Source organism: Paroedura picta, chromosome 12, assembly GCF_049243985.1.
Source record: "Paroedura picta isolate Pp20150507F chromosome 12, Ppicta_v3.0, whole genome shotgun sequence".
NCBI classification, from domain to species: domain Eukaryota; kingdom Metazoa; phylum Chordata; class Lepidosauria; order Squamata; family Gekkonidae; genus Paroedura; species Paroedura picta.
Genome location: NC_135380.1, coordinates 28,600,080 through 29,172,451, shown reverse-complemented (window position 1 = coordinate 29,172,451; position 572,372 = coordinate 28,600,080). Strand labels below are relative to the sequence as shown.

Here is a 572,372-nt window from a genome sequence, read left to right as displayed (position 1 = left end):
GAGGTGCTCCATTCAAAGGACTCATCGCTCTCTGTTTGGCCATCCCAGACCCAGCTTTGTCATACAATCCATCCCAGCAGGATGGGGCCAGGGCACAATGGACTCACTCCCCACCTCGATGAAATGTCCACAAGCCTCAGCTCAGCAAGGCCAGGTCTGCCTGTGTGTGTGTGTGCGTGCAAGGAGCTCCTATTCACCAGCCTCCTTGATCTAATTAACTAATCATTTACTCTAATGGCCCTGTCAGAGGGGTGGGGGGAAGCCCACAGGTATGGCAACCCAGAATTACCATATTCATCTTCATTAGCCAAGGCAAACTGCTCACTGTGTGCTCCTCTTCTTCCTCCCTCCCTTCCTTCCCCCTGCTCTCCCTCCCCCCCCCCCCCACACTGAGCTGGGCTAGCCCTCCGGGTGCTCCAGGCATCATCCCTGGATATTGAGCTTTCATCCAGCAGAAAATTTAAATCCTTTTCCTTTCACTGGAACACAACGAAAGTTGTCCAGTGCCTCCACAAGAGACCGGACACCTCCTGCCTCCCATTTCTGCAAAGGTCAGAGGACAGAAGACAAGCGGAGACTTTTGGAGTGGTTAATAGAATGGTCTGATGAATTAAACGACTGGAACTGAAACCTAGAACTGCAGCATATGTCCTTTGGTTGCCTTACACCAGTGACGGTGACCTTCCACCTTCTGCCTGGGTTCAGGGACAGCAACGGAAGTGCAAGCCCGTGGTCAGTAAAGCAGAACAAGACTGAGGTAATGCAACAACTGCTCTGCTGGAGTAGACCAGAAATGTTCTGCTCTTGCCTCACCAGCACTGGGATTCAGAACATTTTGCCCTCTGAACATGGGAGGCTCTGCTCAGCCATTGTGGCCAGCAGCCATTGCTGCTCTGTGAATTCATCCAATAGCCCTTTAAAACCAACTCAGTTATATCCTGCAGCAGGGGCTTCCCCGAGTTAATTCTTCTATGAGTGAACACATCCTTTCTTTTGTCTCTCTTGGATCTGTTGTCCATGGACTTCATTGGGTGCCTACATAGTCTATTATTAGCAGAAAGAGAGAAGAAATGTTCTCCGTCCCATCGTTTCATAAACCTCCATCCCAACCCTTACAAAAAGCCCTCGTCTCCTTCGACTTCCTTCACACAGAAGATGCTCCAACCTCTGGATCATTTTCATTGCCCTCTTTTGCACTGCAGCACCTATTTTAAGGAGGGGTGACCAGAGCTGTGCAGAGGACTTGAAACACACCGACCACGTAGATCTCTAAAAGGACATCATGATATTGGCTGCTCTGCTTTCAGACTCATGCCTATTGCTTCCTGCCATGGAAGCTGCCTGCCTAGTGGCTGCTGGACTGAGCATGATGCACATTAACACCAGCAACACTGGAAGCCAAATATAGATTGCTAGCGAGGCCGTTAAGTCTTGGTGCTAAAAAGCAGCTCCCCCCTCTCCGAAATGCTGCCTTGCTTCACGTGCATGGTCAGAAAGCTAGACAGGCTGCAGGGTCTAAATGTGGGAGTGAGACAAATCAACCTTGTACCAAAGAGGCCAACACTGCTTGAACCAAATTGGTTGAGAGAGAAAAGATAGTAGTAAAGTTACAGGGGAAATTGTATCTATTGCATTGACTTTATACCCTAATTGTCTCCTCCGCTGAGGCCCCAAAGCACCTTCCATTGTCCCATTGTTCTCTTCCATTTTAACCTCATGACAACCCTGTGATGCAGGTTAGGCTCAGTGAGTGTGCCTGGCCCAGGGTTGCCCAACAACCTTCCATGGCAGAGTGAGGGTTCAAAGCTGAATCTCCTAGTCCAGTGCTTTAGCCACTACATCAGGCGAGTCCTCGCTGCACCCAGAGCGGAACTTTGGAGAAGGATGCAACAGATAAAGGGGAACCTGAACTAAAATGCCTCAGTGGCTGCAAGAGGGAGAACTTGGAGCTTTAAGCTCCCCTCTGACCCCTCCTGATTGGATCTGAGGTCAGAGCTTTCTGCTCCAAACCTCCCGTACCATCACTGGCCAATGCCACCTTCCCCCACATGGCTACCTTGGCCTGCTCCTCTTCCTCCCAGCTTCCTTTCTGTTTCCCCAATGCTCTTGCTACCACCCTTTCTTCCTCTCCCACTATAGTTTCCTCCTCCTCCTCTTCCCCTCTTTTAACCCTGCCCTCATTCAACTGATTCTGCTTGCAGCGCTCTCTGCTCCAAGTCTCTTGCTACGACCCCTGCTAGTCAGCTGATGGAGGTTATTAGAGTATCAAAGGCAGAGCAAAGCCACCCCCATCTCCTGGTTGGGATTAGAGGATTTGTCCCCCATATATCCAGGGAAATCTCCTATCTGTACCTGACCCTATTGTGCAGGTTTTTTTATCCATACATTGAGGTTACAAATTAGATGTATATGAATGCCAGAAGTTTTGGTAAACCTGGTAACCCTGAGTAAGAGGCATTATACCTTTTCATAACTTCCCAGCAATTCTAAGCTCAAGCAAAGCATGACTCCCAGTGTCCTTCACATATGCTTGGTTTCAAATTAGAACCGAGCTCACAGAGCTAATTGCACCTTGGACATATATGCGCTAGCATGTTTGCAGCTCCTTTGGGTCATGCAGTTGGGTTAGCACAGAGGACGTCCATCCTCCTAACCCATGGTGTACGTGAGGGTGTGTCTCAAGGCTGCTGGGGACTGGTAAGACACAAATATCCAGCAGGCAGGCTGCCAGCCCTGAAATCCAAGAGCTAATTAGGAAGATTACAAGAACAGGAGATGTCAATGCCGGGCCTAGCCAGGCTCAGACCTACTCAGCCTGCTGGCAGCATCCAACTTCATCAGGATCAAGGCAGCACACAGGAAAAGCTGTCTTTCCATCTATCCTCACAAGCTGCCATGATCCATCATCGCAGCTAGGGCGCCTTGGCTCTTGTAGAAGACAAGTGGGACATACTGAATGGGAAGGTAGAGGGGAATTGCCAGACCGAAAGGTTGACTTTTCCTTACACCTAGAAGAGAACCAAAGGTGTCTCTGCTCCCTCCCACCCACCCACCTGCCCCCATCTCCCAAGGGCTGCTGGGAGATTTAATTGGATAGCCCCAGTCTGTGCCACAGCAGAAAGGAATGAGAACCAGAGTACAAACAGTGGCGTGCCGATTGACTTTGATTTATCACAGTGACATTTCCCATACTGACTCAGTAGCCTTCCCAACATTGTTATTATGAGCTAGAAGAATCTGCCGAGATGAAATGGGCAAGGGGGGGGAGCACAGGGTGTGGGGGGGCAGAAGAAGCCTCCATGGAGGGTAAGCCACCTTGTAGAAGAGGAGTGGGGAAATGCCCTGGCAAACAGCCACAGCTCCAGCCACATCGAGGGTATTGAGATGACAAACACTTCTGGGACACCTTTGCCTGCCCTCCTCCATTTCCACCCCACCCCCCCCCAAGATTCAGAGGTCATAGGAAGGGGCTGGCTTGATTACACCAAGGAGGTTCTGTCGAATACAATACTTTCCCCACAAAGAGTTGTCTAGATACTCCTCAAAGACTTGCACAGAACAAACATTAGGTCCATCTTTGGCTATTAACCACGATAAGGAAACAAAGCTTCCATACTCAGGGGCAGTGCACCCCTGAAAATTTACTGGTGGGAGAGCCACAATAGGTGGAGGCTTGGGCCTTTGTGCTCTGCTCGGGGGCTTCCAAGAGGCATATGATTGACTGCAGTGGGAAAGAGGGTGCACAGATGGTGGGCCTGATCCAGCAGGGCTCGTCTTGCAGCAGCCTGAGGCTCAGACAGTAGTCCGCCGAGCTCTGCAGTCTTTGCTCTGACTGGCAGTTGTCCTTTGATCAGGGATTCCTCGGAATGCCAGGCAGAGAGGAGTCTTCCGTACCAGCAATCTGTTTTAAACTACCGGTGCTGAGAATTGAACCCCTTGCATATAAACTAGGGCCTTGGCTCTTGAACAAATGGTCCTGCTCAGATGCAATGCTGGCTTGAGGATGCCATCCCCAGGACAATGGGATTAACAACACGTGGGGGTATTTTCTCCTGAGAACGGAGGCATCTCCCCCACCCCAACTTTGCACTAGCTTATCTCAACGGGCAAGGGAAGACTTTCCCCTGAACCTTCCTCGGGCATTTGTCTTGGGAAGAAACATTTCCCTTCTGCTTCCAAGCTCTCTCTTGTGCTTTTCTTCAAAGCCCATCCCCCTCCACATACACTTCTGGTGCTTCTGCACTATATATATATATATATATATATATATCTCAACCAAAAATACAAGTATCAGTTCCAATCAAATTGCAAAAGGAGGACCCACAGAAAGCAGGCAAGGGGACGCCCCCCAAACCAGTAGTAGTCCAGCCGTGATGGAAGGATTCTGCCCTCAAACATGGCAGTTGGCAGCCACTGACTGGTTCCTGCTCCAAAACTGATCCGCTGGGCCAGACCGAGAACGAGCTGCTGCATTCTGAAAAGACCAGAAGTCAGAGAGAAAGAAGAAGAGGGAGAATCAGACCCCCATTTGGCACGTGCCCAGAATGGCAGACGGGCTCAGCCCTGACCGCAGCAACATCTGAAGCAGCCCAGAGCAGACGGGCAAAGCGATGCCACTCTTTTGGCTCCTTTGACAGGCGCTCTCCTGGACAGCTCGCTCCTGCCTCTCAGGGACCTATTAGGAGAATCCAGGCAACTGCTGTTCAAAGAGAGGTTGACAAGGTTCCGGCAAAAGGCTTGCTTTGAGCTGCCACCTTGCCTCTGGGAGGGAGGCCATGGACAGCACAGAAGACAAAGCCTTCCCCAGTTGTGCCAGCGGCAGACTCTGGGTGTGAGAACCAGAGGTCTGAAGTCAAGGCACGAGGACGCAACGTGGGTCTGTTTTGATACTGCAACAGGCAGTGCATGAATGCAAGGGGACCTCCTAAGCGTGCGCAGAGTGAATTTCGCTCACCGGCAAGCAACCGTCACTGCTTCCCACACCTCTCACCTTCCAGGCTGAATATGATCTCTCCCCCCCCCCCCGCCCGCCCCCCGGCCTCAAAAATTAAATGACCACCAAGCCCAACATTTTAAATCCTCCACCCACAATGAGCATTTAATAATCTCCTTGGCGAAGTAGACTGTGACCGAGCTTCCCTGCAAGGCTCCAGCACCCTGGGTGAATCCAGTGCGAGTTAAATCACGGCTTTCGAGCTAATAAAAGCCAAGTTAATAAAGCTGCCTGTAAACCTCAATTCGGTCTTGTGTGTTCCCAAGGTGGCCACAGCCAAAACAGAGCGGCAGAGATGGGGAGAGAGCTCCCCCTGGCTAGAAAGCGGCTATAGCACCTCTACCCAGGCCTGCGTGTTTGGGCGTTAGGACTCCAGGAAACGCCATCACAACCTGCAAGAGGAAAGTGTCTCGGACGTGACAGACTCTCCCAATTTCAGCTCTGCTGTTCAACACCCTAACCCTCCTCTGTGCCCTCCATTCAAGTTCATGCCCTCCCCTCTGAAGTTTCTCCATCCTGGCTGGAGCAGGCTCAGGTGAGAATATCCTCCCCAAGGAATTTTGAGGTTGGATTCACACTAAACTGCTCATCAGTGGAATGGAACTTTCCGGTCTCCCTCCATCTACAGATCTCCACAAAGTGCTTCAACTGGGGAGTTGGGAACCCAGAGGAACAGCAGGAGAAGAAGTCTGCTTTGGGAAGGAGGAAGCTGTGGAAATTGCCCATTTTGTCTCGATCAATCCCTTTGTGTTGGTCAGTGTCGTTTTTTTTTTTAAGTTCCTAATAGCCACTTTGGTGGCTACTTTTGGCTTGAAAAAGCTAGAAGAAAATAAAAACCCAAAGGGAACAATGATAAAGCCATTGAATGTTTTGAGAAGGAAGAAGCCAAGTCATCACGGAGACAACCCACAAGTGAGTGAAAGGCAACTTTAATGCAGTCTGTGGGGGATTGAAAGATACATACTTCCATGCTGGTGCTCAAAAGGCCTCACAATGGTGCTTCATTCCATGCTTGGTCAATTGGCCGGAAAGCAGGACTTCAAGCAGAAGCAAACATTTGCAGATGTTCCGATTTCCCAAAAAGAAAAACTCAGTTTGGACACACATCAAGGTTCAAATACAGAAAACACGAACCCTCATCACAAATGCTATAACTTTTACATTGAAATCTGTGTGCTTCTGTGTCATTGGCTTCTCTAGAACACTCACACAAATCAAAGCACCCAAGGTGGACTCTCGTCACTTGTCAAATGCAACAGCCCCTGTGGCAAGTTATTTATCACGTGCTGACAGATGCTAAATCTCATCACCTCCCAACCATCAAATGCAACCCAATAGCATCAAACCCAGAAATGAAATATCATCAGATGTCAAATAGGGATCGGCAAATATTGAGCACATATTTAAGCGTTCCGAGAATATTAGGCATCAGCCTTTGCCGGGTCCCTTCCAGTACTGACTTTTCTCCCAGGTTTTCTCAAGCTGTTCATGCCACATGTGGATGCAGAGAGAGGCTGTGCAAGAACAGCGTGGCAATTCCAATCCGTGTCTTTCACTTTTAATTGTCAGGGCTTTCTTCAGCCCAGAGGAAAGGGGGATTACAAATATTTTAATAAATAAAGTCACATGGACTCTCAGGCTGAGATTTCATAGGTGTTTCCCACACATTCTCCAGGGCAGGCTTCCTCAACCAGGGTTTCATGAAACCCTGGGGTTTCTCGACAGCCCTGGAAGGGTTTCCCAAATGGGCGGGAGCTAATTAATTTTTAATATATTTTTTAAATTGCTAAACATTTATTGGGTGATATGACTCTATATAGTCATAGATTCAAATGTGTAGTTGTGTTGGTCTGAAGTAGAACAATAAAATCAGAGTCCAGTAACACCTTTAAGACCAAGAAAGATTTATTCACGGTGTGAGCTTTTGAGTGCAAGCACTCGTGCTTGCACTCGAAAGCTCACACCCTGAATAAATCTTTGTTGGTCTTAAAGGTGCTACTGGACTCTGATTAGTCACGTTCACCCACCCACCTCTCCCAAAATGGCCAATGATGGATGGGAAGGGAAGGGGCCCCAGGTGGGCATGCTCACAGCTATGCTTCCCAACCATATTCTGCACAAGCGCTTCTGGAGTTTCTCAAAGCCTGAAGAATGTTCCAGGGGTTTCTCAACAGTAAAAAAGCCGAGAAGGGCTGCTCTAGGATAACTCCCGAGCCATGAGGGCTAGCAGCTTGCTTCTAAGAACAAAAACTATACGATGGGACTCTCAAGAATTTGGAGCTCATGCTCACGTTCTGTGCCCTTGGGGTGCTTCACACCAGCCTCTTGTACATTTCTTTTTCTCCTGCAAGATCAAAGGCTCTCAGAGCTGTGCTATACTGGAAGAGCATCTAGTCGATCTTCTATGGTACATGCCAGGCCAGCTTTGCACCCAAATTTTCCTACATGTGATTCAGGCGGAAGAGCCAATGGGGGAGGGGGCTGAGGGCACAAACATCAGTCAGCTGATCAGAAACTGTTGATGGACCACCTATTGTGGGCACAGGAAGAAAGCTGCTGTCTCTGTGGCAGTTTCATTTTGGTGCCAAGAGGGTGTTGTGGTTAGAACACTGGACTGGGGCCCACCGGGCGATGAAGCCTGGCCTAGTCACCCACGCTCAACCTCACAGGACTCTTGTTGTGTGGTATAACACAGAAGGGGAGAACACCACGAGCCATTTTGGATTCCCATTGGAAAGCAGGTGTACATCTTTACACGGCTGTTGCTATATAAACATAAAAGGCTAAGAGATAAGTGGGAGGAGAGTGGGCGGGGCCGGGCTGGGTGAGGGGCCTCTCACCAGGATAGACAGCAGTTCTAGCCAGTCGGGTGAGGGCCCAATTGGAAGGCACTTTGCGCCTTCCAATTCGGCCCTCACCAGCACAAGCCAGAGCTCTGGCCAGAAGCTGAACCAACCGCCATAAGGACTCAGTCAGTCCGACCACTCGCCTCACCGCTGGGGAGGGGGTCCAGAATGGCTTCCCTGGGGCCCGCCAAGCACACCTGCTGACTCGCTGGCCCGCCGGATGTGCTCACCGGCCGGGGGGGGGGAGCAGCCTTCAAAGCCCGTTCTTAGGAACAGGCTTTTAATTCTAGTATTGGAATAGAATGGTATTGCACTCTGGGGTTGGGTTGCCAGCCTCCAGGTCATGGCTGGAGATGAGCCAGTATTTCGGCTGATCTCTGGGCTACTGCTCTCAGTTCCCCCTGGAGAAAAAGGTTGTTCTGGACTCCATGGCCTTGTAAACGGCTGAGGTCTCTCCCCGGCCCAAAGTCTGTCCTTCCCAGGCTCTACCCCTAAACCCTTCAGCCATTTCCCAACCCAGAGCTGGCAACCCTACTCTGGTGTCAAGATCAGAAGCAACAGGCTGCTTGTCCATCTAGCTCTGCAGAACTCTGGGGAAGACCAAGCAGCACAGCAGAGCTTCTCCTCCCTGGCCACTGCAAGGAATTTGCAAGCCTTTCCAAAATTTGGTCCACTGTTTGGTACCACTGCCTTAAAAAAAGGCTTCAAACTGTTCCTTCATTTTTCTTTTAATTCCCTCCCCCCATAAACACACACACTTTCCAAATCTTGAAACTGCAGCCGAACCCGGTGCTCCAAGATGAAAGTCAACAAGAACAGTTTGGTGACTCACTCCCCCTTATAGAAACCTCACTTAATATTGTGGAAAGTATTCATTACAGGTTTTTAGTTAAATAAAGTTAATGCCATTGTTCTGCATCAATTGCCTAATGTAGTTTCATAATTAATCTCAGGATTACTCCTGATGACAAGGTTTTTTGGTTTTTTTGGGGGGGGGAGGGGGAACCTAATAAAGTTAATGCTTTACAAAAAGACGTCACCGATAATTGACTACCTTGACCTAATCTTTCTGAAGCCCCCCCCTTTCCCTCCCCAGCCAAGTCTATGAAAAATCATGGTTTGCTGCAAATCCTGCAATGGAAAAAGCTCTACGGAAAGGACAGCATCCAGGCTTCGCTTCCCTCTCCCTCTGTGTGAATGAACAAAGAGCTCCTTCAAGGTCCACCTAGGCAGCAGCAAACCAGGGTTCACTTTTCTGTCGGAACCACGCCAGGCACACACACTGGACAGAGCATGAGCAAAGAAAATGTATCCACAGAGTAAAGAGTTCCAGATGTTTTGTGCAAAGAAAGCTACTCTACATGGCATAGGGTCAGGCACAAGCCTCCCCACCCCCATGCATCCCTGACAGTCCACCTGTGGACGGACAAAGCCCCCTCCTGGATCTCAGACTGAACAGTCGCTCCATCTTCTCCCCGCCCCATCAAAACACTGGGCCATTCAAAGCTCTCAGAGGCAGGAAACTCTTCTGTCACCCCTCTCCCCCTCCCATATCAAGCAGGATCACTCACAGAAGATTAGGAGTTGGTTTTCATACCCCACTTTTCACTGCCCAAAGGAGTCTCTAAGTGGCTTACATTCACCTTCCCTTCCTCTCCCCACAACAGACACCCTGTGAGTGAGGCTGAGAGAGCCCTGATATCACTGCTTGGTCAGAACAGCTTTATCAGTGCCATGGCGAGCCCAAGGTCACACAGCTGGCTGCATGTGGGGGACGTGGAATCAAACCCAGCTTGCCAGATTAGAAGTATGCACCCCTAACCACTACACCAAACTGGCTCTTTGAGGGAAGTGAGGCTGAGAACTGCTCTCAGAGAACAGCTCTAAGAGAACAGTTGATTAGCCCAAGGCCACCCAGCTGGCTGCATGTGGAGAAATGGGGAATCAAACCCAGCTCTCCAGATTAGAGGCTGTCGCTCTTAGGGGCAGTGGCTCTTAGCACAACAGACATTAGATGTCGGGGTCAGTAAATCAGCCTTTGCTTCCCTAACCATTGGTCCAGCTTCCTCTATCCTCTGCCATGTTCCAGACTCCCACTCAGAACCTCTAAAACAGGGCCAGGGCTGCCAGAAAGACACACACAACAGGACCTGTCCAAGTGTCAGTGTGGGCAAGTCTCAGGTGTCATCCATCCCTGGACCAGGGGCATGTTTACTTGCATAGAAATTATTGTATATAGTAATTGTTGCCTTTCAGTGGCCCATGCCAGGTCCAACCAGGGAGCACTTTGATGATGGAACAGGTGTCTCCAGTAGTGGATGGGGCAAGAAGGTGATTGGTCATGACGCCTTCACAGGATCTTGTACTCAGAGGGGTTAAGGGAGACTGAGCTGGTGGACAAGAGCAAACAAATGCTCCCACATTAGCTGAGCAGGTGGTAGCACTGCAGCCTGAAGAATCGGGGGGGGGGGAGGGGGTCAAGTCATAGCTTCAAACATCTCCAGCACAAGCCATTAGTAAGCTCTTGGCCTTCTAGGTCCAGCACTGTGCACCAGCACACAGCCCCTCCCCCAGTGCCCTTAGACACTAAAGGACATGTATGCACCAAAAGGACCCTCTGGCAGAGTCTCTGAGGGGGACGGTATGGGCTTCTTTCCTAAAACTAAACTCAGTTGCCAGACCCAGCTGCCCTCAAGGCACTTATGCCTCTGCAAGTTTGCCCTGCAGGGAAAGCAGCAAGGGCAGTAGCATCTCAACTGGCCCTTCCACAACCCCACAGACCACTTGCAATTCTCCTTCCTCTACAGCAGGGGTAGTCAACCTGTGGTCCTTCAGATGTTCATGGACTGCAATTGGAGGACAGAAGATCCTTGGCTCACAAGGTGAGCTTGAGCCTTTAAGCAAACGCTGGCAGGGGCTCATGGGAATTGTAGTCCATGGACATCTGGATGACCACAGGTTGACTATCCCTGCTCTACAGTGTTCAACAGCAGGGGCTTAGTCATGGATCTTCATTGCCCTCTCCCTCCATCTTGCCACCAAAGGCACGATAAAAGGAGGCTCCTTTTCCTGCCTTTCCTTCTCCCAGGTTCCAATTAGCAACCTGATCTAATTACAGTAATTGCCAGTACATATTATCCATCCAACTTTGCATGAACAGTCGCTAATTTGTTGGAACGCTCGGCTCTGTTGCACTCCCACGATTCCCAACCCAAACCGTGGGGCATCCTGACAAGTCAGATTTGCCTCCTCGTCTCCCTGGGCTTTCGATGGCAGCCTGAAGTGGAGAAATTCAACTGATAACACTCCGAAGGAAAAACTGGATTAATGTCCGTGTTCAATGAATGTTAAAGAGGCAAGGGGGGGGGTGACAATTTCCTATTGCGCCAGACATCACCATAATATGGGAGACAAAGGTCTCCTTAGACTCATTGCACATCTTTAGACATGACATGCTCACTTTCTCCACCAAAACCATGTTCCAAAAATGCACAGTATGCAAAGAGAAGGAAGCTTCTCTAGGCACAATTAGGTAGGTATTTTTGCAGCCTGAATTCTGTTTCAAAGGATGCAGGTGCTCAAAACAGTTAAGAAGCGGGTAAGAACCACATGTGGTCCTGGTTGGAGAGCGACAGAAGGGGGAGCTGAAGAGATCTTGCACAATTGAAGCAAAACAGCCCAGTCGCTGGCCGGTCCCAACCCAGCTTTCCTGCTCTTTAGCAGATGGTGCCATTTTCGTGGTCAGCATTTTAGAGTTTGTTACAAGGCCTGATTTAGATGGGATGATGGCAGAAGCAGAATGGAAGAAAATAAAAAAGAGTCTCCTCTGGGACTTGCAAGATGCCGTCTCTGCCAACCTGGGCTCTACCCATGGCAAAGAGACTCCTTGTGCCGCGTCACTGCTTTGTGTTTACACAAGACGCTGTGCGGGTGCAAAAACTCACAACAAAGTGCTTTGCTTTAGCCAGTGCCACACTTAGAACAGGCTTAAGGTTTGGTGGGGGGGGGTGGAGTGCTGAGAGAAAGTATGGGCCAGTGCTGCCGTTCCCAACTCCCCCCAGGCCAGTGCAGACTTGTATTTCCTGGCAGTCTGACAAAGAGAGCAATTTCAGGAAATAAACTGACTTTGGATTCTGTGTGCTGGAGAACCGCTGATTCCACTTAGTTCAACCGCAGGGAAATTGGGCCTGCTTCCGAAAGCGAGAAACAGGCTAAAAATAAAGTCCAAAAATCGGAAAAGTTTGCAGGACTCTCCCTTTATGTGCAAATCCAGCCTGGCAAAACAATTGATGTGTCATGGAGTTATTGTCGGTCACCCCAAGCACCCTGAGAGGGAGGAAGAGAGAGAGAGCGATGAGGGGCCTGTTTCAGGATCCATGATGGCAGACTTGGAGAATCCGGTGACTAGTTCTCAACCGATGTTTGCCAAGATCCACACAACAAATGTGATGGGAAGACTCATGGGGTCCTTTCCTTCTCCCTGTTGTGCGTCTACCATTGCCAAATACTTTGGGTTGCATAACAGACCCACACGACTGTGTCTTTCTTTGACTCTCTTGCCATGTGTCCACTGCTCACTTGAAAACACACTCATCTCTCATCCGGGAGACATGAAGTCTGACACCTGAGCTTGTTCATCCCTGCAAAGGAGGATTAGCACTGCCAACCACCAGGTGAGGCATGGAGTTCTAGAAATATCACTGATCCCCACACTATAGAGATCAGTTTGCTGGGCAGAAATAGCTGCTTTGGTTAGCAGACTCTATGATGTGCCATACATTCTAGATGAAACCTCTCCTCAAGTGCTGCCCTTGCATCTCTAAGGGTTTCCTCAACTGGAGCCGGCAATCCTAGGTAGACCAGGATTATTACGCCCCCTCCCCCCACCCACCCCACACACACTCCTCCATATTTTTGATAGAGGAAATGGACCTGAGTGGTCTGCCAAAAGTCACAAGTGAATGGGGAAGAGAGGGAAGCTTGGGCTTGTGGGCTTCCCATGATGGTTAGCCAGCTGTTTAACAGGAAGGCAGAGGCAGCGTGACAAAGGCTGAATGGGACTCCTCCTTCAGCATAGCCAAGGCAAGAGCAGGGTGGGGGGAGAGAAAGAAAATAGAGCTAGAGGGAGAATCCAGCTGCCCTGGCTGTTGAGAAATGGCTTAGAAGGCTCCCACCCAGACTCACCCCTGTGAGGTCTGCATCTGCCCACCTCTGGCTGGTTTGACTGAAAGGGTGAGCCCCAACCAGCAGCGGAGCCAGGGAAGGGCCCAACCAGTGTGCCCCAGTCCCTGTTGCAGATGCAGCCCATTTCCAAGACGATCTGCAAAAGACAGGAGTCGGACAGTGCAAAGAGCTGTTTTCTGGGAACACACAGTCAACCGTGAGACAAATTCTAGAGGTCATTACTGTGAAGGAAGCATTTCCCAGCTTGCAAACATCTTCAGCTGTTCAGCAGAGCAGTGAGGGAGGAGGGAGTGACCCTTTTCAGAGTCTGCCCTGTGACAGATGCCAAAACCCAGAGCCAACTGTTTCATCTCTATAGTGCGGGGGGAATCACTTTTTACAAAATTTAACCCATGCTCCAAAACAATGGCAGCGAAAAGCCCCAGTGTTTCTTTAAATTGTATTCAAATTACTCTAAATCTGCCTTGCCAACTGAAGAGGGGAAGATCGGGCGCCACTCAATGTTACCAAATATTACATGCATGATAAACTAACAGGCTTCAAAGTATGTGACAAAGAATGTGGGGGTCGATTCCCCGCTCCTCCTCCACATGCAGCCAGCTGGGTGACCTTGGGCCAGTCACAGTTCTCTTGGAACTCTCTCAGCCCCACCTACCTCACAGGGAAAAGGGCAGGCAATTGTAAGTCACTTTGAGACTCCTTCAGGCACAAGAAACCCAGCTGTTCTTCTCTCGCTCGAGCATTTCCAACAACCAAGGATTAAGGCATTTCCAGAACAATCCTATGCAGAGTTATTCCAGCCTAGGGCCACAGAAATCAACAGACTTTGACTGGAGTAACTCTGCATAAGATGGCACTGTTACAGATGTGCCTATTCAGAATACTAAATTTACTCCTCTGTCAGACCCACAACCTCATTGCAAAGGAAGAGCCCTCCTCCCCGCCCTGCTTGTGCACAGTTCTCTGGGGCCCCAGCAGGTGAAGCTCTGTCCCAACCAGCCTGCACCTGCCGCCTGAGATGGCAGGAATTGAACCCGGGACCTGCTACATGCAAATCTACGGCATGCCATAAGTAGAAGGTCCTGCTTCTACCTCCTGCTCAGTAAGAACGAAATGAACCCTCACACGGTAGCTGAAATACATACATATATATAGGATTTTAGTTCACCAAAATCAACGTTTCCTACTCTCATCACTGGCTATTCTATGCCCCTGTTCCCCATCTCACCCCCACCCGTCTCCTCCGTCATTTCCTCTCAGACCGCTCCGCAAGGCAGGATTTGGGCTTGCTTCTCTTTGGCGGGATGTTTCTCCAGCGGCCACCTGGCAGACCTAGCATTCACGGATGACTTTTCGGATAAACTCAAAAGAGGAGTCCGCTTGCCGTGACTGTCTGAGGGGAGGTTGCGAATCGCCAGCTCTCGCGGCCGACGGTGGCTGTTCGGAAGTGTGATGCTGTGCAGCAGCGGGGGTCGTGGTGGAGGGGCCTCCGTGAGGCGAGCCACACTAAGGAAGCCGTGGCTCTGAGGCAGGGGTCTCGCGTGCCTCCCTCGGTGCGCACGCTGCCAGCTTCGGGTCTTTCGGACCCCGGCTCTTCCATGACGCAAGACGAATGGCCTCAGGGCCGAGAACTTCTATAATCGACCAGCTTATGGGCAACGTGGTGGTGGTGGTGGTGGTGGTGGTGGTGGTGGTTCAGCGGTGGCGTGCGAGAGGCGGGCCGGAGGTGCAGTCGGTCGTGCTGACAGGTGACCAGGGCTGGGCGCCGTTCAGGGGGCCCGCGGCTACATGCCAGGCGCTTCTCGTCCAGCGCAGCCAGGTTGTATTCACAGAAGTCGATGAGCAGCTCCACTTGCTCATGGAGGGAGAGGGATTTGTACCGTCTCTGCGCCAGGAAAAAGAAGGCTTCCACAAAAGCTTGCAGGCCCATTCCTTGAAGAGGAAGAGGAAGAGAAAGACCGTTAGAAGCCCAAGGAGGCCTTGCGACCTAAAGCTATTGTAGCCGGCACCTTCATAAGAACATTCTCCCTCCCTCCCCTCCCCTGCTCAGCTGGCTTGTTAAACTTGAAGACAGTGAGATGCATCTTCTGAGGGAGCAGCTATGATGTCAAGGAACGCTCCCCAACCTTCTGACGGCTTAGGAGCAAAAGTGGCAACAAGACAACATTGACACACCACACAGCTTCAGAAGCTCTAACATCAAGCTGGAGGGTCATTGGGGGGGGTCTTTCTGGTGTACAGGCAGACAGTGAGACTGAGGAGATGAGGGGGAGGAAGGCCTCAGCCAATCAGACAAATCTGATTTTGGAGCCTAGCTCAATAAACCATTAAGGAGTCACTGATTTGTAAGGCCTTAAAAGCTGCTGAGTTCAAAACCAGAAGTGACACAAAAGCGTCAAAAGACAGCAAGGGAAACAAGAGCTCTCAGGAGGAACCCAGCAGAATGACATGGAAACCCAAGAGCTGGAGGCCGCCCCGCCTCCTGTCTAGTTGCCTCAGGGGCCAGCGGGAAGAAACGGTGAGGGAAAAGGAGGGCACAACAGAATCAGCCTGGCATGTCTATGCCATGCCCAGTAAGCCTGGAAGTGACATGGTGCACACTCTAGCATTCTTCAAAAATCCTGGAGCATCTGAAGACATTGTTTCCATTTTTTACCAGAAGTATTTTTCAGTGCCAGACCCTACCCCGTTCCTCCTGGAGGCTGCCGACAGCAAGTGGACAGCCACAGTGCCGACTCCAGGGGGCAATCTGCATGATGGAAAAGTCGCAAAACTCTCGCTAAAAGCAGCATGTTATATTTTAGCTCTGCACATGAGAGTGCGTCCACGAAACCCAACAAGTTAAAATTCCTTCTGCACGTTTAACCCCACCATGGGTGCTTTTTGTATGTCATTGCTGTGGTTTCTGAAAATCACTTTTCATGTGTTATTCGACTCCTCCCCTAGATCGATACGCACCAATGGGCGATGGGACAATCCCTAGTCTATCCTTTGGCCCACAGCCAAATGCAGACTTTTATTCACTCCCAGGCACCCCCTCAACAGCCGAAGAAGCTGGTGTGAACTCAGACCCATTTGGTCATATTTTAAGCTGTAGGCGTTATGCCACGATCTGTTAGCCACCTTGAGTAAGTCAGGGGGAAAGGCAGGATATGAATATTTTAAAACCAAAATGAAACAAAAAAGCAGAAGACCGCCTTCAAGCCAAGTACACTTGACCATCAACTCTTGCCCTTGGCAAAGTGGCTTGCCACCCGTTTGGGAAGTAACCCCAGCTGAAGACTCAGGTGAGGGAAAATATGAGGCAGAGAGTATTTTGACATCTGTCTGCCAATACAAAACACAGGGGAAGGGATGTTCATTAAGTACTTCTCCCAACTCAAGACATCACTGGTGGGCTGCATTTAACTGGTGAGTAACAAGCCAAGAATGTCTGCATTGGCCAAGGCCATTGTCCATCTTCAATTGGCCTGCCAAGCCTCTACTCTCTTGGCTACTGCGGGGCCAGCACAATTCTCCTCAATGCTGCACAGACACAGTCTAGAGCCAGGCTGTCCTCTCACTGAGAACAGGCTTCTGAAAAGCTCATACCTGGTAATTTTCTCAGGTGAAAGAGAGGGGAAGCTGCCTCATTAACAATAATCCCTGCTTTTTCCCGAACCTGGCGGTGAATTAAAATTTGAGACTTGGTACCTCATTAAAACGCCGTGCCCAATGTACTTTTGTAACCTGCCGAAAATAAGAAACTTTTGACGGGCTCAGTCGGTTAAGGGCAAACCCTTGAGGGGATTTGTTTCCAGATAAGACTTCAAAGTGCATGGATTGTATTATTTTTGTAAACTCAATTTGGGCTTCTTGAGGCAGCAGGGGAAAGACCTCTTTTGAAACAGAACAATTACGCTCTGAAGTATAATTTCCCTCCATCGAGGGCGGCAATTGGGGTCACTCCTGAGGTGGGCGATGAACCAACGGGCAAATAACGCACCAGGTTTATCAGAACTCAGCAGCTGCCAGTCCCGCGTGATATTTTATCAGTTGTGGCGAAATGGAAAGGGAGGGGAATGACAGCCTCCCCCACTGCCCCATAAGTGATATTCCCCTGGAGCTTTTAAGAAAGAAAGGGGAAACATTCGAAGCTCTATTTTACAGGGGGGAGGGGACAGCAATCACGGCACAGCGGAACAGCTGGAAGCAGGACCGCAATCCAAGGGGCCTCAGGGTAGGCGGTGCAGAGAGGCCACCATCTCCCAAGCAAAAGGCACATTAATTGGCTTAGCTATTTGGCCATTTCGGTGCCTGTTTTTCCGCAGTCTCATCACAGGCTCCCTAAAACTAGGCAGGCTGGCTGGTCTCTAATTGGGCGAGGGTTTTTTTTTAAAGGAAGTGATGTCGACAGACCAGAACTCACAGGCAGCCCCTCAAAAATACACCTTTGGTGACTTCTGCTGAACAGATGCCACAGGCTCCTTAGACTGGCAACAGAACAAGGGGCAGGTGGCATTTTCGGGAGACCCAGAGGCCTTCCAGACCTGGCCTCTTCACTCGTAAGACTGAAGCCCGTACAGAGCTCTGTCATGATCACTGTTATGTGGGAGAATAAGCAGTGGTTCAAAATGTATTTAGGTCTTTATAATCCACATTTCTCCCCAACGGGGGCCCAAAGTAGCTCCCAAAAACGTTCTCCCTTCCTCTATGTTATCCTCACAAGAGCAACCCTGTGAGGGAGGCTAGTGTAAGAGGGAAAATAACTGGCCTCAGGCTCCCCACCAAGCCTCCATGGCCAATCAGGTGTTTGAACTTGGAGCTCCCAAATCCTAACTTGACACTCTAACCACTGTACCTGACTGGCTCATGTGGAATCCGGTCTCATTTAGAAAATATTCAGTGACTCTGGGTGTTCAAAGAAGGCTTGAAGCAGTTTAACCCAACAATTATTATTTTTATTACTACAAATGTGGGGTGACTGGTGGCAGGGGATGCAAGGTCAACAGAAGCAAACACAGCAGTTGTGAATTAGAAATGTTGGGAGACATTCCATGACATCACAGCTGCATTCCATGACGTCACCAATCGTGGGGTCCCACAATCAAGCAGGGCACCCTGTCCTCTCCTTCTGCTTCTTGCATGGCTAGAAGGTAGACATGGCACTTTTCTTAATTGTGGGTAGACCAGAAAGAAAATTCCCATCCAAAGGGTGTCTCCATATTAGCAGAATAAAATATAGCCACTAGATTTGTCTCTCATGAGCGAGACATGGATTCGTCCCCACAACCTCCCATCCCACCCCCGCAGACAACCTCCTAGTTTGCACTCCTTGGCATAAAACGTCTGCGTGGATATTAAAATAAAACTCATCCATTACCATTTTTAATAAAACCTGACAATTAAAATCAATGCAAGAGATACAAAACGAACGTTTAAGGCTTCCCGTTGTTAAAGGTTCATCAGGACCCAGAGCACATATTAAAAACCTGGCAGGGAACAGAGAGGAGTCATCCCTTGCAAAATAAATGTCATCATTTTCCAAGTGTGGGTTTTTAATTTTTGCCTTCCCCTGCACATCTTCCTTTTACGGGCCCTCCGCTTGAGGCCATTTAAGCTCCATCTCCCCCTTAGAACAAATTTATCCGTGTTCAGTCTGGAAAGCACAGGGCATCTGTGGGTTATACTTCCCTCGGCACACGGCTGTGAATTGCATTTGATTTGCTGAAAAATCTACACGAGTACAAAAGAGACGAAATAGAAGAAGAGTTGGTTTTTATTTCCCGCTTTTCACTGCCTGAAGGAGTCTCAAAGCGGTTCACAATCACCTTCCCTTCCTCTCCCCACAACACACTCTGCGAGAAAAGGGCTTTAACAAGTTCAGTATATCAGAGCAGGGCTTCTTTTACTTTGGGGTCCTCTAAACCTGAAGGTCTCGTATCTCTCAAATCATGCAAGGTGTCAGATGATACATCCTTGGGTCAGTGTTCCAGGTACTATTTGGACATAGGCGCCTGTCAGCAGGACTGGCAGTTTAAGGAGCTGGCCATCCCAGCCCACCACCTGATTGGGTAACACTCCTCAAATGCCAGCTTGGTGTAGTGGTTAAGAGCGGCAGCTTCTAATCTGTCAAACTGGGTTTCATTCCCTGCTCCTCCTCCAAATGCAGCCAGCTGGGTAACCTTGGGCTTGTCACAGCACTGATAAAGCTGCTCTGACCGAGCACTCTCTCAGCCTCACCTCCCTCACAGGGTGTCTGTTGTGGGGAGAGGAAGAGAAGACGATTGTAAGCCACTTAGAGACTCATTTGTGTAGTAAGAAGTGGGGTATAAAGTCTTCTTCTTCTTCATATTGAACATATGTTTTTATACAACATAGAACTAACATTAGAGTTGGACTTCACTCTTTGAGCAATTTCCAGAGACCATGTCTGAGGGGAGACTCCGTCTTTATTTCTCTCCCCCTCCCCCCGATTCCCTTAGAAATAGAAAATTGCTGATTGCTACTTCTTTCCTGTTAAGTCATCTGCCAAGACCCACAGTCTGTTTCCTGAGCATCCTCAAGGCCAACAGGTAGGGCATGGGCACCTGCTAGAGGCTCTTGGTACCCAACTTCTGACTGTTATGTTTCCATAGGAATTGGTGCATAGCATAGAGGTGCCTAAGAAGAGCAGTCAGGAGGACCATGATGTGATGGCCACCACAGTCAGAGGAAAAGGTGCAGAGACAATGACAATGGGAAAGGGCTGGGGGAAAGCAGTCTGTTGGGCCACTGTGAATGAATACAAGATCAGCCTTCCTGGGTCCCTCTAGGCCACCATCCTTCTTTCAACAGCGGCCAACCTCTGCACCGCTAACAAGTACATCCAGGACAAACAAAAGCAAATAAAAGGATCCAGGAAAATCTGCACAACAGCTGCATTTGGAGGGAAAGGGAGAGGAGGGGGAGAATTTTGTTACCCTGATGCCGTATAAATATTTTTCACATCGCCCATCCCGGTCAGTAAAACAAAGCAAGAAAAAAGAATGATGCTAATAAATAAAACCATACATGCCCTCACTCACAAATCTGCTCTAGCAACATCCCACGAGCAGATTCTGCTTATCTGCAGCAATTTAAGATGCAAACCAAACACCAAACACTAATCCAGAATTAACAATGGGCCAGATGGTAATGCTCATTTGAAGCAATAAACATGAAAAATAGCTTCCTGTGGCTCTGATTGCCGATCAATTTCAGTTCTTGCTAATGAAATTCAGAAAACTTGGACATTTCTGCTAACTTATTTCAGCGACAGCGGAAAAGCTTTTTTTGAGTGGTAGTTTTTTGAGGGGAAAGGCTGGGAAATCTGCATATGCCTCAGCAAAATTTTAGCGATGTGACACATTTTAGTCTGCAATGTGAACATTCATGTGGCTACTTCCTTTCCTCGGGTTCCGATTTCAGCCCCCCTTCTCTGATTCTCACCCCCAAACCCACCCTGTTTTGCTGCCACAGACATCCCCTTGGCAGCTGGAATGTCAGGCCTACATCCCTGAGTGTTGTTTATTGCAGTCTTGCTTGATAAATCGAAGCTTTTGAATGGTCCCCTTTATCTTTAGAACCAAGAGGGTTTATTTTTAATGTTTCAGCTACCACCAAAACAAAACAAAACACCCAGAGACAGAAAACCCCTGAGGAAAGGGATTAACAAGCCCACAGAATCTGCAAGAGAGTCTCCTTAAGGTTGGAAAAGGGAATTACCTGATTCTCTTTGGTCTACTCCAAGGCTCTGCCACTTCCTGCTGATGTCGATATATAGTATGTCGGCGGCCGCCATGCTGAAGCTGCTGTTGCTAACCTTGCAGTTTCTGAGGAGCGTGAAAAGGTGGGAGGGAAAAGACAGCAGAAAGTAAGAACGGATCATCTGGGAAGGTAAAAAGAGAGACATTCTTCCTGCTGACAGTGTCAGCCGAACCAGCCCCAGTGGCTAAGAAAGTGGATGGAAGTCCTTGGTTCTAATCACCCCTCAGCCAAGAACTCATGATGAGGCATCCTTAGGAAACCTGCTGTCTTATGGTCCACATGCCTCCCTCTTTTCTTACAGCCTCTAGAAATGCGGATTTTGTGAACTTATGCAGATTGTGAGTGGCTGGGCAGGAAGGGATGTGCCAGGGTTTGCCTCTTGTGGCCCTTCCTTGCATAATGAGGACCTTGTGATCTGCCATGAGCCATTGTATGGGAGTGGCAGTAAATAAATAAATGAATGAATGAATGAATGAATGAATGAATGAATGAATGAATGAATGAATGAATGACAAACAAACAAATTCCCAGAGAATTGCTAATCACCACTGTGGGATGGTAGGTGAATTTTCCCCAGACCAAGTTGGGTTCTGGAGATTTTAGGTGGAGGGATCACTTGGGCATGAAATTGGAGCCACTGTGGGTGGGCAGGTAATTTTGAATTCCTGCATTGTGCAGGAGGTTGGACTAGATGACCCTGGCCACACCCACATGAGACTACCGCCATGTGCTCTCTATTCGGGGATTTCCTTGGAGGTTGTTTGGACACTTCAATTGATCCAGAATACAGCAGCTAACTGAAACAGGTCAGAGGAAAGACCATTTGCCAGAATGGGAAGAACAGCATTCCTGGGTATGATTCAAAATGCAGCTTCTTATCACTAAAGTTCTAAACTGCTTAAGAGCCAGATAATTTTGAAGGCTGCCTGCAAACCTCTGTCCTACTGTTAAGTTGTCAGAGACCGTTTTCTTCTGGAGCTGAATGAGAGACAGGCCCCCTGCTGTGGGGTTGTCTCATCTAGGGAAATCCTTCCTGCCTCCTTTCGCCTGGCATCTATTCTTTTGAGGTTTAGGGAACAAGTGAAGACACTGGATAATAGCTGATGTTTTAATTCCTCTTTTAATCCCCCTCCCCAGATCCTTTAAACTGCTACTACTTTCCATTTTTAGATGATGGCTATATTTATTATTTATATGTGTGTTTTTTAATTACATTCTATATGCTGTCACAAAAGTTATAAGGAAGCATAGAAATATTTCTAATCGAGGGATGAACAGATGAACAAACCACCAGCTAACAGGAGAACTTCTCCCACTTATCACTCCTTATTTCTCCTCTGCCCCCTCCTTTTCCCCACCAATGATGTCTGTACTGTTTAAGCTCCTTATGGGCAAAGGCTCGATTTTGTTATTGCTGCTGCTGGTTATACTACTCTCAAATCAAAAGCACAACAGTATGTTAGAGTTACTGTAGTATATGGCCATTGAAACCAAAGGGTTCAGACTGGAATCCCAACACTGATCATAATTGCCTTGCATCCTTCCCCAGCTTCTTGATTTTGGTCGGGATGGATTCCAGTATCTAGGCTCATCCTGCACAGGTTGGATAATGTGCTTTCAATGTGCTTTTGCAGCTGGATTTTCCTGTGCAAAACAGGAAAATCTGGTTCTCAAGTGGGCTGAGGGTGCATTATCCAAGTAGTGTACTAGTTGAATAATGCATTTTCAGCGCACTTTAGAAGTAGGTTTCCCTGAGAATTCCTGGCTTTCATTAAAGGAATAGGTCAAGTTTCTGCTCCAATGGGTAGCAACAACATGTTCAATAGTTTCCAGCCAAAGGCCCACAAATCAATACACTAGTGGGGGGAAGGGTATGATAGCCTTTGTCAGTCTGTCCGGCGTCTCCCCAAAAGTTCTGCCTCGGGCATCTTGCAAGAGGCCATTTTGATCCCCCCCCAAACCTAACCTTACAAATGTCCGGAAACCCGTTGGTCCCAGCTTGGTCGTGCCTCTGACGCCCAGGAAGCGGATGAACAAAACAGCAATCCGTTCCACCAGTCGCAGATAGTTAAACTGCTTTGAGTACTTTGGAAACACCTGCTTCAGGCACACGGTGGGCAAGTTGCTTTCGGGGGGCTTGCTGGGCTCCAGCTCCAATTTGTCCATTGATTCTTCTTCAGGAAAGTCTTTGTTTTCCTGCGACGCAGGCTCCGCAGGCTGAGATCTGCAGGTCAAAACATTGATACAAAAAGAGTGTCAAACGTGTGCCGGGATTTTTCTCCTCACCCACAGAAACAATCGTGACGGTACATTAACATTCCTGTCTGTGCTTGTACCATCCAAAAAATATATTTTTTCAAAGGTTAGGAAAGAAGCTGGGTGTAAATGTTTAATCAGACTTGGAAGAAACAAGTTTGCAGAATGTGTAATGGAAAAGGGCAGTCCTTACCAGTTCCTCCAAAGTAAAGAGGAGATTTATTTCTTTATTTTTGCCTTGTGCTGTTTCTTGCATGATGTCAAGGCACCCCATCCTGTATTTTGGGGCCTGCCCAGCTGGTGAAACCCCACTAGCCAGATGCTTGGCCATTCTAGGCAGAGAAACCAGGAGACATGTCCAGGCCAGACTGGGCTGCCACACAGCGCGACATCCTCTCCAGGGGTTACATGTAGCATCGGATTAGCAGGGGGCAAGTTTTATACAGCCACCTGCTCCCAACTTTCCCAAGGCTTGAGATGTTTGAGAAGCTGAGCACAGGAATGTCTTCAAGGTAGCAGAACCACCATGCTGTACTGCCTCCCAGACATAGGCTGCGCCCCAAGATGTGCAATCTTTTTCAGCCCTGGTCCCGGTCTGGTGGAATGTTATGCCTGCAGGGCCTTCTGGGATCTCAAGCAATTCCAGAGGGCCTGCAAAACTAAAGTGTTCTGCTAGGCCTATGGTTGAGGTGTTAATAACAGCATCCATGAAATCTTGTTCTCTCCATTGGAAACGTCTACTGGAAACATCTACCAATAAGAACCCCTCCAGACCCTAATTAATTCCCATAGGGAGATGAACAACAAGAGATGCTTATGAATGGACATTATTTTAGCGTTACTATGATTTTATTACTGCTTGTATTGTTTTTAAGATGTTGTTAACCACCCCAAGCCAGCAAGGATAGGGCAGTATATAAATAACATATTTATGTGTTTCTTTATTTTTCATCCGACTCACTGTTCTCCATTGGCCCTTCTCTTTGTTTTCTCCCTTACTTCTAGCATCTGTTTCTTCATACACATCTGCTTCCTCTCATCAGCTGAAGGGGGGACCCTTTCCCCAAATTCTGGTGGGCCCTTGACCAAGCCAACCACTGAGCAACTTTCTGCAGTTTTTAAAGAACAGTAACGTTTTGTACAAAGTCCCCATCAGGTACCACTTTAGGCACGTTCAGAGACAACACACCCACAGTATTCTTTAAACATACTCTTCCTTCCTCACTGAAGATTTAGGAGTAAAGGGACATCCAGCCTTGACATGTAGGGACCTCGGCCGCAATGTAGTTTAATTCAAAAAGCAGATTGATACATGCAATGACTTGACTGCTGTCACAACCAAGATTCGGCAATTTGCATGACCTGAACTGCATGACCTGAACTGATGCTGCCCCAGAGCCTTGCAATACAGAAAGGTCAGTCAGGATGGCAGGTGCATGATGGTCCATCCACACAGGCAACTTGCTTTTTGATGTCAGATTCACCAAGTGCCAATCATATGGAAGTGAGCCCTCTGTGATTTCCATCCCGTGCCTTTCGGTTTTGCTGGGCCTCTGTCCTTCTGCTTCTATCCAAAGATGCCAGGGCTAATAAGAGCAGAAGTCCATATGGAAGTAGCCCAGACGGCAAGATTGCAGCCTGCTGCAGGCTATAAGTGAGGAGTGGCAGGGGAGCGTAGAATTTTGAGCCAAACCACTGGCAAGAGGCATTTTGCACTTCCCATTGGCAGGAGATGCCTAAGCCATCACTCCAATCTAGAAATTTAGCATTGGTTGTTGCAGGGTTACTTGCACCCAATTAGCACCCAAGTCTTTGTGCCACCAGCTGCCCCAAGAAGACATCATTCAAACAACCCTAAAACAGCAAGCAGTGCTGACAAGAGTTAAACAAGTTTAACAAGTTAGTTAAACAAGTTATTTTGTCCTGCCAACAACTATTTCATGTGCCTGCTGCTTATTGGAGACTGATGGCACCCCAATTCCAGTGCAAATGTTCTCTATTGCATATTGTGGATAAGTACTACTGTCAAACTCTATATCTCATGTCTAGCAACCCATCTGTAATCCTTTGCTTGGTCCTATACAGAAACATGCATGGGCCTCTCTCGCTATTAAAGGGGTTCAAGGTGCTTTCACTGCAGAAGCTGAAATTTGAGGTGATGTTAAATCTCCCCCATTTTGCATCTTTCTACATTCATGTATATTATTGTCAGGGGTTGTGGTTCTCTGCTATCTGCTGTGGGTGCTGTAGATTGGTTTGCACTGTGTATGCTCGCTATACACTGTGTATAGCACAATTCAATGCTATAACATGCCCATGAGTATGATTTACTTATGCCTTTACAATATTTTAAAATGTAAACATTTTTATGGTTAATGTAGGGTGTGAGGAAAGCAGGAAAGGCCACCAAAATAGAGATACAAAGGGGTAATTCACTCAAAGGAGAAGTGAAATTGCAACTGGGAATTTGAGGATGAAACAGCAGGAATGGGAAATGCAGACTCATCCTTAGCTCTAAACTGGCACACCAAGACACAACGCCAAGGGAGCAATTCCCATTTCAGAATGCTCCGTAGTGTTAATTTTGCCCACCAATCCCTTGAGAATGTAATACACTCTAAAACAACAACAACAACAAAACTAGGTGCTGCTGAACACCAGAAAGGGTGAAAAGGCTACAAGAGTGACTACAGGCAAACTACAAGCTGTGTGAAAATGACCAACTGGCAGGAAGGAGAGCGAGGAAATACAAAACAGAACACAAATGGGAATACAAAACAGACTACAAAGCTTCCAAAATGGAAGCGTTTAAGCCCCAACTGGATGTGTCTATGCCAGAAAAGCAATGCCTGTATAGAGCCAGTCTGAAGGATTAGCCAGGTTTCCGCCCCATTGGTTCTCAACAAAATTCATAGAAATGTATTAATGCACAAGATATGAGTGATCTATTTTAGAACAATATTTGTGTGTTTTTACAATAGGGCTAGGTGATTTCCCCATTCTAAGAGCCAGTTTGGTGTAGTGGTTAGGAGTGCGGACTTCTAATCTGGCATGCCGGGTTCAATTCTGCGCTCCACCACATGCAGCCAGCTGGGTGACCTTGGGCTCACCACGACACTGATAAAACTGTTCTGACCAGGCAGTGATATCAGTGCTCTCTCAGCCTCACCCACCTCACAGGGTGTCTGTTGTGGGGAGAGGAAAGGGAAGGCGACTGTAAGCCGCTTTGAGCCTCCTTTGGGTAGGGAAAAGCGGCATATAAGAACCAACTCATCTTCTTCTTCTAAATATAGCCTTCAAATCAGATAAGCAGCTCTGGGTTCCAGTGGTCCCAGGTTTCTATCTAAGATAGAATAGTGCAATCGCTACACTAAGTATCTATAGTCCATTTTCATCCTGCCCTTCAGCCCAGGAGGTGTACGTGATTCTCCTTCCCCCACTTTATCCTCACAACAACCCAGTGAAGTAGATTAGGACAAGGCGAAAATTCTGGTCCAAAGGGACCTTCATGGGTAAGCAGGGATTTGGACCACCCAGGTCTCTCAGAACCCATTCTGATATTCTGACTACTAGACTGCATTGGGAGTAGCAAATAGGGTTGCCAACCTCTGAGTAGTGGCTGAAGATCTCCTGGGATTACAACTGACCTCCAGGTGGTACAGATTTGTTCACCTGGAGAAAAGGTCTACCTTGGAAGATGGATTATGGCATTATAGCCTGTTAAGTCCTTCCCCTCCCCAAATATCATTCTCCTCATGCTCCACCCAAAAAATATCCATGTATTTTCCAACCTCGATCTGGCAACTCTAGGAGTAAATGACATTGTTTTTCTGTTCAATTTAAATTTCTGGTCAAACTGGTTTTGCTGGGTTTTTTGGGGGGGCGGGACGACGGCACAATTCCTCTTACAGAAAGGAGATGAAAACTTATTCCACAGATCTGTGTACAACTATTGCAAGCACCTATTGGCTAGTACCCAGAACATTACCCATTACCCTCCAAAAGCAAGGTCTTGTCACTCCTCGGAATGTTTATTAGCAACAATTGCCTAACCGAACAAAGCACGTTCCTGCTTCAGCACCGCAATGCACATTTTTTAGATTTTAAGTTAACTTATTTTTTTTAAAGGACCAACAATATTTTCCTTTCCATGAAACAGGGACTTCCTCCTTTATTAGGTTTGCATTAGGGATGTGCAAGACTCTCCCTGATCATCACCCCCTACTCCCTTACAAGTGTCTTAACTTGCATGTTCCCATCAGGAACCTCCAAGCTGGCTCATTCCACATGTGTAGGATAATGCACTTTCAGTGTACTTTTGTAGCTGAATTTTCCTGTGCAGAACAGGAAAATCTACTTCTAAAGTGCATTGAAAGTGCATTAACTAATGTGTGCGGACAAGTTATGGCAAAAACGTCATGGTACCTCACTTAGGTGTGATTGTCAAGGTACAGAATGACAGTGGTTGAACTGTCCTTTTTATCAATCCCACTCCCCTTCTATTTCCCCTTGTTTCTGCATACATTTAACACAAAAAGTGGCACAAGGAAATGGAGCAAAAATAAAGCCTTGTGAGCTTGATGTACATATGGGAAAAGCGAAAACAAAACTGGGATTATTAGAGTCCAAAACAGCAGGGATGCAAAATTCAGAAACATCCTTAACACCAAAGCTTGAAAATAAGGCTCAGAGCTGCAGTGCTAGGATGCCGGGGATTGCTCTGAAAATATGATGGTTCTACATAGACTGAGTTGGTTCAAGTTATGGACACTATTCATCATTTAACTTCAAAAGGATACTGCTAATTAGGGTGGAAAATACATGCTGCAGTAGGTCAGGGCCAGACACATCCAAGTCTAGAAAGCGAGATTTTAATTAGGACCTTTCCAGTTTGCAGCATATATTTCCATTTTATGTGGGAAACCTGCATGAAGGTGGGTGGAATCCCCACCTTCTTCAACTGTGGCTAAATTGATCTGGCTTGCCATGATCCATTACACCAGGGGTAGTCAAACTGCGGCCCACCAGATGTCCATGGACTACAATTCCCATGAGCCCCTGACAGCATTTGCTACACTCAGTATCTATAGTCCATTTTCTTTCGCTGGCAGGGGCTCATGGGAATTGTAGTCCATGGACATCTGGAGGGCCGCAGTTTGACTACCCCTGGGCCTTGTCGGTCCTAGACCCAACCTGGTGGAATGAGCTCCTGGAAGAGCTGAGGGCCCTGCTGGAGATACCAACTTTCCGCAGGGCCTGCAAGACGGACCTCTTCCACCAGGCGTACGGTTGAGGCCAGGGCAGAGTCCCGGGTTTCCAACTTGGATCCCAGGGTCCATCGGACCAGCTCCCTTTCTCACTGGAGGGATGGTCAGGCCTCAGGCTGAACAAGATGGGATTGAAGAGATGTCCACTGCTGCCTGTTATATTATTTTTTAATGTTAATTGGGTAAATTATGGGGGTTTTATTGTATTTTAAATATTTTATTATGTAAACCACCACGAGACATTCTGGGGAGCAGCGGTAAATAAATAAATAAATAAATAAATAAATAAATAAATAAATAAATAAATAAATAAATAAATAAATAAATAAATAAATAAATAAATAAATAAATAAATAAATAAATAAAGAAAGAAAGAAAGAAAGAAAGAAAGAAAGAAAGAAAGAAAGAAAGAAAGAAAGAAAGAAAGAAAGAAAGAAAGAAAGAAACCCCTGTTTCGGGAAATGATGTTCAAGCTACTCAGATCTTTTCTTCCAGTGCTGCAGTCCTGATCTGAATCGGGCCTGGAGGCATCTGGGGAAATGATTTCCGTGAATCTAACTCAGCTCATTAAAAACCACTTGTGTGCCCATGTTTACCCAGGAACCTTAGTTGATAAGTAGTTTGTAGTGATTGAACACAAAGTGTTAGGGTTCATAAAGCACAATAAGACACACACTTTGATATGATATTTAAGCCCCTTTCTATAGACATGGAGCAGAGCTGGCACATCAAAGTGGGGGGGTTTCCTTCTCACAGAAAAGACCTCAAAGGCATTATGAAGGAAATGGCAGAAGCTTGGAGGAAACCAGCAACCTTCTCACATTCCAAAAAGGCATTCCTCATCTGGAGGGCGATGGGAGGGATGGAAGAACCAAGAAAAGGTCATGGACAAAGACAGTTAGTGACCTGCAGGGTCCTCGCTGGGCCTCCTAACAACTCCCTGTGGTCTCCAAAGGCAATGGAAAGGGGGAGGAGAACCCACTCAGCACCCTCCCATGACTGCACAAGGCAATGGATGGTCAGTTCTAGGGCAATTTGCTACCATCAATATACTAAATTCACACATTAGTACCCCAGTGGGCTTGGTGTCAGAAACCTTGCATCATAAATCACAGCCAGATGTTCATGCAGGTTCTCCTCCATTCCCACGTGTGTGATGCCTGATTTGGATTAGAACCATGGTCAACATGGAGAAGGGGTTTCAGACTCTTGCCCCAGAGCTGTGTCCATTTTCTATCCAATTTCAGTTTGTACTATAATTAAAGACCTGCGGTAGTGCCAAAGCTGGTCCATTTGGAGAAACCCACATGTATCTAAGAAGAGTTGGTTCTTATATGCCACTTTTCTCTACCCAAAGGAGTCTCAAAGTGGCTTACAATCCCCTTCCCTTTCCTCTCCCCTCAACAGACACCCTGTGAGGCAGGTAAGGCTGAGAGAGCCCTGATATTACTGCTCAGTCAGAACAGCTCTATCAGTGCTGTGGCGAGCCCAAGGTCACCCAGTTGGCAGCACATGGGGGAGCTCAGAATCAAACCTGGCTCACCAGATTAGAAGAACTCACTCCTAACCACTACACCAAACTGGCTCTCTTACCAGAAGGGCAATCAAGGACAGTCCTAACAGAAGATACCTGCCTGTGAGCAGGACTAAAGACAGAAACCAAGCCCTCTGGTCTTCAGAACCTGTGCTGAATTAAATCCCCTGGCTGAGAAAGCAGAGTCAGATTTTAAAGAAAGAAGCAGTCAAACATGAGGCGGGGCTTGCGGTGCCCCCCAGCCAGAGAAGCGACGCTTCATTTACATACTAATGTCTGACCCCAATCCATCCACTTCTCTAATTCCGCGGCAGGCGACAGATCTCCCTTCAGAAGGGATCACCAGCGAAGAAAATATTAATGACCTTCTGAAGAAGGAGGAGGAGGAAAGGGGGAAGAAAGAAGAAATTTCAATTTGAACAACGCTTCAGAAAATCCAAGGCTGCTTATCTTTTATACATGATTACTAATTTATTAATGTCTCCCCCCCCTCCGCCCCCGGTCGGTGCTATATCCTCTTCATTCTCACTGGCCTTAATCTTTATGCTAATACACATTTTCTTTCTCTCATTTTTGGGTCCCTCAGCCACATTTCCAACCGCTAATTAAAGGCCCTGAGATTTACAACTGTGTGAGTACCAGCAGCCCAAACAGCAGCTAACAGGTTCAAAGCTATTGAGCGCCCGAGTGGTAAGCAGAGGTGTAGACAGAAATGCTCGCTTTGTGGATTGTGCATTGGAATGGGGGAGAGGGGGAGACCATCAAAAGAGGGAGACTTGTTTTGCAATTTTTAATCGGCTGCTTGTCACTTTGCTCTATTAAAAGGGAAAGTATTGGTCAGGGTTCATAAACTAGAATTATATTCCCCTGTCCACTCCAGACACAGCACTAGTCAGAGCTCTCTAACAAGAACTCAAGGGAAATAAAGGAATACAACCCTGAAAAGGTGCCAAGCGACCAATGGGATTTCCCTTACCTTGCCCATCAAGCATTTAAATCCCAGTTTCCGATATTCTGCCACAGTGATGCATGTCCAAGAATCAGGATGGAGCTACGTAGATGAAAAGGAGGGACCATGTAGCCAATATTAGGAAGAATGTTTAGTCCCCATTCTGTTAGTGCCTTGAACTGTATGGCCCAGGCTAGCCTGATCTCTTCAAATCTCAGAAGCTAAGAAGGCCAGCCCTGGATAGTATTTGGATGGAAGACCACTAAGGAATTCCAGGGTTGTGACATGGAGGCAGGCAAGGGTATACCACCTCTGGATGTCTCTTGCTTTGAAAACTCTGCAGGGTCATCATATCTCAGCTGTGACTTGACTCCCCTCCCCCCCACACCTGTTCTCACCAAAGTAAATAATGGAGGTTGGATGGGGGTCTTTGAGTGCCCGTACAATTGGACCCCCTGGTCCAATCTTTTTGCAACTTGGGGGTTCTTTTGAGGAGAGGCTCCCACAGCCACAATTTGGTGCTTCTACCTCAACCCCACCCCACCCCCAAGCTCAGGAAAGATTTTAAAAACTTTTCCCCTATCTCTTTTCCTTTTAAGTTTAGATGGCCACTTGCTCGAATTGTCGAATTGCACCGAATCACAATTCGACAATTCGAGCAAGGTTGATTCGGCCATTTAAACTTATTGGGAAATGGCGACCCGCACCAGATTCGGCCAATTTGTGCCTGAATCAAGACTGATTCCGGGACTTTTCGGCTGGATCGAATCAAATTGCACATGCCTAGTGGCCACATTTGGAAATGGCACCAAAAGGATGAGCATCCAAATGGGATGAGCAAGTGACAACAAAGCTAATGAAGTTCAATCTAAGTGGAAAGTGATGCATACTGGAACAAACAAACAAACAAGCAAACAAACCCCACCCCTAACTTTGATCATAGGACTTGAGTTGGTGCTCAGTGACCTCATCTTAAAGGTATATGTGTACAGCCTGATGTAAATGCCATCTCAGATGTGAACAAAAGCAAAATCCATGCCAGGTACTACTAAGAAAGAGAACACAAATAAAAACAGCCAGCATTAACATTGCCCTTTCATAGCTCTAGGGGGCAGCCACACTTGGAATGCTGGGTGTAGTTCCGGTCATTATATCTCAAAAGGAATATGGTTGCACTAGTAAACGTGCAGAATTGGACATCTAAAGTGGATTACACAATTGGAGAACGTTCTCTACAAGTTTTTGGAATTAAAATTCAAATCGCCACTGGGCCACGGGGGTTTCCAGGCACACTTGAGCCAATCACTGTCCTTCTTGGTCTACCCTACCTCATAAGATTGTTTTTAGATTAAAAGGGGTTACGCTGCCCTAAATTGCTTGCAGGAAGGAGTGGGACAAAAATGGGGAAAGCGAGATGCCATTTACCAGTAAGCCTGCAAAAAGCTTTTGTTTGTGCAGTGAGGGGGAGACCTCACTGGCCCTAAGGACATACGCCTTCTGCCAGGTCCTGGGTCGAGGCCAGAGTTAAGATCAATGTGACCCTTCTTCCGGTTACGGCACTTACAGCATTGCATCCCACCCCTAGGTTAGTCTGCTCAGGAGGCAGAGGATATCTTTTTAGCTGCCATTCTTGGACGGTTAGTTTTTTTTGGGGGGGGTTATTAAATTATGAATATTTTATTGTAAGTCACCACGAGTCTCCGGAGATCTAAATCCAAAATAAATGAAATAAAAATAAATAATTGTGTAATTTCCCCTTTTCCTTTAAGAGTCAATTGAACTTTTTATCTTTTGTAGTTCCCTGTTTTTTCCCTTGGACTGCAAGGCGAACAAACCGGTCAGTCCTAGAGGAGATCAGCCCTGACTGCTCCTTAGAAGGCCAGATCCTGAAGATGAAACTGAAATACTTTGGCCACCTCATGAGAAGAAAGGAGAAGAGCCTAATGCTGGGAGCGATTGAGGGCAAAAGAAGAAGGGGACGACAGAGAATGAGGTGGCTGGATGGAGTCACTGAAGCAGTAGTTGCAAACCTAAATAGACTCCGGGGAATGGTAGAGGACAGGAAGGCCTGGAGGATCATTGTCCATGGGGTTGCGATGGGTCGGACGCGACTTCACACCTAACAACAACAACAAGTTCCCTGTTTTATGTATGGTGTGAAAAATAAGGCTCTAAATCAGGCTTTTTCAACTAGAGTTTTGTGAAACCTTGGGGTTTCTGGACAGCCTTGGAAGGGTTTCCCAAATGGGAGGGAGACAATTGTTTTTTACATATTTTCTAAATACGTTAAAGGGAGGAGCCCCAAATAGGCATGTATACAGCTATGTTTCCCAACCATATTCTGCACAATTGTACCACTTCTGGGGTTTCCCTGAGCCTGAAGAATATTTCATTGGCTTCTCAACAGTAAACAAGTTGAGAAAGGCTATTCTAAATGCAACAATGAGTTGGGACTCTGTCATTTCCATCAGGATGGCACACATAAAGCTATACAGAAATACTGCTATTTTAAAAACAAAAATAATAACCTGGAGTGAGTGGATATTGTGCCTGCCACTGAATGCAACTGCAAATGTAGGAACTCACTCAGAAAGCAAGGTTTGTAATAGACTTCCACTGAGTGCCCCGGGCTATATAAAATTCATTCAATTAACTCCTCCAGAGAAATCCATCTCTGCCTTCCACTCATTTAAACTCCCAAGTTCTCAACCTGCTCCCAGCTTCCTCTGAAAGCAAACATGTGCTCCTTTCCCCGGCTTCTCTCTCTGATGCCCTTTCTTCCCACAATGCCCCACACCCAACCTTCTTTCCCTCTGCCTTCTGCCTCCCCCTTTCGTCCTTCCTTTGTCCCCTGCTTCTTCACTCCAGCCGCCCTTTCATATGTTTTGCTCGTTCCTTAGCTGTCCTTCCCAACAACAGCGTATGTTCTTTCTCGTTTATTTATTTTACCCGGTCATATCTCTCAAGGCAGCTAACAAAGAAACCAGATTGCAGAAACCTAAAAACAATGTAAAGATCCATTGACAAGATGAAAAACAACGCAGAAGATATAACTACATGCGATCAAAACAACCAGGTCTGCCAACAGAGTTTCCCTGTTCATTCAGCACCCTCTGAAATCAAAATGGCTGCCATGCCTGAGTGAGTGAGGCCCGCTCTGCTCCCACCCCCCCTAAGCCAGGCTTTCTTAACTGGGGCAATATGACCATACTAGTAATTAAGCCCGCTGTAACTCCAATACAGCGGGCGCTAGCTGGTTGTGGGCACCCCCCCACGCCGCAGCCTACCCGGGTGTTCTTGGTCCGTGGTGGGGGCCGCGCTGGTGGTGGCGGTGGCGGTCCATCCTCCGTCTTCTGCGGGGTATGCTGTGTCTTCAGCCTCCACTGATGGCCTCCTCCTTGGCTGACACAGCGAGAGGCGCTTCGCGCCTCTTGCCACGTTACGGCGCGGGGCAGGGAGCCCCCGGCAGCCGCGCTCCACGCGGCTGCCGGGGGCTCCCTCGGGCGGCGGCCGGATGCGTCACGTCAGGCCGCCGGGCAGGGAGCTTCTGGCAGCCGCGCTCCGGCTCGCAGTTGGTCCCTTTGCCAGGGCGGGAATCGGCTGGGCTAGAGGAAGGAGCCAATTGACACCCTTCCTCATCCCGGACAGAGCCTGCCCTAACTCCTCCCCCAAAGCCTTTATGGAAGAGGAATGGGAAGGCGACTGTAAGCCGCTTTGAGCCTCCTTCGGGTAGGGAAAAGCGGCATATAAGAACCAACTCTTCTTCTTCTTCTTCTTCTTTATTTAGTCCGCGGCGCCGCGGGCTGTGTTAAGATATGGTTATGTTCATCCGCTCTCCCCTCAGAATGGCCAATGATGACTTTATTGCTACCTGCCCTGAGCTGACCAGGGAATAGCAGGACACAAATAAAAAAATATTATATTATTAGCAAAAAAACTCATTGCATCCAGGAATGCAATGGGTGCTAGCGGGCCATGAGAATAAGAGCGGGCTGGGGTGGCTGCTGGTGGCCGAGTGCAGGCTCGGGGAAGGGCCTGAGCTGTGGGAGTGCCCTCCTCGCTGTCCAGGAAGCGTCTGGCGGCAAGGCTGGCCATGCGGCTCACAGAGGCAGTGGCTGCAGGGGCCGGACCAATCCGGATGTGCCCAGCTTTGTCGGGTGCATCCGGATTGGCCTGCTGGAGCCAAAGCGCTGGCCAGACCCGGCTAGACCCAGACAGCGGCTTCTGCTGTCCTGGACAGTGCCGCCCAGATGGCCATTTCGGAAATATTAAGAGGAACTATGGTAAGGATGAGAATTCTGACATCACCATGGTGCTTGGATAACTTTTATGGGAGCACCAACCCCTCTCCAGAGTTCAGTGTGAAGAATTTCTCCCGACACTGCTGGGAACTACATGCCATTGTAAGCCATGTCACTTGATGCTCTCCGTTGGGAACGGGAATGAAAAACAGTTTTATTGTCTACGCTGAGGAGAGGTTTCATGTGTCTCCTCCAAAATGCCCAGTTTTGTTTTGCTTCTCCCTTCTGCGAATCATTCTCATTTCTTGTACCGCTTCCCCCATAAAAATGTACATTTCTCAATTTTATCTGAGCATCAATAAACCAGAATTATTCATGTACTCTAAATATATCATTGGCATACACTGTATGCTGAGATGCTGTATAAACTGCACATTACAAGTCATACCACTTGTGTACACCACACCTATTAAATCTCCGAAAGCAAAAACTGAACAAAAAATACAAAGGGGAGGGGAGATATTCCACATTGGATCATTCCTGCCTTAAACTCTTTGGCTAAGAAACCGAAGACTGATTCTTGCCTGAAAATCTCTCAAATGGTTCCTGTGAGCAGCAGACGATCCGTTGCATAAGCACCTTATTGCTTCCAGTTCTGTCACTCTGATTCCAGGAAAACAACTTTTCTTTTATGGCGCTTGTAATCTCTCTGAAGTGTATGAGGGGGGGGGGGAGTTGAAAATACCATCCAGGTTTTTAAATAGAATTTTAATTTTAAGGAAGGCTTTGGGGACCATGTTGATGCTGCTTATCTCCCATACCTGGTGATTAAGTTAATTTATACTTAATGGGAGAGGATCTTTTTCTAATCTCCAGGCAGGCTCAACAGCTGTCTTTGACGAGGGTTCCTGGGGCCTTTAAGTCGCTTGTGAAATGGAGGCAATAAACTTGGGAGGCTGCAGAACTGACACCTGAAGGATGTCTGAGACAGAAGGAAGAGCGAGATTTCGTGCTGTGAAGACAGGGCGAAAGCTATGATTTCCCTCTCATACACACTCAGCTGTCCCTCGCGACCTCCTCTGTAATCCCTTTGTATTAAAACAAATTCATGGAGGAATAGGTCTGCTGGCAGGAATTAGTCACAAGAATCAATGGAACCTCCAGGTTGAGAGACAGTCTACCTCTGAATCTTAGATGCAAGAGACCAATTATATGGGGAGGAGTAGCTTCCTCATCCATAGAAAAAGGAACAATGGTCTCAAGTGTGGGAAACATCTGCCATTTTTTCTTCCTTTGGCTCTTGCTATAAAGGGGGTGAAAGCAGCATTTACAGGGGAAGAGTGACCCAGCATTGGCTCAAAACCCCATAAATACAGCCAGCTGAAGACTGTCTTTTCCTACAAGGGAGAGCCCTGCTGAATTGGGCCCAACTGAGCACCCTGTTGCATTGCCAGGGACAACTGACCAGATTCCTGCAGAAAACTCACAAGAAGAACATGAAGGCACCCTTCCACACTCACACACACACACACACACACACACACACACACACACACAATTTATTCCATCCTAGCATTTTGGTATTTAGAAGTAGACTGCCTCTGAACATGGAGGCTCCATCAAGCTATCATGACACCTAGCCATTGCTAAATTGATCTTGCATTGCTATTTGAAGGGCTGCTGGTGCATTTAGCCTGAAAGTTTTTGTGTGCTCTTGCAAAGACCGCCCAGGGTTGCAATCCAAGTTACGATGCCCTGACAGGGAAGCAAAAACTTTCTGAAGCTTCGCCACATCATTTATTTATAGAAGGCCTTCAGCGTGGATGGTGGATAGCAGTAGGAGTTTGAGAACGCCGAGAGAGAGAAACAGCAAGAAAGCAGCGGAGGTGAATGAGCTGAAAGGTCATGGCGCAGACGTTGAGTTTGCTGAGACTGGGGATGAAAGCTGGGGTATACGATGGTTTCAGGGCAGAAAAGTTGTGATTTGCAGGAGGGGTGTGTGTGAGGGAGAGGGAGAGAGCAGCATACAAGAGCTGGGTGAAAGAGCTTCAAGAACATGGGGCAACGAAACAAAATGAGGCTCCTTTCTATGACAAATACGTCCGTATCCCACCTGGAACGTCCACAGGGCATGCGTCAAAAGTGGGGAACCTGGGTGGGAATGTTAGGCTAGGCTCAGTTCCAACTTGGATCCCTTGTAAATGCCCATGGCTGGTCTAAGACCACAGCAATATCAAACCAGATCAAATCCCGTATAGCACAGATAGATTTATACCCTCTCAAATGCCGGGAACAAGGCGATGGATCAAAAACTTCCTTGATCCACCAAGATTAGAAACACTTCATTGAGAAGAAGTCTTTCTTTTAAAAAAAAAAAAAAGAAGAAGAAGGGTAGGAACCATTTCTAAAAGCATTAGAGAGCCATTAAAAAAGAAAAAGCACAGCCAATGCAAGCAGCAGAGGGGTCAAACCAGCTCTAATTGGAAAAGCTGGTTCCCGTCTACAGCCTGACAGGGTTAGAAAGAGGCCCAGGCTGAAACAGAACAGGAGACAACCTCAAGCACCCTAATTGCAGCATGAGCATGCTACCGCCAAGGCCAATTCCACACTGCTGGGGGAGGAATGAAAAAACTAAAACCTTTTAAAACGGCCATCCATTCTTGTCTATTAATGTTTACAGACTAGCGAGTCCAAATCAGCGACTCACTCTAACCCTCTTTAAGTGCATCGGATGGCCCTGAGGATTTAAAATGCTATACACTGTTAAAGAGCATGGAGAGGCAGGAAGGAATTCTGCAAAATGCAGCAATGCACATGGCCAAGGGGGCATTGGCAGCATCGTGGGTTTATCCCCACTGTCTCTTCTGGTTCTACTCTATGTCCACTGAGAACTCTTGCTCCTCTGCTTTACCAGCTCCACCTGCTATGTGCTTCCCCTTCAATTGCACATTGTCTCTGTTGCTTTCCTTTATGCCTTGAACATCTTTCCAGGAGACATCTGAGTCATGCTGGAGTCTCACGGCTGGGCCTTCTGGCTTTGGTTTGAATCAGCTCATTCACCAGCTGAGGTCGATGGCTGTCCTTGAGAGGCAAAGAGCAACTCCCAGGGCCACAGGGCAGCTCACTCTGCAAAGCCCCAAGCTGGAGTCCCAGCCCTTTCCATCCATTTTATGATTTGCAAGATTCGTCGCTTTTCACACGTCCAAATGTGCGTGACAAGAGGGGGAGGGGGAAAACCCACTACTAAACACATTGCACAAAAGAAAAACCCAATGAACAGCAGGGGACACAACAGGAAAGCTTGGGAAATAACTTTAAAAGAGATTTTTTCACTTCTCTCTGGAATGCCTTCAATGGGGGATTTTTCAGAAGAGGGCTCCTCAAGGCTCAGGGACAACACCCCCGCCCCCTCCCTAAAAGGCACACAGGGATGACTCCCCATTAAGGAGCAGGGCTGCAACGTTTCTTGAGGCGTTGAGCTCTGGCAGCCTCATCCTGCGCAGGGGATGCCCAATCTCAGCACAGCTTTGGCTGGATTGTCTGGATGACTCTCCAGCTTTCCTTGGGAGCTCTCCCGGGTCCTGAAGAACATGACTCTAGCCTTCCTGCTTGGAATCTAGCAGGATTTGAGTCCAGGGGCACCAACCAGGGTTTTAAGAGTCAAAGTGCCCTTCATCCAAGAGAAGTAGGTATAGAAATCTATGAGTCTCTATATCTCATTCCGAAAGTGGGAGGGGTATTGTAAAGAATGCTTCTAAAGGATGAAAAAGTACAATATATAATAAGGATTCAGATCTCCACTTCTATTGTGACGGACAAGGGGAGCTTTGACTATTGAAAGCTTACAGCCTGGAATGCTTGTGGGTCCCTAAGGTGTTCCTGGGCCTAAATCTAACTGTTCCACTGCAGAACAACATGGCAACCATCTGAAAAGTTTGCCTTGGAATCTCTTCCTGCCATTTAGAACCTGCCACCTTCTCCTTTCTACTAAGACCAGGTGGCCCCTGCTAGGGCCAGTCCTCTCGAGGCCTAACTCACAGCCCTGTGGGCTCCCTACCTGATCAACACAAAACAATCCCCTGCTGTGCTCTGGCTTTGGGGCAAGGGAAAGGGATGTTGCTTGAGGGCCTTCAAGCTCCCTCTGGCTCAACGATTCGAACAGAGAATCTAGCAAGGTGTGCTTTTCTGGGTTTTGTTGTCATCCCAGACAACAACAGCTGCTTGACAGCCGCATGCTTGTTTACTCACAGATGCCAGTGCCGCATTCCCCACTAATGACTTCTCCCCATAAATTAATTTCCTGGACCCGCGTCTCAGGACGTCTCTATAGACGGTCCTGACAGCTCCAGGTCGCAGAGACGTGACAACCGTTCCGTCTCCGAAAGGTGGCTGCTGTGATCACAGCACCGGTTCCCGAATTAATTCAGTTCCCGCCTCCCTTCCTGATTTACAATGCCCTCCTTTAACAAAGTCAGAAGCACACGGCAGTGTTAAAAAGAAATGCCTGGATGTGGAGACACACAATAGCTTGTCAGGACTGGGCCAGGGACAGCTATGCCCAATTGTGGAGTTGGGAAGGGGCACTCTCCAATCCAAGGCCCCTCGGGTCAGCCTCTTGAGAAGGAGACTGAAGTGGCAGAAGGCCAAGATCCCTGGAGTTGGACTAGAGCTGGCCAATCAGAAGACTCGGTGTGGCCAGCCAATCACAGGGGCTTATGTTTCTTACCTTCCAGGGGCTGCCCAGGCCTGAAGAGAGCACTGAGCCCTGACCATATGCAGTCAACAGTCACTCACATATGGAGCCTCCAGCTTTGGACCCTAATAAACTTGACTATAAGTTGGGCCGACCTGCAGGCTCTGTATGTGAGTGACTATTGACTTCATGTGCTCAGGGCTCAGCATTGTCTTCAGGCCTGGGCAGCCCCTGGGAGGTGAGAAACACCCACCCCTGAGATTGGCTGGCAGTCTCCAAGCATGGCTAGCCTTGTGACTAAAGCAGCAAACAAGGGAGACGGGAAGATCCAAGTTATTTGTAGTGATAGGCCTGAGAGAAGATGCCTCAGGAAAGCTAGCCTTGTAGAATTTGTGGGATTGTTTCCTACATAGTTTACAAGAATGCTGTCACTGTTTTGTATAGTTGTTCAGCTGAATCATAACCAGCATGTATGACCAACATGTATGACCAGGATGACCAAAGTTCACCCAAAAGGTCAGGAGGTGCCCTGGTGGGCAAGCAGAGACAGCACGTAAACTGCATGCCTCGTGGAATCCCATAGCAGTAATACAAAGAAGCCAATTAGGTTCTAAGGAGACTAATTGCTCCTCCTTCGTATCGTCATTGTAAAAGATGTGCCCATCCAAGGGCAATTTCCATGCAAATGATTATGGAAGTGATGTTCTGACGCCCACTCCTAACACCAGATTGAGAGTTCTTGTGACCTATCGGAGCAAAATCCAAACAATGGATCTGGTATCTGACCAACCCAAGGCCATCCTAAATACTTAGCATCTGTGTATGTACCAATCAATTATGGGTATTGTAAAAGTATAGGAATGTGAAGTATTGAAACCTTTTCTCCAGCCCTGGGAGGTCAGAGATCATGGTTTCAGCCATCTTTGCTGTGCAGTTCTAATCTCCATATTTTGCATAAAATAAACTTTTCTCTTTGCTTCATCCAGGAGTTTTCTTGCCTGATTTATTTTGGGTTATTGGAACTTTTGATATTGTGGCTTTTGTGCATTTGCACAAAGATTTTAAGCTTAACAGAAGGATGAGGCCAGATGTTCCCAGTGGTTTGCAGAGCCCCACTCCCAGCCATCAAGACCCCTGGATGAAGAAGACCAGTTTTCTTCATACCCTGCTTTTCACTACCCGAAGGAGTCTCAAAGTGGCTTAGAAGTAGAGTTGGTTCTTATATGCCACTTTTCTCTCAAAGCATCTTACAATCCCCTTCCCTTTCCTCTCGCCACAGGCACCCTGTGAGGCAGGTTAGACTGAGAGAGCCCTGATATTACTGCTCGGTCAGAACAGCTTCATCAGTGCTGTGGCAAGCCCGAAGTCACCCAGCTGGTTGCATGTTGGGGAGCGCGGAATCAAACCCAGTCTGCACTCCTAACCACTACACCAAGCTGTACAATTGCCTTCCCTTCCTCTCCCCACAACAGACACCCTGTGAGGTAGGTGGGTCTTGGAGAGCTCAGAGTGAACTATGGCTGGCCCAAGGTTGCCCAGCTGGCTGCATGCGGAAGAGAAGCGGAGAATCAAACCTGTTTCTTCAGATTAGAGGCTGTCACTCTAAACCACTGCACCATGCTGGCTCTAGAGAGATATGCAGTAGAGAAAGATCCGTTGTGAATGGAAGGGATCTTTGTGGTATGCAAAGTTCATGAGTTGCCACCCTTCCTCTGAAAGCAAGACTCACCCCTAGTGCCCCATGCCTTGATGACATCCAGGCTTGAGGGCTGTAGAAGCCCTGCATAGGGCTGCTATTAAAGGCAGTTCAGAAGTTTCCGCTGGTTCAAGATGAGACAGCCAGGCTGCTTCCGAGGGCTGATGATAAGCATGGCTTTGATCCCGATGCATGCAGGACTTCCTGGCACACAGCATGATTTCCCTGCCTCCCCCCTCCCACAGCTACCCGAAATGCCCCCTGAAAGCCTATTAGTGAGATTTCAGGGGGCATTTCAGGCTGCTGCCGGAGGGGGGAAGGTGAGAAAATGGCACGCTATAGGAGGAAATCCTTGTGTCCTTGGAAGCATTAGCCAGGATCCAACTCAACTAAGGATCTCCTTGGTCCCAGAAAAGCTTCCTGAGCTACTTGTCAGTTCCAAGTGCTGGTTCTGTCCCTTAGAGCTCTTAATGGCCTTGGACCAAAAGCCTTGAAGGGTCAGTCATTCTTCACCACTAAAAGGAGAAAATATCCTGACTCTTGAAGGGTCACTCATAAGCCTGTCTAGGGTTCATGGGCCCAGCTCTGCCTGTCCCAGCAAATATAGACAAGTGGGACAATTTGTAGTGAATACAAAGAGAGAAAGAGAAAACCTATCCCAAGGCTACTATAAATGTTATTTAAATTATTACAAAATAAATGAAGTAAAGGGTTCTTTGTTCTTGTTTATTCTCGTATAGGATCCAACCAGAACGATTTCTAGATATGTCCCATTTTCAAATGGACATTTTCCTCAATGGCTGTCCTTTGCATGTAAATATCATGAATATCCAAATTGTGAAATTCAACCTCTATTGAATAATATAGCATATGTATTGGCCTTTGGCTCTTCAATATGGGGATGCTAGTAATACCAACTGCTCCATATTAGGTTTTTTCTTTCTCTGCCTGTCCCAGCTGCAGGGGTGGGGGTGGTGGCTGCAAAGCTCAGGGCTTTCTCTACTATGGCACTGTGCCTGCAGAACAACCTCCCTCCCACCCCCCAGCTTGTTCCCCTAGTGTCAAACCTGATAACGTTTGAGCTAAAGATGGTTATAGATCCGCAAGGCATTATAAATTATAGAATTAGCTCCTACTAAGGATTATGACTTTATTAGAACTCCCTATGCACCATGCAGAGCTCTTCGCTCAGTGAATTCTAACAGGTTGGTGATACCCGGCCCACATGAGCGACCCCTGGCCTCAACCAGGGTTAGGGTCTTTTCGGTCCTGGCCACTACCTGGTGGAATGAGCTCATGGAAGAGCTGAGGGTCCTGATGTAGCTTCCACAGTTCCACAGGGCCTGCAAAACAGAGCTCTTCCACCAAGCGTTTGGTTGAGGCCAGGGCAAGGAAGATCTATAGGGCCCCTTCCTCCAAATGTTTTAATCCAGGGGTAATCAAACTGCAGCCCTCCAGATGTCCATGGACTACAATTCCCATGAGCCCCTGTCAGCATTCGCTAGCAGGGGCTCATGGTAATCGTAGTCCATGGACATCTGGAGGGCCGCAGTTTGACTACCCCTGTTTTAATCTTTCCACATCTAGAAAACTCTTAACATCCACACCTACCTTGAGGCAGGAGCCAGGTCAATTTGCTGGAGCCCAGTGGGGTTACTGGGCGGGAGGGTCAGGTTTGATTGACTCTCTTGTTGTGGACTGCCGCGAGCCAGCTGGCCGAAAAAGTGGCAACCAATAAGTTTAATAATAAATGAAAAATAATAAAACAAACAAGTGGGAGAAGACCATCACTGTCACATGGGGACAGCCCTTTCGATTCGGCTTGTGGTCCCTCAGTCTCCAGGTCCCCTCTCCCACCTGCCTCTGAGTGTAGGCAGGCGAGTTCTGCACCGTCGTTACGGAGCTCGTGAAAAGAAAGTGCAGCCTTTTAAAATGATGAAAATGAGTTACTCAAACAACAACTGTCTCTCTTCCCCCCCCCAAAAAACTCCCGTTTTTCTCCAGGCTAATTAGCACTAATAAAGCAGGGCTCAAGCATTTCTTTTTGGCACAACAGGGAAGCAAAATTATTAGAGCTGCAAGGGGAAGGAAAGCTCGACTTGACATGGAATGATCTTCAGAAGCCGTTTGGTGCCCAGACAGGCCCAAGCGATGTACATGGCATCCAATTAAACACCCGTCAGACAGCCTAATGCCTGATAACTGGAGGCACAGCCCCCATTTAAGCCTGACAGTCCTACAGAAAATGCACATGTTCCAAAAAAAATTAAAAACGCTCTAAGAAATCATCAGCAATTAAGGCTTCCTCCATGGTTTATACTTAAGGCCTTTGCCTGTTGTGGCCACTATAGAGGTAGAAACCTCCCAGAAGGGCTAAAGGCTGTGAAACCTCTTGAAATCAATTACCAGCTGGGGGAGCAAATCCCAATGCCCAAAGGGTCACTTTAATTAAACTGCTACTTTCATGTAAAAGGACAGTTCAAAGCTTTGTTGCGCTACCCACTTAGTTCGGCTGTTCAAAAGGCTTGTTCCGCCTCCACAAAACAGTTGGAAGGAGAAAGCGTGGGTGCCCACTATCCACGAAAATATTATGACTTCTGTTGGTTTAGCAGTGCCCACACCAATTGACAAGAACCTCGGGGACGGTTCCGTAAACCTCATTAGAAAATTCTTGGCTGTCTCACTGAACTACAATCGCCAGGATGCTTTGAGAAGTCCAACATTTAAAGTGCTATAAAAATGACAGAACTGTATTGCGCAGATAAATCCAGTGGGGGTAGCCATGTTAGTCTCTTGTAGCGATATAAGAAAGTCCAGTGACCCCTTAAAAACTAAGCTCATCTACCATGAACCTTTACGGATGTTGACCGCTTCTCCCGTGCCTCAAACTGCCTCTTCCTTAATTGGTTTGTTATTTACCTTACTTTATGCATTTTTTTTATTCACTGCATGTGAGAGTGGCTGGAACCTCCAAGCTCTCCCATCTTCTTGCTAAAACTACCCAGGCAATTTGAGTTCCTGACACAGAGAATCACCCCTGATTCATGACGTCAGGGATCTCTTTGCTAAATTCCTTCCTCTTGTCCCTCTCCTTCTGTAATCATCTGGGCAATAATGAGGAAAATCATCTTACTACTGTCGTATATGAGGGAGCTTTGACTTACAAAAGTTCATTCTGGAACACAGGCTGTTAGTGTTCCAGGTGCCACAGGACTGTGTAGTTTTATGGTGCAGATACAACCTATGGATGCAAACGCTCAGGCAGAGAAGCCTGCCAGTCACATCAGACCTGAGAAGTCTCCACCAAGAGCCTTTGAGATTCCCCACTGCCTTCTCCTTCCCCTTCCACAATGCCCATTATCCACTATGCTCCTTATTATCCATCCCCTACCGTTCCCCACATTCTAAGAGCAGCCTATGTGGGTTCCCCCCCTCTCCCATTTGATCTAAACAACAACCCTATAAGATACTTTCAGGTGAGAGGGAGCAACTGGCCCCAAATCAGCCTGTGACCCTCATGGGGATAGGTGAGGGGTCTTTGAACCTGGATCTCCCCAATCCAAGCATGACTCTCTGAATTATCCATTTCCCCAAACTCGAGTCTCACAGCTATCTTTGCACCTGGGTTTGCAAGACTCCTAGGCAGAAAGTAAAGACATGATGAGATGAAGCAGCAGGACTTGGGGAAAGTTCTGGCTCAGTGATGTGGGTTGCTTGGAGGAGATATTGCAAAAGAAGAGGCATGGGACTAGACTCCAGGCTGCCAGTTCCACCCACAGTTGTCGGTGATCCAAACGTAATTCTGCTCACAACTCTCGCCACATCTAACGGCTGGGGAAGGTTGTTACAGAGAGAAAGCTGGTCGAGATGTATATTGTAATTTGTAATCAAAGCAGGACGTTATTAACTCAAAGTAATAGATAATTTCATAAGGGAAAAGATATCAGACATCTATAAAAGGGGAAAGGGGGGGGGGAGGGAATTACACTACCGAATATTTCTTTGAGCTATTATGTTTTTCTCCAGATCATAAAGCACTTTAGAGCAGTATCTGCAACTCACTTTTGTCTCTGACGCTTCACTTGCTTTAATTGAGATGATTAGAGGCAAGTGAAGTCCCCCCCCCCCCCCAATAGCCGGATTGTGGCAAATCTGCTGCTTGCAACGCTAGCAAAGTTGAAAGAGCTTGACTGACCCATAGGAAATGCCCTTTGGGGACAAAAACAGACAAAGGTCCAGGATCACACCCTTTTGGCCTGTCTCAAACACTAACAGACACCATATACCATTTGGATCAGGGAAGATTGCCGCTTCCACTTTCGTACGATTTGGCGACCAACAGCAACAACCAAAGATGCCCTCCACATCTTTATTAGCCATCAAAGAAACCATGTGAACATCTGACCCATGAAAAGAAGGCAAAAGAGTTTTTGAAAAGAAAACTGGGGGGGAGCAGTGAAGTTATGAACAGAGTGATCTCGGGGTCACTCCATCACACTGTTTGGCAATGGCCTCAAGACAAGGAAAAGGCTGCTCCACAAAACTTACAATTAACATGTGGAACTCCCTGGCACAAGATGTAGGCATAGCTTCTGTAGCTCTGATGGCTTTTTAAACAGAAGTTAGAAGAAAAAGGAGTGCATCATTACAGACATCTAAACAGAACTTCAATGTGCAGATGCAGTCTACAAGGGAGCAAACAAAAGAAACAGGTCTAGTCCTGAATGAATGAATGAATGAATGAATGAATGAATGAATGAATGAATGAATGAATGAATGAATGAATGAATGAATGAATGAATGAATGAATGAATGAATGAATGAATGGTGTTTGGCTGGCCTCTGTTCAAACTGGGGAGTTGAAATTAACGGAGGCTTTTCTTACCAGGTCTCCATTCTCCGCTTCAACCTTCAACAAAGAGCAAAGCCAGTCCTGTGGTCAACACAGATTCTGAGTCAAAGGGGATTGCTTATTTTTGCCTAACAAGAGCAAAACAGACACGGACCCTCAAGCACACCGATGTCTTAGAAACATGGTGGGAAAGCCGTCATTTGCTCCTTCTGTGCCTCTGAAGAACTGCTTTGTAATAAGGTATTTAATTAAAATTGAACATTCTCGCACGGCTTCTCTGTGCAGGCAGCCTCATCCGTGGTCTTGTATGCACAGAAGGACACCAGAGCCAAAGCAGAAAGCACAGGTGCAAAATGCAAACCAACAAGGAGAACTTAAAGGGAGTTATCCTGAGTTATCGTAAAGATACAGATGGGCCTCCATCCAGCACTGGGAACTAAGGAGCCCGAAGAGCAGACAGCAGACAGCACAATCCGCTTATGGGACTCCTTGCCACTGGAGTTTGCAGTGGCTGCCAATATTAAAGGGTTTTAGAAAGATTAGATGGATGCATGGAGAAGCGTTTTATCGGTCACTGTAGCGCAAAGCAATAAAACCTCCATGATCAGAGGGAGTGTACCTCTGAGTATGAAATATTGGGGGAAAGCAACAAGGGGTATTATAGCCATCCTGCAGAACAATCTCCTATCAAAACCCAGAAAAAATTGGCACCAAATTGCTTCAAATTCTGTGCATGTTAATCATTTAAATTTCGGAATTCTTGTATTTAACATATTCTACTCTTCATTTTTTTAGTTGAATTAAATGTAAACTTAAGCATGGTATTTTCATTTCCATACAGATATTTGGGCTTTTTTATATGAATCATGCTTAAGAAGCAGGGAGGAGACACGGCTAACCATTAGAACATTAGAAGACCTCTTTTGCAGGCAGAAAGTTCCTTGTTCATTCCCAAGCACCCCCTTATAAAGGATCTCAGGTGGAGGTGCTGGGAGACCCTGGAGAGCTGCCACCAGTCAGAAGAGACAAGACTGTTCCGAGCAAGATGGACTCACTTGGACTGACGTGGCACAAAGACAGCGCCCTGCGCTCCGACCAAGCAGTCGTGTCCTAAACCAGGGGTAGACAACCTGTGGTCCTCCAGAGGTCCATGGACTACAATTCCCATGAGCCCCTGCCAGCAAACGCTGGCAGGGGCTCATGGGAATAGTAGTCCATGTACATCTGGAGGACACCAAGTTGACTACCTCTGATGTAGAGTACAAAGGATTAACAGTGGTAGTTCTGGCCGGCAACTTATATCATGGAAATTCTGGAAAAGAAGAATTGTACCTCTGAGTTTGTTTCTGGCCGGTGACCATTTTGGTTTGGGCTGGTTTGGGTCCCACTCAAGGGCAGTGTTTGTGCCCACACTTGCTGCTGGCAGACCCCATTTGGAGGAGCGGAAGGAGAAGAGGAGGTAGTTTGAAAGGCCGAGTTGATTCTCGCCAAACAAGAGAGTGATTTTTTTTTGTACATGCAATTTCCACACATTTCAGCCAGGATGGGATAAGCAATTCATCACCACCACTTCGGGTGGCTTTCAAAGTGAATGGATATGCAAATCCTCTATTGCAGGATTTCAAGAGTCGGAGATGATGCCCAGGAATCGAAAATGTGTAGAACAGCAAGTGCAAATTACTAAAGCTCTTGGATCTAATATTAGAGCAGGCTATTAAAATGAAAACACAACTGCGGGGAGGGGGGCAGAGAAATGGTAGAGAAGGAAAGAGGCAGGCTGGTAATTAAATCTCTATAGCGAAGCTGGCACTGGAGCAAGAAAAAAGGAGCTCCAATGCAAGACCTCACCGGCTTGTTCTCTGTCACTCATTTCGGGAGACATCTTTCACCCTCAACACAGCTGCCGTTCGCTCAAAAAGCCCTTGTGTGGGAGATGCTCCTAGTGGATCGTGAGGTTCTGTGTATGCGCAAATTTATGCAAGCACAGTGAAAAGCAATGGATACGGGCAGGGGATAGGACAAAATTCACCTTTCCATTTTAATCAAGTTTCTAGTCCTTAAGGCTGCTTGTAAAACCTCCAAAGGCTTTTGCCACAGCGGCTGAAATCTCTGGAGGTAGAGGAGATGCTGAAGAAGAGTTGTACTAGTCACAGACCTTGCCCCTCCCATGATCAGAAAAGGCAGAATAAAAATGCAAAAGAGCTTTAAAAAAATGCAGATCATGCAAATAAAAAGAATGATGCAGATTATTCAAGTTTCAGGCTCTATCCCCCCCCCATTCTTACCGCAGAATTTAGAAAAAAAAGAATACACAGGCCTTATTGCAGCTCGCTACTAAGGAGCCCAACACTGAACAGAAAGACAAAATGGGTGGTGGTGGGGAGATGCTTACAGTTTATCTTCCTTTCTCTTCTTATGGGGGTCCACTAGCCGCAGTGTGTCCCGGATCACGGCCACCTTGACTTCTTCATCAACAGGGCTGGGGACACACTCAAAAACTCCTGGAGAAAGCTTTAAGAATCCAAAGGACAGGCTGGTCAGGGCAAAGGCATCCGGCCCCCCACCGTCCCACTATATTCCTTGCCAAACAGCTCACCGCAACTAGTTCAAGATGGCAAGGCTTGCTTCCTAGCAGAAGGCTGGTCTTAGAGAGGTTTGTCAGCAACTCTTACCTACGATGCTGGGTGGAGCCTCCATGTGCAGAAGTGGGATATGTCAGAGGGCCTGACTTAACAATATATGCCTCCCAGTGACATTCCCAGGTCGGGCCGACAGGTGTCCCTGGAGTTTCATTCTTTCCAAGGGCTCAAGGGCTCAGTTCAGAAGAGAACCATGGGGCCTTTTACTATTAGAATCAGAGAATCATAGAGTTGGAAGGGACCTCATGGGTCATCTAGTCCAACCCCCTGCACTATGCAGGACACTCACAATCCTATTGCTCATCCACTGTAACTGGCCACGCCCTTAAGCCTTCACAGAATCAACCTCTCTGTCAGATGGCTATCCAGCCTGTTTTAAAATTTTCAAATTTTCTCAGGTGGCCTAGAACAAGGTCTCCCTGGTTGATTCAGGTTAGGAATACGATGTGTGTGGGTGGATGCTTAAGCCCTTTTTCCTCATGGACTGCAGTGCCTGACCAGCACAGGGCTACCAAAACTACAGCTGTTGACTACACCCAGGTAACCACTCAAGAAAAGTTAAATAGGGTGGCTTGACCCTGAGTGCTAGATCGCTGTTGACTCTTTGCTCTTTGGGGGGGGCTTCCCAGAAGCATCTTTGGGGGGGGGCTTCCCAGAAGCATCTTGGCAACTGGATCCAGAAGGGTTCTTTTTTAAAGCATGGAAATCCACAGAGAGTTGGCCAGACTCAGAAGGCGGCCACCCTGCTCGTTTGCTTACAGGAGAAACCTGGCTGCTCTGGCCAGAGATCAAATGCTGGGTGTCTTTGGCCTGATCTGATTGGTAGCCTTGTTGTTATTGCTGCTTCAGGCTCCTGTCGCCTCTTGTCTATGGATCGGCTTGCTTTCCTCCTGCTCAGCTTTTGCAAACAGCAAAACTACCTGGAATAACAGGAGTGACAGGAAGACCTGCCAGCCTCAGGTGGGCCAAGGACCACAAGGACGGTGGGCAGGTTATGTCTTCAAGGTCAGCACAGAGCAGCACAGCTCAGGGCCGCAAGCATGTGAAATCCCTGTGCAGACAGTCTGGCTGGCCTGACAGGCATTCCGTTGGATAAGGCTGGATCCAGGCCCTGGGTGGAGAAGGGGTGCCCCGAGGCATGGGAGGACCCAACTGACCTGGAGGGCATGAAATCGAGGTTCCAGGGGAGGAGCCAGCTAGTAGGGTGAGCCTTAAAAGCTGTAATATCGCACTCATGGGGGTGACCAGAAGGGGGGATTGTAACCTTATAGCAAAGGCTGGGCTCATAGCAAACAGAAAGATATATGGAGCACAGAAGGTTTCAGAAATTCAATTACAGACTTCTCTACATTCTTATTATCTTCACTTGTGAGTTCCTGTTTTTTTGGGGGGAGGGGGGGCGCTTCTTTTCTGCATGTGTTTGGCTCCCTCTAGTGATTGATTCGACATTACACTATATCCAGCATACCTCCCTACAGGTTTTAAACTGCAAGTTTTTACACGATGTGAATTGGTGTAATATTGAATTGACCACTAGAGAGAGCAAAACACATGTGGGTGGGGGGGAGCCTGAAGACGTGGGAACTTACAAGCAAGGAAAATGAGAATGCAGAAAAAAACCCAAAATATTGACAATAAAACTGGCAACGATTCCAAAAAATATATAAAGAAATCCTCAGAGATTCTGTTAATCAATATGAACGTATATAGACATGGACAGGAGGACAGAGAAAGCTATTAGGTGGCAAGTTAAAATTGGAATGAGGAACAGATAGCAGGAGTGGATGAGAATGACGAATGGGACTGGATCTGGGTGACCACACACCCCTCAAAAATGACCCCCAAGAGTAGCATGCTGAAGCGGGGGGGAGTTACCTCTTTTTCATGCTCAATTCTCATGCTGGGGTTGGCATTGACTTCCAGCAAAACCGGCTTCAGGTTCTTCATCAGGAGAATGTCAAACCCCAAAATCTTAAGATAACAAACAGCAACAAATTTTTAATTTCCCTCTCCCCTTCAAAGTGACATTTAAGCCTCCTTTATATTATGATGACCCCTGGCTGGAGGACCCAGCTAGTTCAGCGGAAGACCCATCCAATATCTCCTCCATTAGATAAGGAGTCACCATTCCAAAACCTCCCCCGTTCCCAGCAGACAGCAGCTAGAACAGTCAAGCCCCCTGCTAGGCTGGGCCTGCTAATGAACTCTGTCCTGGGCCTGCTAATGAGCTGGCCAGCCCCTGCCTGTCTCACTTGATCCGGCTGCGAGCTGCAGCCCAAAGCCACCTTAAGCTGCCTGGCGGGGGCCAGGGGAGGGGGCCCTTTCAAGGCCCGTTCTCAGGAACAGGCTTTGAAGCTAGTCAAATAAATAAGACTGAACTGTCGATTCCTCCAATGATCCTCACCGAACCCCAGGAAATCACAAGGCCATATATAAATGAAATTCCAATTGGATACGTTCCAGAAAATTAACAATGATTGTTTATTTCTTACATTCATAAACTACTTTAGTAAAATATAGCAATCAGACCGGGGTCCCGCTTTCTTGAACTTTCTTCAGTGATTGATCCTGAATATGTTCTCAGTGTGGAAATTATATGATTTCTCAATTGAAAGTAAAGGATATCAATAAGGCATCAGCTCTGGTATTGTGGGGTTGTTCGCTGAGAATGTAAGAAATAAACAATCATTGTTAATTTTGAGGAACTTCTCAAATTGGGATTTCATTTATATATGGCCATCAAACAAAAGCATGTCGTGATCAAGTCCAGGTGCAAAACAGAGGGAATAGTTACCCATCATTTTGGTGAGATAGGAAATAGGTAGGGCCTCAGGAGATGTTAACTTTGGCCCCAACCAAAGGCCTGGCGGAAGAACTCCATCCCTCAGGCCCTGTGGAGCTGTGCAGGTTCCGTCAGGGCCCAGATGAAGAAGAAGAAGAGCTGGTTCTTATATGCCGCTTTTCTCTACCAGAAGGAGACCCAAAGTGGCTTATAATTGCCTTTCCTTCCTCTCCCTTCAACAGACAACCTGTGAGGTAGCTGAGGCTGAGAGTGTCTTGATATCACTGCTCCGTCAGAACAGCTCTAACAGGGCTTTGACTGGCCCAAGGTCACCCAGATGGCTGCAAGGGGAGGAGCGAGGAATCAAACCCGGCTCTCCAGATTAGAAGCTGATGTTCTTAACCACTATATCGTGCTGGCTCTCAGGGAGCTGATGGAGAATATCCTGGCCCCAGGTGAAGCCATATGTGCCTCCTTGGGGCCAGGGACCACCAACTGGTTGGTGCTAGCAGAGCGAAGCACTCTTCGGGGGGTGTACTCTGCCCTGTGCCTTTGAGATGTCATTAAAATAATGCAGATCAATAAATGCAGTTCCCAAAGACTCCTTTCTGCACCGTTGGACAATCCAGGGCTCAGGAGAGGAATGAGAACCTGCTCCAACATCCTGTGGACTCCAGATCCCTGGTTTTGCCAGATGATAAACTGTGCTGCAGCTGCTTAGTAAACACTTCTCAAAAGCAGGCTGGGAGGAAGGTGGCAGGGAGGGGAAGGGGAGGGGAGGGAAGAATCAGAACTTTGCCTGAGATGGATTTTTTTTCCCCCAGCAGAGCATTACGCTGTAGATTTTTAAACGCTAATTGGTAAATTGTTTCTCCGGCAGCTCTCTTGGTTTTAATGACACAGTCGGCTAACATAATCACAGCCTGGGACCATTTGCCGGGAAGTCCTGCTGGAGCTGTGCTTCTGCAAAGGTCAGTTTTCATCTGATCGCCTCTTCCTCCCCCCCCCCCACCTCTCCCAGCTGCAAAACCTGCAAGCAACAAAGGAGTAATCTCCTGATTTAAGTGAACCCATGAAGGCAGGCTCCAAGAGGTACAACTGGGCACCCAGACAGGCCTCTAGCCCTGAACCAGGCGAGGTTGAGAGACAGACTGAGGCCCCTCATGCCACCTTCCTTGCCTCCAGTTAACAGGCTGAGCAAGGTTAGCGTGGCTTCAAAAACCTGCCGAACCTATGTGACCCAAGGAGACAGTGGGGTGGAAAGAGATATCTGGCTGCATGCCGCGGGAAACAAAAGTTTCTCAAACTATTTTTCGGTTTCTTAAAAATTATTTCCTGAAATGGAAAAGAACGAGGAGAAAGGAAGGGGGCTAGAGGAGATGAGGGACAAACTAAATAATATACAAGAAGTACTTAAACCACAGCTGCTGGTTTTTTGGGGCAAAGCGGTTTGGTGATACAGGGATTTGGGGAAGAGATGTGACATTTCTATTTCGGACCCACCAAGCTGCTTTTCCCTATACAGGGGACCATCGAGGTTCAAATCCACACATCTGTACGCAACTTCTAATCTGGCCCTTGGGCGGTTGAAGAAGCAAGCGCAAATATGAGACTCATCCTGGTTGATCCAAGACTTTGTCTGTACCACTGAGCAGCTAGATGCCCACAGGGCACATACTAGAAGAAAGTGGAAGAGGGAGACATGCACCATTTTTTGCCCTTTGGAAAAGAGGTGGGAACAAATAACCAGAGGATTCAGTTTCCATTGGGAAACTTTATAGAGAGATGGTCTATCACAGGGGTAGTCAACCTGTGGTAATCCAGATGTTCATGAACTACAATTCCCATGAGCCCCTGCCAGCATCTGCTGGCAGGGGCTCATGGGAATTGTAGTTCATAAACATCTGGAGGACCACAGGTTGACTACCCCTGGTCTATCACAAAGGCTTACAGTATATGAGTGGGGGGAAATCATTGTTTTACAGAGCCTGGTTTGAAGGCCTCAAGAGCAGAACAGTCACCTTGAATTCCGAACTCACCTGGAAACACGATGGTCCTGGCTTTCCTGCCGGTATGTCAGACTGATAGTGGACCTTCAGTTCAGGGATCATGGCAATAACTGTCTTAATCACGAGGGCGATTATATCAGACCAGACCTTCTTGATGTCGACGCCCTTGGAAGAGAGCCTGTAAAGGATGCTGGAAAATGTCCGCTTGCTGCCCGTGTTGCTGCTGTCCGAGTGCACAAACTTCCCGCTGTGGATGTTGAGCGAATAGTTGGTCAAGTGCATGAACACATGGTGCAGGTTCTTCAGAGTCGGCTCCTGATAAGGCTCCGTACAAAACCGGGAGAGTCCATCTTTGGCAACATAGACCTCGAGGGGTTCTAAGGACTTCAGGAGGACGTACAGCCGGATATCGAACTTCAGCTTGTCGATCAGAAGGGGTTTGGAGATGTACTCCTGGACCACGGCGGGCCTGCTCTGGAGGTTCCCCATCAGCCGGACCTCACTGGGTTCTTTAATGAGGTAGATCCCATCCCCCTGACACCCCCCATCCGGCTTCACAATGAAAGTGGGCTTCCAGGAAGGGTTGTTGTCCTTCATCAAACGGATCTGGGAAAGAAAGGGAGAGGGCAGGTAATCATGGATGACGTTTCTAGTAGGTTGTTTCAGAGGGTAGCCAGGTTGGTTTGAGTCCTGGAGATCCACAAGATTTGGGGAGAGGATATCCTTTCCTTGCCTTTATTAACAATAACAATACACTCCATTGACCTGAGGAGCCGGACAACACATTTAAAACGCAGATCAAATAGGAAACGTTTACTAATAGTAAATTAAAAAAACATTCTACCACTAATAAGATAGCATTAAAAGGTATAAAACCCTTCAAGTTGTCACATTGATAAGTAGAAGAGGAGTGTCTAATGGATATCAAGACAAAAATTTAGCCACAGGTTTAACGTCATCCCGTCATCAGGGTTAACGTCATCCCTTGAATAGAACTTTGTTGTCCTTAAAGGGGCCGCCAGACTCAATATGTGTCCTGCTGCCTCAGGCCAACAGACTCTAAAAGCTTCCTTGGTTTGTTTGTTCTTTGGGGGGCATTTCTCCCAGCCCTTCTTAGGGCTCCAGGCTACCCCAGTCCCTAATGGGCCAACGTATGAAGCACACTGCCCCCTGGTGGATATATGAGGGTAAACACACATAAGACACTCCCAAAAGGAGAATGAATTGGACAGACTATCACAGAAGGGCATTATCTCAGGTGGCCAATTTGGGATCTCTGTTTCAGCTCCCAACAGAGGTCCCTGTGGCGGTGTTACATGTTACCTGGGTCTGAAGTAGGGTCTGACATCTGAGTATGAGCCAGCAGCATCTGTGATTTCATGATCCCTCTGCTTGAGGACGAGAAGCCAAGGTGATAGAAAGAACTATATGGGATGCAGCCGCACTGCACACCTATGCCAGTTCAATTGTTCTGATACCCCCCCACCTTCCCAATAATTATGGGAACTGTACTTTTCTGAGAATGTTGAGAAGCCTTTGACAAAGAATTCCAGCCCTGGCTCCAAGAACTACACTTCCCAGGTTTCCCTGCCCTTGGTAACAAGTCAGTTCAGACCCAAAGACCTGATACACAACAGAAAGCATAATAAGGGCAATTTTCCTCTCCCTTGGAGGCCCAGCAGCACAGACTTCCCATCCGGAGGCGGCTTCAATAAACCACCAGCAAAGAGCTGCTGCCAGCATCTCCCCCTCCCTTTAAGAAACTTCATCAGGCAGAGTTTCCCAGCCTCCCAACATAAGCAAAAGTGGTGTCAATTGTGATGTTTGGTAACAAGCCTGTTACTTTCCCCACCCACACAGACACAGGACCATATGCAGAGACGTTTCATTGGCCATCTGCTCTCCCAGGAATGGCAATTCAAATAGTCTTTCTGGGGCGGTGAGAATCCTGCTGCAGAAGCGCTGTGTGTTTGGGCTCGGTCAAGAAATGGGCCAGCAGGCATCATTGGCAAATGGGGGTGCAGAATTGCCTTGAGGGACATTGCCAGAAGGGTCAGTGTTACATAAATCTGCAGGAGCAAACTAACCCCACATGAGGGATGCATATAGGGTTTGCACTGACTTAGACTAGGCTAGCACCATCTCACAGGTTGTGGAAACTAAACAAAATTGGCTTTTGTTGTTATTGACATGGGAGACTACCAAAGAATGCCAGGGATGCCATGAAGAGGCAGGCAATGGCAAACCTTATCAATGTTTCATGCCTTGAAAACCCTATGGAGTCACCATAACTCAGATTTTTATAGCTCGCTTTTTACTACCCGAGGGAGTCCCAAATTGGCTTACAGACACCTTTCCCTTCCTCTCCCCACAACAGACACCCTGGGAGGTAGGTGGGGCTGAGAGAACTCTGACAGGACTGCTCTGTGAGAACAGCTCCAACAGGACTGTCACTGGCCCAAGGTCACCCAGCTGGCTGCATGTGGAGGAGGAACAGAGGATCAAACCGCTGCTCTTAATCACTGCACCAAGCTGGCTCTACACTGAGCCGACTTGCCAGATACGGGGCTGGTGAGGAAACCAACCTCCTCCACCCAATGGGACAAGTCTGTGAAAGCCTTTGTGGGTTGCATAAAAGATAAAGGTATCCCCTGTGCAAGCACCGGTTCATGTCTGACCCTTGGGGTGATGACGCCCTCTAGCGTTTTCTTGGCAGACTCAATACAGAGTGGTTTTGCCATTTCCTTCCCCAGTCATTACCGTTTACCCCCCAGCAAGCTGGGTACTCATTTTACCAACCTCGGAAGCATGGAAGGCTGAGTCAACCTTGAGCTGGCTGTGGGGAACTCCCAGCCTCATGGTCAGAGCTTCAGATAGTATGCCGGCTGCCTTACCACCCTGCGCCACAAGAGGCTCTATGTGGGTTGCATAGATCCTCTAATAACAAATAGACTGTGTAAAAGGGGCTGGGGGTGGATACCTATTGCCATGCCTTCCTGCCTATCAGTTTCATTCACTCTCAGGATGGCCCAGGCAAGCCCAATCCCATCATATCTCAGAAGACTAGTAGGGCTGACCCTGGATAATATTTGAATGGGAGACCTCCAAGGATTAGGTGGTAATGCCTCCAAGAAACACCAGGGGTCATGGCGCAGAGGCAGGAAATGGCAAACCTTGGATCTCCTGGCTAGCACTACACACACAGCCATACGAGAAATAAATAATGGGAATACTCAGAGACTGGCCAGAGGCCTGCACCAGCGACCAAGGTGGACTTACGGGGAACTCTATCCAACTCCCTTGTCTGGCAGCTTTGAGGAGAGAACAAAGGAATAACTCACCTCTGTGAGAAAGTTGGTAAACTCCTCAGGCAGGATCCAGGAACGGGGGTAGAAGTTGTACTCCTCAGGGAACAGATCTTGCATGATTCGCACCGCACGGCTCAGGGTGATTTTCCGCACCATTTCAGTCATGCCTGAGAGGAAGGAGAGCCGTGACTCGGAAGCCGGCAACCAACAGGCCTGAGCCCCGTGAACATCTCTGAAGCCGCTCTCTGAACATCTCCGGAACCTACGGAGGCAGTTCTGGCCTCCAGGAAGGGGCCTCGAGCTGAATGAAACACAGCGGGAGCCACAAAATCTCCCCTCTGAGATGGGGGAGGGGGGACAATGGCCCCTTGTTTTATTTATGACTGCCAAAAAGCTGGCTCCTAAAGCTGTCCACGGGAACAAAAATTGAATATGGATGAGAATTAAAGCTCGATAGGAAATGAGTCTCGGGAAGGGGATTGTCAATGGAGCCGGAGCCGGAGCCGGAGCCGGAGCCGGAGCCGGAGCCGGAGCCGGAGCCGGAGCCGGAGCCGGAGCCGGAGCCGGAGCCGGGCCTGGTGATGCCCGGCCCCTTGCTGCCCTCCCTCTGGTGGCCTTATTGATATTGATGAAACTTGAAACTTTGCCCCTCTCATCCCTCATGTAAGAAGAGAGCGGAGGGACTTCCCTTCACACTCTGGCCTTGTCTCGAGCAAGAAGACAGATGGAAAGAAGACCTGGTGGGTCTGCTTCGCATCCAGTGGAAAAACAAACCTCCAGAATTTCATTTTCTTTCCACGGGAAGGCCCTTCTGCCTACTCCATTCCAGGAGAAAAGGGCTTTATAGCTCTTCTTAGAGTGCAATAACTGGGGAGCGGAGAATGGAGATAAATCAACACCGCAGCCTTAGCTTGTTCTTAGTGGGATCCAGACGAGGATTAAAGGGGAATTAAGGGAGCTTTAAAAAGTTTAATATCCTGGATATCAGAGGAGAGTTGGCACAAACTCCTCAATATGAAAGGGGGGGAACCCTCACTCCCAGAAATAAATTAATAAATAAATAGAGAACAGCACCTTTGTTCTTTGCTGGAAGAGAGGATATAATGTGGAAATGCACTCCATTTGACTGGCCAGAAGCATGAGACAAATTATTGGAGCTTTGTTAAAAGAATCTGGAGTTCTGGTTCATGGAAATTTACTGAGGACTATCATCTTTGACATCTATAGCCATGGCAACATGAACAGACCTTTCTAAGTAAATGGAGGGGGAAGGAAAAATGGTTAAAGAGGGGGCTCTGATTAAAAGGATACAAACTTAAGAACAGAGTTAACAAGGGAGCAGTTTCTCTCTTTCTCTTGCAAAACCAGATCTCAAGAGTCATCCCATGGAAACGATGGGTACTGCCTCAGGGCATACCAAAGAATCTCCTTTGCCACGCAATACAGAGTTAACTCACTACCGCAAGAGGTTGCGATAGTTCTTGGCAGAGGGACAAGCTGACAGAGGCCTATCAAATGGCATCGCCATGCTCAGAGGTTCGATACCTCTGAAAACCAGATTCTTGAGATGCAGGGGAACAGAAGGGGGTTTGCACTCTGGCTGGCCACTGTTAGAAAGGGGATGCAAGCCTTTGGTTTGATCCAGAAAGACAGTCTGTGTTATCTGATGGTCCTTCCAGTCTACGGCTGATTCCGCACTTACTTTGTTTTTTCCATTGTCGATCCTGCTGAATTCAGATCGATTTGAACCAGGGTCTTCCTCAAACAGAAAGGGTTCTGCACTTGATTGGGGAAGCTCAGAGCAGGGAGGGGAGCAGTGGTTGTGGAAGCTGCTTATTTCAAGTGGGGGGGGGGGGAAGTAAGGTGAAGTCCAGCCAGCATTAAAGGAGGGTGTTTTGTCTTTTGACTCCTGGCCAATCAGGGAAGACTGCTTTGCTATATCAGCACTGGAGGAAGTTAATCCGGCAAAGTGCAGAGCATCTACACTTATACTGGGGTCTTTCAAAAGTGGGTTTCTCAAATATAGCGATTTGTATCCACTCCTGGATATCGCGGCGGAAAGGTAGGGTCACTGTGGATCAATCATGGATGTTGCAGAGGTGCTGGGAGAGCCTTTCCTCTGCCCAAGACCTAGATGGACCAAGGGTCATGCTGAATGTACCGCAATGTTATATATTCGCACGCAAGTAGATTTTTTGGGTATCATATTTTAAATGTTCCCCATTGAGATGTGGCCTCTTGCACAAGATCCGCCCTCACCCAAAGAACATCGCCTTTTCCTTTCTATTAGAAGATGCAAAAACGCACCAGTTCCCCATCATGTAAAATCACCGGTTTAATTAGTAACGTGAAATCAATTACCTGGAAATTTGTTGACTTGGCCCGAGAAGATGTCATTATCATGAAATGACACGCCGTGCCAGTAGATGTCACAGGGCAAACGGCGACCAAACGGAAACTGGGGGGAGAGAGGACAGGGAGAGGGAAGTGAAACAAAGCCAAGCGTGACCCAACTGGCAAATGACATGCAGGAACAATCTAATTTAAAGCTATCATGCCAGAAACCGAAATGCCTCAGTGGCTTCCAATCACTTCTTTGGAAATAAGCCTCATTGGCCACAGTAGGATGTGCTTGTGCAAAATCGGTTATGGTCTCAATCAGCATTTCTGTCTGCAATTCTGGATATCCAGGGTGTCCGCATGAAACCTTGGAATAAGTACAGCTTCTGAATTGGGGTCATGTAAAGTAATAGCAGTTTTTTTGCGCATGGTAAAGCAACTCTGAAAGTTTTTTTGCAGCAAAAAGTGTTAGTCATCCAGGAGCTTGTAGATAACTGAACAACACTACAAAACAAGATCACCAAAATGGTTGCGACTGTAGATTCAAGCATGCTTATTACTGTAAGGATAAAATTCAAGCTATTTGACCTTTTCCCTACATGTCATTTCCCCCTGCTTTGAACCGTAAGGGGAACTAATTGGCCTCACATATGCAGATTTCAGGATTTGACTTAACCTTGGTGTTCTTAATTGTTCTTAGCATGAAGTACAGGCAGGCCAGAGCAGAAAATACCAGCTGAAGGACGATCAATGCAATAAATTTACTGAACAAAAGCTACCTGCCCCTTATAGAGAGATGGCCCTGCTTCTACTCCCATATGCCCTCATCCTGCCCCCTCCATACAAAACAGCCTTGCTGATCAATCATCTTCAGAACATCAGAAGAACCCAATTGGATCACAGCAAGGATTCTTCTAGTCCAACCCCCTACTTCCAACAGTGCCAACCAGTTGTCCCAAGAAGGCCTGCACAGGTCAAGACCTCCCTGCTCCTGCCCCCAAGGAACTGGTATCTGAAGGTATACCACTTCTGAACATGGATCTTTTTCTGTATCAGGAATCCGGCCCAGCACAGCACTTATCTGGCCGCAGGGATAAGTTCCACTTCTGGATGATGTTGGTGATGGTCCAAGGTTGTCCCAGTCTACGTTGCAGACCCCAGACTGGCACCAATGTCATTTGGAAGTGGAAATTCACTCTGCGGTCAGACGAGCACTGCACAAGGTCAGATTCCTGTTGCAGAAAAGGTCACAGAGACTCAGTTTAGCCATCAGGACTAATAGCCATTGGTGGACCTCTCTTCCTCCATGAACATGATGTATTTCAAAGCTATCTAAGCTATCTAAGCTAATGCATGACCTCATACTGGGGCAGTGAGTTTCACCAGTCCAGAGACCAACTCATGCATTCGCCACCCATGTGAAAAGCTTTCTGCCTTCCCTTTTGGCAATTTGCTCTTTTCCACCTGATCCAAATCCACATTCCAGATTAACAAGCAAAAACCCATGAAGGCAAATCCATCCTCACCCCACGTGTTACTTCTGAGGCCTTGCTTGGAGGCGGAGGAATAGACCCTGGACCTCTCGCTCTGCTGAGAAGCACTTTAACCACTGGACCAAGCCAAAAGCCCAGCTAACAGCAGCTGGTAGGAGACATCCCATCTGGCTGTCTGCAGTTTACTTCCTTTGCTGTGTCTCCAGCTGAGGGATAGTCCTCCTGCAAATGTCCTACTGTACCAGATTCCTTTGTTCGCAACTTGTCCCCAAACTACAGTTTTCCTTGGCAACCAGCTTTGGAAAAGTTTTTTTCCCCTAATTAATTAGTACGCTAATTGGGCAAATGCTTTCTTTCTCCACTCCTTAATTGGAAAGGGTGGCATTCACAACAGAAGACAACAGAGGGAAAGGATCTGCGATTCATCAGGGTTGTTTTCATTTTATTCACACAGAGAGAGAGAGAGAGAGAGAGAGAGAGAGAGAGAGAGAGAGAGAGAGAGAAACAAAACAAAACACAGAGTGTGTGGTATGGAATGTGTGAAAAAGTTTCACTCCCAAGAAGCAACTGGTGGCTACAACACATCAAGACACCCAGAATAATCCAGAGGTGGGTGTCAACGGGCTCCCCTTGATGTATTAATCTCCAGTTTAAAATCAACAATGCATTTTTTATTAAATCTTTTCATAGAGTCCTTAAAAGCGGTGGTGCGGAGGGGGGAGCATTTGAGTCTTTTCAGCTTTGGGTGGGGGGACAACTAAGAAGGAACATGATAGAAAATCTATTTATACATGTGTGTAGTTCTAAGGAGGCTTGAGACAGACCAAACTTAATTTTTCTTCATCGAGGACAGGGGTAGTCAACCTGTGGTCCTCCAGATGTTCATGGACTACAATTCCCATGAGCCCCTGCCAGCAAATGCTGGCAGGGGCTCATGGGAATTGTAGTCCACGAACACCTGGAGGACCACAGGTTCACTACCCCTGATCTAGAGCATGCCTACATCACCTCCATAAGAGGCTGGGTTGCTTAGATCACATTGAAAAATGGGAATGACAACTGATACAATAACCATACAGAACCTCCATTTACAATAGCGGTCTACCGCAGAATACCAGGTACTGGGGACCAGCCAAATGTCCTGCTTGTGATCATCCCGGAAGCATCTAGCTTGGCCACTGTCCAGCCTTCTGTTTCGACAAGGCTGATTTGGTCTTATGCTCTTCGATAAACGTTTAAAATGGAGCTTTTGCCTCTCAATCCAGAGCACAGTGGAAAGATGGAAGCCTGCCTTTTTGCCGCTTTGGCAATCAGCGGGAAAAGAAGAAGAGAGCAATGTCAGCCAGATTGGCATTCAGGGCTCCTCTCTCACGCCATCGCAACAAATCAGATAATCCCGGCCATAAGTTAATTAACATGGAAAGAAGTACGAGGAAGATATCTGTGCAGCTATTCCCATAGCGGCCAAGAGGAACGCCACTAAAGAACAAGGAGGAATGTCAGCAAGCACATCCGCAGAGCGCATCAGAGACCTCCCCCCAGTTCCAGACAGACAGCTGACTCGACCCCTTTCTTGTCTGAGTGGGGAGGGGGCTGTAGCTTGTTCACCCTCCTCTAGCCTTCCACTTACAGATTTCAGGTGCACATTAATGGAAGATCCCTGACGAGTCTGGATCTGGTGGGAAAGAAAAATGGAGCTGAAGTGCTTCTGTATGCCCATGAAACCATGCTGCATATCTCCAGAGAATTTTGCCCAGGGGCTTCAGGGAGTCCCTTTGACTTTTGAGAACCTCATGGGGTAATTCCAAGGGGAAGAAGCTATAGTCTCCACCAGCTGGAACCTCCCTGCCTGATCACTGGGTCACTGGGTAAAATTGCTCCCCTCCCACTGCTCCCCTCCCTGCTCTGAGCTTCCCCAATCAAGTGCAGAACCCTTTCTGTTTGAGGAAGACCCTGGTTCAAACCGATCTGAATTCAGCAGTATCGACAATGGAAAAAACAAAGTAAGTGCAGAATTAGCCTGGTCACTGGGTCTCTCTGGGTCACTGGGGCCCAAAGATGGCATCTTAATGGGGGGGGGCAGCCAGCAGGGACAGATTCCTTGAAAAACCTAGAATCTTTTGGAGAAATGCTTTCCTCTCCTTATCTGGGCAGCTGGTTGGCTTGGCAAACCAAGGTCACCTCCTGAGACACAATCCATCTTCTAGCAGACCATCACTACCACCATATTTGGGATGCATATACCCTGCCCCCGCAGGATGCCAGGGAACGCAGAAGGCCCCAGAGTGGTCCCAGTGACATACTGACTACTCTGGTGACCACAATGGCCAGTCCCAAAGGCCAAGCAGTTGCCAGCTAAGATAGGTAAAGGTTAAGCCAAGGTAACAGAGCACCCTCAACTGGAAATCAGCTAGATGCAGGTGGGTAGCTGTGTTGGTCTGAAGCAACCTGTGGCGCCGGTTTCCATGCGTCTGAAGAAGTATGCATGCTTGCAAAAGCTTAGAACCCAGCGTTCAACTTTGTTGGAAATCAGCTGACATTTATCTGAGCAGAGGTATTAAGGGGATCATTAATGGGATCTCCAGGTGTTCTCTAAGGACTTTGCAGATTGCAGGCAAATGCTGCCCAACAACAGTCCCACACAGGGCAAACAAAATACATGAAGGCAATTCCTTTGTGAAGGTCTATTCATGGGCAGCCTAACGGAACTTGCTTCTTTCTGCTAGGGCCAAGCTTTGCCCTGTGGAGCCTGCTGCCTGCACCTCATGCTGGGCTTTCCTCCCCCAAAATGGCAACCCGCCGGTTTCCCCGGAATTGCCCCAAACTTCTGACTGCAACCGAGGAAAAGTAGAATTCTTCTCACCGATGGAAGGAAGAAGGGAAGATAACTTAGAGAACGTCAGGAATGCCGGGGAGGAAGGTAATCCTATGGGGAAATGCCACCAGGAAGCCGGTGCTTGAAAATATGGGCGGGAGTTGCAGAGTAGTGCCAGAACGTGGGTGACAACACCTCCATCGCTGTGGCAACAGGGACGGAGAAACGAAGGAAGCGCCCACAGCAAGTGGCTCCCCTGACCCCATGCGTTCTTGTGCAGACAGGTCCTGTGCACGAGACTTGAGTGGGACTGACTCCCTCAACCAATGCTGCTCTTATAGCCAGAACCACCTCCCCAGAAACCGTATTATGCCCCCCCCCCCACCACTCCTTTCCTTCAGATTCCTTCTGCCAGGCCACATTTCCCAAGAAAACCGTGGCACAGCCTGCCCCTCATTCATTGGCAACTCGCTGAAACTCAACTCAGAGATATAGCTACGCTTAAGCTCCAGCTGTCTCTTATCCAGTATCATCTGCAGGGCTGCCGACTTCCAGGTGGCATCTGGGGATCTTCCACTATTACAATCGAATTCCAGGTGACCAAGATCAGCTCCCCTGGAGAAATGGCTGCTTTGGAGGGCAGACTCCGCAGCATTCTCACCTGCTGAGGTCCCTCCCCCCCCCCAGACCCCTCCCGCCCCAGGCTCTGTCCTCAAAATCTCCAGGCAGCTCCCAACCCAGGGCTGGCAACCCTGCTCCTCTGTGACATTGGACTGAGCAAGTGTATTGTGGCAGCCGAGAGCCAGCGTGGCACAATGATTAAAGCTTCAAACGAGCCCCAGTGAAACCCAGCCTCGAATCCCTGCTTTGCCGTGTCAGGTGGCTGGGTGACTCTCTGCCAGTCACTTTCACTCAGCCTAACCTCCCTCTCAGGGTCGTTGTGAAGATAAAATGGAGGGAGGAGGGAGACTGCTTTTGTCAGCTGATCTGGGTCCCCAGGGGGGAAGAAAACCATAGCACAAAAGCCAAAATAAAATAGCAACAATAGAAGGGAGGCTACGTAGCAGCCTGACTAGCTCTGCCTGCTAGCCCAATCCCAGCAGATCTCGGCAGCTAAGCAGGCTCAGCCGTGGCTAGCACTTGGATGGGAGACCTCCAAGGGAGTCCAGGCTCACTACACAGAGGCAGGCAACAGCAAGCCACCTCTGCTTATCCCTCACCTGGAAAACCCCACAGTCCTGGGGGCCCCATGAGTTGGCGGTTGTGACTTGGCCACAAGCAATTATTTAATCAAGCTCTATGCCCGAGGACATCCTTTGGTTCAAGTCCCACTTCTGCCCTGACTCTCAATTCCCTGCTTCCTTATGGGGATGATCATATTGCCTTTGCGGCTTCTGAATCCCCCTTCGGCAAATCAGTGCTTTGGCTGCTCTCCCTCCGAGTCCCAATAGCAAACACGAGAGCTCCCCCTACAGGCCCAACTGTCCCCACCGAGAACTACTTTAACTGGCAGCTTCCCGATTTTGGGGAGCTAATTTTGCTAATTCCGTGATATTATGCGAACCACGTGACGGTGTCATCTCATTCCAAAGGGATTTGTTTGGCGGACTGCTCGGAAGCGCTATCCGTTCTGATTAACACCTTCATGCATAATCAACAAGGTTCCCGCTCGCACCTTGGCGGGCTCCTTCGGCGTCAGCCTAAAACACTCGGATCGTGTTAGAACAAAATCCAATTTTAGCCAGCCTTGTTTCTGCTAGCCTCCTGCCTCGACGTTGCAAGAAGAAATCCTAGCACCACCCAGCGAGCAAAATCAAAGCCTCCTGACAACCCATCAAGGACTCAAAGAGAGGAATGGCAGCCAGCTGGCCAGGAGGAGCAGCAAGTGTGCCCTCCACATGCAGCCAGCTGGGTGACTTTGGGCCAGTCACAGTTCTCTCAGAGCTCTCTCGGCCTTACCTACTTCCCAAGGTGTCTGTTGTGGGGAGAGGAAGAGAAAGGTGTTTGTAAGTTATTTTAGGACTCCTTCGGGGAGTAAAATGCAGATATTTAAAAAACAGCTCTTCTCTTTGGCAGCAGTGCCGAGCCAAGGGAAATTTGTCCTGCATCCTCCTGACTGGCTCTTTGGCAGCTGCTGAAACCGGTCCTCCTTCATGGGGCTTTTAAGTTTTCAAGATGTTGCAGCTGAATTGTGGAGTTGCTATTTTAGGATGCTGACTTAAAAAAAAAATATGGCTGGCACCTGTTAGTTTGAAATTGGTGTGTGTACTCTTAATGTGCTGCTTGTTTTTAAATATCCATTATATATCACTGCTTGATGTTATTGTACATTGCTGCAGTATACCACTTCAGAAAAACGTTCTTATAATAAATAAACAACAGTATGGCTGCACCTGGCTTCCAAGAGCATGCGAACACAACTGCACTGGGTGTCCAGCCCATGTTCTTGGAATATAGCACCGAGCACACTGGTTGACTGGGCATCCCTGACAGTTCGCACCACCCAGTTTGCATCCATCCTACTGGTGTCACCAGTCCAAAATTTTACACGTCAAATTGAAAGCTGCTTCTCCATTTGCCTGGACAGAAGGATAGAAAGCCAGAGGGGTTGGGGTGGGAAGTACAGCCACCCTGTTGGTTATTCACCTAGCGACTGTATTTCACAAGAGAAAAGTTAGCATCCTTCCGAGACAGCACGGACATTCTGTATCCTCCCTAACTCCAAGAAGCCAACATGCCCGGATGTTGCTCCAGCAGGGCCCCCTCTTCCTCACTCCCCACCTTTCTGCCATCAGAGACGGGGACAAAGGGTGAATGGTATCAGCCAGTCAAAGCCAAAACCAGGGCCAGACCAAACCAGAAGCATTCCGAAGAAGACTGTTATCTAATTACACCTAGTTTATGCATTTAATCAATCAGCAAATTAAACCGGTATAGACTTGTGTGTGAATAAAAAGGATACAACTAGGGGAAAAGGGGGGTATTTTATTTTTTTTAGATGCTGTTCACCGCACAGCTTCTTCTGCCCCTGCCTCCTCCACCTTGCACCTTGAGTGGCTCACAGCCCAGGCTTCCAGTTCAGCTCTGAGCCAATCCAGAGACTGGGTGAACTGACAGTGGGCAAACGGTGGGCATTTATGGTTTGGCTGAGGAGACAAGGGACATCCTGGGCTCTTTATGGGAAACAGAGCATTGACCCATTAGCGAAGATGGGAATGGTTGGCGGAGAAAGAGCCCTCACCAGAGAGGGCAGGGGTGGGATACAAAGTGCTTCTGGCCTTGGGAATCCAAATGTTTCCTCTCTCTTAATTAGCTACCCACCAGAGATGCTGGACTCTCTCTCTCTCTCACTCCCCCTGCCCGTCTCTTGTTAAGAAGTGCTGCCACTCTGAAACACAAACACAGCAGGAGAAAACTTCACGCCTGGTTATGCTGCCAATCAGAAAGGCAAACTCTCAGCCGAGACTGACAGCTTACACTTAACTCAGTAGCCAGGCTAACAGCTAACTGCAGATTCATCGGTGGCAGGAGGCTGTTGTCACCGTAACACTATGAGTGCCGTTGGCCCGATTCATTAATTGCCATTTACCTTATGCATTCTGTACTACATTTATCCAAAAGTCCTCAAAGTGGTTTAAGAAATACACCAACAATGTCTTCCATCTCCACCTCGCCCCGTTTGCAATGTTCTTTCCTATTGCCAAGAAAATGTCTTAGCTCTTTATCCAGGATGCAGTGGCCGGGGAGAGGGGCCACTGTCCGAAAGACGAAGCAAAGAGGAAGGAGAGCTTTTAATTCACATAAAGCCTCCCACTCAGTGGCCTCCACCTGGCCAAGCCCCAAGTAGCATAAAGACAACACGGAACAGAAGAGGATGAGAAAGAGGAAGAGGAGGAGGAGGAGGAGTTGGTTCTTATATGCCGCTTTTCTCTACCCAAAGGAGCCTCAAAGTGGCTTACAGTCACCTTCCCTTTCCTCTCCCCACAACAGACACCCTGTGAGGTGGGTGAGGCTGAGAGAGCCCTGATATCACTGCTCAGTCAGAACAGCTTTATCAGTGGAGTGGCTAGCCTAAGGTCACCCAACTGGCTGCATGTGGGGGAGCGCAGAATCAAACCCGGCTCGCCAGATTAGAAGACCTAAATACTACACCAAACTGGCTCTCAGGATTTAGGTTTTAACTGTAAAAGCCTTAGTATTGCTGCTATTAGTATTAGTTATAGTATCAAATATTTGTGCAACAATTACATGTATAATGTGTTCAAGGTGTGTTATCTTGTTTCAGCCTTTACCAACAACCCTGTAAGGTCGGCCAGTATTATTACTGCCCACATTGCAGTTTGGTGAGAGAGGCTGCAAGAGAGGGGCTTTACTCAGGCCAATCCTGCCTGGTATCTCAGCTGCTGAAAATCTAATAAAAATTTAAAATATCACTATGAAACTGAAGAGGGTCTTCAGATCAGGTAAGCACACGTCCAACATCCAATGTTACGGGAAATTAAATGAAGTGGGACCAAAACACACATACACACAAACAAACCACGTGCCAAACGATAGCCTAAAAGCATTTTAAAAAATCGACTAACAAGGATTCTCACCCTTTAATGTGGAACATATCCACGTAAGGAGCGAGAATTCTTGTCCCCATCCTCTCCCCCCTTACCTATTGCTTTCCCCCTCTCAGACACACACCCGCAGCCAGACTCCTTGCCCCCCATTTCCCCTAACCTTTTTCCTCCTTACATTTAGTGTGTTTGGCAGTCCTCTGCCACCTCAGCTGGGTGGCTCCTTTGGGGCTCCCGTGGCACCACGGCTAGGCCAGTCTCCATGGCCAGCAGTGGCAGGCCTGCCCCGGCCTCCACAGGGGCCACCTCTGCATCTGGGCCAGCCTGCACCACCGTGGCTGCCCCGCCCTCTGCGGCTGGGCCGACCTGTACCATCATGGCTGCCATGGCCTCCGCAGGCAATGCTGGCCGCTTCTGTCTTCTGGCACGCTTGGGGGGCAGGACTTATGGACGCCATGTCCGCGTGTCCTTCCGTTTCACTGAGCGCGTCAGAAGATATGTTCCATATCAACAAAGAAGTGTCAGGTGAGCCTCAATTGGGTGGGAGTTCCAGCCACGGAAATGCCCTCCCTGCAATTCCTACTTGCCTAAGTTTTGATGGCAGAGGTCTTCCAAAGAAGAACTTAGTGGCTGATCAGGTGCAGGCAGCAGAAGGCAAGCCCTTCAGGAAGCCTAGTCCCAAACCATTTAGCAGCGATGATTACAAATTTGTCACCTCTGCTGTTCTCGCTTGAAAATCCCTGTTTTGAATTCTCTTCTGTGTTGTGCACACCACCCACATGATTCCTTTTTTTCCTCGCTCAATGTTTCTGACTCCTTGGACTGAAGTTTTCAGATAAAATGTATCCCTTCCTCAATGTCATGTGAGAGCTGATAAATATAGGTATGAATGGGGCACAAGGTATGTGTAAGTACTGTGTGTAATGCCTACAAACAGAACATGCATCCACAATACAAACAAAGCTACAAAGCCAATGACAGGAAGTTGGACAAAAACAGAGGCAGGCTATAAAAAGAAATGAACAGGGAGAGTTCACTCAACGCTTCATTTAAAGACCTCAACGGTCACGTCCAGCAGGAGAGAATCCTCTCCCAGGACTTCTGCTCAGCATATTCTTAGCTATGCTTTAAGCGAAAGCTAGAAACGGTTCCCTGGCCTATAAGCCGAGATCTCAACTTCTGTTTCTCTCATCTCACTCACCATGTGCTATTTCTACCATCTGTTATTTAATAATCAGCTGTTTATTATTTGCATTCGCTGCTTTTGTTTGCTTCTTGTTTTATAAGGATTTGACTAGAGTTTTTTTTTAAACTCCATTTTTAAAAAACAAAGACCTCCAAAGTTATTGTTTTCTTGGAATCTTCCTTAAGCAACAAACTTTTTCAGGGGAAAGACAGGATAGAAATGAGGAGCTGTTTGAATAAATGTGGCCATTGCTGTCAAATTCTCTCACCAAATGATCCCAACATACGAGAGTGAAAATATTTTTCCTCATAACATCTGGAAGGAAATGTCTAAGCAAAATCCTTATGGGCCTAGATGCCACCCCGTAAGCTCAGTTATGGGCTCCTGAGAGCAGCGCATGTTTTCCTTCCCTCCCGCTCTGGGGCAAACTCCAATGTGAACGCCTGATTGGTTGTTAAGAGAGATGCAGATGGAGCTATCACCAGTCCCCACCTTTTCCCCTTCTTTCCAGCTCAATGTCCAGCTGAACAGGGCGTCTGCCCTGCTGTCATTGTGGAGTACATTCTACCACGCCCTTCACTCTCCACTGCAAGAGGCAGGGCAGTTCTCCCCATAATGACATCATCAGGCTCCACTGCTGTTCTTTGAGTTACAAAGAACTCTATCACAGGGATCATTGTTGTACCTTTTAAATGCTGGACAAAGGCACCCCTCCTCTAGAAAGCAGAATGAAGTGCATTCTAAGAAATTTCATGAAGCCTTGGAAAGTTCATTGGGTCAGCGAGCAGAGAAGCAAATAAAATGATGCCTGGCCAGGATCAAGTGCCGCCTAAAACAGCAGGGCAGAGAGCAAGGCTGCATGTTCGTATTCTGGATTCTCTGAGAAAATGAATAGAAAGTAAAAAAATGTTGTGCTGTTTTCAGAATAATCTGTTTTTTAAAAAAAAATTCTTGGAAGGAGAAGGAAGAGGAGGTGTGGTCAAGTCACAAGTGGCTCCCAGCAACCCCACCCATGGAGCATTCCAAGGAAGAGATGAAGGTAGTTTGCCATCACCTTACTCCAGGTAGGAACCTTTGACATCCTGGGCCGTCTCCCATCCAGGTACTAACCAGAGTCAACCCTGCTTAGTTTTTGAAGCAATTGCAGAATGCAGGGGGTGATTGGCACTGAATTAGAGTAACTAGGGGAAATGTTTTAAAAACCTTTCATGTGGCATATGCACAGCTGTCAACAGATCCACGCTTGCTACAAGATGAAAGAAATACATCTGCCTAATCTCAGCAAAGCCCTCTGTCAGTCTTTCAAGGTGTCTATCAAAAGGATTGTGAAGCTGTAGAAACTTGCCATAAAGACTCGACAGAGCAGAACAAGTTCTTTTGGCAACTGACCACAAGGACTTCAGAGCACAAAGCTGGCTCCTAGAAACAGTCACCAAGGGACAGGAAGAGGTGAAAACAGAATGGGAAAGTGACAAGAGCAGCACCTGGAGGAGGGCAGGCAGGAAAAGGCAAGGTAGGCCACAAGGCAGGAAAAGATGGCAAAGGAAAAAGGAAGGGAAAGACTGACAGCTTGTGTGTACAGCTGCAACTCTACTAGAGCATAGGCGGGTCACAAAATTCAACTGATGAAGATCCCCATCTGCTCTGTTTTGCAAAATAAGGCCAAGTATTTAGCCCTTGGATTTCAAAGATGTTCGGAAGCAGGGGCCAATGTCGACTTAAATGTCAGAAGCTAGGTGGGTAACTGGATGATCCCTTGACTTTCCCACATGTTGACCAGCAAAAAGCCACATAAGAACAACACTGGGGGATGACCAACCCTTCTCCTTGCTCATGTTGATCCTGTAAGGATCTGGCTCACTCAACCAACGGGCCCTTGGGGCAGCTGCTCCATGTTGGAGGGGCCGCAAATGCCCCAATGCCTTGACCAAGGAAAGACAACTCTCACTGCTGCCTGCACCAGCCCCATTTGGCTCTTGGCTCATTGACAGCTGCTGACATTCCCACTTACCCAGTCCAGAGCTTGGGCAGCTAGCGCAGACTCATAGAATCATAAAATAATACAGTTGGAAGGGGCCTCATGGATAATTTAGTCCAACCCCCTGAACTATGCAGGACACTCAAAACCCTATTGCTCATCCACTGTAACCTTCCACCCAATTAAGCCTTCACAGAATCAGCCTCTCTCTGTCAGATGCCTCTCCAGCCTCTGTTTAAAAATTTCCAAAGAAGGAGAACCCACCACCTCCCGAGGAACCCAGTTCCACCGAGAAACCGCTCTGACTGTCAGGAACTTCTTCCTGATGTTTAGACGGAATTTCTTTTGAATTAATTTCATCCCATTGTTTCTGGTCCATCCCTCCGGGGCATAGCATGGTGGTGGGAAGGTGATCCCCCCTATGAGGAGGGTAGCAGCCCAACACAGAGGCCAAAGGTTGGGAAAGGCCAGGTTGGCCTTAGAACAAGGGGCACCCCAATTAAAGATACCCTTCCCTCTGTGGCTCACAAACCCTCACCCTTCATTTGCTCCATTTTCAAGGACCTGAAGGAAGCAAAGCCCCTCTCCCTCTCCCTTCCTGGCAGAAGATGCAGCTGGCATCTGGGGAGCAGAGCTTCAGCTATCCCCAGGCTGAACTTCACCAAGGACTTGCCTGTCTTTTTATAAGTAAGTGGAGGGTGCCAGGCCTACTATGTTCCCTGCTGGGAGGAGAAAGAAGAGCTCAGCTTTTATACCCTGCTTTTTATTTCCCAATGGAAACCACAAGTGTCTTACAAACACCTTCCTCTCCTCACATCAGGCAATTTCTGAGGTAGGTGAGGCTCAGAGAGTTATGAGAGGAAGAAGAGCTGGCATTTATACCCAGCTTTTCACTACCTGAGGGAGTTTCGAAATGGCTTACTAACACCTTCCCTTCCTCTCCTTCAACAGACACCCTGTGAGGTAGGTGAGGCTGAGAGTGTCTTGATATTACTGCTTGGTCAGAACAACTCTAACAGGACTGTGACTGGCCCAAGGAAACCCAGCTGGCAGCATGTGGAGGAGCAGGGAATCAACCCCGGCTTTCCAGATTATAGGCTGCTGCTCTTAACAACTAACTCTTGAACCGTGACTGGTCCTGGGTGACCCAGCACCCTTCATGTGGAGGAGTGGGAGGCCAGCCCTCTTAACTACCCAGGGTTGGTCAACCTGTGGTCCTCCAGATGTTCATGGACTACAATTCCCATGAGCGTTTGCTGGCAGGGCCTAATGGGAATTGTAGTCCATTCACATCTGGAGGACCACAGGTTGACTACCCCTGCTGGCAGGGCAGGAGAAGCCTGAGCGACTTTTCAAACACAGAGTCTCCAACACAATCAAGACCGCTGGGTTTCTTAAGCAAACTACCCAGAGCAGCGCATATATTTGCTAGTGATGATCTCACAATCACTCTGGGACATCCATGTGCAGCCCAGGCACTGGTGTGTGGCGACTTCCCCAGGCATGTCTATATCTCTATCAAGGCAACGTGGCCATGGAAAGGGGGGAGGCACCAGCTGTACTAGTGGAACGTGGATAAGTTGTTGGCTCCAGCTGCTGAGCAGGGCCTCTGTGGCAGGCAGCCCCCCAAGAGCAGCTCGCTCGTCTCGCCCGAAGGCTGACCGCGGCCGAAGTCCAGCACCCTGGAGAGCTGCCGCCAGTCGAGGCGGATCACACCGACCGGGATGCGCGGGGCTCCGGGGTGGCGCTCCTGCTTCTCGCCCCCGAAGAGCCTGGCTCGCACTCTCCCCCCCTCCCCCCTAGCCCTGGGGACAAGCCTCTCCCGGGCGGGGGGATGGCAAGTGGCGCCGGGGCTCAAGGGCTGGCTTCGCACGCAAAGGTCGCCGGTTCAATCCCTGGGCTCTCCAGCGCCAGATGGCCGCGGCCGGGAAAGCCCTGCGAGGCCAGGCCGAGTCAATCTCTCCCCCCCCCCCCCCGGCGCGCCCCCGCCGGCCTCACCTCCCTCCAGCGCAACTGGCGCAGGCTGATCTTGAGCGCGTCCAGCGAGGTGCGCGCCTTGGAGCTGTCCACGGTGACGGGCCGGCGGTGGCGCGCCTGCGCCTTGGCCCCGCCTCGCCGCCCGCCCGCGCCTCGCGTCTTCCCGTGGGGCGCCGCTCCGAGTCCCGCCGGGGGCGCCGAGGCCGGCTGGGCCGCCCGCTCCGCTGCTTCCGGAGGCGCCTCGGCGGCGGCGGTTCCAGGCGGCGGTTCCATCCCGGCGGGCCGGGACTCCTCCTCCTCCTGCTGCTGCTGCTGCTGCTGCTGCTGCTCCGGCTGCCGCCGCCGGGAAAACTGAGCATGCTCCCCGGAGCCGCCTCCGCCTCCTCCGCGCGGCCGAGCCGTTGCCCCGGCGCCGCCGCCGCCGCCGCTTGCAGGCCGGCCTCCCGCGGGAGGGAGGGGGGAGGAGAGGGGAGGGGGCCTCCCTGGCGGCCGAGCCGCGCCGCCCCTGGGAAATCAAGGCGGAAGGGCAGCGCCACGGCCCGGCAGCGCCTGGACTCGCCTCGCCTCGCCTCGCCAGGAAGAAGCGCCACGAGCGGCGCCTGGAAGCCGCAGAGGAGCCCGGAGGCGCCCAGCCAGAAGACCGGCCCTCCCGGCCGCCGCGCGCTCCGAGGCCTTCCCCGCTCTGCTGCGAAGGCCCCTTCGCCAGCCCTCCTCTCCCCGCCCGCCCCTCTGAAACAGAGGCTAAGCTACCCCTGGCCTACCTCACGGGGCTGTTGCGACGGTTTGGGAAGTGCGATCATAATGAAGGCCATTGTGGTGACCCGGAGGCTCAAAGAGGGAGCCCGGACCCAAAGGTGGGCTGTTCAAATCCTGCCTCGCTCCCCCGTTCACTGAGTGGCCTGAGGAAGTGGCCTGAGGAAGGCAAAGTGGGCGCCCAACCCCTGCCAGCTCTCGGCTGTTGACCAAATAAGGCTTAACTGTGACTTAACTGTGACTTATTTTGTTTGCTCTTGTACCTAACCATTTTGGTTATGTTTTTAAAATGCCTTTTAGTCTCAAAAGTTTTGCGCAGTTCTAAAGATTCTCGTGTACTGCCGCATTCATCTTGGTAGAGTATTGTATGTGATTTCTTAAGATGTTGTGGATTTCTTAAACTGCAAGAGTGGGATAATTTTCCCCCCCAAATAAATCAGTGTTTAACTTGGCCCGTTCCAATAGGTTCCCACAACTGGCCCTAATCTCCTTCAGCTGCTATTCATCTCTATTTCCTTTGCAAAAGCCATCAAAATTCCCTTGTCAACCAGCATATCACTGGATGGATATCACATGCAGGTCTGCCTCACCAAGAATGAACTGTGTAAGCACACTGCCTATCATTATTCTGTGCATGTGCAGAATATGGTACTGAGCTTCCTGAGAAATAAAGTTCTTAATTTTTTAATTTTATTTATTTTATATTTATATACCACCCTTCCTTGCAGTTTAGGGCAGTTCACAGTGGAATTCTCACAGAAAACAGTACATTGTAAATAAACATATTGGTTTGAATATGTACCATTTTAAACCTCAGTCCTAGAGGAGATCAGCCCTGCCTGCTCCTTAGAAGGCCAGATCCTGAAGATGAAACGCAAATACTTTGGCCACCTCATGAGAAGGAAGGACTCCCTGGTGAAGAGCCTAATGCTGGGAGTGATCGAGGGCAAAAGAAGAAGGGGATGACAGAGAATGAGGTGGCTGGATGGAGTCACTGACGTAGTAGGTGTAAACCTAAATAGACTCCAGGGAATGGTAGAGGACAGGAAGGCCTGGAGGATCATTGTCCATGGGGTCGCGATGGGTCAGACATGATTTTGCACCTAACAACAACCACCATTTTAAACAGTTTATTTTAAAACATCAAGTTTCTAGTCCTTATGAGTGACTGCAAAATTATCCTCGAAAGAGCATGAAGTAATGCCTGTTCAAAGCAAAACTACAAATGTGATGGAAGAAGATTTCCTGCAGTTGAATGTTGGGCTTTAAAGAAGAACCAGAATACATTAAATAGCACTTTGCAGGCTAAACAGTACATAACTGGGAAATGATGCCTGCCTCGTCAATATACAGGCCATAGAAGTCGAATTGTTCTGGCAGAGAACTTTAAACCTTCAAACGTGAAGTACACCCAGCTCCAATCCATTTTTTTTAAGGACTTGGAATATTCACACAAACCATTTCCGCAGCACATACTTGCTTCTTTTTTCCTGTGTGTTGAGTTCTCAACATTTTATTAGATTTTGCACTGGTGTTCTACAGCAGGGGTAGTCAACCTGTGGTCCTCCAGATGTCTATGGACTACAATTTCCATGGGAACTATAGTCCATGAACATCTGGAGGACCACAGGTTGACTACCCCTGTTCTACAGTAAGGCCGTTCCTTTGCAATAAATTACACATTTCCAGGATACAACCTGGGTATTGCTCTCTCCGTTTGCTTTGGAATCTGGCACAGAGTCCTGTCATGCGCTTCTCAATCACATAGATTGCTACAGGTGACCCCGGGGTCTGTTTCCATGCCACATTCCATGGAAGCACCTCTACCGGAGTACATTCTTATGGGAAAGCATGGAATATACTTCCTTAATTTCTGGCCTGTTCAGCTGGTTCAACCAAAGTTTCAACCAAAATGCTGCACTCTTAAGTCCCATTGATCACCAAGGAAAAATGAATCCCATGCTCAAAATCTTAGGACTTCAAAACTTTGGCTGCATGAGAAGTACAATGAATTGGGCATCCATATTAGGTTCACAGGCCACAAGTGCAATCCCTTGACTACAAAACCAGAGCTGAGCAAGTTGCTGTAAGTCCCAGGAGATGCTTGAAAGGCATGCAGAATACCTTACTCTTCCTCCTAAGCAAGTCTGGCTACGTGCCTGAAACGTCCTCTGGACGCATGTACCTCATATGCTACCTTGAACCCCTTCATGGAAAAAACGCAGGGGCATGATAGTGTGTTTATTTTGAGTGTACATGTGCTGCCCATCTGTACTGAATGATCATAGAATCATAGAATCATAGAGTTGGAAGGGGCCATACAGGCCATCTAGTCCAACCCCCTGCTCAACGCAGGATCAGCCCTAAGCATCCTAAAGCATCCAAGAAAAGTGTGTATCCAACCTTTGCTTGAAGACTGCCAGTGAGGGGGAGCTCACCACCTCCTTAGGCAGCCTATTCCCCTGCTGAACTACTCTGACTGTGAAAAAAGTTTTCCTGATATCTAGCCTATATCGTTACTGCGCGTCCTTTCCTCTGCAGCCAATGGGAACAGCATCCTGCCCTCCTCCAAATGACAACCTTTCAAATAAAGAGAGCTATCATGTCCCCTCTCAACCTCCTTTTCTCCAGGCTGAACATTCCCAAGTCCCTCAACCTATCTTCATAGGGCTTGGTCCCTTGGCCCCAGATCACCTTCGTCGCTCTCCTCTGTACCCTTTCAATTTTATCTACGTCCTTCTTGAAGTGATCGAACAGTGGTGTTGATGAATATACAAAAAGATCCTGGTGGGAGCTTGGAAACAAGGTGGGATTAAAGCAGGTTCAGCAGCAGAACCTGGGTGGGAGGAAGGAAGGGAGGGTGGAGTAGAAACTGGGATGGATGAAGCAAGAAAGGAAAAAACCAAGGGGGGGCCATGGGATGAGAGGAAGCTGCAGACCAAAGGGCTTTGGTGGCAGCAGGGATATGGGCCAGGGAGAAGGGCTGGATTTTCCACTTTGCAGCCTGGCCAGGCCTCATCCTGTGATCTTTCTGAGCAGATGCCAATCTTAAAGTCAATATTCTACAGGGAGGGAACTGCAAAAAGGCAGGACCAAAGTGCTGAGGAGGAAGTCATCAGGAAATGTAACTGCCTCTGTCGTCCTGGCTTAAACTGATATCAGGAATTCCTAACTTGTTATGACTTCTAATAGCATTGGTAGACTGTGCTTATCACGTTACATCACACCATAACCATAACTGAATCGGGATGGATTTTACCAAGCTTCAACCTGGCCCTCCCTTGTATGGGTTGGTGTTGATCCTGCTTGGTTGCTCTTTCGTTCCTCTTCATCGTCTGTGAGAGTAGAACCCCTGGGCGATGAGACAAGAGTTCGCGCAAAAGACGCCCAAGGACAATGAGCAAGGGAAGCCTGCAGGTGGCGCTGCAGCTCCTGGCGAGAGCCGCGGCCACCGCTAAAGCGAGGAATTAACAAAGGAGCCAGCTGTCTCTAGGCTAGGGGTGGCCAAGTGTGGTTCTCCAGATGTCCATGGACTACAATTCCCATGAGCCCCTGCCTCTGGCAGGGGCTCATGGGAATTGTAGTCCATGGACATCTGGAGAGCCACAGTTTGCCCACCCGTGCCTCTGCCTACTCTTGCCAAGCAGCCTCGTCTTGACTGCCTCTTAAAGCTGAAAGACTCGGTGTACTTTCCCATGTGCTAATTCACAATTCCTTTTCAGTCCGCTTAAGAGACCCTTTGCAAGTGGATGTTGCCATTTCAAACAGAAAGATCCAATTGCAAGTGGATTGGAAGTGTGTTATTTTGTGCGCGTGAAAGCATCCCCCAGTTTCAGAAATTGCAATTTGGGACCTCTTATTTTCTTCAAACAAGAAGGTCTCCCGTCTGATGCTGGAATCTGAGCCTGTAACTTTGCTGCTATTGGAAGGTTACTTTTCGAACTCTGTACATTTTATTTATTTGTTTGTTTGTTTTCAGAGACATCAATGAGAACATGCCAGGGACCCCACACGAATGAACATGGGGGACTAGGATGAGACATGTGAGATTCACAAAAGGGTTTTCTCTTGAAATTCGTAGGCAATTATTGCTTTCTCAGTGGGGAAACTGTGATAGTCATTTCCCAGCAACTGAATTATATTTCCAATGATCTGGACTCTTTAAAATGGAGGGGGGATTTGCATTGTCTAAAAACAAAATCCCCTTTAACCCCCTCTATTTCTGAACATGCACATTACATCAAACCAAAGGGAGCTACGTCTGGTACACCAAGAAAGCATCAACTCTAAGATCAAGTGCTCAGAGTGACAAACGCAGGAAATAAAAAGCAAATGGGCCCATCTATCTGTTTCTGAGTAACCAGATTGTTATTTATATCACACATAACTATTTGAATAGGGGGCGGTGGTCCAATAAAAATAAAATACTTCTTTTGCTAAGCCAGTTTCTCAGAACTGAAATTTGCTTTATTGACCTTGCAAGTGTTGAGTACTTTCTATCTGTTAAAAATGGAAAGAGAATTTTGCTTAACTTTTGACAATCCATTAATACCTCTGATGCTTTACAAGTGACAAACCCTTTTGAACTTTTTGTAGACAGGGTCTTGTGAGGAAACTCTTTGACCACGACCGCCTAAATTCAGTAGCAGAACAGCTCCTTTACCCAACTCTGAACTTATGATAGCTCCAAATAATTTAAAGTGTCTGCACTTCCTCTTGTTGAGAATAGCTCCCACAGTCTACTTTGGGCACCTAATTTAGCAGCTGCAACTTGCTTGCATTCAATTGACTCTTGAGGAGCCCCATATAAGGAAGAGCAGAGGCGGTCTTTGAGAAGCAGCTGGACAGATACTCATCATGAATGCTTGAGGCTGATCTTGTATTGAACAGTGGTTTGGGCTAGATGGCTCAGATGGCCCCTTTGAACTCTGATTGTACTTGGGAAATTCACTTCATAAACCACAATCTATTGCTGACCCTCTGGAATTCTTCCTTCGAAAGAGGCATAATACCAAACATGAGGAAAGCACAGGAAACCACAGGTGCTACTTGCATGGCTGCTACAGAGAACAGTTTAACTCATCAGCACAAACCATCTAGCCTGACTTTCTAAAGTCAGTCCATCTGACCAACTGATCCATCTTAGCTCACAAAGTTTGGCTGTCTGATCACATGACCCTTTGAGAATGCTGGAAGTAGAAATTGGCCTTATATGGGCCAAAGAGTGCCCAATGGATGCTAATTTGGGTCAAAGAACCAAAAAGATCAAATAAATATAAACATATGGCCAAATATTAAATGTATTTTACATGGAAGAATTTGAAATATTACAATATATGAAAGTATATGTTTTTTTATTAAAGTTAAAAACACTAAAAGGCCTCAATATTAGCCTCACATATAAAGTTGGTACAACCATCGACAAGCTAGGACCCAACAGCCTAAACCTGACACATTTCAGCACAACAGCCTTCTTCAGTGGTTAAACCAAAGAACAGTGGAAGGGTGTCGAAAAACACTGAGCACTGTGCACTTTAAAATATTTTGGGACTCTGGACCTGAGGATACAATTAGAGAGCCTGCAAGTGCGTAATGTGAGGCATTTTGTGCATTGACAGGTTTGTATTGCTGTGATTGTGTGCCAAATAGAGCTGCTTTGATATTTAACTGTGCTTGTTTGTATTTTGTGCTCAGCATTCTTCAGCGGTTAGGCATAGAACTGCACACATAAATTGTAAAATACATAGGCTGAAGGCCTATAATACAGTCTATCAGATGATGGAAAGGACATTATGGAACTTGTATTCATATACACTATAGCAGAGGGCTAATATTTCCTGAGAATCTGCCTGTGTTTGCTAGGGAATGGTTCTACATGACAATAGCAGCCAGACTTCTAATTGCCTCAAGAAGGAAGCAGTGAGAATTATCTGATGTGGATTCATGGACTGAAAAATTAGGAAAATACGTTGCAATGGCAGCATTTATTAACTTGATGAACTGAAGACCACCTGAAGAATTTCGTGAACACTGGGATTTCTTCCTAAAACATGCTGAGTTATAATGTAGTGGACTAAGATATTTGTGCTAACTTTCTGTCTTTTTCTTCTGTATTTCTAAATAAATAACTAGATTGCAGCATATGTCTAAACAGGAATTGCAGAGGCCTCTTTATTTCTCACAGCAGACCCTGGCTGAATACAGTCGTGGTGAAGTGGCGACTCAATGTGTACCTTCCTTACAGTGTCCAGAGCCCAAATAATCAATTGTAATGGGGAGCCAAGCCCATGTATGGTATGCAGAAAACGACCACTTTACCACTCCTGTATTCAAACTTGCCTGAGTAGAACTAACAGTACTTATCATGCAGCCTCCTTAGTGCAAACTCACCCTGCGGATAAAAATAATGACAATAGCAATGCCTTTCTTGACCCTGTCGGGCTGCTAGACAAGATAACTGGATTGGACTGACATAAAGGGACCACAATGCTGCTGCTTTAAAAATCTTGTCCTGCAACATTGCTGGATGGAAGAGAAAAGTGGACGACTTTGATTTTATGACCTTTTTGAGTAACTTTGACACTGTTCTGCTTCAAGAAACCTGGCTGGGAAGTTATGTGCAGCTTGGTGCAGTGGTTAGGAGCACTGACTTCTAATCTGGCAAGCCGAGTTTGCAGCCAGCTGGGTGACCTTGGGCTTGCCACAGCACCACTAAAGCTGTTCTGACCGAGCAGCAGGATTGTAAGCTGCTTTGAGACTCCTTCTGGTAGAGAAAAGCAGCAAATAAGAACCAATTCTTCTTCATCATCTGGAAGGAGATCCTTCTTTCTCTCTCCTGGTCACAGCGCGCTTTCTCTCTCCTGGCTTTATACTGTTTAATATTAAACACTGAACCCATACAGTAGCCATTTTGCTTCTCCTGCCCCCACCTTCTTTTTTGTTCATCCCATTTTATTTAAACTAATTGATCTTTCACCAGTAATTGTTAATGTGTATCTACCTCCTTGCCATTGCCATGTGGACTGACTGACCCAAAGGGCCATTCTGAACAAGAATTTGATGGATCTTGAGAGCCAATTCCCCTTGGCAGAATTTTGTATTGAAGGTGATTTTTAACACAAGAATTTGGAAAGATGATTTTATCTTTAAGTATTGCCCTAGATTTGTATTTGAATGTTTCTTTCCTTGTTTCCCTTTTCCCTTGAGACATAAAAATATGGCTAATCCACGAGCCACAAGGGAATGGCGGGCTATAAATCTAATAATAATAATAATAATAATAATAATAATAATAATAATAATAATAATAATAATAATAATAATAATCCCGGGAATTCTAGGTCCTTCCTCAGCAAAGATGCCAGCCTCCAGGTGTGGCCCGGGGGTCTCCAGTATACAGTGATCAGTCCCCCTGGAGAAAAAATTGGTGCTGTAGACTTGAGCCAACAAGGATTCTGGACTTCTTGTGTCCTCTGTGTCGGGACAGGACTAGAGTTGCTGTTTTTCAATGCTAGAAATAACAAGGCTGCTCAGAGAAGAGTGACTATGGCCAAAGAAAGCGCAGGAGAACCAGTCCACCCCAGATGGTACATTGCGCATTGATGAATACACAGTGTTTTGCAGGCAGGGCAGAAGACAACATGTACATTTCAGGAGCTATCTGTGAGGTCATCTTGCCATGTTGCAGTCATTGAGAAACTCAGATACCCTGAGGCCCATTTCAGATGGTGCTTGCACCTGATGAAGGTGGCTAGCATTGGTCCAAAAGAGCCCTGCAAGATAAAAACTTGTTTGTCTTCGGGGTGAACAACCTCTTTGCCTGTGCTGCAGTGGTGCAGCTGTCCTCTGGCTCCCCAGTCTTGAACCCCTCCCTGACCACGGTTCATGGCTAAGAAATAACTATTATCAAAACACTTGCACCTGCATATTCCACCTTGCCCCAGGAAGCTCAGGATGGCCTACACAGCTCTCTCTCCCCTCTCCGGACTATCCTGTAAGGAAACTAGCCAACAATCACCCATCCAGCTTCCATTGGATGAGCCAAAATCTCTCCCGTCCAACTCCTTCCAGTGGCTCTTCATACTGGCTGATTACTTGCCTTTGCTGCCAAAATTAAGCCCAGAACCCGACCTCTCCAGAACTTTGGCATTATTTTGAAAGAGAGCATGTATCCTCATCTTGGCAGCTGAGAAACTAGTACATGGGTGCTTTGCAGCACCCAGACACCCGCCACAGTACAACTTGAGGTGCCATGCAGAGAAGTCTCCCCCCATTTATGTCTCAGAAGCTGGACAGCTTGTGCCTATATGCAGATGTTCTTCAGTTCTTTGACCGTGTGCAGAATAAAGTTTAAGCCTAGTGGCACCTTGAAAACCAACAAAGTTTTATTAAAGATATATATAAGCTTTCATGTACAAGCCCACTTCTTCGGATATAATGAATCAGAGTTTCCTCAACTATACATAGAGGTAGAGGAAGGGTGTGGGGGGTGTTAATTGCCAGGAAGTTTCACAGATTGCAGAATTGGGCTTCCCTTGCAGCAGAACCACCTCACCTGAAGAGGCCAGTCCACTCATGCCTGCTGGTCTGGGAGCCCCCTTGGCCTCCACCTGGTCAGCATCCCTGGAACAGGTGTTGCTCAAGCTGTTGGTAATCTCAGGCTTTAGAGGGGATGAGCCAATAAGGACCTAATCATTGTCCCCACAGAAGCAGCCCTGACCTTTTGGACACCTGTCGAGAAGGGGCTGTTACCGGCAGCAGAGGGAATTGCCAGCAGGCCTTACTTGCTCCGGTTAAGCAACAAGAGACCAGGTTGCCAGTAGCTCGTGTTGACATGCATGAATAAAAATCTTCACTTCCTGGTGGGATAAACAAGGATCATTATGTGCTGCGCTGCACGAGGCCTCGCTGAACCTGGTGTTCATGTGCTGAGAGAGGAGGAAGGAAATTGCAGCATGAACGGTACAAGAGACAACAACTGAGAGGTGATGTTGCCAGCTACAGAGAAGGCAGAAAAACTAGGAACTGCCCAACCGCCTTGCTGGAGAAGTCAGAAGCCGGCTGCCTCTTCCCTTCTCCTATCCAAGCATGTTAGAAGAAAAGCGTAAGCTGCTGTAGGAATGGCATGTTGTGGGTGGAGCAAGGCTAACTTTAAATTGGTTTCCACAAAGCCCCTGTTTATGGTAGTTATGGGCATGAGGGGGGAGTGACCTACATGTGCCTTACAAACACCCTCGGCCAGCCTTGGAAAGGCCATGAGAACAACAGAGGGTGACAGAACGATGGCTAATTGCGGGTGACGTTTAGTCAATTCCAAGAGCTCTTGCAAAGGATCTCTGGAGCTGACCAGCCGTGAAGGAGGCTGGCTGCCCACTATTGCCAGTAATAAGGCTGCGCAAACGACAAATGCTTGCACTAGCAAAACAGCTATCATGCAGCGTTGCAATGCGTCCCAGGCCTGGGATCCTGGTCAGCCAGGGCCAGGCTAGGGAGAAAGGTAGTTTTCTGTCCTGTGCAGCAGATCTGCACTTTGCAATTCCTGAGGCGAATCTACAGCTACAAAGCTGCACTGGGGGAATCGCTGCAGTGGAGGACACATCTGTTCTCCACTCCTGGTGAACCTCACCCATACAGCTACATCGGCACAATACTAAATTCTGTTTCTGCTCGCAAAGATTTCACTTGTTGGGAGCCCAAGGTTGCTAATCCTGGGTTGGGAAATAACTGGAGACTTTGGGGGTGGAGCCAGGAGTGGGTGGGATTTGGGGCTGGGAAGGATTTCAGTGGAGTATAATGCTATGGAGTCCTCCTGTCCTCCGGAGTAGCCAACTGATCCCTGTCACCTGGAGATGAGCTATAATTTCAGGGGATCCCCAGGTCCCACCTGGGGACTGGCATCTCTACAGTGGGGTCTCTTCTCTTGGTCACAATAACCTGTGACTGAATTTTGGGGGTTTGCTTTTCATAGATGGCTGTTTTTTTCATCCATTTGGTCTCCTGTAGCTCTACACCACCTTTTCGCCAAGGCATTTCCTGGCCCCTGGCAATTGCAAAGACAAACCCAAAACAAACAATATGAAAGGCAAGATACTAAACGAGCAATTTTCTCAGGGGCTGGGGGCCATCATCGAAGTAGGAGAGGATAGCAGGAGCTTCCTGGAGAACTTTTCCCCCCAGGTTTTCCCATTTCTTTCCATTTTCTATCCCTTATGCTGCGTCAATAATCCTGGGAACTGGGCTGTGGTCAAGAGCTAAGAAGAGAACATATGGTGCGGCCTTGTGCCATTTTGTTCCCCCCAGTCCCCAGTGCATGCCACTCCCTGTCACCTTCAAAAGTTAAAGGTAATAGACATCTCCCCATAGTGTTACAATGCACAGTGGTATCTCAAATTACCAGAACAAAGTTTGAGTCCAGCGTAAGGTGACCAGATTGTCCCACTTTTGGAGGAACATCTGGGGGTAGCTGGCAAATTGTACTTATGTTGAAATTAAAAATATATATTACAATACAATTTTTGCGTTCTATCCATTCTATGAAACGTTTTGTTGCTCTATATAGACTAAAGTTTTAATCAAGACCCCCCCCCCCCGGTCAATGGTGTCCCGCTTTACCAATGTTAAAATCTGGTCCCCTTAGTCCAGTGGCACTTTTAAGACCAACAAAGCTTCCATGGTCATGCACACTTCTTCGGATACAACGAAAACCTTGAAGAAGTGTGCAGCCACACAAAAGCTTCTACCTTTGTCGGTCTTGAAGCTGCCACCAACATGGCAACTCACCTGAATCGATCAATGACCAATTCCTTTAGAGCCCGGAAATGTTCCCTGGTGGGTTGGAAGTGAATGGCGGGGGGGGGGGGGCGCTCAGGCAAGGCAATCACAAAGGGAAATGACCAGGAGCCACAATTAATGTCTTTGCATTCAGAGCCACATGGAGAACTGGCCTCTCTAGAGTCTTGGCAGAGAAAGGTCATCCCCAGCACTTCCTGCCTGGGCTCTTCAGCTGAAGATGCCAGGGATTGAACTGGGTATCTTCAGCGATCAAAGCGGGTACTTGCCTACTGCCCCTCCCTGGTCCCTGGCCCTTCTCACTTGGAAGATTGTGACTGTTAAGCCATCTTGTGTCAGTGGCTGAGAAGTAATTTTCTTCATGCAAAGAGGGAAGAGTGTTGCGTCCAAACAAGGCTTATCTGAGAGGTTCACTTGGTCTTTGGTAAGCATCTCCAGCGTCTGCTTGGGACCAGAAATTCAAGAGATAGGCAACTGACCAGGGTGGGAGTGTTAGGATGCTCTCGTGCCTTTAACAGCAGTCTGAGTTGCAGAAATTGGCCAACAAAGATTTCTCACAATTAGTGGCTAATGTCTAAAAGCCAAAGTTGTATTAATGGCCTAAGAGCAAGAAACTGATAACTGGAGAGCAGATAAGTTGGTGTTTCATTAGTTCAAGTTTTCTCTAGAAGACCTTTCAGCTTGTGGGGCAGTCTGAAGATTATCTACTCACATCTGTTCCTCCCCGGAAATTTAGATCATACAGAGAGGCCTTCCTGACTGTCCCGTCTATTAAAGACGTTTGCTTGGCGGGTCCTTGAGAGAGGGTCTTTTCAGTGGCAGCCCCACAATTATAAAATAACCTTCCCAGGGAGGCAGAAGGAAAGCTTTTTTAAAATACCCTGCTCTTCACTACCTGAAGGAGCCCCAAAGCTGCTTACAAACACTTTTCTCTTCCACTTCCCACAACAGACACCTTGTGAGGTAGGTGGGGCTGAGAGAGCTCTAAGAGAATTGCTCTGCGAGAACAGCTATAAGAGAACTGTCACTAGCCCAAGGTCACCCAGCTGGTTGCAGGAGGACGAAAAGGACCCAATTCTCCACATTAGAGTCTGCCCCCCTCACTTTTGATCTTTAGGAGGCAGCTGAAGGCTGTTTTAGTGAGGGCTACATTTAATTAAAGCAGTCTTAAACTGTGAGTTTAAAATTCTGGTTGGATTGTAAATCTTGGTGTTATATTTTCTAATTTTTAATGTACTTTATTAACAGTGTAAGGTGCCCTGAGTTCTACAGGAGGAAAGGCAATGTAAATGTTTTAAATAAAATAATAAATAGGAGCACCCATCTGAGATGGTTGACAAATAATAAAAATTGTTGTTGTTGTTAGGTGCGAAGTCATGCCTGACCCATCACGACCCCATGGACAATGATCCTCCAGGCCTTCCTGTCCTCCACCATTCCCCGGAGTCCATTTAAGTTTGCACTGCTTTAGTGACTCCATCCTCATTCTCTGTCATCCCCTTCTTCTTTTGTCCTTAGTTGCTCCCACCAGTAGGCTCTTCTCCAGGGAGTCCTTCCTTCTCATGAGGTGGCCAAAATTGTACAATTTTTTAAATTGCAATTGTACAAAAAATTGCACAATTGCAATAAAAAAATCCAGACAATTCAAATAAATTGCAGGCTATAGAAGAGCCACTCTTCCTTGATGCAGCTGTAGTTTGTACCATAGCATCAGTGCACCAAATGCAGTACAAAAGTGGAAATACAAGCACTGTGTTTATAAACTCTGTGGGCCAGGCATCCTAGAAGAGGCATCCCTCCTTCCTCTTCCACAGGAATGCCTCTTCTGTGAAGATGCTTGCTGCAACATGACCGCATTGTCTGGAAAGGAAGGATGTCCTGTCCCCCTAGAACTGTGGTCTGTTTTTAATTCAGATACACATGGCTATGGATTGTCAATCCACCGATTGATTGACATTTATATGCTTGGCTAAGATTTCTTCAATGAGGTGACAGTCCTAATAATGTCCCCGCTAAAATGCCCATTTGAATTTTTTCATTGAAACTTGAGAGTGAAAAAAACCTGGAAACATTTAGAAAACGTCAAAGCTCTGAACTTGACTCTGAAATGGACAGGGAGACCCCCCCCATTAATCTCTTTGGCTCTCCCATGTTTTTGTTGTTGTTTTTAACAAGTGGTAGAATGAAGTGTTTAATTCATAGCAGGGTAACATCAAGGAAACTGAGGGGGGGGGGGAGGAGAAATGGAAAAATATGACTGTAAAGGATGGTTTTTGACCACTGGGGCACCTCTAGCTACAGAAGATCCAAGGCAGGAGAAAGAATCACCCGAAATCCCCTTGTTTGATGAAATGACGCTTACAAGCAAGTCGAGCTAGGGTAGTTCTTCTTAGGGATAAGTAAATCCCCCCTCCCCCTGCTCATGTTTGAATAAGGCTCAGGTACACGGAGAAAAGACGCAAGAGCCCCATCAGACACCCGCCAGCATTAGGCAAATGAGGGAGCAGATAAAGAAGGAAAGCGCTCAAAGAAAATTAGATGCCAGAACTTGCAGCTGAGCAGTACAGAGCGGAATTAATTTATTAGCGTATGCAAAAGCCAAAGCCACATCGGGATCTGATGAATAAATTATGGGCTGGCATAAATCTGGGCAGATTTGCTGGGGAGACATGATAGATAATTATAGCGAGAATGGAAAGGAGGAGTCAGACACACGACCTCCAAACGCAGGCAGCACTCCCCAAGCCCCAAGAGAGAGCGCTAACCAAATTCCTGCCGCATGCAGGTCAGATCAGGACACCAGCCACAACCCTGACAAGTTAGATGACAAGCACGGCCCAGGCTGCTGATAGCCAGCTGGGAAAGCAGGCTGTTGGGCCCAGGGACACACAGAAGCCTGTCCCATCTCACAGGGGGGGGGGGGGTTGGTAGTCCTTCAGCTCCCTCCCTGGCCAGAGCTGGACAGGGGCAGAGGCACTCACTAGGGGGTGATGCCTCAACCGTCTTCATTTTGCCAGCCTCCCCCCCCCCCTCCATCTGAGATGGACAGAGATCATCACACACAAGTCGACCCAATCGTTTCAGATGGTTAGCCATGCTGGCCTGCAGTGGGAGAGCTAGACTGGAGACCAGCAGCATCTTTGAGACCGACAGGATCCCCAGGGTGAAAATCTTTGACAGTCAAAGCAGACAAAGGGGAGTTCGTCTCTGCTAAGCTTATCTCCTGGGCAGGGCCGGATTTACATGAAACGAGGACCTAGGCTATTCCACTTATGTGGCCCTTTCACCTCCCATTTTCAAGTTTGTAAATTACATGAGAGATAATAAAATACATCATTACTGTGACATATATCAATATGTTAAATGGAACATGTTGCGATTGGCGTAATAGTGCAATTTTAATTTTGCTAACAATTTGAATATAGGCCCCTCTTGATCTTGAGGCCCTAGGCTGAAGCCTAGTTAGCCTATAGGAAAATCCGGCCCTGATCCTGGGGCATTAAAGTGCAAGCAGGCAAATGTGGCTGGCTGAGTGTTGGGGCACAAGAGCAGAGGGATCCCCTTTGAAACTTTTGCTTAGCCCTGGGGTTCCCTGGTGACCCCCAGGGCGAATAATTCTTAACCCCCCAGCCTTCCTCACCGGGCTGCTGAGAATAGAAAAGCCAGGACAGGAAGCACCTTGGCTCCTTCGAGGACGGGTGGCAAAGAGCATGCAGGGCCCATTACAACGGGGATGTGCTTTCTCCAGCGGCACAAAGAACAACTTGGAAAGGGGATCCGGAGGAATAGCGCAGGGGGAGCATCAGCAGCTTCGGACGGCGCCCGAGACAGAACTCTGCAGCTGGTCCGCTTGGGGGGGGGGGGGTCTCCACAATCCAGGCAGCCTAATCCTCGCGCCTCTACGCCGGAGGAAACCCCGTTGCCCTCGGTGGGGGTTCTTCCTGGGCGCGGGCGATGGGATCCTCGCGGTCCAGCAGGCTCCCGGCGAAGCATGCCCGGGCCCCGCCTCCCTATCCTCCAACCCCGGCCAGGCCCGAGAGGCCTTCTCCGAGGAGACCAGAGGAGCCGTCGGGGGCTGAGCAGCCTCTCCCCCCCCCCCCCCAGCGGCTCCGCCAGGCCGCCTCCCCGACGTCGCGCATCATACGGGGCGGGGCGGGCCGAGGCGGGGCTGGAGGAGGAGTCTGGGCCGCCGCCGCCGCCGCCGCCGCCGTCCTTCGCCGCGCCTGGCCCGCCAGCCTGCCTGCCTGCCTGCCGCGAGCGCCCGGGGTTGCAGCGGCGGAGCCCGTGGGCGGCGCTGGGCGCGGGGGGCCGTCGAGGCGGCGGGGCGGCCGGCGGGCGATGCGGTGGTTGCCCGCGCCCCACGGGGAGGCTCGGCCGCCGCCTCCGCCATGCCGGTCAAGCTCAAGAACCGCTACAACCTGGTGGACGACGCGGGCGACTCGCGGGTGCCGCTGCACAACGAGGAAGCCTTCCAGCACGGCATCCACTTCCAGGCCAAGGTGGGTGCGGGCGGGCGGCCTTTTGCGCGCCGCAGCCCGAGGGGGCGAGACGGAGCCCGAGCCCCTGCCGCCCGTTGCAAAAGTTAGCCGCACCGCGCAAAGAGGTGCCGCGAGCATATGCAGAGAGCCCCTCCCGAGGTCGCTCGCCGCCCGCCTGGGCAACTAACTAGCGCTTGGGCACGCTTATCCGAAAGTCCGTCCCGTTTAGCCGAGCTCGACGGCGCTGCTTCGACGTGAAGCGCACATCAGAGGCCGGCGCTCGCGCGTAGCCGGCTGAAAAGGCAGGAAAGACATCCCCCCCCCCACAGGTTGCCAACTCCGGGATGGGAAATTCCAGATTTGTGCGGTGCCTGCGGGAGGTGGGATTTGGGAAAGGGAGGGCAAAATGCCAGAGAGTCTGCCTCCGAAACAGTCATTTTCCCTAGACGAAGTGACCTCTGTAGCAGATGCCTTGTGATTTCTGGAGATCTCCAGGTACCACCTGGCTATTGGCAACCCTACACCCCCATCACTCCCATATCCTGCTGGAATATCCTCTATGAAGCCTTAGCTTGTTTATGCAGGGAAGGGGGGGAAGCAACTCCTCTCCCCTCCCTCAACACACACACACACACAGTAAGGTTGCTGCTAGTCAGAGGACACATCTTTCAGGCTGGCTGGTTCATTGGTCTTGGATGCTTCCAACTAGGTGCCTGTAGGCTCCTGGGCACAGCGGCCGCCTGAGCCACTCATTCCCTACCCCCCCCCCCCCATTCATCGCTACATGATGCATTAAGGGGAGAAGGGCTAAGGAACACTCAGGGGCAGCCAACCCTAGGCCAGTGGTTCTCAACCTGGGAGTAGGGATCCCTTTGGGGGATGAACGACCCTTTCACAGTGGTTGCGGCAGGGCAAGCACCTTGGCCCGGGGGTGCCATGTACACAACATCCTTGCAGAGTGAGTCGAGATAGAGCGTTCGTCTGTCTGGAGCAGCGGAAAAAAGCGAGATCGGCATGGTGGGACAAGAGGCAGAACTGAACTGAGAAACTCTGGGGGGGGGGACAATTTATATACAATCATGAGCAATGCATCTTCACGCCATTGATCAGTTTCGGTTTAATTTCTGTGAAAGAACACTTGCATACTTTTATGGCTGGGGGTCACCACAACATGAGGAACTGTTTTAAAGGGTCACAGGATTAGGAAGGCTGAGAAGATCCTTGGCTCACAAGGTCTTTGGCTTGAGCCTTAAGGTTTAGGGAAGTTCTTTCCATGGGACTTGTGGCTTGTGCCTCTCTGCTTCCGTGTTGGGTGCAGCTCTTTCTGGAGGCGTGCGCACCGCTGTGAAGCCACCTGTGACCTGAGCCTTCTGGGGCAGAGTTTCTAACTGGAGAGGGGGGTTGGGGGGGGTTCACCTCTGTATGGCCTTGAGAACTTGCTGTTCCCAGGCCAGTCGCTTGGGCCTATATGTCAAAATGCATTTATCTCAAAATCTGCAGTCAGGTTTACAAAGGAGAACCTCAGCCAAGGAAGCGAAATCAGTGCCAACAAATTTTTATTGTGTTCTAGTGATCTGAAGCCAAGCTCGGTTCGCGAGGCAGATGAAGTGGGGAGTCGAAGGACTTTTAAAAGGTCATCATAATGGTTGCGTGGTTTGGTTCGGTACAAACTGGCTTGGCCCTGGGTTTTATTTTTAATCTCTGGGGTTTTGGAAACGTAAATGTAAATTAATTGGAAACCTTCCTGCAGGATTAATGAAGGGCTCCAACCAGAACAAAACTGCAGTTTACTCCGGGGATTGCTTAGTCTTAGGATCTGATTAGAAATATATGCACTTGCTTAATTGCAAGAGACTGGGAGATCTCCCCTGGGGTGACTGGTTGGCTGTGTGGCTGCAATCACTCCCTGGACCTGAGAACCAACCTCCTACGGTGAAGTAATAGGCGAGTTTTCAAGTTAATGCAGACCTCTTCATCAAAACAGAGAGAATGGAGAGCCAATTCTCAGCTGCCTCCAGGGGAAAGCATCCATTGAAACCAGAAAAAAATAGGTGGAACTGTTTGCACCAAAGGAAGCAAGGCTGGAAAAGCTCCTAAATGCTGGATTGAAGTTTTTAAGGAAAACCCCTCTTAGGTGCCAGCCCTGCAAAGGGCTGTAAACGCATTTTAAGATTCCTACAAGCAGTGCTCTGTTCTGTTCAAGCAACCAAGGTCAAGCACCACTGTGGGTTTCTAACTGGCTTTGATGCTCTGGTCGATGGAAATGCTAATATCTTTCCTATGGAAACCCTGGTGTCACCGCAGCTGCCAAGAGGGTTTTTTTAGCAGCTGTTACTGGCTGTAGCAATACCATTATATTGATATGCTAGTTGCCAACTTAAAACAACAACAACAACCAATCTTCCAAAAGCTCCCTGGTGGCTTTGGGTAGCTGCTGCAGGGCTGAACAGAGCAAAAGGCTGCTATGAGAGAGAGTCTGGGAAGCTGCAGACTTTCCTGTCCACATAGCAGCCAGTTCTGATCTTTCCCAAGACAATGCAGCAAAGCAAGTGGGGGGAAAGGACAGCAGAATTGAGCAAAACCTGGGTTGTGCATAGAAGCAACAGGATGCCAGGGGGAAGCGGGAGGAGGGGGGATTCTCCTCAGTAGCATTGGACCTGGGCATGCCATCCACATGGAAAGGGCTGAAGACTTCTGTGCTGCTCCAAAGCTTGCGTGCTTTGCCTGCTCACAAGCAGAACTTCGTCTTTTCAGGGAGTGATCTGTTTTGTCTGAGTTCAAGGCCTGCTGCCCCCACTGCTTTTACTCCGCCAACCCTCACCCCTAATCTAAGCACTTAACTCAGGAGGGACTGGGGGAGGGCACTGACCAGAACTAGTTTGTGCAAAGATAGCTTAAAATCTTTGCAGGTTTCCCAGGTGGATACAGAATCGCTCTCTGGCAGAGCGAGGAAGGGAGCTGCGTTCCAAGAAGGACTTCTGCCTGCCAGTCCATTTGTTGCAGGATGTGGGGGAGGGCTGCCAGAAGACGGGCTGCAGGAGAGGACGTGGCTCCCTCTTAGAAGAGCAGGGGGAGAGGGAGGCTTTGCATACTTGTTCCGCTGGGTCTCTCCTTGCCCAGGTGCCAGAGACGGCAGAGGCCGGCCTCTCTCTGCTTGAACTGAGCCCTGCGCTTGAACGGCTGTCCAGCTGTCCTTCCCGGCCACAACTTCTGTGCTTGCTCAATGTGCGGTTGTCCCAGTGCTTGCGCGCACGCCCCGCTGAAGTTGGTGGTGGGGAGAGGGATGCCAAGGGATGTCTCCTTGGGCTTGTTTGTAAGGTTTAAAAATAGTGTGTATTTAATAGCCCCGGGCTGTGTGTACGTGTGCGCGCTCACTCGGGTTGTTCCGGACGATGCAACGCTGCCTCGTGCAATGGAAAATGAACCTTAAAAGGTTCCTTGTTGGCTCTTCCCTCCCTCCTGACTGTAGGACTTTTTTTTTTGACTCAGAAATTGCCTTTGTGGGACTCGTTTTCTGATGCTGTGAAGAAGCAAGCCAAAGGAATTGATGGTCCTGCCTCAGCAAATTATTAATAAATGGTCCGGGGGGCATAAATTGACAGGGAAGGAGCACTGTCCGTTTTGAGCAGCCTGTGAGCTTTCTGCAGGCTCTGGGCTGGGTGCTGTCCACAAGGGGCTTGGAGCTTCGCCCTGACCTAGGGAGGGCGTTGTGATCCTGAAGCAGACAAGCCCTCTACTGCAGGTAGTCAAACTGCGGCCCTCCAGATGTCCATGGACTCCAATTCCCAGGAGCCCCTGCCAGCGAATGCTGGCAGGGGCTCCTGGGAATTGTAGTCCATGGACATCTGGAGGGCCGCAGTTTGACTATCCCTGCTCTACTGCCTTCTGCAGCAGGGAGGAGGCTCTCCCACGGCTCCAGTGGGTCCCTTCGACAACTCTGCTGCCTTTGTTCAATGGGGGTGATGGGCAAGAACCAAAAACAGGCCCTTCACCCTGCAAAGCTAGGGCTTGGGTATAAAATAGTCTTCTTAGGACCAAGTGAAGGCCTAGTGGGGGAAGCAGTGCAAGGAGGGTGAATGGGACAGGGGGAGAGGCATCCCTCTGTTCCCTGCATGGGGGAAGCACCTGCTACTCTCCCAATCAGCACCATGGTGCCCCTCAAGCCTTTCTAAAGAGGGTGCAGAGGACCTTTTCAGAATATTGCAGATCTCTGCCTCCCCCCCCCTCTCCCTCCCAGCAGAGGTTTCTATTTTAACTACATCATTAAGGTGCTAGACCTCTGGAGGAAGGTGCAGGGTGCTGATGACCAGGGAGGGGGATCCCACTTGGAAGGGAATCCCACCCCAGCTAGTGCAGCTCACTGAAATGAGCTTCTGCCTGGGGTTGTTTGTGGGGACCCAGAGGTAGCCAGCCCCCCTCCCCCCGAATCCTGCTTACCTCCCCAGCTCAGCTTTGTTTCTTTAAATATTGATTTAGGCAGCTGACAAAAGTGTGCTCTTCTCTTGCAGCGTTGTCCTCATGAGGGCCAACATCATATAGTAGTTAAAGAGCAGCAGGCTTGATTTCCCTGTCTTCCACATGCAGCCAGACTTTGAGATAGTCACAGTTCTCCCAGATCTGTTATTTCAGAGCAGTTCTTTTAGAGCTCTCTCAGACATACCTGGCTCACAGGGTGTCTGTTGTGGGGAGAGGAAGGGAAAGGTGTTCGTAAGCCACTTTGAGATTCATTTGGGTTGTGAAGAGCCGGGTATAAAAAGCCAGTACTTTTTTCAGAACTACAACTTCTCTCAAGTATGTGAGGCTGGAGGGAGTGACTGGGCCACAGTGACCCAGAGAGCTTCCAGGGCGCCTGTTGAGACACATCTGGGGCGGGGGGAGCAGCACCAGCCTGATCTTAGCCTTTTTATTCTAGCACTTCCGTTCCATTTACTAGCCTTGGCAACCTGCAATAACTCATTGGTAGAAAATCATCAATAAAAATAGGGGTGCTTCCTCAGCTAGGCTGTTTCATCCTTAGAAATCCTGCATTTCCCCTCGTCAAGGCTTAAGGTGGCTGCCATTCAAACATATATATATTTAACATGACCCTAGTGGTTGGGCTCAGTTGAAACTAACACCCTTGTAAACAGAGAGAGTCAGGCTAGCTGAGGGACTGCGCTACGAATGAGGAAGGGGCACAGTGTTACTGTTGAGCTTAAAAACAAAATATCCTGTTTAGAGGTTCAAAGACAAGCCTAGAAACACACACACAGAGCAATATTCAATGGCGGGGAGGGGGGACTTCACACCTCTCTAAAAGCCCCAAGAACCATTGGGTGGTATTGACTACCAATACTTTGAGGTTATGGGAAGCAAAGGCCCTATTATGCACACAGTGGATAATGCACTTTCAATGTGCTTCTGCAGCTGGATTTTCCTGTGCAGAACAAGATAATCTGCTTCTAAAGTGCATTATCCAACATGTGCACAATGGGTCCTTGCTCCAAGACTTGGGATACACACACCCCTCCACTGCACAAGCACACAGAACAAGGTCTGGACTACAGAAGGGGCTCAAAAATGGGGTCCTGGGGCTTTAAGGAGCATTTGCCACATGTACCACTCCCTGCATTTGCCAGGTGATGGGCAGCATCAGATCTGCCAACATCAGCAGCAATGAACGTTTTTTTGTTTTTTTAAGCAGAAAAATTCTGGCCATCTTAAATCAGGAAAACACTCCAACAGTTACTAATTGGGCCAGCTGCTTGTCATTCACCTCCCTTGGCTCAGAGGGTCCGGTGCATATACAGAACTTCATCCCGTTACAGCTTTGCCATTCAGTGTCTTTTCTGGGGAGCTTTTCCATGCATGCCATTAGGCACATATCATCATCGTACTTCATTCAGTCAATGGATCAGCATCAAAACAAGAACCAGCAGATAAAAAAAAAAGAAATCAGGCATATGAAAAAAGCATAATATTGACAGACAGTTCCACCAGACAACACTAGAGAACGCCATATTCTGCCAGCAATGTAACAAAACTTTGTCCCTGGTTTGAGAGGGTAGAAGCTTTATCTTCAAGTAAGAAGGGAACTAATAAGCCATTAGGGCAATTGGAATAACTGAAATGTTCAAAATGCAAAGTCAACAGGAGCAGAATTAGAGTATCACTGATATCGCCATAGAATTCACAATAAAGTAAAATGTGAGAAACCATCTTACCTGATCGAAAAGCTGGTTTTCCATGGTGAGGCTCATCTGTTGCACTTCCATTGTGCACCATTCATTCATTCATTCATTCATTCATTCATTCATTCATTCATTCATTCATTCATTCATTCGTTTTTGTGCCTCTATTCCACCCTTCCCAGAAGGCTCCACCACATAATTTACAAATGGAGGAATATGGAAAGCAACAGAATAAACCCCCGGATTTAAATTGGGTTGGGTAGAGTTAAATAGAGTTTTGTTAGGGAGGCCAGGAAATTGTACAGATGTTACTCCAAGGGCTTGACCATAGGCCCTGAGGAAGAACTCTGTTTTACATGCCCTACAGAACTGGTTGAGGTCCCCCAGGGCCCTCATCTCGCTAGGCAGAGTGTTCTGCCAGGGCTGAGACCAATTTAATTTCTTTGGGGCCAGGGATCTTGAGCGAGTTGTGCTCACTTGATCTCCAGTCCCTGGATTAAAGCAAATAGGGTGATGATTACTTGTACTTAGCACTGCGTGTGCATCACAGCAGAGCTCTGCCACCTTAGAAAATTGTCTTTTAACCACTACTTGAAATTCATGTTCTTCTCTCTCTCTAGTACATCGGAAGCTTGGACGTGCCAAGACCCAGCAGCCGTGTGGAGATTGTCGCAGCAATGAGAAAGATCCGGGTGAGTCAGTGTGTGCGTGCCACTCTCCCTTTCTGCTGGCGATGCCTTCTTCTTGCAGGGAGAGATTTGATGTACCGGAAGTTGGGAAGGGAGGCAATGTTCCGTTGTTCCCGTTTCCATTCTCCCCTTTGCACACACATGCACAAATACGCCCCCGACTTCTTTTTCACTGGCGGCCATTCTACCAGAAGGCTGGGCGGCAAAGCTCCATGTTCTGCCTCTGCTCTCAAGCCATTGATGGGCTTTATTCCCGAACAGAAGTGAGAATTATCCAAGCAGATTGCTAGCTCGGAATGAATGAAGCCAGCTAAGGAGGCGGGTGCATGTTCATCAAAGGCCTCTGGCCAGGCGGCCGTGTCATCAGCTTCCGGCTCTGCACTCCTTTGGTGGTGTTGTCTTTTTTGGTACCCCTTCTCTGTGTGGAGGCAGTGGGGAGACAAAATTGCTTCCCCTCCCCCGCCCACCGTTCTGAGATATCATCCTTTGCAAGACAGACATAGCCTGGTGGGCAAGTTGGCAAGTTTTGTGCCTTTAACAGACCATAATGAGCTGGCATAGGGTCATACAGAATCATAGAGCTAGAAGGGATCTCCAGGGTCATCTAGTCCAACCCCCTGCACAATGCAGGAACTCACAACTGCCTGCCTACCCACAATGACCCCAATTTCATGCCCAAGGGATCCCTCCACCAAAAATCTCCAGAATCCAGCCTGGCCTGGAGGAAATTCACCTTCCATCCCACAGTATTAATCAGCAAATCCCTGGGTGTGCAAGGAAGGGCCACATGAATGTAGGAAGGCTCTGGGGCCTGGATATTAGTTTGCAGAAGATCTCAGTATTGATTGCTGGCCTTCCAGATAAGGAGCCCCCTTTAGAGCCCAGAAACCCTCTGCCAGTCAGTGGAGACAAAGCAATCCTGAATGTGAGTATGGGTCTCCCGCTGACTGGTAGAGCATGTGTGGAAGATCCTATGCAGTCAATTTCCTGCAAAAGGACTTTGGTTGGGAATGAGCTGGGAGGCCGCCCTGGACCAGAAGGATGCCTCAGGAGGCAGCAGCATCTTGCCTGTCATGTTCCCAAGAGACACCTTGCTATTTCTGCAGCCTGAAGCAGGTGACAAAAAACAGGCTCTCTTGAGTCCTTCTCAGGCTGTATTCAGCTGGGTGAGTCACCCAAGCTGGTTACCCCTGGGCCATGCCAACCTGCTTTGGTGTGACCGAAAACATAATTCACACCTCTTTGTCCCCCCTGTTGTTTGTGCCTGAGCAAGCCCCCCAGTTACCCGTTTCTCTGAGCGGAGATAGGGGGGATATCGACAGGGTTGAGGTGTACTGCTCTGCTCTCTAGTCACATTCAGTACTCACGGGCTTAGCCTGGCACCTGGAAAAGCAAACGGCACCAGTGAGGACCCGTGTCTAATTTTGCTTCCCCCACCACCACTCCCCTGATGCTGCATCCGTTGACATCCGATAATCCCATAATCAGCTGTGCTGAGTGGCTCTGTGAAGCTGCCGCCTTGGGTTCCGGGGCCAGCTGTTTTCTGCCTCTTCTTTTCTTCTTTACAAACATGCTTCCGAGACTTAAGGAAACCAGAGCCTGCCCCCTTTTGCTGATCTCAGCCAACGGAAACCAAATGTGGTTGTCCTCCCCTTGCAACAGTCCTAAATTGTCATTAACAAGAATCTGGTCAGAACACCTGGTAGCGTTGTTAGGGGGAGAAGATACCTCAGGGAAGTGAGGAATTCACATGCATTGCAAATCAAAGCCAGTTTCAAACGTGGTTAACGGCTCTGTCTCCCAGTCAAGGCATGCTGGGAAGTGTAGTTTTTCAAAAACAATGAAGAGCTCTCTACAGAACATTCCTCTGGCATTTGTGGAGGGAAGCAGTGTCAATTAAACTGGTTTCGGCTTGCTATGCATGTTCATTCACGACATCAAATTTGCCCGCTATTCAGATATGGGGCAAAGTGAAGGGAGTAGACCTAATTGTTTTTCAGGAGCAGACATCTAAATAAAACATCAGTGAGAAGATTCATTAAGGTGTTGCGTAAGGGCTCTGCCACCTGCACCAGGTCAGCCTTCAAAGGCAGAGACACTAAAATCATGTCACTAATTCATCTGAATTTACAAAGCTGCCTTACTGAGTCAGATGCTTGGCCCATCAAGGGTCATCTCTTCTACTCTGACTGGCAGCAGCTCTCCAGGGTCCCAGACAGGAGGCTTTCACATTACTCACTGCCTGCTCCTTTGAACTGGGCATGCTGGGGACTGAACCTGGGGCATTCATTGTACTGCTGAGCAAAGCCATTCAGGCTCTTTTGAACCTTGCCTCTTTTTTCCCTGCCCCCCAGTTTTTGGGGAAATTGGCAAATTCATGGAGGAAAAGAAGCCTGTTAAAAGCTGTTAGGTCATTGGAACCTCCATTCATAGAAGTAGTATACCTTTGAATACACTAGAGACAAAGCAAGAGAAGACCCCTGCCTTCCTGTCCTTCCGCAAGCTGATCATCATTGGAAAGGGGATGTTTGCCTACCCATTTCTTGGCTTAAACCGTAAAAAGTCTTGGAGCAGGTTCCAGAATTGCAGATTTTTTTAAAGGCCTAAGCTTCAGTATATTTGTACCCGCATTTTTCAGCTGCCCCCCAGCTCCACATCAGACGTATGAGAGCGCTGTAAGGTGATGGACATGTGTGATCATATTTGCATAAGAAGGTCATTGTAGCGGACAGGAGGGCAATTTTGCAAGGGGAGATCACAAAACAAGTGGGCATTACTCAAAATGGAGCAGAGCTACCTGACTTGAGCCAGTCTAGAGCAGTAAACTATATTCATTCATAAGGAGGTGGGGGGCGTGTCAAGCCACACCCATCAGTCCTTGTTTTCATTAAAGTCGGAATGCTCGGATTTAGACCGCATCTCTAACAGGATACGACTGCCTGGGTGGATGGGGCAGGGAGTTAATCCATCTCAGGAGGAGTCGCTCAAACCCGTCGTTTCTGAAGCTGGCTGAAAGCAGAATGCCGCTGGGGGCTCAGCTGCTGGTTGGCTTCTGCAGCTTTAAAAGCATCAACATGCAAGACAGCCACCAGGCAAGCATCACAGCTCTCTTGTTCTCAGCCGCCCGGGACAGCTCCTTGCCAGAAGCCACAATCCACCCCCCCAGTTCAGCAGTGGAATCATTTCCAAACTGAAGCCGACTCTCTGTTCAGGAGATACCTTCTTCCATAAACTAGAATACAGTGTGTGTGTGGGGGGGGACTTCATGTTTACACCGTTGTCCTTCTTGCGACATCCCAGAATGAAGGGCGGCAAAGTCACGCACTCGTCGGGAGGCTGGAAGGATGTTGCAAATCTACCTTGTGCCAGGACCATCCCTGTATTCAGAAGCTGGCACCAGTGCCTCTAAGCCTGCCTCTGTCTCAACACCAGGAGAAGGGCTGCAGACCCCCTCAGGGGGCACGTGAATTTGGCCAGAGACACAAGAAAAGCGCGCCTTTCTTTAGAAAGGGAAAAGCAACAGCAGGATCCATCTCCCTCTCTGAGTGTGCTGTGACCCTTGCAAGAAAGAGATTTTGGGCAGGAAAAACAGTTGCGAGCACTGGATTCTCGGGGAAACGCTCTCTCACAAATGAAGCCAAGGGGAGGAGAGAGGGAAGGAGGGAGGGAGTGCACGCACAAGGAGAGTGGAGTGGAATATAAATGTCACGGTTGGGAGCAGGGGAGGAGTCATTTCTGCTGTTCGGGGCTTGTCATTAACGCAAAACTCAGATTGGATTTTAATTTTTTTTCCAATTCCTCCTTCTGGATTATTATTAGCTGCTTGGAGTTGCAGACTTTTCATGCAATCTCATCTGAGCTCCAGATAATCCCTCGCCCCTTTCCCAGACTTTGATGGTGCTATTCCTGGCTCTTCAGTGTTCAGTGGAGCTTAATATTAACTCAGCCCTCTGTGAGTTCTTGACTGTGCCAGTTCCTAGTGAGCGTCTGGGTTCTTAAGCGTAAGGCAGCTTTAAATGTTGCCATTCACCACCACCAGGCTTGTGGTGCGAGGGCATTAGGTACAGGGCTCTTCTAAGGGCCTACAGTCGATATTGACACTGCTGGACTTAAATTCCAAAAGAGGCTGAGAACATAAAAGTCCTGCTGGATTAGACCCTTGATTCATCTTGTTCAACATCCTGCTTCTCACAGGGGCTAACCAGTTCCCCGGGCGTGGGGGAAAATGCAAGACCCTGGCTCCTGCCTAGTGGAATGAGCTGCTGGTGGAGATCTGGGCTCTTGCAGAGTTGTCAAGGGTCCACAGGGCCTGTAAAGTGGTGCTCTTCCACCAGGCCTATGGTTGAGGCTGGGGTGATTTAGAACATAATTGCACTGGGCCTCCCTCCCTTTATTGTTTCCCCTAGTTCGATCTCCCCTAGTTCGATCTGGCCCACTACCGTCAATATGGCTGGGTGGAAAAACCACCAACAAGACGAAGGCAACTTGAACAAAATGGCAGCATGGCGGAAGATGGAAGATATTTTAGAAATGAAAAATATTTAATGACTTTTACTGTATTTTGTATTTTACCAAGTGCTGGTTTTAAAGGTTGCACGCTTCCTCGATCCTGCTAGTGGTCAAGAAATTGAACAGTATAAATTAAATGATAGAGTCTAGGGCTGTACTCTGATGGTGCCTCCTAGTTCTGGTATTGAGGGGCTTGATGCCTCTGGAGATGGAGAGTGCCTTCAGTCGTCATGGGTAGTAGCCATCTGCCAGTTGTAAGAACATCTGTAAAAGGGTGCCATATGGAGGATGGAGCAGAGGGACAGACCAGAATGAATGGGATGAAATTAATTCAAAAGAAATTCTGTCTAAACATCCGGAAGAAGTTCCTGACAGTCAGAGCGGTTTCTCAGTGGAACAGGCTTCCTCAGGAGGTGGTGGATTCTCCATCTTTGGGAATTTTTAAACAGAGGCTGGATAGCCATCTGACGGAGAGGCTGATTCTGTGAAGGTTCAAAGGGGGCAGGTTACAGTGGATGAGCGACTGGGAGGTGAGTGTCCTGCATAGTGCAGGGGGTTGAACTAGATGACCCATGGGATCCCTTCCAATATTATTCTATGATCTGTACTAGCCATAAGAATATTGTACTAGCCATAAGCAAAGCGCAAAAAATGTGCTTAGTGGCACCTTTAAAACAGATTAAAATGGGCATCATCTGGGCATGGGATTGGGACGGCTGTGGGCGGGCAGGGAGTTGCGAATTTCTGCATTCTGCAGGGGGTTGGACTAGAATGCAAAGAGGCTGTTGGTTTAATGAGGCAGAGATAAAGCAAAGAGCCCCTTTTCTTGTCCATAGAGGATAGATTGCAGCTGCTGTGAAGTTCGGGCTGTGAAACCTTTGCCACCTCTGCAGTTACCTTCACAACAATCCTGTGATGTAGGTTAGGCTCAGTGGTAGTGATTGGCCCAACGACATTGTCTGGAGAGGGATTTGAACCCAGGTCTCCCCACTTCAAGCCCAGCACTCCAGCCATTGTGCTGCACCAGTTCTCTTTCAATGCCAAATAAAGATGCAGGAAAGGGAAACTTGAATATGGCCGCCCGTTAATTAAGTTCTGGCTTTGTACCGAGCCTTTCATGAGTCGATGAAGCTAAAATTAAATGTAAACGCTCTGAAACCTCGATGCAATTTCCTTTTCAAGGGCTGCGCTGAAAACAAAGGGCAAGTGCCAGGAACTCTTTGGAAATTACAGATATTCCTATGGCCATGAAGCCTCACTCCACTCCTTGCAAAAAGGCAGGCTGTCGTATTTCCTTCCCTCTATCCCCAAACTTGGTGAGGTGTTTTCCTGGTGCACATAAGCACGCTGAAGTCGACACAGGCTTTGCAAAGCAAGCTCAAAATGTGAGCCGATAATAAGGAACCATATTGCTTGAATGGGATTTATCTGTGGTGGAATCTTCCGAGTGCAAATGCACTGGGTGTAGGAGGGGCGTCCACTGCTCCAGGCTTTTCTCATTTTAGACTGGGCATTACTTTCTCTGTCTGCCAATGCCGCAACTGGTCTCGTGGGGCATCGATTTTGATAGCCTCCATCGATCTTGCCTCCAGGAGCAGCTGGCAGGCAGCAGGGCTGAGACACACGTGTGGCTGTGGAACACTGAAAAAAGCTGCTCCATAGTTGTTAGCGAGACTCCGGTAGCCTTTCAGCACAGACATTAGTTCTGCAGCTAGATTAAGGGGAGAAGAAGAAAACAAAGACTTGATTCTTATATGCCGCTTTTCTCTACCTGACGGAGCCTCAAAGTGGCTTCCAATCGCCTTCCCTTTCCTCTCCCCACAACAGACACCCTGTGAGGTGGGTGAGGCTGAGAGAGCCCTGATATCACTGCCCAGTCAGAACAGCTTTATCAGTGCTGTGTTGAGCCCAAGGTCACCCAGCTGGCTGCATGTGGGGGAGTGGGGAATCAAACCCGGCTCTCCAGATTAGAAATCCACACTCCTAACCACTACACCAAACTGGGAGTGATGGACTGTGGTCTTCCTCACTTTCCTACCAGCAGCCTTCTAGTACCACAGTACCACAGACAGTACCAGCTTCACAGTCTTCTTTGGCCCCAGGGCTGGCCATTGGGGTGGAAGGGGCCATCTGTAGCCATCCAAGATCACGCCTCTGGGCAGATAGCCCCAAAGTTTTGCTTAACCCAGAGGCCAGGTTGAAAAGGCTGCCAAATCCACAAAAAGCAAAACTACTCTGGGAATCGTCAGCACCAGAAGGTGGGCTATGCATACCTTAAGTTAAAATAAGATTTCCATGAGGTCGGCCACAGGGGCAGAGAGAACAGGCCGAGCTGCGCTGCCTGGTGGCTGCTGAACTCCAGGATTCAGGCAGTCCCATTCTAGAGCCCTGGCCATAGGCAGGACGCATCCGCGCCGCTAAAGTGTACAAGTGTAGAGGTTCTGAAGAATGTGCACGAGTCACAGGATTCATCTTTCAAGACACTCTGTTTTTACTTTGCAGATAAAAGGAGTTGTTGACCTTCATGGTTGCCAAGATAAGATGAAAAAATATATGGGCCATCGCTGGCAGTGGTAGGAGAAGCCAGCCGGTGGCTGGAAGGCGTTTCCATCGCATCAGAGGGTGGGGCGTCCCAGTGATTAGTGAGAGCGGAGTAAATCATGCCTGTTGGTGGTTTCAGAAAGCACCATTTCAGCTGTTGCTTATTTTTAGCTCTGTGTCCTGCATGCACAGTCCACATCCAGGTGACGCCTGAGGAAGGACAAAGAAGCAGCCTTTCCCCTTGATATTCTTTCCCTTCTCTGCCAGGTAGCCTTCCAATGAGTTTGCCACGCACTCAGGGGCCCTAATTGCTAAGAGCAAGGCGGTGGGGTTGCTCCTGTGATGGAGGAGGGCTGCACACGCTCGTTCTTCTGCAGGGGCCTGTGCTGCGGAGCCCACCCTGACTGAAGAGGTGTGCCCACCTTTGTGCAGAGGGCCAGGGCCCAGCAGCCACACGCGCAAATTCATGGGGGCCTGGATTTGCCGCCAGCCACCAGGAACCCGATGCTGATCCTGGTGCCTTGCGAGCCTCCGTATCAGCCATTGTGCTAAATAGGAATGGAAATTGCATTTTCGTCCCCCAAACGGAGAGGGCTTCTGTCCTTTGGGGAATAATTGACAACAGCAGCAGTCAGGTCACGGAGCTGCGAGGGCACGTCTCAGCCAGAGTCTGCCTTCTGCTGATCAGGATGAGCTTTTTGTGGCTCAGCGACGGTCGCTTTATCTCCGGAATAAAGGTGGTGGTGGGGTGACAGGACAGTCCTTTTGGGAAGCTGCCTCCGAAGCAAAAACACTCCTGCTGCGGGATGTAAATGTGTTTTGTTTTTGTTTTTAAAACCCTGGTGTGGCAGGCAAATTGATAATGGTAATTTTCCAAAAAGTTATTTTAAACGTTTATACCCCAGTTTTTTCTCCGATGGGGGCCCACAGCTATTTGCAACGTTGCTTCCCATTTCTTTTTTAATCCTTGCCGGGTGGGTTAGGCTGAGAGCACGACTAGTCCACGGTGACCCAGTGCATTCCCATGGCAGAGTGGGAATTTGGACCAGGGTCTTGCAGATCCAAGTTCAGGATTTTAACACCCTCCCCCCTGCCCCCGCTCGCTGTCCAAAATTGGTGATTCATGCACAGACTTCTGAAATTGAGACTGCTGGGAGGGGTTTTGTTTTGTTTTGCAATAATCTGATCCTTTTCGTAATAGCAAGGCAACAGCAACTGCTATTTAAGCGACAGAATGCAAAGTAATGCAAGATAGCAATTTGGGATTTTTTTTTTTTTAATGGTGGTGGCTGCCACTCTCAGATTTGCAACAACTGTGGGCAAGGCAAGAATACCTGAGAAAAGGATTTTGCACCAAACCCAGGCATGAGCAAGGAAACGGGGGGTTCACATGTTTTCCTCTCCACATGGATATATTAGTGTGTCACACTGTACGGTCAATATCTGTGCCCTACACAGTTATGCACTTCACTTCTTCCCTGCCATGTTCTACAGAGTCTGTTCTTTCTTCTCAGCTCTAATACCAACATACTGAGCTGCTGCTGAATTCTGAGGCTGCCTGTTGTGGTTCGTGGCTGTGGGAGAGGGGGGGGGGGTAATCCAGAATGAGCACACGGCTCTTTCTGCCTGAATTATGTCTGCCAATAAATCAAAGGTGCTTCCTGGCAGGGGACAAGCAAGGTTCTTTTCACATCAAAATGACTGGAGCTGAATTGTTTTGAAGGAGTTTCTGATCCTTGAGATTAACATAAACTGGTGGACTTTTTGAGGAAACCAAATATGTATTTTTTAAGGGGTTGCTTTTAATACCCTGCTTTTTTCACTACCCAACAGAATCTCAAACAGGCTTACAATTGTCTTGCCTTCCTCTCCCCACTGCAGACACCCTGTGAGGTAGGTGGGGCTGAAAGAGCTCTGACAGAACTGCTCTGTGAGAACAGCTCTAACAAGACTGACTGGCCCAAGCTCATCCAGCTGGCTGCATGTGGGGGAAGGGTGGGGAATCATACCCGGCTCTTAAGCGCTACACCAAGCTGGCATCAGAAGCTAGTAATTTAACCATCTACAGGATTATATGTTTTCTGAATTGTTGCACAGGGGATTCCTGAAAGGTTGTGTGTAGGAATCTGGGGGCTTCTTCTGAACAAAATGAAGAGAAATGCCTACTAGAGAGCCAGAGTCTCCCATCACATACGGAGACCAGAATTCAAATACACCCCCTGTCTATGGGCAGCCACACAGGGTTTCCATAAGTCAGCTGTGCCTTGATGGCCAGAAAATCTAGTGAGAGTCTGACTATCACAGGATATGTGAATCTCATTTGTCCTCGCCCCCTTCCTCTCTGTCACACATGCAGATGCAAACTCTTTCCCCCACCACACTCCCCCTTCCCTCTCTCCCCTCCCTCTCCTTCCTGGTCCCTCCCCCACTCACTTTCTGACACTTGCCAACACACACACACCTTCCCTCTCCTTACCTGTTGTAGCAGGAGTTGGGCAGCCTTCTGCCAGGGGTGTAACAGAGCTCCAAGGCCCATCTCTGAGTCTGAGAGCTCTGCTGGTGCTGGCCACAGTGTCTCCCTTCTTCCCAGCTCAGCCCCATGTCTGTTATCATTTCCGTTTTAGAGAGCACACCAGTAGATGTGTTCCACATCAAAAAAAGGGTCATTCTCTATGTTAAGCATTTTTGAAACAGGAATAGCAAAGGACTGTCAGGAAAACAGGCAGAAAAGACTGTACATTGCAGTACATGCTTTTTGAAATGTCTTTGACAATGTCACTAGGGTTGCCAGCTCTGGGTTGGGAAATACCTGGACATTTGGGGGGAGGTGGGGTGGATTTGAGGAGGAGAGGAACTTCAGCAGAGTATAAAGCCATAGACCAGGCTTTCTCAACCAGGGTTTCATAAAACCCTGGGGTTTCTTGATGACCCTGGAAGGGTTTCCCGAATGGGTGGAACTTGATTAATTTTTTGTACATTTTTAGAATGTATTAAACATTTATCGTGACATGTCCACATATGGTCATGATAGGGGGGGAGAAGCTCTTCAGAAAGCTGCAAAGATTAATTGCCATATATGGTCATGTCAGCCTTCCCCCACCCCATGGCCAGTGATGGGCCTGAATGAGGTGGGGAGGGGCCCCAGGTGGGCGTGTCCACAGCTATGCCTCCCAACCATATTCTGCATGATTGCACCACTTCTGCGGTTCCTCAAAGCCCGGGGGACCTTTCAGGGGTTTCTCAATGGTAAAAAAAAAAAGTTGAGAAAGGCTGCCATAGAATCTATGGCATTCATTTCCCCCAAACAAACCTTGTTGTCTGGAGACCAGTTGTAATCACAGGAGATCTCCAGGTCCGTACTCCTGTTGCTGCTAAGTCCCACTGAATCCCCTCCGGAGTTTCCAGCAGGCCTTGTTTGCATGTTGTCAGGCTTATCTTTTCAACCATAAGAGCTAGAAACTTGATTTTTTAAAAATAAGTTTTTCACTTAAAAAAAAAACAGACTTGAATCATGATACTTCTCTAATGGGCAAGGCCAAAGGTTATACTCAGTTCCCAGTGGGATCAGTATTTGTGGCTGGAGAGTAAGGAACTGGGAATCAAATCCAGCCTGATGTGGAATAGACAGTCCTCTCCACTGCCTGTTACAATGATTGGCATTTCACTAAGTCAAGGCGGGGGGGGGGGGGGGAGCTGCAGGGTTATGAGATCAAGTTCTATGGATGATTGACAGTAGATGGGCTCATGGAACAGCCCACAAAGCATGTTATTTCCAAGCAACGGTGAGCTTTTAATGCCTGGCTCAGAATTGCCAATGCTTGAGATCTTAAAAGCAGGAATGGCTTCCAGACCCACCATGGTGCATGAATGATGATCTAGGTTAGATGTAGGTTTAAGAAATAGAAGAGCTGACCTGGGCTTGCCCACTGCACACAAGAAGGGTATGGCCAGCTTCTTTAGGACAGTGGTAGTCAACCTGTGGTCCTCCAGATGTCCATGGACTACAATTCCCATGAGCCCCTGCTGGCAGGGGCTCATGGGGATTGTAGTCCATGGACATCTGGAGGACCACAGGTTGACTACCCCTGCCTTAGGACACCGAACAGCATCGTGATTTTTTCCTGTGAGCATTTTGAGCATAATCCCTGGGGAGGAGAGGCTCCAAGATAGAGCACCACGTCTCCTTGCATCTGCAAATCACCCACCAGCCTTTCCTCGGAAATGTCACTAGCTCCAGACTGCTTTATAGTTCAGTTGCCCTTTATCTGCTTGACGGAAGAACAAGAGGGATGGGTTGGAATCGGCAGAAGCAAAAACATCAGCGGATAACCCAATCGACTTGTTCCGGCCTGAACTAATGGGAAAGAGCATCACTAATGAGGCTCGGTGTAAGTTACTGTAAATTAACACACAACAGAGCAAAAGAAAAAAAATATATTACTGGCTTCATCTGTACATTGATAGGGACTAAACTGGCAGAGGTTGAGCAGAGGGGAGGTCATTGGGTTGTGTTGGGCAGCTCAATGAAAAGGGTGAGCCTATTTGAAGGAAGAAGAAGAAGAAGAGTTGGTTCTTATATGCCGCTTTTCCCTACCCGAAGGAGTCTCAAAGCGGCTTACAGTTGCCTTCCCTTTCCTCTCTCCACAACAGACACCCTGTGGGGTGGGTGAGGCTGAGAGAGCCCTGATATCACTGCCCGGTCAGAACAGTTTTATCAGTGCCGTGGTGAGCCCAAGGTCACCCAGCTGGCTGCATTTGGGGAAGCGCAGAATCGAACCTGGCGTGCCAGATTAGAAGTCTGCACTCCTAACCACTACACCAAACTGGCACTACACCAATTAAATAGATTGCCTTCCCACGTATTATCCTGTCTTCCCACTGAGATCCTCCTCTCGACCTCCGCTCTCTGTGTCCCCAACCTGCACAGGTGAAGTGGGTGGCTAGCCCAGAGGCAGGGCATTTTTGGAGGTGGCCCCACAGCCTTTGGAACAGTCTCCTCCTTAAGGCTTGCCTGGCACCTACTTTCCTTGCAAAAACCTGCTGGCGGAAACCATCTCTTTATCCAGGCTTTTATCTAAGGGCTGCCATCTTTTCAAAGTCTTTTTATAATCTGCTCCTAACCCGAAGAGTGTTTATCCATATAAACTGTGTGCTATGTGATTTTATGCTCTGGCTGTTTTTATTGGTATTTCTAATTGACTTAGATTTGTTTTTATTGCCTGCTTGCTTTTGTCTATCGCTCTGAGCTGCCTCGGGCAGGTCTGGAGAGGCTCCCTACATATTTCCTCCATAGATGAATGGCTCCCACAGTTGTGCTTCTGCAGCACAGCAGTTCAAGGCCCTCCAACGCCTGCAGCAATAGAGGGCGCAAAGCATAACAGCAATACAGCATGGAAGCCCTGGGGATGTGCACAATCGCACAGCGCAGGAGCTATGCATTCCAGCCCCATAGAGACAACCTGTGGGCAGAAGAAGAACACTGCAAGATCAGGGCTGTCCCCAGGGGGTTGGCTGTGGGCCAAGCTCTTCCCACTTCCGTCAGGAGCCCACCCCTCCCAGATCAGGATGCAAAATGCAGCAGCTGTCATTGATTTCTGGAAAATCACAAAAAGTGGGACCAGCTGCCCCCTCAGCCAGGCTGAGAGACAAAGATGTCGCTCAGCTGTTATCTGTCAGAAGAGTTAAATAGATAACTTCCACCTTCAGGGGCAGTGCACCTGCAAACATGGAGGGCTAAACTGCAGAGCCAGGCCCCCATCATTGCACTCTGCTTGTGACTGCTGCTTGCACAAGCCCTGGAACGCAGCCCTCGGGCACCTGTGCCATGACAACACGATGGCCACTGAACCTCACCTCAGAAGCTAAAATCAGCACTGTTTCTGCAGTACAGTTGAACGCATGAGTGCTTCACAGCCTAATCAAATAAGAGAGCTCCCTGCCTCATTGAGCTCACAGTCCATAGCTTGACAGTGAACCGAGAAGAGGATGAACAACTCACAGTTTCTGCCACTGGGGCTGCGTGGCCATTTGGGGGTGGTCCTAGAAGGGGTGCCAAGGAACCTTCTTCCCCAAAAGGACACTGAAGACCAGCTGGCTTTCCCCAGCCATTGTGGTGACTGTTGGTCAGGGTTCAACTGGAAGGGTGTGTGGCAAGGATTCTGTTACAGAGATTCCCAGGGACTTGGGGTTCTGATGAATCAAACGCAATGGGCTAAGGATCACCCAACAGAATCCTGTTTGGAAACCAAGCAGCTTTCACCACAGTTGAGACTAGCAGACTCGCACCCTCTTGGTGGTCAGCCATAGTGGGGTTCAGACTGCATTGCTGACTCCAAGGCTGCTGGCACACATGCTACAAAATGCACTTTCACTTGGCTTGCCGTTCACTTTAGCAATCACTTGTAAGTTCTCCGTGCCCAAAAAGTCCTGATGCAGATGGGAGAACAGACCCACTCTGCCTCCCTCTTTCAGCGATTACTTGTCAGTGGATTTTGCTTTTTCACAGTGGACTGAACGTGCATTATTCAGTGTGTGTGGAAGAGCCCAAAGACAGGCAGACCCTTGCAGGCCTTTTGCCTGCAGAGGTAACCAAGATGGAAACAGCTCTTAGTGCAAATATCTTCCAGTGAGCTTGGGAAAATGGAAAGCGCCCTTTTATTTCACCAGCTAGGATCCTGGCGGGCAGCGCTAATTTTAACACCCCTTTGAACTGGGGTGTGATGGTATGAATCAGAGAACTGTAGTGTTGGAAGGTGCCATGCAGGCCATCTAGTCCAGCCCCCCTGCTCAATGCAGGATCAGCCTAAAGCATCTAGGATAAGTATTTGTCCATCCACTGCTTGAAGACCACCAGTGTGGGGGAGCTCACCACTTCCTTAGGCAGTCGATTCCACTGCTGAACTACTCTATAGGAAAAAAAAAACCCTGATATCTAACCAGTACCATTACTGCTGGTTCTATCCTCTGCTACCAACAGGAACCACTCTCTGCCCTCCTCCAAGTGACAACCATTCAGATACTTAAAGAGAGCATTCCTGTCCCCACTTAACCTCCTCTTCTCCAGGCTGAACATTCCATGTCCCTCGGCCTTTCCTCAGGCCCTGGATCCTCCTTGTCACTCTCCTCTGAGCCTTCTCCATTTTGTCCACGCCCTTTTTGAATGCCTTGCTGTGTCTCGTGGCCTAAAGTGTCCAGCCTCTGACTGCCCCATCCCATAGATCAGGTCTAGGGTTGCCAGGTTCCCCCTTGGCTTGGCAGGGGATGGAGCCTGGAGAGAGAAGGGAACTTTGTGGGGCACAGTGTCCTAAAGTCTACCCACCAGCACTTCCATTTTCTCCAGGGGACCTGATCTCTGTGGTCTGTAGAGGAGCTGTAATTCCGGGAGATCCCCAGGTCCCACCTGGAGGCTGGCATCCCTAGCCGGGTCTTGGGGGTCAGATTCTGCTGAATGGCGGCAGAAGGTTCCTTGTACCAGAAGGAAGTGCTGCCATTACAGAAATGCATTTGGCAGACATTAACCCAACAAATGTCCTTACGATGACATGAGAAATTATTCTAAGAAAACATGGCAGACATCCATACCGGTTTGACAGGTCCAGTTTTCTGGCTCCATCTTACTTGGCTCATCCTTCTTTCTGGGTGTCTCTGTAATGGAGTGGGCTTAAGACAGTGGTTCTTAACATGGGGGTCGCAACCCCTCAAGGGGTCGTTCAGACATTTCCCGAGAGTCGCCGTGGTGGCAGCATGGTGCTGCCCTCCACGCTGCCTCGGAGCTCACCAAGGCTGCGCGGAGGAGGCCAGCACCACGGCGAGCAGGAGCAGCAGCAGTGGCACATGCACGCATGTGCGCATGCACCGCCACCACTGCCCCTGCTGTAAGGGTTGCGGCACTAGGGCGGTTGAGAACCACTGGTTTAAGAGTTTGAATGAGGAGCAAGGAGATGAGGAGCAGGTGATCCTGGCATGGAGTGATGGGTATATCTTTGTAGCTTTCCAGCACATATTGTTGTGACTATAAAAATGAAGGACGTGACCATTCCTCTGCTTTCTGTAGCTTCATATACTTGTTTGATAGGCACTGATGGCTGAAAGAGGCTCATTTCAAGGAGCGGGGATGGCTACTGGCTAGTGAAGTACACATTGCCTTGTTCCTGTAGTCAGAGACAGAACTGAGCTTCTAAAGCTACGTGGCAAGAAGCAGCATATGGGCCTTCAAGTGGGGAGAACGGCTTCTCCGTTTGAAGACTAGAAGTATCTCTCAGAACGTGCGAAGAGCCCCCCACTCCGGATCTCACAGAAGGCCCATCATGCTGTTCTAGCAGTGCCTAGCCATGTGCTTCTGAGGTGGGCAGAAGTATAACACGAAAAGCAGCACTCCTCTTTTCCTCCAGCAAATGGCCTTCTGTGGCAGTACAGCCCCTGGACGTGGAAGATCCATTTAGCTTTCCTGGCTAATAGCTGCCAACACACCCACTGGGGCTTTGAACCTGCCTGCTCTCGGAATGTATATTTCGAAACAAACAGATATTACAAAAATCACTATCATTCTCAAAGACTGCAGGGAAGTAGCTCTGGGGAAAGCGGGGGGCAGGGGGTGAAACAAGGGAGATGTTTATCTCCTTTCCTCTCCAAGAGCCTGGAGCCATGGTCAGCGAAGCCCAGTTTTCGTGCCCAAATTAGCCTCCTGGCGTCAAATTCTCGTCTTCCTACCAGTACCGCTTGCTGGCAATATGTGGGAACTCTGTGAGGTAGGTGAGGCTGAGAGAGCCCTGATATTCCTGCTCAGTCAGAACAGTTTGATCAGTGCTGTGGCGAGCCCAAGGTCACCCAGCTGGCTGCATGTGGGGGAGTGCGGAATCTAACCCGGCTTGCCAGATTAGAAGTTGGCGCTGCTAACCACGGCACCAAGATAGCATTCTAGGAAATTGTATAAATGTTGATTTATTTTTTCTGGAGGTGTTTTTTTAAGCTAGAGGACATCAACAATATCTGAATTAGGTATGTGTTTAGATATTTTTCTCCCCAATGGATATCCAAAGCAGCATGCAATATCATTCTCCTCACTTCTGTTTCATCCCCTTTAAGGCAGCTTAGGTTGCGGGAGGTGACCAACAAGCTTCCATTTCAGAGTGGGGATTTGCACCTGGATTTCCTTGTTCCTAGTCCAGTGCAGTAACTACTACAACAGGCTTTATGTGGTCTGACAGTAAGATTTCCTCTTGCCTGTCTTGATCTCTAAGCAATGGCTTGTGGCAAGGCACAAAAGCACCACCTGCCAAATTATAGGGCAGGTCACCATAATCCCAGGTCAGAGGGGCTACCACCAGTCCCCTAGCCTAGCCCGCTCCCTGCCTCTGTTCCTGGATGTGTGTCCCTAGCAAGGGCTGTGTGGTTGAGAGAGGTCTATTAAAACTGAACTTAGAGAGAGCAAAAATTTTCACTCCCTCCCTCCCTTCCTACTCTCCTTCCTTCCTTCCTTCCTTCCTTCCTTCCTTCCTTCCTTCCTTCCTTCCTTCCTTCCTTCCTTCCTTCCTTCCTTCCTTCCTGTCTGTTTTCCCAGGTCCCCCTCTTGTTTTTGGCTGCTGCCCAGTTTATCATCTGAGGAATTATACATAAAAGTGTGTGAGTTCACTTTAAACTTGTTGGAAATCCATACAGACCAAATTGTTTCTTTGCAATAAACAGCAGAGAGAGGGAGATGCATTATTTAGCATCCTGGAAGCCTGGTGCCCATTTTCCTGCTTTAAGCCCTGGAGGACACCAGCATTATGGATTCTCCCCATATCCTCAGCATCTCAGCAAAAAGTCCTCAGGTTGAATCTTGCTAATTAAACAGTTTTTCCCTGGCTCCTACCACAACTGCGTTCTGCCCTTCCATTTCCCAGGCCTTCTCCCCCCAAAATTATACAGAACTGGGGAAAGTGCAGAAAGGGGCAGCTACAATTTTCAAAGGGCACTTCTCTTGCATGGAAAGCCTAAAATGTGTTTTGGTCTTTGGAAAAAAGAGGAAGCTCTTGCATCTAGCATTGGAACTTGGAATCATCCAGAAAAATTGATTAGCAGCAGCTTCAGGAGTGGCAGAAGGAAGCAGTTCTTTGCAAAATGCATACACTGACTGGAATTCGCTGACAAAGGAAGAGGCCACTTAGCTCAGATGACTTTGTAGAAGGGTTTAGATAAATGCATGGACTACTCTGAGCTTCTTGCAGGAAGGGTATGTTAAAATGGTAATTAGCTCTAAGCGCTTAGTAAAGCCTCCATGCACAGAGACAGTATACCTCAAAATGCAAGGTGCTAAGGACACAGAATCATCACACTCAGTATGGAGGCGTTTTAAGGGTCCTTGAAGCCCTTTACTAGTGCCAGTCTGCTCTGACCCTTTTAAAGACGGGATCCAGTAAGTCAAAGCCATTGTACAGGGGGAAGGTTGCTTTAAAAAATACTGATGAAATATTGTGACCCAGGACCAGAACCAGGATTGGTGGTATTTCCCCTTTGTTTTCATGTCATTATTATATAATAATTTTGTGTTACTTTTGTATGCCAACTTTCTCTTCTTCCGCCCCCAAAAGGACATACAGTGTGTGCTGTTGGCACTTGGCAGTGGTGGTGGTACAGCCACCCAACCAGACCTGGAAGAGATCCTCTTTCTCCTCTGGTGCCCGATGCCCCCAGCATGGGAAACATAGTACTCAGGATGCACTAAGGTGGAGGGTGGGAGAGGCTGTCCTCGCTTTTCCTGCCATTTGGGTAGCCTAGCAGCAGCAGCAGCAGCAGCAACATTATCCTCAGCTCAGAGCCAAAGGGGTATGGCTTGGAGATAAGAAAAGGACAGAATGAAGAAACAACCAACACGAAAAGCTAGAGAACAGTTAGCAGGAAAGCCAGTAGAAAAGAGGTGACTTCACGGAGCGATTTTAGCACTTCAAAATTTTTGCACCTTGAAACGCTAGATTTTAAAACATGCAGGTTTTTGACTAATTGCACATATTTTAATTTTTGCTTTAGTTAAGGATTAGGGCACTGAACTCGCCGTCATTGGAGGCATTACCAAACTTCCCCCAATATCAGAGATTATGCCAGGCGCTGCCCACACACATGCAAGCCTATCAGAGCAGCCATATGGCCTAGCAAATTGTCTCTCCTAAAACAACATTAAAAAGCAGCCTCAATCCTACACGCAACCCCAGAGCATGAGCCGATGAATCGTGGCTGATATCCACTGCCCCCCCCACACACACACACACGCGCGTACGTGTGACTTTTCCAGCTTCCCCGCCTGAGAGCGGAAGGTGGCAGCTGCCAACTGGCAGCCCTTGCCAGTGCTCGAAGGTGGCTTCCTCTGTCGTGCCTTGGCAGAACTCGCCATCCCCAGCGGCCTGCTCTGCCAGCATTCCATGGGAAGGGAAGCCCCGCCCCCAGCCCCAAAGGAAATCAGAGCGGCTGGGCTGCTTAGTGCCGAGCTGAGAGCTGAACCCGTCAGCTCCTAGGAAAATTCCTCTGGAAGGAGCAGAGCATCCCCTGTGGGTCCCCAACCTGAGGCCTGTGGGCCACATGCGGCCCTCGACCTCTTTCTGCACGGCTCTTGACTTGGACATCAATGCCTTGGCTAACAGAAAACAGCCACAAAAACAGCCACACTGACTAGGGAAGCATATGTAGCTAAATAAAAGGATCCCACAGTAAGATATTGTTCCAAAATGGATTGCATTAATGTTAATATTTCTTCATTTATCTTTGAATGTTTACCTTTGATCTAAACTTTGTTACATTTTGGTTTAAGATGTGGCCCTCTTTAGGCACTGGGCATGCTAATGCGACCCCCATGTGCCCAAAGGTCGGGGGCTCCTGGTCTACACATTTGTAAAGCAAGCCCCCAAAGCAGAACACACTGAATGAGGGGTGTGTGGAATAGATGTGCGTGCGCATGCGAATGCAGCATGCTTTGATCTGGAAATGACCTTTCCCCAGGAGAGCTTCCCCTTTCTCTTGGTGCTGGCTTTCAGCCCTAAGTAGTTCCAAGGCTCCAGAAGAGCTTCACTGGGCCTGCCAGATGTTGTCTGTGGGCCGCTGGATTGCCCACCCACCAGCACCACCTCTTGTGAGGCCAATGCACAGTAGTAGCTACGGAACACAACAACTGTCCATTAATCAAACTATCAAGATTAAAGAACACCTAAGCTTTCAGCCCAGTAGTCTGTGTTACTCCGCTTTTATATTGTCTCCCAGCTTTCTTCCAGATGTTAGGGGTTACTTTTTGCAGATTGACACACACACACAGAGACAGGTTAGGCAAATGCTGCTGCAGGACCGCCTCCATTGGGAAGCCCACTTAGGATAGTGGTTAAGAGCAGTGGCCTCCAATCTGGAGTGACCTGACGGCCAGTCACGGTTCTGTTAGAGCTGTTCTCACAAAGCAGTTATCTCAGAGCTCTCTCGGCTCCACCGACTTCCTAGGGTGTCATTTGAGGGGAGAGGAAGGGTAGGTGATTGTGAGCCGCTTTGAGACTCCTTTGGGTAGTAAAAAGTGGGATACCAAAGAGCAGCTCTTCTTCTCCTCACTAAGCAGCATGGTGGTGTTTTGTTCGCCCTTCCTGCCTCTGCCCTTGTTCGTAATGATGTGCTGAAACTGTGAAAGGAGGCGAAAAACCTTCTGTGCTGCTGCCAGGAAAGGTGGTGTGGAGATGAGGGCCGGGGCTGCAGTGGGAGGGAGCAGATGCTGCTCCATCAGAGGGAATGATGCCCTCTCTGACACTCCACAAACCCCAGGAGTCCTTTCATTTAAACACCCAGCAGCACCGCTCTGGTTTCCCACACTTTGCCGCTATATTTAGCTTTCCAAACAGCTTGCCCCTGAGTAATAACTCATTGAAGGGGGTCACGGCTTACCCGGGGGAGGAAGGGGGAGGGTGCCAGGTTTTCTTCTTCAGCCATGGAGCTTTAGGGCCAGCGCAGATTCACCTTAAGGCAGCCTTCCTCAACTTTTGTGCCACCGAGAAACCCCTGAAACGTTCTTCAGGCCTCAAGAAACCCCAGAAATGATGCAATTGTGCAGAATGTGGTTGGGAAGCATAGCTAGGTGCACACCCTCCCCTTCCCACCCCCTCCAGGCCCATCATTGGCCATTTGGGGAGGAGGGCCATATGTGGTCCTGATCAATGTTAACAAATTAAAAAAAATATATGATAAAGTTAATTCACTCCCACCTATTCCAGAAACCCTTCCAAGGCTGTCAAGAAACCCCAGGGTTCCATGAAACCCTGGTGGAGGCAGCCTGCTCTAAGGCATCCTTCTGGTGGGGGTCCAGAGAGCCCTGCTTTGGGGGAATGAGGCCTCTTTGGGTTCAAATCGGAGCCATGTCTCAGCCCTGGAGCCTCTTCCTGGGAGCAGCACTTCAGCAAAGAACACATAAAGCAATAAGATAGGCATTTCGGAACCTGTGTAAAGTACGTTTCCTAATGCAGATTAATTCCCTTAATAAAATGTCCTTCAGATTCCAAGGCACAGATATTTTTGCCCCAAACTGCCATTCTTTAAAAACAGGTCTCTGGGTAGCTGGCATATCCCTTTTTTGAATAAGTAAAACTGCTTGGTTTAGGAAGCGAGAGGGGAGGGTTGGAAGGAGGAAGATAAATTATTTCCTTGTGTGCTTGCATGTGCTTTCTCTCTCTCTCTCTCTCTCTCTCTCTCTCTCTCTCTCTCTCTCTCTCTCTCTCTCTCTCTCTCTCACACACACACACACACACACACACACACACACACACACACACACACACACCCTTGTTTTGAATTGCAAAGGGAGCCCAGCTGTCCTGTCCCCGGACCCCAAATGCATTTTAATGGCGCATCATTCCCACTGTCTCACTCCTGCCACTCTGATCCCACAGCCTTTGAACATTCTGTCAGCATCTGCCTGTTCCCACTGCAGGGACTTGAGGCTGTGCCTTCGAAACAGAGTCAAAGAAGAGCTGGGGCCTCATTCCACTCAGACAGAAAGTGAGCCGGGGAAGGGGGGAAATGATAGCTTGCACCTTGCAAATAATAGATCAGAGGGAGAATCATGCAGTAGAAGGAGAGCCATGAGAGGCTGGAGATCGCTTGATGTTCAAGACCTTGTAGCCTCGCCTCCATCAAATGGCAGACGGGAAACCGGAAATACGATTTTTAATTATTGATGGTATAAGGGGCTGCCCAGAACTTTGTCCCCACAAAGTACAGCCTTACCTCCCTGCCTATTGCTAACACAACACACTCAAATCTGCCACACAAACATACCCATGTTGCTATTTTAATTAGTTACAGGTTAGAAGAAGAAGAGTTGGTTCTTATATGCCGCTTTTCTCTTCCCAAAGAGTCTCAAAGTGGCTTACAATCACATTCCCTTCCTCTCCCCACCACAGACACCCGGTGAGGTAGGTGGGGCTGAGAGAGCCCTGATATTACTGCTCAGTAAGAACAGCTTTATGAGTGCTGTGGCAAGCCCAAGGTCACCCAGCTGGTTGCATTTGGGGGAGCGAGGAATCAAACTTGGCTCACCAGATTAGAAGTCCGTGTTCCAAGAGATTACCTTGAAAATTGTGTTTTGGATTCATCTTCCTAGCAGGAGAGAAATAGGCCTCAAGACTAGAACTCCTTGAACATATGAAAGATTCTGGGCTGTTGTTTTGCCTGTAACCCATGGGAAATAATAATAGTTTTCACCTTTCCTCCAACCTTCAGGTCTCCTTCACATAATTCCTTCCCTTACACTGTGAAGGGAGTTTTTCCAAGGGCAAAAGGCCTGCCAGCAATTGTGCTTTTTAGCCTGGCTTACCCAGTGGTCTCAGCATGACTTACAGTCAAAATTAAACTAAACAGTCTGCCTTTTTTATACCGAATAAAAGCTAGGCAGAAACAGAAGTTAAAAAATCCCATTAACAAACCAACCAACATGTGTACCCCTCAGAGGTCTAGTTGCCACAACCTTCAGGTGAATTAGGAAAACTGTTGTTTGGGCTGTGCCCCTTTATGCTGCAGCTGGGGAACCTTGTTATTAATTAGATTTTTATCTGTCTTTGGTGGGTGGCGCTGGGGCAAGCTTGGGGAGGGGAGCAAGACAGGTTGGGGAGAGCACCCTTTTCCAGGGCTGTTTCTCCCTCCTGACCCACCCCTTCCTGGGACTTTCACTGCTGAGTAAGGCCTTGATCCCAGTCCCCCCCCCCCCCAATTCTCGGCCTGATTCCTAACTGCTTCTCAAAACTTGCAGCCTTTTCGCACAGGGATCTTTGTTGCAAATTGTTTGCGGAATGAAAAATCGCCATTTAAAATAGTGGAATTCGTCGTTTTGCACACCTGGCTTTGTAGTGGAATCAGTTGCGTTTTTTAGCGTTTCCCACAGGCTTCCGGTCTCGGCAGAAATCGCTAGAAAGGAAGCGCTATTGCCAAGCTCGTCCCGCCCCTGGCCGTCAAGCAGCCAATGGGCAGCCGTTAGCATGCTCCCAAACAGCCGCTTTCCCTTTAAGAAAGGTTTTTTAAAAAAAAAAACAGACCCATAGCAACGAATCTGTGTAGATTCGTTGCTACGGAGAGACCCATCCAGCTGCCTAATGTGAGCTGTCGTTTGATTGTATGATCGTTTGCACGCTGCCTCGAGTGATAAAAAAAAATTCCCCCCCCCCTTCTCACGGGCTCGATTTTCGGCTGAATTTATGTGTAAAAAATAAAGGGACTTTATTTCAGCAAACGGGCTTTTAAGTGGTTTGTGCTTAGTGACTAAAGGTGAAGGAATGAAGCCAGGGAAGCCTCTAAACAGAAAGAGGCTCGCCGGTGCGTTTATCCCCGCTCGCTCCGAGAAAAAAAAATGGCGATCGCTTCGCCGGAAGCTCAGAGAAGAGAGCCAGGGGGAGGGACTTTGAAGAACCAGCAACAATGGTAACGCACAGGTCTTTAGCGCTAGTGTTGCAGATTGGTTGCAGGAGTGTATCGCTATCCGGAGGGTGAATCCACTTTTCTGGATTCCCCTGAAAGCGCTAAAACGAAACGCTTATTGCTGATCGGTTTCAGGAGTGTTGCAGATTGTCTACGACGTCGTGGGTAATGCCAAATTAGTAGCGTTTTCAATTAGCAACCATTGTGCTATTTTTAAGCCGTGGGAAATGGCCCTTGCTTTCCATGGTGGAAAAATGTTCAATTCAAAGAAAACCTCCTTGCGTGTGGAACACTAGCATCTCAGGCTTTCACCCTGATGTTATACTTTTCTAGACACGGGGAAATTATTCTTTTTAGTGTTGAGGAGGTTTCCACTGTGCAGCTCATACAGAGGTTTAACGCCTCTCCCACAGTTTATAAAAATGAGCACCTGCTATAGAGATCAGTTTTTATGGAGGGAAAGAGTTGTTTTGCAGTATGGACTTTGTGTGGCATCCTAGATTCTCTCGCCAAACGTCGCCCTTCCTAGGCATCACCCCTTACATTTTCAGGGATTTTCCAAGCTGGAGTTGGGCAGCATTACCTTAACCTGGGTAAGGGTTCATGGGTCAAGTACACAGATTTTAGGAAGAAGTACATTCTTGAACCTTGGCTTCTGTTGGGGGAGGGGGGATTCATGAATAAGCAACACAGATTGTTTTGTTTTATTAAGCGGGTATATTGCCCTTTCTCCCTTGCAAAATTTATTCATAGGATAAGTTCAAAATTACGTGCACTATAAAAGCAAAAGCGATTCAAGGGCATGCAAGACAAGAGGCTTTCTCACAGCGGAGGAGTTTGGAAAACTCATTTAGCAGCAAACATAATGTGGTCAAATGCTTGTCAGCAGGGTGGTGAAATAGAGGGAGAAATGCTAGGCAGGAATGCTCAGAATTATGGGTCAGTCTATCCAATAGGTTTACTCATAGGACAGTGTCCTTAGGATTGCAGAGGGAGTCACCCACGGACGAGTGGCTTCTGCATATTCTGCCCCTGAAGCAACAAAATACTAGATTGTCAGTTTTTATGGGTCCTGGGCATGCCCTCCAGGAGCTATGGAATGTCGAAGGCAATCAGAAAAGAGTGGTAGGGGAACTGGCTTTTTTGAGCCACTGAGAGCATCCGGTATTCTGAAGAGGGCTATTTCGGTCTCCATTCCATGTACTTTTTTGTACCTAAATTTACTTTATTTTGCATGTTTGTTATGGATATTCATAAAATAGAATTGCATTACAACTTAAAGAAGTGGCTAGATTTGGAGCGTAGCTTAGAACTCCTGACTTTGAGCTAGCATCCTCAACATATCCTTCTGCTCTTCTCCCTACAGTATGAATTCAAAGCCAAGAATATCAAGAAGAAGAAAGTGAGCATTATCGTCTCTGTGGATGGGGTGAAGGTGATCTTGCGCAAGAAGCAGAAGGTGGGCCTCTGCTCAGCTGCCTCAGTGTGCAAAAGAAGAGAAGCTCCTCATTCAAGAGTTAGTTTAAACAACAGTCTGTACCTTTTCCCCTCATAACCATGCAATGAAAAGGCTGAGAGGCTTTTAAAAAAGCTGTTGTGATAGATCATTATAACTTTATTATTTATTCTGCCAGGTCTTTGGTTGAAGCTGGGTTAGCAAGGTCAATGGGCCCCCTTCAAGTCCCGTTATAATATCTAGCATACCCTTGTTAGTTGACTGCAGGAGGTAGGAGGGATCTTGGCATCTCAGTATATTTTAGATGTGAGTCGTTTTTGAGGATGGAGTTTTATGGGGATTTGATATGTAACCCGCCTTGAGCCTGAGAAGGAACGTGGGCTAGAAATTTAATAAATGAATAAGTAAGTAAATAAATGAAGTGATTTTTAAAAATCCCTCAAAAAACACTTTAGTGAAGAGGAGAATGGTGGTGAGGGGAACTGAGGACGATAACAGTGATGTTCATTGAACCTCCAAAACTTCATTCCTGTTCACAGATTGCCCAAAAGAGCTTTGACTGTGAAGTTTCCAAAAAGATCTTAACATTCAGATCTAGGAAATATCACTACAAAATGGGGGGGGGGGGCACACAGAAGCAGCCCAAACAGAGGACTGCATCCCCCCCCAACAGTGATGCTGTGAGGAAGTCAAGGCAGAATAAAATGCTTATGTGGATGCAGCCTTATAGCACTCCCTCCCATGGGATATTTTCCTGGTGTTGCTGCTGCTGCTGCTTCTTCTTCTTCTTGTTGTTGTTGTTATATTTTATTTTATTTTTTTCCTATTGGCACTGAGTGGAATCTTCCCGGTTTTCCTGGCACTTCAGTGGGTTCATTTTTTGCTAGTTTAGTTCATATAGTTGCTGTTTCAAGACTACTCCTTTTCTGTTTGCAAGTGGTTTTTACTCTGGTGCTTCCTCAGCAGATGGAATAACAACCTATCTGGGCTTAGGAGTCATTTCCTTGTTCCAGGAAATTGTAGTTGTGTGAGGAGACCCCTGAGGGTCACTGCAAGAGAATCCTGCACACCCTCACCAAACAACAAGCCCCCCGTTCGTTGCGGGAAACCAGAACAGCTACAGCAGCTTGGTATCCCCTGTGCAAGCACCGAGATGTCTGACCCTTGGGGTGATGCCCTCTAGCGTTTTCATGGCAGACTCAATACGGGGTGGTTTGCCAGTGCCTTCCCCAGTCATTACCGTTAAAAGCCATCTAATTTGTCCCTCATTTCCTAGCCCAGAAAAGCATCTGCGCAGAGTGTAGAGAGGCCCTCTGTTGTGACTCGAGGCCCCTTCCGGGGTCACCTTGGCCTGTCTGGCTTTCCACTAACTAGGAGCCATATCCATCCGCCCATTCTCGCGGGATTCATCATGCAGAATAGCTATCGCAACTCACGAAATTTCACTAGTAACCGTTTGCTTTTCATCCTCTTCTCCAGAGGAAGGAATGGTCTTGGGACGAGGGCAAGATGGTGGTGATGCATGACCCGGTTTACAGGTAAGCCACTGTTAATAATCAGCTCCTGCCCACTTTGGGCCCAGCCTGGAAAAAGGGAGTCAGCTCTCTTTGTTTATTTGTACCCCACTTTCACTCTGACCTGCATAGCTCAGGCTTGCCAGATCTTGTCATATCTTGGAAGCTCAGCAGGTTTAGCCCTGGCTAGAATTTGGATGGGAGACCACCCAGGTCGTGATACAGAGCCAGGCAACGACAACCCACCCCTAAACCACCTCTCTTGCCTTGGAAACTCTGTGAGGTTGCCACCAGTCAGCTGTGACTTGGCAGCAACAAGAATAAAATCCCACTGGCTATCATCATCAAGTGGTCCCAAGTGGCAGGCAGGAGAGGAAGTGAGGAAGAGCCTGCTAGCTGGTTAGCAGCCCCTGAGTCAGATCTGGGTGTGTCCAGAGGTGTTCGCCAAAGCACTTTTGCCCTCTGCTTGTAGTCTAGATCAGGGGTAGTCAACCTGTGGTCCCCCAGATGTTCATGGACTACAATTCCCATGAGCCCCTGCCAGCATTTTCTGGCAGGGGCTCATGAGAATTGTATTCCATGAACATCTGGAGGACCACAGGTTGAGGATCCCTGGTCTATATAAATCAGGAGCTTGAAGGAAGAACTGCTGGTACTGAGAGGGAGGACTTGTGTTCTGGATTTGGAAGCCAGGATTTCATAGTGACTGCCAGGTTACCCTTATAAAGACACCATTTTCTTTCCTTCACACAAATGCAACTAAAAAAACCAACACAACTGCCACAACCTTCTTTATACCTTTCTCACTTAAAGGGGTCTTCCTCTGCTCCCCATCCCTATCTTCCAGAATCTTCTATGTATCGCACGATTCCCAGGACCTCAAGATCTTCAGCTACATTGCCAGGGATGGCACCAACAATTCCTTCCGCTGCAACGTCTTCAAATCTAAGAAGAAGGTGCGGAGGGGTGGGTGGGGTTGGGCTGAAGTGAGCATCTCCTTTGCTGCCCTATCCCACCCTTGTGGGTGGCCACCGTTCTCATCTGCTCTTCACGTGAACCTCACTGGGGATGCTGGCAGGCTGGGATTCATGTAAGGGGTAAGACAGTCATGCTTGGGATTGGTGGGCTGTCAGGGCAGTGTCCCAGACTTGCCTGGCCTGTTTTTCACTTGCTCATGCTCTTGCTGACAAGACGTGGCCTCTTTCCTCAGACTCAGGCCATGCGTGTGGTGCGGACAGTGGGCCAAGCCTTTGAGGTGTGCCATAAACTGAGCCTCCAGCATGCACTCCAGAATGCGGATGGGCAAGCTGATGGTGCCAGCAACAACTCAGTAGAAGACCCACCGTTGGAAGGTGAGGAACTTAGGTTCAGGTCCACTGGGATTTCTTAACAGCCCTTTTGTCCATGAGTAGTCACCCATGCATCTAACTCTGGGAAGCCTTTCCAGTTTTATCAGCTGCAAAAGCTGGCTGATTTTTGTCTTTCTGAAAGTCAGTGGTATAGAATAGATCAGCCTTTCTCATTGTTTTGTTTTTTTTACTGTTTAGTAACCCCCTGAAACATTCCTCAGGCTTCAAGAAACCGCAGAAGCGGCACAATCATGCCAAATGTTTTTGGGGAGCATCACTGTTTACACGCCCACCCGGGCCCCTCCCCTTCCCGCCCCTCCAGGCCCATCATTGGCCATGGGGGAGGCGGGTTAACTTGACCATATATGGTCATATCACCTGATAAATATTTAACAACTTTTTAAAAATATTAAAAAATAATTAACTCCCACCCATTCAGGAAACCTTCCAGGGCTGTCAAGAAACCCCAGGGTTTCAGGAAACCCTGGTTGAGAAAGCCAGGTATAGACAGAGTGTGCAAAGTCTGCATTGCTTACCACCTGGTTAACATGTGGCAAGATAAATTCATTCATTAATTTCCCAGTTGTAAAATTATCATTTGGTGACTTCCTCCACCTTAATTTTTACTCTTTCTTCTGAATGCACCTTTATTCATTTATTCCTTCATTTAATTTCTATACCACCCCTCAGTATCTCCTCATGTTTCCAATATTGCCAGCATCCCCCCCCCCCGGACCTACCAAGTTAGATCTCCTCCCCACCCTCCCTGCCTCTCTGATAGCAGGGGTGGGAATAATAAGAACTTCCGCCATGTTGGGATTGTTTTAAAGTCTTTTAATGGGTATTTTAATGGGGATAAGACTATTGTGACCCGCCACGAGCCTACGGGGAGTGGCAGGAAATAAATCTAATTAATAATAATAATAATAATAATAATAACAATAACAATAACAATAACAATAATAATAGAATTCATAATTTGAGATGGAGAAAGTCCTAAGTAAAAGTCACAACGAAGGAAAGTGTCTGTTATCTGCAGGGCCTGTAAAACGGAGCTCTTCCACCAAGTTTTCATTTGAGGTCAAGTTAAGATCAGTGGGCCTCCCTCAGGCTCCCGCTATACCATCAGGCGAACCCCTTGATGGATGGCTGTGGGAGGTGGGAGATTGGGGGGTTTATGGAGATCGTTTTATGTGAACCGCCTTGAGTCCCTGGAGGAAGACAGTCTATGATTCATTTACACGTTCAAAGAGTGAACCTGAGGTTGATGCAAACACCCAAAAGTCCATACTTGTTGACAAGACATGGTAGCTATCCCCCCCCTCCTTTCTCAGCCTAGCACAGAAGATTGCATGATCAGCAGAAAGGCTTCCTCCTTCATGGGTGTAATTCACAGGTTCATAAAGAAATGCATTGTTCACTAGAAAGCCATAAGACAACAAAATTGCTGTGGGGAGTTGATATTTTGTTTTGTTGAGGGGAGAGGAATGTTTGGAAGAGCTGAAGTATATGTAATACTTAACTTGTATATATTTATTTTACTGCTTGGACGGCATAATATTCATGATTTATAATTTAGTTAGCCTATGCAGTTGTACTGTTTTGCGTATCGATAGAGTGTAGAAGTCTAAATGCCGTCATTAGGACCAGCACCTTTTGGATAAAGCGAATATTTAATGGAAGGTTTTTGGTGTGTGTTTTCTTGGAGCTGCCCAGATGTCTAGTTCTCTTGTTGGGGAAAAATGAAAAAGAATCCTCAGGAAATAGAGGAAGGTGGTTCCCAGATGTCTCCCCCCCCCTCAGGCTTTCAGACCTTTGAAAGACTCGAAGACAAGACACCCTGGAGTTCCTTCCTTCCACAGCAGTCTCAGAATCCACATTTCACACATGTAAACAAATGTCTTAATTAGATTAAAATTGAAGATATCCTTCACAGTAATCCTCCTTCAAGACACAGCTCCGCCTTCACACACCCACACAATTACAGGGATGGGGACAAGGAGGCCAGCTAGGCCCCAGTGCCCTTTCCTTGGTAAGGTTTTGCTTCTCTCCCCTTTGGTGTTGCTTGAAGGTCTCCAGCTGGAAGGGCCTCCCATGGCTGACAGAGAGAACACCCCTGCTGACTCCGAGGCCCTGCGTGTTCCTGACTGCGGGGCTTGTGAGCTGCCCTCGGCCATGCCAGACCTGGGAGTGCTGAAACCTGGACAGAGCCTGAAGGAAAGGAATAGCCAGGTAAGACCCAGTGGGATCGGAAGGCCAGAAGATGATTGTTCAAGCCAATTGCTGATTGCCTCCATTCCCCCAGCCTCCTTCAGAACACCGCATGGGGCTCCCCTGGTTTTCTCCCCTCACAATCACATTGTTCGATAGGAAAGAGTGCAAGAGCTCGAGGTCAACTTGGGAGCTGCCTGTGTGACAGAAATACTGACATTGCCGCATTTCTTTGGATTGCAGGATAGCGAGAGCCACCCTCTCCACCCCTCCGCTTTGCAGCCCCTGGTGAGCCCTGCCAGCCCCTGTGCCTCTGCCTCAGTCACTCCACTTGCTTCCCAGCACTGCCTGCAGCTCCTGCAGCACCGGCTCCTCCAGCAACAGCAGCAGACCCAGGTGGCCGTTGCTCAGGTAACATCGGTCTGCAAGGGTTGCACATCCACAGGGCCGAGGCCTGAGCCTGGGCCATTCCTCCACCTTCACCATAGATCTGCGAACCTCTCACAGTTCCCTCCCGAGGAGTCTGGAAGTGACATGATCCCTTTCTTCGGCATACGCAGGGGCGGGGGGGGGGGGGGGCTGAGAAGCCAAAACATTCCTAAAGTGACTCACATTTATTGGTTTGTTTGGTTGTTCATTCCTTCGTTTACTCCTTTGGTTGTTTGTTTGTTTATTATCAAATTTCTAGATTGCCCCTATGGGCACTGCCGTGTCAGGGAGGTTTGCAAATATGTGGAACACATCTTCTGGCGTGTCCCCTGGGACGGAAATGGGTACGGACGTGATATCTGCAGCTCCGCCTCAGGGAGCATGCCGGAAGATGTGGGGAGGCCGCCAGCAGAGGAGAATGAGGCGCCCCCTGTGAAGAAGGCTGGGGCGTCTGCAAAGAAGGGCATGGGGTTGTCTGACTGGCCCTTTATTTACTTTATTGTATTTATTTTTGTACTTGAAGGCCTCTCAGCAGCCTCAATTGTAAAGCTGAACTTCATGGACTGGCCAAACTGTGACTCTCCAGATGTTCATGGACTACAATTAGTAGTCATGCTGGCAGAGGCTCGTGGTAATTGTAGGTCATGGACATCTGGAGAGCCACAGTTTGACCAACCCTACCACTGAATACCAGCTGCCAAGAATCAGACTCTAGCCGGTATTCAAAGAAAGGTCCTGGGCTTTGAAGGCCTCACATTCGGCCCTCTCCACTTAAGCATGTCGGTTGTCATACTGGCCCAACAGGTGCAGCTTCTGAAGGACCAGCTGTCGGCTGAGACCACAGCCCGCATCGAGGCTCAGGCCCGCGTCCGCCAGCTGCTCCTGACCAACCGGGACCTGCTGCAGCATGTTTCCTTGCTGGTGAAGCAACTCAAGGAGCTGGAAATTAAGGTGCAGCTGCGGCATCCAGGTGAGTGAGGAAAGGGACCTCTGTGCTGAACACCTGCTGGGGACTGTTCAAAGACCCACGGTGCACACTGTACCCTGCAGCCGTCTGCCACCATGCTTAATGTTTCCCTCCTTATTACAATGTCTTCTTGCTTACCCTCTTCCGTTCCCAGTTAGAAACTGGCCTCGTATCACCACTAGGCTTCACTGCCCCCTTGGGTCTGCTGTCTTGCTAATGCTTCTCTTTGCCCCCCTCATCTCCAGTTGACCGCTCGCTGCAGAACTTGACTTTGGCCCAGTCGCTCTCCCTCAACTTGAAGAACCACTACAGCCTAGAAATCAATCTGCCCTCCACCTCTACTCCTGCCAGTGTCCTGGGCAGCCCCGTGACGCGGCCGAGCATCTGTGAATCCTACCTGAACCTTGCCAGCCTGGAGAAGGGCAGCGGGCTGCCCAGCCGCACTGAGAGCGAGGAGCACCTCGTGGTGCTGGAGGGCCCGGATGGGCTCCGCAGCGTCGAGGGCTCGGAGGCCGCCGACTGCAGCATGCTCAATGGGGCTGGACCACAGAAGTGCAACGGCTCAAGCTTTCCACTGCGAGAGGAGAGGTAGGTGGTCTTCACGTGGTGATAGGCAGGACCGTCCCTGCCTGAGCCAGAAGAGAGCTGTGTAAAGGTCTGATCTGTGCGGCTCTGGGGTGTTGCAAACAGTTCTGGGCAGGTTTTAGCCCGCGATAAAGCAATCATGTGATGATTTCTGCAGGGCCCCAGCTTGGCTGCAGTTGCTCCACTAGTGCTTCTAGCTCTGCTTTGCTGGGCCAGCCTGGCCAGGCAGCCTCAACGGGCAAATTGGTAGGGGCCAAATCAATGAAGGCCAACATATTAGCAGCCATTTTACGATGCCTCTGCAGGCCTGTTACATTGTAGGATGGGTCTGTTGGCTGTGCCTTGCATGGGACAACCTGAGGCGATGAAGTCCTCACTTCAGCCCTCTTTCGACCTTGCACAAGGTCATTGGCAGCCTTGTCTCCACCTGTACAGCTGCGAGGGACTGCAGTCTGGGTGTTCCAGGCGTTAACCCTGTTCCCCTCTTTGCCTGACAGGTTGCAGCCTTTCATCCCCAAGCTGAACCCACCTCCGCCCACTCTGAGGAGGAGATCTAGTAAAACCACCTCTCCCAGCCTGGAAGCAGAGGCCGCGCCCGCCAACTCCGCAGCCAATCCCGGGGCCTCCACATTCACCAGCATTGCCATCTTCTCCCTCTCTGACTTAGAGCCGGAGTCCAGGACACAGGGAGGACGCGTTGGCGGCAGCATCGAAAGCCGAGGGCATCTAAGCCAGGACCGGGTCAGGGAGGACAGATGCACCCTGCTGGCGAAGGGCATTTTGGGCCGGATGGACAAGGGCCCCATTAGGGATTTGGACAGCACTCTGGACAGCACGCGGCCCTTCTCCTTGGCGGGCAATGAGACCTGCTTGCACATCAGCCTCTCCGAGGAAGAGCTGGACAATGCCGGGGCTTGTATCGCTCGTGCTTAAGGAAACTTTGGGGCACCCTTGGTGGCCAGGCCTGAATGGTGGGAGGCAGGAAGGCCCTAGAGGGCCCTGCAGCATGAGGGGAGGTCCAGGGAGGAAGGCACAGCTGGATGCTGGTGGCTCTGCTAAGCCAGCACAGGGGGAGTTTCCACCGACGGAAGGCGATTGGGAGGCTTTAAAGTCTCCCCCAAGGCAGTCTTCCGCCGTAACCACTGGAGAATTTCCAGCACCATGCAAGTGAGGGCCTGGCTGTTACCTCGATGGAGTACCCACCTGAGAATCCATGTACCGTAAATACCACTGAGAAAGTGCAGGGATTCCCAGCGCCCCATCAGGGACCTCTGCACTATTTGCCGAATACTAGACTGTGCTTGGGGTGGTCCCCACACCCAGGAAAGGCCCTAGCAAGCAGCATCTCAGAGAAGGGAGAGAGACCTGCCCTGAACAGCCCACAAAGATCAGCGCCCAGGGTTCCGTGCACAACTATTTCCAGAGGCCTCCCCTGAAATGAGAGGAGACGAGCGGGCCATGCAACCTGTTCTGTACACCGAACATGCATGTTATGGAATCCCACCTTCCTGAACTGAGAGTTACGACTGGAGCCATCTCACTGCCACCCCTACCTATGGCGAAGAGTGTAAAGGATGAGGATGACCCAGCAGCCCCCTGCCCTCTTTGGAGCAGAAGCAGCTGTTGCCATAGTGCAGCATTCTTAATAACTCCTCTCTTCCAGTCTTCATTAATGTGTTTGCAGGGAAGGCAATAACATGGGGAGAGCTGTGCAGAGCACAAGGGGCTCTCAAGGGAGGAAGCCGGCCCTGATGCCTTGGAACAACCCAAGACAGGAGTGCTCCACACCAACTCAGGAGACCCAGTCCAGATGCCCCTTCACTCCTCCCCAGCTCTTCACATACACACAGAGTGACCTGCTCATTGCTTCATTTAACATGCTAGTAGTCGGGCCACTGCAGGGCTCTACAGGAAAGGATGCATTTGGGGTTTATGTTAATTGATGATTGACAAGGCTGGTTAGGAAACATTGTCCCCACCCCACCCAGCAGCATATTCTTTTTTCTTCTGCTGCTTTTATTTTCCTCCTCCTTTAAGGCAGAAGAAATATGCATCCCAGCAAAGGGGCTTCCAGATCCCTGGCTACCAGCTTGTGAGATGCACCCCTCATGCAATCTTTGAGTGGGTTGTGGATTAGTGTGATTCATGCACCTCTGAAAGCAGACAGGACAAGCAATGAACAAGTTTAAGGGAATGACTGTGCAGCCACTCCAGTTAGAGCTCAGTGGCTAAGCCCCAGACTGCATCCCTCCTGGACAGTTGCCAATATAAGCTGGGGGAAGTTTAAACTCAGTGTTTTCCTTCCTTCCTTTTCATGGTGTGCTTTTTTTTTTTTTTAAAGGACAACTGACTTTTCTCAAGAAGTAAACCCTTGGTACATACTCTTTAAAATATGCTTCTGGTCAGGAGGAAAAGTCACTCTCTGGGATCTAAGAAGTATTTTGCTTTTCAGTCTTTTTAAAAACTTTCCACTGTTGAGGAAAATGCTCTGCACATGCTCAGAGGGCCTTTCAACTTGCTGTGCTGGGATTTTTTAAAGCACAAAAGGTAGCACTCCTAACCTTAAGTCCTGTATGACTAAAAGAGCAGGATTAGAGGCCGATATTTCACTGCAGCACTGGTGAAAGAGTGGGACATGGGTATGGAGCAAACATCTTGTAATCTCATTGAAAATCAGCCCTAATTTAGTTGTGTGAATCAACGCTCAGTGACTGAGTACTGGAAGGATTGGAAGTAACTGCTGCTAGGAAGCTGCAGGACAGATTACAAGGGATATGTGTGCAAGGACAGAAAAGGGTTAATGGCTGCGCAGAGCTTTTCAAAAGGCTGTTTGTGATCACCAAGAAAGAGAGAAGAGAGTTAGGAGCAAGTTGTTGAAAAGGAGGGGGAGAGAGGAAGTATTATAAAGCAGGGAAATTTGGGCTGTAGCAGGTGGCTAGTGTATTTGTTCCCAGGGGGATGTAGGATGAATCCGTGGCTCTGGATGCTACTCGGAGTTAAAACCTCTGTGCATTACCCAGGACGTCCAAGAGCATGTGTAACACGTAGGCCAAAAAAATCATAGAACAAGAGCAACGTTCACAGTCTCAGCGGCGGATTCCTAAGCAGCCTCTGGGGCTGCAAAACTGCCCACTGGCCCACTAACACAAGCTCATAATTAGGCATTGCATTTGCTTGCCCAGAGGAATGTACAATGGGCTGAATTGCATTAAGGAGAAAAATAAGGTGCAAACGGCCCCAAAGTGGAAAAATAATTACTATGAATTAAGCCCAGAAGTCAGGACGGGTTACTCGTGGCACCCTTTGCTGAAAGTGGAATAGCCAGGGAGGGGAGCCCTTCATTTGAAAGAAGGAAAAAGGAAGACATAGAAAGTGTGGACTGTGAGTTGAAGGTGGAGTTTGGGCTCGTACTGGAGGAAGACGGGGTAGAAACTGTGAACAGGGTTGCAAGCCCCCAGTTCCTGTTAGTGGCAGCAGAAGAAAAAATTAAAAAATAATGAACTGTTGGGCCAATAGTGTAGTGTCCAGATTTCTCTGGAAACAATACCATACGGCTTTAGAAGCTTGCAGAAACTCTGTGGTAAAACCATAGAGTTTTTAGCTATTCCTAGAGAGGTATGGCATCCTTTCCGGGTTTTCCCCGGAAGGGATGCCACACTATCACCATTGGCTTACCTCCCCACGTCCCCATCCCCTAGTCCCTTGCTGGTTGCCTTAACAGTGACTGGGGTTCTTTGAGTTGCAGAGGGAGCATCACAGAGACTGGACGGCCTGCAGTGGGATGTGGAATACCTCAAGCGTTGCCTAGCAACCACCATCACAAGAGGCCTAGCTGTGCAGGCCAGCTCTGTAATGAAGCATCCAGGTTGCCAACTAACCGGGAAAAGGCGGGCTTGCTCTTGTGCCTTTAAGAAGCAGTTTGACATAATAGGAAGTCGAATTTTTGTGTGACATAGAGATGAATGCAGGCTCACATTAATACCTGCACATCAGGTTATTTTTTAACAGACCAGCCTAGGGTTGCAGGCAGGCAAGAAGGCTTACAAAGCATCAAGTGAGAATCTGGCCCAAGGTGGACCAAAATTCCTATAGGTGTGTGTTCTCCCATCATAAAGTTGCAGTTTCCAGGGGACCTCTGGAGCATTTGTCAAATTGTGCTCTCAGGTTCAGTGCCTCCTCCCCCACCAGCAGCCAAGTGAAGGGAGACTAATGTCATATATACCAGCCTTTCTCAACCTTTTTACCATTGAGAAAGCCCTGAAATGTTCTTCAGTCTTTGAGAAACCCCAGAAATGACACGCTCTTGCAGAATATGGTTGGGAAGCATTGCTGCGCTTGCACCCACCTGAGGCCCAAAACCCAACACCAGTTGCAGATCCCGCCTATTTAGCACATTTTCTCTTGACACCCCTGTCTGAGATCCCTCCTAAAGCTGTTTTAAGTAGAGGAGAAAGGGTTGGATCATATCCCTGGCCATCGTGACACACACCAAGCCAGCTTCATCAGAAAATTACAATCTATACAGTGTCTGCCTTTGATGCCTTTATGAGTTTTTACGCCTGAGTTTTCATTACAGCTCTTGCTTTGGTTACACAGCCAAACTTTTTCCTTGCATCTTTCTGTTTGCAGGAACTAGCCTGATATTATTCTGCCACCGACCAGCCACCCCCATCAAATGTTTCCTGAACATTTGCCAGGTTTTCCTTCCCAAGGACTAAATCTTTACCACAATGTACAGTCAAAGTCTGTGTCTCTCCCAGGCTTGTGGCAGAAAATCCATTCATAGACTGGTGAGAGATTGGGGGGGGGGGTGAGGGTTTGCTACCCAACATGTAATTAAGACTGTTCCGGAATCAATGGGGGGGAGTATTTTCCAAGTGTATTCTGTAATTTATCAAAGATGTTAAGAGAGACAAAAAGAAGGATGGATTTTTACTATATAAAGCTGATCAGTGTTGTTGGGACCATGAGTTATAATTACAGATTCCTAACTCCTCATTTTGTCTGGTTGGTTTTGTTTTTTAAGCAGTGGGTGAGAGCAGGCAGTCTTCCTGGCTGGGCGGGGGGCTTTCCACCCATTTTCACACCAACCGTGGTTTCGATTTAACTAACCCATTGACATACTTTGTAATTCTTGCTGTTTTACTGATGTTGTAGTGGGGGTGGGGGCCATTTCTTACATGTCCATTCTTTTTCCTTCCCCTGCCTGAACATTTTTGGGGAAAGGTAAACGTGTATTTCTGTGTAGTAAACTCTTTGCCCAGTGACACACAGAAAGCTGCATCTCCAAATACAGACCACATGGACATGTTCTACGGCTGGACCTATTATTCAGTATACACTTTAAAACCAAACCATGGGTCATATTAATAATTGGGCAAAAATGTATTGAAGCACATTATGTCTCAATATGGTTTAGGCTGCAAACTCCTGCTTTGGAGGGGGGATACTTATATCAAGGGATTTTAAAAGATACCCATCTTGTCTAAAGTGTCTTTAAAGGGCTTGTTAGGCCAGAATGCATTGCATCACCCAGGACTTACTTCCTTCGGTGCATTTTTTGGTTCACAGTTTTCTTTAATGGAACCTTCCCTCTCTCCCATGGCTTCAAATTGACTCCTGTTTATAATCTTTATTCAAATCCCGGAACAATTGGTTTATGAAACCCAATCTCTCCATGCCTGAGTTTAGCATGGTCCTACCCTGCCCCCTGCTGGCAAGACCTAAGCATATTCTCACCTTCCAGTTCCTCATGCTACAAGACGGCTGAAGTGAGCCACTGTCATTTGGCAATCTGCAACCAAAATAAAACCATTTGACCAAAGCAGCCGGACAGTAGCTGTTTTGTACAAATGAAGATATCCCAAGTGTTAGAAAGGACCTCTCTATATGTACTGGATCAAACCAGCAGTTCATCTAATCCAGCATCCCGTTTTACAGCGGCCAACCAGATGCTGTCATCAAAATTAAGCTATAAAACAACATTCAACAGATGCTTTGAGGCAAGATGCAAGATAATAAAAATACAAAATATAGTACAGCAGCAGAACAAGATCTCTCAAACAACAGTAAATAAACACTAAATATGGGCTAAATACACTGTAAAAAGAAGCTGTTCCAAGAACCGCTTGTCTAACCTTCACTGGGGGATCTTAATGAACTGGTAAAATGATTCTAATGAACTGGTAACTCTTGTCAGATCTTGGAAGCTAAGAGGGAACAGTCCTGACAAGTACTTGAATAAGTAACTGCCAAGGAAGGCCAGGGTTACAAGGCAGAGGCAGACAACAGCAATTCAATTCAGCCCTTCCTTTGAAAGCCCATAAGCTTGGCTTTGACTTGACAGCACATTCCACTTCCAAATTCATACAGGAAAAGGTGGTCCTGCAGCTCCATACTGTCCCATAGTTGGGGCAAGAGTTCAGTGTGCATCAGTTTTGCAAATTATGTAACTGAAAATCCAGCTGTTCTACATTAAATTTACTAGCAGATTTTTTGGGGGGGAGGGGAACAGATAGAAAATCTGACATTATTTTCCAGGTTTAGAATTTAGAACAGTGGTCCCCAACCCCCGGTCCGGGGACCGGGACCGGTCCGTGGATCATCCAGTACCAGGCCGCGGATCCTCCTCGTCCTCCTCCCTGGCTGCTGCCTCGGGGGCTGCCCTGCCACTGTGCCACCAGCTCACCTTTGGTGCTCTCCAGGGGCCGCCATGGCTGGGGCTCCCCCTCGGCGTGGCACTGTGCAGCTGCTGCTGGCAGCGCCCCCCAGTGGGTGGCGGGAAGTCAGGGGCACCGGTGGGAAAGCAAGCGGAGCAGGGGCTCAGGCGGTAGCGACATCGCTCGGCAAAAGACTACCCCCCCCCCCGGGCCTCAGTAAAATTCTCAAGCGCTGACCGGTCCCCGGTGATAAAAAGGTTGGGGACCACTGATTTAGAAGATATCTATATTTGAAGAGAGGGTGTTAACAAGGCAAGGGGTTAGATAACGAGAAGGCTTTGGTAGAGGGGGCCCAGGAGGAAAAGGAACCAGGAACTGAGCTACGTTGGGCTACGTTGCTTCACACATATTTGCTTACTTAATGTCCCATCCAGATCCCTCATCCAAAATGTTCTGAAGGCAATGACAAAACTTGTGTCAAGTTCGTTTGAGACACGCAGGCCTCAAGGCATTTGGCCCAGTCTGGTCCGGGGCAGTCCCCGGCCTGGTGCAACTCGCAGCAAGGCCAACTAAGGGCCTGTGTTGCACCAGGCCTGGGACAGCCCCGTACAGGCGCCAATGTCATCAGGAAGTGGGAATTACCCCCACGACCGGACAAGCACTGGACTGAGCCGAATTCCTCATGTGGAAAAGGTCACAGGCAGAAACCTGCATTTACCATCCACAAAGTCGAATTATATAGCATAAGTCAGTACAATCAAGAGGACGTGACATCTAGTGAACAGTGCAATTGGTTGTGTATTGTAGAAATCGAAAGCCAACCAGAAATCTGGAAACATAACCGAAGCAAACATGACATGTTAAATAATGTAGAAATTGCATAGTGGGATTGTTTTTTCAGCAACAGGCAATATGAGCTATTCACAGTAGTAGCAGACCTGTACATATATTAAACGAATGAATAAATAAACCTTTACTCAAATAGTTTTCTATACCATTATGCCCAGTACAGAACTTTCATAGAAAAGGCTTCCTGAGCAACTCAGTTTTGAATAGTTTGCAGGACGCCAAGGGAGAGCAGAAGCCTCTCTGATATCATCATCAGCCAAGTCACTCCATAAAGAGGGGACCCAACAGAGAAAGCGGCTAATAAATATAAATAATAATAATAAAATCCCAATTTTGCCCATTTCAGGTCAGACTCTCTACCCTTCTCTGATGTGTGAAACTGTCATGGCAGCATGTAAGGGAGAGACAATCCTGCAGCTATGAGTGACCACAGCCATGAAGGGCTTTGCACGTGAAAGCCAGTACCATCATCTGAGCCCTGTAACTGATAGGCAGCTGAAGGAGTGCCTGCAAGATAAGAGCAATAAGCATGCTCCATCTAGCTTAGAGGGATTTCCCTTATCAGTTTATCCATTTAGCAGTCAGCACATTCTTCTCCTCCCACAAGTACTCTCGCGTTCAAGGCAGCCCTGAACAAGACCCCAAACAACTGCCCAGCCCCCTAAAAACTCACGTCTTCACTCTGGCCCTTTTCTAGCTCCTCGTGAATTTCCTTTGCTCTACGACAGCAGAGGGCAGTGTCGTTTCAATTTCTCTGGCTTGCAGCGCCTTCTTTGGGGTGCCTGCCTGCTTTCAAGCTCTCCCATCTTCCATGCACCAGGAGAATATCCACAGTCCGTCCAGCAGGAGGCTTTAGGTCACCCCCAGCTAGTTGCTGCAGAGGGTTGCAGTTGCTTGATGTGACTTTTGGGGCATTCATTAGAGGAGGCGTGAAAACCCCTGGCTGGCCTGCCAGTCAGTCAGGTTCCCAGCCTTTTGTCTGCACAAAACAGGCAAACTAGTTTCACTGCCACGTTTCCCACCAAAGGAACCCTGGGAGATGTAGTTCTACAAAAGAAAGAGAGAGAGAATCAAATCATGGTCTGTTTCTTAATTCTAAAATTGCCAGAGTCCTTTGGAAGGAAGCCAGGGCCCTGTGAGGGTCTATGGCTCCCATGGTCAGGATGAGCTGCACTTCCAAGGACCTCGGACAGCCAGTGCTGGGGAAGGCCTTTCTCTGTGTGGCACCCTGGACAGCAGATACCAATGGGCTGCCAGGGCCAAGGCATCTGCATGCAAACTCATCACCTGCTGGGGAGATGCTGAAGCAGGGACATTCCTTTGGGGCCTCTCCTTGGCTCTCTCAGTACTCCTGGCTCTTGCTCTTACCAGCCTTGTCTGGACTCCCTTTCTCCCTGGCTGTGTCCATAATGTCTTCCTCTTCCGCTTTCATGGTTAACCCCTCTCAAGCTTAAACAGACAAAGGCTGCGGTTAACTCTGCTGGTCCACCCAGACATTTCTAAAACAAAAGTTGTCTAATACTTTTTATTAGGACTGGGAAAAGACGGGTCTTTGGGGCATGGTGGAAAAGTAGCATAAAACAGGATGCTTTGCACATTCCATGGTGCTGGGTTCGGAAGGAGCTTTCAGGCTGCCCCAGTGTGTTCCGGGTCAAAGGATCAAAATACAGCAATCCCTTTGTGTAAAGACCGAAAGTCCCAGCTAATTCGAATGAGTTAAACTTGGCTAGAACAAGTTGCAGGACTCCCTTTTAGGGGGAGGGGGGAAAGGTGGGAAATCTTTATTAAAAGAGGCTTTAAAAACCCCTTTTAGCCGTAAATCCAAACTCTGAGCCTTAGGTAGTCGTCACTCAAACCTGAAGTGGCAGCCCAGCTTCACTGAGCCAAGGGCTTGGACTACCTCGCATGGTTCTAAGCAGGGATAGTCAACCTGTGGTCCTCCAGATATTCATGGACTAATACTGGCAAGGGCTCATGGGAATTGTAGTCCGTGAACATCTGGAGGACCACAGGTTGACTACCCCTGGTTCTAAGGACAGTGGGAATTCCAGCTGTGGAGCACACTTCCTTCCCCCCTCTGCAGCCCCAAATGCTCCTGGAATAGCTGCTTTTGGGGAGCATTTGGGGCTGCAGAGGGGGGAGGGAAGTGTGCTCCACAGATGGAATTCCTGCTGTCCTTAGAACAAGGGGTAGTCAACCTGTGGTCCTCCAGATGTTCACAGACTACAATTGGGGAGCCATTTTGGCTGCAGTGGGAATGAAGGTGACCAAGTCACATTTTACTGGTAGGACATTTTCCATCTGCAGAAACCCTCGGGCAGATCCCAGCCATTAACTGCCTCACTTTATAGATCACAAACTGAGGCTGAATGGTAGCACCTTGTCCAGAGATGCTTCCCCATGGTAGAATCAGGTTAATGGGAGGCTAGAATTTTGCTAAACAAGTTCTAGTTTCACCCCTCTGGTCAGGTGATCAGATAAAGCAAGGAAAAGAGGACTGTGTCTCCATGTGTGCGTGCTGTTTTCCTGGATGCTTTGGAGGAGGAAAAACACAAACTCTGCACATGCTCAGGGGCACTGTCCTCAGAAGCCACTTTTACAGCAGGAGCAAATTCCCTTCGCCAAGGAAAGGCATTTTGCCTAAGAGTCTGTCTTGCCCAAAAGCTTTCCTCTCTTCTGTAGAAGAAGAAGAAGAAGAGTTGGTTCTTATATGCCGCTTTCCCCTACCCGAAGGAGGCTCAAAGTGGCTTACAGTCGCCTTCCCATTCCTCTCCCCACAACAGACACCCTGTGGGGTGGGTGAGGCTGAGAGAGCCCTGATATCACTGCCCGGTCAGAACAGTTTTATCAGTGCCGTGGCGAGCCCAAGGTCACCCAGCTGGTTGCATGTGGGGGAGCGCAGAATCGAACCCAGCATGCCAGATTAGAAGTCCGCACTCCTAACCACTACACCAAACTGGCTCTCCGTGTAGGAAGGGACCCTACTGGTCCCCAAAGGGCAAATCAAACAGAACCACCCTATTTGACCTGGGCACTCACCCTTCCCCCACTCTGAGTACTCCTTGGCCCAGTGGAATTCAGGAGGCAGCTGAAGCTGAACACAGGCCTGGACGGCACACGCCTCAGAATCAGGAGGCAGCCAGAACCAACTTTCTCCAGACTGTTAATATTATTGTTTTAAGTGAGGAGGCGAGATCGTGGCTCAGGGGCAAGGTCCCCGGGTCAGTGCCCACCCACACAAGTTAAAACGTTTCACCCTTCTGGTCAGGAAATCAGTCGAAGCAAGGAAAAGAAAACACTGCCTGTGTGTGTGTGTGTGTGTGCTGTTTTCCTGGACGCTTCAATTGAGGAAAAATATGCACACTTGATCTTCACAAACTGGGCTCTCTGCACATGCTGCTCTCCATCTTTTTCTACCCTCTGGTGGCAAGTATTGTGTGAGGAAAGCTGGCTCTACCCCTGGGGTAAGAGAGGTGGCACAAATATCCTCACATACTGAGAAATTGCTTACTTGGCCAGAGATGTTAAGATGCAGCTGCCATCCAGAGGTGGCATAAGACACCTTCATGTGTTCAGTGCTCCCCCATATTTAAAAAAAAAAAAACTTCCTGCAACCTATTTAAAAAAAGCATATCAAGGACAAAGTTTCTACATCAGATTTCTTGTGCTACTCTTCTACCTGCAGGGAGTTTTCTTCCAGAAAGCAGAATTTGAAATTGCGATCTTCTGGCTTCGACTTGCCCCCGTGCTTCCACTCCATGCATATGCCAAGCACCAAGTCCCATGTGACCCACGGGTACGGTTGCTGGATGGGTGTCTAACTTCCATACGACAGTGTCTGTCTCTATATATCTCTTTTGTGACATCCTTATATGTGGCATCCATATATATACATATATATATATATATCTTTCCTGCTTGGGAAGAGGAAACATGTTTTCCTCCTTTTTGCTGTCTGGAGAGAGCCGCTCAGCAATCATCTGGCAAGCAGGTGGTAAAGATTCCTACCCATCCAACAATGCCATTTAGTTTGTAACCTGTGACTAAAATCGGCGTTGGCTTTAATTTCAGAGTCTGCATCAGGGGGCACGCTTGTTAATCTCTATGCAAAGCAGATGAAATGAATATGCAGCATTTGAGGGATGTAATTGTACGGCTTCCATTCAGGCACTATAATTTCCCAAACAGGATCTTGCAATCAAGATCCTATTCATTAGGGTATAAACAATTTGGTTTTTCTCAGCTCTCCAGTCTGCCAATCATTTCAATGGAGTGAGCATCTCTGCTATTTAAAAAAAAAAAAGAAAAGAAAGGAAGAAAGAAAGAAAGGGGGGAGAGGAAAGTTTCCTTTGTGTTAACAGAGGTAAAAGTTGCAGGCAACTTCCAATAAGAGAAAGAAGGGGCTGGCGGGGGGGGGGGAGAGAATCCAGTTGTTTTAAATGCTTAGCTCTTTCTTTGTCCTATTCAGAAGTACTATAAAATTTCCTACAAGGAAAAGTCTTCTTCTGCACAGGACTATCAATTTCCATTTATTTTTTTGCACACACAAAAATTATACTCTGCTTTTCAGCAACGATTCTCAAAGCAGCTTACAAATCAAAAATACAGAATTAAAAATTCAATAATGGTGCAGTCCTAAGACCCAGTAGCGAGTATAGCTGCCCACCTGAGGACAGAACTGGACATTAAACCTGATGGTTCTCCTAGCAAAAGTGGAATCTTGGAAGGGAGGATTTTTCAGCAGGTAAAAAGTGTGAGGGGCAAGAACTGAATACCCCTCCGCACACATTCCTGCAGGATTCCCCTTTTAAACCACAGCCCAGCAACCGTAAACTGTAAGGGGAGGGGTGAATGAAATCTTGGAGAAAAGAAAACATGACGTTCTGGAGTGAGAAATTAAAATCAGTTATCTAAAATCCAAGTGTTTAAGAGACAACTAATAAGACCATGCCCTCCTAAGCCACACCATAGTTCACTAGGAGGGGAGGGAGCATCTACCAAAAGAGACCTTAGCGGCATCCCTCGCTGACAAGGCTCCACCCCAACCCTCCTCCAGATAGCTTAAAGAGCCAGTGTAGCTGAAAAGCAGAATACAAAACAACAAAACAAATAAGCAAATGTTTGTGGTCAGACTTGAGAAAAAGGAAGGGTCATTTGAGTAGATCTTCACATTCCCAGGTCCCTCTTAGTCCCTGGCAGAAGGGGGGGGGTCATAGGGTGGCCAGCTCCAGGCTGTGAAATCCTGGAGTGGGCCTGGAGAGGACAGGGACCTTCATGGGGAACACGGCTGTAGAGTCCGTTCCCCCGAAGCATCTTTTTTCTCCTCGGGAACTGATTGGGGTTGCCAGGTCCCTCATGGCCACTAGTGGAGATGGAGGGGTAGACTGGCCAGATCCAGGTTGGAGAACTCCTAGGGATTTGGGGATGGAGCCTTGGGGGGGACAGGGACCTCTTTGTATGTGCGGATTCTGCACCACTAGGCAGTATGCAAACAAGGGCTTGAGACCCTCATAAATGCAACTAATCAACAGGCTCTGAGAATGGACCAATGAACTGCTCTCGTTTAAGGGCCAATCAGGTTCTTTGGCGGGCTAACCAATATGTGTATAAGTTCAAGTTTGGTTGGTGTCCCTGTTCAGTGTTTGGTGTCGGTGTTGAAGTAAGAAATAACTGATTGTTTTGGAAGAACTTTGTGGTCTGTGTCCACTGTGTCCGCAGATCTAACAAGGCCACCCTACAAAGAGGTTGTTTTCTCCAGGGGAACTGCAATCTGGAGAGGAGCTGTAATTCTGAGAGGGGGGGGCAGGCTCCAGGAGGCTTGCATCCTTAGTAGGTCCATACAGGAGAAGAGGATCCTAGACATATGGTTGCCATGCCTCCAAACACAAAACCTCAGTCACATCGCTGGACTGATAATCCTGGTCTACTCATCCTCTCTTTTCATAAGAAGGGACCTGGCAAGATTAGACTAAAGCTTCATCTAGTGAAACTGTGGCCCTCCATATGTCCACGGACTACAATTCCCATTAGCCCCTGCCGGAGTTTGCTGGCAGGGGCTCATGGGAATTGTAGTCCATGGACATATGGAGGGCCGCAGTTTGATTACCCCTGATCTAGCTAGTGATCCTGTTTCTCCCAGAGACCAACCACTGTGAAGCTAGCATGGCTAACCTCCAGGTGAGCCAAATAAGAACAACCTGTCCATGGAGCTTACAGCTAAGAATGGAAGAAACTGACAGACAGGCTTGTATAGTGCAAATGTTGTATATTCACTTCTGAGTAAAGTACGCTCAGATGTAAAGATACAAGATTTGCACTATACAAGCCTGTCAGTCAGTTTCTTCCCTTCTTCACCTCCAAGGGGGGGGGGTATGGGGATCTCCCACTATTACAAGTGATCTCCAGAAAATAGGGATACTTCCCCTGGAGAAAATGGCTATCTTAAAGGGTGGACTCTGGCATTGTACCCACTGAGGGTCCTCCCCAATCCCCACTGTCCTCAGGCTCCACCCCCTCCCCATATCTCCAGGTATTTCCCAATCCAGAGTTGGTAATCCTATGTCAAGCCAAAGGCAACATCGCCCCCATCCCTCTAGCAACTACTCTTTACCAAGAGGTATTTTGACTGCCCCTATTCAAGTCTACATGGACAGCAGAGTAAGATGTAAGTCTGGAGTAAGAACGGACTCCATTGCTTCAGACTGCAGGCGTGGGATCTTTTTCTGCTCCTTCCTCTCCCTGCAAGTAGGCAAAAGAGGAGAGTTGCAGCCCAGCTTGGTCCCTGCTAAACTTCCTGCTGGCCGGGAATTCGCAAGTCTGTTACATGAGGGAGCCTAAAAGGAAGGGAAACTTCCCCATGAGTCCAGAAATGAGGCCACCTGTGCAGTGACTTCTCAGCACTGGAATGCCCTTCATCCATTTAAACTGAGCTGTAGTCTTGGAATCTATTTCCCGTGTCCAGTTGTGGCTAAGGCAAAGATCATTGTGAAAAAAAGGATTAAAATCAATTACAGTCTATACAACTGCTAACAGTGATCATACTTGCTACAGCATACGTATGTAAAGATTTCAGGCTGGCTGTCAGGAGCTCAGGGGATGGAACAATTGCATGTGAATACATGTGGAAAGGGGGCACAGGCAGGTGGCAGAAATGGGGGGGGTCAGTGGAAGTGAGCCATGCTAGAAGATGACTCTGGCTGATTGATTGATTGATTGATTGATATACTGCCCTCTGCTGAGGCTCAGGGCAGTTCACATGAAATGTAAACGAAAACAGTACATCAAACTCAGTGATTGTAAGAAATGAAAGGCAACCTTAATAGTAAGAACAATAAACAGAGAGGATAACATTCTAATAGAGTAGACAATCTGACAGGCCCATGGATGGTCAGATCTGCCACATGGGTTCAAGGGAGGGAAGTTCTGGGGTCCAGTAGATGCTATTTAGCTTCCATCAACCACAACTAAATGTTTGGTGGAGGAGCTCCTCTTTGCAGTTCCCTGCAGAACTACCCGTCCTCACAATTCAGGGACCAATAGAAACTGTAATCTTTCTTTGCCACTATAGGCGTGGTAGAAAAATCTGCGGACGTGCTGAAATCTCTGTTGGGCATTTGATCTAGCATTCTAAGACTCTCGGATTTCTTTTCATAGGCACTTTGTAATGAGGGTGACATGGTGACCTGAATTTTGTACCGATGTGTTGTCGTTTAAAACAACGAGAAATAAGAGGAAAGGAGGAGAGCTGTTCTGCCAGGTCTATGGTTGAGGCCTAGAAAATACTTTGTAGTTTGTTGGCCTCCCTGTTTACGCCTCATCCAAATAAATGCCATCTGGATGCATTTTATTACTCCTCCCCCTCACTTGGGGAAGGAGGCAGCTTGAAACCGGCATAATTATTTTATTTTTTATTTAAAAAAAAATTAAAACCTAATATTCGATGTTAATTTCTTTATGTATTTAAATCCCTTTTTATGCTGCCCTGAGCCTCTGGAGAAGGGTGGGGTACAAATCCAAAAATAAATAAATAAAATGGATAAAAGTCCATTTCCAAGTTAAAAATATTGGCTTGAAATTATGAGAACAATTAAAGAGCTCTTATCAGGCCTTAAAAGGATATGTGCATTGCCTGATGATGCCCCATCTTCAATTCCACACAAAGTTTCTAGCCCTCATGAGCACAAGAATGTGCTTGAACTCTAATGGCAGAGCACTACTGGGCAGGATTTTCACTGCCTTGCTCTTTGTCCCATACACAGCAGTGGACAACCTTCTGTCAAACAGGCAAGCACGAGCATTCCTTGTGCACACTTCACAGCAATGAAGATGCTGGAATAGAGATCTTCCACCAATGCTTAAGTTCATGGCAGGATAACCAGTACCAACTTTCCACGAACTTTCAAGAGGTTCGTGGTGGTTCATGAATGGGTTCATTTCCAGCCAGACTTTCTCCACTCAAGATAAATGTTTATCAAACTTCAAAGCAACAGGGAGGCAGAACTTGGAGGGTATGTAGAGAAGTACCCAGGGAAAGACCACTGTGACTTTGGTGTCTGTAGATTGATAACACTTTCCTGGGAGCACCTTTTTCGGGGGCGGGGGGATAACTCAAACCCAGTAGATCCAATCCTCACCAAACATGGAGGGCAGATAGAGAATGGTCAGCAAGAGATCCCTTGAGGGCTTGGTGTCTCTAGCACCCACGGTGGGATTCTACTAATTCAGAAACCTCAAAACAAAACAAGTTCCTTTGGAACTTAAAAATTTGTTACAGTTTCTGGTTTGCAAACTGGGCATGCCACAAACCACAACTAGAATCCGATTTTCCTGGTTCATGCCCATCCTTATTCAGCTCCTCTCGGGGCTGAACGACCCTCAGCTTAAGCTGAAATGGGAGATTTAACACACCAACCCATCAGTAGAATCACACTGGGTTTCACTGATCACTTTATAATGTGCATACTATTGGCTTTCACAGCAGCCCTTGAAAGCAGGTGGAGAGCCATGGCTGATGTGCCTAAGGCCACAAAGCAAGAAAGGTGGCATTTGAATTCAAGACTAGACAAAGTATTTACGCTCCCTCCCCTGATATTACGATAGATCTTATCGCCACACCAAGAAAGCTGATTCATGGTGGTTCAATACAGAAAACATTGTTTTCAAACAATACATAATTAAATGAATGAAGCACAAGATATCTTGAGAGCAAATGCATGTAGAACAGTTTATGAACAGACATGGCTCTGATGGCAAAAGAGAATGACCATGGCCAGAGACAGCCTACCTCTGGAGTACCAGATGCTGGGGCCAAAGAGGGATTGCAGCACCACCCTTGCTCATTTTCTTCCAGAAATATCTGGCTGGCCATAGCTGAAGGCCGTGTGCTGGGCCAGAAGGACTGGATCCAAAGCAACAATTTCCATGGCCTTACAAAACCCAGTGCTGCTGACTCAGCCCTATCAAATCACAATTTCCTTTTACAAAATGGTCTACAGAGAGCATCCGCTAAACTGTCTTCTTGTGTTCTTCCTCCAAACTCCAGAAATTCCACAAAGGCAAGCAGAACATCAAAGCCATCGGTGTGATCTTCATTCCCAAATGAATATTGACAGCTCTAATTGCAGGCTGCTGCACAAAGCCAGCTTGTTACTTTGTTGCACGCTTGCAAAAAAAAAAAAAAAGCTACAAGAAACCCACCCTGGTCTCAGGCTCCTCCAGAGCTCCTGCATTCATGGAACTCAGCAAGGGCTCCCCGGTGGGCGCAATGATGCAGCCCCCAGCCAAACTAATCACTTCCTGATTGTCTTTCGGCCACCCACTGGGTATAATAGTAGAGACCAAGTTTGGCTGGTACATAACTAAGCACTCAGCACCAATTTGGAATACAATAATCATCCTCTGCATTGGCTAATTAAAATCTGATCACTTAGGATAATTATTTCATATCCTAAGTATTGGGTAAGGTTGCATAATGTGGAGGAACAAGCCGAAGAGACGCCCAAAGAACAGACTTGCGCTCAAGTGCGGAGCCCAAGAACTACGCAGAAGCTTTCAGCCGCTTTGAACAATAGACAAGCGCCTTCAAGATGGCAGGCTGGAAGGGGGCCGGGAGTCTCTTGCACAGCCCGTCCTTTCCAGTCTGCTGTGCAAGGGGAAAGAAACAGAAAGGAATCTTTGCGTGCAAGTTTCTGAAGAACACGATAAAATATTCAAATTGGAGCAATGCACATTTAAGACAGAACATTGTAGGGGAGTTTTTTCCCCCTAATAATTCATCAGGAAGTTCCTCAAATTCCAGCCTGCATGGCTAGTGCAGTCTAGGGCGATGGCAGGAGCTCCTAATGTAGGGCGAGAGCACCAGATCCTTCTAAGAAACAATTTTCCATTGAACCAATACCCAATCATCCAAGTTCTGGGAGGGGTGGAAGAACCTGGAAGATATTGCAGGATGCCGACCAGAGTATAGAGCCTGGGGCATCACTAGATCTCACTTTATTTATTTATTTATTTATTTATTTATTTATTTATTTATTTATTTACTTACTTACTTACTTACTTACTTACTTACTTACTTACTTACTTACTTACTTATTCGATTTGTATCCCGCCACTCCCCAATGGGCTCGTGGCGGGTAACATGGTCTTAAAACCCCATTAAAATACCCCCATTAAAAGACTTGAAAACCCATAACATGGCGGATGATCTCCCAACCTACTTCCCCATCCCAACGAGAGGCGTTGAGAGCATGGGGCGGCATGATCTCCACAGGCCCACAACCTCCCTTCGCCGGGGGGCATGTCCCCAGGCTTCCAGTGTAACATCAGTGATGCTGCAGGCTTTGAGTTGGAGGCCTTTGAGCTTGCATGATGAATCCTGTAGAATTCTCCAGGCTCATGGCTCACTTTGGGGCAGAACCTCTCTTGACATGGAGCCCTAATTGCCAATGCAGGATTTGTGGTCTTGCAGATCGAGGAGCAGCCAAACAAGTCTTTTTTACTGCTGTATCTTCTGCATTTTTTTAAATCCTAAAAAAATGGACCTATTTGTTGGACTTGCATCACCCTTTAAATACATCAGCCAATGGCTTTTGTGCCTCTGGCATGGGTGGGCAACCATGGGTGCCACTTCTGGGGTCATCCAGTCCTAGCTGACTTGTGGCAGCCACACGGGATTTTCATGGCAAGAGACATTCAGAGGTGGTTGGCCGTTTCCTCGCTCTGCATAGCGACCCTGGACTTCCTTGGTGTTGTCCCATTCAAACACTAACCAAGGACGACCCTGTTTAGCTTCCAAGATCTGATGAGATCAGGCTAGCCTTGACTAGGCAGGCAAAAATCTATACACCCAGAGGAGCAAAAAAGCCAAACAAACCATGCAGTTTTGTTTCTATGTGATGTTTATGGCTGAGTCTAGCTGTCATGGGGCGGGGGTCCCGAATGGAATCTTTATCCTGGGGCCATGAGGACTCATGGAAAACCTTGGCAGTGGGAGTCAGGCGGCCCACCAAGTGCTTCCAACTCTGCATTTCCATCATCTGATGGTGCCAGGGCTGAGGCATCTGTTGTCTTTATACTCTCCAAAGACACAGCACATCGTTGGGTGACCTTATACAACAGGGTAGCCAAAAGTAACACTCCAGCGTCATCATGGCCATGCCAAAGGGATCTGGGAATGAAAGCAAAGGCAGCAGGATGGTGTGTTTGTGTGTACACGCACATGCAATATAGAGCCATCAATTGGCTTCCTTAGGAAAGCTCCCGGAGGGCTCACCAAGTCACTCAAAGAATACATGGATATTGCTTGACATGTTGGCGCTCTGCCACTGGGCCACCCGAGTCACTGACAGGGCTTGTGCTGTCCGGACCCATCCATCACTAGACGTGACACCCTCTTCACCATTTTTTCCCTGCCCGGATATTCCGATTCCTGCTGATTACACACTCAGGGGCCCAAAGAGGGGGCGGGGGACTTGGTGTCTCCCGTTTCCAGGAAGGGAGGGACCGCAAGGAAAAGGCATTGATAAAACCCCAGGACCCAATCAGCTTGGCTCATGCGGCAAATCAGCTATTGTTCCTCCTGGAACCGTACACAGCACTGGGGAAAGTATTTCCTCAGCTATAAATCTCCCAGGCTCTTTTTGTTGGCCGGGAATCTTCCTTGACTTGTTTTCAAAGAAATCACTGGGGGGGGGGGGGAGGGAGCTCTCTGAGCGAAACACACACACAAACTTGTTCGCGGAGAGATGACAAAGTGCCCACTACCCATCAACACCCCCTTATCCATTAGCTGAGCTGCCGTGATGTCACAGAATAGTAGGCAAACGGAATTCAGTGGGAAACAAAGCAACAGAGCTTTGACCATCGGTGCTATTTTAACAAAGGAAGCAAAAAACTAGAGGAGAGGGGGTAACCTCAGAGAAGGAAAGCAGTTACAGAAGTGTCTTGGAAGCAAGAGCAGGGCTGCCAACTAGCTTGGTGTAGTGGTTAAGAGGGGCAGCTTCTAATCTGTAGAGCTAGGTTTGATTCCTCGTTCCTCCACATGCAGCCAGCTGAGTGACCTAGTCACAGTCTTGATAGTGCTGTTCTCACAGAGCAGTTCAGAGCTCTCTCAACTCCACCTATTTCACAGGGCGTCTGTTGAGGGGAGGGGCAGGGAAGGCAATTGCGAGCCACTTTGAGACTCCCTCGGGTAGTGAAAAGCGGGGTATAAAAACCAATTCTTCTTCATCAAGTGGTGGATGTGGCTATCCTGGGATTACAACTGATCTCCCAGCAACAGAGATCAGGTCACCCAGAAAATCAGGTTCCCAGAGATCAGGTTCCTGCATTGTGCAGGGAGTTGGACTAGATGACCCTGGAGGTCTCTTCTGACTTGAGGATTCTATGAAAAAAGGGCTGCTTTAGAATGTGGACTCTATAGCATTACACACCACTGAAGTCCCTCTCCTCCCTTATCCCCAGCCTCCTCAGGCTCCACCCCACAAAAGCTGAGAATACTTCACAGCAAATAAAATGTGTATCAAAATAAATATATTTATTATATAGGGTATACCATAATGTAATTAAAAACATAAGATCAGGATATCAGCCTGCATTAAAAGTCATTGGGAATCAGCTTCGCATAAACTATTATTAATCCCTCAAACAAAATTGATAACGAATACCAAATGTTCAACGCAAGACCATGTGCAGTTCAACCTCGAAGGCCCTTCTCCAGTGGTCCATAGTACATCGTTGTTTTTAGGCTCATACCCGAAAAATATACCACATATATATCAACCCTGACCAGGGGATGTTCTCTGGAAATGCAGAAGGAGATTCTGGGTATTTCCCCACCCGGAGCTGGCAACCCTAAGTGAGATGTATAGAAGTGGAGGACAAAGGAAACAATTGGGGGAAGGGCTCAGGAGCAAATAAGAGGTACTTATTTGCTGGCACTAAAATTATTTAATCTACGATCTGGAGCACTGATAAACAGGTGCCACTGAAAGAACCCGAGAGGTGAAACGGACTCCATAAAAGTCCACAACCAGGCAATTTGTTGCCTCCTACGTCATTTCAATGGAACTTAACAAATCCTCCTGCCACCCAAGTCTCTTCTTGGATACAGCAGTTGGGTGCCCTCACCCACTCCAAGATTGTGTTATGCACCAAAGAGACAACCCACCCCATCAGATCACTGGGCCATGAAATGGCTACACAGTCATGTTTGGATCTGGGGGAACGAAGGTTCACATGCCCCCTCTGGCACCCAACGTTTTGGAGGTCCTTGGACCAGTCATTGGGTTGTTGTGACAAAAAATGGAGGGAGGTAAATGATTTAAAATGCTTTGGGTCCCCATTGGGGAGAAAAGTGGGATATAAATATCTAACTAACAAACAAACATGATCTTGCTATGTATCTGCACTGGACTGTAGTAGTGTTGGGTAAAATCCAATTGGCTAAGCTCCCATGACAGCATGGAATGTTAATTGTTCTAGAATCAAAGTACAATTCAGTCTACCTTCTGAGAGAGAAGGAGGGATGGCAACTTCCAACCCTAATGTGAATCTCCCAGTATTACAACTGATCTCCAGATAATAGTTCTCCTGGAGAAAATGGCTGCTTGGGGGAGTGGACTTTATGGCACTGTACCCTACTGAGGTCCCTCCCTGAATCCCACCCTCCCCAGGCTCCACCCCCAAAATATCCAGGTGTTTCTCCAGCCAGAGATGGCAACCCTAGAGTGAAGGGGATCAAGCTTGCTTGGGATTATAATGTCAAGCAGGACCAGACCAAGGAATGAGAAGAGGTTCTGGGTCAATGCAGAAGCTAAAGGGAAGAGGATCCACAGGCAAGGAAGAAAAAAGAGGTGGAGAAGGGGACAAATTGAGACCGTGTCAGAAAGGGGAGATGAAGGATTATTGAGCAGAGATGAAATAAGGAGGTAGATCTGGAGGGATTCCACAATCCTTAACTCTGAGGAGGTGCTGGCTTTAGTGGAGAGGGTTAGAGGAAACCCAGCAATTTCTGTTAGGGTACAAGATGGCCCAAAGTAGCAGGAGATAGTAGCCAGAAAACTAGAAAACTGAAGAAATTCTGACTGCTGGAGGAGTCAAGGACTGGGGCAAGATGACCCATGGGGCCTGGGGAATGAAGAAACAAGTGGGCAGGTGAAGAAAGTGAGGAAGGTGGGAGGGACTGTGGGCCCCAGAGTCCAAGTGGGCTTTGGTTTACTAAGGTGGGCTTTGGTTTCCCTGACAGTGAAACTCAGCCAAGAAGCAATGAGTCGGAGGGCTGAGTTCCACCCATTGGCTGGCTGCTAGCTTCTAGTCCTCCCAACACCCTTTTCTTAGCACTAACCCAGGAGCTTCAGCCAAAGAAAAGAAGGCTGGACAGAGCAGGCAAGCTGATCCAAGGGCCACAATGGACGGCCAGCTCCAAAGCCAACAATTTCATCTGCTGAAGTCAAATGGATATTCACGCATGAAAAATTGATCCAATTTCGCAAGAATTACAAGCAATGTGATTTTCATCACCATCATCATTAGCAGCCTTTGAGTCGACCAACCATCTCTCCATCTCCCCCCACCTTTCTTTTTGAGCTTCTCCCTTAAAAATGACTTTGCTCCTCGTTGCTTTGGAAACCACCACAAGAGCTTCCCCCCACCCACCCCACCGCAGCCTACCCTCCAAGTAACCAGCAACAGATGCGGCTTTGACCTCTGCAGCTTCCTGGAAACATACATTTGTCAAAATAAAAATAAAAAAGATTAATGTGAGGAAAAGACTCTTTAAAGTACGAGGAAATCGCACTCTCGGGTCCAGACATGCAAGCCGGCAATTTGCAAATTGCAGCAAAATCCTTGCCCAGCAAAGAGCAACAGGCGTCTCATTCAGCTTGGACTGTCTTCCCCTTAGGGATGCCAGCCTCCAGCGGGAACATGGGGATCCCCCGGAATGAGAGCCCATCTCCAGGCAACAGAGATCAGATCCCCTGGAGGAAAAGGTCCCTTAGAAGGGGGACTCTGGATTTATACCTCATTGAAGTCCCTCCCCTCCTCAAACCCCGCCCTCTTCAGGATCCATCCCCAAAGTCTCCAAACTTTCCCCAGTCCGGAGCTGGTGACCCTACTTCCCCTCCAGGGGTGTGGGCCAAATTATGATAGGTGATGAGTGCTTCTTGGGAGGTGCTGGAGGTCTTCAGTACCATGAGATCCTCAAGATGAAGCGCACAGCTACATACACAGGCCAAGGGAGATCCTGATCATATGCATTTCTCAATAAGCTACAGGCATGTTACCCAGGGCTGGATTAACTGTTTATCCTTCTCATTTGGCCTCGGAGGCATGGCCAGGTTTTTTGGAGATGGTTTGCAAGCCTCATTCAGCAACAAAGAGGACCAGAAAAGTGTCTACTCATGCCATAAAGTATTATGTATATGTCAACAGCTTCACACACATCTACACTATAGATTTAAATGGGTTGAATGGGAGAACTCTGGGAATTGTAGTTCTGAGAAACTAACATTTTCAGATAACTACAGTTCTTCAGATTCTTCAGGAAAGCTATGCCTGTTGAAGCCGTATAAGAGAAGACTTGCTAGATCCGACCAATAGTCCATCTAATCCAGCAATCCAGATGTTTCAAGGAAGCCTAGAAACAAAAGGTAAGGGCTGCCCCCCAGATGACCCCCCCATAACTGGATTAAAAAACACGTTTTCCCCTAGACTTTCAGCTGCTCACACATAACCTCTGCAGATGTGGGGTTCTTAATAGGGCCCATTCCACACACCTTGGATGCACTTTCAATATCCTTTTGCAGCTGGATTTTCCTATGCAGAACAGGATAATCTGAAGTACTTCTGAAGATTCATTGTTGTTGTTGTTGTTGTTGAATTCAGAGGGATCTGCAGGTTCCCTAATGCAGGGGTAGTCAACCTGTGGTCCTCCAGATGTCCATGGACTACAATTCCCATGAGCTGGCAGGGGCTCATAGGAATTGTAGTCCATGAACATCTGAAGGACCACAGGTTGACTACCCCTGCCCTAATGGACTTGAGAGACTTCTTCAGCTAGCACAGTTGGTGGTTCCATCAAAGTAGGGATGCCAGCCCTTAGGTGGGATCTGGGGATCCCCCATCTTTACAGCTCATCTCCAGATATCAGAGATCAACTCCCCTGTAGAAAATGGCAAGTTGGACTCAATACCATTAAAGGGTGGACTCGATACCATTATATTCCTGTGAGGTCCATCCCCAAATCCCGCCCACTCCTGGCTCCACCCACTAAGTCACCAGGCATTTCCCAGTCCAGAGCTGGCAATGGCATGCCTACATCAACACCTGGTTGGCCTCTGAAATGTAGAACTGACCCAAGAGCAAAAATTCACCAAGACTTTTCAGTGGTGGTGATAGTGGTGAAGAAATGCTGCTCACCCTCCTTCAGCAGAACTGTTCTGAGTAGCAAAGGGCTTTACTAGATTCTAGCTGTTGAGAGAGGGGAGCTTGGTGACTGAGGGTTCTTTGTGGGGGGGGGGGGGGAGTTGCCAGTGCTGCTGACCTGACAAGACCGAGCTAACTTGGACTATCAGATAAAAATCGCTCATATCCACTCTGACCTGAACCTCCTTACAGTGGGGGTAACCGAAGCTGTAGTGTGGTCTAAACATAACCATCCTACAGAATTATGCACAAGCACAGCATTAGCAGTTTCATTTTCAATCCCGCGGCAAAGACATATTTGTAGCACTGATCTACCTACCCCACGAGAAAACAGTGAGTAATCATCCTTTGCCTCCTGTCTCCAAGGAACAGCCTGCCTTACCTGCATTTATATATTTATACCATTTTTTCTGCCATCTTTTTTTCTCCCACCAGCCTACGTGTTGGTTGTACAACTGATCCCTTAAATCTAGAGCCAGCCATTGCCTTGGGTGCCAACTCAGGTGCCCTTGATCGCCTGTAGCAGGTGCATGTGGGGCCACCTATCCTAAATAGCCCCCTGGGGAAGAGCATTCTTAGGACCTTTTTGTCCAGCTAAGGGATTTGGTTTTTTGTATTGCGCAAGTTGCCCATTTAACTGGTCTGTGTGCATGATTTATCCTTGTCCTATGAGAAATGTGCACACGAGGATCAGGGAATCTATGCTTAGTCATGCTGTTTTAAATGTTCAATCTCAGTCTTTAATAATCTCACAATACTTAGTTCTCTGTTTGGTATCGATGTTATCACAAACCGTTTTGTTGAATGGCATAGATGTTAAAATGTAGTCATGAACTGGCATTCACAAGACAAGATGAACTGTTTGTTTGATTTTGTTTCAGCTCGTTAAGAGAAGGGCCTGAGGCAGACACACGCCCCCACCCGATGCCCCAGATTTGCACCTATACGTAGTTGAGTACCCAAGGTAGATTACCACTCTGCATATTCTCCATTTACTGATGCTCCTTTATTATTGGACAGTTCCCATGGTTTGTTTCATTCATTCATTCATTCATTCATTCATTCATTCATTCCACTTACAATCCGGGTTTTAATGTCTCTGATTAACTCCTCTCAAGCACCCTTTCCTGGACTTTTATTGAGGCTTTAACACTTTTTGTGCGGTGAATTAGGTTTCTTAAATCTTCTGTCAACATGTTCTTATCACTGCACTTTTTAAATGGTTTTAATTACTTTCCTGCTCCTGTTCCTCCTTTCTCTTTGATACTGTTCTTTCACTTGGTAGTTTTATTGATAACTGTGTGTGTGGCTTTAAATGTAGGGACATATGCTGTAAACCACGTAGGGATTTGTGGGTGGAGAGACAATGACTATATATAAAAGTTAAAAACATGAAATCTGAGATGCTTCTATTCTGCAACTTGCATAAATTATGCATACTGGCAAACATACTCATGTGCATAATTTATTTGGTTTATGAAAGTGACCAGAGTGGGAAGAGAACCTTGTGACATCCTAAAGCCCCTCCACTTGGATCCATCTGGGACTTAAACAAGCCTCAGTTTGCACACCTATCATCTTTTCAGCCATAAGGTCAAAAACCTCCCTCGGGGCGAAAAAGCGTCAGAGATTTGCAAGGTGCTGAATACTTCTGCAGGATATACAGGGAGCAGTAACAAGGAAAAACAAGAACCTGACCAACGTTCACATTGCAAAGACATTTCTGCTGCTACTTAGTCAAATAAGTTTTTAAAAGCCATCTTGTGACAAGCCACAAGAGAACAGCTGATTCTGAAAGCATTTCAGGGAACAACAGATTGCCTCTGAGTATTTTCAGAGAATATTCCTGTCCCTGCAGCGTTTGCCAAGTGTCTGAGATGACGCTTTAGTTTAGAAGGCAGATATCCCGAATGATGGGCTTCCCAAACCTACTCTTTGGTCCAAATTAAGATCACTCCTACACTAGGGCTGTAAACAGCCTCTGAGGATGTTTGCCTTATTCAAACGCCCAATTCCCAGGGTCTGCTTCCTGTGAACTAATGACTATCAAATGCCCGAGTCTGACAACTTGGCAATTGCACTGCACTAACCTTAAGCTGATAGCAATTTGAAGGTCCCCCCCCCAACCTTTTTTTTTCTTTGCATATTCCCATAAGCCGCAGCTAGAGCAAAAGGCATGTGTTGGCTGGTCTTGGAGAAAGTGCACGCCTGCTTATGTTTGAAGCTGTTTACACTGTGCTAATCCACACCAGAACCAGGCCCCTCCATCCCTCCCCGGGTCTCGCACTGACTTCATCATAACAGAATGCACTAGAAATTATATTTCCAAGTCAGACTGGTTAGAATTCCTCAGAATTCCAGGGTTCCCCAGCCCCTACCCCTTTCACTGCTTTCCTAGTTTTCAGCAAAGCTATGGGCTATACAGGATTCCTCAAGATTAGTAGCATCTTTCATTGAGAATGAGACAGGTAGGAAAAGGCCTGGCCCATCTTCCACATAAGGTTGTCAGTTCTAGGGTGGGAAATACTGGGAGACTTAAGGGGTGGGGCCAGAATAGGGTATAATTTGGGGTAGGGAGGGATCTCAATGGAATATAATGCCATGGAGTCCCCCTCCAAAGCAGCCATTTTCTTCAGGGGAACTGATCTCTCTCACCTGGAGATGATCTGTCAAACTGTGGGATCCCAGGTCTCACCTGGAGACTGGCACACCCACTTCCACAATATAACTGAAGTGTGTTCAGCAGCGGCAGCAGGTTTTTATACTCCACTTTCACTACCTGAAGAAGTCTCAAAGCAGCTTACAAGTACCATCCCTTCTTCTCCCCACAACAGACACCCTGTGAGGTAGGTGAGGCTGAGAGACCTCACACAGAACTTCTCTGTGAGAACAGCTCTAACAGGACTGTGACTAGCCCAAGGTCACCCAGCTGGCTGCATGTGAAGGAGAAGGGAATCAAACCCGGCTTTCCAGATTAGAAGCTGCTGTTCTTAACCACTGCACCAAGCTGGCTGGCTGCGGCCGCCTTCCTATCTTAGATAATAACTGAAGGCATGTCTATTGTACAATTTAAACCAAATTCAGACTAGGTCTCCAAAATAAGGAATACCGGGCTGAAAACTGTTTTTGTAAACTAAGAGCAAGAGATCTCCCAACAAGAATGATCTCGGCATCCTCAGAGATCCCCAGCATTGTTGCCTTAAGCATCACGACTAAACCACTGTGAGACTGACAAATTTGTAGACTAACACATAACCTCCAAAAGCACCTGCCCTGCACCATCTGTAAGAAGAGATATCATAAAGGACCGAGGTGTGTGTGTGTGTCATTGTCCCCTAAAACATGTTCAAACCTCATTCTCACCTAAACAGATGTGCAGCATCTGTTCATTTTGACTCAGGGAATGACTCACAAAGTTCTGCTCATCCCATAATGCTGCACATCACAATCAAGGATGTGAGCACTCCCCCAAAATGCTGGGTAATATTGCAAAGAATGTACCTCCCTTCTCACATTGCTTCACTAATACCTGTAAGAGCACCAAGAAGATGACTGCTTTGACAGCTTCTGGCCATAGCCCAGCCCTGGAACAGAGAGTGTCACTGAGCAAATGCAGAGTACCTTTGTTTCTTCCTTTCAGTTTAGCACAGCCAGGTTACCTGTACCTACCTGTACTTTGAATTAGGGCTTCTTGGTACCTGGATGTGATGTTCAGCAAGACTGAGGCCAGCATCTTATATTCAAACATCAGCACCGGTTTTCTCTGCACCAAGTTGTTTGCACAGATTCTTGAGTAACAGGCAAGGAAAGCCAATATATTTTGATAGCAAGAATCTGAAAGGGGGGGGATCAGCCCATAATTCTTAGATGAGTAAAAATGCAATTGGGTTTTGTGTGTGTATGTTTTTTTAAAGCCCCTCCAGATTACGGCTCTTGGTTTAGCAAACGAAAACAGCAAATTATGTCAAAAGAACTGGCAAAGAGCTGTCTTGGATGGCCCTGTGATTAAGTGGAAGAATATGCAAATGTACGTGGCAGTTGCCATAGTTACTACATGAATTACTGTTCGTGTTCTGCAGTTTAAGGGGGGGGGGACAGCCCTCTAGAAGGGTCAAGATTTGCATTCTCAATGATGCCTTTGCTCTCATCAAATAAGGCTACCTAGGAGAGATGCAGTCTGCAAAAATCCCAGACAGCAGCCTGAACCGTCCTGCTAAAAAAGCACCAAGTAACTAGGGAAGTGCATTGCTTTCTAGCTTCCCATATTGACATGTGGCTGATAAGAATTATCATTGGAACAGTAAACACTATTCTGCCAAAATGGTTGTGTGTGTGTTTTTTTAATAATTCTGCCGAGTTCAGATCTTTTGAACCATATGGGCATGTTGCCATGGGCAGACTGGGACTACCCAAAGAGAAGCCACCATTCTTTGGGGCAGCTGCCCCTGGATTGAGAAATTCAAGGTACTTGACCAGCTGTCCCACAGAAGCCAATGACCCCTTGATCAGTTTTGGCTATCCAATAGCACAGAGGACACAGGGGTCCCCCAAGGCAGGGGTAGTCAACCTGTGGTCCTCCAGATGTCCATGGACTACAATTCCCATGAGCCCCTGCCAGCGTTTGCTGGCAGGGGCTCATGGGAATTGTAGTCCATGGACATCTGGAGGACCACAGGTTGACTACCCCTGCCCCAAGGACCAGTAAGCAGGCATTTTCAAAAGTGGGACTTTGGGAGGCAGAGCAGAAGCCCTGGGACAGGCAGGCTTTTTCAGCAGGGGTTTTGTGAAACCCTGAGGTTTCTCGATGGGTTTGTACCGACTGGGCGAGAGTTCATTTTTTTTACATATTTTTTAAATTAAAAAAATGTTATTGGGCGATATGATCAGATGTGGTCTTGTCAACCTGCCCTCCCCATGGTCAATCATGGGCTTTGAGGGGGTCGAAAGGGGAGAGACACTGGTTATACAAAACCTTGCTGGGCAAGATTCGTCACATGTGGGAGTGACTAGAACCCAGAAAGGTAGATACTCTCATTTTAATTTAACTGTGGCAGGGGGCGATAGAGCGGTGGATGCCTACCCAGCCCTGTACCCAACACAGTAGAGTAGACCACTGGGTTGCTACTGGCTTCTGGAGGGTGGGGGGCAATTGAGTGTGATGTCACATCCAGAGGAAATTTCTGGGTGATGTCACTTCTGGTGACATGTGACTTCCGGGAGGGAGGTGTAGCCTGCTGACACCACTTCTGGGGTGTCTCAAAGCCTGAAGAATGTTTCAGGGGCTTCTCAACAATAAACATGTTGGAAAAGGCTGCCCTAGAGAGATGGCCTGGTGCGTTAGACTTTGGAGCCCACTCTGATGTCGACTGATTCCTTTTTTTTTTGCTTGCTGTTGCAATCTTACCATTCTTTCATGCTAGTGAAATCAGTAAATGAACGTGTTTTAACAAAGGCAGCACCAGTTTCCAGTGTGTAAAGGTGAAGGCCAGTGGCAGGGATCAACATGATGCTACCTGCAAACAGGTAGTGCAGGCAGTGACTCAAGAGCCTTAGGGACTCAGGCACTGGCTCCTGGGTCTTGCCATCAGAGCGACTGAACAGAGGAGGGAACTACATTCAGCTACAGACAGGAAATTCATATCCCTGGAGCTGGCAACCCTGCATGCCAAGTGGGCACACCGGAGAGGGGACACACCTCACAAGCAGCAGGTCATGAAGCAAAAACATCTTAGAATTTGCATGAACATCTTTGGTTCATCTTTGAGAGCCAGTTTGGTGTAGTGGTTAGGAGTGCGGACTTCTAATCTGCCAAGCCGGGTTCAATTCTGCACGCCCCCACATGCAGCCAGCTGGGTGACCTTGGGCTCGCCACAGCACTGATAAAACTGTTCTGACCAAGCAGGAATATCAGGGCTCTCTCAGCCTCACCCACCCCACAGGGTGTCTGTTGTGGGGAGAGGAAAAGGGAAGCCGCTTTGAGCGTCCTTCAGGTAGACAAAAGAAGAACCAACTCTTCTTCTTCTTCTTTTCTTCTTCTTCTTCTTCTTCTTCTTCTTCTTCTTCTTCTTCTTCTTCTTCTTCTTGTTCCATCCTGATCTAGCCAAGTCTGAAATATAGTCTAAAATCCATAGTCAGTTCTTTGCCAGCCACTTTGGAACTGATATAAAAGACTGTCAGGCAGGCCAGCAGGGATGTTCGTGTGGGAGAGCGAGAGGATGAAAGAGAGAGAAGGACAGAGAGAATGGCCATGTTGTTCTTAGCCTTCCAAAGGCAGAAACCTCCGCACACCACTCCTCAATTTCTAGCAAGTAAAGAGTACGGATTCTGCTGAAATCTTCACTTACAGAGTTGCTCTAGGAGCTTTCATTGCAAAATCAACAAGCGGGAAGCAGTTGAAAACTTGACACAATCCAGGGGTTACCAAAATTGGCCACTAAAGACTAGCCTGGATGAAAGGCTTTGGAGTCAAATCATTTCCTTTCTCCCCAGCCTGGCCCACTCCCTCTTTGCTTTGGTAAAAGTAATTAGGCTATTAATTACTAGAGAGTGGCAGCCCCCACTTCCAGAGATGGAATTTGCCAAAGGCAATCTGGAAGAGTTCAAGACCAAGGCAGACAAGCTGGGTTTCCAAACATTTCAACGGTGGAGGGGAAAGGAGATAAATGGTGTCTCTACTTTTACATCAAGAGGAGAGAAAACACCACCACTGAGCTAAGCTTCAGCCCCACAGAAATCCTGCAGAGGATCAAGAGTGAGTGTGCAGGGAGTTTAGCTGTTTGGTGAGCTGCCTACCCAAGCACGGATTCGAACTCAGCTTCCACACATCCAAATTACAGATTAACACAGCCATCCTGGGTATACAAGGGACTCTGTGAGGCATCCCCAGGATGCTATTCCAAGTTGCGGGGGGGGGGGCAGGAAAAGATCAAAGTCTGCTCATTGATGTTTGACAGGGGAAAGTGCTACCAAGTCACAACTGAATTATGGCAACCCCATAGGATTTTCAGCACTGAGTTACTACTGCCTGCCTCCTTATCATTGTCTTGCTATTCCTTGGATGGAGGTGTCTCATCCAGGGTTGACCCTGCTTAGCTTCTGAGATCTAAGGACATGGGGATGGCCTGAGCTATCTGCATCTGGGCCCAGATTGTATTATGCACTTAAATTACAAAACCAGCAGCATAAAATAAGAGCCATTATTGGGTTTATATTTTTATCCTCCTCCTAACCTGAATTAAACCTCGACTGGGGAAAGGGTATTGACCTTTTCCTTCCTAAGTGGTATCTCTGGTCTGAGTGCAATCACACACCTGGCTTCAACAGACCTGTGCTAAGCAAGCTTGCCTTGCCTTAACATGTGGCCTAAACCTGACCCATGGCCCAAGATAGGGTTATCAGCTGAGCTTTGGGAAACACCTGGAGGCTGGGGGTTGAGCCTGAGGAGGGGTTGTGGGGAGGAACTACCATGGAGTATAGAAGTGGCCATTTCCTTTCGGAGAACCAATCTGCATCACCCGGACATCAATTTGTAATAGCAGGAGATCTCCAGCTGCCACCTGGAGTTTGGCACTCATAGCCCAACAAGATACACAGGCCAGCCTCAACTAGAAGGCTGTACTTTCTGCCCTTCCTCTCACTTAGCTGGAGAGCCCCGGGGTCTGGCCAGCCATTCACAGCCTAGCGCTCAGCGGCTAAGTCAGGGGTAGTCAAACTGCGGCCCTCCAGATGTCCATGGACTACAATTCCCAGGAGCCCCCTGCCAGCATTCGCTGGCAGGGGGCTCCTGGGAATTGTAGTCCATGGACATCTGGAGGGCCGCAGTTTGACTACCCCTGGGCTAAGTTGATGCTGAGGGGCAGCTATGTGCACTCTTGCCAAGGCGCTGCATCTGGGCCTGGGTGTGGTTTCAGGGGCTCGTGGCCGGCCCACCCTCTTGGCTAAACACAGGAAAGCCAGGGTCAGCGGAGGTGAGTTCTGACCAAGCCTCAGGAAGCACATTTTGGCAAAGGAAAGGAATACAATGCGTTGCAGAAAGCAGACGACCCAGCGGGGAGAGAAGCACAGCAGGACAAGGGCACTGGCAAGAAGTCCTCTGCTTCCTCTGACTACCCTCCGCATCCTCTCCCCACACAGGTTTTATTGCAGGACATTCCAAGTCCGGGGGGGGGGGGAAGCTTTTGAGAAGAGGGAGGGGAAAGCAACATCCAGAGCTACCGAGGGAGAGCCAAGGACAGTGGGAAGTGCTCAGGCAGGGCAGAGAACAATATCCTGCCTTCAAGACGGCAAGAAATGTTTTTAAAAAATCAGACTAAGTCAAAGAGAATCGCCCCTTTTGTTATTAGTAGGCCTTTAATAAGGTCTGGGTTTTAATAAAACAGTTCAAAGGTTTGATTTGTGGCTAAGGTTTAATCGCGGAACCTGCTCTCAGGATAGTCCCGGACTTACTAAAGAGGGGGAAGAAAGGGCACTGCTTGGCAGATGCAGAATTGTTTTTGCTCCTCCCAGGATAACCACAAACAGCTATTGATACTGGGGGAGGGGGGAGATGGTGGCAGGAGTTTCAAGACAGAAGGACAACACTTACAGAAGAGCAGGAGATCCCGCCCACACACACACACAAACACACACACTCTCCAATAACAACAGAGGACAATTTTCATTTAACTGCTGGGGTGGAAATTCAAAACTAAAACTGCATTTTAGCCACCGTCACAAAAGTCCTGTGGCTTGCTGAACAGGAGATAAAAAATGAACCTTAACAATTACACTGGGGTATATTGAGATCCTAATCCATAATGTCATCATGCATGGAGACACCATCACTATCTATCAGGTTCCTGCCTTGCCCTTCTTCCAGTGGGATTCAGCCAATGTTTGTAGCTCTCCTCCTTTTTACCTGAATCTGGGAGAATATGGCTGGCCAAGACCACACAGTGTGCTTTGCTGCTGTGAATACCTGCAGGTGGGTCTCTCTAGTCCCAAACTCTAGCCCCTACATCAGGGGTAGTCAACTTGTGGTCCTCCAGATGTTCATGGACTACAATTCTCATGAGCCCCTGCTAGCATTTGCTGGCAGGGGCTCATGGGAATTGTCGTTCATGAACATCTGGAGGATCACAGGTTGACTATCCCTGCCCTACATCACACTGGTACAATGAGACCTGATTTGTGGCATGCAAGTGTCAGAGTCCATTTCGAGGCAAGCCTTTCACAATGGCTTTACCAGCAGGACAGTGCATAAAGTTTGCATAAAAGGTAAAGGTATCCTCTGTGCAAGCACTGAGTCATGCCTGACCCTTGGGGTGATGCCCTCTAGCGTTTTCATCACTCAATATGGGGTGGTTTGCCAGTGCCTTCCCCAGTCATTACCGTTTACCCCCCAGCAGCAAGCTGGGTCCTCATTTTACCGACCTCGAAAGGATGGAAGGCTGAGTCAACCTTGAGCCGGCTGCTGGGATTGAACTCCCAGCCTCATGTGCAGAGCATGTGCTAAATAACGTGTGAGACTCTGAGTTTCCTTGGAGGAAAAAGCAGTTAGATGCTGGACAAGAAAGGCTTGGAAAAGCAGTACTATGTGCTCCACACCCATTCTATGGATCACATCTCTCCTTGTAAATGCAGATTAAAAACAATAGACACTGTGCTTCCTGTTCTGCAAAGGCCACTGTCCCTACAAAAACACACCGGAGTCTTGTGATACCTTAAAGCAGCCTTTCTCAACTTTTTAACCATTGAGAAACCCCTGAAGTGCCGTGACCATGTAGAATATGGTTGAAAAGCATAGCTGTGTACATGCCCACCTGGGCTCCTCCCCTTCCTACCCCTTCCAGGCCCATGATTGGCCATTTTAGGATATGGGGGTGGGTTGACATGACCATCTTATTATTTGTTTGTTTGTTTATTTGATTTCTATACCACCCTTCCATATGGCTCAGGGCGCTTTACATACAACATGGGGGATACATGGAATGAATTAATATATAACATAAACAAATACAACAACAATAACAACAATAATATAAATAACACAATTTCAGTGATCTTAAACAATATAACAGGAACGGAACTTAGCTAAGGCCCTTAAAGAGGACAGACAGGTTCAGGTCATGGAGGGATGTCTGAGGGGGGACCTGTTGACAGTCTCAGGCAAATGCCTGGTGGAGGAGCTCCCTTTTGCAGGCCCTGCGGAATTTTGGGAGTTCGTACATGGCCCTGATCTCTTCAAGGAGCTCATTCCACCAGGTGGGGGACGGGACAGAAAAAGCTCTTGTCCTCGTTGAGGACGACATGCTTTATTTATAGCCATAAAAAAATAAATATCACCTGATAAATGTTTAAACAACTAATTAACTCCCACCCATTCGGGAAACCCTTCCAGGGAAGAAACCCCAGGGTTTCACAAAACCCTGGATGAGAAAGCCTGCCTTAAAGGGTAACATTTCGTCCAGCATAAGCTTTTGTGATCTAGAGCCCATGGGGAGGGGGGGCAGGGGATACATTAAATGGGTTCTTCTTGACCTGGATCATCCTAGCCTGATAGCATCAGACCTTGGAAGCTTAAGTAGGGCTGTCCCTGGTTAGTATTTGAATGGAGAACTATCAGGGAATGCCATTGTCACGATGCAGAGACAGGCAATGTCTCCTCTGAACATCTCTTACCTTGAAAGATCCACAATCCGCAAGGTTGCCCTAAGTCAGCTATGATTTGATGATTAAAAAATAGTGGATTCGTACTCTGCAAGCTTTTTATATTTGGTTTGGTTTGGTTTGGATTTTTAAGACAACCAGCAGGGTTTAAGGACCATGAAATACAGGGTGAAGTCCTATATAATGACAGCAGAGTGAGTGATTCAGAGTAACTCAGTGTTATCTAAAAAGTGGAATCTCATCCACAACAGTTTAGGCTAGAATACACTTGCTGATCTTTAAAGTGTCACAAGAAATGTGTTTATTTTTGCTGCAACAGACTAACCCAGCTACTTCTCTGAAATTATGACTCTGCAAAGGCAGCCTTGAATTTTCTGCCCACCAGGTGCTGTTTTCCAGACCTACCTCCTGGATTTGTGAGAAACGTGGGTGGCTAAGACAGTGATGCGGAGGCAAAATAAGAGGACATGGAAGCAACCTCTCTTTCTTGTCACTTCCCCGTCACCACCTTCCCCATCACCACCTTCCCAACCTCTCAGACACTTTGTCCTCCCCATTGTTTTAAAACATGCTTCCTAATAGCACTGAAGTCAGTCTACGCATTTTAAACCAACAATATAATGTCTGAGCTGGGAAGGACATCAAAGAACGCAGCTTGTCACTCAGGTACAAGCCCAGCTCAGAACATATGTCTGCAATTTGGTTTCCTTGTGCAGCACTTTTTAAAAAAAAGACAGAGGAGAAAAAAACAGCTGGATCTCTGGAGGAAACTGCACTTGGCCAATAGGCTGCTGTCTGTTAGCGTGCTTGATGAGTACATAATGGAAATCCAGCCAAGGAAAGGCTCACACCTTTTACAGGGTAAAATGTGTTAACCACTAAAGGGGAGGAAGGTTCCTTAGTATCCCAGGCTAAGGCAGAGACTGCAAGACAAGAGGTTAATGATATTCAGGCTAGGAAACTCCCAGAAAGATATAGCAGTGCAAAGGAAGGCACACAGGGGATATACAGCTCCTACCCTCCAGTTAAAAGGATCTGGAAAGCGAGGCTGGGAAAGTCCTTTTGCTGCCACCAATCATTGCTGAGCTGAGCAGATCAGTGCTCTGACTTGTGACCTGAAGCAGCTCAGCTCAAAGCACCCACAAGAGGGAGCCCGTCAGCGTCCAGTGGGGCTCAGCCACCCCAGCACTAAGCCACTCCCAGAGCAGCTTATTATAACATAACACAGACGCACTGGGAAACCAATATGGCAATAAAATATCCAAATTGGACTTATATAGAGTCGTCTCTCTTCAGTAATTCTTTTATTCTTATTTCACACAAGTCCCAACACGTTTCACTTTTTCAAGGGAGGGTTTTTATATTTAAGGACCAACTTCTGAAGTGCCACAAGCTAAGTTTAGCTACCTTATACTCTATCAAGAGATTCCTTAATAAGTTGAAGTTGGTCCTTAAATATAAAAACTGTCCCTTGAAAAAGCTGTAAGGCAAAACGCGTCAGGACTTGTGTGAAATAAGAATAAAAGAATTACTGAAGAGAGACAACTCTATATAAGTCCAATCTGGATATTTTATTGCCATATTGGTTTCTCAGTGCGTCTATATTTTTCTATATTTGTTTCTTCACTGGGACCCACCCCTCCCAGTTCATTATTTTTGCTATTATAACATAAGGGCACAGAAGGCAAATCACAGGTGATTCCTAAATCACATGGCTTCTTTGCCTGTCTATTCAGAAAGCAATGTATGAAGTTTCCTTAATTCACAGCCTATCATCAAAGGCTTTTATTTTCATTTGTTTGTTTTAGTATGCTCCATTTGGTGGAGGTTCATGGTAGGTTTCAGCCCTCCCCCCCACTCCCCCAAGCATGGACAAGGGATATGTGGCTCTGAAATATTGGAGTCTATCTCTCTTTCCTTTTTTCTTGTACATTTTGTGCAAAAGCCTGAGATGCCCTGCTAGTCCCTCTTCTGGCAATTTCTTCTTACCAGATTTCCATCCTTTAAATATCCTTTCAGGTAACAGAAGAATTATAGAAACTGCCACTGAATTCATGTTGGCGGCTCTGAACATTTGTGCCAATGTATTTGTCTTCTTTAAGATAGATTTCAACTTTAATCTCAGTTATATATATATACTAGTTTTATTGCTCTTTTCCCACTATTTATATTCATGTATTTGAAACGTTAACATAGCTTTATAGCCTACTTGTGCAATAAAGATTTAATGGCTACTTTCTAACAGGACAACGGACTTTTTGGACACTTGTCTCGAATGAACTCTATTTTGACCACTCTGCTGCCAGCTCACCATTGGTGCTCTCCAGCGGCCACCATGGCTGGGGCTCCCCCTCGGCATGACACTGAGCAGCTGCTGCTAGCAGTGCCCCCCAGTGGGTGGTAGGAAGTCAGGAGTGCTGGCGGGAAAGCACGTGGAGCAGGGGCTCAGGCGGCAGCAGTGACGTCCCTCGGCAAAAGACCACCCCCCCCCCAGCCTCAGTAAAATTGTCAAGCTTTGACCGGTCCCCGGTGATAAAAAGGTTGGGGACCACTGCCCTGGATGCCTGCATGTTGCTACGAGTCCGTTTCCTGTCCCCATCTCACACGCACTCATCCACACTTCTCAAGACTTTAGTGTGACCCAAAAACACAGAGAGAAATAGGCTATCGTTCTGCAAATAAATCCATGCTGCTAGCTTACCAAAAAAAATAGCTCATCTGTCCTGACATATCTGCATTATTCAGTTGGTGCACACTGGAGGGCTAAGGAATGTAACTTTCTACTTTTAAAGCATGCTTTCAGAGAGCTGCCTGGAAGAAATACCTGCTTGCCATGTGTATGGGGGGGGGGCAGCGGGGAGTCCTTTCTGACTCATGCAATTTGGCAAAATCGTCGAGTATTCCTCTTCTTGCTCCTGAAGCACGCCTCCAGAAACATGCAAGGCTTCAGCATGGAAACGTATTCAGCGTAACAAGGAAGCATGGGCCCAACTTGCTGCTTTCTGACACACTCTGTTAGTTTCAAGCATGCGGTGATGAGCTCTGGCAAAGGTTACGGCCTGCAGCCCAGCATGAACTGCAGCTTCCCACCTTGCCGGCGAGACCCCCATGTCGAATTTGCCTGGGTCTGTTCTCTTTCTGCCAAGGAAACGTCCTGATAAATTCCTCCAAGATGGCTTTATGTTCTTAACTCACTCTTGACATTTGATTGCTCTAAAGTTTCCATGAAACCATTAGGGTTCCATGGGGGGAGGGGGGGCACTGGTGATTGACGAAAACATTAAAGTAATGCTGAACAGACATTGCTCCAAACCAACCGCCGACCCCTAGAGGCTAGCCAGCCCCTTGCCTCTCTAGTTCCTTGTTTCAAACCAAGCCCAGCAACACAGACTTTTACCTTTAAGAGCATAAGAGAAGTCCAACACTATGTGTCACACAGTGGCCAAAACCCAGGTGCCATCTTGATGTCCACCAGCAGGGCCAGAACTCCAGAAGCCTCCAAGCACCAAGAAAACAGAGCATCACCATCCCAGACATACTGTTCCATCTATACCTTGGGGCTATTAGCCACTGATGGACTTCTGCTCCATAGGTTTATCCAACTCCTACTCAAAGCTGTCTATGCTTATAGCCACCACCACTTCCTGCAGCAGTGAATTCTATATGGTAATTCATCTTAAGTGGGAAAAGTACTTACTTTTATGTATCCTATAAGCCTACTGCTCAATTTTATTGAATGCCCATGTGTTCCTGTACTGTAACGTTTTTAAACTATCCAGCCTCATGGCTTACTATGGCAGAGTAAGCTGCTACTGGGCTTACACCTACCTGGATGCTACAAAATCTGCCTTTTCTGTCAGAACCAACCATATCTTGATGGCAATGTAACACTGAACCTACTTTGAGGCAGTCTTCCATGAGCAGGCTGGAAAGGCTGTTTAGGAAAGAGACTTCCACATGAATTTGTACAGACACGTTTGACTGAGTGCTGCTGAAACAGAAGTAATGGTGTTCTTAAAAACCAACTCTGGGCCCCAGAACTGTAGGCCTTGACCCTTAACATTGAATATAGCCTACAATTTTGTTTTCAGCTAAGTGTAACATCTTGCCATATAGAACTGACTTCAGAAGAGTGGGTGTGCCACTCTTCATTCAGACCAACCAGAAGGGGTACAAACAGGTTTCCAGCCCTTTTGGCTACAAAAATAAGCTCAAAAACATGATATATAATGAAGGATTAATCAAAGAAGTGGTGATTGGTGGACAAGATCTTGAAAAGGTCAGGAATGAGCTTCAATCCCTCTGAGATTGGAACACAATGGGATGTCTTACCAGGGTACACAAACTACTTTTTGGCTACAGGACTAAAGAAGTCAAGGCTGAGAGTTTCCAAAGTCATAACTGCAGGGTGATATATAAAGGAACTTTGGGAGGAGCTGAGGCTCCAACTGGATCAGGCTTAGGGAAAGATGATGCATAACATGAATAGGAGTGTAAGAGTTGGGGTGGGGAGACGGGAGAAGTGATTTGTATGTCTGCTTAGTCACCTTCTTTAGAAATATTGCTTTGCAATGGTGCATGGTTTTAAACCTATACATTTAACTGAAATGGAAGGCAGAAGCAAATTGACATATAGAAGCTGGGTGAGAAGAAGGAGGAGCCAGTGAGGTAAAGAACTGGTGCCAACTGTGCAAGACCAGCTATGTCCAATGACATTTTTGGGTGAGCACTGAGACTTCATAAAGCTTGAGAAATACTCCAGGGCATAGCTTTTAGCCCCATCCTCATAGCTGCAGAAATTTACATTACAATTACATTACAATATAAATGGCAAAAATTGGCTCTCAGGTTCTCACATCAAACTTCAGAGAAGCCTTGTGGACAGAAAACCATCTGCTCCTTTGAACTACCCACAGGTGACCAGGTAGGAAAGCATTTGAAAAAGCTGATTAACACGGGGGATTTATTGACTCAAAGCCCTTATAGAGGAATGTGTAGACAAACAAGGATTTACCTGCACAGCTGCTAAATTTTGCAGGGAATGAGGGGGGCGTCTGACAGTGTACTGAAGAGTAGGGGTCCCACCAGGAGCTGAATGTCAAGTCAGCTTTCCCATATTCAGAACCACCATATTGCCATCTCAAGTCACTTTTTATATTGCACACTTCTCATAGGGGCAGCTTTTTATAGGCTGAACATTTTAGAAGTCTCCCAGGCAACAAGGCACAGAGTCCCAAAGGAGAGGCACTGTGACCTTTCCTCAACGCATTAGATAGGACAAAACTCAGTGGGCACATTTTTTAAAAGTGATTTAGCTGAAAAGTTAACAAATGAAATGAGTGTTGTGACCAGGCACCCCCCCCCCCATTATAATTAAGGCTCGCTGCAAGTGCCCACATTAGCTTAATCAATAGCAGATGTTCACATCTGCTTCAACTTGCCTGCCTTTGGCTAACGTCACATTACCAGCCAAACGTACATGACGTCTAGTTGGTCCCAGTATCAGATTGCCCTTCTCCCGGGAATCAGCAGCTAATGATGTTCTGGAAGAACAGGACACACACACACACACACACATGCACCATGCCCTATTTTCACTGTTGAATTCCTGAATTTAGACTCCAGAAACTCATCTGCATGCAATATGAGCTATGGACACCCCACCCCCAAAGAATCTCATAGTAAGGCAGGGAACCTTTCACAAGCAGGAGATGCTCATCTTCTTGAAAGAGCCATCCTGGCAGGAAGCTCAAACCTGCCAAAACACTGCAAAGATGCACTTTTAGCTATGACATAGAGTACTGGGGTTGGGGAGACGATAAGCATAGGAGTGACTGTACTAGAAGTACTTAAAGCTCTCCCACCCACTTCTGAAATTAGGGAAGTTCTCAAAAATTCACCATGATAAGAATCAGATGGAACCATTTGCAGTCGGGATTTAATAACACAAAAAACAACTCAGGAAAAAGTAGCCCCGTTTCTACTAAAGAGCAGAAAATCCAGACAAATCAATTGGAAGGCCATGTGTTTTTGTTTTACAGTGTTTTATATAGTGGCTCGATTGAGGGGGCTGGATGGGTTGCAAGCTTCCATAGATTGCCTAGGAAACACAGGATAAAAATATTTTAAATAAAAAAGGTAGTTTCAATAAATTGCTCTTTGAATGTTTTGCTCAAGTTGTGAGCAGGCCCCATAATTACCCATATCCATTTTGCATGTGTTCCGTGGTTATGCTGATTTTGTATACTTGGTATTGACAATGTGTTGAGACAGAAATGCAGACCTGATGGCAAGGATATTTCTGTACTGGATCTGCACAATCTAGGCAAGTGAAACTACTGAAATTGTGTCAGTGTGTTCTGTCCAGATTGGATTTTTGCCCAAATGTACTCTAGTTTCCCAGAAGCGGCATCAGAAATATTAATATTCAAAACAAACAAACAGTATATAATACTTCTCATTTGTCAGGGAGGGAGGAAAAAAGACAGTTAACTTCATCACAGACTTCAAATCTGTTAGAAGTAACTGGTATGAAGTATCTGTGCAACAGAGAAGAGATATTTCCAATTCTCCAGTGATTTAACCAACCCAGCCCATGTAAGATTGGCAAAGGGACCTTGTATTTCTGATGCAGAAGGAATCACAAATGAACACAAGACAGTGAAATTCCTGAAGTTGCTGCATGTAGGTTAGAAATGCAGCATATGCAGACAAAATGGAAAAAGTGTATGTAGGGAAGGAGAAGTTGCATCCAAGTCTGGGATTTATATTTCCACTACAGATGCCACAGAGTAAAGTTCAAGATTCTAGAACACACCTGGTTTGCTTCATTGGAGCTTTAAGGAAATAATAATAAACATTGCCATCTACCCTGTCAGACTACCATAAACTTGTAGAGCAAAAAGGTTTTCCCCAACACCTGCTACCTGCAAAATCCTACCCATTCCCTTGGTCTGGGGATTCTGCTCTGTCACAAAGCAATTACTCTTTCCCCAAAGAAACTGCATTGCCCTGTACAAAAGCTGTTAGTACCTACTACTTCCCCCCCTCCCCCATTTTGTGTTTCAGAAACAAACATATACACACACAGGACAGGGACAATTCAAGCAAGAGTATGTTTTTATTTTCCAAGTATGGATGTCATCCAATATACACCAGCAAAAAGTGATTTCTATTAGACAAGCAGCTTTTTATTGTTTAGAAGGCCCTCCCCCACTTTTGTATTTTACTTTTACAAGGTCCAGGAAAATAGCCGGCTGCCGTATGAAGCAGGTTTCAACTCGCCCTCCGCTGGTGGGTTTGGCGGTGGTCTTTCCCTGGAATGATAGGGATTCTCAGGGAGAGGCCGGTCAGTCTTCACTTTGGTGACCTGGAACATAGAGAATTATATTGGAAATGTTGTTACCGACAACAACAACAAAAAAGTGGGGCAACAGCTTTAGAGCACCAAACCACCCCATCAGCACAATTAATTAATTAAAAAATGGTTGTCATTCATTCTTTAAAAAAATGCTTATGGCACTTCAACTAAAAGACAGAAAAGCAAATATTGCATGAAGCAAAAGACAAAAGGAACAGCAAAAAAAAAAAAACAACAACAACAATAGGAGCAGCAGGTTAATACAAGGGCAGAAAAGCAAGCTCACCCAAGAAAGAGACAGAATATTACTCAACAGAAAGTGCAAGTGGATAATTTTTTCAAAGCCAGGCAAACCTCTAAACAGGGGGTCCTCCCTAATTGGGGGCCCTGTCTCTGACTGCCACTCACCACACCTCTGAAGGCATGAGTACATGGAGCAAGGATTCTGAGACCCATCTCAACAGACACTCAGGTTCATGAAATGGCAAGCAGTCCTTCAAGTAATTTGATTCCAGGTCATTTAGGAATTGAAACGTAGGAAGCAACACTTTCAGTTCTCCTTAGAAACAAAGACTGGCGGCATGAGTTATCTATAGCATACACCATTCTATAGTCTAGATGACACACTCTGAACCAGTTGAACCACGCAGTGAGAATCTGAAAACAAAAATCTACGTGATACAGAGTCAGACAACTGGTACTATTATTTCCAGCAACAGCCTTTCAAAGATCTCAGGCTGAAGGTTTGTTCAGGCTTTCTGCCCGAGATCAACCAAGATGCTGCCCCAGGGGCAAAAAAGTGGCATAAGCATTTAAAAAACAAAGCAGTTCTACAGAGCAGCACAGTGCAAGAAATGTAGACAAGCTCTGGGCCATTCTGCAGTCATTCAGAAGAACCATGATCTCCCCACTGGCAGAGCTATCTGTGGCACAGATTAGCCCCCATGTTCCACAGAAATCTTATCAAGCAAGTACTGGAAAAGGCAGCGACTGCAAGCAGAATGTGGGTCTGCAATACACACATATGCAGCTGACCCAAGATATAGACACCCACCAAGAATCAGACGCCACTCTCCTATGAAGCTCTAGAAGCTCTTCACCTTAAATAAGCCCCACACAGACCTTAGATAACCAGAAGGGGTTTCTTGTGTGTAGGTGCAAAATCTGTCAAGACCCCTGTATGCAATATTTTCACATTTCAGGAAGTTTCAAGCATTTTACCACACCTAAGTGGCACAGAGTGGTAATGCAGCAGACATGCAGTCTGAAGCTCTGCCCATGAGGCTGGGAGTTCAATTCCAGCAGCTGGCTCAAGATTGACTCAGCCTTCCATCCTTCTGAGGTCGGTAAAATGAGTACCCAGCTTGCTGGGGGGTAAATGGTAATGACTGGGGAAGGCACTGACAAACCACCCCGTATTGAGTCTGCCATGAAAACGCTAGAGGGCGTCACCCAAGGGTGACCCCAAGGGTGACCCAGTGCTTGCACAGGGGATACCTTTACCTTTAAGTTTAGCCAAAGGGTCAGCTGACAACAATACACTCCTCAGTTTAGGGACAAGCATTCCAAAAGGGAAAAAAGGGAACAAAGCTACGTGCTATGATACAAAGAGGAAAACTGAAAAATAGAATTAATGGGCTAACTGGCACCCAATGCAGTTACCTTAGACAGCTGACCCAAATCAGGTCGCACCCAGCCAAAGTTCTCCAACACACAGTCATCGAAGACTTTCTGCTGTTTCCGGCAACGACGAAGCTCCAATAGGTCATTATAATCAATGCAGGTCCAGTATTGGGTAAAGGGTTCCGCACAGTGCAACTTGATCTTCCTGTACGAACAGCAAGAGGTTTCATCAGACTTGTATGATGATACAAGAAGCACTCTGCACAAAAAAGCACTGATTTACTGTTCACAAGACTTCAAAATACACAGCCTATCCAACCTGCAAGGCAGATCAGAGAGCATATCTGGGTTCAAATTTCTTGTGTTGAGCAAGTCAGCTGCTCTTATAGGACTCTTTCATGCCTCAGGTTTTTCTGTTCAGTGTTTTTATTTGCAATGGAAAAAAAAACAAGTTCACAGCTTGTTATTCTGCCACGAGATTTGTATATTCATATCTACCAGGCTCACCCCAATACTAAACAAGACCACAGCAGCAGCAGCTTTAGAGAATTGATTTTTTCCATTTTGCTGCTGCTAAATTGTCTTTCCCAATTATTGATTGAACTGAATTGTTTTATAGTGTTATATGATGTTAGCATTAATGCAGCTTAATGCTACTGCAGTATTCTAATTTAGATAACATTTTATTGAACTTCAGTATTTATGCCCTTTTTTGTTGCAAGCCACATCAGGCATTTAAAGAAGCAGCTAGCAAACTTTTAAAATTAATTTAAAAATAACAGGTTCAGTCCAAAGAAAAGGCAAATGACTAGAATAACTAGGAACCTCCTTGTAACATGAAGTCTGATTTTCTCTCTTCTGGGCTTTATGGCCTGAGTGTCTATGGATAGTTCTAAGCTTTGTGTGTGTTTTGATATTTTTATATCCCAATTAGCCTTTTTTGTTGCTTTTATTCATGTCATTTATTTTCTGCTTTTCTCACTAGATTTTTATGTTGTTACATTGCATTTTTATGCTTTTGGCATTCTGCTGTTTTCATTGGTTTAAGATTATAACCTGCCTCAAGAATATTCTATTGAGAGAGCAAGACACTAAAAAAAACCCTGCACTTTTGTTACAGGCCAATGAGGCCATGATCTTCGCACACTTCTATGGGAGCAGCCCTAGTGAAAAGAGGGGGACTTTGTTTCAAAGCAAACAGGCATAGCAGTGCACTAGAAAAGACATACCTAAAGAATTCCAGGGCACATTTGTTGACTTCCTTGCCTTCCTTCAAGCATTTCCTTGGGTCCTTCTCCTCCCAACGGCAAAGCATGAATTCCTTGTTGGTTCTGTCACACTGAGAACCATAATGGTGAGCAGCTGCTTTCAGTACTGCTGAGCTGACTCTCACCTGAGGAGTGAGAAGCAGACAATTTAACCACAAACCAAGGAGCAAAGAGGAGCTTGTTCTGAGTCTGCATCACTGAACAAAGCCAGGCTACACACATCCATGCCCCAGATTGTGTCCCTTCCATGTACACTCAGTTCCCATCTGTGTAATGGGAGCAGCAGAAACCAGGCCAATGACAACATTCTGTGCTAACTAATGGCAGAACAGCACTTAAATTACAGAATGTCATATGAACAAATAAGACACAAAATGATAGCAGCCAAGTAAACATATGTATTCTATAAAAGTAATTAAAAGCATAAATATAATTTAAATATAAAACAATTTGAGGCATTTATACAGCAGATATTCCCTCTCAAAAAACCCTCTATGCTAATGTAATGTATAGATGAACCTTATTTAAATTAGCAAGTACAAAAATAGGGATAACAGAAAAAAATTGAATTTATATCTTTGAATTGGATGGATGTGGAAAGTGGTGAATGGCAAGTTGTCATAATAATTCCAGAAAAGTAGTTATGCTAGTCTGTTGTGATACTTTAAAGCAGCACTTTAAAGATTTAAAACATTTATTCCACCCTGCTAAATCTCTGACAATCAAAAGAATTATTCTGATTAATCTTTAAAGTGCTATGAGATTCCCAATTAATTATCAACACTAGGTAGACCTTAGGCCAATCTCTCTTGCCACCCGAGTTACTTCACCAATATCTTTATGAGCAAAAAGGGGGGAAAGGAATTTACACTGGACGCACATGCTTCAGATAAGAGCCAAATAATATTATTACAGCACACAATTACTCTACTAGTTATTTTATTCTGGTTGCCCCTGTTGCATTCAACCTTCCACGGAACATATCAATATCACAGTATCACATTAGCTGTCGTTAATGTTATTTATTTACATTGCCTACAGTTCACTTTTCTCACTGAGACGCAAGCCAACGCAATAAACACGTTGTATCCACAAAAGAGAAAAAAATAAACAAGACCAATAACCAGAAGGCGGAGAAAGAAATATAACCATAGGCAAGAAAGGAAAAGACTCCTGAACCACCAGGTCTGTCAAGGGGGACAAGAGGGGGTCGCCCCTGACCTTAAGCGACCAAGGGGAAGGAGGGAATAAAAGGGGACCATGGCAGGAAGGGGCTGAACTGGGGGGGGGGGGGTCGGCAGGGGAAGCTCCTGCACTCCTTCACCTGAGGCACTTCCAGTTCCTCCGCCGAAGGCAACTCCACTACAGTCGGCATGACAAGGACCCTCCCAGCTTTAGCACAGACCCCTACGGGCACTCTCCCCTTCACCTCTCCTTCGCCGCCTTCTCTTGAGTCTAGGCCGCGCCACTACTGCGCATGCTCATCCTGTCGCCGGCAGAAAACACACGCATGCGCCCAGTAGCCCCAGGAGCTTTGGGGGCGTGTCTGGAAGCGTGGAGGAGAGGACCGTCAAACTTCTCGTCCTATCAGCCTCGGCCGCTGCTCTTCCCCGTGGCGTACACCCTTGTTGCTATGGAGACCGCCGCTCGCTCGCGGAGGCCTACCTGAGGCGGTCGCACCTTTGCGGCGTCGCTATGGACTACACGGGCAGCTACTACGTGGGGCAGCGCGTCAACGGCAGGTGGGGCAAGAAGGGAGGATGGCATGGCGAGGGGCAGCCCCACAGGCCTCCTGTGGGGGCCCGCTCGTGTGCGCGAGGCTGGGGTGCCGTCTAGTTGCAAAGGGGTAGTCAAGTAAAACCAGTAGTGGCACCTTAGAGAGTAACAGCAACAGGGTGGGCTTTGGTGAGTCAGCGCTCACTTCTTCGCATGCCTCGAAGAGGAAGTCTTGACGGCAGAGGGAATCCTTTCGGGGAATTTTTAGAGGGACAATTGCAATGGGAGGAGGAATTGACAAGACGAGAGTTCGTGTGGATCTAGCCCTAAATTTTTCAGCGTGCGCAAGGAGGCTGGAACATGGGGCAGGCACAAGAAAATATACTATTACAATTATAATATTCCTGGGTGGCTGAGCGAGGAGGCGTGTGGGTGAAAACTGAAAGCGGTTAGTGCACCCCAAGGGTTTTGTTTAAGTAATAAGTTGGAGCATGAATTCTGCATAAGTAAAAAGAGAGAAATGGAAATAACAGCTGGAGGTAACTGCAGATTACTGAAAAGACACGGAAAAGAATACACCCTGCTAATTTGCTTTTGTCTCAACCCTTACCTCTTCCCTTCCATTTGTAATTTTCCCTATAAGAATTCCCAAAATTGTTTCCCCTGCCGTATTAGCATGTGAAGAAGTGAGTTGTGATTCACTAAAGCTCACACAGAAATAAATGTGCTAGTCTTTAAGGTACCTCTGGATTTTTGTACAGCCTGAGACACCCGTTTTAATGCAAATCATAACACAGGTGCAATTTATTGCAGTAGTCGGTATCTGCAAGGGTGAAGCCCACCTGTATCCCGTGCTGAAATACAGCATTATGCCATGGGTTGAAAGGAAAGTTGGGATAGTGACGGCACCATCCAAAATGTTTTCCATTAGCCATTTTGTGGTCCCAGCTTTCAGTCATAGTATATGTGGATTAAATTTGTATTACCATCACTTTATAAAATATTTATATATATATAGCAAAATATTGCTTCTGTATTGTAAACAGATTTCCAGAATCTCATATAGAGATTCTGCTTTAGATCCTGTTTACTAGAGATGCCAGGTCCCTCATGCTCCTCCAAAGCTCTCTCCTCTCCTCTCCCTGTCCCGCTACAGCCTCTTCTCCTTCCTCCTCTTCAGATTCTCCTTGTGGACTTTTGCAGATTGGAGGGAGATGGCACTTACACCCTTCCAACAGGAACCAAATACATTGGTGAGATGAAAGATGGAATGTTTCATGGCAAGGGCACCTTGCACTTCCCCAGTGGGAGCAAATATGAAGGAACTTGGGATTGCGGAATAGCCATAGAGGTACCATCACAAAATCTCTACCACATATTTGATGAAAACTGTTATGGTCATAATATGTCTGGAGAAGGACTGAAGGAGTCACATACTGCTGGAAGGATCCCTGTTCAAAAATGGATTTAATTCAGTGCTGTAGAGTAGGGCCCATGTTTTGTTTTCAACCACTGCTTTTCCCTGCGGAGATCAAGTTACCTTAATGCATGCAGGGATCCTCTAGAGTTCTTTGTAATACCTGAGTATGCAACCCTCATTGTGCTTAGTCAGTGAGAATAGAGGGAAAATTAGGGATGATCACACTTTGTTCCCCCTCCTTATAAGAATGTGAGGTTGTTAGCACTGTGCCTATGCATGGAGCAGGTGTGAATCTGTAGTTCCCTCCTCATAATTGGCAACAGTGCTTTCCTGATCATGGGCAGGAGTGTATATGCACATAGTTTCTCCACATGTAGTTGCAGTGCTCATGATTCTGTGGAAGTGGAGGTGGGGCCAGCATGTTTATGTCCACTGACTCTTTCTACACATTGATTATCCAGCACTCAGAAGTGCTGGTGGTTTTTTATCAGTAATATGGAGAGAGCTAATATAAATCCAATGGAGCATATAGTGGTATTGACCTAGGAAATGTGGGTTCAAACCTTCAGCCACCCACTCAAAGGACAGCTGGCGATCTAGTGTAGTGGAAGGGTTATCTATAAGACTTATCTATAAGCCAAGAAGTGCTCAGATCAAATCTTCCCTCTTCCATGAATTAACTCTGTGGTTTTAGGTGAGTTCCATTTGTGCTAAAATAATGCTGACTAACTTTGCAAGTTGAATGGATGGATTACATGAAATGCTTTGAACGCTGAAAGATAGAGCCGAGCAACACATCATGCTGATGTTCAGTAACAGAAGTTCCAGATGTATTATTTGTCTCTAAAATACCAGCATGGGGAGGAGACATGTGATATGGATCAGCACCGTGGTACTGTGGGAGGAATAGTTAACTTTTCCATACACACTGTTTCCCCCCAGTTGAAAGCAGGTCTTCCAAGTAGGGCTTAAAGCAACTCAAGGTGGAATTGGAAAAGAAAGGGATTAAATCAACTTCCCTGCCCCAATCTAGATTGTTCTCTGCAGCTGCCTTTTAGGGTAAAAAATACATCTAAAATTTCTGACTTAGAACTCCAGTGATTTGTATGGTTTGGCCGTATATAGTGTTACCTGTGTCCATTCTACACATGGTGTACCTTACCATGTTCTCATGTCAATAAGAAAATCCCATTACCCTCATTGAACTCTAGGTGAGAAGTGAGGCTGATCTTCAAATCTGAACATGGTTAATTAACTCCTGTCTTTCCTTGTAGGGAAAATACACCTTTGCAGATGGTTTGGAATACAAAGATGACAAGTGGCATTACTGTGACGGTTATGACAGACGGTTTTATACAGAAATCTGCAATGGCCTGAAGCCTGCAGGTACTGTCAGATGAAATCAACCAGCCTTGTTCATGATGAGAGACTAGTTTGTAAGAAGCAGAATGCATAGGTATGTGTGCACACAGGGGTGGATATGTTTAGTGATCAATTTACAAGTCTATGATATCAGTATAAATACACAGCCACTCAAAACTCCAAAACACAGTATGGCAGCAAAACAGAATTTCGAAGCCAGCAACAAAACAGTTAGTGGTATACTGAGAAGCAGCTGTCAAAGTAAAAATATTGCTTTCTGGCAGGAGGCAAAATGGGCTGCTTGGTAGCCTCAAAAAATAGCAGGCCTCTTGGGATCCACTGAGTGTGATGAGGACATCAGGCAACTAGCCAAATAAGCATCTGCCTTTTCCTTCCTCTTCCACCATTCACCCCCTCTCTCTTTTTTCTTCCTTTGCTACTGCTGGCAACCAGTGGCATCTGATGCCCAGTCCCTTACGATGTTATGCATGCAGCTTGCACACCATCTATGGAGTTTTTTCCCATACTGCTAAAAGTAACAAAGAGGTCTGTGCTTGTGAGGACACTTGCTCACAGGTACTGCCCCATGTATGACCTGCCCTGTTTATTTCTTCTGCTCTGAAGCCCTGTATATTTTTGTTTTTGTTTTTCTAGGGATTTCTCAGCTTACAAACTTGGATCCTCCTCGGCCCATCCCAGATGGCTGCTATGACTGTGGTGATGGTTTCTACAATCCTGAAACTAGAGTGGTGGTTGATTATAAACACCGGTTTCTAAGGAATGCAGGTACAATTTTATCTGCTGGCTCAGTAATACCGTAAGACGTGTTTGCCTTGAAATTATAACCTTCTGGGCTCACAGGAACTTCCTTTATTGGCTTCTCCAAGACCCAATAGCCACCCTGTGCTGTGTGATAAATTATTTGAACTTATCCAAAGAGCAGTGTCGAACTGAATATATCATTGCTTATATTAGAACATTTTGTCCAACTCCTATTTAAATTTTGCACATTTCGCATTTAGGCAAGTACTATAAAACAGCTGGAGGTGAAGAAGAAGCATAAAACTATATTCAGCAGCTTATCCCCACAAAACAATCATCAGGCTAGAAGCCGGTAATAAAAAGGATGGAAGTGTTCTAGTAAAATCTTGATTTAAAAGGACTCTTTTGCCTTGATGCCTAAAAGATAATAAAATCAGTGTTGTTCAGTCTTTGAGGGGTTACATTCCAAAGCTGAGAGGCCACGAATGAAAAAGCTCTGTCACTGTTTGCCACCAGCCTCCTCTCTGCAGGTGGGTTGGTCAGTATGGAAGAATGCAGTGCTTCAGTACCCTGGCCCCAAGTTCTTTAAGGTTTAAAGATAAGAACCAGCACTTGGAGTTTGCCTGGGAACCAATGGGCAACAAGTAGACAATTTTCAGTATAAGGAAGATACTATGTCCATATCAAACCCATGATCATATCCTAGCGGTTAGGTCTAACTGAGGTTTCCAGTCAGTTTTCAAAGACAGTCTTATATAAAGCACATTATAGGTAATCTAATGTAGATACACTAGGTAGATGAAGCTACTTTATTTTTGAATCAAACCATTGGTCTGTTAAGGTCAATATTGTTTACTACTTACCACAACTCTCCATGTCTCTGGCAGAGGTATTTCATATCATCTAGTACCCGATCCTTTTGGCTGGAAATGCTGGGCATTGAACCGAGGAACATCTGTGTGCAAAGCAGATGCTCTGCCACTGAACCATAGCCTCTCCCTTTGCCTGGATTTCTATGGTCAGATCAAGCTTTTTGAGGCATGTTCATATCTGGCATGTTTGCCGAAGCTGATAAAAGGCACTACATGTAATGGAAGAGACCAGAGTGTCCAAATGTAGTCCTTGGGATCCATAATGCAACCCCCTCCAGAACAGGCTGTCTCCTTGAGCAGCTTTGTCATTGAGTGTAACTGCCCAATCTGCCAGGGAACAGACTGATACTGCTGATGGAGTGAGCACCAATAAGCCATCAGCACGGTGGATTCACATACACACACACACCCTAGTAGGAGCAGTTCCCAGTCAGGAGGCTTGGCTCACAGAGATGGCTGCCTGATCACACAGGAGTGGCCAGACATTGGGCAACTTGGGCAGGATTAGATGGTTGGTTTCTTCCAGCCGATTTCCCAAGTAGGATGACCATATAAAAGGGGGCACAGTCAAGTAGGGGATATGTCTGCTGTGGAAGGTGAAGGGCCAGGTTTGAAACCCCAGGCATTAACCAGGGAGAAAGCCAAAATATCCTCAACCCCCTGCCTTGGAAAAATAACCCTGCGGGCCATGCCTTGAAGGGATGCTTCAAAGCCTGGGGTTGGACCAAGCAGTGAGGATCGCAGAACGAATTCTATGGCAAGATACATTGCCTGTACCCTTGAATTTGTTAAACAAACCAAAGCCACTAAGACATTACACTGCCTTAACAGTGGAATGATGCAACAAAGTTAGGATGTCCCTTTACCCCCAGGGACTGCTTATTGACTGATAGACTTCTCTGGGCTCATTGTTCCCAGTAGCTTTCTAAAGTCTTTCTTAAGCAACTTCAACAGGCCCACCGGACTTGGTTGTTAGAGAAAAACAGGGCTGGTTGTCATTCATATTTTGATGACGCCTCATTTCAGATCCCCAGATAATGTTCCCCTGTGGCTTCATGTAGATGTTAAATAGCATGAGGGATAAGATTGGCCTCTGTAGGACCACACAGCGTAAATGGTGTCCTGCCAGGTGGGAGAGGGATCATTGAAGAATGTTCCTCAGTTCCAGCCAAACCAGCATCTATTGAAGGATACCATAGTCAATAGTAATTGAAAGCTGATAAGAGGTCAGAAAGAATCAACAGGAATGTACTCTCATAAAGTTTGTCAGGACAACCAAGGCCATTTCCAGGCCAAACCAGGGCTGAATCATGATTGAAATGGGTCTAGATAATCCATCTCCTCCAAGCTCACCTGAAGATGCATAGCTGCTTCTTTGCTAAAAAATGTCGTGTTGGCTACTGGGAGATACTCATTTAGGTCACTCAGATTCATAGATCAAGAAGGGTCTGATGGCATCTTCTTTCAAAGCAGACAGAACTGCACCCTCCTACACTTAGAGAGCCAGCTTGGTGTATTGGTTAGGAGTGCGGACTTCTAATCTGGTGAGCTGGGTTTCATTCAACACTCCCCCACATGCAGTCAGCTGTGTGACCTTGGGCTCACCACAGCACTAATAAAGTTGTTCTGATCAAGCAGTAATATCAGGGCTTTCTCAGCTTCACCCACCTCACAGGGTGTCTGTGGTGGGGAGAGGAAAGGGAAGGCGATTGTAAGCCGCTTTGAGACTCCCTCAGGTATAAAAAAGCGGCATATAAGAACCTATTATCATCATCATCCCCTGGACCCACTTGACCAGCCTGACCTGGGTAGACTCTTCCCAGCCCTGAGAATCAAGCGTAGAGGCTGGATGTCTCAGGGACAGCCTGATAGACTGTCCCAAAGATCACCCCCTGGAGTTGTGCATCTGTTCAAGGGTTTGAACCTGTTCTTCCTTCCATTGCACCATATTGGTTCTTAGAGGCATTAGTACTGCAGAGGGTGAAGGTTGGTCAGCGCACTACAGGTACCATTTGCCACAAAGTCTACCTTACTTCAAAATGTTAAACAAAATGATCTGACACAAATAGCTATTCATGGCACAGACCCAGGTCAATGGAATTCAGCAGCTTTGCTGATGAGTGTGATAAGCATACGCTTTCCAGAAACACAGGAACCCAGACAGATCAGCCCAGGCAGGAACGCCTAGGAATTCCAGTTTCATTTTTTTTTTAAACTTGCGCTTTGAACTCTCCTTTGTTACATTTTATTACTATAAACTTACCACTAGTATCAGCTCCTATTAAATTGCCCATTGTATATATCCCGTTCTGCAAAACAATTGTAAGTTAAATGTGCAAGAGGGGCCTTTTGCCCCCAGCTCTTTCTCTGCACAGGTTACTTTTGAGGACATGGGTGTGAAGAAGGGATGTAGCTTAGGAGTCCATCCCTTCCTTTAAGGGCACTGACACAATTGAAAGAGCCAGGGCTTGCATGACATCGGAGAAACTCCAGGAGCCCCAAGAGAAGTCATTCAAGGCACAAGGCTACAGAGGTGACAAAATGCATGGGTAAATAGCTGAGCTGTGTGCAAAAAAAACCCAAGAAAGGGAACTGGTAGAAGAGGGAACAAGTCCAAGGCTGCTTCTTTACAGGAAAGACAGGAAAGCCCGCTGGGCTTCTGGCCAGCTCTTGGAAGCATCAAAAGCAGATGGCAGGAAGCATTGCAGAACCTCGGGCCAGAGCCAAGCAGGTTGGCTGAAATGATATCTTCTTCCTCAAGAGCCAGGTTTGAAGGGACATTTCTTATCCCATGGGGATACTTACTTAGCTACAAAGACATTATTCATTTTCATTGCATCTGTGTCTATTCCTCTTATTTTTCCTTATTTCTGTGAATGGAGCTTTCTCATTTCATTGGGAAGTAGGAGTCTCTCTCTCCAGTTTCTGTTTTCCCTGGACATTACAGAGCATATTGGAAAACTGAGTAAGGAGGTCGTGCAATTTGCTATATATTTGTCCAAAGTATGGTGACATTGATTTATATGTGTAAGTACAGACAATCCCAGATAAATTTTATGAACAGCCATAAAAAATATATGCAAGTTCTCAGTCACAAACCATTGGATTCTGAATCATATTGAGCTGTCAACATTCCTTCTGGGTTGTCAGTTGTTGGTCATTCTGTTACAGGTCTTCAGCCACATTTCAAACTTTCACATATCCACAAACAGGCACTTTCATGTAGCTAAAAACTAACCTCTCCTTTGTTACTTGAATGGTCCTGATGTCATGGAATAGTCACAAACATTGCAACTCCTGAGGGAAAGGTGCAGTAATGGAATTCTAAAAACACATAAGAGAAAAAGAAAGTCTGTTAAGCTGGAATGTATAGACAGACAGTTGAAGCTCAGAAAGAACAAAGGGCAGGTTGGGTGGTGTCCTGTTGGCACGGATGGGATCAGATAGAATCTGGGATACTAAACAAATAGAGGGTTGAGATCTTTGAAGCTGATTGTGAGGAGGGCATTGGATAGAGGCAAGCTTAGTGGTAGAAAAGTTTCTTGACATGGTTACTGAAGAGAGCGAACAGTAAGCAGCAGGCTGAAAAGCCCCTGCACAGGATAAGTGGAATAGGCAGATGGTGAAAAGAAGGGTAGGAGAAACTGGGTTGAGGGACTGAGGTGAGTCACTGAGGAGAAAATGTTGTAGAAAACCTCACAAGAGCGGAAGGTCCTATAAACCAGGGGTACTCAACCTGTGGTCCTCCAGATGTCCATGGACTACAATTCCCAGGAGCCTCTGCCAGCAAACGCTGGCAGGGGCTCATGGGAATTGTGGTCCATGGACATCTGGAGGACCACAGGTTGACTACACCTGCTATAAACCACATTTCCAGGGTTGTTTGAGCATCCTTCCCTTATGGCTTTTTCCTCACTCCTGCCTCATCTCTTGAATTGGGGAGTCTCAGGTTTTGCTGCAGTTGACTGGGACAACAACTCTGTCATCACAGTACCACAGCCTACAATACCAAGGCTGGCTCCTCATTTTTGCATTAATTGGGCTAGTGTGTATCATGGCTTCCTCCAGTGGCTTCCCGGAGCAGTCCTGGATCTTCAGAGAGCAACAGTGAAAGTGATATCCTGGTTGCCTTTTTCATAGTTAGGCTAAATCCGGAGGAGGGCCAACCTTGCATATTGAAACTCCTCAGGACAAAAAGACAGTGTAGTCCTGTAGACACTTTTGAGAAAAGTGTCTTGTTTTAATCAAGCAATGGAAATCCTTGCTGCTTGTTTGTTTGTTTTTTAAAATGCTATGCTATAACTAAGGCCATGCCCGGGTGCTTTCCCTTGCTTTCACTATGCATCTCTGTCAGGGATTTTTTCTTGCATTGGTCTTCCTCCCTTAATGGTAAGTTCACTGTCTGGTCGCTGCTTCCCCAGATTTTCGGAGAGCAATTTTGTGCCTGTTTTCTCTTCTTTGCTTCCAAGCCAACGGTAAATCACAGCATACAGATTCCCTTGGAATTCCACTCTTCCACTTTTGTTCACTCCTCAGAGGCCATTCCACCACCCACATTGAGACGGTTCCTCCCACTCTTCACCTTCCACCATCCTCCCACTTCCATTGGTGCACAAGCTCCACTATTGCTTATTTCTATCATGCTAATTTGGGGGAGGGGCAGGATTACAAGTGAGATGAGTCTAGTGATATGTTTATCACTAAATTTGGATCGCTGAAGAAAAATATTGACAGGGAAAGTTTGAGGTACAGCTGGGAGTCTTTTAGAAATTAAAGAGAACACAATTCAGAAGTGGTGTTTTGTGTGTGTGCATGCCCACCCGCAGAATGGGCTAGCAAGCACTTTCCCACAAAATCTGGCATTATTCCCCCCTCCTGTGCCAGTGACTCCTCAGCTTCCCCATTCTTTCCATTGCCCCATCTTTCTCCAGGAGCTACTGGATGTTTTTCTCTGCTATTTGCACTGTCATGGCATCCAGGTTGACTGCATTTTATTGTGTTTCCTTTCTTGCAAGGGACTGAATCATGAGGATTGTAATAGAAAGGTGGCATGAGAGAGGGGGTTAAGATCAGCAGTGAGTGCAGTGGCCTCCAGTCCTCAGCTGGTGTGTGGAGTGTGTATGTCTGCAGTTAAAAGTTTTAAAAGATGCATTTAACAAACTGTTACCTATAATGGCTGCTCGACACAGCAAACCCACACCTGCCACTAAAACCCACACCTGCCACTAAAAAACAAAACTTCACATGATCAAAAAAGTGAGCAATATTGAAGCTTGTACACCGATGGTGGGAGAACCATTAACATTCCACTAAGATAGCTACCTGAGAGTAAATACAGCTTAAAGAATCTCCTATTTCCAAAAACATGCTCAGCATGAAACTGAATAATGAGAGATCAGCCATGCCACACAAAAAAGAGAGAGAGTTAGAGAGAGGAAATTTTGGCTCCACAACACATGTTCGGTTTTCCTACTGGTAGGCAGAACATATACTCCACATGATTCCTAAGAGAAAAATTGGATAAAAAAAGGCTCAGATCACAAGCTCAACATTCGAAGTAAAGAGCCACTGATTCGACTTCAGTGAAAATCGAAAGTAAGCTCTGCGCACATAATAGGCTTCTGTTGCTTTTGTATATTTAATCATTGTGAATTATAAGCCGTGTGAAAGATTTTAGCTTTGGGGCATTTGCCAGATGGTTGATTCTGCTTTTTTTTAATGCAACAAAAGACATACTGTTTGTGGCAAGCCCCGAGAAATTGTTGGTAATCAGTGTATTCTTCCAGGAATGGGCGCCAGACCTGTTTGCAAGAATTCCAGCTTTCGCTGAAATTAATTGTGAGCATTTTTGTTTCTGCTCTTGGGCACAAAACAAAACAAATGGTGCCAATTGTTGTAGTGCTTTCCATCACGTAGCAGTGTTCATGGAGGAGATGGCATATATTTGGGGGGACTATGCAGTTGGTTGTCAACCTGCTGTAACTTATCTACCTGGACAAGGTAAATAGAAGGAGGACAAGTGAAAAGAACATTTGAAACCTTTCAATACATACTAGCCTTGTTTCAGGAACACAGCTTAGTAGTTCAGACCGTGGCAATCTCAGTTGCTTGTGCTAGAGCAGATATAGGTTTTGGTACATTCAGAAACGTTAGGGAGGACCTCCATTGCTGAGTGATGGAGTCAAAGCTGGTTCAAGGAGTTTTGTCCATCCAAGCAAAATAGTAAACCATTGTTATTTTCCGTGATGCCACCAGGTTCGGCTCAGACCTGGCCAGCAGCACCACCACATCCAGGAGGCAATGGCGTTCCAAACTGCCAGTGGCCAGGAACAAGCCAAATAGAAGTATGCCTGGCTTGAACCAGGGCCAGTGCCATTTAAGCCTTGGTCCCGACCTGGTGGAATAGGATCCCAGAAGAACTAAGGGCCCTAACGGAGCTTGCACAGCTCTGCAAGGCCTGCAAGATGGAGCTCTTCCACCAGGCATTTGGTTGAGGCTGGGTAACAGCTTAGATCAGGAGCCCCCAATCAAAGTGGCCAGGACATCAGGCTTTTCACCTATTTAGTGCCAGATGGGGTGGAGGTCCAGATGGGGTGGAGATTTGGAACAGATATGGGGGGGGGGGTTAATGCTGACATTGAAGGAAGAATGGGTTTTAATGTAGGGATTATTTATATTTTATTGTGGGGTTTTTAGTATTGTAACCCACCGCAAGCCAGCTTGCTGGGGAGCAGCAGTTTAAAAAATCTAATAATAATAACAATGAAGACTAAATTCCAGCAGGAGACTTTGTAAATCTTCATTGCTTCTGAGGACCAAATTTCTGTTTCTTTCTGTTACATAAAGAGCCAGGCTGTTGTATTATCAAACCCAGAACTTTCAACTTGGACCGACAGCAATACTAGGGCCCTATACCGTTTGACCAGTTTGCAGTTCTTTAACTGGTGGTTCCCAGGATTGGCTCTGTTTATTTACTGAAGAGATTTGTTTCCATTTTTCCTAAACTCAAAGCAGTTTCCATAGGAAATTAACCAGCATTTAAAATCACCTAAACTATAAATATATAAGAATCACATAAGGCAATGTACAATTTTAAAAAAATGGCTATAATGCAAACTTGCCTTCCATTCTCATCCAGGCAAATTGATGGCTGAAGTATTTGCCTTTTGTTTAGTCTTTCCATACTGCTACTTTTCTTCTCCTGCCTTCAGGTTGAGATGGTTCTTCAGCAGCCCTAAGGTGGCCACAAGGGGAGGAAGAAGCCTCTTCAGTGGAAGCAGTAGGAACAGCTTGACAGTAGAGACAACCATTCCCAGGCAGTTCTGTCTTCTCTCTCCTCCCTTCAGTAACCCAGCACCCCAGGCTCCTGCATGCAAAGATGATTCTCTGTTGTAGAGCTGAGGGTCCCCTGCCAGAAAGCATGGGCCAGAACTTTGGATTCAAGCTGCAGAGGACAGCCTTTTGTGCAAAGTGCCCAAGAGAGTCTGTTGTCCCGGCCACTTTCAGTTATCAAAATATTTGTTCTTTCCTTGTCAGTGGCCCCCTTCCCCTGGGGCTTGAGCAGGAAAGGAACAAGGGCAGACTGGCCTGTTAACATACAAATTAAGTTGCCAAGTGGTCTCTGCCCTGAAGGGTGACCTGCAGCCAAGAGCAAGTTGATCCCCTGAACTTGACTTTCCTTGCTCCTAGGCTGTTCTAAAGTCACAGTCCAAAGAAGGAAGGCAAACAAACAGTATGACAATGAAGAGTGATTCCCTCAGCTACAAGTAACTCTGGCTAAGGGTGTATATAGCAGATGAAGGAACTTGTTAGCAATAGCAGCCTAGGACTGGTTTCCTGACTGTTGTGTTCCAGTTTAAACATTCTGCAATGTTCTCCTCCGCAGGGTGTAGGAAACTCACCTCTGATCCAAAGACTTCCCAGTTCCAGCCTGTTAACACCTAAAAGTGGGATTCACAGCCCACTTCTTTAGTAAGGACTTTCCCATGGAAGATCTCTCCTGCTGGGTTGCTCTTAATAACCTTCTACTTCCACGGTCTGGGGGGGGGGGAAATATCACCCTGCCATATGCCTAGGATTGCCGTCTTCCAGGTGGAGATTGAAGATATATTGGAATTATAACTGATTTACAGATGGCTGCTTTAGTAGACTCTGGCATAGCATCCAAACTGAGCTCCCTCCCCAGGCTTTTCCCCAAATCTCCAGGAATTTCCCAACCCACAAGTGGCAATCGTAGGCCACTTATCGCTAGACTTATCACACCCTGGCACAAGGGAAATTTGACTACGTAGGTCACTGAGAGATTTCCTGGTGGACTGATGTAGTGACGGGGCAGCAACAGCATACGAGGAGATATTGGCTTGCCCATCACTTGTTGCACCATCTGGGCCACTTATGCTGAGTCTGAGTCTAACCCAGTGTACTGTGTTATCCTACTATGCTGCACCCAGAAGTCTTGAAGCCCAGCAGCAGGCACAGGCAAGGCATGTAAACACAACACCCCTCCGAAGCCCATGCTGGTTCCAAAGCAGACTGGAGAAATGGTATGCAATCTGTCATGCAGTGTGGTGACAGCAGAAGTGTGTGTGTGGGGGGGGGGGGGGGATGAATGCCTTATTCCACGCATCCAGTGCAGGTTTCAAGATGGGCTGCAGAGCAGAGCTACAGACAGTCTTGGAGCTTGGTGCAGGATATGGGGGGGATACACATTTGCCTGTGCAGGCTACAAGGCAGGCTGCTGAGGTGGTTACTTGGACACTGAGTTGGCTCTGGCTTTAATCCAGTTATCTGATGTTTCAGACAATTTGGCGCAGTGGTTAAGAGCAGCAGCCTCTAATCTGGAGAACAGGTTTGATTCACCACTCCTCCACATGCAGCCAGCTGGATGACCTTGGGCCAGTCACAGTTCTCAGAGCTCTTTCAGCTTCACATACCTCACAGGGTGTCTGTTGTGGGGGGAAGAAGGATAGGAAATGGTTAGCCCCTTTGAGACTCCTCCGGGTAGCAAAAAAGCAGAGTACAAAAAGCCAGCTCTTCTCTTCACCTCTTCTTCCAGATTGAGTAAATGGAAGCCAAAGCTGGCCCCATCAGGCTACAGCTGAGGTGGCAGGTGCCTCACCTATTGCTTCCAGTGCAACCTGGGAACATTTGGCATTTATGGCCACCACTGCTGCTGTGAGGAAGAGCAAATGAGATGGGTGTGCTACCAGGCCTGCATACGCAGCTCATATACCTTGTCGAAGAGCTCTCCTTTAGAGAGAAGCACTCCAACCACAAGGAGTGGGAAGAGTAGTTTTATATTACCGTGCAGTGGTAAGGGGGACTTATGTGACTGTGCTCTGCCTTCTGGCAGTGAGTTACTGAGACTTCTTAAATAAAAAAAATAGACATAAAGATCCCCCTGGGAATCTGGATCTGGATCCAAGGCAGGCTGAACAGGAGTTCTTTTGCAGCCCACCCAAATCCCAGCCAGAAACGACACTGGCACAAGAGGTGCCAGCAGATGTCACTACCCCTGCTGCCTCCTCCCACTTTACCCCACAACTACCATTTTGGTGCCCCACGAAGCTGCTTGGGCTTTTTGGACAGTGAAGCAGCCTTACCACAGCTGCAGTGTGAGGGTGATATCACCCTACATTATAGGGCTGTTGTAAGTAGGACTGATAATGTGTTTGCTTGACTGATTGTCATACAGCACACAATTGCTACTTGTAATTATTAAGGCATTTCCACACATTAGTAAAAATAGCATTACAGCATCTGAATGGCAAAACGCTAAATTTTATCTTGTTTTCCAGCCCCTCCTCACCTTTTTGCTGTCTTGCCTTTGTCTACTGCCCTTTTGCACATCTCAGCCTTCACAACTGCTGTTGAAAGTGGCGGAAGAGAGCAACGTGCCTTAAACACATTGCACTTCCACCTGTCAATCAATTCAGGCAACCAATCCCCTTCCTCCATTAACTATAATGGGAATTTCGGCTTTTCTGCCTTTCCCTGGACCTGGGGGGGGGGGCGTTGAGGTACAGCCTCCAAAGTTTCAGGGTAGCTCTAGGAGGCTCTTCCCTGACTCCCCTCCAAATTTCAGAATTATTGGTCCAAGGGATCCATGTCTAGAGGCTCCCAAAGAGGGTGCCCCCATCCCTCCATTATATTCTATGGGACGGACTCTCCATTTTCCATTGGAAAAGCTAAAATTCCCATTATAGCCAATGGCCACACTAACTTTAATGGGGGGTGGTGGTGAATCATTCCTGATTTGGGGTGGGGGACTTTCAAAAGGAATGCTTTGTAGCACAACACAGAAAAGCATTTTATTTTATTTCTGACATCGCCTATACACGAGTCTGCCTATTTGTTGCTCCAGGAAGTCAGCCATTTTTAAAAAGAAATCCCTGTCCCCAGGAGAGGGAGGCAGGAGCGAGGGCGGGACAATACAGAGAACTCTAGTGCATATGAGCCCTCCATACCTTCCCTCTACTGGTTGCCTGCTGGTTGCTTTCCCTTAACTAGCCCTAAATAGGTTGGGGGAATCCACTTTATGCAATTCCCCAACTTGCACTTTAAAATGGAGGATGTAGCCAGCGGTCAATGCCCAGACGCTGAATGTGGGCAACGTCATGCGGCGTGACCGGAATATAATGCCTACATTAGGTAAGCATTTCACTATTAGGTACACTTTACTGTGATCTGTTGGCTACATCCCTTACCATAATATGATTACCATAATATGATTTATTTGTGTCCTTTCACAAATATAACATATTCCCCTCCCCATAACTAATGATACTGTGTATGCAGGAGTAGTCAACCTGTGGTCCCTGAGATGTCCCTGGACTACAATTCCCATGAGCCCCTGCCAGCAAATGCTGGCAGGGGCTCATGGGAATTGTAATCCATGGACACCTGGAGGACCACAGGTTGACTACCCCAGGTGTATAGACTGCCTGCATGTGAGAGCAGGGATTCTGTGTTAGCAGGTTGTGGTAGGTCCAGAAAAATAATTCTTGAGTCCTGATACTGCTGTGCGTTATAGTTTCTATGAGTGTGATAGAATCAGGCAGGTTTCTATCCCTCCTTATACTATCCTTTTGCAAACTCATCATGGTATGCGCTCTCCCTCCATCTTGCCTGCCCTGAATAGATATCTCACTGGTTAAAAATGAACAGGACCTAGATATATAGAGAAAACCAATAACAAGCAGTCTAGTGAAAAACAAGGGAGGGAGAATGCTGAAAACCACATATCCAACAAAATAGTACACAAAACTCCTAGTCCAGATTAGGTATGGTTGGGTACTATTCTGACTCTTAGGCTCTGCATCTGAATCAGGAGAGAAGGTGGGGTCACTCAGATGCTTTGTGACCCAGGCCACCCTTGTTCTGACATGAGCCTCAACAGCTGGGCCAGGCAACATCCAGTTGTAAGATACCAGACTGGCCATGAATGTGTGTTGCTCAGATTAACATACTTCGGAAGAACCTTTGGTTTCACCTGCCTTTCAGGTTGCTGGAGCTGACATTGTAGCTGTTTTATGTTTATCTAACCTGTGCACGGGTTTGAGGATGATTTTGGAATTTTAACTTAATGCTCATTATCACTTTGCCTCCTGCTTTGTCTGTACTGCGCCTTTTTAACTTCTCTTTGTCTACACATTTAGCTTTATAAAAGCTAGGCAGAAAATGCAGCCCCAGGCCTGCTTATCTTTGCCCTGTTCTATGCACTGGGACATGCAGAGTTCTCAGCATAGCCATCTAAGCGGCATTCAGCGGTATATGGGAGGGAGTGAAGAAGGCAAGGCTTCAGGCACCAAATCTTGGGCACCACAGCTCTGTCTCCTGGAGGCATGGCTAGCAACAGCCAAGCAAGACAATGCTATGAGATGTCCTTTAGCTGGACACATCATTTTGCTGTAAGAGAACGAGGGTGAGACTTTTGACTGGAATGAAAACATACACAAGGCATCCAGGGGCAGGCTTCTCCTGCCTTACCTTAGAGTTGTGAGGCAGGGCAATCAGGAACCTGGATTCTCATATGGAAATTATTCCATTTCTCTTTCTACACAAAGAAGCTCTCCTTGTTTTGATTTGCAAAGCCATCTTCCTAAACACACACACCAATTCAGCATGAATTTGTGTCGTGTGGGGGGGGCTGCTGGGGGGGGGGGACGCAATAGGGAAAACGAACTTTTAAAAGAGAAATGAGCTCAGATACAATTCTCACCCACAATGTGGAGAGCTGCCTAATTGCTCCAGGGTGATAATTTCCAGTTGATTAAAGAGTATTTGTATTCCATCTTTCTCTCCCCCCCCCCACACACCACCATTTTTTGAGGGGAAATCACGTTTGAAGGTGATGATGTGCTTTGCCGTTCATATTAATATAGCCCAACAATTGCCGTTTGCAAAAAAAAAAAAAATAGTAATTACAACTTGCCGTCTGGGAGGACTAATCAAACTCCGGGCTTTAATTCCATTTTAAATATGGATAAAATGAGATTTTTCCGTGCTCACCCTGGTGTTGCAAGGTTACGGAAGCTGCCGGCGACAGCACAAGGGGACTGGCGTGGTTAACAACCAGCTGCCGCCAAGCCGGATCGGCATCTGTGATTTAAATTGTTAGCTGCACAGTCAGGTAGAGAGTAGAAAGGGTGGTCGAGAGGCTGTTAAGTCCCTGGCCGCCAATTACGAACAATCAGGGAGGAGTCTGAAGACTTATTCAGTACAATAAACCCAGTTTGTCTTGTTTCAGGGGTTACTGCTGAAGAGGCTGCAGCTGCACTGATTCAAATACCCGACAACTACAGTGATTATCAGGCAGCCTCCTCTTTTAGGGTGGCAAAAGTACAGCGAGCCCATCAGTTAACTCTTTATCTTCTACCAGGTTTCGGCTTCTTTGCACTTTGCCATTCCCTGCAGGCACACAGACCTGTGGCACTGAAGCTCCTGAGCTATCCTGACTCAATTCTGACCATTGGTTCTCCTCCAGAGAAATCTGGCAGAATCCATAGGTGCCTTGTAAAGGAGAGAACAGTTGGCATTCAGTGGCAAAGCCACCTTCATTCTATTCACGAACCTGGGACAATTGCATTCAGAACCCCTTTTCTGTTTTTTTTTGTTCATAATTGATATACACATATGTAGACCTGCTTTCCCATTTTTCACAGCAGGAGAAGGGCAAAGGAGTGCTCATACTGGCATGGATGAATTCACACATAGCCTGACAATGTAACTCGACTATATGGTTGTTTCCCTGCTCTTGGTCCCCATCCCAGTCATCTTTTAGCTCAGGAGAGGCCATGCTGTTTCCCAAGAGGGTAACTCTGGTGCCTGCATTTCTGTAATTCACCTATTCAAAATCATATCCATTCATATGCAACCAGAACAACATAATGAGCTAAGTGTTACATTATATACTTTATTCACTCCCCCCCCCCCCACAATCCAACTTTAGACCAGCCATTCTCAAACTCTCTGAAGTGAGATACACTTCTAAACTTACTTTGCAGGAGGGGCCTAACAAATAGAGTAAGCCCACAGCACTTTCTTTTATCCAAATATAAAAATGCATGACTCTCACATCATTTAACAGTGAACTAGTTTAGTTTTTATGAATACATAGCATTATTGAGCAAGAGGCTATATTGTTGATTGGTTGATTTTCTATACTGCCCTCCCAATATGGCTCAGGGTGGTGTTTCATGGACATTTCACACAGTTAGTAGGGGCAAATCCAGATTTACCTTGAAGCTTCCCAGAGCATCCTCTCCCAATTTACCGTATTTCCCCTCCTCCTTCTCAGTCTTTTGACCCACCCACAGATTGAGAACCATAGCTTCACACTCTAAGCTACTTGGGACAGAAAATCGTTTTGTTACATAAAGCATTAGCCACACTGATGATGACCCTAGAAGAATAAATCAGTCAGTGACTGGGAATTCTGGGCCACATGCATAAAAAGAATACTCAAGAAAGTGGAAGGAGAAATATTAATTCACCTTTAAAAGGAGGTGATGTTATGGGATAAGGTTGGTGTCTGTCCTTCCTCCCCAATAAACTGAATGAAGTAAATTTGGCATTAGGAACCAGGATGTCCCAGTAGATTGAATCATGCGATAGATTCAGAATCTGGCTCCCGATTCCTGTTCAACCATCTTCTATTTTTATTTCCTGCATTACCTAAATTCAGTTTACAATTCTGCACTAGGAAAACCCAGCACAAAAGACAAAACGAAAACAGAGTGCCACCTTTAAAAAAAATCTTTAGCCTTTCCTAACTCATACATATATGCCCACATCTTCTAAAACACGGTTAAAGGAAGAAGGCCATTCCATAGTACTAGAGCTACCACCAGCAAGGCTCAGGAGCTTGCTAAAAGAGCCACTGTGGTACAGAGGCTAAAGAGCCAGACTAAGATCTGGGAGACCCAGGTCCTGAATCCCCAGTCTTCCATGTAAGCCTGTTAGGAGATCTTGGGCTAGTTACACATTCTCAGCCTAACCTCCTCACAGGGATATTGTTAGAATAAAATAGAGAAGAGAATGATGTGAGCTCTTTTGGGCCCCTACTGGAGAGAAAGGCAGACTATGAATACAGCGTGGCTATTTCAGATGTGATGGCTCTCCAAGGCACTGATTTAATTGAACATGGAATAAAGTGTGCTGTCATTCCCAAGTGTATCCAGATAACTGTTAAGGGGCATGCCCCAGAAGTGAGTTCTATTGAACAAACCCCCTGGAATCCCATTCACTTCAGTGGTGCTTGTGTAAGAGACCTTTTTATAGTCAATTTCAGTTTTAAGTGTACGATTCCAATTTAGGCCGATGAGCCAGCCTAAGTGCCTGGAAGTAAAATCCATTGAAATAATTTTTTGAGAAATTTAGGATCAAAATGTGAGTGTTCAGCTGAAGCAACATGTCAGGAATCATATCTAGCCTTCAGATAAATGATGCAAATCATGCAGGGCAAGCCACAGGGATTGGGGGATCTCTGCCTCCTTAGACACTCCCCGTGTAGACAAAAAATATGACCACAAATTAAATAAAGTGGTGGACCCTCGTGAAAGGGCATATGCCACAGAAGAGAATGTGTTGAGAGTAGCTGAATGTCAGTTAGTGGGCCAGAAAAATTTTTTTTCAGGAGGGGATCAGGTTACTCAAGTTCCAGAAAGTTTAAAGAATCATGAAGGGGGACATTGAGATGATGGGTTCTCCAGGCTGTTCCTCTTACCACAGTTCCTCATGGTTCCCCAGCTTGTAAGGTCTGTTTATATTTGCTAAATGGAAAATGTATTAAAACTTGAGTCCTGGAGCGGTAAGTCTTTATGTATTGTATTAAGTGAGCATCAGCCTTCAAGAGTTGAAAACTCACTTTATCAGAGGTAGTAGCAGGGTTTCGACCATTTATTGGTAGACCAGACATCTAAAATCTTAGTTGATTAATCAGCAAGGGCCAGTTTTAATTGTTGAATTTGTAAATTAAAGGGAATATGTTATTTTTGAGGCTCTTTTGGTACCAGGATGTCACTGTAATGGGACTGGCAATATTAAAGAGGATGTTTCCTACTCAAAATATGGTGTAGGCTTTTTGCTGTTAAATTGTATGATCTCTCACATTGCCTTCTATTTGCAAAAAGGCCCCTCAGTCAAGATACACAATACACAAAATTATTCAGATTAAATTAAGTAATTGATGGGTTAAAAGGGAGATGATTAATCATCTAAACGCTTTAATCAACCAACAGCCCTAGTAAATAGTATTTTATGCGCTAACGAAAATACCAGTTAGTATTTATTGGAACTAACCAGTCTCTGCAGGTGTTTTGACTCCGCCAAATCCCCCTCCCCCTTTTCTTTCTTCCCTTCCAGTATCTTCAACATTTTCAGGTATTTTTATGTCACAAAAATCTCTGCTCGTTTTATCTTGCGTAACCCAAGTAGTTCGTATAAGCTGGAAACACTCTTGTGAACTATGCATTAGCTGATTTTGCAGAAAAATGGTGGGGAAGCTGCTGGTACGAGGGGTGCGTCTGAATGCAGTGAACTTTCTTTGTGTGTCCTCCCTCCCCCCTTCAGATGACGACGAACACGAGCTGATCATCCGTACTTGCCGAAAAGGTTGGGACGAGAATGTTGGCTTTAAACCGAAAGCATGAGCCCTCTCAGCGGCACAACGAATCACAAGCGCTGTAGGTGCCTAACTTCCTTGTAGAATGACGCAGCCCCTATAATTTCTACATTAAGGTACTTTTTGTTACCTTTACTGAGGAAATAAAATCTAAAGCCTCACTTCATCAGCTGCATTGAGAGGAAATTGTGCGACTAATCACCCTCAACGTAACATAATGTTCCCACAAGGTGTGTAAAGCCATGGGCTTTTCATAGTCTACTTTGTGAACACAAAAGAATTAACTAACAAGGCTGCATCAGATATACCACAGCCATCTTTTAGCACAGCACTATACCCTTGTCACACATCCACCCACAAGCTGCTGGTGGATCCTTCTCTCTACGCCAGGATATTAATTGCCTGTTGGTAACGGTGAGCTCAGAAACTCAAATGTTTTTAATAATTGGTGTGCTGACAGGGAAAATGAAAACGATTTGCCACCGGCGTCAGAGCGCTGAAACAAGCAACAAGAGGGGAGACAAAAGATGACGGGGCGGGTTCTCCTTTGATTAGCAAGCTGCAGAAGCATTTCAGAAATGAAAGAAAAGGGAATTGCACAGTTTCCTTGATGTAAGTGCCAGCACTTCGACTTTCGTTAACTTTATTTATTACACAAATAAGACGTTTACAAAGCACAACAGTTAAAAGTAGGTAACAAAACAGACATTGGTTTTACAAAAAAAAGTGCTTTACATTTTTTAAATTTTCTTTCTCTCTCTCTCATTTTAAATAAATATATCCGTCTTGACTGCCTGCTTTCCAGAAGGATATTTTTAGCCACTGTAGCCAAGACATGCACTATCGCAACATGCTACAAACAAAACAATCTGCTCCTTTTCCAAGACAACTTGGTTAAGTGTCTGCAGCTGGCATTGCCTTGTGAGACCTGGCTGCGTAAAATGGGCACCTCTGCTGTTTCCAGCCCCAGAGCCCAGCTTATAGCAGGCTGAGAAGCATTCCACGTTCCAGAGTACAGAGCTAATCCAAGCTAAGAGGGAGAGGAGGGACAAGGCTTCCAGAACCCCATCAGGGCCCTACAACCTATTTACATTATGTAAGTCAAGTACGTCTGCATGATTCATTCTGCTTGAAGAATTGTGCATTTCACTGAAGCTTTGCTCCCTGGCCACTGGAAATCCGTCATACTCTCTGTGCCATCAAAGATCTCACCAGATTTCATTGTTCTCTCCGCTTTAAGGACTAGACATTTGGGCTTAGAAAATGAAAATGAAAACAGATGTTCTCAAGAAGTTGAGTTTTCTGTCCCATTGCAAATTTTGCCTCTGTATGGGTTACTCGGAACCCAGCCCGAAGCCATTTGGGCTTCCTCGGTATGGTTTGGGGAGAAGGAAAAATCCATGATGTTTTACAAGTCATATTTTAGATGACTCCATTTCCTGGCTGTTGGATTATTTCTAGCTGAATTCTAGCCAGAGCTTTTGGTTGTATGGGAGTTTAATCTGAATCAGTATTGCTAAAATCCATTGGGAGATTTTCTAAAATTATTTGTGGCTGCAGTCCAAAACTCCGGGGGTTGAAAAACACACAGCAGTCTCTGCCTAACAAAGGACTTGCCCATGCAGTTGACAATGTGTTTGCTGACCCTGAAATGTCATGGAAAAGCCCCTGCTTGCATGGAGTCCCCTACATGCCCAAAGGTACTATACATACCCTCAAACCATGGATTATGGCATAGTCAGCCTTCATGTCCTACAGGCTCCTTCAGCATTCAGTGAGATAAGAATTTCACTGCCATCAATTAATGTGAAACACATTGACCAACAAAACTGCTGAATGAAAGAAATCTTGGGAAGTTTCACCTTCTCAGTATAGTTTGTATGTTCCAAGGATGAATTGTCTGCAGTTTAGCAAAGCTGTCAGGACTTGGCCAAAATTCTCAAGCCAGTCCCTGCTATTTCCTTACAAGGTACATTGTACCATGTACCAGCCTGATCTGTGTCTGCAATGGAGTAAAAATAAAACTCCACCCCAACCTCTGTTACTGAGTGCTGATAATAAAGGTAGCTTGCTTGCCAGGCTGTAGTTTAAAAATCCAGGAGCTCTCCCACTAGGAGCAAAAGATAAACCCCCTCATGCTTTCCTCCTTCACACTAGCATCTGTGCAGTTCACAGAACTGCTCTGGGCCAATCCACGCAGCAGTGTACTGAAAACATAAGAAACATTCAAGACAAGCAGGGACTTTATTCCCTCAGGAGACCACTTCCCCTGCGGAAAGCTTGTTCGCACTGGCCCTGCTCTCATTGGCCTCACAAAGACCAGAGAGAGCCTATACCAGGGGTAGTCAAACTGTGGCCTTTCAGATGCCCATGGACTACAATTCCCATGAGCCCCTGCCAGTGGGTCATGGGAATTGTAGTCCATGGACATCTGGAGGGGCACAGCTTGACTACCCCTGGCCTATACCATGGAGATCTGCTGTGTCCCAAAACAGCAAAGAATCTCAAAGGCTGAGGGAACTGCTCTTCCCCCTGTAGCTTGGCAAGAAACAGACCTCAAGAAAGGAGGCTAAGAAATTACTAGTTTCCATTCTAACCTTCCCAGTTCCAAACAGAAGTAGCTGGAAGGTACTCAACTTTTGCATTTGGTCATCGGAGTACGGCTTTGGGAATGCAATATTTTTCAAGAGAACTCACAGCACAGGTGCAAGTGACAGAGCCCTGATCCAAGCTAGGCGTGCAGCGTGGTGGCCCCAGGAGCTCTTCACCCCTCCCCTCACCTTTTCAGGTGCAAAAGTAGTTCCCCTCCCTCCTGGCAGAAGCAAGAAGTGGATCTGAAAGTGAGGGACGTAAGTATCACACTAATTTAAGCCCAATCCATACACTGATGAATGCAACACCCACCTCTGTGTAGTGGGGTGAGCCTGAGACTCCAAAATAGACAATACTATGGGCATACTGTGACTGACTCAGCAGCTCATTAAAGCAAAAGCTTTTTCTTACAAGAATCAAGTGCTTAAAAATTAAAATTCCAGTTTTGCTAACAATCTCTGCAGTGCTGGAAAATTCCCAGTCATGTAGCCTCCTCAGCTCCTAAAAATTTGTGACACTAGGGAATTTCTTTCTTTCTAGGGAGGTGCTTGGTGCCTCAAAATGTGAGTTTGGGTCCTAGGAATTAGGGTCTCTCTCTCTCAGCCCTGTGCTAGAAGATTGTTAGAGGTACACCTAATGGTTTGAAAAAAGCCTAGAATATATTTTCTTGCTCCAAATTGTCAGCGTTTGGTTGCAGAACATAGAATAACCATCATTCTCAAGCCCTGTCTGTTGAAGATGGAGACTGACATTTCCCAGAGGCGCAGTCTAACAAAAGACATCAGAATGCACTTGACAGACAGAGAGCAGGAATTCCTGCTATGGAAACTCTGCCAGGGTGTCAACCTCAAAAAAACGAAAAAGAATTCAACCTCCCAGAGTGTAAAGGCTGAACAGGCTTGTCAGTAGACGGGGTTCTTACACAGGTTTACACCAGTGGCAGTCAACACGTTAGAATGAACATGTTAGGCCAGATGCTTTGGATTGTTTCCTCATCATGGTTAGCTGATGGTAGACAAATACATCCTCTGGGTTTCAGTAGTCTCCTCTGCCTCAGTTCTAGGAACAGTAGCATGAGCGGCAGGCTTGTTGGTTGTTTCGTTCAGAGAGGGCACTGCCCTACAATCTTTGCTGGCCAACCAGCTCATGAGGGCCAGGTGTTCAGCAGAAGGCAGCACCAGAAGCTGTTAGAGATGCCAGACTGATTGTGGCTGAGGTGTCCAATCAGTAGAAGGGGCCAAGTACACTAGGAGTGGATTGCCACATCTTGACAGCCCATGGTTGCCATGGATTGAAGGGCATGTGTCTGAGCAGAAGTGCCACCACAAGCATCCCCAGGAGATCAGGAAAAACACTTGCCATCAGTACTGGAAGAGGATGACCTGTCAGGAAAACCATACATCAGAATTCAGCAGCTTTGGAAGGCAACATACATGACTCATTGAGAACTAAGGACTTTTTAAACCAACAGAGGAGAAGGCAGGGGCTGGCTATCCTTTCCCCTAGTATGCAGTTCGGCTCCTTTTTCAACATTAGTAGACTTCTTCCCATCCCATGCTACTCAAGCCTTATTTTTGCCCTCGCCAGCTTCAGATTAAGCTCTCTGGTTCTTGTAGTCAAATACTACCTTCCATAGTTGTCTGTGTTAGCTGTTCCCACTGCACCTTTCTTCGAGAGGCCTAGCTGGCACTGGCTCTGCTCTCCTCTTCCCCCTCTAAAGACAAACACCATTGGGAGGAGAACTTCACTGGGATTTGAGATTCGGGCCAAGTAGCCTGTGTACAAGTGAGGAGCTCGTGCTCAGGCAAAGCCACTCCAGCTGAATGTCTGAAGCTGCTTTAGAATGAGCCGCAACATCGGTCCATCTAGTACAGCATCCAGCCAAGTGTTGTCCCAGCTGGCAGTTCTCCAGGTTTGCAGGCAGTTAGGTCTTTCCCAACCCTTCTATCCTATATTTGGTACTGGATATGTTAAGGATTCAACCTAGGACTTTTTGTATGGAAAACTAAGCCTTCATCCCCAAAGCCCCCCCCCCCCCAAAGCCTTAATTCAAGCATCTTTCTCTTCTCTAATCAACATTGTGCCTGTGATTTGGTGTGATTTCCATAACTTCTGCCTTGGTCACTGTGCCTCCCTAGGATGCTGCAAGTATACCTGAGAGCACAAGATGGGCAGTCCCCCCCCAAGGTGAGAGTGTTAAGCATTAATCTGACCCAGCCCACAAGTTCATTGAATGGCACCCAAGATCTTCTACATTGGGCCAGCATAAGCATTTTAAATGCCAACACTTGGAGGACACTTTGTACATGCAGAATGGCCAGAAATGGGTTAACACGATGAAATTTATACAGAGTTTCTAGCCAGTCCAAGGCTGTGCTGGCAATTATCCAGCATCTTTCCGCTTGTGTATCCAAAGCAAGTCTTCTGGCAAGTTTGTGAATAAGTGATTCCTTTGGTATCAACTGGAAGGGAAAGAAAGATAGCCTTTACCTTCTCCCCCCTACTTGATAGAGGTCCTTCCATGTCAGCTTTGAGGTGCACAGGAGGGGCAGCGTAAGGGAGCCGGCAGTGCATTTGTCCACACTGTACCTGACCTGCGAACGAGAAGGCAGCTTCGGGCCTTATTCTTTTGTGCCAGAGATCAAGTTCTCATTACTGCAGTACTGTTTGTAGATAGCTACCACCACCCCGTCTCACCCTTCTGCAGCACGTTATTAATAGAGCCAGCAGTGCTGAGGGCAGTGGATGATGTGTAAGAAACAAACACATTACGAATCCTTAACAAAGAGTAAACAAGCCTTGCCAGAAGAGATTTTTTACCAAAGTTTAGTATCCTACATGCGGTACAGAGCCATGTACCAAATATGGAGCTGTGTCTCCCCTGGAAGCCTGTGGGCCACAGTAGCCATGCTCAGTCTCTGCAGGTGGCCTCCTCCATTGCTACTTCAGTACCTCCTTGGTTGATTTTCATCTTAATACATGTTGGCTATAACTTCTGTACTTTTCTCTAGTGCCTGCAGTGAGAGCTTTCCTTAGAACAGGGTACCCAACAGAAACCTAGGGCTGGGAAGTAGTCCCTGCTGTCTCTATCACAGCCCATTCCAGGTTTGTGTAAACAAGAACGGATTGAACGGGCCAAGTTACTGGATCAGACTACCTAGTCTCTTGTAACTGGCAGCAGCTCTCCCTGCCTCAAGTGGAGAAAAATCTTTCCCAGCACTTGCTACCTGAGACCTTTGCAACTGGAGATCCCAGGGATTGAACTAAGGACCTTCTGCATGCAAAGCTGGCTCTTTACAGCCTTCTGAACCATATATGACCACCCCACTATGTAGCACTAAAACAAGATTTCAGATCCTCGAGGTGAACATGTTTGTGCTGCTGTAAGACAGAGCTAACTTGGGCAAGATGCCCCTCTCCAATCTGCGTAGAAATTACATGTCCTTTTGACAGGGCCAACATGTCCCTGAGTGGTCTTTGTTCCCTCACCAGCCCTAGCGATAATACTTAACACTTGAGGGTTTAAAGCTCCTCGCATTGTCCTGTTGCGATGCAGGCTGGTATTATAATCCTTGAGGCAGAAATGAGGAGGCGGGTGCTGAGGCTGAGAGGAAAGGAGTGGCCACTTAGGGACAGAAGTGAGATGTGAACTAGGTGCCTCCTGGCATGGAGTTCAGCCTGACAGCCCCTGCGCTACACTACTGCGAGTCGTGCCTGGAGAGCACATGTCAACACTTACTTTCTATGTAGCTGTGGAGCGTCACCATCCTGGCCCTCTCTGGGCTGCTGAAGGGAGAATAGTGGATGTCGTCAGACAGTGCTGAAGGGATGCGGGACTGGGAGGCTCCAGAAGGGGGCACCGTGTGTTGAGGCGTGTGCTTTTTATGCCGTGCTCTGCAGTTCTGAAACCAAACCTGGAAGGAGAGAAAACCCACAACGAGGGGCATTTTGAGAGGAGGACCTGATATAAACCTAAGCTGGTATCAACAGCAGCATGTGGTTCCTGCTTAATAGACAAAGACTTCTACACTACTTGGACTATGTAGGGATGGGAGTTGGTCATTAAGATGAATGAAGAAAGATAAGAGAGAGACAGTAATGGAGCTAAGATGAAACCAGATTGCTCAAAAAGTCTTTTTTTTCTGGTAAAAGGAGTGTCCTGGAAGCCCTCATCCTTGGAAACAGTAGCCTTGGGTTCTATATATCACTTTAGCCTAATGCACATTTGTGATAGTAAAGATGCATAATACATAATTCTCTTACAAATAAAAGGTTACAACATTGTAATGTCTCCCTTCTGCTTCATTCTAGTCTTGACCTATAAATGTAGGTCCCAAGGACCTGCTGTTTTGTTGTATTCTCAAAAATGATTCAGAGCTCAGGAATAGTTTGTGTCAGTGGTCTCCAACCTTTTTATCACCGGGGACTGGTCAACACTTGACAATTTACTGAGGCCCGGAGTGGGGGATAGTCTTTTGCTGAGGGATGTCGCCGCTGCCACCTGAGCCCCTGCTCCACTTGCTTTCCCTACGGCACCCCTGACTTCCCGCTGCCCGCTGCGGGGCGCTGCCAGCAACAGCTGCGCAGTGCCACACCGATGGGAAGCCCCAGCCATGGCAGCCGCCAGGGAGCACCAAAGGTGAGTCGGCAGCAGAGTGGCAGGGCAGCTCCCAAGGCAGCAGCCAGGGAGGAGGATGAGGAGGAGCCACAGCCCGGTACCGACTGATCTACGGACTGGTCCCAGTCCCCGGACCAGGGGTTGGAGACCACTGGTTTGTGGTACAGGCCTTCTAAAATTGCCCTATTTAAAACAGGGGACAGCTTATGCATTTGGAAGCTCCCCGTGTGAAAAACTATGCACTTAAAAATATTGCTCATTAGGAGAAATAGGCTAGCTTTGTACATGGCTGAGATTTTTTACATAAGAGTGTTAAAATATTTATTTTTATTATATTACTTGTCTGCCATTCCCGGCCATGCCTGCTCATGGCAGTTTACAGTAAAATGATAAAATCACATAAAACAGAAGAAAAATATACAATCTCATGCACTGGCGATAAAACTAATCTTCTCCCTTCTTTGCACACACCACTGCAGCCACTCACAGTCCCAACCACCATCTTAGGAGGTAACTCCTGCCCAGATGACCGGCAATTATGGCCTATATAGGGAGGGACCAGATCTTAGCCCAGCCTCAACCAAATGCCTGGCAGAAGAGCTCCATCTTACCTGCCCTGCGGAACTGAGATAGTTCCCTCAGGGCCCTTAGCTCTTCTGGGAGCTCATTCCACCAGGTTGGGGCCAGGACCAAAAAGCCCTGGCTCTAGTCAAGGCTAGGTATGCCTCCTGGGGACCAGGGACCACCAACAGATTCAAACCCACAGAGCGAATTGCCCTGCCGGGTGCATAAAGAGACAAACGGTTCCTCAGATATGCAGGGCCCAGGCTGCAGATGGCCTTAAAGGTAAGAACCAAAACCTTGAACCTGATCCAGAAGTTAATTGATAACCAGTGCAGCTGCCTCAGCACTGGCTGGATTTGGGCCCTCCAAGATGACCGTGTGAGGATCCTAGTGGCTGCATTCTGGACGAAGTGTAATTTCTGAGTCAGAGATAAGGGAAATATATTATCCCTCCACTTCCATTCATAATCATAAATTCCCAGAAAGATGTCACGTGTATTTCTTTAACACACAGATCAGTGCTTAAATCAAACTTCACCCCTAAGCCATTTTGCCAGGAGTCTAGTGTATTAGATTATTCTGCCTTAAGCTTTTAACAGTTTACAGTCTTTCCTGGCCTGATTTTTTTCCCTTCCACCAAACTGACTTTTACTTCCCTTACAGAATATGTACTGTTGGTCAGCATTCTCTGATCGCCCCTCCATAGACTACAATGTCCAAACATATTCCATTATTCAAACAGCTGGATAGAATTTTCCATCATGGTATGTTGCAAGCTTCTCAGGAACATCCTGTTAGCCATTGTCAGAGCCAAAAGCCAGGTGCTTTTTTGGTCTGATCCAGTTAGGCTGCTGCTGTTTTCTACTCAGTGGGAGCCATTTTGGTTGCCATGAGGTCTGTGGCTCAGTTGTAAAGCACAGGTATAAGGTTCCCAGTTGAATCCCTGTCATTTCCACTTAAAGGATGCTAGGTTGCAGGTGTTGGAAGGACCGTTCTCTTTGTGGAAGCATGAAGAGTTATCGCCAGCCAGAGGAGACAGTACAAAGTCAGGTAGACCCATGATTTTACTGTTTTTGAGACAGTTGATTCTATTCATTAGCCAGGTTCAAGGCCTCACCTGAATAACTCTCCTGCTCAAGCCTGTCATGTCTGCCAGCTTCTGAAGGGTCTGAGCATCTGGGTTGTTATCCTGAGCAAATTGTGCTTGCATGACCTAGGTGAAGAAGTATACCATAAGTAACCCAGGCACACTGCCAGCATCCTCCTCCTGCATCCTACTGCCACACCCACCCAGGCGCTCTACCTGCAATTGCTCTGCCGTGAAGGACGTCCGTGCTCTCTTGGCTGGCTTTGGCTGACTGTCTTGCTCAGATGGGACTGCCCCTTCCAGTGTGATGCCATTACCTGCAAGAAAACAAACAGACCATCTTAAAAACTAGGCATGTTGCTGAACAAAGCTGGGATACACTTCTACTTGGGGTGGGGGAGCCTTTGATGTGCTTCCTCAACTGAGCTCTTATGAAAGCAAATCTCTTGTTGGCAAATCACTATGCACTTGCATAGATGTATTCAGATCACTGCATAAAAGGTTTGGACAGTGGATTGAACCTAGACATCTGCTCATTGCACCCATCATGAAGCTGGCGTCGTTCTCCAGGTCACAAGGTGAAATCAAGGAAGGGTCTTCATCAATTCCCCTCCAGCTTCAGATTTCTACACAATTCGTTTTAGGGATTTGAACTTCCATCTTTCTGGTCCTACCCTTGCCCTTTTAACCTCCCTCCTCCAGAAACTGGAAACCCCCATCCTGGAGAGTAGACTCATAAAAATTAATACGAAAATAAAGACCTAGGATATTAGATCATCCAGTTCCTTCCACCCAGCTGCCCTGCACTAGTCATTTTCAGCCTCCCCCCACCACCCTTCCCCAATTGGTATCTACATCTAAAATGGCTTTAATGACAATAACAGAAGTAGGGGAAGGCTATTATTACGCCTGCTGATCCTGTTCCATCTGATATCATTTTGTTAGTGAAAAACGGGTCCTGGTCATGATCTATCCCTTTGCCAGTATTTGGCTCAGGAGGAAGGGTTGGTGAAAAAACAATACCCTGCATTTCCTAGATCTGAACTCGTAAGGCATATAACTCCATGGCTCTTCCAGGATCCAGAGTTCCCTGTGCCCTTTGGCACCGCCCCTTTCCCTTCCCATATGTTGCAATCCCTCCTAGCTTCCATTAGCTGTTGGATGACAACAGACTGACCTTTCCCTCCTCTGGCAGAATGCATACTGTTGGTCACCATTCTGTGTTTCATCTTCCACTGATAGAATGTTCCTGAACATTCCACCATTGCAACCAAATTAAGCCAGAAGCTTTGCCAAGGAATAAGGGCTTAAGGACATGAGCCACTTTTTAGGCTACCCCCGTTGCTCTTGCAGGCTTCAGAGGACTCTGGCAATCAGCACCCATTTTTAAGCCACAGTTCCATGCAAGGGACCTGGGCTAGCTGCAGAGGGAGACTCCAGCAACTGTGGGAATCCAGCAGCTGCTGAGCTCAGGCATTCCCTTGCCCTCTGAGATATTCAGTTTGGAGGCAAGATTTGGGATGTGATTATCTTGGCCCAAGTTGAAGGATTTTTTTTAGCCGTTTGACTCATTGCTATAGGATGATTAATGGGATTCAGGCTTTGGCAACATCTGTTTATTTTTTCTTCTGTAGAAAGCCCTCATGTGCAGGCAAAATTGCTTTGTAATTCCTGGAGGAAACATGCACACCAACTGCTGCTCGCCTTTACATCCCCTCCCAGGAGCCGACAGGAAAGGGCATGCCACCCCACCCAGCTGCCACCTGGCCTCTGCCCATTGCCTGCCCTTAAAGCTGACATTGTGCCCTCTGACAAGCAGCATCCTGAGCTTCAGGAAGGGTTGAGGGGGCAGGGCAGAGAGTGGCAGGACAGAGATGCAGCTCCAGATGCAGCTCCAGTGCAGGGCAGGCAGCAGGGAACACATACGATAGAGTTCAAGGAGATACAGAGGCCAAAGCAAATGCCAACCATTGCAAGGGCTTCACTTCAGTCACAGCTGTGCCCCAAAACTTATTGGTTCAGACTGCAGGGACAGAATTCTCTCTGAACAAATTAAGCAGGTTTAATCTGAGCAGGGCTGCACAGCACTCCACTGTGGAATCTGAGAACCGGAGCAGAAGGGGGATCAAGACTGAGAACTGGGTGCCTCATCAAGTCCTGCCTCTGCCTCTGAGGCCATTCTCAGCCTCAGTCCCCAGTCTATAGAATGGAAACAATGCTGATCTCCATCTCTAATATGTATTGCTTTATATTTTATTATTTTTTTAAAAATCCATAAACCTCACTGCAATGTATTAATAGGATCTGGTGGCATCTTAACATGGACCTCTATGAAGCTCTTGGCCAATTTGAAGTTCAGCAGAAGGACATGTCAGCCAGAAATGTGTGAAATAATAAAAGAGTGTATTTCTGAGCATCCATGGCACTGTTTCCCTTGCACCAAACCACCCCATCCATTACAAATGTATTTCTTCCTGAAAGTTAGAAATCTCCTTTTTGCCCAGCAGCTGTTCAAAAGCTTAACAAGGTATGAGTGATCAACAAAATAAAATGATGGGAGTTGCAAAAGCCCAAAAACTATCTACTCTGAGTCACCTGATCATCCACCCACAGGCCTCCAATCCAAGCCATGGTGCATGCCACAAGCAACCAGAAACAGGAAAGCGTGAGAAGAAAACCCACAGCAAAGGCCTCTGAATGGTTTGATCAAGCAACATTTTAGAGAGGAAGACCAGCTTCCTCCCCACCCCCTGACAGAGTGATCAGTGAGATCCTCAGCAAGCCAGCCAACTCAGTCTCCTACCACTGCAGCCAAGGAAATATTGTGCACATCCCAGCTGTTATCTGCTTTTCCTGGATCCAGCAATGTGGCCAAGGGGAGAGGAGGCAGCAGCTGAGTACCCTGAGCACCTCACAGATGCCAAGCACTTTTGGAAAGGTGGGGTGGATGGGTGGATGGACGGACGGACGGACAGACAGATAGATAGATACTTTCAACATTTCTTTCAACTTGGCTGAAAAGTGAGATAAAAATGCACCAAATAATATTGGGGGGAGGTGTTAAAAGAAGTCAGAGTGCCCTGCAGTTGCACCTGGGTGAAGTGAGAGGTGCAGTTGGAATTCCTTCCTTCCTGAGACATCCCATGATGACTAAAGACATTTTTACCTTCAGCAAAAGAACCCCAAATGTTCCTCCTTGCATTGCAGGAAGCAAATTCCAAAGTATAATTCCACCTAGCAGGAAAGATGGGCTTATTTGCAACATTTAAAGGACAGGAGCCCTCTTAACGTCTGACTCTAGCTTCCTGTGGTCATCTGTCACTCCCATCCCCTTAATTTTTGTCTGTATTTAAAGTGTCATCTCTGAGACTGAGTGGGAGATTCTTATACTCATAAGCACCCAGAGCTTCCATCCAGCAAAGAAGAAGAGAGTCAAAGGGAGCCTTTGCGGTCTCCTGTATTGTAAGGTGGATTACCATTCACATTCTCATTTTGCGCATGGAGATCTGAGACAAAGAGTGATTCCCCACTTTGCTTGAACTGGGCCACCCAGTGAGTTTGCACAGCCCAGTAAGCATCTGAGCCTAGGTCCAAGTTCAACCCTCTAACAAGTGGGTGGACCACACTTGCCAGGCTGCATTGCAAGCAAGCCTCTTCACCAGCCCACTCTGGCATCTTGTTTTGATTTTGTTTTCATCTCCTTGCTTAAATCTTGTAAACAGAAACACTGATTATTTTCATTTTGAGATCCCCCCCCCCAATCTTCTACTTCTCCTCCTCCAAAATCGTTTCCATCTGTTGTGCAGGATGGCCTGCCACATGCCCCCACTCACATTTTGCTCAAGGAAAAAGAAAAGAAAAAAGAAGAGGAAATCAGACAACTTCTTAACACTCGGGAGGAGTTATTTCTCTTGGGAACTACATGCACATTAATTTCAAAAAGAAGGAAAACATCAGGACTGGGGAATATCACATGGCCTCTAATCTTGAATTGTTTCCCCCTCCCCTTTGTATTCATTTGGAAAGTGAGAAAACTAGAAAAATGTAGTGTCTAGGGAGGAAAACGTGAATGTTCTTAAGATGCCAGCTGTACATATTCTAAAATAGTTATTAGATAGTGTGTTCAATTACAGAATCCAATGTCTTGTTCAAGATTTCCAACAGTAATAGTTTAAGTAGTAGTCACACCTTCACTCTAAATTGTAAATGACTCAATAAACACAGGCTAAGTTTACTAATGGATCTACACTGCTGAGCTAGCCATATATGTACGATCTCGGTTGGTTTGTTCATTTCCTTTATCCAGGGCAATCCGTACCCATCCAAAGATGCTCATGAAGTCAGACGTTATTTGATGGCACTTAACACACATAGTATGTGATGCAAGTGTAGCCAAACTTCTCAGAACAGTGGCCAACATTCAACAACTGTCCAAGTAGGTTTCTCAGAATATCCACCATGGTCACATTTGACTTCCAAAGAGGAAACCTTTTTTTTAAATGAAGGGATTAGGAGGAAGTTGAAAGAGAAGGTCAGGAGGGTCACCTCGGAAGGGTGCTTGGCGTTTATGTAAAACCATGATCAGCTAAAGGGTACAATGGAGATCAAGAGAAGTGCTAACAAATCCAAGAAGATGCCAACATAGTTTAGAGGCACAGTCAAAAAAGCAATACTGTTAAGAAATCCTTTTATTTTTTATGACGATGATGTTTTGTCCAAATGAGGAGAACAGAAAAGAGCACAGACCCGAACAAAACAATTTAAATTGATGACACAAACAAAAAAGAATTTGGGGTACAAATTAATAAAACTAACCATGGATGTTTCCTCCCATACATCAGAAGCAGAAAACCAGCCACTGAGATGGTGGTCTCTTAGACAGCACAATGGGAACGGTTTACCAAGGGAAGCGAAAGCAAAGAAGTTAAAATAATTCTTTAAAGCTCACTTCACAGTGGAAGACACTGGAGACTTATGATGGAACCCCTGCTTTGAGGGGAGAGAATCTAAAGAAATGAGCCAAATAGAGGGGACAGGATATGAACTTCTACGGCTAATTGACAGGTCACATATTTAACCATTCACTGGCTCCAGACAGAATATGTGCCCAAGAATTCTGAAAGAAATTAAGAGATGGTTTTCTAACAAAACACACATCACGAAAAGGACTGAAAACAGCTAGTATATCACCATTTTCTTTGTGAAAAGGGATCCAAGAAAACACAGGCTCATTGATGGAAAATGTCGCTACACAGCCTGAATTATCAACCAGAGAAGCGCAAGCATTCTAGACAAAGAATCAGCTTGGCTACTGCAAAAGCCACTCTTGCCTCACCAACCTTTTAGAATTATTTAAGAGTCAACAAACATGTAAATGGGTTGAAAAGACTCCTAAGAGGACCTCTGCATACTGGATCCATGGGCAATCAATCAGCAAATTAAATCTAAAGTGTCAAGCAATGTCTTTTAGGCAAACAAACAACCCTACTTTACATGTTCACTGAGGAGAGCTGAACTGGCTGCATCTCTCCCATAAAGCATTTCAGAGTCGGCATGGGCAATACAAGGAAAAGATCTACTCAGTGTTCAACAGACAAATTCTCTGCTACGAATTATTAGGCGGGGGGAAGGAATTTAAATGCTCAGGATTATAATACCTTTGCACAGCTTCACATGGAATAAAGTATATAGTTTTGCTCATCGAATCTCAAAAGAGCAGGAAAAGGTAGAGTAAATGACTCCCAAAATAATCAAGGGATCAGAACACAAAAGGAGGAGGACATGATAGAGGTTTATAATACTATGCAGAGGGTAGAGAAAATGAATAGAAATATTATCCGCATTGTAACAGAATTGAGGATGACCTATTTAAACTGATAGGTAGTATTTGCAGGACAAGCAAAAGGAAGTGCTTTTCACAGACGACTACCATTGTGGAATTCACTGTGATGGCGGCTGCTATCTTAGATTAGAACCTTGGATTAGGTTAAAACATGATGACTATCAGCGACTATAAGGTTTCATAGATAAATGGAATCTCCACTCTCAGAAACAATGTCCTTCACTTACTGGGAAGTCGGCAGCAGGAGATAACCGAAACCTTCATGCTTCCTACAATCATAGAATCATAGAATAATAGAGTTGGAAGGGACCTCATGGGTCATCTAGTCCAACCCCCTTTACTATGCAGGACACTCATATCCCAATCGCTCATCCACTGTTACCTGCCACCCTTTGAGCCTTCAAAGAATCAGTCTCTCTGTCAGATGGCTATTTAGCCTCTGTTTAAAAATTTCCAAAGATGGAGAGCCCACCACCTCCCGAGGAAGCCTGTTCCACTGAGAAACCACTCTGTCAGGAACTTCTTCCGGATGTTTAGATGGAATTTCTTTTGAATTAATTTCATCCCATTCATTCTGGTCTGTCCCTCTGGGGCAAGAACAATTCTGCTCCATCCTCCATATGGCACCCTTTTAAATACTTGAAGATGGTTATCAGATCCCCTCTCAGTCGTCTCCTCTCCAGACTAAACAGACCAAGCTCCCCCAACCTTTCCTCATACATCTTGGTCTCCAAACCCCTCACCATCTTTGTTGCCCTCCTCTGGATACGTTCCAGTTTGTTAACATCCCTCTTCAACTGGGGTGCCCAAAACTGAACACAGTACTCCAAGTGAGGCCGAACCAGAGCAGAAGCATCTGGCAGGTCACTGCTGGGAACAGGATGCTGGCCTACATGGATCTTTAACATGATCTAGTAGTTTTCTTACAGCCAAAAATGCAGTGAGTCTAGTGTTTGTTGCACTTAAGAGGGCAATCCCAAGCAGGTATACTTGTACCTCTTCAATGGGGCTTTCTCTCAGGAAAGGGTTCTTAGGATTGTAATCAAGTATACGAAAACAATTGACTAAATACAATCTTGTAAGCTAAGGCTGCAGGTCTGAATCCAACTGTGCTCATTTGTTGAGTTTCCAGAAGAAGGCTGTTCAGAGGCAAAGCTGATCACACATGCACATGTGTTACACTTGCTGACTCACAGCTAAACATCTGAATGGCCTCCCATCCAAAAGCACTGCCAGTGAGATGACATCATGCAACATGAAACTTATCCTATGATATCGAACCTGTGACTACTGTGTTGTCATTTGAATCCCAACTGGATGAATCACCCATCAAATGACAAGACATGATGGTGAACCGATCCATTTGCTCCAAGGTAAATTTCAGTTTTCATCTCATAAAGGTCTGATCGTAACTAAAACAAACAACAAAAAACCACCACTTGCAGCTATTTTCAAGGAAATTGCCTTTATAAAACATCCAGTTTTTACCACCATCACCTCCGTCCGGGTATTTGACTATATTCTTGTTCTTGTTCTAAAATTGGTGGAATTACTTTCACTGCCCCAAACTCAAAATATGAAATTTTGATCTGAAACGGAAATCTTGAAAGTGAAGGTTTACCTCCAGATCTCTTAATTCTTTCAGTTGCAGGAGGTCTTAAATACAAAACCTACTATGATTTCAGGTGTCACCTACTGTCCAAAGTCTGTATACCATGTCAGCTGTCAGATATAAAATAATGAAGCAAAATATCAAAAACTGGGTTGAAAATGCTGAAATCAAATCCATTTTTGGCAAACATTGTATTGCTGACAGAATCCCTGAAGAGTATTTGAAATCAGAATTTCTCAGAAGTGAATTTTTGGAAGGAAACCGATTCCAGCTGTAACCATTTTTCTCCTATTGAAACTCCATGGAGGATATTGTATGCCAATTCTTCATTACCTAGATGTAGTGGGGAGGCCAGTCTAGTAGGGGAATCCTGCTGGTCAGCTCTTCTACTCACACAGAAGGCAAACAAGTACCCCAGAGGGGCCACGTACCATTCTCCGCTGCCCGTTTCAGGTTCTCTATCATGGTATCGTAGTGAATCCGGCACAGGACTTTCTCTTCCACCAGCCCAAACTCCTCTCCTGTCGACAGCTGCCTTTTGCAGGAGAAGCAAGCAAAGCAAGCAAGGTGATAGGCGTTGCCACGAGCTCTCCTGACCCAGTCGCTGGCATAGATCTGTCTGCCACAACGGGCACATTTTGTACCAAACCGACTGCAAGGAGAGAAATGCAAAGAAACAGTTAGTGCATGCTGTATTGACTAGCTGCTCTGCTAAGAAGTCATCTTCTTCTAAGGGTAAATTAAACTATGTTCTCTGTTCACAACCCAAAACAGCTCCCCCAGGGCAGAGAAATTAGAGGATAACCATAGGAACAAGGGTGTGTTGCATAGCCACCTGGCCCTTTTAGAAAAGGGCATAGCAACATGCCTGGTTTCCCAAAATTAGACCATTTGAAGTTGATGCACCAAAGGCATATCCCTACTGGTAATCTGAATCCATTGGGACATGTCATAACTGCCTTCCTTCAAAGAATCCTGAGAACTGTAGTTTCATGAAAATCACAATGCATAATCTCTAGGGTGGGAGAGGGTAAGTCATCACGATCAGCCTGGCTCACGGTGGTGGCAGTCGAGAAGATCATTGAGCTGAGTGAGGCTTGTACAAAGGGATTCCTGACAGATTATTCTAAATATGTATATACCACTCACCTCATGTGTTGAAAACAATTACAATGAACACTGAAAAATTTAAACTGCGACTATAATGTGATTTTTAAAGATCTAGGTAAAAGCCAACAAAATACTTAATATATCACCCAAAATGTCTGCCTACAAAATTAGCTTTAAAGGGGAATTCCTTTGCAGACAGGAAATAAAAGTTTTCTACAGTATTTCTAGAATACCAACAGTTTGGGAGAGAGATTGTTCTACAGCCTCAGGGCCATAATTGTAAAGGCCCTGGTTCTAGCAAGAAATCAATGTATTGGCAAAGTCGACAGTAACTGAAACAGGGCTGTTTTAACTAGATTGAGTCCAGTGTTTGTCCCCTAGGACTTGATCATCACTTGTATTAGAGCAATGGTCCCCAACCTTTTTCTCACCGGGGGGCAGTCAACACTTGACAATTTTACTGAGGCCCAGGGGGGGTAGTCTTTTGCTGAGGGATGTTGCTACCGCTGCTTGAACCCCTGCTCCACTTGCTTTCCCGCCGGTGCCCCTGACTTCCCACTGCCCGCGGGGGGGGTGCTGCCAGCAGCAGCTGCGCAGTACCATGCCGAGGGGGAGCCCCAGCCATGGCGACCACTGGAGAGCACCAAAGGTGAGCCAGCGGCAGAGTGGCAGGCCAGCCCCCAAGGCAGTAACCGGGGAGGAGGACGAGGAGGAGCCATGGCCCAGTACCGACTGATCCACAGACCGGTCCTGGTCCCCAGACCAGGGGCTGGGAACCACTGTATTAGAGACCTGTTTTCATGATGCAGAATGTGCTCTAGCCAAAAAGTCAAGGACTATACATTCAGGTTGAGGAAGCTAGCTCCAAGCTCACAGTGAGCCCTACCACCTCTCTGTCATGAACTGACAATGCTCTGTCCCCTACATTTGGGGCATTTGGGTACCACTCTCTACATGGTCCTGGGGCATTTCATCACTGCCAGCTACTTTTGATATTTCTGCTCTCCGTGATTCATCCAGAAGGGATCCACCACCTTCCTTGCATATGGTTTTAAGGACCCAGCCAGAAACTCGTTCTCTAAGAAGGAAGTGACTGCCACCTTGCCATGGACATAACCTTTTCCTTCAGCCCAGACAGAACCTATTAGCAAGTCACATTTTGCCCATAAGGTCCAGTTGCTGACCCCTAGGTTAGGTTTACCTCCCTCACCCTCCCCCCCCCCTACACAAAAATGGTCACAGTGACAGGATGCCCTTCACAGCATGTTCTGCTCTAGTCAAGATGTTGGTCCATTACACTTCACTTCCTTCTGACATAAATTTTTAAGAATTCGTTGCTGACTTGGCCCTTAAAGCACATTGCTGCGGTGAGTAGACAGTCCTATTTTCAGACTGAAGATGGTTTGGACAAGTTGTCCTTTTAACTTTGCAGATTTGCACCCAAGTAGTGCCCAAGAATGAGGTTGCTCAAAATTTTCAGGATGTGAAACTCCAATTCCTGCAAGGGAATTCTACTGGCGGTGGGGGGGGGGGGGGAGAGAACACATCTAAAAAACTCCCTGAAACTGACTCAAAGAACAACAGCCTGCTTTGGCACATCATCCCATCTCTGGCAGTTCCCACTTCCATGTGCCCAACCTGGACTTAAGTAGCAAGAGAAAACCTTGGACCAAAACCATCACAGACAATAAAATGACAGAAATCAATCCACAGAACATTGTCCAAGTTGATACCAGTACAATCCTATATCGCTCTTGCAAAGTGTAAAAACTGACATGGGCAGAATGTACAGGGGGGGAGAGATGCAAGTTAACTTTTCTTTTTTTTTTTTAGCAGAATCAGTGCCAATTTGAAAAAAAGAAGGAAAAGCACGTAGCAGCCGCGTCTGAGTCTTTGCTAATTCCTTGCATATGGGGAACGCGGCAAGCCGACTTTGCAACGCTTGGTTTACACAAACTGCACAAACAAGAGAGCCGTGTTAATTAATTTTTCATTCCTGCAACAGATTCAAAATAGCATTACCAATTCAGTCGTTGGAAATAGCATTCCCAATTCAGTCGCTCGCTGGCAAGCAAGAACCAGCTTTTGGTTAAATCTGCCGTGCTTACCAGTGGTGGACAGCTCTGCCACTACCTGGGCCTGCAGGCTTTTAATTGGGGAGGGGGAGAAAGTGTAATAGATCAGCAAGAGAAAATTTATAATCAATGAGGACAAGCATAGACAGCATTGTTGTTAAATATTTTCTCTTTCATTTCAAATATTCCAAAATACTGACAGCCTTTCCTTCCAACTGTAAGTGCTAGGTTTTGTTTAGTCAATTGTACTCACATTGCATAATAATTGTATTTTTATACGGCTCTTAGCTGCCTCTCTGGACAGCGTGGCATATAACTTTTAAGTTAATAAGCTGATAACAAAGTCAAAACTGGGTCTCATCATGAAATACCAACAGAAAATCAGTGGGATGCCGCAGGAGCAAAATGAGGCGTATCAAGAGAAATGTATGGGAACTAGAACTTTTTTTAAAGAGACATTCCAATTCACCTCTGTTAAAGAGCCATATGGAAAGAAGATGAATTCCGCTGGCCAGAGCAAGTTTAAAGAACATAGCACAAGGAAACCAACCTGCAAGACTGTGGAGCCTTTGTGGCCACACCAAAATGCTCCCACAAATACCTCCACACCACCATGTTTGTCCCAGGGATTCCGCTCAAACAAATTGCTCTGCATCCAGCATTCAGGTTTAAATACTGTCATCAAGTTTAGCATCTTTGCAATCAGGAATGGGTTTAATTGAAGCGATTCAAATTTAAATGAGGGGAGGGGGTCAAGCTCCTATACTATTGTTTTTCTTTTTTTTAACTGCCAGAGCTTATTCTGGAACATGAATAATAACACATTTGGAATTCAGTGTCCCCTTTAAGTCCAACAAAGTTCTATTCAAGGTATGAGCTTTTGTGTGCACAGTACACTTCCTCAGATACAATGTGTAATTGTGCATGAACTTCGCTGGTCTTAAAGGGGACAGTGGATTCTAAATTTGTTCTGCTGCTTCAGACTAACACGGCTGCCCACCTGAATCTATGAGGAGAACATGAATAAGAAAGGGAGAGCCTCTCTGAGCATGTCCCCTGTGTGTTTTCCTCTCCAATAAGGACTATTCCATCATCGGTTCACACACTTCTGAGGCTAGGCCAGAGAAAGTGTTTTTAGAACCAAGAGTTGGACCTCCTCCCAGAGGATCTCTCCTTTTCCCAAGGGGACTGTGATACACAAATAGTCAGATAAATTTAATTAACATACATTTTAATTGTATTTTTGTACTAAGTCTGACCTTTGCGAGCTTCCAGGTGGCTACCCTTCCTCCGGTTCTCTCCTTGACACAAGATGACATCCCAGCATCGAACGTGAACGGATTTGATGTGGTTCAGTCACATCTACCTCACACAACCAGCTGCAGCCATTTCAAGGACACCTCATTCTCTCACCTCCCCCCATTTCCCAAATCTGTAATTATAACCTAGTGTACCTATGTTGGCTGAGATCTTCCTTCCTTTTTCAAATCACTCCGTATCGCTTCCTATATCTCATTAGCACAATTCACGTGTGCCCAAAATAGTGCTGATTTTTTTTTAATTGCAGCTTGATTGCAGGCTGTTCCGCCATGCCACTTCTTTCATGGCGGTACCAAACTCAGTTTGCAATAACAGCTGACTGATATTTCGCCTTTCAGGATGGAACAATTCTGTGACTTCCCCAGTAGCCTGGGGCTGTCAAAATGGATGGTTTGCAGACAAATTTAGCGCCAAGGTGTCTGTTAAATGTGGTGTGCAAAGCCATTTGGACTCTGCCATGTTGCTGTGTCAAAGCCCGTGAAAAAGCAGATGGCGCTGATTCTCCCACCCAGAATGGTGGCTTTCATGGATCTCTCTCAGGAGAAGTTCTCAACCTTCCTCCTCTAAAGATACACCAATAGCAAAGCAATATGCTCATTTATGTAAATTCAACCAATTAAAAGCCAAAAGATTGGTCTAATTTTAAAAAATCTCTAATGAGTTGACAATTTAAAAGACCAAAAAAATATCCCCAGTTCCAGGGAAGCCAGAATGCCATTACCCACTTCAGATTCTCTAGACAATACAGCAGCAAATTGAAGGGGAGGGGACCATTAAAGCATTTTGCAACAGGGCACAGAATGCTGGCTTTAAGTTTATTATAGATCAGCTACCAAGCCCTGTAAACATAAAGAGGGTCTTCATTTCCTTCTAAAGCATTTACTCAAAACAGCTGCAGGCACTTGTAATGCTCTGCTTCTCTTTGTAGGGAGTTAGCTACTTTCCCTTATTCCAGCCAGCAAAGAATTTTGGGTAACCAGAGATTTTGCATGCAGAGTAGCGATGATCAACCCGCATTTGGCCTAATGTCTCTTCTGGCTGATCTTATACGAGTCATTCTGTCACCACCAAAGGCATCCAAAGCCCACACTTTAAAGCTACGCATCCCCCACAAATCAGTGGCACTTCCCCTACTGCTATCTATGGTTTGTTTCCATTGATATTTATTTCTCCCTCCCTAGACCCTACCAGATGATAGCAAAATATTGATGGGAGGGAGACATATGAATCCCCTGGAATCATCACAAATTCGCGAGATACAAGAGAGGGGAACTTTAGCAGGCTGGTTCAAGGCGAGCACTGGGCCGTTTCCTCAGTCTTCCTGCAAAACCTAAGACGACCATTTTATCAGCACCATCCCGGCATCCACTGGTACCCTGAGATACTCCCTCTCGTAGGAGAATCCAGAGTGAGGCGGCATCTAACCACTGGCATTTTTAGTAATTTGTGGGAGGAATAATGTGGAGATCTGGAATAAGGTGGAGACTGGGGAGGGAATACTAGGTGACAGCCACACGCGTGCGCTCGCTCTCTGGGACCCCCTGTGCCCAGCAAAAAATGAGACAGGACTAGAGCAGGATGTCGAATGTCCCTGGGGTGCAGAGAGCGATGCAGCCACAGGTTCAAAGCCAGGTGCCCCCGGAGAGCTGCCCCTGGGGAGACTGGCCGGCAGGGAGTCCTTCTGGGAAATGTTAACAAGCACTGATATAATAGAAATAGATCATGACAAAAAACAATAGATGGGGCTGTGAGTTCTAAGGCATAGACCCATCTGGCTGGCCTGAGATAGACTGGAGAGGACTCAAGGCTCAAGAACCCGCTTGGTCTCCCGGGCGTCCTGGGGCTTTTTATTCGAGTGTTTAAGGGCAACATTCATGATGGGAATATAGAGGTCACCGACTGTCCTACTTTTTTTTTTTTAAGGGAGAACTGTTTATACTGTGGGGGTAGAGGAGTCCAGACTTTGCCCCAAGGACCAGGAAAAAATCTGGATATTGGTGCGCTCCAAAGGAGACTGACGCTTCGCACGCCTCAAGTATTCGAGGGCGGCCAGCCTTTCCGCCTCCGTCCCGGTCCTTGACAAACGCCCGGAGTCAAGCGCCCGGACCCCGGGCCCTCGTGGTGGCGGTGGCGGTGGCGACGACGCGCGGGGGCTTCGCGACACTTGGGCCCCGTCGAGTCCCGTCAAACTGGACGGAGCCCAGCGGCCAGGAGGCAGAAAGAAGCCGCCAAGCGCTGGACGCCGCCCCGGGATCCCGCTCGTCCTCCCCCGACGGGCTTAAGGGCGCCAGACGCACGCCGAGGGCTCCGTGGGGCGCTCTCCTTCCCGGCCCGCGTGGGTCAGGCGGCGGCCAAGGGTCCGCTCGGCCCGCGCCTCCCGCTCCGTCTCCCGCGCTGCCCTGGGCGGCCACCAGCAGCCCGCTTCCCTGCGCAGAGCCGGCCCCGAGGAAGCTGCCGAAGGACGGAACCCGGGAGCCCCCCCCCCTCCCCAGCCTTCGGCCCGCCGTCCAGGCTGCAGCCGCCGAGCCCCCTCGTGCCCCAAGCAGGAGCCGCACTTCGCTGGAACCCGGGGAAAGGACGCCCAGTCGGATCGTTTCCAGCGGTTTGGCTCAAGAAACACGACTCGGAGAGCGTGGCCTTCCCCATCCGCTGCTTCTCCGCTGTTGGAATCGAAGTCGGTCGGGCTGCGTGTAAACGCAAACGAGAGTCGCTTCGGGCTCGCCACAAACGGCGTGTGCGAAGGGCCCGGGGCCCCAGGGCGGAGGGCAGCGGTCTTCCCTCCCAGCCGCAGGCTGCCTCCTCCTGTGCCGAGCGAAGAGGGGCGCGTCCGGGCCGCCCTTGCCTGGCCTCGCCAGCGCGTCCCGCGAAGGAGCAGCGGGGCTGTGGGCAGCGCCTTTGCTCTCGGAAGCGTAGCCGGAAAGAGCCCCGGGAACCTCCAGCGCCGGGCCAAGACCCCAACCGCGCTGGGCCAGCCACTTCCCAGCCCCGCCAGGCGCGGGCAGGCAGCCTCCCACTGGCCCCGGCCAAACTCGACGGCCTCGGAAGTGGCCAGGAGGCACCGCGGGGGAAGGGGGAGCCGGGAGCCTGCGTTTCCGTCAAGGAAAGGCGGCGCACGACTCCGTCCTGTCCCAGCGCCAGGGCGGAGAACCGCCAGGGCAGCGCTGCCAAGCCAGCCCCGAGGGCGAGAGGGGGGGGGGGGACGCTCACCCGGCCAGCCCCTGCCACACTTCCCAGGGCGGAAGCGGGAGAGCTGTCAGTGGGCGGGAGAGCGCAGGGCCGGCGGAGCAGCGAGCCCCGGGCAGATCTCCCTCCCTTCCCCCCAAACCCGACAGGCAGAAAGTGTGGAGGGCCGGGAAGTCGGTGGAATAGGGGGGAAATTACAGGCGATATCGCCGATCCGTTTCCCGGTGGAGGATGCAGATGTGCGAGGAATCCGAGGCAGCAGCACCTCCCCCCCCCCCAAATTCTTGATGAGCAGCCGGGGTCCCAATTCCCCGCGCTCTCAGCTTCTCGCAGCTCTCCGTGTGCCCGGGATCCTCTCGAGGGGGTCTTCGGAGGGCCATGTCCCCTCCCCCGGTTTATTCGTGGACGTCCCGGCTTCTGCCCGTCCTGCGAAGCGCCTGGCCTGGAAATCGCGGCCGCCGACAGTGGCCTGCTTGATTCGGCTTCGCCCGGCCGTCGGTCCGAGCCCCATCCGGTCCGGTCCGAGCCCCATTGGGTTTCTTGAAAGTCAGCCAAGCCGGGGAGGGGGCGGCCGGGAGGGAGGGAGGGCCCCCGAATGGATAACTAGTAACAGCTCAAGAGTCCCAAGCCGGATGCCCGTCGGGGTCATTTTCAAGGTCCCAGGCGGTTCCCTCGGGTGTGACAAACGCTGCACTGTCGCGAGTCCTCCTCGGTGACGTCCCGATCCGTGTAGCGCGTTCACACGGGACCCCAGAGCTGCAGCCGGCACCCTGTGGATAGGTCCGTCCAGTCCCAGGTGGCTTCGCGGCCGTTGCTCCAGTCTTCCAACGAAATCCGTTTCCCGCCTCCTACGAACGGGGCTCCCGGCGGGCCCGGGGCTGGTCTCGATCCACTGAAGCCGCCGCGAGGCATCGGACAGAGTCCTCCCAGCCTCCCGCTGACCTCCTGGGCAAGCCTTTGCCCGACGGAGCCGGATGAGGCGCCTCCAACGAAAGCGGCTCGGCCACGCTGGCCAGCTCCTCGGGACAGCTCGGCTCCGTCCCTTTCGTGCCCGGCCATCTAAGCCCCAGCCTCGACGTCGGACCCCGCCGGTGTCCCGCTCCGAACCCAGCGGTTGAGACCGCCTGGAAAGCCGCAGGCGTCGCCCGAGGTCCGACCGGGTCTGCGGGGAGAGGGACCCAATTCCGGAGGAGGGGATTTTCCCCGAGGGAAGGCCCTTTGGCCGGCTTCCAACCGAATGACAAGCGGTCTTGAGAAACCGAAGCGCAAGGATCTGCGCCCACCCAAGCGCCCGCCAGCCCTGCAGCCCCGTGAGCGACTTCCAGCCGCTTTATTCTGGGTTAATAATCGGCAGGATCACGCAGCAGCAGCAGCAGCAGCAGCAGCAGCAGGTGGCAAAATCGAAGCGAATCCGAATGGCCTTTGCAAACAAAAGGGGCCTCAACCCCTTCCCCACTCCGGAGCCTCCCAGACGGGGCTCGACTCGAGAAGTCCTGTCCACACAACCCGTGGCTGAGTCCCGGAGAACACACCGCCAAGATCTTGAGCGCCTCGCCTGCAGACGCCACTCAAAACTCTAGACGGGGGGCGGGGAGGGTTTTTGCGGAGGGGCCCCTGTCTCCAGAAGAATCTTCCCCGCCTGGCCTGACTCTTTCTGGAGTCCAGCGTCCGGGGGTTGCGCCGCAGGTGTGGGCGGCCAGGGGTCCGGCGCCCTTCCCGGAGTCCAGGGTCTCCCTTACCTGAAGTAATCCATCTTGCAGAAGATCTCCTTGTTCTTCACGTAGCAGCTGTTCTGCTGGCGAAGGGAGGTTCGGCACACGGAGCATTCGAGGCAGCGGACGTGCCAAGTGAGGTTGTTCACCTGCCGGCAGAAGGGAGCCAGGTAAGGCGGGGGGGGGGAGACTCCCGCGGGCGGCTCGGCGGAGCCCCATCCGGCCTCCCTCCGCTCCTGTCCCCTCCCCGGCGCCGCTCACCTTGAGCAGGTACCTGTCCAGGATCTCCAGGCCGCAGCTGGAACAAATGTTCTTGGCCCCCGACGGGAGACAGGAGGACGCCGAAGAGGGCGGGGAGCAGACCGATGGTGTGGAGGGCGTGCTGGCTCCCGAACGCGCTTCATCCTTCTCCAAGGCACCGGGCAATGCCTCCCCGTCCGGCTGGGCCTGCAGCAGAGGAAGAGGAACTTGGGCGTCAGATCGACCGGGAGGTCACCCCAGGAGGGAGCGGGAGTGGGTAGGTGGGGGACCCGGAGCTGGCAGGGGGAGGCTCCTTTGTGGGTTACCCAGACGGGGCGACTGAGCGGGGAGGGGGTCCCTACGGGCAGCTTCAACTTCCCCAGTCCTCCTCCCGTGCCCAGACCCGTCCTCCCCGTCTAAGGCTTACCATTTGCCGCGGCAGCAGAGGAGCCGGACAGCCAGGGACCGGAGGCTGCAGCGCTGACAGCCGCGCAGGGCTCTATCTGCGGGGCTCCAGCCCCCCCTATATAAGCCGCGTCCAAACAATAAACCCCAACTTTGTAGTGGCCATAGAAACGGCGTCGATCAAAAAAAAAAAAAAAAAACGGAGCCGCGGAAGGTAGCGGCGGAGGGGGGCGCAGGGGAGGAGGGGGTGGCTTGGGAAGCGGCTCTCCAGGCACTCGCGCGGATGCGCCCTGCCAGAGCCGCCGCCGCCGCCGCTTCGTCCGCCTCCTCCGACGTCGCCGCCCCGAAGCACCTGCAATTAGCCCCGCTGCCCGGCCGGAGAGGCGCCGCCTGTCAATCAGCTGCCGTCGGTTGGGCCGCCAGCGGCAGCAATTAGCAGCTACCAACCTCCCCCTCCCCCCTCCCGCGGCACTTTCTCCTCCTTCCCCCCCCCCCACAACCAGCTCTTGGTGGAGACCCCCCCCCCCAAATCAAATGAGCGAAGGAGAACCAACCCCTTGCTCAAAACTTCTTCCAGGCATTCCCCCCCCTCCCACACACACACACACCAGTCCCCCTAATTGCTGCATCACCCATCCTCCCTGCACAGGCAAAACCGAAAACGATCCCCCGAGGGCAGTAAAATCGGCGGGGGAGGGGGGGCAAGTCTTCTTGTCTGGAAAAGCATCTCCTGGTTAACCCCCCCTCCTACACACACACACAGACCCCTAGCTAAGAATCAGCGATACAGGACGACAGCAACCCCCCCCCCAAAAAAAAATTGGACAGCAGCAAACGAAGGCATCTTTGAACACCACACCCCCTCCCCCACAGACATACAGCCTGCCAGGAGTGTCCCCCCACCCCCAAGAGCAGGACATCTTGCAAGGAGAAAAAGCGAGGCTTCTGTCTAGCCCCCCCCCCCCAGCAATGGAGTAGGCAAATTGACAGCTTCATTTGGGGGATGGGGGCCCAGAGAGGGCCGCCCCCAAGAGCCCTCCGAAAGTCTTCCTCAGATCTTTGTCCCGACAGGAGGGGGTGCCATTCTCTCCCCCTCCCCTTCCAGTTATGATAGTGAAGAGAAGGCCAACTGACCCCATCCTGCTTGGAGGATCGGGCCGGTCCTACTCCACCTCCAGCATTTTACTCCCCCCCCCCAACGCCCCCACGAAAGCCCCTCCTGCCCCCTCTCCCTTCTCCACGGCCGGCAGAATGTGCCCAGGGCGGGCAGGCGGACGACAGCCCACCCCCTGTTCATGGACAGCTCCCGCCCCGCCTCACCTTGGTTGGCGGCTGTTGGCCCTCGGGCAGAGAGGCGGCCGGCTCCGTCTTCCAGAACATGGACAGGCGAGCACTGAGCGCGGCGGTTCCCTTGCGCGGCGGCCGTCCAGACGGGACTCCGACGAGGCGGCTGCCTGGAGACGGAGGGCTTTGCCTGGGACGCCCCCCCCCCCCCCAGCCCTGCAAGTTCCTCCTTCCTTCCTTCCTTCCTTCCCTGCATCTAGACGGGGCGGGGAGAGTGAAGGAGGGCCGAGGAGCGCCGAACCCGCTTCCACCGGGCTTGGTCCAGAGTCTGTCAGAAGGGTGGGAAGGAGAGAGTCTCTGAGGACATGCAGAGTGCTTTCTCAGCAGCAGCTCTTGGTGCTACCTAAAGTAGCCTAAACCCCAGCTCTTTCTGTCTTGGAGATGAATCACTGGGGCGTCTGAGTCGGATATTCGCAAGGCATATTTCCAGAGGCACGGAGGTCTGCAAGGCTTTCAGCCCTTTCCTTCCCTGCAGACCCAGAAGGGCAGAGTCCCTGTACTCTCCAAGGGGTGGAGGGGAGCAGAATCACAGAAGACCCAGAACCCTTACCTTCCACTAGAAGGCTACCCGGGGAAAGGGAATCAGTCCCTTTGAATTCATGCACTGAAACACACACCGAAAGATTTGCTCTGTCTGCATATATTTTGGCACCTAGGTCCTGCAGAGAATCGTGCAAAGAGGTGTCGTGTGTATAGGGATGCAACAGGGGCACACACCTGGGTGTTCCTCCCTTGCATTGTCAGTATCATTGTAAACTGCTCCAGGCAGGCTGAACCTTTGATTTTGCGGCAGTTTACATACCAGGGCGTGGGTGATGTGAACGCTCTCAGCCTGAAACCATGGAGAGCAGCTGCCAGTCTGCATCTGGTGGAGCCGTGGTGGAAGAAGAAGAAGAAGAAGAAGAAGAAGAAGAAGAAGAAGAAGAAGAAGAAGAAGAAGAGTTGGTTCTTATATGCCACTTTTCCCTACCCGAAGGAGGCTTGAAGAGGCTTACAGTCGCCTTCCCTTTCCTCTCCCCACAACAGACACCCTGTGGGGTGGGTGAGGCTGAGAGAGCCCTGATATCACTGCTCGGTCAGAACAGTTTTATCAGTGCTGTGGTGAGCCCAAGGTCACCCAGCTAGCTGCATATGGAGGAAGAGCGGGGAATCAAACCTGGCTCGCCAGATTAGAAGTCCGTACTCCTAACCACCACACCAAACTGGCTCTCTGATTCAGTACAAGACAGCTTCCTGTGTTCATGCTATGAGGCATGCTGAGACATTTCCCTCAAACAATATGAGCAAGCTGACTATTTTCACCCATGTAGTTTCAAAGGATATCCATGCACCTTTCAGAATTAGAAAGTTTATTTTAAACGCAAAATAAAATTAGAAATATTCTGGATGCCACATTTTGAGACAAATGTTGTGCAGGTTCAATATATTTATTTATTTATATTTATTTATATCTTTGATTTATATCTCGCCGCTCTCCATGGACTCATGGCGGGTTACACAGAAACAAGCGTACACCTGATCTGGTTGGTTCACAGAAAGGATGTGGCCCTGTTTTGATTATCCTCCTAAGACTTGGACTAATTCTGAAACTATCCCATGCACAAAGTGTCTACACAAGACTATCTTAGCATGGCAAGACAAGAACAAATGTCCTCTTTTTCCTTTAGCCTGTTAGCATGCCCCACTTTCAAAAGTCCAGTTAGGGCAGGGGTAGTCCAACTGCGGCCCTCCAGATGTCCATGGACTACAATTCCCAGGAGTCCTTGCCAGCATTCGCCAGCGAATGCTGGCAAGGGCTCCTGGGAATTGTAGTCCATGGACATCTGGAGGGCCGCAGTTTGACTACCCCTGAGTTAGGGGCTGGCTACATCCACATAGAGTGCAACCATCCTCATACCCTCTTCCCCCAGTTGAGCATGACTCATCCTTTCCCTGACCTCTACAACCTCCTCAATCCGAGCAAACTGGAGTGAAAACAGGTTTGCTAGCTGTGTGGAAAAGTACAGATTTCTAAATTTTCTTTGCCAAAAAGGTACTATTGGCTCTTCATTCATTTTATTCTCTTGGGATCTCTCTCTCTCTCTCTCTCTCACACACACACACACTCACACACAGAGGGACTTTTTTTTAGATTTCAAAAGAAAAATTGATAGTTGCTACACCATTGTAGCAATTCAGCTACAACTGCTTAAAAAACACACACACACAAGCAAAATGTTCAGCAGAAGTGAAGGGGAAAGAGGGAGAAGAGACACAATGGGATATCAAGGAAAACAAGGTACATGCCCCAGGGTGGATTCTCAGGTGCATTTGCAGCCGCAAGGAGTACAGAATGAGGAATTGTCCCTGTGTGGAAGGAGTCAGTCACTGAAGTAGCTTTTCAGCCAGAGGTAGGTGGGTGCTTCTCCCTGCATCCACTGGGGCAAAGTCACATGAGAAAATGAAACCTTGTGAGGAGGTCACAGTTCCTGAGTCTGACGTCCAATCTAAAAGGAAATGGCCTCCCCTTTTGCAAATGTGGCCCAGGCCCATTGGGCTGGTGCTGAGAAGGAAACAGAGACCAATCAGCAGCACATTCATCCTTCAAGAAGAATTGATGTGGAGTTACTTTGTCTACCCAGTCAGTCTCTTATGGAATCTAGTCCACTGAAAGCAGCTGTTAGGCAAGAGCTGCCAGGGTGTGAACCTGGCATCTTCAGCATGCAAAACAGGCCCTCCATCCGTATTTCTCCAGCTAATGGCAGAATGGCTTGTAAGACCTCTGAAGCTGCCTTTCATGCTGGCAGCCAGTGTGGCTCTCTAGGGCAGGGGTAGTCAACCTGTGGTCCTCCAGATGTCCATGGACTACAATTCCCATGAGCCCCTGCCAGCAAACGCTGGCAGGGGCTCATGGGAATTGTAGTCCACGGACATCAGGATGCACAACTTTAAGGGCCTGAGCTTTCTAATGTAAGAGGTAGAAAGAAGAGAGGATAGGGACAGACTATTTATGCACCATTTGACCAGCATAATTAATCCCAAGCACAGAATTGGATCTACAAGGAACAGAAGTTTCTTGTGTGACTCTTTCCTCTTCAACTATCCATTTTTTGAAAACTGGCATACAAATAGTCTTGGGAGACAGAGGGCGGCTGAGTTTCACTAATTGTTTCCTGCATCTTAGCTGTGTTGCAGCCCAGCCCCTCCCCTCCTCCATGAAGCACAGGGCCATTGCACACATGATCATCTTCTGGCCCGCTCTACATCAGCTTTCAGCAGTCCACTCCCACATCGTCCAGAGTATGCAACCAGGATCTCATCCGTCCTCCGCGATCACTGAGCAGAGAATGGTTGCAGTTTTGGCGGAAGGGTTTGGCTTTGCCTGCTGGGAGCACAGGCTCACAGAGGAATGGATTTTAGAGCATGGAAGAATGTCAAAGTCATAACTTCTATGGATTTTCACACACAACCCTTCTGAGAGCCAACTGAGTCTGTAATGTAAGCAGCATCCAAAGGAAAATTTTTGGGTTTCGTCCCAGCCTCAACATTCCTACTGCCCCCTCTCACAGTCCTACTACAAGGCTAAGGAACAGAGCCAGAGATGCTTGTTCATTATGAATTCCACACCCCGTTAGCAGAAAAAGAAAATCTAAGTAGTTGTCCGTACTTATGCAAAGCTTCCATACTTACTAAAAATGAATTTAAGACTACACCCCTCCCCCCAGTTGCAGACAGCTTTAAAATGACTGTACATAGAAATAAATTGCACCTGAACATAAGCCAGACCACTAGGCCAGGGGACTAAGTCTTCCTTTTGTCTAAATACAATATTAAGAACTAGGGGCAAAGCTCGTCGTACCCAGGAATACAACAGGCGCTAGAGCTTGGGGGTGGGAAGAGGAAGGGGAGGAGTCGTCCAGTCTGTAAGGGCATGGGGTTGAATGTGTGTGTTGTGTGGGAGGTTGTGGTGGCATGGGTGTGGAGAGATGGGTGTCTGGAAATGTTCGTTGAATGTGGGAGAGGACTGATCTTTGGGAATTGTGGCATAGTGGTTATGGATGAGCTTTGCAGAGCCATGCGTTCAGATATGTGAAGGGAAAATCAGACAGGAGACTCTTCTTAGGGGGAGATTACATGGCAACTAATTACTGTCAGTTCTGCGTTCATCATCATTTCTCTTCCTGTGTGAATTAGGCCATAGACACTGAAATGTCCCCCTGCCCTGATCCACATGGGATAGTCACAGTACAGTGTCCGCTTTGCTCCATCTGTCTCCATAAAATGTTATGTGTCCACATGCTTCTTTCACAGTTGCTCCTTAGAAGAGCTGGATTTTTGTACCCTGCTGTTTACTACCCAAAGGAGTCTCAAAGCAGTTTACAAATACCTTTCCCCCTTCATCTCCCCACAACAGACAACCTGCGAGGGATGTGGGGCTCTGAGAGGTCTGAGAGAACTGGGAATGGGCCACAGTCACCCAGCAGGCCTCAGGTGCCTCAAAGCAGTTCCTTCCTCTCCCCATAGCAGACTCCCCATGAAGAAGGTGGGGGTAGAGAGCCTCACATGGAGCTGGCAACCCTAAGAGAAGGTCTCTCTATGCACAGCAGTCTTGACCTCAGTCAGGTTTATGCACACTTAGGTAGTGTGGAATTCCAGAACATGAACCTGCATCAAACTGGCAACCTTACCTCCTCTCTGCAATGCTTTTTTGACCTGAAATAGGTCAGAGGGTGCTAGGTGGCTGCAGGGGCATTACACACTTTTGAGGCCCCACTTCCAAACTTCAAGAATATGTTCAGACCAGGGACAGCCAACCTCCAGGTGGGGCCTGGAGATCTCCTGGAATTGCTGCTTATCTCCAGACTATAAAGATCAGCTCCCCAGGCAAAAACGCCTGCTTTGGAGGGGTGACTGTGTAGGATTGTATCCCACTGAGGTTTAGGGATGCCAGCCTCCAGGTGGAGTCTGAGAATCTACTGTAAGTACAGTTCATCTCCAGGCAGTTAGGCTGAAGGGAAAGCCTTCTCCCCTCATATGCCGCCCTTCTAAAGGAATGCATGTGGCCGCAGGCCCCCCTTGGCTAGCAGTCTGTTGCTTGGCTGGTGATATCTGCCCTTCTGAAGCCTGAGGCCTACTGCTGAAAACTGCAGTCCCCGTTGTTGTCTGCAAAGCCAAGTCGTTGCCTAATAAAAGTGGATCACCTAGTTCCGCCCAAAGTCATACTGTCTATATTCCTGTAAAGCTAACTCCACTTGAAATTCTGGGCCACTTATGCCTTTGATTTCATAGGACCTTCCTGGCAAATACTGCTTTTCATTTACCAGGCCACGCTTGAAAAAAACTCACTTCAGTTCCCATGTCTCTCCAGCCGTTTACTTGTTCACTATTTACAGTTTCAGGCTGTAAATATTCTTTATTTAGATCTTCCTGGACTTTCCAGACTCGCAGGACCAATGCTGTTCAGTCTGTCTGTCTGTGCCTCTTCCATCATTCTCAACTATCACTGCTCATCTCTAGATTATAATGATCAGCTCTGCAGGCAAAAATGGCTACTTTGGAGGCTGGACTCTGAGGCACTGTGCCATTTTGAAGTCCCACTTCCAAACCTCCAGGAATATTTCCAGACCAGGGGTAGCCAACCTCCAGGTGGGGCCTGGAGAGCTCCTGGAATTACCGCTCATCAGCAGAATATAAAAATCAGCTCCCAGGCAGAAAGGTCTGCTTTGGAGTTTGTACAGGGTTGTTGTGGAGAAAAACATTTAAGGTCTCCCACACAGGTTGCTGTGGAGTTGAAACACTTGAGGCCTTCTGCACAGAGTTGTTGTGCAGATGAAACCTCCGCAACAGCATCCCATTTCGTCTGCACAATAACCCTGTGAAGTAGGCCTCAAATCTACAGAGAGTCATGAAGAAGAAATGCACATGGCTTGGCTGTTTCTTCCCTCCAGCAGCAAGGACAGCCAGAGCAGTATTTTAAGTGATAAGGGGCTTTTCTGTGGCCTCCCTGTCAGCCAGTGGTTAGGTAGGAGAAAGTTGTTAGAGGCTCCTTCACAGAAGACCTGAAGGAAGGAGGGAGCGCACTCACCAGCCACCTGCCAGCTCTGTCCGAGGTCTGAGGCAAAGTGAGGGAAGTTGCTGGATATGACAGTCAGGACATTCCTGGGGCAAAAAGGGCTGGCATGGCCTGTCCAAACCTCTGTTCCCCTTGCCCCCCAGCAGCCGTACTGAACTCTCCCAGCAGTGGTTAGGGGCAGACTGGCAGCGATTGCAACAGACTGCCCCTTGCTGGGCCGTTGGGGGCGGGTGCCCACAGGGCCAGGTCAATCAGGATGCACTGCGTGTGTCCTGATTGGCCTGCAGACAGGAAGTGAAGGCTGGAGAGTCTCTACCCAGGCCTCTGCTCAAATACTGAGAGCGAAAGCTGTTACAGATATCAGCCAATCACAGAAATGTTAAATACAGCCACCCAAATAGCACAGTACATAATAAAAATTCAGGAGCTACCCTGACTGAAATCAGGACTAGGAGTCCCTTTGAAAGACATATACGGGTCAAAGAGTAGATTGTGAGTAGATACAGGTCACCGATATAAATGTGTGACCTAACAAAAATCCAAACTGCACAGAGGAAGCAGCCCAGTGTACAAAATGCTCCATTGTGTGAAAGTGAGAGAAGTAGAGAACTGAAGGGCTGCCTTTCACAACCTCTGCTCAACAAAAAACAGAAAGGTGAATTTGCAAGTGGAATTGCAAAGCAATACCTTATCTTGGAGATGCATAATTTTATTTTTATAGCCTGCCCTTCCTGGTTAATTCAGGGCAGGTAATGCTACGGGAAGACAGCTTCTCATAAGTAAGCCTTTCGCTGTCCAAACAAACTAATGGGGTGGCTCCCAGCACTTTCCCCCTGCAGAACAGAAACTGCTCCAAGCCAACTGTCACTCAAAACTCACCAAAGACATCCTGGGATTCCGCAGATGGTTTTCTACAATGCTTAACTTTCAGTGAGCTTGCTCTAAATTCCATTTGAATGTATATCCAAGGGTTCTCTATGATGCACCCCGCATTCACATTGTTTTGTGAGTTGTTGGACCTTTTTCCAGGTAACCCACATCAGAATGCAAACATCTGGCTGAGGGCCCTAGAAATGGGTCAGGAAATATTGCTAAGTGGGGCTTGGATCTGCTTAGTAATATGAGTGGGTAGCTTGAAAAAAACCCCCTCAGGACACAAAATCAGGAGAGAGGGATATTAAGTGAAAAGTCTACATTTATAAAGAACCCTTTTCTCTCCAGCAGGGGCTACTTGTTGAAAAGAAGTATAAAAAATAAAGCGATAAAATACATTACAAGAAGATGCCATTTAAAAACAGCTACATAGGCAGTCCTGAATATAGTTTATTCCTGTACAATCATGTAAAAAGAACGTATTGATACATATGTCCAAGTGCAGTTAACTGGGCAGAAGAAGCAATAGAGAGCCAACCCCAATTTCAGAGTTCAGGCTTGTTTTAACAACAGTCAAGAGGAAACAGAAGCAACCTGGCCAGCCAATTTGGTTACTGGTGCTATTTCTGAACAAATTGCCCCCCTATTCTGTTTGGGCGGTTTGTGTGTGTGTGTATTTTTGGAGTGGGGGGGGGTTATTAGAGGGTTTTTTTTTTAACACAAATCTGTTTTCTATGCTGACTAATAACAGCTATAGTATTTTCTGGCTAGGAAAAAAGAACTAAGTCAAGCAGTTAAGAATTCCATTGACAATAACATTTTTGTACTTTATAGGGTCAGACTGATGTGGGTAATTGTTCGCGTATTACTACTGGAAACAAACTCAGGGTTCTCTTTTAAGATGTTCTTCACGGCTTTTGGGACGGCATCGTATTTTGTTCGGCTTCCTCCCCACCACTGAGAAGGTTCACGTCCACACGTCATGGGGTGAGATAGCCAGGCCAAGGGCAATGCACTCTCCGTCAGGCAGTCCACTGATCTTCCGAGTTAGCAATATATACAACGTTGGTCACTGAGTGGGGGGAAGCTTCCGTTTCAGCAAGATCATCTCTTTGACTTCCAGGCTGCCCTGGAGTATGGAGCAGTCCGTTTCTTATCAGGCGGCTTGAAATAGGAATAAGCAGCCACTGGGGGGAACTCTGCATCTGGGTTCTCTGCCATCATTTTCAGCTTGGCTTCAATGGCTTTGATCTTCGCACTAACACTGCGGAGGAGACGAGAGACGTTTGCTTTAAAAACTAAGCTTCCCCCAAGCGAATTTACAACCAAAATCAAGCCACGTGGTGGCCCAGATTCAAAGGGCTCCGCGACCAGGACAGCTTTAGGCTTGTGTTTCTTGAACAACAACTCCCCCACCAGTCACAAATTTCTGATACTGCATGGCAAACTGCTGTTGAAACCACTGGGGATTTCAGAAGAAGCAGGAAAGAGAACATATATGGAGAAAGTTGCCTGTCCGAGGTTTTTAAGAGACCAGAAATATCACTAAGGACACAAAAGTCCTGTTTAGGCATGCACAAAACAAAATCACTATTTTTCAACTCCAGGTATATTGGACCCAAAAGTATTGATATGTCCCAATATCCCCAATCCCAATATCGGTATACTATGGGGATTCAGAAAATATTTGGGAAAGCTGAATATTTTTAGCTCCCTGGGCATTTAAGGGGAGATCCATTTAAATGCCCACCAAAAAGTTAAATGCCCACCAAAGTGTTGATCTCAAGCTGTGGGATCAGTTTGAGTTAGGGGAGGGACTGGTTCAAGCTCTTCGAAAACTTCCTGCTCCTCAGAACCACTTTAGTCATTACAAAGCAGCAGAAGAAATTATGCTCTCCCCCTTCCTGCAACTTCTAAAGGGGATTCTGAAGATTAGAGATACACTGTGGGGGAGGCCCTTGTGTCTCTCACCATGCATGGGGTGGGGGATAAAGGACATTGCTGCTCTCTGGTTGGGACAACAAACTGCGATTATCAACTAAGGGGAAGGGTCTTACCTCAAGTTGGACTGGGCTGGCTCTGTGCTGGATGAGGGCTCCAGACTGATGGGTAAAATCTTTTCATTCTTACTCTGATCGTATCTCTGGAAGAGGGAGGGGAAAAAGGCAGGAACAGAAAAATTACTTTGCAAGAATGGAAGAAAAAATTGATTGAGCCCTTGAACAACAAAGTGGAACACCAAGTGTGAGTTTATGAGCTCGCTGCTGGCCCCTCTGGAGTTGGAACAACAATAAGCTTACTCAGGCTGCTTGCTATAAGGAGCAAGGAGACTCCAAGTTCCACTCACCTTGACCTGGGCGTGGGCCCACCGTACTACCAGTTTTTTGGACAGGGCCAATTTGCCATTAAGGCACTGGATTGCTTGCTCAGCTTCCTGTGTGAGAAAAAAATATCAAAAAATTAATTTCTTCTCAAGGAATGAAGGCTCCTCTGTCCTTTGATTTCTGTGGTTAATATTAACTTTTTACAAAACAGTAAAAATAGCCATAGGAGCCTGCAGTTCAGATGATGGGCTCATATACTGGCAAGCCATCCACAGAACGCACCTATAGCATGCAATTTGCCAGCTGTGCTGCAAGCTCCAGACACACATGGACAGGGCATTTTTCTTGAACATTGGACAGACCTAAGTGGATGACGCAGTAGCTATTCCTTCCTGAACCCTGTAATTTGATACCACCTCCCCTGGGAATGGGCCAGGAGGGAAGCTACAGATTTATGCTTCCTTTAAGGAAGACCTCTGCTAGCATCCAGCAAGGCAGATTGGTGTGGAGTCAGAAAAGACCACCACATCAAAATGCCCAGTTCCTTCACTTCCTATTGGCTTCCTTGTGGGTGGTGGGATGGAAAAGAGAACGCTTTCTGTCTAAAAAATTGCCATCGTTTTGATTAGCTTCAGCATTTTTGACCCAGCATTTATTATTATTATTATTATTATTATTATTATTATTATTATTATTGACAACCAGATCCTTTGTTCACTCAGCAGCTACCCCATCAGTCAGGATGCTACTGTGGGCATTTTATGGAACTCTGGCCAGCAGAAAAAGACAACAAATTAGCCAAGAGCTTGAAAAGACCCGTCCCCCCCTTCCAAATCTTACCGGCTTAGTTTCAAAGTTCACAAAGCAGTAGCCCCTGGGCTGACCCTCCAAAGCGCCTGACTTGTGGAAGAGAAAATCAAATTGCTTCACCTTGCCAAACTTTTGAAGAAGCTTAAGAAGGTGGTACCTGAAGAGAAGAGAGACGGTCTGTTTACTGAACGGGTATAAGAAAACTGAATTTGATAGGAGTCCAGATGTTTGACAATACTAACTCAACATGAGCGGCTCTCACTTCTTTTGTTACAGCATCACTTAGGAGTGAAATGAAAAACAATGTGACGGGACACACAACATTTCCAGAAACAGTGAAGCCATGGAAAACACTGGGACATGAAAGATAAGGAATACTTTCTTATAACTTAGTTAAAAAATAAAATTGTATTTAGCTTATTTAAGGAATGAGAAAGTATAAATACCTTAAGTTTTCTACAAGCAAAACCGTAAAAGCCAGCAGGAAGGCAAGAGAATGCTGCAAGCCACTGTTCCCTATGCCAATGTTCCCCAACCGGTCCCAGTCCCTGGATTGAGGGTTGGGAACAGCTGCCCTACGCTACCAAGGCAGCACCTCACAGGGGAAAAAGCCTCATACGCTTCTCTCAATTAAGGCAGCAGCCCCTGTACATGTAAAACCCCTTTGTAGAACACATCTAAAGTATAAACAAGCTACTATTCCCTAAAGCTGTTGACTGTCTTACATGGAAACCTTCATGCTACACATGTGGAGTGACTAAAACAATGTCTTTAAAAAAGCTTCACTCATCCCAAAGAAGAACACTGATTTTTTCTTTGGCCCTTCACATCTATACTTGCAACAAAGACAGAACAGAAAGGACACTGTCCACACCTTCACCAAAAGACACTTCAGGACACCAAAGGATATTGATCTTATGGTACCCAGCTGGTCTACAGGATATGGCCACCAGATGGAATACAGCTCAACAGGTCCAATATAGCTTCCAGTCCTTGGGTAGCAGGGGGTCCACACTGCCCACAGTTCCATTCTTCAACTATCAAGTTCAGCAACTACTCTGGGTTCCCAGAAACAGCTAGATCACAACAACTTCCTCCAATTCAGGCATGTATCTTTTAGTTTTGCTCTGAATTTCAGGACAAGCAAGGCAATTCCAGGAATTTCCTAAGTAAGGTCACTGTGGTTATATCCCTGGGAGAGGCCCAAGCAGCCACGAGGGAAAAGTGGCCTATCTCAGTTAGTCCTGCCTTAGGAGGAAAACTCTTCCTAGGAACATGACAGCATATGAACAGCACTCAACTTTTCTTGCAGGTATGTGAGCAACTCTAAAGACAAAATCTTAAAAAAGGATTCTAAAGAGTCATGAGAGTGTTGGTTACCTTAATATTTTGGAAAGTACCAGCCTGTTCTCTGGACTTGCCAGAGACCTTCCGGGGTCATATCCCTTTCTACAACCAGAGGAAGATAACTGCACCTCTAAGATATGCTCTTATAGTCTCAGTTATTTATTTTTTGAAAGTCATCATCAAGATTTATTAGCTATTGTTAGATGTACATGCAGTCCCCCACCACCAACTGCCTTCTCTCTTTTGGCAAACACCGACTGCTTTCCTGACGCCTTAAAAAACATGACTCGTTTCTGTCCTTGAAATGAAAATGTCTTATATCTTGCCAAAGGGAACACGACTAGATTTCCTTTGGCCAGCCCCAGAGGAGTGCCTATTTTTAGGGCCTGTTTGTGTGGCTGCACATCAGTTGATTTCATCAGAATTCAGCATGCATCTTTTCCTGTAGCATCTCCATAAAGCACAGCTGGGAAGCCACACAGCCTCAGAGTCACTGAGCTTAAATACTGTGCCAGATTTTTTTTGGGGGGGGGGGGCATGTGCGCAGGAATATATATAAATAAAAATTAGATGGATGGAGAGATGGATGGATAGATGGATAGAGAGATAGATAGATAGAGAGATAGAGGGATAGATGGATGGATAGAGAGAGAGAGACAGAGAGACACAGAGAGAGAGACAGATAGACAGAATTATTAACAATTATACAAGTATTGAATACAAATGGATAAAGCGTGTCTGTTGTCTTAGAATCATAGAGTTGGAAGATACCTCATGGGTCATCTAGTCCAACCCCCTGCACTGTGCAGGACACTCACATCCCTGTCGCTCATCTACTGTAACCTGCCACCCCCTTGAACCTTCAAAGAATCAGCCTCTCTGTCAGATGGCTATCCAGCCTCTGTTTAAAAATTTCCAAAGATGGAGAATCCACCACCTCCTGAGTAACTGCTCTATCTGTCAGGAACTTCTTCCTGATGTTTAGATGGAATTTCTTTTGAATTAATTTCATCCCATTTGTTCTGGTCCATCCCTCCGGGGCAAGAGTGAGCAACTCTGCTCCATCCTCTATATAACAGCCTTTAAAATACTTGATCCCCTCTCAGTTATCTCCTATTCAGGCTAAACAGACCAAGCTCCCCCAACTTTTCTTCCTATGTCTTGGTCTTGGATAATAGTTTGTTTGGGTACCTCTACCATTATAATGTTATTAACAGGATATATTTCTGCCTTGGCCTGTAAAAAGAGGATTGTTCCATACCTAGTCCTTTTATAAACAGACTGAACTGGAAACATATATTTTCATTCTTCTTTCAGGGCACAGAAATGTTAAATTACCCCAATTTAGAGAAGAACAGGAACCTCTTGTGGCGCAAGGAGCCTCTTGTGGCACAGAGTGGTAAGGCAGCAGACATGCAGTCTGAAAGCTCTGCCCATGAGGCTGGGAGTTCAATCCCAGTAGCCGGCTCAAGGTTGACTCAGCCTTCCATCCTTCCAAGGTCGGTAAAATGAGTACCCAGCTTGCTGGGGGGTAAACGGTAATGACTGGGAAAGGCACTGGCAAACCACCCCGTATTGTGTCTGCCATGAAAACGCTAGAGGGCATCACCCCAAGGGTCAGACATGACTCGGTGCTTGCACAGGGGATACCTTTACCTTTTTTACCTTTAGAGAAGATCAAGATGAGCATATGAACCCTCAAGCACAGATATGGCAGCATTCCTTTGCAAGCAGAGTTAAGAAATGTCCTTTTCTCCCTCTGATACCCCATTTCCTGGGTTCTCTCAGGCCTGCTGCTCATGTGGTTGTGCATTTGGTTGTCAACAAATCATTGCAAGAGTTCTGTTTTGAAGTCACAGTGTACCAAAACCCACTTACATAACAAAGGGCAATTCTGTAACTGTAGCATGGCCAACGCATGTTGACCAGAATGGTGGAGACCACTGGATACCGTGGAATGTGCCAGTGCAAAACAATAGGTCATGCAGAAAACAAGAGAGAGCCTGCAGGCATGGCCACCGTGCAACTGTGTTTTAATAGTTGTACTGCATTCAGATTCTACCTTGTCAACTGCTTCAAAGGTATCTGCAGGTTTAAGTGCAAATTATATTTCGTGCTTAATAGCTTGCTTTTTCAACAGAAATCTGGGGGTCAATAAATACCTGCCCTAACATGTTACACCTGAGCCATATGTCTGCCAATCTTTTTCCACACTGATTTAATCAATAAGCTCAGCAGGCTGAGAACCAAACACATTGGACAGAGAGAGATGGCAGAGTCTTTATAGACATCCGCTCTATTATACTGTGGTGTATGCCTGCTTCATTCTGTGAATACTTTTATGCTTGCTGTTATTTCTGAAAGCTAAGAACTAACTGTGTGTTGTGGCAATGTTTTATGCTTTGTGCTTCTGTTACAGGAGACCCAAGCAGCAGCGACACATCTCATCTAAGGGATCTCAAACAAGCACCCATATAAAAAAACAAGGACTGCCATAAAGGAGATCCTCCCTGGCAAGAGACGCCTTTCGATGACAATGAGGTCCAACTGCTGGTGCCTGAGAGCAAATGTTATTTTGGATTTCCTAACTGCAATTTTGCATATGTCTTTGTTCTTTTCCTCCAATACTTTTGATTGTTATTTGGGTAGGATAGTTCAAGGGGCCAAGAAATGCTTCATATGCATGGCAGGGCTGCTTCATGAAGAGGGGACAGGAAACCAGGCTGTTAGAAATTACTGAAGCATCTTGATGGGGTACTTGGGAGTGATCCCTCCTTGGGGAGGGAGGGTGTGTCACATCTCTGCTGTGAGCTGTGGCCAGACCTCGTTCTTACTTCCTGTCATCCGAAGCAAGTGTGGGACAATCTGGCCATGGCTGATTTCCTTTTCCTCCGGCCTTCCTCCTGGCACCCTAAGAGCTATTCAAACACTGAGTTGAGGCTTCCTCTGAACAATGCTGTCCTGAGGATATGGGAATCGTACTGGCCACATGCTAAAGCCATTAGAGCTGGGAATTCTGGCCCGCTGGGAGTCAACAAGATGTTGTTAAACACATTGTTTGTTGAACAAAAATCCTCACAGGAGATCTTAAAATGGGATGCAGAGAAGTGATGCATGGTGCTTTTCAAAGGTCTTCCAAAGAAGTTCAACTTTAATACCAAGTTGTATTATGACATTAGGATGATCTGTGTGAAAAACAACTTGCAGATGCATAAACTCAGGCGCACCAAGATCAATGCCATTCGCTGACAAACACAACAATACAGAAGTATTGAAATGTACTGCAAGCACACAATGGCATTTCCACTGAGATAAGTGAGAAGCTAAATACTGAAAAGAATCAGGCTAGTTAAAGTCTCTACAAAGCTAGAAGACGGAAAATAGGAGCTTCACATCATCTAACAAGATTGTACTACCTTAGGTCAGTTCCTAATCCTCTCCGCCCCATCTCTAAAATGGGAAACATTAATGAAAAATGGCCCCGGGGTGTGTTTGGCAAAAATGAACCAGAATATAAAGCCCTTTAAGTCCTTCTAAAGGGCTGTGTGGACTACTGTGCCTAGCAAACCATGACATTTGCACTTCCTATCAATTTGATTTCAGGATATTTTGCTAAAAATATCTTTAAAAATCAAATTTAAAGGCACACAAACAACACAGGGAGGAAACTTTGGGATTTACAAGGCATCACACTTGTCATCTGTGCATTCAAACAGTTTATTAATGCAGGACTAGACAAGGAATCAGGTTGCTATACAGATAAAATAGATACACTGGAAGTTAGAATGGAATCACTAGGCCTCATCATCAATGCCTCCAACTCAGGCTTGACAGCCTTTAAAAGAAGATTAGACACATTTATGGAGGAGAGGTTCATTCATATCTGCTAGCCATGGTGACCAAAGAGGACCTCCACACTCAGAGGCCATAAGCATCTGGATACTAGAAAGCAACACTAGGAAAGGCCTTGACTGCTATGCCATTTGTTAGCCCACCAGCTTGCAGGTTGGCCACTGTTTGAACCAATCCAGCAGGAAATCATCTTATGATTGATCATGTTAGTGTCTTCCACAAAAACGAAGCTACTATCCACTGTAAGTAGTATTTTTAATGGGCAGAACGTCTGTGTGGCATTTACTGCACTTGCCCTTACAACAGCCTTGCAAGAGAGACCATTACTACTCCTATTTGGCAGATGGGGAACTATAAAACACTCTTCCACAGCCACCCAACTAGCCATTGAAAAAGCTATAGTGCAAGAACTTCAGAAGACTATAGAACTTCACTACAGAACTTCAGAAGACAAGTGAGGTTTGATAGCATGCTTGCATCTCCCATGTGTTAAGAAGCACATCAAGTGTACCAGGGAGGTTAGGCTTGGGCATTTTTCTCCAAGGTGCTGATCTTCCATATGTATTATGCAAATAACCCCAAAGAGCAAGATTTACAGGACCAATAGGATTCCCAGTTTGTAGATGCTGGAGACAGATTTTGTAGGAACAGGAGTGTCAAAAGCCTCCAGCAACAGGGTGATTTTTACAGAGCTGCGTAACCAAAAGCCTTGGATTTTTCTTACCTTGGGAAATAAACCAGTAATAGCCAGAAACCAAGAGCCTCTTGTGGCGCAGAGTGGTAAGGCAGCAGACATGCAGTCTGCAGCTCTGCCCATGAGGCTGGGAGTTCAATCCCAGCAGCCGGCTCAAGGTTGACTCAGCCTTCCATCCTTCTGAAGTTGGTAAAATGAGTGCCCAGCTTGCTGGGGGTTAAACAGTAATGACTGGGGAAGGGCACTGGCAAACTACCCCATACTGAGTCTGCCATGAAAACGCTAGAGGGCATCACCCCAAGGGTCAGGCATGACCCGGTGCTTGTACAGGGGATACCTTTACTTTTTAGCCAGAAAGCAAACAGTACAACAAAACAAAACCAAAGTTTTGATTGTGTTTTGAACTGAAACTCCTTGCTGTAGATCAAACTGCTGCAAACGTTTATCTCCCCCCTCCCCAATCATTTGTGGGACTTCAATTCCCTAAAATTTTACAAACGGACCCTTACCAGAGGCCAGAGCAGCCAACGTCACTCGCAATTACTCACAGCGGATAAGGCAGAGCAATATAAACACAGGGCAAAAATGGTAATTAATGCAAAACCAAGAAGAGGCCAACTAGCACAGTGCTGAATGACTTGCCTGAAGAGGGCATTACGCTAATGATGGACTCCACTTAGAGGCATGGTTAGGACGCTGCCCGGCTGAAAGGAACAGCACTTGGAACAAAAAACCCAAACCACTTGCTGAAATACAAGGAGCTGGGCAAAAATTGCTTCCACAGCTGAGAGCTACACAATATCCGGGCAATAAAACAAGTGCAGCCACTTGGAATGCATAAAACCGAGATTGTTTTGTAAAGCTGGGGGGAAATGGCCAACCAAATCCTGGCCTCGCACATCTAATCTCCCTGTGAGCAATCAAGCTCTCCTCCATTGGTGTTTAATTGCCCCACTTCAACTTGCTCAAACGTGTTAGCACGCAATTTAAACGTGCTAATCATTCAGAGGCCAAGGGAATGTCAAACACATACACTTAACATTTGCTGCCACCACAAAAGGAACTCAGGCACACACAGCTGCTCTTACTGGCGACCACTCACATAAATATCTTGGGGCCGTCGTACCTCATAGGCCCTTTTTGCCACCATCTCAAAGATCGCATTGCCTTTCTTGACCATTAGCTGAAGAAAGCTGTGGGTAATGATAGCCAGCGTGGAAAAAAACACCAAATCAACACAAGACAACAAAACAGGGAAGGGAGGAGCTCTTGGAGTGCTAAGATAAAAGTACTGTGACTCAGTATGTGTCAGACTTGCATAGCAAGCTGAGACTTGCATAGCAGCAGAAGTAACAATTGTAAGTTTTCTTCCATACTTCCTTTCCCAAACTCCAGGCTCAAGTCCTTCCTCACCCACCCCTCACTCACTCTGTAATCTTGGGGTCCAGGTTGCCAATCCAGAGGCGATGACCATCCTGTAGAGCCCCCTCCGACAAGATGGATGCGTTCTCCAAGCGCAGGCTCTGCATGGGAGGCACTGCGGCCGCCATCCGCACCTAAGAGGAAGAGATGAGGAAAAAAGGGCTGGTTGGAACTCAACTGGAGATTGGAAAAGAAGAATAGATGATTCAATGCTTAAGTGAGCAGCACCATCACGAGAAGATCTGTAGCTCAAACCAGTTCTCTAACTGAAATCACAGATCTGGAACACAATAAAATGCACTCATGCCCAAGTATAGGAACTGTTCAAATCTGGTTCAAATTGCGTATATAGTGGTTGTATATGCATACATAGCAGCTTACAGAATTACACAGATAAAGACAGACAACTCTCTATTCCTTGTGAAGTTTACAATCTAAAAACAGGATTTATGGAAAACAAGAGGATAGGGAGAAACACCTCAGAATAAAGCTACATGTATTTAAGTGGGCTGTAAAAAAATGAGAAAGGTGATCACACCGATAACAGAGGCCACTGAGGCAAGGAGGGATTCTATGTAAGCTGCTTTGGTTATCCATTGCAGAAAAATGGGGGTTCCAATGAAGTAAATAAATAATACATACTGCAAACTAATTACTCATTAGTACGTTAGCTTGTCTCCTGAAGAAAACTTGGGTCACGCAGCTAGGCCCTAGTAGCTTTTCACTGCTAGAGGAGGAGGAATGGGCACTGCTAATCCTGTTTCCCCTTTTTCCTCAGAGAAAGATAAAATTGAGTAGTCCACTACTTTGTTGGATTATGCTTTTATCTACTTTTTTTCATTATGAACTAGCACAAAGTTTCTTCTGAAGGTTTTAAGGATGAAATGACCATATTCACTTTCTATGTTTAAGAGTATGATTCTTTGTTTATTTACCTGCTACTGCCTTTGAAGAACAATTATTATAGGCTTAAGTATTGAAAAAGGCCATATATCCTCAAACATCAGTTGAACAAGCACACAGCTGTAAATATAATAAGAATACAAAGCTACCACACACCAATTTCTTTTCTGTAACTGACAATGGTTCTCCAGGACCTTTGGTAGTGAAGGGTCATTCCCTACAAGATCCTGTAATCAGAGATGTCATGGTTGCCAGCTCCTAAATATCTATAGAGATTTTGGAGATGGAGTCCGAGGAGCACAAGGCTGGGGGAGAGGGTCTTCAATGGGGAATAATGCAATAGAGTCCACCTTCCAAAGCAGCAGTTTTCTCCAGCTGAACCAACCCCTGTCTCCTGGACATCAGATGTAATCCCAGGATAACTCCAGCCACCATCTGGAAGCTGGCAACCCTAAATGAATCGAAGACCTCCCTGAGCCCTCGGGGAGGGCAGTATATAAATAAAAATAAATAAATATGCAAATACACTGCCCGACCACTGAGCGTATAATAAACACTTGTCTAACACAAGCCTTTAAAACGGTAACCCACCTTAAGGCCTTTGGTCAGTGTATCTGTGAACTGCTTCAAAAGTCGGAACAGCCGTTTTAAAAAATCAGAATATTTCTTTCCCCACAACTGACCTACAATTAACACAACCACTCGAGATGGAAACCCTCCCTAAGAGCAACGGCAAATACACCAGCCCCGACCAATACGAACAATGAGGGAGCAGGGAAAAGGCTATCATTACAGTCAAAGGAGACTTAACACGCAGGTGTTGTTTTCAGCATTCGCATTTAGATAATTCCTGAGCGTCTTCCAGAGAAAGGAAGAGGTCGCAGAGCGGGGGGGCGGCCTGGGGCCACCCGTCGAGGCCAGGGAAGGGTCAGCCTCATAGCGCCCGGCCGCCCTCTCTTTCTCTGCTCCCAGGACCGCTCGAGGGGCCCCGGGGCGGCTGCAGTGCGCGATCCCCCCCGAGAACTCCACTCCTCGGTCCCGGTACTGCTAGCGGACAGTCGGACGGGGCGACTCCACCCGAGTGCCCTCCCCACACAAAAAACTAGGAGGAGGAGGAGGAAAATGGCGACCCTCCTCCCCCCCCCCCCCCCCAACAAAAGACTCACCGGCATCCCCTCAGCGCCTCTCTTGGCCCCGTTGTGACGTCACCGGGCCGCGCCGAAGGGAAACGCAGCAGGACCGGCCGCTGGGGACACCGTCACTTGCGCGCGCGCCGAGAAGAGAGGAAACGTCACAAGCGCGCGCCACTAGCGTGGTTTTCTTCTTCCACGGAGAAGACGCTTGTCCGGCCCGCAGGTTGGGTAGGAGAAGCTGAGTTGAAGGCAAGGACGGGGAGGGGAAGAGGGAGCGCGCTGAGGCTTCCTCGGAGAGGGGGCGGGGCTTGCAAGGGAAGAGGCGGGGCTGGTGGGTGAGAAGTTTCTGGTGGGTGGGGGGAGGACCTAATGGAAGATCCGGGTCAGATAGGTCTACTCTGCACGGCTGGCTGAAACCGTTTTCATTCCGCGCTCTGTTGCTTTGCGTTCCTCAGGAATTCTGAGAAAGGGAAATTAAAAGGGCTGTCTAAAAGGCACTGGTAGAAGAAAGTGTTTCATAACTGGCTTTGTTGTACTGAGCACTTTGTGCTCAGCTCTGGTTTGAAGCAAGTTCATTGAAGCAAATGGAAGAGGTTGCGTGTTAATTTTAGCAAAAAGAAGAACCCTGGTAACTGCTGATTTCCTCCCCTATACTATGACAGGGTGAAGACATGTGCCCCTTGGGCTGGCGCAGGCACAGTCCAACTGGCTCTAAATGTGTTTAACACTGACGCAGCAGAAAGTGTGTATGCCACCTTCTCAATTAGCCCTTCTTGGCTGCTAATTAAACTGAAGTCCAGTGTCACTTCAAAGACCAATGCCATTTGTTCCAGAATCAGCCTGTGCATGCCAGCGATTCCTGGGAGACATAATATTACTTTTTACAGGGCTGTTGGACTGACATGGCTACCTCTCTAAATACATTGGCTATTAATCTATACTAAAGATACAATATATTCTCTTAAAGCAGGTCTGGCTAAGACAAGTCTTTCTCCTTTGGAAGCAGCACTAGGATGCTTACATTTCCCAAAGGGAAATGGGTTGTCCCACTGTTCTTTTTCACATGAATCATTTAAATATATGCATATTAAAAACTGACCTGTCAATGAATATGAGATGTCTTAAAAGGGGAGTACCAGCTTGGTGTAGTGGTTAAAAGCAGCAAACTCTAATCTGGAGAACCAGGTTTGATTCCCCACACATGCAGACATCTGGGTGACCTTGGACTAGTCACAGTCCTGTTAGAGTTTTTGCAAGCCATTTCTGTCTGAGCTCTTGCAGTCCTACCTACCTTACTAGGTGTCTCTTGTGCGGAGAAGAAGGAAAGGCGATCGTATACAGCATTGAGACTCCTTTGTGTAGTGAAAAGTGGGGTTACAAAAACCAACTCTTCACCAATCACAACATAGGGTGGGTTGCATGTGTAGGATGGCTGGTGAATTGCCCTGATTCCCCCTAGCAAACATATCTCAGTAGAAATTGGGATTGTTGCCTTCAGTCTTCATCCAATGATGTCATGCTAGATCCTCAGCTGAACCCATCCTAGTACGAGTTTGATAAGCAAACCATTATGTGGGGACGGGATAGATCTCCTCGGACTGTGAGATAGACATCCACTGAAGACAGATATACCAGTGGTCCCCAACCTTTTTATCACTGGGGACCATTCAACGCTTGACAATTTTACTGAGGCCCGGGGGGGGGGGTAGTCTTTTGCCAAGGGACGTAGCTGCCGCATGAGCCCCTGCTCCACTTGCTTTCCCACTGACGCCCCTGACTTCCCGCAGCTTGCTGGGGATGCTGCCAGAAGCAGCTGCGCAGTGCCACACCAAGGGGGAGCCCCAGGCATGGTGGCCGCTGGAGAGCACCAAAGGTGAGCCTGCAGCAGTGTGGCAGGGCAGCCCCTGAGGCAGCAGCCAGGGAGGAGACGAGGAGGAGCTGCGGCTTGGTAACGACTGATCCACGGTCCGATACCGGTCTCTGGACCGGGGGTTGGGGACCACTGAGATATGCTGTTTTTACAAACCACCTGTTGTGTCACTCCCCTTCTTAGGTAGATGCAAAGAATATACCATGGCTGGGTCACTGAGATGTTTCTGGCAGTTGCCTCCCCTCCTTCGTTACTCTGCCTTGGGAATTGTGAGGTCATCACCACAAGCTTCTCAGAATGTGTGGGGTCCTGTGCTGAATGACTGCAGCCAAAGCAGGGTCTGGCAGATGCTGCAGGTCAGACATCTTGCTGCCAAAAAAGCCAAAGGTAAGAAGCCAAAAGTTTTATTTTGGGGTATCATTTGTACAGTCATGTACTAGCTCAATTTTTTTTCAGACCACATAGTTGTCATGGCTGAAAGACCTCCCAGCTTCTTTCACTCAGTAAAAGGTCTGTGGTTCAGTGTAGGTTCAGGTCCCGGTTAGAGAATTGTGTAGTACATCAACTGCTTGTGGGCAACTGCTGTTAGGAAAGGCCTTTGCCTGAGAGGTCCTGCCAGTCAGAGGAGACAATTCTGAGCTTAGATGAACAAGCGGTCATGTAGGTATAATGTTACTTTTGATAAATTATTTGTGTTGCTAACCAGCTTTGTTCTCAAAGGTAGCAGATATAGAGGAGGTACAGAAAATGACAGTTACCAAAGAGGTTGAAGGACCTTCCCTGTGAAGAAGCACTTGAAGGTTTTAGTTTAGAATATAGTGGGATTTTTTAAATGTTGTGACAAGTACACAGATTATGGACAGAGAACTTTCTGTCTGTGCTTAATGCACAAGAAGCTATTCACTGAGAATGACTGATAGGTGATGCAGGACAGATTAAAACATAAAATACTTATTTGCACAGGCTGTAATTAATGGAAAGATGTGGTGATGGTGACTGTCTTACATAGGGGGATTTAACAAATTCCCAAAAATGAGTACATTGGTGGCTGTTAGATGTGAGAGCTGCATGGAACCTCCACGTTCAGAGGTGATGTACTACTAATAACAGTTGTTCAGGGCAACAGCAGGGAGTGAATGTTGCTTTTGTGCCCTTTCTGTGGGCTTCTGGTTGGCCACTAGGGGAAACAGAGTGGTAAAGTAAATAGTCTAACGGTGTTATCCAACACAGCTGCTCTGTTATTCTTGGGGATTGCTGAAGAATTTTTGTGAGGACTAAAGGCGCAGGTGGGGGGGGGGGATTCTTGCCTAAGTACCAGTGAAATGAATGAGAACCATCACTACACTACTCTGAGATGTCATTGCGAATGGTGGTATATAAATCGAATGATTAAATAAATACTATGATATAGGAGAACAATTCCACTCCTGTGCTATATTAATTCTATTGTAAATCTCTGGGCGCTTTTTCAATGAAAGGGAAAGGCCAGACTCGAGTGAACATCAATGCTGCTTTAGTGGAGGACATCATCAGTTTGGAAGAAGTCAACAAGGAAATGCAAGCAGTGGTTGAAGCTCTGAAGGAGGATTTTGGGAAAAATGTGAACATAAGAACCAACGCAGGTTAGTTGCTGGCTATCTCTTGTCACACTCCTCTGTATGGCAGGAAGTGGTGTTTTCTTTGTAAACCCCCCTCTTCCTCCATAGTTTGAGCTTACAGACTAGAATGATGTTTAACTCAAAAGATGGAAGAACTGATACCTTGCAGTACAAGTTAAGATTGTGCGTGGCGGCATCCAAATAGGCCGTTCCAGGCTGACACAGCCAGTGCCGGACTGCACGGGGGGGGGGGGGGGGGAGCGCTGGCACCTGTGTGTAACTCTGCGCACACACGCAGGCACGGAGCTCCTGTGTGTGCACCGAGTTATGCACAGACATCTGCAACTCCCCTCCCCCCCTGCGGCGTAGCGCTGGCTGCGTCGGCCTGGAACGGCCGATTGGAACGTTGCTGCGCACAACCATAGTACAAGTTGCATCTAGGGTGTCATAGTACAAGTTGCATTCTGATTCATCCTACCTGATAATTTTTTTGGGTGGGGGAGGGGGGGAGACTTTAATCTGGCATAATGTCTGCATTGGAGGGAGGGAGGGAGGGAGGGAGGGAGGGAGGGAGGGAGGGAGGGAAGGAAGGAAGGAAGGAAGGAAGGAAGGAAGGAAGGAAGGAAGGAAGGAAGGAAGGAAGGAAGGAAGGAAGGAAGGAAGGAAGGAAGGAAGGAAGGAGTTTCTGGTTAAGAGAGGAAAAAGTGGCCACTCTTTTCCAGTCTCTGGAAAGAACACCATTCCAACCTCCGTCTTTGTGACTTGCTCACTTTCAGTCTCATGAGGCTTAAGTTATTCTGACAATAAGAGTTCTAAGGCTGTGAATATACTAGGGGCTCAAAGGCAGTATCTTGAGGAAGAGAGGTATTAATCTTTCTAGGGAAACATTTTGGAGCGCAAGAATCCTCCTCCTCCTTCAGCACATTAATTTCTGATGCTTCCAGTGCAAGAAGATCAGTCCATATCGTCCAGTGAAGAAAGGTTTCACACTTGGCTTTCTGTGCGTTGTAACTCGGCCTCTTTTGGTAAAGAGAATATTCTTTATTTCAGTTCATTTCTTTAAAGCCTCCCGTCTCTCCCAGAAATATGGCAGCCCCACCAAGGAAGGAAAGCTAGCTCTGGCCCCTCAGGGGACTTACAAAGACATTTATTTCTTTAGCTACCTAGCTTGACATAACTGGAAGCTCTGGCAAAGCCCCCTTTATCTTCCATTGTCCTGGTCCAGCAATCTTTTGTGGGCATTGGCAGAATGGATGGCCATGCTTAAGTAGCAGAGCATCTGCTTCGCTTGTTAAAGATCCCAGGCTGAATCCTTAGCACCTTCAGTTAAGAGAATGAGGGAACAGGTAATATGAAACACCCAAGTCCTTGGAGAGTGCTCCTAGTCAAGGTAGATGATACTGACCTTGCTAGATCAATGATCTGACTCAGAATAAAGTAATTTCATGTGCACTTCTGTGCATTAATTTGGTTCCCAGTGCCTGTTTATTTGTTTACATAGGAACTCCACATGGGCAAGTAGGGACCCCCTGCCTGGATGCTGAGGGCTCTTCAAACACATTATGTGCTGTCAGGAATTTCTTGTGTATTTTTCCTCCTTCAAATTGTATCATTTTTCACAGCAGCAACTTACTGAAGGAAGCAAGTGTTTCAGTGCCCAGTAAACTGCTTGGGGAGATGTTCTGGCAATACAGCTTCAACTGCAGTGTAACTATCGGAATACCCAGAACATCTCCCCAAGCAGTTTACTGGGCACTAAAGCAACCGCCGCTGAAGAGTCTTAACAAAATCTTTCTTCACCCTGAGCTTGACCAGGAAGGATCCGTTTTTGCTAATAGCTTCCTGCCAAAGGCCGTTGCAAGTGGGAGATGTCAGAAGCATCTAAGCAAACTGTTTGCAGATGTGACAAGGAAGGGAGCTGTCAGTTACCAGCAGGGCCCAAGCAGGAAAGATGCAATTGCCACTAAATTAGCCTCTTGCAAATTGCCTTCAGGACTGGGGTGGGCAGGGGGGGAGGTGGATGAAGAGATACACAGAGGTATATTCCGCTAAAAGCTTAGAACGGTGTGGTCAGTGGACAGCTCCTAATTGTCTTTAAGGAAATTTGTCCCACAAAGCCAGCTCAACTCAGTTTTAACTGATAAAAATGAATGCAATGCTTTTGGCTGGACTGTTCTTGACATGACATAACCAGCAAGGGTGAGGCTCAGCTCTGAACACACTACTGGAGCCCTTTTTCAAGTTGTCTCAACCCGCTGAACTCTCTCTGTGTTCCAAGGACCTCCTTTTCTGGCTGGCAACATGCAGCAGCCATCACAGGAGCAGATTACAAAAAGAACTGGTGGAGGGAGCAGGAGTTTGAAATAACAACAGGTTGCATCTGCCGGTAACAGTGTGCTGGACCCTCTACAGAACCAAAGTAATAGGGTCAGCAACCAATTAGAGGTTTCAGTGGTTTGGCTTATTTAATGCACTCATCATCTGCCAGCTTTATGTGGCATATGGGGTGGGTTACCATTCACATTTGAAAAGACCAATCAACAAACAGCTTCGAAAAACTTTGGGCTGTTGTTTCTCTAGCTGTGAGTCGATAGGATGAATCTTGTGTATCTTTCCCTTGCCTTCCCCTCAAAGCACAATGACCCTCAAGGAGATGGGTGAGGGGCCACTTCAGCTGGTTTCTTTTTGGCCCTTCATGGTTCCTTCAGAAGCTGGTGGCCTGAGCATTCTGGACCGGGCTCCTCTTCTTAGGGATGTTTAATTGCCTGGCAGAAGTTTGAATCAGCTAACCTTGTTAGTGGTTGGCTAGCTGATCATCAACATCAACATTAAATAAATGCACATATTATTGGTAGGTATTACGCAGCATCTGTTCTCCTTTAAGAGGTCAGGGTAAAGGATGTTAATAAAGCCAGTAACTAGAGAACATCTTGGGAGAAGGAGGACCAAAAAGATGCTCCTGTTTCTATCAGGACAGTATTGTTCTGTGCCGAGTTGATTCCAGGAAGGAAAATGTATGGGCAATTTCCCCTGATTTTGTTTTAGAAGAAGAGTTTTATACCCCAGTTTTCATTACTTGAAGGAGTCTTGAAGTGGCTTACAATCGCCTTCCTTTCCTCTCCCCATAGCAGTCACCCTGTAAGGTACGTGAGGTTGAGTGAGCTCTGATGAGAACAGCTGTAATAGAACTGTGACAGGCCCCAGGTCACCCGGCTGGCTGCATGTGGAGGAGTGAGGAATCAAACCCAGTTCACCAAATGATAGGCCAATGCTCTTAACCACTACACTGTCACCGTTGCTGTGAGCTCTTGCAAGTTCCTTTTCCCCCATTTCATTATCAAGATGAATTTCGCAAAATGGTGGGAGGTATTTAAACAGAACCCCATTACCAATAAAACAGCTGGTCAGCAGAAAAGAAGACCTCCACCCCACTTGCTTCTGTGAATGCCAAAGTGTCATAGAATCATAGAGCTGGAAGGGGCCATACAGGCCATCTAGACCCAACCCTCTATTCAGTGCAGGGTCAGTCGACAGGTATTGTCATGACTTTCTTCTTTCAGGGGCTCTCGATCAGGTCATTGTCACAACCAAAGATGGGAAGTTTCCTTTAAACCAGCTTGGACAGTTGACCTTGAAGTCTCCCCAGCTCATCCTTGTCAACATGAGCAGCTTCCCAGAAGTAAGTGAGTACTGTGAAGGAACTCCAACAAGGCCAGGCTCCAGCTTGCATGCAGAGTTGTGCCAGAAAACTGCTGGAGAACTGTGAGAGCCAGCCAGACCCCATAGCTGTGATCTTGCTGGGTGACCCAGTGTGCTGCATGCCTCCCCACCTTGAGATTCTGTACAACAGGGGTGGCCAAACTGTAGCTTTCCAGATGTCCACGGACGACAGTACCCATGAGCATTTGCCAGCTTGGTAATTGTAGTCCATGAACATCTGAAGAGCCACACTTTGGCTGCCCCTGCTCTACATCATATTGGTGAATGATTAAGGGAGGGGCTACAGTATTACTAAGAGAGGGACAGGGACTGCTTTGCATCTAAATAAGGTCCCAGGTTCAATCACTTATATGTAAATAAGGCCCCAGGTTCAATCCCTTGAGTCTCTAGGTAAAGAATCCTGGGCAGAAGGCGCTGGGACTTCTTTCTGCCTGAGACTCTAGAGCAGGGGTAGTCAAACTGTGGCCCTCCAGATGTCTGTGGACTACAATTCCCATGAGCCCCTGCCAGCATTCGCTGGCAGTGAACAGCACTGAGCTAAATAATGGCAGAGACCCTAAAAGAACTCTTGACTGCAGAGAGATGCTTAAAAGTAGCTGCTAAAATTTCAGAGGGGTGGCTGTCTGGTGGGGTGGACTTCAGTCAGCTGTTTGGCTCCTTACCCCTCCTGAAACCTAACATATATAGCAAGTTAACATCGGGTGAGGAATCCAGCATTCTGTGATGCTTAATTTGCATTGTCTGAACAAAGCATTAAAAATCCCCCCTCCCCCGTGAACGGAGTACCCACAGGGCTGGCAGCCCGAGCAGTGAAAGGGACTCCAGTGCCACACCCTATCTCAGCCTGTCCGTCACCTTTGCCTCTTGTCAACGGCTGTGGATGCCGTGTGAGCCTTTAAGGCACGGTCTGAAAATCTGCAGCTGTAAGGACCAGGCAGCGTGCTAATCCCCCTTATTTTCACACTTGCCCGCCGCAATGTGGAATGAGTTAAACAATTTGACTCTTCCCTTTATGTTCCTGCCACGTGGGATCTTTGGCACGCCGGAATACTCTCTCGGAATCTTTCATCTCCTTTGGCCCTTCGCTTTGCAAAGTCCAGGCGCTCCTCCCCCCCTCGAGAGTTTGTTGTGGTTTTTTGATCTGTGTTGCCTCAAACCATCTTAAAAAAAATAAAAGTTTTCCTTTTCGGTTTTCGCTTTCTTCCACTGCACCCCCCACGCTCTACTCCAGCCGCTTCACTGATACCTTGATACCGAGGGGGGCGGCTGTGCTTTGCAATTCAGCCTGATCAAAGCAGTCCCCGCCAATGTCACTTCCTGGTCTCGCTAGTAACCCAACTAAATGTTTCCATGTTCTGTCAAGATGGATTGCTCCCCATTGATGGAGAGCTCCGCCATGTGGTAATAATTATTTACTAATTCCTTCTGCCTTTTTGATCTTGGCTTTGCAGAGCACAGCTGCAGCTATCAAGGCCATCCGAGAAAGCGGAATGGACCTGAACCCGGAAGCCGATGGGCCAATAATCCGGGTGCCCGTTCCTAAGTAAGCAATGTCAATGACTCTCTGTCTCTGAGCAGGGCAGGGAATGTGATGTCACAAGTGATCCTGGGAGGACCTAGTTCACCTCCTAGTTTTTGCTGTAGGAGGAGGGGCATCCCAAAAGCTTCAGAGATGTGTCTTGAGGAATGGCTTCCAGGTACCTGAGCTGTGAGCCAGAGGCTGGTGAGACCTTCCCTCTTGTCTCCTTTCCTGTTTCCTCTGGGCCATAGGTGGGATTTTGGCGATAGGGGGGCTTAAGACCTGCTGTGCCTCCCAGAGTCCTGCTGGCTCAACTTTACTTGGGAAGCCAAGAAACAAAATTTGGGTGGAGTTACGGGTTCAAGATCTTACATTTCATGACTTCAGTTTTCTTGTCGGGAATTTGAAAAATTCTCATGATGAGGTAAGTGCTGTGTTTTGGGCATCTACAAACCTTGGCCTCTAATCTTGGCTTGCAATCCAGAAATACAAACCTGCCCAACCCCTGGACATGTTTCAGAAACAGCCACCTATAACCCAGCTCAATAAAACCAGTATTCAAGCTTGCCTTCTGCCAACTTTAACTCTGTTCCTCCAAAAGGTTGTCTGGACAGAAGAGGCTTTCAATGAATTAGGAAGTTCCAATGGACTGCAGCACTTGGAGGGGGAGGTTGGTACCTTAGGACTGGAGACACGTTTCAGCTCTTTGCAGAGCTGACCATTTGTGATGCTTGCAGATGAGGGAAGCTGAAATAAGTTTCTAGTCCTACCTTCTGACCACTGTTACAAAGGAAACGACACCTTTGGCAAATATTTGATGGGAACATCTAGGGCAGTTATCTCTGGTGAAGTGTGAGAGGCGGGTAAAGTTTTCTCAATTGTGTCTGGCTGCTGTGGAGAGGTGATACTCAGGGTGGTCCAGTGAAACTAATGAACATCAGCTGAGAACTACCCAAGGGAAAGTGATCCTTTAAAAAACATAACTTAATGCTGTAATGACATCATTGTTAAACTTCAGACAGCAAAATGAAGTGACAGTGTGGTGGGGGGAGAGTATGGAGGTGGTGGAATGGACTGTACCACAGCAGACTGCAGAGGAGGGATGACATTTTTCAAAGTTCTTCTAGATTAAGAATTCCCAGTAAGTGGGGGAAAGTAGGACAATATGAAGGGACTTCAGTACAACCCCCCTTATGTTCTGGTATTGATACTGATTGATTTGAAGGGACCTCCCTCCCTCCCACTCTTTTCCTCCCTCCCTCCCACTCTTTTCCTTCCTTCCTTCCTTCCTTCCTTCCTTCCTTCCTTCCTTCCTTCCTTCCTTCCTTCCTTCCTTCCTTCCTTCCTTCCTTCCTTCCTTCCTTCCTTCCTTCCTTCCTTCCTTCCTTCCTCCCTCCCTCCCTCCCTCCCTCCCTCCCTCCCCAGTCTCAGGTAGAGATTTCCTTTCATGGAGATTCTGGAGATTGAATCTTGGATCTCCTGCAGGCCAAGCAAGGCATCCCTCTGGCTAACCAGTGCTGACAGATAAAAAAAAAACATCATTGTGCTCTTAGTGACATTTTAATCTTCTTCCTCCAAGGAGCTTGGGGACAGATGGGTAGTGTTCCATACTTCCATTGAATAACAACCTTTCCCAAACACTGGGTCCGGCCACTCCGGATTGCCTCCTCTCGTGGGCCAGGGTTCTGCAGAGTCTCCAGCAAAGAACTGTCTTTCCTCGCATTTGACACCCAAGGGCCTTTAACAGGAGGTGCCAGGGAGTGAACCTGCTGCTTTGGTGCTCTGCCACTCAGCCACGGCCCTTTGCATGCCGGGTTAGTCGGAGTGACTGTCTGACCAAGGTCACACAGAGAGCTTCTTAGGCAAAGTGAGGATTTCAGCCTGGTCATAGTCGGTCACTCTATAATCATTCACCTATACCATTCAGTCTTGCTCTTTCTGACTGGGTATTATTTGCATTGAGGTCTTGGGCAGCCTGACTTTTTTTGCTGTAAACAGCCAGGCTGCTGCCTCCTTGTATGGTGCATGATCAGTATTGTGCTGTGTTGATTTGAAAGAATATGACGGAATGCTGTTTGGAAGCTGCCCACTTTTATCCCAGCATCCTCCATACTGCCCCATTGTACCCGTAAGCTACAGTTACCATCAACATTTGGCTCCGGTCTCTCCAGCAGTGAAGCACACACAAAGCTTTAGCAGAGCAAACCCCCTGCTTGTCAGATATTCCCCAACTCCAGAGCCATGAAGAACAGCCCCTCCGTTGACGATGCATTTTGCTCATCAGTGTTTTAACCGTGGCTTTTCTGCCCCAGTTCTCCCAGCCCTCTTGTAGTTAGCTGCAGCTCCAAGACTTTCTCCCGCACTCTGCCTTTCTCTGTTCCCTGCCCCTCTCTCCCTTCTCCTCTCCCACCTCCTTCTGAAGGAGACAGCTGTTATCCTCCTAATTGCTGAGGATTCCGGGTGGCTGCATAGCAGCTTGATTGTTAGCGAGTTCCCAGGTCATCCTCCGATTTGAATTACAGGGGAGGAGAAACCCGGGAATGGGCAAGAAAGGCTGCCATACTGTTTCTTTTGCATTGTCTTACAATGCAACAGAGCTAGAGTCTGGCTGGATCTCTCTGGAGCTGTTTCCAGTCATTGGAAGGGGAGCGTCAGCTCACTCGCGTAGCCTTTGCCAGCCCCTGGCATTAGCAGACTTGTTTACCCTTGGAGATCATACCTGTCTCTGCTTCAGTCCCAGAATGCAGGAGTCACCAGGGGCTGAAGGGTTACTATCAGTCCTTACCCAAGGTTATTTGGTTATCTTAAGAGTAGACTTGCCCTTTACCCTTTGCCACTTGGCTTTGATGCCATTTGCATTTCTCCATCCAAACATGCATTTAAAAACTTCTGTCCCTGCTCTCAGGGTGGTTTCTGGCAGCTGAAATGTGCCCATTGTCTCCCCACTGAGGCCTTGTTCCTTTTGCCTCTCGCTTGTCAGAGTCACCCGGGAGCACAGGGAGAAGTTGACCACGCTGGCCAAGCAGCTCACAAACAAGGCCAAGGAGTCCCTGCGCCGAGTCCGTGTGAAGGCAGTCGGCCAGACCAAGAAGGCCAAAAGCACCGTGTCAGAAGACACCATCAGGTTGATTGAGAAACAGGTACTTGTTTGGTTTGTGGGACTGTCATCCAAGGCCCTCAAGCTGCACAACCAGCATGGCATCCGCAAGCAACTGCACCAAAAACTAGTAAAAAAATAGGTTCCCAAGTTGCATTTTAAGTTACCGAGAGACACTTTGGGGTAGATAGACCTTCCACTTAGCAATTACTTCAAGTGTTCCAAGCTGTTAATGTAAACTGGCCAAGTCACCCTTACCATAACCCTGTAGTGTAGGCCAATGTTGTCTGTATATTGCAAGGGGAGGGCGATGGGCAATTGCCCGAAGCCACATCCTCATTAGTTGCTTGAAGCCAGGACCTTTATGGCTCACTTTCTTGGCAGTTACGCTGTGCCACTTCTTAACGGTGGCAAGAATTGGGAGGAGTAAGCAATTATGCTGCCAGTTCACTACACTTAATGGTGAGGGAATGCCGGCAGCTCCCTTCAGCAGTCCTCTGTCATGGCCCCCTAAGCATCCAAGAGTAGAATGGCTTCGGGTGGTGGAAGGGTGGGAATTAAAAGTGGCAAACGCAAGATCTAAACCTGGCTGCCACTTTCAGTTGCTCTCATAACCTGGAGCTGGTGTGTTTGCTTCCCAATGTCCCCCTTTCATGCTGCTGTCTGTCTCTGCTTCAATCACAACACTACAGATCCAGCAAATGATGGACGACACATCAGCTGAGATGGACAAGCTGTTGGCAGTAAAGACCAAGGAGTTGCTCGGGTAGGAGGACAGGCGAGTGGGAGCCAGGAAAGAGTCACAGATGGCCTCCTCTGCTGCTGGATTTTCACAGCCACTTGAGTGTGGTTTTGAGACGACTTGTGCTTCCAATCCGAACTGAGTGAAACCCCAGGGATCAAGGCTTGACCACAGGGGAGCTGCTGCCCACCCCCACCTTTGACAGTAGACAGCGATTCTCCTGCAGTCCCGTGAGCTGTGCCCTGGTGATAAAGATCGTTTTCACCCCACTGCCGGTGGAGTTATGGTGGAGTGCAGCCAGCTATTGGATGGGGGAACATTTAGCCTTGCCCAGGGAAGGCCCAGACTAACAGCTCTTGTCGTGACAGTGAGGCTCCCTCTGCTGTTGGCCCCTCTTGGAGTCCCTCCTGGCTCCTTTCTGCTTTGCTTTCCAGCTCTCCTGGACCCAGTGCCAGGGAAAGGGGGCCACAAAGCTCACTGGATGCTGTATGAACCTGCCGGGAATCTCATACGTGAAATAAAATCTGACGAGGACGCTGAAGCCTCAGAATGTCCCAGCGACTCCTCTGAATCTTTTGGGAAATGTCACCCCCTGAAAAATGAGTTCGTGGGCCGGGAGTCAGTGGGATCCCACTGGACTTGGGTCGTTGCTTGTCTCGTGAACGTACTAGCAAACACTGTGTCCTGGCTGGCCGTGCTTCCGGGGCCCCTGTGGCCCATCAGACCCTGCTGGCCGGTGCCGAGGCATGCCTTGAAGAAGCAGTAAAGACAAAGGCAAATACAATATCCTTATATTCAGACTGGTAGAGTTGCTAGCTTGGGGTTGGGATATTCCTGGAGATTTTTTTTTTGGGGGGGGTGTGTGCCTGGGGAAGGAGGGGCCTTCATCCAGGTATGATGCCATAGAGACCAACTTTGAAAACAGCCATTTTCTCTAGGGGATCTGATCTCTCTTGGCTGGAGATGAGCTGTAACAGTGGGAGATCTCCAGCTGCAACCTGGAGGCTAGCAACCCTACAGAAGGGATTTTGAGGGGACACATCCTTTGCTATGAGCTTTGTGTTTGTGCCAGGGGACAGCTTCCCTTCTTTGGGAAAGGAGTCCTTAGCAGTCGCACCACTTACTGCTGTAGATATGTCTTGCCCTGGCAGAACTCGCAGGGCATCTCTGAAGAGGAGGAGGGACATGTGCAAGCCCCAGCAGCAAACTAGGCCAGTAGCATCACCACCTCTGACTCTACCGGATTGTGGTGAGAGAAGTGCATCCCTCCCCCTACTTTTGCAGCTGGGGTATGGTTGGAGGGGGAGATTTTGTTTGATAAATGTACAACTGGTTAAAAGTTCTGAGCTGAAAGCAATTTGCTGAACTGGGTGAGGACTGCAGGCATTCGTTTCCCCTCCATTCATTTATCAAGAGGCGCTTCTGGCCAGAATACACAAAGCAAAGAAATTGTTGACATGTGGGGTCCAAAAGAGAGAGGAAATCTTTCATTTCTGCCTCTTTTCTTCCCAACTTCTGCGAACATGCAAACGTTAAACTTACAGCTTTGTTTATTTGGAAAGCACAAAGCTACCCTGAGACCAGCAGGCAGGGCGGAGGTTGACTTGGAAATATTTGTGCCCTCTCCCTGCACCCCAAAGGCAGGAGTATTAATGTACATGAGGCCAAGGATGCAGGATCTGTGGGGCATGCTTGGCTTTCCAAGATGTATTCTGTTCTCCAAAGGCTTACACATTTGTTGCCTGTGTAGTGTATGCGGCATAACCTGGCAAGGTCTCCCTAACGGAGTCACAGGAAAACAGGCTCAGCACCACGATCTAATCGCTCTGTGTTGTCAGATTTCCATCCTACCCTACGAAAGAGGCCATCTGGTCCAATGCCAACTTGTGAGCCTTAAAGCTGGAGAGCCAGCTTGGTGTAGTGGTTAGGAGTGTGGACTTCTAATCTGGCGAGCCCGGTTTGATTCTGCGCTCCCCCACATGCAGCCAGCTGGGTGACCTTGGGCTCACCATGGCACTGATAAAACTGTTCCGACCAAGCAGTAATATCAGGGCTCTCTCAGCCTCACCCACCTCACAAGGGTGCCTGTTGTGGGGAGAGGAAAGGGAAGGTGATTGGAAGCTACTTTGAGCCTCCTTTGGGCAGTGAAAAACGGGGTATAAAAACCAACTCTTCATCTTCTGGGCAAGGACATCTGTCCACTGGCAGTCACTGAGCATCGAGCCCATCCTGCAGTGAGCAAGGCTCACACAAGTGCCAGCCCAGCCCTCTTGATTTGAACTCATGCCCACCCTCAGCTTTGGGGAGTGAGCCATGCCCTCAGGCTGTGGAAAGCCGACTGCGGTCCCAGCAGAGATGAAACAGAGAGGGAAACCGGGGAGGCGGAGGAGCTTTGAGCCCCTCCACAGAGTTAAAAACCCAAGACTGCACTTCAAAAGAGAGGTGATTGCTCTCGTTGTGAGCTGGGGTGGGGGGAGGGCGGGGGAGAGACGGCACGATTGCTTTTGTGCAAAGGATGGCAGAGTCTCTCCTCTGATTGGGAGCTTTCTGGATTTCTATCAAACAGATCGTCCAGGGCTGGCGTGTCAGAGTTTACAAGGCGCGCACATCTTTGACAGCGGGCCTTGCGGGGGGGGGGGGGGGAGCCCGCCTTGGCGTAATCGCCTGCCTCCGTATTCAGTGTTGATTAGACGCGCTTTCGGGCTGGATTGTCGGGAGGCTGAAGTGCTTTTTTTTTAATCACTACAGAAGCTCATTACGGCTTTGCAGTGACTCTCTCGTCCTCCAGTTCTCCTTTCCGATTAGGGCCCATAGTCGGATGAATATTGGATGATTTCATTACATACAAATGCAATCAACAGTTTTGCATAAAATTTCTGCTCTTTTTCTCGAGTTTCAATTGACCCCGGCACCCGTGGTGGTAGGCGCAATACACATGCAAATGAGCTCGTGCGGCAGCGAGGGACGGGGAGGGGGAATGTCGCTCTGAAAGCGAAATAAGACGGCTGCGCATCAGTTGGGGCCTCTGGAGAGCAGCCAAACGCTTCTCATTTCTCCCCTAAATCACTCCCTACCCCTTCCCCCCCCCCCCGTCGCTGGCCACGTGGCTGAACTTCCTGTGGACCTGGTTGAGAGCGGAGCACAGGTGAAGCTGCCTGAGACGGAATCAGACCATGGCCCATTCCGCACACACAGGAAAATGCACTTTCAATGTGCAGAACAGGAAAATCTACTTCTAAAGTGCACTGAAAGTGCATTATGGGGTAGTCAAACTGCGGCCCTCCAGATGTCCATGGACTACAATTCCCAGGAGCCCCTGCCAGCGAATGCTGGCAGGGGCTCCTGGGAATTGTAGTCCATGGACATCTGGAGGGCCGCAGTTTGACTACCCCTGATCTAAGATGTGCAGAATGGGCCCATGGGTTCCTGGAGGTCAGTATTGTCTACTCAGGCTGGAAGCAGCACTCCAGGAGGGTCTGGGGAAGACCCCTCTCCCACCATCAGGGGTAGGCAAACTGTGGCCCTCCAGATGTTCATGGACTACAATTTCCATGAGCCCCCACAAGCATTTGCTGAGCTACATCTTGGTCCTTTTGCTAACCTACATCCTACCCCTGACCTACATCCTGGTCCTTTTCAGTGGAGATGTTGGAGGTTCAACCCGGGACCTTCTGCATGCCAAGCAGGGGCTCTCCTGCTGAGCTACAACCCAATGCATAGGTCTGTTCTCCACTTGAGGGATGAACTCTGGATTTCATTACTTTCAGGGGATTGGGGGGGGGGGTGTTTAATTACCCTCCCAAAAATCAGAGGTAGGTTAGGTGGAAGCTCATCCCAGCAAGCTTGAAGGCACAGTGGGGATTTGCACCCATCCTGCCCTGACCCTAGACTGACACTTCGACTGCTACCCCACAGGATAAGTGGGAGTCCTTTGCAGAAATCTCTATGGCTGCCCTTCTCCCCTCCCCCTTTCATCCTGGTGAGAGGTTGGAGGTTGCTGGTCTACCTCAAAGGGATTTTCTTTCCAGAATTCCTTTTATTTGTTGCCAATAACTGGATGAGGCAGAAGGAGATAAAAGCAGGTAAGGTGAGGCAGGGCAGTGCCCACTGCAGACCTTTGGGACAACCTGAGAAAAAAACTGGGTTTCTTCAACTTCTTTCTGCTTGCATTTTCCTGCTGGGTGAGTAGATTCCCCCCAGTTCTTTACATGGAGCAATTGAGAATATCCCCAGGGGAGGGGGGGAATATCTTAAGTGTGCCCACATCCCAGGGGGCTGAACTGGAGTCATCCCCTCCTCTACCCCCGCCCTGATTTATCCATTAACTTCCAGGTGCACTCTGAAGAGCTGGCTGTTCTAATGGACATCTCTGCACCTACCAGGTTAGGTCTCCCTAAATGAACTTATTTGGGGGTTAATGGTGCATAGAGGGGCAGATCTGAAATCCAGGAAGTCCTCAGTTCAAATTCCACCTCAGTCACAAGCTCGTGAGGTGGCCTGAAGTGATTCCTGCAACCTTAACCTCCACTACTCATCTGCAATGTCGGGGGTTATGACCTGACTTATAGAGTTGTTGTAGGGACAGCTGAAACGTTTGATGTTTCAGAGTACCACACAGAATCATAGAATCATAGAATCATAGAGTTGGAAAGGGCCATACAGGCCATCTAGTCCATCCCCCTGCTCAACGCAGGATCAGCCCAAAGCATCCTAAAGCACTAAGCACTGAGGATGAATAGGTTTAAATTTCATTTTTAATTCCTTTAAAAAGGAAGAAGAGTTGGGTTTTATATGCTGCTTTCCTGTACCAGGAGCCTCAAAGCAGCTTGCAATACCCTTCCCTTTCATCTCCCCACAACAGACATCCTGTGAGGGAAGGGAGGCTGAGAGAGCTCTGCTATCACTGCTCAGTCAGAACAGCTTTATCAGTGCTGTTGCGAGCCCAAGGTCACCCAGCTGGCTGCATGTGGGGGAACAGAGAATCAAACCTGGCTTGCCGGATTAGAAGCTGGTGCTCCTAACCACTACACCAAGTTGGCTCTCAAAGATGCTCACTCAACCTCCCCCCCCCCATGTGCTGTACCATTCTTCGCCACAACCATGTACGTCCAAAGTAGGCTAGCATGTTCAGCTATACAGCACATATTGACCAAAGAAGCAGTCTGAAAGATCTGGGCAAGACTTCAAATGTGGACAAACACATGCCCGTGCCCTTCCCACTTGTCTTGGGACCTAGCTCACTTCTGAGTGCTTGAAAAGATTGAACAACAAATTTAGAGCCCAGTGGCACCTTTAAGACCAACCAAGATTTATTCAAGGCGTGAGCTTTCGTGTACCTGCCTTGAATAAATCTTGGTTGGTCTTAAAGGTGCCTTTGGACTCAATTCTTGTTGTGCTCCTTCAGACCGACACGGCTATCAACCTGAAGGGAATTGTAGTAAAACCGGCTGAAAGGGAAAGTGGTCCTTGGCCAACTGTGACCCCCTAATGCTAAACGACTTTTGAAAATGTGGCTAACAATTTTTTAAAAACACAAGAAAGAGGAGTGGGTTTATAGATCTACGTCCTTCAAATAAGTCTTGGAACAACTTGCAACACAGCACATCCATGTCCATTCTTTAGAACAGGGGTAGTCAAACTGCGGCCCTCCAGATGTCCATGGACTACAATTCCCAGAAGCTCCTGGGAATTGTGGTCCATGGACATCTGGAGGGCCGCAGTTTGACTACCCCTGCTTTAGAAGCAAGCCGTGAGGTCCAGAAGATCTGCAGAATTCCTCTGACGTTTGTTGGAATTCACTGGTCCATGGACTGTAAATAGATTGATAAGATCCTTGCAGAATGTGCTTTCCTTCTCTTCGTTACCAGGTGGGGAGGGGATGATACCTCCATGTATCCCCACCCTAACTACCACCAATCTTGTTCAGTTCAGTCGCATCTCTGTCTTGCATCTGAGATTTCAGAAGGCACTGCAGATACACACAAGGCCTCCTGTGCAGCCTTAGGGACCAGAAACTTTCTCCCCCTTTTTTTGCAAAGAATTTCTATTAGAAATGTTTATACAAATTAAAAAAAGAGAAAAGGGATATAAACAGGGACGAAGCAGAAAGAAGAAAAGAGCAAAGGACAGGCATGTCAGATCAATTACATCAATGTTTTAAGTCTCTAGCCAACTGGCTCATAAACTATCAATCATTCTTCAGATATATCAACGTAGACCCGGCTTACTTATTGAAATTAAAATGAATTCTGCATTTGGTTTTCTTTCGTTACTAAAACCGCAAGCCTTCCAATCGTTCTTTCCCCTTTCCTGCAAGAAGTCAATAAGAGGTTTCCAATTAATCATAAGGAAGTTGTTCTCTTTCCTCTAATCACTGGTGCAAGTGTAGCCATTCCTGCAGTTTTTAAAAGAACCTGGGGACACTCAGGCATCCTCATGCATGTACACAAATGGGGCCTCTGCTGGAGAGAGTAGAATCCCATCTAGAACAGAGGGTCTAAAGCAGTGGTCCCCAACCTTTTTATCACCAGGGACCAGTCAACACTTGACAATTTTACTGAGGCCCAGGAGAGGGGTAGTCTTTTGCTGAGGGACGTCACTGCTGCTGCCTGAGCCCCTGCTCCACTTCCTTTCCCGCCGGTGCCCCTGACTTCCCACCGCCCACTGGGGGGCACTGCCAGCAGCAGCTGTGCAGTGCCACGCTGAGGGGCAGCCCCAGCCATGGTGGCCGCTGGAGAGCACCAAAGGTGAGCCAGCGGCAGAGTGGCAAGGCAGCCACCGAGGCAGCAGCCGTGAAGGCTGACAAGGAGGATCCATGGCCTGGTACCAACTGATCTACGGACCGATCCCGGTCTCCGGACCGGGGGTTGGAGACCACTGGTCTAAAGAGATACAGAAATCCTGGGACTCTGTTCCCTCCAATGCACCTCCCGAGGTCCCTGCAGTGACCCAGGGGAAGGGTCTCTGGGCTCATCTCCCATTTCCTGATGGGAAAGATGCCCAGAGGAGAAGGATTCTCTTGCGTTCCTCTTTTCCCACTGCTGCCAGGCTCTTCCCCACTGGGAGACTGACCCAGGGGGCACAGCCAAGGCAATGTGCCAACCATAGGGCCTCAGCATCAATTTCTACCGGATGGTGGTGGGTTACAAGGAATGCTGGGCTTCTGGCCTCTCTCCAGCCATCGAACGGTCACACTGTGCTTACCGAGCCCTCCCGGCTCTTGTTCTGCCACTCCTTGCACCATCCCTGGGGGATCAGGTTTATGCAAACCATTCCTCTTCTTGCCGTCTGCAAATCCCCCTTTTGGAAGCCCTGCAATACATCAGCTCCGATCTAACACCCGATGGTCCAAATTCCCACACTGCAAAGGCTGCAAAATGGGGTGTGCCAGAGACATCCCAGGGCTTTCCTCTGGTGATGAGTTGGAGACCACAAAATATTATTCTACCCTGTGAAATCTGGCAGGAAAAAAAATGTGGTGCAATCTCCCTGTTACAGGCAGGGTTTTAATACACCCCCAGATACTCAGACATTTTTATGTGTTGTTTGCATCGGCTTAATGGGAATGTTTGGCACAGCTTGGAAAAGGGGAAGTCCCAGAGTCCGTCCTTCCTACGTGCCGACCCCCCCCCCCCCTGCCCTAGATCTGCTTTTCATGGCTGCTTGTCCTTCAAGAATTAAACCTGTGAGGCCCCCACCCTTCACTTCTCCATGCTTAGAAAAACAGCCACCTGCTGCACCGGACAGGGCAGGCTGCTCTTTAAGGTTGAGGTGGCCAGCTCTGGGACCTGGGGCAGGTTCTGCAGGTGAAGCCCAACAAATCTAGATAGCATAAGTGTGTACACCCCCCCCCCAGCCACCAGCAGGGCATAGGGTTGCCAGATCCAGGTTGGAGAACTGGAGATTTGGGGATGGAGCCTGGGGAGAACGGGGACCTCAGCAAAGGACAATGCCATAAAAACCACCCTCCGAAGCATCCATTTTCTCAAGCAGAACTAATCTCTGCAGAGTGGGGATCAGCTGTAATTCCAGGGGATCTCCAGATCCCACCTGGAGGCTGCCATCTCTAGACAGTAGGCCCAGGCAGGCCTGGGTGCAAAAACCATCTAGTCATGTAAAAAGTAGTATAAAACAAAATCCCAGGGCGAGAAACTACATACTTACCACATACTTCCCCCTTAGCCCAGAAGCCAAAACAAAAAAAGACAAGCCATGGCTAAAAGGGGCAGGAGCACGACCAGATTTTAAAAGTGGCAACATTATTTTCATCCTGTCTTTCAGCCTCCTGAAGGGCTGATGGGAGCCCAGGGCCTCCCCCCACCCCGCCCCACCCCAGCCCACGGCTGCTTAACCACCCCCAGCTAATTGGAAGAAACTGTCATTATAATTAAAGGATCTAGCCGTAAAAAGGTTGGTGGGGAAGGGAGGAGAGAAGCAGCCCTAGTTTTGTTGTTGTTTTTTTTAAAACACCAAACAAAAACTTGCCTTCAACATCATGATTTTGGAAATAATACCTATACAGTGTAGCCTGCCCACACACCCTTGGAGGGGGCCAGGAAACCCCTGCGGGGCCCTTTTGCTACCTTCTCTTGCCAGTCTCGTTAATGGGCTTTTAATTAATGGGAACAGCCTATTTTGCCACTGTGGAAATAGGCAGGTACATGTTCCCTGGTGGGCCAGCCCCCTTCTCCCCCCCCCCATTACAGCTAGAGTCTACTCCCTCCCTCCCTCCCTCCCTGCAGCCCTCCTCCTCCCCGGACGTAAACCATTCTGAAGCAATTTTTATAAAATAAACTCTCTAATCAGGTAAATGATCCCATACGGTAAATTATAGCCTTGCAAGCTGCCTTGTAGACCTGCCTCTCTTTTTTTTTAAGGGGGGGGGGCAGGCCGGGACACACACCAAATGTGCCCCCAATTAGAGCCAAATCTGGGGTTGGAAGAAACCCAAGACCCCCAGGAGGAAAGGATCCTTTGCAAGCAGCATCCCTGATGGCAAAGGGGTCGCTAAGGGAGGGGGGCAACTGATAACGGGAGGGGGGCAATGGAAGCAGGGTCTGGTGTTTAGGTTCACGTCCGCAGCAATTTCCTGGCCTCTGGCATTGACCATGACTGACGGACGGCTGTTCGTGTCAAACTCATGCATGTGGCTCTGGGCAGCTCCGGGCAGGGGGGGGGGGTGTTTGACACCAGCTGACCTTTGGCCAGGACAGAACCAACTTTTGGAAGCAGAAGCTGGCCAGACATTTTGGACTAGTCATCGGGACCTAGCTTGACCTGGGGGGGGGGCTCCAGGAAACATTCCTGGGGTCCTTCTTTCTCCCTCCTCTCTTCCCTCGTCAACTCGGAAATTCAGACACTAAACGTTGAAAAAGAAATAGTGCCTCTGAGCATATCCTGCCTGCCATGTTGACCCAGGAGCGCTCCATATGGATCTCAGAAGAGTCACCAACAGGAATGTGTAGATCTGGCACAGAACAGGGGATACACCCACCTCCTGAAAATCATACGTTTGTCAGCTGGGCAGGGAAAACGGCTTCCAGGTAGGATTCTGCTGCTGCCATTCTCAGCTTGCTGCTCAAGAAGGTGGTTTAGGGCGTTGTTTATATTTCACCTGTTCTCCATGGAAACGGACAGCACAGCTGCCTTTGGACCCCTAAGCATCTCGCTCTTCTTCCTGTCACAAAATGGAGGCCACCCAAAACTGAAACCCAAAGGATCAAGGGGTTGCAGCAGCTGTCCGATGAGTGAAGGTAAAGGAATTTGGGGCTTCTTCGTTTCCAGAAAAGACACCCAAGAGGGCACATGGGAGAGCAGCAGTTGCCAATCTTGTCTTTCAGAGCAAACTGAGCAAATAAAATTTCCTCAGCTACTCCATGTTACCACGTTTCAGTCTGTCTTACTAACAGAACATGGACTAGGAACCATGCCAGAAGTGAAGCTAGCAGCTCAGTGACATAGAGAAAAATCCTGTTTTTCTTTAAAGAAAGGACTAGAGCAGAGATTTTTGCGATCTCTTCCTCCAGTAGCAGGGGACACTCAGCAGACTTATCTGCCACTGCAACATGTACCAGGACTAACCCCTGGGCCCATAGGGAATGAATGAACTACTGATAGTTCGCCAGGTAGAGACCCCTGGAATAGAAGTTCATACCATACAATTATGCATCATTTGGAAAAAGCAAGTACTAGAACTTCCACAACTAGAACGGGGGAAGGCAATGTATTTGATAGGCATTCAGGATGCACCAAAGGAAAGAATATTTTTACACCACACATAATTAACCTACAGGACTCACTGCCACAAGATGCACTGATGATCCCATAGGCTACATTACAGACGAGGTGGGAGCATGGTGTGGTTTAAGAGCAGTGGATTCCGCACTCCACCGCATGCAGCCAGCTGGGTGACCTTGGACTAGTCACAGTTCTCTTAGAGCCATTCTTACAAAGCAGTTCTCTTAAAGCTTTCTCAGCCTTACCTACCTCACAGGGTGTCTGTTGAGGGGACAGGAATGGAAAGGTGTAAGTTGTTTTGAGGCTCTTTGGATAATGAAAAGCAGGGTATAAAAAACCCACCTCTTCTTTTTCTCTTTCAGTAGCTTAGGTGGCTTAAACTTGGGAAAGGCAAAGTCTGGTACTGAAGGGGGAAGACAACTAGAAAGGATAGGGAGGTCAGCACCTTCTGTCCTGTTCAGTGTCATCCCTTGTCCGCCTCCAGATCCGTACTCCTAGAGCAATTCCCCCCTCCTCTTCCTCCTCAGAAATTCCACAATTCATCTCTCCATCTCTCTCAGCTAGAGATATAGTTAAGACCGTCCCTCTGCCTCCTCTTTCCTATCAAGTATGTTCCTAAATAAACCTTCAGCTACTCTTTAATCAGGTCCTGCATCACTACTGTGTCAACTACTCTGCCAAGGTAAACTGGGGATAACATCAGTGCATGCAGGATGGGCTGTCAGGCACAGTGGCTCAGTGTAGCCTGTGGTGCATCCCCGATTATCAGTGGCTGGGAAGGAGATTTCTTGTGGGCTTCCTGAAAACATTTGTTTGGCCATGTTTGGGAACCGGATGTTAGATGAACTAGCCTGACCTTTGATGTAATCCCGCAGAGCAACTCTTACGCAGCCCTCCCCCAAGCCAGTGTCAGGGTCATCACCACAACATTTTTAAAATCTCTTAACAGCCACATGAGTTAAGGTGACTGACCCAAGATTATCCAGTTAGCTTCACCACCACTGAGCTGGGGGATTTGAACCTGGATCTTCCCGGTGTAACTGGCACAACTGTGGCACACCAGACCTTGGATCAGACCTTGTTGTCTCCAACCTCACCTACTGCACAAGGTTGCTACGTGGATGGGAGGAATGTGGGGAGAAGCTTGCGTGCTACCCTACACGACTCAAAACATGAAGAAGAGCTGGTTTTGAGTACAGGAAGGAGTCTGAAGACCCCTTCCCTTCCTCACCTCACAACAGACACCTTGTGAGGTCAGGGGGGCTGAGAGAGACTGCTCTGTGAGAACAGCTCTAACAGGGCTGTGGTTGGCCCAAGGTCACCCAGCTGGCTGCATGTGGAGGAGGAGTGAGAAAATCAAAGCTTTCCTGAGCAGAGGCCACCCCTCTTAGCCACTACACTAAGCTGAGGGGGAAAGGCAGGCAGAGAAAGATTCCGAAACAATGCCATGATCAAATCAGTAGGACTCCATCCTGAAATACTGTCTGGACTCCTTGAAAGGCAGCTACTGAGCAGCAGTTGGATCTTTCCTGGCGAAGGATCTTTTGTGGGCAATGGCAGAGGCACTTCAGCTAACCTTGGCTAGTGGTGCACAGAAGAAGGCAAATCACTTCTGATCCTCTCTGGCCTCGAAAGTCCTATGGTGAGACACGCACGGTTTCCGAGAAAAGCAGTACAGAGACAGTGCATCTCCAGAAAAGAGAGATCAGTGCTGCTGGAGAAAATGGATAATTTGCAGGATGGGCTATACGGGGTCCCTGTACTGATAGATACATTTATTTGTACATAGCCATAGGCCTTTACAAAGTATACAATATAAATTTAGAAACAGTAAAATAGAATAAAAGGAACTGTATAAAAATATAAAATTTAAGACCAAAAAAAACCGAAACAGCATACAAAGTGCAAGAGTGTTAAGAGGCTGCCTTAGTGGTTGTAACATTGGCCCTTATTTTCCTTGCAGCCAAGGCAAATAGGGCGGTTTTATATGTTACATCATCAACCTGGTCAGATAAAAGATAGATTATCTTTTCAGCAGCGGAGCTAGCACAATTGATTACATCACAGTCTCATCTGATTTACTTAACCTAGTAGCTAAGTTTGAGGGTCCCTGTACTGGCCAGGCTCCATCCCCAAATCTCTACGAGTTTCCCGACCTGGATCCAGCAACCCTTCCCCCCACCCCCGTCAGTAGCAGGGGGCACTTAGCAGACTTATCTGCCACTGCAACATGTACCAGGACTAACCCCTGGATCCATTCCGCACACATTGGATAATGCACTTTCAAAGCACTTTTGCAGCTGGATTTTCCAGTGCAGAACTGGATAATCTACTTCTAAAGTGCATTGAAAGTGCATTATCCAACGTTTGCAGAATGGGCCCTGGCAAGACCCGGAAGGGGTCTTCAGATGCCAGAACTTGACACAGAGGCCATCACAATAATGTTTGGATTTTTTAAGAACACTTATGTGCATGTGTAGCCTGGCCTTCCCAATCACAACGACGTGTGGGATGAACACAGTGGCCTGCCAGAGTGTGGCTTTCCAGGCAGGGATGAGCTCCAGCACCTTCCAAGGGTGACCTCCCCAATGAGCTGGCCCTAGTCTCCAGGATTCCCAGAGGAACTAGCCTGACCTTGCTTGGCGCACCCTTCGGCAGCCAGTGTGCGCACCCCTCTCAGTCCTGGCGGCGCTTAGAGTTCAGAAAATCAACCTCGGCCCTGTTTCCAGAGCAAAGCCAAGAGGTAATCAAGATGGCTTGCTCCCTTGACCTGTGGCATCTCCCTGGCAACCTGGAAACATTTATTTCTGAAACAAATCTCCCTCTCCTTGCGGGAACGGGCCCAGGCTTACTGTGTACCGGGCTCCGCAGGGTTGGCAAGTCTGCACCGGAGACCATGATGAATTTGATTGCTGAAAGCCGCTTTCCTGGGGTATTAGGTTTCGCGTTCCCAGACTTCCTGTCCAGCCTGGGCTTTTCATTTCTTATTTGTGGCCTTCTAAACACTGTCTGTCAGCTCCCCTGCGTCTCCGGAAACAGCTGCCTCTCTCCAGCTTATCCTCTAGGATGGTAAGCCAAGGAACCACAAGTGCCCTTTTGCAAACCCCTTTGGGAGATGGGCAATCTAAGCGCAGGGTCCCGCTGGAGACTCACTCCCTGGGCCAAGCCCCCGAGCTCCACGCAGGCCATGATTTCCCACTCAGCTACGTTTGATGGAAGAAGAGGTGCAAAATAAACAATAGGCTCAACAGACACTATCTGGGAATATGTATAGAGATGCCAGCCTCCAAGTAAGTCCTGGGATCCTCCGGAATACATCTCATCTCCAGATTGCAGAGATCGATTCTTCTGTTGGGAGGGGAGGTTTTGAAGGGTGGGCTCTAAGACATTACCCCCCCCCCATCCTTCCCGGTCTCCATCCTCAAAGCTCCAGAAGTTTCCCAGCTCAAATCTGGCAGCCCTACCCCCCACCCTTGTCAGTGGCCAAAGGGGACCTGGCAACCCCATATATGTAATATCTTTTTGCTAGCATCACCTGCGTGTAGGGATGCCAATCCCCAGGTGGGACCTGGGGATCCATTGGAATTATAGCTCCAGACTAAAGAGATCTATTCCCTGGAAGAAAATGGCTGCTTTGGGAGTGGACTCCAGAGCATTCATGCATGCATGCATGCATGCATGCATGCATGCATGCATTCATTCATTCATTCATTCATTCATTCATTCATTCATTCATTCATTCATTCATTCATTCCCCAGCACTATCCACAGTGTCTTGTGATGGATTACAATACTCCACTATACATTGAGATCCCTCCTTGTCCCAAATCTTGCTCACTCCACCTCCAAAGACTCCAGATATTTCCTAACCCAGATTTGGCAGCCCTATCTATATGCACACCACTGCATTCTCTACTTCAGCAAAAACCCAGTGAGGCTAAGGAACACTGCTGTGTGCTTCTCCTCCAGAGGGTGGTCCCAAACAAGGCTGCCATCTCTGGGCTGAGGAATTCCTAGAGATTGGGGGGGGGGGGGGAGCTCAGCAGAGATGTGATGCCACAGAGGTCACCCTCCAGTGCAGCTATTTTCTCTGGGGAAACTGATCTCTCTTGTCTGGTGATCAGCTGTAAGACTGGGAGGTCTCCATGCCCCATCTGGAGGTTGGCAACTATGTCAAAACCTCCTTGGCAGAGAATCTCAAACTAGTTCACTGTCTTATGCTCTGAGCCTGAGATAACAAGAATCTGGCCCTGAAGCTTCCAAAAGCCTTCTGTGCCAACACTCAATCTTCACTACAGTGTTTATGGTTCTGTCTGACAGAATATATATAAAGAGAGAGAGAGAGAGCACCTCTTGTGACGCAGAGTGGTAAGGCAGCAGACATGCAGTCTGAAGCTCTGCCCATGAGGCTGGGAGTTCAATCCCAGCAGCCGGCTCAAGGTTGACTCAGCCTTCCATCCTTCCGAGGTCGGTAAAATGAGTACCCAGCTTGCTTGCTGGGGGGTAAACGGTAATGACTGGGGAAGGCACTAGCAAACCACCCCGTATTACATACATACATATCAGACAGAAAAGGCAGCATGTCCAGGCCAAATATCTAGAATACAATCTGGAACAGCAAAACAAAATAGGAACGCAGCTGAATATCACTATAAAAGCATCACAGACAGACATTTACATCTCACTGCACCCGGTGAGTAAGCAGGCTTACACTGGAATGCAGTTTGTGTCTCTTTAAAGCGCCACTGGAATGCTGCTTTTATTTTTTGTTTTGTTTTCCTAGGTGATAATTAGACTCGCTCAGCCAATCTAGGGTTGCCAGGCCAAGGTTTGGAAACACCTGAGGATTTGGGGAGGGCAGAGTTGGGGGATGGGAAAGGATGGGAGGGGGTGAATTGCAACGGAGTATAATGCTATCCAAACCATTTTTTAAAGTGTCCATTTTCTCCAGGTGCTGCCTGGAGATCAATTGTAGTCCCAGGAAATCTCCAGCTGATACCTGTAGGCCAATCACAGCCAAAACATGCCCTGGAACCCTCTACAATGTGCCCAGATCCCATGGTGGGCTCTAGAGGCAGATGTTCATGAAAGAAAGAGTGTGCTCATGCTGGCATGGTCTTCAGCTGGTAGGTCACCAAGGGGAGTTGTACAGGTAGCACCATCTCCATGTGGCATGTTTGTTTCATTTTTGAGAAACAGGAAAGACATGGGAGGGGGGCAAGAAGACACTGAAATCACGAACGCCTTGGCAAACTCAGAATGGCTGAAATACCATCACAGACCCGATCCAGAATCCAATATTAGAGCTTGATAAACTGCCACACATCAGAAGCCCGACGCTGATGGTAATTTCTGCCTCTTAACCAAAAGACGTTTAAGGAAGACACTCAAGTAGGCTAACTTTTTTGCCACCTCTCTCCCAACTTTGTTCTCATTTTGTAAGTACAACTGTCTCAATACTTGAGATGCATTGTAATTCCACACCTCTGTTATTCCTTTCCCTTGAACCTGCATGGCCCAAGCTAGCCTGATCTCATCCTCATTAGATCTCAGAAGCTCAGGAGGGTCAGCCCTGGCTAATATTTGGAGGAGAGACCACCAAGGAATACAAGGGCATATAAGTCAGATAAAACTTGCTGGGACTTCCTATCCCCATTATTGTTTCAGCATGGGAATGCTTTTCATATTTCTGCCCTATAAAAAAATATCCTTTTGCCAATGAAACATGAACTGCATACTTGCACACATAAAATCGCCTTGCTGTTTGTTTGTTTTTAGCACACAGGCGTGGCAGCAGCCCAAGAGCTGGAAAGGGTTATCAGCAGCACAGTCAGACGGAGAGGGAGAAAGACTGAAAAGCAGACCCCCCTCAGAAGTGGGCCCCTTATTACAAAAGGCTTCAGTGCACAGAAATTGCAGATAGCCCCATTTCCCAAGGGAGATACAAAAGAAACAGAGGGGTAATTAGGACCAACTCAAACAGTACAAAGGAAGGAGCTGACTTTCCCTTTCAACGTAATTCTTTTTCAGGCTGGATGTCCTTCAGATCAACACATTCAGCCTGAACTTTAAAACCGCTTTGGGATGTTTTGGTTGGTCCTGATAAAGGCAATCTCTTACAGTTAGTTACTTTTGGATTTATATCACCATGAGTATTTTTTTAATCCATTTCAGAGATGGTACCTGACTGCCACCTTGTGGGATAGGCTGGATTTGCAGGATTTCTTAATTCATCCCTCCTTTCTTGACTTGACACTTATTCGCCGTGGGGGTTATTAAACTCACCCCGTGGCATCTTCAGTGAGGGTTCCCCAAAAATCTCTCCCCAGATTTTGGACTTCCAGATTAATTGGGTTTGTTTGCAAAGAGGGATTCTCCCCCCTGCCTTTTTATGTTTTCAAAGTGCATACCGAACTCTGTTAACTGCAGCTCACATCTCCTTCCGTTCTTCTGTGAGTTCCCCTTTTCTTCTGCCTTACCAGTGTGTGAGATGATAAAGCAGTGAGTTTGTACATACGATATCAAGATGCTTTTTAGTGTGGGACTTTACCAAGGCGTGGAAGTGCTTCCAAGATCACAACCAAAAAAGGAATCTATTCTCAGTACAACTGTGGTCACACCGGTGCCAACTCTGGCTTTTCTTTGCAGGATTCCATCAAGGTGCAAGGGACATAAGGAACCGAGAAATACTCCCCCTTCACCTGTATTCAGGAAGAAGTCACTGCACAAGGCCACAAAAATGGTGCCCTTGAGGATGTGCAGAGTTTATAATCCCACTCCTCAAGGCTGGAGGTACGGAAGCCCACTCCTCTCTACCTCAGGGGATGTAGGTAAACTTCCAGAGTGTGCACAAATCAAATTGACTGCCCTCCCCCCCTCAGCTGGGGGTAGGGACTGAGACAGTCACTATAGAAAGTGACGCCAGTGTAGCTAGCTACTCATCCATGAGGCAGTTTGTTTGTTTGATGTTATCCTGAGTAACAGGAAACACCTCCGTGAAACAGAATCTGACTGGTAGCATTTTCTGACATTGCAGGATTTCTACAAAAACAGAGCCTGAAGCCCAGGCTTCTCTGTGGCTGACATCTGGAGGTCCTCTTCCCTAAGCCCTGGTACGTTCCGGGACTCTGTAGAGACTCCTTTAGGTAGAGATATGCACGCTGTGGGTTTTATTTAACACCATGTAGTATGGTATTTTTATGAGTTTTAATGGGGGGGGGGGTTAATTGGTTTTTTATGTATGGGAACTGTTTGTAACCCACCACAGGCCGGTTTGCTGGGAGTGGTGGGAAATAAATAGAGAGATAGAGAGATAGATAGATAGAGAGATAGAGAGATAGAGAGATAATAACAATAACAACTCTTCTTGCCCAGTGGTGAGAGAAATTTAATCTGCATCCACTGAGGATATATATTACGTCATGCATTCCAAACTGGGGTTCTAGCCTCAAAAAAACAGGGCAGAGGAAGCACAAAAACTCTTTGGAAGGAGATGTGTGTCCGGCTGGGACCGGGCCTTATCCTGGCAAAGGTCTCTCCTGCTTTCCGTGCCTGCAGAGGTGAGGAGGAAGCCATGTGCAAAGGAAGATCAGTGATGGGAAGAAGGTTGCTCCTACCTCACAGCCCTTCACGTGTGTTAGGAGTTGTTTCTCTGCAATAAAATCATGAAGATATTCATTAGGACATGAATGTTATATAGAAGCTTCTTGGCACTTGTTCAGTGAAGTTTTGGGTTGGGGTCCCCTGAGGAAGCAGTCCCAAGCGAAACGTGGGCTTTACCGGATGTGGAATTTCCAGAGGCACGCCTACCGTTACACATCTTGGAGTATTGCAGTGTTGTGTTTGTGCTTTTAAAGCATTGGAAAAACATTTTCCATGTTGTATAAACTCTAACTTAGTTGTGTTGTTATTACACCGCGGGTTTTCTTCTTTTGTACAACCTCCAGGTTAGAGAAAAGAAAACAAACAAATAGGTTGGCCCTAAAAGGTTGAATGTTTGTGTAAACTAGACAAGAAGTTACAAAAATATATGATTTTTGTGTGCAACTTTTAAAAAAAATTTAAGGTTAAAAACGCACACAAACCCCATAGGCTATTGTTGAAAAATTATCATATGCACTGTACAATCATAGGTCCTAGATCAGTGGTTCCCAACTTGGGGGTCGGACTCCTTTGGGGGTTGAATGACTCTTTCACAGGGGGCGCGGCAGGGAAAGCAGCTTGGCCGGTGGGGCGCCATCCACACAACAGCCTTGCAGGGTAGATCAAGATAGAGCGTTCATTTGTCTGGAGCAGTGGAAAAGAGCGAGATCGGCATGGTGGGACAGGAGGCAGAGCTGAACTGAGAAACCCCGAAAAAAACAACAATTTATATACAATCATGAGCAATGGATCTTCACGCCATTGGTCAGTTTTGGTTTAATTTCTGTGAAAGAACACTTGCATAATTTTATGGTGGGGGTCACCACAACATGAGGAACCATATTAAAGGGTCGTGGCATTAGGAAGATTGAGAACCACTGTCCTAGACCTTCTTAGACCTGACGCATTTCGACCCTCACTGGGTCTTCCTCAGAGGTCTAAATTTGACACCCTTACAATTATAATATATAAAATACACAACGCAGCTAGTAAAATCAATCAAGTCTCAAGTCTTTATTATTACGGTACTAGACCAGTAGTCAAATACATAAAGACATCTGGCATTAACAAGATAAAAGAATCATTGATAACTAAAATATTATAAAAGATAAAAACATTCCAGCTATAAGAATCATTCTGGTTTTAAAACTCACAAGCATTATCTCAAGCAATTGAGACTATCTCTACCTAAGTTGCTCCGAATCCACCCAGGTCTTCCTTGTTTTGATAGCTCTCCAAGCAAATCTGGCCACAGCAGAAATTATTTCTGTGCTTTTGTCTGACAACATGTCTGTGATTGCCTCTGAGTTTGGCTTATTCTGTAGGGAAGGTATAAGTTCTCCCCTGAATTGATCGTATAGCCTACATTGGAGTAATACATGTCCAGATGTCTCAATGCTCCCATCCTGGTAGATGCACAAACGATCACAGATGGGTATTTTTTTGAATAAGCCTTCCGTAAAAGCGGATGGGAGCATGCTATATCGTAAGAGAGTAAATGATCTCCTGTGTTCTGGGAAAACAAGATTAGATAAATAAGGGAATGGCCTCAAATTATTAAGTAGTAAAATCAATCAATTATGAGAACTTTTATTTTAGGGCGACAAAATAAATGGATCTGATGGAAAATGTCCATTGATCAGTTAATTTAGGGCAACCTGCCTTTATACATGCCCTGATTTCATGGGCACACAATCGAATTTCCTGGCAGACTGAAAGAAGGGGGCTATTAACTAATAAATGGACATCAGTCTGCTCCTGCCCTGGCCCTGCATTGCAAGAAAGACCCCCTCCTCCGTTATGTGCCTCTGAATTTGTTCTTCTGTGATTCCTGCACAGTCAGAGGGGGTTAGCACCTCCTAACTGCAAGGAGAGGCAGCAACAAGAGTGCTGGGGGAAAGGGGTCGTCATCCCAGACTGCAGCTTGGCGAGAGTCATAACACTGACCCAAATGGACCAATATGAAAAGCCACACCAGTAACTGGCATATCAAACTGTGCTCACAGGCCATGTCCCACACCGGCTCCCTGCACACTGGGCCTCCTCTTTCCCTCTCCCCAACGTTGCTTCTCCTCCTCCGCCTTTATCATTCTCTCTAGACTGCTCCTTCTCCCGGCCAACCAGCTGTCTCCCAGCCCCCAGCCTATAGCTTCAGTGTGGGACAGTCACATATTAGCTCCATGCAAATGCTTGGCAAATATACCAAACAGCTTTCCCAAGTCATTTGTATTGCGTGGAACAAACAGTGAGTGGTTTACACGAAGGCTTGTGGTATGAACCATCTGTGACATTTTGCAGGCTTCGAGGTCTGAACGGGGGTGGGGGCGGGGGGAGCATCGCCATGAATGAAATAGAATTCTCCACAGCCGTTTGGCAATTTCCCAAGGGTTCAAACCATTGCATGGACATTAGGTTGCAAGGTTCCCGACAGGCCTGCAGAGTGCACCAGTCCTTTAGATCAGGAGTAGTCAACCTGTGGTCCTCCAGATGTCCATGGACTACAATTCCCATGAGCCCCTTCCAGCATTCGCTGGCAGGGGCTCATGGGAATTGTAGTCCATGGACATCTGGAGGACCACAAGTTGACTACCCCTGCTTTAGATTGCAGATGGACACCTGAGTGACAAGCTTGTCCATAGACGCTTTGTGAGTTCAGGGCAGAGAGGATATTTGAACTGGGGATGACCTGGCTTTAGCGGGTCGTGGAGACACAACTTCGCCCAGCGAAATCCTTCCACTTATGCAGCTGTTAAAAGCACAACAACCATGCGGGGGGGGGGGGAGAGGGAGTTGACAGGGAAGAATGTGCTAAGCACAAGCCAGAACTGAAGCTAAAAAGCTATATTTAACCCAGGAAGGTTTTTATTTCCCCCAGAAAATAAAGAAGCGTCATGTCTGAAGTGTCAGACCTGCACAACATCTGGGGCAGGTGTCACACCCGAGTCCCTGTGCTGATGCTTCTGAACCCCATTGGCAGCTGGAACCTGGTGGGGCTTTGGCAGGGAAGCAGCAGGGAGTTTTCCCCTTCTATAAACACTGCTGACAGCAGCTGAGCACAGATGAACTGCAGTGTAAACAGAGGTCTGGGACGGGAGAGGGCTTGGAGAGGGGACTCAAAGTCCACAGAGGGCTGAACTCCTTGCAGAATCCACCTTTGCTTGGAAACTCTCAAAGGTGAGGGGTGAACGCCAATTCAGGAGCTCTTCCCGATGATGTTAAGACAGTGGTATCCTGGGTCTTCTTGGGTTAAGTATAGCTTTTCAGCTTCAGTTCTGGCTTGTGTGTAGCACATTCTTCAGTTCATGTTCTTCAGTGGCCTCCTGCCTTTCAGGCTCAAAATAATCCTCCAGGAGGTTTAAAGCAACACCAATGGACTATAGTTTCAGAAGGGACTTATGCTGTATGTGACGAATGGATAGAATTGCCTGTCCCAAGATGTAATCATGATCACTAGTTGGACAAGGTCCACAGAGATGAGAAGTCAAGCCATTTGTAATTAAGTGAATCGGCTAAATGGAAACTCCATATTCAGAGGCAGTGTACCTGTGAATACCAGTTACTGGGGTAGAAATAAGAGGAAGCTTTGGCCTCGATGTCCTGTTTGTAGGACTTTTTGGTCACTATGAGAAACACTGTATGGATCACTGAGCCCACCCAGGACAGCTCTTCTTAATAAAGCATAATTGCACAATGCGTGACATCTAATGATCAAAATATTAAAGTTTCAGCAATGCCAAATACAAAAGGCCACGAAAGAAGAACATCCAGGCAGAAGAATCCCAATAGACTAAACCAAGTTTAAAGCCCTTTTAAACAAAGAGGCCTGTCGTCTTGCGAAAGCTAAGGCAGAGATAGCAGCAGGATGGTCTTGCAAGGGAAAGAATTCCTTAGACCCTGACGCATGACATCCCCTGCCAGGATGTGATGGGACACAGAGCAGAGTGACAGCAGGAGGAGGTCTTGGAGCTCACTTGCTGCTTTATCCTCCCATCAATGACTCCCGAGCCTCTAAGACAGGGGTAGTCAAACTACGGCCCTCCAGATGTCCATGGACTACAGTTCCAACCAGCAATATGGAAAGCAAACACGCAAAACTCAATTTCCCTTATGTTTAGCTCCATGTTGGGGAGAGCCACGCCAACTGAATTTCTGCCAGGCAGCTGTTAAAGGTACGGGAGCTTTGCTGGCAGGCGGGGGGGGGGGGCTGAGCTTGCAGAAGGTAGCAGGCCTGGGTCCCAGGAAGTCCTCTCTTTAACTGCTTCATGACACATAAGGCATTCAGTAGGGGGAACTGCTCTCCTGTTCTCTGTGTCTCCAAAGAAAGCTGCCCTGGTGGAATTTCTCAACATCATGACATTTTGAAAAAGGTCCAAAGGAAGAAGGCAGGACTCCAGGGGGATAGCACCAGTAAGCCCCCTGAGGGAAATGCTGTGTTTACCTGACCTGGAAAAGTTAGTGCTTCAACATGGGGGAAACTCTACTCATACCAGATTTGTAGCACAGCATCAACTGAGGAATTTGTTCATGGAGAAAGAGTTAACTGGCCCCTTCCCCAGCATGGTGACCTCATTCCATCTGTCCCCTACAGTGTTTAGGGCCAAATGGCATCCCTGGAGCTCCAGTCATAGGACCGATTAATCCCTTAATCCCAGCCCAGAAAAGCAAAATTGGGCAGAATTATAAAGGGGTTTCAGGGCCAAACAAGAGTTGCCAATTCCTCAATTAATTTGGCTCTTAAGGTCACGGTCACCTGGATTCCAATGTCCTTCAGCTTGTATGCTCCCTTCTTTCCTCTGGACCCTGGGAAAGGCCTACTCCAGACCCCCTTTTTCCTTTGGTGTCTCCTTTTCTGAGCTTCCTGTTCCCACTGAACTTCCCAGGCCTAATTTCATCTTGCCCCTCAACAGCATATCATCCCCCAGGACATAAAGCTTCTTAGGAGGCGCTTCCATCAGGCCAAACTGACCTTCTGCTTTTCACTCTATTGTGTGTGTCACCTTCCTGGCCCCCTCAGCCCTCTCCCTCCCTTCCAAATCTTTAATGTTAGAACACAGTCTGTAACATCACAGCAGAACTGCCAGCCCACTGGAATCAGGCTTGACACATGAAGCCCACCATGATTTTGGAATGAGTCATCCCATTGCCTTAGCTCTATGTGCTTAGTCTTTAAAGAGTGGGCTTTGGAAGAGATGGGCCACAGGGCTTCAGCACTGACTTCCTGGGGGGGGGGGGGAATGACATTTTAATCCACCCAGGGGTAGGCTAAGAAAACAAAGCGCATGAACCAGAGCCAGGACATTCAAAGCAGATGCCAAGAAGAGAATCATTTGACACACTGCAGAGCCACCAAGAACATGCAGGAAGCCGGGACATGCAACCAGGCATCCTGAGGATTCCAGGGGTTGAATATAAGGCCTGCAACTCTGGCTTGGAAAATTCCTGCCTGGGGAAGGCAGAGTTCGGGGAGATGGGGGAGATCAGTGGAAATGTGATGCCAGACAGTCCGCCCTCCAAGTCTGTCAGCAGTCTCCTGAATTTTGGATGAGGAAATGAGTAAAATCCTAGGAGACTACTGAGCAAGAGGGGTAACAAACAAGATTTTGACCTAGGTGCACCAAGGTGTTCCCATCAAAATAACTTTGAAATAAAATAAAAGGAATCTTTATTGAAAAACAATTTTAAAAAACCTAGCACACCTGTACAATATTTAAACAAACACAAGCACACAAAAGGAAAGATAAAAGTTGAGATGGTGTGATAGGGGGTATAGCTACCTTCTGCAATGTGAAGAAACCCAAAGGGGAGAGGGAGAGAGACAGCATAATATTCTGCTGGGTGTGTGGTTAGAATTAACCACAGACATGCATACTGGGTGTGTGGTTAGAATAAAAAAAATCACACACACACACACACACACACAAAACTATGCCACAATTTAAATACTCAATTTCATGACTGGAGGCTAGGGCCTGGCAGCTAGCCCCTAATGCAAAGGAATTAATATGTTTGCCAAGGTGAGACAGATAAATGGAGGCGAGGGAATGGCTCTGTTGTTGTTGAGCTAAAAGCCTTTGATTTAGTTACCGGTTGCTCCCAGATGAGGGAAGCCAATAATGTTGCTCTACATACTCTGGAAGGATGTGGCATCCATCTAGAGAATGGACATTTCATTTGCTGCCTGAGCACAAACTTGGCTGTATCAGCTTCCTGGATGAAACTGACATAACTTAATACATTTTTGGCTAGGTGATGCTTTGCTAGAGATGCAGGCATTATTGTTCTAAGGGGAAGTTTGGAGCAATCCCCCCCCTTTGCCCACCGAGGGATCTGGGCCTTAATTGATCTCTAGACTGCAGAGAACATGGAAGTTGATAACCCTAGCCGGATCACCAGTCCTTGCAAGAAGCAAAGGTGACCATGCTTTGTTCTTGTGAGCTAATGACTAGGAAAAGACAGTCTCTCAAGAAGTGCAGTCCGGCATTGGCATCTCTCAGGCAACACAGCACGCCTGAACAACAACAAAAACAACAAATCCTTTATTGGCGTAACAGAAGGAAAAAATAAACAGAAATAAAATACAAGGCAAACATGGTATGAACCAGGTTTGCAAAACAAAACAATTACAGACAATCAAGTTTGGTTACAGCAGTTGTAGCATTCATCCGTTCCAAGTTGGCAACTAAAATCTGGACTAAGATCAGTGCAATTGCACACATCTTAGCAGGGTCCTTCTTCAGTGCTATGCCAATGCAGTGTTTCCTGTCTAGATGGATAATGTTAGCCTTGCATAAGGATACACTCCAAGCTGGACGAAAACTCTCAAAGTGAGGGCAGTCTAAGATTAAATGATCCAGTGTATGGGGCACCCAGGCAGCCATAACCTTTGGGAAACAGGGATCTTATTAAATCTGCCTTTCATTACATTAGAAGGAAAGATGTTCATTCTGGCTAGCAAAAAAAGCTCTTCTTGAAAGTTCTTGAAATTGTCTAATGTGCAAAGATGGTGTGATGTATTTCTCTACAGTCTGTTGTTATTCCCCAGTGCTTTGGCGAACACAAACTAACTGCCTCAGATCTCAAAAATTGAATTTCCAGATCCTCTAGTCTACGGATAATCTGCAGCAATATTGATTTCTCATCATGCCCAATCACATTGCAGCCTGTCCCCATTGCAAACCAAACACATTCCTCACATTCATATCCCACCTCTTGCTCTCTGGAGCTCATACATGTGATCTGCACCTCACAACAATGCTGTGACATGAGGAGTACAAAGAGCCTAAGATCAGCCAGCGTGCATCATGGTCCAAATGAAGGACTGAACACAGGTCTAGTCAGCCCAAGTCCAATGCTCTAGCCACGGTGCCAAACTGGCTCTACACAGCTCTGTATAGTCTGCTAGATTCTAGACAACCAACACCCTTCCCTCTTGATTCGGCAAGCCCAGGCATGCAGCAACACCCAAATATTTTTCAGGCCATGGCAGGTCACAATACGTGACTGGCGGGGCCTGCATTCCACTCAAGGGAATTGCAACTTGCGCAAGGCTGGAACACCACATGGATATCTTGGTCCAACTAAGACGGGTGCATGAAACCTTTCACATCCTACAGCATGCGCAAAGAAAGAATGCTGCAAACACGCACAAAGAATCCAATAAACGTAATCTCCCGAATGGCTTCCATTCTTCAGGCTCTAGGGCAGAAATTACAGCAGCTGGGGGCGGGGAATCTGGCTTGGTCCTGAAAAGGGGGAGGGGCAAATAAGCGTCACCCGCCCAATGAGAGACAGGAGGGCAAGGAGTCCAGGGCAAAAGCCTGCAGAAGGACAGTGTGAAACCACATCCCAGAGGCACTCACTGTGGGCTGAAATGATATTTCGACAAAAGCGAGACTCTCCTGCAGGGATGTCGCACTAGTCTAACCACCTGCAAAAGAAAACTGGTTACTCAGCAGAGAAAGACAGGCCAAGACAGACCAGTCATACTTGCAGTAATAGACTCTTTGGGCATGCCTGGACTCAAGAGGAAAGGATTGTTTGTTTCCATTGTCAGATTTTGCTCTTTCTACCTTTTCCCACCTCTGGGATATTCTGCAAGGAGCAAAACATCCCTGGGCAGACCCTGGGAGAAAGGGCTACAACCTAGGAGCAGCAAAGCAACATGCCAAGAGACAACTCATATGTTCATTGCTGTAGGGCAGTGGTCCCCAACCTTTTTTCGGCTGGGGACCGACAGGGCAATTGCCCCGCCCGCGCAACGCACATGCGTGCCCGCGCCCGCGCAGCGCGCATGCGCGGCTAGGTCGCGCATGTGCACATGCACGCTGCGCAGCCGAAATCACACATGCGCGGCACTTTGGCGCATGCATGCATGCGTGAAAGTGCCGTGCATGCGCGATTTCGGCCGCGCAAGCTTGCGGCCTCGGAAGTTTTTTACTGCGGGGGGGCGGGGAGCGGGAACCGCGGCCCGGCGCCCTGGCCTTCGGGCCGCGGACCGCAGGTTGGGGACCACTGTTGTAAGGCTGTGTCATATCGGCTGCAACAGACAGAGCCAGCTCCCCTTCCCCCTGGCCAGGAATTCAACAGATATTCAATGGTCAGAACAACTCACAGAGAAGGAGCTCCTGGCACATTTCTGGCAGCTTTGAATCAGCTCTTAATTTCACAGTCAATGCAGCATATCCATAGGAGAAACATCCAGCAGGATCAGGGTGGGATGGAACAGGGCAGGAGGTGGCGTGGGTGGGGGGGGGGGAGGCAAAGACTCATCCAAATACATGGCAGTGCCTGGCTGAGTCCTGTGGAAAATGGATTGGGGGGGGGAGGGGAACAGTAGCTTTGGCATGCAGCACTTCCCCACCTCTGGGGTGCAGCTCAGGCACTCTTCAAAACCACATGTGGTTTGGACCTAGAGCTTGCTCAAACAGGTGGGATCCTGCTTTTCTTCAGGCAAAGGTGTTACCCCAGACACGGAAAGGGCTGTTAATCATTCAGGCTTCCCGAAAATAGAAACACGCAAGCCACACAAAAGCACTCGAGGAGTGCCTGCAGACCTCATTTCCTGATCTATTTTGGAAGCCTTGCCTGCGTTTTCCGTGTCCGTAGCCGTGTGGGCTGACCGCTGAGAAATGCTGGGCTGCCGAGGGAGAGGAGTCGGCAGCGTGCCCTCCCCCTCCTAAGCTGAAGAAAGAAACGTGCGTCCTTTCAAAGTCAGGGTCTCATGCGGAGAAGAAATGCAAATGTGCAGATTTAAAAAAAAAACTTTGCTTGACAAATGGATTTCCACTATGGATCACAGCTGTAACCTCTCTCCCCCCCCCTTCCCTCTCTAAGGACATTTGGAGTCATACCCTTTTCTACTGTGGGGGGCTGCCTGAGCACAAACATGGCGGTATCAACTTCCTGGATGAAACTGACATAACTTAATACATTTTTGGCTAGGTGATGCTTTGCTAGAGATGCAGGCATTATTGTTCTAAGGGGAAGTTCGGAGCAATCCCCCCCCCTTTGCCCACCAAGGGATCTGGGCCTTAATTGATCTCTAGACTGCAGAGAACATGGAAGTTGATAACCCTAGCTGGATCACCAGTCCTTGCAAGAAGCAAAGGTGACCATGCTTTGTTCTTGTGAGCTAATGACTAGGAAAAGGCAGTCTCTTTTCTACTGTGGGGGGCTGTGGTTTTCTACAGACTGTGGTTTTCTACTGTGGTTTTCTACATACCCTTTTCTACTGTGGGGGGCTCCTCTGCCCCCAGGCTGGCTGCTCCCACCACTTATTCTCTGATATTATCATTCTTTTATTTATTACCCGCCTCCCCTCCCCGAAGGCTCGAGGCGGGTTACCACACTCAGATAAAAGCTGCAGTACAATCCATTAAAACCAATATTAAAAAAACAAAATACATACAATACAACAACCCTATAAAACCAAGATGCTGTGGCGAAAAAACTCCTCCTGGATCTAAAACCCCGAATCTTCATCACCTAGAGGGGAAGGTGCAAGAGGGTGATAGAGCCCCACAAATCCTTGAACTGGCTCTGGTGTTACAGGCAGCCAGGCAAATCCTTAAACCACTTCTGCCTATGCTGTCATTCCTGGAAAATGTGCTTTAGCCAGTATTTGATAGCAACATGTGAGACCAAAGGCACCTTTAAGACCAACAAAGTTTTATTCAAGCTCACCCCTTGAATAAAACTTTGCTGGTCTTAAAGGTCCCTTTGGACTCACATGTTGTTCTGCTACTTCAGACCAACACGGATCCCCACCTGAATCTAGTACATTAGTAAACAGCGTCACAAGATGGGATAGTTCCTTGCTAATATAATAAAATCAGTCCTTTGGGTTCAGTTGTCCTTCATAAAAACATAGGGGGATATAAAAACGCTAAGGTTAGTGATTAATGGCAGACGCTTTCCCAGTTGTGGAAAGAAGTAATTGAAAGAGACTTGTTGCTAGTCCCATCTGTCTCCACCCAAGTATTTTATCTTCAGAATTGTTTGGTAATGCTTCAGATGAAGCCTGCACACTCCCAGCAAAGATTCAGTGGCTGCCTCCATCACCTGAGCCCTGCCTCCATCACCTGAGCCCATGCCACCCCCTCTGTCTAAGCTACCGCATGGCTGAGCCCCGAACAGAACCTTAAGGTCTAGCTAGTCGCATGTGAAATGTGTTGCCCTCCAGGCACTCTGAACCAAATTTGATTTAGATCCCAGACAAAACCAGAAACGGCGTACTCCTCTAATCTTTCCATCATCATGATCTGAACTGCTTGGCTTTGGTCGACGAGTCGAGTTACGTCCACCCACAGCTGGAAAGAAAGAAAACGGTGAAGCTGTTCTTTCTATCTTAACAGTCATTTGGGGCTCATCGTTTATTTCAGATTTGCCAGCAGATAAGATGCAATACGTGATGCAAAGCAGCTACCACTACTCATTTTAGTTGATATCACTTTACCAGTTGGCAGCAGGGCAGAAGAACTAATTGCCTTCATGGGTACCACTGGCCAGGCCTGAGCTGGGTGACCCAATTACTCTGGCTCCCAGGGGCTGCTCCACTTGGCTTGCTTCTGGCCCTTTATCCTAGCTCACCTGGGCGGTGGGCCTACCAAGTCTAGTATTGCCAAAGCTGATAGGTAGTAGCTTTCAGGTGCAGGGGCCACTTTCCCAACACAAGCGTCTTCTATCTAACTAGTTTGAACTGGAAACTTTCAGTTTGAAAAGAAAGTGCTTTACTGCAGACTGCCCTTAAGTATCAAGGATTTATTTGTGATTCGATATATAGACTGCCTTTCTCCGGTCACAGGCTCTTTTCTACGAATTCTGTAAATTCTCTTTGTATCTTCTTCCCAAAGCTTCCCCGTGTTGACTTGGGAGAGACCCCGTGTTGTCTTCCTCTCCTTGTTTGCCACCCCAATATTTTGTTGTTCACTCTTGAGCAGTGTGTTTCCTCTTCACTTCCCCCCTTGCTCAACTGGCCACATGTACATGAATCTTCCTATAGCTCATGTACTATATAAGTTAGTGAGATGAAACCATTTGGATTTCATTTAAAAAATTTTTGTCTCCATTAAAAATAGTCACAAGGTGGTTTATGACAGCCCTCTGTTCTACTTAATATTTCTGGTAAGGCCTTGGAGAAGGAGCATGTCTCATGGCTTAAGTTCCACTCAGCGATTAACACCCACTCATGGCGGTTGTCCCGCCCCTGAGTGCCTCCAACTGGCTTGCCTGTCTGTCCAGTGGCCAGCCAATCGCTTTCTGTCCCTCACCCCTGACCACCCCCCTTCCTTCCACTTCCCTCCGAGGCTCGGAGGCTGCAGATCCCTGCCGCATGAGAGCTGCCCCTGCCGGTGAGTTCCCTAACAGTGGCCTGCAGCCTTTCCAGGTCCTGTCCACAGAGTTTTTCCACCCCATCCCACCCCAGTCGAGCACTTGTTGTATTCCTGAATGCAACAGGCTTGGCCCCTAGCGAAAACAATAAAGCCAGTAATACAAAAATTTTAAAAAACATTACCACATAGAAAATCAATAAAACAATAACATCATTCAAAGAGCCCGCTGAGGACGGAACACTGTTTTAGTTCAAACCAGTAGTAAAGAAGAAGAAAAATAAAACCAATGGAAAACAAAGCAGGGAGTATATTTTAGCAAGAAGGTTTGGAAAATGAAACCGGCTTTGGTTGTTGTGGGTTTTCCAGACTGTGTGGCCGTGACGCAGCCCAGGGAAACCCACAACAGCCCGTTGCCTCCGGCTGTGAAAGCCTTCGACAATTCAAACTATCTGCACTTGGCACCAAATGTCTTCAGCCAGCTTCAGCTTCTGGGGGGAAACAGCTTCATCTCTTTTCACTTCGGCAGCTTTGGAACTCTCTGCTGCTATACAATATTAGATAGCTGGGAGCTTTATAGAAAGCAGAAGAGCGCAGGTCAAGACTGCATTTTATTTACAACTCCAGGCCAAGCCCATTGCATTCAGGAATACAACGGGTGCTAGATTGTGGGGGGTGGAGTGGAAGAACTCTGCAGATGGCCTCCCCCCTCCCCCCAGGACCTGGAAAGGCTGCAGGGCAGCTCTCACATGGGGTAGCTCTCACATGGAAAGGATCTGCAGCCTCCGAGCCTCGGAGGGAAGTGGAAGGAGGAGGGGAGGGTCAGGGGTGGGAGACGGAAGGTGATTGGCTGGCTACTGGACAGACAGGCAAGCCAGTTGGAGGAGGAGGCACTCAGGGACGGGACAGCTGCCCTGAATGGGTGTTGAGCGCTGAGTGGCACAAGCCATGAGACACACTCCTCCTCCAAGGCCTTACCAGAAATATTAAGTGGAACAGATTATAAGAATAGTTTCTTCAAACAGAATTGTGACTCACCAACTCCATCCAAAAATAGCGGACTGACCCAAAGAACTTCCTGCCTTTCTCCTTCCTTCAAAACCTTGTGGTTCTTGAGATCCCCCGAAATCAGGATTTGTACAAGATGGGTCAAGTGCTCATAGAGTGAGATACAAGAGACTGGATAAAGCACAAAAATTGGGGGAGTACAGAAGTGGGAAAGCACTGATGAAGAACTCTTTGGTCTTCCTCATTCAGAATAAATTCAGAACACTTCCTTCATTAATATCTATTTGATCAGATATATTTTACTTGGCTTTTCAGTCAGAACTGGCTCAACCAGAAATAGAACTATTGAGACGAGTTGTAATTCCGGGAGATCCCTGGGCCCCACCCAGAGGATGGCTATCCTAGGCTTAAAGGTTGAAAAATAAGAACAATAACTGGTTGTCAGGCTGTTTTTGCTTCGTGCTCTGCTTCAAGGTAGAGAGCTTGCAGCTTGCCAATTCTGACTTCAGTATGGTGCCATTGCAGACCACTTCCTATTTCTACAGATGAGCGGGGGACATGAACATCTTCCACAGCCAAAAAAACAGTTTTTTGACACCTTTAAGACTAGAAGTTGTTGTTGTTTGTCTGAATGCAGCATTTTCTACATAGCATTTATTTGGTGGCTGGCAGAGACAGCAGAGCTCCAACAAAGCCACCTTCTTTTCCCCCAACTGCATAGCCTGCCATGTTCCTCTGGATCCCCTAAGGGAACTGGTTTTCCTTGCACATTTGTTTCAAAGCTGATAAGCAGCCGCAGTTATTTCCCTGAAGGATGTTGGGGAAGAAGAATTCAGGACCGTAAAGCCCGACTGTGGAAGAAAAGCACAGCAAGGCCTTGGGAGGATCCTGCTGGTTTATGTTGTGCAAACAGACCCTCTGTTTGACTTGGGCATTTGACTGCTTTTGCTCCACGTAAAGTTTTGATGGCTAGCCCAACAAGGGGGCTATTTTATTGGCCTCTGAAGAACCTCACTTTGGGGCAGGGGACTCGATATCTCCCTTCCTCCATTTTACGTAAGTGGCTTGACTTCCCATGAGACGAGGTGGAATGGCATCCGGCCCTCTCAATTCCTGTCAAATAGATGGGGAAGAAATGGAGGTAGTGACAGATTTTATTTTATTTTCATTCATTTTCTCCAGGTGGGAACTGGGGATCCCCTGGATTGACAGCTGTAGCATCATACCCCACTGAGTTCCCGTCCGCGCCAGGATCCAACCCCAAACTCCATGAGCGTCCCAACCTGGATTTGGCGACCATAGTCCCCATCCCTCCAGTGGCGGTGGGGGAACTGGGGAACCCGAATGCCAACCCCTCCAACAGCCCTCACTGGTTGTCTTGCACTGATAGTGACCTAAGGCGTGCTCCCACATGGTCCTGCCTCCTTGCCCTCCTTTGGCTTGTCCCTGGCTGAGTCAACTCCAGATAGGATATAAATGCAGAGGGCAAAGAGCCAAGGAGCAGGAAAGGGCTGTGTGAGTCGTTACTGGAACATGATTTATTTCTGCCTCATTTTCCTTCCTTCCTGCCCACAGGCCCTGCAATTATCATGACTTACAGGGTGAGATCGGTGTCATGTCACACCGGAACAAATGGCATATTTGGGGGGTGGGGGGTGGGACTAAACAGTGCATGCAAATTTGTGGAGGGTCACTGGCCAGGTTAAATTGAACCCTCCGACACAGTGGCAGTCAGCCCCTGGATCCCTGGCATTAGTGGAGGAAAGCCATAACATTTAGGCTCTGCTCCTGAGCTTCTCAGAAGCATCGGGCTCATTGCCATGGGCAGTGCTTGCCTAGAGGCCCGGATCCAGCAGAGCAATTCTTAACATTGATTTATGCAGTGCCAACAAAATCTTTGTGCCTAAGTTAACAGCACTCCTGATTGGTTCCAGTACCTTTAGAAAAGGGTACAGAGATGACCCTCACCCCAGATGTAGCAGAACCCTTTTTCTTCCTGGATGTTCAGGATGGGGGGAGGGATACTACACCCACGTGCAAAAGTCTTAATTTCCCCCCCCCCTTTCTTTTCATTGGGGAGTTTGTGCATTTTGTTCCGTGAACTTCCTACCTGAGGGGAATTCTGTGGCAAACTAAAAGCTCATTTCCAGTGTTTTGATCATGAGTTGATCTTTTTAAAAGTATTAGGGCTTGTTTTTTCTTTGTGGCTGAAGGAACCCTCATAAGTCTTTGGAATTCCAGCCTTGTGTGTTTTGAGACAATATTTCCTGCCAAAGCAGATTTTGCTCTGCTTTATTGGCACCATCTGAAACAACTGGTCTTCTGCAAAAATATTTCACATTCCCAAGTTCCCATTAAATTCCCATTGTTTTTTGGCAATCAGACATCTGGGGAGATGATTCTGGCCCTGGGTATCGAGGTCAGCTCCGCCCCAGTTTTCTTTACCCACAAAACTACCTGGCTCTCATGTTTCTTATACTAGCAGTGGGCAGTTCTATAAAGAAACACAATTGAGTTATATGCACAAGCCGCTACTGTACACACAGCAGAAACTGTAGGGACAGCAGCCTTGACAAGACCCATATCTATTCTTCAGTTCCACAATTGCACAGTAAAAGTCATATTGAAGAAGTTGAAGAAGAAGAGATGGTTCTTCTACGCCATTTTTCTCTACCTGAAGGAGTCTCAAAGCATCTTGCAATCGTCTTCCCTTTCCTCTCCCCACAACAAACACCCTGTGAAGTAGGTGAGGCTGAGAGAGCCCTGATATTACTGCTCTGTCAGAACAGCTTTATCAGTGCTGTGAACAGCCCAAGGTCTCCCAACTGGCTGCATGTGAATCAAACCCAGCTCACCAGATTAGAAGTCCGCACTCCTAACCACTACACTAAGCCGGCTCTCATACTGGCTTCAGAATCTAGCATCTGATGTTGAATTCAGGAGCTTTGTTATTGTGTTTTGTTTTTTAAACCAACAGATTTCTAGTCTTCAATACAATTAGAAAAGCTTGAAAGATCCAACCAAGACTCTCATAATACCTAGGGACCCCAATAAGAAGTCTTCAGGAAGTCACAAGATACTTTTGCTTCAATAAGTTACTCTTCTCAGAAGCCTGGTAGGATGAGCTCAGGTGGGCTTTCCATGGGCCATGGCGCAGAGCAAGGGATTGCACTCTCTTACAGATCCTCTGATACAAACAGGAGAATCTAGCTGGATCAGACCAAAGGTCCATTTCGTCCAGCTCTCTTTTCCTACAGTGGGCAACCAGAAGCCATGGAAGATCCACACGCACAGACACAGATTCCAGAGTCACCCTCTTTTGTCGCTCCCTATCTAGGACCTGGGATTCAGCGATGTACTGCCTCTGAACATGGAGATCCCATTTAATTATCTTGGCTAACGGCTGTTGCTTGACTCCCCCCCCCCTCCCCAATTTGTCTAAATCGCCTTTGAAGCAACCTAGTCTAATGACCATCATTACACCCTTTGGCAGTGAGGTCCACCAGTTAATCATGCCTGTCTCCGCAGTAAAAGTAAGTAAAGAGACAACCCGCACACCTACATATATGCCTATGTCGTGGCACTGTGTGTTCCTAGGGTAAATGTGTATTACTTCCATACGGAATTATTCATGCGTGCTTTTAAAAGGTTATTTTAATTTCATTACACAATCCAAAAGAACAGGGCTGGGAATTAAAGGCAGGCCTGTATTTTTCCAGCCTTATTAGAAGCATCTCTGAGGGTGTTTTTTACAATCCCATTCATTGTTGTGATTAAAAGAACATGCCGGGCTTGGAATCTTGAATCCAGTGCTGGGTAAATAAAGAGGCGGCAGCATTTCCAGAATCCTGGAATGGGGGAAAGAGGCTGGGGAGATTACACAAGCAAGGCTGTTGGAGAAGGCACCCACCCGGCAGCTTCCCCCTTTCAGACTGTTTGTTTGCAAAGGACTCTAATATTTGGCAAAGGCAGGGTGTCCCTTCCATGTCAAAATGCAAAAGGCAGGACTTTCCAGAAGGAGGCTTTTGTGGGAAGCGGACAACGCAACAGAAGGCACAACGGAAAAGAGCAAAGAAGAGACTTTTCAGATAAACTTCGTTGTGCATTTTTACTCTGCCTTTCCTCAAAGGAGCCCAGGTCAGCATACATATGGTTCCTTTCACATGCTATCCCCACAACAACCCTGTGGGGTAGGTTAGGCTGAGCAAAAGCGACTCACTGGCTCCAGGTCATGGCAGAGTGAGGAATTACATACACACATGAAGCTGCCTTGCGCTGAATCAGACCATCACGGTCAATATTGCCTACTCAGACTGGCAGCAGCTTCTCCAAGGTCTCAGGTAGGGAGGTCTTTTACATAATCTACTCATCCTCGTCATTTTTTTTAACTGGAGGTGCTGGGGACTGAATGTGGGACCTTCAGCAAGCAAAGGAGGGGCTCTTCCACTGAGCCAGAGGTCTTCCCCTGGGCATCCAAATTCCTAGACCAGGGTCTATTCAAGTTTTGCTTTGCTAGGGGCACCCCTCCTCTTTGGACCTGACCACGGTGGCATGGCCCATAAGGGGGTGCCAGTCCGCTCCCTCCCATGCCTCCGATGGCTGGGAGTGGGGCATCCACTGCGTTCCTCAATGGGGCAACACCAACAGACAGCAGAATCAATGCTGCTGGTTGCCACTGAAAAGCAAGGGTAAGCAAGCGGGCTCCCAAATTTGTGCTTCCTGCAAGGCCCAACAGGTCTCTGCAGCCTTGTTCTGCAAACCGAGGCCTAAAGAAATGGCAGCTTACAAAAAAAGTAAAGGGCAACGGTGGGAGGGGAACCTAGCAAATCCCGCGTGCCAGAGCGCTTCTGTTAAGTTGATGATTGAGGCAAAGCCTGTTGGACGCAGACCTGAGAGGCCAGAATTGGCTCCTAGTTTCTTACTCGACACAGAGCTGCCTGAATAAGGAACAGACATTGGCAAATGTCTACATCCCCAAATTAGCATTGTCCCAGGTCCCATGGCCAATTATACATCTCTAGGATGGGCAGACTGTCTCTTTCAAGATGCTCCAAAATAGTCACTAGCAATACATTATGCTCCCCATGAACATAATGCGGGTTCATGGGGTGCGGGTGTCAAGGATCAGGCCCACTGGACCTTGTGGGTTCCCAGGGTTGTTGTTGTTAGGTGTGAAGTCGTATCCGACCCATTGCAACCCCATGGACAATGATCCTCCAGGCCTCCAAGAGTATTGCTTCGTCCTTTGCTCATCCCCATCCCCCAATACAAACACCCAGTTTTTTCACAGGGGCAATTAGCCAGGACAGAAAGCTGACATTGAAATGATAGGAGAACTGGCTACAACCAGGCACTAACCACAGACAGGTTGGAGACATTCACCATACCACACATCACCCTTGCCCAGGGGAGTGGAAATTTGCTTCACTTGAAAGGAGGGAAAGGTACAGCTCTCAAATATGCTTTGAGTCAGCCCAGGCAAGTCAGATCATAGAAACTAAGCAGGCTCGACCCTGGCTAGTATATGGATGGGAGACTTCCACTTAACACTAAGGTCATTATGTGGAGGTAGGCCATGCAAACCACCTCTGAGTGTCTTTTGCTGGGCTGCCCGACAATCCTAGGACCTCCTAGGATCTACATACATGCCATATAATTTCTAACATATGAAGGCCTTCTAAATTAATTGTCCTATCGTTCACAACCTTATTCAGGTCTTGCAAACTGCAGGCAGTGGCTTCCTTGACTGACTCAGTCCATCATAGGTTGGGTCTTCCTGCTGCCTTTAATTTCTCCCAGCATTACTGTCTTTTCCAGTTACAAGAAAATGGACACCCAGAAGAACCTTTGTGTCTGGTCCTAAGCTTCGCTTCTTGTGCTCTAGACCAGTGGTCCCCAACCTTTTTATCACCGGGGACCACTAAACGCTTGACAATTTTACTGAGGCCCGGTGGGGGGGGGGTAGTTTACTCCTCTACTCTCAACTACTGCCCTAGCGCTCTCTGATCGCTATGGTAATGTTTAAACATCCTTTCAAAATAAGATACAGACACGACACAACAATGAAGTGTGTTGTAAAGGGCTGGGGGGGATGAAGTAAAGGGCCGGGGGGGGAGAAGGCGTCCTTCGGGGCCCACCTCCAATTAGTCGAAGGACCACATGTGGTCCACGGCCCACAGGTTGGGGATCGCTACTTTAGACTAGGGGTAGTCAACCTGTGGTCCTCCAGATGTCCATGGACTACAATTCCCATGAGCCCCTGCCAGCATTTGCATTAGCACAGCTGGCAGGGGCTCGTGGGAACTGTAGTCCATGGACATCTGGAGGACCACAGGTTGACAACCCCTGCTCTAGACCTTTGAACAGGGAACTGGTGGTTTTGTACTCTAAAATCAGCTTTGGGTCAGCCCAGATCATGGGGTCTGATGGCAGGATGTGTCTCCCCCACACCTCTGATTGTATCTAACCACTGCATTCTTTGTTTCGTTAGCAGCCCTAAATCTGTAGGGAGATTGCTGCAAGACTCACAATGAAAAGGATGCCTCCAAATTCCAGGGATTGGGGCAGAGGAGGAATACTTTTGACCCTGCACAGCTGCCTTGCAGCCTAAAATCAGCTTCCGCACTCACATCCCTTTGCACAGGGAACAATGAATGGTGGAATTTGCCCCACCTCCTATTTGGCCCCTGGCCAGTGTCTGGAAGGGAGACTGGAGTGCAGCAGTTGTGCATCTTTGGTAAGGTGAGTTCCCTGCAGATTTGGGCCTGCAAGGAAAAGGGGTCGATTGGCTTTTTGAAGGCCCCTGGCCTGCCTGACCTCTGAGCTCCCTCCCAGCCCAGGAGTTACTGCTGCTCTGCATGAAGAGGAAAGGGGTGGAGCAGCATCTGGGGAAGGGAGGAGGTTGAGGCGGGGGCTGCCTTTTGAGGCTCCGTCAGGAAGCACACACAGCTGCCCGGTGGATTTCGCGGTGCAGAACGGAGGCAGCGCCTGGACAGCTTCTCTTTCTCCCTCTCTCGGCTGCTATGTGCTGTAAGTACTGGCCAGGTGCCCGGCTCTCCCTCTCCCTCTCCCTCCCCAACAGATAGCCCCCCTCCCACACTAATTGCCTCTGCTTTCTGCCTGGCAGGGCTGTGCTGCACCCTCCCTTTGGTGATGCTCCTGAGTCTAAGTGTGAGCCCCGCGGCCTCCAGCACAGGTAGGAGATTCCCTCCCCCCTTTCGTCCTACAGCCCTTCTGTAGGGGAGACCAGAAGCCCACCCCCATATTTCTGTTCCCATTGCAATGTGGACATTATGCAGGGGGCAAAATATTCCCCAGAGCAGTGGAGAAAGCTGGGATGGCCGTGGCGTGGCAGAGAGGCATAGAAGTCTGGCAAACTTTGGGAAATGGTTTATCATTTTTTGGGAGGGGGCAGGGATGTTTGGTGTGTTTCCACAGAAGGGAGAACCAAGGGAAGGGCTGTTCAGGGGTGTGCTGGAAACAGAAGTTGGGCCAGGCGATCAAACCTAGCAGCTCTTGGGGTCTTTGGGCTACAAGGTTGATTGGAGCCAAGGATCTTCCGGGCTTCGGAGTTCAGCTGAAAGGCATGTGAGGCTGGGTTTCTGGGCATGGGCAGTGTGCCTCTCCATCACCATAGCTGGCTTCCACACCTCTTGCATCAGAATGCAGGGGGGACACGCTTCATGTGGGCGTGGAGACTGGCATTTCCACACCTGCAGGGCATTTGGGGCTCCTGCGTCAAAGAGACGGTCGTCAGGCTGCCACTTTCCAGAGCCTGTGAAGTTATGGTCCACCCTGTCCCCAGGGCCTGCAGCAGATGGTGCACATCTGTACACTAGAAGGACTTGGCATGTGTGTAAAGGCACAACAGAAAACGGACACAAAAGATCCCTGTGTGCACCAAAAAACTGGACTAGATGAACCACCGTTCTGATCTTACAAGCACAGGGATCTTTTGTCCACCTGCATGTAGGCTCACTGGCTAGCGCAGAAGCGCATTGGAGCATGCGCAATCAAGTCAGTAACTGGATTTTCCTCTGCCAGGCAGCCTCCCCACCCCAAGCTGATGCTAACAGGAGAGAGGTGCCATGGAGTTCTGGATCCCAGCACCTCTTGTTTTCCAAAATAAGCTTTTGTTTGTCTTACTTCTCAGGGGCTTGTTCCAGTTAATGGCAAAATATCAAGACAGGTGATAGAAATAGAGTCAATGTTGGTGCCCAAGACTGCCTGGATCGTTTGCCAGGCAACGCAGCTAGTTCTTTGTCCACGTCCCTCCTTGGTGGATCTTGCTGTAGAGCAGTGGTTCTCAACCTTCCTAATGCCATGACCCTTTAATACAGTTCCTCATGTTGTGGTGACCCCCAGCCATAAGATTATGCAAGTGTTCTTTCACAGAAATTAAACTGAAATTGACCAATGGCGTGAAGATCCATTGTTCATGATCGTATATAAATTGGTTTTTTTCCCGGGGTTTCTCAGTTCAGTTCTGCCTCTTGTCCCACCATGCCGATCTCGCTCTTTTCCACTGCTCCAGACAGATGAACACTCTATCTCCATCTACCCCACAAGCCTGTTGTGTAGATGGTGCCCTCCCCCTGGGCCAAGCTGCTTGCCCTGCCGTGACCCCTGTGAAAGGGTGGTTCGACCCCCAAAGGGGTCCCGACCCAGAGGTTGAGAACCACTGCTGTAGAAACAGGGACACTTCAAGATATTTCATTCCCTCCCTCCCACCAGGTCACTCTTTGCCGCTGCCAGCCAGGTCTGAGCCAAGAGGCAGTGTTTGTTGGCTCCCAGGCCGCTGAAGGCCAGCGTGAGTTGAACCCCTGTGGTGCCCTGGCCGCTTCCTTGCCCTCATTATGCCATTGTTTCATGGCTTGGCTGACGGACTGGCCGTGCACAGGGGCTTTACATAGAACCTTAGAGGCAAGAGGCGAGTCCGCCCGCCGTCTCAGGGAACGAGATGGACGTTCCCTTGCTCTAACCTTGGTCTAACTGGCTTGCAGAGAAGTGGAGCAGAGCGAGAAAGATGTTGCAAGAGGGGCTGCAGTGGCAAAGAAGCCCAACAGTGTTGCAAATGCTTTGGCTTTGAGCCAAGAAGTTCAATTTTGGGTTAAAGAAAATATTACTGGAAAGGTGAAATTGACCAGAAACTCAGGCGGCGAAATTCCATGCCAGGGCACACAGCATGACTGGCACAGCTGCCTAAAACCCTCACCAGTCGTGAACTGCAGCAACCAGACTGTTAGGCCAAGGAAGCCAACCACAAACTGGGGACTCCTACAGTTCTGCTGTTATTCCAGGGGGAAAATCTCTTGGGTCTTGGCCCAGTCCTCCCTCCCCCCCCCCCAGCCAATTGCTCTCCTTCCTTCCTCACAGGGTTAATGTGAGAACCAGTAGGGCGAAGCTCTTGGGATGAAAGGAAGAGAGAGAGGTGGGGGTGGGGGGTGATTTGATTGATAGTTTGAACAGTGCCACATGCCACAGAGGATGGCGCTAGCTTCTCAGGGGAAGCTGGGCCCCAGCAGGGCTGGGTTTGGTGGATCCAGATAAGACGACCGTGCCATTTGCTAACAATGTATTAATAAGCTTTGCTCATTGTCTCGCGGCCTTCCAAGAACTGGGAGCCTTACACCAAAGAGCAAAGCTGCCCCAGACGGCCTCGGCCAGCCTCAGGCCCCTGCCCCCCTCCCGCAAGCAAGATCCCGATGGCGTTGCTGAGAAAAGCCACCCTCATTTTAATTCTTATTCCCCACCAGAGACAAATACCCAGGAATCCTGCAGGCTTCAGACATTCACCAGACAATGCTAATGTGGCCTAATGCAACTTCACTACTTTTTAAAAAACATTTGAAAGGAGGAAAAGGGAGCGTGGGCGCTCTCTTTTTCTGGCAAGCTTGAGTTAAGCTTTTATGGATCCAGATGTTTTTGCTATATGCACTCCACCGAGTAAACAGTGTCATGTCCTCTGTACACAAAGCAGAAGTGCAGGTTCAGAGGCTGCAGCCCAGCCCACAGCCGGGATTAAGCCCTGTTGAATGCTGAAAGAGACTCGCTTGCTCTCCTGCAGGCCTTTGGCCAGTTTTGCTACACCCGAGTGGCAAAGGATGCTACACCCGAGTGGCAAGGGTGTTTTCACAAGAGTCAAGTTTGGATTTGCAAACCAAGTGAAAAAGCACTCCCTAGCAGGGGTGCAGAGCCTCTTGTGGCGCAGAGTGGTAAGGCAGCAGACATGCAGTCTGAAAGCTCGGCCCATGAGGCTGGGAGTTCGATGACTCAGCCTTCCATCCTTCCGAGGTCGGTAAAATGAGTACCCAGCTTGCTGGGGGGTAAACGGTAATGACTGGGGAAGGCACTGGCAAACCACCCCGTATTGAGTCTGCCATGAAAACGCTGGAGGGCGTCACCCCAAGGGTCAGACATGACCCAGTACTTGCATAGGGGATACCTTTACCTAGCACGGGGGTGCACATGAAGCTTTTCAAAATGCAGTGCTTTCCCCCCTTCTTAGGCCAGGGGTGCACCAAAGCCCTCAACCGGCAGCCGTTTCCTCTAGCAGTAGGTTCCTTCTGTACCCCTGGCACTAGAAGAGGACTTCAGTTCTATGGTGTCTGCACTGCCAGTGGGCTCTCAAACAGGGGGAGCTGGGGAGCGCCAGCAGCGCAGTGCTTATGTCTGAACCGTCTCCATTGTGGGGAACAAAATGATGTCGCCATCGGGGCAGTGCGCAAGTGGAAGTACTTTACTGCTGACATTAAATGCCAGGGGGAAAAATCCTCTAGAGCTCTTGCATGCCAAGGAGGCAACATCCTAATGGAGATTCAGAAAGTGTTCGTAAGCATTGTGCAATGCTCCCCAAGGGTATCCGATGACCGGCTGTTGTGGGTTTTCCAGGCTGTGTGGTCTTGTGGCCTGGTAGCTTTAGTCCCTGATGTATCACCAGTAACTGTGGCTGGCATCATCAGAGGTAGGACCTGGCAAGACGGGAATCTCCCCGTGCCAAAGTGACCATGGCCACACAACCCAGAATACCCACAACCTCTAGTTGACTCTGGCTGTGAAAACCTTTGAGAATTAATTGCATCAGGTGACCTGGCCATGGAATTTGGGACCCATCATTAGCCAGCACCTTGTGGCTGACTGGTCAAAGGTGGGGGGGGGGGCTGAGACTGAGCCCCAGCACTTCCTTTCAAAACATCACCCATCTTCTGGAGGAAGCAGGAGGATCTTGCCCCTTTATTGTTGCCTGGCTGGGTCTCAGTTCATCCCATCGTTCATCCCATCTCTGCCATCCAGCAAGGACGAGGCTGCCCTGAGGGCTTCAGGGAATGGGGCAGCGTCACTAAGCCTGCTCGTGGCACGCAGAGGAGATTACTGGCTGGGAATATGGGGTTCAGCGGCATGTGTCCAGGAGTTGGAAGGCATGATATCTGTGTTGAGGCTGGACCACCACCCAAGGCTTCACAACTCCTTTTGTTGGCTGCTCCTGTGGATGACCTGTAGTAGTAGCACTGGCCAGGGCTGCTGAGGTATGGGAGCAGAGTGGGAAACGAGAAGCGCCATCCAGGGGCTGCCTAGCAACTGTCAGCAGCATCCTTCTCAGCATGCTCTATCCTGCTGCAACCCTTCACTGTGACATGATGACGTCAAAGAGGATTGACCCTTTGGGGAGCATGAACGTGTGGGCCAGGAACTATACTGCTGTCTGCTGTTCATTGTTTCCATTTCCCATTCCCATTCCCTTTTCTGTTCTTTCAAGACAGGTTCATCTTTAGTTTCTTCACCAGCTGCCTAAGGGGTCTTTTTTGTGTTGGGCGGGACTTGTGGCCATGACTATATGAATTCATCAGTGTTTCCATTTTGCCTTTAGATCCCTACGTTTGTCCTTTGGGCAAGTGGGTAAACAGCATCTCTGTTTAGTCTGTAATCTCTTTTGGCCCTTAAGCTTCGCTTGTGAGTGGGTGGGTTGATGTGGCCATGTTTTGCACAGTAGTGTTTGTATCACCAGGGTTACGCTGTAGTATGTGGCAGATGGAGTGTGCTGGAGGGATGAAGAGGTGCTACTATAGGGTGGGCAGCAGAGGAGGAGGAAGGACAGGCCTGAAGTGGAAGCGGTTTACACCTGTTACTTCCTCGTGTCCTGCTCGTAGTCAAGTCTGCCTCAGTCTTGTTGATTGCACATCAAGCTTAAAAACACTGCTGCTGAATGCCAGGGTTCGCAGGAAGGCATCTAGTTATAACAGAGATTCCCAACAGGGGTTCTGGAGTTTATTTATTTATTTGGATTTTTATACCGCCCAATCTTTACAGCTCTGGGCAGTTCCTGAGGTTCCGTGAGAGCTCCCCGGGGGTTCCACAGCCTTTCCACAGCATTGCAGGTGGCCACAGTTTACCCTCTTTTTCAACTTGTTTCCCAACCCAGAAATGGCAGCCTCAGCTTAGCATGTGCCCTTGTTCAGTGCCCCTGCCCAATCGGGTTGGGATACCTACCAAAAAAAGAGCCCCAAAGGGTAAACTGTGCTGCCGACAAGAGGCAATGTGTGATAAAAACTAATTAAAAATAATCTTAAGAAAAGTTATATGTTTCTATCAACTTATTATATTTATTTTTTGCAAAAAATACTCCTCAGTATCTTTGACTGCTGGGAGCAGCGGTCTTCATAATTCGCTAAGCCCTAAGTGGGCAGAGAAAGGGGCAAAGCCAGTCTGTGTGAGGGGCCAATCGGAAGGCACTTTGCACCTTCTGATTGGCCCCTCACCCAGACTGACAAGAATTCCAGCCACTCGGGTGAGGGGCCAATTGGAAGGCGTGAAGCGCCTTCCGATTGGCCCATTACTCAAATGTCTGGAGTTCTGCAGGGGCGACAGAGGCTTACCTGCAGGCCTCTGAGCAGGCCCGCCATGTCAGGGACATGGCAGGCCTGCTCCGAGGCCCGCAGGGAAGCCGGGGACTCGGCGGGGAGGGGGCTGGCTGGCCAGGGGGGTCCCCGCACATGGGGCCGGGGGGGGCACGGGGGCCACCGATGCAGCCCCCCCTTACGAGCGGACTTTGAAGCCTAGTTAAATCATAAAACATAATATTAGCAATGGCTTTCTAGTAGATAATTCTTACATGTTTCAAGGCTCAACTTAAAACATTCAAAAATATAGTTGCACATTGAAGACTAGTGAACATCTGTTCCACAAAGCCCTAGACAAGGAAGAAAGATAACAGTCACACAGCAACGAGTCGCTAGCTTTGATCTCGCTCTGCCCTCCAAAAGGGGAGTTGGCTATTTACCTTCCATGAGGGAGTTGGCTTTTTCAGGCTGCCAAAACTAACTGACGAGAACACAGTGACCTGCCGGAAGCTTATTCTCTCCTACGTATTACCTGTAACCTTTATGAATTTTCTTGGGGGGAAAAAATCAATCCATGAATGTACTCATTATATGCTTATTCTCTTTGTTTTTGTTTTTTTCACACATTTTGCCTATGTGTAACTATATTTTTGAATGTTTTCAGTTGTGCCTTAAAACACGTAAGAATTATCTACTGGAATACCTTTGTTAATATTAATATTTTTTATGATTTAATATTGACGAGACTTTTTGCAAAAAAAAAATTAGAATAAATAAGTGCACAGGAACATACTATATATTTTCTTAAGATTATATTGAATATAATAATTTATTTTCATTACACATGGCCACTAGTCAACAACACATCCCTTTAGGGCTCTTTTTTTTTGTGTCTTGCATGCCATGCTGTAGGTTGGGAAGTGCCAAGAGCTTTGGGGGGTTGGAACCTGAGGAGAGCAGGGATTGGGTATGGGATGGACTTCAGTGGGGTTATAAAGCAGCCCTTTCTCCAGTTGAACTGGGAGATAGCTTGTAATACAGGAAGATCTCCAACCACTTCCTGTGATGTGACAACTGGAGTAGCCTGGGCACATCCAGTAAGATTGTCTGGGTGACATCACTTCTGTGGGTGTGGACAGGAGGCGTGGCCAGCCTGACAGCACTTCTGCAGTTTCTCGAAGCCTGAAAAATATTTCAGGAGTTCATCCTCAGTCAAATGGTTGAAAAAGGCTGAGATTGAGGCAGGATCTAATCCTGGCGGAGACCCACCTGGTGTGCATCACAGAGACTTGGCTTGATGAAGGAGGAGGGGGAAAGCATCTCCAAATCATACTGCGGTGGTCAGGGATGTGGAGTGGTGCATCTATTAAGTGTTTCTGGTTTTCACTGGATGCTTTGGTACCCAAAGTCCAGATTTGGGGTGTATGTATCTGATGCTGGGGATCAGGGTCAGAACAGTGATTGATTCTTTTGGTATATGTTCAATCTGACTATCCAGTAGTTTTTATGCTTAAGCTAATGGCCAGAGCTGCAGACTGGTACCAAGGAGCCCAAGATTTGTAGTACTTGGGGACTTCAGTGTCCCCACTGAAGCTGCCCTGATGGGAATGGCTAGTACTTCATGGCAATCAAAGTATTGTGCTAGGACATTCTTACACATGTAGCAAGGAAGACCCTTGATCTGGTTTTCTTTGAGGGCAAAGTATATCATTTGGCAATAGGAGACTCTACAGCTATGCTCTTGACATGGACCCACCATTAGTTGGTGAGGTTTAGACACAGACAATCTCTGCAAGGATCAGGGCATATTAGGATCATCCTCACCAGGACATTGATGCATCTGAAAAGTTTCCTTATATCTCTTGAAGATTTACTGAGAGCCAGTTTGGTGTAGTGGTTAGGAGTGCGGACTTCTAATCTGGCATGCCGGGTTCGATTCTGCGCTCCCCCACGTGCAACCAGCTGGGTGACCTTGGGCTCGCCACAGCACTGATAAAACTGTTCTGACCGAGCAGTGGTATCAGGGCTCTCTCAGCCTCACCCACCCCACAGGGTGTCTGTTGTGGGGAGAGGAATGGGAAGGCGACTGTAAGCCGCTTTGAGCCTCATTCGGGTAGGGAAAAGCGGCATATAAGAACCAACTCTTCTTCTTCTTCTTCTTCTACTGGTCAACGAGGCTGGCACACCTTTTAACACTCTGATTGATCTGTGGACCTGGTTGACATGTGGGCTCAATTCTTTGCCACCACTGCATTCATGACATGCTGCCCAAGAGAGCTTTTCTCAGTTGTGGGGGACTCTTTTCTCAAGCCCTAAAAGCCATAGACCTGGAAAATGTACAAACTGGCTGTGACTCATTTGCAAAATATTTTGTGGATAAAAATCACTCACATCCGCCACAACTTGGATGATGAGGTTAGTTCCATTCAATCTCAGGATGTTATCTGAGCACAAACTGGGCCTCGTTGCATGGGTGACTTTCAGTCTGTAAGATCTGGAAAGTGGATAAGCTACTTATAAGCATGCGGTCCACCATCTCTTGACTCAGAACTTGTCCTTGGTAGCCCAAAATATCTAGCCATGACAGCTGGGTCAAGCGGAACCAGGAGGTGATATATGCTCCCTTGAGAGATGGTGTAGTCCTGGCCACTTGAAGTTTGTGACACCAGTCCTAAGGACCCATAGGACAGAAATAATTACTACTCAGTGAATAATTTAGATCAAGAGGGGTAGATGAGTTAGTCCAGGGGTAGTCAAACTGTGGCCCTCCAGATGTCCATGGACTCCAATTCCCAGGAGCCCCTGCCAGCATTCGCTTGGAGTCCATGGACATCTGGAGGGCCACAGTTTGACTACCCCTGAGTTAGTCTATCTGTAATAGCAGAAAAGAGCAAGAGTCTAGTAGCACCTTAAAGACTAACAAAATCTGTGCCAGGCTTTCTTGGCAGGATATGAGCTCACTCCTTCTACGGCTAATCTGACATCCTTGGACCAAGTGGTTGTGCAACTTTAGATGGTCTTGGATGAGTTGGATTGTTTAGAGCCATTTCAATCCAGTTTCAGGCTTGGGTTTAGGGCAGAAGTGTGCATGGGCATCTTGATTAAAAATCTGAAGAGGGAGAGTGATGTTGAGTCTGTCCTTGTTGATTTTCCTGGACCTCTCAGTAGCTTTTAATAATATTGACCATAGTGGTCCCTGCTTGGATCATGATTAGGTTATATTTTGTGCATTGGAACAAAAAATCCCAGTGTCAAGAACAGGCTTAATGCAATCTGAATTTGCTGAGGCTGAGAGGGAAAAGGATGGGGGGGGGGAGTTGTAGTGGATAATGAAAGGGTCAACCCAGTGCTGCAGTGGTGAAAAAGGCAAACTCTACGTTAGGGATTCCTAGGAAAGGGAGAATAATACGGCTGATACAGGAACTGCCCTGAGTAGATCTACGGTGTGGCCTCATTTGGAATACTGTGTACAGTTATGGTCACTGTATCTCAAAAAAGCACAAAGTAGGCCAACCAAGAAGATAAGGGGGTTAGAACACCTTCCCTGTGAGAAAAGGCTGAAGCATCTGGGTCTTTGCTAACCTGAAAAGAGACAACTAAGGGGAGGCATGATAGAAGTTTATAAAATTATGCATGGGGTGGGGACAGTTGACAAAGATAACTTCTTCTCCCCCTCCCCAAATACTAGTGCTTGAGGGCATCTAATGAGGCTGATGGACAGTAGATTCAGGACACACAAAAGGAAACACTAGTACTTGCAGGGGTAGTCAAACTGCGGCCCTCCAGATGTCTATGGACTGGCAGGGGCTCATGGGAATTGTAGTCCATGAACATCTGGAGGGCCACAGTTTGACTACCCCTGACTTAGAGAGTGATTAAAATGTGGAATTTGCTACCAGCGGATGCAGTGCTGGCCACAGAAATAAACATCTATAAAAGAGGATTAGATAGATTCATGGAGGATGAGTCTATCAGTGGCTACAAGCCATGGTGACTAAGAGGAACCTTCACATTCAGAGGCACTAATCCTCTGAACCCCCAAGCCAGGAGGTAGCATCAGGGGAAGGCCTCGGCCTCTATGCCTTGTTGTTGGCTGTCCAGATTGGTTGGCCACTGTGTGAGACAGAATGCTGACCACATGGACTATTGCTCTGATCCAGTGGGGGTCTTATTATTATCAAGCAAACTGTCTGAAATCTTCAATTGGTCCAGTATATAGTAGCAAAGCTTTTGTTGGGGACAAATACAACTATTTGTACTACCATAGAATCACAGAATCATAGAATCATAGAGTTGGAAGGGGCCATACAGGCCATCTAGTCCAACCCCCTGCTCAATGCAAGATCAGCCCAAAGCATCCTAAAGCATCCAAGAAAAGTGTGTATCCAACCTTTGCTTGAAGACTGCCAGTGAAGATCAGGGTCAGAACAGAACCACTTGCTTGAAAGAACTGTGATGATAGCCCTTTTGTTTCTGGGGGCAATTCAAAGTTCTGGTGGTTAGACTGCCTGGGTTTGAGGTATCTGGTGGACCACCTCCTCCTATACCAGGGTTTCTCGACCAGGGTTTCGTGAAACCGTGGGATTTGTTGACGGCCCTGGAAGGATTTCCTGAATGGCGGGCCTGCTTCGAGGCTCCCACGGAAACCGGGGGACTGCTGGGGAGGGGGGTGGTCGGAGAAGCCTTTGGGGAGTCGGCGGGGGGGGGGGCGGGGGGGGTCCTCGGCCCCTTCAAAGCCTAGTAATACAATAATACGGTACCCCTTAAGTCTTGCCTGGTTCTTTCCCTGCTGTCATATGGGATTCAGGCTTTTACATGAAACTGAGTTCTTTATGAGGGACAGCAGGCATCTGCTTGTTATTTTATAGTTATTTTATTGTCTGTTGAAACCACTGCTGTTTCCATGATATTTTATGATTTCTACTGATATTATTATTGGGAAAAAGTTTAGTCCTGTGGCACCTTTAAAACCAACAGAGTTTTATGACAGACTATCTCCAGAGAAAATTGGACCTTGGCAGATCCACGGTGCTGTTTCTGCTAGATCTGACACAGCCAGCCATGGGCTTCTGACCACCAAGCCGACACAGGAATTCAAGGCCCAGCCATAAAATGACTGTGGTCTTCTCTCCAAGGTTGGAGGGAGACACACAGAGGAGAGACACACGCGTCAGAGCGTCTATAGCAGGGGTAGTCAAACTGCGGCCCTCCAGATGTCCATGGACTACAATTCCCAGGAGGCCCCTGCCAGCATTCGCTGGCAGGGGCTCCTGGGAATTGTAGTCCATGGACATCTGGACGGCCGCAGTTTGACTACCCCTGGTCTATAGGGTCTTTTTGTGTCTCTTCTTTCAAAAATCCTTCGAAATATCCTTTAAAAACAGGGTAGAACTTTCAAAAACAGATTGTTTTTTTGTGAATGTATGACATCTTGATTTGAGCAGCTTGAAAAAGATTTCCTGATATGGGGTCTTGCAGCTGGCCTCCTATCGCCAAAATCTTTGTTACAGCTTCTGCTATCAAGCATTATCTTCACACTGCGACACGGCAGCAGTATGATTTTGTTAAAGGACTGATTAGAACACATTGAGTTTATAAATTGCAGTGAACTGCAAGGATAACATTTTTTGTTGGGTAAGAACAAACATTTTGTTACATAAAATTGCTGCAAAACATTCAGTAAATCTTTGGTTAAATTGACACCTTTATTCCTCATTGTTTAAAAATAACGTATTCAATATGCCAATAAATTGGGTTAATAATATTTTTATTTAGATGGAGTTCCCTGGGTCCCGGGACTGCCTGGCTCCTTCTGTTTGGTTTCAGCTCAGTCTGTGTCTACTCCCCTGTTCATTGTGCGTGCTTTTCCAGGTGTGCCAGGCACGACAGCATGTACTTTATCTCTCAGCCTTAGCCTGGGTGATCCATGCAATGGTCACCTCTAGATTAGACTTCTGCAACTCGCACTATGCAGGGCTTGCCTTGAGACTCCTCCAGAAACTCCAACTGGTCCAAAACGCAGCAGCACAGGTCTTTATGGGTTTCCAATGGAGGGCACACTTGACACCAGTACTCTCCTAGCTTCATTGGCTCCAGACTGGAGACTGGATCAGAGTCAAAATTTTGGTATTTACCTTTAAAGCCTTAAACAGTCTTGGACCAGTGTATCTATGGGACCATCTCTTCCCTTACACCGCCCTAAGATGATGCTCAGACCAAAATCTGCTCAGGATCCCTGGGCCAAAGGAGGTAAAACTGGCCTTGGCCCCAGCCTGGTGGAATGCTGTACCAAAGGAGACCAGGGCCCTGCAGGACCTTAAACAATTCCATGGGGCCTCCAAGACAGAGCTGCTCCATCCCCCTTTGCTTGGGGCACTGAGAGACCATCAAGAAGTGCCGGCTTCACTACTGGAAACTGAGGGAAGACCTGCTCTGAGAACTCCGAATCCCCCAGTTGAAATTACTTGGGGGTAATTGAGATGATTGTTATGATTTTATCTGATTGTGTGTGACTATGTTGCCACCCACCCTGAGCTATGCAGGAAGGGTGGTTTATAAAATGAAAGATTTATTTATTTAGTCTGGGCATAAGCTTTCCTGTGCATGCATGCTTCTTCAGATTGTTTAGCATTGTCTTGGTGTCTACTTGATGTTGCATGTTCATTATTTTTAATAACTGCCTGTATCAAGCAGGACTTGTAAAGGCGGCATATAAATTTTCCAAATAAATGACTAAATGTGCACTGCTTTTAGTATCTTCTGGTTGCCAGGTAGCAACATCATCCAAAGAGATTAGGGGTCACATTGTCTCTTTAACTTAGTGAGAAAGTTCCTGGGGGGGGGGTACTCCCTGGAGGGCCACTAGCAGCCACAAGGGCCTTTTGGCTCCCGTAGGTCCAGGGGTGCTTTATCATCCCAGTCTACCACTGGTTAGGAAGGACCTCTGCCAGTGCAGAAGTGAAGAAATAGAGCCACAAAGGGAGAGAATGGCTCCCGGGTTTATCTCTGCAAAGAAGGTGTAAACCCAGCATGACTCACTGACTTAATCACTCCAGGCACAGAGAAGAGGCTGTTCCAGTCTGCGGAGATTTGGAGAGAGACTTCATAGCGACAACTGAACCAAAAAGATTTTTGTTTTATATTTATAAATCATTTCGCATTCACAAATGGACTTTTCGGCAAGCACTCACAATAACAGACAAGGCGTACAGCAGCCTCTCCGAGGAGCACACAAAACTGGTTAGCCCACGGCCATTTTTACTAGAAAGCCTTCCCACCTATGCTTGAAAAGTCTGCAAGGAAAACAGCAACACGCAATACGACCTGCCTCTGAAGTTACAAAAATGCCTTGCCTGGAGGCAATTCTTTCATACCAGAGTACAGCAATGAAGTTCCTTCTGAGGATGAAAAAAGAGTCAGATTCTCAAGCAAAATGACCTTACCTCCAATGGGCTTGCAGATAAAAATAAAAGTGGACAGTTTTCCAATATTTTCTACCTTTGCAGCTCTTTCTGTTGGACTCCTGCCCGGTTTGTGTTTTTATAAAATACTCTCTATCCTATTGAATTCCTTTTAGTAGCATGGACTCTACCTGGGCTGGTTCTGCACTGTTTTTTCTCCATTGTCGATCCTGCTGAATGCTGATTGATCTGAACCCGGGTCTTCTGCCTTTGTTTTTCCTGAATTGAAACAGACATTGTGTTCTACACTTAATTATGTGGTTGTTCTCTCCCTCCCACTTGATTGGGGAAGCTAAGAGAGGGGAGGGGAGCAGTGGCTGTGAAGCTCCAGCCGGCATTGAAGGAGCACAAGTCTGGAGAGGGGTTTATTTCCTGCCGTTAGTCTCCTCTACAGCCAGAGCAAGTGGGGTGGGGGAGAGGAAATGGAGCATGAGGCTGCTTGTTTATTTTTCTTTTCCTGAGTGAGCAAGGGAGGGGATAATGTTGTGGGGAGAGACAATCTGAAAGGCAAATCTCGGCACATAGAAGTGTGGGTTTGGAGCACAGTCATTTTAGAAATGAGGGCAAAAATAAGTCTTGCGAGGGAATGACTACCGGGAACCAGGCAGTCTTTGAACTGACGCCCTAACCAATCAGCGACAGACTACTGCATTATATCAGCATTTGAGGCGTGGAGGAGGGGGAGGAAGTTAATCTGTCAAAATGCAGAGATTTACACAAGTTATACCTGCTCCTGGATATCGTGGGGGAAAGGTAGTGTCACTGTGGATCAATCATAGATGTTGCAGAGGGGAAATTTAAAGCACTAAATATCAAAATTGAAATTAAATAAGGTGTAGATGAGCTTTTTAAACTCTGGGTCACCGGGGATAGTGCAGAAGTGCTGCAGGAAAGGTGAACAGCAATAGATTTGGGACCGACTGAGAAGTATTTCTTTACAGAATGAGTCATTATTAGCTTGAGTTCACAGCTGCAAGAAGCAGTGATGGCCACAAGAAGCAGAGGGAGGACATCAGCCAGTCATTAGGGCAGCCTTTCTCAACTTTTTTACCATTGAGAAACCCCTGAAACATTCTTCAGGCTTCAAGAAACCCCAGAAGTGGCACAATTGTATAGAATATGGTTGGGAAGCAGAGCTGGGTACATGCCCACCCCCTCCCACCCCCTCTAGGCCCATCATTGGCCATTTGGGGAGGAGACTTAACATGACCATATATGGGCATATCGTGCTATAAATATTTGACAAATTAAAATATATAAATAATTAATTGCCTCTCTCCCATTCGGGAAACCTTTCCAGGACTGTCAAGAAACCACATGGTTTTATGAAACCCTTTTTGAGAAACCTGCCTTAGGGCATTCATGCACATGCTAGGATCTCTCCCTCAGCACAAGAATTCAGGAGGGGATAGACTGCTTGGGGATAGAGGCCCAAATCTGGTTGCAAGATATCACTGCTCTTTGTGTAAATTGGGTATTATCAGGCCCAGCCAGGCATGCAATGGTTTGTGGCTCTTGGCTGCAACAGAGATGCTTATCAGACCACTGCCAGCCAGCCCTTCTAACCTGTTGGCTTTTTAATCGAGCACAGTGACTTGACCAGACTTGACAATTTTCCTGCCCCATTTAAAAGGGGGAAATGACTCCACCCAAACAGCCTCCACTTTGCTTTCTGCAGAGAGCTTTTGATCCACCTATCCTGCCTGGCCATTTGCAAGGGAAATCTGACACCTGATACCTTTCCATAAAGAGATTCTGCCTGCTTTTCAATGTTGTCATTATCCGTAGGGTGGTAGGCACTGATGCTCCTTAGGTGCCCCAGAGGAGAACAAGCCCTGCTTTGTCCTAAGGCTATCATTTGCTTAAACCTTCCAAACGCCTGGGACCCTATGGTAATTCCACCCTTATGTTTTCCCTACAACTGAAACATGCAGGGTTCTTTTCTGAGACCTGTGTCATCTTACACTACAAAAAGGTTATTTGTTTGTAACTTGGCCAGATGCTAGGAGATCTGTGAACAATTTTTAATGGTAAATAAGTTGAACTGGGGCCACCACTTGTCATTTTCTCAGCCTCAAGAGCTCTGGATCAGCTGCTTGTTCCATTAGAGAAAACACATAGATGGCCTTTGTATTTTCTGTTTGTTTATCCCAACGGAGCAAACAGCAGTTGGGGGTATTTTGTTTCTCTCACTTGTACTCGGTCATTCTACTCACAGGGGATCCAAACTGACTTACACTGTTCTCCTTACATCAATTTAATTTTACAACAGTCCTGTGAGGTAGTTCATTAAGAGCATAGTCACCCAACAAGCTTCCATGGAAGAACAGGTTCTCCTAAATCCTAGTCCAGCACCGTAATTTCTATACAGTGCTGGCTAATGAGTGTTAGGGGTGTGAATATGGGGGCCAATCAGGACTCTGGTAGTTCTTAACCAATTAAAAAAACACATGGAGGATTCATTGGTCAAGCCAAACTATCTCTGTTCATTTGACTATCGGAGTAATAGTTACCGATGTTCAGAAGATACATGGATGCATTATACTTCTGCATAAATCCCTGGTCTCAACATGCCTTAAAACTAGGAGACCCTCCCAGGATAGCAACTCATGCAGAGACCCCCAAATCAATTGTTCACTGTTTTTGTCACACTTTGCTCAGGATTACTCAGGGTTATTCTGGGAAACAAGAAGGGCAGCAAAGGGAATGGGACTAAGACAAGAGGTGCTTGGACTTAAGCAATAAAGCACCAATGATGTACCTAGTGCTTTACAGAGAGAAAGCAGAGAAGGAATGCTTTTTCCAAGAAACTTACAGTACATTATGACAGAGAGAGAGACTCCAGAGCAAAGATAAAGATAAGGTCAGCAATCAATTGGATATGGACAATGGGAGAGGCAGCTTCCACCCAAGAAATCCTACTCCTTGAACCCTGAGATGCTGGAATTTACCAAGTACAGACACTGTGCACATGCTTGCATGTTCTCTGTTCTTTACTGGGATATCACATTTCATGCTCAAATGAAGGCCTATAGTGAAGGGTCTCCTGTTCCACCCATTCTGTGATTCTGATATGGTTTTCAGAATATCTGGGGGAAGAATCTAGTCCCACCAACAGCCTGGGGCAAAGTTGGAAGAGGCAAGAGCAAGGCAGTCCAGTGCTGCCTCCCCACCTCACCCATGCTCTCTACATGCCTCATCGAGACCTTGTTTGTTTAATCCAGACCGCTGTCAAAAGCCTTATCTCTGCTCCAAGTTTTATGGGGCTGTAAAAAGGATTGTGCTGGGAAGAACTGCCTCAACCTGTACCCACTGCAGGGTGGATTTGCAACAAAACTGCAACAGCCTTGGATAGTTCTTTCAAGAGTGGAGCCAAACCTTACCACGAGCAACCAAGAATGCTGGCTAAGGTTGTGTCAGCCTCCAGGTGGGACCTGACATTTTGCCAGCATTACTACTGAATTCCAGATGGCAGAGCTCTGTCCCCCTGGAGAAAAGGGCTGTCTCTTTCTCACAAGCTCCATCTTCCACCTGTCAGATGGGAATAGCAACCTGTTTCACTGAGCCGTGAGGATCAGCAAGATAATGACTGAAGAACACTTTCAAAAATAAGAAATGCCATTGAAGTAGTCGTTTGGCTAGGTGTGTGGGTTCATCATTCTGCAAGTCTGCAAGCCCATTAAAAAAGTAGCTTTGTTAGGACAGCCGGTGTGGCAAGTAATCCTTCAAGATGCACAGAATTCTTCTTAGACTGGATTGTAAAGTTCAAAATAAAATTCACGGGCATCAAACTTAAGAATAGTTTCAATGTTCTTTGAAACTCTGCACATTGTAAACATCACTGTGTCCTACGTGTTCAGCAGATGCTGAAGTGTTTTTAAAATTCAGGGTCTTTCTTCACCTTGGCGTGTTATGGTTGCACTCATAATGTGGCATCATTAGTGGTGGGTGCTTTCAGGGGGAGCAGTTATTACTTCTCTGTTTTGAAACCACATCTCTGTCTTCTGGGATGTTTTCTTTTCCATTTCTTTCTCAACCAGGATTTCCTGAAACCCTGGAGTTCTTTGGAGGCCCTGGAAGGGGTTTCCAGAATGGGTGGGAGTTAATTCTACATAGATATTTAAAATTTGTTAAACATTTATCAGGAAGGGGTGAAAAGGGGAGGGGCCCCAAGTGGGCGTGTCCACAGCCAGGCTTCCCAACCATATTCTGTATGACTGTGCCACTTCCGGGGACCTCATGGGTCATCTAGTCCAACTCCCTGCACTATGCAGGACACTCACATCCCAATTGCTCATCTACTGAAGATTCTGAAGAGAGCCAGTTTGGTGTAGTGGTTAGGAGTGCGGACTTCTAATCTGGCATGCCGGGTTCGATTCTGCGCTCCCCCACATGCAGCCAGCTGGGTGACCTTGGGCTCGTCACGGCACTGATAAAACTGTTCTGACCGGGCAGTGATATCAGGGCTCTCTCAGCCTCATCCACCCCACAGGGGGTCTGTTGTGGGGAGAGGAATGGGAAGGCGACTGTAAGCCGCTTTGAGCCTCCTTTCGGTAGGGAAAAGCAGCATATAAGAACCAGCTCTTCTTCTTCTTTCTGAAGATATGTTTTTTCATTCGTAGAGAACTTTACAAGCGGTGCACATCCACAGCCCGCAGCTTGGTGCATAAAAGTAAACTGGAATGGCTCCTACATCTTTTCCCCTTCATACCCCTATCCTGGTCAGGCTCCTCTTCTGCTCCCATCCCCCTTTCAGTCCTTCACCAAAAAGAGGGAAAGGGGACTGTCATGCCTTTTCTTTCCTTCCCCACAGGGAATCCATGCTGCTATTATCCATGCCAGCACAAAGGCATATGTGTCCAAGTTGGCACGGGAGGGTACGAATGCGACTGCACCCGAACTGGCTATTATGGCGACAACTGCACTTTGCGTGAGTATCTCCCCTGCCCATTTCACAATTCCGGGGGTGGGAGGCAGTGAGAGGCACAGACAGCAAGCAGAGGATATATGCTGAAGCTGAAACGTGCAGGGATTACCCTAGTGCAGGGGTAGTCAAACTGCGGCCCTCCAGATGTCCATGGACTACAATTCCTATGAGCTCCTGCCAGAGTTCTCTGGCAGGGGCTCATGGGAATTGTAGTCCATGGACATCTGGAGGGCCGCAGTTTGACTACCCCTGCCCTAGGCCACAGTTCCTTACCTGACCCAATAGGTAGTGTGCCACCTAGAAACTTTCACATATCAGTGATCCTTGAACGTCTATCAGTCATTATCAGATTTAGTGACTGGCTGCTTGGTCTCCAAAGCGTTATACAACTATGAGCTCCCTCCCCTCCCCAGATCCCACCCACTCCCGGCTCCAGCTTCACAAAATAAGATCAGACATCAAGGGGATAGCAGAGCTTTTGGTTTAAGGGTAGACATGACCTTTAACAGCAAATCCCAGGCTTATAGCCACCTTACAGCCAGGAGGCCCACATGCCAGTCATCTCAACCACCTGGCCTCAGCTGATGCTCCAAGATGGTCCCAGACCCTGCCCAAGATTCTTTGCTTAGTGCCTCTGATCATTGCACGTGGAATTCACCTTTAGACCCTGAGGCAGCTGCTATGTCTGTGACCTATTTGGGTAATGGAGGCTGCCACAGTCCGAGCCAAGAATGCTGCTTTCCTTATCCCTGGGAAAGTCTAGTCTCTGCGGACTGCCAAGACACCAGGCCTAGCTGCCTTCCCTGGTCACAGGCTTCCTGCCCTTGTCAACCAAGTGTCCTGTGTCTCCTCACTTTTTCCTGTTTCTCCCTCTATCTGCATCCTCCCTGCCACACCCACTTCCTGGTTCTCTTGAACAGGGTTTCACGCCGAGACGTCTGCAGGAAGCCTTCAGGAGACCAGCATGGGCTTTCATTCTCCCTCTCTGCCCTTTAGCTACCCTTAGGGCCCCACCCCTGCCTTGCCAGCCTAGGCTTGGCAGTTTCCAAGAGATAGCTGGACTTCTCCCAAAATGACATCTGGTCTCTGGGTGAAACAGATCAGTTCCCCTGGAGAAAATAGGTAGTAGACAAGAAATACATTTTCAAGCTGGCGATGGCGAAAGCTTTATTCAAACAATAGAACGAGCTCCTGATATAAAACCTCGTTTTCGTATTTTACTTCATCAGTGAATTTATTTCTCTTCAGATTTTTCTTCAGCAAGGTATACGGGTGCCAAACCTGAGGTGGTAGCTGGAGATCTCCTAGGATTACAACTGATCTCTAGGCAACAGAAATCAGTTCCTCTGGAGAAAATGGCGGCTTTGAAAGGTGGACTCTGAGCCAGTTTGCTGTAGTGGTTAGGAGTGCGGACTTCTAATCTGGCATGCCGGGTTCGATTCTGCACTCCCCCACATGTAGCCAGCTGGGTGACCTTGGGCTTGCCACAGCACTGATAAAACTGTTCTGACCGAGCAGTGATATCAGCGCTCTCTCAGCCTCATCCACCCCACAGGGTGTCTGTTGTGGGGAGAGGAATGGGAAGGCGACTGTAAGCCGCTTTGAGCCTCCTTTGGGTAGAGGAAAGGGGCATATAAGAACCAACTCTTCTTCTTCTTCTTCTTCTTCTTCTTCTTCTTCCTCTTCTTCTTCATTATACTCAACTGAAGTCCCTCCCCTCCCCAAATCCCATCCTCTTCAAGTGCCATCCCAAAAATCTCCTGATATTTCCCAGTCCAGAGACGGTAACCTTAGTGCCAACTCCAGATTGGGAAATGTCTGGAGATGTTGTGGCACATGGGGAGGGTGCAATCTGGAAAGTGGCAGTAGCTCAGTGAGGATGTGATGCAACCGTAGAGGTAACCCTACTATATCACCATTTCTTCCACAGTAGCTGATCTCTGTAGTCTGGAGAAGGACTGTAATTCTGGGAGAACTCCAGGTCCAACGAGGAAGTCAGCAACCCTGGAAACCCTGGCAAAGTGGCTGCATCCTATGCCCTCCTACCATATAAACGTTTCATAGAGAATCGTTGTTGCCTTGCATGGTGTCAACAATCCCTAGAGAAAATTCTGTATCTTCAGGGAACATAAACCAGTTTCACTTCAATTTAATTTTCATAGGTTCTAATACAAGGTGCCCTGTGAACTGTGATTCTGGGGAGATAGTGAATAATTCTCAGTACCCTACAAAAACTACAACTCCCAGCATTCCTTGGGCAGAAGGTCATGGCAATTATACCTACCTGATACGGGTTTAAATATGCAGTGCAGACAAACATGCCAGCTGACAAGGCCTACCCTAAAATAACAAAATCAGAGTCCAGTAGCAACTTTAAGACCAATAAAGATTTATTCAAGGCGTGAGCTTTCGAGTGCAAGCACTCTTCCTCACTTGGAAGCTCATGCCCTGAATAAACCTTTGTTGGTCTTAAAGGTGCTACTGGACTTTGATTTTGTTGTGCTACTTCAGACCAACACGGCTACCCATTTGAATGAGTCCAACCTAAAATAGTTGGTTGTGTCAGTGTTGTATATCTGCCATGGCTATCTTTGAACCTGAGTGCTGTGAAGGACATCTGTTAAGGACATATCACCGACTGGATTGGTTTCCTCCACAGCCGAGTTCTGGATGAGATTGCGCAGTGCCCTGAAACCAAGCCCCAGTTTCTATCACTTCATCCTGACCCACTTCCGCTGGCTCTGGGACATCATCAACAACACATTCATTCGGGACACATTGATGCGGTTGGTGCTGACAAGTGAGTAGAGAGTGGTGAAGTGGGGTAGGAGAGCAGGTGTTGAAAATGTTCATCCTTAAGCAGAGAATTTGGACCGACAAGGCACTGCAGTGAAAATGTGGCACTTCCAGGCATCCAGAGGCCTCTGCAAGTGTTGCTCCAAATGTTTACATGCCTGGGATGGAAAACCCAAATGTCCTTCCTCAACCATTAATGTAACATAAACCACAGGGAAGTTATCTTGCACAACTTTGTTAAAATGAACAGGTGCTGTGCAAAAGAACTGCCTAGCTTATTGTGCCCCATGGGTCAGATGATCTGACCATCTCATGTTTTGCCTCCCTTAATGACATCCAGAATTCACCTGCTGCAACCATCTAGCCTCCTGACAGTACCACCTGTGAATGTTGGCATCAGACTTCCTGGTAAATGTCACAAGCAGGGCTATTGGGTCAATCTGGCTCAGTATCCTTACAACAACACACAAAGCTGCTTTCTAATGAGACTGTTGGCCTTTCAAGGTTAGCATGGTCTGCTGTGACTGGCACCAGCTCTCCAGAGGTTCATGTCATCTATTTTCACATCACTTCCTTTCTGATCCTGTCAAGTGGAGAGGCCAGGGACTGAACCTGGGATCTTCTGCATCCACTTTACCACTGAGCTACAGCCTCATCTTATCTCCCGCTTCTCATAAGATTCACTGCCTTTGAGCATGAAGGTTCAATGGACATCTCCATGGAGTCATCTATTCCCCTGCTAAAGACGTTACTATGTCTTGTTGTAATGAATTCCATTGGGTATCTGCAGGTCCTAATAGTTTGTGAGAGGGAAGGAAGTTCTCTTTCCATTTACTCCGTCTACTTTTCTTTCTCTGTCTCCTTGCAGTCCGTGCCAATCTCATTCCCAGCCCGCCCACCTACAATTCTGCCTACGGGTACATCAGTTGGGAGGCGTATTCCAACGTCAGCTACTTCACTCGTGTCCTCCCACCAGTGCCCAGAGATTGCCCCACTCCTATGGGAACCAAAGGTATGTTCCAGCTGCTGCTTGGAAGGCCTCATTGGCCTAGCTTTCTTCAAAATCTGTACTGCCAAGAGAATCAAGAAACTGCTTTTGAAAATATAAAATCCAGCAGAACAAGACTTGGGTCCAGGAGCACCTTGAAGGCCATCACATTTTTCCTGGGGTATAAGGATTCATGAGTCGAAGTTCACTTTGTCAGATACAGGTAGGAATTAAGATCCCCCACTCCTTAGTCAGGCCTACATGTACTTGTTTACCAGATGCATCTTCCTTATGCTGGCAGGGGCTTCTGGGAATTGTAGTCCATGGACATCTGGAGGGCCGCAGTTCAACTACCCCTGCTGTGAACAAATCCATGACCCAGCCTGTGCTTACAGGTGTGGCCTTGTAACTCCCATTTCATTGTCTGACGAAATGTGCGTGCACACGAAAGCTTACATCTTAAATAAAACTGTGTTGATCTTAAAGGTGCCATTGGACTCAAACTTTGTTCTGTGTCTGACATTATTATTTATTTATGGGTATGGCTTGTGTAGTGTAGCCAGGGGATCCGAGGATTGTCTGACAGCCAGGCAAGGGATGTTCGGAGGTGGTTTGGTGGTTTGTTCCATGTCATGACTCCTGGTCTTCCTTGGAGGAACTCCACCCAAATCCTTGGAGGTTTCCCATCCAGATAGTATCCAGGGTCAGTCCTGCTTAGCTTCCAAGATCTGACAGGATTGGGCTTGCCTGGGCTATCCAGGACAGAGGTCCATCTGACAAAATGAGCTTTGACTCACAAAATCCTATACTCCAGGGGGGAAAAAAACCTGAACCTTTAAGCTGCTACTGGACTCAAATTTTGTTTGACTACAACAGACTAACAAAGCTACTCACCTGGGTCTAAAGTCCAGCAGTAATTCAAACCTGCCTCTGGCACTAAGAACAGAGGAGGCCTTTGTGAAGCAGAAATGGTGGTTCTCATATGAACAACAATATAGTTTAATTTATGGTGGTGCACATGGTAAACAGTCAAGAGCAAAAGCCAAATTGATAGGAATACCTAGTGGATGGGCAGCATGTAAGCTATACTTGGTTAAAAATTAGCTTCCTCTTGCTGTAGGATCCCTTTCTTGGGCAGTTTGTGATTCCCCAAAGCAGACACATATTGGAGATAGGCATGATAGACCTTTAAGTCGTTCTGGTGCAGTATTAGTGATATGAAGTTTGTGCGACACACTGTGAATTATCAACAAAAGCAGGTGTCCATTAGTAGAAGGAAAGGGCTCTGTCTCTGTTATAGTAAAAGACCCAAGTGGCATAAACTAAACCAGGCAAGCCAACCCATTGACTGAACCACAACATCTCAATGGATCTGCTCACTTATTACCTACTGCAGCCGAGATTTTAAGATGCAAGTCTAAAGACCAGCACTAATTTAAAACAGCACCGGATTGTTGCAGAACTTGTGTCGGCTGCACACGTTCTTTCAGAGTCCAGAGGAGTGAAGAACATCAGAACAGCTTTGCAAGATCAAAACAAACACCCATCTAGTTCAGCATCCTCTTTTTCAAAGCAGACAGATGCCTCAGAGGAACATAGTCAGATGGGAAAAGAAGACAGCAAGCCCCAACTGTTATTCTGCCTTTCCAACAATAGTATGGTATTTAGTGCCATACAGTATGGTATTTAGTGCCATACTGTCTCTGAACATTAAGGCTCCATTTAGCTAGCAGGGCTAATGGCTAGGAATAGTAAAGTCATTGTGTCCCTTTTTAAACACAGAGATGTTGCCACATCTTGTGGCAGTGAATCCCGTACATTAGTTTACGGAAGGAGGATAAGCTTTAGGAGGCAGAGAATGCAATGGAGAGTCAGTTTCGGATTCTGCTCTGATCTCTCCATTACAGGACCGGTGCAGCTCCCTGAAGCAAAGTTGGTGGCAGAACAATTTTTCCTGCGTAGGACATTCCAGCCTGACCCTCTGGGGACAAACCTGATGTTTGCGTTCTTCGCCCAGCACTTCACGCACCAGTTCTTCAAGACGTCGGGCAAGATGGGTCATGGCTTCACCCGGGCACTGGGGCATGGGGTGAGCAGGGCAGCTTGCATGGGGCATGGGGCATGGGGAATGTGAAAGTGAAGTTGTGAAATCATTGTGTGTAGACTCTTTTGCTGCAGAAAGACATGCCTGGGTTTGTCTCAGTGGTGGCTCCAAGCCCCTGAAACACACCAAGGATGAGTATTTTATCCCAACTTTGAGTAAGAGTAGGACAAGATATGAAGGAGGAGAGACAATGAGAAGGGTGATTTTAGAGCCACCAGAATGCCCACTTCCAAGCCTGCCTCCTATTCAAGGATCTCAAATGGAGTCCTGAAAGCTTAAAAGAATCGGTAACCTTTGGGGGCACAGTCTGAGCCTGGTTTGTCTCCAGAACATCACACCACTCCCCGGTCTCTGCAAAGCAGAGAGAAATCCCAGTGACTTCAAACAGAAGGCCACATAGGGTGTGAAGAGTGTCTTTAAAAATTAATTTTAAGCTGTTGTGTTTCTAAAGATGTAATGAACAGTGTTGGAAGCCACTATGAACACTGGAAAAGGGCTATTGTGTAGATTTTTAAATATATAAAATAGGATTTCTCATCACTGAGATTGAAAATCAGCAACAGCCCTTTAGAACAGGGAAAGCCACCCCTAAGTGGCCGGGAGTTGGGAGCAGAGAAGTGATAGAGGGCTGGAGCAGTTAATCCCGCTTCATTGCACTCCAAATCCACTCTGGTGCATCCCGTCGCCTCTCAGCAGATTTTCCTCAGGTCGCCACCTACTGGCTGTCCCCAGTGGTTCACACCTGGCATCACCCAGAGCCTCTTCCTATTCTATTGTAGCTCCCGCTTTGTGGAACGGCCTTCTTGTGGAGGTGAGGGAAACACCATCTTTAGAAATGCGCAGGAGGCATTACGTTTTATTTGTTTTCAAAGTGGAATGTTTTAATTGTGACCCATAAGCCTCTTTGTACCATATAGAAATGCAGGATGTGAATATGTACCTTTGACCTGAGTAGAATAATGCATACCTCAAGCACCTGGGATGAGACGAGGAGGGTTTGGGGCTTTTTGCTGGGTTAACACTGGGCCATTTCCACAGGTGGATCTTGGGCACGTGTATGGGGATAATCTGGAACGCCAGCACCAACTCAGACTCTTCCAGGATGGGAAGCTGAAGTACCAGGTAGGAAGGCAGCTGGATGCCCCTCCTGCCTCAGAGACATGGGGAGGGTCCTCCCTGCTTGTTAACATCTAGTGCGGGTGGTGGTTCATCAGCACCCTGAGCTTCTTGCTCTTTGAGGTGGGCTGCAGTTGCAAACTCGTTGCCCTTGCTCTCTTCTTCCTAGATGGTCAACGGGGAGATGTATCCCCCTACAGTGCTGGAAGCTCCAGTGCACATGATCTATCCTAAGCACATCCCCCCGGAAGAGCGCCTTGCTGTGGGCCAAGAGGTCTTTGGCCTGCTCCCGGGCCTCATGATGTATGCCACCATCTGGCTGCGGGAGCACAACCGTGTCTGTGACATACTGAAGAAGGAACACCCAACCTGGGATGATGAGCAGTTGTTCCAGACCACAAGGCTTATCCTCATTGGTGGGTCCATGCGGCTGTGTGCAGAGGGGAGGTGGTTGTGTGGTTCTTGCAAGGTCCACTCTTCTTGTCTATGGGTCACCCCTCTAGGGATGAGTATATGAATCGGTTTTTGCCTCAGCAGGGCATGAAGGAGGACACTGAAAGAGAAATTAGACAATCCCTTTGGCTTGAGTCAGGAAGGATGCTGCCTCTTTAATGAATGCTATAGCCTCATCTTTCTGGTCAGGAAGACTAAGTTAGTTACATATTGCTCTTCTAGAGCCAGATGCCTTGCTTCTTCCCAGATTCTTCCAGCCAAAATATAACCCCAGAGCAACAAGGTCTTAACTGGTGGGTAAATGCATCCCTTTGATTGCTGTCTCTAGAAGTTGGTTTGTTGGGAGAAACTGTTTGTCTCAAATGATGGAGAAGTGACAGTCAGCCTTTGCTGATCTGCCCTCTCCCCTCCCCCCCTAAAAAAGGAAGAGCATCCATGAGATGTTTGTTATCTTTTTGCTGGACCTAGAAACAGCTTAAAGGTGATGCAGACTTCAAACTTTCTCATTTTTTAACTTTAAAAAGGAGTCTGGCCTACCTCAAAAGCTTGCTACTGTTGGCTGCCCCTAGAAAATATATAATCTTACAGATCTGAAATCTAAATTTTGAAATTCAGACTAAAAAAAAAACGTTTGCAGTAGAGGCCCTTCCTAGGAAAATGGCTCCTTTGTTGTCTTAAGCACAGTATTAACTCTTGGTAGGCAAGATCGGGAACTGTTAGCCTAATGCAAAACAGGCCAATGCAACTACAGCTTTCCTTTCTTCTTCCCAGGCGAGACCATCAAAATCGTCATTGAAGACTATGTCCAACATCTCAGTGGCTACTACTTGAGCCTGAAGTTCGACCCAGAGCTCCTTTTTGGGGCGCAGTTCCAATATCAGAACCGCATTGCTGTGGAATTCAACCAGCTCTACCACTGGCACCCGCTGATGCCAGACAGCTTTGTCATCAAGAATGAGGAGTACAGCTATGGCCAGTTTGTCTACAACGCCACCATGCTGACAGATTATGGGGTGGAGGCCCTTGTAGAGGCTTTCTCCAGACAGCGAGCTGGGCAGGTGGGTACGTGGCAACATCCTTCTCAAAGAGCCAGTGGTACCTCAAGGAGCAGGATGGGCTGGTTCTAGGTGCCTTGAGACGGAGAGACTGAGCTAACTTGGTTGGCTGTATGCCTCGGTAGCGAAGGATCCTTATAGTTCAGTGGGTGACTCAGAGGCTCCCAGATCAACCTGGACCAGGCCCCCAATTCATCCATCCCTTGGCTTCTTCTCCCATCAGTGATGGAACTGAATCAGATCCTTGGTCCATCATGGTCAGTATTGTCTACGGAGATTGGCAGCGGCTCTCTAGGGACTCAAGTAGAGATCTTTCACATCACTTACTTCTTGAGCCTTTCAGCTGGAGATGCCATTGATTGAACCTGGGGCCTTCTGCACACAAAGCAGAGGCTCCGCCGCTGGGCCACAGTCCCTCCTTGCCTTTTTGCTGTACACTCTGTGTACAGCACTTTTGCTGTGTACACTCTTTTGCTGTACACTCTGTGTAACTGTCTTTTGTACACTGATGAGGCGCAGCTCTTAAAGGTCTGAAAGAAGGCCTTTCCTATCACCTCTTCTCTGAGATCCTTTAACCAGGCATGGCAAGGACTGAATTCTGCTAATAAATCATAGCTCCTCGTGCATGATGGCCACTGCTACATGGCTTCTGGCTTTTCTTTTGATGACATAAAAATGGGTGATGTTGGATCTTGGATGAGCAGGGAGGGAAATCTGGCTGGGTGCTGTCAGTGACTGGGATGGATAGACCTCCAGTCTGATCCAGTGGTTCCATTTCCATCTCCCTTTCCATGCTGCTTTGTAACAGAACCTTACCAGTTCCCCCACTCCTGTTTTCCAGATTGGAGGGGGAAGGAATACCCACAGCCAGCTTCTGAATGTGGCCATTGGGGTCATTGAGGAATCACGCCTGCTGCGCCTCCAGCCCTTCAATGAATACCGGAAGAGATTTGGCATGAGGCCCTACACTTCCTTCCAGGAACTCACAGGTACAGTAGGCAAAGCCACGGGTCTTGCTCAGAGGGGCCAGTTTTGTGTGTGTGTGTGTGGGGGGGGGGGGGTTACCCCCAGGAAGTTCTTCTCTGAGATAATGCTGAAAGCAGAAGACATTTCAGTGCTCCATAAACTTTATGCATTGTCTAAGTGCCATGCCAACTGTTGAATCTTGTGTAATTGCCAGCTAATTTGGAGCATATGAGATAAGAATATTTTAATTGTTGCTGTCTAAGAAGGGGGAGCAATAAGACATAACATGTTAGTCTAAAAGATCTGCACAAAGCCAAAGGATTCTATTGACCGTGGACCCATTCTCTCAACTCCTGGGTCACATTCGCTCTTTCTTGGAAAAATGGGCAAATGAGAACAAGATGCAATTTAATAAAGATGTGTAAAGTTCTGCATCTGGGTCAGAAAAATGAAAAGCATGCCTACTGGATGGGGGATACGCTTCCAAGTAACACTGTGTGTGAACGAGACCTTGGGGTCCTTGTGGATTGTAAACTAAACATGAGGAGGCAATGTGATGCAGCGGTAAAAAAGACAAATGCCATTTTGGGCTGTATCAACAAGGGCATTACATCAAAATCACAAGATGTCATAGTCCCATTGTATACGGCACTGGTCAGACCACACCTGGAGTACTGTGTGCAGTTCTGGAGGCCTCACTTCAAGAAGGATGTAGATAAAATTGAAAGGGTACAGAGGAGAGCGACAAGGATGATCTGGGGCCAAGAGACCAAGCCCTATGAAGATAGGTTGAGGGACTTGGGAATGTTCAGCCTGGAGAAAAGGAGGGTGAGAGGGGACATGATAGCCCTCTAAGTATTTGAAAGGTTGTCACTTGGAGGAGGGCAGGATGCTGTTTCCGTTAGCTGCAGAGGAAAGGACATGCAGTAATGGGTTTAAACTACAACAATATAGGCTAGATATCAGGAAAAAGCTTTTCACAGTCAGAGTACTTCAGCAGTGGAATAAACTGCCTAAGGAGGTGGTGAGCTCCCCCTCACTGGCAGTCTTCGAGCAAAGGTTGGATACACACTTTTCTTGGATGCTTTAGGATGCTTTTGGGCTGATCCTGCATTGAGCAGGGGGTTGGACTAGATGGCCTGTATGGCCCCTTCCAACTCTATGATTCTATGATTCTTATTCTCTTGTCTCCATCCCAGGGGAGGAGAAGATGGCAGCTGAGCTGGAAGAGGTGTATGGAGACATTGATGCGGTGGAATTCTACCCTGGCTTGCTGGTGGAGAAGAGGCAGCCCAATGCCATTTTTGGCGAGAGCATGGTGGAAATTGGGGCCCCCTTCTCCTTGAAAGGGCTCTTGGGGAATCCCATCTGCTCTCCTGAGTACTGGAAGCCCAGTACGTTTGGTGGTGCCATTGGCTTTGAGATGGTGAACACAGCAACGCTTCAGAAACTTGTGTGTCTGAATGTGAAGAAGTGCCCATATGTGGCTTTCTGGATACCGGAAGGTGATATGGAGGAAATGGCAGAGGCAGCAGTCAGCAGCTCTGGGGAGAAGACGCCATCTTCTGAGCTTTAGGACTAGGAGGGAGAATCCTCCCGGGCTTGGCAGATGATTACAATCCAGCCAGCAAGCCTCCATCCCTTTTGGTAGCACAGGGCACCCGTGTATGATGGTTGGCAGGCTGACAAAGAAATAAAAGGGCACAATGCCCCCCCCCCTATCTTCATGCTCCCCTGGAGCAGAATAAATGGACCTCTTATGGTTGGAGAAGCATCCAAGGAGGAGGCTGTGATGTTTTTGAGAAATGAAAGCCCACTAAGGTCTGTTCTGCCCCAGCAGAAAAGCCCCTGCTCCCCCCATCACCTCCTTGAACCTTAATCTCCTTTGTGCTCTAAACAACCCCTCATTTGCAGGAGGAATGTCACCATAGTACCATTGTCCCCCCAATACTTGGAATTCTGTCCTCTGAATTGTAGTGCTAGTTAGAATTCCCAGAAACTTCTTATGCCTGTTGTAAACTTCTCATGTGAACAATCCCATGAGTCAAAGCTTGCGAGTTCCAAGGGGGAGGGAGAGTCAGACCTTTTGGGATGTCTCCAGGACATGTATTCTTGCTGCAAAGAGGGTGGAAGTTAAGATGACTTCTGATAGTGGGAATCACAGTGGGAGGGAGAATATGCCTTTCAGGGAGAAAGAAAGATCCGTATTTTGTTTGTGTGGATTGCAGACAGGCTTCCTTCTTCAGACTATGGGAGCATAACTGGCTCCATCACCTGGCAAACCCAGGTAGATGAGACAGTAAAGGGCACCTCAAGTGTCATGGGCCTTTTAACCAACTACATCTGCCCAGTCTAAGAGCTCTATCATTCCTGCACTTGATGGATCTCCCCCAACCCACTAGGTGGCAGTGTTAGAAACAGACCCTCTTTTGCTCTACTTAGTACAGGCAGGCATCCTAGAACTGTCTTCTCTTGCACCATTTTCTGTTGCTATTCTTCAAGTGCCTGCCTTTTGGGGAGACTTTTGAGGGGAAAGGCCTTGGAGGTTTTTCAAGGTGTGTGCATGAGAGAGAGCCACTAGAAAGGGCTGGAGTTGGCCTCTAACTGCAGTTGTAGCTGGACACACAGTGAACACTCTCACAAATGCTCCTTGGTTCACCAAGCTGTGCATTAAGCACATGTGTAATTTTACTGTTGATTTTCATTGTTCTCTTTATTATAATCAAGTATACCTTTGTTTTCTTTATTCCATTGGCTTCAGTGCAAAACACATTGCCAGCTGTCGCTTCCCCCCTACCCCATCCAACTGGGGTGAAATCCTCAGGGATTCTCGCCTTTCCAATGGGATCCTTCTTGTCAGGTTTCAGGAGAATAGGAGACATGTGTTTTATAAGCAATTAAATTCTCACCTGCAGAGCAGACAGATGAAGCAACCCGACGTAGTTGCTCATATCTAAAGCAGTCTATTTTTAAACAAAGATGGATTGGATGGGTGAGAAGAGCGAAATCCTGCACACACATCCTCATACTTGTGCATGAAGCATTTTCCCCCAGTCTAATCCTCAGCAATTATCAGTGTTCCATCCTACTTGGTAGCAAGATCTGTAGAATATCTGTGTCACTGTTCCCATTATCAAGTCACTGACCTTCTTGAACTCTTAGCCAGAGGGTCAAGGGTCAGAATGACAGGTAGATTCAAATGTTTCTATTACTCACTGTCATTAATATTTTAAGTCAGGTTAGTTATCATGAAGTTATAGTCAAATTAGTTATATTGAAGAAGAGGGAGTGTTTCATTAAGCCCTACTTCACACACAAATAGCACATTAAATTTTGAGAATTAACCTTCACTTCTACCAGTTATGGGCTCCGTCATTGAGCCTGGTCTCAAGATTAGGTGCATCATGCAAAGAAATGCATTGAAAAGGGAATCCTGGGAAAGGAGGAACCAAGGAGCAGATACATGTGACATTGTGTTATCTCATCAAAACATGTATCTGTCATAACTCAGTCACTGTCTCCTTAGGCAGCAAAAGGCCTGTCTATCCCTGGAGATGCCAGGAACTGAATTTTGAACCTCAACTATGCAAAACTTGTGCTCCACCACTGAGCCATGGCTCCTAAGTAGTCCCTTCAATTAGCCTACTGTCTCAGCTAGCTGAATATTGCTTCCATTGATGGACAGAAGCTGTGCAAGGTCTCAGGAAGAGAAAGGCCCTTTCCAACACTTGCCATCTGAAAGATATTAGCTGGAGATATCAGGGACTGGACCTCGGACCTTCTGCATGCAAAATACGTGTTCTGCAACTGAGTTATGGACTTTCCCCTGAAGAGGATGCAACATAGTTGGTGAAACTATAGGAAAGGCAGAACATGCTATAGTGGTGGGGAACAAGCCTCACTTTGAGGAAGATATGATAGGGTGAATATTTTATGTTCCATGGAATCTTCATTGCTTCATTTGTGGTTAACAGGTGTTCTTCAATGGTGAAAAGTAGCTGGATCCTCTCCCTGGACTAGGAGGGAGAACCAAAAAGGGACATTATTCATCACAGGTGGTATTGTCTTCCATCTGTTTTAATCTGCTCACAAAAAGGTCCTGGAGCCTCCAGAGGGAGATGCAGAGTAAAACCACATCTTCAAAATGAGAAGAGATGTGGAGAACTGTTAGAGAGGGGGAACCAGATCGATACAGAGGGCTACAACTAGGCTTTTCTCTTGAGTAAGTGAAATTTGTTCTCATCCATGTTCACAGCCAGGCTGTGCTACTGTAATCCGCTCTATGTGAGACTGCCTTTGAAGAATGTTTGGAAATTCCAAAAGCTACACTATGTGGCACAATGCATTATAATACAGAGAATGTAATTCCACTTTTAGAAGAACTCTGCTTTACTGCTTGTTTGCGGGGTGGGGATTCAAACAGAGCACCTGAAGGATCACTAATCCCATTTGGATCTGCTTGTCAATTAAGATCAAGCATCGTAGGACTGCATATGAGATTGGATAGCAACCAGAGGTGTGCCTTCTCTGTGGTGGCACCTTAACTATGGAATACCCTTTCCTTGCCTGATGTCTGGCCTTTTGTGCCTTAGATCAGGGGTAGTCAACCTGTGGTCCTCCAGACGTCCATGGACTATAATTCCCAGGAGCCCCTGCCAGCATTTGCTGGCAGGGGCTCATGGGAATTGTAGTCCATGAACATCTGGAGGACCACAAGTTGACTACCCCTGCCTTAGATGCCAGATGAAAAGCTGATGGCATTGTCAACCCTGTTTTGTTTCGGTTTCATTCATGATTAGACTTACCATTATTGGGACGGTTTTAAGCACCCTGTCGAAGTTTGTTCACTCTGCTCTTTCAGGCTGCTGTTTTTGTTCTGCTGTATTACAGTTTGTACTGATTTTTATCGATGTGATTAGTTTGATAAACTTAGTTTTATAAAGTTTATGATTGTTCTTTTAAATGTTATAAGCCAATTTGGGCATATTTTAGAGTGCCACTATAAAAATCCAAATAAATAAATAGCTATTTTTATACAGCTGGTTGAGCTTCCCCTCCCTCTGTATCTTTTCAAGCCTGTTAACTCTGAGTGTACCATTGATAGGAAAATCAGAGAGGAGGTAATTTCACTCTTTCGTTCTTGTGTTTTGCCCTTTACTGGCAGTCTCCAAGCAGTGGCTGGACAGATACTTCTCAAGGATGCTTTAGGCTGATCCTGCTCTGAGCAGGGGTTTTTTGACTAGATGGCCTGTATGGTCCCTTCCAACTCTATGATTCACTTGGCAAGGTGACCCTCATTGCAGAGTTTATCATTTATATATTTTACATGTTTAAAATGGCTGCTGTTCTGAAACTGATCATTTAATATGCTGCTCTGAAATTGTATAGTTTTCCGACCTCATCTCATCTGCTGATCTAATGCCGTTTGCTAGCTATGCTTGTATTTAAAGGTTTCACGTGGGTGTTATCTGATTTCATTTTAGTGAGGCAGCATTCTTCTTACCAGTTTGATGTGTTTATGTGCCTTGTTTTCAGTGTGTGTGTGTGTAAACCACCTTGTTTAGTCTTCAAAGAGAATAGCAGAATAGAATGCATCTATGAACAATACGGAGCATGCAGCATGCTGAGCTCTCACAGCTAAAGGGAGCAGCTGCAATTCCAATGAGGTGCCTTGATTTTATAGCAGCTGTTTGAAGAGAAGGATGGGAAGGAAGGAAAAAATATAGTCCCCTGTGGCTGAAGTGAAAACTTTTGCAACAAGCCCCTTTATCACGCAATCGCATTCTGGCCCCATTTTCAATCCCCTTCCCGGTAAATACTTTATGGTGGCTTGACTTCCGTCTTTGAACGAGACCGGCTGTCTCATGGCTGCCTTGTGGGAATGTTGTCTATCAGGCCTCAGTGCATAGCAATACGTGTTGTTCTTTCCAAAGCTGTGCCGTGTGAGAAGAAACTGAAGGATGTTTTATGGTTTGTTTATATGTGGCAACTTGTTTCCGGGAGGGATCTCTGGGCACTCCCTCCCCTACAGTAACAAAACACACTTAAGAAATCTGGCAGAAAAATTACGGGTCTCTTTGCAGGGATTGGGAAAGCCTCATCACAGCTGGTCTCCCCCGGGCTTCTTCTTGGACACTGTTGACCTCCTTCTCCTCCACCCCCCCCCGCTTTTTAGGAAGGGGGGTAGGAAGGGGATTTTATTATTGTGCCGCCATGCTGTGATGTTTTTAAGTCTTTTAATGGGAGTTTAATGGGGTTTTAAGACACTGTAACCCACCATGAGCCATTTGGGAGTGGCGGGAAATAAATCAAAATAATACTAATACTAATACTAATACTAATACTAATACTAATACTAATACTAATACTAATACTAATACTAATACTAATACTAATACTAATACTAATACTAATAAAATATGCAAGAAAAGCACATTGGCAATCTCTTTCCAGGGGCAGAAGGTCCACTAGGAGCACTGATTTGCTCGCTCGGAGCAGGGTCCCCAACCTTTTTGTGGGTGTGGGTACGGTTAGAATTCAGACCTAGGGTGATGAGCACAACCACCTAAGGGCTGGTGCAGGAAGTGGAGAAAGCCACAAAATATCAAGATGTGAAGTGCGTAAATCTCAGCAACTCTTTAATGTTTCAGGCAGAAACTCTGTTTTAGAGGATGCCTTTTAAAATAAACATACTGTTTCAAAATAATTTGCATGCAAAATAAACATATCGAACTAGCTAGGAAACCCTCACCTGACGATGTCTGTCTTCACTTTGGATGCATAGAACCTGGTTTTGCATGAACTGGGCCACGATTCAAATAATAGAATTATAGAAAGGGCCTTACAGGCTACATAGTCCAACCCCCTGCTTAATGCAGGATAAGCTTAAAGCATCCATTATAAGTATCCATCCTGCCTCTCCTTGAAGACTGCCACTGAGGGGGAACTGCTGCAGGCCTGAATCCAAGGATACACAAACTGCTTCAGAGATGCTCAGTAACCTGCTCATGTCCTACCAGGATGATGAGGCTGGACGATTAAGTCTTTTCAAACTCAGAGGGTAAAATGAGGTTGCTTTGATCTACCAGCCCCCGTCATGGCACTGACCAATGGGATGTGATCTTTCTGCATAATTCAACATTTCAAAGCTATTCTAATATCTTGCCCACGGCCCGTGGCAGAACAAGTGCCATTGTGATGATAACGGGAGATTCTCCCAGGCAAATAACAGGTGTTTTGGATTTTTTCCAATGAAAAAGGAATACAGGTGAAGGTTAGCATTTTATTCTAAGTAGAGATTTTCCTGTTATAATAAAAGGTAAAGGTAAAGGTATCCCCTGTGTAAGCACCGAGTCATGTCTGACCCTTGGGGTGATGCCCTCTAGTGTTTCAATACAATAGACCATTCAAATTGGTCCATTCAATACAATAGACCATTCAAATTGTTATCTAGAAAATTATGCCATTTTTGTTTGCTGGTTTAACATTCCGATGGGGTCTAGTGACCACTCTGGGAGCAGAAGAGCTGCAGCACTGCTGAGACTGTGTGGATGAGATCTTCTCACAAGAGGAGGATCCCCCTGTAGACCTTGTCGTATTTAAAACTAAGGAAAGGGCTGATTCCCACACAGAACTTTTGCTAGCAGAAAGTCAGGGGTGCAGGATTTCTGCACTTTTTACTCTTCCCACTGCAATCTGCTGTGCCTCTGCTACCCTGTTCCTCTTTTCCAGGACTGTTTCCCCCCCAGCTTCTAGATCCTTGGACAGCTCCTGTGCTACTCAGCCAGTCAACCTCGTTACTCAAACAGATGGGGCTGCATTGAACCTGCTGCACATGGAACTAGGACAGTGAGGGTGGACCAGGCCTCTGCAAGTCCCATGCCGGAGCAGGATATACATATCACTAATGTTCTTTTAGAGTTTCAGAAACTCTTAATACATTTAGATACTGAAAGATCCTGGACTCCTACTCTTTTAGGAATTCTTGCAAATAACATTTTCCTCCCAATCAGACATGCTTTAAAAGGTGGAAGCCAAGATCTTCAATACGCTGCATGTTCCAAATAAATCTGGCACAACTTCTTATCGTAGCTGATTTTCTGAAGCCATTGCTTGAGTCAGTTCAGGACAGTGTCATTTTTTAACGCTTCAGCTCTGTATGTGAAAAGCCAGGTGCAGAGAGGCAGACTTTTCTATAAAACTGAGCATGTGGTTTGTTTCAACAGCAGAAAAATTCAAAACAGCTTGCTATTGAAAAATTAGCTGAACTGCGCAAGGTAAGCCTTTACGCCACAGTCACAATATGTCTAGCTGTAAGGACTATAGGAATCCCAGAGGTAGACTAAAGTGGTACCCAACTGATGCTGGTTGCCGAGCAACAGAAGCATCCAATGATGACATCTGATAACCTCCCCCCCCCCTTTTATTTTATGAAGAACGAAATAAACAACACTGATTACTATATTACTATGGAGAATTTCCCCTTCCCCCTTATTTTTTCTGAATCCTTCCAATGCCAAATGCAAACAGCTGCTGGGACTCCTGTGCCCTTAAACTATACTGAAGCTATATACTGCTTTGCCAGGATTTATGGAATGGCCTTGAGGAGAAAGGGGGCATAAGAAATGTTTTAAATAAATAAATCCAAGGCAATTGGGCTGGCTTGAAGACATGGCTTTGTCTACCTTCGTACCAGGTGGGCTACTAAGCCCAATCACCTTGCCCAGACTTGGCAGCATGGCTAATGCACAGTGAAGAAACTGAGCAATCTCGAGAGCTGTTGCATGCCAGAGAGGCTCCCTGTCGCCATTCGCCACATCGTTTCCTGAAGATGCTTATAAATGGGGTGTTTGTTATCGACAAGCAATCAGAAATGAATACATTTCTCACTGTGTGGAAGAGATATAATTTTTACCTCAGTGAGTTGTGGTTCTGAGCACAATATGAATAACTGTGGCGTCTTAGGACAAGAGCCTCCATCTTCTCAGTCCTCAAATTTAAGGCCTGTTATTTCTTCCCCTGCAGGACATGCTGGCCAAACATATAAGGCCAGCTCCCTTAAAAAGCCAAGTCACTGGGGACCTTCCCAGGGTCTCAGGCAACACCTGTTCTTCTTCCGGGGTCTCTCCCAGCACCTGTTCTTCTAACAGTATTGAACCTGGAATTATCAGCATGGAAGTTGGATGACCTGCCATTGACCTGTTTCCCCCCAGCACTTCCCACGAAATGACTGGATAAGAAGCTTACTTTATTCTTTATTGCAATGCATTAATTTAAGAAAATGTTAGGAATTGTTTACATGTAGTAAAAGTGTATAGCAAAATAGTTGGTTTGCACAGAAAGGGAAAGGGAAAGAGGACACAGTACAGAAGGAACAAGTAACTCACAGCACAGAGAACCTGCAAGGGCAAAAGCATTGCAGGGAGACATTCTTCATGGGTGACATTTGACCCGAGTGGATGGAACCCTAATATAAGAATCCTTAACAAGAACTGGCCAGACAGAGCTATAACTAACTATCACTTAAACAATAACTTAACCCCTAGAAGGAACTGTTCATTAAACAAGCTAGTAGCCCCCAAACTTCAACACCTATGTGCACAGACTGCCCTGGTTCCTGGCAGGTGGCTGGTATTCAATGCCTAGCTGACAATCTTTTACGATTCTACACATGAGAGAGAGCCAAGAACTGTGGCTGTCAGAGCTCAGACACCGCAAGTACAAGAAACAGCAGCATTTGGACAGAATGACAAACCGGCACAGCTTTCTGCCGTGTTCCCATAAAGCACAACTCTAAGTTTCCTGGTTTGGGAACCCTTGAATCAAACTCCAGTTTTGTTAAAACCTGAATGTGGGCCTCTGGACAAATTGGAGTGGTTTTCTCCCCAGGAACCAGTTAGTAGTAGCTTTAGAATCCCGGTTTGTGAGGAAGGAACTCATGCTGGCAAACTGGAGTTTGATCCAAGGTTTCCTTAACCAGGAACTCTTCAATCATGCACTGCATGGGAGAGGAGGTTTGCCATGATGCCCCAATGTGGTGAGTATGCATTTCTGCTGGACAGGATCAGGGGCTCTGAGGTGGTTGTCTGAAACAGGGTGGTAGGAAATTATCCGCTCTGTGGATTACCTAGGAATGGAAAATGCTAGGAAGCTTGCAGCTCCTGATCCAGGCTCCCCTCTGTCCCTGCCCGGCATCAGTCTATTTCCAGGTCACTGTCCTCACTGTAGCACGAGGAGGCCTGGCAGATGGACGCGAGGAGCACCAAGTCCTTTTCTGGGAGCAGGCCGCATTCTTGCAGGAACGCTTCCAAGTCCACCGCAAAGAAGTCTTCGCCCAGCTGGTCGGTGATACGTACAAAATTGCCGATGAGTTCCCCACCCTTGTAGACCAGAAGGGTCGGCAATGCGTTGTTGGTGAAGTGAGTGCTAGCGCCAATCAGGGAGCTTCTCACCCGACAGAATTTGACGGCGGGGTACTCAGCAGCCAGGCAGATCATGCAGCCATGGAGGGCTTCGGCCCCAGGGACGTCATCCTCGTAGATGTGGATCATCACCAACGTATTCTTGTGCCCCTTGTCGATGGTGTCCAGGAAGGCCTCCCCACTGTGGATCTCAAACACTTGCTTGAACTGCTGCCCGCTTTGCAGCTGCTGCCGCATCTCTTCCATCCGCTGCTTGCGATATTGCTGCAGGAACTCCTCGTCGTCAGCCCCCTCGTGCAGCATGCTGTACTCCTTTAGGGTAAGCTAGGATAAGTGATGGGGAAGGGGAGATATCAAACACCACTTAACTGCAAGCTGCAAAGGCAGCCACCCTACAGCTGTATTTGGGTGAAGCTGTTGAGGCCCTTCCAAAGAAGAAGAAGAAGAAGAGTTGGTTCTTATATGCCGCTTTTCCCTACCCGAAGGAGGCTCAAAGCGGCTTACAGTCACCTTCCCTTTCCTCTCCCCACAACCGACACCCTGTGGGGTTGGTGAGGCTGAGAGAGCCCTGATATCACTGCTCAGTCAGAACAGCTTTATCAGTGCTGTGGCGAGCCCAAGGTCACCCAGCTGGCTTCATGTGGGGGAGTGCAGAATTGAACCCGGCATGCCAGATTAGAAGTCCGCACTCCTAACCACTACACCAAACTGGCTCCAGAGGGCTGGGGGGCAGGCAATTGCATATAGATGTAGTGTGGGAACTGATGGGTGCAAAAAAAGACACATCTGCACACCCACTCATTCACTCGCCCACCAGACAGAGGTCTGTAAAATTCTGAACCAAGCAAACATAAAAGAAAAAAAAGGGGTGGAGCTATAGGATATGAAATAGTATTAATAGTATAGGTTGTTTGCCGTATGAACTCTCAAAACACTGGAACACAGGGTCTGCTTTAGCAAATGCTTCCCGCATTTTGAGAGTTGAGGGAGATTTGTCATGGAAGCTAAAAACAAATCTACTGTTCAGTCCTTAGATATCATCCCAAATGAACCCCATGCATAGGCTCCCTGCCTCGAATGTCCTACCTGGAAAACTATACTGCTGCCACTCCAAGGATGTGGTGCATCAAGCACAGAGGTTCCCTTGGGAGCGTGCCCTGCCACACTCACCTTCCCATTCAGCTTCTCCTGAAGTTCTTTCTGTTTTTTTTGGTCTTCCTCCTCATCCAGGTGTGACCTGCAGGTCATGGAGAGCTTCTTGATGAGCCGCTCCATCTCCCGGCACTGCTCCTCACGCTGCTCTGTCTCCAGCTGCTTGAACCGTCTCCAGTCATTGATGACACCTTTTGGCCCTGGAGGAAGAGAAAAAAATCAAGGAAGCAGTGGAGATCAGAAGAGCTAGCTTAACTACAGACCTCCCTGTCACCTTGCACTGCAAAGAGTCCACAAAAGATGGGGACATGGCTCAGCTCATGTTTTGTACGTAGAAGGCTGCAGGTTCACTGTCCAGCGAGGAGAGTCTCATGCAGCTAGTGCTGGGACAGGACTTTCTCTGTATCAGGCCCTAGAATGCCATAGCCTGTCAGAGGACCAAGGAATAAAGCAGCTCTGTATGTTTAAGGTCAGAATAAGGGGCATGTACAAGGAGTAAGATGCATCTTACAAAACAATAAATGGAAGAACCTGAGTTACTGCATACAAATAACATTTCACCTTTCCATTTTGAGACACTCTTAGCAAAATTAAGAGAAAATCAAGGATGTTATTTTTGACTAGCCTCTTCTGCGCATTGTGCATATTGGGAGCATGCGCTACCTGCAATGCTCCCAATATATTCTAGCATCATGTCTGGACTGAAAAACACACTAATCTTGCAGAACAAATTTAGAGTCCAGGGGGACTTTTAAGACCAACCACATTTTATTCAAGGTATGAACTGTGACTGATGGGGCACACACCTGTGTTCACAGCACTGCCATCACTGCTCAGCTCCGCTTCAGCCAGCGCGGTATTAGAGCTGTGCTCCTCATCCTCGTCTCGCTCCTCCTTGTCACTGTCCTCATCCTCACTGCTGCTGTAGTAGTACTGGAGCTTCTCGCCCAGCAGCTTGTCGTCCAGAGTGGTCATCGTGGAGGCTGCAGAAGGAAGCAACAGGAAAGGGTCAGTGCACCCGGCAGCCTGATCTGGGCGCTGCCAGAAGTGGGCTCTTGAGGGAGTTTCACAGCATGCAGATTGGCAAGATACCGGAGAGATGAAGACTCCGTGCGAGCGTTATGATCTGCGATAACAAGCAGTGAACTTCTAAGGTCTGCAGTGAATGCAGCTGAAATCTTTTAGCAGGAAGTCTATGCTCATCTACTTTTATCATTAGATGTAGTGAGATAAATGGTGCACGTGACCATTTTAGGGCAAAAAAAGAGAGGAACCGCATCAATCAACAACATCAGCCTCTTTATATAAGGGGATTACTTTCCTGTTTTGCCTTGAGAAGTATTGCTAGTCACTCCAAGTTTTTTACACCAGGAAGAACCAGTGACCCAATAGATTTTCTGTCTCTATACGGAACCTCCGCAAGACCGTAGCATGCCCCAGTGCGTACTCTTCCAAGGAAACGAGTTTAACTACAGGATGTGGAGGCCAAGATGAGCATGGCCAGAGCAGTGGCAGCAACAGACCTTCTTTAGCACCAAGCCTTAATCCCTCTCTTTATCCTGAATCAGATCCCCTCTCAGCCACGGATTTCCAAGCAGCAGCTTTGTAAGCCATCTGGTGTGTAATTTCTCAAAGATAAAAGTGGCAGATTCTTTCAGGAAAGCACTGGCATAAATGAAGTAGTTGCTGGCCATGAAGTTAAGTAGCTACTGGCCCAGAAAAGCTACTGGACCATACAATGTATATATGGGATTCACTGCCAAAAAACACTGGCGGCAGCCCCAGTTTCGACATCATTACAGCAAGAACAGAGAAATTCACTAGAAGATGGATTCATCAACAAATATTAAATACAACAGCGAAATGGAACCTCCATATTTAGGGGCAGTATATCACTGTTTAAATATAGATGCTGGAGGCAAACAAGCTGAGAGAGGTTTGTCAAGGGCAAATGTGCCCCCTTGGGAATATTACATGCATTTTAAAGAGAGTCAACATTCTCAATATTGCACTGGAGCAAGTGCTGCAGGAACTCTGAGACCACCTCCGAGCCCAGCACAAAGTCCATCAACTAGACAGGAGGACAACCACCTGCATGAGACCTTATGTCCCTGACTCTGACCCTCCCAGCACTCCCTGAGCAGCACAAAGCGACAGGCACTCAGCAGGTAACTGTTGCTTTGAGGGAAGGGAAAAGTGCATAACATCAAAGGAATACAGGAGTTATTTTCCCAGTTTTTTTCGGGGCACAAATGTATACACTGCATTGTCTTCTGTCTTCGTCATCCACTTGGTGGTGCAATATCATGTCATTGCCTTAGGCAATTTTTACTTTGCTCTGTTGTTTAATTGGGTTAACCTAAGACTTTTACATTGATTCTTGGATGTCGTATGCTGACCAACTGAATTGTTTTATATGCTTTGTAATCTTCTTTGAATCTCGGTGAGAAAGCTGGGCTGCACCTGAAGTATGTAAATAAAATATTTATTGAACTCACCCAGAGCCCTAGGGATAGAGCGGCCTGCATTTACATAAGCACATAATGAGATGAGCGTGGCCTGCTCTCGGCCTGGGCTCTTGGCCACTGGAAGTCAGAATCCGAACAATACGTAATCAGCTCAGAGGCCAAAGTAAAGGGAATGGCTGTGGGATGGCGAAGAAGGACACAGGCAAGGCACCTCGAAGGGACAGCAGCAGCTGCTGCTTAACCCTTATAGTGCCAAGCAAATCACAGCGCTTAATGTGTTGTTGAAGCCGAGGTGGAATGATGGAGCAGTTTAGCTGCACCCCACCTGAGACTGCCCTATTCATTCTGTTAAATCATTTCAGTAGGATTAGAGCTCACTAAGGTTGACAAGAAGGGAAGGAGAAACCAGGCAATATTCAGGTGATGCCTGACTTGCTAGGGGCTGGCTTCCAACTCTTGCTTCTAAGCAAAACCTCCTCCAATGTTCTCTCACTGTTCAGTATTGGGTAGCCAGGTGTCCCCTTCCCCATTGGGATCAGTATGCCAGAACCCTGGACAGCTCCTGTATGGCTCAATGCTTTGCCTGCTATTCCGAAACCCACTTTAGCAGCACCGTGTAAATAACACCATGACAAGCCAAGGGAAAGTGACAGGGTTTTTTTTAAACCTCCTGCTCCCTGCAGCAGTCAAAGGGAAAACAGTAACCATCAGTAAATATTCCAAAGCTTTTAAGTACAGGATATGTTAAACTCTGTACTGTTCAGGCATGATAGACATGGAGCTTTGTGCATTATGAAGGTCAAGGGCAGGATTTCGTAACATGAGGTCAGAGGCATGTTATTAAAATTCATCTCCAAACAAGCCAGCCAGCTGTTGCTTTAGGCTAGCCCGGTCTCCTCCTTTTGTTCCCCACCCCCATTTTATGGACTGCATAACCATAACCTCAGAATGAGGACCCCAGAAAATAAGAAGCCAAGTTCTATAGATTTTATTTCTATAACTAAGGCTATAAGATGTGAGATGACATGGGGTGGGGATACACAAGCTATCTATCTACCCCCATTGTCCTTGAAGCTGTCTATCTTTCTTACTGGCTATGCTGTCCTGAGCTCCATCCCTCACCAATTCAGCAAGTCATTTGTCCAAGATTAATGATTCATTGTGGGGGAGGACCATGGGTACTCCCAATACCTGCGGTGACCCTGTCTACTCAGAATTCTCTCTATGGGGCACAGACCCACCCGAATCCCAAACTCTGAACCATGAAACTATGGAGAACCAGCTTGACTGTCTCTTCCCCTCCCTCCCTATCCTCAACAAATAATTCCCGATCGCTGCACCCAGTAACATTCTCCATAGCCATCTTCCCTATGAGTAGCCAATGTTCCCAACCCCCCCCCCCCCAGAAGCTCTAGACCCAGACAGGACTAAGCAAGCCCTGCCTCCCCAGCACCAATTACCCCCTCCCCCAGTCTAATCCCCAAACCTCCATACAGAGTAATGTCCCTCTCCTGCTTACCCCTACCACACAAATGTCCATAGAGGACTTTTAAAACATACCCAGCTTTTCTCTACCCAAAGGAGTCCCGAAGCGGCTAATTAACACCTTTCTCTTCCTCTCCCCTCAACAGTCACCCTGCGAGGTCGGTGGGGCCGAGAAAGCTCTAAGAGAGCTGCTGTGCAAGACCAGCTCTCAGTGAGCTGTGACTGGCCCACGGTCACCCGTGGAGGAGGAGCGGGGAGTCAAGGCCGAGTCTTCAGATGGGAGTCCGGCGCTCTTTCGCCACTGCACCAGGCTGCCTCTCAAGAAGCAAGACCTCGAAAGAAACAGCTTTGCCGAACCTATCGGAATTAGGCCGGGATAAATCTCTTGCCAGTCTTTTTTAAATGCCTGCTTATTTTGGCTCCTACACCGTGGGGACTTCCTGGCTCAGAGTTTTGGACCCCCTCCCTGAACGCCAAGGAGACGCCCACCCCCAAACCGCCCACTCCTACAAACCCCCGGCCACTAGCCTCGGCGCCCCCTTCATCCTCGGATCAGCCCCCCCTCTTACCTCCTCCTGCTCACCGCTGGCGTCGCCCTCTCCCTCCCTTCCTGCTAGGCAAAGACGGAAGCGTAAAGGATGCCGGGAAAAACGAGCGAAGCGGCGCGACCAGACTGTAGAGTTACAAGAAGCGGCGTTTTGCACAAACCAGGCTTCCGGTTGACGTCCAATCAGCGTCAGAGGCGAGCAAGGAACCGAGAGCGCGACACGAGAATCGCGCCAGCCCCGCTTTGCAGGGCTTTCCGTCTCGTGGGGTTTTTTTTTTTGTGATATAGTTCTTAAAAGATTACCTGCGCAAATGCACGCGGAAGAATTCTTACCTGAATCGTCGTGTCTGCACGGGCGACGACAGCTGGCACTTCGAGCGGTTTGGGCTGCACGTTTCTCCGGGGACTGGGAACGTTTGCGCATGCTCGAAACGTCACGGTCTAGCCTAGAGGGGTTCCGCAATTTGAGGGATAATTTCCGGAGGGCAGTCGTGGTAGAGCCTGACAGGGGCGGTCAGCTAGGTTCATGGGTCTGCTCTGGTTAGTCGAGGGATGCTGGTCCCCAGGTGGTGCCTGGGGGTCCCCTGCAATTATAGATCATCTCCAGGCTACAGAGATCAGTTCCCCTGGAGGAAATGGCTGCTTTGGACGTTGTGCACGGCTCAGGGTGGTGCCGAGGTGAGAGGACTGGGCGAGGACCTGGGAGGCTCAATCCCCACTTGCGAAAATTCTCCTATGGTCGTTGGATATTGCGAGAATTTGGTGAACTTTGTTAAGGGGGAAATGATCTTTGAAGTCTAATGGCGCCAGTATATGTTATATACATTAAACACTCATAATGCCTCTAAAGCAGCAGTTCTCCATCTGTGAGTTGGGTCCCCCAAAATGGGTTATGACTCTTACAGGTGAGATTACGAGTCTAGGGTTGAATAGGTGGATGAACTGGGAGAGTTTCTTTAACTTGCATATGAAATACCTTATGAATACTAAAAATGAATAGTTGGTTTTTATAACCCTCTTTTTACTACCCAGAGGAGTCTCAAAGTGGCATACAGTCACCTTCCCTTCCTCTCCCTGTGAGGAAGGTGAAGTTGTGAAAGCTCTGAGAGAACTGTGACTGGGCCAAGATCACCCAGCTGGTTGCATGTGGAGGAGTTGGGGATCAAACCTGGAGATTAGAGGCCATTACTGGATCTCTAATGTAAGCTTGTTTAGGATTAACTGATGTGAGATTGTTTTGTAGTTATGTAGCTGAGAGTTACTTTGCAAAGAAAGAGTTCTTTTCTAGTGGGAAGAGATAACTTTTTCTTCCCTTCCCACAAAATACCAAAAGCACACATTTTCCTGTGATGTTGGAGAGCAGTAGATTCAGGATAGTCACAAAAACCCATTTTGACCAGTTAAACACTGACCTTCGTGCTTTCTACAGGCATTCAGTTGGCCACCAATGCATGATAAATTCAGTAGTCACATACTGAATTTAGTAGTCACAGTTCTCTCTGTGCATCATCTTTAAAAGTATTCAGCTTGTTTTCACAGTTCTGGCCCTCTTACCACATCATCTAGTTGCCTTTTCCTAGCAAGCTAGTTTAGCGTGAATCATAAATCCTAACTATAGTCTAGCATAAGAACACTACTACTGGATAGGGCCAAATGGACCATTTAGTGCTGCATTCTGTCTTGCTCAGAAATCAGCTTAGATGGCCCCAGAAATCCTGCAAGTTGGGCATGGAGGGCAAATCACTCCACAAAAGTTCTTTTTAGCCACCAGGATTAATACCTGTGTACCTCTGTTTCACGGAAGAAAGATTCATCTCAACAACTCATTTCACGAGAAAGTCTTGTTAATTGACTTTACACCCAATACCCCATCTATAGACAATTCACCTTTTTGGAAAATCTGGGGTAGCTGGTAGAAGCCTCTTTCTCTTTTTTTCCAATTCCTATAATGTGATTGCCATCTTTTAATCTTGCCGAAGGTCTGGGCCTTGAATCTGACAGCCTAGTTCATTAAGTGCTTGGTGGGAGAAGCCTCTCTACTTGGATCACAAGAGGAAAAAACTAGACATGTTTATTTATTATTTATTAATTACTAATTTATAGCCCATGAAGATATATAGAATCTCTTCCATATACATTTGAGCAGTTTAAAGAAATCTTAACTTAGATTGCAAACTTATATAGTGGTTTAAAATAAAAACTTGTTATAATCATGAACCTTGGAGAATGGCAGGCTATGAAAGTTGGGCTATGCCCCACTATCATGCTGCTGGAAAAAAAGAGACATCCCACTCCCTCCACAAATAGAAAGAAAACAAAACAACTTCAGGTGGACAAAATTTTTATTTTACGGCATGCAAATACATGTCAAGTACTGCAAACTTTTTCTATTAATTCTCTCTCAAACACTGGAGAAAAAAACCACACAATTCGCTTAAGTCTGTGACCAGCCCAAAAGCTAATTCTCTCTCCACTTCAGTGCTACAGCAAACACACATACAGAATTCACTCGGCTATTCAGGCTAATCACAAAGCCCCAACCCCACCCCATCTCTCAACCCCCCCTCCCCCAATACAGACCGTATGGTCTAGCTTTCCCATGAAAATCCTATTCCTATAAACACAAAAGGGAAAACAATACGGTTTAAGAAATTGAAAACTGAACTAAATGGAATAGAATTCATCCCCCCAACCACCCCAATATACCCCCCTTTCATTTTACAGATTTTTTTAAATTATATTTTTAAATAGTAGCTGAGAATGCACCATTAAAAATGAGCATTAAATCCATCGTAGCGATGGTGTCTGCTTTATTATACATGATGGGTGTACACCATCTTATATTTCATTTACATTGCAATCGAACAATAGATTTGAAAGAAAATGTCTAATACAGACGTAAAAATATTCACACTTGAGCTTCACAACCGGTTGTACAATTGACAAACAGGCCTCTTTTCCCAAACTTTCTAGGCTAAGCAAGTTCATAAATGTTAATCAATGCAACAAGAAAAAAAAAGTTTTTCTTTTCCTCTTAACTTCCAGGGAAAAGAATATGCAGGATATGGTATAAAACGCAGACAGCAGATACTGCAAGCTAACCACGCTACTTTGGAGTGGCTGTACAGTGGGAAGTGGGGGCAATACGAAGAAAAGCCACATGTGTTGTATCACAACTACAGTATAATGGTTTCGTCCGCCCAGCTAAGGAAAATGCATGCATTCCCATGACTTGGACTAACTAACTGAGGACTCCCCTGGATAAACAAGTGGGATCTGTGCAAATGTACTTTTGCCCTGGCTTCTGGCTCAAGTAAATGCAGCCAGAATTAATTGTATTTCAAACTGTGTCAAATATATAAAGTGTCCATTTAAAAGCTCCACAAATAAGCATGTATGTGAGAACAATTTTTTTTTTGCTTTTGCACCTTGTAGGGATGTGATATTCCAGCAATTTTGCCTCTCCCTGCTTCAGCCATCCCCTTATCGTACAGGTTCAAGGATTCCTTAAAACGTACCACTTTGCCAGCAAAGCTGTGTACTGTAAACCCCACCCACCCCCAAATGTCAAGGGATTAGCTGGATAACCCAGCTGGGAAAATTAGCACCCCAACTCAAACACTGCGTCATGCCATGTCGGTCTCTCACATCACACCCTCTGTTGGCAGGGTGCAGTTTCAAAACAGCAAAGAATGTCCTAAATACACGGGACTAAGAAATAAACATGTACTGCAAGGCAGTGGGGTGCCCCTTGCTATTTTTTTCTATAAGGGAAGCATGCTCTCAAGTAAAAACAAAATATTTTGCAAAGGAGTAATAAATACTGGGGGAAGGGGGGGCAGAATCTACTCACAATACAGGACCCCAAAGCTGATAGCACTTCCTGACTCTGTACTGCTCTATGGAAAGTCTATTCAGCAATACTTTCCTGAATACATTCAAGAGTGTTTTCTTTCAGTGTTTAAAACACAAGCACAACATGTTTAACAATTGGCCAGGGTTCCAATAAAAATAAATACATAAAAGCATTCTACCTGCACTTCCATTCTTATCATTGTCGGCTCAGGCTGGCTCTCATGTGAGAGCAGCACGTTCTGTGCTTCGCCGCACACTGACAACAGCTGAGTGCCTTTCTTTTTCAAATACTTCCAGCAGTGATAAGCGTCTCAAGATTTAGCACAAGGCATGGTGTGCTGTTGGCTTTCTTACATGGCACACCTGACAAATAGCAGAGACAACCTGCTAGGCACTGCTGCTGTGCAGCCTATGCTAAAGTCCTGCAATAAACCAAGTGCAATGGGAAAGGTGCTCAACTATGCACAAGGATTGCGCAGATATATCCACAGAACTGTTTTCCCTTCATGGTTTTGAAGTACACTCTTGATCCAGTGCCACATCTTCCTTGTTAATTGTGCGTCAGGTGCCACCGTTAAATGTCATGATGGGCACCAGTTTAAAGCTGGCACTTGGCTGTTCTTGCACACAAGGAGGTATCAAATGGACTAGCACCACTCCCTCCGTGTTGCACACTGGAAATTCACCTACAAACACACTAAGTCAAAAGAAGCAGGAGGAGGGGGGAAGAGATCCATATTGCAATGTAACTTTCCTGCAGACACTATTTTTTTGGTCTCTGAAATCTGTAATTCTCCCTACACCTTTACCCAAAAAGGCCACCTGCCTCCTGAGACCCCCCCCCCTTTCTGCTACCAAGGGCCTTTTTTCACAGCTGACCTAGTTTCTGGGTAGACCTCTCCAGTTCAAGACCAAACACCTGTCCAGTTTGCTGCCTCGAAACAACAAAAACATGATTTTGGCTCTAAACACAGGCATACTGGCTAGTACAGACCCCAGAGGTGGAGTTTGCCACATGCTCTCAGCCACAACTCCTTTGTTGCCTGGATTGAAAGAACAGTTTCATAGCTAGACCACTAATCTTGGTTGCTAAGGCTCAAAGAAAAGAATGGCACATGGTTTAAAGAATGGCCACTGGGGTCTTGTGCCCACAATCCTTTGTAGCAAAAGTTCAAGAACAGGCTCTTTTCTTATGGCTCTTGCAACAAAGCAACTGTCTCACGGGAGTCTTTTGCTGCTGTCACTGGACAAACAAGAAGTGAGCTCATTCTTACGCTGGTAAGCAGCAGGAATGGGGTTTTCTGCCAATGTAACCTCACTGGAGAAACAGACAAAGATTTGTAAACAATTGCCTCAAAGTCCCTTCATCCCACAGAGCACAACAGTCTTAAAAAAAATTTACACATATTTAAAACGAATCAGTTAAAATACGCAAGAGCTATTTAGGTATTGTTATATCCACCCTCAGATTGGGCTGAAGATGTGAGGTGGCATTCTGGTTCACAAAGGACGATTTCCCTGAGGGCAAAATAGAAGGATCTCTCGAACTTTTTAATATTTCTCTATTTTTGTAACAAAATAGCATTTTTTAAAATTACATCAACCTTCAACATGGAAAATCTCACTGTTTAAATATCCATGTAAGAGATATAGCAGTTTGCATATACATATATATATATATATTGAAGGTATGTAGAGCGCAAAGAAAATTGTTCTGGAAGCATTTCAAATGTGATATATAAATTCATATATACAGAATGGCCCACCTAGATTGAGAGCAGAGCTGTGGCAGGTGAACGTGTGACATTCCACATCAAAATCTCTTTAACAGTCACAAGGTAAGATGAAGCAACAGTTTAAGGGGGGGGGGGAACTGAGCAATTTCCAGTTACCTTGTTTGTGTCACTGCAGGTGGGGCAACAAGGTGGAGAAGATGCTAGAGAATTCAAAGGAATTTAAGAGGTGGCATTTGGCTGTCACTTACAAAGAGCTTTTGTATTAAATAAGTAGGCAAGAGCCTCCACAACATGACTGGAATACATATATTTTTAAAAGAGTCCTTGAATTTTCAGTTTGTATTTACAACATAATTTTTATGACCCTGTAAGAGTCATGAGATTTTTTTCTTTAAAAAATGATCCAAATTACATCTGCAACCCTCAGGGAAATGCCAGTCCCAACCCACCCGCCCCAGCCCCAGAAGAGGTACGCACATGATGGTTATCAAAAAGCTTTATCCCACATCTAGAGCTGCCATTGGAATACTAACAACTCTGTTTTGCCAGTAACATGATAGTCTTTTTTTCCCTTTAAAGCCATTTGCTAGCAGGAATAGCCCTCGTGTACAGTACACCTGGCAGAAGTTCCGCTTGGCTAAAATATTCCAGTACATTTTTCAGAGTAAACAACTTCACAGAAGTTAATTAACAAACATTTAGAAAAAAAAGAGAGAGAGAACTGTAAAACTCGTAAAAGATAACTTGTAAAAGGAATTGCAGAGGGCAAGCTGGGAGAAGTTATTTTGCCAGAGTCCTCTTGCCCTTTTAATATCAGAGTGACCACGTCTGTTAAACAAGGGGGGGAAAATGGCTCAAATGCTAACATTGAGGGTGGTGACGTATTATTTCAGTTGATGGTTTCTATCAAATGTTTTTTTTTCTTCCTTTCCAGTCACATCTTCAGAAGACACATGTATTCATTTTTCTGTACAAGCTCAGCTAAAGCTATATTATTAATAAGTTCAAGGCCTTGTCAGAATAATCAGTAAGGAACCCAATTACCAAGGGTTCTCAGTAATACTATAACCAACAACATCAGGCGCATCTAAAGAACCACTAATCAAGTATAGCAACAGCAATACTGTGTTGTTAAGTCAGTGCAAACACAACATATACAAAATTTTGCCGGGAATCCTTGAGGCTCTGGATGCCAAGTCACCTGGGGAATGCACCAAGGGACCTCCACCTCAGAACAGCATCCACAGAATGAGCACATCATGTTATCAAAACAGAACGTAGCAATTCAGCTTACAACTTGGAGCAGTCAAAGACCGAGCACGTAAGCAGAAAGACTCAGGCACTTGGTTTTGCATTCTATAATTGGTACACAAGCAAGTTGCTTGATATATGGAAATATCAAGTCCTCAAGCAGAAAAGGATGGGCGGGATTGGGGGAGGTTGGAGGGAAATGAAGATGCAAAGTGAGGCACTGCTGCATATAATGTAGGAGTGCAAAATGGGAAAAAAATCCACAAAAACAAAGAACTGTTTCAACCCTGAATTAAAAGTCTTATGGTAAGAAGAACCCCACCCTCTCCCTTTCTCTCTCACACTGTTTCATGCAAAGGTTCCACAGCTGGAGAAGCAAGCAGCTGCAGCCAGATGCAAAATTCCTCTCCTACGAAACAAGAACGAGGCAAAATAAGTTAATTTTACTTCCTCAAGGTGCATCGCCTGAGGATCCTGCTGGCTTAAATAAGTGACTCATTCATTCCCCTAGGGAAGCCATTTTAAAACAATAATGGCTCACAGTTGGTACCCTGGACTTCTACGAACTTATTAAAAAGCTGCTTTAAGCTTAAGTCAAACAATGTCCAAATTCTACCACTCTTGGAAAGTGAACACCTGATCCTAGCAGAATTGGTGATTTCTTTTTCCTTTTCCAGAATGCTATTTTGAGAGGGCCTTGACGTATCAAAGAGTCCACAGGAAACAGATGACCCCAATAGTATTTTCTTAAAAAAAATATACATTATATAATATATATATATATTATATATAAAAAAGCAAGGGCAGATGCTTCCATAGCATGGTCACAAGCTTGAAAGCAGAACACCTCTCAGCTGTTCACCAACTTCCCATTTGCAACTGGCCTTAAGAAGTCCTTTTTCCCATCCACCATAACGTGAGCCGTTTTGAGAATGAGGCTACCCACGCCAGCAGAAGTTGTAGCTGGCAGGGAGCCCATGGAGGCGGCCATTGGTTGGCTGAAGCAGGAAGTCACGGGCAGGATTGTTTTTTGCTTCTCCCTGGTTGGGAAGAGGGATAAAGAAAAAAGAGACAAAACCCAAACAGATTACATTTGTGCATGTGGTGGAAACAGCTCTGCTGACTCAATACTGCCACTCCATGTGGTGTGCAGAAACTCGGTGGCCATCCTGAATTTCTACCGGGTGACATTTGGTTCTTCCAGATCACTCAGCCCTTCTTTCACTTCTCCTTTGGAACTCACCTGCCAATTAGTCATTTACTTGCTAAAAGGGCTAGTACTCCTAGCTTCCTTCCACACTGCCATTCTAAAGCTCTGCCTTGTGCCCATCTTTCCCATTATCCAAGGTGTGGTTACCATGGAAACAGCTTATTGTATTTGAGCACACCCACGGAAACAGCAATTTAGCAATCAACACTTCCCTACCTCTGCTGCCTGTTTTAATGCCTTTAACATTGGGATTGTAAGTGGAATAGAGAACAACTAACTACCAGCATCTGAAATAGTAAAGGGTTTGTTAAAAATAAAATGTCCACATACATACTCTCTGCACAGCAATCAACTATGCAAGAAGTACAAAGGAGACATATAAATTGTGATCTTCTGTCCCTCAGCTCTATACATGCTCTAGCCAATCCTGTTCTAAGGCAGGCTCTTTAAGTTAAAGGTTGCTAAAGGCTTCCTAGTACTTTGGAATCTTTGTCCAGGCAGCCAGCCCCTTTGTCTGCTCTGCATGTGAAAACTCCCTCCTGCACGTTATCCCCTGATGAAATCAACCAACATGGGCCCCTCTGCTTCCATGAGATTTTATTCTCTATGTCAAAGAATCCTTTCCTGGGATCTACTGGAAGAAAACCATGTAGACCCTAAATCTCTGTGCCAGCTTCTAGGTATCAGATTCCAGCCAAGGTGTGATCTGACCATTTCACGGCCCATGGCTGGTATTTTGGCAATGCTTGGGAGCAACTCACTTCCACCCTCCTATCTGCTAGAAGAGAAAAAAAAACTTTTAAGGCTAAGTTGGGGGGAGGTCCAAACCTAAACCCCAAAAGAAAAAAGTATTTCACTGCAGTCAGGATAAACACTCATATCGCTCACGTAATCAAACAGTCACAATGTAAAAGAAAATCTCTCCATGCCATGTGAACACACAATCTGAGTTTGCCTGTTGTGGGGCACTTTGTAGAGAGTCAAGCTGCATAGTAAGACAACCAATGATATTCTACATTAATAGCATTTTGTGAAACTCTCTTGTTAAACTGGTGGTTGCCACTCTTTATATACACCCACACAAAAATAAAAGTTTCCTCACTGTGGTTGGCACCCTCCTATCCCTCTTTATTTCTTCCAGGATGCAGTAACATTTCTGCAAGCTAGAAGCTGCAGCTGGCTAAGCAAGGTATGGGCAGGCTGGTACCCCTAACCCAGGCAACCTGGCATTTTTACAGAAAGTCAGCTGAGCCTAAAGATCTAGATGGGCATTTCTCTAGGATGCTTCAGCCAGAGAGTGCCTGTTTTTTCTTAACATCTGGACTCTGTGGCATGCTGGAACTTTCCTAGTTTCTATGAATTTGTCGTCTTTCACTGGGTTATTGTCTGTCTGTAAAAAAGAGCATCACCTACTACATGGAATTCTTCACGGAATTCTTCATTTGGCAGGGTCAGGCAAACCAACCTGAATCTTTACAAGACTGAGGAAAAAATGGCTGGCAGATCTTCCATATCTCTCAGGGTCCATATAAACCTCCCCCCTTTCCGATTAAGATACACTGGCAATATTGTCATCTAATCCTCAGCTCTGAAGCTACAATCAGTGCTTTGTTCCATTTTTCTTTGGGTCTCAGCCTGGCCCAGGACAGAGTAAGAGGCCCCAAAGGAATGGCCTGAGAAGCCCAGTATGCAGTAAAGAAATTGCCTTGAACAGGGTCAGGGGAGAGAACAGAGATTCCTTTCCGCTGATGCTCTTTGAGCTCGAGGTGCGTGTGTGTTTGGAGGGGAAGAGTGCTTTAACAAGATCAGCATTGTTGGTTTTGTCTAACACTCACAGAATAGTAATGTCTTCACCTAGGCTGGGCCTCTTCTGCTGCCTGGGCTTCTTCTGGGAGTGCTCCAGCAGGTGGCCATTCTCCAGGGCTGACCCATTGAACAGGTGATCATCTTGATCGCTGATACCAAGCTGTAGGCTCAAAATCTCCTGAAGGGAAAAGGCAGAATGTAAAAGGACAGCCATAATTTTGTCAGCCTGTGCCCTTTACCTGTAGCTTTCAGGCACAAGTCTCCTTTCTCTTAAAATAGAACATTGGCAGTTAATGAAAACTGCAAAGAGAAGTGCCATGGAGAGGGGGAAGGATTGGGCTTAGTGAGTTAGCTCTGAAAACCTGATAGGGATTAGAAGCATGCTGAGAGCTGATATGCACATTATGGCCAGGAAAGTGAGCTGTGATCCAGAAGGTCACTGGTTCAAACCTCATCTCTGCTATAAATTCACTTGATGGCAGTAGGCAAATCATTCTCATTTAGCTTCCACACCCTCTCCCTGGGATAAAATATCAGCCTACTTTACAAGGCTGTTTGGAATGACTATTATGATGATTTACATGAAGAGTTTTGAACACTGAAAACACTAGAGAAATTCAAAATATCATTATTATGGATATGTGGCATTATCTCTGGTTGTTCTAAGAAATACAGGATTTCCTCTGCTTGGACAACAAAAGCATCAGTTACTTATGAAAGTATTAGAAAAAAATTTTTGGGGGTAGCTGGAAAAAAATATATACATACATACATACATATCCCACCTCTGAGGCGGCTCACAATAAAACAACAAACAAGAATCAATACAAACAATAAAACATCCCCAGCCCCAGTTAAAACAAACTTATATTAAAACAACAGCAAGATGGCAGAAACAGCACAAAAGAACCCCATAGCTCCACTGCTCCAGCCACAGTTGCCTACCACAGTTCTCATGTGGTGAGATCTTCCACAGCAACCAATCACAGGGCAAGTCCCCAGATTGAAACTCCAGGCATCCTTTCTCCAGCATCAACCGAATGCCTGGCGGAACAGCTCCATCTTGCAGGCCCTGCGGAACCTTGACAGCTCCTTGACAGCCCTTAGCTCTCCCAGGAGTTCATTCTACCAGGTTGGGGCCAAGGCCAAAAAGGCCCTGATCGAAGCCAGGCAGATTTCCTGGGGGCCCAGAACAACCAGTAGGTTCATACCTGCAGAGCAAAGTGCTCTACGGGGGGGAGGGGGGGGAGGTCATTATGAGGTCATTTTGATTCTCTATTTTGAAGAAGAGTTGGTTCTTATATGCCACTTTTTTCTACCCGAAGGATGCTCGAAGCGGCTTACAGTCACCTTTCCTTTCCTCACCCCAGCATGGGCCACCTGCTCTGAATTCCTGAGACATGATAGAAAGAAAACACGCCATGCAAAGTTCAGCAAAATGAAATGCTTCCGTACTTCCATTTGTTCCACTTGCCCATCGGGCTCATCAGCATCCAGGGCTGAAAGTTCTAACTCTATGTCTCGGTCCGGCTTTGTGTCTGCACTGTCTTCCGAGTAGTCAGTCTGGGGGTGGGGGAAAGAACACAGAAGACTTTTAAACAGGCAGCGATCACATATTGGTGGCAGTTAGTACAGGAACCTGGTGTGGAGATGGAAGATGATGCCAGTGTTGAACTAAGACTTGGGAGACCCAGGTTCAAATGGCCTATTAGCCATAAACCTTCTGGAGTGACCCTGGGCCACTATTTCTTAGTGTCTTAGTCGGGATAGAGGATGGGGAGAGTCATAAATTTATCCAGAATTACTTGGCAAGTGGGCAGAAAAAAATGCAACAGACTGATCTGCTTGGTATGCAGAAGCCCCCAGGTTTAATCTCCAGTTAAAAGGATCGGAGAGTAGAATGCCATGAAAGAGCTCTGCCCAAGACCCAGGAGAGCAGATAAGACTCATTATGATAGATCAGTGGTCAGGTTCAGGAGAAGGCAGCTTTGTGTGTTCAATTGTAGCAAAGCAACAGGCCCCAAACTATCGCATGCTCCCATAAAAAAAACTAACAGCCCAACAATTCTCAGCCTCTTTACCTCTCCGTTCCTCAGATTGATCTCCTTGCTTAAAAGGTTTAAGGTGAGGTGGCTGCCTTCATCTAAAGAGCTCCATTTCTGCTGTGTGGCCAAAGCATTTGCCTCTCTCTGCAGTAGCAATGAGTTGCTTTTGGCCTGCAAGGAAGAACAAAGAAAGTGGAAAACAGCTGGAAAGTCAGACAAGTTACAGCTCTTAAAAGTGACCTTGGTATACATGCAGGGTGCAGCAAAAGAAGAAGAGTTGGTTCTTATATGCCACTTTTCTCTACCCGAAGGAGTCTTAAAGTGGAGGCTAAGAGAGCCCTGATATTACTGCTTGGTCAGAACAGCTTTATCAGTGCTGTGGTGAGGCCAAGGCTGCATGTGGGGGAGCGGGGAATCAAACCCGGCTTGCCAGATTAGAAGTTCACGCTCCTAACCACTACGTCAAGGCTGTGCATGCGAACCAAACATTCTATATCTTCTCACTGCAGTACCCAATTGCCTAACAGAAATCCAAGATCAAATTATAAAGCTGAATATGAAATTGTAGCAACAGGCTACCTGCTGTAGTTCGATGCTCAGTAGATCTCCCGTGCTGGAATGCTTTCTTGGAGCAGATATATCAGTAACTATGAACCGGTCCCTTAAAAGAGGAAAGGTTAAAGGGATTACAGTTCACCTGATACATAAACCAAAGTCCAGCACAAACATGCATGCCCCTTCTCTTCTTCCCCATTCTACTCTGAATTAAGTAGGTCACCCCCCACTTGTTAATCTGAAAGCTGGCAGAGGAGAACATTAATATGAACATTCTGTAGACACTGTAACCCGCCACGAGCCATTTGGGAGTGGTGGGAAATAAATCTAAATAATAATAATAATAACAATAATAATAATCAGAAGAATTACACAAATGATTTATTAAGTATAGTTGCTAAAAAGAATGTGTTCCACATCTGAAAGTCCTTCATTTGGCTCCCACCTTTGTTACAGACCTATTTGCTGACTCTCTTCCCAGCTTTAGACTCCCAGATGCAATAGAGGGGGGATAATAATTTAGCTTCCCTTATAAAGATGTCATAAGGAAGACAAGAAAATGTATATAAAGCACTCTGAACAGCTAACACTAAGTAAGTATCATTAACATGAGCCAGTTATAGGTGTGCTTGTAGAAGGAGAGTTGGTTCTTGTGTGCCGCTTCTCTCTACCAGAAGGAGTCTCAAAGCAGCTTACAATCGCCTTTCCTTTCCTCTCTCCACCAGACACCTTGTAAGGGAGGTGAGGCTGGGAGAGCCCTGATATTACTACTCGGTCAGAACAGCTTTATCAGTGCTGTGGCGAGGCCGGGGTCACCCAGCTGGCTGCATGTGGGGGAGTGGGGAATCAAGCCCGGCTGGCCAGATTAGAAGTCCACGCTCCTAACCACTATGCCAAGGCTGCGCATGAGAACCAAACATTCTGTATCTTCACACTGCAGCACCGAATCTTCTCACTGCAGCACCCAGATTAGAAGTCTGTGCATCTAACCACTATACCAAGCTGGCTTTGTTTCTGAATTAAAAGCTGCCTTACAGATGCACTGCAATTTTCCTGTGCTCTGCATGGCCCTTTTGACCTTAGCCTTAGCCAGCCACTGCTATGGGAGAATGCACCTACTACAACACCACATTCACATGCAACAGCTGGCTGGGGAGTTATAGAATCTGTGCCCATGATGGCATCTACATACAGCCTGGTATTCTTCGTCTTTGCAATATGATTGGGCATAGAGTCAGGGTGGGATATGTAGCTTGTAGATCCTGTCCTGAGATAGACCACCCTGCAAAAATCAACCCTGTAACTCTATGGCTTGCCTGGCAGCTGCAATCCTCCTTGCTTACCGTTCTATAAAGGGTGCTGATGAAGTAGAATCTGAACTGTAGGAGCTCCATCTTGAATCAACTGTGCTGACATATGGGATATAATCTGTGAGAGATAAAACAACTAACAGTTCTTGGAAGAGAACATTTCCACCTCTGCTACTGTATTTCCAGTCATGGTGGCAATCCCCCGCTATACCCACCCAAGACTATAAACAAATGTGGTTTTACCTGACATGCTGATTGGCTTTGTGGCACTTCCTTGGGAAGCAGTGGCCTGAATTGGGTCTGTTGTATGGTAACCTGTGCGAGATGATCTGGAGATCGCACCCCATTTGGAGATGATAGGCCCATCGCTAAATGGAATTATGGGGTCTTCTTCCTTGGCCCTTCGCTGGGTTTCAAAGAGATGCACCCGTCTCTTCATGTCACCACTATCCAGATCCTGTGCAGCCCAGACAGAAAAGAAAAAAGTTATGGCCTGCAGGCTGAATGCAACATCCAATGCCAATCCTGTTGCCACATTTTGCACCTTCAGGACTGATATGTAAATAACAATATTTATCATTTATTACTGTATATCATTGCATTCAAACCATTTCACTTGGACTTGAACATTACAAAGCCCTCATAGTCACTGTGAGAACTTAAAGTCAGATGGTCCTGGGAGCTCCCTTACGCTGTCCACAGAGGCCCGATTTGGATCAGGACTACGGCACATGGGGAGAGTACAGAAGTCTGAAAGGGCCCTGGGGTAAGTTTTCCCCAGTGAAGCAAACAGAGGTGTTTTAGGTCTGGAAAATGGCAAGGGAAGAGGGCTGAATCACCACAGCAGTTCTCTAAGTGGTGAACTCCCAGAACATGGCTGCTTTCACACAGAGAGCACCGACAAGAGGAAAATGGCACTGACGCAGTCAGGACTTTGGAAAATGCACACCTTCTAATCCAGACGTGCTTGGACCATGTTCCTTCAGAAAACAGCATGCTGAAGAAAATCTGAAGGTTTTTGTCATGTGAACGCTATCAAAAACCACACTCCAGATTTGAAGCAAATGGGGGAGAACATCTGTGTGGAAGCAGCCCATGTGTTCACTGGCCACATGGACTTCATAATGGGTAGATCAGTTCTTAATAATCCTTACAAAATGGTAAAAGTAAAGGGTGTTGTTGAGTCGCAAGAAGTTCCACCTCATGGGATTTTCAAGGTGTTCCATTTGCCATCTTCTACACAGCAGCGCCTGGCTCTCACCCAAGCACTGATACTGCTTAGCTTCCAAGCCTTGATGAGACTGGGGTAATATGGGCTGTTAGGGCTGCTAGTGTAATTATCTTCAGATTGCAGAGGGGAGAAGGCAGGGGCCACAGTTAATTATACAATTAATCTTATGCTGGTTCATCTGGATTATTGTCTCTTTTGACTGGCAGCAAGCCTCAAGGATCTCAGACAAAGAATCATCTTTTCTATCCTTTTCAGATCCTTTAACAGGATATGTGCAGGAATCTCCAGGCAAATATGCACATAACACAGGAAGCTACCTCTTTGACAGGTAGCTGTCCCTGACTGTATCAGGGAGGAAAGAAAAAAAAAATCTGTCCAAGACCCACTACATAAGATGCCAAAGACTGAACAAGGACCCTTCTACATGCAAAGCACATGCTCTCCTGACATTCATGGATTCTTCCAGGATGAAATAATGTGGTTCTAAGAAAACACTCCATATCATATGAGCAGCTTGCTATCAACCCCAACAGGACCGAGAACAGAGCTTCTGTACCATGAGCACCGCATTAGAGTTGGCAATGACATCCTTGGGCTCCGATTCGATGGCACTTATGCAAGAGCTGATTGTGCCACAGGACCAGGGCGAGTAGTGGGAGAGGCGGTCCTCCTCATACTTGGTGTTGCTTAAGTCACTCGAACTTTCACAGAACTGCAGGAAACAGAAGACAAAGAAAAGATCCATTCTGTGTTCTAATGCGAGACACTACCCAGTCTCACCACTGGCTTGTGGGCTACGTTCGTTCCAGATTATACATTATGTGGCATTTTTCAGTAAGTGAGAAACCTGTTCCAAGGAGTTCACCAAACGGAGGGAGTCCACAAAGAAAGGGAAAACACGAGTAACAAGGGATGAATGTGACAAAATGCAGTTGCACTAACGTGTTTCTGTGTGTGTGTGTGTGTGTGTGTGAGAGAGAGAGAGAAAGAAAGAGAGAAAGAGAGAGAGAGAGAAAACATAAGACTCCACACAGGTTAGAGGATATGACAGGGGTGCCATCTCCCACTCTGATCCTTCAGAGCCTTACTTCCGTGCTAAAGTCTACGCTGAATAGAGGAGAAGGTGGTGTTGGAGACTGCGTAGCCGTGGGAAGGGCAGAGGATACCAGGGGAGTCTTCTGTGCGTGGCACTGGGCCCACTGCTCTGGCTTCCTCCTTAGTGAGTCATCATAAGTGGGCTTCAAGTGGCCACAAGGTTCCTAAAAAGAAGGTGCCAATCAGAGAAACAAACAAGGAGTGGCTCACATCAGATGCAAGCATTAAGCTTCAGTCAGCAGGTGAATAAGGAAATATGAAATAAGGATCCCCCCCGCAATGTCCTCACTTTTCCTCATGTCAGTCTTTACATTGTAGCAAACAAAAGCATAGATCTAGCCTTCCTAATGATGGACAGGGATCTGTGCTTTTTAAAACACTGTTTAAACACAAGAACCATTGGTGCCCAATTTATAAACAGAAAGAGGTGGTTAAGTCCGCCGGGAAGACACAGCCGTGGCCTGCAAGTCCTTCACCTGGATATGTGTCAAGACCAAGCTGGGAAACTGCAGATAGTGAAAGTCAATAGGTCTTCTGCAGAAGAATCTTTAACCCAGGGGAATCTCAGCCTGTGAGACAAAGGAGGGAACCACAGAAAGGCCAGCCTCACTACCAAGGAAACTTCCAGCAAGAGGGTGATTCTTCATGACCCCTATGAAAGATCTGTGATCAACTTTGCTTTCTACTTAGAGCAACCTGGAAATTCTGCTTTTGAACATGTGGAGGTGCATTACATTGTTGGTCCATCTATATCTAGCTGGCAGTGGCTCTCCAATGTCTCAGGCAGAGAAAATTATTGTCCAACACCTGCTCTTCTAGATTCTTTTTACTGAAGATGCCAGGGATTGGACCTTAGATCTTTGGCTTACAAAGCTGGCAGACTGCCACTGAGCTACAGCCCACCCTCTTGCTGTTCATTTTGAGCTGGCTATATAACAGACTTGGCTTTCCTTCCCCTCTGGCCTTGAGGATATACACCCAATAATAGGTGAGCATTTGCCATAAGGCTCAGCATGGAAAGATCAAAGCCTTGAAGACCAATATAGCACCTACCCTTGACAAAGGCACTGTCCTTTGCTCAGCCGACAGCTGGCAGGCCATGGAATAGTAGCTGTCCAAAGAGTTGTATCTTTCTCGTAAAAAGGTCTGATACACAGAGGGGTGCACAACATCCATGGGAGGTAAGGAGTTACTCCTGATGATGTCATCCCGTGGGTACATCTGTGGCCGCCAGATCCGCCGGCTGTCATAGACGGGGGCGTACATTCCAGACGGAACAGGAGGGACTGGCCCGTATGGCTGCGGTGGAGGAGGCTGGTAAGGAGAACTCAGCCTATCTCGAGGGGGGAAAGTGCTGTAATGGTCACTGTAGGGCATGGAAGCAGGTGGAAGTGGGGGCTCTGGAACGTTGCTGGACCGAACAAAGCGAGGGAGGCAAGGACCTACACCGGCCTGGACCATTGGCGGTGGAGGGTAGTAACCTAAGAAAACAGGAAATATTTACTGTTCTCTCACAATCATCCAGGCTTTCACAAATGTCAGTCTATATACGTGGCAGTATGAGGTGACAGAATGGACTATACCTCTTCAGGACGCAGTTGTGTGCATGGAGGTGGTGATGGTGGGGAATCACACTTCAATTGTGAAAAATTCTCCCTGCAAGTAAAAAACTAGCACAGTAGGTATTAAGACTGATCTTGCTTCCTTGTGCTTATTTTCTACTTGCAGGGTTGTTGTTGTTTTTTAAATAAGTCATTCAAAAATTACATACTTCCCCCCGGCAGTCTAAAATAGTACCATTGAATTCACCTATTTGTTCTGTTCTGTGCACTGACTGGACAACAGATTGCATCCTTTGCTGCCCCTGGTTTCAACATAGTTTACATGGCAGCCTCTATAAAATCCAGGATGCTGCTTAGAACACAGGCCTAATAAGAATCTTTCCCCTATTGACATACATCTAAACGAGCAACTGGCATTTTCTTCTCATTGTTTTTTTTTCAAAATATAACCTAAAGTAAGAGATATGCTCTTAATGTAGAACTCCTGTCTATTATCAAGAAATAACCAGCTGTTGTACTGCCCACAAAACACACAAATTTCCTACAGACTGAACTATGCGGGAAAAACAGAACAAGAATGTATGTAGATGAGTACAATGTACTCCTTGAACAAAACATTTTTACTAGAAAGAAGCTATTATTAGACCTCTTCTTTAGAAATCCTTTGGAAAGAGATATATGAGCAATTATCAACCTGTGTCCAATCTTCCCTGGGGGGGGGGGGGGGTAACATGATTGACACCCTGCTTTAGATTCAAGCCTCTAGAAGCAGCTGTGAAGATCCTGGAACAGTAGCTAACAAATGGATAAACCATTAAGGATAAACTACTTAGCAGCCTCTAAAACGATTCTCATATGTGGTAAACAAATGGATGCCTGCTGGAAGTGAAGGCAGCGTGTGTTTTGCTGCTATTGATTTACCATACCTAGACGAGACTATGTTTTCTTCAGAATGAATTAAGAGCTGGGGGGAGTGTACCTTTAAAGATGGCTTGGATGCTTCAACTTGGACAAAACACAGTAGCTGTTAGGAGTCAGCCACTTGGTACATGCCACCCGAGAGCTGCATCAACTACACTGGTCCATCATTTGCTTCTGGGTCCAATTCAAAGTCTAGGTCATTAGCTCTGAGATTCTTCATGCTCATCTCCTCGTGGGCCACTTAACAGCTTCCTCCTTCGCTGTCTATACAGCAACAGCTAAGACACAGGATTTTTGGGGATTCATTCCTCTGGAATGGCCTACCAAAGTGGGTACTACAGAGGGTGCCCTCACCAGCTACATTTAGGAAGGCACACAAAGTTTTAGAGGATATCTGGAGACTAATGAACTGTTCCAGAAGATTTAACTCTGTATTCTGAAATCTCTGTGCTTTCTTAAATCATAGTATCCTTTATCTGTTCACAAACTTGTATGTTTTATGTCCTTGTAACTTGTTTGCCATTTTGAGTCCAAGGAAATAGGGCAGGAAATAAATATATTTTAAATAAAGAAATAAAAGTGTTACGTAAGATTTTATTGAGAGATTTTAAAATTGTTTATACACTGTTTCTAGCCTAAGGAAACTTACAAGAATGATTTTAGAGGCTGCCTAATGGTTTTTGCTGTTTTTATAGTTTGCTAATGTTAATGTTTTGTCTTGTTTTTATGATTTTATTATGTTTTATATGTTTTATACAGTGAGTCACCTCAAGCAAGGTCTCTGGAAAGACAGCACATAAACTTCAATAAACAAGTGTTCCCTGTTCAGATTAAACAAACAGGACAGCAGTAGTAAGAACAGATTAAAATCCTAAATAAAATCCAGTAGCACCTTTAAGAACAACAAGGATTTATTCAAGGTGTGAGCTTTTGAGTGCAAGCACTCTTCCTCAGACACCTTGAATAAATCTTTGTTTGTCTTACTGGACTTACTGGACTCTGATTTTATTGTGCTACTTCAGACCAACACGGCTACTCATTTGATATAATCCTAAAGGCAGCAGAATATAAATTAAAACAGCAGCCATGCCAGTCACCCAGAACACTAATTACTGCTATAATCATACACATGCCCATTTCTAAGTACTCACTTCCTCCCTCTGCACCTGCTTCTCACCTGCTTGTGGGTACTGTGGGGTTTCAAAGGACAGGTGTGTCCGGGGATCTTGAAAATACTGCAGGTTGTCAGAGTGTGGAGGGTAGACAGGCACTCTTGGTGCGAAAGGGCTGGACTTAGGAGGCATGGAGCCCATCTCTGTGCCTACAGGAAGTGGAGGAGGAGGAGGAGGAGGGCCTGCTGAAGCAGCTGCTGCTTGACTGACAGGAGTCTTTGGAGGAGAACCAATTTTACTAAAAAAAGGAAACAAAAAGGAAATCTGACATCAAGTTAGAACTGTCATGCAATTAAAGAAAACTTGACTATAAGACATGCATTTATTCATCAATTCTGTATATGAATCAAGAAAACAAGTCTAAAGGAAAAGAACAGCTTTGATGTTAGATCAAAGCCTCAGAGGAAGCACCATCACAGAAAAGGCAACCTTCTTGTGTGTGCATGGAGGGGGAGCGGCCTTGGACACAGCTGGACTGACTTGCTGGAGTCAACGGGAACCATTTGCTCTATAAGCACCTATGATGCACTCGGTTTCTAATGGTAACACGTACTTTTCAGGCAGAGGATCTGTTGGAGACCCAGAGACATTCTGGCAGTTGGTTCCAGCCTTCCCTGCTTTCTTTGCGTTCTCCAGAGCCCTTAGGGAAGAGGTGTCAGCACAACGTGGAATCAGCTGCGGCAGGCCACTCTCCAGGCTCGCGATCCCGTTGGTGGCAGGGGCTATCTTTCCTGCTGATTCCGCACTTCCTATGATGGAGATGACACTTCCTGCAGTGGTGGCGACAGTGCTGGTTACGTTGGCTTTGCTTAACAGTGGGAAGGTCCTCACTGTGGCACTCATCTTCTTGTTCCTTAGTCGATATCTACAGTTTCAGAAAAGGAAAGGATCTCCCTGGGCTGCTGAATTGGGGAAATCATTTGCAAGCAAGAGAAAGAGACTTGGCTCTCTCCAGCCTCTAAGAAGCAGTCAAACTGCAAGAAGATCTAGAGGCTAAGAGAGAAGGTGGTGATTTCCATCCTTTGAAAAAGGCTGCAAAGCTCCTACTTCAGTCTGCCTTAGAGTTTTTGAATTTTGGAGGTGCTACCATTTGAAGACTAGAATTAGGCAACTTTTTTTAGAAGCTGAAAGTGAGTGACTTCACTTCCCACCTGTGTAGCATCCACATTTTTTTTCCTCCATTACCACCTTGGGTCAAATGGGTTTTGGAAACAATAAACAGCTTGCCAAACCTGTTGATCAGAGGAAGACGTGGGACAAGCGTATGTCTCACAAGCACCGGCCGCTCTTTCAAACAGCCTTCAGCTCTCATTGAAAAAGCTGCCACCCTAAAGGAAAGTTTGCTGTCACCACAACCTAGGCAGTGCTCCTCTACCCAGCTGCCATACAACATGCAAGCAGCTCAATGCAATATTTATAGGTAGAATTAAAAACAATTCTGCTTTCAATGAGGGTCACTGGTTTGTAAAGGGAACCCCGTGAGGGTCAGGAAATGAGAAAGAAAAGCAGCTTTCCTCTCGCTACTTACTTCTCCAGCTCTTCCTGAGAGTGAGCAAATGTGCAGTTCGTCCCACGTGGACATCCACCTTGTTGTCGCAGATCCCGGCACATGCTGGTTTTGTATTTGCTATTTGGTTGGGGCTTGCAAGATAGGGAGGAAGAGAAAAAGATATTGTTGTTTACCATGCAGCCTAGAAGACATCTACCTGTCTTGTTACTGATTTTGCTTATTTAAACAGACGGAAGCACTTTTTTGCTGAACCTGTAGATGTGGACGCAGGAACCAAAAATGGTGCAGAGAGGATGAAATGAAAAGGGAGAAATCATCTAGAAGAGCTGTTGCCTACCTGCGACTCCTAAATCTGCTGGGGATGGGCACCTGTGGGTCAACTGCACAAGGGGCAACCAGAGGAGGTACGGAACATCAAAACTGCCCCATTGGATGAGAGTGATGTTCATCGCTAGGACATCATTAGGTTTTCCAAAGGCAGCCATTGTATTTCTAATGGCAGTCGGATTATACTGGACACCCATTTGTGGCATGAAGTAGATTACCATCCTCATTTATCCACAACTATATGCCCTGGCAAGAGCCTCTTGTGGCACAGAGTGCCCATGAGGCTGGGAGTTCAATCCCAGCAGCTGGCTCAAGGTTGACTCAGCCTTCCATCCTTCCGAGGTCGGTAAACTGAGTACCCAGCTTGCTGGGGGGTAAACGGCAATGACTGGGGAAGGCACTGGCAAACCACCCCGTATTGAGTCTGCCATGAAAATGCTAGAGGGCGTCACCCCAAGGGTCAGACATGACCCAGTGCTTGCACAGGGGATACCTTTACCTTTTATATGCCCGGGCAGATTTCCATTTAGTTATTCTAGCTAATGATTACAGATATATCCTACTTCATAAGGTATCTAATTCTTTTTTACAAACGTTTATTCTCCAAAATACCACTGATTCTGGACCTGGCTGCCAGGGAAGAGAAAGGATTTCCTCCAAAACCTCAAGGCTATAGGGGAGAGTTAGGGCTTTTTTGCATATCATAAATTTAGCGTCATGCTTACCATCTGAAGATGCTATATTCAGGTCATTCTGCATGACATCACCAACCTCCCACATCTGTACAGCAACCTGCTCGCTATATCCAACATTTTAAAACGCGAGTTGGTGAATCCCCAAAAGCGGATTCACCAACCTAAAAAGTGCTATCCCCTGGCGGACAACCAGCAGCCCACCAGCAAATTAAGTGTATGGAAGCAAAGAAGTGCTACATCCACCTCCAATGTTCTGCCCTCGCACCCACCTCCTTCTCCCCTCTTTCCAGGACGGGAAGTTCTTTTTAAAAATGGAGAACCCCTTGGAGCAATGAACAGGCGGACATGCACCTAGGTTGTGATTCTCTGTGCCTCTATGAACATTCAGATAGGAGTTTATTTTTAAAAATTCAGTGTTTGCAGGAAGTTCATGTATCAATCAGCCATGCCGGGAGGGGATTGGTTGGTGACTGTGGTAGGCAGGCCAAAGCAAAACAAGACTAAAGCACCTTTTGCTCTCTTTTCTCATGTTTCCAGCAGCGAGTGAGGTGTGCAAGATGTGTAAAAAGTGCCCAGAAACATTCAAGACAGCTTGAGAGGTGTAGAGTGCCGGTGAGTCACCATTATTTCTTGCGCCTTGCCATACAGCAGGCTTCATGCGATGATGCCCAATGTGCGGAAAAGCCCTTAGTTAAAGCAAACATACACTGTAGGCATTGGTCCTCTCTTTCCCTTTTACATTATTCAGTGGGTAGCTGTGTTGGCCTGAAGCAGCAGAATAAAGTTTGAATCCAGAGGCACCTTTTAAGACCAACAAAGTTTTATTCAAGATATGTATGGTTTCAAGTGCATACACACTTCTTTAGATCTTCTGACAGTATCTGAAGAAGTGTGCATGCACACAAAAGCTTATATATCTTGAATAAATCTTTGTTGGTCTTAAAAAGTGCCACTGGACTCAAACTTTGTTCCTTATTCCATGAAATTCACTTCCCATCCAGTTTCTCGGAGGAAGTGATGGTATGCCACTTGCATATGCCTTCTAAGGATTCAGTGTTTCTTACATCATCTACTAACATGATAGCACAAGGTTGACTTTGATGAAAACTCCACAGACTGTTAGGGACAATCTGTGCTGAACATTGATGTAATCACCTGTGGTGTTTCATGGCCTTTCCGACTGTAGTTCTGAATAAAGTCCACTAGGCCGTGGACTACTGTCTTCACAGCCACCATGGCATTTTCCAGCTGTTCCCACGTTGGAGATGCTGCATCTGGAAGACCAGGAAAAGGGAAGAAGAAAACATGAATCAATAATCCATGGATTTCAATATTCAAAACAAATACGGCATTCAGCTGAACAGAATTTTTGGGACAATGTACAGTGCAGTGCAGACATATACAAGATATTCATAACTTCGATAGTATTATTTATCTTTTGTTGAGGTTATATGTGTGTGTTTGCAGCCTTGTTATATGTTGGTTGGGATTTTGAATTCACCTTGCTATTCTGACAGCATATTTATATATTTAGGGTACCTCTACCTCTTCGGAGTCCTGCTTGAGGTTTCTTACAATTAAAACCATGTCAGGATACTAAAAACAAGCAGCATAAACCTTTCCATAGAAAAGAAGCAAACCACTAAAAAGCTAATAAGATAAAAAGCCTAATTAAAGGCGCTGGTAAAATGATATATTTTGGCCTGGCATCTAATCTAAAACAAAATAAAGCATGTGGCAGGTGAGCCTCACGAGGGGGTGCATTCTAAAGCCAAGCACACCACAGAAAATGCTCCACCTCTGAAGGTGGGACACAGAGAGCTGGACTTGAAACCCATCTTAACTCAGAGCTGGATAGTATGGAAAGAGACAGTCCTTCAGAATCTGCCCCAAGCTGTTTTAAGGCCTGGAAGGTAAGAACAAGCACTCTGAATTGTGCCTGGGAACAGATGGGTAACTAGTACAGCTCATTCAGCACAGGGGTACTATAATGTCTGTAACCAATCCAACAGCAACCTAGCTGCTGCATTTGGAACCAAGTGAGGTTTCTAAACCATTTTCAAAGGCAGGCTCAGATTACTGTAATGCCCTCTAACTTGGATGTGATCAAAGCATGGATTTTAAACATTTTTAAAGACAACAAATTATCTTTAAATTGTTTAAGCAATAAAAGTGACAGCCTGCTTGAAGCATGTGGGGAGAGGGAAAATAAAATCAGAATCTGAATAATAGACTTTGTTGACTGCATGGTATAGATGAGTGGAGGTTAGGTTTAGCCTATGGGATGAAGAAAAAATACAGCTTGACTTATTTGCGTGTCACTCTTACAGATCACACATTACAAAATTCTTCCTGCAAGCCACTAATGGACAGGAAATATCATGCAAGCCATTCCCAGCAACAATGGCATATTTTGGCGAAGGTGAAACAAAGCCTGGGAGAGAAATTTCACAGGACAGAAGCCAATAACACCCTTTTCCTTTCATTAGATAAATGAAACATGAAGGTGCGTGTATGCACATCCTTCACTCACATACCTGGATTAGGATCTATGTTGGCCAATAGCTCCAAGTGGGGTCGAAGCCGGTTTAAATTTGCAGGATCACCAGTACGTTGCAAAACGATTGTCAACTCTTGCACACTTTTTGCAAAGGATTCTGGGGACTGAAGCTAAAGGCAAGACATGTGCTAGTGATTTGCATTATATGAAGAAAAGTCTACAGCTGCTCATGAAAGACCATCTTCTCTAAAATTGATATTTTAAGATGAAGTGTGTATGTTTTTTGCTTAACACAAAGTTTATATACGAATGATAAAAGATGGCTTAAAAATGTCTTCAGATTGCATAAACAGAGGATCAGTGATGAGAGGCTGAGCCTCTCAGCTCATAATCTGCCCTATGCAGCTTCATCACCAGACATGTCATGCTGGAGGCAAGAAAATGCAGTCCTTTAAAAAACTGGGGCTCACCTTGTCAATGATGGACTGCATGTGGGATTTGTGGGCCAAGTCACCATAAAGGAGGGATGACCACTGCTCTGGTGAGATCCGAAGTCCTGCTTCCATGGCGATGTGGACAATCTGAGCATCATGTTCTCGCCGCAACGCTTCATAACTGCGAAATTCCTCTTTTAGCTGCATCAGGGAAGAATCTTCATCCCTTTTGGTGACCTACACAAAAAAGACAAATGTGCCTAAATGTGCCAAACCAAAGCTGAACACACCAAATATGGCAACCTGATATTTAAAATTGTCTTTATGGTTCAAGAAGAGCCCCCATTTGATCTTTGCTACTCAGATGGATTTTTAATGTGTTCTTACCAACTAAGCAAGGGGAATATAATTGAATTTGATTCCCCCCCTCATACTTCTTTGGGGACAACAACAATAAAAAGTAGAAGCAAAATGTACAAACTGCAAAACAAGTTCCACAGGTTCTTGCTAAAATTAAACAACTCTAATGTCATAGCTAATGTTTCCCTAAAATCTCAACTGTGAACTGCCAACAGAGAAGAAAAACTTGCTTTTCAAAAGCAAATCAAGCAAAAAAATATCAACTGATTCAACCTTTTACCTTGAAGCATGAAGCTCGATACAGCAGCTGCACAACATGACCAATGCTAGTTTTCGATGCCTGGGGGAATCGTGGCTCCAGCCTCTGGACGACAAAAAGCACCAGCACTTTTCGGGAGAGAGCAGAGCCATCTTCTAAGGCCAGCAGCACCAGTTTCAAGGCTTCCTCCTGCATAGCTACAAGCCCACAAGCTGAAGTTATAGTCTCAAAAGGTCAAGAACAGCAAGCCCCAGGCTAAGAGGTTGCAGGGACCCATGCTGAATCAAACACTAATTATGCCTTTGCAAACAATGAGGAATGGAAACCTAACCAGTTCTTTACAAAGTGAACAGAAGCCACCCACTGCAATACGCAGGGAGGAAAAGGAGCCATGCTGCTCAAATAGCGATGCAATCAAAGACTCATTTAAATGTAAGATCACAGAAAAGACACACAGACCACAAAGATGTTGAAAATTAGTCTCCCCCATAAGGTGGGCTGCAGGTATCAGAACACATCATCCCTCCATCGCAACATCTCCCCCCCGCCCACACACACACACATACACATACACACTACAGCTCTGCTGGAGGGAGCAAAGTGTCACTTTCTCACACTCCTTTATAGTGCCACTTGGTGTTGACACATCTCAAAGGAACATGAAGAAGTCATTCCATTCAGGTAATGGGAAAATATTGTACGGGCTTATGGCCCCTACAAGGAGACCTTCCCTCACTTTGCCTTTTCTGAAAGGTTGAAGCTCTCTTAGGCTTTTTTTTTTTTTAAGTAGGAACCCTAGAATTTGCTTCAGGAGAAACTGCAGGGAACAGGGACAATACAATTTGTCTTTGTACATTTGTTGTGAAATCAATCACAGAATGCCTGCTCATGTCCATGGGGTTCAACTTGGCCTGTCAGTCACCATATCTTTCTCCCCCTTCCTTCTATTACTATACTTGGGTGTTTGGGTGAAAGGAGATACAGACAAGGAAGTACAGCAGGGGAGTGGTCATTCTCTCTGTTTCTCATCTGCCTAAAAAGAAAGATGGAGAGAAGCAAGGTAGAGAGAGCAATGGCTGAATTTGCTGGCAGGCTGAGATGGGAATTTTGATCCAATATCTGTCCTCACAAGCATCCTACCAGCCAGCAGTATTATACAGATAATACACACAGATCTCTGAATGTTTTGAACTTCATTTAGAAGACTTTCCAGCTTTCTGATCCATCCAAACACAAAAACAAGAACCACCATCCACCCCACTTTTCTTTATATAAGGGCTTACCTGGCCCTAGAAACTGGCATCCTCGTGCCCTGACAGCAGCCCAGAGGTTGGCAGACAGCTGCTGAGGGTTCTGATGCTGTAAGATCAGCTCTGTCACGGTTCTCTCACCAAGGGAGCGGGCTGCCCGCATCGCTCTCACCCGACCTTCCTCTTCCACCAGCTGACAGTTCACCAATGTCACCAGCTTCCTTTGCATTGGACGGCTCAGTGCACTCTGATTCAAACTGGCAACACCTTTGAAGTGGGAAGGGGGAGAGATATAGGTTAGGCACGAGGTGTTTGAATGTGCAGTCAGCACAAGGACTTTGCTGTTTCCCTACTCAGGAGATATGAAATATATACATACGAGGAAGAGGAAGCTGGCAAATCACTTCTTATAAGATTGGGGGGGGGGGGGGCTGAAAAGAACTACCTGTCTGCATGTGTGTGTGTGTGTGGGGGGGATAGACAACTAAGAAATTCCCAACATCAACACACAGATTTCCACTTCCTTAACCCCAGATTTCAGCAGCTTAATGAAATATTAAAATCACTGTAGACTCTGAGCACTGACTGCTGAGGATAGAGAAGAGGTTAACAGGAAACTAGTGGACTAAGTATAAACCTGAGGGGTATAGTGAAGGGAAGGAAATATCTTTGCATACACACACACCTACTATGTAGGTGAGTTCTCAAAGGGAAAGAGAAAACTAGGGTCAAGGGATGCAAGTCTCACAAGAAAATCTCACAACCCTTTTTTCACCTCATATTCTAGATTATTTTAAACTGTTAGGAGCTCAGGCAATGTCAGTTTCTCTCCACCTGCTGTCCCAAGCCTGCTATTAGAAAAAGTGGTAGGCTGAGAGTCCCTGAAAAAGCATAATAACTGGAAAATTTATCTCCGACCCAGACCTCCTCCTCCTCAAGTATATTATAAACAGGCTCCTGCATCCCCCCACCCCTTATCAGTCAACTATACTCAAAATTCTTAGGGTAATGAACATCCTTAACCCTTAACAAGTAAAGGGTTTCTTTAAAACAAATAATTCAATGTCATATTTTATACACTGTGGTATACAAATCCAAATGCCAAAAGCCGTATTTTTTACATCTTATTTAGTACAGTGTACATTTTATTATGCTGCTGAATAATGTAAAGAAAAAAGTAGAGATTATAAAAATTTTTATAAATTATTGCAAAAAGTCCTCTTTCCTCTATGAGAGGTTCTGCGTCAAAGTCCTTCTACTGGCATTCAACTATGAAGCTGACCGTTAACAGGAACAAGCTTACAGCCTGAAGGAATTACAATAGGGGAGGAATAAGCAATTTGTAAGATTTTTCCTACATAGATACCCACAAACTCAAACTTTCCCCTCCAGGACTCCATAATGCTCTCCACATTGCTTGCTTCCTGATGCAAAGTCAGTTCTCCCTATTGCATTTTTGTTAATTTACAAAGAATATTTATACTATTAAAATAAAAAGAGTCATATCATATTTTTCTTCATAGTTTGTGAGGCTTTCAGACTGTTATAACCTCTGTCTCAGTTGCAAGTGGTCTGGGTTGTCACTGCTGTTATTTTTTGGGACTGGCACAAGCCACCCACTTGGCCAGCAGATACAGTCCCAGCAGTGATTTAAATCCCGAAGCCTTGATTTTAACAGGACAAACCCAACACTTGACTTGCTACCTTTCACTTGCCCATGTGGAGACTCTCATCAGTAAGCACTCACCCTTGCCTCCACTCAGTGGCTTTAAATAAAGTGCCAGGTCTTCCACACATTTCTTTGCTACTTCGTAGTGCTTGTTCTCTCCTAGATTACTTAGCTTGACAGTCTGGTGATCTGGTACCTGTCAAAGGTGCAAGAAGGAAGGAGAGAGCAGTCACTGGCAGGCAACAACTTCTGCCTTTAAGTGGGACAACAGGCACAGGTTAACAAAGACTTTGTTCCTTGGCTACTGGTAGGGGAGTGGTGATGACATCATGAAGATACATGAATTAAACAACCCAAAATATATAAAATCATACGAATCACATCAGAAAACCTGCTGTGCCAGTAAGATTTATTTCTCTGTAGCCAGCCCATTTCCAGCTCTCATGGATAGAGAAACCAGCTAATTTGCGTCATGAAGCAGCAGACAGGGAGAGAACTATAACAGAGCATGCCCTGGAAGTTCTCCATTTAAGAAGGAAATAAAGTTGAAGATCTTTTGTACTTTGAGAAAGCAACAGCTTAGCTTGAGTACCGTCCAAACCCGAGAGGTCACAGAAAAACTAATAAAACAAGATGAACTATAACCAAATTCAGGCCAAAAACTAGTGTGGTAGATCAAAAGGCGACCATGGCCAAGCTGAAACAGTTCTAATAAGGACACAACACCAAGATATCTATTCTTTAGCAAGAAATTGGATTCTGCTTTATTGTTATGCAAATGAGCATTGGTGCAGCATGGGCAGATCCAGCCATTTTGTGGCCATCAGACCACAAGGAAGCCCCAAATTCAAGCAGTCAGACCTGAAGGCACACAGAAATGCACACATGCAATCTGCCAGGCCTAATGCTTGCAAACACAGATTGGGGCCCCTAACAGAACCCCGTCCTGGCACCTGGAAATGTGTGCTGGGCAGCCATTCCCTACCCCCATTGAGCAAAGGTTGGTGCAGGCAGCCCCAACCTCAAGCTGATACACCTAGGCTGGCAAATATGAGCCCACAACCTCTGGCAAATGACCCTGAATAAGGAGGTCCAGAAACAACTGCTGAGAAGAAGCTGCCATAGAAGGTGGCTGTGAACTAACAGCAGAAGTGGAGGGGACAAAGTCATCTGGAATCCTGCCATCAAAGGCTCATTGGCCACAGATGCCCCATCAGGACTAAAAAGAAAAGGACCCAGGAGAGGAAGCTGCCTCTTGAGCACGCTGTGTGGTGCCTCACACCCCATGCTGATGAGCTCCTGCAAAATGGTGGTAGTCCTGCTTTGGGACCTTGCCAGCAGATTTTCCTCCCTTTTCCCTGAGCATCTTTACTGCATGGCGGCGCCATGATAAAGGCCAGCAATTAACAACTTGCCTAGTAATTGTTCCAATATTCCACACAAGGCACAGTCCTAGAGTTCCAGATGGTACAATGCAAAGTCTGAAGGAGGATTCCAGCTGCTGTGGGGCCAGGTGAAGGGATCTGCCGCACGGCCTCTTTTTAAAGGGGATATCCAGACTGGACCAATAATCTACCACATGGCCTTGTAGCCGATCATGTTAGGGCCCCAAAGATACAGCAGAAATGCAGGTGCTGGCCTAACCCCTCCCACTGCTGTACAATGGGAAACAAGCACCACTGGCAGCTTCCAGCCCTCCAGGGCCTTTTCTGGCCCATCGTCCCCATGTGTCCGCTATCATCAACTTAGGTATGTGGCAGTCACGTTTCACACTGTTATGAATTCAGTGTACACAAGTGATTTTATTGTGTTTTAACTATTTATGTTGTAAACCGCCCTGAGACCTATTTGGAGAAGGGCGGTCTAAAAATTAAATAATAATAATAAAAACAGAAAGGTCATTCTGCACTCAGTTTCTGTTCAGAGCTGATTGATCATTGTGCAAGAAGGTAGATTTACAAATTCATTCCAACTGGACAATATACAAGGGTTTGTGGTCCAAGACATTCATCTCCTCACTTACAGATAGTGCATTCGAACATTCAACATGTTCGAGCCTCTGGGGAGGGCAGTATAGAAATATAAATAAATAAAATAAACATGCTTTTTTCATTCCAGAGTAGACTGTATGAGAATTTTCTCCTTCTTACAGCCAAGCTACTTGTGAGGCTAGGGGTTTACATATGAATTCCCAGATATATAACTGAACTGCAAATAACAGTTCTGTGTTCTAAATAAGATCAGGGCTGCTGTGTTTTCCAAGGTGATATGCAACTCTCCCTGCCCCATCTTGGTTTCCTGTTCTTTCTGTCTTCCATGAGCAGGTGAAAGTATAAGTGCAGTGCCACCTTTAAAAGCAACAACTGACTGGACTGAAAGATAGGATATAAATTTTGTGAATAAATAATATAAATAAATAAAAGTGAATAAAATAAACTGCCTCTGCTTCAAGCCACGGGAGACAAAAAGGATTGCCACAATGCCGATATTTGTTTTGCTCTTTCTTGGGCTTAAAAAGTATCTCAGGAAGATAATTTCTGATCAAAGATACTGTATGTGAGAAGGAACAGCCACACATACACCCCCAAGCACCAATATCCCATTGTTTCTTTTTTTGCAAGTTAATTACCCATCTGGGGATCAGAATACAGACCCATAGGGTGGCCCTTACGAGGACAGAAAGGTGGAGCATGAATTTGGTAAGTCAAATAAATTGCATGTATTGTTGGCTAAATGGAGAGCAAAGAGATCTGGGATTACCTACCTGGGCTCCAACTAACTGGAGAAGTGCAAAGTTTACGGGAAGCACGTCGATGTCAGTGTTGATGGCTGTCTGGTCAAAAGGGCAGGCCTTGCGGTGCAGCTTGTTCAGGCAGGTCTTGCAGACTGTGTGTGAGCAGCCTAAGCTGATTGGCTTGTGCACGTTCTCATCAAACTCATTGTAGCAGATTGGACAGGACAGAAATTCTGTCCACTGTGCTGCCTGCACAGGCATCGTGGAAACCGGGAGCTCGCTCCAACAGCTAGCACACCATTATTTCACCATCTAGTGTTTGGCAGCTGTGAAGCAAACAAAATGTATTAATGCAGGGAAAGGATGGAAGATTTACACACCTTGCTACTGGGAAGACCAGTTTAAAACCTACAACCCATGAAGTCTAGGATTCTATCCTAGAAAAAGGGATGAAAATATCTCTCAGAAGCAAGTGGGTTAAAACAGCTTGAACACATTTTAAACAAGTCTTCAGATGCAAAAACACATGAACACAGAAACAGAACTAGCTTGCCTCAGGCCATGAATGTAGTATGCAAAGCACTAGGTTTTTCCCCCCTCCAGTGACTCAACACCATGGATGTGCACTAGGAAAAGATTCAATAATTTTCAGATTTGAGTCTTCTTGATTTGGTGAAAATCAAATCAAACAAATCACTGATATGGTATATTAATTTGAGTTTGGCCAATTCAAAAAACTTTAACTGATTTGACCAAATCAGCCCCCAAACAGCTAATCCTACTGCAGAGAGAAGCTTCCCTGAGGATCAGCTGCTTAGCTGACCTAAGCTGGACAGAAAGGGCAGGAGTCAGGCTTGGGGTCTGTTGTGTTGGCTCCAGGGGGACTGGGGAAGCAGAACCTGAGCAGTCAGGTCAGCCCTGTGACCACCTTGCCGAATCCCAGGCTGCAGCCAGGTCCAGATTGGATCCAGACTACTTTCCATTGATTCTTGACAATTCTCCATGCTACAGTCCTGACCCATATGGCTTATATATATGCTGGTTCCATGGTCCCTGTGACAGCCTTTTGAGGCTTTCTTTTTCACCTGCTGAACAACTGGTTGGATTCAATCCAAACAATGAACATCAATAAAGCAGCATGATATCCAGCCAGTATGCCCCCTTGCAATGTTGCTGGGGCACAACTCTAGGGCCACCCCTGAAACTGCTCTCTCTCATACTGAAATCCCACTAAGACCATATGGTCTTCATTTTGCAAGAAAATATTCAAGATGTCGGGATGTTCAAAAAGGTGGATGTTGTATATAAAAAGAAAGCTGACTGCTGAAAGAATGCAATATTAATTCAAATATGTTAATCCCTGTCATCAAAAACAACTGTAATTCTGGTATGTATTAAACTAGCAAGATTTAATATTTATTATTATTATCTGAAGCCCAACCATAAGAATAAACTTCACCTACAGGTAGGATGTCCTAGTCAAAAAGACTTAATCAACTGACCATACAAGTATTAAACAATACTGACTACAACAGAACAAGCAGAAAGATATTTCAGTTATCAACAGCTTTGAAACTTACACAAATTATAAAAATAAAATTCACTGTTATGGGAGAAAAAATCAATTAATTTTTAAAAATGCAACGAATGGTTGAGGTTTCTGTAATTCTGAGCAATTTACTGAACAGTGGAACACTAAAGGTGAAATGGGAACACAAATACAGCAAAGTAGCAGCAACTATTACAGTCAGGTTTTCAAGGCTGATTTTAATTACAAATAACAAGACAAAGTTTGAGTCCAGTGGCACCTTTGGTCTTGTAGGTGCCAGTGAACTCAAACTTTGTTCTGCTGCTTCAGACCAACATGGCTACCCACCTGGAACTACAAACAACAAATGGAATAAAAGGAGGGAGTTGCCTCTTAAACAGAGACATTCTTGATTTCATCGAAAATTTGACTAGGCTGGGCAATTAACAATACTTCACATTTGACTGAACAACTGATTTGCATATCTGTTCTACTTGATTAAGCATGATTAAGGATGTAGAAAAAGATACATCTTATAGAATATATATGAGTTATCATTACATAAAATACAGGGGGAAATAATTTCATGCATCGGCCTGCTCAACCTGGCTGAAGCTAAAGAGGTCATTTGGGAATTTAAAAATTTATTTTCCCAATCTGAGGCAGCTTTTTCACTCAGTCTCACACAATTCTCTTCCATCCCCCATGGCTTTTGTACATGCTAGTCCCATGATTTCCAGCAGAAAACAGCATAGCTTCAGAACACTACACCACGATACCAAAAGCATTATTAAGACAAATAGTCAATACAATCATCAATATCTTTCACATTCAACTTCACCCAAAGAGACCTGTACCTGAATTACTAGTGGCCTACTGGACATGCAAGTAATATATATGAAAGCTGTATAGCTGAATGATAATCCAGAGAATCTGCCCCCCCATGCAAACCCTCTCTCTGTAGGCATATAACCTCTCTGTATATAACCCGCTCTCTGAAGGCAGATGTAAGGAACACAACTTAGATCTATAGCTCTTTTCAAATGCATCCAAGTCCTGGAGCTATTGACATCACTGCATTTCTATTTCTGTGTTTCTCAAATCTGTAAGGGGAAAGCAGTTCAGAAATGACCAGAGACATTTGCATCAAAATCTTTCACGGATCTGTTTGCTTCAACGGAAACCCTGGGAGATTTTTAAAGACTCTCTTGCATAGACTCAGCCATTTCTTAGTGGCTATTTCTGGGTGCTCTCCTACAGAGACGTAGTGTTAAAAGTAGCCTTATGTGATTGAAACAATGGAGCTTCGGTTAAGCAGCTAAAATATAGACACAGCATTAAGGAGAAGTGCTGCTGAGGCTCCTGTGAGCCCACCTAATCATCTGTTCCTTCTTAATGTCTCAGTTTTAGGGAACTAAAAACAAACTGCAGCCTAAAACATCTCTCTCTCCTAATTTCAAATCAAGTTCTTCTAATTATACAGCATAGCTAGCAAAGTGCCATTGTCAGCAGAATCGATTCATAGGATTCAGTCTATTTGCTTGATCTGTGAATGTTGCAAAATTTCAGTATTTTAATGAAATCAGCAACCAATACTGAGAGCCTTTAGCGTAGCTGCTTAAAAGCAAAAAAATAAAATACCAATAAACCCCAGAATCAACACCTGGAAACTCAGCATTCCCATTCTGCATTGCCACTACTACACAACTACCAGTTGCCCAGCAATGCTCCAGAAAGGAATAGCCACATCCACAGCTGAAACGCAGAACAGCAGCCAAAGAGGTCTTGGCTTTGGGTGGTTTCTTTTGACTAATGATTTTCTTTATCGGCACTCCTCCTACTCAACAACAAACAGAAAGTGCTCTGGGAAGACCCCCTGTTTTTGCTACTTTTGCCAAAATCAGCTCAGTATTCCATGTTGGCTGGATCTGGAGCCATGAAACAACACTTGAACAGGCAACCACCATTCCCTTTGAAGATTCAAAGGGGCTCTGAAACTGGAGCAGTCCTTGACTTCACCTGAAGTCTAACAACTTCTAGGTTCATAGTTCAGTTGGGTTTTGGCTGCTCAACAATTTAATTAGCAGCAAAATATTAAAATACACTAAAATGCTTCTGATTTAAGCACTTGCTTCTATCTCTCTCTCCTTGAATATATTTTAATTACAACCATCTGTTTTAAAATTCTGTTTGGAACCTTGGCTACCTAATGCCTTCAAAGCAACTGGATATACTTGATACAAAGTGTTCCTATCTCTATGCAGAATTTCTAACATTTGGAAGGATTTATTCTTTCTGATTTGTTCAAAGCTGAATTGGTGTGCTGCTTCAGTGTTTCTGAAACATAGGACTTCTTCTGGTGAAACATTTTACTACTTGATGACCAGGACAATACACCCACCATTGCGATTGTTCATTGGTTTTGCTTCCTTCAATGCAATGCTATCAACCACCTATCAAAAATCCAGTGTTACAAGGTGGCCAATGTAAACATTTGAACACACAAATCAAGAACATAAAACTGAAAGGACCACACAGCTCATCACCAACTGACTAAATAAAGAAGTGCCTCAAATAATGTTTATTTAGCTCAACCTTTTTCAACTTTATGAATGTGAAGAAGTCCTTGAAATAATTTTTCAAGCTTTGAGGAGCCCTGGAAGTAATGTCAAAGGCCACACCTCCCTGCCATGCCCCCTACAAGTAACATGTAAAAGAAAGTGACATCACCACTTGTGTTAATGAGCACGCTCCTGGAGGACTGAGAGGGGAAGAGACAGGGGAAGGTTTAAGCCAGGAATAAGAGTGCAGACTCCCAGCCATAGAAACCACAAGAGAACTTATTCATGTTCAGGAAGGGGGAGCAGTGGAAGGGGCCAGTTCCCTCGCTTGTGGTTGAGTCCATTAAGGCAGGAGAGGAAAAGCTGTAAACCTTCTCAGGAGCTCCTACGGAACCCCAGGAATTCATGGACCCCTAGCTGGGAATCCCTGACTTAGCTGCTAGTTGTCTATGGCAGTTCCATGGTAGTCAAAACCTGTAGTGTTTGGGACTGTGGCACCAAAGGACACATGAAGACCTACAGACCATAATAGCTCTGAAAAACTCTTTCACAAACAGAATTTGTTCCATTTTTAGCAATGCCCTTTCAGAGCCTTAAATTTTGACAGCAGAACAGTGAGTTACTAGGAAAAATTAATGTAATGAATTCAGCTGTAATGACTTAAGTAGGTACCCAAAGAATAGAACAAATTCTGCATGCCCAAGTAGCTCTAGTCCACAGCCTTTTAATGCTCTTTAAAGACCATCTCCACAGAACCACTTCTTGGAGTAAGTTCTGATTTCAATGGGGCAGTAGTGCTCCAGGAACAGAGGCAGTCCACTTCAGAATAGCCAATGCTAGTTGTATTCTTTTAAAGACAGCAGCAACCACAGCCGAACCGGGGAGTTGAACTAGCACTAAAAGAGGGCTTTTAGGGGTTTTTTTAGGTATTGAAAGGAGAATTAAAATGGTATCCAAAGGAGGTGCACAATCAATCAAAAGCTGGGGAAGGGGAGATAAAGCTTTCATCTACTTTTTTTAAAGCTGTGCCAGGTGAATGGTAGTAGAGAAGGCATCCCAGGACTTCTGAGTCTTGTTCTAAAGTTGTGTTCTAAAGTTGTTCTAAAGATAGCTAGGACTGCTGTGCCTCTTCACTGCTTGGACTGAACTGACTACATGCAGGAGTAGTCAACCTGTGGTCCTCCAGATGTTCATGGACTACAATTCCCATGAGTCTCTGCCATCATTTGCAGGGGCTCATGGCAGGGGCTCGTGGGAATTGTAGTCCATGAACATCTGGAGGACCACAGGTTGACTACCCCTGAACACATCCTATATACCTTTGCAATTGAACAGTGGGAACCCAAGGCAAGTGCCTTTCAGCTCTGCCAAACTTTCAATAGCCACTGATGGACTTCTGAGAGTTCTTTCTAATAAAGAATACCAATGACCATTAGCCATGACCACCAAATAGATGCCCCATGCTCTGATGCAGATTTCAAGCTGCTCAGGACAACCAGCAAAGGACACTGGGAACAATAATTTATAATTTTTACATGACCTAATTGGGTTTTAAGTGAATGTCTTCAGTTTGGGGAAAATTACAAATTATAGTACATGGTTAAATTAAATTACACACAGATCCTCTGATTTTATTTAAATGAATTATGTTACTTGGTGTGACACTGGACTTAAATTTCATTTAAAATAAACATATTTTTATAGACTGACAAAAATGAATTTGTTCATTCCAATAATCTGGAACACCATTACAAACGGTGAGATTTTAACTGTTATCTCCCATTTTTTCAAACTTGAATATGAATTACCTATCCTGTTAACAGATAGAAGAGTTCCAACTACCCAAATCAGTTCCCTATTCACACTAATGTAAGTTCAAACATGGGATTACTTACAGAGGGGCCTTGCTTCTTTACACACCAGTTTGCTTCCATATCTGATATAAGGAGGCCTGAGTCATAGGCAAAGTCAAGGAAGGAGCAGCAGTCACAATAATAGCCCTCTGCATCATTTAGATATGATGACTTGAAGCCTAAATAAACCTCCTCTAGATAGAACAGACTCACTTATTTCTGCATATTGCATGATGTCTGCCACAACCAAGGCTCATTTATGCTTTAAAATAAGTATCTACGTAAGGCTATACATTTTATTAGCGCACCCGTTCCATCACTTCAACATGGTTGTTGCTGTCACATGAACACCAGCTTGCAATGTGCCCTATCTGGCTCAGCCACACCACTGAAAGATTATTGGGTAAACCTCTGAAGGTGCAATGTACAAGATGTTGAATAATGTAGAATTCTTCTTCCAAAATATGAAAAAGTCAACATTTGCTGAGTTTACTGGCAAACATTCTTTCTATCACCAAGCAATCATTTTGAGGAAGACAATCAGAGCCATTCAAATTTCTTACTAAGCTTCAAAGTCATTTTAATCACCATTTTTGCATCCATTTTTCCGCAAGATATTAACATTTGAAAGAGCTTTTCCCAAGTTTTCGTAGGAGTGAAACAAAAATTGAAGACAGGGGCTACATTGTGAATACATTAACATCCTCACTAAGAGAAAGGTGTAATGACAGAAAATGTGTAGAATTACAAAGAAAAATAACTGCAAAGGTGAGATCAAATTAGCCAGCGTTGTATCTGATGCATCAGCCTCTGTATGCACTACAGAACACTGGTAACATACCTCCCTTTTAATAAGTCCAAAAGGGCAGTGATATTCGCATCCTTCTGAAGACAGGTATAACTAAAATATTTAACAGGTTAGCATAAGGAGGAGAGATCAGCTTATCTTCTGCCCATCATTAAGAGGCTGCTTCAAACATAACAGCATTCCTACCTGGAAAATTACTCTATCTAGGAAATAGTGAGTAACACATAGATTGTCATTTGCCAGAGCAGCAAGATGCGTTTAGCGCCGTATCTATAGATAGCTGTACAGAAACAGGAACCAAATATATTTTCCAGGCACACATTATACATGCAGCAAAACACATGCATGTGTAACCGTTATCAGTGGTATCTACCTGTTTTGTATGCTATTTCTTATATCAATATTTTCCAGGTTCAAATGACTTCATGTCTGAGGAAGAGCCATGACAAATGGGTAGTCTTCCTAAATATGTTGCTTCTTGTTCTATGATATTAATAGAAATACATACATTGCATAGACAAGTTAACTGTCTGGGTGTGTAACTTCACATGCCTTAGCAGTGTTCTGAATACTGCAGCCTGAAGAGTTCTGGGTAACATTTTAAAGCTGACTTCCAGCATTTTAAACATTAGATGGCCTTGCATGATGCTAAATCAGTGAAACGGGTATTTCCCACATCCATTCCCTCTTTCCCCCCCTGTATATCTCATGAAAGATGGAAAGGGAATAAGAGTGGGCGGGAAATATATGAGAGAACAGAAGACAAAAGAAAGGGGGATGGGGGAAAAGGTTGCCTATGTTCACATTTGCATACCACCTCCCATCTCTTTTGGGGCTTCCACTTTTGAGAAAAATCATCACCCTAAGACAAACAACTGACTGCAGTAGGAAGGGGCCCCCAACACCTTCCTGGTCTCCTGTCACCATGACATAAATCCATCCGCTCCCTCAGAGACCTGACAATGCCTCCAAACCCTCCCCAGGGAAGAGTGATTACAAGCCAAGCAGCCCCCTCCAGAATGTCTCGATCAGCCCTACACCCCTGAGAGCAACCAGATGAGGGTGAAGTAGTCAGCCTTGAACTGCCCACCCCCATCCACAACTGGGGAGGGGGGCGAGAGATGCGTCCATCATCTTCTTCTTAAGAAAGGAAGACGTGGAGCCCTGTTTCCTGCGGCCGGGGCAGGGGCTGCCGTGCAAATGAACACCGTGTGTGTGTGTATGAGCGCGAGGGGAGGGGGGCGACACATTGAGGCCCGAAGGATGGAGACTGGACGAGGTCACTCCCATTCTCACACGGCAGATACCTGGGGCGAGGGTGTGGGTGGAGAAGAGGGCTGCCCCACAAAGCAGGACCTTTTTGCCGGGGGGGGGGGCGTCTCACGGAGGCCTAGAAAGGAGAGACCAAAGAGCCTCCCCCACCGCGGAAGTCTGGGCGGGAGAGGGCGGGGTCTGGGCCGGACGCCGCCCCTCAACAGTTGCGGGGGGCTGCCGCAGCCGCCGCCCACCTCCCGTACCTGCGGTTGGGCCCAGGCTCTCCTCACACCCCCTGAGGGGCGCACCCCGGAGCGGCCCAGCGTCGGCGGCGACGGCGGCGGCGTCTCCTCATCGCGGTGACAGCCGGGAGCCCCGCCCACCTCTCGCGGCCCCGCCCACTTCTCGCGAGACTCGTCTCGGCGAAGCCACGCCCACTGGGTTCATTGGTCACGTGGAGGCGTTCGGGGCGGGGTGGGTGTCTCTAGAAGCGAGACGGAACGAAAAAGCGGCGACGGATCCGAGCGGGTGGGCGCCATAGAGACTGCGAGCTAGAAGGGACAGGGAGTTGACCATAGAGTTTCACTCGGGGTGTTACATCCGTCGAGCCCTTAGGAACGTCTAAAAGGGGGCGGGGCAGACAAAGCGGCTCAGGTGTTTATTGACCTTTGTTAACGTTTGCACATTTAAGTTAAAAAAATTCCCACGCTTCCCCTAATTTATTTATTTATTTATTTAGATTTATATACCGCCCCATTCTGCAAGCTGAGGATTCGAATTTACAGGTTCTGTTGCGCTCTTCCTTTGCATTTAATTTCCTCCGTTATCCTGCCTTTCATTTTGCAGGTTACAACCGGTGATATTAGTTAACATCTGTAACCGACCGGCTGCCCCCCCCCCTCCATCTGCCCGCCTTTTATTTCCCGGATCTATTCCTTATAAAGGTAAAGGTATCCCCTGTGCAAGCACCGAGTCATGTCTGACCCTTGGGGTGACGCCCTCCAGCGGTTTCATGGCAGACTCAATACGGGGTGGTTTGCCAGTGCCTTCCCCAGTCATTACCGTTTACCCCCCAGCAAGCTGGGTACTCATTTTACCGACCTCGGAAGGATGGAAGGCTGAGTCAACCTTGAGCCGGCTGCTGGGATCGAACTCCCAGCCTCATGGGCAAAGCTTTCAGACGGCTGCCTTACCACTCTGCGCCACAAGAGGCTCTTCTATTCCTTATAGTTAGCGTTTTAATAAAGCGTCCATATAGTGTGATGCATCATAACTGCTAAAAAAAAGAAGCCATCTTTAACTCAGTTTGACGTCTGCATATTCCAGTAAAGCACCACCTGTTATTTGACACATGTAAAATACTTTTTTTCTTGTGGCCTCACAACATCACCTCTGCTGAGACTTGAGGTAATGACCAGAAGACAGGTATGTCTGTAAGTCTTTTGGTATCGGCCATGCAGATCAAAGTTCCACAGGGGCTGCTAAATGGCACTATTCCAGCAGGCGTATGCTTGAAGTTAAGGACAAGGAAATAAAATTAGTCCCCTGACCCATTTCCCCACCACAGAGAGACCGAGATAAAAGCAAGTCCCAAAAATGAGTTCTAACGGAGAGCCTAGGATATTGTTTTATGTTATTGTCTTACTCTTTTAAATCAGAATTTTGTGTTGACATCTGACGTGTGCCACCCTGAGCTTGACTGGAGTGGGTGGTCTATAAATCAAATAAATAATCGTATCAGCCAGTGTGGGCAAACTTTATTTTCAGCACAACCAAGTGGAAGAAACATGTATACAAGCCCAACAACAATATATCAGCACTGTCTTTGCTGTAATTACAAAACAGCATTTTGAGATGAATTAGCTAATGGACCCCTCATGAAACTAATATAGCTCTCAGCATAAACACTCACAAACGCTTTTACAAAGAACTGGAGATATAGGAGGGTTTACATTCCAGATTGTAGAATCCCGTACAAGTACACAGTCTTCTGTGGCCCAAGGCTCCAATAATTTAAACACCAAAAGATTTACATCAAAATTTACAAAAGCCAAGACCAATAGATTATAAGATAGAACAAGCCTATTAAGTCACTACAGAACATTTTTATATTGAGATATATATGTGTGTATTTGCCAGTGAATGTGGTGGAATGGAACAACGTGGAAGGCAAAGAAATTTTTAAAACATAGTTGTTTTCTGCAGCAACAGGAGAAGTGGTGAGCGGGGAGAACAGGGATAACTCAGGATAAAATCGCCATTTGGCCATGAAGGTCACTGAATGTCCTTGGACAATTGCTTAGCCTATCTCTCAGGGTTAGTGTGAGGATAAAGTGGAAGAATGGAGAAACATCTATATGGACTTGAGTCCCTTAAAATAAGCCTTGGATAAATAATGTGATTATAACATATCTATCAAAATGGAAACCAAACTAGTTTGATATTGCATTGACAGCCTGAGAGCAGGCTAATGGACATAGCCATTGCTTGGATTTTCAGCTACATCTTTTTGCTTGGGACCCACAGAGTAGACTGGATCACACAGTGTAGACGAAGCCAAAGTATAATGTCTTCCCAAATCACTTGAAGTGATTTCTAGTCATGCTATTATGCCCAACTGAGTGGAGTAGAAAGTACAAACTAGTGACGTGTATTTTCTTTTTACTCTCTTCTTTTCCTGGAACACACAAGGTCAGATTAAAAGAGCTGTGAGAATCTGCTAGTAAAGAAGTCAGAGCAGCAGAAGCATCTGGGCTGCCTTGATACCAGAATCCCATATCTCAGAGGACCCTTCCACCGGAGGTTTTGACACCACTCCACAAATAAGAAAAGGAAAACAAGTTGGGACCTAATCAGCTTACAGAATGTAGTTACATTTACATGAATACACTGTAAAACTTTAAAAACCTAGTAAAGTCAACTGGACTCTGTAAATAAGTGAACAAATGGAAACAAAGTTGCAGGTCGTCTACTTTTCTGAAATGTTCCCAGTATTCCTCAAGTAAGCTGGAAATTTCAGAAAGAAGATAAACATGCAGTTATTTTTGTTTTTAGAGAAAGAGAGAGCATTAAGGTGCTGCCATCTTGGTGTAGTGGTTAAGAACAGTGGCCTCTAATTAAACAAGGTTTGATCCCCCACTTCTCTATACACAGCCAGCTGGGTGACCTTGGGCAAGTCAGAGTTCTCTCAACCTCATCTATCTCACAGGAGTCTGTACTGGGGAGAGGAAGGGAAGGTGATTGTAAGCTGCTTTAAGACTGGAGGTAGTAAAGTGGTGTACAGCTTTTCATGCTGTCCTGCAGTTTGCTATCTCATCAATATTTGTTGGGGCAGTAGAAAGTGGAAGCTCAGAATGGCCCAACTGTATTTTTTCTGAGTAGGAATGAATTGAAATTTGCCTATACAGAAGGCCCAGTTGTGCAAAGTCATCCCTCTTAAGGACCGAAGCCTGAGTAGCCTTACAAATGAATAGTAAAAATAATTATATTATTATTTGTGAAACACCTAATGCAAAGCCAAAGTATGAGTTCACAAAATAATTATGACCCTTACCTGCTTGCACATACAGTGTTTCCTTACTCTCTAAATAAAAATGTGTGATCTAAAAGGGAATCAAATACATTTCATTCATCTTCCCAGTTTGAAGGAGATCCTTAATTCAGTTTACCAGGCTCATGCCTATATGCAAGCCTGAAATTAACACCCATGGAAATGCTGGAATGCAGCTTCCTGGCCAGCTTGCTGAACTGAGGCCTCTATGGGAAGCTGATCTCAGTATTATACAAAGTGCCTTACCTACAAGTGCATTAATCATAGTCTATTCTGACTTCAGTAATAGAGTCAAAGGCTGCTTTGTCCACATTGCCCCTCCCATGCACAGATGTCAAGTGCTTCTTGAGGGCAGATTTGTGCTTGAAGTCCATGTCACAGCAGTGGCACTTGTAAGGTCTGTCTCCACTATGAATGTTCAAGTGGTCCTGGAGAGTGCTTTTAGCAGTAAATGTCTTCAGGCATACCATGCACTGGAATGGGCGGATCCCCATGTGCCCTCTAATATGCCGGTTCAGGTTCTTCTTTTGTGTGAAGGTTTTCCCACATTGCAAACACAAGAACAGTTTATGCATCTTCAAATGGCGGAGATAGTTCTCAAGGTGGAGGAACCCCCGGGGGCATTTTGGACACTGGTGACGCCATGAATAGCCGGAGTCCTCTGGATTTTGGAAACTACCCACAGCGCTCACAACTCCTTCTGGGTTCTCGCCCCTGAAGCCAGGGAACTGACCCCCAGCAACTTCGGAAATTCTGCTCTCAACAGTTGAGTTGATTAAAGAGTGCTGTGTTTCAGGAAAATATAAATTTGTTTTTGAGGAGGTAGATGGTTGTGAATATTGTTCATTTTCTACACCGGGTGTATTGATAGAATCCATTTGGAAAATGCAGATTTCATCATCTTTATATCCTATCTCAACAGTTGATATCTCAGGGCTTTTTACATCCTTCCTTTCTGATACTAAATTTTGCAAGGGTGGCTGAACATCCCCTTTTTCCTGCTTTATGTTATCTTCCAAATTTGCACAACTGTCTTCTGAAATCTCAATGATTTCACAGTCTTTATCCAGACTGGCATCTTTGCCTCCCAGCTCCATGTCAGAAGAGTGGCATTTCTCAGGGCTCCTGCTACTGCCCTCCACAGAGGCATCAATTTCCAAATACCGAGATAGTGCCTCAGTGCATTTCTCCACAATATGCACCATCTGCAAGTAACTTGCAGCTGTGAGATATTTCAAAAGTTCCTTCTTTTTCACCTCCAGAGCACCAGTGTAGCATGACAGCAGCAACTTTCTGCCCACCTCCGCACTCTGCAAGATGGTGATGCGCACTTGCTGAGACTGGCTGAGCAGAAACTGGTCCCTCATGAAGGTGGAACAAGCAGCAAAAATTACCTTGTGGCCCTGAAACTCTGTGTCATTGATGTAGATCGACACATCACAAAAGAGGTTTTGTTGTCGCAACAGGTTCATCTTCTGCAGCACAGCATCCCCTTGCTGCTCAAACTGGAAATGGAGCACATCTGAATCGGCAGCCATAGTCACTATCTTGCTGAGAAGAAACACACAAGAGTGAAGTGAAGCATGCCGAGAACCTCAGGCATCCTACAAGACAGGGTGAAGGACACTTCACACATTATTTAGATTACTTATTATTGCAGTTCTAATCTGCCCTTGCCTGGAGGCTCAGGTCAGGTTATAACATTTTAAAATATACAGATTTAAAATTTAAAACTGATTTGTCTAGCACCACATCCTTACCAAGGGGAAAAAAGATAGAAGGCTGTAGTCTTCTCTCTCATCACTGGGCAGAGGACAATCTGTGAGTGGCCAGCATGTTGAACTATGAAGGAGTTATGATCAAGTTTTAAAAACAGTATACAAAAGAACAAAAGGCACCTTCATTGATGGAACAGTCTTAGGCAGCTTGATGTTAATATTAGAATAAATTTAGTAATAATTAGAAGGGATTTTCAATGGGTGAAGTGGTTCATACCAAGACAAGTCAAACAAAAAAAATACACATCACAAAAGAAATTATGCAAAACAAGTCTCTGTAGTATAATGGACCCCATAGGCCACTATTTTTTTGTTTTTTGTTTTTACTAAGGGCAACATGAGATGTATTTAGCTGGAACAGTTTCTCAAGCTGCTAGACTGCAAGGAGAAGTTAACTGCTCTAGTTTATTCAGTCCCTTGACTGAATAATATTTTACCACCGTCATCAGGGAATTGGAAGCATTGCATTCTGATAGTTTGCAGTTTCATTGTCTGTTCCAAATGCAAAATATCTTCTATTCAATATCCTAACTGGATACAGGGAATGCTTAGAATCTTACACCCGAGATATTTTGTCACAGATGAAGAAGTTCTTATATGCCGCTTTTGGTTCTTATATGCCGCTTTTCTTTATCCGAAGAAGTCGCAAAGCAGCTTACAATTACCCTCTCTTCCTCTTTCCACAACAGACACCCTGTGAGGTAGGTAAGGCTGAGAGAGCCCTGATTTTACTGCTTGGTCAGAACAGCTTTATCAGTGCTGTGGCAAGCCCAAAGTCACCAAAGCTGGCTGCATGTGTGGGAGCGGGGAATCAAACCCGGTTCACCAGGTTAGAAATCCACACTCCTAACCACTACACCAAGCTGGCACTTCTTTGTCTATAGCTTGAATGTTGATAAGTATGAGGCAAGTTGAGAGTTCATCTGCTGTTTCAAAGACCAACTCTAATTTCAGATGAAATAAAAATGTATTTGTAAGTGTATAAACAATACCTGGGTTACAACAGTTAAACAACAAACTACTACAGCATCTGAACCTAAGAGCTCAAGTAAATTTATATACAATCCACTTTCTGCAGGTCTAAAATATATCTCTATGATGTTAATGAGAGAGACATTTTTAGTGACTTGCTGTTTGGGCCATGTTCATTTCAATTTGTCCTTCTTGCTCTATCTGGCTAGTCACCTGTCTTCAAGACTACAAGCATGTGTCTGTCTTCTTCAGAGTTCCCAAGGGGGCTGTCCCCCTTCCCCAATCTGACCCCCTTCTTCTTGGGAGAGCTTCTTCCCACAAGCCCACAAACCCCCTCCACCTTGAAACTCATCAGGCAGAGAGGAGCAAAGAGTAGGACATTTTGGTAACTTCAAAGACTCAGTGGTGCCCCCCCCCCCTGCTTACATGCTGTCCAGCAGCAGCAGCCCTGAGTCTCTGGGCCCTCCTTGCTTACCATAAGAATAACCTCCACAGCTGTGAATTACAACATTGAAAAATAACAACAAAAATACCTGTCTTTTGCCTAGACCAGGGGTAGTCAACCTGTGGTCCTCCAGATGTTCATGGAGCACAATTCCCATGAGCCCCTGCCAGCGAATGCTGGCAGGGGCTCATGGGAATTGTACTCCATGAACATCTGGAGGACCACAGGCTGACTACCCCTAGCATAGACGACTTATAAAGCCAGTTGGACCTTAACCCCGAACATTCACAGAGGGGAAATTCAGCATTCACTTTGCAAAGAGCTTTTACACGCCTGGGGAGAAGTGTCCTTTCAGTGCGGCCTCTCCATTTCGTAGCTTTGGTCAGGAGAAAGGGGTGCACTGGCCCAAATTTTCTCTTTCTATCCCGTCATTAAAAAATGTGAAGACCACCTTTGCATATCGCCACGCTCAAAGGATGGACGCTGCCAACCGATCTTGAGGATGCTCTTGAGGATGGAGAATCCAATTGACTCGAACCCTACCTGCCTGCCAAGGATTAGAAAGTGCAAAACTATCCCGCCTCCGTTTCCTTCCCCACATTGCTCACCTGTTGCTGCAGATTGCGAGACCCAGCCGTACTTCTCGCCAGTCACAGGAACAGCTGTTTAACCCTGCGACAAACTTCCGGAGCTCTTCCAATCAGCCCCCCCCCCCCTCTTCTTAACCCGGAAAAACATGAACAGGCTCCCAAAATTCCTGCAGCCCAGTCTTTATTGGCTGCTTTTGCAGCCAATGGGGAAACGGCGGAGGATAACAAAACTCTCTACATTGTTAATTCGCCGTCCCCCAAATGTACATAAAAGAGATGAGACGGCTGGAGCCGGAGCTTCAAGCCTTGTGAAAGGAGGTGGGAAGAAATGCTTCTTCCTTGCAGCAGTCGGAAATGCAAAGCCAGAGCTCTGCATTGAGTTGCACTCAAGTCTTGCAGGCTACAATTCTTCGGTATACGCTGGAAAGTAAGGCTGATGGACAGAAATGGGTCTCGCTTCTGAATAAACACGAGGGTTGCTGTCTCCAGGTGGGGAAGTATCTGGAGATTTGGGGGGGGGGTGCAGCCTGGGGAGGGCAGGGATCTAAAGTAGTATAATGCCAGAGATTTCACACTCCAAAGCCGCCATTTTCTCCACAGGAACGGATTTTGGTGGTCTTGTGATCAATTGTAATAGGCGCTACTTGGAGGTTGGCAACCCTATTAAACACGTTCAGGACACAGCTGTTCCCTCTGCTGGCTTATATATGTGCCTAAGCTCAAAGCAAGAATCAGATTGCCCTACAACGGGAATGCTAAAAAAAAAAAGACTGTTGGATCCATGGGTGGATGTTAGATGTTGATAGCATTCTGCATGGTGTGGAGAAAACTGATAGGCAGAACTGTCTCCCCTCCCCCCCCCAGCATATTCAGTAATGGAGTACAAAGAAAGATGATGGGCAGTATCCTATTTAGTGTATGTGCTGTCAAAGTGAGCATGGGCAGTATATTCAGGACAAGAAATGCAGGCTTTCAGGTAGAATATAATTAACTTACGGAACTCATGGCCACAGTGTGTAATGATGGGTGGCTTAGGTGGTTTAAAAGGAAGATTAAACATATGTATGGCTGTCATATCCATCAGTGACTATTAGCCATAATATCTAAATAGGAGCTCCATGTTCAGAAGTAGTATATCCCTGAACACTAGCTGGGGGACAGAGGCATGGGGCTTTGCTTCAAAACCCCACTCAAGAGTTTCTTGAAAGCTGGCTCCTGAAGGAAACAGGACACTGGACTGGATAACCTACCTTGTTCTGATCCAACAGAGCTTTCCTTATTGAAGGCTATCTGTCAATGAAGAAAGGAGTACACCTAGCTGCAGACTGTAATGATAGATCTTAAAATAAGAGTGCATTGACACATCTGCAGTGCGCCTTTTCCTCCTCACCAAAACAACCCCTTCCCACACAACATCTGAGGCTCAAGGCTTTTCTGACTAGTCAGTTTCCTAACTGCTCCCTTGTTTTTATTTAGGCTTTAACCTTTGGTCATATTCTGAACCATCCTGAGCTGTGCCAACATCTTCTTGCACATTCCTCAGATGCCTGTAACATCAGGAAGATGTATGTGTGTGTAAAAATAGCCATCATAGTTAATAGATATTTCTTATTGCCATATTTTTCGGCTTTGATTCAGCCACCAAAGGCTGTGCAGATGTAAGATCTGGCATGGAAGCATTTCTGTTTGCCATTGTTCCACCCATTCATATCTTTCAGGGCTGAGCTCTATTGCAGAAAATACCATTATGACATCTTGTTTTAATGTATCTAGAGCCTCTTGTGGCGCAGAGTGGTAAGGCAGCCGTCTGAAAGCTTTGCCCATGAGGCTGGGAGTTCAATCCCAGCAGCCGGCTCAAGGTTGACTCAGCCTTCCATCCTTCCGAGGTCGGTAAAATGAGTACCCAGCTTGCTGGGGGGTAAACGGTCATGACTGGGGAAGGCACTGGCAAACCACCCCGTATTGAGTCTGCCATGAAAACGCTAGAGGGCGTCACTCCAAGGGTCAGACATGACTCGGTGCTTGCACAGGGGATACCTTTACCTTTACCTTTAATGTATCTGGAGAAGTATGCACACACACTTTGGACTTAAAGGTGTCCTTGGACTCAAACTTTGTTCAGATACATCCAGATTCTTAACATTTCAGCCTATTCCCAGTTCTAAGAAGTGGGACACAATTTTATGAGGGGGGGGGCGAAGCACCCCATCTGTGATCTGTTTCAAAAGTCTGAATAGTGACACAGGGGTTCAAACTGGACCAGCATCTAAGTTCTCCTTGATCTCATGGATGAATCTGAAGGAAGGGCTGCCAGAACACCAGGAACCAAGATGTATCCAGCTCGCTGCAGTTTCCCCCCTTAGGTTTCACACCTGAGACCTTGCCTAGCTCATGCAAACAGCCAATGGGTTGTTACTGGAGATCATGTACAAATGAATACTGTTTCCTACTCTCTCCCTAACCCCCTCCCCAAGTCTTATACTTAGACACTAGTATGTCAAAGATATACTTAGACACTAGTATGTCAGAGATTACAACCCTTCTCCCTGACATACTAGTTATCTGTTGAGGATGAGCCTCACCCATCAGATGTGGTACAGTCCTCCTGCCCCACTCACTCCCTGGCTTTCTTGGCCTACACCTGAATAGGCTTTTATCACCTGGGAGGTAAAGACAGTCTTTACTCCTGAGGAGTCTAACCCTGGCTATTTTAGTCCAACCTGCCCTTCAGGTAGCATTAGGATCCCCTTTCTTTCCTCTTAGCTATTGTATGAACTCTCTAAAGCTATTTCACATCTCTCAGTAGTGCTATCCATATGGCTACATCCATTACCGTACATCTCTTGTTGATCCTTAAGTGGATCCCCCACCCCATTTTACAAGTTGCTGCCACTGGAGACCATCCCAATATCCCTTGCCAGGGATGGCTGATGTGCTTGGTAGTTCACCTCTGCCTCACCATATTAAGACAGAACAAAGCATGAACTGCAATTTTTATTCTCTACATCTTAAGATCTGTCTGGATCTAGTCCAACTACATCTCAGTTCCAAAACCGGCTTGCCAACCAGACACTATCAGGAAACAAGAAGTCCTCCAAACAGCTAATTTTAATTTAAAATAAACAAAGACATTTAAACAGAAAACCAAGCAATAATAATACAATTATATTAAAATATTTGAATTCATATGTGTAATAAGTATCACAGTGATAGGTGTGGACATAATATAATCAGCCAATAGAATTGCAAAATAAATAAAATCAACATAATGAATGAAAAAAACATAAATATTAACATGTATACATTTTATACATAGAAAATAGAAGGTAACAAAAGGAATGTGAATATTGTCATTCATGATAAATACATCCATCACTGTGATATTTGTTTACAATTTTTATGAAATATTTTTCAGTTCATTAGTCATATCATTATTGTTGGCCTTTCTGTTTAGATGTCCTTATTTTATTTACTTCCCGGAAACTGCCAGGCACACAATTAGGGCAACAACTCTCCTTATTTGTTTGTCCCCCAGCACAGAATATTCAGAGGTTTATTGCCTTCCAATATGGAAGTTTAATTTAACTAATATGTTAATTTTTCTGAACCTTCATTTAAAGTATTTCTGTGAACTGCTAGTTAAATCTTCATTTTCTTGTCCTCCCGTATTGCATTTGATTTTGAGTTGTGCCTTTTTGTAAAACAGTGAGGGGTGACTAATTTCAATTTGTCACTGCTTAACATTTTTCATTAACATAATCACATCAAAATGCAGCAGGCAGACATGATGGACTTATTCTATAACAGGCGAGATTGCCTCCTCCAAATGTCCTATGTGGTCTTGCTCATTAGATTCTTTTTTTAAATCTTAATTTTAAAAACAAAACACTATGATAAACTAAAAATTCAAATAATAAAGGCTCAGAAGCAAGAATGACGCCCACTTGAATTTTCTGTTACATCCAGTTCAGGCCAGATTATCAAGATATATTGACAAGCCTGTGCAGTTTAGCAGACTGAATGATGAACTGGGAAAATCAAGTCTGCACACTCTCTCAAGTCTGCCTCATTCATGGCATTTTCAGCTTCAACCACTTCTCTGAAAAACAGGACTGTGAATGATCTCTCTCACTGAACTACCTTCTGAACCTTACCATAATAGTAAGACTGAATGGAAGTTCTTATATTCATGGCTAGATAATAAATACAATGCACCCAGTCTTCTGGATTGAAGATATGAAGTTGTCATATACTAACTTGGACAAATGGCTGTATTTAATTCAATATCATTCCTGCTGGCAGCAGCTCTCCATGGTCCCAGGCAAAGGGGTTTCTCAACACCTGAAAGCCTTTAATTGGAAAGTGTACCTGGGACCTTTTCATGCTTGCTCTGCCACTGAGCTATGACTCTTCACCCAAATATATGAAAATTCTTTAACCCAGCTGAATTTGTTGGTTCATCTTGGAACAGTTCAGCCTGGCTTGCAGTGATTCTCCGAGGGATCAGGCAGAGTGACTCCTGCTGCCCAAGGTTCTGTTAACTGACAATGGCAAGATTTTGGATCTCCTGTATGGAAAGTGCTATGCCACTGAGTCATGGCCCCTCTAATTATTTCATGAAACCAGCTCACCCACCTGTCTGCACTGGTTGTCTTAGGCTTAAGTAATTCACTAAAGCTGCTGAATGATTCAAGTCAGCCTTTGCAATATGAGCACAGGCATCACAGACCACACAAAGTGACATATCATGCTGGAAGATGGTAAAGCCATTTTATTTTGTGTCAATGGGATGTATCTGTGCATGCACACACATACACCATCATGAGTGATCCTTCGGGCACTCTTGGGCTCAAGCACACAGTCTCAGCAGCCTTAACAGTGAACTAGAAGTCTTGTTTTTTTTTTAAAAAGCAATTTTAAAAAGTTGGCCCTAGGTCAAGCATAGCCCTTCCCATATTGCTTTAACAGGGTCATGCTGCCAGCAGTTCCACTCAGATTCCATAAAGAACCACCTCCAGTATACTGGACAGGTGGAAGCAGGTTGAACTCCCACCTCCATTTAGTGCTACATTTCTTGAAACCTCCCCCCCCCCAATTCCTAGATTGCCTCTTCCTTTAGAGCAGGGAGGGGACAGACATTCAAAGCAAGAGGATGGGAAATAAAAATGAAATGTACACACATGTGTAAGACAGTCACCTCACATTTAATGCCTTTCTTTTATTTTTCAGAAGTATGGGTGGGGGTTGCTGTAAAGCAGATCTACACAGAGAGGAACTAGATGCCAATCACAGCCAGTGTATAGCATAAAGGTTTTTCTGCCTGGCATGACTAGGCTTTATGGAAAGATATAGGCAGTGTTACAACTACCCAAAGATCAGTCTAAGAACGCCCTGATGCAAAAGATAAGGCTTTTTTCTTTTGAAACTCATCAAGTTTTGACATTGGCTTAGTAGCAAGTTGTGTTTTTCAAAGTTATAAACAGCAGCAATGTTTTAATGGACATAGGTGATTTTTTTGGTTTATGGGAAGCAGGACATTATAGTGGAAAAAGCTATATGCACAACAGATACATCTTTTGCACACGTCTCAAGAACACTTATTGGCCAACGATATCAGATAATTCTTATTTCTGCATCCTGCTTCAATCTCTCTGCCCAAGTACAAGCACAGAGTGCTGCACAGGAAGATGTCTAGACTCCATCCAGAAGCACCCAACAATGGCCTGTGAACCAGAGGACAGGAACTGAAGCACTAGCTGCCTATGATCAACCATAAGCATTTAGCCATTATTTGACTTACAAGGGGTTCCTCTTTCTGTCCATTTCATTGTCATCCCATTTTTCCTCCAGGAAACTCAAGGCAGCATACATGGTTCTCCCTTTCCTCATTTTATCCTCACAACAACCCTGTGAGGAGGCTTAGGCTGACAATGATTGGTCCAAGATAATCCAGGAAACTTCACAGCAAAGGAGGCTTGAACCTGGATACTCCTAGCATAGACTAGCCCAATCTGATCAGAGTTCAGAAGCTAAGCAGCGTCAGCCCCAGTTAGTCCTTGGATGAAAGGCCACCAAGGAAGACTTGGGTTGCTGTGCAGAGGAAAGTGATGGCAAATAACCTCTGCTTGTCTCTTGCCTTGAAAACTCCATGAGGCGGAACTTCATTGGGTGGCCATGTGTCAGCTGTACCTTGATGGCATGTTATTCTTATTATCCCCAGTCCTACTCTAACACACCCACCAATACAGTCTCTTATCTCTGACCTTTCAATATATACATAAGTAACTCCAGAAGTTAGTTTAGGTTGGGAGCCATGGTGACAGCCTTGCAACTGATCTGGAGTGCCTATACCTTTAAGAATTTGGATGGATCAGGAATGTTTAGCTTCACCTGATCAGGTGATACCAATCCCCCCATACACATACACCCTGATCCTGTATTATTACTTCTAATTATCTTGAGTGCCAACAGCATTCTAAGCATCATTCACAACACTGAGAATCCCTGGCCCCAAGCCAGAGTGCTTACAATCAAGGTTATAAAAGGATGGGATGGGGCAGGGACCAAGGAGCCACAACAGTGAGAGACTGAAGTAACAACAAAATGACAGGTAAGACGAAGACAGACTAATTCAGGAAGAAAAAACCCTTTGTTGTATAACTATATCTGGTATCTTACTCAGGAGGCAGCCTCTTGGCCTGAGAGAGGTTGCCCTAGGCCTAAAGAGGGATATGGGAGAAGGCACAGACAGGCAAGGGGATGCATGCAACTCTAACTTTCTCTAGTCTTACTTCACATTTTCTGCAAAGGCTATGATAGGGAAAGGAAGTGAGGACAGAAGAGGGACAATGGAAAACCTGCTCAAGTAGAGCACAAAGATGAGAGCCAAGTGCTATAGCAAAGGAAGATTCTTCTCAGCCACAGTGGCAGCCAAATCTGACTGGTTTTCCTTCCTATCACAGAACCCTTAGACAGTTTTAATCAGAAAAAGGACTTCCACGCATGGGAGTCAAACTAGATAAGAGGCTGATGTCATTGTACTGTAACAGAACAGAAGGCCAAGACCTGATGCTTTTAACAATTAAAAAATGCCCACAGTTGGACTAACAAATGTCAACAGCTTATAATGATCCAGTGCTTTTTTCCCCCCTTCTTCAAGAACTCAGGGTTATTTTAGCTTAAAAACTCCATTCTGGAAGGGCAATTCCAGCCCCTATATTTTCTATCCCTTGGTCTATAAGCAGGTAAGTGCTTCTTGGTTGCACAAGCCAACCATCATCCTTTGGAGTTCTAAAGCACAACTGCCCAAAACTTCAATGGAGGCAGGTCTGTGCTAACTGGCATTCTTCTCACTGTAGTTACAAAGACAGCTGAATTTACAGAACACATCAACTCACTCTAGGGTGGAAGCTGAGGACCTGCTACTGATCCTTGTTCTGATCTTAAAAGTGAGAACTTTTGGGATCTGTTAGCTAATGGTCAAGTAAAAGTCCAAAAGAGTTCCATACATTTCCTCTGTTGCTCAAAAAGAGGCTGTTCTAGTTCACACAAGCACCATCATTCCGTAAACTAAGCACTGCCTGGGCCAGTTTCCCCCCATCTAGTACCTGACTGGCATCGGCTTGCAGGCAGGTTTTTGAGTCTACTGCTGAGCTGCAGCTGAAGGAATCAAAATCTACAGTGATGTCTTGGACATTCCTTTCATTGGCATTGTCAAAGCTGTTTTTGCCATGGAGCTGCTTGAGGTGCTTTCTCAGGACAGGCTTGTGAGCAAAGACCATGTCACAATAGTTGCACCTGTGTGGCTTGTCCCCACTGTGCAGGTTGAGGTGATCCTGCAAGGAGCATTTCTGCGAGAAGGTCTTCCCACAGATCTTGCACTGGAAGGGCTTGATCCCAGCATGCACCCGCATGTGCCGGTGGAGGTTGCCTTTCTGTGTAAAAGTCTTACCACAAAGCAGGCACATGAACAGCTTGTGCATTTTCAAGTGATTGGCATAATTCTCCAGATGCCGGAACACACGAGTGCACTTGGGACACTGGTGGTGCCACTGGAGCCCTTTGTCTACCCCTCGGTTGTTGGGGCCAAACGCAAAGAGGTTATCACCCCCTGCATATGAGAGGGAATAGTTATGGAGCTGGCTCTGCTCCATTTCACTGGCTCGGTTCTCCACTGTGGAATTGATGAGGGAGTGCTGAGGCTCAGATGAATGAAGATTGCTTTGCTCTGAAGAAATAAAGGAACTCTGATTCTTTTTGTTTCTGACATCTGCAACCTCCCCAATGGACTCTACCTTCACTATTTGTATATCACTATCCTCCATATCCATGCTGTCCTCAGAGTGTTGTATGCACGGGGAATCTGGCTGCAAAGATTCCTCCTCTTCCTCCTCTTCCTCTGCCACTGCCGTTGGTTCCTTTGGCTCTGAAGAGTCAGTTTGTTTCTCACTTGTTTCTTTTTTCTCCAACTGCTGCTTTGGTCTGATAAACTTCCAGAGGGCCTGTGTGCAGCGTTCCACAATGTGGCTCATTTGAAGGAAGCTGGCGGCTGTTAGGTAATTCACCAGCTCCATCTCGGGGAACTCCAGGATGCCACTATAGCAGGACAGGAGCAGCTGCTTTCCTACTTCAGAACTCTGCAGGATGGAAATTTTCACTTCCCTGGAGTCATTCAGCAGGAATTGGTCCCTTAAGAAGGGAGAGCCAGCGGCAAACACAATCTTGTGGCCGTGAATTTCAAGATCATCTATACGGACTGTGATGTCACAAAACTTGTTCTCTTCTCTCAGCTTGTCCATTTTCTGTAGCATTGAGTCGCCATAGTTGTCAAACTGGAAATGTAGGATATCAGGTCTCTCAGTCATTTTGACAAACTTGAAGGCTGTTCTGTCTACAGATAGAGGGAGAAGACGTGATAGGACCAGAAGGATCACACCAAATTCAAACAAGAAGCTTTAGACTAGAAGATAACTCTGCCTAATATAAAGGCACAATATGTCCCCTGCAGTTTCTTGCCCCTTTTTGTTCTCTCTGGAAATAATTACAATTTTTAATTATCCTCTCAGCTTTAACCCAGTCTCACTGGATTCAGTCTCAATGACTGAACAAATGAAGAGAGTGTGCAATGCAAACTGGAACAACAAATACTTTAAAAGAAATACACTTAATAATAGCAGCTAGCATTTTCTTAGTGTTTAGATAATTTAACTAAATAATTCTTCTGGACATCCTGCAAGTGAAAGCTAATGTTCTCTGGTAGGGTAGAGAGAGGATGCTGATGTTGAGCATCAGCATTTTTCCTTAAGCCTGTGGCTTTCTAGTAGGCTGGCAGAATTTTGAGCTTAGTCTGTTAGCACCTGCTGTATATCAGCCCTCTAGAAAAGATGGAACTCACTCATGGAAATTATTTAACACAGTTATAGAACTCATGGCTTTAATACATGGTGCTGTGCAGAAGCCTAGACAATTAAAAATCCTAGAAAGTTTTGTGGAGTAGAAAAGGTATGCCAGTCATGACAGCAAGATCAGAGACAACATGCTAGATGCCAGCACCCAACAAAATGGAAAACCCATGAACTTCATCCCCTGGGTTTTGACCTTTACAAAAAGCAGTCAGCTGTTGTTAGAAAACAGACTAAGATGTAAAAACAGCCTACTTGGTACTGCTGCATCCTGATTCTGGCAGGTATGAGGGTGGGAGGAGAGGGGACATGGTGTAGCATGTTCTAGAATCAAGTGATTCTGCAAATCAAGTGGTGCTCAGAGATAAGATTACTACTATTTAGCTCCTATGGTTCACAATAAGCCTCTGTTCCTGGATATTTGCGTGTTTTAACAAAGCTGATGGTTTATGCACTATTTTTTATGTGGGACTTTCCACTTGTATGACAATATAAAGTAATGAATAAAGGAACACATCAAAGTACTTTACCAGATGTTTGGCTCATCTAGCACAGTACTTACACTGGTCCATTTATCCCTGGTACAGAAAGGCCTTTCCTAATTGCCTCCTGTTTTAGATGCTGGGGACTAAAAACCTGGGAAATCACAGAACTATAGATGAATCATCTTATATACCAAGTCAGTCCATTGGTCCCTCTACCTTCAACTAACAGGGGGTTCTCTGGCATTTCAGGTAGGTAAAGGTCTTGCTGGACACCTGCTACCTGAGCGTTTCCTGCTCTTGAGCATCGCCTAACATTGCCCCCCCCCCGGGATTTCTGCAGCGTCCCGAAGCTTTTTTTCTGGCTGGAACAGACAAAGGGTCTGGAGGCACCTGAACGGCTCGGGTGTTGTACTTATTTGCTACAGCCGCTCCCGTAGGTCAGACATGGGCTGCGAAGTCATAACACCAATTCCGGCACGCGACCGACCACACAGGTTCTGTTGAACCTTCTGCCGCGGCAACCCCGTCCGGCCTTCGAGAGGCCGCCGACCCCCTTTGTCGCTTCGGCAAACGGGCAGAGCCAGCCGAGTTCCTCCACAACGTGCCTTTTCCAGCCACCCCCCTCTCCATCCTCCACCGGGAGCATCTGGCGGCCACCATTCCCTCGCGCCAGGTCCGGCGGCCGGAGCCCCCGACACCAGGCGCAGCCCTCCGCCCGTCTCACCTCAGCTCCGTCACCCCACCTCCCCCAGGCGGTGCAGCTTCGGGGCCGGCCCGGGGGAGGGGGCACTTCCGGCGCCAGGAGCGGCTCTTTTCTCCTGTCGTCACGGAGAAACGGGTTGCTAAGGAAAAAGACGGAAGTGACGTCACCCGACCTCGGAAGCAGCTAGTCCTCTTTTCCGGCGGGGCGCGGTCACGTGACAGGGAGGGGGCTGGGCGTGGGGTTGGCCCCGACTGAGGCCCGGCAGCGGTGCCGGGGCGGCTGCTGCTCCTGAGGGGAAGGAGACGGTAAGGAGCGGTGCGTGGCTCGGGCCCCGCGTGTGCATGTCGCTGTCCTTGCGGGAGAGGCTATGCAACCCCCCAGGGAAAGGGGGCCGAGCTGGAATTGGCCTGGAAGGGGTGGGTAAGGTTGGTAATGCTTAGCCTTCCGAAGGGTTGGCAGGGCTTCAAGCGCACTCTCTTGTGGTAGTCCGTACAACAGCCTGGTGAGGTAGGCCCTGATTGTGGAGTTGCAGCTGGTCATGTGATAGTAGCCCGTCTGGTATGTGGGGGTAACCAACTAGAGAGGCTGTAGGGGGCTGTGCCCTGCCCCTCTCCCTCCCACCCCACTGGACAGAGCTCTGGAGATAAGTCGATACAGTCTGTTTGTGGATGGTCGTGAGTTACCCTCTTCCACGAGGGAGTAAGTACCCTGGTGGTAGTAAGGCTCATGGGATGAACCCTTTGCACTAGCTTCAGCAAATTGCTTTGTAAGGTGGTTATTTATGAAGTCGGAGGGAACACATTCATTGGCTGGAGGTGAAAAGCAGCTTGCTGTTGGAGATTCGCAGCAGGTTTGGCATCAAAGAGCATTGCTGTGTGATGGAAACCGGAGAAGCTTCAAGTCTGAGTCTGTATATTGTAAAAGCATCTGTGTCCACCTGGTTCTGTGAATGCATTAGCTGTGGGGGAGGGGGAGTGTCATGGGCAAAGTAAACCCTGCTTGTTTGAGATTCTGTTTCGCACCACTGGTGGCCCGATCAGAATTTAACTGTGAAAAGAAATTTTTCTGACCTAAGCAACAGGAATACTGTGAAGACTCTCCTTTTTTATGTGAAGTCTCTCATGTATTTGGCATGTTTTCTTGAATAAGTATAGAGAGAATCAGAGCAAAAATGTGGTTAACTGATATGTGTTTTGATACTTGGAAAAATGACTTGGTGTTCATACTTTCATTTGTTTTGTTGGCATTGGTAATTATTAGGTCTGGGTTTTAACTTCTTTAATAATAGGCAGTATGTGCTGGAGGTAGCTTGGGTGCTAAGCAGAATAACTATCTACCTAATTTGGTTCCACAGTGAAGTCAAGACTTAGCTGATATGTACAAAGTAGTAGGTTATTCACAGTTACTGTTAAACTAAATCCCACTGAGTTCCCAGACATTAAATATGTCCCATTAAAACCAATTTCTTAGCTGTGGCCCCATTGTGCTTGCATATTATTTTCACTGGCTTGAAAAACCTTCCCTTTTCTTTTGTATTGGTGTTTTTTAAAAATTCAGCAAATGGGTAATGAAATCTAAAGTATGTAGATACTTCAACATGGTTTCAAGAGGGAAATGATGGGGTGGACTATTTTATGAGGAAATTATTAGGAGACTACATTGCTGATCAAATATGTATTGACTTGATTCATGAGGACATTGAGTGGCATGAAATTTTATATACTGATCTGCCTGTATTTGAAGGCCTGTGAGTTGTGCAGAAGAGTAACTGGTATCTGGAGAATATTTCTGTTTTCCCATTCCATGCCCAGAGAGTTTTTAGTGGTGTGTTAAATGAACCTCTTGCATTAATGTTTTAAAACAGACACTACAATATTTTCAGTTTGAATCAGAAGAAGAAGAGTTGGTTCTTATATGCGGCTTTTCCCTACCCGAAGGAGGCTCAAAGCGGCTTACAGTCACCTTCCCATTCCTCTCCCCACAACAGACACCCTGTGGGGTGGGTGAGGCTGAGAAAGTGCTGATATCACTGCTTGGTCAGAACAGTTTTATCAGTGCCGTGGCAAGCCCAAGGTCACCCAGCTGGTTGCATGTGGGGGAGCGCAGAATTGAACCTGGCATGCCAGATTAGAAGTCCACACTCCTAACCACTACACCAAACTGGCTCAGTTGTAGGGATTTGGAAGTGGAAAATGCTTTTATCCTTTACATGAGCCTGGGGGCCTTCCTGCTTTTCGATCTGTTCCAAGTCCAACTCTGGAGAAGAGTATTGGTCATGTGGAGGGACTAGTAAGCAAAATTGGCTAATGCCAGTGATTTTTTACGATCCTTTAGTTAAATTCTGATCCACAATCCTTTTAGAACCCTGCGTTTTTTAGGTTTTGCAGCTTAGTAGTGGTGCCACTCTAACCTGTGTAAACAGCTCCAGCACAGTTTTGTTTCCAACTATTAGATCATTATATAGCTGCAGACTTATTGTCATATTTTTACAAGTCCTGACCCCCTTCAGCAGTCCATCTATTGTTTATGTTCCATGTGAACTACCCTGAGCCTCAGAGGAGGGCAACACACAAATATAATAAATAAATAAATACTGTCTCCCATCTTAAAAAAACAAACAACCCCCCATCCAGTGCTATTTCTCTTCATCCACCTTCTCTATTTGTAATAATTTTCCTAAGTTATTCAGGTGGATAGTTTTGGTTCAGTCTACAATGAATTTTTAGCTTTTCATTGGTACCGGAAACATGCCTTTAAAAGATTGCTAAAATTGGGGAGGGGGTGCTGTTGTCTTGTGCAGTTCATGACACTCTTGAGACCATCTGGGTTTCCTGGATCACTTGTTTCTGAGCAATATGTTTCATAAAAGATGAAAAAGAGCCCTCTAGAAGCCAGTGGATCAATAATCATTAAGCGGTTACATTAGTCTGAATGCCGAAATGTGTATTCGGTTTTCTTTTGTTTGTTGAGTGATTTCATTTTCTCTCCTGAGGCATTGGAGCTTGTCATTTCCTCTTTCAAAGTGACTTGCAAAGGTTCTGCATGCCATTTTAAACACCAGTCGTGTTTTTATGGCTTCTTGACCTGAGAGCAGATCCTCTTCCTTGTCCAGCAAGAAATGTTCATGCGTCAGTTGCTAAAGTGATTGGGCAATTGCAAAAAAGTAAACATGAACTGATTAGGAAGGTGGATTGAAAATTGTTTCTGCAAGCCACACTCCAGTGCTTGCTGCCTCAGACAAAAATGGTTGCTGTTACTCTTGTGCTGCGTTATTTACATTTGAGGTTAAACACTGTGCAGGACCAGGCCTTGTCATTGTTCTTGTGAAGCAGTGAATTTATATTGTGGAAGCCAACGATGCTGCAGATAGCTTCGTCAACATTTGCACTTAGAGCTGGCTTGTCCCCAGAGCTTAATGTTTTTCGTATCAGCTCAGAAAACTGATCTGAGGGCAGCTTAGCCAGATCACACACTTTTCTCTAGAGTCTTACTATCCATCAGAAACAGCGGTGTGACTGGCTGCTGAGACAGAAGCTTGTCCAAGGTCAGCTCAGTGTTGCTGATCAAAGCCAAGGCTTCTGGTCTCGATGTTTATTGCATGGACGCTCACATGGGGGAGGAAGCATTGTGATGCCTTCTGAAATGTAGAGAATGCTATAATTAGACCTCAAAGCCAGTACCAAAGTATTTGGTTTTTACTCTGCTTTCGTGATTGCTGAAATTAGAAAATCTGGAGTGGGAGGAAATAAAAAACCTGAAAAGCAGGGGCCTTTGGCCAGGGTGCGGCTTCGTATACTTGTCTGACTGCTTCTCCCTGGTCACTGTTTGCTATGAACCAGCTGGTACTTTGAGGTCTCCATATGAGTTGGGTGGAATTGTAAGCTTTAACAGTTTAAAATAATTTGACTGCAACCAATGCAGTGGTGGAAATCCTAAATTTCTTCCTTATTTATTGCTTTGTTGTGCATATGTATGTGATTTTAAAATGATCATGAAACAAGGCAGGGAAGAAATTTTTCCTCTCAGACTCACTCGCTTTAAGCTGTACACATTTAAAAGATAGATAAGTTGGGTAGCTGTGTTGGTCTGTAGTGGCACAACAAAACAATATCAGAGTCCAGTAGCAACTTAGTCTGAGGAAGAGTGCTTGCACTTGAAAGCTCAACCCTTGAATATATTTTTGTTGGTCTTAAAGGTGCCACTGGACTCTGATTTTGTTTTGTTGCACATTTAAAAGAGTAATGCTAATCAAAGAGAGGTGTGGGTTTGAAGGCAGTTATCCTAACCTTGAACTAAGGCCTTGGAAATTGTCTTGAGATGCAACCTATTAGTTTAACTTGTTTTGTATTTGTATTAGCTGGAAGTGAAGAATTAATAACTAGGGAAGGGTCAGGAGAGTAAGTGTTCTGTATAGTTCCTGGATCCTCCCCGTGATTGGTAGGAGCAGAATACATCATAGTGTATAGAGACCCAGTGTGGTGTAATGGTTAAAAGTGGCAGCCTCTTATCTGGAGAACTGGGTTTAATTCTCCGCTCCTCCACATGTACTCATCTGGGTGATCATGGACTAGTCATGGTTCTCGTTCAACTGTTCCCACAGAGCAGTTCTCTTAGAGTTCTCACTTCCCCACCAATCTCATCCCCTGTTGTGGGAAGAAGAAGGGAATGGTGATTGTAAGTTGCTCTTTTTCTTCTGTTCAGCTTGCTGAGCTAGAGTATTGCAGGGTTTGTGAATTCATGTGTAATAGGTATGGGTAAATGAAGCCTGCATTCTGCAAGCATGGCTACATATTCGTGGCTACTAGCAGATCTCTTCATTCCATTCTGATCCATCTGGCAAAGGATCTCCGAGGAGTCAGCATTCCATTCTGGATATGTCATTGTTTGCTCTATATTGAAATGAAAACTGCTAATGTGAATTAAACTTTATGTTCCATGTTTTGAACATTAGATATTAAAATGCCTCCTTTTCAGACAGCTCTATTAACTGGTTTGTCTTGAGACTTGTGCACTAGATTTTAATCCATAATAAGCTCCCTTGATTTTAAGAAAGGTGGTAATATTGTTTTCTCCTCTGCCTTGTAGCAACTCTGCAGGTTTTCAGACTGAGAAAGGGTTTTTAACACCTGCTTCCAGAGAAAAATGGATAAATGGAGATGGCAGAAAATTGGCCTGGGACTGAGCCATGGCATTCCCCAGGCACATAGTCTTATATTGTGTCTGTGCTAAACTTCATCTTTCTGGATCTTCTGAACATAACTTAACTATTTGGAATGGTATGTGAGCCCCTCTCCCCGTTTGAGGGTGCATATAAAGTTCCACTTTCATAGTTCTAAGGTAACCAGGGTGCCTTAGAGACTAACTCTGTACCAAATTTCAGAGTCCTAGAAGTAACTGCAGGGAAAAGGCTGGCCACTTCTTGTTCCTGGATGATGGAACCAAGAGTTTATGCTACTCAGTACAGGAAGTCAAGGCAAAGTGGTTCTGTGAGCAAGTCCTTTATGAGCAAGAATCATCTATCCAAAGCTGGCCCTTGGATATAGGTCCCTGTCTACTTGAGTGGAATGGTGGAAATTCTGTGCAGCTCAGGATCTGAGGGGGTGCTGTTCTCTTCCCATCCCCCTGCCTTCTTTTTCCTTTCTGCATGCTTTTCTTCTCCCACCTCTGAATCCTTGACTAAACTGGTAGCAGTCTGGGGGAGGGGGGTGTCAGAAAGTAGCCTAGCTATGAGCAAGTTCAGTTTCTTTTGGCTTAGAATCATCATTATTTCTCCTTCAGAACTGTGTCCAAAGGCAACTGGGGCATGTAGTTCATTAAAGTTGCTTTGAGAAGATAAAACTGGAACCACTGAATGTGCCTGAGTTTTGGTGCTGTAATCCAAGTAGAGGAAGGATCCTGCAGGTTACTTTGTCTACCCAGAACAAGTCTATAATGATATAGTGCACTTAAAAAGCGAAGCAGGCTAGCCCATGCCCTGTCTGCAACCTCAAATGCCTTCTAAGGCTCTAAAGATTAGCCATTTGAGACAACTGGGCTCAATACAGTTCTGTGAAGCCTGCCTTTTGTGAAGAAAGTGGCAATAGCCATGTGTCAGAACTGTTAGTTCACAGTTCTAGCTCCTGGGATCTTTCACTCTTTTCAGGGCGGGTGTCCAAGAAAACTACTTGCAGATTCTGTCCCTAAACTGCAAGGCCATTTCCAGGAAGAACATTGCCCTACTTTTTACTGCTGGTGTATCATAGCAGTGAGCTTGGAAGCATTCGTAGTCACTAGTTTCTGGCTGCAGCTTTGATATAAATATACATATTTTTATTTTTACTGTTTCTGTTTTTCAGGTGTTTGTAATCCAAGCCCATTCATGAGCCGAACGTCCTTTTTATTAAGTCATGGATGACAAGGCCTCTGTTGGGAAAATCAGTGTGTCTTCAGACTCGGTATCCACTCTTAACAGCGAAGATTTTGTCTTAATTTCCAGGCAAGGGGATGAAACACCATCCACCAATAATGGTAGCGATGATGAAAAAACAGGACTAAAGGTAAGAGACGGGGAACCTGTAACCCAACCTGAATGGTGTGTGTAAGGAAGGGTGAGATTTGGGATCAATACAAGCCATTATTATAAGGGCGGAAGTGGCAAGTTGTTTTTGTTGGACATATTTTTGAGCATTGATTTAGCCCTTCAGTTGACTGATAACCTTGCTTAATCAATTTAAACTTACAGCCCAAATAATTAGGTATAAAACACTGTCTGCCAACTAGTAAGAAGGAGCAACCTGTAAGGAATTGTGACAGCATTGAGCTTGATGTAAACTTGGAATGGAGCAAAGAGAGTACAACTCCTGTAACCAAGGCCCAGATGTTTCCTGTTTCTCAGTTTACTTCTATGCTGTATTGCAAATAGCAAACTCCTTCCAAATATATCCCATGCCCCATTAAAGAAGTAGAAGCTTGGCTTGACTCCATTCTCCAGCAGCCTTTTAAGAAACAATTCTAGGTCAAAGCAATTACGAAACAAAACTGCCTTGCTTCCTTATCCAGATCTCAAAAGTAGGGCTAATTTGGCTTCAGCATACTATGTGGACCATGTCAATAGCAATGAGCCTTTTCCCACTCATTTTAGCTGTCGTGATTTGAGAGTGTATATTGTATCTTGATAACCTTCTGGATGGTCAGTGAAAACTTGTGTGCCTAAATTTTGGTCTGAATGACCGTAAATTATTGAATTGAACTGTGTGCCTAAGGTTGGGCTTCAGTTGGCTTGGATCTTCCTGTTGAAACTCTTCTGTTCTCAGCCTTTTCACCTAAATGGAATGAGTTGGCTATTCCTTTTCAACAGGAGCAAGTCACTTGTTGAACTTAAAGAAGTGGTGCACTCTAGCATGCAACCAATAGTGCAGTGTGGAATCTGTCAAACAAGAATTGAACCCGGATCATAATCTTTGCCGTGCACTGATTTTAACTGCCTCTGATAATAATGGGACAATCACTGCCTTATCCTAAGGATTAATCATTCAGAAAAAGACTGAATTATTTACCTTTTCAAAATCGTGATATCAGAGTTTTGCATTGACCAAGCACGGCAGTTCTGAGGCAGTGCTATAGAGCAGGGGTAGTCAACCTGTGGTCCTCCAGATGTCCATGGACTACAATTCCCATGAGCCCCTGCCAGTGGGAATTGTAGTCCGTGAACATCTGGAGGACCACAGGTTGACTACCCCTGCTATAGAGAGCTGGTTACAATGTTTCTCCAAACCTATACTGCATCCTGGAGCCCTCTGGTTGTAAACAACATATGATCTTGCATTGTACAGAATCAGATATTGGCCTTTCTAAGCCAGAATGGCTGCTCTGACTGGCAGCTGCTGTTTATGCACTCAGGTAATGAATTGAGAATTGACTCTTTCTCAGAAGACCAGTACCTAATCACACTGATTCATGCTCTAGTAATCACATTGCCATATATATGTCATGCACTCCATGAGTATTCAGAATCTGTAGTTGGTTCGTGTACTGTTGCTGGATTGTTGGATGAATAGATGGCTCATATCATGCCTAGATTTAAGCCAACTTGGTATAATGGTTAAGAGCGGCGGCTTCTAATCTGGCCAGCCGGGTTTGATTCCCCACTTCTCCGCGTGCATCCATCTGAGTGACCTTGGGCTAGTCATAGTTCTGATAGAGCTGTTCTCACAGTCTTGTCAGAGTTCTCTCAGCCCTACCTACCTCACAGGGTGCCTGTTGTGGGGAGAGAAAAGGAAGGTGATTGTAAGCTGCTTTGAGACTCCTTCTGGTAATGAAAAGCAGAGTATAACTCTCCTTCTTCCTTTTCTTGCATTTGTCCATGTATATTTGATCCTGGACAGACTACATATTATTGTGCTATTTCTGGTTCTCAAGAGCATAGGACTATTACTGGATGTAATATTGCAAGATGGGATGTCAGGGGACTGGCGTTTTCTTAAATCAGTAGACTTGTAATGGCAGTTGGGTAGTAAAAAGCTGTCTTCTGAAGGCGTGATGTTAACAGTATGCCTTTAGGAAAGGGGTTGACAGCTTTTAATAATTAAAGGGTCAAATTATGTCAACATTTGGGAGAAGAGATCAACAAAGAGCCAGTGTAAGAGAATACATTTCTATAGATGAAAATATACTGTAATTTGGCATGCTTGTGTGATGGCCATTGCAACTTTTGATGTTAAACTCTTTGGATCTTTACAGTAGGAAGAATAAAAGGTATTAGTATTTACATGAACATTTTTTAATACCATCCAACATGATGAACTGTGTCACCTGCAAATGCAACACAGACAGTTGTGAGTGAGGGGAGGTGAATGTATGTGATGAATGTGGGTTGCTTTTGTCATTAATGTTTGGCTACTGACTTTAAGACTGTGGGTACCAGGTAGATCTCAACCAGATGTTTGTTTGCCCTTCCTTTGCATAACTTACATTTGTTCACTTAGATCATAGGGAATGGGAGTGAGCAGCAGCTGCAGAAGGAGCTTGAAGACGTCCTAATGGATCCCCCCATAGAAGAACAGTCCAATGACCAGGAACACGAGGTGGACTCTCCCCAGGCCGATGGAGAGGGAGAAGAGCCAGTCCTCCTTGAGGCCTCGGCATCCTCCACCATTAACCCTGTATCCATGGCAGGACTGCAAAAACCTGACATGAACCTTCCAGTGAAACACACCCAGGGAGGTGAGTGGTTTTTTGAGGGAGTGGGGAAGGCAGGCCCATGGTGGATACATCCAGGCTACAACTCCCTAAATCATTTGAGCTTTGTTCAGATACAAAAGAGAGTTCTGGCAGGCTTTGTTGCTAACCCTTGTTCTCAGATGCTGCATGACCTCTGGTTGTATATGAGAAGGGCAAAGAGCTCAGTGAACAGGAACATGAGGTTTCATTTGGCATTGCTCATATGCTTTTAGCCTCCTGTTCATAGTACGAGGACTAGACACGTGATTTGTTTAAACATGATGGTTGAGGGCACTGAATTCTGCACTCATTGGGTCTCATATGTTCATGGTTCTATGTCACAAAGCAATGGATTTCAGAAATCTTAGAGAATCTTGAGCAGTTTCCAACTCCCCATAGCCTTGTTGTCTCGTGACACTTGCTGTTTTCAGAGCTTTTCCAAGAATGATTGTGTTTTCTGAACCGCTGACTACAGTCTGATCTCACTCTTCCATTTGTCTTGCAGAGTCTGAGGATTCAAGTCCTTTTACACCAGTGGCTGATGAGGACAGTGTAGTCTTCAGCAAGCTTACTTACTTAGGCTGTGCCTCAGTCAATGCCCCCAGGAGTGAGGTAGAGGCCCTGAGAATGATGTCCATCTTGCGGAGCCAGTGCCAGATTTCTGTGGCTGTGACCCTTTCAGTGCCCAATGTGTCTGAAGGAACTGTGAGGTACCTGTCTTCTGGGAGGAGAGGGGAAGGGTGCATTTGATATTTTAAAAGCAGCATACCAGAAGTTTAAGTGCCACTTGATCTGGTTATTACCCATAGTGCGATTTTCTGACGTTTACTTCCTGTGATAAGAGATAAATTATGGCTTGCGATTTAATAGTTACTCAGTCATTTGTCCCATGAGTTAGATGAGCCAGGTCACCTGAAGATGAAAAAAAAAAGTGCCAAACAAGTTAGATTGGAGGTGAATGTGGCATGGTGGAGCATCTCTGCAGAGAGGACTTTCCCCATGTATAGTCACGCACCTGCTCTTTGAATATGGGAGCAGACGGAAGTGCTTCTAGTGCAGCTTTCAACTGATTCTTATCGGTGCTGGATCATTAAGCTATTCTTACTGATAAGGGGCTTTGAGGTCTTTGGTTTCAGAAGGAACATCAGGAACATCCTTTAACTTGGAGGGCTTGCAGTTTTATGTCTTGGTTCTGAATGATTTGCTAGCTCTGCCATGCCAAACCTTCAGACCTTGCCAGCAAAGAGAATATAACACCACTTTAAATAATGCAGACTCTTGCTGGATCAAGCCTCACATCTGAAAGTCTTCTGCATAGTAGGTAAGAAGACATAAGCCTGATGCAGAATGCAGCTCAGTTGTAGCTGGAGGCTTCTGTTGAGTACTCCTGTACAAAAGAGGAAATATGGACAGCCACCTGCCAACCAGTAAATTATTGCAGTATGTTTGTGTCTATATATAGCAACTTGGTAAGCTCGTCTGCATCATTCTGCCAAGTGATGAGGGTTTCCTAGATTCCCCATATTCCTTGTTCAGTACTGAAGTATAGGAATGTTCTTCTCCTTTGGCAGAGTGAGCAAGGAACTCCCCATCTCAGATTTTTGTCAAAAATTCATCTGTACCAAACTGAGGGCAGAAAGCATTGGATCTGAAGAAACTTTCTATCTTACTGTTTAAAAAAAACAACCTTCCTTCTAGTGTTTCTGAATGCTAAAGAAATTCAATTATCTCTGGTGCTTATTTTTCCCTCCTTTCCCCCCAGGCTGCTTGAACCTCCGACAAACACTGAAATCGCCAACTACCCCATTTACAAGATCCTCTTTTGTGTGCGAGGGCATGATGGGACTCCAGAAAGCGACTGCTTTGCTTTCACTGAAAGCCATTACAACTCAGAGCTCTTCAGAATTCATGTCTTTCGGTGTGAAATCCAAGAAGCTGTAAGTTGAACACTTTCTGGGAAGCGTTATGGGCACATCCTCTTGTGGAAGTTTAATGCTGCTGACAGTTGTTATCTACAGCTTCCGATTACTTGGGCTGAGAACTGAGCGCCAGTATCGGCAGTAGAATGCCTGTTTTATGTTTGTTCGGTGTGAAGCTTATTCTGCTTTCCATTGCTTAAGCCAGCAGCATTGCTGAGAAGGATTTAGGGGATTCTGTCCTGGGAGACAAAAGTAATGTACTACAGTGATGGGGTGCAAACTGACATTTGGGACCAGAAACTGTCACTGCTGCTGGGAGACCTCTTTGCTCTATTGAGTTTGGACCATCAAATTCCTGGTGTAAGGTCCTGACTGGTCTAGATAGGTTTCTTTGGGCAGGGAGGTGGGGAACACAGCTAAACTACTAAAGTACCAGAAGCTTGAGAGGAACTAGTTACATTCACTTTCCAAGAGAACAAAATTCCAGAGGATGAGAATTGACACTTCTATTTCATGTGTTTTCTATTCATTACTTGTCTTGGTCTAGTATTGGGTTCTTTCAGCAGCTGACAAAGGAAAAGTTAAACTGTAATACAAAATGATAAAATAGGAAAATGAAATAAACCCCGACAAATTATGCTAATCATAAAATCACCAGAGCTGAAATAGCCAGAACTAGATGGCCAGTGTGTAAAATCTTTTCCATATGGGAAGACAGTAGCCAACTTCCTAAAGGTCTTTGAAGAGTAAAAGCTGGAAGGGACTTTCCTAGGGAGGGAAGTCTCAGAGGAAGATGGTATAATGGAAGACAACGCCCTCTTCCTCAGCTGCCATTCTGGTGCTGCAGCGTCTCCCCAGTGCATGACAGGGCATAAATTTGGCGGGCAGGCAGGCAGCTGTGAATTTTATCTACTGAGCACTGTGTTTAGTTATTCTCTCTAACTTGCTCACTTACACACATGCACTCTTTCAGCGGCTTTGTACCTGTCTGTTAATCTCTCTCTGGTTCTCTGTGTCTTCAGGTGAGTAGAATCCTGTACAGTTTTGCCACTGCCTTCCGCCGCTCTGCCAAACAGACTCCACTTTCAGCCCCTGTAGCCCTACAGACACCGGACAGTGACATTTTCACTTTCTCTGTCTCTCTGGAAATAAAGGAAGATGACGGGAAAGGCTATTTCAGGTATAGTGTCTTATTTCCCTTTTCTTCAGCTAAAACTTAATTATCCAAAGCCTGCAATAAAGCACATATGGTATTTAAGGCTTACTTTATTTTTGTTCTGGATTTTATAGTTTGAATGTGTTTTTTATTTGCCAGCTAGAAGTATACTAAGAGTGCTGGAAATTTCTGGTTGCCGTTAGAAAGCAGCAGCTCAAAAATCACAGCGGAGTTGTTTCGTATGCACATGCAAGCTGGCCTTCGGTGGCCATTTGTGAAACTTCCTGCTTCCTAAGTTCAGATAATTGTGCCAACTAAAGGCTTTCTGTTAACTAAATGGATACCTTGTGGTAAAGAAAGTACTGTTCTTTTGTGTTAAGCGTACAGGAGTGAAAGTCAGTGTAGTGTAGTGATGAGAGTGGATAGGACTGGAGATGGTTTTAGACATCCCCCCATTGGCCATGAATCTCCCAGAGTGACCTCAGACCATTTGTATACAGTGGAAGAGGGGAGAACCATGTAAGCTTTCCGGAGCTCCTTGGAGGAAAAGCATAATAAGAAAGGTGACAGTTTTGCTTTTGGGGTTTTTTTCCCAAAAGGATTCATGTGGTAGATATTTGTCTTGTGCCTGTGGGGTCTGTGTTGTTTTGCGAGCATAGGCTGCTGAGTCATAGTCCAGAAAATGGGGTGGAAATGGCATTCTTTGCCATTTTCCCCAGAGACCTCTTATATTCTGGCTTTCCTTTTGTGGGTTTCCATGTCTTAATACAGTGGTGCCCCCTTGTGTCAAACTGAACAATAACAGCTCAATGTAAATAAAGTTTATTGAAAGCCATGACTTTGCTGTCCATTTACTCAAAGCAATTGGATGCCATGGCCATTACTTATTCACATGACCTTTATGAGGAAGTCCAGGCCAAGAGCTGTAAGATAGTGGGTAGTGCATCTGCTTTGTAGGTAGAAGACCCATGGTTCAGTGTCCAAAATGTCTTCCGTTTAAAGCAGTGGTCCCCAACCTTTTTATCACCGTGGACCGGCCAACACTTGATAATTTTACTGAGGCTGGGGGGGGGGTAGTTTTTTGCTGAGAGACATCGCCGCTGCCTGAGCCCCTGCTCCACTTGCCTTCCCACCGGCACCCCTGACTTCACGCCACCCTCAGGGGGGCACTGCCAGCAGCAGCTGCGCAGTGCCACGCCGAGGGGTAGTCCCAGCCATGGCGACCACTGAAGAGCACCAAAAGTGAGCTGGCAGCAGAGTGGCAGGGCAGCCCTCGAGGCAGCAGCCAGGGAGGAGGACGCGGAGGAGCCGCAGCTCAGTACCGACTGATCCACGGACCGGTACTGGTCCACGGACCGGGGGTTGGGAACCACTAATTTAAAGGATCTCTAGAAGCAGGGCTGGGGAAGACTCCAATCTGGGCCTCTGGGGAGCTTCTGCCTGCTGGACTAATATTAGTAGGTTAGTTGGACAGATCATCTGACTCAGTTCAAGGCAGCTTCCTCTCTCTTAATTGTTCCCATTTTAGAGATGAGGAATCAAGGCTTATAATAGTGACCTGACCCTTGAACCCAACCACCCTAGTGCAAACCCAGTTTTCTGCCCAGCAGAAATTTACTTTTACTTTTAACTGATGTTCATTGATTTCAGAATGCAGTAGGCACTTGAGTCCACTCTCCACAGATACGGTGCTGTGACATCCAGGCATGAATTCTACTGATTCCTTCTCTGTCCACCTCCCCTCCCCAGAATTTATAGTATTCTCCTAATTTCTGAGTTGCCTTTATCAGAGAGTGGTGTGCTTGCCTAGCACTCTTAGAACCGCAGACTATGCTGGCAGCTGACCACAGCTACAGTAGTGTTTTTTCTTCTGAAATGTCTCAAAATTTTAAAATTATTCAAACAAATTTTATTTGAGTAATTTTGCTACGTCTGTACAGCTGCTGACATTTTTTGTCTCAGTAAATAGCTCCCTGCACATTATCCCACCCTGATGTGTGCCTTTGTAGTCTAGGTGTGCAAAACATCCCTGTTTCTGCCCAAGTCTGTCCTTTACAGGAATCTCAGGTTGTCACTGGTGACCAGAAATTATCCCCAGGTGACCAAAAATGGCTCATCCTGGCAAGTCAGTGTTGAGTGGAATATCTTGATTTGCAGGACATTGTGAATTTAGTTCTTTAAATTAACCTTCTCTCCTGGCTGTCAAATGTGGTCTGTTAAATACTGATTGAAGTGTGGTGGTTTTCCTGGCCAGTAGTACATACTTATTTCCCCCTTGAGTTTTTTTAACCATTACAATTCCAGAACTAATTTTGAAAGCTGTGTTGAATGAAGTGGAAGATTAGATATTTTTTTCCACAAAGATTTTAAAATACATACAAGACTTGCAGACTTGCTTCTGCACCCCCCCATTCCTTTTATTCAGTTCTCATTTTTTCCATGATAATCTCATTGTTCTGAGTTATTGGACTTTTTGAAGAGGGAAGTCCTTCACTGCTCGAGGTCTTTTCTGAACTAGATTGACCAGTGGTCTGAGGAAAAAAGCAGCTTGAGTCAGCAATGAGATACATCTTTTGGAGCCATTGCGCCATTCCAGAGAGCATTAAAATGAAGTCCAAGTAGTTCCCAAATATTTATTTTACATAGGCTCTCAGCTGCTTATAGCTCATTTAAATCAGGATTCAGAATTGTCTGGATGCGGAGTAGGCTGCTTGTATACCATCTTGTTCCCAGCTGTAGTCCTGAGGGTCCTTTAGATATCCCTGTCATCTCTCCTACATTGAAATGTATTCCTGATTTTTGACTTAGAGTCACAGAGAGAGGATATTATGTGGGAAAACTGCACTTTGTACACTGATCCTGTTCTTTATGTTTGAACGGCATCAGATACATGACTCCTCTGAATGTTTTCATCTCCTGTTATATGACAGTGCCGTTCCCAAAGACAAGGACAGGCAATGCTTTAAACTGCGCCAAGGAATTGACAAGAAAATTGTCATCTACGTGCAGCAGACGACCAACAAAGAACTGGCTATTGAAAGGTAAGGCAGGGTTCATGAAAGTGCGACTGTCAGAGGTACAACCAAGGACTGGCAATCCTGTCGTCTTGAACTAGCGGGACAATGTTGGATATAGAAAAGCTTAATGAGAGCCAGCTTGGTGTAGTGGTTAAAAGTGGTGGCCTCTAATCTGGAAAACTGGGTTTGTTTCCCCACTCCTCCATATGTAGCTAGCTAGTGTCCTTGGACCAGTCACTGTTCTCAGAGCTCTCTCAGCCTTACCTACCTCACAAAGTGACCGTTGTGGGAAGAGGAAGGGTAGGCGATCATAAGCTGTTTTATGACTCCTACAGGTAGTAAAAAGCGGGGTACAGAACTCCAGCTTTTCTTCTTAACAGAATTGGACTTATTTTTTAACAGATGTTTTGGCCTCCTCCTAAGTCCTGGGAAGGATGTACAAAGCGGGGACATGCACTTATTGGACCTGGTAAGGAGTACTTTTGTTCATGGGATCATTAAGGGTGGAGCCTAATCTTTATATTTAATTCTGATCTGATAGTGGCACCAGAGTGAGGATCAAAACATCTGCACAGAGGGTCCATGTAGAGGTAAGGGGGATTTTTCTGCCAATCCCCCGGTTTGTTGACAAATCTACAAATCTCAGAGCTCTCTCAGCCTTACCTAACTCACAAAGTGACTGTTGTGGGAAGAAGAAGGGTAGGCGATCATAAGCTTTTTTGGGGGGTTTTATGGACCCCGAAGAGCCTCTTGTGGCGCAGAGTGATAAGGCAGCCGTCTGAAAGCTTTGCCCATGAGGTTGGGAGTTCAATCCCAGCAGCCGGCTCAAGGTTGACTCAGCCTTCCATCCTTCCGAGGTCGGTAAAATGAGTACCCAGCTTGCTGGGGGGTAAACGGTCATGACTGGGGAAGGCACTGGCAAACCACCCCGTATTGAGTCTGCCATGAAAACTCTGGAGGGCGTCACCCCAAGGGTCAGACATGACTCGGTGCTTGCACAGGGGATACCTTTACCTTATGAACCCCGAAGTAAAGATGTGGCATCTTGTGTGTTTTAGTTGTGAGGTTTGCACAGAGTGCTGACTGAAATCTTCTCACCCTGCTGTGGTGAGAAAACAGTGGCGGTTGGAGGAAAATGATACCACAGCGGCAGGGTGGTGATGGATAGGTGATGGGAACAGTTATGTACTGGAGAAGAGTAAGTAATGGCAGCATGATGGGGAAAGGACAAGGAGGCAAGCGAAGGGAGGAGGGAGAAAAGGAAGCAACAGAGTTTGAAACTAGCAATCCCAATGAGCTGAACAGAAGGGTGACTTTTGGAGGGCACATTTTCTGTCTGGAGCTTCTGCCAAACTTGTGATGAGAAGAGGTTAGAGGGGAACGCATGTCTCAGCCCCACCTCACCTGCTCAATAGGCTAGTGCAACAGCAAGAGCCTTGGTTTGCAAAACATTTCTGCTCCAAGCTTTCTGCTGCCACTGGGAAGCAGGCAGGTTCAGAAGGGAAGAAGAGGTGGGGACAGGAATAGAGGAAGTGTGGGTCAGTGCAAGTATAGCATTTTCCTTCCCCCATGAATTTCTCATGTGTTTCCGCTTGTAAAATGCACAGGTGCTTTTCCTAACACATTAAAATGCATTCTCTAACTATGTGTGCAAGCCAGCCTGCTGTAGTAGAGCACCAGATCTGGGGGACCCTGGTACAAATCTCCACTCTGGCGAGTAAGGTTGTTGGATGACCCTGGCCCAGTCACACACACTCAGCATCGCATACCCCTCTGGGTTGTTGTGAGGATAAAATTAAGAAGGGGAGCACATTGTTAAGCCACTTTAGGTCTTTGTTGGGGAGGAGAAAAATGAATAAGACAAAGTAAATAACATTTTGAGAATTGTTCTGTTCTTCCAAGGAGCTCAGGGGGGTTCATGTGAGTATGAAGCCAGACTAAAGTTCATAGTCATCTCTACAAAATGCTGCTCCTGGGCAAAAGGGGACCCTGACGGGTGTCATCAAGGGGTCTGCAGCAGGAAGGCAGGATCAGCAGAAATCACCAGTTCAAATCCAGCCCATAGTCTCCCCTCATATTTTATTCTCACATCAGCCCTGTGAGTTAGGGCTGGTTAAGCTGTGAGAGTGTATGAGTGGGCCCAAGGTCAGCTTCATCGCCAGATAGGGATTTGAACTTGAGTCTCCATAGTCTGACATGCCAACTGGTAGAGCACTTTTTAAAAAGTACAGTCTTTATTTTGATGTGCCCTGTTTGTGTCTAGGAATCCATGGGCAAAAGCTCTGACGGGAAGTCTTATGTTATCACTGGGAGCTGGAACCTAAAATCTCCACATTTCCAGATGGTTAATGAAGAAACCCCCAAAGGTTTGTGGTTAAGAGTCTGTTGGTTGGGGGTAGATTGTCTGCAATGCACGGGGTGTTTAGAGGTATGTTGTGGAGCATTTGAAAGCAAAATGGGTGCTTTCTAAAGGGAGGCAGGTGCTGGGTGCTCAAGGGGAAGGTATGCATTATTAATATAAGCTGCTCACTCAGAAGAAATTGAGACACTGATGTCAGGTTGAATGTCTAGAAATCCCCATCACTACCAAGTTTCCCCTCCAGGATTCTAGAACTTTTCAGAAGCTTTAGCAGATTAACTCCCCAATCTCTGCTCTTTTTCCTTTTTCCCAGTCTCGAACTAAAATATGGGGTTATATTTCTTCTGTAAACCTGGAGAAAGGCCTCTCAAATGTGTAGAAACCCTTCCCATGTTTTCCACAAACATGCCCTTTTTTTACGATTAATAAGGACAATGACTGTCCAGGTTATTATTAGTGATAGGGGGAGAAACCTGTGGTTCAGTGGCAGAGTATATATTTTGTATGCCGGGAGCGGGACAGGGACGCTTAGCAGATATTGAGAAAGACCTTTTTGTACCTGAGGCATTGGAGAGCTGCTGCTATCGTCAGAATAGACAGTACTGACCTAGCTGGATCAATAATATGACTCACCATAAAGCAGCATATGTTCTCAGTCATTTTTATCCTGCTCTCTGCAAGGAGCTCATAGCTGTGTGCCACTCATTCCTCATCCGTTTTATTCCCCCAAGAGCCCTATGAGGTAGGTTAGTGTTTCAAGGTCATCCAGTAAGCTTTATTGCGAAGCAGAGAACTGAGGGAAATGCAGTACCTGCTATGCTGTTGACAAGAAGTAAATGTGAACTATATAACTCAAATACTATTGTGTATGCTGATATAATCACCCCCAGCCTTAGGCATAAGGTAAGCTTTTCTGTTGAATGAAATTACTGAGCAAACAGCTAGAGGAAACTTTTTTATCTTGTGTGTTTCTCTCTCTCTCTCTCTCTAGACAAAGTGCTGTTCCTGACCACAGCTGTAGATTTGGTGATCACTGAGGTTCAGGAGCCTGTCCGGTTCCTGCTGGAGACCAAAGTGCGTGTGTGCCCTCCCAATGAGAGGCTCTTCTGGCCTTTCAGCAAACGGAGCTCCACTGAGAACTTCTTCCTAAAGCTGAAACAGGTATTGCTGGGCTGTGGCTTCCAACAAGGACACATCCCTGGGTAGTTCTCCAATTCTTCCATGGCTAATGTTGGCCTCTGAATTTTTCTCGGACCTCTATGAAAAGTGGAATAGGCAGCTGTTGAACTGGGCACACGTTTTGAGGATGTGCCTCTGCAAGGGTGCTTCCTTTCCTTTCTTCTACTTGGGATAATTGGAAGGGGTGCATTTGAGCTTTACTGCAACTCTGAAATGGGCAGAACTCCTTCCTGCTTGGGAGTTCTTAGCAGAATTACTACATGCACCTGTTTTATGAAATGATGAATAACTAATGTAGTCATTTTAGGGACCTGTAACTGCCCCCCCCTCCCCCACTATACACATCTCACTAAACCTAACAGTTTATAAAAATTGTTTTTAAAATCAGTTCAAAACTAATTCAGAAGCATTAAAGTCAGTAAAAGTAAGGAATAATGCCTTAAAGAAGAAATAAATTAACTATTCTCACACACTCCCTCCATAGTCATCAAATAACAACTCACAAAAAGCACAGAAGAACATCAAATTCATAAATTTAAGTGGGAGGCAACTTTAGGAATAATTTCAGAGTAACTGGTTACAGAGTGAAACAGGATGCAACTAGGCTCACTGGTCTGATCCAGCAGGCCCCTTCTTATGTTCTGTGAGCTTGAGTTGTATTCAGTTGTAGTCAGCGAGTAACTTTGTTGATGGAATCACTATAATGTTAAATGGGCTTGCCTCTTGGATTTTTGATGTAACTGCACAGTTGGGCTACCCACAAACATGTCTGCTTAGAGAATTCTTTAGGTATGTGCAATAAAATGACACTCAGGGGTAGTCAAACTGTGGCCCTCCAGATGTCCATGGACTACAATTCCCAGGAGCCCCCTGCCAGCATTTGCTCCACTGAGTTTGACTACCCCTGCTCTAAACTAACCAAAAGAAAAAAGCCCTCCAATGTGTTCTGGTGAACTCTGAACATGTTCCAGCAGGCATAAAATGTTGGGAGTCACTATGTGATATTGAAAGCAAAAAGAGAAGAGGGGGCGGGGGGAAATCGGCCTGCTCATGCTCCCTGATAGCTTACCGTTTCGGGGAGGGGAAACATCCAAACTGTTCAGTTGAAAGATAGTCCCGCATAAAACTCATTGCAGCCATCCAACTTGAATGTTGCCTAGATCATGCTTTTCAAGGAAGGGCCAGTTAGCAGTGCAGAAGTCTTGAATTTGGTCCCTACCCTTTCTAATTGAAAGGTGCCTTAAGGAACATTCTGTAGCATGAAAACCTGGAAAGTCAGTGCCAGCCTATTCTCTACCCTATAAACGCTTGTGTCGGTGGGCCACCATGTGCGACACTACTGTTTTTGAAAGATGCTTTGGCAATTCTTTCATTTTTTACTGAAGCCTGCAAAGAGTCTTCCTGTGTAGAAATGCTGGTTCTGCTAGTAGTGCTGAGGGGGTCTACCATTGCTTGTGAGTTTATGTGAAGCTGTGTTCATCTGCTTTGGCCACTCTCTTTGCATCTGTGTGCATCTTAGACTTGGAGTTTGAAGAGGTAGACTCTTCGCTGTAACAGGGCAGCATCTCTCTGTACCCCTCATGGGCCTCTAATTGGATAGTGATCCCCCCAGAGGCAAGAGGAAGATGGCTATTGTGCACTTGAGATTCTCTGACTTGCTAGAGGAGGGGAGAAGTTTCCAAGATCATTGCCTCCTTATTTGAGAGGCAAAATGTAGAGAGAGGCTAAACAATTGGTTCTGTTAGCTATAAATATTTTCCTGCTGGAAGCACAAGCTTGTTAACTTGAGGAAGTTTATCTTGCTGAGCTAAGTTTGTCTCCTTTGTCTTGCCAGCTTTGCTTTCATTATGCGACCCTTTTATCTCATTCGCCCTTGATTTGCTCTGTCGGCCCTGACCCGACTTCTTCTAGGGTCAGATTCATTTGGTGGCTGCCTCTGTTTCAGCGTCTCTCATTCTGAAATGCTGTTGAAGAGGCTTTACCTCATAATCTCCAAAGGGAAGCAGGGTTCTACAGACACACAAGCCCATTAAAAAAAGCCAAACAAATAACACAAATTGCAAATGATTCCAGGTGGCTTATCTCCACTTACTAGTGGTGTTGTGGAGGAGTGTGGTAGAAATGGAACACTCTTTCTAGCTTGTGTTAAGCCCAAAGATAATATTTAATTTGAAAGTATTTCTGCGTGGAAAATGTTGTGATATGGGTAAGGCAAGAACTTCCATCAGAAAAGTTTCAGGCTCTACAACAAGCCTTCACAGTCTCTTATAAGTTGTTTTTCTGCCTTTTGTTATGTTCCCTTCCTCTTTCCATCCTTCTCTGTCTCAGCTGCTTAAATATGGAGCATTCATGGCTATTCCGAGTGCTCGTGAGAAAGCTTTCTATAGTGGAATTTGGAAAAGTGGAGCCACTTCTGTGAGGGGCAGGAGGTGCTGGGATGAGGGAGGCTGCAGGCTGGAAGACAGAATGAGAAGGGAGGGTCAAGAGGATGGGTGGAGAAGAAAAGGGAACCTAAAGGCTAGCTGACTGTATGAAAGGGGGATTAGAGTTGGGGAATAGGAAAAAAACAATGAGCATGAATATTGGGAAAGAGGGACCAAAGAAAAAGCAGATTGCTGGCAAGAAGAAGAGAAGGACAGGCACTTTGGGCTAATGGGCTGATGGCGCATCAATGTCAAGGAGGCACAGGGGGAGGCAGCTTATACTGAGTTAACCTGCTAAATAATTTGCTACCTTGATTAAGAGAGGAGTCAGGATCCCATCTTGAGTTGAAACCATCTTGATCATTGCAAAGAAGCCTTGTGTGTGTCACTCTGGTTGGTTTCCTTCCAAGAATTGTGACCTCACATATTTGGGGATGGTGGCTTCAAAGCCCCCCAGTCTATGTCAGTTTTTGCTATTATTGCATGCTTAGTCAGTGAACCAGAGAACGAAACCAAAATGGTAATACTTTCCCTTCTCCAAGGCAACGTTTTGGATTACTTTTTACCTACGCTAGACAAAACGATTCTGTAATGGTATTGCCAAGAAAATGCACTGGTACATATTGGTCTAGTTTGAATGAAAGTTGTGTGTGCTTTTGGTTGTCCAGTTTTAATTTGAATTTATTGTTGATCTTAAAGCCAAAGCCATAACAATCATGCAAACAAAGCTTTAAAACAGTCAAATGAAAAAATATATACATATATGTCACAGTGATCACAGCAAGAAAATTGCAAGTGCAGAATAAAATTAATGAAGTGGAATAAACAAATTATACACCAGTGGTTCTCCAGTTACTCAGCACGGAGTTCCAGTTAGTATCTTCACTTTTATACTCCTGCCCTTTTAAGAGGAAGAGAGAGCTTTTGCAGCTGAGTTCTGGACCTGAACTTTGCCACAGAGTTAGCGCTGTAGCTATAAGACATCTCCTAGCCAGAGTGACAGTGTATGAGTTTTTAAGCACATCCTTCCAGAAACGTTTCAAGATGGTCAAACTGCCATCACTCTGGAAAATGGGAAGAACAATCAGAATTCCTTACTTCCATCATGCCTCTTTACAATGAATAATCCCCCTCCCCCAGTGTAGAGGGAAGGAGCTTGTGAATCTTTCTGTCAACGTTTCCACATCATTTCAACCCAAGCATTCATTATGTGCTCTTTAGATAAAGCAGAAGGACAGAAAGAGCAGCACAGACACACTCTACGAAGTCGTGTCTTTGGAAAGTGAGTCAGAAAGAGAGAGAAGAAAAACCACAGCCAGTCCAGCACTCCGTTTGCCGCCATCTGGATCCCAAGGCTCCATGATCCCGTCTCCTCCAGAGGATGATGAGGAGGAAGGTAAGTAGGGACTGACTACAGCTTGGTAGGCCGTGAAGGGGACGGGGAGCAGAACAGGCAACTTCTCAGGACTGAGAATGGACAGGATTAGAGCATCAGCTAAAATTTCTGCTGCAAGGAAACTTAAAAGGTTGTTTCACACAAAGATGAAAACCAATGGCACTTTGTGTGCCTTTCTTAGTGCTTGTGCCCTCTGCGGAATATAGCGCCATTTGCCTCCTCTTCCTGTTATAATAGCTGTTCCAAAATGTTTAAAATTCTGTGAAACCCAAACGTGTTTGGATGAAGTTTTTAATGTATATACAAGTTTATTGAATAACTGGATTATTTGCAGAGACCCCTTGTGGGGAGCCAGGCCCTGTTGCTCAGAATGGTCTGTGGCAAGTTCTGCTGCCACTGGGCTGGGCTGGCAGCAGTGGGGAGGGGACTGATTTGATTTGGGTCTTGCCGTTTTTTTGAAACTCAGTGAAGAGATGGTTTGCAGAATTTCTCTTGAGCACAAAGCTTGTTTCCCCATCCCCCACCTCATCTGACACATCATGTGAGTGGTTTAACTTTTGGGGCTAGTGGGGGGCTTGATTCCTGATGTTCTGTTCGTGGGTATAATATTTGCACAGAGAAACATAACCCAAGGTAAAGGTAAAGGTATCCCCTGTGCAAGCACCGGGTCATGTCTGACCCTTGGGGTGACGCCCTCCAGCGTTTTCATGGCAGACTCAATACGGGGTGGTTTGCCAGTGCCTTCCCCAGTCATTACCGTTTACCCCCCAGCACCAAGCTGGGTACTCATTTTACCGACCTCGGAAGGATGGAAGGCTGAGTCAACCTTGAGCCGGCTGCTGGGATCGAACTCCCAGCCTCATGGGCAGACAGCTTCAGAGAGCATTTCTGCTGCCCTACCACCCTGCGCCACAAGAGGCTCTTATTGGTAAGGAAAGGATGCTCAGAGATAACCCAAGAGAAGCTGCCAAAGGAGGGCTTTGCCCAAGGAGGGAAAGAGCAGTTGCGCTGCTGCCAACTCCAGTGTGAGGTACCACAGGGTGTGATTCTTTCTCCGATATTTATTTTCCCAGAAGAGGAAAGGTGACTGGATTGGGTGCAACTGAGAGCTGCACCCATTATCAGGAACTTGGGAGTGATCCTTGATACCTCCCTTACAATGAAGGCACCGATCGCTAGAGTAGCGTGGTGTGTGGTTTTCCACCTATGCTAAGCGAAGCTTACTAGTGCCCTCCCCCTGGAACACCTGGCCATAGTGATCCATGTGGCAGTCACCTCCAGACTGGACTACTGTAACTTTCTCTAAACAGGCCTTCCCTTGATTTTGATCCAGATATTATATGTTTTTATGTTAACTGTGTGTTAAGCCTCTAATGTCCTGTCCCCCCCACCCCAAGCCTGCTGTGCATGGGGGGGGGGGTGGCCTAAAAAATCAAATAAATAAATGGATGTTCTCTAAGGGCCTACGGCCATACTACCCTGAACACGCCCAATCTCGTCTGATCTCGGAAGCTAAGCAGGGTCGGGCCTGGTTACTACTTGGTTGTTCTCTCCTTCAGTCTCTTCCTCTCCTCTCCTTGACTGGTTTGTCTTTTTGCAGATAATGATGAGCCTCTTTTGAGTGGCTCAGGAGATGTTTCCAAAGAGTGTGCCGAAAAAATCCTTGAGACGTGGGGAGAGCTACTGTCCAAATGGTAAGTAGCCCTTCCCTTTCCATCTGAAAAGCAACCTCTGAGCATCCTTTCCTTACCAATAAACAGAGATTCCTTTTTTACAGTCATCTAGCCAATATCATCTAGCCAATCCAACGCTTTCACAGAACTCCAGGCATCTCCCATTCCCCTCTCCCTCCATTCAGGCATCCTCATCTTGTTTGCAGCTGCTTGGTGGCCCATTCAAAGGTGTTATTATACTTAAATCCCCAGCCTCCTTCTGCTACATTAGAATGAGATGGGGGAGACCAGATGCGGCTTTGGACCCACGCTTAAGATGGGAAGTGCTGGGAAAGATCACCAGTTCCTCTGCCCTTGTTGTCCTGCTTGCCTTATGTAAAGTGCATTTCTCTCCTCCTTCTCAGGCATTTGAATTTGAGTGTGCGACCAAAAACCCTGTCTGCATTGGTGAGAAGTGGAGTTCCTGAAGCATTAAGAGGGGAGGTTTGGCAGCTGCTTGCAGGGTGTCACAACAACGACCATCTGGTGGAGAAGTACCGGATTCTCATAACAAAGGTAGGCCAATAGGTTTGTTTGTGTGTGCTTTATAACTATTGATTCATTACATAAAAAATTGCTGCAGATCATATTTAGGGTGTTTTTGTTGTTGTTGTTTTTGCCAACAGTGGCTTTTAGCTTGCATCATTCCCCCACTGTAAACTTAACAGTGAAATTGAGTCCAATGTGAAGCAATGATAACAATAATTTCAGTTATTGTCCCTTTCTGGATTGTAACTCCCTTGGTCACTCAGGGTGCAGAGAGAAATCTTTCCCAGCTTTAGTTTGGAAAAAGAGAGAAATCTTTCCCAGCTTTAGTTTGGCGTTAGGGGGTAAAGTCTTTGCTCGAGCTCATCCTTCCTGCCATGCTGTTTCTCTGTGTTTATCATGTACCCCAGACCTTGACAGATTTTCTTTGGCTCTATGAGCCCACCCAGAGATTTAGGAGCTGAATTCGCTTTTTAACCTTCAGGATTTCAAATTTGTAATAACCATATTTTCTAATTGCTACTACAGCACTAATCATAACCTCTTTGCAGTTGCTTGTAGTTTTATTAGAGCTGTGACAAGTGTTATGTATAAATAAATATAGGGATAACAACCCTAACTTCTACCCAATTTCTTTTAATTCCATTATTGCTTTTAATTTAATTGAATGTTGGAGTCAGTATAGAAAGCAGTTGATTAAGACATGAGTTCATCCACCAACATTGAGTGGTGTGGTTTACATATAATCCGTCAAGGACAAGATCTTTGTTCATATATATTTGACCATTCAAAAAAAGAATTCTAATGTGAAATGATAAATAGGCTTTGTGCTTGTGCTGAGAAATGCTACAATAAAATAATTTTTGAAAGTATTAGGTACAATGGTTAACATTTCTGAGTTCACCTGGGAATTGTTGAGCCCTCCTTTACCACAGGTATTCAGTCATGAAACTCCTCCAAAAATGTTACTTCTTGTGTAAGCAATGTCTACATTATTTTAATTTACTGATGGAAAATTTCAAGATGAAATACCATTTCTGCCAATTCATTCCCCTGACAGTTGTAAATTACTGTGTGGGTTTTTTGTTGTTCTGTGAGCTGCTATTTTAAAGTTTTGATTAAATGCAGGACCAGTGCTCACCTTCTTCTGTGCGTATATATCTGTTAGTAATACTTTGATAGTTCATTATTCCTTTTATCTAATTTGAATTAAACGACTATTTATACTGCTATTTATACTGTAGTACTAGGCAGTACAAGCTATACAAGGGCCACGTGGCTCACAAAGGCCTATATAGTTCTGATAAGATGACAAAATGCATAGATTAACCAATGGAATTCTCAGATACAACATGTAGTGCTGGCTACTAGCTTTAGGTGGCCTTGGTGGAAAAAGGAAGGATCACGTTCACAAGGTATTATTTCATTAACAACTGTTAGACATCTTAGCTAAACATCCATGTTGAGCAACAATGAGCCTCTGAATGTCAGATTTTTTTTGGGGGGGGGGAGAGAAACACAAAGAATGCTGTTTTCATGGTCCTCCTGAGCTTTCCAGAGGTAACCTGCATTTGGAAACAGAACTGGAGTAGCGTGCCATCTTATCTGATCCAGTATAAGACTCGTATGAGCTTGATGGCTGAATGCCTTAGGCTTCCTATCCCCTGAAGAACCCTGCCATTCTTTTCAGCACACTAATTTTATTTATTTCATCTGTTAATGTTAATAAATATCTGAAATAAAAGCTGACCTTTTTATTGGTAAAAGTATTGGTAAAAGTCTGCTCATCAAATGTTACTAGTCAGCAAAAGGAGAGTTCTGTGGTGTATTGAATTGTATTTACAATATATTTTTCTACTGTGTCAACTTCTGGCAGCTCAGGGCTGTTCATTTTTGTTGTTTCCCCATGATAAAATTCATCAAATGATAAGTTTATGTGCAGTGGTACTTTCCACAGAATTGATTGGTGGAGAATTATTTGGTTAGTCTGATTTCGCAGTAAAGCAGGTCAGCATAATGGAACAGTGATGGGATTATTGATCTGGGTTGAGATGGGGAATGATTCAGTGTAGTTTGGTAGACATTTCAGCATAACTCAGAGGAATAACTAACTATTGAGGAGATGGTCATAATCTCTCCGCTGCTTTTTCCTTGTGTGTGCTAAAATTGATGGTAACATTCCAACAGATCACGTGTGTCTTTTCCCACCCCATTTTTTCATTTTGTGTATATCTCATCAGTGTATACCTGACTTTGCTTGTTGGATCAAAACTGTAAAGCCGTAGTACGTTAAGAGTTCAGAAATGCAGGATGCTATTTATTTATTTATATTTATTTATATACCGCCCTCCCCTGAGGCTTAAGGCAGTTTACATGGAACTGGAGAAAAAAGGACAAATAACATGATAAATTGAATAATAGCAATATGGTCATAATTGAAGAACAATAAAATAGAACAAACATTATTATTATCTTATTATTATTAATAGTGGTATACCGCCACTCCCATGTTCACATGGTGAGAACATCCATTTTACTGTAACACACTGACAACCCTGTGGGATGGACATGGAAGTTGTCATGGGAAGGGGGGTCAGGGGCCAATGGGAGGTAATTGAATTCAGGTTGACCTCAACCAAATGCCTGCTGGAAGAGCTAACTTTTGCAGGCCCTGCGGAACAGTTAAACTCTGCTAGGGCTCCTCTGGGAGTTCATTCCAGCAGGTGAGGGCCAGGATGGGAAAAAGCTCTGGCCCTGATTGAGGTCAAACGAGCTTCATTAGGGCCAGGGATCACTAGGCAGTTGGTAGTAGCAGGGCTGGGAATCTGTTCCTTAGTTTGCCTTAGAATTACGATGCAAACACAAGAAAGAAAATTCAAGTTTGGTCTGTAGCATCTGTTCTGCTCTCGGATCTGGAACTCTGTCATTTGAGTCTTCTGGCTGCTTAGACGTGTGATCTATACAGGTTTGTGTGCACATGCGTGGACACCCATAAATGATATCTGGCTCTTTAGCTGCTCCTTCCGCATGGGTAGCTGCTCCACTGACCCAGCAAGCCATAGCTGAAGCTTGATCTCATGCTGGCTCAGCAGTGAGGGTGTTTGTAATGGGCTTGAGCTGGTCTCTGCCTTGCTGCCTCTTCCAGACACCAACTTGTGGGCTGCTTAGAGTTGAGGGATCTTTTTAGATTAGTTTAGATTTAGTTGAGGGATCCTTTTAGATTAGATTTAAAATGTCAAACCTCTTTTTTGGCAAGGCAAAACTTGCTTTTGTCCAGGAATGCTGCGTAATGTCACTGCAGAAGTACCTTGAAGAGGTCTGCCTGTTGTGACTAGCTTGCTTTTGACTCCTTTGTTTCATACTCTTCCCTTGATTTCCCCAACACCAGTTATTTCTCTCACATGGTGAAAGGATCTTGTCTGACTTGATGGTCCTTGCTGTGCTCTTCCGTCCTTTTCCCATTGGCTGCATATAAGACTAGCATGGAATTGTGGGAGCTCCAACAGATATCTTTTTGAAATGGGCTTCCCTATGACCTTTTTCATATGCTTTTTTCAATTCTGTAAGTACAGCCTCCTCTGCTGCCCACAAGGAAAACCCACCAGCATTTGGGCCTGGTGCTTGGCTCCTCACCTGGAATAGGGTGATTGCTGGAGCATATCCCCCAGCAGTACCGCCCCCTGCTAGATATAGGTATCCCTATTACAAACAATAATACTTAGCATTTACATGGTGCTTTGAAATGCTTCACTATATATCTTTTATTGCTATATCTCATGCACTTTCCCAAAGGAAATCAGTTTTATCCTCATTTGGCAGACAAGAGGCTCAGGTTTCCTTAAGGTCATTTGTTGTGTTTGTGACATAGGCAAGATTTTGAACTACAAATCTGCAACCCCACTACCATAGCAGCTAAAAAGTAGTGAACTGGCTTGGTGTGTGGTATGGACCGGAAATGTAAGGGGGTGCATTTCAGGTACATGTTCAAGTGCATCCTTTGAACTGTATTTGTCTGCTTTCTGGAGTTTCCCCTTTCTTAGGTACAAAGAGAAAAATCAGTGTCAGGAATTAAGTCTTGGAGCAAATATGGCTAGGTTTTTCTCCCCCCCCCCCCTCACCATCAGTGCTCTCTGTGTGTTTTGAATGCTGCCCTGAGAGTGAAGGAAGCTGCTATTTTAGGGTAAACTCTGCTCCCAGTTTTCTGGAAGTGTAAACTTGTTTTCCCCTACATTCCCCTTGAACCTTTTGTCCCTTTTCCAGTCTCTTAGGTGAAGAGTTCTGTGGCTGTGAAAACCTTGTATGCTCCCTCTGCTATGCCAAAGGGCCCCAGTGAGACAGCCCATTTCATTTTATAACTTCTTTTTTGGGAGATTATAGTGTTTTTCACCTGGGAGCTAGCTTCTATGCATAAATTCTGTCCATGCCTGTGACCTGAAAGTGGCCATCTTTTGTATGCATCGTTTATTTGCTGAAATAATGAAGCACCTTCAGCATTAAGTTTGAAGAGTCGGATTAATCAGGGCTGCGGAACTAGTTTCCATGGTAACCAATAGTGAATGGCAAAAAGAAGCGATTGCTCAGTTAATGCTCAGTGATCAATAAACTGACAGCCTTCACTTTAATCTGCAAACCAGAAGGAGGAAATGCTTAGCACACCCAAATGCTAGTGATTTATTTTACCCAGATTGCCAAGACTTGATATACTTGAGCAGTCCTATGCGCACTGCTGTGGACCCATGTTCTGCTGAATCAAATATTTAACATCATCATTTACCCTTGCTATGAATATTTGAGAATCTTGGTGCTTATGGGTAGATTTTACAAAGGCTGCTTTTGTGAGAGCCTGGCCAAAATGTAAAACAGGAAAAGGACTTGTATCCAGGGGCATGGGGGACATTCATGACTATAAGAGATTGGAAGAGACTTTCTTACTAGAGGAGAATCCCATTGTTGCATGGTTGCAAACAGACAAAAATGCATGACCAATGTGAAATATCCTGATCAGTGATGGTCTAGGAGTCATCAGGAGATGCTAGAACTTGGAATTTTCTTGGGGCAAGATATCAGGATCTAAATGCAGCCTGATTTTTTCTTTTTTCCTTTTGCATTGTTAGAATTATACTGGTGACAATCTGGCCTTTCCCATCGAGAACAATGGTCTCGAAATCCTGCTTGGCTTTCATTTTGTGATGCACAAGAAGTTTGGCACCTCTTGATCTGCCAGCAAAATAGGGTGTTGTGCACACAAGTTGCTATAGAGCAGTTTTCAGGAGTTTCTGGTTGAAGCATATATTGGATATTAAGCCACGTACAGCGGCATGTGCTTATACATCCTTACTTACATGGGTTCCCCGTGAAGAGGGAAACGGTCTATGTACCATGAGCCCTTTGAGCTGATTGAAGTGACTGTCTTGGCATCAATTTGCAGAGCTGGTGGTTAACTCCAGATCTTGTTGTAGTTGGTTTTTTTTTTTTAAGGAGGTTATGAAATTTACCAGGTTATGCAGAAAGAATCAAGCTACAAAGAACCAAATTTTCTGCGTCCTCTTAAAGCTAAAGAAACGACTTCTGTAAGAGGAGGTGTGGCATTCTTTCTCAGAGTCACTGTATGTCAGGACTGTCCAAGGGAGCTTTCGCATCTGTTCTTGTCCACCTTTTATAAACCTGCAGTCAAGATGGGGTTCCAAAAGCTGGAGGAGGTTAAATTAGTTATCACTTCGGAGGTGATGATCCCAAAACTGAAGTATTCTAAATGCCGTCTCTTCAGGAGTCGGAAGTGGCACATATATCATCTGTGTAAATAGGAGGCTGCCTTTCTGGTTAGGCACGTGCATTTCCAGCATACTTTGGCTCATCTCTGCTCAAGCTCCTCAATTCTGTGCCAGGTTGAAATCACACGAAGTGCATTAAATGAAATCTCTTCTCCGAGGCTGGCTTGAATGCCAAGTGCTGCTTTCTGGGCTTCTGTGCCTATTGGCCAGAAATCATCTGTGAGCACCCAGAATATCATTTAGGTTTGAAGTAATCTTGGATTTTTTTTTAATTAGATAGATGCCAGAATGAGTGTATTCTGGAGTTGGTCTGAGGTAGGCACTTGAGAATGCCTGCTGGAATTTGGTCCAGATGCCTAAACAATCATGCATGTAGAAATGCATAGGAATTCTCCTTGAACATGTGAAGGGCTGTACATCTAAGCATGTGCAGAGGGTCTCACACCTGAGATTGGTGAGAAGGGCCAGGAGGATTTGTGCATGAGAGAAATGTGCCGCTGAGGTTATAAAGCCAGCCGGGGATAACATTTTTCCCAGAACAAGAATCTCAGATCCCCTCCCAGCTGCCCCAAAGTTGCATATTTTTGATGGTGTGTACCTGAACAACAAACAGGCATGTGGCTTTTTCTCTAGGCCCCCTTTGTGACCACCAGGCTTCCTGGTGCTTAGTTTGCATTTTTTGCTGAAGATCCAAGACCTCCCCCAGTCCTCATAATACTCTGGAGTAGGGGGAGGTACCCTTTGTGAGCTCTTCTTCCTCCCCAGCCCTAGTGTTGAGACTGAGCCCTGGAGGGCAAGAGGGGCATGTGTGGCCGTTGCAAGGGTTTAGCCCCAGCCCCTCTCTTTGCAGAAACTCTACCAAGGACTGGCTCTTCTTATGCGGAGTGGGGGGTGGAGGTGGGGCAGAGTAACTCCTCCACGGCCCTTCTCCGGTCCCGAAGGCAGACAGGCATCGGGCGAGCATGGTTTGCTGGCTCCGGTTTCCCCCTTCCCCTGCTGCTCTTGGACCCTTCGCCTCGTCTGCTTCCCCCTCCTCCTCCTCCTCCTCCTCCTCCTCCTGCACCTGGGGTCGCCCCTCCCCCGGCTTTTCTGCAGCCGGCAGCTGCTCCGCCTGGCTGGGGCGCAGGAAGCTGCTTCCAGGCACTCGCCTCGCATCTCTGCGCCTTTGTCCCCGCAGCCGTGGGCGGGAGGGGACGGGGGACGGGACGCAAAGGCTAGTCTAGCAGAGGAGAAGCGAGGCGTCTCATTTCCTCGCAGGACCGGTGTGGGAACCCCCCAGCTACGCTTTCCTCTCCAAGTGCCGAGGTTGGCGCCTGCCCCTCACCAACCTGCTTCTGCAGTTTTGGGGGTGGGGAGCTGGGCGACTGCATCTTGGGGGGGGCGTGAAAGGCGGGGGTGGGGGGCTGGCCGAGGAATGCTGCAAACCACCTCCTCCCTCCCCTCCTTCCTTTCTTTTCTCGCGGCTCTTGGAGGAAGACCCACCCCCTCGTGGCTATTGCCGGAGATCCTTTCTCTCCCCCCCCCACCGCCTTCTTTGCAACAAGCAGGCCAGCCTCTAGAGCGCTCCCCCCCTCCCCTCCCCTCCATCTGTGCGTGGTGTGCTCTGAGCTGCTGGCTCGGTGCTGCCCGAGAAAGAGCAGCAGCCCCGGCAGGCAGGCAGGCGGCGGAGGCGGCTGCAGCAGCCAGAGCCCGACCATCCAGGGGAGCCGCCTGCTGCGGACAATGCCCAGCAGCCCTGGGGAGCTTCCGCACAGCTGCTCAGGCACTGACAGTGCGGCACGTGCACCAGCAGCCGCAATGACAGCAGCTGCAGGGGCAGCCGGGCAGCCACCGGCAGCAGCGGAGTGACGGGATCGCCCCTGCAAGATGAACGCCTCGCTGGACGGCAACCGCAGCAGCAGGCCCTTTTGCCTCCTGGCCGCCGCCTCCCCGGAGACCCTGGACTTCTGCCTCCTGGAGGTGATAATCATTGTCTTCCTCACCGTCCTCATCATTTCGGGCAACATCGTTGTCATCTTTGTCTTCCACTGCGCTCCGCTGCTCAACCACCATACCACCAGCTACTTCATCCAGACCATGGCCTACGCTGACCTCTTGGTGGGTGTGAGCTGCCTGGTGCCTTCTTTGTCTCTGCTGCACTACCGCATTGCCTTCCTGGAAGAATCCCTGGTTTGCAAGGTCTTTGGCTATGTGGTCTCGGTGCTCAAGAGCGTCTCCATGACCTCTCTGGCTTGTATCAGCGTTGACAGGTATATCGCCATCACAAAGCCGCTGACTTACAACACGCTAGTCACCCCCTGGAGGCTCCGGGTGTGTATCCTGCTCATCTGGTTATACTCGGGTGCTGTGTTCCTGCCTGCCTTCTTCCAGTGGGGGAAGCCTGGCTACCACGGAGATGTCTTTGAATGGTGTGCCAACTTCTGGAAGACCGATGCTTATTTCACCCTTTTTATTGTCGTCATGCTCTATGCGCCAGCTGCCTTCGTGGTCTGTTTCACATACTTCAGCATCTTCCGCATCTGCCAGCAGCATACCAAGGAGATCAACGAAAGGAGAGTCCGGTTCAGCTCTCAGGATGGGGAGACAGCAGAGGCCCAGCCTTGCCCAGACAAGCGCTACGCCATGGTTCTCCTACGCATCACCAGTGTCTTCTACATTCTCTGGCTTCCGTACATCATTTATTTTCTCTTGGAAAGCTCAGAAGTGTACCGCAACCGCGTGGCCTCCTTCTTGACCACCTGGCTTGCCATCAGCAACAGTTTTTGCAACTGTGTCATCTACAGTCTGTCCAACAGTGTCTTTCAGAAAGGGTTAAAGCGCCTGTCCGGTGTAGTTTGTGCCTCTTGCACCAGGCACCGGGCCTCAAAGGATTCTTCTGCATCAAGGAGCAAAAGACCTTCCAATGGTTGTCATGTCTAAAATAGGGATTGCTCTGATTGCAAAATAACTTAAAGATGTCCAGGTTTGCAAAAAAAAAAAAGACCACCCAAAACAAACTAAAGCACATGCACACAACTTTCTCTGAGAAGTGCTGCTGATATTAAAAAAAAAAAAATCAGGAGTTTTCACAAGCGTGTGCTGTTTGACGTTTCACTTTAAAAGTTTTCCTCCTGATGGGCAGGAGATGGGTGTACTGACCGAGAGTTCCGTTTTAAGAATCAAATTCTCATTCTCTCCTTCCCCACCTAGAGTGACTGACAATGGTGGGTGTGTGAAAGGGTAGGCAAAAAAGACATACATGCGTTCTTCCTTACGACTTCGTTAGGGTGTTTGGAGGTCTGTGCTTTGTGTGTAAGTGTGAGGATGTTAATGGTTCAGTGCTGTATTCCCTGATATTTTGTTTGTGCAATACCAAAGTATATTTCAAAATCAAGACAAGGGATCAGACGTTGTTCTTCCTGACTCCCATTTTTTTCTTCAGGCCTGTCGCAAATGATGTGAACACTTGAAAATTTGATTTCAGTATGTAACAAGCCAATGGTATGACCATGTGTTTAGATCCCCTTGCCCCAGTGTGCTTTTTTAAAAAAGTAAACAAAACAGTTGCTGTGGCCCCCAGTACCCTGTTTGCTGTTAGGATGCTCATTTGTGAGTTAGAACACAGTATTTGCATCTTTTTGAAATAATTGTTTGTGTAGTAACAGGATAACGTTGGTGCAGACCAAATCTAGCAGTTGAATAAAGTATTTTTTTTAAATAAGAGAATATTTGTCCTTTCCTCAGTTTGGAATTGTGGTGACAACATGAGAAAGGGGTGACACCCTGGAGCTTTGCGTGGACATTTCTCCCAACAAGAGAAGATTGCTGTCTTAAAATCTAAAATGTTCTGGGACTTCGCATGCTAAGACCTAGTAGGAGTAGAGAAGGGGGGAAATGACACAAATAGCTGTGACAACTGATCACAAATTTTGAGTTCCTTACAAAGCAAGATGCTGCCTCTCTACCAGTAGGATAAGCAGGCAGGTGCTGTGTCTTTTCAAAACCAACCAGCATGGGTTCCTTTTGGTAAGCCATATAGTTCTGGGCCAGAAGAGCAAATATGTGGATTTATTTGGAGATGGGTTGTATTGCATCTATTGTGTGCTCATGCTTTGAGAAGGTCGGTCACAGTTTCACAGGGTGTTTCGAACATTTGCCTTTGCCCCCAGAATGCTCACAGCGCTATTTGGACATGCAAACTGCCTTAAGAAGGAACGTGCTACGTGTTTGGGTGATGGTTCTCCTGTGCGCAGCATTCTGAGGAGAGAGGATGATGTGATGAGTGGCTGCAGTGACTCTACCTGCAGCAGCTTTGCCGGAGCCTGGTGCTTGTATCAAAGACCATCAGATTCTACAGTCTGATTATAGCTGGAATCCTAGACATTCTTTCTGGGTAGTAAATCTCAGGGAGAAGAGGAGTGGGACTTGTTCCTGAGGAAACAGGAATAGGATGGGGCTACCAAATGTGCAACTCAAACACTCGCGCATAAGCGATACATATATTCCATTCTCCTTGCTGTGTGGAGGGGCTCTGAGCCATGCTGGGCTTTCAGATCTGACTTCCACCGTGACAGTAGCCCTGGTTCCACCTTATCCCAACCACGCAGGCTTCTCCAGATGATTTCAGCACAGTGAGGGCTAGAAGCTCAATGGAAGGGGTATTTTTATTTGTTTGTTTGTTTCCAGTTCTGCATTGGCATTGTGGTGCAGGGTTGGCTACACAGAAAATTAGTAGTATAGGCCTTATTTTTCTGCCCAGGAAGAAAAGTCATTGTGGTGTAAGCACAGATCAATGCTATTCTCTCACTTGCAGTTCTGCATTCTTGGTAAGGCCTTTCTGTGGGCTTCAGACTCAAAAGGTGGAGCCTCCAGACCTCAGGTAGTCTGCTAGCTCCCTCTTGGGCCTGTAATACAGAGAAGGATTTAAGATGGCAGTGAGAAAGTTTGTAGCCATTCCAGTCCATGGACTAGCTGACTTAAAATAGTGATAGAGTGGTAAACTGAAAAGAGAATTCCCAATAGGCCCTGGCACCCTGCATAAATGCATTCAGCTGCTGTTTCCTGTAACATAAGGCAGTGCATGGTAGAAAGACGCTTTCTTTGAAGCAACTGCAGGAAACCTGAGGTCGCTTCCATCTCAGTATTGCCTTGGCCTCTAGCATATTGCTCCTAGTCCTCTTTTGTTTCCTGTATGTGAAGTAGAAAATGTGGATCATGTTATGGGGTGTGCCGATGGATACTAGTTCTGAGGCGCAGTCAATGCGTGTAGTAGGAAGGGTTCTATCATTGCGGGCTGCAGGTGCCAAGTCTGCATTCCCATTGTTTTGTTTGAATAAAAACTCCCTGTAAATAGGAATGGCACGCACCCAGGACAAAGCTAGCCCTAGTACTTCACATGATGTGGAAGTTTTCCATTTACGGGGAATTGTTCATGTAGAGCAGGAGTAGTCAAACTGCGGCCCTCCAGATGTCCATGAACCACAATTCCCAGAAGCCCCTGCCAGCAAATGTAACACCTCTCCTGTAGTCTGAAGTGGAAAAGTCCATTCTGATGCATGTATAGGTCAAGCCATAGGTGACTTTAAAAGGGGACTAGACAAATTTGTAGAGGAGTAGTCTTTTGAAGGATATTAGCCATGAAAGTTGTATGAAATCACATTGTTCATAGGATAGTATACTTCTGAATGTCGGGGAGGGGGGGGGACAAAAATGGGAAAGCTTTAGCCTTTGTGACTCTTCCAGGGCAATCTGGTCAAACATCGTGGGAAATAGGATGCTAAAGTAGAAGGACCTGCCTTGGGCTGACAAAGCCAAACATTATCAAGGCTTGTATGATGAAAGTGTTATACAAGAAAGTGTTGTACAAGAAAACAAGCAGTGTTTAGAGTGGTCATTTAAACTTCTAGTCCAGGTTATGCCTTTTTGAATCCATAGACTGAGAGGAAGTTGCAGAAGGAAGACCATCTGACCCGACTTGTCATCTTGGTACCACAGTAGATAGTGAGAAATTATTTGGCATGTTTGCAAGCCTGAAAGGCCTTCCTTGGCTCAGTGGCTGCCTGTGCTGTCAGGTCATTTATATGTCCTTAAGGTTTTTGCCTCTTTGCTGAAGAAATTGCCTGAAAACATGTTCTGAAAGTAGTTAAACCTTATATGGGCACAAGCAATCACAGGATTTATGCACCAATGAAATTGATGTGTATCTTTTTTTGAGTGAGGAGCTGATATACCTGGGTTGCTTTGAGATGTATTTGCTCCCCTCTTTTGTGGAAGAGAAATGTAACCCTTTAAGGCATAATAGGTATTAACACAAATTATAATTTAACCAAAATTTACTATGGGGCCCTGCAATTCTAGTGTTCCAGAGCCAAGTGTGGCTTGGTCCAAAACCAGATATTTTTCCTTAAGGGCAGGGGGAAGATAAGATAAATTTTCAGTTAAGAAAAGGAGAGGCGTGATATCTACTTGGTTTGCAGGAGGTACCAGATTCAATCTCCGGATATTTTTTAAAAGGCTCAAATGGTAGATTATGAGAAAGACACAGACACTGAAGAGCTCTTGCTAGTAATGACCTTGATGGATCTCTGGTTGGCTTCTGTGTATTGGAGGTGTAGGTCTGATGCTAAAATAGGCAAAAAATTATATAAAACAAAAGGGCTACTTACAGATGCTTCACAGAAAGGGAAATGGTAGAGGTGAACTATATGTAAATTTATGAAAAAAAACATATGGAGTTCTCTTGTGTATTAGTTACTGTGGGCTCTCATCTGTGTGCCGCTTCCTAATAAAGATCTTGTAACAACCAGTGTTTGGGCTGCAGAAATTTGTATGGCTCATCAGGCATATCAAGCTATGTGTTTTTTGCTATGCAAATTGACTTTTTATTGACCTCTTGCTCTGAATTTTAATGTCGTTTGGCTCTATTCAAAAGGTTGCTGACACCCGACTTAATGTTGTGTTGTATCCCATACATTACAAGGAATTCCTGCTTCGACATTAACCTCCTGGTATATGAACATCAACTTACTCAGAGAGAACAACATGAACTTACTCAGAGAGACAACTGGGATTTCTCACCGTGTGAGCTTTGGAATGGGCAGTTAGCCTGACTACTTTTCAGCAAAGTGTGTAAAACGTTCATTTTTTTCCCACCTAACATCTAGGAATGTTGGTTTTGCTCTCTTTGTTCAGACATTTTGATTTTATTCAGGTTCCTTTCTACTACGTGAAGAGTCTATTGGGGAAAGATTCTCGCTTCCGTTGGGAGAGGGTCCTCTCTTAGACGGAGAACCAGTTGATCCACCCCACGGTGCATATTTTAATGTTGTGTATGAATGAGAGCTCAGGCAAGCCTGATCTCATCAGAGCTTAGAAGCTAAGCAGGGTTGGCCTGGCTAGTATTTGGATGGGAGACCTCCGAGGAACAGACAAGTTGCCCATCCAGCACAGCAGTCTGTGTCACACAGTGGCCAAAACCCAGGTACCATAAGGAGGTCCATCAACACAACCAGAAAATACCAGGGCTGTGACATGGAGGCAGGCCACCTCTGAACATCTCGCCTTGAAAACCCTGCAGTGTCTTCGTAAGTTACCTTTTTTGACAGCAAAAAAGGAAGAATGTTTAGAACTTTTTAAAACGGGGGGGTCTTTGTCCCACTTCAAAATTGTTACGAAAAGTGGAACATACATGTGTTGATGTTTAAATGCATATTCTCAGTTCTTTTGCGAAAATACTGTTACTTGGTGACATTTTACGACAACCAGCATTTTTAGACAGTCTAGTGACTTAAGTGTGAGAAGTTCTGGTTCCTGTTCAGCCATGTATTTGGAGGTGGTTATCTCTGATTCTGTTCCCTGGTGTATTATAGCCCCACTACAGAGTAACACCATAGCTAACAGAAAATATGAATCTCATTTTTTGGGCACAGCTGTTTCCAAGGAGTGATTCTGAGGACTTTGTGATATGACCTTATAACAGCATCTGAGTTTTATACCACAGTTAATTCAGGTATATCAGCGGATTCTTAAATTGCTCTGTAGGCTGGGGAGGGGGTTCTTTAGTGGATGGCATTCTAATACGCTGGTTATTAATTTTTTTTTTCTGGCTGGTTCAGCCTTGGTGAACTAGAGAAGAAGAATTAGGATGTCCTTGGAGCCCAAATGATCAGATCCAGTCATTTACATCCAGGTCTTTTTCTTGAATCTCAGGCTGCAGCTGTGGCCAGGAGCCCATGTGATTATCTTCATTTGATTTGTGAAATACTCCCCTTTCTGGAGCAGAAGTGCTTGGTGACTGTAGATGGATGCACCAGGACCCAGGTTGTTCAGAAGCCACACACACACACGCACACGTATATCTGTTCCAGTTCTGCTGGTTACATTCAAGGTGCCAGTGCTTATCTCTAGAGCCCTTTGCATTCTTTCCCCAGTATGATTTAAGGGCATGATTTCTTATTGTTTCTTTTCTTGACCTCTTTGCTGTAATGTGCCGTATTTGCCGGCGTATAAAACGACTGGGCGTATAAGACGACCCTCCAACATTTCCACTCAAAATACAGTACTATGGGCCACTATGGGCAGCTATGTCTATCCCAACTGAAGTGCACCCGGCGTATAAGACGACACCCCCCCCCCCCACTTGGAGGCATGTTTTTCAGAGGGGAAAAGTAGTCTTATATGCCAGCAAATACTGTAGTATAGGATCAGGTGCAGATCTGTTTTTTGTGATGCATGAGGGAATTCTGGTCCTGCTTGCATGTGTTATGGCAAGAGTAGCTTTTGGTGGTAGTAAGGAGGTGGAGATAAGGACAACATGAGAGCCCTGTTAGGGAATGGAGCTCCCTTGAGCCCATAGCACAGGCTCCTGTGGTGCTCCCTTTTGACATCTGGTTTCAGGGCAAGGTTATCTGGCCAGAAGAAATAGAGAGAATTGGAGGGGCGAGATTGGACCTGCGGCAAACTGATTCTCAGGGAATTGACAGCTTCCTTAGGTCAGTGTTTTAAATTCTCAGGCAAGAAGTTGCCTCTGTTGTATCAGACAATGCTGCCTGGGTCCAGCCTGACCGAGGGCCAAGAGATGAGTAGAAGAGCAAGGATTTCATTCATTGGTCGCACAGAGTCCATTGTGAGCCCCAAGGTCAGTGCTTTGTTCATCTCCTTGAACTGTAAGCAGTATCGTTGGTAAGTGAGTTCTTATAACTGGGAAGGTAAAATTGTTTGTACGTTTAAAAAATGAAAACTTACTAAGGAGTAATACAGGTTGATCAGATAACTCCTGTATCTGAAGGGTCAGTTTTGCAGTGTCTTTAGTAATAATCCATGGACAAAAAGCATTTACTAACACATTCATTCTGCACAAAGTAGAAAGCAATTACTGTTCTGGGATGGGGGAAATGAGCAGGTCAAGAATAACTAGTAGAGCCTTAAAGAGCCAACATTTCTGAAAGGTAAACCTTTTCAGCATGCTGGCAAAAGTACAAAAGCAGTTCAGGAGAAAGATATAACAAACACTGTGGTCTGGCAGCTTTACTTGGTGTATTTATAGTGCCAGTAATTTTTCTCTGTGGAATCTTTTAAATGTTTGACACTAATTGTACATCTTTGATCTTTAGCTGGCTCTTGAGGTCCAATAGCTAGAAATCAGGCGAGTACTGCAATGCACAAACCCTTTTTGCTTGTCATGAGTGTGCAGCTTTCTGAAATATTAAGGTAAAAAATGACATTTGTTATTGGGAAGGAACCATGTAATTTATTCTCAAAATCTGACTGGTCAGCTGCAGCTGTGTATTGTAAGCTGTGTGTAACCTACAAATAAAGCTCTCCCCCATCTGTGGCGGTTCAAGTAAAGCTGTCTTCCATCGGTGCTTGTAAGTTTCCCCCCCCTAGGAATATGTTTCAAGATTTTGCTCAAAGCCTGATAAGCTCGCATTGTAAGAGCTCATCTCAAACCAGGAATGGTTAGGTTTTCTGTGGAAATGCGTGCTTTCTCTGTGCCCATGGCACATGAGGCTTTCCCCAGTTGCTGAACTCTATCAAGATGCATCCAGAGTGAATACATTATCTACATTCAATGTGCATCTAATTTGATTTGGAACATATCCTTTGGATAGCCTATTTCACATATATGGCTGAGGGGAGGAGGAGGAGGAGTCATTACCAACTTTTAACAGCATTGTAATGTTTGGGTTTCAAATTAAGAAAAGTTGCCATATTTTGGAGTTAACGTGTTGGACCCAGTGGAAATACAAAATAAAATATGTGTTCTCTTGGTAGTAGGAAAACTTTGAAGGTAAGGGCCTGCGTTTGCGCATGTGAGGCATGCGTGGCTGCCGGATCACCCCCCCCCCACACACCGGTCCGCAGCCTTAGAAAGGTTGCAGACCACTGGTCTAGGGGATACTGTACATGCAAACATTTTATTAATATGAAGTAAATTGAATAAACTATAGAGTTCCAGGTTTTTATTTGTTCTTCATTATTTAATAAGTTTCATTGACAATATTTTTACACCATTTCTTAAGCACAAACGTTCCCAAAAGCTGATTCCGCACGGGCAGAAAAGGCTAAGAGGGCAGTCATATGGAAGCGGAGCAAATTCTTGTTTTTATGTGACGTTGCCGCCAGGCCGCCACCCTCGCAGACCTAGCCCCAGAAGCCCTGGGCTAAGGAAACACTGATTCTTCCGAGTTCTCTTAGCCCACTGTGGAGGTCAACAGGGCTCCTCCTTGTCCCATGACAGCCCAGAGGGGGCAAAAAATGCCCTGGTCGACTTTGCGGCACTTTGCCACACTGCAGGGTGGACCGGGGCATTTATTTTTATTTTGCACGAAGATGGGATTGCTTTCCACACCCTTTAGCAAACATTTCCCCAAATGCAGTTTTCCCCACTTCTCTGGTGTTTTATTTTTATCCCCTTGTTGCATGCTAAAAGTTGGAAGCTGCCATGAAAAGGCATTTTGTGTTACTTCTGAGATAGCGTGTGGCATTGTGCACAGACATTTCTGCCATTCTATAATGCAGGGGGATTCTGTTTTCCTTTGAAGAGCATGCAGGCAGCCACCTCTGGTACAGGAGCCGTCACCAGCATGATTTATGTCTTCAAAAAGCTTACTCTACGCCAATATGCAGCTATTGATTTTGGAGGTGTGGAATTCTAGCAAAGAGTGATATCAGCTTTTGATTTCATGTATGTTTTTGTGCACAGACTTCCTCCGAAGTGTGCTTTATCCTTGATTTAGATACTGGGTTTCAAGATCTTTAAAAATAAACTTTTCCTAGCCTCTTTTTTCTTTTATGGGTGCCTTTGTGTGTGGCTGCATTCTTGCGTGAGAGCTGTGAGCTGATGGCTTGTGTTTTCCACCCTTCTATCTTCATTCGTGGCATTAAATGCTGTGTGAGAGAGAAAGGTCCAGCTGTTCTCCAGTCGCCTTTGGCATAAAAATATGACCAGCCATTTTCTGTGGATGCCTTATTATCTTTTTGTTGTTGTTGTACCAACTGCCTCTTTATGATTTTCTTGTGGGAAACTTGAGCCCTAAAAGGAAATGCACACAGATGAGGGGGCTGGGTATCACTTGAGGATTCACTCTTATTTTTAGAATCGGACTTATTGCCATATTTGGCCTGAAACTATGTCATATTGGAGCATAATTGTATCAAACAGCAGCTGGCCACCCATCTCTTAGCTTGTCTCAAATGGATTTGGTCTCAGATATTCAATGGAAATCAGGCTCAAGAGCCACATTCTGGTAAATATTTTCTTTTAACATGTTAGTTGGATGTAACTTTTCTGGCGTTAGGAGATTTGCATTTCCCATATATTGCGTTTCCCAGAGCTGGAAATAGTAGAGCTTTGCAAGATGAAAAGTCTCTGTAATTCCCAGGTGTAATTCTCAGTGCAGCTGCTCAGTCTGAGACAGAATGAAGAAGTATTTATTATATCGATTCAGCTTCTTTCTCTTGTGCTGCCCCTGCCAAATACGAACAATAAATCAAAAGAAAAATATAACCGTTTCGACTTAAAAATATGTTGTGCTGAAGCAAAACCAAGCAGAAAACCACAGTATATACCCTAAATCGCTTAAACCTGGTGATGGAAGCCAGTTTAAATTCTGGAAATAATTCCAGGTCATTCTGCAAGATGACTTAGGGTGTTACCAATGGGAATGCTCCCCTGTGCAAGCCTCATTGGGCTGGGTGGGATCTCCACTGTATTCACACAAGAGGGCTTCCTGCTCCAGTGGTGCCCTTAGTCTCCATGGGAAAGGCATGTAGCCAGCAAGTTTTCCCTTGGTGCTTGCGTGGCTTACGTGTAGGGCACCACCAAAAACAATTTAAGCTAATTTAAGCATTTAAGAACAGCTCTGCTTGATCAGATCATAACCATCCAGTCCTTTATTTTGCTTGATCTCTGGGAAGCCCTTGAGCAGAGCACGGGTGGGGAGAATCTCATTTATTTTATTTTATATTTTATTTTAATTTTGTTCCCAGCATCTCTGTAAATGGGGATTCTGTTCAGCAAGCATGGCTGCAACAAGACCTACACTTTTCCTCTGTATATTTGGGTATGCCTGTCTTGACAGTCATCTAAGATGGTCACATCCTCCACATTGGGTTGCGGTGAATTCTGTAAGACAATTATAAGTTTGATTGTTTTACAGCAGATCACTGGGAACTTTTTTTGGGATCCTGAAATCCAGTTTAGGATGGGGAAAATGATTCTCCTGAGCTATTTAAACCTCCGCTCCCGATAAATCTCCAGCTTTCTCTGATAAGATTGCAAGCTTCCTGCCCTTTTAGTGAATGACCAGGAGCCATGCTGGGAAATTTGTCATCTTGGCTCTGCCAATCTCCTTCATTCTCACGGCAGGCTTCCACTTCACTTTCCTTGCTGCTTTCTTTTTCTTCCTGCCATTTATTGCTTTCTATTTCCAACCCCAAGATTGTGAAGGGTGTGTTCTTGCAAAGGTTTCCTTTTGGCTCCCCAGCCCCCCCACTGGAAGCATGAGAAATAGCCCAGCAAGCCAATTCTCATCGCAGAGTATAAAAATAGGAACGATGGGGGGTTATACAATGGCTGTGGTACACTTGTTTAGACCAAGTACTGTTTTTTAAAAATCTTTTAAAAATGTTATCATTTCCGTGCATTTTTTCCCCCTCTGTCCCCAAACAACATGTTCCAGTAGCAGAAGAACGTTATAAAAATCCCAGAGGCAAGCAAAGCAAGGAGAATACACTAATGCTGCACTGAAAGTCACCAGAGCAATCCACTCCCAGACCTTGGTCCCATCCTTGCTTGATTGCCAGTAGAAGCAAGGGGAAGAGGGTTTGTATAATTATGGACCTACTTCCAAATGAAGGCCTACTTTGTCAACTAGAAGCCATTAGGAGGCTGGAGTTCAAAATGTGGGTGTGTTAAATATTTCCAGATCTTAAGAATATATACTCCCCCCCCTCCCTAGAGTTCTCTTACTGCATTACTACAGCTAACACCCCCCCCCCCCCAAGATAGCACTCTTTAGTATTTGCACAGTTCTGCTTGTATATCTTGTCTGCATGAGTCAGAAGAGGACTGGTTATATGCACCGAGCTGGAAACTTCATGCCAGTGAAATCTAATTTCAGTTTAAACCCAGCACCGTGCCTGTTGAGGTTAATGTAACAAGGCTTGGGACCTCTGGATTTTAGGTGCTTACCTTCCCTCTTCCCCCTCAAACAAGTTCCCTTTGATCTCTGAACTGAGCACACGAGCCTGAAGATTTGTTCCTTTATATCTGAATAAAGTTAGAGCGACCTTCTGCCACAGCTATTAATTTTCAAGCCTCCAGCCAACAACATTCTGTTGATTGTGGCTTAGTCTGTGGAAAGCCTGAAAAGAAGGGGAATTAGTTGTTGATTCTCGCTTGGGAATGCCCAGACTTCTCCTTCCTCCTAGGCTGCTCTTGTCAATCTCACAAACAAAACTGGGCCACGTTTTCCTCTGGGAAAAGGAAAGATAGAGGCAGATTGCTGCATATTAATTATATTAAAGCTCTTCAAAAAGCTTCTGGTTAATGAGTTTTGTGGAGCTTGTGCAGAAAGGTTTATGGAGGCTTATTTTCAGAGCTGGAGTCTTGAAAAGTGCATTGATGGATCTAGATGATCCTTTGGTTCTCTTTACTGCTCACTTCAGGTACCAGAATTCTAACTGAGGCATCTCTTGGAGTTTTCAGGCTGAATATTTTTCAAGCGTTTGATGCATTTTGGAATAAAATGCAGATATTAGGGCAGGGGCTCGAGGGGGACTGGGCTTTCCCATCCTGCTTAATGGACTCAGCCATAAACTAGGGAACTGTCTGCTTCCATTGCTCCCCTTCCTCCCAAGCATGAGTTCTCTTATGGTTTGTGCTCCTGGGAGAGGTTGGAGCCTACACGCCTACTTCCGGCTTTAACCATCTCCTTTCTCTCCTCCTCTCAGTCCTTCAGCCGGCCTGTTAACACGGGTGGTGATGTCACTTCCAGGGGTATGGCAGGGGGTAGCACTTCAGGGGCTTTGCGAAGCCTGAAAGGTTGAAAAAGGGCTGTATTAGGAGGATGAGACTAAAGCAATTTGAAATCCTCAATATAGACTCTGATATTTAGACAAGCTTTCACTAAGCTGGGCTGTTCTGTCCTTTTCATATGGCCTCATAGCCAGGAGGATTGAAGCACCCTGTGCTTAAAGCAATAGATGTGGCCACACATTTTATGTCCAAGAAAATGTATGAAGGTTGTCTGTAGAATTTGTTTTGCTTCTGATATACGTTGCGACCTGATTAACAAGAAATCCTGCAGAGCACACAATCCAGGTGCCTCAGCTACCTTCTAGTGCAGTGGTCCCCAACCTTTTTATCACCGGGGACTAAACGCTGGGGACCACTCACCACCTTTTACTGAGGCCCGATGGGGGGGGGGTAGTTTACTCCTCTACTCTCAACCACTGCCCTAACGCTCTCTGATCGCTATGGTAATGTTTAAACATCCCTTCAAAATAAGATACAGACACACCACAACAATGAACATAAGGAACATTTTATTTTCATGGAAATTTTAACTCATGACAATGACAAACCAATGGGAACCCTGAGCTTGTTTCTCTGCAACGAAATAGTGATGGGAGACAATGACACCCGAAGTATGTTGTAAAGGGCTGGGGAGGTGAAGTAAAGGGCCGGGGGGGGGCAGAGAAGGCGTCCTTCAGGGCCCACCTCCAATTAGTCGAAGGACCACATGTGGATTACAGGTTGGGGATCGCTATTCTAGTGGTTAGACAGTCAGAATAGGATCATGGAGACTCAGGTTTGAACCCCCCTCTACCATGGAAGCTGACTGGGTGACATTGGGCAAGTCCATTCTCTCTGTCTCTTTCTCTCTCAGCCTAACAATACCTCACAGAGTGGTTGTAGTACAGTAAGCTTTGGATCCTCTCTGCGGAGGGAAACGTATGATGTATAAACAAGATTTCAACAAGCACCTCCTCTCTGCAACCGCAACTTCACCTGGCTGTGAATCCTACAGTTGAGGGGTGTGATCTCTGGTGTGTGGAATATATGTGGCTCTTTCTGCACATGCTGTGACATGTCTGTGCCATCACATGATACTGGGGACGTTGTGCAAATGCATCCAATGCCAATTATCTCTTGTTGCAGAGTACAGCGATGGTGGTTTGTGCTGGAGGGTTTCCGAAGCAGCCACAGTGTTCTAGTTCATGCATAAAGTCGTTCAAATAACAAACAGATGAAAGTGAGAAGGGAGGGGCCTGCAAGACTTCTTTCCGAGCTGGACACCCATAAGCCAAGAAATATGGGAAGCCATAGTGCAGAGGTAGTCAACCTGTGGTCCTCCAGATGTTCATGGACAGCAATGCTGGCAGGGCTCATGGGAATTGTAGTCCATGAACATCTGGAGGACCACAGGTTGACTACCCCTACTTTAGTGGACCCAAACCCATATCATTTTAAACAGTCACATTGTTTTAGAAATGAAATAAAAATTAGATGCTTCGATCTACAAGGGACCTCGGTGTACAGAGTCAGGATCCTATTCTGTATCACAATGCTTAAGAGTGGACTGAAGTAGCTGACTCTTTTATGTTGGATGCAGAAGTGGGAGCTTCTGTGGAGTCCTTGGTTGGTGTAATAGGGCTGGGTTGGGGCCCAAAGAGCAGAAGAACTGGGCAAAATGAGCTTTTTTCTTAAAATACATCAAGATTCCCTTAACGATGGACTGAGAGGTAGGGAGGAGGAGTCTTAGTTGGCAGCCCTTTACCATGAACATTAAAAGGCAAGGTAAGAAATGGCCAATGCTTTCATTTTGGATTGTTTTGTCAAAGTGATTGGTTTTTGATCTAGTCCCAGTCCTGTCTGCAGCTCTTGAACTTAACCAGACTTTTTTGTCTCATTGGCTTTGCAGGAGTCTCCACAGGACAGTGCCATCACACGGGACATCAACCGCACGTTCCCTGCCCACGATTACTTTAAAGACACTGGGGGAGATGGCCAGGACTCATTGTACAAAATATGCAAGGTATCAGACATGTGACCTCTTTAGTCCTTTTCGGCCGGGGTAGTTGTTGACCAGAGCTATGGGGACCTAGATGAATGGGCTGTTTGCTCCTGTATGTCAGGCTAATGTCATTTAGAGGCAAATCAGTTTGTTAGCCAGAACCTGGGTCAGAGTGTTGAGTGGAATGCAATATACATAAAGTTCCCTTGAACTAATTCAGCTGGTGTGACCCTGTGTATAGGGCTTAATGGACAGCTATGTTGGATGTCAGGAGCATTGTCTCCAGACTAAAATGGTGGGCGGACAATAATTCCCACAGTGTGTGGCCTGGCTCATTTGCATGAGTCACCGGTTGGATTTATAGGAAACTACTGTGTAATATTTTTTCTCTGTGCAATGTATTCTAGATGCTGGAAGTTGGTTTGCAAACTGCTATAAATCACTTCAAATTCTAAAAATCACAATGCATTGTTTCAAATTGATCACGAGCTTACTGAAAAATGCAGGACTGTGGCAGCAATGCCGTGTGGCTTCTATCTGCTGACTGGTACCTCTGCTTCTTTAGCCAGAGGGAACCAGCCTTTGGTTTAAGTCATGTTCCTGGAACAGAGTTAACTGATCTTGTGAGTTTTCCCTACCAATGGGGAACAGAGCAAAGGGGGTTTCACAAAGGATCTTTGCACTCCTCTAGAAAGAACTCCACATAATTATTTCCTCATTAGCATTATAAGGCAAATCGCAAACATAATCAAGTTGCTCATTAAAATACAGGAGGCAATTAGTAGGTAAAAACAAGAGCTGTGCTTCATTTTGATCCTGTCTCCTAGCTTGATGGGGAGCGGGGTCCGGCTCTTTGAATTCCACATCTAGAAAGTTGCATCCTCCTCCCCCGGAGACTGGTTGGCATGGAAAGCATCTTGGCTTCCTGGCCACCCTAAGCGCTTTTCTGTGAAAGCGCACCATTAAAAATGATGCGCTCCACATGGGACACACCAGGTCTGGACGAAGCCTCCACCGCTTGTGTATAATTAATATTAAAATCAAAGACTTAAAAGCTTTGTTTTGTGTTAATATCCCTGCATCAAAGAATGGCACCCTTAGAAAGGGAACTGTGAAACTCTGGGTGGTTCATTCCACATCTGGTTTATGTAGGAACTGCATGCTCCTAGATACCTGCAGTCCAGATACATAGAGCTGGGTTGGGGTTGAGTTCTCAGCTCCTCCCTTGCCTGTTGTCTTTGCTGTGCAGGGGCTGTAGGCCTACTGATAAATATTTTATTTATTTTTGGATTTTTATTTCCTGCCACTCCTGAGAACCAGCTCGTGGCGGGTTACAATACTAGTCCATCAACACTAAAACAGGACATAAAAATACAAACATACAAGATAAAACATGGTGGTGTAACTCATCTATCCATCTGCCCATTCCCCTAACATAACAACCCACAGGGAAGGTGAGAGGAGCCATAACCAATGCCATAGATGTTCACAAAGCATAGCTGCTTCTTGGCGGGCGGGGTGGGGCTAACTGATCTTCTCTCCGCCCCGGCCTCAACCATAAACCTGGCAGAAGAGCTCAGTCTTGCAGACCCTGCGGAACCACGAAAGCTTCCGCAGGAGCTTTTATATGGCAATAAAACTAACACAGCTTTCCGAGAATCTTTTAAAAAATATCAAGACAAGTTTCTATCTCCTGTTTTCAAGGAGAGCCTGGTGTAGCAGCCAGTGTTGGAAGGTTGGGGATCAGACCCCTGCTCCAATGCAACAACCTAGTAACCTTGGACCGTTGCCCATGAGTGCAAAAGGTGCTTTAAGTGCAGTATTTTGGGTACTTGATATTAAAAACCTTCTTAAACTTAGAAAGCTGTGACTTTCACAGCTGCCCCACAGAGCAACAGTGGCACTGTATAATAAACATAACATGCCTGGTATGTGCCGTGGCAGTTCACAAGATATAAACTGCCTCTCCTATGGCTTTGGAGGAATAGTAGTTGTTGCTGAGTTTTGTTTTTTTGTGTGTGTGTTTTTGGGGGGAGGGGCTTTGTTGCTGTGCTTCTCACCTGGTGCATTCCTCATACTTCTGCTTCAAAGGCATCCTGGTTCTCTTCCCAGGCCTACTCTGTCTACGATGAAGAGATTGGTTATTGCCAGGGCCAGTCGTTCCTCGCTGCTGTGCTGCTTCTGCACGTGAGTTTCTCTTTGCCTTCAACAAACAAATCTTATGCACAGAAATAACAAAAAACACCCTGGAGAAGGAAGGGGGCTTAGATGACTTCCTCCAGCCTGTTGAAAGGAGAAATGTGCCACATATCCAACGGCCCGCTAACACAAATACTGAATTTAACCCAAAAGTTGGAGGAGAGAGAAAAAGATCTTAGCATGGTGCCTAAACCTAAACAGTGTAGAAAACTCTGGGGGAGCAGCTACAGAGAGAGAGAGAGAGTTTTGCAGTCAAAACGCCACTGCAGAAGGGCCTAATTTCAGTGTACAGTGGATATACAAAGCAGGGCTTTTGTTGAAGATCTTAATTAATGATGAGATTTACATGGTGCTAGTTGCATGATTTGCGCACCTTTATGTAGAACTTTGGTATGTTCTGTGCTCCCCCTCCCCCCGGTCTTCCCTTGAAGGTTTGTGGAACAGCATCCCTCATTCCTTTTCTCTTCAGTATTATCCCATGAGGAAATCTACCAGACTGGTTGATGGTCTTTGTTGGCTTTGTTGTTGTTAGTGATCCTTGACTGAATTAAACACTGCAGACAAGATCGTATGGAGTCTGCAGTCAATCTTGCATGCAGAGGAAAATATGTGTATGCATGTGTGTGTGTGTGGGGCGGGTTCAGTTCTAAGACACGGAACTCTCCACGTCTGGGAAAGTAGGCCTGAACTCGTCTTCAGCAAGCCCTTTGATTTTATACCCAAGTGCATTCCTCACAATAATTTGACCACTGAGGAAGACCCCCTTGGGGTCGAAATACGTTTGGTCCATTCTATGTTGTTCTATTCCATGTGTAGTTAGAAACGGGATGCTTTTAAATTATGGTAACTATGTTTTCAATATGTTGAACTAGTGCACTTTATGTAATAAATACTTGAAACTGTTAAAAAATCATTTTTGCAGCTCAACCTTTGAGTTCCTAACTTTTCTGGCTAGGTTGGGTTTTGGTTTCCCTCTTTGGTTCTGCGTTATTTGCGAGCCTTGCCATCACTTGCCCAGAGTTCCTCAAGCTGATTTAACCACGTGAGATGGTTGTATGAATGGGCACTTAGGAGTCCTCAGTACAGGTTTTACCCAGCTTTTAGCCCACAGCCACATCTGCAGGGCCAAACTTGCTGGATCTTTCTTTCTTGAAGCCTTCATGTTAAGAAAATACTGATGCGTTTTGTAGAGCATCCCCTCCCCTCCAAAAATAAAACCTTAAGTTTCTCTTTCTGACACTAAAGATATTTTTAAACCATTATATGTTCTTTTTTTAAACAAGTTATCTATGCTGTCAGTTGTTGAATGACAGTGAGCAGAGCTTCCGGGCCAGGCCGTTGTTCAGATCAATGACCTCTTTTTTCTCACAAAAACCAAAAAGATTTTCTTCCCAACCCTTCAGCTTCTTTTGAGTGATGGCTGTACCATCCTCCGGTCCTAAATATAAAATGATTCTGCACTTTGCTGAAAAACCCGACTTCCTGCCAGGTTAACAAAAGCAGCTCCTCTCCCCTCTCCTCTTTCCCACCCCACCCCCCATGACACATGGAGGATACAGAAGGATATGGCAAAGACGTCCATCAAATAGGCAGGTGGTTATTTAACAGTGATGGTGCATATTCACAGGAAAGGTTGGGAAGGCCTTGATAGATTTAGCAGTGACTTGTTCCCTCAGGGCCAGCTCCAGCTGTAAAGGGCTCTTTGCAACAGACCTTCCAGTAGCCCCCTTCCCCTACTAATAATCTCCCTGCTTCAGACAGAGGTAGGTAAGCAACAGAAGCTGCTGCTTGCCATTGTCTGGCCTGACGAATTTGTGGCAGTAGCTGAAGAGGGAGGGTGGGCTGGCAAGAGAATCACAAGTAGGTGATAGCCCCCCCCCCTACAAGCAATGGCGGCTGCATTGTTCCTACAAGCAGCCGGATGGGTGAGTGAACAGTCAACAGTAACAGCTTTGCCCTTTTCCTCCATCGAGGAAAGGGGAGGAGGACCTTCTGCAGCTAAAGATGGTGGGTACTGCACACTACAAATAGTAGAGGATGGAGTGGGCCAGAGGGCCCAGTCCTACCAGCAGTATAGAGAAGTTGCTGATGCCTGTCCACTCTCTCTGAATGACACCAGGAGGCCTCTTTAAGGGATGAAGCCACCTTGGAGGTAGTTGGACTTGGTCTGGCAAGATGCAGCTGCCTAGAAGGACAGAATGTCCTTTTTCTTCTTCAGTGTGAGTGGAGAGAGAAAGGGTGAGCCGCTGCTACCACTGTACTCGCAGGAGAGTGCAGTGTTGTGGACAAGGCTGGCCCAGAGGAGACCCATTCCCAGAAAACCAGAGGATGCTTTAGTGACTGATGTTGTGCCGCAGCAGTCCAGGCAGTGGCAGCCCCTCCTCCTGGGCCCTAGCAGCCTCCTGCTGCTGGCTCTTTGTGCCCTAACAGGCATAACTCGTGTCTTGTGTTTTACAGTGATTATTCATTTAGAGAGAAGTTATCTTTAAGCCATTTGGATTTCAGAGTTCTTTCTGTCTGGGGCTGGTTTTTAATGTTGCTTCCAAGAGACAGAGCTGAATCCCAAGACATTTGAAGTGCATTACCTGTTTGCCTATGAAAGAGCACTTAAAAGGTTGGAGAGTCTGTGCACGCTTGTCTCAAGGCATCTACTCAGAGCGTAGGTAAAAGCTGGTTTCCGGTATGCAGTTCCAAGCATCTTGGCAGCCATCTTCCTCAAAAGGCTGTTGTTTTTGACCCGTGTTAGGCTGAACACTGGGAGGAAATCAGTGCATGACCTTAGTGGAAGGTTTAGGTTGCAGCCTGTTGGGAAAAGAACAAGACGTTCTGGGTCATTGTGAGCCTGTCACACCAGTAGCTGACCCCTGCTCTGCTGCTAAAGCATGGCCTTGCTTTGGTGGAATACACCCTTGACCAGCAGGAGCTGGTGTTATATTATGGCAGGAAGAACAATTAAAGTGTCCTCTGAGGGCTGCTTGTGGATATCTTGGGAGCCGTTTGCTTCTGACTGCCATGATAGTCAGGCTGTTAACTGGGCATGCTTGCACTGAAGGCAGAAGAGTGTTTAGATTCTTTCCCTTTAAAAAAAAATGGCAGCCGTTTTTTTCTCTCTCTTTGACAGATGCCTGAAGAACAGGCGTTTAGTGTTCTGGTCAAAATCATGTTTGACTATGGACTCAGGGAACTTTTCAAACAAAACTTTGAAGATTTGCACTGCAAGTTTTACCAGTTGGAACGTCTCATGCAGGTAAGGGTGGTCTGCTCTGCTTGAACCAAGAGTAAATGTTTTTCCTCCGATTGTCTTTTATTTATGGACGTGATGTGATGTGACTTTGTTTGAAGGGCGGCATTCTTTACAGTACAAAATCCAGACACTCTGTTATTAACAGTAAATTGCCTTTGGGGCATTCTGGTGAGATTTGAACCCAAGACTGCCTGTCTCATCACTTGTTCTTCAGCATTAACACAGCGCTAGCTGTTTCACTTGTCACTGAGCTGTGGTTTGTCTCCTCTTACTTCTGTCGCCATGACCATTGTCTTTTAAAACAATATGTACCTGCTGCCCACTCAACACATTATCAGCTCCAGATGGGGTGACACAACCAGCCCTATCTGTCTTCTGAGTCGGTTCATTTGGCACCAGCTCCAGGACCAAATGGATGAGGAGCATCAGTGACGATGGATTTAGCATGGGGCAATATTGTGAAGTGATGTCGGTTCAGATTTATCTTGGCCTAATCCCCCAAAGAACTACTGCTGGTCAGAGTAGACAAGACTAAGCTTGACGGACCAAGGGTCTGAGGCAGCTTTATCTTAATGCCCTTAGCTTAGTAATCAAATGGCTTGTACTCATGTAGGAGGCCTTAGTTCAATGCTGGTGTCTCAGGTTGGAAAGACGGTTCTCTGTTTGGGACCCTGGTGAGCCACTAGTCACTGTTGATGATAATATTTGATAAAGCAGACACATATGTCCAATCGGCAACCTAAATTTTGAGGCTGATTTCATGGGCCATTTTATGAAATACTTTGTGCGCTTGTCATATCCCCTTGCATTGTGCTGTGTTGTGCTGCTGCTCAGATCAGATAAGTGAAGGTTTCCTTTCCTTTTTAAGGAGTACATTCCTGACCTCTACAGCCACTTCCTGGATATTAGCCTTGAAGCTCATATGTATGCCTCCCAGTGGTTTCTCACACTTTTCACAGCAAAATTTCCTCTTTACATGGTCTTCCACATCATTGACCTGCTGTTGTGCGAGGTATGTGCATTATGTTGGTTTGAGCAGTATAGATTTAGTTGTTCTGGTCTGCGTTCACAAGGCAGATTTTCTTTTCAAGCAATTTCATTAATGTTTTTTTTCAAGGGAAAAGTTGTGAACAGTTTTTTACAATGTTATCTCAACATTCCATGGAGGAGCTAAACCAACCTTTCTCACCCTTTTTACTATTGAGAAGCTGTGAAATATTCTTGAGGCTTCAAGAAACCCCAGAAGTGGCGCAATCATGCGGAATATGGTTGAGAAGCATAGCTTATGTACACACCCACCTGAGGCCCATCATTGGCCATTTGGGGGAGGGGCTGGTCAACATGACCATATATGGCCATGAGCCTCTTGTGGTGCAGAGTGGTAAGGCAGCAGACATGCAATCTGAAGCTCTGCCCATGAGGCTGGGAGTTCGATCCCAGCAGCCGGCTCAAGGTTGACTCAGCCTTCCATCCTTCCGAGGTTGGTAAAATGAGTAACCAGCTTCCTGGTTACTGGTAATGACTGGGGAAGGGAATGGCAAACCAACCCCGTATTGAGTCTGCCAAGAAAATGCTAGAAGGCGTCACCCCAAGGGTTAGACATGACTTGATGCTTGCACTGGGGATACCTTTACCTTTACCTTTATATGGCCATATCACCCAATAAATGTTTAACAATTTTTAAAAAATATATTAAAAATTAGTTTCCACCCATTCAGGAAGCCCTTCCAGGGCCATCAAGAAATCCCAAGGTTTCACGAAACCCTAGTTGAGAAAGCCTGAGCTAGACATTTCCAGCTATTTTGCACATTAGGAAATCTTTCATTTCTTAGATACCTCTTACAGCATCTCCAAATATTAAATCGAAAGAGGCCAGCTTTGTTCCCCTAACATCTTAATTCCTGTCAAATTCCTGTATAACAGAAAAGAACCAACAAACTCCCGTGTAAGGATAGGAAATTCCTCAGAGATCCTGGGTATTTGGGGGCCTAAATTATGGGCTAGCTCTGGTCCGTGAACAGTGCCAACAGAATTTGGTTGCTGTTTCCAGTTGCTACAGTGAGGTAGTCAGAGTGCCAATCATTTATCCATGTCCTCCTTTATATTGGTATGGTTTGGTGCTAAGGTGGGTTTCTACTAAGGGGGCCATACCAATGGAAGCTGTTGTTGCCCAACCACTTTAATATAAGCTGCCTCCTTTGGCCTGGAGGAAGAGCTGTAACTTTTAATGCCATAGCATGGACTGTATACACCATTATATGTGCTTAGGTTTCTAGAGGTCACCCTGGCAAATTTATCTTCCACTGACAAAGGGCGCTTTAACTCTTGAAAGGCTATCCTCCAAAAATCTTGTTGATCTCTAAGGTGCCACTTGAACCTACCCATCCTAGTGCAGGTGGAACACGGCTACCCTCTGATTTGTATTTTCCACTGGGCCTTACAACCATGCAGATGGCTGCAATGATCCCTCTTGTGTGAGACAACAAACTGTCTCAAGATCTAGGAGATGTTCTTCAAAGTGTGTAATTCTGTGCCTCTGAAATCATACTTGTTAGAAATAAATGAGCCAAGCATGTTTAGGCAGGCAACGTCAACCAGGGAAGCAGTTCTGATCATTTGTTTACTTGCTAATTAGCATCATTCATTAATTCTCAGTAGCCTGGCTGGTATGAAACAGCTTAGTTCTCTTTCATATCAAGACAGCTGCATTCCTTCAGTTGCCCACCTGGGATTGTACTCCCTATGTATAGGTGGACCCTGCCATTTGTCAGCGCAAGAACAGCTGACACTCTTGCTGTGACCTGCCTTATGGCTTCTCCGACTGTAGCGGTCTATAAACTTGAAGAAGAACCAGCAAACTCCTGTGCTTGCAGATCTCGGTTCGTGATAATGAGGGACAGAAACTTTCTCCTAAAAATAGAACAAGAACAGAAGCCCAGATTCTCTGCGCCTTGCGCTGGAGGCTGCACAGATCTCAACCTCTGCACATAATGCAGATTGTGGAATACAATGTGGGATCCTCCCCCTCCCCCCAAGCTCTGAGTTTGCCCAACCTTCCCCTTGTTAGATGACCCAGTTTTAAGAGAGCATCAGGACATGAATGCAGATCCATGTGGGTGTCTGGCAAACTATACATTTTCATTCTGTTCTTTTCCCCCTGCAGGGCATAAGTGTTATCTTTAACGTTGCACTTGGATTGCTAAAAGTAAGTTCTCTGCCTCGATGCTGATTCACATAATTCATACAGAGCAGCAATGAAAGCTCAGGAAGGGCTCAAGAAGTGGGAGCTGTGCTGGGGCTGTTGCTCACCATTTTAGAGGGGTAGTTCATTTTCTCCGTATCTTGCCCACATATGGAGCATGAAAAAGAGACGGAATAGGAAATCCTGGTGGGGTTGTTGGGTCTGTGCTGAAATGGACAGGAGGGGAGTGATGCAGTAAACTCTTACCTGCTTGGAAGAACCTAGCAGGATGGGAATTCTAGGGGTCCAGTTCCTATCTTTTCCCACAGGAATTGAAGCATTGGCAAAAGGGAGGGACTGCTTCAGTTGCTTTATAACATCCTGCAATTGTTACCTCCTTCAGTTAAACTGTCTGTGACAATTCAGCAATTCTTCCTCCTTTTCTGAGTGACATCCCTGCATCGTAACCCTGCTGTTCCACCCACCATGCTTTGTTCTTGTAGAAATCGTGCCCTGAAGTGGAATTCAGGGAATAAATGGATTTTAAGCACACACGTGCAGAGTAACATATTTCTGAGTACTTCCCTATAGAAACTGTAAAATAATTTTCTTACCATCCCCACCCCACCCCCAGCTTTGGGGCTGTGAGATCTGCTGCCAAGCATTCTTTTTAAAATTCTTGTCCTTTGCATTTGCAGACTACCAAGGATGACTTGCTTCTGACAGACTTTGAGGGGGCTTTAAAGTTCTTTCGCGTGCAGCTGCCCAAGAGATACCGCTCAGAGGAGAATGCCAAGAAGCTGATGGAGTTGGCTTGCAGCATGAAGGTAATCTGATAAAAGCAGCAGTCCCTGGGGGAACTTGCCTCAATCTGGTCAACGTGGAATGGGAGCGCTTCCTATGTGCTCAGGGTGTGTTACCATGGGAGCCAGTGTGGTCCCCAATGATGAAGCGGTGATCGTGGGCCAGAAAGGCCTCCCTCAACCAAATCGTGGGAGGCATCATCTCTTGGCTGAGCTTCAGACAGTCTCTCAAAGCAGACTTCACACTGGGCTATGTGCACCTGTGATGAGAGATTTCTGAGGGTGAAGTTCAGGAGGTGAAAGGCCTCCACGGATTCTGGTGTCAGAATCTACAGTTTCTCTATAGCAGCCTTCCAGAATTTTTTCAGGCTTTGAGAAATCGCAGAAGTGGTGCAATCATGCAGAATATGGCTGGGAAGCATAGCTGTGTACAGGCCCATCCGAATCCCCTTCTCTTCCCACCTCCTCCAGGCCCAGCATTTGCTATTTTGGGAGGGGTGGGTGTGTCGATATGACCATATATGAACATATCACCCAATAAACGTTTAGCAAATATATATAAATATAAAATACAAATATAAAATACAGTATAAAATACAAAATGCAGATTAAAACAAAGATACCACAGGAATAAATTCTTGCACTAAAACACCGTAAGTGTGATCAGCAAAGAGGGTAGATGCTCTTGGAATGCATCTTCATGGCCCTGCTAATTAACCAGCTCTTTCTTTCTTTCTTTCTTTCTTTCTTTCTTTCTTTCTTTCTTTCTTTCTTTCTTTCTTTCTTTCTTTCTTTCTTTCTTTCTTTCTTTCTTTCTTTCTTTCTCTCTCTCTCTCTCTCTCTCTCTCTCTCTCTCTCTCTCTCTCTCTCTCTCTCTCTCTCTCTCTCTCTCTCTCTCTCTCTCTCTCTCTCTCTTTCTCTCCCTCTCTCCCTCCCTCCCTCCTTTTTATTTTTAATATACATCTAGTACCTAAAATGTTGGCATTGTCATATTACCATTTGAAACTGTTCTCCAGCTGTTCTTAAAGTAGGCCTTTAACTACTTTTATACAGGCCGATCAGATGCTTAATAGGAAAAAATATATATTAGTCTATAGAGCACATTCTTTATGGCTGAGTTAGCTTTCTGATCTGTCTGAGAGTTAACAACTCCTAAGTCTAGAGTCTTGGTTGTAGGTTTCTCTGGAGTGGCCATTTTGGTGCAAAAGCCTCCCTTGGTGTGCTGAGTGCTTAACCTCTTAAGCATGTGGTTACGCTGGCAGGTTGCATGTCATGGGCTTTCCCAGAATGCCTTTCCTCCACCCGTCCATTGCACTACAGTGTGCACTGCCTTGGCGGTTCGTGCCTCTTGCCTTTGGATTGCAACCAGGGTGGATGAGGATGAGGCAGGCAGCCCCAGGCCTTCAGATCATTAAACATTTAAACGGAGCCTTCCCATGAAATATGCAGTGGTGCTGAGAGGATGCGTTCCTCAGCCGCCTCCGTCAGTGGTGCTGCCGTTGCGCTCGACTTTGCCTGTGAGAAAGAGAGGCGCCACAGCTGTTTGCAGATAATTAAATAGCTGCTGTAAAAACAGCAGAAGAAACAAGGATTTGCAAGGTCAGTAATGGAAGGTCAAACTGCAGTGAGTTCAAGTTTGCCAGAAATCAGATTGTGGCTGGGAAACGGGGACGTGTTCCAGGAAGTGGCTTTGCAGTGTTGCTCAGCCCTTTATTCAGCAGCCTACCTGTGGAGATGCCTTTTGAGCCACGAGTGGGATGTATGCCAGGCAGATGCTGCAGCCCAAGCTAGTTCCTAGGTCTTACTGATCAAGTTGGTGTATACTGGCCTGGGAGCTCCTGTGGTGTCAGGGATACAGAGAGGACATCCTCTGCACTAGTGTATCAGACATCCCTTCTGGTCATATATGTTGGGTTGTGCCTTTGATTCTACCCAGAGGGGGGTTCAGGTAGCTCCTCCTGGACCACGAGTTGCCAAGGCACCCTTGGGAACAGCAGCTTCCTCTTTTGAACCACCCTTGATGCTGATGCTCCCAGAAGCTCGCTGGCTGTGCCTCTTGTTCTGTGTCCAGCCACTCAAGTGACAGTTCAGTAGTCTTTCCTGCATGGTGAACACTTTTGAATGGGCTCGGACAGGTAGCTGGTTGACATTCCTAGCCATCCCTTTAGATAGTTGTGGGGAGGCCTGTTCCCATGGCTTGTGTTGATGTTGTGGTGGCAAATGGATGTTCTTGCAGATGGAAGAGGAAAGATGCTTCTGTATGAATGGCACTAGAGGGAGCCAAAGGACTAGGTTTATCCTCAGACGGGAAAAACTAGGTGACCCTGCCTCATTCTGAAAACACTGGATAACGCACTTTAGGAATAGTCATTCCGGTTTCTCACAGGAAAACTCAGCTGCAAAAGCACTGGTGCATTCACCAGTGTGTGCAGAATGAGTCCCTGTCTTGCTGTGTCTGTAAATCAGGCCCTCAGACCAGTGTTGCGTTAGATCAGAGCTGCTTCATTGATTGCCCCCCCCCCCCGGTTATTCTGTGCCTTTCCTGGGGAGAGAGCCATTTTTGCCTTCACATAATTAATTGTCACTGCGTAACTGCATCTTTAACTCAAGTATCACTGTCTGAAAGAAGGGTAGTATACAATTCCTCCAGTCTACCAGATGTTTTTTTGGAGTGTAGGAGAAATAAAAGTATATCTAATCATCATAGAGAGGACGGTGCAGCATAACATGCCCAACATTTTCAGGTTCTCTGCTTGTACAAGAGCATTTGTCTGTCTGTTTCTCTGTAGGAGCCTTCAAAAACTCACACAGCAGCCATCTGGCCCATTTCCAAGCTGGCATATGAATCAAGGCTAATACTTGAGTGGTTTTCTAATATTTTACTTGGATTTTCTCTTGCTTCACCACCCTGGATTGCAGATCAAAAACACATGAAGTCATGCTAAATAAAACACAACCTGAAGCTTCACAATCAATCCAAACTCAGCCCAGGGTTCTATTACACAGGCCAGAGAGATGTATATGGCGTTCCTGGACAACATTTTTCTGGTCTGTTTTTAGGGTAGGCTAGGAAAAAGGGTTGAGGTGGACAGTAGTTGTGTAGTTATTGGGCAGTCCCCAAGGAGAGGTCTTTCTACATATCCTTCCTGCCCACACACTGTTCATAGATGGTGGTGGGCAAATCTACAAGATTGTTAGGGTGCTAGGGGTGTTAGGGAAGAAGGAAGAGACCATCTCTAAGGTGTTTGGGGGCTTGTGAAATTTGCTTGAGTAACTTCTAAGGCATGAGAACTTGAGATCAGTTATGCTGGATCAGACCAGCACCCTGTCCTATGCTGTGGCCAACTGGAAGTCTGCATTAGAGCTACAAGCAGGGTGCAGAGGCCAAATCCTTCCTGTTTTTTTCTCCACAGCAATGATATTTAGAGATTTTTACATCCTTTGAACATGGAGGTTTCCTTTAAACTAAGGGTTATTAGTCACCCTCTTCTGCATTAATTTGTCTAATTCCTTTTTAAGGTGAACTAAACCAGTAGCCATCAGTACCTCCCTTGACAGTAAATTTCACAAGTATTGCTTTTGGATTAAAGTATTTCCCCTTTGCCTGTCCTGAATCTTCTCCCATAATTGGGGGGGGGGGGAGGGGGGGAAGGTTGTGAGCATATTCTTACCCAAAGAATTCACGGCTTACAATCATGAGCACATTCTTTAAAACCATGGCTATGTCCCTTCTTGCTTGTCTTTTCTCTAGACTTAAAAAGCCCCCAAACCTTTTAGCCTTTCTTCATAAAGAAGATGCTCAACCTCTCTGCTTGTTATGGCTGCCTTACTAGGTATTTGTTGTTGTTATGTGCGAAGTCGTGTCCGACCCATCGCGACCCCATGGACAATGATCCTCCTGGCCTTCCTGTCCTCTACCATTCCCCGGAGTCCATTTAAGTTTGCACCTACTGCTTCAGTGACTCCATCCAGCCACCTCATTCTCTGTCGTCCCCTTCTTCTTTTGCCCTCGATCGCTCCCAGCATTAGGCTCTTCTCCAGGGAGTCCTTCCTTCTCATGAGGTGGCCAAAATATTTGAGTTTCATCTTCAGGATCTGGCCTTCTAAAGAGCAGTCAGGGCTGATCTCCTCTAGGACTGACCGGTTTGTTCGCCTTGCAGTCCAAGGGACTCGCAAGAGTCTTCTCCAGCACCAGAGTTCAAAAGCCTCAATTCTTTGACGCTCGGCCTTCCTTATGGTCCAACTTTCGCAGCCATACATTGCAACTGGGAAGACCATAGCCTTGACTAAACGCACTTTTGTTGGCAGGGTGATGTCTCTGCTTTTTAGGATGCTGTCTAGATTTGCCATAGCTTTCCTCCCCAGGAGCAAGCGTCTTTTAATTTCTTTGCTGCAGTCCCCATCTGCAGTGATCTTGGAGCCCAGGAAAATAAAATCTGTCACTATCTCCATTTCTTCCCCTTCTATTTGCCAGGAATTGAGAGGGCCGGATGCCATGATCTTTGTTTTCTTGATGTTGAGTTTCAAGCCAACTTTTGCACTCTCCTCCTTCACCCGCATCAACAGGCTCTTTAGTTCCTCTTCACTTTCTGCCATTAGAGTGGTATCATCTGCATATCTGAGGTTGTTGATATTTCTCCCTGCAATCTTGATCCCAATTTGTGACTCCTCTAATCCCGCATTTCTCATGATGTGCTCTGCATACAAGTTAAATAGGCAAGGCGACAGTATACAGCCTTGCCGAACTCCTTTCTCAATTTTGAACCAGTCAGTGATTCCATGTTCAGTTCTCACTGTTGCTTCTTGACCTGCATATAAATTTCTCAAGAGACAAATAAGATGCTCTGGTATTCCCATCTCTTTAAGAACTTGCCACAATTTGTTGTGCTCCACACAATCAAAGGCTTTAGCATAGTCAATGAAGCAGAAGTAGACGTTCTTCTGGTACTCCCTAGCTTTCTCCATGATCCAGCGTATGTTGGCAATTTGATCTCTAGTTCCTCTGCCTCTTCGAAATCCTGCCTGTACTTCTGGAAGTTCTCGGTCCACGTATTGCTGGAGCCTAGCTTGTAGGATTTTGAGCATAACTTTGGTAGCATGAGAAATTAGTGCAATGGTGCGGTAGTTTGAACATTCTTTGGCATTGCCCTTCTTTGGGATTGGAATGTAAACTGACCTTTTCCAATCCTGTGGCCATTGTTGAGTTTTCCAAATTTGCTGGCATATTGAGTGTAGCACTTTTACTGCATCGTCCTTTAAGATTTTGAATAGTTCAACTGGAATGCTGTCACTACCACTAGCTTTATTGTTGCTCAGACTTCCTAAGGCCCATTTGACTTCACATTCCAGGATGTCTGGCTCCAGGTCAGTAACTACCCCATTGTGGTCATCAGGGATGTTAAGCTCGCTCTTGTATAGTTCTTCTGTATAATTTTGCCACCTTTGTTTAATCTCTTCTGCTTCTGTGAGGTCCCTACCATTTTGGTCCCTTATCATACCCACCTTTGCATGAAACGTTCTCTTCATATCTCCAATTTTCTTGAAAAGATCTCTGGTCCTCCCCATTCTATTGTTTTCTTCTATTTGTTTGCACTGTTCATTTAAGAAGGCATTCTTATCTCTTCTAGCTTTTCTCTGGAATTCTGCATTCAATTGGGTGTATCTTTCTCTTTCTCCCTTGCCTTTCACTTCCCTTCTCTCCTTAGCTATTTGTAAAGCTTCCTCAGACAGCCATTTTGATTTCTTGCATTTCTTTTTCTTTGGGATGGTTTTAGTTGCTACCTCTTGTACAATGTTGCGAACCTCCGTCCATAGTTCTTCAGGCACTCTGTCTATCAGATCTAATTCCTTAAATCTATTTGTCACCTCCACTGTGTATTCGTCGGGGATATGATTTAGTTCATACCTGAGTGGCCTAGTGCTTTTCCCTACTTTCTTCAATTTAAGCCTAAATTTTGCAACAAGAAGCTCATGATCTGAACCACAATCAGCTCCTGGTCTTGTTTTTATTGACTGGATAGAACTTTTCCATCTTTGGCTGCAGAGCACATAGTCAATCTGATTTCTGTGTTGACCGTCTGGTGATGTCCATGTGTAGAGTCGTCTCTTGGGTTGCTGGAAAAGAGTGTTTGCTATGACCATTGTATTCTCTTGACAAAATTCTACCAGCCTGTGCCCTGCTTCATTTTGTACTCCAAGGCCAAACTTGCCTGTTATCCCGGTTATCTTTTGGCTTCCTACTTTAGCATTCCAATCCCCCATGATGATAAGCACATCATTTTTGGGCGTTGCTTCTAGAAGGTGTTGTGTAGGGCTTCATAGAACTGATCAACTTCATCCTCTTCAGCAGCAGTGGTTGGGGCGTAGACCTGGATCACTGTGATGTTGAATGGTTTGCCTTGGATTCGAACTGAGATCATTCTGTCATTTTGGGGATTGTATCCCAAGACTGCTTTTCCTACTCTCTTATTGATTATGAAGGCTACTCCATTTCTTCTGCGAGATTCTTGTCCACAGTAGTATACCTGATGGTCATCTGAATTAAATTCACCCATTCCTGTCCATTTTAGTTCACTGATTCCTAAAATGTCGATGTTCAGTCTTCTCATTTCTTGTTTAACCACGTCCAGCTTGCCTTGATTCATGGATCTGACGTTCCAGGTTCCTATGGAATAAAAATCTTTACAGCATTGGACTGTCTTTTCGCCACCAGTTACTTCCACAACTGAGCGTCCTTTCGGCTTTGGCCCAGCCGCTTCATTCATTCTGGTGCTACTCGTACTAGCCGTCTGCTCATCCCCAGTAGCATATTGGACACCTTCCGACCTGAGGGGCTCATCTTCCAGCGTCATATCGTTATGCCTATTGGAACTGTCCATAGAGTTTTCATGGCAAAAATACTGGAGTGGTTTGCCATTTCCTTCTCCAGTGGATCACCTTTTGTCAGAGCTCTCAGCTATGACCTGTCCGTCTTGGGTGGCCCTGCACGGTATAGCTCATAGCTTCACTGAACTACGCAAGCCCCCTTGCCACAACAAGGCAGCGATCCTTGAAGGGGGCTTACTAGGTATAGACACGGTTTATGGAGCTGATTGTTTTCCTGTCATGTCTGATGATGAGCTCTGTGTAAATTGGAAACTCTCATGAACATAACCCCATCAGAGAGCGGTCCAGTCAGAGTTCTATTGCCACCAGCAGTCGTGTATTTATTGCGTGTATGCCACGCTGCAGTATTTGGAACATGGCTCAAATCCTTTCTCTTGAAAGACGCAAAAGTTCAGCTCTTTGTACCGACATTAACGGAGATGGGCCTTACTTTTTAGATCAGCCAGAAGAAGCTGAAGAAATACGAAAGGGAGTATCACACCATGAGAGAGCAGCAGGCTCAGCAAGAGGATCCCATTGAAAGATTTGAGGTAAGTCCTCCTGATGCTCTCATGGGGGGACGTGCTTGCCCCTCTTTCAGGCCTTGTGGTTATATTAGTGTTCTATGGTGAGTTTTAACACAGCCTTACAATTAAATTAGAAGCACACAGCCATTTTGATGAGCCATGAAAACTTCCCTGCCTGATCACCTAGAAACTGTTTTTACTCGCTGTAGACGACTGCCTGAATGTAACTTCATTGACTGAATGAACTTTTAATGAAAGGACTAGGGGACATGGGCAGGTGCTGTGATGCTTACTGTGATGCCAAGTAAGGTCCAGAGCCCACCAGCCAATGCATGAGGGGTGAGGAGAAGGGAGCAGGTGCTTTTGGAGCCATAGACCTGGTTGGTTACCCAGATGATAGCCCTGTCCATTTCACAAAACAAATAAATTGTGGGCACGGGAATTCTTTGAGGACCCTAGGTTGTTGATTATTTATTGACAGCTAGGCACTGGAATTTACTCCCCTCCCCAATAGTTCCAAAAAAGCCAAGTAATGAGTAGTTGATTCAGCAAGTTAATACCCACCTTAAAAAACAGTAAAAGGCAAGGTGCATAATTAGTGTATGCTTAATGAAGAGGGCTCACACCTGCAGAGAACAATCCCAGGCAAAACCAAACTAACTTGATTTTAGCACATGTGCAAAACGTAACTGCTGTTTTTTGCCTCTGCATAGCGGGAGAACCGGCGCTTACAAGAAGCAAACATGAGGCTGGAGCAGGAGAACGACGACCTGGCCCATGAGCTCGTCACCAGCAAGATTGCGCTCAGGAAGGACTTGGACAACGTAAGAGCCGAGCAGGTTTCTGAGCACTTTGGGGGTCCTGGGAGCTTCTCTGGGGTATTCCTTCTCAGCATGAGCACATGTCTGGCCCGTGGAACTCACTGCGGAGTGAGTATAAATTGCCTGCCCAAGAGCTCATGTGGAACTCTGAATCTGAAGGTCGTCCTCCGCTGCTGACCTAAGGTGGCTGAACTCTTGTGGCTTGCCCAGGCTGACAGTGGGGCTCTATATTCTTGCGTTGGGATCTGTAACTTTCTCAGAGGGCAGCCTTTCTCGGCTTTTATACAGTTGAGAAACCCCTGAACTATTCTTCAGCCTTTGAGAAACCCCAGCAGTGGTGTGATCATGCAGAGTGTGTTTGGGAAGCAGAGCTGTGTATATGCCCCCCCCCACGGGGCCCTTCCCTTCCCACCCCCTCCAGGCCCTTCATTGGCCATTTTGGGAGGCATTGGGTGGGTTGGCATGACCGTATATGGTTCTATCACCTGATAAATGTTTAGCAAATTAAAAAATACCAATTAATTTAACTCCCACCCATTCAGGAAACCCTTCCAGGACCATCAAGAAACCCCAGGGTTTCATAAAATCCTGGTTGAGAAAGCCTGTCATAGGGGTTCATCACTCTGAGGTCCTTAGGCTGGGAGCTGTGAATATTAAACAGTCATGAAACTGGCCTTCCTCTCCAGCGCAGACTGAGTTTGCTGGCAGGGGGGAAAGTATTCAAGCCCTGCTTTGTCGCATGCCTTGCTTCGCTGCGTCACACGCTGTCATCTTCCTTTCTTTTCGTTCAGCTCAACTCTTGTTTTGAAAAGCATTTGGATGGCATATGTCACGCTCACGCGACTGTTTGCATGCACATGGTGGGGGAACTGACTCTGTGCATAAGCATCAGTGCCTCAGCAATGCCCAGGGCTTTGCTTTCCACCAATTTGGCAGCAGGTCTTTGGATTCCATTCAGCATTTTCAGCACCTCATCGTAAAGAGTCACGCCTCCAGCTGGGCTGCACAAAGTGCATCAGCTGGCTTAGTTTAACCAGCTTCTGGTGCCAGGATGAGAGAGAGACATTGCCAGCAGAGTGACACTGGATAGATTCTCTCATGGAGGGAGTGGGTGTGTGTAGTTGATGTTTACTTTTCTTACTCCTCTTTGCCAGCCTTGTTTTCTGGCATTACACAGAAAGGTGGGGCGGGCAGATGCAGAGCACTTCATAACTGCCTCAGGGTGGTACAGAACTCTGCCACGTGGAACACAAATTGTGTGTGGCCTTCCAGAGAAAATTACTATACTGGCTGCAAATCTCAGCTTTGTCCTTAAAAGCATGTTCTGCAAATCCCCATTGCCCATCGATCTTCAATTCCTGAGCTCTGTTTTCTGCTACAGCCACCCAAACCGAAAACGTGCATGCATTCCATCAGCTGTGAATCATATCTGTGGTGGAATGCAAATGGGGGTGGGGGATGTCTGAGAGGGGGAGAGAGGGAGTGGGCAGAGAGGATTTTTTCTTCCTCCACCCAAATACTAGAACTCTGGGGTACTCAGTGAAGTTGGTTGGCAGTGGACAAAATGAAATAACGAGTGCTTAAAATGTGGAATTTGCTGCCAGAGGATATAGTGATGGCCACTTGCATTTAAAGGCTTTAAAAAGGGGGTTAGAAAGATTCATGGAGGATACGTCTATCAGTGGCTAGTAGCCATAGTGAGTAAAGAGAACTTCCACATTCAGAGGCAATAAACCTCTGAGTCTCAGAACCAGGAGGCCACACCAAGGAAGGCCTCTGCTTCTGTGCTCTGTTGTTGGACCTCCAGTGTAATTGGTGGGCCACTTGGAGACAGGTTGGTGGAGTAGGAGGACTACTGATCTGATCTGACAGGGCACTCATGTTCTTGGGCTAAGCCAGCCTTTAAAAAGTGTCAAGGATCGTTTATGGTTTCTTCCAGAATTCATGTCAATTCTTTCACCGAAAGAGTCCTAAAATGTGTCCGGGGTATGCAGCTGGCTCAGCTTTTCTGGCCAAGAATCCTGTGGTGACAGAGCCAGAGTGGATTTGGCAAATGGCCAGCTAGACGTTTCGTGCTTGGTGTGACTGTCTGTGCTGGACCTTACCAGTGTGGCTCTGCCTTTCCACAGAGGAGGCACTCCTTTAAAGGGCTTTCTTCCCTTACCGTTGACCCTCCTGTCGCATCGGGATGCTTTGCCCTGAGGCAGCCTGCCAGCCGAGCTCTTCATCTGCTTCTTTAAACAGGCTGCTGGGCTTGGCCTTGGCAGTCCATCTTCAGAAACAGCTCCGTGAAATGAACAGAATCCCCCTGGGGGGGACATTTGTGGCTTGATCCTTGCCAGCAGGTCCCGAGATTAATTCTGCTAATTGAATTCATATTTCTCTTCAGTGGTTCAGCAGCCCTAGATGGCTGGAAGATATTCTGCTGGGTTCTTTTTAGCGTTTGCAAGCCATGCCTGGGGAGTACTCAGCTCTCCCAGTGCCAGGAGAGTTGGAGCCTGAAAATGGCATCCTCCTGATGGCCGGGGGTGCCTACGGAATGAAGCATCCCCTTTTCAGTATCTCAAGGATATCTCGTGTCTCCCCCTTCCCGGAAGAATTTCTCTAAGGCTTCCCCCCTTCCCCCTAAGAAGAGTAGTTGAAGCCATTACATTGAAAAGGGAAATCTTTCTTCCCTTAACCCACCTCTTGCTGGAAAAACCTTCCCTTCATGTTTGGGTTTTCTGCATTTGGGTCTTAGGCAGAGGAAAAGGCTGATGCGCTGAACAAGGAGCTGCTGATGACCAAGCAGAAGCTGATTGATGCCGAAGATGAAAAAAGACGCCTGGAGGAAGAATCAGCTCAGGTTCGGGGCTCACCTGGCTGCATGGTGTTGGGGCAGGGGGTTAGGTTCCCTTTGCCTTGGTGCATTGGATGGAGGGGAGAGCAAGGTACTTTGAGGGGAGAGGGGCTGAGAGAGGATTCCAGTTTCCAGCAGGGTCTTCAGAAAACTTTCTGGGATTTGGGCAATGCCAGCCAAACAGGCCATTAGCAGTCTTCAAGAACCTTGACCCAGATGGACCAGGCTAGCTCAGTCTCACCTGACCTTGAAAGCTAAGCAGGGTCAGCCCTGGTTAGTACTTGGATGGGAGACCACTAAGGAAGTCCCTGGTGGTTAGGCAGAGGCAGCCAGTGGTGAAGTACCTCTGAACATCTCTTGCTTTGAAAATCCTACAGGGTCACCAAACCCTGGCTGTGACTCGATGGTGCTATCGTCCATCACTACCTCCCAGCACCTTAACCTTGCTCAACTCTTGTGTTTTGCCTCCTGGTTGCTGAGAGCTTTGAGCTTTGTCTCTAAATCGTTGGGTGGGAGAGGGAGAGGCCACAACTTCCAGAGGGCTTCTAAGTGAGCCCACCTCTAGGGCCACCTGAGGACTGTAAGGAAAATTACATTGAGACTTCTTGTGTGCCATATCCTTTAAAGCAGCACCACTGTGACTTATTCAGTGTTGGTAGCACATGGAGCATCAAAGCCCCATGGTAAAAATGCTTTACTGACAGTGGTGGTAGCTGTGTCCTGGGAAATAATCCCCCTGCCCCAGAATTACTCAGAGGACACTGGTGGTTCTACTTCCTGGCAGCCCTTCTACTAAGGCTGTTCTCCAAAGGGATATTGAAGGGAGAAGATGACAGCGCAGCCCCTCTGGATCAGCCTGGCATGTGGCCTGTGGGGATCTGAGCACAAAAAAGGGGAGAATTGGTTGTCTGAGGGTCTTGCAGGCTGGGGGATGCTGTCTGTGATTTCCCATGGGCACAAATAACACTTTCCTTTGATGTAGCTGAAGGAAATGTGTCGCCGTGAACTGGACAAGGCAGAGTCTGAGATTAAAAAGAACAGCTCCATCATAGGAGACTACAAGCAGGTGAGCACTCACGGTTTCTCACGTGGGCAGGTGGCGGGCCTCAGACTCTGTCATTCAAAAACATGTAATGCTTTTAAATATATATATATATGTGTGTGTGTGTGTGTTGGTAGATCTGCTCCCAGTTGAGTGAGAGGCTGGAGAAACAGCAGACGGCAAATAAAGCTGAAATCGAGAAGATCCGGGTAAGGGCATTTGCTGCAGTAAACGGGGGCCACAAAGGTCTTTGCTCCAAGCAGAAGGCTACCTGAGGATATTCCCTTGGGACTGTTGCCTTTAAAGAAAATGCCCTGGGTTTTTGCTGGTAACTTGATTCAATCCAGGGTTCCATTGCCCTCATACATATTGTTGAAAGTCAGAATTTGGGGTGCGGGGATCTCAGTTTTTGAACTCTCTGTGAACACTACCATTGCCAATCTCCAAGTGAGGGCTGGGGATCTCCCAGAATTACAACTGCTCTCCGAGTAACAGAGATCAATAGCCTTGTATAAAATGGCAGTTTTGGAGGGCAGAGGCTATGGCATCATATCCTGCTTTAGGTGGTTTCCCTCCCCAACCTTGATGTCCTACGGCTCCACCCCCAAATCTCCAGGAATTTCCCAGTCCGGAGCTGGGAGCCCTAAGGGGAATGTATCTCTGTAGGTAGTAGGTCTGTTGTGATTTCTGGAGAGCTGCCATGGCTGCAGTTGAGGGCGGTGGAACAGGCAGGAGGCCTGGGAGAGTGATGGGGCAGGTGGGCCGAAAGCAAGAGAAAGCATGCTGAAGTAGGAAGGCAGAAAAAGAAAAAACGTGATGCGGGGGCAGAAAGAGAGAGGAAGTGACGTGCACGGAGGCGAGCGTGGCAGAAGGGAGAAAGTGTGCCAGTCAGATAGGGGGAGAAGGGGGAAGCAAAGATGAGAGGAATGGGATAGCCACCCTGCCAGTTTCTTGCAGCTACCCACTTGACCTGCAAGAATATCCATGTCACTTGTTTCAACTTCTGATCCATTCACATATTTTTAAAAACCACATGGGGTAGTTGGAAGAATCAGGAAAGGCAAAAAGGATAAAAAATCCCTGAAGACAGGGGTAGACAACCTGTGGTCCTCCAGATGTCCATGGACTACAGGGCTGGCTACAGAGGATCATAGAGGTGGAAAGGGACCTCCAGGGTCATCTAGAACTGTAAGCAGAACAGAATTGTACATTGTTGTGGGGGGGGGAGGTGTTGTATGTGTTACTGAGAGCTGTGATGAGCAGGTCTGCACTCCTCCATAGCTTAGCAGGCAAGTGACTGGTTTGTAGAAATTCCATTGGCAGCTTCCAGGAGAAGACAAAGAGAGCTGCTCACAGTCTGATCTCGGTTACAGCAAAAAGTGGATGACTGTGAGCGCTGCCGGGAGTTCTTCAATAAGGAAGGGCGAGTGAAGGTGGCCAGCGCTGCCAGGCAGAGCTCAGATGAGGACACAGACGAGGAGAAGGAGGCACTCAAGAACCAGCTACGGGAAATGGAGCTGGAGCTGGCCCAAACCAAGCTTCAGTTGGTGGAAGCAGAGTGTAAAATACAGGTGAGTGTGTGTGGGTGGTGCGGGGAAGGGGGGGGGGGCTTTGAGCCAGCATTGTCTGCCTCCAGCTGAGAAGCTCTCTGGTCAGCATGGAATGATACCGATCACTGTTCTGGCATCCTCCACTTAATGCTGTGTGTTGCCCCAGTGAGGAAGGGAGTTCTTGGCATTGCCCGAAGGATACCTCTCCAAGGCTGTCCCAGTTTCTTAATCTCAAGTGGGAACTGTTAATGCACACCTTCAGCTGTTCCTCTAACCATCTTTTTAATGCTGGCTGTGCTCTGATGAAGATTCATCGAAGACCATGCTCTTTGATGTGTACCGCTGGGCAGGTTTCCAAGAGCTGTTGCTTACTCCCTTCCTGGGCCTCCCTAAGCAGACAGCAGGACGTATGAGATCTTACGAGCCCTCCCTGGCTTGTCCCAAGCATCTGCCATAATTTCTTTTGCTGTTCACTTTGCACCCCCTTTTACCCAAGTTGCCAAGTTTTCTCGGATGTGGGTCCAACTATCTCACTGTTCCATGAACTTGCAGGGCTCACTAGGCCTGTTCCAGGATGTGCTGAGCATCAATTAATGCCAGAGGTACCCCTTCCCCAATTTGAGGTATATGCCAGATCCATTCTGACCATCTTCCAATCTCCCTCTTTCTTTGCTGACTCGGGCTAAATGAATTGCAACCTTAGAGGTTAACGATTCCTACATTCCTGGGGCTAGTGGTAGAGTTGGGGCTGCAGAGTCACCTTGCCTTCCTTTTTTCATAAAGTTCTTTGTGGTACTTGATATGAGAACTTTGCCTGTCCTTGTTTTTTTCTTCTTTTTGAGGGGGGGGGGAACCACCTGAGATTCATAAACGTCCCCCAACTTGAAGTATGTTTTGAAGAAAATCTAGATGTTTGTATATCATTTTTTGGGAAATCATGATTCCAGGTCTCTGGTCACAGATTTTATTTATTTATTTGATTTATATACGACCCTCCCCGGGGGCTCAGGGCAGTGAAGCCTCTGTTTGGGGAGGGGCTGTGGATCAGCAGCAGAGCAGGTGTTTGTCTTGCAGAAGCTCCCAGGCTCAGTCCCTGGCATCTCCAGCTAAAGGGACCCGGTGATGTGATGTGAAAAACCCTCTGCCTGAGCCCCTGCTGGTCTGAGTAGACAACACTGACTTGATGGACCAAGGATCTGTTTGCATGTTAGGCTGCTTCACGTACATTCAAGCTTTTCCTCCATTGTGAAATTCTGTGAAAAGCCACTAAAGAAAAATGACCAGATCGTCAGTGGTGGTGGTGAGGTCATTTGCCCAATCAGAATTAATTTGCTGGATTTGGGGGTATCCCTCTCTCCCCTGGTTGTGTGCTAAATTGTCTGCCTAGAGCAGGGTTGGCCAAAAGGTGGCTCTCCAGCTGTCCATGAACTACACTTACAGTGAGCCCCTGCCAGTACTTGCCCCTGCTCTAGATCAGTGATCCTTAACCCCTGGTCCGGGGACCGGTACTGGTCTGTGAATCAATCGGTACCGGGCCGCAGCTCCTCCTCATCCTCCTCCCCGGGTGCTGCCTTGGTCGCTGCCCTACCACTCTGCCGCTGGCTCACCTTTGGTGTTCTCCAATGGCCGCCATGGCTGGGGCTCCCCCTCAGTGTGGCACTGCACAGGTGCTGCTAGCAGCACCCCCCAGTGGATGGCGGGAAGTCAGGGGTGCCGGCGGGAAAGCAAGCAGAGCAGGGGCTCAGAGGGCGGCGACATCCCTCGGCAAAACACTATCCCCTCCCCGGGCTTCAGTAAAATTGTCAAGCGTTGACCGGTCCCCGGTGATAAAAAGGTTGGGGATCACTGCTCTAGATGGTATGGGAAATGGCGAGAGCACAGAGGGCATATGGCATATGGCATGCATGTTATGGGAGGGAAGCAGCCACAGGTTTTACGTTTCTCCCTGGGTTACATGTGGGCACCTCTGCTGTCTTTCAGGATCTGGAGCATGACTTGGGGCAGGCTCTGAACGAGGTGCAAGCCTCTCGGAAGACGTGGTTCAACAGAACGCTGAGTTCAATCAAGACTGTGACGGGCGTCCAAGGGAAAGAGACGTGCTGAAGGGTCGGCAACTCTCCGAGGCGGCATGCAACGCTCGCCTTCTGCTAGACGCCTTCTGCCTTACGTTGCCTTCCTTGGCCAGATGCCACATGGGAGAGGACCAGAATGTACATAGACCCTAGAAACACAGCGCATGTCAGGGCTTTCCCACAGGTCAGTGACAAAAAGCTGGGCGCAAAAATTCAGGCGCAAGGCTCGTCACAGATCGCAGGATCTTCATACTACTGATTATTTAACCAGAGGGTGTAGCTGTAGATCGAAGCTCTGTTTTGGAGAAAACACTCCATTCTACAGTCTGGCTGCAGGCTTTCTTTTCCACAGGAGTAGGTACGAGAACTTACCAAAACTCTAACTTAAGTTTACAGACAAGAGATTTTTTTACAGTGATAACTTTTTAAAAAGATTTTATTTGAAAGGAACAAAAAAGACAACTCTTAACCAGAAGTACTTCAGTGCCAGAGACCAGACCTCCCCGGATAGCCGGTAGGGAGTTTGCATGGTTTGCAGGAACCCCACCCCTTAATGTGTGTATGCACCTACCTGTGTCTGTCCAGCGTGTCTTTCTCTGTCACTAATCAATTCTATGCAACTCTGGGAGAGTCTCTTTTTTTTTTAAGCACCTCCACCCACCCACCCACCCCCTCCCCACCCCAGCTGGGTCTTCTTTCAGAATTAAAGAGGAACATGGTCAGAATTCCCAGCAAGGTCTGTTTTACTTGTGATTCTCACTCAGAGCCATATAACACACCTCAACCATTTCAATCTCTACTTTGAAAAAGCTGCTTCATACATAATTTGTGTGGGGTTAGTTTCTGGGTGGTTGTTTTTTAAAACAACAAAAACCCTTTCTTTGTTACGTGTTTTGTGTGCTTTTCTGCTTCCGAGCTTTGTGGTTTTTCTTTTTTAATTTTGCACATAGATGAGAACAGACAAAGAAACCAAGATAGGGAAAGATGGGAATTGCTCCTTTGGCTTGTTACAGCTGCAGCAAGAATCTGTCCTTTAGTCTTTGCACAGGCTTCCTCAGAAACTTGTTTTGGCAGCTCTGTTGGCTGGACTGGTGCTTGTTTGTTCCTCCCCACCCACCACCCAAACTCCTTGTAGCCACACTGGTAGGTGCTAATGCTGCTTGGATTTCTGAGCGCTTAGATTGTCCAAAACTTCTCACCAGAAAAGCTGTAGAATGGAGGTTTTTGCACCTTTGTATGTCTCTTCTCTTTTTTAATTTATACTGGTTTGTGCTATGCTGAAATATCTATTGTTATCAGCCGATAAACTTTTTTGTGTGCAGCGTGTGGAGTATAAGCTGGTTACAATACAAGGCACTGGTTTGTATATAAAGAGATTTGTATTTCTACTTTTATTTTTCTTGTTGACCAGACTAATGCTAGCTAATGCAATCTGAGACGACAAGAGACGAGACCCTGCAGTGCCCTGCTGTTGAGGGTCGTCCCCCCCTTTTTCCTTAACTGTGTACATGAATTATCTTTATTGTTTAATACCAAAAAAGACTGTAACTCCATCAATAATAGACATGTGGACATTGTAGTAGACTTAGTCGCAGTGTGTAGATCTTATGGATTGAGATATAAACTAGTAAAATTGGATTACAACTTTGTCGGCCTCATTTCACTTTTAACTGCATTATTATTTGCTGGATACTTTGCAGTGCTCAGGGGGTCCCTCATCTTCTCTGATGGTTTGGAAACTACTAATAGTACTAAAATATGCAGCCTATAGAAAGAACACCAGAAGAAGAAAGCAACTGTTTGGTTTCACAGGTCAGTATTTGGTTCTCTCGAAGATCAATAGAGAGCCGACAGAAGCACCTCAAAAACACATGCAATAGTCCTCCTTCTTTCATGAATGGAAGTTCTGGTGCATCGTGTCCAGGGTGTGTACATCAGTCCCCTCCAGCACATACAGATCCTTGCTTTATAATCACCCCCTTTGCCCATTTTTCTTAGTCGAGGGCAGGTTGCAGATGTGCTGCTTGCTATGCCCAGAAGTCAAAGGTAGAGAAGACCTTTTCAACCTACAGAGTGACTTACATTTGTTATCTCCTTTGATTCAGGCAACACCCTGCAATGAAACCTTGACCATCTGGAGAACTTAATGATGTAGGGAGATTCAGGTTCTCTTACTTAAATAAGCAGAACTATAGTCACTGCATGGCCTTTAAAAACTTTTATTCCATGTCATAATTTAAATTGGGCCAAAACCCGACAACTGTGTACTTGCCCCTCCCAATGAGGAACATTTGGAGAGGTCTCTGGCCTGATGAACTTGTCTTAGAATCTAACGCTTCAGTGGTTGTCTGCAGAAGTCATGGGAAACACAATTACATTCATATACTAGACTAATCCAGATTGCATATGCAGAAGGGTGGCAGGGAGTGTTCACGTAGGCAGAAAATTGATGTGGAAGTCCGTTCCAAATAAGGCAGATCATTTCTGTTCACATCTATCTGGCCGACAATTATTTGTGTTTATGTTGATGCCCCAGCCATCATTAAGTCCTACCGTCAGCACGTTATCAAAATAAGTTTTTTGCAATCATTGCACCTCCAGCCTGTAGAACTGGGCCTAGACTGCTTTCCATGTGTGTGGGTCACTTTTGCTCGACACAATTTCCATTTCCTTGCTGCCCAGACTGAAATTTTTGCTTCAGAGGTGTGTTCGGTTACTTTGTGGTACCTTCTAAAAATGTTGTTGCACCACCTAATCTGTTGCTAAGTGCTTCAAAGTCCATTTCCCAGGGATTTAGCTTCTGCCGGGGTGATATGGTTGCCAGCCATTTAAATCTAACAACAGGACAGGTCCTGCCCATCAGCAGTTAGGTTTTAAATGGGTGCAAGCCATTAGACTTGTGAGGTTTGCTCCCCCCCACCCCACTTTGAATCAGGGGGAAAAACCAATCAGTGAAATGGCTCACGGCCATTCCAGGTTAACAGGTCAGCTGTGGACCCATGCAACTCAGCTGTCAGATTTTAAACCAGCCAACTGTCCAGTAAATATTCAGGGAAGGTGCCTTCCCCGAACAAAAGTTCTTGGACTCCAAAACGGGCCAGGTTTGTGCCACATTCTGGCCTGTGAACCAGTTCATGCCCATCCTTACTTCAGAATAGCTCAGAGGCCAGTTTGGGGCAGAAGGTGCTGTTGGTTACAGGGAAATGGCCTGAGCAGTTTAAGAGTGGTGACTGTAGTTGCTGTCCACAGACAGACCTCTTCTGCTGCTGGGATCCTACAAAGAGGACCCTGCTCAGTCTCTAGGACCAGAAAGACAGCAGCTTTGGATGCCCATTAAGCACTCTCTCTTCCTTTGGCTCTCCCGGCATATTAGTTCTCCAAGGCCAATCAGATGATACATTGCTCCACTGCAGTGCAGTTCAAAGTGTAGAATGGGCATTTGGTTCCCTAACCCAGGAGTAGTCAACCTGTGGTCCTCCAGATGTCCATGGACTACAATTCCCATGACCCCCTGCCAGCATTTGCTGGCAGGGGCTCATGGGAATTGTAGTCCATGGACACCTGGAGGACCACAGGTTGACTACCCTGCAGGCCATCCACTGCTCCATGAACCTGAGGGCTCCAGTTTCTTATGAGGCTGCCTGTTCATTCCAGCTACGTAGCCCCCAATAGAAGCAAGAGGCACAGTGCTGGGAAGGGCCTAACAGGCTGATGGGAGTGAATTGAAGCCCTGATGTGGCTATAGCCACCTTTGGTCTCTTATCAGTGGTCTTGGATATGATGGCTTTAGGAAGTATCCAAAGCATTCCATGCAAATAATCTCCCCAGCATATATGGTGAGCACCCTAAAGCAGGGGTAGTCAACCTGTAGTCCTCCAGATGTCCATGGACTACAATTCCCATGAGCCCCTGCCAGCATTTGCTGGCAGGTGCTCATGGGAATTGTAGTCCATGAACATCAGGAGGACCACAGGTTGACTACCCCTGCCCTAAAGCACTAACTAGGGTGGCTGCAGGTTGTTCACAAAACATCTCCGTTTGGTGATATAGAGAAGGACAATCCCTTTTGCTAGGAGGATTTGCTCTGTTAAGTGCTGCGGGAGACGAACACTAATATTAACTCCCTGTTGTTCCATTTAAAGGATGAATTCCTATTTTGATTTGAATTCCAATGCAGAATATTCACAAAGCTCTGTTTCAACACAGTGGAACCCAGTGAGGGGGGGGGAAATACTCTTGGGACTTCATTTTGTGCAAAACAGCTCTGAAAACAGGCTTGTCAAGAGGTATTACTGGGATAAGACAGAACAGCACATGGGTCTTCTAAACTGGCCACTCATAATGCCTGCATTTTTGCTTGCTTCCTTGTTCACCTTTTCTTAAAGAAGCAAGAATTGCTGCTTTCTACCAGACCAGTGGTGAAGAAAAGTCAACATGACTATGGGGCACCTAATACTTTATTTCCATGCATTGAATCTTGGGTATCAGGTTTTTTTCCCTTATCAGCCATCCCTCCTCTGTATATTAGAACAGACCGAATAGTTGATGAAAATAAGAAGCAATAAATTCACTCCTAGCAAATCGTGACAGTTGCCAGTTGGGGTTTCAAGTTGCTTCGCCTGTAATCTTGCCTCTGTTTTAATCTTTAGCGTCCCCAACCTCAGAACCCAACAAATCCAGTTCTCCTGTCTGACTTCGTCCTAAGTGCACCCGCTTGCTACATACCCAGTTCCAAAGAGCAACCATGTTAAGTCCGAAGGATTCAAAATGACTGTTCTGTGGAGCATTCAATGGATTTATTGTCGCAGCGGCTTCTCTGAGCCAGACCCTACTTGATCAGACTCATTTTCATTGTGTGTGACATTTTACAGGCTGCAGCTCCAGTGAATTGCACTCTCGTACTCTTTCTTGGCTAGAGCTTTTGGTGGCCTCCATGGCTGGACATTTCAAAGTCACCCATGGGTGTTTCTCTACCACTGTATTAGCTACATACTCTGGATACTTATTGTTACCCAAAGGGTTACACATTTTAATAACTGTGCTGTACTGCAGGGTCTGTATAAACTGACCTCTGCGTGATGCTACTGGAGGCACTGGGAACTTTGTACTTGCCTGTTCACCATGTCCCACCTGGTATAATTACAAGCAGCAAAAAAAAAAAAAAGACACATGTCTAATTCTATAATTTAGTCCTTTCCTGGGTCTGGCCCTTAGCCTTTCTTTAGCAACCTTTCTGTTTACGTCCTAGAAGAGTAGGGTGATTGCCAGCTGTTGCTCAACTGAGTACCCTTGCAAATGCAAAGGAAAACTGCCTTGTCCACACTATTGTGTCCTCCCAGCATTGTGGTCTATTTAGCATAAGTATTTTCTGTTTATTAATAAGGGGCTGAGGGAAGACAATCTGAGCCAGGCACACAGCTCCTGGAAGCAGAGAGTCATCTTTTAGTGTTAAGTTGTTGTAAGAAATGAAACACATCATAGTTTCCCAGATGGGGCATACGTACAAGCAATGGCTGATGAGCCAAGGATATCATGTGGCTCTTCCACAAGGAAGTGTCGGTATTTGGACAACAGCTTTCCTGACAAGTATGTAGAAGTCAATTAAGCATCTTTAGTACTTCTAAAGTCCTGCTGCTTGGCCCCTTTGAGAAATATGGTTTTAGACAACACCACATGTCTTGCTTAGCATATTAATGTCATATTACCCAGAGGATGTGGCTGTGAGATTAGTTTGACCTTAGGACAGCAAGATTGATAGATTGAGAACGGAAACGAGAGTATAGAACTGGCGCTATTTGACAGAAGGGCTCCCTGCATGCCTGTTAGTTTTATCATTCCTGTAGATAAAAACACAGTGGGAGGGGAGAACAATGTATAGCCTTAATAAGAGATGGAAGACAGGTTGCTTTGGGGCCCTAAAAGGAAGGGGCAAACCTGTACCTGGCGTCTCTTGGCTTGGATTTTGGCGTATTAAAATCTTCACTGCCCACCATCCAAGCTGCTGCCAACCCACACCCCTCGTTGTGCCTGAAAGCAAAACTTGCCTGTTTTTCTTCATGCAGCTCTCCCTTTGGGGAGATGCAACTGGGAACCATTTTTTAAAAAATCGTGTTGTAGTGATGAGTGACCACAGAAACATGCTCCACAGCAAGAGCTCAAAGCAGATGGGAAAGTTATGAAAACATGAATTGCATTGATGCTGTTAGATTATTCCAAGGCTTTGATGCTAGAAAAGTAGGTCTGAATATTTATAGGAAAGACAACAATGGGCAGGAAGAGGTTAGTCCCAGCCTGTGCGGAAAACAAGGGAGGGAATGAAAGAGAGAAAACTACCATGGCAAATCAGACTGTGGCAGCCTTTTCCAGCAAGAATGCAAACTACTTTGTGGCCATGTTTACAACTGTTCTGGAATGTCAGCCTGTGAAATCTCCATACATTTTCCAGAAATAAGAGCTGTGAAGAGGGACTTTAAGGAGGTGGAACCTGGTCCTCATACCACTCGGCCAATTCGGTTCTGACGCTCTTCCAAAATTATCAAAATTTCCATCTAAACAACATGGAACGAAACTTGTTGAATGGCACGCTGGGAGGAGTTGCCTTTGGAGAAGACTTTTCATTAAGGCTCTCTTCCAGTAGTGATTTACTAGTGTGAACTTTGAAGAAGAAGAGTTGGTTTTTATATGCTGCTTTTCTCTACCATAAGGCGTCTCAAAGTGACTTACATTCGTCTTCCCTTTCCTCTCCCCACATCAGACACCCTGTGAGGTGGGTGAGGCTGAGAGAGCCCTGATATCACTGCTGTGGCCTGTCCGCTGCTGTGGGCTGCTGCTGCCGCTGCCATAACAGCTAGCAACCTGGCAACCCCATGGAAGGGGCCAGGTGACCCCAAATGGGGTCATAACCCCTAGGTTGAGAACCACTGCTATATATGGTCTTGTTGACCTCCACCCCCCCCCCCAGTGACCAATGATGAGCCTGGATGGGGTGGGAAGGGGAGGGGCATGTACACAGCTATGCTTCCCAACCATATTCTGCACCACTGCACCTCTTCTGGGGTTCCCCACATATTGAAGACTGTTTCAGGGGCTTCTCAATGGTAAAAGTGTTGAGAAAGGCTGCTATAGAGGGCCAGAGGCCATTTGTTTTCATGCGTATGTATCTCGTGGCTCTGGCACAGTCCTCACCATGATTGAGACTGGAGTTAAACAGGATTAAAGAGGAAACACACCAGACACATTTTCCTTCAGGTTGTTTTCTTGAGCATGAAACTTAAAAATATCATTTGTCTTTCCCCAAATAAAATAAGTTTAAAAAAAGAAAGTTGGCAGTTTGGAGAAGGAACAGCCCTTCCTGGGCTGCATGATCCCTGCTCAAATATATACATTCCGTTTTACAGTAAGACATGACAGTGGAGGTTCAGCAAAATGACTGAAAGGCAGCAACAGAAATAAGCCTCGAGGCCAAAAACAGAAGCGCTTACCTCTTTTGGACACCCGGCCTTGGCACACAGCCGCTGCCCTTGTGTTTATTCTACAAACTATGGCCAGAGCGAGAGAGAAAACTGCCGTTAACCTGATTAGCAAGGATTCATCCGAGGCTTCACCTCCATTAGGAATTAAGGGCACGATCCACTGGGACCTTCTCTCACACAAGCGCTGCTGGAATAAATGAACAGGAGTCGTGCGAGGATACAGCTGTGCTCTAGGACAGTGGTCCCCAACCCCCGGTCTGGGAACCGGTCCCGGTCCGTGGATCATTCGGTACTCCTCGTCCTCCTCCCCGGCTGCTGCCTCGGGGGCTGCCTTGCCACTTTGCTGCTGGCTCACCTTTGGTGCTCTCCAGCGGCCACCATGGCTGGGGATCCCCCTCAGCGTGGCACTGTGCACCTGCTGCTGGCAGCGCCCCCCAGCGGGCGGTGGGAAGTCAGGGCGCCAGCGGGAAAGCAAGTGGAGCAGGGGCTCAGGCGGCGGCAGCAACGTCCCTCAGCAAAAGACTACCCCCCCCCAGGCCTCAGTAAAATTGTCAAATATTGACCGGTCCCCAGTGATAAAAAATTTGGGGACCACTGCTCTAGGACACCAGCCACTTTTGTGGGGCTTGAATGTTTTGTTTGGGATCGATGGTTCTTTAGAAATTTCTGTCCTCACTTAAAAACCCTTTGAGGTAGGTCAGTCATACAAAGAGGGGAGGACTGATTGCCAACAGACCCCCTTACCAAGCTTCCCACTCTTTTTACTGGCGTTTGTGAGCTTCTGGGCTTCACAAGACGCATCCCACACTAAGATGTTGATTGTGGCCGTAGCTTCTAAAGTATTCCTTTTAAACCAGGATATCCTAAAGTGAAGCTAAGGGGTCATTAGAAAGTCCATTTGTATCTGAAATGGCTTGTTTAGTTTCAAGATTCCCACTTGGTTAGGGCTGATGCTTCCAGAAGAGGCACTGCAGATAAGGGCCCAAAGCCAGAAACCTTCCACCAGGCTGCTACGGGGGGGGGGGGGGGGGAGTTGAAAGCTTTCCTTCGTTCTTTGTTCCGTTCTTTGCTTCCCATCCAAAAAGAAAATCAGAATAGTTAAGAGAGCCAAAGGTGGAGTTAAGGCTAGCTAATATGATTGAGAGCCAAGCCACATTTCAAAATAGAACATGGTTTTAAAACATCCGTTTCTGTCTTAGGGCAAAGTAGAAACAGCCAAGCAGCATTCTATGTACATCTATTGCTGTGGTTCTGAGAGCAGGGGCTTGTGAGTATTGCTTTTTGGAGTTCAGGAAAGGAACAAATTAAAAATATATACAAATAAACGTTTAAAAAGAGAATCCCAGAGTCCCGTTCTGATCCCGAAGGCTTCTCCCTCAAACGAGTCACATTAAGCTCTTGCTTTTTAGGAAGAAATTTGTGAAAAGCACTTTGCAAACCACATAACCTGCTTGCTTTAGAAGTCAGAGAAGAAATCTTGAGGGCCCAAGTGAATGATAAAAGGAGCGATGTTGAGAGGTTGGCAATAAGGGCTGTCAATGAAAAAGCCACCTACAGCAGAGAGAAGAGCAGAGAAGCAAGAAAAAGCGCAGGTTAATTTTCAAAAGGGGATGACGGTTCAAGCGCCGCTTAAATTTCTCTGCTCTTTCAAGCTGTATGTGGGGTTTTCATTGCAAAATCGGGCACGTTTTGGATCCCCCCCCTTTTTTTTTTTAAACATGGAAGTAGTGCTCAGCCATCCTCTACTAGCAGCCTCCAAAAACCGGTTACCCCTTGTCCATTTTTTATATTTATGCATAAAAAACCAAGGAACCAACAGCTTCTTAAAAGGATTTCAGTAAAGCAGAGAAATATAAAATGTGCAGCAACAGGGCGGGTTTACAACGTGGGGTTAGTAACTCCCGACATGACAAAAATAAATGGAGAGGGGGGAAAAATGACTTCATATCAATTATTGAAAATGACGGCCATCGTGTTGGAAAAGAGCAGAGCGCCAACGGAGACCAGTAGCTGGCACAACGAGGTTCTCACAGGTGAGGGGAAGCCTTTAGAATGTCACAGAAGGTATTGTGCATGGCTTCAAAACAGCTCAAGAAATTCATGGCACGAAACAAGCAAAAAAACCCTCCCCTCAATTTATAAAATGGCCAATTACCCAGAAAGAATACGATTGTGTCATCTTAGCCATTCTTTTCCAGCTCCGCGATGGCTTCTTTTCATCCATAGGCCAGCAAGACAGTCAATACTGTTCTCAATTTGAAAGTGTCCCCCCCCGGTCTATTCTGCTCCCCCCCCTCCTTTGAACATTTCTTCAGCAGTAAGGGAGGGCAAACAGCATTCTTGGTGCTTCCAGTGTTTTATTAAAGCATCACCACCACTGAACTGCAAGCAAGAGCTACGGCACAAGGTTAAAACAGATACAAAAGTTTGGGCGGGGAGGGGGGGAATACACATTCCAAAAAACACAAATAATTAGGTGTTCACTTTCTTCTCCCTCCCATCTCACCTCAAACCACAAGCGTGGTTCATTCCAGGAAAAGCTGTGTGTTTATATACTCTGACTCTCGAAAAGACAGCTCCCTGATTGCTTGTCCTACAAGGAGACTGGCCATTTCACTGTTGCTTCTCCCCCACCCCTTTTCCAGGCCTACCATGCCTCTGTTCCAGTCAGCTGGAGGAGAGCAGAGTATATAAAGGCATCCTTGGCCCAGCATAAGAGTATTATAAATGAGCTGCTAATGGGTGACCTTTGAAGAGAAAAAGAGAAACAGCAACGCTTGTGTATTTGTGGAGGTGATACCTTAATAGCAACCTGTGTCTCCTCACCTTCACCCGCTTCAAAAGCAGACCCCGCCCCAGAACAGCATTCCTGTCTCCGCAGAGGTAAATATGCACATTGGGCAAATCTCACACACCAAGAATTAGAAAGCCCAGAAGTAAACAGATGCTGGCCTATGGCTGAAACGTCTTTTAACTTTTTCACAGCAGCACTGAACAAGACCAGGGACAATTAAAGTAGCAAATATTCATGGGGACCGTGTTGCTGCTTTAGATTCTTAATAATAGTTCATCAAGGTTTGGGGAGGGGATGAAAAAGGAGCACCCTTTGCTTTAGCTCTGAAAAAAATCCAAGGCTCAGGGAGGGGAGGGAGGCCACAAGAACATGTGTGCATTTGATTATCTGAAGCTGAGTTCTTTCTTTTTTTAAAGCGGGAGAGAATTAGAGAGTGAAATTTATCTATTGATTTTTAAGTCAGGGAACATCCTGAATCTGATGATAATTTTCATAAAGTACTGTACTAAATCAGAGTTGCTTTTTTTTTTTTTTTAACTGTGTCAGCAACCGCTTTGCAAAAACAAAACCATCCGGGGAAAAAGGTTTTTCCAAGGCCTTTTCTGTTCTGGCTCATCAAGTACTGTCGGCATGCCCTCATGATGGTTTTTGTTCAGGAGAATGGCTCTCCCTGTGCCAGGGCAAGTGTCCTAATGAGAGAAGGGGTTACAAACCTTACAAGAGAGGCATGGGCATGCTCTGATTCAAAGTGCATAAGGCATTTCTCACGTGTAAGGGCATCCCACATTCTTTGGTGCCAAATCCTCCCACAACTGGAGAGACATGACCAGGGGTAGTCAAACCGCGGCCCTCCAGATGTCCGTGGACTACAATTCCCAGGAGCCCCTGCCAGCGAATGCTGGCAGGGGCTCCTGGGAATTGTAGTCCACGGACATCTGGAGGGCCGCAGTTTGACTACCCCTGGACATGACAAAGGAAGGGATGAACAAAAGCCCTCAAGTGGAACTAATGCTACGAATAAGCCAGAACAGAAGACACTGATTTTTGCTTGTTTGTTTTATTTTTGGTGTCATCCAGATAGTAAAAGTCTAACGAGACAAACTCCAGCCACTGACTCTCCGTTAGGAAACAGGCAAAATACTCCGTTACGACAAAAAAAAGCAGGTTTTATTTTATGATCGGCGTATTATACTCTATACATCCTTCACAAGTTTTAAAATTTTACATAATTCGAATACTTCATTTAAAACATAAAAGGTTTTAAGCATCTAAGTTTCTTCCCTATAACAGAAGGCTGGTATAAGTTATTTTGAAAAAAAAAAAATTAAATAATGAGGTAACCATTTTTTTTTTCACAGACCATCGTTTTGCTTTTCTTCAAGTTTTAGAGAGAACTAAATTTTGCATTTTGTTAATATTAAAAAAAAAAAAGTAGGAAAAGATGTCTCTTTACAAATGGTTTTTGCTCAAGTACCTGTTCAAAGAAAACCAGGCTTTAAAGGCTGTGTGTCTCTGAACTGTACTGTGGCATTCGGCTGGGGCGGGGAAGTGGTTTCTCCCGTTTGTTAAAAGAAAGAATAGTGGGTCATGGGGTAGGTGGGAAGCTTCATGACTGGCAACAGAAACATTCTCTTGGGCAAACCTACAGAGAGAAGAAACCAAAAGTACTCCAGATAAATCCTTAACATCCTTCAGAAAAGCAAGATTTAACTAAAATAGCAAAACAAAACCCTTACAGCTTTAGAAAGCAATCCTATTGCAAGGTACTTAGAATCTCTAGTCAGGTCTATGAAATGGGGCTTCCTCCCAGGAAAATGTTCTTGGGAATGCAGACAGATTCAGGGGACAGCCATGTCGGTCTGAAGCAACAGAACAAAGTTCTAGTCCAGTGGGAACTTTAAAACTGACAAAGCATCATCCAAGGTATCTGCTTTTGTGTGCAGGCATGCTTCTTCAGAGACAGTGAAGTGGAAGTTACAAGTTCATACACAGAGGTAGAAGGGGAGCAGCAGAATACAACATAACGAAGATACTTGACAGGAATTACACACTTACTTCATATGCTCACCATTTGTTTGGATTTAGTTCTAGGGGGCAATATAGGAAAGCAAATATATCGAAATTGGAGGGTGATGTGTAAATGTACCCTTCTAAAATGTGGAATGCCAGGAATGACACGAGGCCCTGTTGTCAACACTCCATTCTAGTCCTTCTCGAGTCTGGAGGTAACTAAGTGAGGTGAATGTTGTGCAGTGTTATGTCTCCTCTGTTACCAGACCAGAGAAATACATTCCAATCTACCATTCAAAATCACATTACATCTTACTATTCGTTGCCCCACACAGCATATACACTATTCCAATCTACTATTCCAAATAAGAAATGCAAATAAAAAATACAACCCCCAAAATGGAATTTCCTGCATTCTGCAGTGGGTTGGACTAGATGACCCTGGAGGACCCTTCCAACTCTATATTTCTATGAGGATGTACGGTCCTTGGTGCCAGCTTGGTATAGTGGTTAGGAGTGCAGACTTCTAATCTAGCAAGCCAGGTTTGAATCTGCGCTTCCCAACATGCAGCCAGATGGGTGACCTTGGGCTCACCACAGCACTGAGAAAACTGCTCTGACCAAGCAGGAATATCAGGGCTCTCTCAGCCTCACCTCCCTCACTGGGTGTCTGTTGTGGGGAGAGGAAAGAGAAGGCAAATGTAAGCCACTTTGAGCCTCCTTCGGGTAGAGAAAAGTGGCATATAAGCACCAACTCTTCTTCTTCTTCTTGATGAGAATACAGATGTACAGAATGAATGATATTAGCATTCACATATCAGCATTTCTTATCTCACTACATATTCTAATCTCATTCAGTGCAGGGGCAGCGTATTGTCCTCTAAACATCCTTCAATCCAAACACATGACGACCGTATTCACTAAGCCTGTGATTCCTGCAGCTCTTAAACATCTTGATTATGCTGTGTGCTAATTTGCTGCTCTCTCTCCACCTCTATGTATGGACTGGTCACTTCCATTTCAATGTATCTGAAGAAACGCACAAAAGCTTATCCCTTGAATAAAACTCTGTTGATCTTAAAAGGTGCCACTGGACTCGGATTTTGTTCTTAGGAATACAGCTAGTTTCCTGGTTAATTTGGCAAGAGCAAAGCAGCCCAAAGACACCCCCTTCCCCCTCATCAGCCAGACAAGAATTGTGGAGGGCAAATCAAGAGGGTCTCATTGGAAGCCTCTGCCCAGCTGTCAGGGTAGAGAGAAGCAAATAAGGCACTTAAGGGGCCAGGCGAGGTCTGTTAATATAAGGCAGATATGGCACCAACGCCATGCTGCGTGCAAGGACAAATACTACAAAAAGCCACATAGCAGAGCGTGATACACCTCTCTGGGTAGGGCCTTAGAGCAAGCACTGAAGATATTCTGGGACGTTAACTCTTCGCGGCAGAGGAAGGGTGGAAAAATTGGGGGGGGGGAGCCTTTCCATCCAATTCCACATTATGTTAACATTCTTGTGGCCTCACAAAGACGCTTGTTTATTGGGGCAGTCGTTTTTGTTTGATTGTTCAATCTAAACCGACAACAAAAAGAATCCTGGTTGACAGTCTCTCAACCTTTTCGCCTGACGGGTCCGTTTTAGAAATCAGAAAGCAGCAACAGCAGGTGTTCCAAAAGGATCGGGATGATCAGAGTGAAACCTTCCCAACATGCAAACAGCTTCACGGAGGCAGAGAGATACGGGGAGCGGGAGGGGGAGAATACCTTACAGCCAGGAGCAGCGCTTCTGTCCCAAGATGGAGCACCACAACCATCCAACCAGACATTTAAGAAAAACAACCAGTAAGAGTGTTCTTTTATGCAGGGAATGAGGGCGGCATTGTCAACAAAGCAGCTGGAGTCAGTGAGGAGCCATGCTAGGACAGGAGGGGAAGGAGGGGAAGGGCAACTTGCGGTTTAGCAAAAGGTCATGTCCTTCAAGGAAAAATACTGCAGACTGGGGGCACTCCCCTACCTACCCCAACTAACCTTTTGAGGAGGTAAATGTGTGAACAATCTCAGGAGTTCTCAGGAGTGGTGACCCCCCCCAAGTATTTGTACATGGGTCATTGATTTAGAATCAGGCCTAGAACGGCAACTCATGCAGAGAGCCATCAGACAGTCTCCTCTGACCTGGTGATTCTGTTGCGATCAGACAGAAGTGATCAGAAGAAGAAGAAGAAGAGTTGGTTCTTATATGCCGCTTTTCCCTATCCGAAGGAGGCTCAAAGCGGCTTACAGTCACCTTCCCATTCCTCTCCCCACAACAGACACCCTGTGGGGTGGGCGAGGCTGAGAGAGCCCTGATATTCCTGCTCGGTCAGAACAGTTTTATCAATGCTGTGGCGAGCCCAAGGTCACCCAGCTGGCTGCATGTGGGGGAGTGCAGAATCGAACCCAGCATGCCAGATTAGATCAGGGATCCAGTTATACCCAAAAGAAGAGATAAGAGGTGGCAGCATTCCCCAGGGGGAGCTAGGCCAGTGAAGTTATTTCAAAGGAAAGGGGTTTGTGCTTAAAAGTCCTCTGGAATCTAAATGGCATGCCAATCCTGAGTGTTGCTATCAGAAGGGATGAAGAATCCTCAAATAACTGCATTTTTATCATTTTTGCGTTAGCTGCCTTGGGAATCCTTCTGGCTCAAAAGGGGGGGTGGAACCCAAGTTACCAGATACTCCCGCTGCAGAGCATAGCTGGGGCCTTCTGTTGTGCTACGGCCTGTCTCACAGTCTGGGGACACCTGCCTTAGGATTACCTCTGGGGAAATGGGTTGGGATACATCACTGACTCCAAACTGCTTGGCCCCCATTGCTACATAAAACTACATTCAAAGAAATCCAAAGGGCCAGTTCTGCTTCCTATTAAGAAGGGTGAGGGGGATTCTTTTGGTTGGGCTGACAAATGGGGAAGGGAAACCCACATGTCAAATACCACATGTTGGAAAGACGGAGGTTCTTTTGCACTCAGGGCCGCCTTGGGCTGCCTGGGACATGGAGCAAGCTGGACGCCCTTGGCCATTCCAGCCTGCCCACTCTTCTGTAGGCCGAGTTCACACATTGCGCTGCTCAAGCAGAGTTTAGAATTGGGAGGACGTACGGCACTTGAAAGGAATGTGTGAACTCTCCAACAACAACAACTACTCCGTTCTTCCCCAGACAAACAGAAGCACTCAACTGGCCATGTGGCTGTGACACGCGTGAATGGCTGGCTCCCAGCAGGCTGCAAAAAGACAAAAGCTCCAAGCAACAACTGCCGAAAACCAAACAGCACTTGGTCAAGGTGAGGGGGTGGTAAAAGAGTCTGGCCAATGATATAAGCCCCAATTGAGAGTTTTGGCCCTTCGGGGTGCTTTGAATGGAGCACAAGATGGCTGTAAGAAGATAGGAGAATTACTAGGGTGGAGGAGAGAGAAAGAGAGAGAGAGAGAGATTCATTCAGTTCTGATATGAAAGGGAGGCAGGCAGTTAGAACAAGCAGCCCTTCCACAGTCAGGCAAAGCAAGGAGGCAAGAAAGAAGCTCCAACCAGAACGAGAACCACACGGGTTGCGGCCTTCAAAAGAGACAAAACCAAGGGCTACAATTGCCACATTTGAAGGGAGTTGCTGTTTGCCCACGACCACCTGCACACCACTGTGGGGCTGCCCTGAGAATCAACAAAGACAGTGCTGTGCTTTAGATAAGCAAGAGGCTGTACGTACCATAAGCTGGTGCAGCGGCAGCAGCACTGTACCCATAGGGTGCCCCGTAGCCTGCAAGAGAAACACACGTGGGGTAGGTCGGGTGGGCCTCAGGAAGATACGAACTGGGTCCAGAAGGTAGAGCACACAAGCATAGACATAAAACACTGATTCCTAAAGTCCTGCCTTCAGCTCTTGTTGAGGGTCGCTATAAGAACATTCCCCTTACACTGAGACAATGTTTTTGTGGGAGTGGCGAAATTGATACAAGAGAGCATATATTGTTCCACTGCCCTGCTTATGTAGACATTCGTAGCAACTTGATTGAACCACTCCTTAAAAAGTTGCCAGAACATCATGATGTAGATCGAGCAAAGAGGCTGCTAAGTGATGAGTCCCCCCAGGTGACAACTCAGCTGGCTAGATTTTGTGCCGCCGCAATAAAAATCCGGTGCTCTAAAGTAGCATAATTTTAAGTTCTATTTTATGATCTGTTTTAAATTGTATTGTATTAAATGACTATAGTCTTTTGGTCTTTTATGTATTAACTTCATATAACTTGGTCTGAACGACTGTAATAAAGTTTGAATTGAACTGAACACCGATTCCTAAAGAGGAAGTGAAACACAGATAAAAAAAAAAAAATCAAGCCCCGGAAGGCCACACCCACCCATTTCAACAACAATCTTGACATCTCCCAAGCTTTCAGTTTACAGAAGCTGAACGTCTCAGTTCAATCAAGCTGGACACACAGCCTGAAGGCACAGCCTGAAGATGTGCATTCATGGCTGCCGATTTCTTTTTTGCTGCCACAGAGAAATGTGGCCTGACTCAAGGAGGAGTCAGCCCAAAGATAAGAGTTTATATAGAGAGAAGGAGAGCAAAGTGGATCCAAAGAGACTGAAGGGACCACCACCATCTCTCCCATCTGCTGCCTGACATCCTGGGAACCAGGCCATGGATTTCCCACAGGCAAGGGCTGTTTTTAGTTCCCTGCCAATGCAGGTTGTGCTCCTGCAGTCACTGCACTCATGAGATAAGCCTGGATTGGTCAATACCTGGTGCCAAGTAACCAGTTGCAGCTGCTGCCCCAACAAAAGCGCCTCGTGTTAGAGCACCCCTCCCTCTGCCGCGAGCCGCCTGGACCGCTGCTGACATGGCTGTGTTGATGATTCCTTTTGTCTACAGAGAGAGAATCAGAGATTAGTACAAGTGCCAGGCTGGTGGAAAGCGGGCATACCACTCTCTTAGGCAGGGGGACAGTGCTCAAAATTTGATGCTGGCTCTTAAGGCGATTTTTTCCCCTGGTTCCACACTGTTCTGCGTTCCTTGGCACTACTGTGCTTTCTTCCAGCAAAGCTATTTCACACAAGTATGTCAGGTATGCGGCATTTGGCTCCCCTGATTGTGGTGGAGAGGTGTGGGTCGTGTGGAAGATGGCCCTAGTTGAGCACCTCAGCTCTGGGCCAAGCCTGTTCATTGCATGCTTCTCTCTCTCGTCCTACCTGGTCCTCCCTTATTTTGTTTCCTGCTTTGAACACATCTGGACAATGGCAGGAAAGAAACTGAAAAACAAAGTTGCACTTAACTTGTAACTATTGTTCATCAAGCATCTCCAGTGTAGGCACACATGGGGTCAGCACATGAGAAATCTTTACAGCTAAGAGCATCTGGGGGGGGGGGTGCTCCACACCAGAGCTAGAAACTTGTTCCTACCCAGGGACCATGGGCTCCCACACAGCAGCACCTCACCCTCAGTACCTCTAGCACTGCTGAAGTCAGAGCATGCAGTGGGAAACGTAGGTGTGCTTGCACAGAAGATACTCGATGAATAGTTATAGGTAAGTACAACTTGCTTTCATCGTTGATCTTCTGTGCAGTCCCACATGAGAATTCTAACAAGCTACATACCAGGGGGTGGAATACTGTCTTCCTCACTTGAGCTTCTCACCTGCAGATCCCGTGCAGTGGCATAGGAACATGTCTGCTGACCACCAAGCAGCAGCTCGGGCAGATCTCCGTCAATGGTACCCCATCAAAGAAAGTTGCCAAAGAAGCCACTGCTCTAGTAGAATGAGCATGAATGTTTAGCAGGCATGGGAACCCAGCCAAGCCATAGCATTCCCTAATGGCTGAAATAATCCACCTGGGACAAAGTTCCCTTTATTTTCTTAAGACTAGTGAAGCATATACACAGAGCTCTATCTGTGCAGAACTCCCGCATTCTTTTAAGATAAAATAACAAAGCCCTTCTAGCATCTAGGGGAGAGCGTAACATTAATTTTCAGAGCTTGGTGCCGGCAAAAAGATGGGTAAAATAATACCCTAAGTGGAATCTAAGAGTGGGTTAAAGTAGGGATCCTCAACCTGTGGTCCTCCAGATGTTCATGGACTACAATTCCCATGAGCCCCTGCCAGCAAAGGCTGGCAGGGGCTCATGGGAATTGTAGTCCATGAACATCTGGAGGACCACAGGTTGAGGATCCCTGGGTTAAAGGATTACCCTCTCAGTAAAAACCTTCAAAAATGGGGAGCACCTGAAGAGCTGCTAATTCATCTGCCTGGCTGATGTAACAGCCACTAGAAAACAGACTTTCATAGAGAGTTCAGCCAACCACCATATGGCAAGGGGTTCGAATGGCTTAAGCATCAACTGTGCCAAAACAACAGAGGGAAACCAATGGGGAACCAATGGGTCCCAAGGCAGGCAAAGATTACAAAGCCCCTTAAGAAATCTTTTGGGCAAACGATGGGAGAAAACTGATCCGCCATCAACTCCCCAATGGGAACAAGAGATGGCAGCCGGGTGGACCTTTAATGAGGGGAAAAAACATATAATTGTTCCTAGGTACAATAGATATTCAAACATAACTTGCAATGAAGCACTGCTCAGAGAAATCTCCCTCTCACTGCAGCAGAGAAAAGTTTCCACTTATACAGATAGGACTTTCTATTTCTAGGGACTGGGCCACAGAGATGATCTGTTGCCCATATATAAGGAGAGGGCTCATCCAGACTTGTGTCCCATGTGGTGTCAGATCCACTGGATTTAATAGTGTGTGTTTAGCTTAAATTGCATAAAAGTGTGTTTTAGTTTTCATTTCATTTTTTAAGAAAAATTATTTTATTTTATTTTCAATTTGGTTTTTGTGCGAGCTTACTGAAAGGGAAGAGCCTCTTGTGCTGCAGAGTGGTAAGGCAGCAGACATGCAGTCTGAAGCTCTGCCCATGAGGCTGGGAGTTCGATCCCAGCAGCCGGCTCAAGGTTGACTCAGCCTTCCATCCTTCTGAGGTCGGTAAAATGAGTACCCAGCTTGCTGGGGGGTAAACGGTAATGACTGGGGAAAGCACTGGCAAACCACCCCGTATTGTGTCTGCCATGAAAACGCTAGAGGGCGTCACCCCAAGGGTCACACATGACCCGGTGTTTGCACAGGGGATACCTTTACCTTTACCTTACTGAAAGGGAAGGCTCCTGGTATACATAGATGCGCCTTTTCCCAGAATTCACTAATTCACCTATCTAAATTTGGGAGACAGTAAATTTTAGGTAACAGCATGATGAGCTGAAGGGGAGCACGAGATAGGTTGGACCCATTCCAACATAGATCTGGGATGCGGAGCTGACCACATTGATGCCGAGGATGCAGCAATGGACAATTTTGCTGGGGCCAGCTAGGATGATGACTCCAATGCTTCAAGGGCTGTTTCACACTTTATGTTTTGATACCGTATCTCCCTGAGCTTTGAGGGTGAAGTGGCAGACCTTACCTGGAGGGACACTGTGCCCTTCACTAAAACTAAACAGAAGTAATCAGAGGCATTTTTTGAAAGGGCTTTCTGAGCCACAACTAGAACTCAGAAGCCAGAGCACTGGACGAAGCAATTCCTCAGTAACGTGAAAGACTGGAGACTCCAAAAAGATAACCTTCTCCTTCGGCAGCAAAATAGGAACGGAGGGTGGGGAAACTGCTGCACAGAAGCACACAGTCCCCGGGCGGGAACAAGTTTTTGCCTCTGGCGTGCAGTGCCCCCTGGAGGCTCTTGGCTGCAAATACCTCTCTGATGGCAAGCCTGCCCATGCGCAGTCCCCATGACGGCTTGCACAGAAGATCGATGATGAACTGTTTGCTGACTCACTATCTTGTCTCCTGGTACTAAGACCTAGAAACAGAGCCCAGAGTGGGGCTATGCAAACAGGATCAGTCACAAGATGCTTGTAGATTTTTTTTTTAATCACATAATGTAAACCAACCCCCCTCAACCTGGGCTTTCGGGCACCCTGCTCTCCTTGTGGGAGGGAAGCTGAGGATGACTCTTGTGCTCTTATAGCTCCAGCTGCACATTCCTGGGGCAACAAAATGAGGAGACACTTCTACAGGGCCTACAGCCACGACTCCCTTTGGGCCCACAGGGAGAAGGTGGGCAGCCCAAGGCCCAAGAATCTGGCCTCTGTCTGCTTCCAGGAAAAGGCTCCTCTCCACAGAGATGACAGGCTGCTGCTGTCACTAACAGGGTGCTGGAATCAACACAACAGCAGAGGATGATGCCATGCTGCCTATGCTAAGGAGCTGCTTTGCCAAGTGTGCGTTACTTCTCCTTTCCTCCTTCTTAACATGTTTGTGCACCGATTTCAGCTGGAGTGGCAGAACGCCCCATGCCCATCACTGCTTTGGCAACAGGAGCTGAAGGAAAGAGGGGCAGAAGAAGCCCTAATTCCACTTAATCTGCCTGCTGAAGATCAAAGTGTTAATTGTCAGGCCTTATTCCCACGGGTGCTTCCGCAGAAGAGACTCTGAAGCTTTTGTTCTCTTCCAACGTTAATCTGAGAGAACTCAGAGGAATTTTCCAGCCCTCCGTAATGACTCTCAAGATTCAAACTGTAATGGCAAAACAGGCTTACAGGTTTATATACCCTCATTCAATGAAACACTGTATCAAGCTGAATACTGGACAACCCACAAGCTGTGTGGATATAAAAATGCAGTTGCAGAATTAAGTTATGGCCATTCTAGCAATGCTCCATTTCCAACAGAAAGGACAAACAGGTTAAAATCAGTATGGCCTGGCCCAGTTCTCAAGACATTCTAGGCCCCTTTCCATGTCAAGTCAAATGCTCGAGTGACCAAGATCATCAAACGGGGAGGTTCTGGCTCTGACTGACCTGCCTTCCTCAGCCTGGCCACTTGTCCTTCCTGACAGAATCTTTATAGTTTTACAAGCTGACTCTTCAGACCTCAACTTCAGCCTCCATCCACATAGTGTGTGTGAGAGAGTGAGTGTGAGAGTGAGTGAGTGTGTGTGAGTAAGAGAGAGTGTGATTGAGTGAGAGCGTGAAAGAGTGTGTGTTTAAGTGACAGAGTGCAAGAGTGTCTGTGTGTGAAAGTGAGTGTGAGAGAGAGTAAAGTACTGTCAAGTTGCAGCTGACCTATGGTGATCCCAGAGGGTTTTCAAGGCAAGTGATTAAGCAGAGGTGGTTGGCCATAGCCATATCTGCAGAATTTTCCTTGGTGTTCTCCCAACCCAGCCCCAACCCTGCTTAGCTTCTGTGATCTAATGAGATCAACCTACACTATACCAATTCCATATCCTTGGCACTCACCAAATCTCCAAACAGTAGTGGACTGAATTGCAAATTCCATGTTCTCATTCAATCTAAGCACATCCCGATTCAAGGTCTACATGTCTGTCCAAGTGGCTTCTGACATCCCTCTCCATTGATGTCTCTTGGGCTTGGGTGTTGCTGCATCATTGGCCAAGCAGGAAACTCACCCAAAAGGCAACCCACTCAATGTGCCTCACCTGGGGGAGAATCTTTTTCTTCTTGTTGGCAGCTGCATTGGGGCCAGAGAAGAGTTTCTCAAGAGCAGCCAACGCAGCACTAGCCTTGGCCACCTTCTTGTTGGGACCAGCGCCTCGGAACTTCTGCCCATCTACTTCAACCTGGAAATGAGACAGTGGATTCATAACTGAAGCACATCTCCTGGCAGGAGCTACCCAGAATATTTCAGGACCCATTCAAAGAAGGGACAGGAACACATTTATGGCTCATCCCATGGACAAACCGGAATCAATGGCAACATGAGAAGACATACAGAACCACAAATCTTCATGGCCTCTGACCTCTCACCACCCACTGATAGCTTGAACAAGCCTTCCATCCCACTTTACTCCCCTTCTACAGGCCTATTACAAGAAAACAATCCTGAATCTACCCCTAAACATACAATCAACATGAACAGTAGCCCTCTTAGATCCCTCTCAAGGCAACCAGTATAACCAGTAAGAGACACATTTGCTTGTATCTATGCTTTAAAGCAGGGGTAGTCAACCTGTGGTCCTCCAGATGTTCATGGACTACAATTCCCATGAGCCCCTGCCAGCAAACGCTGGCAGGGGCTCGTGGGAATTGTAGTCCATGAACATCTGGAGGACCGCAGGTTGACTACCCCTGCTTTAAAGTGTACATTTAAAATGTGTACACTCACACTTCACACAATATAATGTGTGAAGAGGCGCATGAGTTCCTCCTGGTTCCTCACACCCCCTTGTGCACTGCTAAGACGGTACACAAGATACGCCTCCCTTACCTCCATCACAAAACGCTTGTCATGGCTGCCACCTGTCTCTGAAATAAGCTCGTACTTGAGACCTCGCCGTTTCTCATTCAGCTCCATCACCGGGTTCTTGCCGCTCGCTGTGAGGATGGGACCCTGAGTTCGTACCTAGGAAAGACAAGATACCCAGTAGGAAATGGGGGAGTACAGATGTTGTGGAAACAAAGAGAAGGGCATGGGCAGCCTTTGTGTCCAGCAGTTGCCTGATCCACATCATAGCTATTCAAGTACTCAACAGCATTATGTTTGCATACACAGCTGTAAGCACACATTTCCAGAACACAATCGCATATGCAAAGGCCCTCTAATGCAGTGGTCCCCAACTCCCGGTCCGGGGACCGGTACCGGTCCATGGATCAGCTGGTACCGGGCCATGGCTCCTTCTCATCATCCTCCCCGGCTGCTGCCTCGGGCGCTGCCCTGCCACTCTGCTGCCAGCTCACCTTTGGTGCTCTCCAGAGGCCGCCATGGCTGGGAAGTCAGGTGCACCGGTGGGAAAGCAAGTGGAGCAGGGGCTCAGGCAGTTGCGACGTCCCTCGGCAAAAGTCTACCTCCCCCCCCCCGGGCCTCAGTAAAATTGTCAAGCATTGACTGGTCCCCAGTGATAAAAAGGTTGGGGACCACTGTTCTAATGTACAGAATGGCACAGTGAAAGGGGAACAAAACCCTATTTAGAGCCGTTCCACATTCCAGGCTGGCAGCTCTAACAAGCAGCTTGCTGTCTTTTCTGACTGTTCCCTCAGTCTTCCATTCTGCCTGAAGCAGGAATGCCTGGTTTCTAAATGCCAGCTCCTGCAGAAGCAGTCACAGCCCAGCGTTTCTAGTTACCCCTGGACACCTGGCTCCAGTCCTGAATACAGAGATCGGCTTTCTCATTCCTTGCTCCGGGCCGTAGCCCCTGACCCACACAGGTCCACATGATAACAGATTTTGGCAGAAAACAAGAACAAGCCCAATCTGTGGAGCCATAGACACAGCCCAGGGACAGATCCCCAGCCCTACTTGGGATTTTATTTCAAAAAAAAAAAAAGAAGGACTGGAGCAGGAAGAAAAGTATTTCTGTGTTTCTAGGCTCCCCGGAATTGATTAAGCAAATGTTTAAAAATTCCTTGGTGTCAGTACCAAAACTGATAATAGCCCAAGTACCAGATATTTTAATGTAAACAGATGGGTGAGTGGGTTTTCCTGAGGAAAAACACTTTGTGGTATTATTTTGATAACGCACTTTTTGTAAGCACTTAAAATGCATTCTATGACTAAATGCGGTTCTATAAACCGGGGGGGGGGGGGGGGGGGGTTCCACAGCAGAGCACCGGCTTTGCATGCATACAGTTCCTGAGTTCAAACCAGGAAACGCCCGAGTAAATTTCTCAAGGAGAACCAAATAAAGAGAAATCTAGAAATGATTTCCTATGGCTGGATGTCTGCAAAGACTGGGGGGGGTGAGGGGGTGCAACACCAACCTCCAAGGTAGCGGAGGTGTCGATTGTAGAATTTCCAGTATTATTGCTTGAGTTCGAAGACACTGTCTCATTTTTGCCTTCTGTATCCGACTTCTCATCGGAGCTTGTACATTCCATGTCTGCGTCAAAACCGGTGGGGTAGCCCATGGCTTGCAAAACCTGCAGTAAAGGGAAACAAAAATCACACTGGGCAGGGCACTGAGACATTCTGCTCTTGATCTGTTGTCGATGGCCTAGATTTCAAAGCTTGATCTGTTGTTGGGCGAATCAGCCTCCGCCACTAAAACACAGGACCAGCTAAGACCGTCTCTGCCAAACCTCTCCTGTCCTCTTCCATCACAGCTGTCAAAGTCGCCTGTGCATCACAAATAGAAAAGGAACACTCTGTCCTGAGATGAATCCCCCTCAGTCTGCATAAACTATGTTCCTCCTCGTAATAATGCCTTTTCTTTACATAATTTATTCTTCTAAAAAACTACTTGACCTCACTTACTGTGGTCTCGCTCATCATGAGGAGGGACAAAGAGCAATGCCAAGGCACTGAAGCCGAGACAACCGGGGAACTTTGCTACCTCGGGGCTTCCAAGGTTTCGGCAGCTGTAGCAACACACTTCCATGTGCATCTTCGCAGTCACGAGGGACAGAAAAGTGCCATATTTTAAAATGGAAAGTCTAGATTACTCAGGATTCTGGACCTAGCACCTTTTCTGTGCCCCTGTAGAATTCTAACACATAAACAACCCTCATCCTGTTTGAAGCACCTACTATATTGGAATGGCCTGAGTAGTGCCTGCAGCTCTTCCTTAAGAGATGCTCTTCTGAAAGATGCCTGAGCTTAGACCAGGGGTAGTCAAACTGCGGCCCTCCAGATGTCCATGGACTATAATTCCCAGGAACCCCTGCCAGCATTCGCTGGCAGGGGCTCCTGGGAATTGTAGTCCATGGACATCTGGAGGGCCACAGTTTGACTATCCCTGGCTTAGACAATGAGAGGCTGCTTTTGTACGCACCTTCTGATGCTGAGGTTTGTTCTGAAGCATGCCTTTCATTTTTACCCTAACTCTAAATTGTCCATTCTACATAGGAAAACATCTTTCCCATTGTTACTTGCCTGGAGAATATATGATAGTCTCTTTTGCTCTAGAAATAAATGTTCTCAATACCCTGAGCACAGTAGTCACTCGATTCTGCCAGTAAGTGACTCTATCCTCCCCGCCCCCCCCCGCCCCCCCGCATTCTATGGCACAATACAGAATGGATGAGAGAACAGCCCGTGCTTTGCAAGACAAAATATTAAAATGTTTTTGGGGAAAATAGGAGGAGGGAAGAGAAGAGAACAGATCTTAACAACTGGGTGGGAAGAACGCTGTCCTGAGAGAGGAAGAAAGCTGCTATCAAGATATTTTAGGGGTACTTTCATGTTCAAAGGAAGTGAGACCAGAAAGGAAAAATCCTCTCAGCTCCAAAAACCAAAAGAAGGAGCCAAGTGTTATCGAATGAACTTTCTGAAAATGAGAATCTCTTTCAACAACACATAAAATAAGCCCAAGATAAAAACGACAGATGGAGCAGAAATGGGCCTTTGCAGTTCTGCCAGCTCAAAGAAGAGAATTTCCTCCTTGTTAAAACCAGAGGAAGGTGCACTGCAGCCCCTATCAACACTAGCAGACTCTGGGGTAGACCCTAACATGGCTCTCTGGATCCTGGAAACTGAGGCCACCGAGAGATCCCTGGCCCTGAGGCTACTGATTATCCCAAGATATTCCTCTTCTGAGAAGGTGCTCAGGACTCAGCTGCTAAGGAACGGATCAGCTTCACCTGAGGAGGGAGGAGCCAGGGGAGGAAGGGAGGGTAGAAAGCCTCAAGGAAAACCACTGCAGGAAGTGAGATGGAGTGAGATGGGTTGGGATAAAGTGGGAGAGGAGACACAGCTAGATGAGGTTGAGGTGGAAGAGACACAAGTCTTGGTCTGACATGCTTCCTGGGTCCTGGGAGTCTTCACCCCTTTGGTGCAAAGAAGATGAAAACACTAATTCTAATTGTATAACTGAGGACTCAGGTGCAACTGTATAAACATGAAATAAAGAACAAGGCTCAGGTTTTATCCATTCTACCTACTTCCTTTGGAGCTGAAGAAGACTGACATCACACCCATCAAAACGCAATGGCCCTATTCAGGACCAAAAGAACTCGAGTTATTGGCACTTCTCCTTCAGGTTTCAGAGTGCTGCAGCTCTACCATAATCTTACCTTCACCGCAACGTGAAGCTTGGCTGTTTTCTTGGAAGGGCCTGAAGCTTCATACGTTGTACCATCCACATCCACAGACATTGTGAAGACCGGGGCATGGACAGGGCCTGATTGGGAGAGCAGCTTGTACTGTAAGCCAGGCCGTATCTGATTCAGGCGCATCAAAGCGTTCATGAGATCTATTGCTTTGCTGTCAAGAACTGTCATGGGAGAATCAGAGAAAATGATAACAGAAATGGAGTAAGGCTCTGGGTACCAGCGAATGAAGAACAGCAGAACGTTTTGGCAGTTCCCCTTCAGAGCCTTCTGCACCGGACAAAGCTCAACTTCATAATGTACTCCAAGAAATGCTGCCACTTATATCGTGCCAAGAAATGTTATCGCTTGTACCAAAAAAGTAAGCAAAAAAAGCAGGCAGTCCCTACCCCAAGGAACTTCCAGTCTAAATTATGACATGAGGGGGAAAAAAAAAGAAAAAAAAACAGCTCATTTAAGGCAACAGGCCACTCAAGCAATTCTTTAAAAATCTGGTTGCCTCAGTCCTACTCATATATGTCACCAACCATTTGCACTCACTTAACCCAGTGCAAGGCTGCAAATGTTTCCCTGGGCCCTGCTCCTGTGCCTTTAATAACCTGACACAAAAAGCTGGCTGGCAAAATCCCTCTCCCAAGCACTGAAAAAAGTGTTAGGAAAAAAATTCACCTTCTAATTTGCTATGTGCCGGGAGTGAGGCCAGGAAAACAAGCCGGAAATCCCTCCCACATCCAGTGAGGGAGCTTCCTCAGTGGGCCCCACTAATGATAGCTGGGCTTTTGTCAACCTGCATACAGACCCAACCTTGAGTGATGACATGATAATGGTGCTAAGTGAGAGGGAGGGGCTAGGATGGGAAAGGCAGGCTTTGGTTGCCAGGGTGCAGCTGCAGTTGACAGAACCATGGCATCTATAGCAACCCTCCAAAGGCTACTGGCAACATCCAGTTTTCCTGATGGCCAAAGAAAATCTGATCCACCTTTTTGCACTGATACAGACACAAACTTTCTACATGCATCCATCAAGATCCACCTCGTGCATTTGATGGCTTTAGTCCACAAAAGGTCATGCTAGCATTAAAATGTGTTTGGTTTTCAGGTGCCGCAGGACTCCTGCTGGTCTTCTCTTGGAACTGAAGTAGAAATGTTTTTTTCCTTCTCAGAATGGGACGCAACGGTTCACAGAGCTGGCCTCTACTGCCGCTCATTGTACAGGGTGCCCCCACTGAAGCCCTGAGTGGGGTACCGTGGAAGGAATTCAACACAGTCGGATCCCACGCCCTCCATCGCTTCCTGATGATAAATCCCCTTTGAAAGCGTAACGGGGGAGGGGGGGTAACAACCTTACTTTTCCTCAAGTTACGCTTCATCTTCTTATTGGGATCCTTCTCTTCTCCCAACCCGTCTTCAAAAGGCCTCTTCAAAGCCGAGGAGCCTGCACCTAAAAGAGAACACTCTGATTAGAAGGGTTAGAAGGACAATACAAACTTAGCTCCCATTGAAGTGCTGTTATTAATTACCTCCTGGGATGCAAGGGCTATGTGCTGAGAATTAATTAAAAAAAACAAAACCTGTGCCAAGAAAATCTGGCACAGGAACACATGGAGCTGCCTGATACTGAGGCACATCCTTTGGCTCATCTGGTTCAGGGTCGCCTCCTCTCCAGACTCTCAGGTGGAGCAAGATCCTTCCCATCACCTGCTCCCTGCAGTCCTTACAGTGACGCCAGGGAGTGAACCTGCAATGTGAGGAGGCACCTGCTCTATCACCAGGGGTCCTCTTCCTCGCCCCTCAAGGCAAGTCCTGCAAACTTGCAAGGTTTCTGTTTTTGCTTCTCCTGGAGGCAAAGAGCCTTGCAGGGCACTGACCGTCTAGCCCACCCCTTTTTCAAACTGCTAGAAATGTCAAGCTTCTGCAATTTCAGCTTCTGTGATTCACTACCCATGGCTAACCCTGATGGCTGTGAAGATATGGTTGACATTTTTCTAACACAAAACAAAAACAACAAAAGAACATGCCATAAATGGGTGCCTAGTCTCCTGATTTGCAGCCCTTCTGTGCTCCCACAGAATCATGCTACATAAGCAGCTGCCCTACTTACTGCTTTTAAAACATTGCCACGCATTCTCAAGCCTTTGCAGAGGGCCTCAGCCTCTCTGGCCCAGGTCCAGCTTCTCTGTAACGCAGATCCCTAACGATAAGCTTGGACCCCTTTATGGCATTCAGCAGACTGCACCTCCAGCTGTGGACGATCCATTAGCCTCTTCCAACAACGGTGCATACAGATATGCAAGGGAAGCACCCGGGTTTGTTACTGGCATCCAAGAGCCTGTCTGTCTTTCTGAGGCTGCCAATAAACAGTGTGTGGTAAAATCCTCAACACTTAGCAGAATGATACAGATTAAACTACCTTGAGGAGATTTCACATTGGGGTAATTTAATCACCGAGTTCCAGAGCTAGGTGGGGCCTTACTGGGCCATCCACTATATATTAGAGGTGTGCAATCCCCCCCCAAAGGTAATTTTCAGGTTTGTGTATATCCACACCTGCTATGCAGAAAAAATCCATGCAAAGCTAAATCCTATGCAAAGCTAAAATGTTCCAAATTGATGGCTGTGCAGCCTCTTCTTAAAGATATGAGGGAGGTCATCATCCATATGGAATTTCTCTCGTCACCCAATAGGATAACATAGGTTTACCAAGGCTTTAGCATACATCTCCAAGTAGATGCCCCCAGTGCACTCAGCCACAGAGAGCATGCTAGTGTGGGGCAGCAGGCTAAGTTTGCACTTTGGCTACAGGAGGTTCATGCACAAAACTACCTTGGGTAAACCTATCCCATGGCAACAGATTAAAAAGTGACTGAATATTAACTCCTCCTAAAATAGTTGCTGGCAGGGCAGGAGACAAGATGGAGGCAACTGAAATAGGTTCATGGTGTCCACTTCCAAACTGACCATCACCCCTCAGATTCTGGTTTCCCTCCTGGCCAAGCATACCCTTCTGCCCAGGCAGCCCCGCATCATGGCAAGGACTTTACTCAGGACGCAGCGGATTCTATTTTTAAAGAAGTCTCAATGTTCTAGGGGAGGGTGAGGAAGTCAGGAAATGAAACAAGAAAAAAACAAATAGGAAGGACAATATTGACTTTGCATCTCCGCAAATCCCAGATTTATGGCTAAGTGGAAAAGAGCTTTGCTTCCCTCCGGTGAAAGGATGCAGTGCTCACCAGTGAGAGGCCTCATGTGCACCCAAGTCAGTGCCACAGCAGAAGTCAGTTGAGCCAGCAGCTGGCTTAAAGAACATCTGGGAACTAGAGGAGGTGCTCAAAGGAACTGCGCTTATCCCAGAAAGCCTTGAGATGGTCTCCTGCCCTATCTTCTAGCATCCCCCCAAAGGTAATTTGGTGTAGTGGTTAGGAGTGCCGACTTCTAATCTGGCATGCCGGGTTTGATTCTGTGCTCCCCCACATGCAGCCAGCTAGGTGACCTTGGGTTCGCCACAGCACTGATAAAGCTGTTCTGACCGGGCAGTGATATCAGGGCTCTCTCAGCCTCACCCACCCCACAGGGTGTCTGTTGTGGGGAGAGGAATGGGAAGGCGACTGTAAGCCGCTTTGAGTCTCCTTCGGGTAGGGAAAAGCGGCATATAAGAACCAACTCTTCTTCTTCTTCTTCATCCTCCCTAGTACTGGCCTTTAGACACCGCCCCCGTTCTCCAATGCAAACATCAGGAAAACACCCTCTGGCTGCACCATACTTGCCCCCAAGTCTAAATGAAAGGTACAACTAGTGGCAACACCATAATGGTGGGACTTCCTATGTCTGGAAAACTCGCCAAGCCCAAGCCCTTTCGGTCCTGGCCCCCACCTGGTGGAATGATCTCCCAGAAGAGCCACAGGCCCTGACAGAGCTCTCTGGGTTCCACAGGGCCTGCAAGATGGACCTCTTCCGCCAGGCATTTGGCTGAGGCCGGTTGTTGATGGGATTGACAGCAGGTCCCCCCCAACCCCGGAACCATTGAGTGATTTACCTCTGGTTCTTTTTCCATCACCAGTCACTGGCTGTGTCTCATACTGGTTTCTAACTGCTTGACACACTGGGGGGGGGGGGAGTTTTATATTTTTAACCACCATTTTGATTTTATTTGTTTTGGGGAATTATTGTTATAATGTTAGCATGTTTTAGATTGGACTACTGTTTTTTGACTGGATGTTTTATCTTATGTGTCTTGTGAACCGCCATGAGCCAGCGGTGCTGGGAGCGGCGGTATATAAATATAATTAATAAATATCATTTGGAGACACTGCAAGACCTCCTAAGCTGGGGTTGCTTTTCTTTGCCAGAACTGAAAAGCAGCAGGATCATTCTAATCCACAGTTGTATTTCAGGATATTCTTCAGTGCCATATTTTGACACGATGTGCTTCATTTAGTTTACCCCTCATTAACTCTCATTCTCACGTCATTTGGACCTCTGCTGTTCTTGACACGTTGGCAGGACAGCTGCATGCCGAACAGCCAGAGTGCGACATACAAGCCTGCCGGCTCATGCTGGGGCGAACACATGAAGCTGCCTTATACCTACTGAGTCAGACCACTGATCTATCAAAGTCAGCAACCAAAGTCATTAACAGGTTAGAGCCTTCCAGGTTCTCTGGGGGAGATCTTTCACACCACCCACTATTTGACCCTTTAAATTAAGAGACACTGGTGACTGAACCAGAAACGTTCTGTATGCCAAGCAGATGTTTGTTACTGAGTCACAGACCCACCCAAGCAGACTTGCTTAACAAAACTAATAAGCACAGCACTGAAAGGATGGGAGTTTCAGCACTTCTTAGTTTTCTTCAGGGACGAGGCATCCACTAACTTTATTCCAGGTAGGCATGCAATAAGGCTGTCACAGGGAACTGCCAAGATCAAATTTATGCTTCTATAACACCATTCCTGAAAGAGAAGTAAGAAGCAGAACCCCTAAGTCAATACACCCATCCAGGATGTGCTGCAGCCTCCAACAACTGTTCCTGCATGTTCCAGAGCAAAACCTATTGAAAAGCCAACAGGCTGGCTCAGTTACCTAGCTAATTTCACTGGATTGTGGCTTTCATATTTGCTGTGTTCTCTGAGCTCACATTCTGCAATGGTTAAAAGACCAGATGGTGAAGAGTCCGTGAACCATAACAGAGACAAAGAGCTCATTTTCCCTAGTTGCCAGGTTTAACAAAGCCTTACTCAACACAAGGATTTGCATAGTTGAATGTTAGTTGGTCAGAGAGGAAGAGAGGCGACCAGCCTCCCTGCTCAGTCTCCTAGTTTTACTGGAATCCCGATAAAACCAAATCCAGTTTAAGAATCCTGCCCGTGAATCTATCAGGATGCAATGAGATCCAAGCACCGCAATCTTAACACGAAGTACTGGAAAAGGGGTGGGTGGGAGAGTGGGTAGAACAAATTGGGCTCCCCATTGATGTTCAGCATTTGTCTTTGTAGCAACAAACTCCCCCACAATAGAGAGTATCACAGGATCAATGTTCTTAGTTTAAAAATAAAGGGGCTGGGCTGTGTCTGTCATTACTGAAGAGTCAAGAAGCTATTCTTTTCTTTGGCAGTAAAGGGAGGCACTCTCTTAATTGCCAGAAAGCTACATAGAAGGCAGGATGCCAAGAGCCCTGTGCTCTGCGGGTACAAATTTACTGGTTATCCCGGGCCCCTGAGACATCTGCCTGGCCTTGACCAGGGCCAGGGCATTTTCGGCCCTGGCCCCAACCTGGTAGAATGAGCTCCCAGAAGAGCTAAGGGCTCTTATGGAGCCTGCTAGGTTCTGCAGGGCCTACAAGACGGAGCTCTTCCTCCAAGTGTTGGGTTGAGATCAGGGCGGTGACTGGATATGGCATCTACAGATCCCCCCATGTGTATGATCCGCTCCCAGACGGACAGGATTATAGGATCATCAATGCTGACCTGTTGGAACAGTTATAGGGTTGGAGAAAGTATGCCGCCACTTGTCTTTTGGCTTCCATTTTTAGCTATTGTATGTTTAAGAGGTTTTTATGGGTTTTATGCTGTATTTGTATTGGTTTTATGTTGTGAACCGCCACAAGATGATTTGTCATGAGGAGCAGTGTAGATATGTGAATATAAATAAATAAGATTCTGGTCCCCAGGAATAATTGTTTTCAAAAACCAGAAAGAGCTGGTTGGCACCATGTTCTGGTCATAGGACAGCCACTCCCTGCACTAAACATCCAACTCTAAAGGCCGCCTGCATCGGAAACAGCCTTCAGGAAAGTGACTCAAGGACATCAGATGAGATGGTTGATGTGGCCACTACGAAACTATTGATCACTTCATGGCAGATGGATTTAGTGTCCTTAACTGTGAATGACCACCTGCCCAAGCAAAACCTACTGTTTCCTGAATGCAATGGGAGGCAACAAGGAGTATCTAAATCAACACTTTGCAGGAAACTTGAATTGTGGATCCATAAAAGTAGGCATGAACCTGGAGTGGAAGTTCACTTTTTTTTAAAGGAGGGGGGGGAGACGATAGGAATGCTTGTAATTTTTCATTTTCATTTATATCCTGAGTCATCCTGTTCTCAAGGCAGCTTCTAAAGTAATAAAAGACATATACCTAAATTTAAAATCCCATTTCAAATAGGTCAGCATAAATCAACAGCAAGCTCTGCCCTGTCAAAACATAGTGGGATACAGTTATGCTGCAAGGAAGGTGCACTGCCCAAGTTCTGAGTAGTCAAGTTCTTTGGGTCTACCACAGAAGATATTATCCCCCCCCTCCTCACAACCCTTATTCCTACAAAAAAGAAGCATTCTAGTGCTTACTCTTGTTTTGAAGGGCATTCATTGATGCTCTTGCACCAGTTTGCTTTGCCCCAAGAGACCCACCTTCTTTGTCGGTTCCTGACCAGGTATATTTCTGGAACGACTTATTAGTTGGGAGAGGGTCCATCTCCAGCACCTTATAGATCTGACCAAAAGCCGACAGTCTCAATGCAAGCTGCAAAAACAAGATTGGTGGTTATTCTCCAGGGAGTCTGTCTCAATACACTTCCATGGACATGACAAAGGTTGATCCAAGCGCTCAGGAAACAGCAGCCACAAATCAAGAGCATGACAACAAAGAGCATCCCATTCCCAAGCTGGCTGTCAATAAGGAAGAACTAAGCCACAAGCAAGAGTATCCCAATATATAATGCTTGTAGGGAAAAGGCTTCGACGCTGTGATCAATTCTACTTTCCTTAATCAACTAAAGCACTGTGAAGTAACAGTCTCTGGGGCAAGTAGGAAGCCCCTTGCAAGAAGGGACGGGCAAGGAAACTGAAGATTTTCTTTCCACTCTTCCCTGCCTGCCTCCTCTCTCAAAGGAGAGATGCAGACCATCTACATCAACAATGGACAGAGGAGAGCCAGGACAGGGTAGTGATTATAGTACAGGGTTAATACTTGGGAAACCCAGGTTCCTATCGCTACTCAGACATGAAGCTCGCTGGTGACCTTGTCCCAATCACTCTCTCTCTCTCATCCTAACCAGCCTCATAGGATTGTCTTGAGGATAAAAGAGAAGGAAACCATGTATGGAAGAAGAATGAGAAAAGACATGAAAGGTAAAGTCAGCCTCTTTTTCTAAAAAGGACACTTCTAAGATGTGTATCATGAAGACAGACACTGAGGACAAAACTCATTGGCTTATTCTTGTTGTCAAAGGAGATGGGCCCAAGGGATGCTTGAAATCTCCTTATCTTAAGCTGCAGGAAAATTTCACCTGGGCACTATGGGTAATGGCTTCTCGTTCTTGAACAGTCAGGTTGGACAAGGCATCTGTCGGCTCCCGCTCACAGGGGTCATGTACTCCGGGTCCACCTATGGAGCAAGAAAGCAGGATAAGGCAGGTTAAGGCAGAGGCTGTAACTCATTTCTTCCTCACAGGGCTGTCATGAGAAGGCAAGGTTGCGGCACTAAAATTAATTTGGCCCATGAATAAATGATGCCTCCTAAGAATAAGTTTTTGGAACACCTTGTGGAGGCCAGCCAGGCCCAGTTCCTTTGGACGGTCAGGAAGCTGGTTCTAAACTTCTGTTCCACCAAACAATTAAGCTGATTCTTTGCTGCCAAGCTGCTGGTTTCATTGATTAATTATTTTTACACATTTTGTGCATTACAGCCTTTTAAGGTGTTGAAATGGTTTTAAATATTGTGTGCGTCACAAGGAACCAGGAAGCAGGGATAAAAACCAGAGGGAGAGAAGCTAAAGAAGAGCTACATTAAAAAATCCATCCAATGTCATTTCCTGCTACCGAGAGACTGGGCTAGATCACTTAGAATGATTGCATCTAAAACCTCTCTCCCTCATTGCTTGGAAAAGTCAACAAATAAACCCAAGTCCCACTCTTTTTCCTCCCCTGCAGAAGAAAGCATGGGTTGGACCACAGACTTGACTTATGAAGTCCTCCTGAGGCACCAAAAATACCACTGCCACTCAGTCTGCTTCCGATGTGTACTGCCAAGCACAATTCTTGCCTCCCTGCCCCTGCTCAGTTGTATTTCTGTTTGATAGCACACCAGTATCCTCATAGATGGTGCATGGGCTTTTCCACTTGGCCCCAAAATAGGATGCCTAACCCTGATCTGGACAGAAGCCAGTATGTTCCCCTGGAGAGCAGCACACCTCCTAGACCAACGTCCTTGGAGGAACTCTCTCTGCTCAGTTCCCTAGCTGTGAAATGGGAGCAACTAGCAATCTTCAATAGAAGGTGGTTGAGAAGATGAACAAAGTTAATGTAATTACATCCCATTTAAAAGAAATAACGTAACTGCTACTACTGCCTGTAATCATGGATCTTCACGCTCACAAGCCTGCATTTCTTATGAAGTCAACAAAATAGTCCTCAATGGCTCCATGTGCTTGAAGAAAGGCTTTGTGAAGAAGCCCTTGCAGCACACAAAATTAATGGGGGGCTCATATAATTGCTGGGGCAGCTCTTACCAGGTAACAGGATCCCCGATGCCAAACACTCCATCACTCGCCTCAGAGCTTCACCGGCACCCAAAGGTCTATTGCATGTGCCGATCGCTTTCTCACATATAAGCTCCAGTGGCTACAAGACATTTAGATTGTGGTCAGTGCTGATACCACCAATGGGGAGCAGTAACATTATTCCATATCCCTTTTTCTTAGAATCAGTTCTATTCTAAGGGTTGGAAACAGCCAATAGTAGGACCCTGGAGGCTATTTTATGAAACCTGGATCTTAAGAGGCTGACAGTGTAAACTACTGGGGCAATTGTACAGTTGGGTTGAACGTTTTGGGGCTTACATTTTGGGAGCTGCATACACTGTATATTAATAAATGTAATTCAGTCAGACAAACACACCATTCGTGGGCATGCTCAGACTCCTCAAACAGGAGCTACAATGACCGCTGCATTTTTCCACATGCGCTTCAGCAGCAGCATCTACAGACATCTCCCATCCAAGCTCCATTGAAACAAATGGGAGCTGCATCAAGCCCCATTCAGTTCATCAAGTCACAGGTGAGAACTCCCTGGTGGGTTGTATTTGGTGTAGGAAAATATAATCTGCTTCCCTTAAGGACTACCAAGGTCATTAAGCACTGTGCCAACAGGCAACAATAATTAAGGCAATGTTTAAAAGGGAAGTGACCTCACTGAGGGGGATTTTCCATAGGCACATCCTCACGGCAAGACTGGGATATGCTAACAAGAAAAATTATCTCCAGGCTTCTCATAATCAAGGAACAGAGTAATCCAAGTCCCTTAACTGCAAAGTCAATTCTGCAGAGCATCATGATTTCACCTTTCTCCACAGCCCATGTCAACCATTTGCCAATTCTATTGGTTTTGCTGTAACCCAGTACTCACCCATCCTTTAAGCGGCGCCCAAGTAGGGACTCTGTTGCACAAATCTCGCAGAATACGCAGCACAATTACACAGGACTTTAATCCATTTGCCCTGGCCTAAAACAAACAGAACTGCTCCAATCCATAGCTCGAAAAACAAATGTAGTTGCTTTTTTTTAAAAAAAGATATGCAGTTTGTAGGAATTGGGTTTTTTTTAAACAAAAGATTATGATACTAGCATTTTAAGAACCCAAACTCATGCAAAAAAAATTTTTTTAATGATAATGAAATTAACCCCCCCTCCAAAAAAACAAAGAAAAGAAGAGAGGGGGGAAAGGTTCATTTTTACAGGAGGCAGGCTTTAAGAAAGACAAAAGTATCAACATTATGACATCACTTCACAACCACACTAAATCAGCTGGCTCATCTGCCATCTACAGTGGAGAAACCTGTACTTATAAGTCTGAAAATACTGAGTTGTTGAGTTGAGAGGGATACTGGAAAAAGCTAAAAATTAACACGGAAGGCATTTCAGGATGGGTCTCAAATTAAAAACCTTGCAAGGCTATGATAAGGTAAGAACAAAAAGCCAACCTGGAACCATTTGGCGTGCCGCAGAGATGCCAAAGCATCAAGGCATTTCTGCCTGTCCAGTAAGTCCGGAGGATCTTTCATCGCAACACTGTCTACTGGGAAATAGGAATATAAGAAAACAAAAAGAAGAGACAGACACAATTTGACCAAGGGGTTTCTGTCACATGTACACAGAACAGCGGCAGCATGGTGGGGAGTTAATAAGACTCCCAGAATTTCTTGTCCTTTTCCTCCCCCAGAAGTACAAAACGTAATTTTTAATTCAGCTTCCCCCCCAATGGTAGTAAATATGTATAGATGCAACAGAGGCAAAATTAAGGCATTTGTTCAATGGCCAGTCAGTCAGTCAATCTGGGATCTTATTAAAAAATGTAACACATTGGGGTAGACAATATAAAGTGCGGCACTTTGCCTGAATCCTGGGGGGAGGATCAGCATATTTCAAAATGTTGAGTAACATTTTGCTGCCTGGGACTGTCAAGGAGAGGGTTGTCTTCTCGACGCAAAGCTATTTTTTTTTTTTTGCAGTGTCAGATCATACCGCTTCTATTCATATCCTAAAAGGCTCCTTTTCCCCAACTTGCAATTTATTCAAACAATGATCAGATGTTGCCAGTAAATATCCCAGGGGCCAGGGAGCCCTAGGCAATCAGAAATCTGAGGACAGTGCTAAAAAAGAATTGATTTTTTTCCCCTTTTAGCCCCAGCTTCAACCCAGAAGCAAGATTTTGCCAGTCAACGACAGACATCTCTGCTGAAATGTACACTCTGCTTTTAGGAGGTTGCTTTTTGGAATGATTAAATACAGTTCTTGTTTGTGGCAACTGTATTTATTTTAAAAGGGAGAATGACACACTATAACATTGGTGATTGCTGCTGAGGTCTCAGAGAAGTACACAAAGAATGTGTTATCTTAGGGCAGGGGTAGTCAAACTGCGGCCCTCCAGATGTCCATGGACTACAATTCCCAGGAGCCCCCTGCCAGCGAATGCTGGCAGGGGGCTCCTGGGAATTGTAGTCCATGGACATCTGGAGGGCCGCAGTTTGACTACCCCTGTCTTAGGGGTTCCCAAAATGAGCAGTATGCCCCCTCTTGTGGATGGTGGAAGGATCAAGGGGGTGGTGATGAGGAACTTGGGGGTAGTAGAGGCCAGTGAAGAATTTAGGGGCAGTGGGGAGCAGCCGTCTGACTCTTCCTGCTGCAGCTGCATTTTCCTAGTGAGAGATGTTTCAAGGTGGCTTGCCATTACCTGCCTCTGGGTAGTAGCAATCCTGGACTTCTCTGATGCTCTCTCTTCCTAGTGTTGGCCAGGGCCAACCCTGCTTAACTTCAGGTGGGTTGGATGGAATCATATTCCTGCTGAGCTCCTTCCCCTCAGACTCTGTCCTTCCCAGGCTCCACCTTAGACCCCCAGGGATTTCTTAACCCAGGGTTGTTAACCCTTCCCCCAAAGTCTCCATCTTTGTGAGGCTTGCTCCTGGCCAGGGGATTTTCCCTTGTTATTGAGACCTTGGAGAGTCACTGTCAGTGTGTGGAGACACAACTAACAGATTAACAATCTTAACTCAATGCAAAACAGGTTCACACATTCAATGCAGAATGCAACCATGGGGGGGGGAGTTCTGAAAAGTATGCACAGCATTTTAAATTTCAACAGAAGCCCCTTCCAAACCAAGCTGAACAGTCTACATCTGACTCATCAGCAATACATAGGCACTTGTTAGAACACCAGATGTTCTTGGGAGTTCTATTTTCAAGATAGCACCCTTATCTGCTTTTACTGGTGCAGGAAGAGCTGGAGATGCAGGAAGAAAAAGGGGGCCGAGTTTACAGCCCGGTCTACTGGGAGATGAAAGAGGACCTTTTCCTCTGCAATTCCACAAGGAGTTTTGTTTTGTCACTTGAGGAACACTAAATCTATAAACAAGTGGAAGGATTTAAAAACAGCAGAGTGTAAACCTCAATCAGAAGCCCCATCTGTCTGGTCTTGTGTCCCTTGGCGTTGGTGCTGGAAACGAACAAAGCGCCACACAGTTATATTGTCCGACTCCTATGAACTTTGCAGCAGATATTTGCATTGTGTTTGCATTACCCTCATCACCAGAATTGCAACAAGATTATTCTGTGCAACTCCCAATAAAAGCTGCAAAGTTGTAAATGGGATTAGCCGCTGAATGGTTCCTAAATCCAAAAAAAAAAAAAAAAAATGGTACTTTGGCAATTTTAGTTGCTGTTAGGGCTTTCCCCCTTCCCACTTTTGTCAGCATCTTTTAGTCATTGCTGGAGGAAGGGCTGTGCCATTTGCATTCTTCAGCGGTTAAACCAGGATCTGTTGTACGAAACAAAACATTTGATTGGGGGGGGGGTGGACGACAACAGAAACATCTGCTTCAAGATCATGCTTTTGTACAAAACAGCAACTGTCAATGAGTGAGTAGAATCTCTTTCGGTAGTTAGGAAACGGCAAGGGATTGACCGGCTGCAAGGCTGTCCTGCCAACCATGCGGAGATTACGTGGCCCCCATCTCACAAGACAATCGTACAACCGGGTAACCATTAAAGGCTTCTGGCAAAGCAAGCGCAGCACTGGCATACTAACAACAGAGAACTTTGCTCAAGTAAAACAGATCCTCTCTCCGTGCCTTTAATGTGTTACCTGGAAGAAGATAAACCAACGTGAAAGGGCGGAATCGACTTCCACAGTGCTCGTTCAGTATTAATAGAACAGGCCACGGTGAAATGTTAAGAGGGCCTTGGCAAAGCAAGCAAGGCCATCAAGAAGCTCAACCGCTGGGTGCTCTTGTGGTGGCATTCCTTGCCATTGCAGACAGTCAATATGTGAAAATTAAGTATTATACGGGAAAGGTGGAGAGGGAAAAGACAGCAAGGAGGGGTGGGCTGCTTGCGGCATCAGGAATCAGGTTCAGCAATCCTCATGAGAACAGCCGTGTTGGTTCATGCTGTGCCTGCCAGTCAGTACAGGTGAAAACATTTCCAAAAAGGCATTCCCTTCTGCCCCATATTTAAGAAGCACAGGTAACATTAACCAGCAGACTCCATTATGGGAGCAGCCAGGGAGAAGAAGGGGTTGTGAGCCACAATAAAAACAAACCTGGGCTGGAATACAATTGCGTGGAACTGATCTCCAACTTTATCTTCCCCTGTGCTCATTTCCTATCTTTTCTGCTCCAATGGCCTGGGCGTGACAGCTCTCTAAGAGCAACACTAAGGTGGAGCTCACATTTACAAACAAAACAGGACTCTCCCTGGTTTTGTGGACATGGTCATTCCTCCCAAGATGAACGGGGTGTGAATTCCAAATTAGCAACTGGAGGACACTTTCCTCTGTTTCAGCTCACTCCAACAGCCATTTCAACCCATTAAACACCAAGGTTGAACAGATTTCAGGATCTGCTGTCCCAGGAGAACTGGTACAAACAGACTGTTCCTTAACCACAGAATTTGGAGGAGAGAGCTTGTGAGGAGCATGAAAATGGAGTACTGAAATGCACAGGCGGCTTTTCTGTACAAGACAAAAAACAAGACCCATGTTATACCTTTTATTAGGGCCAGCCAAAATGATGCAAAGCATTGCACCCAGCTCACCAGAACTCTTCATCGAGCCAAATATTCGTTTTTTTTAAAAAGATTTTTCAGGTCAAGGATTTTCAGACCTAGTCTTGTGAGCATTTGGTGCCAGTTGCTGACAGGCTGGTGTTTTTGTTGTTTGCTGCAGCTCACAGCACTTGCGTTTTGGGAAGGAAGAGCAAACAATGGAAAGTCACCCCCTTAGGAAAAAAATAAGAGTCCAGCAAAGTCAATGCAAGACCTTTAAGACCAATCACTACTACCTTGGTCATGATAAAATGGACTCATTTAGAGCAGGGGTAGTCAAACTGCGGCCCTCCAGATGTCCATGGACTACAATTCCCAGGAGCCCCTGCCAGCATTCGCTGGCAGGGGCTCCTGGGAATTGTAGTCCATGGACATCTGGAGGGCTGCAGTTTGACTACCCCCGATTTAGAGTATGGTTCAGAAAAGGAAGAGCATCAAAGGCCATAACCAACAGGAGCGTGATTGTAATTGTCTGCTACAAAGGCGAGAATCAGAATATTGCTTTACAAAACTGTGTGCCACCATTTACTGTATTCTTGATTTTTTAAAAAAAAATACGCTTTAAAAAGGCATCCAGGAAACCCACAGCCAAAGCATGAACCTAAACACAGCAATTCTGAGAGTACCCAAAAACCGCTCAGCAAACCTCCCCACCCTTGCTCATTTGGTTAGAAGAGAAATTAGTTGACTAATCAGACCACGCTGCAAGAAACCTTGATCAGTTCCCACTGGTTTGCTCCAAACGCAGGCCTCTAAGTAGGCCAGCAGCCACCAAAAACAAAAGAGCCCGAACAGCAAATTTCAAAGACATTGACACCCATAGTGATGGTGGTAGGAATAAGCTACTGATCAATATTCATTCATTTTGCCATCATCACATTTCTCCCTGCTTGACTTTTGTCCTGTCTCTGTTTGAATCTTCCCCATCAGTTTCATGGCTCAGTCCCCATGTTCACCATTCTCCAGTCTGAAACATCCTCCCACACTCCTTCCTTCCTTCCTTCCTTCCTTCCTTCCTTCCTTCCTTCCTTCCTTCCTTCCTTCCTTCCTTCCTTCCTTCCTTCCTTCCTTCCTTCCTTCCTTCCTTCCTTCCTTCCTTCCATCTTCTTCCTGCAATCAGAGCAGCTGGGGCAGAGGACTAGAGCCAAGATGGTAGTTCAGTGCAGGCATTCTCAACCAGGGTTTCATGAAATCCTGGCGTTTCTTGGCAGCCTGGGAAGGGTTTCCTGAATAAGGTAGAAGTTAATTAATTTTAATATATTTTTTAATTTGTTAAATATTTATCGGGAGATATGACCATCTATGGTCATGTTGACCCACCTACCCACCACCCAAATGGCCAATTATGGGTCTGGAGGGGCTGGGCCAGGGAGGGGCCCCAGGTAGGCGTGTACACAGCGATGCTTCCTAACCATATTCTGCACAATTGTGCCACTTCTGGGGTTTCTTGAAGCCTGAAGAATGTTTCGGGGGTTCCTTAATGGTAAAAACATCGAGAAAGGTTTAAAGTGTTGGACTATGGTTGCAAGCACCGAAGCCTAAGGCGGCCAACTCTGCCTGCCTTGGTTTATTTGCAAAGTGTACAGGTCTTGAGAAAAAGTTATGTTCAAAGCATACTTAAGAGTAGAAAGACATTTGTAATAAGATACAATGAACATGAACTCGCAGTTCAATTTTTCTAATTACTCTTTTTCTGGATCACTGTACTTTCGTGTACAGGAGGTCTTCATGGTGGTGCCCCAGTAGGTGGTATGTGCATTAGTAATAACTAAACCCTACTTTTATAACCAGCACACGACACAGCCTGATACCATTTTGGAAGAGGCACTCTAGTCTTTTTGCATTGCCAGTGGTTTTTTTTAAAGTCTGTAATTCCTCTGACAAAGAGTACAGGGCAGGGGATTCGCTACTGACTGCACAATTAAATTTCAGATTTGTGAACTTCTATTTGCAAACTCCTGCAACAGTTTGTTCTCGTGCTGGCAGCCTTTATGCCCACAACTCTGACCTAGTGAAGTCACCTCTGCCCTGTGCCACCTACTCCTACTACATCCCCTTCACCTTACAGTCCTCTTTCTTTGAACAAAGTTGCTGTTGCTGTTTTCCGTCAAGGAGACTTTTCTCCATTGAAAAGCTCCATACCGCCAGGCAAACAATTCCCCCCCCTCCTCCAACCTTGACATGCCTCATCCACTCCCCCTCCCACATTCCAAGCAAGGCAAAGAAAAACTGACCAAGGTTTCTGACAGTGATGGAAGTGTAATGGGGGGGGGGAGGAGGGAAGCAAGGTATGTGTGGCAAGTCTAGAAATGGGGAGAGAGCAACCAGGAGGGGAGAGAATCCCTTGTCCAAATGGGATCCAGCTGCCTCGACCGTCATGACAGAGTGGCGCCAGTTGGTCAAAAGTCTGACAATGTCCAGAGACTAAATTTTCTTACGTGTATGTGTGTGTTTGTAGAAACAGTTCAGGAAACAGAGGAAGAAATCGCCATCATAAAGATTAATTTTTGTTTAAGGGACGTAAGGAGATGATGATACAGGAACCCTAAGGAATGTACTTGGCCGTGTTGCTGGTTTTCCTTTAAATGCTGAAGAAACATCCTCCGTGGATACCTTTTCATGTGGCTGAACAATAAGGCAGAAGTGTGTAACAGGAGAAGGAACATGGGGAGGCATTAGGGAGGTAGAGTTTCTCAAAAGACAGAGTACACCCGGAACATAATGTGCAGCAATTTCAGGAGGAAATTTCAGCTGTTTAGTCCAGCTCTGCCCTGCCTGCAGGTGTTTTTTGCTTAAAGACAAACACATCAATAATTAGCAGGAGAAGGACGGAGCACTCACTGGGGCTGCAATTTGGGAAGGAGAAAGTGAGGGGTGGGCTATTGCTTTTCCAGCACAACTACCAATGGTTATGAAACAGTTGGATTATTTAGACAGCATCAGCCGAAACCAAGTCTGCTTGGCATTTATTATTAACCAATGGCTAAGCTTAAAAAAGGAAAAGAAGAAACCAACGCTGCAGTCCTTTCAGTGTCACAAAGTCCAGAGTACTCCTGGAGATTTCCCCCTCTCTTTTCAAAGTGTGCATCTCTGAGCAGGTACAAAAGCAGAAGCTCAGCTTTGAGTTCCTGTCTTCCAGAGCCCCGTTGGACAAAACAACAACAACAACATAGGAGCATCACAAGAACACAGCTGTTACTTGCCTTCAAGATAGAAGAAACTGATGTCCAGTTAGCACAAATCACTTGCTCAACAGCTGAGGGATCCAATCCACTACAGCTCAACTTATTTTTATTTATTTACCTCAGTTGTACCCTGCCTTTCTCCCCAATGGAGACCCAAAGTTAGTTCCATCATTCTCCTCTGCCCCATTTTATCTCCACAACAACCCTGTGAGGTAGGGTAGGCTGAGAGGAAACAGCTCACCCCAGTTTCCATGGCAAGGCAGGGATTTGAACCTAGATCTCCCAGAACCTTGTCTGACATACTAACTAGGAAAGGGCATAAATCGAAAAAATTTGATTCAATCCAGATGACCCAACCACCCTGAAATGAACCGGCCCAGTTTGCTTCTTCCCACAAAGAAGTGGGGAGAAGCAAAACGAGGGAAGGATGAAATGGCTTACAGCGAGCCAGTGTGCTGACATCTCTTGCAGCCATTTAGATCTGACCGTGGACAGGTGTGCATGTCAGCATAAAACAGCTGCAAGCCATTTTAGCTACTGATTCTGTTTCCCTCTTTGAAAGTGGGAGGAAACTAAATCGATCCCTGATATAGTTTGTGGCCATTTTAGCTTTATTGTGGAGCATGCATGTCTGTCTGCGGTCAGCCTGAAATGGCTGGCAAGCTTTGCAGCCATTTTAGAAGCCTGTTTTGAGGGAAACAAAATAGGCTGTTTAAAGGGCCCAGAACCACTTATAACTAACAGCTGAGGGGTGGACTACCTGATCAGCTGCTAAGTTTCAGTGACCCAAACCACAAATCCAACAGAATAAAAGGTCTGGGAAATGTTCAGGGAGCGCCTCCTCTGAACCTGGGCTCAGGAGGGCATGAACCGGTAAAATTTGCGATGAATTTGAGGTTGTGAACCGATTTGTGCTCACCTCTGATTCCAGCCACCACCATGGTGGCAGTCATATCCTCTAGATCAGGGGTAGTCAACCTGTGGTCCTCCAGATGTTCATGGACTACAATTCCCATGAGCCCCTGCCAGCGTTCGCCAGGTTGACTACCCCTGCTCTAGACTGCAAAGGGACAACCAACACAATTCTGGCTATCCCAGCCCGGCAAAGATATAACAGAAGAGGGAACTTTATTTGCAAACTGCTGTCACTCATCTCCTAAGCAAAACCTGTTTACTGAGTCACCCAAGAGAACTATGACTTTCTATGACATTCCCCATACTGTTTCCAGCTGTAGCAACGCTTCATATTCCAGAGGAAGGTGACTTGCCGATGCTGGTGAGGAATCTGTAATGTTACATGCCTTGCCTTGGGAGGGGGATAATCTCTCCTGACCTTATTAGGTCAAAGTTAATCAGAATTCAAATCTGAACACAGCCTTTAACCTGGAACATTCTTTTCTCCCTGAATGCACTAGGCTAGCCTTTGGCACAAGCTTAACCCCCTTCCCTGATGAAATGATGCCTAAAGCCCACATAGCTAAAAGCCCACTCTTTTACCCTATCACCCTTGCATCCAACTTGTATCAAATTTTAGACTGTACCCTGGACAGAGAACTCTGTATCCAGCAAAGGACATGCGCATTAGTAGTGCCACGGAAATGCTATTTTAAAATGTTTACATTTCTAAAAGCTGAAATACATTCTGGCTGGCCTCTAATGATGAGGAACAGAAGATCAGCAACTCACTAACGTAGAGAGAGAGAGAGAACGTTTCCCAAGGAAGACCAAAGCTGATCCATTCAACACTTAGCAGGGCATGGACTCAGAGAATTAAGAGGTTGTGTTCTCATGCCACTCACGTTAAACGGTGCAAGAGACATTCCTAGTGGGACGGAAACATCTTTGGCTATCAGCTTAGAAAGTAATTGGTGATTTGCTGGTAGTTCAATAAGAATGGAAACGCCTTTTTGTGTGCGTGCCACAAGGAGAAAAATATTATCAAAGCCAAAGGCATAAAGGGAGAACTCATCTCAATACCTCCGTTCTTCTTCTCCACTTCATCCCGGATTAGGGGAGAGGTTAGGGTCACCTTGAGTGTTAGCGGAAGTTCTGTTGTGCTACGGATGATGATGGCGGCCTCATCCACGTGATGCTCAACGTGATATTTTTCTTCTGTGAGTTTCTGAAACAGTTCCGAAATGCTTGGCTGAGTTAGTGAGTAGACCCAGCATACAAATGCACAAGTTTTAGCTTACAGGCAGTGAACAGGGGTGGCACCTAAATAATGGATCCCTTCCCAGCACTGCTACTTTGACAAGTTATCAGGAAGATTTCTTATCCTTCTTTAGTTTTTTAGTCTTTGCAAGGTCCCTTGGGTCAATTTGTTTCTTTCCCTCCCAGGTGTACAACCCACTGACTGGCCCCTAACACTGCAGCTTAGCACAATCAAATATTTTGCCTTTTTTTCTAACGCCTGATGGTCTTCAGCAAACGCATAAAAAGTGGAGACCAAAGAAAGATCTGGCTGCAGTTGACTCATTGTGAGCCTTCACCCATGCTAAGTAATGCAGTTTCAATTCACTTCCGCAACCTTTTGTAAGTGAATTTTACCATTTCACGTAGTAAAATTAAGTCGCAAAGTACATTAAAAGTGGATTGAAAGTGTTACCTAATGTGTGTGAAAGTGCCCATTGTTTCTTTCTGATTTTCCACTAGTGCCTCCCCAATACTTAAATGGAACTTCGCTAGATAAAGGCAGTCTACCACGGAATTTTAAATAGGGGGAGGGGGAGGAGAAGGCCATCACCCTCCAAACCCTGCCTTCATTTTCTGAGAAGTAGAATGCTGGATAAAGTAGATCAGGGGTAGTCAAACTGCGGCCCTCCAGATGTCCATGGACTCCAATTCCCAGGAGCCCCTGCCAGCGAATGCTGGCAGGGGCTCCTGGGAATTGGAGTCCATGGACATCTGGAGGGCCGCAGTTTGACTACCCGAGAAGTAGACCTTTGGCCTGACTCAAAACAAGGTCATTCTTAGGCTAATCCCCAAACTGCCAGGGCAAATTTGGAGTGGAGAGTAGAACCACAGTAACAAATTGTATGCTGGATGTATACCAACGCTCAACCACCTGCTGTGAACCTGCAGAATTTGACTCTTTTGTTGAAGAATGTCAGCTTTTGAACTGCAGCCATTCATCACCCCTGGCTCAACGTAGCAAGGGCACGTTGCACAGAAAAGATCTCCCAAGCCGTTGCTCCGAGCAACAGGCAGAAAAAACAAGGCCACAAGGTGAGAACTTTGTACCGCTTGCTTGTGCTCATTTTCTCTGGAGACCAGCCTGGATCTTTTCTTCTTTTTAAGCACACCATTTGTTCTTTGTACCTTTAAAAAGGGTTTCTATTTTTTCACTTGGAGGATAATCCTGATAAGATTTCAATTTTTGCCCAGAACATTCTCACGGAGCCATTCATCACAGAGGCAGGACTGCCCTGATTTTTTTGCTCACCTGGATTTGGATGGGGAGATTGTCTTTGACAAGAGATAATAAGGCCTCCGTGGGCTTCTCTTGGCACATAAGAACCAATTCCAAATCCATGTCATCCTTTATCAGCAGTCCTTTAGCTACCAAGCCAATCCGCATCACCCCACACAAGACCCGGCTACCATGGTCCCTGGAAACAGAAAAACATTTTAAAGAATAATTGCTCTAATATTTTGCACGCCCTGACAAAAAGAATCAGCAATAATTCTGCTTGGAGTTCTTCAGACAATGCAAGAATGTATGCATATTCGCTTCAGGGTTCTGTAATGAAGTCAGACAGTTATACAAAGAGAGATGACGTGGGCGATATGATGATGAATAACATGCATAGAGATTTAATATAGCAATTTTAAGGTGCAGAATGCAAAATAATCTTATGTTCACACTCCTGATAGCCTTCCAAGCACTGATTTAGGCTCAACGTTTGACAAATTTAAGCGGGGTACATGGGACAGGAGGAATTGAGCACTAACGTATGATTTCTTCTCATGGTTTATTTGATGTTTTTGTTTTGTTTCATATCTATTTCCACCCACTCTGGGACTCCAAATGGGGAATGAAGCAGAAAACTGAGAGGGAATATCTGATTTATTTATTTGATGAGGATCATTTTCTCATACCCGTCACAGTGTTGTAGGAAGCTGCATCAGTGGGATCACTGCCTTTAATGAGTTTAAACAGGATAGCAGTTTTATTCTTTCCCAAGTAAGAATGCAGCTGTCCCCTATTGGTGCAATCTCCACTGCCACCTGATGAAGGAGACAATGAGCATCTTTACGCTAACCCAAGTGCAAGAGCGTTTCTTACCTGCTAGACACCCTGGTACATCTAACATGGGAGGAAGAAGATAAACAGACAACAAAGTCTAGCTTCTGAGGATACTTTTTACTAATTTCAAGTAGATTTCATGTGCCACCAGATTGCTAACAGCTTTCTTTTAATCACACTGTTCCAAATGACTTTGTTAAAACATGAATGCTGTAAATGGTTATATGTTTCTGACCCAACAGGTTAAACAACATTTTAAAATTGTTTCTAATTATTTAAAATTAACCCAACTGGTTAAGCAATATTTTAAAATTGTTTTTACTTATTGAAAATCTCAGAGGCAGTACTCTGACTTTGCATAACAACTAAAGTTGCCCAACAATGTTTATTTCATCTGAAGCAATAGGAGAACAGCTAATCTTCCTTGAAGGAGAACTAGCCTTGCGGCCAGTTTTGCTAACTTCTATAATGGGCAGGCATTTGCTGATTTCTTATATGGACTCCACTATGTTGCAGATAGCTTAACCCTGCCAGAATCGTACAACCATCATGGCTGGAACTGGTTTAGTCGGGGGAAAGTTTCCATCTTTTATAAAAACCCTGAGGAACATAACAAATACTACAGATGATCTCATTGCTAGGAACAGAGAACACTTTTTCCAGCTCCTGGAAGCGAAAGCAAGTGCTGTCAGAAGGTGAGTAACATCTTGAAGAACATGAGCAGGAAGTCTGCAAGCAGCAGCTGGAGGACCAAATTGCTCAGTTCTCATCCTTAAGGTCAATGCGTACAGTTAGTAGTTCTCTAGGACAAGTTCCCACATATTTATTTAGGTATCTATCCTTAGCTTTTCTTCCCAACAGAAGAGCTGACAGCATAACCTCCCTTTCTCTGTTTTTATCCTCTCTGCAACCTGGTGGTGCTAAGATTAGACCGCAAGTGTGTGACTGGCCCAAGGTCACCCAGCAAGCTTCCATGGCAGAATGGGGATTGAAATCTGGATCTTTCAGATCCTAGTCGAGCACCCTAGGCACTATGTAACACTGGCACGGGAAAAGCAACCATGATCCAAAAAGAAGAAGAAGAGGGAAAAGAGTTGGTTCTTATATGCTGCATTTCTCTACCCGAAGGATTCTCAAAGCGGCTTACAATCGTCTTCCCTTTCCTCTCCCCACAACAGACACCCTGTGAGGGAGCTGGGGCTGAGAGAGCCCTGTGGCGAGCACAAGGTCACCCAACTGGTTGCATGCGGAGGAGGAGCACGGAATCAAACCCAGCTCGCCAGTTTAGAAGTTGGTGCTCCAGACCAGTGGTCCGCAACCTTTTTAAGGCTGCGGACCAGCAGTGGTGGGAAGGGCGATTGCCCGGCTGCATATGCCATGCATGCGCGTTAGCGCCATGCGTGACCGCAAACACGCACGCATGGCACTTCCGCGCATGTGTGCATGCACGCAAATGCCGCACATGCACGTTTGCGGCTGCACGTGCGCATTGCGCATTGCGCATGCACGGCCCTGCTTCCCTCTCCCCGGGAAGGAAGAGCTGATAAAATTTCAAAATGGTGGTGCAGAAAGAGCACATGCTCAGATGGATGCCACCAAGTAATCTATCATCATCACCAATAATAATAACAATATTAACAATAATAACAATAATAATTTGATTTCTATACCACCTTCCCAGTTCAGGGTGGTATAAATCATAAAAGCAGTGCAATTTAAGGTTAAACATTAATAACATATTTAAAACATTAAACCATCATCTGTATTTAATAGTAGCTGAGACTGTCATCACTGTTCCAAGCATGATCTCTATCAGTAGATTTTTTTCCAGATTAGAATGTTTCTATGGGGGTGTTTATCAGGGGGCCCCATTCAAAGTGCAGGCCAAGCAAAGATGGTGGCCCTGCCAGTTCCCCAAGGGTGTGTGCATGCACAGGCAGGATCAGCTGACCTTGCCGGCTTTAGCAACCAGGTGAGAATGAGGTTTGTCCTACTTCTGCTGCTCAAAGACTTCTTCCAATCACAACACGTTTTCTGCTCTGCAGAAGCCAGGCTATGAATGTTCTCTGTCCTTTCATGGGTGGCATGCACAGCTCACCAAAAGAAAACCTTTCCCCCCCAGGGTGAGCTTTTCATTGCATAGCCCTGCAGGAAAAGATGAGCCTTTTTGCAGAGGCTGCAGGTGGGTTTGGGGATAGGGGGGAAGAAGAAAGACATCACACAGCAACATAGCTCTCTCTGACGGGCAACACCTGGCCTTGCCGCAAGCTGTTCTGCTGCTGACTTGCTCTTTGTGGGAACATCTGGACACAGGCGCCGGCACACAAAAAACTGCCCTAAATTTAGAATGAGCTCATGAAAAATCCGGTACAGAAAACCAGTAAGACGAGAGACGCCAGCCTGCTGGAATATCTCAACAGCGCTCTGCACAAGCCAACAGTTTGCACCAGAAGTGTTTGCAAAAAAAACCCCACAGACACACACACAAAAGGCAATCAGGGCCTCATTTACTCCACAAAGGGAAAGGAGAAAAGCAGCTTGCCAGCACAGCTTGAGGAATGGCTCATGTGTCATGGGGCCAGCTCCTGACCGAGAGGACCGGAGGCTGAAGATGGCCGGCTGGCAGGCAACAAACTTAACCAATTTAAGAAGAAGAGTTGGGTTTTATATGCCGCTTTCTCTCTACCAGAAGGAGTCCCAAAGTTGCTTACAATCCCCTTTCCTTCCCTCACAACAGACACCCTGTGAGGTAGGTGAGGCTGAGAGAGCCCTGATATTACTGAAGAAGAAGAGTTGGTTCTTATATGCAGCTTTTATCTACCAGGAGGCACAAAGCGGCTTACAGTCACCTTCCCTTCCCTCTCCCCACAACAGACGCCCTGTGAGGTGGGTGAAGCTGAGAGAGCCCTGTTGTTACTGCTTGGTCAGAGCAGCTTTATCAGTGCTGTGGTGAGCCCAAGGTCACCCAGCTGGCTGCATGTGGAGGACCCGGGAATCAAACCCGGCTCACCATATTAGAAGTCTGTGCTCCTAACCACTACACCAAGCTGGCTCCTCACCTGTCCTTTATTTCTATTACCAATACGGTATACAGTCACATCAATTTAAAGCAATCAGCTGCTTAATTTCATGCTAAAATATATATGTAGACATATATGATCCTTGTGCAACGGCCAACTATCACACAGGAAAGTGCCTGACTTCAAGAAGTACTGGGGAAGGGGAGATATTGAAGGTGAGATGAGGGGAAACATTTGAAAGGTTTCTGGAGGACATTGATTAATATGGAGACATTCATTCTGCCCTCACCCTCAACTTGCTTTCAGTCACTGCTGCAAATGGAGGCCATGCACACATCTGGGGACAAGCAGGCTGCCCTGGGCCTGTAGTCCACAAATAGCCACTATGCAAATTTATTCTTCCTACCTCAGCACTCTGTGACAGAAATTAAGTACTGGGTAAGAAGAGAAGCACCAGGAGGTCAAAACCAAACAACAAGGCTATAATCCACAAGCGCTTTCCTCCAGCCCCAGATGTCCAGACGGGTGGCTATAATTACTTAGAGGTGAAGCAAAGGCACTCTGCACATGCCTAAGTGATTCTGTCTGCCCTGAGATCATGAATGTAGCACTGCAACTAAAAGGTGCTACTGATGAAAACTGAGTCACTGTGGATAGTGAATCACACAGAAGAACAAACAGAATAATAACCTGAGAAACGAGGTCAGCTTTAGCTATAACTTTGAACTGGGTTTTGGAAATGTGGCAGCATTATTCCTTAAACTGGATGCCAGGAAGTACCCATGTGCAACAAGACAGGCTGAAGGCCCTGTCGTGCATCCCCTACTCCTTGCCTTTTGGAGTAGAGCAGTCTGTTATGCAGTCTGCATTATAGAAACATCCCTAGTAACATCCCCAGTTAACCCAAAAGCAGGTGCCAACCCTGGATCCTGAATGGCCGGGCATTAACTCGATTATACTGCAAGTGCCTCCCTGGAACGTTATCGACTGTATAGAATTAACGTTACTATAAAGAATGCATGGACTGGATCCTCCCAACATTCTATTGGTGGAAATAGATCGTGCCTTGTTTTCCCTTTTGCCCAGAAGCTCCTCTGGCTCATTCAAAAAGATATGCTGGAGATAAGTGGAGCCATATGGACAAAACTCACATGTGATGGAAGGCCACAGGCAGGAGTGGAATCAGGCACCTACCATTCCTCGCTCTTCCTCCAGCAAAATCTGGTAGGAAAGATCTCTCGGGCAATTTAATCTACATGAACACAAAAGCTTATGCGTGGGAGGCAGAACATGGTTCAGTAAATGCTTTGGTTCAGTCTCCAGCACGTTCAGGAAAAGGGTCTCAGTTGGTGGAGAATACTGTTCTCTGCCTAAGAAACCCCGTCAGTCAGAGAAGAGACTGGGATAATTTAACTGGTCATCTGACCTGGCTGAAGTTAGCTTCACATTCTCATGCAGAGGTACTCTCAAGCTTATACCACAGCAGTAACTGCAACCAGAAAACACCAAGTACCAACACAACTACAAAGATTGCCAACAGGCCTCTTAATGAAATGCAAACACTTTGGGCTGGTAAAGGAGGAAATGCATATTAAAATATTAATATGCAGAAAATGCCACTTTGAATTGTTTAACACGAGTGCCGTTAATTACAAGTTCAGCAGGCAAGGGACAAGGGGGAAATAGCCAAGGCAGGGAAATGCTGTTTTGAGACCACTTAAACAACTACCAAATCAATTTTTTACTTTTAAATACAGATAATTTGCAAACATGCCCTTCTGTCTGCAGGGTGCACATTAACAGGCATGACTTCTATTACAAATGCTCACATCAGCTCTGAAAATGTTCAAAATCTCATGTTTTAAATTTAGGGCTTTGGGAGGGGGGGGGCACAGTTCCATCTGTTTCCCAAACTGCAAGGATAAGGTTAGAGGATAAGAAACCAACTTAGGCACAGGAAGCAGATACAGGCTTACAGCAAAAGATGTTTGGTGCAATCTGTCATCATGCCAGATGCACAACTGCCTCTACTCCTCTTGGCTACACTGCACAGTACTACCAATTCATATCCACAGCCATTAACTTGGCATGTCCGTAAAGCCACATGCCTTTCCAGTGACGGGTTGCAGTACTTACTCCGTCTGTCTGCCTGCAAGAAATTCCAGCAGCTGAGCCCCAAATGCTAGAGAGATCTTAACCCAAGTGCCTTTCAGCATTAGCACCTTGCCTTAGTTAACCCCGCTGTGCTGCCAATTCAGCAGGAATCTCATCCCAAGTCATACAGGCAAATATTACCTTCCTTCATAGGCAGGGAAGGGATGTCCCTGGACAATGCTCTCCCTGCCACCTACAGCCACATCTGCAACTTCAGTGAGGCCAAGGACTGAGCCCTCTGGCCTGTCATCAGAAGAGCAAACCTGGGTAAGGAAATTTTAGACCACAACGTAACTGTTGATTTGGTTCCATCCAAACTGTGGCCGGGAAGACATCCCCAAATGCTAGAGCAAGTAATGCCTGCAGAGATGTCCTTCCTTCTTAATCTCTGCAAAATTTCTGGAGCATCAGTGGCAGGTATGGAAGCCCTCCCCCCATTCCCACCCTCCCAAATAGTCCTTGAGTCTTTGGCTGCATTATAGCAATCCAATGTAATGCAAGTAACCACCTTCCCCTGGGCTCTATTTGCTGGAAGGTCAAATGCACTCACTTGCCACTGCTGTCCGCTGCTTCCTCTTTGCCATCCGTGCTGCCCTCTGCCCTGGCGGTCTTGCTCATTTCATCCATCCAATCGGAGACCTGTTTAAGGGCACACTCAACTGTGGAGACCATGTTCTGGACAGCCTCGAGTTCCTCTGGAGATGGATAAATGGTCGAGTGTTTCATCATCACGTGCCGGTCATCATTTGCAAAGGAGCGGATAGATCTCTGTCAAGAGAGGCAAGAAAGGACTGAAAAGCAAACTCGGGGCCAGACACGCAGATGTCACAGTTCACAAAAGATGTGGGAGGACAGGGTAGTCAAACTGCGGCCCTCCAGATGTCCATGGACTACAATTCCCATGAGCCTTTGCTGGCAGGGGCTCGTGGGAATTGTAGTCCACGGACATCTGGTAGTTTGACTACCCCTGTCCTAGAACTTATTAGGGTGTAGGTACATGCCCCTCTCAGACCTGGTGTTTGCCAGGCCTCCTCCTCCCAAAAAGAGCTAGGAGCAGAAGGTTTAGAAGCAACTGGAAGTCCAGATCAATCAGCTGTCATCAGCCTTTTCGCTCTTATGTTCTCTTGTGTGGAGGAGGAGGAGGAAATGCTCTGATAGTGCCCAACAGAGTCGCAGTTCCACCTCCCACTGCCTCCTAGTTCCGCCACCACAGGAAAAGACAGGAGAGGCAGCAGGGAAGCAGGATGGTGCCAAAGCTGTGAAAACCCCACGCTCTCGCCATGTGGTTCGCAGAACCCCAGGCTGCCTTTATCTAGAATTGGACAGCAACGTCAACTCCTCCCGGAATTCTGACAAAAGATTCCACCTTACATCTGACACAGCACCCACATTTATTTTTTCCGTGCTGCCTCTGAGCAATAGCATTTGGAGGGCCCAAGAAATCAATGGATTGCTCTCCCATCCGTCGGCAGGCAGGAATTCATTAACTGCGTGTGCATCACCATGCATTTTCTCCGCTCCCGAGACATTTTTTGTGTCCAAACTATAGATTTTGGAGAAACTGCAGAGCACTGCAATAGCTTCAAGTCCAGGAAGGCACAGCAATCCCTCCTGCTCTGCAGTAGAAAGAGGAGAAGGGAAAAGGACGTCCCTGGAGTGTTCAACAGGATGAACAATTACTCTGGATCAATGTGCTTCGGAAGATGAGCGCAACAGCTCATCCCAACAATAAGGAAAGTACAGCACTGACTTTGCCTTGTGGGAAATTGAGGAGCGTCAGCATTTTTGGTTATGTAACCTGGTGGAGTTCAAGGTCACCTGAGCCATTCTTGCAACAGCTTGCTAATGCCACATTTATTCAAAAAGGTTATTTATGAGCATCCCCTGCGTGTGCACTTAATAATTCATGCGCTGCAGCCTCCTGCTCAGTGGTTTTGACGAGGCTCCGGCAATAAATCAAAATCCCGTTTTGCTCTGCTTAAAAACTGTGCCCGCCCACCCTTTAACTCAGTGCCAGTTCATAACCTCTTCCCCACCCATGGCCCTTTTTGTTACCAGCCTAGAGAGGAGAGCAGGACGGAGCATGTTCCCTGGATTGGCTAGTACATGCTCGTTCTGAGACCAGCATCGGGGACCTTACCATGGCTGGTCACAGTAGGTTTCAGCTCCGGTGCCTTTCCCGTTTCTCCTTCTCCCTCCTCCTCGGTGTCTTTGCTAGGCACTGTTTCGTCTGACAGAACCTCCTCATAAGCCTCTCAGTCTCTTGACGGCTCAGGAGTTCACGCAGACACAAAGCTCTGAAAACTGGATTCTGCTACACACCTCCTGCAAGACAGAAACAAAAGAAGGGAAGCCATGCTCAGATCAACATGGAATTAGACTCTTCTGATTGCTTCCATTGAAGGCAGGGCATGGAAAGAATGCCCCAGTGTCTCAGTGACAGGCAGATGCCTCCACAGATGGGGGTTAATAATCAAGTCCAAGGACCAGGACAACACCATGTTCTTCTTCCTCCAGACAACCACCTGAAAGCAAAAATTAAGGTATGGGGGTCTGCAGGTACCACAGCTCTCCTCAGGGTGTTTCTTGGTGCTTCCTTGTTCTTTCTTCAAAGCATCCCCACCCAGTGGAGCAGGAGATGTTTCAGAAGAATCCAAGGTGTATCATCTTTGGGTCTGCGCTCTGCACAGGACACCTTTTCAGAAACAGCTGCCTCCATGACAGAAAGATGCTTGGGTTTGAACCTACCAACGTTTTGAAACTGGCCAGCAGCCCTATGGCAGCCATTTTGTGACAGGTGCCTACTGCCTGGTCTCAATATTCCAAATGCACCCAGAGATTCAACAAGATTGTGAACCTCCAAGTCAACTTGTTGGTAAGCACTTTCAGCTATTAAGGCCTTACCCCATTTTTTTCCCTCCAACCCCATTCTCAAACAATCCAATGTAACCAGCCACTACAAATTCTTGCTACTACAACCTGTAATGCAGCACCTGAAATGCGTAACATCACTTGTCTTCCATTCAACAATAAAACCTGTGAAACTGGTCACCATTATTCCCATTTGCAGATGGGAAAACTGAGTAGCTGTCATCTGGTGCAACATTTAACACTGTAAAAATCTCAGCTTCAATGAAAAAAAAAAAGAATTCTAAACAATCCAAGCTTTTCACTGTCACAATCAATCAGAAGAAGCCTGAAAACGCAGCAGAGTCTAGAAGCTTGAGCAACCTGAAAGCAGTGTGTGTGTGTGTGTGTATTTGTGTAAACAAGGCCCAAGTAGTTCCATTCTTCACACATCCTTCCCCCTCCCCTCCTGTTGCCCCTCCCCAAACACATGCAACCTCTATATTCTTCCCCTCTTCTCAACCTTTATCAATGCCCCCCCTAACATTGAATGTTTGTGTATATTTTAATTGAGGGTGAAGAGTTGCATTTTAACTAATTCAGAATGTACAAACAAAATCTCTGCCTGAGAATTTACATTATCTCATTTGCATGTGGGGAACATCCCTCACCCCTGCAACAGGGGCTTTAAAATCAGGATATGCTTTAGAATGAAATGGTGACAGATAAGGAGAATGATAAGGAAGGGAAAGACACGCTCCACTCAATACTATGCTCCACTGGGTTTCCAAGCACAGGAGGCAGCCTGCAAAAGAAGCAACAGCTTCATTTACTTTGGCATTGTGAGATGCAGCACAGAAATATCTTCATTCTGGGAGTTAAAGAATCCTCCCTTTTTGCAGAGAGCTCTCCATACAGAGAGCTAAATGCCCCACATGGCAACAGGAGCTTATGGGTTGGCTCACATCTACGAATCCATGCCATGGAATCTCTCTGGCCATGTGATGATATAATCACTTACAGAGGGCAAGGAACCCCCTAAAGCAGTGGTCCCCAACCTTTTTATCACCGGGGACCACTCAACGCCGGGGACCACTCAATGCCTTTTACTGAGGCCCGGTGGGGGGGGGGGTAGTTTACTCCTCTACTCTCAACCACTGCCCTAACACTCTCTGATCGCTATGGTAATGTTTAAACATCCCTTCAAAATAAGATACAGACACGCCACAACAATGAACATAAGGAACATTTTATTTTCATGGAAATTTTAACTCATGACAATGACAAATCAATGAAGTAAAGGGCCGGGGGGGAGAGAGAAGGTGTCCTTCGGGGCCCACCTCCAATTAGTCAAAGGACCACATGTGGTCCGCGGCCCACAGGTTGGGGATCGCTACCCTAAAGAAAGCTTTACGTCCTTAAATCAATCCTGCAAGCAGAAAGGATTTTCAAAAGATTTTTTTGTAAAGAAATCAGATTTCTCTGGGTTTTTAAAAGTTCAGCTATAGTATCCCTTTTTAAAGTAACTTGGTATAAATGTGAGTTTGAATTTAATGCAAACCCCTCCCTTAAAACTGAACTTAGGATCCTCGTACACAAAGCTGCTTTTTGCTCTATTTTTGTTTTAAGCGGAGCGGGGGGGGGGGGACTGGAGAAAACATCTTTGCCAGTTATCATACAGCCTAATTTTTTATGTCCACCGCTGGAGTTTGGATGTTCACTTAATGTTTTAATCTACATGGGGTTTTATTTTTATTGTAACCCTCCACAAGACGCTTTGCAATAGTGGTGGCTAAGAAATTGAACAAACAAATAAATAAATAATATCATTATGGCTTAATTCTGGGGGCTACTAGTAACTAGCAAATCCACTGATCCAGCTGGCCAGCCCTTCACTTCTCTTCTACGCCATTTGGAACAGTACTGTAGTAACCAAAGAACATGTGCATCTTGCTGGAATATGAAAGATCTGTAGTGCGCACAATTCAGAAATATCTGAAGACTATCCCACAGGGGGCATCCAAGGATTTAGCATAGTTAGAATAATAATTTCCTGATAATTTCCAAATAATCTCCTCCAGCATCCTGATTGGCTCAATTGGAGACTTCCTACTACTTTGAGCACATTTCCTCCCTGTTTGCCTCCAGAACAGAAGAATGACTACAGAACAGTTAGACACGCCTCTCTCTCTCTCCTTTACAAAGCTGTTTCTCTACATAATAAAGCTATTTCATTCTTTTAAGCATCTTGTTGCTTTAGTCTCTTTGCATATTTAAACACACCTCTCTCTCTAACCTCATAGAGAACACTGATCTGCCAGTAGCTACTACAGGCCCTTGCTTCTGCTGGAGTATTTGCTTTCAGGTGGGGTGACGGTAAGGGAACTATAACAAACATTATACTCAAGCAGAAGGGAACTCTGGAAAGAAGTAGCACTTGCCCGTGTTGATGCTAACCAGTGCTTATCTACAAAAACCTGTCATGGCTGCAGTCAGAAAAGAGACCTTATGCAAGCCATTAATAAGTTAAGCCAAATTAAACAATGCACTGTATATCACTTTCTAAAAATAGCAACAAAAATATTGAACTGCAAAGGAAATTACTGCACACCCCCCCTTCCCAAGGTTGAATGAAGATTCCGTTCAATTATAAAACAAAATGGGCTGGATACTACCCATCTGTTCCACTGACATCAGCACATTCCTCTGCCTCATGGCATGTCCTGCCAACACAAGAGCCTCCTTCCCGATGGGGAGGGCCTAGAGTGTTGGCGGAAGTCTTCTTGAGCCAGAGGAATGTGCTGGCATCGGTGGAATGAACCAGTAAGATCCAATACATTGTTATGGCTAAGGCAACAAATATGCACTTTTGCTTTGAAGGCATCGAAATAATAACGAGAATTGTTGTTGTTGTTTTGTTTCTATTTGTTTTAATCAGGCAGAAATCCACCCTGCCTCCAAGCATGTACTCTGCTGGTGCGCCTTGTAATCCTGAGTATCAAACCACTTCAAATGAGGTGCTCTCTCCCAAACAATGAGGGATTATCAAACCTCTGTTTGGCAACAACAGCCAAGCAGGAGAAGCAACTTGAAAGCAGCAAAGGCGCTTTTGGCAGCTGGGACACAACAGAGAATAATTAAACCATTGTGTCCCTGGGAGAGTCAAACATGCCAGGAGAGCACACAGAGGATTTTGCTGGTCTTGTCCTACAATTAAAGGAGAAGGGGAAAGACTGGTTTACGCCACTAAATAGATTTGGCAGTGACTCAGGTCACTGCCGTTTGCAGGAGTAACCTCCTCCTAAAACCGGCATTTTTAGACATAAGGAACAGGATAAAACTAGGCAGGGCTGAGGTAGGAAGGTATTCATTTTGAGGACAAGAAGGGCAACTAGGCATGCTGTAAATATGGCATCCAAAGACACTGGAGAGAAAACAGGCCATGGACATCTGAGAAAAGCACGGAAAGATTCGGAAGTAGAACACTGCCACCTAGGACTCCCCAGGACATTCTTTTGGCGCACAAATAATCTCTCCCCACGACGATAATGCCCTCCTACATTCTTTGTCAGTAAAATCTTCACAGAAGCCCTTTTCCTGGGAACCCTCTCATCTTGCCTTTGCTATCATATGACACCATCAAGTAATAACTTTTTTTAAAAAGGCTATTTCCTGCACAAAGGAGCAGGATGGGATCACAGAGCGCAACCAAGTCTCCAATCAATGCACTGTGGTAATCTGATTCTCAAATACAAGAGCTTCCTATGCTCTAGAGAAATAAAATACACAAGAGGTGGCTTCAGACCTCCAAACCCTGTGTTTTCCCCCCCTAATTACAGATTTTTCCAGAATACATACACATGTCTTTCCAGTCCACACATCTTCAGAGCTCGGCCAGGCTAGTTCTCAAAACAGTCCCATCTGATCTCGCTTTCTCCACCAATAACATTCAGCCCTGAGCCTTCTTGTCCCCCATTCCCACCTCAACTTCCCTCCTGCCTCAACCTCAGCAAACTATCTTATTCTTTTCCTAGTCCTGAAGTTTGCCACCAACAACGCCAGCAAACTGCTCCTTCTTAGCAGCCAGCTAAACAGAATCTGGTGCCTTGCGAAATTACCAAGCAGATGTCCTAGCAGAGAGAATGCACTTGCACACTGCCTCGGGATCAAAACACACCTCTGCAAGGGATTCTGGAAGTATCATGTTCTGGAAGGAAACCCAGTGGAACGTCCAAGCAATCGCCAATGTACCTCAGAGGACCAGACCTTTTCCACACTGGAAAAAAAACCCCGATACTCAACAACCTGTGGTTAATTTTGAAGAGGCGGCAACAGTACCTCCACGTTTAATTAAGCAGCAGGGCAAGTCTGACAGGTATTATTGTTAAAGCTTGTTCTACCAGCCCCTCCTCCTAGCAGAGAGACAAAAGGCCTCTAGGCAGGCCGAAACCCTGCAGCACTTGAGCCAGCTTAGAAACTTTTTCCATTAGAGACTGCTGAAAAACCTTCAAGGAGACTTACCCATAAAATATTTTTCTGGAGCAGGAAACATTGACGGTTTCTGAATGCATGCGAAAGTATTCAGTAGCAATCATTGCACAGGAGCCAATCCTGTAATTCTTTAGACGCCTTCAAGCCAGCAGTCCACAATGTGCTGCTCAGGGGTACCATGTTGCCCACCAAGTATTTTTAGAAAGTGAGAAGAGTCCTGTAAGACTTTTGCCCAGGAGAATGGCCTGACTGGCCACTGGAAATCTGATCAGCTGTGCAGAGCACGACAATCATTGCTGCGTGACCACAGGTAAGCATACATACCTCTTCTCACTACTGAGAACAGAAACAATACAGGAGAATCTGGCAGTCTACCACTAATCCCCAGTGGAACCATTTTCAGGAGCCCCTGGTTACAACCTCTTCAGCTTAAGCTTTAAGGGCTAAAAGATGCAGCTTCTCAGGTAAAACCTACTTGCCTCCAACTAGTCTGGGCACTTCAAAAAAGGAAAGCCACTCCTATTAGGTTTTTTTTCCTTACACATTTATTGAGAGTATGGGAGAAGAGCTCAAGAACTCCTGAGTATTAATTGTACCTAGATTTCCATTCCTGTTCCATACCCCAAACACCAAATGTCTTTTGCAGGTAATTCTTCCCATCTCTCTCACACACAGCCAAAAATGTGAAAGCGCATCGTGTTCCTTCTGCAGTATAATTTTAATTTCTGGCCTCTGTCCAAGACACTCTCTGGCAGCATCCGTCACAGTGGGAAACTGTGTATCTGGGTCAGAAGAGACAAGAAGCTACTCAGAGTAGCTTGTGCTTTGGCGTTGGATGTTGATGGTATAATTGAACTCTTTCAACAACTTTTCAGATACGCAGTGCTGAACAACGAAAAAAAAGCATGTTTAGCAGGAATGCAGAATTTTAAAAACCGAATCTGCGGTGAGGCAAAACGCTGCTAGAACCGGTGTCAGACCAACCAACCACCTACTTCACTTGGCAGTGAAGTCCGCTGGCAGAGGCCTTTCCCAGGACTGCTGCGTGAGATTCTTGCACTGGAGCTGCCAAACACACAGAGCTATTGCCCTGCCCTAAGATGCTGGAAAGACTTTCTGGAGGTGTGTGTACACTAATACTGATTTTGGGTCTAGGTGGTATTTATTATTTTTATTTATTTGGCTTTTAGGCTACCCCTCTCCAAAGATGTCTCGGGGCGGCTTACAACAGTTTCATAAAATAACAACCTGAATACAAAATACATGTAAAAACCTAAACATTTATCTGTTCAAATTTTTCTCTCGTATTCACTCTGTCCAAAGATTTTCAATAGGGAGCAGAGGCACACAGTCAATGGCGTTCCGATTTCTGGCCTGGCTCGGATGGGGGCAAACAACCTGGGTGTGATCCCATGTGCAGGGGCTGGTAGGAGGCCCATATAGATGGTAAGGGTGTGGTCCTTGGCCTAAATTGTAGGCCTAGTGGGAGAGTGCCATTTTGCAGGCCCTTTGGAACTTAGGGGGTTCTGTAAGGGCCCAGGTCTCCACTGGCAGCTCATTCTACAAGGATGGGGCCAGGGCTGAAAAGGCCCTTGCTCTGGTCAAGGCCAGGTGCTCCCCTCTGAGGCCAGAGACCACAAGCAAGTTGGAGTTTGCAGAGAGAAGAGCTCTTCAGGGGTCATATACAAAGATGTGGTCCCTCAGGTTCACAAGTCCCAGATCACATAAACCCTTGAAAATTAAAACCAACACCTTAAACATGATCCAGAACTCGATCAGCAACCAGTGCAACTGATGGATAACAGGTCAAATATGAGTTCTCCATGAACCTTATGATGATCCGGGCAGCTGCATTCCGTATCAATTGTAATTCCTGAGTCTGGGATAAGGGAAGGTCCTTGTACAGCAAATTACAGTAATCTAGCCTGGAGGTGACCATTGCATGGATCACTGCGGCTAGGTGTTCTGGAGCCAGGTAGAGTGCTAGTAGCTTTGCTTGCCATAGGTAGAAAAATGTCAGGGAAGCTACTCTAGTGACCTGCTCCTCCATATTCATGGAGGCATCTAGGATGATCTCCAAATTTCTGACATCTGTGCAGCCTGGAACTGTATCAAGATATGTTTCCTCGCCTGGTCCTTTCCTAGCCAGCCACAGTGATCTCCATCTTCAGCGGATTAAATTTCAGGTGACTTTGTTGGAACCATTCTATCACAGCTCCCAGAGACCTGGTCAGAAATTCAGGGGGGGGAGTATTTAGCCATACAGCTGGGTGTCATCAGCACATTGGTGACATCTCAGCCCATACCCCCAACAAGCTGGCCTAGAGGGCATGAGAAGATTCTACATTGTGGAAACCCACACTAGAATTCAAGGTGGTATGACCATTCCTCCCGAACACCAATCCTTTATCCCCAACCTTGGAGAAAGCAGACAAGCCATTGTAGAGCTGACCCCCATATCCATGCGTTGACAAGGTGGTGAGCTAAGAGCTCGTGATCGACAACGGCAAACATTGTGCTAAGGTCTAGTAATACCAATTGTAAATATCCAAGGGCTTAAGCATATACAGGCATTCAAAATACTTTTCCAATTCCAACTTTTGTCTCTGTGTTTGAAATTCTGCAGCTTAAGGCCAGAATAAACTCAGGACAGCCAATACTGGTCCGAATATGACCAGTAAGGCCTGAGTTCAAATTCCTGTTCTGTGATGAAGAAAAGTAGGTAACTTGAGCCAGTTGTTCTTTCATAGCTTAACCTACTTCATGAAACTGTTGTGAAGAAAAAGTGAAGGACGAAGGGATCGTGTACACTGCTCTGAGTTCTTGGGAGGTAGAATACCCAATAAAAAGTCAGTTTAGGCACATGTCAAAATGAGCTTTTGTGTATCCAGTGAGGTGTTTGACTTCTTAAAATAGTAGGTAACATGATGTCAGAAAACAGTTTCGAGACTGCTCTCAAGCGATATTACTGGCTGAAAAATATAGACATCCAAAGCCCCCTTGGATGTGCAGAACTAGCTGCAAGGCTCTTTGAATCCCAGACTTATCCCAGTTTTAATAAGTGTTATCCTTTGTCCAGACCTGGAGGAGGTAAAAGGTTCCCAGCAACTTCTTTCAGTGTCCCAAATGCTAAGACTCCTGTAAAGCAGGGGTATTCAACTTGTGGTCCTCCAGATGTTCTTGGACTACAATTCCCATGAGCACTGCCAGCAAACGCTCATGGGAATTGTAGTCCATGAATATCTGGAGGACCACAGGTTGACTACCCCTGCTGTAAAGAACAGGAACTTCACTGCTAGGCTGGACAAAAGCTGGTGCTCACTGCAAGCTAGATGTCAATCATTTTTAACATGCTGGCCCTGTTTCCAAAGGAAGATCTTATGGATTAAGTACAGCCTTCTGACCCCTCTTTGCAATCAGGTAATTCAAGTCACTCATTGCCTTTTTGCTGTTTATAGATTTGCATGTATGTGCATATCTCTTTGCCTACTGAATGTAACAATTCATGCATTTGATGAACTCCATTTGCCCTATTCATGTTTATGCCATAATAAATGGATTAGTCTTTACAGTGCTATGGCACACACTTATTTGGGCTCCAGTAGACTTAATATATGAGCCTCTTGTGGCGCAGAGTGGTAAGGCAGCGACATGCTATCTGAAGCTCTCACCATGAGCCTGGGAGTTGGATCCCAGCAGCCGGCTCAAGGTTCCATCCTTCCAAGGTCAGTAAAATGAGTACCCAGCTCGCTGGGGGGTAAATGGTAATGACTGGGGAAGGCACTGGCAAATTGAGTCTGACTCCCCATATTGAGTCTGCCGTGAAAACGCTAGAGGGCGTCACCCCAAGGGTCAGACATGACCCGGTGCTTGCACAGGGGATACCTTTACCTTTTACCTTTAGACTTAATATGGCTCCCTTGCCTTTGCCTTTATACTGAATAACCCCAGATAGAGATGAGCAACAGCTCTTCAGAGAAGCTGCCTTGAGAGGGGCTTTGTTCCCAATCCCAATTGTAGGTATACATATGCATGCATGGTCACTTTTGGTCCATGGTTGCTTCTGGTCAAGCAGGCTCTGTATAAGATATAAGAACCTGTTTACTAGAAGCAAATAAACAGGATAAGTATACACACCATTAACAATTCTTCTTAAAATGCACTTTCTACTCTTGTGTGCATGGGGAGGGGAATCACATGCCTGCAGCCAAATGTACCTAAATATTTTAACAAAAAAAACAAACAATACTATAATAAATTAAATACATAAGAGGCTGTAGAAATGGAGTAAACTGTGTTCCAAGATTTTTTGAACTGCTGCCTCCCTAAAATGTTTGGAGCAAGTGGCGATGGCAACAGAAGCATGTAAGCAGGCTTCCATGATCCACTTAAGAGTGACGTCTCAACCTTTTACCAACTGCATTTTTAAAAATTCTTGGCTTCCCTAATGTTTGCATCCCCTTTTAAAAATGCATAAAACCATCGAGGCAGTGCCTGACAAGCTAGCAGTGCATTTAAGTGAAGGTTCATTAATCTTTAAACCAGCTAAGAGAGACAAGGAGGAGGCCAGGGTGCCTGTGCAGATTTGCAGCATGAAAGGAAAGGAAGAGTGCCAACTTGCTTTAAAGTATTACCAATCCAGGACAGCCCAAGAAGTAATTCAAGAGGGGAAACAGCTGCAGCTACTGTATTTCTTTCAGTAAGGATGAGTAGCGCAGGGAATAAAAATAAACATTGAGATCCTAGGACTTTGCCATGGATACATTAGGCATCCTTAAGAAATGAACAGCAGTTTTAGATTTTCTTAAATTTGGAAACTGTGCAAACAGGATTCTTTTTCTCCATTTGTCATTTTTTTCATAAACAGGCCCAGGACCATTAGCATGAAAGAGAAGATGCCTTTTCCACTCAAATAGTCTCTGCTAGCCTTCCTGATTTCTAACATCATGTCAATTCAGATTGGGACATTCTAGGGTAAGAGATGATCCAGCTTCAGACTCTTTCTTTCCAAGTTTGTGTCCCAAGTCTGAAGATACAGAACAGCTTTCTCAGTCAGAAGCTAAATTACCCCATGGACGAATCATTGGCAGATCATTGGGCTCAACACCTCTGATATTATGGGCCCCATCAATGGATTCCACTCACTCTCCGGAATGTGCTAGTCAAGGAGCAAAGTTTAGCCATTCTAGCAGTCACCTTTCTGCATTGTACCTGCTCTTGCCTTGTGACACGCAGCAGTTGTGAGTATACCAGATCAGCAAATGTCCATGTTGACTACAGGTGTTCATTTAAGGCAGGGGTAGTCAACCTGTGGTCCTCCAGATGTTCATGGACTACAATTCCCATGAGGCCCTGACTACCCCTGATTTAAGGGATGGTAGACAAGATAAACAAACTTGATTTTGTCAATGCATGAAAACTCTTTACAGACTACTGGAGATCAGAACTTAAGTCTCTGATCTTCATAGCTGCTTTTATTGTATTTTAACAGTTTTAAAGACGGAAAGTATTCTTGTACATTCCTAATAGTACCTTTATAGTATTTGTCTGTATGTGTATACAAGAAAAGTTGCTTTTGTAAGTATTTTAATGGAATGGAGATTTCTGAGTACAGAGACTCAGAAATCTCCATTCTAGTTCCTATCCGATTAAGTGAGCTTTAACTTGATCTCTAAGGTGCTACTGGACTTGAATATAGTTGTTCTGTATAGCTAGTAAGTTAATCTTCACCTATTAAGAGATTCAGAGTATGCACCTTTGTTGTGCAAGTTTAAAACATAGTGGTGAGAATATAGAGATTTCTGGCTCCTTTACTAAGCTGACAATGCAAGACTGAAGTCAAGCAACTACAGGGATCTTGCTTCCCTTTGCATACAAGGAAGAACACTACTTGAACTGTCATTTGTCCATAACCACAGAAGCACATGGAAAAAGGCATGTGGTCCCTTCTACCAATGAGTAGCAGGTAAGACTAGAATGGGTATGTGGTCCCTTCCCACTCTAGGAATGCTTCATCTTTGCTATAGTACGGACCTGGAGGAGCTTGATCCCAAATGAATGTAAATTCTCTCTAACATCTCTCCTGTTTTATTAAAGTATTCCTCTGTCATTTCACTCATCTTTTCATGCACAGCCTGACTTTCAGGGACAAAACGCACTAAAGATCACAAGTCTCAATTAATCTGTAAAAAGTAAACACGGCTGGGGAAGGCTGATGGCTCAGTGGTAAAGCATCTGCTTGGCATGCACAAGGTCCCAGGTTCAACCCCTGGCATCTCCAATGAAAAGGATCAGTTGAAAAGTGATGTGAAAGACCACTGCCCAGGTCTGCCTAAGACCTTGGAAAGCCACTGTCAGTTAGAGTGGATTATACCAACCCTGGTGGACCAAGGGATTGAGTCCCTAAAAAATTGCTTCATACCTTTTTACTTCCAGGATTCAGACTTGAGCTTGGAAAGGGATTTAACCCTTCAAATCCATGCCCACCCTACCTGAAACACTACCAATTGAGAAGGGAGCCCAAAGGGGGGAAATTACACTTCCTAGCATGATTGCAGCAATTAGAGTATCTAATGAGAATCTGGGAAATGCAGACCTGAATCCCTGTTCTGCCATGGAAATCTAATGAGTGATCTCAGGCAAGTCACTTTCTCTCAGTAAAACTTTCTTAACAGGGCCGTGGTTGTCAGGATAAAAATAAGAGGAGAGAGTGCTGTTGTTAACTCTCACTTTTTCTTTAAAATGCTAACTGAGCCGAGAATCTAGGCTTAGAAAAAAATGGAGTGTCAAAAAGTTAGATCCTCTCTTCCCTCCTTGTGTGACCCTTTTACATGGATGGAGACCCACAATCTTTAGCATATCAGTTATGGCCCTAATTAACCTGAAAGCCTGAATGATGGCCCTGTATCTTTATTTTGATTTACATGCCACACTTAACAACAGTCAGGCATTGTGAAACTTCACCATTCTTTCCTAAATGGAGGCTTAAAAGATACATTGTTTCAACTATAGCACAAGCTCAACTGCAAGGTGTCATGGGGGCTTGGTTCCACTTTGCAGCCAGAGGAGAAGATTGCACCAAAGACCCTCTCTCTGTTTCTTCAAACTCTATTAATCTACAATTGTAACAAGAAAAGGATGGTGAAAGGCTGTTTTTCCCTCTTTGGGTCCTTAGTAATGTACTGAATCAAGCAACACTCAAAAAGCTGCAGACCCTACAGCCTAAACTAGCCATCTCCATGATACACAGACCAAGGGGCAGATAAAGAACTGTTAGAAAAGCTGTACTTGATTTGAAAACACATTAGGGGCCACCAAATGCCAAAACTGTAACATTTCAAAGGGTCCAAACTTTGTGCAGAGAGGTGTTGTGCTTTTTGAACACAGTTTCCATTCAGACAGCCACCTTCTCTGCTGTGGATACACAGGAAGAGGAAAGAAACTTGCATGATGCCCAGATACCCCTGAAGAGAGACAGATAAAAATGTGATCGCTTTTAGTTTCACCCACCAAAGCTACACATGAAAGATTATCAGAACTGTATGTGAGAAATCGGATCACAGATTTCAATGTCTCCCATCATCTGATCCACTTAATATTTATGGTAAGACCTTGGAGGAGAAGTGTGTCTCATGGCTTAAGTGCCACTCAGTGCTTAACACCCACTCAGGGCACATGTCCCACCCCCGAGTGCTGACTCCTCCTCTAGCCAGCTTACCTGTCTGTCCAGCCAATCACTTCCATCCCCCACCCCTGACCATCCCCTCCTCCTTCTGAGGGTCAGAGGCTGCAGATCCCTGCCATGTGAGAGCTGCCCTTGCCAGTGAGTTCCTTGCCCCAGCAGCCTCCAGCCTGCAGCCTTCCCAGGTCCCCAATCTAGCGCCTGCTGTATTCCTGAATGCAATGGGCTTGGCCCCTAGCTTCCTCTATAATTGGCTGATGTAAACAACAGGCAACAACAACAACAGAACAAGACCATTCTTCATTGGGACTGTAACAATTCTGAAGATATCGAAACAGTGTCCTCATTAGCTGGCCCACCATCAATTGTTATGCATTACTGTTTTTCATAATTCACCATGTCATGCACTGAACTGTTACACTTTAATGGTCACGCTTCACTGTATTATGCAACTGTTTTCACTAACTGCACTGTACTGTTTGCACTATATAGAAAAAATATTAATTGGTTTGTATACAGCCTGGTCTAGCAACCTTTTTTTCCTTTTCATGTGGCTCTGGTACTCAGTACCTTTTGTGGTTTCCTACAGAGGTTTCTCCCCCTTTTTTAAATTCTTTGTTGGCCTCAAAGTTTAAAGGTCATATAGTGCCCATACATTTAATTTCAATGCAACGGAGAGTAAAACTTCCTCATTTACTATGATCTCTGTTGCCTCAACAGTAAACCTTCCAACATATATCCTGTGGTTTGCACAAATGCTCCCAACCACTAACGCTCCCCAAAGAACTAAGCATAACCATCCTCTAAAATCTGTCTTTCTTAATGGCATAGATCACTATAGATTCCCCCTTAGGCCTATTCTACTTTAAGTTCTTGTGCCAGGAAATTAATGGTCCAGTTTCATCTCTAGCAGCAGTGCATATCAGCACAGAGTCTGCACTCAGCCCTGCCTATGCACCCCATCCCACCTCAACCTATTACTGTGTGTACAGGGGAGGAAGTGGTAGAAAATTAAATTCGGCCTTGGAAATGGATCTCCAGCAACTATGGAATGTGCATTTGAATGCAGACACACACACACACCCCGGCAAAGAATTGCATGCTTCCAAGGAGAGATCCTATGGAACCCAGTGCCACAGGACTAGTAGTAACCAAAGAACATGTGCATCTTGCTGGAATATGAAAGATCTGTAGTGCGCACAATTCAGAAATATCTGAAGACTATCCTATAGAGGGCATCCAACTGTGACACGCAGCAGTTGTGAGTATACCAGATCAGCAAATGTCCATGTTGACTACAGGTGTTCATTTAAGGCAGGGGTAGTCAACCTGTGGTCCTCCAGATGTTCATGGACTACAATTCCCATGAGGCCCTGACTACCCCTGATTTAAGGGATGGTAGACAAGATAAACAAACTTGATTTTGTCAATGCATGAAAACTCTTTACAGACTACTGGAGATCAGAACTTAAGTCTCTGATCTTCATAGCTGCTTTTATTGTATTTTAACAGTTTTAAAGACGGAAAGTATTCTTGTACATTCCTAATAGTACCTTTATAGTATTTGTCTGTATGTGTATACAAGAAAAGTTGCTTTTGTAAGTATTTTAATGGAATGGAGATTTCTGAGTACAGAGACTCAGAAATCTCCATTCTAGTTCCTATCCGATTAAGTGAGCTTTAACTTGATCTCTAAGGTGCTACTGGACTTGAATATAGTTGTTCTGTATAGCTAGTAAGTTAATCTTCACCTATTAAGAGATTCAGAGTATGCACCTTTGTTGTGCAAGTTTAAAACATAGTGGTGAGAATATAGAGATTTCTGGCTCCTTTACTAAGCTGACAATGCAAGACTGAAGTCAAGCAACTACAGGGATCTTGCTTCCCTTTGCATACAAGGAAGAACACTACTTGAACTGTCATTTGTCCATAACCACAGAAGCACATGGAAAAAGGCATGTGGTCCCTTCTACCAATGAGTAGCAGGTAAGACTAGAATGGGTATGTGGTCCCTTCCCACTCTAGGAATGCTTCATCTTTGCTATAGTACGGACCTGGAGGAGCTTGATCCCAAATGAATGTAAATTCTCTCTAACATCTCTCCTGTTTTATTAAAGTATTCCTCTGTCATTTCACTCATCTTTTCATGCACAGCCTGACTTTCAGGGACAAAACGCACTAAAGATCACAAGTCTCAATTAATCTGTAAAAAGTAAACACGGCTGGGGAAGGCTGATGGCTCAGTGGTAAAGCATCTGCTTGGCATGCACAAGGTCCCAGGTTCAACCCCTGGCATCTCCAATGAAAAGGATCAGTTGAAAAGTGATGTGAAAGACCACTGCCCAGGTCTGCCTAAGACCTTGGAAAGCCACTGTCAGTTAGAGTGGATTATACCAACCCTGGTGGACCAAGGGATTGAGTCCCTAAAAAATTGCTTCATACCTTTTTACTTCCAGGATTCAGACTTGAGCTTGGAAAGGGATTTAACCCTTCAAATCCATGCCCACCCTACCTGAAACACTACCAATTGAGAAGGGAGCCCAAAGGGGGGAAATTACACTTCCTAGCATGATTGCAGCAATTAGAGTATCTAATGAGAATCTGGGAAATGCAGACCTGAATCCCTGTTCTGCCATGGAAATCTAATGAGTGATCTCAGGCAAGTCACTTTCTCTCAGTAAAACTTTCTTAACAGGGCCGTGGTTGTCAGGATAAAAATAAGAGGAGAGAGTGCTGTTGTTAACTCTCACTTTTTCTTTAAAATGCTAACTGAGCCGAGAATCTAGGCTTAGAAAAAAATGGAGTGTCAAAAAGTTAGATCCTCTCTTCCCTCCTTGTGTGACCCTTTTACATGGATGGAGACCCACAATCTTTAGCATATCAGTTATGGCCCTAATTAACCTGAAAGCCTGAATGATGGCCCTGTATCTTTATTTTGATTTACATGCCACACTTAACAACAGTCAGGCATTGTGAAACTTCACCATTCTTTCCTAAATGGAGGCTTAAAAGATACATTGTTTCAACTATAGCACAAGCTCAACTGCAAGGTGTCATGGGGGCTTGGTTCCACTTTGCAGCCAGAGGAGAAGATTGCACCAAAGACCCTCTCTCTGTTTCTTCAAACTCTATTAATCTACAATTGTAACAAGAAAAGGATGGTGAAAGGCTGTTTTTCCCTCTTTGGGTCCTTAGTAATGTACTGAATCAAGCAACACTCAAAAAGCTGCAGACCCTACAGCCTAAACTAGCCATCTCCATGATACACAGACCAAGGGGCAGATAAAGAACTGTTAGAAAAGCTGTACTTGATTTGAAAACACATTAGGGGCCACCAAATGCCAAAACTGTAACATTTCAAAGGGTCCAAACTTTGTGCAGAGAGGTGTTGTGCTTTTTGAACACAGTTTCCATTCAGACAGCCACCTTCTCTGCTGTGGATACACAGGAAGAGGAAAGAAACTTGCATGATGCCCAGATACCCCTGAAGAGAGACAGATAAAAATGTGATCGCTTTTAGTTTCACCCACCAAAGCTACACATGAAAGATTATCAGAACTGTATGTGAGAAATCGGATCACAGATTTCAATGTCTCCCATCATCTGATCCACTTAATATTTATGGTAAGACCTTGGAGGAGAAGTGTGTCTCATGGCTTAAGTGCCACTCAGTGCTTAACACCCACTCAGGGCACATGTCCCACCCCCGAGTGCTGACTCCTCCTCTAGCCAGCTTACCTGTCTGTCCAGCCAATCACTTCCATCCCCCACCCCTGACCATCCCCTCCTCCTTCTGAGGGTCAGAGGCTGCAGATCCCTGCCATGTGAGAGCTGCCCTTGCCAGTGAGTTCCTTGCCCCAGCAGCCTCCAGCCTGCAGCCTTCCCAGGTCCCCAATCTAGCGCCTGCTGTATTCCTGAATGCAATGGGCTTGGCCCCTAGCTTCCTCTATAATTGGCTGATGTAAACAACAGGCAACAACAACAACAGAACAAGACCATTCTTCATTGGGACTGTAACAATTCTGAAGATATCGAAACAGTGTCCTCATTAGCTGGCCCACCATCAATTGTTATGCATTACTGTTTTTCATAATTCACCATGTCATGCACTGAACTGTTACACTTTAATGGTCACGCTTCACTGTATTATGCAACTGTTTTCACTAACTGCACTGTACTGTTTGCACTATATAGAAAAAATATTAATTGGTTTGTATACAGCCTGGTCTAGCAACCTTTTTTTCCTTTTCATGTGGCTCTGGTACTCAGTACCTTTTGTGGTTTCCTACAGAGGTTTCTCCCCCTTTTTTAAATTCTTTGTTGGCCTCAAAGTTTAAAGGTCATATAGTGCCCATACATTTAATTTCAATGCAACGGAGAGTAAAACTTCCTCATTTACTATGATCTCTGTTGCCTCAACAGTAAACCTTCCAACATATATCCTGTGGTTTGCACAAATGCTCCCAACCACTAACGCTCCCCAAAGAACTAAGCATAACCATCCTCTAAAATCTGTCTTTCTTAATGGCATAGATCACTATAGATTCCCCCTTAGGCCTATTCTACTTTAAGTTCTTGTGCCAGGAAATTAATGGTCCAGTTTCATCTCTAGCAGCAGTGCATATCAGCACAGAGTCTGCACTCAGCCCTGCCTATGCACCCCATCCCACCTCAACCTATTACTGTGTGTACAGGGGAGGAAGTGGTAGAAAATTAAATTCGGCCTTGGAAATGGATCTCCAGCAACTATGGAATGTGCATTTGAATGCAGACACACACACACACCCCGGCAAAGAATTGCATGCTTCCAAGGAGAGATCCTATGGAACCCAGTGCCACAGGAAGATGCAATGGATTTAGGAGATTCTCTCTTTACGTCTCATGACCTTTATTATCAACCAAGCACACCTCCCAAACAAATGCTACCTCTGCCCCATATGAAGGAAGACATTCTTTGCACCTTCTGATCGGACTTCTGGAAATCAGAAAAATGGTAAGGCCACCCCATTGGTGATGCACCCTTTCCCCTTACTCCCCAAGGGCGCTAATTACAAGCTGAGTAACCATCAATGGCCACAATGACTTTCATACGATTAATGCTTCATACCTGCATGGACATTTAAAGGCCTCCCATTGCCCTTCTATTAGCAGCACATGGGCAATCTATCATAACTCTGCACTCCACATATGTTCTGCTGAAGCTTTCAGGCTTAGGAAGGGAACAAAGAAAAGGTGAACACACACAATTCTCTTTCCCTTCTCTAGGTACTTCCTGATGTTTGATTTAGGGCTCAGCAAGCTTTACTTGAAGTTGCCGTTAATTCAAGTTAATTATTATTACATCTCCAAATTAGTGCTTCTCTCCATTGTGTCCTCATGGACAAGGGGAAAGCTCAGCTCATCACGGCTTCTGCCCATCTGAAGAGCTGTCTCCAAATGAAAGAGAACCTTCTTCCTTATGTCCAGAGTTTTTATAACCTCTTCCTCCCTTGCCTCCCTTTTGGCATGGTCTTCCTGTCCCAAAGGAGGTGTGTTTTCCTTCTGTCACTTTAGTCTTCCCAGTTTTAAGGCTGTAGATGTGACTTGCTAACGGGATGAAGTAGTAAGCCATTATCATAATTACGAGCTTGAGTGTTTCATGCTGGTAGGCTGATAGCTCCTATCTCCAGCCCCTTCCCTTCTCTCTCAGCTATTATTCCGTAGCAGGGCTCTGGTCCATGAACACAGAATAGACATAACTGAAACTCGGGCTGATTCTTGGGTGCAGGGGTTTTCTCCACATGCCATTCTGAGTGGCAGCCTTGATAGCTGATTCACAGTTACAGGTTCTTTCCACCACTAAAGCCTAACGTGAAACACACACACCTTTTACCTAAGGCTTCCACATCTCATTCTGCAAAAATCTCACAAAGCAGAGAGGCACAGGAACCAGAAAAGGAAAAGAACCATCACTGAATCTGCAAATGAATATCCAGTGTAAACAATAGTAATACAGCATGCCTGCATTTTTATATCAGTTTTGCTGTATTCACTAGTGAACAAACAGTCATGGAATTGCATACCTTTTGTATTTGGGCATAACCTGGCTCTTCTGCAGAAATCTCTTGCAGCTATTGCAAGACTTGGATATAAAAACCGCAGTCCTGAGCCTAGAATACAATAGGATCTGTTAAATCCCGCACTGCAGAGCTAAAAATAGTCACATGCTGCAGGATTCTCACATATCCAGGAATAATTCCTGAGGGACTAATGGTGGGAGGGGAGACAATAAATAGGAATGGGGGGGGGGAGATCAAAACTAAATATTTTGCAATGCCTACTACCCTCCTCCCAGAAAGCTTGTGACTAGTTTCTAATTGTGAGAGAGGAGAGTTACTGCATGCAATGTTTTAAAAATGCAAATCATAACATTTAGTGTATCATTTAACAAAAAATCCTCATGCTGTAATACTCAAGTAAAAGAAAGTAATAGCATGAATAGGAAGGGATTCCATTTCTGCACACACACACCCTGGTTTCTGTTGCTGCTAGCAGAAACTACAAGAAGCCAGAGCACTTTTGCATCACAAATGGCAATTTTTCCTCTAGACAAATCCAGGCTTAAACCTCAAAATGCAGCATTGCAAGATATATGTCCTCAAAATCCCTGTAAAGTGTAAGGTAGGTTGAGCTGAGAGAAAGTGACTGGCCTAAGGTCACCCAGTAAGCTCATTTGCAGAGTAGGAATTTGAACCTAGATTTCCAGGTTCTAGTCCAACACTGTTACCATTATACCACACTGGCTCCCGGTCAACCTTAAAGCAAGCTCTCCTAAGAAAACCACAGAAATGGTTTAAATGTCCTCCATGCATCACAAGATTCCAAAGCCCCACAAAAATATATGAATTCACGTTTCACAATTTCAACAAAGGTCCCATTAGAAGCTGAAGATCACAATCCAAGCAATCTTGTGGGGAACAGATCCAGCATGATTCCCATCCATCATGGTTCCAATGCATGAGGGGTCCTCTAGAATAGAGGAAAGGAGGGTCAATGGGACATGTTAAAAAACACAGCAATAATCACAAATTATGCACTAGGTATATGGATCTTTTAAATCCCAGGCCCAGGAGAAACTCTGTTTTTAGATAGCCTCATGCTCCAGGGCTTCCTAACCAGCATGTTGATTAACATTAACAAATACCATGGATGTTCTCACGAGTTGCTCCAAAACCGTCAAAAGGGTTTTCAACTGTATCAAGAGACAGACCAAAAGGCGCATCTTATGAGCCTACTAATCGTCTCCATATCACCACTAAACTTTGATTGCTGAATGTCTGGCATGCAGCACTCTTCAAGAGGTCCAGACCACATTTTCAGATCATGCCAAGTCATAAGTTGGGTTTATTGTGTGGCAAGAAATCTTCATAAAACAATCTTCGCTCATCACTTTCAAGTGCTCAATGTTTCTGGCAAACGCACCTGACTATAGAGCAATCTGTAATGTTTCAGAAGTCTTTACACCGATATTGTAAAAATAGGGTTGTCTCCTGAAATACTGCCAGCTCATTTATTTGACTGTGGTCAAATATTGTCATATAGTCCATGAAACCAAGTATATCGATGTATAGGTAGGCACTTAATCTTTTCTTCCTTATGGTAGTATTGATCAGTAAGTATTTTTTTTGAACTGCTGAGGTTATTTCGCCTCATTTATGCTTTAACTTCATTTTAAAAATCTGTACTAGGAAAGAAGCCAAACTGAAGACCCAGTTAAAGCTTTAATCATAGAATCATAGAGTTGGAAAAGACCTCCTGGGTCATCCAGTCCAACCCCCTGTACTATGCAAGACATTCACAACCCTATCTCTCATCCACTGACACCTCTCCATCAGATGAGCCTGTCAGATGACTATCCAGTCTGTTTAAAAATTTCCAAAGATGGAGAACCCACCACCTCCCGAGGAAGCCTGAGAAACCGATCTGACTGTCAGGAACTTTTTCCTAATGTTTAGACAGAATTTCTTTTGAATTAATTCCATCCCATTGGTTCTGGTCCGTCCCTCCGGGGCAAGAAAGAACAACTCTGCTCCATCCTCTATATGGCAGCCTTTTAAATACTTGAAGATGGTTATCGGATCCCCTCTCAGTCATCTCCTCTCTAGGCTAAACAGACCAAGCTCCCCTAACCTTTCTTAATATGTCTTGGTCTCCAAACCCCTCACCATCTTTGTTGCCCTCCTCTGGACATGTTCCAGTTTGTCTAAATCCATCTTCAACTGTGGTGCCCAAAACTGAACACAGTACTCCAAGTGAGGCCGAACCAGAGCACAGTAAATAACTTACCACAATTCTTTTCAAAAGTTAACTTCACTGTTTCACAATGCCAGATACTGCCAGTTACAAAAACAGAATAGTAAAGTATTAAAGTATTAAATCTGCTGATTACGAGAGTACTCTTTAATTTGTTATCGTAAACTTTAAAAAAATATTAGATTGTTAATAGGCAGTATTTAACTGGTTCATTACCCTTTTATTTTAAAAGCCTCATCAAATGAGGTTTAGATAAAAACCAGCTCTTACTATGTTGGGATGATTACACACAAAAAAGCCCCAAAGCCATACAAAACTAGACTCTTCATAGAGTTTATAACGGGGGATATCCCTTTCACAATTCTATATCAAGAAGAAGAGAAAATGGGATTCATGCTTTCAGAAACACTACAATAAAAAGAAACTTTCAACAAGCTAAATCAAAAGCCAGTGTCTGGAACCAATTACCATTCCTACCAAGTGCAATAGAAGCTGCCTCTGCAGTCAAGCAGGCGAAGCAAAATACTTCTACAATGATGAAAAATACATTGAATGAGACATTCAGCAAAATGACAGAGGATGCACAAATGGAGGGAAACAGCTGGGAAACCAGTCTTGCATCCACCAGTTAGACAACAAATGTCTCCAGGATGGGTTTTTGCAAGGAGACTTGGGGTTTGGAGATGTAAGAAACCCCTGGTCCACCCTCTAATGCTAGTCAACTCATTATCATGTACCCTGCATGTAATATAAAGCATATTTTTCTGCATTAATACGTCCTAAAGTATCTTGGGATAACTTGTTCACTCACTCCTGTGCTCCAGTACCTAGTGCAGAGTAATGGATCCTGTGCAGGTACTGTAAAAGTTACCTACATATCCGTTACTGATGCTATAGCATTGGTCACTATCAGCTGTACTACATTAATGGATTAAAAACAGGCGTTGGTTGGGACATTATAAAGACAAGCTATGAATAAATGAATGAGTTTGCCCTGACATGTAAAAATGCTTGATGGCAAAATAGCACATGCTTCATAAATATATAGAACATCCCCAGTTCAAATCCCACAAACTTCATTTTAAGGTCTCAGGTATTAGAACTGGCTGGTATTAAATACTGGCCAATTGGATACTGACCTAGAGGGCCAATGGCGCAACTTGGTATGAGGTAATTTCACAAGATCAGCTTGCTACTCGGCAGCTGACTTTGCAGAGCTGCAACAAAATTTAGATTCCAGTAGTGGCTTCGCAAATACAAACAGCATGCTGGCTGAGCTGAAGAGTTCAAAGCAGATCTGCTTCCCCAGAACTGCTGAAGCGCTGAGAGGAGTTATGGGAAGTCCCTACTCCTTTTTAAGGATCCGGGGGGTCACCAGCGAAATAAAAATGGCACAGGAAAACAAGTGTTAGAAGAAAACTCTGAGCTTACATAAAACGCCCCCAGTAGTTCTCTTTATTCACCTGTGTCCCTGCAAGCTACAATTCAATCCCCAAGGTGGGTTGAAAGCATTTCCTGGAAGACTCCAGCAGGGATTTCCCAGAGCATTTCCAACCAAGAGTGTCGCAGCAAACGGCATCATCCATCTTATGCTCTTCAGGGCTGCTTTTATCAATAACCAACAGATGGTACAAAATGGAGCACTTAAAGAGCAAAGCAGTTTTCTGTTAAGATAACAGCAAGCACGCCCTTTTCATCTAGACTGCCACCATTCCAAGATGAAGGCCAGAGTGTTTTTGTGTATCTCAGACAAGCAGACAACTCAAAATCCAGAATTCTTCCCTCGAAACAGCTCTCCCTTCCAGGTTGCTCGCTTTCTAAGATTAGTACACAGAACGGTTACAATGGACTACACCGTGAAGAGCAGATCTCTCATCCGATTACAAAACCTGCTGTCTTAAGCAGACCGGAGAGAGAATCTTTCAGGTGGGCCAAACACGGCAGCCGGATGAACCCTGAGCATGAAGCAAAACTCCTCCTGAGCATGAAGCAAAAATGAGGTCCAAGCCACCCCTTTTCCCAACACCCCAGCGAAAAATGAGCCAAGTGTTTAGTATATTCCAAATGAGGCAGTAGATAACATATCATAAATAAAATATCCTTCATAAATATACCCAGATTTATTTTGAAACCATTTGCTTCCTGGACAGTTCTGGGAAGGGCATTCAGATGTTTACATCCCAGATGCTTTAGAGCAGGGGTAGTCAAACTGCGGCCTTCCAGATGTCCATGGACTACAATTCCCAGGAGCCCCTGCCAGCATTCGCTGGCAGGGGCTCCTGGGAATTGTAGTCCATGGACATCTGGAGGGCCACAGTTTGACGACCCCTGCTTTAGAGTATCATCTTGTTTGTTTGCTTGCTGCATTTCCCCACCTCTTTTCCACAGCGCTCTAAAGGCAATCTATAGCCGAAGATGACAAGCACCACCCAACTAAAAATACACAAAACTGCTTTTAAAAATCCAAAAATATGCAGCGGAAGAAAAACAACAAATGAGTGGCAATAATTTGATCATTCAGTGCCAGGACAGATTAAAGACACCGATCCAATCAACCAAATAGAAAAGGTTTCCAGGAACAGCATTTAAGGGAGGGGGGCTTCTGCATCTGGGATGGGGCCATTTATTTTTAGCTCTCACACCAACATCACGCTCCCCACTTGGCTGCAACTTGACATTGACATTTCTTCTCAACTTTTCTGACCAATCCTGCACTGACCCTTACGCTGCACAATTATTTTTTCTACAGTGACTAGGAAACAATTCCTGATCCAACTTCCACTGTGCATATTAATTTTTCCCTCCCCCAATCTGGCAGGAAGGGCACAAAACGAAGACATCACTTTGCAACAGATGGAAGCCTTCGGAAACAGAAGAACAAGTCTACAGCTCTGTTTCCGAAAAGGATTGGTAGCTTTGTTTTTGGAGCGACTTCAAAAATGTCAGGATAAGCGGATTCTTTTGCATTTCGTATACAGCTGAGCAGAGAGGAGATTCAACCACATTTAATGACACATTTAAAAATGCAATGTATGCTTGGACTAGGAATGACAGTGTCCTGAATGCCCATGAGATTGACACACAACTATCAAGAGAGGTGGAATCTGAACTCTAGATTCAACATTTCAGGTCCTGCAATGTGGAGAACAACAGACCTTGACCTATCCCTGGAAAACTTTAGGGAAACCCTTCACTGGCCCTATCTAACCGACAACAAGTTCTCTCTGTTAAAACTATATCACGGGCCAGAGCTAGTCTCTTCTGACTCTTGTTGCTGCACCCAGTACCTATTCCCATTTATGCTACCCCCTCCCTCTGAAAAATTCTGTGTCCATAAGGATATAACTCAACTTTTAATACTTGCATACATACAAGTTATACGTTATCTTCCCAAGGTTTGCTCTTAAAAATTTAATCTCTTTGGAACTTCCAACTTACCCAAGACTTCAAGTGCATTACAGCTATTAAAACACATATAAAGTTTTTAAAAATCAAGCTAAACAAGATACTCAAACCCCATTCCAACTGAGCACCTAAGGAAAGTGGAAACCGTTTTAAAATTCCTATTTCTACGCCACCATCGACGTTTCTGCCTTTCTCACTGGGGGTAGCCTTCTAATAACACCCAACACCGTGCTTGCTCTCTCTGTGCCCCTCACCACTTTCCCGAATATCATCACCCTCCCCTTACAGGAGCACACAGGTGAGTTTCCACTCAGCAGCACACAACTGCTGCATGAGATTGACAGGGACCATCCTCAATTGCTTCTTCACACTGCTGCAGTTAAAGCGTGGTGCAGCATTGGGGCATAAGAGGCTTTATTAACCCTGCAGGAGTTTCTGCAGAGCTAAGCTGCAAGTGCTTGGGGGGGGGGGGAGGCGGGAAGAGTGCTAGCAAGCTATTCACTGGTTTTTTAAAGCCTATTGAAGCAAAGGCTTAAAAACAGGAACAAAGGCTTCCCTGCAGAAGAGGATGGTGACTTTCCCTTCAAAAAGAGAGCGCGGAGGGCATTTTGGTGGGGGTCTTTTACGGCTACCCCAGCAGATCTAACAGCATGCAAGTCCCACATATTAAAATCTGTTTCGGTTCATCTACTCCACGATTACCAATTTTCTCTTAATTTAATTTAGAGAAGTGCTTCCTAAAGACCTGGGAGAAGAGCCCCACAATGTTCAATGAACTCACCATGCCCCCGCCCTACAGATCGCCATTTCCAAAGGAGCAGCGATGGGATCTGAAGGCCTAAGACCCCATTTTAATAGATCTGCCGATCAGCTCCAGGAGAAGGGGAGGGAGGAGGGAAAGATGCCGTAACTAAGCAGCTGACACCGGAGAGCATGAGAACGCAGTGTGTATCTGCTTTGCCTTCTCATAGAACAGGATCTGGGTGATCAAGTTTCTGGTGCAATGGCATGGGGGCGTATTAGAGGGGAAAGCCTAGAATGCACCGCTAGCAAAGAATTATAGAGCCTAAGCAAAGTGCCTGTATCTTGCTGATCAGCGCTACCAAAACAAAGTACAGAGCCCAAGCACGTTCTAAGAGACCAAGCCCCTGTGTCCTTCCCAGCCCTGGCACAATACAGAACACTATAGAATTGCAGTGGCATAGAGTCAGAAAAAGAATTGGGGAGACACAGGATCAAATCCCCAAATAAGCATGAAGCGCAAAGTGACCTTGGGCTTGTCACTCTCTCAATCCAAATTCACTTAAATGGACGTAGTGAGAATACAATGAGGCGGAGAAAAATTATGTATGCCATCCTGACCTCTTTGCACGAAAGACTGGATAAAGATATTAACGGGCAATCAAGCGAGCAATTCTAAACAGACCTGCTCAGAATCCTGCTCAGGTCTATTCAAGGGGGTTTAATCCCAGAAAAGTTTTATGATTCCACTGCAATTGTAAACCAGCCTACAGAGCCTATTCTACCTTGATGCAGTCCTGCTTAGCAAACTTTACACCCTATCCCTTCTTAATAAACTTCAGATTTAATCACCTACTTACACAGGCACACATAAAACAAACTAGCCACCACAACAATCAGCAAATATTGAATAACCATCTCAAACCAAGCAGTTGCAATAGAGTTATCTCTTTTCTTTTATTGACAATAAAAAAGGTGTTCCAGAAGGTGACAGCATGTTCTCACAACACCGTATCCAAAACAATTCTGAATTGATTTATGAGCATCAGGTGATATTTAAAACAACTATCTCGGAACTCTCCACTAACCAGGAAAATAGTGGCAGAAGTGATGCACAGGATTGGTCCACCTTGTAGAGGCTGCATTAAATGCAGCATCTGGCCAGAGGTTTCTAACCATGTGGCTTGGGAGATGCTAATCATCATCATTGCTGTAATTAATCCTAATTGGTAATAAGAATGCAGAACAGACAACTCAATAACCATCACATTCAACGTGAATACCAAAAAAAAAAAAAAACACTCCATTTCTCCCCACCACCACCCTATACTATTCCTTCCTTTGAAATACAGCAACTAGAGACGGGAAAGGTAGAACTACGCAGAAGAAGAGCAACTGCGGGTTATAACCCTATCAAATTGCCCTGGGCCTTTGGTCAGGGATGTTTGTGCCAGAGCGACCTCCGTAGAGTAAGGAAAACAAAAAACTATGTCATGATGAGTATTTTACGAGGGAGCCCTGAACTTTGCACTGGTGTCACAACACATAAATGGTATGTGGACATTGACCCCTTATCCCCAGATGAGAAACTTTACTCTTGAACAAAGCTCTCAAGCAAGCAGGAAGTCAGCTGGGCACAAAGGATATTGCCCAAATCAGTTTCTTTTCCATTTTTTCCTCCCCAGAAGAGGATGATGAGTTGGTTTCAAGAAAACTATTCAGTCATTCATTCACTAGCAAAAGACACCCACCATTAATTACAGCTCCGAATGGAGAGGCAAGACACAGGAGTATTGACAACTATTAGTATTACACCACCATGAGAATGAGCAATGTACCCCTGCTCTGATGCAAGGAGATCGGGTGGTTCTATTTATAGGAGCTCCCTTAACACATCAGTTCCTAGGAATACACCTCTTGACAAACCTGTGGAGCAATATAAAATGAAGTCCATTTGAAAACAAAAGGTGAACCCTTTGGGGCAAATATGCATGTTTGTTGTTGTTAGGTGCGAAGTCGTGTCCGATCCATCGCAACCCCATGGACAATGATCCTCCAAGGCCTTCCTGTCCTCTACCATTCCCCAGAGTCCATTTACATTTGCACCGACTGCTTCAGTGACTCCATCCAGCCCCCTCATTCTCTGTCGTCCCCTTCTTCTTTTGCCCTCAATCACTCCCAGCATTAGGCTCTTCTCCAGGGAGTCCTTCCTTCTCATGAGCTGGCCAAAGTTAAGGCATGTTTTAGGCTTGCCCATTGGAGTCAAGGACCAAGTAGAGAACATTGCAACTGTTCACACTCATCCCTTCATACTTTCTTCCCCTTTTTGTTCCCATACTGTAAAAATCTGGATTGTAATTATATGAAAGAATGATGTAGTTTTATACTGAATTAGACCACAAGTCCATCCAACTCAATACTATATCCATTATGATATAGTACCAGCAGAGGTACTTGTGCCTTCTTTGGGTGTAGAAAGTCAGAGCTCAGTGGTAGAAGATCTGTTTGACATGCAATAAGCGCCACGTTCATTCCATGGAGTTAGTCAAGTAGTAGATGTGAAAAGACCTCAGCCTAAGGCTACAGCTACTTCCAGTCTGGGTAGGTAATACTGACCTTGATGGGCAGAGGGTCTGATTCAGTAGAAGGCATCATCATTTGAAATAACCACCCCAAAAGCAACAGAATTCTACAAAGTACCATTTGCTCTACCATAGAGTCATCATAACCTCTCGCAATAAACCCCTTGGAGATAGGGAATCCTTCTTTTGTGCTACGATCTTCTGTACAGAGGACACTATAAAGTATGGCTGACAGAATTTAACTAAACAAAATGTCACAGGTATTGCCAAAAATATAGTGGTGTAGTTGCTGGTCTTGATTTAAAAGATAATGGAGAATAAGCTATGAGAGGGGTAAAGAACAAAGAAGTAGCACACTAATATGGCACCTAGTGGATTACAAATAACATAATACTGAAAAATAAAACATGTGGCTAAATCCAAGTGTGAGAAATGACCTGGAATGGCAAGAACCTCCAACGAAATAAAAAATACTGTTCAAAGATGGGATATATCCGTTGGAGCCCAAGAGATGGGTCATATGTAGGAGCAACTTGTAGTCAGCATTTTTAATGTTTTTGTTATAATTCAAAACAGTGGGAATGAACTTACATAACTATCTTTTAATAAGCTTTTGGAATATAATTGTGTATGGTGTTTAAAATTACAATTTATTAGCCGAGAATAAGAGCCCTACCAGACGGGATAGCTAGCTAATGTTAGATGGTTTTTAAAACCTACAGATATGGGAAACTGAGCAGATGCATGAGATCATCTTTAAAGATTCTACTACTTGTCACATGCTTAGTTTTGGTATCAAATAATGGACTCAAGTAATTGCTCTCCTTTAATTATTACATTATAATATTTCTTTGTTACTTAATGTTAAAGATCTGAATGTTTTTAATAAAAAATAAAACAGGATTCTCTAGTAATAGTTATTTGGGCACAATACCCAAACTAACCAAAAACATTGCTGAGATGTACCTCTTGTCATGAGATTAATGATCTGATAAAGGAAAGCCAAGTAGACATCTAGGGTTTCTGAAGTATAAAGGTAAAGGTATCCCCTGTGCAAGCACCGAGTCATGTCTGACCCTTGGGGTGACGCCCTCTAGCGTTTTCAGGGCAGACTCAATATGGGGTGGTTTGCCAGTGCCTTCCCCAGTCATTACCGTTTACCCCCCAGCAGCAATCTGGATACTCATTTTACCAACCTCGGAAGGATGGAAGGCTAAGTCAACCTTGAGCCGGCTGCTGGGATCGAACTCCCAGCCTCATGGGCAGAGCTTTCAGACAGCATGTCTGCTGCCTTACCACTCTGCGAGTATACAACCCCACAAAATAGGGGTTACTATCTCCAAACTGCCAATGTTTGGATGGTTCTGCCCAGCTCACAGGTACACAGGTTTCCAGCTCAAACAAACTAAGCCAGGTGCTCTCAAAGGAGCAGCAACTTGTGGTTTAGCTACAGCATGGAGCAGCCCAAAACCTCAGACCTAAGAACTGCCCTGCCTACCATTAACACATCCCATGGCCTAAAGAAACCACTAGAACAGGGGTAGTCAACCTGTGGTCCTCCAGATGCTCATGGGCTACAATTCCCACGAGCCCCTCCCAGCATAGTCCATGAATATCTGGAGGACCACAGGTTGACTACCCCTGCACTAGAGTGATCAACAGAATCCCCAGATTCTTCATACCTAATAAGCTTGCAGAAGTCACTGCCATAATTAATGATCCATGGTCATTTGTGTTGGCAGAGGGGGGGAAATATTTACAAGCCAAAAGCAAGTCTTCACTTTGAAGATCACAATAAATAGCACAGAAACTAGCCATAATGTGGTCATTTGATCAATCCAGCATCCACAGACCAACTATAAATTCAGGGCTCATTTCCAAGGATCACTCCTGAGGTAATTTTATTACTGCTATATAAGCAGGTTTAACAGGGCTATACAGCATGTCATGAGTCCAAGCGATTTTGGGACTGGAGACAAGGTGTAGAGGCTGGGAAAACACAGGCATGTCCAAGACTACTTAGCAAGTTAGGCTCAAAGTACAAGATATAATTTGCCCGCAGTGGGGCAACAGTATACTCTGGAGTCATTTGGGGTTAGGAAAACTGTGGTTAGGAAGGCAAAAGGCCCTTTTCCCAGGAGTCATGGTCCACATCCAAATCAGGGGCTTGGGCTCTTGGAAAACATGTTTTCCTGCTCCTGAAATCTAACTGCTGGCATTCAAGTTAGGTTAGGGAAGCCACAAGCCTGCATGTTATAAATCCTAAAGGCAGCTTGGGCTTTAGTAGCAAAGGCCAGGGACCATCATTGCTCTGAAGTTAGCCTTGTATAAAAATGTTAAGATATACAATAGCTATCTATCATCTGATACACGGGTATGTTGGAGTAGAGAGTCCCCCAGCAACCAATCAGCAAACTTCAGCAAGCTATCTACGTTACAGAAACATCCTGGAATTCCCTGCTCATGTTGGTAAGATTTGCTGCTTTTTAACAGAAGCATGCAAGAAATGTTCTACTGAAACAGATCGAATGTTCACCTAGCCCAGCATCCTGTTTTCGACAGTAACTAAACAGATTCTTCAACAATTGCATAGAGGCCCCTGCTCAAGATCCCCCAGCATTTTCATTGGGTGCACAAGAATTTGGCATTGGCTCTTTCTTCCATAACCTGCTTGTGGGCTTCCCATAGGCCTCTAGCTGGCAGCTGGTAGCAACAAAATACTAGGCTAGGTATGATGTCTGATCTCACAGGCCTCTTAATGTTCTTGAGGAGCATCTGTCCTCTATGTACTTGTGCACCAGAGACTACTGGTCAAGGAAGCCAATAACAGGACCTCAATTTTCAAAGTAACACCTATTAATACCAAGTGACACGCACAGCACAATAAGGAAGAATCATCACCTTTATGCCCTGACTACTTGTAAGGCAAGAGAATCCTGGGCTAGATGGACTTTTGTCCCTCTCCAGGACATTCTTTTGTTCTTAACAAATACCGGCTTAGCAACCCCAGATAGCTGAGGTTGTGGAAGCCAACCCAATAATCCCCTTAAAAGCATTTACAAATCTAAACAAAGAAAGCAACCAAACCTTATAATGGGGAACTCTTAATAGCTAAGGGTGGTACGTGTTTCTTTCCACCACCACACTTTTAAAATACACAATTTAACAAATGTTTTTCTCCACCAAAAAAAAAAACGAAGAAGAAGACATTAGGGAGAAATTCATTGTTATAAGCAGCACTGCACCTTCCTGACATATAAACCTCAAGTTGGATGAATTAGTGCGTAGTAAAACAGCATATAATTTACATTTTGTTATGTCAATCACTGGCAGCATCTCGAGGCTCTTTATGACTAAGCTAGCCAAACCACAACATACACAAACTGCTTTAAATCATTTTCTCCCATGGAGAGAGAGAACAGCTAACAATCAACAAACTAGGCAGGGAGAGAGGAAGGAGTCTCCCAACAAGGAACAGTTCTTGGAGAATTTCAAGCAGTGACTCCAGGAAGGCACTTATTAAACTCCAAAAGAGAGAAAGGTAGCACCACATGCAAGCAAGCAAGCTCCAGGAAAAAGTTTCTAAATAACCAAAGAAAGAAAAAGCCACAAAGCCATAAATCAACACACTGGGAAGCCTAAGCCACAAGTTGCGACAATCCTGATGTTTATTAGCATAAGAAATCAATCAAATGAATGGGGCTGATGAAGCAGCTTGACAGTTTTGGCAAATCCCAACTTCTATCAATTGGAAGCACAGCTGGGACCAGCATGGGAATTCTTACGCTATGCTGAGAGGCCAAGATGACACCAAGCGGCATACACTTCACAGCAGGATTTGGTTTGAGGCTCTGGGCCAGCAGATGTAACAGAGTAGGACATCTGTGTTCACCCTTTCAGTTCACCATTGGGTTTGCTATTGATCCCAACGCTGCATAGAAATTAGTACAGCAACTCTCAACTTGAAAATAATTTACCACTGAACCCTGTTTACACTGCAGCTGGTTCACAGAGAACAGCCACTTGAGATCCTTGGAACAAGGAGGAATTGGCTAGTGTTCATTTCAAATATCCTTCTAATGGGATATACATTTCAGTACAGTGGTCAAAATGGTGAGACACCTGCGACCAGCGATAGCGTGATATTAAATCAAGCTATTCATCCCCTACAATTCAATTCAATATTTATTTACGGTCATTCAGACCAAAATTGTTCATCCCCTACATACTTCAATGCCTTCCTGCCATGTCTTCCTTCACACATGCTGCACAAACTGCAAACAAGAGAGCAACGTGTTATTTCACTCACCACTCCTTGGCCTGTCAATCAACGAGGCCAACCGTGGTTTGTTGGTCTTGCCCCCCCCTTTTTTTACTTGAGACTTACATGTATCAATATGTATTCACATCTATGAAAACGCACTGCTACATTATTTAAAGCCCCCCCCCAAAAAAAACATGGCTGGCAAGCAGAGGGCATAGGGAGGGAGGCAGATCCCCCCCCCATCATTTAAAACAGCTGAAAGCTCCCAGCCATCGCCCAGCCGCCGCCACCCGCAATCAATCCAGGCAAATTAATCAGGGTGGTTCACACACACATTCCATCAACCCATCACCACCGCCCTGCCTCCTTTGCTGAGCAGTAAATGGAGGGAGGAGGGTGAAAGCGAGGGCCGGACCTTGCAGAGCTGACTATCATGCGTTTCACCCTTCATACGTTCCTTTTGCTAGTTGCCTTGTTGGTTGTCCGCAGATGAATCACGCCTTTTAGGTTGGTAAATCTACTTTTGGGGATTCCAGAGCTCACACTTTAAAATGGAGGATGTAGCGAGCCGGCTGCTGCCCAAACGCTGGATGTAGGCGACATCATGTGGAGCTGCAGGAATATGCCAACTATATTCGGTAAACATTTCATTATATTTATCGCGTGCAGAAATGCCCTTTATCTTCCCAGCACAGGAGCAAAACAAGAACAGCACCAAGGCATAAAGAATAACCATGCTGAGAGTCACACATGAGAACATACAAAGCTGCCTTATACAAAGTCATATAATTGGCCCATCTGGCATAGTAATATCCATTTTCATTGGCAGTGATTATTCAAGGTCCATCCAGCTGTTATCTTTGATCCCTTAAGTACAGATGCCTCAAGTGAATAAGGGACCTCTTGAATGAAAAGCATGTGCTCAGCTATGACTAGTTCCGTAAAACATAAAAAACTTAGCTACAGATGTTTGCTTCTGAAGGTATGAAGCTATTTCTTACCAAGTCAGGTCATAGATCCACCTAGCTCATGGATCCATCCTGCCCAGTATTCTTTCTCCTAACAGAGTTCTCTTGGGTCTGAAAAACAGGCCTTTTTCAGCCATACTACCTGAGCTCCTGGTGAAGCCACAGGTAAAACTTCTCTATACAAAGCAAGCACTACATTACTGAGTCATGGTAGAAAGGAACTTAGAAATAGGGAGGTGGGTGTTCTAAAACTATAATTGGAGACAGGCAGGAAAGATGTCATTTGGCTCTGAAACACTTTTACTAAAGTAGGATTTTACTGTTTGAGCGCTTTATTTTGCTACCTCAGTTCCACAACAGGAGAACCGACAAATTAAAATTTTAATATAACGCCACACAGATAGTATTGCAAGTAGCAACAAAGCTACGGGGGCTGGGAAGGTATTTTGGATGCCAAAGGATCCAGATCCACCATTGCAGTAATACTAGAACAGTCCTCTAGACCAGTGGTCACCAACCCCCGGTCCGGGGATCAGTACTGGGTTGTGGATCAGTCAGTACCGGGCCGCGGCTCCTCCTTGTCCTCCTCCCCAGCTGCTGCCTCGGGGGGCTGCACTGCTACTCTGCCGCTGGCTCACCTTTGGTGCTTTCCAGCAGCCGCCATGGTTGGGGCTCCCCCTCGGCATGGCACTACGCAGCTGCTGCTGGCAGCGCCCCCCAGTGGGTGGCGGGAAGTCAGGGGCACCAGCGGGAAAGCAAGTGGAGCAGGGGCTCAGGCGGCGGTGACGTCCCTCGGCAAAAGACTACCCCCCCCCCGGGCCTCAGTAAAATTGTCAAGCGTTGACCAGTCCCTGGTGATAAAAAGGTTGGGGATCAACTGCTCTAGACTACGCTGGAATTTATAGCTGCACATTGCCAGGTAGGTGTCAATGGAGAATAAATGGACACTTTGGCCAAGAGGGTAGCAGTTTGCTTAAGGTCACCTGGCAATTTTGTGGCTCATGAGACATTTGAAATGGGAACTTCCTTGCTCGTCTTCTTAACTACTGTGCCACAACAAAATAATAATAATAAGAAGAAGAAGACTCACATATTGTGCTTCATAACAGCTGGTCTTATGACCACATCCAGCTCTTGGATCTTGGTATCTGGGCTTGCTCTACGTTACATTAATTAACACAATGCATAATCAAAACATTTGCCGCAGAAGCACAAATTCATAGCGAGAGCACAGAATGCAAATGTGATGCGTAACCACTCGCTGCTTTCTGCAGTGAGGAAGATGGTCCCCTAAACAATCAGAAGCTGTTGTGAGAAAGAGGGAGAGCTAGCAGGCAGGTGTGCTCCTTCTCTAAGCCCCAAACCCTTGCAAAAAGGCAGCTTCAGACACGGATAGGCTGGGGGGAGAAGAGAGAAGAACGTTTACAGGAAAAGTCCTGCAGTAAACTCTACTAAGTATCTTACCAGATGCCCTAAGAAGTATCTCAAATAACTCCTGGCCGGTGCCGCGGCTGCCGGCTTGGCAGAGCCCCTCCTTTGCCCCTTCTCTCTCTCTTTCCCACACCTCCATGGAGCCAAGCCTCCAAGCACAGCTAGTTCCAGAACAATGTGGAAAATGTGTGGGTGCTTTTTAAAGCATTATTTCTATAAAAAGGGTAAGTTTTCAAACCTTGCATAAGAATGTACACACTCACCAAAAACACACCCACCTGAACAAGATTTTCTGAAACTCAACTTATTCATCTTTGAGAAACACAAGTTAGGAAGGAAGCAGCTCCAAGCTCCAGGCAAAGGGGGCATTTAAAGGGACATAGAATAAGTCAGCACAATAGCCACATTAATGGCAAGGCTTATAACTAATCTATCCTCCCCGGAAGAGGTACCATTTCCATTAAAAGACTCAACATTCTCTGATCATACAGAGGCTCATACCAACCCGTGCTAGTATTTTAAGCAAATGTAAACCCACACCCACCTCTTTTCCTGTCAGCATTTCAGGCACTTAATGCTCTTATCTTAGCATCCAAGGGGCTCCGTGGTCTTTATTTAGACAGCTATAACAGCACAGAATCTACCCCATCATTTTCCCATTTCACCAGCAGAGAGAGAAACAGAGACATACTGGTCCAAATAGGATACAAAGTGGTCCAGGTAGGGGTGGAAACCCAGTGGCATACCAAGAGCAGGACAGGAGGTACAATCTACCCTGGGGCAGTTTGAGGAAGGCCCTGCTGCATCCAGCTGAATGCCTTTTTCTTTTTAAAATGCTGTTCTGGTTGCAGCCACTAGGAGCACCAGGAAGTCTAAGCCTAACAACCACCACTCTAGGACCAGCTAAACTCCTTTCTCCAAGGCTGAAGCAAACGTGCTTAACAGATTGTACAAGCAAGCCAGCACTAATAACTGCTACAGTAATTACCGGTCTGCAGGTCATTTTCTCCAATAATCTAGATGTTCTCTATTCCTTTCCTTGTACCCAGCTCAACCAGATCTTGCAAAGCAGTACTTAGGGTGTCACAGCAAGATAAAATGACTTTTAATTTCTCTCTTTCCCACCCATTTCTCATTCATTTCTATCTCCTTTAGCCTAAAGTTCCCTTTTATTTTCACTTCTTGATTTCAAGACCTTCCCATCCCTATCCTGCATGGTAACAGAATGTATTTAAGAGCAGTAGAACAGCAAACTTTTATTAACTAACCCAGAAGACATTAGGTTTGCTCAGCACTGTAGACTGCAATAGTTCTGCTGGGCTTACACCTACCCCCCCCCTTGCTTGGACAGTGATATTGTTCTTGACATCAGTTAGCATTGCCACAATGGCACTGGGTTCAGCTGAGCACTGGGATTGTACTGGTACAGTTAGGTATCCTGTGTATTGCATTAGTTGTGCTGGGCTTGCAGAAATTTCCCCCTCCCCTCAATTTTTACTGCAGAAATTCTGTGGTTGGCACAGTACCAACCTTTGGAAATAATGGAGGGTGGGGGCACCTTCTGGGGGAGGGGGTAGTAATGTCTCTTAACATCCAGCCTGGTGAACCTTGCGATTAATATTGTGATACTTTTGCTAGTGTTACTTGGTAAAAGTTAGTACAAAGGTAGCCTCCAAGCTCTCAAAAACACCTCGTAGATGTTTGAGTTGTCAGCTCTTCAGCTTCAAAATGGAGAACAGAAGCCCTTGCAGGTCTCTGCATAGTACACAAGTGGTTAGGGCAGAAGTAGTCAAACTGTGGCCCTCCAGATGTCCATGGACTACAATTCCCATGAGCCCCTGACAGTGAATGCTGATGGGGGCTCGTGGGAACTGTAGTCCATGCAGATCTGGAGGGCCGCAGTTTGACTACCCCTGGGTTAGGGTGTTCTGTTTTTAGCCATCAAGTCACAACTGATTTATATAGGCAACCCTGTAGGATTTTCAAGGCAAGCGACATTCAGAGGGGGTTTGTCACTGCCCGCCTCTGTGGCCTTGCTTAGTTTCTGAAGCCATCCAGGTCAGGGCTAAGCTAAGAGTAATGTAACTGCCCAAGGTCACCCAGCAAGCTTCCATGGCACAAACCTGGATTTCCCAGATCCTAGTGCAGCACTTTAAGCACTACACTATGGGGGCTCTCATAATGGAATAGCATTTTGGAATTTGGAATTTTCTTACTAACACGACTATATACACAAAGTTCAATCGAAATGTTAACAGTCTGCATTTCTTTTCTGTCCATTGGGGCAGGGGGCGGGGGGGATTGGGTCTAGTTGCCCCTTTAAGACCAAACTTTGTTTTGTTGTTTCAGGAGAATACAACTACCCCCCTGAATTTATTTTCTGGCCATTATTATTAATTGAAATAACTTTGTTGTAAAGTGGAGGAGCTCTGCTCTGGATAGCCTCAGCCTAGCCTGATCTTGTTAGATCTCAAAAGCTAAGCAGGGGTGATGCAGAGACAGGCAAGGGCAAACCACCTCCAAACATCTCTCGCTTTGAAGACCCTAAGGCAGGGGTAGTCAAACTGCAGCCCTCCAGATGTCCATGGACTACAATTCCCAGGAGCCCCCTGCCAGCATTTGCTGGCAGGGGGCTCCTGGGAATTGTAGTCCATGGGCATCTGGAGGGCCGCAGTTTGACTACCCCTGCCCTAAGGGGTTGTTATAAATCAGGCGTAATTTGAGACTAAAAGAAATAAATGGGGAGGGGGGGGGTGTTGAAAAATTATCCATCTTGGGAGGCAAAAAGGCTAGGTACACTACTTGCAGAAACAAATAAGGCCGCTAAGAAAACAAACTTTTTAACTGCATATTTTCCTCCAAATAAGGAAGAACGAAGAATTTTGTGCAATCCAAATGTTTGCTATGTCAATACCTTTGTTCCAACAGAAAGCAGGACCTGATTAAGCAGCAAAAAGGGGATTTCAACTTCCCGGCACCAGGAAAAAGAATTCAGTCAGCAAAAAAAATAAATAATAATAATTAAAAAAAATAAGTACCATCATGCACAAGGAAGAGAGAAAAATGCAAGAAATTCCTAGCTTTCATAGGCATGGCTAGCTATCCTGGGCCACTTGCAAACTCTCAAACAGATATTCTAATGATTTTAAATAGATACCACAGGGATACTTGGTCATAGGACAAGTCCTAAACCCTGGCCTCCCAAATTCTTGGGAGAATACTCAGAACTAATACTCAGAAGCTACTGTTCCACTAAAACAAATACATAAACAGATAAACAAAACATCTATTTGCATTGCTTATTTTGCTCTGGAAAGTGCAAAGACGCAACCCTGAGTATTTTACAATCCAAATTCCAATAATGTGGGAGAGAAGATAGAGATGAGGCAAGGGTAGAAATTAAGAAGCCAGGGCAGAAAGAGCATGTATGGATTCTGAAGCAGCATTTCAATTAACTTTGAGCATATTCAGAATATGACTTGGTACAGAAGCAAGGGGGGGGTTAGACAATCAGGAGGAAACTTAAGATACTTACAATTTTTCAATCAAACCGAAACTTATTTTATGGTTTTAACAACATAAAATGGCTAATAATGGCATATTAATAACATAAACTGACGGAATTTAAAACTCTAAAGGTCTTATCATATAAAGGGTTATGACAGTCCATTGAGAGATGGGTATATCCCTGACCTCATCTACAATGCAGTGCATGGGGAGAAAACGTTATTGTTAGTATGATCAAGTACACAAAGCACTTTTTTATATTATTATTTATTTACCAAAAGGCATGTGTGTAATATAGCCAAGAGATCCTAAGATTGTCTGCCTGCCAGGCAAGAGACGTTTGGAGGTGGTTTGTCATTACCTGCCTCCTGTGTTAGGACCCGGATATTCATTGGAGGTTGCCCTTCCAAGTGCTAGTCAGGGCCGCTCCTGCTTATATTTCCATAATAATAGCGGGCAGACTGTCTCTGGCCCTAAAACCGGAAGTGGTAAGAGAATTCGGGGGGGGGGGGGGCCGGGAGAACGATCTTTGAACATAACAGATTTCAGTACTTTCCAGGTTGCATTAAATTTATTTTTAAGGAAGGTTACTCAAGTGGTAGCTTCCCAACTCTGGTACTTCTGAATAAAAATTATCTAGATCAGGTCTTGCCAAATTTTCTTTGGGTCTAGGAGCTGGCCCAAAAATGCAGGACGCAGACTCATTTTCCAGCCTTCAGGATTTTGTTTTAGTTAATGCATTTTCAAATTACTGCTACCATCAGTAACCTAACCCTAAATGTTTTAGCACTAAAGCTATGACAAAATTGTTGTAGTGTAGTATATAAACATTTGGGTATCATTTTTGTCATCACCATAATGGGTGGCAAATTTTAATATATTTTTAAAATGTGTTATTTATCGGGTGATGTGGCTATATATGGTCATGTCAACCTGTCCACTCCACCCCCAATGCCAATGATGGGCCTGGAGGGAGTGGGAAGGTGAGTGCGTACACAGGTGAGTGTGTACACAGCTATGCTTCCCAGTCATATTCTGAACAATCACACCACTTCTGGGTTTTTTCAAAGCCTGAAGCATATTTCAGGGGTTTCTCAACGGTAAGAAAGTTGAGAATGTCTGAACTAACATCTTATCATAACCTAATTTCTCAATTTCTCATAATTCCACTACTGTCTTTAAAAGCTTTAAGTGAATATTGGAGCCATTCTAGAAAGCAACTGGTTATGAATATATGTACCACTGAAAGGTATAAACCTAGCATATCAATGTAATGACCAGAATTTCATGCACATGTATTTTTATGTCATACAGCAAATCGTTTTCAGGTGTAAAATGATGAGTTTGTAGTTCTACTTTGGTCATCCAGACTGGTGATCTATACTGCTCTTTTGACAGAGAAATAATAGTTCCAGTTCTTCTGGAGCAGCAAATAATTTTTAAGCCTATCAACCATTGTATCCCTTTGGAAAACTGAACAAGGCTGGGTCCTAGAAGAAGTGTTTTTTGATGACTCTGGTACCTCTTGAAGGATAGGTTTCAGAAGTAAATTTGTTCTGTATCTTATGGGGTTATGCAGGGTTCTATGTTGCCTCTCATGTTATTGAACATCTACATTAAACTACCAGGAAAGATTATTTGAAAATTCAATGCATGACCTTTCCATTTATTGCCTGGAATACCATAAATATGTTTATACCATGATTGGAGGTAAAGGACTAGATGAGGGTGAACTAATTTCAGTAGCTAATAAATAGTCCAATCAGTTGGGGGAACTGCTGACAGAGAAGTAGGTGCTTAGCCTGTTCTGGATGGATTTGTATTTAACCTGAAAAAGCAGGTTTGTAGCCTAGAGGTGCTCCTCAAGTCTTCTTTGTCCCTAGGTAAGAAGGCAACATGCACCATTTGCTTAGGTTTCTACACCTGCTGTTGGCCAGCCCCCAAGAAAGCCAGCTGGGCCACTACCATATATGCTTTAATCCTATCCATATTGGTTTGCCATAACACACCACTGAAGATAGTCCAAAAGCTTCAGCTTATTCATAATGTGGTAAGCAGAATGTTAACACTTCCTTCCTTCAATAAACATACCGTATTTGCCGGCGTATAAGACGACTGGGCGTATAAGACGATCCCCCAACATTTCCACTCAAAATATAGAGCTTGTTACATTACATTACAGTACTATGGGCCACTATGGGCAGCTATGTCTATCCCAACTGAAGTGCACCCAGCGTATAGGATGACCCCCCCCCCCACTTGGAGGCATGTTTTTCAGGGGGGAAAAGTAGTCTTATACGCCAGCAAATACTGTAATCAAGACTGTATCAACTACACTGGCTCCCAGTAGTTTGACAAGCTAGAAATCAAAGTACTCATTTTGACCTTTAAAACTTGGATACAAAATACCTGAAAAACAGCTTCCAAAATCAGACAACAAGCTCTGCAGCAGGAACCCACATTAGCACAGGTGAACTTAACAGGAATCCATGTGAAGACCTTCCCAGCAGCGCTTCCTGTATTGTGGGATTACTTTGTCCAGGAGTTTCATTACATTACAGCCTTCCATCATCGTTTCAAAACCTAGCTATATCAGAAGAGCTTTGAACAGAATCAGTATCAGCTTTATGCTCTTTTTAATTTACTTCCTACATGTTTATCCTACCCTCCATTTTATCCTAACTCTGCAAAGTACCAACACCCAAAAAGCTTCATGGCCACGAATCTGAACCTAGGTTTTCCAAATCCTAGTATGACACCCTAACATCTGCACCTCATGGTTGAATATCACAGTGACTTTTAATGATCGGGCTGTATTTTATTTGTTTTATTTTATCAGCCAGCATTTCAAAAAATTTAGCCCACTTTTCCATTAAAGTATCCAGAGTAGTTGGTGTTTGTTTATGAAAAAGCAGCATGTAAGTTTCCTAAATAAACAGACAAAAGGTGGCGTGTGTATATCAGCTGCTCTCTTTCCAAGTAATACAAGCAACAGTATTTTCTCACCGTTGTGGAAGTTCTGAGAAAACACAGCCAGCCAGCCCTGCTCAGAATTTGGTTTTGCTCTTCAAAATTAACACAGACAGGTGGATCTGCTACTGTTATTAGATTATGGAGTAGGCTGACCTGTGCCTGCAGGATCATCCCCTGTCCAACATACACCTGTTTGCCAGAGCCTTGACTGTACTATGCTTCATTGTGATCTGACATAAGTACAACTGAAAGAGAAGAAGCAAAGGAAGGCTGTTACCTATCATATCATGGCTGTGAACTTCCTGGAGCATCTGGCTAGCAACTGCTGGGGAGGGAGGGAGGAAGGAGCCCATTGAAAAACAGAGTCCCATTGTGTGTACATGAAGGGGAGGAAAGGTAAATGAGACAGCCACTATCTTAAACAAACCTTAAACAAAACAAAACAAAAAATTTGCTTATTGACACCCCTTCCCCTACTTTATATATCTCAGAACAAGCCATCTTCTCCCATGGGAGCTATTCCGAGCAATGCAAAAACTTGTCCCCAATCTATACTGATGAAAAGACACCACTAACTTGCATGCAAGAATCAGTGGCAGCACAGTTATAAAGATACAACAAAGGCAAGGCCAGTCCAGACCTTCCCGTATCTATTTCTTATCCCTACACGCTGAAAAAAATCCACAAAGGTTCCATTGCTTAGTTTACAGCAACTCTTTTGAGCCTACACACAAAGAAACTGGATATTTCACAGTCTGGAAAAGGCACTAAAGCACTGCCTTGTTGGCTTACAGAGTTCTCTACACAAAATAAGAAGTTTCTATATAAAGACTGAATAGAATCCATTTAGGAGGTCTTTGTATCCTTTCTTTCTAAAAGGCAATTCCAAATTAAGGCAGATCTGTCCAAATCATCCACCTTCAGCCTTTCTTATAATTATCTCTCTATCCAACAGGGCCCCAAACAAACCAACTCCATCTTATCCTTTGGATCCCTCTTAAAGGCACATACCTCTTACCTTGAAAGGCACCTGTTGTTACAAGCACACTGAACATTCTAAACATTCTTTACTAAGTTCCATTTACAATTCCATATCACCCCCCTTAACATTTCTCTCATTTGGCAGCGAAGGGAAGAAAAAAATCTGTTTAAATCTGTCAGATTTTTTTGTAACACTTACTTCATTCCTCTCAGCCATGCAAAGCTCTTAAACATCAATATGGAAGTCTGTTGGAAAGGTATCTGACTTGCAGAGAACTATAAGGTTCAAATTCCTACTAGCCATAAAGATCACTAGGTGGCCTGAGGCCAGACTCTGGCTCTTACAACAATCCTCTACGGTTGATTAGGCCGAGGATAAAAATGGAATCTCCTCTGCCCTGGTAATCTATTCTGAGATTCTGCATCTTCAAGTCTTTCCAATGAAAACTGCCTTCAATCAGAATTTACTGACAGTGGGACAATCGGGGATTCACTCTGATGCAAGGAGTAACACAGCTAATCTCTGCTACGCATCCCCACACGAGTTCAGAACACGACTGCCTCAGCGTCGAACCAGTAGCCGATCTAGCTCTGCCCTATCTCCTCTGACTGATGGTGGCTCTCAGGAAAGTCTTTCCCAACACTTGGTTTGCAAAATCCCGGAGCACTTTGGCATGTAAAGCTTATGTCCTACTATTGAGCCACAATAGCCTTCCTGTCTGACTTCTCAGAAATTAACCACTGCCTCCACTGAACGTAATACATATAACAGCAATGTTTTTCAGACCAAACAGAAACCTTTATTTTATTTACTTCAGTCATACCCCATTTTTCTTCCTTGTGGGGGCACGAGGTGGTTCATATCTTTCTCCTTCATTTTATCCTCACAACCTGTGAGGAAGGTGAAGCTGAGAATATCTTACTAGGTCAAGGTCACTCTGCAAACTTCCATGGCAGAGTGAGGATTCGAACCTGGGTCTCTCCGATCCTAGTCCGACACCCTATCCACCATACTACAATGCAAGCAAGTCAACAAAATTACTAGCCTACTAAACGTTTCGCCATTCAGTTTGTCCACAGCTAATTGCAGCTGTAAAGCTGACATTTGCAAGGTCTCCTTACTCGGTCAGAGCGTCTGACTTCGCACAGGCAGCAAGGTAGGTAAGTGGTTACAGGTCACTAATAAGCCTGCTAGAAAATATGCTATGAGATTTAGAAGAGATTCTAAGAATATTTTAAAAACTTTAAGTAAAGTTTACAAAAAGATTACTGAAACTCACAAACAAGAGAAGAGTGGGATAAAATCAGAATGCCACAGCTGGGCCATTTCATACCTCTGAAAGAACATCTACCTCTAAAAGAAAATGTTTAGGGCAGGTCAGCCCTTTAGCACAGATGTCCAACAGCACAAATCAGGAGAAAAACTGCAAAATATTTACTTTTTCATTCTAACCTTACACTAAGCACAGCTGTACCCATCCCATAGGACATCTTTTGCAGATGTTGCTCTTCTTTCTGTCTGCATTCCTCCCCTAGCTTCTACTCCAGACTTTCAGTTTAATGATTAACAATAATCAAGAGACAGCAAATCCAGGGGGTGAGGGAATCAACGCATGAATATTTGCAATTAAAAACTGCATAAAGAATTACCACCAAATTTGGAACTGCTGCATAGGGACAACACAGTGTCTTAATAAGTCACCAGGAAGTGCAGATGCTTCATTTTTTTGAAAAATCAGGACAGGTTAAAAGACAATATGATGTGCTTAACCAGATGTACAGAGGCTGGATTTTGATGGCTGAGGTACATGTGCAGCAAAATCAAGCAAATAAATGTTCCCATCATCAAAATTGCCCCCTTTAAAAAGGTGGAATGGGAGTATCTATAAAAAAGGTTAGCTCATGATCATCTTGCTGGACAGAACTGTTCTATGAAGCAGTTCATAGAATTCTCCTGAAAGACATAGCCTCTGCTATCTGCACAGAAATGGATAACACTTGTCCACCATGGTATTTACCGATACTTTGGAAATCCAGTTCTCATCCGAACTCTTACCTCCACATTGCCTTTCCCCTGTAAATGTGCACATAAACATGACAACAACTCTCCCAAAATACTTGAATACAACTGCCCTACAAAGTCATCCCAAGATGCGGGCTTCTTCCTAGCAGATACCACATCACAAGTATAGAAAAATCTGTGCACAGAAAACAAGACAAGACAGAAACAATTGGTTTTTTAAAAAATCTGGTATTTGTAATTAAAGGCTGGATGTAATTGGCGGAATTGGTACCTTCCCCAAGTTAAGACAATAGTCCCTCTCATCCCAATTCCCAGGAGCTGTCCTCTGGTTAGACATCATCATCAGGAATATACATAAAAGGAAAACTTTAGATACTTCTGTACCCAGAATTACTGTGAAAAAGAGTCCTGCATTACTCATAATCTTGTATGTATCATACCACCACTGAATTTCATGCCAAGACGAAACAGGAGTCACAACTTGCTGCATAAACATGAGCAAATGGGACGAATGCCACCTTTTTACTACCTTCACTGGGAACTCAACCTACTAGTCTCAGGTAAGAACTCAACGGCTTCCTAAATTGCCCGGCCCTGTGAACCAAACCACCCAACAGCAGTTAATCTGGCCTGAATATTCCTCCTCCCAAACAATGCCTGACTAAGCCTGCCTGCCTCTTCCCTCCAAGAGAACTCCCAACCCCAAATTATCAGGTTACAAGCCTCCAGTCTTTTTTCCCATCCTGCAGGTGTTCACATCTATCACTCTGCACACACACCCAGTTCTCCATACAATGAGCACCCACAAATACTACCACCCTTATCCTCCTCACTCCTTTTCTGCACCCACTCTGCAAAACACAGTTCCTGGTGCTTGGGTGCTGCCTCCTAGGCCCAAGCCCCCTTAAGGGAGCACCTGTGCTATCAGCTGTCCACAGTGGTTCTTCCTTCCTCAGAAGGCTCAGGTATATTCCTAGATCCAATGGCAACACACAGGCCACATGATGCCCTCTATCTACTTCTGGGCACCAACCCCGAGCAGTACGCTTCCCGGCCACCCCTCAACCCTCCTTGCCTCTAGCCAACCCACTGCAGATCGCACTGACCTACAAACGCTGCCTATTGCCGCGAATAGCCTCCCTCCCTCAGCACCTTTCTCCAGGATCCCAGATCCGCTGCCTCACTCCAGGCTGTGCATTTGACCTAATGATTTCACACCGCAGCCGTCTGCTGCTGCTCTCGCTCCCCCACTCCCAACCCCACCGCACCTCTTCCCACAACCTACCCCAATTCAGATCTTGGCATCTTACCACCCCGTTACCTCCCACTACTTCAGCTCCATGCAAAACACAGGAGAGCCGCTGTGCCTGACAACCTAGGCATGCCCGCGCGGGGGGCTCTGAAGCGATGCCAAAGGCATCTATAAGCCATGCCGCTCTGAACAGGCCGCCCCTACCTAGCCCTCCTTGGAAAGAGCCCTCTCCTTCTCCAGGCATCCCCTGACCCCTTGAATCGAGCCCCCCGCCCATCGCTCTCCATTGCCCCGCCCCCTTGCTTCGTGCATTCGCGATCCCTCAGCGCTCCACTCCCCACGCCTCCCCCGGTGCATGGCGAGCCCCCCGGAAGAGTAGAGTCCCTACCGCCCTTCGCTCAGCCCCCCGGCTCCGTCCCGGCTGGCTCCGTCTCTTGCAGCTCCGCAGCAGGCAGCTTTCGGGGGCTCCTACAGCACGTGACAGCGCCCAGCGCCCCCATAGGCTGGGCCCGGCCAGAGCTGCCGGGCAACGTGAGCCCGCCCCCTCCCTGCACCTGAGAAAGGCAGAGCTGCCTTACGCTTGTTGCGTAGCGCGGGACCGGCTCCGTCACGCAAGCGCCGCAGTGCTACCTTAGTTCTTCCCCGCCTCTGCCAACGCTACGGTCGGAGTTAGCGCAAGTTGTCTGTTGCTCTTACCTGCGAAGTCAGCTCCCTTTGCGCAAGTGACGCAGCTCGGCTCGCTTTTCCGTCCACCTCTTCGAAAAAGAAAGAGACCCTGCTTTAAGAGGAATCCGCAATGTTACCACAGTCAAATCCACTGTACTTGAAGTAGAAAGAGAAATTTCTCGCACCCTATTTAGGAAATATTTAAACTTCGCATCAGCGCTCCAGTCGGGTTGCTCCTAAAGGCGGAGTTGGTTTCACCGTTTCTTACAAGCGTGCTGTACGGTTGGCTGCGGATCCGCGAATACCTCGCTTGTTTCTTGCGCAAAGTGCGTAAATTGACTGGCGGAATATGAATGGCTTCAATAAAGGGGGGCTTTAAAGGGAGCGGAAAGACTGAGGGAAAATGGAGCTGGGTGACAGGTGTGTAGACTAGAGAAAAAGATTGAGGTGCATAAAGAAGACGCTTGTGGTTGAAAAAAAAACCTAATGTGAGAGAAAGTGCATGTAAATGAGGGCAAAGATAAAAAGGGAATTTTGCACACAGGTGTGTAGAGAAAGAAAGCCAAGGTAAAATATGTGAAGGAAAGAAGGTTAAAACTGACAAAAAGGAGACAAGTGATAAGCAAATACCAGCCTCTGAAGTAACTTGGCAATAACGCTATAATGAACTATAGTTGAAAACAACATTCATTTAAAACATTTACTTTAAAAAAATCAAGTTCACCCAAATCACTAAGTGCTGTTCCAATCAGAAGGCTTCCAGGATTCGACCTGAATATGAAATAGTCAAGGATGTCTGTGAGGATGATGCCACTCTCCTCTTCAGGGGCTCTGAACAGGGGCATTGGACACAAAAGTCCTTTTAAAAGGACTTTAAAAGTCCTTTTAAAATATCTTCAGGACAAGTTTGTTTGTTTATTCAATTTGCAAGACTGCCTCTCTTGGCATATCAATTTCAGGGCAGTTTACAACCGTTAACAAGAAATCATTACAAACAATAACATTATAACCTGTAGGAAAGTACCATTTGTGGGACACAGAGGAACAGGCTGATATGGGTGGAGGCAGTCCTCCTGGTACTTTGGATCCAAGCCATTTAGACCAGGGGGAGTCAACCTGTGGTCCTCCAGATGTTCATGGACTACAATTCCCATGAGCCCCTGCCAGCAAACGCTGGCAGGGGCTTGTGGGAATTGTAGTTCATGAACATCTGGAGGACCACAGGTTGACTACCCCTGATTTAGACTATAAAGGTTGGTTTGTTTTAAGCCCCTTGAACTGAGTATCTTTTGCTGCTGTGCTGTGAATTGCTTTTGTTTTTAGGAGCAGTCTCTTGAGGAACATGTTACCATAAACTATCCTGGATGTTACCACATCATATTTACCTGTAACTAGGTCTTTTTCCGCAGGAATTGCTGCAGCTGATGTGCCAGTCCAAGGTACGCCTAACTGCTTCTGTTACTCCTAGCTACTTCAGGCTGTTTACCCAAGCATTCGGAAGTATTCCATGCTGTTTCATTACACCTTCAGGAGCAAAGTCACTTCTTCTAGAACAGATCAAACACCAGTTATCTCCAATCCACTGTACTTCCATTTTGTCTCATTTCAACTTAAATTGCAGATACTGGTTTACAACTCTTACCAGCTCCCTAAAAGGGAGAGAGAGGTAAGTGTCATCAGTATATTAATGGCACTGAGCTGTAAAATCTCCAGATGAGCATTCCTAGTGACTTTATGCAGGTGTTAAATAGCATAGGGGATAAGAGGCAATCTTGAGGGGTCCGATGTCTTAATGCCTGTAGGACAGAGCAAAAGTCCATTAGCAACATCTTCTGGACACTATATCAAATGAAGGGTTGACAGCAGGGTCGCATTGTGCTTCCCAAGCCCAGCTTTGCTAGACGGTCCAGAAGGTGTCCATGGTACTGAAAGCCTTTGAGAAATCCAGGAAGATCGACAGAGACATGCTCCCCCTGTCTGCTGACCAGTGAAATAAAGTGATGAACAAACAGGTATGTAGAGAGAGAATGCTGAGGTAACAATGGGGAAGGAAGTACGGAGGCAATACTGAGGTAAAAAGCAAACATGAGAAAGTAACTGTACATTAAAGGACAAGACTGAAGTGAAGATTGCAAAGACAGGAAACAGTCGCAAAGGTAAATGAGAAAATTATAACTGGAATTCTAAGGAAAAGATCAAAGGGAGCCACGAGAGGGGATTAGGTAAAGAGTCAGCAGAGGTGATGCATAGGGAAGAGAAATAATAAAGCAATAAAAGAGAGGCTAAGGTAGAATGGAGTTAGGCAAACAGGTATACAGACAAGTTAAGCAGAGGTTAAAATACAACTGTGTTCTTATAAAACAAAATAAAGCTTTAGGTCAAGTAAAATACAATAACAGTGATTTTGAGGGAAAGTATGGAAAGAGCCTCTTGTGGCACAGAGTGGTAAGGCAGCCATCTGAAAGCTTTGCCCATGAGGCTGGGAGTTCAATCCCAGCAGCCGGCTCAAGGTTGACTCAGCCTTCCATCCTTCCGAGGTCGGTAAAATGAGTACCCAGCTTCCTGGGGGGTAAACGGTCATGACTGGGGAAGGCACTGGCAAACCACCCCGTATTGAGTCTGCCATGAAAACGCTAGAGGGCGTCACCCCAAGGGTCAGACATGACTCGGTGCTTGCACAGGGGATACCTTTACCTTTACCTTTTTATGGAAAGAAGCAACAGTGCAGGGATGAAGTGAAAAGTGAAGGTGAGCATACAATTAGGTAGGCATAAACAGGGTGCTGAGGATGAAAACAGAAGGCAGAAGTAAGAAGTCAGCAAGTATGAAGTGCAGAGGTAAGATGAAAATAAGCAAGGCTGTATAAATAAGAGGCTAAGGTCAAATGGAGTTTGTAATCAGGTGCGAGGAGAAGAGATGCTGAAGTAAAGAATGCTGAACAGCAGGCCTGGAGTGGAGGGCAGGGAAAGCAGCCGTATGAGGGATAGACAATGAGGGAAAAAGATGAGTAAAAAAGATGAACATAAACACTTCAGTATGTGTTGAGAAGGGAGGTAGAGGGAATGGGAAATATGAGTATATAGGGCAGGGGTAGTCAAACTGTGGCCCTCCAGATGTCCATGGACAACAATTCCCATGAGCCCCTGACAGTGAATGCTGGCAGGGTCTCATGGGAATTGTAGTCCATGGACATCTGGAGGGCTGCAGTTTGACTACCCCTGATATAGGGTATATTTCTGAGGTTCTCAGGAAAAAGGAAAAGTGATATTGCTAGCTTTCTGTGACCCACACAAACTGATATTTAAATAGTGTCATTCTTTAAGACAGCAAATGCTGGCAGGGTCTCATGGGAATTGTAGTCCATGGACATCTGGAGAACCACAGGTTGACTACCCTTGCTTTAAGGTACCACTAGATTTTAAAATTAATTTTGCTATCTTTCTCACACAACATGCATGGCAAATGGAAGTGTGGGATAGCACCAGGATCAATGTGGCAAATTGATTACGGAAAGAAAAAATGGAATTTAAAATAGTGGAATTCAGTGTAACGCATAGCTGCCTTTGTAGTGGAATCCAGTTGCGTTTCAATCGTTTCCCACAGGTTTTTGGTCTCAGCAAAAATCGCTAGAAAGGAAACGATATTTGCCGTGCTTTGTCCCGCCCCTGGCCGTCAATCAAACGAGCAGCCAATGGGCGGTTGTTACCATCCTCCGGAAAAGCCCCTTTGCCTTTAAGAACATGTTTTTTAAAAACAGAAAAACACACGTTGCAATGAATATGCCTTGAATCCTTGCTTCCTCCTAATGTAGAGACCCATCTAGCTGGCAGCTGGCGTGTGAGCTGCCGTTTCATCGTTGCCATGCTCCCCCGAGTGAACCCCCTCCCGTGCACGGGCGCGATTTTTGGCCGAAAATAAAGGGAACTTGCAAACGGGGCTGTGTTGTGCTTGGTGACTTAAAGCAGCTCTGTGGAGGGACTGCAGCCAGAGAAGCCTTGCTGGGTGAATGAAGGCTCGCTGGTTCGTTGCTCTTCACTCGCTCCGAGAAAAAAAAATGGCGATCGCTTCGCCGGAAGATCAGAGGAGAGAGCCAGGGGGAGGGACTTTGCTGAAACCGCAACAATGGTAATGCACAGAACTTTTTCGCTAGTGTTGCAGATTGGTTGCAAGAGTGTAGCACTTTCCAGAGGGTGAATCCACTTTTTGGGATTTCCCTGGAAGCACTACAACGAAGCGCTTCTAGCGGGACTGTTTCAGGAGTGTGGCAGATTGTGTACGACGTTGTGCATAACTGCATTTTAGTAGCAATTACAATTTTCCACACTCCTGCTACATTAAACTTGTGCGGAATGGGCCCCAGAGTTTGCTGCAGCTACATTGTAGCCTGGTGTGTCTACTAAGTATGGATCTGGAAAAGAGTTCATCAGTGGCCAATATGGTTTTCAGAGTAGCCATAGCAAAACAACATTGTGTCATTTTTACAGCATGCCTTGCTAAAAGGCTCCTCACCATTTTTTCTTCTTTCTTTTCTTTCTAGTACAGAATTTTTAAATGGAAGGAAGGCTGACTGTAATCAAACTGGGCACAAGGCTGGGTATTCACAAACTCTATGGAAATGTCCCAGCCATAATACATTTTCTATTGAGTTTACTGTGGCCTAATGTTCTACTTCTCTGTGTGCTTGGGAAGCCCAGGGGCCATTCCCAATCAATGTAGCATGCACTCTGTCTCTCCTCTTTCTCTGATGCTGCAGTCAGATGCCTCAACTTGAAAAAGAGGCCTTCCCTTTCTAGGGACCTCAAGACATCCTAAACCACTGATTCAATTATGAATAGCTATTTTAAAATCTAGCTAATGTTATCGTAAATACAGGGCTTTGGTATTTCTTTCATACTTTTAATATTCTTTTGCATTTTCCAAAGAATGCTTTCTTAGGAAAGAAATCCAGTTCTTGAGATTCTGGATATGAGACTGGATGAGACAGGAAAGATACACAGAAGTTTCGAGAATTGGGAAACAAATCATACACACACACACACACCAAAACATTGCAGGAGTATATACATATACTAAAGTCTCCAACAATAAATGCATCCATT

The 572,372-nt window shown here is 46.4% G+C and overlaps 15 protein-coding genes, 1 long non-coding RNA gene and 1 other non-coding gene across 46 annotated transcripts; 7 read left to right on the top strand and 10 right to left on the bottom strand.

Annotated features, from left to right (window-relative positions):
• Positions 1–6,953: 6,953 nt before the first annotated feature.
• Positions 6,954–74,061, bottom strand: TTLL11 (tubulin tyrosine ligase like 11). Of its 3 annotated transcripts, none has more exons than XM_077305693.1 (10): positions 73,392–74,059; positions 62,480–62,524; positions 59,378–59,474; positions 57,050–57,183; positions 53,739–54,314; positions 50,793–50,888; positions 48,671–48,789; positions 22,757–23,014; positions 20,749–20,855; positions 6,954–14,955 (listed from the first exon to the last, which is right to left on the bottom strand). In XM_077305693.1, exons 1-10 carry the CDS (start codon positions 73,641–73,643, stop codon positions 14,642–14,644), a joined length of 1,998 nt encoding a protein of 665 aa, XP_077161808.1. In that variant the 5' UTR covers positions 73,644–74,059; the 3' UTR covers positions 6,954–14,641. The 3 variants fall into 3 exon arrangements, with proteins under 3 accessions (XP_077161808.1, XP_077161809.1, XP_077161810.1); XM_077305695.1 differs by lacking the exon at positions 6,954–14,955 and adding an exon at positions 15,716–18,738 and having other exon boundaries at positions 73,392–74,061; XM_077305694.1 differs by lacking the exon at positions 62,480–62,524.
• Positions 74,062–89,111: 15,050 nt separating this feature from the next.
• On the top strand, positions 89,112–132,713 carry LOC143821517 (carboxyl-terminal PDZ ligand of neuronal nitric oxide synthase protein-like). Of its 2 annotated transcripts, none has more exons than XM_077305566.1 (11): positions 89,112–89,410; positions 96,180–96,251; positions 120,571–120,720; positions 122,140–122,198; positions 123,022–123,130; positions 123,385–123,526; positions 125,595–125,755; positions 125,978–126,145; positions 126,968–127,133; positions 127,376–127,718; positions 128,213–132,713. In XM_077305566.1, the coding sequence occupies exons 1-11, from the start codon at positions 89,300–89,302 to the stop codon at positions 128,646–128,648; spliced, it is 1,917 nt and encodes a 638-aa protein (XP_077161681.1). In that variant the 5' UTR covers positions 89,112–89,299; the 3' UTR covers positions 128,649–132,713. The 2 variants fall into 2 exon arrangements, with proteins under 2 accessions (XP_077161681.1, XP_077161683.1); XM_077305568.1 differs by having other exon boundaries at positions 89,113–89,410; positions 120,571–120,663.
• A 37,181-nt stretch (positions 132,714–169,894) lies between these two features.
• Positions 169,895–174,554, bottom strand: NDUFA8 (NADH:ubiquinone oxidoreductase subunit A8). Its single transcript, XM_077307211.1, has 4 exons — positions 174,369–174,554; positions 173,006–173,169; positions 171,816–171,981; positions 169,895–170,162 (listed from the first exon to the last, which is right to left on the bottom strand). The coding sequence occupies exons 1-4, from the start codon at positions 174,417–174,419 to the stop codon at positions 170,025–170,027; spliced, it is 519 nt and encodes a 172-aa protein (XP_077163326.1). The 5' UTR covers positions 174,420–174,554; the 3' UTR covers positions 169,895–170,024.
• A 37-nt stretch (positions 174,555–174,591) lies between these two features.
• On the top strand, positions 174,592–196,089 carry MORN5 (MORN repeat containing 5). Of its 3 annotated transcripts, none has more exons than XM_077307214.1 (5): positions 174,592–174,786; positions 175,941–176,013; positions 177,455–177,566; positions 178,197–178,328; positions 195,248–196,089. In XM_077307214.1, the coding sequence occupies exons 1-5, from the start codon at positions 174,740–174,742 to the stop codon at positions 195,325–195,327; spliced, it is 444 nt and encodes a 147-aa protein (XP_077163329.1). In that variant the 5' UTR covers positions 174,592–174,739; the 3' UTR covers positions 195,328–196,089. The 3 variants fall into 3 exon arrangements, with proteins under 3 accessions (XP_077163329.1, XP_077163327.1, XP_077163330.1); XM_077307212.1 differs by having other exon boundaries at positions 174,596–174,786; positions 175,964–176,111; XM_077307215.1 differs by lacking the exon at positions 174,592–174,786 and adding an exon at positions 174,801–174,949 and having other exon boundaries at positions 175,964–176,111.
• Positions 196,090–196,229: 140 nt separating this feature from the next.
• On the bottom strand, positions 196,230–223,133 carry LHX6 (LIM homeobox 6). Of its 3 annotated transcripts, none has more exons than XM_077307208.1 (9): positions 222,980–223,133; positions 221,276–221,461; positions 221,042–221,163; positions 212,046–212,266; positions 204,377–204,477; positions 204,191–204,286; positions 201,631–201,805; positions 200,382–200,503; positions 196,230–199,273 (listed from the first exon to the last, which is right to left on the bottom strand). In XM_077307208.1, the coding sequence occupies exons 1-9, from the start codon at positions 223,037–223,039 to the stop codon at positions 199,253–199,255; spliced, it is 1,104 nt and encodes a 367-aa protein (XP_077163323.1). In that variant the 5' UTR covers positions 223,040–223,133; the 3' UTR covers positions 196,230–199,252. The 3 variants fall into 3 exon arrangements, with proteins under 3 accessions (XP_077163323.1, XP_077163324.1, XP_077163325.1); XM_077307209.1 differs by having other exon boundaries at positions 200,382–200,485; XM_077307210.1 differs by lacking the exon at positions 222,980–223,133 and adding an exon at positions 221,682–222,105.
• Positions 223,134–230,360: 7,227 nt separating this feature from the next.
• Positions 230,361–242,610, bottom strand: RBM18 (RNA binding motif protein 18). 3 transcript variants are annotated; one of them, XM_077305091.1, is made up of 6 exons: positions 242,447–242,610; positions 240,384–240,511; positions 233,093–233,219; positions 232,276–232,362; positions 231,986–232,071; positions 230,361–231,192 (listed from the first exon to the last, which is right to left on the bottom strand). In XM_077305091.1, the coding sequence occupies exons 1-6, from the start codon at positions 242,450–242,452 to the stop codon at positions 231,033–231,035; spliced, it is 594 nt and encodes a 197-aa protein (XP_077161206.1). In that variant the 5' UTR covers positions 242,453–242,610; the 3' UTR covers positions 230,361–231,032. The 3 variants fall into 3 exon arrangements, with proteins under 3 accessions (XP_077161206.1, XP_077161207.1, XP_077161209.1); XM_077305092.1 differs by lacking the exon at positions 242,447–242,610 and adding an exon at positions 241,872–242,423; XM_077305094.1 differs by lacking the exon at positions 242,447–242,610 and adding an exon at positions 241,437–241,513.
• MRRF (mitochondrial ribosome recycling factor) lies at positions 242,534–255,513 on the top strand. The gene is made up of 7 exons (XM_077305090.1): positions 242,534–242,662; positions 244,467–244,670; positions 245,762–245,905; positions 249,442–249,560; positions 251,053–251,144; positions 254,101–254,260; positions 254,910–255,513. The coding sequence occupies exons 2-7, from the start codon at positions 244,487–244,489 to the stop codon at positions 254,985–254,987; spliced, it is 777 nt and encodes a 258-aa protein (XP_077161205.1). The 5' UTR covers positions 242,534–242,662; positions 244,467–244,486; the 3' UTR covers positions 254,988–255,513.
• Positions 255,514–292,391: 36,878 nt separating this feature from the next.
• Positions 292,392–325,414, top strand: PTGS1 (prostaglandin-endoperoxide synthase 1). The gene is made up of 11 exons (XM_077305633.1): positions 292,392–292,701; positions 292,799–292,867; positions 310,782–310,898; positions 313,555–313,695; positions 314,560–314,703; positions 316,587–316,768; positions 317,822–317,905; positions 318,069–318,315; positions 319,124–319,410; positions 320,249–320,396; positions 321,573–325,414. The coding sequence occupies exons 1-11, from the start codon at positions 292,695–292,697 to the stop codon at positions 321,947–321,949; spliced, it is 1,803 nt and encodes a 600-aa protein (XP_077161748.1). The 5' UTR covers positions 292,392–292,694; the 3' UTR covers positions 321,950–325,414.
• Positions 325,415–329,614: 4,200 nt separating this feature from the next.
• Positions 329,615–336,913, bottom strand: PDCL (phosducin like). Of its 2 annotated transcripts, none has more exons than XM_077306558.1 (4): positions 336,780–336,913; positions 332,753–332,929; positions 331,965–332,146; positions 329,615–331,118 (listed from the first exon to the last, which is right to left on the bottom strand). In XM_077306558.1, the coding sequence occupies exons 1-4, from the start codon at positions 336,868–336,870 to the stop codon at positions 330,567–330,569; spliced, it is 1,002 nt and encodes a 333-aa protein (XP_077162673.1). In that variant the 5' UTR covers positions 336,871–336,913; the 3' UTR covers positions 329,615–330,566. The 2 variants fall into 2 exon arrangements, with proteins under 2 accessions (XP_077162673.1, XP_077162675.1); XM_077306560.1 differs by lacking the exon at positions 336,780–336,913 and adding an exon at positions 336,469–336,597.
• A 10-nt stretch (positions 336,914–336,923) lies between these two features.
• Positions 336,924–343,177, top strand: LOC143821985 (uncharacterized). The gene is made up of 3 exons (XR_013226006.1): positions 336,924–337,124; positions 342,058–342,139; positions 342,972–343,177. It is a non-coding gene; the product is annotated as an uncharacterized LOC143821985 (long non-coding RNA).
• RC3H2 (ring finger and CCCH-type domains 2) lies at positions 338,771–376,343 on the bottom strand. Of its 8 annotated transcripts, XM_077306557.1 has the most exons (23): positions 376,201–376,343; positions 375,057–375,166; positions 367,964–368,259; positions 365,278–365,395; positions 363,564–363,797; positions 362,302–362,477; positions 361,698–361,898; positions 361,265–361,397; positions 359,883–360,001; positions 357,724–357,836; positions 357,428–357,523; positions 356,749–357,060; positions 356,201–356,433; positions 353,594–354,021; positions 352,534–352,704; positions 352,002–352,157; positions 350,458–350,671; positions 350,248–350,332; positions 348,929–349,010; positions 348,386–348,520; positions 347,760–347,867; positions 346,334–346,482; positions 338,771–344,328 (listed from the first exon to the last, which is right to left on the bottom strand). In XM_077306557.1, the coding sequence occupies exons 3-23, from the start codon at positions 368,192–368,194 to the stop codon at positions 344,139–344,141; spliced, it is 3,684 nt and encodes a 1,227-aa protein (XP_077162672.1). In that variant the 5' UTR covers positions 368,195–368,259; positions 375,057–375,166; positions 376,201–376,343; the 3' UTR covers positions 338,771–344,138. The 8 variants fall into 8 exon arrangements, with proteins under 8 accessions (XP_077162672.1, XP_077162670.1, XP_077162665.1 ...); XM_077306555.1 differs by lacking the exon at positions 357,428–357,523 and having other exon boundaries at positions 346,353–346,482; XM_077306550.1 differs by lacking the exon at positions 357,428–357,523 and having other exon boundaries at positions 376,201–376,342.
• LOC143822263 (small nucleolar RNA SNORD90) lies at positions 361,548–361,657 on the bottom strand. Its single transcript, XR_013226117.1, has one exon. It is a non-coding gene; the product is annotated as a small nucleolar RNA SNORD90 (small nucleolar RNA).
• A 1,334-nt stretch (positions 376,344–377,677) lies between the features above and the next one.
• ZBTB6 (zinc finger and BTB domain containing 6) lies at positions 377,678–383,271 on the bottom strand. Its single transcript, XM_077305761.1, has 3 exons — positions 383,134–383,271; positions 381,248–381,329; positions 377,678–381,034 (listed from the first exon to the last, which is right to left on the bottom strand). The coding sequence occupies exons 1-3, from the start codon at positions 383,139–383,141 to the stop codon at positions 379,745–379,747; spliced, it is 1,380 nt and encodes a 459-aa protein (XP_077161876.1). The 5' UTR covers positions 383,142–383,271; the 3' UTR covers positions 377,678–379,744.
• Positions 383,272–386,253: 2,982 nt separating this feature from the next.
• Positions 386,254–394,043, bottom strand: ZBTB26 (zinc finger and BTB domain containing 26). Its single transcript, XM_077306896.1, has 2 exons — positions 393,883–394,043; positions 386,254–392,162 (listed from the first exon to the last, which is right to left on the bottom strand). Exon 2 carries the CDS (start codon positions 392,134–392,136, stop codon positions 390,811–390,813), a length of 1,326 nt encoding a protein of 441 aa, XP_077163011.1. The 5' UTR covers positions 392,137–392,162; positions 393,883–394,043; the 3' UTR covers positions 386,254–390,810.
• Positions 394,040–467,766, top strand: RABGAP1 (RAB GTPase activating protein 1). 2 transcript variants are annotated; one of them, XM_077306881.1, is made up of 27 exons: positions 394,040–394,166; positions 398,947–399,137; positions 400,197–400,397; positions 402,825–403,062; positions 403,565–403,769; positions 404,822–404,996; positions 406,001–406,158; positions 409,065–409,175; positions 409,554–409,620; positions 411,415–411,517; positions 412,502–412,671; positions 416,334–416,508; positions 418,109–418,202; positions 418,586–418,736; positions 440,884–440,997; positions 443,089–443,163; positions 446,297–446,422; positions 447,288–447,431; positions 449,583–449,624; positions 450,299–450,427; positions 457,726–457,818; positions 458,508–458,618; positions 461,356–461,460; positions 462,437–462,520; positions 462,634–462,705; positions 463,870–464,067; positions 466,027–467,766. In XM_077306881.1, exons 3-27 carry the CDS (start codon positions 400,248–400,250, stop codon positions 466,147–466,149), a joined length of 3,213 nt encoding a protein of 1,070 aa, XP_077162996.1. In that variant the 5' UTR covers positions 394,040–394,166; positions 398,947–399,137; positions 400,197–400,247; the 3' UTR covers positions 466,150–467,766. The 2 variants fall into 2 exon arrangements, with proteins under 2 accessions (XP_077162996.1, XP_077162997.1); XM_077306882.1 differs by lacking the exon at positions 398,947–399,137 and having other exon boundaries at positions 394,064–394,166.
• Positions 425,887–432,978, top strand: GPR21 (G protein-coupled receptor 21). Its single transcript, XM_077306047.1, has one exon. The coding sequence runs from the start codon at positions 426,344–426,346 to the stop codon at positions 427,394–427,396; it is 1,053 nt and encodes a 350-aa protein (XP_077162162.1). The 5' UTR covers positions 425,887–426,343; the 3' UTR covers positions 427,397–432,978.
• On the bottom strand, positions 467,043–567,513 carry STRBP (spermatid perinuclear RNA binding protein). 12 transcript variants are annotated; one of them, XM_077306884.1, is made up of 19 exons: positions 566,996–567,026; positions 540,251–541,196; positions 521,310–521,494; positions 519,720–519,937; positions 513,192–513,357; positions 511,724–511,868; positions 502,946–503,040; positions 502,372–502,467; positions 501,477–501,588; positions 500,256–500,353; positions 499,378–499,489; positions 493,819–493,911; positions 492,436–492,635; positions 490,186–490,344; positions 488,696–488,830; positions 487,908–488,048; positions 483,164–483,287; positions 482,127–482,177; positions 467,043–475,141 (listed from the first exon to the last, which is right to left on the bottom strand). In XM_077306884.1, exons 3-19 carry the CDS (start codon positions 521,310–521,312, stop codon positions 475,047–475,049), a joined length of 2,043 nt encoding a protein of 680 aa, XP_077162999.1. In that variant the 5' UTR covers positions 521,313–521,494; positions 540,251–541,196; positions 566,996–567,026; the 3' UTR covers positions 467,043–475,046. The 12 variants fall into 12 exon arrangements, with proteins under 12 accessions (XP_077162999.1, XP_077163000.1, XP_077163003.1 ...); XM_077306885.1 differs by lacking the exon at positions 566,996–567,026 and having other exon boundaries at positions 540,251–540,337; positions 541,079–541,202; XM_077306888.1 differs by lacking the exons at positions 540,251–541,196; positions 566,996–567,026 and adding an exon at positions 567,304–567,513.
• Positions 567,514–572,372: the final 4,859 nt, after the last annotated feature.

Bases quoted from the DNA above. Each gene is read 5' to 3' on its own strand.
- TTLL11 (XM_077305693.1), bottom strand. From the start codon at position 73,643: ATGGAACCGCCGCCTGGAACCGCCGCCGCCGAGGCGCCTCCGGAAGCA. The intron at 54,315-57,049 runs GTGAGTTATTCC...TTTCTTTCCCAG, and splicing joins TTACCAACTTTCTCACAGAG to ATCCGTTTGATGAAGGACAA. The intron at 14,956-20,748 runs GTAATTCCCTTT...TTCCTCTTCAAG, and splicing joins AGTAGACCAAAGAGAATCAG to GAATGGGCCTGCAAGCTTTT.
- LOC143821517 (XM_077305566.1), top strand. From the start codon at position 89,300: ATGCCGGTCAAGCTCAAGAACCGCTACAACCTGGTGGACGACGCGGGC. The intron at 120,721-122,139 runs GTTAGTTTAAAC...CCTCTTCTCCAG, and splicing joins GAGAAGCTCCTCATTCAAGA to AGGAAGGAATGGTCTTGGGA. The intron at 123,527-125,594 runs GTGAGGAACTTA...TGTTGCTTGAAG, and splicing joins AGAAGACCCACCGTTGGAAG to GTCTCCAGCTGGAAGGGCCT.
- NDUFA8 (XM_077307211.1), bottom strand. From the start codon at position 174,419: ATGCCGACTGTAGTGGAGTTGCCTTCGGCGGAGGAACTGGAAGTGCCT. The intron at 171,982-173,005 runs GTATGTCTTTTC...CTGTTCGTACAG, and splicing joins TGTGCCCTGGAATTCTTTAG to GAAGATCAAGTTGCACTGTG. The intron at 170,163-171,815 runs GTAACTGCATTG...TCTATGTTCCAG, and splicing joins ATTTGGGTCAGCTGTCTAAG to GTCACCAAAGTGAAGACTGA.
- MORN5 (XM_077307212.1), top strand. From the start codon at position 174,740: ATGGACTACACGGGCAGCTACTACGTGGGGCAGCGCGTCAACGGCAG. The intron at 177,567-178,196 runs GTACTGTCAGAT...TTGTTTTTCTAG, and splicing joins CAATGGCCTGAAGCCTGCAG to GGATTTCTCAGCTTACAAAC. The intron at 178,329-195,247 runs GTACAATTTTAT...TCCCCCCTTCAG, and splicing joins CCGGTTTCTAAGGAATGCAG to ATGACGACGAACACGAGCTG.
- LHX6 (XM_077307208.1), bottom strand. From the start codon at position 223,039: ATGTTCTGGAAGACGGAGCCGGCCGCCTCTCTGCCCGAGGGCCAACAG. The intron at 221,462-222,979 runs GTGAGGCGGGGC...CCTCTGCTGCAG, and splicing joins GCCAACAGCCGCCAACCAAG to GCCCAGCCGGACGGGGAGGC. The intron at 212,267-221,041 runs GTAAGGGAGACC...CTCTCCTTGCAG, and splicing joins TGCAAGATGGATTACTTCAG to TCGGTTTGGTACAAAATGTG.
- RBM18 (XM_077305091.1), bottom strand. The intron at 233,220-240,383 runs GTGAGTGAGGGG...TCTTCTCTTCAG, and splicing joins CTGGACCCCAAGATTACAGA to GTACCACCTTCTTAAGCTTC. The intron at 232,072-232,275 runs GTGAGTGGAACT...TCCCTCTTCCAG, and splicing joins GGGCCCACGCCCAGGTCAAG to AGATACGATCAGAGTAAGAA.
- MRRF (XM_077305090.1), top strand. From the start codon at position 244,487: ATGGCTGGGTCACTGAGATGTTTCTGGCAGTTGCCTCCCCTCCTTCGT. The intron at 244,671-245,761 runs GTAAGAAGCCAA...TTTCAATGAAAG, and splicing joins TGCTGCCAAAAAAGCCAAAG to GGAAAGGCCAGACTCGAGTG. The intron at 254,261-254,909 runs GTACTTGTTTGG...ACAACACTACAG, and splicing joins TCAGGTTGATTGAGAAACAG to ATCCAGCAAATGATGGACGA.
- PTGS1 (XM_077305633.1), top strand. The intron at 316,769-317,821 runs GTGAGCAGGGCA...CCATTTCCACAG, and splicing joins CCCGGGCACTGGGGCATGGG to GTGGATCTTGGGCACGTGTA. The intron at 317,906-318,068 runs GTAGGAAGGCAG...TCTTCTTCCTAG, and splicing joins ATGGGAAGCTGAAGTACCAG to ATGGTCAACGGGGAGATGTA.
- PDCL (XM_077306558.1), bottom strand. From the start codon at position 336,870: ATGCGCAAACGTTCCCAGTCCCCGGAGAAACGTGCAGCCCAAACCGCT. The intron at 332,147-332,752 runs GTGTGTGCCCCA...CTCTTCCTCCAG, and splicing joins TGGCAGTGCTGTGAACACAG to GGCCAAAAGGTGTCATCAAT. The intron at 331,119-331,964 runs GTGAGTGTGGCA...CACTTATCCTAG, and splicing joins AGGAGAAGCTGAATGGGAAG to CTTACCCTAAAGGAGTACAG.
- RC3H2 (XM_077306557.1), bottom strand. From the start codon at position 368,194: ATGCCTGTGCAGGCAGCACAGTGGACAGAATTTCTGTCCTGTCCAATC. The intron at 361,398-361,697 runs GTGAGCCCCAGT...TCTTGCCTTTAG, and splicing joins TGCAGTCCATCATTGACAAG to CTTCAGTCCCCAGAATCCTT. The intron at 347,868-348,385 runs GTAAAGAGGCTG...CCCCACCCCCAG, and splicing joins TCAATCTGAGGAACGGAGAG to ACTGACTACTCGGAAGACAG.
- ZBTB6 (XM_077305761.1), bottom strand. The intron at 381,035-381,247 runs GTAAGGATGTGG...CTTCTCAGCAAG, and splicing joins TTCTATCTTTTTTCCCCTTG to ATAGTGACTATGGCTGCCGA.
- ZBTB26 (XM_077306896.1), bottom strand. From the start codon at position 392,136: ATGACTGAGAGACCTGATATCCTACATTTCCAGTTTGACAACTATGGC.
- RABGAP1 (XM_077306881.1), top strand. From the start codon at position 400,248: ATGGATGACAAGGCCTCTGTTGGGAAAATCAGTGTGTCTTCAGACTCG. The intron at 400,398-402,824 runs GTAAGAGACGGG...TTGTTCACTTAG, and splicing joins ATGAAAAAACAGGACTAAAG to ATCATAGGGAATGGGAGTGA. The intron at 403,063-403,564 runs GTGAGTGGTTTT...TTTGTCTTGCAG, and splicing joins AGTGAAACACACCCAGGGAG to AGTCTGAGGATTCAAGTCCT.
- GPR21 (XM_077306047.1), top strand. From the start codon at position 426,344: ATGAACGCCTCGCTGGACGGCAACCGCAGCAGCAGGCCCTTTTGCCTC.
- STRBP (XM_077306888.1), bottom strand. The intron at 513,358-519,719 runs GTGAGTGCATTT...TTCTGTTTCCAG, and splicing joins GCAGCGGACAGCAGTGGCAA to GGACCATGGTAGCCGGGTCT. The intron at 511,869-513,191 runs GTGAGCAAAAAA...GAACTGTTTCAG, and splicing joins ATCTCCCCATCCAAATCCAG to AAACTCACAGAAGAAAAATA.